The following is a 495996-nucleotide window of genomic DNA, read 5'->3' on the forward strand; positions in this document are numbered from 1 at the left end:
TTTCTTCCAAAGGCCAGGCTCTTCCCTCTCCCCATTCCTGCTTTCTGGTCCCTCAGCCAGCTCTGAACAGGATTAGAGGATTTCTCTCCCCATCCAGGTAAGAAGTTTTAGCATCACAAAGCCAGTTTGCTTTCCTAAGAGCTCTGCTTCCCAGATTACCCCTATTACAGCAGGACTCTCACCTTTTTTTGAGTTTTGGAAGCTGCTTTGAGAGCATGAGTAGCTTCACCTCATTGCATTTTTCTGCATGGAAACACAACTTTTGATGTGCTCTCAGTGCCTCAGCAGCCACAGCTTGTCTTGGCAACCTGTGCCCTCACAGGGAAGACTTTCTTCCCAAAATCTGTTCCAAAATCCATTTCCCCTTGTCTTGCATCTGTTCCTCACCATTGCTAAAGCACTGCTAATAGTGATTAATTGTTCCTATTTGGAGGGAATTGAAGGTTCCCACATGTCTGACAGTGCAAGGAGTGAGGGAATTTCTGCAGAGGAAAAGGAAAGAAGGATGTGAGCAGATCTCAGCTAAAACTGAGCTCATCACACCACTGATCCATCCACCTGCTGTGATGACTCCAGAAATTATAAGGACCAGAGCCTTAAAACAAATTCTCGCAAACAAGACTGAAAGCTTGAAGAACAGCATGTTTGAAGTGGTTTTTTTGGAGCCTCAGACACTGTGGCAAAACTTGCTCAGGGCTCTGTGAAGTCCCCAGACCTGTGGCAGGCCAGATGTTCAGTAATTATAAAAATATCCCACAGACATATGAAGCAGAATAGCTCCAGTGAGGACACCCCTCATCTGCCAAATGAACAAATAAAATCCAGTCAGTTTTAATGGCATTGGTTTGCAGTGACATGGGAGTTTCTGTTCACTGCTCTAGAAAATAGAAAACTTACAGCAGCCCTATGGAGAAGGGTAACTGAGGAATGGAGCACTCTGAGCAGGTCTCTTCCTTTTAAGTCTCTTTTCCTCAGGAAATCACACTCTACAGTCATGTTCTATGTGTTATCTGCCTTCCTGCATCAGCCCTAAAGAAATTTTAGCCCTTTTTAAAGCATTTACCAAATTTGACAAGCAGGGTCAAGCCTGACAGATATTATGGCACATTAAAGATAAAATTTATATTAAAATACTGGTTGGGAATGATCCCCAGTGCATCTGCAGCTTGTTTCACTTCAGATATTCTCCACTCAAAAGACATGGACAATATCTGAGCTCCCTCTCTGTGTCCCTCATCCCTCTGAGCAAGATGCTCTCCAACCCCATGACCAGTATGGCTCCTAAAGGAAAAAAATAAAGCTTTTATTTCCTGCTGATCATTTTCAGCCCAGAATGCTGCAGACAGTGAGCTAAAGGCTAAGAAAAATTAAAGCACAAGTGGGCAAAGAGTGTGGCTTTTATCTTTGCCTTGTTATTCATGCTGCTGTCTTTCTCAGCACTCCTCTCCCACTTGTCTGGCAAATTTAAAACACAAGGAGATAAAAGAAAAGGTTTCATTTCCAAAACTGGCTTTTTTTTTTTTTTTTTTTTTTTTTTTGTGACTGGTTTTCAAGCTCTTTATGTTCTGCTCTGGATGGGACTCCTGCAGCCACACTTTCCTCCAAGCTCAAGAGCTGAGCAAAACATTTGCCACACGATGCAGAAAATCAATAATACCATTTTGGAGAACTCCCAAGCAGAACAATTCTGGTCTACATGCACAGTCCTTGCACCCTGGGATCAGCTCTCTTTTGCTTCTGGGTGAGCTGAGGTGCAGAAGCAGCCTGGGAATCTATTGCAGAATAAGCCAATACTCTTAAAATAGTAAGTGCAGCTGTAACTGCCCCAGTGGATGCTCTGCCCTTTTCCAGAACTGAGTTGTGAGGCTTTTTACCTTTCCTGTGCTCTGTCCTGCACATCCCAGCTTGGAGATGCCAAGGGATGAGCTGAGAGCCATGAAATCCCAAAAATTTCCAGCCAAAATGTGACCAGCCACTGCTGAGCACCCCCTTGCCCACAGGTACCAGTAGCTGCCTCAGTGGTAAACAAGGAGCAAACAGAGATTTCACACATTAATACAAGCCCCAAATGACAAAGGCAGGATTTGCCATTTAGGATTGGTGAGGTGCTGGCAGAGAGCAGAACTTGTCCTGAGGATTTTACACATCTCATTTCTACCTCTGGAGACCACTGAAGCAAGAGAGGCAAAAAAGCAAAGCAAAACCACATATAGTCTTTATTTTCTCATCGTGTCCAAGAGAGGAGGAATAATGCAAACACCAATAAACCCAATGGCTCTGCTGGGAGAAAATCCTGTCGTGTTTGGAAGAGGCTGTTGACAGAAAACTGGAAGTGTTGAAAGCATCGTTTTGTTTTAGCTATTTATAACCATTGACAGTGCTGGAGTTGGAGGCAGATTAAATGGGAGGCAACTGGAGTTTCAAAGCAAACCCAGGTGTGTCTAGGATGGGGATGGGCTGTGCCCCATGCTCTGCTTTAGCCTCCCCCTTCTCTGAAGTGAAGCAAAGCCACCTTTTACACCGAAATTTCGGATTTTCTTCACTGCTTCCTGCACAGCCAGTTGAGTTGGGCAGGCATTACACAGAATCACACAGAATTAAGTGTGAAATGAGCAGGAAAGCCCCCCTCAGATATCTGCCAGCAGCAGGCTAAAAATACAATGAGCTGTGCCACTGGAGTGCTGTGCCACAGCCCAGGAGCAGCGAGATCCCTGTGCCAGAGCTGCTCTGCCTGTGCAATCATCCCTCTCAGCTTTTATGCTCTGTGAAACATTCCCTGTGACCACTTTGGGCCAGCAGCCATCTCCCACAGGCTCTGTGCAGATGTACAAAAATAAGCTCATTTTCAAGCTGCCCTGCCCAAATTCTGCTGCCACTTCCAGGGCTGCAGCTCTGCTGGATGAGTCCCTGCCATGGCAGGATGTGGAGATTATTGATGGGGCAAAGGTTTTCCACATGGGATTGTGGCATTGTTAATCACCAAGTGCCAGAAGGGCTTTTCCAGTACAGAAAATAATCGGTTTTATGCAAATACATTATGGAGCATTTATTTATAAAGCATTCTGGGAGATTAAAGTATGTTTTTTCCTTTCCCAGACAGTGGGCAGAGCAGTGCACAAGAGACTCAGTTCTATTTCCATCTCTGACAATGGTATAAAATACATGAGTGGGGCAATTCTCTTCACCAGCTGTTAAATGAGGTAAGGAATCTTGCCTTACTTACTTACAAAAACGTTTTGAGAAACACTGATTTTAAAAAACCCACAACAGACCAACATAAAAAATTAAAAACCAGCATTACTAAAGCAAGTTGCTGTAAGGCTTTCTATAGATGATACTCAGGGGGAACAAGAAAGAGCAAAAGAGTCAGTGGTGGTTTAAAAAACACATAAATGCCATTTCTATCTTTTGTTCTGCTTTCCCTACTCAGTCCTTCCCTAAACTTCTGCTTTTCACAGAGAAAACTCCCAAGGTGTGACTTCACCCACGATCACACATATTTATTTGAAACTAGGGTTGGGAATGATTCTGACTTTTGGAAAAGCAAACACAAGACTTTTGCACAGAATCAATCAAAAAAAAAAAAAAAAAAAAAAAAAAAAAAAAAAAGTGGAAAACAATCTCTCTCCACTTTTGTACTGAAGAGAGAGGTGCTGGAGGCAGAAGGTGGAGCACAGCCCCTAAACAACCTTGGGGGATCCCACTTCTGCAGGTTCAGGTGACAGCAGGCCTGGGATGGGCTGAATTTTGGGCAACTCTGACCCTGCAGACAGTGATGGAGGTGGGAGGTGATGGGGGAGAAAAGGGAGCAGGAGGTCAGGATGGTCCCTTAGGAGCTCCAGGAGGGACCTCTGGGGTGGTGGATCTGAAATGCCACCACATCTTCCAGACCTGCCAGCACAGCCAGCTCAGAGCCCTCCTCACCCCCAGCCCAGGTGAGACAATGCCCAAAGTGCCACCTTTGAGTAGATGTTGAAGACCCAAAGCAATTAAGCTCTTTCACCTGCTTGGGGCTTTTTTCCTCCTTATTTTTCTCCTTTAGGAGCTCTTGCCCAGCAGGAAAGGCTGAACCTGAGCTGGGTGCAAGCACTGCCCCTGGAAGTGTCAATCCCCTCATATGTAAGAATCCCAGCATGGGCTTGCATTAACCACTACCTGCTTTCTCTGGCATGATGAAACACAGATTTCAAACTGATTTTCTGCAGGTTCTACCCTTTATTTACCCATTTCAGAATTTACCCAAATAATAAAATATTGTTATGATTTTCCTTAAATTAAATTTAACTTAATGACTTTGTAAGTTTATATGTAGCTCTCTTTTGGGGAGCATTTTCTCCATTTTGTTGTGAAAGTTTAAACTGCTGGAGGGACAGTTGTGATGCAACTGGGATGGCTGATGGAGGGTCAAAACTTTGGATCAGTGTCAAAGCTTTCAGGGGACTGGTTGATTGAAACTATTTCAGGGGTATCCAAGGGTATTGATTATCAGTGAATCTCAATAATCAGCTTCATTTTGCAGAGGAAAAGAGCTGCTAAGTACAGCTCAGTGCCACATTCTCCCAGCTTTTTATTGTAACCCACAGGGGTCTGCTCAGGGCTGATGCAGCTCCATCAAATCTCACTGCTTTGGGCTCTTCTGGAAGTGCTACATGGTCAACTTCTCCAAAATTGGTTCCAGTGTGAATAACATGTCCTGGTGCTCAGCTGCTCCATGATATTGGTTCCAATATTTACCCTGGAGCTCCTCAGGGAAGTGAACCTGATTTATTCAAAGCTCATCTCCACAGCTCCTGATGAAAATTGTTGCCAGGCTCATCAACATCAAGAGGATAACTTGAAAACAGAGCACAGCAAGCCTGAGTGATGATGGTATTTCTTCCATGAGTCCTACTTTTTGGGGAATATGAGACTTCTGTGTGTCCCAGAGAGAGCCCTGACTCCACCTTCCACTCCACAAGGGGTAGGAGAATTCTCATTTTTAAATTAAGTCTGGATTTACTAAAAGAGCTCAAGAGAGGTTCTGCATCTCCAACCTGTGTTTTAAGTGGCTTCACACTGAGACAGAGTGGGTTTAGATAACAGGAAGAATTTGTTCCTTGAGAGGGTGGTGAGCCCTGGCACAGGGTGCCCAGAGAAGCTGTGGCTGCTCCTGGATCCCTGGGAATGCCCAAGGCCAGGCTGGACAGGGCTTAGAACAACCTGGGATAGTGAAAAATCTCCCTGCCCATGGCAGGGGGTGGAATGAGATTAGATTTATGTTCCCATCCAACCTAAACCATTCTGTCATTGTGTGATTCTATGAACAGGTCACTGCACACTCAATTCCTTCTGCTGTGCCCTTTAAAGAGCTGCTTGAAGAATTGGCTGACACAGAGGGAGTTAAAAGTCAGGCACCCACCCTCCAGGCATGTGGCTTTTGCCAGCAGCCCTTTAGATCTTTTGAACTTCCACAGTCTTTCAAGTTTTTCAGCAAAAGTCTTATTAAAATGCTGTAACTATTATGCTGGCTGGCATCTTGCTGCTCTGCATTGCCCATGTGCCCTTTTTATTCCAGGTTTTCTCTGTCATTCTGATAAATAAATTATGATTTTTGAAGGCATCTCAGTGTTGACATTGGGCTCTCTGAGTGACCTGTGACCTAACACCCTCAGCCCCATCTCCAGGCTATCATTATACACAAGCAGGGTTTTGCTGCAAATTGCTCCCATGGATTTTTATTTAATAGTGGTTGGGTGGCACTGAAGTGCTCAGATAAGACCTCAAGTGTTCTCTGCTGGACTGTGACACTCTCCACCCTCTGACTCCATGGCCTCTGTGACATGGCACTCTTTCATCCTCTGTTCACAGCCATAAATCCGTGGTTGAATATTAATGGCACTCCAAATTTCAGAGCTGGCTCAGCCTGTGAGATTATCAGCAAAAGGAACAGATTTTGCAGTGGATTAGGCACAGCTCTCCTTGGAGAGCAGAGCCACAAGGGTTATCTCAAATCTGCCCAGGAAAGGATGCTCAGATAAAAAACGTGGTTATGTCCCTTTGGACCAAGCCAAGCACGATGCCACAGCATTCCTAAAATATTTAGGATTACACTCTTATCTTGTTTGTCTTCGGGGGAACTTTGCATAGCTTGAAGTCAGCAAATATATGGTTTATTTTACTTAATTTCTCATTAACATAAACCTGTTTTCAGTACTAGGAGAGCCATTGGCTTGATGCCACACTGAAATCTGAGAAATGCTGCAATTTTGGACACATTTAAACAATTGAAAAACTTCGGGATTCTTTGATTCTGTCAAACTGCTAAAGCAGACACTGATTATTCCCTCTTCCCCTCCCAGCACTGTTACCTCAGTTGCTCTATCACCTTGACATCCTTGATAAATGGATGTAAATGACAAATGCTAATAAATTCCTGTGCCATTCACACAGGTCAAGAAAACAAGCAAACAGGAGATTAATATCACTGAATCAGATACTGCCTGCAGAATAATTAAACTATTGAAACACAACCTCTTTCTGGTTTTAATAATGAATGTTTGTAAATCACTGTTGCCACATGAGATCATTCAGCATCTCTTCTGCCTTAGAACTTCCAGCCTAATTTTAGTAATGAGTGTTTTTCCAGTCAAACAATGTTCCTTACATTTAAAGTTAGCAGATTAATATGCACATCAAAAATAAGTACATCACCTCTAATATCTCCCTTGTGGCCAGGTCTCCCTTTGCCTGGCTGAATCGTTATGTGTAATTAATATTGGTGTGATTACAGTTTGCCAGATTAAACAATGAGCCCGTGGAGTAATAACAGAGCCACAGAAATTCTGTGCAAGCAGGAGGGATGCACGAAATCTTGGTGACTTCCTTCTACCTGCTGCAGCCTCCAGAGTATTTAATTTTTGTAAGGTTTAATAATAGTTAAGTGGTGTTGACATCTCTCCTGTTGGTCTGTGCCAAAGCCACCAGTCACACAGGAATTAATCCATCTCTGGAAGCTGTAGGGTGCCACAAGTGCTCTCAGGGTGCCAGATGTTGGGTAAAACTTCACCAGCTCTGGTAAATCCAGAAGTCTTCTGCAGTGTCATTCTTAAAAAAAAAAATAAAAAAATTAACATTTAATTTTTAGCATTTAGTTTTGATTAATGATATTCATGTTCTGTTCTATTTGCCAGAGGAATTGGCAACAAAGTGTGGTGGCAATATAAGAAACAGTCAGAGATTTGATGGAGTCACCATCCCTGGAACTGCTGAGAAAGGTGTGGATATGCCACTGGAGGATAAGGCTCAAAGTTGGTGGTGCTGGGTTGAAGGCTGGATTTGATGATCTTCATGTTTTTACAGCCTTAATGGTTTTATGAGTATATGATCAAGTAGCCTGTGCCTCAGTTTCCACTGTGATGGACCCCAGTTTAGGAACTGGGAGGAATTTGAGGAGATAATCCATCGTTCACAGGTATTTCTGCCATGGAGCCTCGGAGTTCCTGCGGGTCAGGTTCCTAAATCACAGCCCCAGAGCTCCTGACCACCACAGCTCCCATTCCTCTTGCTCTAATTCCAATTATGTGTATTTTCACCATCCCTCCTGGTTTTCAGTTACACATAATGATCTCCACAAAGATGTGCAGTTTATTTATAGCTTATAAGGGACCCAACAATGCGAGGCAGGCTGCACTAAAAGCAGCAGCTTGTTCTCACTTTTTGTTCTCCATCCTTTTGTTTGCTGCACGATCAAACATGTTTTTGCAGCTCTTTTGAATTTTCCAGACTGTTAACTGCCCACAATTGTATTTTCTGAGTGAGCCTTGTAACTTTTTTGTAAAAAACTCCACTATAACTCCTTTTATATGTACAAAGACATTTTTTTTCCTTCCTCTCACAGAAAACATCCTAAATTGTGCAAGAATGGAAGGTCGAGTGTAAGAGAGACACTCTGATTGTTCTCACCTTGTTCTTCTCCTGCCAGACAAGAAGTTGGTCTCATCTTCTCTCTCCTATGTTTTCAGCTATACCAATGCAAGTTTTGTGTTTGTTTTCCATCCCCTCTGCCTTTTCCTGCCTTCCTCTATCCAGCTCTAGGAGCTACAAGCTGCTGAGTTTTCTGGATGTTTATGGAGTGTTTTTTTAACACCTCATGTTCTTAAAAACCCTCATTGCCACTACAGAGACCCAGACCATCATCTTTTATTTTTATTTGACTTCACTTTCTCCACCACCACTACTCTGCTGTCAGCAGGCTACAAACTCAACATCTCCACCAGCACTGAAAATGTCCCCCAGGACCAACTCTGGGAAAAAGCAGAAAGCCCTCAAAGAAATGTGCTTCACTTTTTTGTGAGTCCTGACTCAGTCTGTGAAGTTTTCAGCTTGTCTGGAAGGTGTTTTACCCAACACAAATGTTTTCCTGCAGTAACTCCATCATCTTTCTCCTGGTGCTGCTGCAAGTTCTATCAGTGTCAGTGCAGCAGGGCTGGCACTGGGTGATTATGCAAATAAAATCCCAAATTACCATATTGCAATCACGGTGCAAGTGCTATTAGCACCTGGTTCATCCCTCACTACATTACCCACTCTGATTAGTGTGAGCTGTGAGAAAACCCTCTGATCTGTACCTAAATACAGCCATCCTTGTGGTGGTTCCATACTGGAGCCACACAGATCAAGCAATTATTTCATAAGTCAAAGCAATCACTTCCTGCAGCATCAGCCAGGTTAGAGATACATCAGCAAATAAACAGCCTGGGAGAGCTATTATTGCCACTGCCATGTCTGGGAACTTTCTCTGCTCTTAGATATCAAAGAATTATGGAATGTTTTGGGTTGGGAAGGACCTGAAAGATCATTTAAGTTCCATTCCCTGCCATGGGCAGGGACACCTTCCACCATCCTAAATTGCTCCAAGCCCTGTCCAACCTGGCCTTGGACATTTCCAGGGATCCAGGGGTAGCCACAACTTCTCTGGGCACCCTGTGCCAGACCCTCAGCATCCTTATTTCTTCCTAATATCCCATCTAAACCCACTCCCTTCCAGTATGAATCCATCCCTCCTTGTCCTATCACTCCATGCTCTTGTAAAAAGTCTCTCCCCATGGAAGTGTAGATATATCTGCTGCAACTGCAAACTGGGTGGCACATCCCAGAAGCAAGCTGCTCTTCATCTTGGGAATATTTAAATGTGATGTGGCTGCCAGAGTTCTTGATCTCAGCGAATTCCAGTTCCTCTTCTGCCTTTTTGGTTCAAAGTTTCTCAAAAAAAATTTTGCTTGAAGCAAAATCAGTCAACCCAAACCAATTCTTTATTTCTTTTCAATGCAAACATAAATATATACAGGGATGTACATAAATCCTGCTTATATGCTTTGCTGGGATTTTCAGCACAGTGGTGGGGAGCAGGAATGATTCTTACTGAGTTCAGGTTCTGCCAAGTTTTTGTGTTATCTTCTGGATTCCTGGATTAGAACTGGATGTGTGCATGTGATTCTTGACCAACTACCCCTGAATCTCACACACAAAATTTTCAGTAACCATGGAGTAACCTGTAAGAAAACCAAGAAAAAAAATTGTTTAAAAATGTTTTTAAATTGTTTGTGGATCAAAAACTACTTCAGACAACTCAGGTTGTAATCTCCTTTAAAATCCAGAGTATTTATTCCTTTAGGAATAGCATTCCTTCTTCCCTGCTAGACAGCTGATGTGTGTGATTTGTGGATCTGGGTTAAGTTGGTTTATCTGAGAATTTTAGAGGGAATCAAAGGGCAAAATGTGTTCTGACGCTTAATTTTACAAGTACATTTGTTCTGCCAAATAATTAATTCTTTAAATTCTTCCAAATGGGAAATCATTCTTTCTTGGCCCATGAGCAGACTCGTTATTTCTGACCATAGAGAAGGAAAAATAACAGCCCTTTTTGCAGCTATCAGCCCGTGTGACACCTCCAATTTACAGCGTTTGTAAATACAAAGGGAATTAATGCCAGGTGAGGTTTCCAAAGGGAATCACTTTGGAAAGGCTGCCTAGCAAAGATCAGAGAAATCTCTTTAAGGGCCATGCCTGGCACATTTTAAAACTTCTCCTCCCGAGGTAGCAGTGCTGGACTCAGCAGTTCCACACGTCTGGGTGAGCTGGCAGGATTCTCCCCTCCTTAAATTCCTGCGTTTGTACGGAGCTGTCTGGACATGTAGGAACAAGATCTAACTATAGCTGACTTGGTTCTGCTGCCGGTGCCAACCAAAACAGTCAAGGGCTTGGGACATTAGCACCCTGTTATCTCTTTGTCTGTACATATTGAAATCTGTAAAAAAAGCGAGATTAACTCTTTCCCTCTTGCTTCCCATCCTTTTTAATTTTTTTTTTTTTAATTTATTCTCTTTAATTATTCTGCATTTGCAATTCGTTCTATTAAGCATCTTTAGATTGTATCGTTTGAATTTTTGGCTTTGAGGATTATCATAGGATTGATAATCGAGATATTCAGCCTTTCACTGCCTCTAAAAAACACTGGAAATACAGAGTTGATAAAAGCAATAATCTTTCCATGGAGGTGTTCCAGAGCCACCAGGTCTCCTGTTGGATTGGGTGGTCTCTGGAGGCTCCTTCCAACCTAAAATTTGATGTTATTGTTCTCTGAAATTCCAGTTGAACCTTCACAGCCAATACCAGTGTGTTGGCCAGACATCCTCATCCCCAGTAGGGTGACCTAAGAAATGTGGTCAAGTGAAGGTGCCACAGAGCCTAAATTCTAAATCCTTGTTCAAACTGAGCTGTTTGTGATCCCTTCTGTAGAAAGGTGGCACCCCCCAGAATTTGGGAGAGCAGATCACCTGCCAAAAATTGCCATTACCATCAACAGCCCTCTGTCATCTCCTGTCTGAATTAACAGAAGAGCTCATCACAAACCAGAAATTTTCTGTAGAGAAAAGCCACCAATAATTCTGTGCCAAAATCAAGCATATCTTTAGAAAACCTTCCCATTGTATCTCTTGGCTCCATTTTTTGTTACTATCCAAATTAAAAGTGCCATAAGAGGTAATAAGAATACACCAAAAAATCACAGCACGTGGAAATATTGAATAAATTTCCAGTAGATTCACAGCAATATGATTACACACATTTTAAGAGTGTTATGTCATATTAAAATGGTTTAAGAGAGAAAAATAGTTGTTATGAACTTGATTGATTTTTATTTACAGCCTGGTGCATTCCCATCTCTGCAGGGCACTTTCCTCCTTCACAGCAGTGAGAATTCCTGACAAATGTTCCTCCTGAGCTGCTGTCATTCATCCCTCTCCTGCATCACCCACCTCATTATTCCTTCTGAGCTACAATTCTCCATTTGGCTTATTGAACTTGACTTTATTTTTTTCCAGATGATTTTCCCAATCCAGACAATTTTGGATTTCAGTCTTGTCCTTCTGCCTGTGCACATGGATTGCAAATGAGATCAGTCTGTAGAATTTCTAACTCATTAATGAAAATTGCTGACTGGTACCTGCCCTATGGAGATTTATATTTTTGTTTCTTAATACATCATTGTGGTCTGATACTTCTCAGAGAATAGTTATGAATGCTTTGCTATTTTTCAGTCAAATTCCAGTACAATAAATAGCAGCATTATCTAATCTTTAATTCTCAAAATTGCTTAGGACACTATTTAGTAAATAATGTCCAGACCTTAAGTCATATATAATATCTATAGGTTTTTTTCCAATCCTCCAAGTCTACTGCTTTGTAAAAAAAAAAAAAAAAAGAAATTAAAATACTTCAGCAGAAGTTGTCCTTTAAAAAATTTAAAAGTTTTGTCTGTTATTCATCCCTCTGTTGTCTTCTTCACACTTACAGACTGAAGAATTATTTCAAGATTATTCTGAAATTATTCTGAATTCTGACTCACTGTATTCTTCTTTCCTGAGACTGGCAGCCTGTAACTCTTTTCCCACCTCAGCCCCACCTCATGTTCCCAAAGGTCACTTCCACAACTCTGTGAGTTATTCCAGTTCCCTCCAACACACACAGGTGAATACTGTCAAGTCCAGATATTTTGAAACACCTTCTTGAAACAAATATTTTTTCTCCCATTTTAATCTGATTTATTGTCTCTTTTCAGCAATGTTAATCCTGACAAATAAGTTTCTACAACTTCCTTGAGCCATTTTCCATGTTGCAATAGTCTAATGTCTTCCTTTAACAGAAATTTCCCAAGGCATTGCCAGTTCTCCACAATTTTTCAGCCTAAAAAGTTTCCTTCTGGGTCTTAACTTCTTCCATTTGAGCAAATACATTTTTCTGAAGACCATTATCAATATCCTGCCCATTTTTTCTAAGGCTCATCCATGCTGATTTCATCTCATCCAGACTCTCCTCTTTCTTCATGTTCTCAGTCTGTTTCTACCTATTCTATTAAAAGTTGTAACATCTTTTTTTCTTTGCTTAGATTTGTTTGGTTGGTTGGTTTGGTTTATTTTTTTTTTAGCTGCCCATCAAAAATGAGGGTTTATTAACCTCCAGAGTTTTCCAGGGTTTTTCCACACCCTGCTGTACCCTCCTTTGCAGACATGTCAAAGAACTCCTTTCACTACCAACAGGCATCACTGTGATTAATTCAGCTAATTTAACAGAAATGGAGTCAAAGCTGCATTTCACACTGAGAGCTGGAAGGTGGTTTTGGCACTTGATGAAGATGTTATAAAAACACAGAATGGTTTGGGTTGGAGGAGACTTTAAAAATCATCCAGTTCCACCCTCTGCCATGGGCAGGGACACCTTCCACCATCCCAGGTGGCTCCAAGCCCCATCCAGCCTGGCCTTGGACAATTCCAGGGATCCAGGGGCAGCCACAGCTTCTCTGGGCACCCTGTGCCAGGGCTCACCACCAGTTTTTGTTAGACAAAAAGTCTCTCCCCATGAATTTTGATAAATTCCTGCAGTTTTCTGAGTGGTTTAGGTGAACCATCCCTCTTTCTTCTCCTTGATCTGAATGCATGTAGCTAAAATAATATCCTTTGAGTGGGGTGTCCAGAATGATTCACTGTCATTGCCAAGAATACAATATAAATGTACAAAATTAACAAGCCAGCTCTGGTCAGCTTGTGAAAGAGAATTTGGATGAACATCCCAGTAATCTGAGCCTGTATCACACCCTGGCATGTCCTGCTTTGGCCACACATCTCAATTCCTTGACCATCACTGTGATCTGCCACTGAGTAGCCAACCCAGATTCTGGAGAGAAGCTCCAATTAATGAAATCCTTCAGCTGTGTAGTTTTTGCTAATAGGAGCATGCTGCTCTGAGCACATTGTTTGGGAGGATATAACCTTGCTTTGGGAAACTCAGCAGGGCAAGAATCCACCCGAGCTGTCCAGCAGATACTTAGGAATTAAGCATGTCATATGAGAAGGAAACAACACATTTTCAAACCTTTGCCAACCCCAGGGAGATTCATCTCTCTTACATTTCTTGTCCTGAGATGATGACCACGATAAGAAATGACTTAAATCCCACAGACCTTGTTTTTGCTTGCAAATTGGCTTAAGCTCATCCCCTAATCAGGTAATTGAGCCATTTATGTGTCTTGGCTGAATCCCAGTCCGGGTTCATCTCTCATGAAATTATTCCAGGCCATTAACCAGTCTGGTGATCCTGAACCAGTCATTATGGGAAAATACAGCCAGAAAAAGGAAAGAGGAGCAGGGCAGACTTCAGATAAGAGCTTTACACCCTTCATCTTAGCCTTGGGACAGATGACACAGCCTCCAGCCCATTCCCTCAGTCTACCATTGCTCTCAGCTCAGAATTTCCTGATTTATGGAGTGCCACAACGGTCTGTGTTTTCTTTTCCACTGCTCACTTTCATGGTGCTGGCTGTTTTACCCTATTGAGCTCTGGGCTGGTTCATAGAAATCCAAGGTATTTATGGAATTACCTATTGCAGAGCCAAGAGCTCATGGCATTTTTAGGTGTCTTGTGCAACAGGAGATAATTCCTTCAGTCCCTGAGCTGACACACCTGAAGGCATTGCTCTAGCTGGATGGGCCACACTGTTCTCACTATATTCACCTTCAGCTCCTCAAGCTGCTGTAAAAAATGCAAATCAGTTTTTCCTTCATGAATCCAACTCATTACTTTTAAAGAATTAGCCAATGCCCATGGAACTACCCAAAAACTGTTACCTAGACTATGAACATGAAGGGTTTTTTTACACTAAATTTTGCCATCAGGTCCCTTCTTTGTCAGCTCCTTATGTTTTTAGCATTCATTGCATCCATACAATAAAAAGATAAATTCAGGAAAGATTTCTCCCCAGAAAGGATAGAAGAGGCTGCCCAGGGAGGTGGAGGCTGCTTTCAGCATCCCTGGAAGTGTTTGAGGACTGAGCAGTGCTTCAGTCCAGTTGGCAAGGTGGTGTTTGCTCAAAGGTTGGACTCAATCATGGAGATCTTTTCCAACCCTTAGCACTCTCTGAAGCCTGGTGGAAACTCAGGAGACCAGAAATCTGCTCTACATGTTATCTGAGTCCTGCTGCTTGGCCTGTAGCAAGTTGTTGTATCTCTGGTTTTGCACCAACAATTTCATTATTCCATTTTCATGGGAAATTCTGGAGGGATGAGATTAGTGAACCATCTCAAGCAATGGCATCACTCCTCCTCCTTCCCCAGTATGAACATGAAGAGTGGCCTTGATGGGATGACAAAATTTTCCTCTGGCAGTGGCAACAGCCTAGGAAAGAAGCTAAGAGCAGAGCAGGTCACACAGCTGCATCCTCTGAGTATTCACCACCTGAGCTCTCACCAGAATGTCCAGGTGCATTCTCCTCCCACAGCTGGAGGCAGAGTTGATGTCACAGAATCAGGAATCACAGAAAAGTTTGGTTTGGAAGGATCCTTAAAGAGCATCTCATTCCACCCCCCTGCCATGGACAGGGAAAAATTCCACTAGATCAGATTTCTCCAAGCCCAGCCTGGCCTAGAACACTCCCAAGGATGGATCATCCATAACTTCTGTTATTTATCTCTGTCTTTATCCTCACCAGCCCTTTTGCTCTCCTTTAATGCATTCCTTGGCAATTTTGGCTGATTTTTGCTTTAACAGCTAATCTGCAGCCAAAAGAATATCCAACCTTAGATAATCATAATTTGGAAGCTGTGGCCACAGCCATCACTGTCAAGATGTGTCCACTGTGCAGGAAAATCCAGAATTTCTCACTGGTACAGTGCAGCACCCAACTGTTTCATAAAATAAGAAGTGATCAGAGGTGGGCCACTGTTCTACAAAGAGATTTTTATACATTGTGCTGAAAATACACAACTGGGTGTTAGAACTCTCCTAAACTAGGATTCAACCAGCTAATAATTAATTAATGCTAATTTTGCTCACATTCACCCTCTCTCCTGACCCCTCACATTCTGCTAACCTAACCCAAATGCATGGAATTTTCTGGAATAAGGAATCATTCCTGGATGGTGAGGACCTGAATTCTGGTCTGTGCTGGTTTTAGGTATTGTCTGTTATCCATAAAAAAATAGAACTTAAGGCAAACATTTGCTCCTCACACTTTTTCCAGCAAACACAGCTTCAAATATCAGGAGAGAAAAACAAACTCCATGAGCAGCTTTCCATCCTCTGTGATCACTTCTCATGTTTTAATTTCCCTCATCCTGGAAGCAAAGCAAAGCAGGAGAAAGCATTAGCATCTAACCACAGTAATTTCCTGAATTCCAGAGAACTGCTGTCAAAATCAGGGATTCACTCACTGCTGGGACATCTGAATCACATTACTGCACTTCCCTCTTCACTCTGCATCATGGAGCTGCTGCTCCAGCCCAGAAGCTGCAAAAAAAAGTGTTTGGTTCCTACTGTTTTTCAGCATATTCTTACTAATTTCTCTCTGCCTCACTTCCCAGATTTCTGTCTCTAATCTGTACCATTTTCTCCTGCTGGTAGCCAAGCTGCTGATAGCACACACTTTTCCAGAAATGTATTTCAGTCCTTTTCCTCCCTGTGTATTTTTAATCTAGTCCGTACTAAAAATAATAGTGGTATTTTTAATGATGACTGATTCTTTCACCTGATCCAACTCTTTTTGTAGCTGATGCAAGCAGATTATTCATGGTCTTCTCCAAAGCATTTTCCATGAGTCCTTGGGAGTCACATCTTTTGTCTGATTGACTCATTAGATCTAGAGATCCCTGATCACCAAAATCAGAAGGATTCGTTTGGATAGATCCTTCTGGGAGTTTGCTCCTGATCCACATGCCAGACCTGGATTTCTCTTGAGAAACCCTATGGATTAATCACCAGAAGAAATCATGACCCTACCCTGAGATGATTTTTAAGGTCCCTTCCAACCCAAATCTTCACGATTTCCAAGGAAATGCTTGAAAAGCAAAAAGAGGGAGGTACATGGGATACCCCCAGGCAAAGATGGTCTTTATTAAATGTGGCTCTTTGCACATTTCAAAATATCCTCAGACCAAAGTTAAACTCTCTCAGACTTCACCTGCAGCCTTGAGGGGCAGCTGAGCCTGGCTCAACAGGGACCATGGTGCCCCAGGAAATCTAAATGTAGAGACTGAAAATTTGGCTCCTTTACCTGAAGGATCTTGGTTAATACCTTTGTTTCTTTAATTGTGGGAAAATACACAAAATATTTCTGAAATTTCTTTCCAACCCTCTCCTTCCACGTGGAATGTATAATTTGAAAGTCACACTTGGTAAATGGGGTTACCTCCTCACCAGTGGGAGAGCTGATCCCATTTTTGGGGTTTGGATCTACCTGGTAAATCAGAAAATGAGGAGTATGCTACAACCACAGGGTGGTTGCTTGAAAAGTTTCAGCTTTGTGTTTAAAAGTTCACCCAACAGTGCTGCCCAAGGCCCCTTGGAGCAGCACAAAAGAGGAGGAGGTGACCATCTCCCCTTCTCAGCAGCCACTGGTAAAGCTGCTGGACTTCCATGGGATTTGGGAACCACATGGACAATTCCCAAACCCCATCAAAGTTCATTTGCAGAAACAGGACTTGTGCCAAAATGCAAAACCAGCAGTGAAGAAATTTGGAAGCTGCAGCTCTGTACCTTTCCCACCTTACACTGGGAAGTCTGACTCAAGGAATAATCTCATTCCAGCTTTGCAAGGGCATCCTTGCTGCATCCCTGGGTGGGCATTCACCTGGAAAACACATCTGCATACAGCCCCTGGCTCCAAAGCAGCTGCTCTTCCAGCTCTGGAGCCCCAGGCAGGTTTTTCTCTCCCCACTGCCCATTCTCCTCTTGCCAGCAGGAAGCCCTGCCCTGGAAAGCCAAGTTCACTGGCTGCAGCACAGAGCAGCCAACAGCACCTGGGAACAGCTCCTGAGAGACTGTGCTGCCATCCACACACCAGAGCCACTGCAATAAGGTCATTCCTTTAGAAAATGTCTCTCAATGGACCTTCTCTGACCCATTCACCTCTCAGTAATGTGGTTTTGCTTTTACTGGCCAGGAGAAATCTGTCATGCCCTGCAGTTACTCAAAAGCCAGGGGAAAGAGAGCAAGGCAATCCCACATGTGCCCTGCTGAAAGCAAATATCTGGCTAGTGCCTTCACATGGCCATTGCTATGCCTGGTGCTAAATTCATCATTGGAAAGAAAACAGAGAAACCACCACCAGGAAGTAAAAAAAGCTGGAGACTGAAAGCATCAGTGCAGGAGAAATTGTCCTCCAGGTGGTTTTCACAGGGAGCCACCCTCATGTCAGGGCTGTACCTCCACCATGTGCCCTTGCCTTGCTCCAAGCACACATTTTATTGACTCCTAACCCAGGGTGGACACGAGGAGAGGAGCCCAGCCAGGGGATGAACTTCCTTAATGCCACAGAAATAAATGAATCTGAAATTTATTCTTCATCCTTTAGTGTTTTAGGTGGCTTGTTAAAAACAGCCCAAAGCCTCACACATATTGAGCCCAGATCTTTCTAGTCTGTCACAAAGTAGGTCCTAAAGTAACTCTGGTTAATTCCAGCTGAAGGCAAAGCTGAGGAGCACCACCCAGTTTGGAGTCTAATTTTAGTCTGAGCCTGTGCCACTGATTTTTGTGCCATGTTTTAACATTTGCTTGTACTTACTTGTGTTAAATTGAAGTGTGGAAGCCTGCAAGCTCCCTGTGTTCCCTTAAGAAAGCAAACAAGCTCCTGGGAAAATTTACAATGTGACTTGAACTTATAGACCGAGTACTTCTTTATTTATCCTTATATTTATATGTCATAAAAAGAGAATTAGAAAAAGGCTTAAGTCTGTTGGGCTTTATCAGAATCAGGAACATTTCTAAAGCACCCTCCTGGCCTAGACTAAAACTCACCTTTTTGCCCCTTCTCTGCCAACACAGCAACCCCAGCATTATCCTGATGCCCTGAAAGTTTCCCCTGCTCCTGATTGAGACAAGCCTTCAATCCAAACACTCAGGATCCTCTTAGCAAATCCTCCTCTCCTCCCAAAATCTCAATTTCCCTACCCAGCTCCCCGTCCATCAAAAGATCAGCTGTTGGGACAACGACTTGTTCGAGTTTTCTGGTTATTTTATGACTGACAGGATGGAACAATGTCCTGACAACTTCTTTGTGGGTCACACCAGAAGGATATAAAGCTATTAGAGAGTCCAAAAGAGGGCTGTGAGGATGGTGAGGGGTCTGCAGGGTCCATACCGGCAGTGGCTGAGGTCCCTTGGTTGGTTCAGCCTGGGGGAAAATGAGGGGAGACCCCTCAGGGTCTGCAGCTCCTGCCCAGGGGCAGCTCTGATCTCTGATCTCTGTGCCAGAACCCAGGGTGTCCTGGTTTGAAGGACAGGTGTCTGCCAATAAAGGCAGGAGCTTCTCTCTGAAATGGAGAATGTAAACCCCCTCCCTCCAAATTATTATTATAATTTTGAAATTAAGGGGCTCTCAGGCAAAGATATGGGAATTAGGAATAACAGTTCTTTACTAGGAAAATTAAAATAGAAATGCAGTATTACACAGAACAATCCCAACCCTGCCAGAGTCAGAATCCAAGCTGACACCCGTCAGTCAGTCAGGGTGTTGGCACAGTCCCATTCAATGGTGGCTGCATCCTCCTGCAGGGGCAGATGTGGTTCAGCTGGAGCAGTGCTCCTGGAGAAGGTGCAGTTTCCTCTGAAGGTGCAGGGATGATGTGCAAAGGTCTGGCTTTCCTCTGGAATCCAGTGGCAAAGGCTGCTCTGGTGTTCCAAATGTCAGTTTTGATCTGGGTAGGAAAGGCTTGGCTCCTCCCCTGGCTGGAGCATCTCCCAGTGGGATGATGGAATTTTATCAGTCATGCCCTGGGACTCAGTGGCCATGAACAGGAGATATCTCCTGGAGGGAGGATGGGCTGTGGGAAGATAAAGATGATTGCCCAGCTGGTTTAAAGATGGCCCATGAGCAGATAATGTGTGCCAGGAGATCAGGGGCACTGCCCCACCCAGCTGGGGACAGAATTCACATTGCTGGGCACATCCTGTAGTGCAACCCAAGACAGAAGGGAACAGCTGGAGCTGAGCCAGGGAAGGTTTAGGATGGATTTTAGGGAAAGTTTCTTCCCCCAGAGGTGCTGGCACTGCCCAGGCTCCCCAGGGAATGGGCACAGCCCCACAAAGCTCCAGGAGAGTTTGGTCAGCACTGCCAGGGATACTCAGTGTGGGATTTTTGGGGTGTCTGTGCAGGGACAGGGGTTTAACTGAATGATCCTTGTGTGCCCCTTCCAGCTCAGGATATTCTCTGATTCTATGAAGTCCTAGTTGGGCGTCCTTTTCCAAAAAACATTTATTTACGAGCCAAAGAATCAACCATGAGAGGCAGAGCATGACAAACCAGAGGGGCTTTGGTTCAGGGCTCATTCCATACCTGCCACTTGGAGCAGTTGATGGTCTGGATTTCTAACTGGTAGGAAAATACACAGTAATGGCAAATAAACGCTGACATTTCGGTGAAGTGAAATTTCGCAAAGAAATAAAACTGCCAACAGAAATATTTTTGTGTGATAACAGAGCAATTCTTTGTTGCAATTTTGACCTTTTGTAGCATTTTTATTTATATATTTGGTTCTGCTGTGATTTATCATGTATGCTGTTATTTATTTCATTCTATACATCAGCAACTGCTCTTTTTACAGCGTCATTAGTAATTTTTCTGCTACTTGCTAATTGTTCTGGTTATTCTGAAGTAATTTGCTTTATGTTTTGCTCATTCCTCCCTGAAAAAAAAAGTGTTTTGCAATGTGGATCTAAAATGCTTTGCCTGCTATGGGAGTGTTTTATTATATGGCTTTTAACAGAGCAAAAGGCAAAAATGAAAGAGCATCCCTGAGGAATGCTTCATTTTGAACACATCAACATTCCCACTGAAATAACAAATATGTCCCATGAACACTTACCTGCTTGTTCTATCTACCCATCCCACTGTCCTGGTTTGCAGGACAGGTGTCTGCCAATAAGGGCAGGAGCTTCTCTTTCAAATGGAGAATGTAAACCCCCTCCCTCCAAATTATAATTTTAATTTAGAAATTAAGGGGCTCGCAGGCAAAGATATGGGAATTAGGAAGAACAGTTCTTTACTAGGAAAATTAAAATAGAAATGCAGTATCACAAAGAACAATCCCAAACCCTGCCAGAGTCAGAATCCAAGCTGACACCCGTCAGTCAGTCAGGGTGTTGGCACAGTCCCATTCAATGGTGGCTGCATCCTCCTGCAGGGGCAGATGTGGTTCAGCTGGAGCAGTGCTCCTGGAGAAGGTGCAGTTTCCTCTGAAGGTGCAGGGATGATGTGCAAAGGTCTGGCTTTCCTCTGGAATCCAGTGGCAAAGGCTGCTCTGGTGTTCCAAATGTCAGTTTTGATCTGGGTAGGAAAGGCTTGGCTCCTCCCCTGGCTGGAGCATCTCCCAGTGGGATGATGGAATTTTATCAGTCATGCCCTGGGACTCAGTGGCCATGAACAGGAGATATCTCCTGGAGGGAGGATGGGCTGTGGGAAGATAAAGATGATTGCCCAGCTGGTTTAAAGATGGCCCATGAGCAGATAATGTGTGCCAGGAGATCAGGGGCACTGCCCCACCCAGCTGGGGACAGAATTCACATTGCTGGCCACATCAACCCAACACACCAATCTGCCTCCGCCCCCCTGACAGCAGCAGGGCACTCAGAGCTCTTCCCCTTCACACAGCAGCTCCAGCCTCTCTCCTTGGCTCCTGCCCCTGGTTCAGGCTGGCACTGGGACCTTAAATGCCCACATTCCTTGTGTGTCCATGGGCACTCATGGCTGATGGTCTGGAGGATGCTTTACCTCCTCACTTTTGCCCTTTTGAAAAGTGCTTTTCCTCTTCATTTTATCTCCCTTTTATTTTGAGTTTGGGGAGGCTCCAATCTGCCTCAGCCTCACTCCTCTTGCTGTGTCAGCTCTTGCATCCAGGAAGCCAAAATTCTCAGAGAGTTCACTGTGAACCCCAGCAGGGATCTGCCAAAGCACCTTCCCTGCACTAAGAGCATCAGAAAGGAGTTCATGTGTTTGATAATTCTTTTCCCAAGGGAGGCCATTGAGATCCTCCCCTGCACTGCTGAGTCCAGCCCTGGGTTCCTCTGCACAGGAAAGATGTGGATGTGTTACAGGGGTGCAAAGGGAGCCACAGAGACCCTCCAAGGGCTGCACCACCCCTGCCATGGAAACAGCCTGAGAGATTTGGGATTGTTCAGCCTGGAGAGGCTCAGAGCCCCTTCCAGTACCTCAAAGGGCTCCAGGAGAGCTGGAGAGGGACTGGAGACAAGGGATGGAGGGACAGGACACAGGGAATGGCTCCCACTGCCAGAGGGCAGGGCTGGATGGGATATTGGGAAAGAATTGTTCATGTGAGGGTGCTGAGCCCTGACACAGGTGCCCAGAGAAGCTGTGGCTGCTCCTGGATCCCTGGGAGTGTCCAAGACCAGGCTGGACAGGGCTTGGAACACCCTGGGCTGGTGGAAGGTGTCCCTGCCCATGGCAGGGGGTTGGAAAGAGATGGTCTTTGATGTCCCTTCCAACCCAAACCATTATGTTATTATTTTTCCTTTTTTTTTTTTTTTTTTTTTTTTTTTTTTGTCTATTCAGTTGCTCCAAAATTAAATTAAAAACCTGCAAGAGGATGGTAATAAATTGCTCTTTGCATCAGCTGGCAAGGAGCAAAGAAAGCTTAGACTAGACCAGAAACCTTCCAACCAAGAGGATGGGGAGCCCACAGAAGGAGGAGAAAGCCACCATGAAAGGAGGCTTTGGAAAAGACAAATCCATTCCAGGAAAGGGGCTTGGACCAAATCTCCGTTGTCCTTCCCACGTGTGCTCTGGGATCACAGCACTGAGTAGGGGAGCAAAGAGTTAAAAACCAAACCATACCCAGAGCAGCCACATTCACATGAAAAGGAGAAAACTGGGGAAAAAATAGTAAATGCAGTAATGTGATAGAGGCTGGGATGGTTTGTGGGAGCAGGAAGGCAAAAGGAGAGGGAATGTGATCCATGTCTGAGCAGGTTTAGGTAGATATCATTAGAGGATGCTCAAGATTTCTTTTCCCCCACCTTTATCATTCAGTTAACTAAAGCTGTTTCCTTCTCCTTCCTGCCTCATTTATTAAGCCATAAACATTCACAGCATAGCCTGACTTTTCCTAGACTTAAATAGAATTGTGAGAATACAAAAATAACAACAAAACATGCAGTCATCACAAAAACTTCACTTGCATCAACAAAAATAATTCACTCCAACAAAGTCAAAATAACTACTTAGAATCATTTAGGTTGAAAAATAATAACATCACAACACCAGCAAAGGTAGATAATTTATGCACACCCCACTGCTCATTCACAACTAAAATCAAAATTCCCCACATTTCTGATGGTCTGCAGCAATTGCTCAGTCCAGGTTTTGCCCATTACATCTCCCAGTTATTGTCCTGATCTACAGTTTCTCCAGAGCCCCCACGTTTGGAAACAAAAGATGGAGCAGAACAGGTTTGAACCATCCCTTGAAATCACTTTCAGCTCATTTTTAATATGCTTGAAGACCTGGGAGCAGCACAGGAACCAGCAGAGCTGGACATGGACTCAGAGGGACAAGCAGTGAAGACTGTCCTGGCTTTCCAGAGGATTTTTGGATGCCCTGCCCAAGGCAAGGCAAACCCACCTTCACAAACACTTAAATATTATGAATTTGCCCACTGGCTGTGAGCAGAATCCATTTGTCTCAGCTCTGGGTCAGGGAGATGCTGCAGGCAGATGCACCATGGATAACCTTCCTTTGCAGAGCAATGGCAGAGTCACAGAATCATGGTTTGGGTTGGAAAGGGACCTTAAAGATCATTTATTTCCAAACCCCTGCCATGGGCAGGGACACCTTCCACCCAGAGTACCACTCTCCTTGGTATAAACACCAGAGTGTTTGCAAATGTTGATCAAAATCCTTTCAGCTCTGGTGCTTTGAACCAAACAATTGCATTTCCTTTGCAAGATTTGGCAGTAACATGTAATTACAGCATGACAAACACCACTCACCAGGTGTGTGTGTATCTTTTTATCTACTTAAAGAACCCTGTTCACATCACCTAAATCCCAGGATACCCTCTGCCCCAAAAGGGTAAGAAAAGAGGGAGGAAAGGGATGAAAGGCATCAAGAGAGAAGAGCTGTGCCTCCTGCCTGGCAAGATCCCAGGTGCTCACACATTCTGTGTGTGTTTACTGCAAATTCCTCCACACAGACCCACCCCAGCACTTCCATTTAAGTGCATCAGTACAAACCTGTTCCTCGTTAGCTTGAATTAGCCATAATGGCCCTGATTTGGAGGGAAACAGGGAGACAGATGACAAGCAAGGAGGTGGCAGGATGGCAGTGAGCTCTGGTGGCTTTGGCTGAGCAGTGACAGCACAGGGTGTGACCTCTCCCTGCCCTGGGGGGAGGACATCAGTGCAGCCCCAAGGGTTTTCTGTGTGGTTGGGGTAAATGTGGCTCTTACCCCCACCAAAAATTGCCCCTTCAGCTCTCCCATCCCCATCCTTGCACCCCATTCAAACCCTGCAGCTCAAACCTCCCAGCAAGAGGGAAAAACTGTGTTTGGAGACATGAGGAGAGGAGGAGAGCTCACCCAGGGAGGGCAGTGCAAAATCTTCACCCCATGAACCTCTCCCTTCTTCCTACGTGGTGAAAATCCCTCTGTACATGAGAAGCTCCCTTTGGAGAGAGGCACATGTTTTCTTTATCTCTGAGTGTCACTGGATAGATTAGAGGAGATAAATTTATCTCCACAGCAATCTGTGTTGCTGCAAAGACAGGGCTACAGAATTCCATGGGTGAAATCTTCCCATGCTGAGTTTAGCATCCCAGCAAGAAGCAATCCTTCATTTTGGTGGCTGACATGTTTTCATCAAAACATAAGGAAAATGAATTTGACCTCAAGTGTTGGGTGTTTGGGCTTTTTTTTTATTCACATTATAAAAGCTGTTAAGTGTTTGTTGGGTGGGTTATTTTAAGCAAAACCATCCTTATGGACATTTTCCTTGTGCTGTATTTATTCCTATTTTCCTGTATTTTCCAGTTTTCTTGTTCTCAGCAGGGCAAAAAACCCAGCTCAAGGAAGTTGGGTGAAATCTTAAGGAAGGAAAAAAGTGCATGAAAGAAATGAGGAAAATCAAAAATGTGTCATTTCCTGCAATGATTATCCAGGGAAATAAAGGAATAAATAAACTTTAATAATTTTTGCCCACTCTCAAATCCACAGAACTCCCATGCTCTGACAGCAGCAGTTAAATCATCCCACTGTCCACTTGGCCTGCCCTTTGAAACAACTATTTTATTAAGAAAGAAAAGTGGAAAAATCATGGATAAACACACTCCAAGGAAATATTTCCTGTGTACAGTAGAAGGAAGCTGAGGGAGAGCCCTGTTCAGCAGCAGGGTCAGTCCCCATTGCAATGTATGGAGCCAGGTCACTGGGAGGAAACCAGTGTAAACAGGATCTGCTTTTATCAGTGGGAAAAAACCCCAGCCCTGTTCAAATTAGCCAGAAATATCAGTCTATATGTTACAGCCACTCCAGGGTTCAGTCATGGGCAGGGAGCTGTCCCCAAAGCAGGACCCTGCCTGTCCCTTCTGCTGGGAAGGAGCCCAGGAGGGGATGGGGGGATCCTGAGGATGATGAGGGGATGCCTGCACCCTGAGCAGGATGGGGGAATGGGGGGTCAGCACTGGGAGAACAGGGTTTGGTGTGGGAGGGATGCTTGATGGAAGCCCTGGAGGCAGAGCCACAAAGGAAATTTGGCAGGGCATCCTCCTGGTGGGATTTTGGGGCTGGGGGAAGACAAGATAGCTGTGCACAGCATCCTCCTGGTGGGATTTTGGGGCTGGGGAAACAGGATAGCTGTGCACAGCATCCTCCTGCTGGGATTTTGGGGCTGGGGAAACAGGATAGCTGTGCACAGCATCCTCCTGGTGGGATTTTGGGGTTAGGGGGACAGGATAGCTGTGCACAGCATCCTCCTGGTGGGATTTTGGGGCTGGGGAAACAGGATAGCTGTGCACAGCATCCTCCTGGTGGGATTTTGGGGCTGGGGAAACAGGATAGCTGTGCACAGCATCCTCCTGGTGGGATTTTGGGGTTAGGGGGACAGGATAGCTGTGCACAGCATCCTCCTGGTGGGATTTTGGGGCTGGGGAAACAGGATAGCTGTGCACAGCATCCTCCTGCTGGGATTTTGGGGATGGGGGGACAGGATAGCTGTGCACAGCATCCTCCTGCTGGGATTTTGGGGCTAAGGGAGGACATGGCAGCCTGGCAGGGCATGCTCCCGCTGGGATGCTGTCCCAGGGGTCTCCAGAGGGATGGGATCTCTCTCTCTCCCGATGGATGGGGTCTCTCCCGAGGGATAGGATCTCTCTCCCGATGGATGGGGTCTCTCCCGAGGGATGGGGTCTCTCTCTCCAGAGGGATGGGGTCTCTCTCCCGAGGGATAGGATCTCTCTCCCCAGGGATGGGGTCTCTCTCCCGATGGATGGGATCTCTCTTCCGATGGATGGGATCTCTCTCCCGATGGATGGGATCTCTCTCCCGATGGATGGGGTCTCTCCCCAGGGATGGGGTCTCTCTCTCCCCAGGGATGGGGTCTCTCCCGATGGATGGGATCTCTCTCCCGATGGATGGGGTCTCTCCCGATGGATGGGGTCTCTCCCCAGGGATGGGGTCTCTCCCCAGGGATAGGATCTCTCTCCCGATGGATGGGGTCTCTCCCGAGGGATGGGGTCTCTCTCTCCAGAGGGATGGGGTCTCTCCCGAGGAATGGGGTCTCTCCCGAGGAATGGGGTCTCTCTCTCCCGAGGGATGGGGTCTCTCCAGAGGGATAGGATCTCTCTCTCCCGAGGGATGGGGTCTCTCTACCGAGGGATGGGGGTCTCTCTCCCGATGGATGTGGTCTGTCTCTCTCCCGATGGATGGGATCTCTCTCCCGATGGATGGAGTCTCTCCCGAGGAATGTGGTCTCTCCAGAGGGATAGGATCTCTCTCTCCCGATGGATGGGGTCTCTCCAGAGGGATAGGATCTCTCTCTCCCGATGGATGAGGTCTCTCCCGATGGATGGGGTCTCTCTCCCGAGGGATAGGATCTCTCTCCCCAGGGATGGGGTCTCTCTCCCGATGGATGGGATCTCTCTTCCGATGGATGGGATCTCTCTCCCGATGGATGGGATCTCTCTCCCGATGGATGGGGTCTCTCCCCAGGGATGGGGTCTCTCTCTCCCCAGGGATGGGGTCTCTCCCGATGGATGGGCTCTCTCCCGATGGATGGGGTCTCTCCCGATGGATGGGGTCTCTCCCCAGGGATGGGGTCTCTCCCCATGGATGGGGTCTCTCCCCAGGGATGGGGTCTCTCTCTCCCGATGGATGGGGTCTCTGGGGTCTCTCCCGATGGATGGGGTCTCTCCCCAGGGATGGGGTCTCTCCCCAGGGATGGGGTCTCTCTCCATGGATGGGGTCTCTCCCCAGGGATGGGGTCTCTCTCTCTCTCTCCGGGGGCGCGCCCCGCGCTGTTCCCGCGCCCCGGGGCCGGACCGGGCACAGCCTGCGCTCTGCTGCCCCCCGGCGGTGACGGGCGGGAGCGCCGCGCCCCGGGCTGCCCCCGGAGCGGAGTGACCAGCGGGATGGACAGCAGCTGTGAGTGACCCCCGGGGATGGACAGCAGCAATGAGTGACCCCGGGGATGGACAGCAGCAGTGAGTGACCCCGGAGATGGACAGCAGCTATGAGTGACCCCGGGGATGGACAGCAGTGCTGAGTGACCCCGGGGATGGACAGCAATACTGAGTGACCCGGGGATGGACAGCAGTGCTGAGTGACCCCGAGGATGGACAGCAATACTGAGGGACCACCGGGGATGGACAGCAGCGCTGAGTGACCACCGGGGATGGACAGCAGCTGTGAGTGACCCCCGGGGATGGACAGCAGCTGTGAGTGACCCCTGGGGATGGACAGCAGTGCTGAGTGACCCCGGGGATGGACCCCAGTGCTGAGTGATCCTGGGAGTGGACAGCAGTGCTGAGTGATCCTGGGAGTGGACAGCAGTGCTGAGTGACCCCCGAGGATGGACAGCAGTGCTGAGTGACTCTCCTGGGGATGGACAACATTGCTGAGTGAGCCCCGGGGATGGACCCCAGTACTGCGAGACCCTCCTGGAGGAAATACCCAGTGCTGGGTGACCGTCCTGGAGCTGCACGCCACTGCTGCGAGACCCTCCCGGGGGCTGCCTCCTCCCAGAGCGCGCCTGGACCCCTACCACCATCATCTCCCCTGAACCGCCACCACCATCATCTCCCCTGAACCCCTTCCATAATCATCTGCCCTGAACCCTCTCCATCCTCTCTCCTCTCCCCGCCTGCTCTGCTGCCGGCTTCACTCTGCCCCGGTCCCGCCTCGTCCTGCACAGCAGCGCTGCCGCCGCCTCCTCCTCCTCCTCCTCCTCCTCCCGCACCTGACGCGCGGGGCTCCCCCCGCCCCCGGCCCGTCCGCCCCTCCCGCCGCTCCGGGTGCGAGCGGAGCCGCGGAGCCGCCGGGGCTCCGGCCGTGCCCAGCGCAGCCCCCGGAGCATGCGAGGGGCCGGGGGGGCTCTGAGCGCGCTGCCCCCCCGGGCGGGCCGAGCGGGGCTGGACGGCGGGGACAGCGGGGACAGCAGTGACGGGGGGCAGCGCGGACGGACGGCGTGAAGCGGGCGGGGGGCTCCGGGCAGCGCGTCCTGCCCTCCCTCCCTCTCTCTATCCCTCCCTCTCTCTCCCCATCCTCCCTCCCTCTCTCTCCCCATCCCTCTCTCCCCATCCCTGTCTCCCTGCATCCCTCACCCCGGCCCGCGGAGCGCGGTGCGGAGCGCGTCTTGGCGGGGGCTGCCGGCCGGGGATGATGCCGGGGGAGCTGCGCCTCGGCACCGCTTTCTGCTCGCCCTCAATGGAGCCCGGACTTTTTCTACAATGACTTTCCCCGAGCTGAGCAATGGCAGCTTGAGTGGGAACCGGACGGGACAAGGCAGCCAGAGCGCTGCCAACCGGTCCTGGGGGCTGCAAGGGGAGGAGACCGCCGAGGGCAACGGCACCACGCTGACTTTCGCCTTGGATGTGCAGGCGGTGGGCGTGGGGGTCTTCCTGGCCGTGTTCATCCTCTCGGCCATCGTGGGGAACATCCTGGTCATCCTGTCGGTGGCTTGCAACAGGCACCTGCAGACGGTCACCAACTACTTCATCGTCAACCTGGCCATCGCCGACCTGCTGCTCAGCACCACCGTGCTGCCCTTCTCGGCCACGCTGGAGGTGCTGGGCTTCTGGGTGTTCGGGCGCATCTTCTGCAACATCTGGGCAGCGGTGGACGTGCTGTGCTGCTCTGCCTCCATCATGAGCCTGTGCATCATCTCCGTGGACAGGTACATCGGCGTCAAGTACTCCCTCAAGTACCCCACCATCATGACCGAGAGGAAGGCGGGGGTCATCCTGGTGGTGGTCTGGCTCTCCTCCATGGTCATCTCCATCGGGCCGCTGCTGGGCTGGAAGGAGCCGCCGCCGCCGGACGAGAGCATCTGCAGCATCACGGAGGAGCCGGGCTATGCCCTCTTCTCCTCCCTCTTCTCCTTCTACCTGCCCCTCATGGTCATCCTGGTGATGTACTTCAGGATTTACGTGGTGGCCAGGCGCACCACGCGCAGCCTGGAGGCCGGGGTCAAGAAGGAGAGGAACAAGTCGATGGAGGTGGTGCTGCGCATCCACTGCCGCAGCGTGCTGGAGGAGCCGCTCGCCAGCGCCCGCAGCAAGGGCCACAACTTCAGGAGCTCCCTCTCCGTGCGGCTCCTCAAGTTCTCCCGGGAGAAAAAAGCAGCCAAGACTCTCGCCATCGTCGTGGGTGTTTTCATCCTCTGCTGGTTCCCCTTCTTCTTCATCCTGCCTTTTGGTAAGTGTTATAAATGAGAAACAAAGTCTTGGTATTCAGCAAAATTTAGATTGCTTTATTTTATATAGACAGAGCAAGCAGCGCGCTGGGGAAAACGTGAGGGGTCACCTCCCACTCCACGCTTCCACCCAACTTGGTTTGCAGTTCCCTTTTTGTAGTACGGTTTTCCTTGTTGTAATCAATAATTGTTGTTGTTTTGTTGTAGTAATTCTGCAAGGTAAGCAGTGGTGGTCAAAGAAACTTCCAAACTTCCGTGGGACAGCTCTTGGGACAATCGGTCATGTAACCATCTGGTCTTGGTAGATAAAAAACAGAAGAAGTGGGAATTCTGATCTTTAGCAGATAGTTTGTGATTGATCACACAAAAGCAGGAAATCTGATTCTGCAGAATGTGTCGGGTTGTGTGAAAGCCTTGTTTTTCAAGCTGTCAGTAGATACAACTTATTTAGGAAACATAATATTCATAACAAGGGGATTTAAACAGAATGGGTTTCGTCATATATTTCCCTTTATCTAGGTCCATGTTATTTTCTTATTTTAAGTATTCTGGTTTATACAAACTCTAAAACTTCTATGATTAACACGAATCATTTATCAGTTATCCCATAAGTGACCCCATCCCAGCTCTGCTGCCTGGGGCTGCACCCCTGGGGACCTGCTCCTTGGGAGAAACTTTTCAGGACACAACTCATGCATGGAAATGAGGGATAGGTGACTGAGAGATGAATAAACCAGCGATGAATTAATTCAATTAATTAACACTTATTCAATATTTATTAAGCAAAGTCATTTAATCAATCAAAGTAGATAGCAAATGAATAAAATAGCAGCATAGTAACTGCTTTAATTAATTCATTCTGCATTCAGCATTTTAACTAAGGAAGTTCAGGCTAAGGAGGAAGCAGCTCTGTTTCAAACAGGCTGTTCTTATGGCACAGTGCTCCCCAAACAGTTCTGCTATCTTCCTGTTCTCCCAGTTTGGGAGCTGCACCTGGATATGACCCTGTGGGTCCAGGGCTCCCACCTCTGTTGGAGCTGAGTGAAGTTTTACCCCTCCAAGGAATGTGTCAGAGCCTGAAGCACAAATCTTTACTTCCCAAGTCGCCGCTGTTGTGCAGCAGGAGCGGGTATTATCCCCAGGGGTGATGGGTGAAGATCCCGAGCGGTTTTCCAGGACTGATCCACCAGCCCCAGGAGCTGTGCCCTGCTGCAGTGCTGTGTGCTCACTCAGGGCTGGCTCACGAGTTGTGCTCTAAAGTTTTGGCAAGTTGTTGGTGAAAAGGCTGCGTGGGACGGGCGATGCCCAAAGCCACGTCCCCTTCCAGCAGCAGTGACCCAGGGTGTGCAGGGATGCCAGAGCTCCTCATCCTGACAGCAGCACCAGCTCAGGGGGTTGATTATCCCCCTGCAATGCTGTAGCTAAGCCTGGAGCTGGGAAGAAAGACATTAAAATAATTCCTGAGTGTCAGCAGCAGCCTTTGCACGGAGCTGAGCGAAGCCGAGGTCTGTCATTCCATCTGCCAGCTGGGACCCACGTGTCCCACAGCCCGTGGGGGATTTGTGTCCCACCAGCCCTGGGAGCCTTCATTACAGCTGGGGCTGCATTTTTTCTCAGGGTTTTTCAAATGCTCTTGCTCGGGGCTGCCTCTCAACTCAGCGGGAAGAGCATGGTGGCTGCAGGGCAGATTTTGACGTGCTGAGGTTTTGGCTCCCTGCAGCCCTGGGGCTGTTTCCCTGGGCTGTGTCCCCAGGGGCTGTGGGATGCCCTGCAGTGGGATAATCCACTGGGACTGATGGTGCCCCAGAGCTGAGGTGTCCCTGGAGGGTGGAGCAGGCTGTGTGTCTGCTCTCACCACGCTGCTGGCTGCTGCCTCTGCTCCAGAGCCTCCCTGGGGCTGGGGATGTGTTTGGGGGGTTGGCTCAGCCCTCTCTCTGTTTGAGGAGTGAAATCACTGCTGTGAGGAATTTTCACCCTGTGGGAGCGTTGCAGTTGGTGGTTTAACTCAGGGAGCAGTAAGGCTGCTCTGAACTCCTCTCCCTGCAAGACCCAGGATGAATTATTATCCCATTGAATTATCCCATCTGACCGTGCCTCAGTTTCCCTTCCAGTGATCAGGTGTATTGGGGGCAATGGAGGGGAGGTGGTGCAACCTGCACATAAACACTTTGGGGATTGTGGGGCTCAGGGAGATGCCAGAACTTGAGGCTGAGCTCTCTGAGAAGCCCCATTCTGATACTCCCTTCCTTGGCCAACCAGGGCAGGAACCAGCTCCAAACCTCATTTGCACCTTTACACCTTAAAATCACAGAATGATTTGGGATGGAAGGGACTTTGAAGATTGTCTAGTTCCAGCCACCTGACACCCTTCCAGCTAATGAACCTGGAAATCAGGATCCTCTGAGTTACTCCCAGTACTTTGAAATAGGGAAGGAACCTCAGCAAATACTTTTCAGTAGGAAAAAAATAATATTATTTTGTTTCACCATATCTGTCCTGCCTTGAAACCCTTGAGCCAGCTTCTCTGCTGATGTAAATCAGAGAAATCAAAGGGGGCACACAGATTTCCACCAGCTAAAAATCCAAACTTCATTCTTAGGTACCTCCCACAAACCTATTTGTTTCCTCCAAGCACACAACTGGCCAAGTCTTTTATAAACAGGGCTTTGATCTTTACTTCCTGCTATATTATATGTTTAATATAAACACAGCAAAAGTTCATTTATTTTATGACTACAAAATATGCTGCCTCTAATTTCCCACCACCCCTTTTATTAATTGCAATTTCCTATTCAAATCTGAGAATTGTTCAATGCTGTCAAGAAGAGAACAGAAACTTCTAATCTTGGATTTTAGAGCTCAGGAGACAGGTCTGAAACTTGCAGAAATCAGAAAATTTTACTGTAAATCCACAAGCTGAAACATGCTGGGGCCAAGTCTGCTAAAAAAGAAGGTGCAAGTGGTAAAGTAAAATAGGTTTTATTTATTTTATTAGGCAAAATTAGGTGAAAAAATTCATGACCAACTGAAATTATATTGATACACATTTTAAATGAAAGTGAAAAACAAAATAACTTTCAATTGAAGAACAATGTATTGTTTCAACTTAAGAGTAAATGGGAATTTATTAAAATTCAGACATTTCATACTGAGCCTTCAAATTGCATCAGAGTGAAATGAGTAAGGGATCTGTTTTCTTCTGAAAATACCCAAATGTTTTGACTTCTTTTTTCCCTCTCTTTGACATGAATTTGCAAGAAGTCATTGTTGAGTCACACTGTTCACTGATATCTGATTAAAATTTTCAGTAAATTTAAATTTTTCAAGTGACAAAAGACCCTCAGCTCCACTTAAAATCCTCCAGCACTCGGAAACTTTCTGCACTCACACCATCCTCAGTGTCTCTGAGTCTGCACACATCCTTGTCCCTCTCTGCAGAGCAGCTCCCACATTATTTACCCAGCAGAAATATTCACCACACCACTGCTGAAAAGCTGAAATAACCCCAAATTTCAAATAACAAGAGCTATGTATGCTCTAAATGCTGTCAGCTGTTTCTCCGTGCTCCAATAATCTACGATGATTTTTTTCTTTAAATCAGCTCAAACTCCCTGATACCACCACAGTCTGTTTATCAGCTGAGTAATTTAACTCCCTCCTGGGTGTGAGATCACAGTCCCTGAGCAGGGGATGCTGCCACCAGGAGTTTAAATGCCATTAACAGCTTCTGTGGCTAATGAGCGTGTTTAGCAGTTGTTCAGCCCAGGATGAAATCCTGGTTTGTAGCTCAGGTTTAGGTTGAGACTTTGCTGAGTGTGGAGAGCAGTGGAAGTGTCTGTCCCAGGCTCTCTGGGGAGGCTGGGAGGTGGTTCTGGGGTTTGTGGCTGTTCCCTGAGCAAACACCTGCCAGGAGAATTTAACTGGAGACTTTCCAGAGATGTAGGGCTGGGTGTTTAAGGCTGGTTTGTAGCTTAGGGTTCATCTCCCTTTGGTTGTCTCAGGGCACAGAGATGCTCCAAGGGCTGGAGCCAGGCTGGGAGAGCTGGGGGTGCTCACCTGGAGAGGAGAAGGCTCCAGAGCCTAAAGGAGGCTCATAAAGGAGGCAGAACAACTTCTTATGTGGGCAGAAAGTGACAGGACAAGGGGCAGTGTTCTTAAACTGCCAGAGGGCAGGGATGGATGGGATATTGGGAAGAAATTCCTCCCTGTGAGGGTGCTGAGCCCTGGCACAGGGAGCCCAGAGAAGCTGTGGCTGCCCCTGGATCCCTGGGAGTGTCCAAGGCCAGGCTGGAGCATTTGGGCTGGTGGGAGGTGTCCCTGCCCATGGCATGGTGGTGTTGCTGGTCCCTTCCAACCCAAACCATGGCATGATTCTATGACTATAGAAACATCCAGGCACAACTGATGAGCTGATGGTGTCTGCACTTGCAGGTATTTGCAGAAAAGTGGATATATCCTAGTCTGGATTTTTTTACTCAATGATCTCTGAGGGATTTTTTCAACTGTAACAATTCTGTGACTCTATAGAGGCTTTTTCACTGGCTCTTCTGCTGATGGAAACTCCTGTTAAAAGTTGGGTGCTGGGTTTGTCCTTGCAGTAGCACACCTGTGCCAGGTGGTCAGGGAACCAGAACCCTCTATAGGCAGACAGTCACCTGCTTTCTCAAACCTGGTGCAGGAGGATGTGAGAGTAGGAGGAGGGATGGATTCCCATCACTCTGCAGCTGGGGAGCACCCAAAGGCAATGTGGGTCCTCAGGCAGGACCATCCCAGGAGTACATCAACACTTCAGAAGGATCCAGGAGGAGCAGCCCCCCCTTGGGACCAAGATGGACTAGCTGGTACCCAGGATGGTGATTTATGTGCCCCAGTGGCCTCTGCTTTATAAGCATGTTCTAGGCTGGGCTCCCATAGTGGGCTCCCATGTTTGTTATTCTTTGGGTTTGGTCAGAAATCAAGGCTGCTGTGAGAAGGAAAGGCACATAGTGAGAAATGAGGAAACACTGTAGTTAGTGCCACACAAGGGTAAAGACCACCAGCAGCAGGTTACCCAGACAAGGAAAGCCTGAAGAGATCCCTGAGCCTGGATAAAACCCCCCAGCCTGGCAGTCTAATGTCTGCCTGGGGCTGGTGCCTTGCTCTGCTTGCAGGGGAAGCTGCTGCTCATTTCCAGGTATAATTCAGAAAAACACTGAAATGGCTTTCCCACCTTCACCCTGAAGGAAAGGCAGCTGCTACACCAGCCAGGCTCTGAAACGTCTCCTTCAAGCCAAAATACAAAGATATTTTTAGTTGCTGTTTGACATAGGGCAGGAGCCCTTTCACAAAGTGTTTTGCAGAGCCATAGCTGTGCTTAACTTCAGGAAGTGCCACTTGTAAAATAAATGATGGGGAAAACACTGTGAAAGCACATTTCATCTGAGACCAAATATGTTCTGCTAGAAATGTAGAATCTAAATCTACTCTGATAAAGGAGCATTTAGCATGGTTTCCTAATAGAAAAAAGGGTTTATGTTATCACTCTGTGCCTGTGATGAGCTCAGCACCTGATGAACTCTTTCATGATAGAATCACAGAATAGCTTGGGTTGGGAGGGACCTGAAAGTTCATCCCATTCCACCCCCTGCCATGGGCAGGGACACCTTCCACCAAAGCAGGTGGCTCTGAGCCCCCTCCCCTCTCCTGCTCTGGTCACACTGCTTTGGATGCAGCCCATCATCAACCCCAGTCACATCTGAAAAAGTGCTCTAATATCCCAAGTTCCTAAGTTTCCTGAAAACTTCTATACTCTCCTTCACAGAGCAAGCTCACATCAGAAAATACTAAAAATCTACCACAAGACACAATCCCAGGAAAAACCCAAACTTCTTTAGTGTTGTTGTGCACAGGATTAAAAACAGTGATTTGAAAACAGAAGGATAAAAGTACATTTAATTACTTTGATTGTCAGGGCAGTTCCTTTTGTCTGTTGGAATTTTCTGAGTTGTGGTGGAAGTGGCAGAACTGACGTAGAGAAGGGAATGTAGATTGCTTTGGAATAATTATCCATGGCCCACAGCATCAGATCAAAGTGGAACAAAAGCAGTTGGGATGAACCATTCCATCTGCCACATGTTCCCTGCTGGTCCTGGCTCACAGGGCATTGATTAAAAACACCAGCAAAGGCACAGAGCCTCAAAAGCTGCTGGTACCAAGCTGTGGTTGGATTTATTGAACATCATCCAGGAAGGAGGCACCACAGGATGTTCCCATCAAAGGAGCTCATGCCAAATAACCATCAATTAATCAAATTATAGGGGATGGATGATTCATGGATGGAGGGATGGATGATGGATGGATGGATGGATGGATGGATGGATGGATAGATGGATGGATGGATGGATGGATGGATGGATGGATGGATGGATGATGGATGGATAATGGATGGATGGATGATGGATGGATGGAGGGAAGGATGGATGATGGATGGATGATGGATGGATGGATGGATGGATGGATGGATGGATGGATGGATGGATGATGGATGGATGGATTTTCCAGCCCATCTCCCTTTCTCAAGAAGAGAACACTTGGCCCAAAACCATTCCTGAACCACTTCAAGACTATTAAAGCCTTTAAGTGAAGGGAAATCCATTGTTTTCCCTGAAAATTTTTGCTTTTGATACAGCAACCCTCAGATGTGATTTCTGCTTCTCTTTCTCCCACACAGTAGCACCAGGGCTGTGTCACTGCCAGAGTGTCAATCCTGGGGCATGACAGCAGGGATGTGTGCAGTGGGAACAGCACAGGGACACGTGGGGGTGTGCAGCACTGGGGGAACTGTGGATTCACCTGCAGGGGTTGTGTCTGTCTGGAGAAACTCAGCAGAAAAACAACCTGAGAGCTGGGTTTCCCTCCTTGGAAAACACATTTCCATCCTGCAGGAGAGAATGACAAGGATGACACATGGACAACAAGCCTATGAGTAAATGATGCAGCCAAAGCATTAGACAGTGTTGATTCCCTCCAGTGCAGAAGACACCAGGGTACAGAAAAACAGGGGAACACTCCATGTTGGTTTGGAAATAATCAGCCAAAAACAATTATTTGGAGCTCAAGTGTTTCCTACCCATTACCTGTGTGGGAAGCCAGAGGTGGACAGAGGGGCTCAGGGCACTTTTTGATGTTTTAACATTTTGGATCTCAATTTAGGATTTGGACACCCAAATGTGAACATCTGCTCTGCTTGTGCCTGGCCAAAGCAATGCAGTGATTGGGAGCAGGACCTAGATATTCCATGACTTCTGCTTCCATTCCACCCTCTACACCACCAAATAAAACTATTTAAAGCCAAATGTCCATTTTTATATGGCAGAGTCCTGACGCAGCTCGAGGCAGCTGCTATAAGGAGTGTTCCACAAACAGGGAAAAAATAGACCCTGAAAAACATGAAACTACTGGGATTCAGTGAGAAAAATGTTACAAAATCTCTCAGCAGGAGTTTTGGAACCAATACCAGAATACACCACATAACAGTAAATTCATCTATATTAAGCTAGGTTTGATGGCTTTATTATATATATATATTATATATTAGTGTTATTATATTATATTTGGCAAAACAAGTGTATTTCCTTGGGAAAGCAACCTGAATTATCTTCTGATGGATCAATAGAGTTTCACCTGCTGTGATTACTCTGCTGTATTCCAGGTAGGGCTGATAGCACCTTTTAATATTATGGGACCCTTCTGGGATGAAGTCCCAGTTCCTGGTGTCAAACATGATCTTTCTGATGAAAATTTCCATTCTGTGTCTCTGCAACAAGCTGAGTTTGTTCTGCCAAGTGTCAGACAACATGAGATGGACAAACCTGTGAAAGATGATGGGGAAAACACAGAGTTTGGTTCTTGGGGTCTCTATCCTTGCAGGCACAAAGCAGGAGATTTATTTCCATCACTCTTTATGGATAACTTGCTGTATTGGTTCCATGATTATAGTGAATCAGCTCTGTTCACTGATTAGGATGATGTTTAGGAAGAATTCCTTCATGGAAAGGGTTGTCAAGCAAAGACTGCCCAGGCAGAGGTGGAATCCCCACCCTTGGAGGGATTTAAAAGCCATGTGGATGTGGCACTTGGAATTGTTGGACTTGGTGATCCTAGAGGGATTTTCCAACCCTAATGGCTCTGTGATCCCCTGGTTCTGCTTCTGCCTGCCCTGCATCCTCTGATTTGGTGTTCTATGGAACTGTCAGACAGAAACAGAAGACTGCACTTCTCCCTGCACCACGATTTATGGGTGAGACCAGCCCAGGGATGGATTAAGTGGAGTGGCTGGAACAGGAGGTAGTTTTTAGCTGCTCCTAATGAATAGCTTTTCTCCAAGAGAGCTCATAGCTGATGCCTCTGGAGCCAAGCCCAAGCACCACCAGATCTGGTGGCAGAAAACCAACTGCCAGCTTGATCAAGAGAGGGCATTTCCTCCTCCTGGGCAGTTTCCAACCTGAGACAATTCTCAGCTCAGTCGTTAAGGCCCCTGAAATGCAACTTTTATTTTTACCCCCTCCAGTAGCAGGGAAAAAGAAAAATTTAAAAAGAAACATCTACAAGGGATTCCTGCTGGGAGAAATCCCTGCACTGGACAAGTCCAAGCTGCTTTTGTTGTTCACAGTGAGCACATTGATGGCATTCAGTTAAGGAAGATCAGCAGGGGATAGGGAATACAGGACTGGCCTCAGACAGCTCTTTCCAACACAAATCTGCCCAAGAAGTGTGCCTGGAGCTGTAGGAACATGGGATTGTTGGTGCCACTTGGTTTCAGAACCTGGAATCAAATTTGTTCTTCTTGTGTCCAGGAGTTTGTTTGTTTGTCATGGTTAGTGGGATCTGTATTTCCCCCAGGGGCTGGAGCAGATCACAGGGGTTTCCCTGTCTGATTTTAAAACTCCTGGCTGTATTCCCCTGCAAGGCTCTTGCAATGCAGGACTGCAAGTGCTGAGAAACCCAAAGCTGCAAACCTCCCAAAAAATGCCCATTACAGGAAAAAAAAAAATAGCCATAAGGCAGCCCTGCAAGAGATCTCCAATTAAAGGATAAATTCTGCAAACACTGAGCAGGGAATAGCCCCCACTGCACAAGAATCTGTGACAGACTCTGCTGGAAGGGCCATGCCAGAGCTCAGTCCAGGGGTAAGACCTTGGTGAAGGCATTTAGGTGGGGAAAAGGCAAAATATAAGCTTGTTTGGAAGTAGGGAAAATCATATTGTAAGCTTAAAATTGCTGGTTTGCAGCATAGAGACAGTGATGAATCTTTGTGGCAGTGAGGCAGGAGGGCAGCAGGAGCAGGAGAGGGACAGGAATCTCAGCAGAGGATGATGCCAGCCAGGCAGTGCCGAGGGGAGGGTGTCACCAGCACAGTGGGCTTGTGTCACATCTCGTCCCTGGCTGTTTTCCAGCTCAAGTTTCCTCAGAGCAGCTCCACAGATCACTGAGAAACAGCTCATGAGGAATGACAGGGATCATGGAGGGCACTGACACCAAATCCCAGGTACTCAGTTTTGAGCCCCTATGGTGTTATCTCTTGCCCTCTCCCCTGGGTGCCCAGCAGAGGAGCTGACACCTGGATTCCCTCCCCAGCTGAACTCTCAGAAATGCAATTTGGGAGGGCATGGGGCACACAGAAAACACAGTGATGGCACAAGCTGTCCCTTGTCCTGGCTGGAGAGCAGAGGACTTGGGTTCAGAGCAGCTCCCAGCTTTTGAGCCCCAGCCTTTGCAGCCAGGTTCTCTCAGGGACACTCCCCAAACTGCACCAGGAAGGTTTTTCAGCCATGGGCTCTTTCTGTTCCCAGGGCTCCTTCCATAGGAATTATCTGGAAAGCTGTGAGGATGCAGTGTGAGGCCCAGCTGGCAGCCTGCCACAGGCTTGTGGGGATTTGGGGAAACAAAGCAGAGTGACTTTACAGCACAGGGTTTGTTTTCTGTGTATTCCTCACCCAGAGATTATCATGGAATCACAGAATGGTTTGGGATGGATCCCAAATGCCATCCAATTCCACCCCCTGCCATGCAGGGACACCTTCCACTGTCCCAGGTGTCTCCAAGCCCATCCAGCCTGGCCTTGGACACTTCCAGGGATCCAGGGGCAGCCACAGCTGCTCTGGGCACCCTGTGCCAGGACATCACCACCTTCTCAGTAATGAGAAGGAAAGAGCAAAGCACAGGATTTTCCAAATATTGCATCTCTCCCTTTCTTATGCCTTGAGAAAACCAGATTATTTGGGATTAAATCCCAAAATAACCCCAAATAATCCCAAATCTTCACGTCCAGTGGCACCACACAGTCGCAGCAGTCCTGGGCTCTTTGCAGACTGATCTATCCTTCATGATGCTTCAGCCTCTTCTGTGTCAGGGGCTGTTCAAACAGATATTTCTGGACTGGAGCAGCTCAAAGTAGTGGATCCAGATGGATGTGGGAGGCAGGAGAGCACCCCATAGAGTCTGCAAGCAGGCAGACTGCAGGTTTGTCAGCTTTTAGGCAAAGGAGTGGTGCAGAGAGCTGCTGCTCTCCTGGGAAAGCCCCCCAGGAGAAGGGAACAATTCCCATTGCAGCTCATCCCCTCCCTCCCTGACCCCCTTCCCTTAATCAGTGCTCCCCTTCTCACCCATGGCTCTGACAGAAAAGCAATGGAAGAAATTCTGGTGTGCAGGTAGACAAAGAAATGGGACCAGGCTCACAGGTGAAGATTTCTGTGCTGTTTAGGAGCAGGTGGATGTCTCATCTCCCATTATTATCCATGCCTACAGAGCCTTGATTGCTCACCAGGCTTGGATTGCAATTTATTACCCTCAAATACACCTGGTGATGAGGAAACCACCTGAGGTTTTGGTTGTTAAACAGGATGGAGAGAAGCTCCATGATCTTCTGGTAGGACATCCAGGGTCCAGGAGGGACATCCCAGGACATTTATCTCCTGTGGTACAAGACACATAGACAACCTCAGTGTCTGCTTTAGACCTGGATTATTCCCAGGATTGCTTTCCCAAGAAATTAAAAAGAAAACCTCGTGTGAAACACATCCAGTAACCTCCCCACACTAACCTTTCATTCTCTACCCATAAACTGGAGTTTAGGATGAGCCCTGCATGTCAGCACCTTTCCCCCAGATGCACCTTTCCACAGGCAGATTGAAGCTGTGTCCTGAAAATTAAAATAAAGGGGTCACTGCTGCCTGCTCAGATGGCCTGGGAGGAGCCAGCCTGGCTTCCTTCACATTGCTGCCAAGCACTGAAGGGCACACCTTTGCTTCAGTGCAGCAATAGCAGGAAATAGGTATAAAAGTCTCTGAAGGAAGGGCTTAACTTCTGCTGATGGGCAGAGAAGAAGAAAAGACGAAGAAAAGCCATTTTTGTGATTTACTGGTCTGACCTGACCATTTCTCCTGGAGTCTCCATCACTTGGCCTGTGCTCCAGGAAAGCTGGACCCCACTGACTTTCTCAGTAGATGGAAAACATGGATTAGTCTGCCAGCTTGGCCTCTCCATTTTGGACAGGTAGGGACAGTAAGGTGTTGGACAGGGCAGTGGTGCACACAAAGCTTGTCCCATCACAGCTTTAAGTCTTTTCCCACCTGAGAGGTGAGAACCAGAAACACACAAGGGCAGGTTGGATGGGGCTCAGAGAAACCTGGGAGGTGTCTCTGTCCATGGCAGGTCCCTCCAACCCAAACCACTCTGCAATTCCATGACTTTATGTGATGCTCAGACTCTTCCTGGGATTCATCAGCATCCCTTAAGGACCCCAGTGGGCAGCATGGCTGCTGCTCTCCTACAGGAAGGATCCATGAACTTCCCCTAAACGTCAGGGGAATGAGGACGTGGGTGGTTTCATTTCCCTGCTGCAAGGACAGGGCAAGGGAAAGTATTTCCATTCCAAACAGAACTTTCCCAGTGTCTGTGGCTGCTGGAGTCAAAGGCAGGGAGGGAAGGGGGCTGAGAGGAGAGTGTTTACATTAAATGGGGCCATCAGCCTGTCAGGCTGAATTCCACACGTTCAGCTGGAAAAGGTCTGTTCCTTCCCTGGGTACTCTCACTGCACACCCCTCAGCATGCACTCAGAGAAACCACAGGTGATTAAATTAACAGCCCAATGTATGGAACAAACACAATTTGCTCCAAAACCAAGGGTTCACTGCTGCAAGCAGAGCTGGGTGACTCACAGCAGAATTCACATCAGCCATTGGAGAGCAGCACTGCAGAAACATGAGCACGTCTGCCATCCCACCAAGGGCACTGGCAATCCCTCTGGTGCCTTCTTCCTTTATAGCTCTTCATCCTCTTCTTCCTTTTCCTGATTCTACTGCCTGTGCCCCTCTGGTGGCAAATACCACAGGCATGTTTGGAGAAAGGAGTGACAGCCCCTGCAGATCCCCACAGTCAGCTGTGATCCCATTTAGAATCTCCTGGGCTCCATGTGTGTCCCAGTCCTGAATTGCTGCTGCTGTGCCTTGGGAGAGGCCATTCTGGATCTTACTGCTTCCAGTTCCTGGAAATTTTATTGTTTGCAGTGGGAACATCTCCGTGTCTCCTTGCAAATTCATTAGTTTCATGTCATCTTCCTTAAGTAATTAGATTCTTTCCTTGATTTCACCCTTCTGGCAAACAACTTCTTAGAGGTCTTCTCCCCCTGTAGCCTCTCTTTGTTGAATCCATCCCACCTAAGGCATTGCTCCTGCCTTTACCATCCATATTCCCCCACTGATCCATCTGGATTTACTCCCCTTTAGGTCACTGATGGTTTGGGTGCTTTGGGAGACCAGCCTTGTGCTTTACACCCAAACTCTTGAAGATACAGCAGAAAAAATGGGTGTGTGGGCAAGAAATTCTGTGTGGCAATAACCCTGATGTCCCTGTTAGCAATGGTCCTGCAGATCACACTTCCCAGCTGGAGAAAAGAACACCTGGACTGTGTTGGTGGATGTCCCCTGTGGTTGTCTCTGTCCAGGCTGTGAAGCTGGCACAGGGTTTGGACAATTCTGGGTCATGCCACAGAGATCTCCAAGGAAAAGTGTCTCAAAAATAAATGGTTGCTCCCTGCCATGCCCAAGCTCCTGCTCAGGGTTGTACCACAGGGTTAATTTCCTGAGCCCACCTTTTTCATTGTTTTGTTCCATAAGGGATTTTCCACGGGGTCCTTCTTCCAAGCTCAGCTGGAAACATCTCCCCAGGTCACTGGAGGAGTCACACCTCCAAGCCACGAGGTCCCCATCTGGCAGAGCTGAAATGTGGATGAAGAAATGCTGCTCCCCTGCCAGATGTGAGTCATCCTCCCTCCCCAGCACTGATGGTCACCATGGGGACAGGGTCAGCCACCTCAGCAAAATGGGCTGGGAAAGGCCGTTTTTCTGTCTTCCTATTTATTTCTTGACACTTATAAACACCTTCCTCTCACTCTCCTCCAGCCCAGGAGTGACTGTAGTTCAGGTTCATAGGAGCCTTTATTTTATTCCAAGCTGCATCAAGGAGGCAGCTCTACCACACACATTTGAAAAAGGTGCCAGAGTCCAGGAGAAATCACTTTGCTTGTGAAGAGACAGGGGGACTGAGCCAGCCCCATTTGAGGAAACCCTTTTCAGGGTCTGGCAGGAACCCAGACAATGCTGTGGGCACTTTTAAAGCAAAACACTGAATTTAGGTGTCTGCATTGGGGTCACCACTGTTGTCACCCTGGTACCTGTAGAGATCTTTGTACCCAGAGATTTTCTTCCTTCTCAAGGTGAAATCCTTCCTCCTTGGGTGGCTGCTGGTCTCCACCCCACTCTGAATGTCTTTTTTTTGTCCCAGTTGTGCTGCTGCTAGGCTGGTCACTCAGAAAAGTTTCAGCACTAGCAAGTTTTCCCTTGTTTTCATCCTCTCCTTGGTTATCCTTGCTTGTTGCTCCATTTCATTCCCTGCAGGAGCAGAAACACTGTGGCAGGTTTTGACAGGTAAAGTGGAGTTTGGGCCCTGCAGATTTCAGCAGAAACCACCAAGTCTGACATCAGTGCTAAGCCATCCATTCCCCCAAATACTGGCACAGACTAAAACCCATCCCACTTGACAGATGTTTCCATTAAATTTGGGAATGCCCACAAAACCACTCAGAAAAGGCCCACAAATGAAAAGCAAATTGAGCTGTTTATTGCCATTAACAAACAGGGGGGAAAAAAACCCCAAACAACCCAAACAAACAGCAAAACAACAAAGAATGCAAGAATGTGATCATTTGGGAACAATTTGTTATTTGTTATTCCTACTAATAAAATATATTTGGACTGCAATTGCATCCAGGGACATGTGTGTAGGAGCTGGAATTCCTATTGTAAAAAGGTGATTCCTCACTCCAAAGGCTTCACTCCTTGTTTTTGTGAGTTTAACTGTGCAGATCATTGACCTCTGGGCACCATTAGGTTGTGGGGCTGCCACAGCAGATGCTCAGAAGAATATCAAGCATTAAAATGTGTATGTTTACAATGAAAAGTTGGATAATGAGGGTGTGGAAGCACCCAGGGGAAATCCAGAAGGCTCATAATGGTCCTTTATCAACAGATTCAGGATCTAGTGAGGGAGGAGTTGGGCCAAAAGAAAATTAAACTCTCTTTTTCAAAATTACCCCTAATGTCCTATTTCCTCTTGAGTTTTGATTAGGTTTGGTTTGGTTTGTAAACTTAAATGTAAGCAAATTTTAATATAAAGTCTTTATATATTGACACGTGTGTTCCTCCCTTTCCCAAAAGAAAAGCTTTGCTTAGAAAAGTTGCAATATTCAAACTTCGCCTTTGTTTTCCAAATTCTTTCTTCCTCTCTCATCTGCTTTGGCAAAAATAATTTGATGAAGTTTCTCCACATGGAAATTTGTTTTATTTTTTTAATGTGAATGAAAGAGGCAACCAATAAATTTCAGGCACCAGGTCAGGACCAGGCTCAGGGACAAATCCCTGCCAGTGTTCTCTCTGGTGCTCTGGGCATGGGTGGCATCACCCAAACCTCCTCAGGCTGCCCCAGGAGAGCAGCAACAGGGCAGGTTCATGGCCTGGGAGATTCCCAGGCTGAGGACAGTGTGCAGCCTGGAACTTGAGCTGTTTCCTCCCTCTCAGAGGGAGCATCCAGGGATTTCTCAGTGCCAGGACATCAAAGGGGAGATTGTAAGCAGCTGTCTCACTGGCCTAATTGATAGCAGGCCTCTCTATTCCACAGGGAGGTCAAAAAGAATGAACAAAGCATCCTGGATGTTCCAGGGTGTGAGGAGGGCAGAGACCACCTTCACCCCAGGGTCTCCTCCAGGGACAAAGCTCCCAGCTGCTCCAGGGTCCAGCAGTGGGCTCTGGATTGATCTGTCACCCAGGGGGATATTTTATGTCACCCAACCTCTTCCTCTTGTTCACAGAGTGCAGGGGCAGGGCAGATGTCAGTGCAGAATGGGGGATGAGGGGAGAGCAGCCCCTGGGGTGCTGCTGGAGGAGCAGCAAGGTGTGTCCCCAGCCTGGAAAGCCACCAGCAGCCTGGGCTGGTCCAGGGTGGGCAGCAGGGAGGGGGATTCTGCCCCTGAGCCCTGCCCAGGTCAGACCTCACCTGCAGAGCTGGGGCCAACAGCAGGAGCATGTGGAGGGGCTGGAGAGAGTCCAGAGAGTCCAGGAGATGCTCCAGGGCTGGAGCCAGGCTGGGAGAGCTGGGGGTGCTCACCTGGAGAGGAGAAGCTCCAGGGAGAGCTCAGAGACCTTCCAGTGCTTTTAACAATTATGGAGAGAGGCTTTTTACCAGGACTTGTACAGGACAAGGGGCAACAGTTTTAAACTAAAAGAGAGTAGGCTGAGATTGGATTTAAAGGCAAAATTTTTTTACAGTGAGGGTGGTGAGGCCCTGGCACAGGAGGCCCAGAGAAGCTGTGGCTGCCCCATCCCTGGAAGTGCCCATTTTGTCAAGGCATGATTTGACCATCTCCAATAACTGGAAGGACTTTCTTCCAACAGAAGGTGAAATTGTCTGGGTGGAAGCATTTTGTCCTCCATTCTCATCAGAGAGCAGAAGAACAAGAGACTCAATTTGCCATTGCTTGCAGCATTTCTGTTCTTCCAAATCAGTGGCCAGCTTGGTGCCCCATCCAGCCTGGCTGGGGAGGGAAGTGTTGGCTTTTCCAGCAGCCAGGAGTGCAGGGCTGAAATATCTGGAGGTTTCCATGCTGCTGCAAAGCACAAACCTGCCTCTGTTTGCATTTTCAAACCCTGAAAATGGCTATTCCAGCTCCTGGAATTGCAGTTTAGCTGCCTGCAGGTGATTGATTGCATCTCTTGCATTAAATTGCTGGGAAATCATGTGTTACATATGTGAGGAAGGAGCTAGAAAAAATAAAAAAACATTAAGCACAGGTTAAAGTGGGAATGGAGAACAGATCCATCTGTGCAACCTCTCCCTTTCTCCTTTGTTGATGAGTAATTCCAGAATGTCCAGTGCTCCCCAGTGTCAATCCAGAGTCAGCAATAAAGCAAACTGGTCACATTTGATCTTCTTGTAATATTTGGGGCATGGACTCAGCCTCCTGCAAAGCACTTGCCACTCTCCTGGGTACAGTGGCCCAAAGTGAGTGAGACATTTATGCAGAATTTACAAAATTCCTGCATGTGCTGGCCGGTGAAAGGAGGATTTCTTTGGGAAAATACCAGTTGGAAAACCAAGAGGAAACGTCCCAGGTTGAGCAGCCTCCACTTCCATCCCTGCCTGCAGCCCAGGGCAGCCCTCCCACGCCAAGTTTCCATGGCTTTCTTTCCATGCAGCCATCAGAGTGAAACCTTGGCAGCTCCAGGCTAACCCAGCACTGACTCCTGGATCCAGCACCAGTGACCTGGGAGCCCTGAGCATCCTGGCTCAGAAAGGATTTTCTCTGTGCCTCGAGGCTTCCTGCTACAAGTGTGTTAGTTTGGAGGGCTTCAGGACACTGCAGATTGCCAGAGTCATAAATTCCAAGGATTGCAGGATTTCCATTGCCTGAACTCCTGTGTGTCTCAGCCCAGAGAATGTTCTTAGCCAAGGACTTTGCATTTTCTGCACTCTGTGGCAATGGATGTTTGGGAAAGAGGAGAGAGCTGTCCCACAGTGCAGATCCATCCAGTGGTGGTTGATTTTTCCATGATTTTCTCCATGGATTAATAAGTGTTCCATGTCAGCTGGTGGCTATCTGGTTCCCAGGAATCCCTTTTAAACAGTGTGTGCTGGAAGTTCTATTAATTCCTTTTTTCTTTTTTTCTTTTTTTTTTTTTTTTTTTTTAATTCATAGTTCCTCAGAAATTTTCATTAATTTTTTATAGTTGCTGGAGTTCTGGTATTTTTTAAAGAAACAAATATGAAACACTGAAATTCCCCCCAAAACCACACATCTGGATTCCCAGGTAGCTCTGTTCCTGAGCATGGATTGGCACATTCTGCAAAAGAACCAAGTCTTAACAATTCCATCTGTCACATTGAAATCACAGGGATTTGGGCCACTGGCTTTGTGAAATTATAGATGACTGGAGATGGCAACTGTCTTAAAAGATGATCTTGTCCCTCCCTTGACCTCAGGTCAGAGGAAATAGAATTATAAAATGAGCAAGTGGTGGAGTATTTCTGTTACATGGGAATTTCTGGCTGTCCTGATGTTATGAAACTGATTGCAGTGTGCAAATCTGCTTTTGCTGCTTTGTGTAATCCAGGCAGAATCTGCATCACTACAAATCAGTTCTGAATGGGCTGTAACTGAGGGAAAATCTTTTCCATCCTGCAGCAGTGCAAGCATAGAGTATGTGACATAAATTCACCCAAAATCCAATTTCTGATTAACACTCCAGCCTTTGCTGCCTCCCCTTTCCCAACAGCCCCAGTCCCAAAAGTGACTTTGTTTATCCCATTCACACAACACACACCTTTCATCCTTCCAGCATCCTCACCCTTCCAGCTGTCTGAGAATGTAGCTGGGATCCCTGGAGCCTGTCCCTGTTCTAAATGGATTGCTGGTACCAAGGAAGGACTCTGAGCTGACATTTCCATTTCTTTACCAGGTCAGGACTGACATGCCAAACTTCCACTTGTCCATGTTTTTCCCTGTGCATGGATCAGGCCACATCTGTTCAGCAGCTTGCAGCTTTGCTTTCCAGAAGAGATTTTATTTGGATCCAGGATCACTCCAGGCTCAATTTCATGCCTGACAAGGAGCTCTTCCTTTTCTTCTCAGACATGGGCTTCATGGTGCTAGGCAGAGTATTGATATTTTACAGCTGCTTTTAAGAGGTATTGAAGATGTTATCAGATGTTATCAGATGTTATCAGACAGCTCAGCTCATCTGAGCCTTTGGGATGAGAGGCAAGTAGGAAAAAAAAATCCACCTGGAAAAACTCATCCCTAGAAATTCATCATTCAGCAGCCACGTGGCTGTGTGCAGTTTGGAAGTAAATAAGCCCCACACTCATGGAAAAATGATCTGTGGAGTGATTTGGGCCTTCCAGGTGTAACAGGAGGATCCAAAAACATCAGGGGTGCAAGGGAAAGCATCACCTCCAGATATCCAAGGTTAAAGGCAGAGGTGCCAAGCCTCAAATACTCTCTGAATTGGGGCCCATATACAGGAACAGGAGCTCAGACACTTTTTTCTTCACCCCAACACACACAGAGGCACATCCAGGTTTAGAGAGCTTGGTTCAGCTGGAAAAGAAGTGGTTTTTATACAGCAGAAGAGCTGTGGGGCTGCAAGCAGTGATTACTGCCCTGTTCCTGGCTGCCTTGGGTCTGGAACTCAGAGCACAGCATCCCACTGATGGCCTGATAAATATTTGGGATTGGCATCCATTGGCATGGGCATGGGAAGAGCTGGGATGAGGGAAGAGCTGTGTTCTAGAGACAGAAGGCTGAAGGTCACTCTGTGTGCCCAACACCCAGTGCACTGGGAATAATCTGCATTTATTAAAGGCATCCCCAGCAGGGGTGGCTTGGGGGCAGCAGGGACACATGGCCAGGCTTTGGAAAGCCCCTGGGAGCTGCAGCTGGCTCCTCAGCTCTGCATCTGTGTGCTTCCTCAGTGCCTCCTGTGCCCCTGCCCAGCCACCAGGATGATCTGGCACTGAGGAATGTGTGAGTGTGTTGGCCTGCAGTGCTTGTACAGGTATTTCCTGAAAAAGAGCCTTCTCTTTCTCTCCTGGCCTTGTGCTGGCTGCTTTTCCACCTTCACATCCAGGCTTTTAGCCCATCTCTTCTGTATCTCATAATTGGCACCCTGGCTAATTCATCAGAGATATATTTGTGTTTTATTATTTTCTGAATATTAATTTTATTTGGGAAAGTGGAGCAGCTCCAGCTCTCCAGTCTGACTGAGGAGAGCAGCCAGGTTTTGAAAGGATCCTCAAGGATTTATTTCCCTTAGCACCTTGCAGAGAGAGATCCAGGGGGATTCACCAGGTCACAGGGGGGACACCTCAGGGACAGGAATCCTGTGGAGGGAATGGAGAAACAAGGTGATCCCCTCACACCAGCAGGAGCAGCAGAGCAGTGATGGCAGCACTGGGATGGAAAACCTCCCAGCTCCAGTGCTGGAACCTGCAGGGCTCCAGTGCCACTGGCTGGGTTTGCTGAGTGCTTGCAGGCAGGGCTGCCCTGGGGTTTTTCCTCTCTGGAAAAGGAAACCTTGGGGTTTTTATTGGTTTTCCTCTTTGGGGCCAGGGATGAGCTCATGCTCCTGTCCCTGGGAGTGAGATGTCACCACAGGGAGGAAAGCACAGGAGAGAGTCACTGGCAGGTGCTGCTTCCTTGCCCTGAACAGAGAGTATTTTGATGGGGATCTTCCAAGTGTCCCCAGAGAAAGCATCAGGTGTGAGAAGGAAAAGGGAGATGTTTGTTTATAATAAGCCTTTTGGTTGTTTGAGGGTTTTTACTGCTGATGATCTTGGTTATCCATATTCTGCTGGATTGAGAGGGGAAAGACATGTTAATAGAAAAACAGTTTTTCATGATGTTTTCCATTAATACATCTGCTTTTCCAGCTCCTTGGGGAGTCCTTAGAACCACTCCCAGGTGGGCTGTGTCTCCCACAGATGCGAGGCTGCCTCAGCACATCCAAGAGCACAAGGACTCCCCAGAGCTGCAGGACAGTTTCAGCATCTCACAGAATCAGCACAGAATGGTTTGGGTTGGAAAGAACCTCAAACATCATCCTGTTCCACCCCCTACCATGGGCAGGGACACCTTCCACCATCCCAGGCTGCTCCAAGCCCCATCCAGCCTGGCCTTGGACATTTCCAGGGATCCAGGGGCAGCCACAGCTTCTTTGGGAAATCTGTGCCCCATCACCAACAAAGAAAGGAATTTCTTCCAGTACCCAGAAAGTCATACATTGATTTCCCCAGCAGCACAAAAAAAAAAAAAAAAGCTTTAATGTTGCTGGGACCTGAGTGACTGCTCACAGCTGGCTCAGGCCTCTGCCCATGGCACTCACAAGGTCCTTGCAGAGCCTGACATCTGTGGCAGCAGCTTTCTGTGAGAGGAAGGGCCCAGCAAGGCCTCTGCAGTGATGTTTCTTCCCAGCTTTGTTTGCTCTGGGTAATTATTGTGGCACCAAAGGATATTAACTCTGGACGTGAGAGAGCAGAGAGACTAACTGCTCTCAAATACCAACAGTGTAGTTCACTGTAATTAATTAAATGCTGACATGATCCCCAACAAGCAAAACCTTCATTATGCTCAAATTAAACCCCCTGACATGGTTGCTTGACTCACTGTCAGTGCCTCCAATGCAATCAAATGCACAGAAATCACAGCACACGTGTGGGACACAGGGAAAGATCTTACAGCAGGGAATAAAGGTCACTGCTATTCCTAATTAAAGCAGTTTCTGCAGCAGACAAGCAGTTTCTTAAATAGTTCTTGCCCTTATCATGTCTGAAGTTTTCTGTGTCAGGATAATTTTTACAACTCTTTTATATTCAAGACCCACCACGGTTTGGGATGGAGTTTCAAGGTTTGAAGGGGATGCTCTGAGTCTCTGCAGTGATTCACAGACACCTGCAGCCCTAAACACCTCATTAAATCATTTTTTTCAACTCCTCCATAACTCAAAGAAAAGTTTTCTCCCTGAACAGACACTCAGCATTAACTCAGGGCTGCAAATAATGGAGAATCCCTGCCTCCAGTTATGCTTTTCCCAATTGTTTTATATCCTTGCTATTACAAATGACTGCTTTCTTCCCAGAGTAAATTTATCTAGCTAGAACTTCAAGCTATTAAATTTTTCTGCCATTCTTGGCTAGATTAAAGATATGATTCCTGTCAGAAACAGCTTCTCCTGTATTCCACCATGAAGTGTGAGCAAATCACTTCAGTTTCTCCTGGACAATGCAAATACATCAAGACCCTTTAATCTCATTGTCCAAGTCGAGCTGTCCAGACCTTTGTGTTGCCTTGTAGAGCTCCTCAGAGCATTTTCTGTCTCCTTGGCTTCTTTTCTGCTCTGTGGATACAGAAAAGGGATGTGATTTTCCACATGAGTAACCTCAGTTTTTCAGTCTGTCTTAGTCTGGTTCACCTGCTCCCATTCTTGGCATTTTATGTTCTGAGTGTGAGTTATTATTATAAATTCTCTGTGACACATTGCTCCTAGGTGAATCACACCTGTCTTTTTGCCAACAGCCCTGACAGCCATTCTGTGAAGGAGGTGACTGTAAGAGCAAGTCATCCACTTGTTCCTGGAAGGAAAAACATTCCTCCAATGAATCATTTAACCAAAACATTCCCTCGTGCTCAGGGTGAGCACAAACACTGACCCAGAAGTGACATTATTGCTAATACATGCTCTACTGGGGACTCTCAAGTTCAGAAGATATTTTCATGCTTAATGCCCATGAGTTTAAGGAGAGTTCAGTGTGTAACAACCTTTAAAATCTGTGCCACCACCTCTGTGTTAGGGATCATCACGTGGCTCAGCTTCACACAGTAGTGCAGGATATTTAATTATGAACTGGTTGATAATAACTAAGAAGCAGGCCAGTGGTGTTGTCTGAGACAGATGGCTTCTGTTGTCAGGGATTTGCTCTTTTCAGTGTTTTGGATAACTGGAGGAAATTTTTAGGGGATCTGCATTGAAGGCAAGCTCAGTCCTGCCTCACAGCAAGAGCAGAGTCTCCTTACCCAGCCTCAAATTCAGTGCACAAAGAGGGGAATGAACAACTCTGCTTGAAGATCTTCTGACCAAGACACCCTGGGGACCCCTTGGGACCCCCACAGACTCCCCCAGTGTCCCCCAGGATCCCCCCAGGTTTCAGACAGCTGCTGGTGGAAATGCACAAGCAGAGCCAGTCATAGATGGCTTTTTGTTCCCTTGAAACAAGAACACATCAAAGGGACCAAAGAGGGAGGTGGCAAGTCAGGAATTGGTGGTGATGGAAAAAAGAGAGGATAATAATTTCCTGGGGTGATTCCTTTCTTGGTAAGGGCTGTCCACAAAAGCAGCACTTTCTCAAGGAGGGATTGAAAGCCTACCTAGAGTCACTTCTGTGGAATGAGAAGTGAACATACAAAATTTGAATATCTAAGAGCTAATTAAGAATCAAGGCCATATCAGGGCAGGGAGAGTACCCCATGTGCCATGTCTGATATTTCTGAGCTGTGAGTGAAGGGCATGGGAGCAAAGAGACTTGTTTATCCAAGGAAGAGGTGGAAGAGAGGCAGACAGAATCTCATGGGCCGTACTCAAAGCGCCACGAAAATGGAATGCAAATCTTCATCCTTTCCCTTCAGGTTCAGAACTTAAAAAATAAATAGGGAGAGGGCTGAGATGGATCAGGAAGCATGTCAGTGGAGAAAGAGCCTCATTACCATAATGAGACACTTTGAGACACTCTTCTCTCCTCAGCAGAGATCCCATTGCCCTGTGCAGGAATTTAAACCAGGGAAATGCAGCATGGATTTTGCTTTCCCTCTCCTGAAACACCTCCTGAAAACTCCCTGTGGCTGTAGAGCTTATACAAAACCACTGTGATGTGATGTGATGTGATGTGATGTGATGTGATGTGATGATGTGATGTGATGGTTGGTCTGCTCCCACTTTACTTGGTCCTTCCCAGCATTGTCTCTGTGCTTGTCCCAGGCTCAGCTCTATGGATAAGACAACCAGGCAGCCAATTTTTGCCTCTTGTGTCAAAATATGTGGCTTAAGTTCATCACTGCTGAATAACCAGATAGGAGCAATCTGCCCTAGTGATGGCATCCCTGCCCACAGCAGGGGTTTGGAATGAGATGATCTTTAAGGTCCCTTCAAACCCAAAGCATTCCACGATTCTGTGGTCACATCAGACAGATGTGACCTTCCCTGTGGAGATGAGGGAAAGGGCTGGGCAACAGGGGTCCTTCCCAGGCAATCAGAGCAGCATTTAACAGCAGAATTTATCCCTTCGAGTTAAGGGCTTCAGGAGCTGTTGGGAGTGATGAGGATGTTGTTATCTCACCACTCCTGATATATTTTTGGAGCTCAGTTCCACTGACCCATTGTTTTCTGAGAGAGGGGGGAAAATGTCCCTTTTGAAGTGTGATGTGTTTAGAGCTTCATATCAGCTGAAAAATGTCGTTCAGGGCTGAGGAGAGACAGACCAGCTCTTTACTATCTCCCCTGAATATTTCCAGGTTGGGGGAAAAGACGGAAATATGGTTGGGGTTTTAAGTTTCCCTCTTATCACAGGAAAAAAACATAAAGAAAGAGAAAGTGAGCGATGAGAAACTGTGGATTTTTCCATGCTAGCTAAAGCCAAAAGGGCCGTGCCCTGGAGCCGAGTGCGGAAACAGGGCAGGCGTTGGAGGATTTTCCCCTCCAAGCCTGAAAAGAAATAAGAAGCTGGCTGGCTGGTCTTGAATAACCCCTCCTGAGCTGCGAAACCAGCCACAATTTTTCATCAGAGCTGGAAATATCCACCTCCCCCATCCTTTTTTTTTCCACCAACACCCTTTCCTCCGTGACGCCGCGGCACCGGGCGCGGCAGCGCGGCGCTTTGGAGGATGCTGTCCAGCATCCGTCAGAGCTGGCAGTGCCAGGAGGGGACAGGGCTGCAGTGCCAGGAGGGGACAGGCTCCACAGCCAGTGACATCCTGTCTGCCCAGCTCTGATACAAACAGCAAAGTCTGGGTGCCAGCACGGTGGAAATGCGCTGGAGGCTCCCACGCTTCCTCTCCATATCGTGTTTTCCCAACTCTCACATCCCAGTGCTGGCAATTCCCAGCCATCACCCACCACAGAGGCTCCCTGTAGGATCCTTCCAGACCAGTGGTGTCACCTGTGTTGGGGTCCTGGCAACACCCACCTGTCCCAGGTGAGTTCTGATCACGCCGAGCTTCACACTGAAATCAGGATTTGTGCGTTTTGCTCTGGTTACTAATTTTTTTTTCCCCCGAGTTGGGTTGGTCCCAATGAAAAATTGCCTTTTTCCTCTGTGCTGCACAGATCTGGCCTGGCTGTACATGAAATGCCATGTGTTCCCAGCAGGATTCAGCCCTTCCAAGGCCTACCCTGCAGCCAAATCTGATCTACATATTTACGAGCTTGTAAACAGGACGGGGCGGGTGAGTTCACATTCTTAGAAAACCAAGAGCAGAGAAAAGAACTTCTGAGCTGGAAAAACAAAGAGTAGTCTTGGGCCTGACCCAGCAAACACTCTGGTTCTTCCAAGACTTGGATGGCTTGTTTGAGGATCATTCCCCTCCATTCCTTTTCTACAGGATTTCCCAAGCTTACCTTTTCATTTGGGAAAAAATACACATTCCCAATGTTTTGGAGGAGGCAGCTTGATAGAAAAAGGACATTTTATCTTAGAGATGAGTGGAACCTGACTTGTGTTTGCAGAAGCCACCAAAGACCAGCAGTTCCTTGCAAAGGAAAGTTTGAGGAAGGTGTTAAAAGGAGTTGAACGGCAGAAGGCAACTGGAGGGCTCAGCACCAAGTACCACTGTCAATAAATGAAGGAATTGTCTGGAACAGTAATTCCCAAATGGTGCTCTCCAGATCTTGACAGTCCATGAAGGCCTGGTAAATGGTTCATGGAAAAGTAGAGTTTAAGTGAGCCAGCCAGCAGAAAAAATTGAGGATTAACAGTTTGTCATAGAATCATGGAATGGGTTGGGTTGGGTTGGAAGGGACCTTGAAGATCTCGTTCTAGTCATGGCCATGGACAGGGACACCTTCCACTGTCCCAGGGTGCTTCAAGCCCTGTCCAGCCTGGCCTTGGACACTCCCAGGGATCCAGGGGCAGCCACAGCTTCTCTGAACAAGTGGTTCCAGAGCCTCTCCACCTTCTGAGCAAAGAGTTTCTTCCTGGTAACTCCTTTAAATCCCTCTTCTTTCAGTTGAAGAACATTTCCCCTCGTTTTATCACTGCCCCTGTCAAATCAATGCCTATGGTTGGATTTTTGCCCATGACACATTCTACCTATGGCTTATTCCTGCTGAGCTGGCAGCAAGGCAGCTTGTCTGTGAATGTTTCCCTTCCCCAGGCTGGTCATCCAGGCTGTGCTTCCCCAAGGTGTGCTCAGGGAAGAGATTCCCAGTTCGGGCACAGCACGAGCTCAGGATGCTCCAGTCTGGAGAACAGAGAGCCCCAGGAATGCTCCTCTCTGAGCAAGCTCTGCACTGCCCTGGAGGGAGCTTAGCAACCCCACAAGGCCATTGTGTTCGTTCAGATCCCCAGCCAGATGGAAATTTTCTTTTTAAAGGCTGCCCCGAGCGTGTTTGCTCTGGTGAACCATCCCAGCACGGATCTCAGCCTGCTCACTCCAACATCAGCACTGGATTCCAGCCCCCTTCCTGCTCAGGCAGCAGGACAAGAGCTCTTGACATGCAGCTCAGTTGCCCTGACTTTTTCCTTCTCTCAGGAGACTCTTTTTTTATTATTATTTTATTTGTATCTGGTAAATAAGAACCTTCCTGATAGCTCCCTTTGGATTTGCCAGACTGGTCAATCTTGTCTTTTTCCTAATTTTATTTATGTCCTTTTGCTGAGTCTCATGATTCTAAGATTTGTTTTAAGGTCCCCTCTGGGGCTGGAGTCAGGCTATTATTTGTGAATCAAGGAACAGGCAGTTGGACACACATATATCTTTCCCAAGCATAAAAACCACTCCAAAAATATTACCTTTAAGGGAGTCTGTACTAAAAGTCAGATGTCAAACGCCTACATCTCTGTCTTCCTTTTAATTTTGTGATTAATTTCAAAGCCCATCTTCCTGTTGACCATGCTTTATTCAGCACTGTGTCCTGAATCTGCTGCCCAGACCTTCTTCTTGGAGGATAAACCAAGCAGCTGCAAAGTCTGTTCCAGGGCAGTGTTGAAATGGGTTAATGGGCAGCATGATTTGAGGGTATGAGTTGGAATCAGATGGTCTTCAAGGTCCCTTCCAACCCAAACCATTCTGTGATTCTGTCATGAAAGCAATGCCTTAACCATTTAAAAAATTTATTACAGTTTGGTTTGCAGTATCCAAGCCCAGGTCTGGTTTCAGAATTCTTCTCCTTTTCCTCTGCCTGGTCCTGCCTGAGAAGAGTCCACAGAACTCCTGTTAAAAATCAAGAAGCAGGAAAAACTCATGGAATCACAGAATACCAGGTTAGAAGGAACCTGAAGGCCCATCTGGCCCAGCTTTTCTTGGCCAAAGCACAATTTGCACGAGATGGTCCAGCATTTCATCCAGCTGAACCTTAAAAGTGGAATCCACCACTTCCCTGGGTAAATTATTCTGATGGCTGATTGTTGTCATGGTGAAAAATTGTGTGCAATAGGAATATCCCCAGGAATAACTTGTACCCATGACCCCTCATCTTTTCCAAGTGACTCCTTGTAAAAAGGGATTCACAATTTCTTTGTAGCTACACAGTGATAAAACCTCCCCCTCCTCCTTCTTTTCTCCAGAACTTAGCAAGCTCAGTTCTCTCAGCTTTTCATCACATGGCAGCTTCCCAGCTTGGATCATCTTCCTGGCCACTCTCTGGACCCTCTCCAGCCTGCCCACATCTTTTTTGTCTGGTGGGGATCAAAACTGAACACAATTAATAGAGTGGCACAATTCCTTCTTCATCTCTGCTGGTGATGCTCATGTTGGTGCAGATCTCCCTGCAGGGTGGTCCCTGCTCCTGAAGTGTCCACTTCCCCATTCTGCTTGGTGTCATCAGGAAAATTCACCAGGACACACCTGATCCCATCACCCAGATCACTAATGGAGATATTAAACAGTGTTGGGAGTGATATTGATCCCACTGGTGACAAGTTGCCTATTTGGGAAGAAGCTTTTTTTTTTTTTTTTTTCTCCACACCAAAGTGCATCAGTTTCTCCAGGAGGCTGTAGAAAACCATGTGGAAAACCTTGGAGAAATCCAGCCAGGAAAATGCACACTCAGGGCTCCTTTGGGTGGTATCCACTGTGTGCTGCAGGTGCAATTTCTCCTTACAGACCTTGATATCAACCCTTCTGCAGTTGCAGGGCACAATTCCTGAGTTATTTCTTTGTTTAAAATGTGACTTTCTTCTTTAGAGATCCCTCATGACAGACAGAATGTGGTGTATTCCTTGCAGGGCAAGAAGGTTTTGTGCATGGGACATCCAGGTCTTTGGAATGAGGGTGCAATGGATGGAATGACCTTCTGGGGATTTGATGATGATGATTTCAGCTGTGAGTTCCCAGAAAAATGGTCAGTGCCCTTCCAAGAAAAATGGGATATAAAAGTATTTGGATTATTCAGCCTGGAAAAGAGAAGGCTCAGGAGTGAGTTAATAGTGGCTTTCCAGCCCATGAAGGGAGCATATGAGAAAGATGGAGAGAGACTATTCACAAAATCAAGGAGTGGCAGGAAAAGGGAGATGAATTCACATTGAAAGATAGTAGGTTTAAATTAGGTATTAAAAAAAAATTGTTCCCTGTAAGGGTGGTGAGATCCTGGCACAGGTGCCCAGAGAAGCTGTGGCTGCCCCTGGATCCCTGGAAGTGCCCAAGGCCAGGTTGGACAGGGCTTGGAGCAACCTGGGATGGTGGAAGGTGTCCCTGCCCATGGCAGGGAATGGAACTTAAATGATCTTTCAGGTCCCTTCCAACCCAAACCATTCCCTGACTGTATGATCAAACCTTCTTTGTGCCCTCTCACCTGTCTGATGTGATATTTATCATATCACAAAAACACATTCCCAACAATATCCAGCAATTTACAAGTTTAGCTACAACTTGCTCAGGAATCAAACTAATTAAGAGCAGCTATACTGTCAAAAGAAAAAAAATAAATAAATAAAAGAGGGGGAAAAAAAGTTTATGATCTCAAGCCCCTGGAGCAAGAGCTGTAGAGCAGAGGAGAGCAGAGTAAATACTTGCCAAGATCTTGCCCAAAGCCTGTCCTGTGCCCCATGCAGTGTCCCTACACACAGTTCCTGCCCTGTGAAGCTGGGGATGTCTGGCAGAGCAGGGTGCTGTGTGGCAGCCCTCCAGCCTGGATCTGCAGTGTGGAGCAGAAGTTTTGCATTCCATGCCCTGTGATGTGGCACCAGGGCATCTGGAGGTGGTTAAGGGAGCAGAACCTGCTGGGGGGCTGCAGAGGCAATTCCTTATGTTTTTGGATAAATCCTTCCCTGGACAAATTCATCTGGAGGGGTCTGGCTGGACCACAGTAAATTAGCAGTATTCACAATTCTTGAAATTACTTGTAAGGTTTCTGCCAGAGAACAGTGTAGATGAACCTGTGTGGCTTTTCACTTCACCTTCCACTGGTGAAATTCTTCCCATGATCAAGGTCCTGTCCTGCGCAGATAAACTGGTGAGCATGAGAAGCTTTGGCAGCTTCTCAGAGAGCATCAGACCACCAGATGATGGTGACATTCAGGGGGGAATCCATCAGGAATAACCTTGGATGCCTGTGATGTGGCTGCCCATGGGCCAGGACTCAGTCCAGCCATGAGCCCTGGTGTGGCTTACACTCAGGATGAGGTGGATTCCTCCCCTCTCACCACAAAACCTGCCCTCTGAGCCACTGTAGGAGGAGCCCCAGGACCTGCCCAGGGGCCTGAACTCAGGTGATTCCACAAGAGCCACACTTTGCAGGAAATTTGATGCCTCATAAACATCCTCACATCAATTACTCACACCAGTGGTCCAAATTCCCAGGGTTACTCTGAGAAGATCTCCAATACTTGAGAGGAATAAAGGGCAATTTTGGTTAAAGTTCTATTGATGTGCAGCACTTTAGAGAAAAGTTTTGGGGGCATCACTAGGACCATACTTCTAAATATTGGGAGACAGGTTTGGGGGCCGTGAATTTGACAGTGAATGGCCAGAACAAGGCTCTGATTCATTACCCTCCTCTTGCTGGCTCACAAACCACACTCAGACCTCAAATTCGAGATCCTGCTTGGGAGTGTTGATGTTTTTCAGAGCCTTAACTGGTTTCTCCTCCCTTTGGAATTTCCCCATCACAGCCAGACAAAAGTTTCAGATTTCCATCCCACCTAAAGCTTCCCTCCCTCCCCACCAGGACCCACCCAGCCCACCACAGGCTTTGGCATGGCCAGGGGCTCTCCAGGAGCATCTCTCCAACCCTGACCTGGGACAAAACACTGGCCAGAAGGTCAGCAGTGGTCAGGGGCAGTGGTGGCTCCTCCCTGCCTCTCTTGGGGCCAGAATTTGGACACACAGGCAGCAGAGAGACACGCAGGCAGCTCACTGGGGCTTTCATGGGGAAGCTGCTGCTTATCTGTGACATTGTTTATGGGGTTGGCTGGAGGGCTGACAGGCCTGAGGAATTGCACCAAGACATCCCAATGCCATCGTCCTCCAGGGAAAGGCTGCAGTGGCTGTGAACACGCTGTGCTCCTCCCCAGGCCAAGCAGCTCTTGGGTCCACCCTGGGAGGGCAGTGAACTCCCTGAGCACTCCAAGGAGGTGTTAACCCTCTAGGGACCCTGCCTTGCCCACAGACACCCGGTGGAGGTGCTTCATGGAGAAGGGAGGAGGAGGTCAGGAAGGACCAGGATCTGAGCCCCACACACTGGGAGAAGCCCTTGCTGAAATCCAGCCTGTTCTCCCACAGCTTGGCAGCTGTAACAGGGAGCTTGTCCATCCTGGGGCCTGGGAAGGAGCTGGCAAGGAGAGATGTAGGCTGGGTCTTGAGCAGAAAGGGGCAGCTCATGATTATTTTGGAGCAGATTTAATTAATTTACTTTGTGAGAGTCGGAAAAAAAAGAAGGAAGAGAGTGAGGTCCAAATCAGGTTGGATACAAGGAAAAGGTTTTTGAATTTGAGGGTGGTGAGGAGCCTGGCACAGGGTGCCAGAGAAGCTGTGGCTGCCCTGGATCCCTGGAAGTGCCCAAGGCCAGGCTGGATGGAGTTTGGAACAGCCTGGGATAGTGTCAGGTGTGGAATGAAATGGGCTTTATGATCCCTCCCAACCCAAACCAAAATCATTCCATGATTCTTTGGCTTCCTTTGGCCAGGAGGACCCACAGTGAGCAGCTGTGGTAGCTCCTGTGCCAGGGCTTTTTCTCTACCAGCTGCAGTTCGTTTGACTTGCTGCTCTGACACCTCCCAGGGCCATGCTCAGTCCCCTCCTGGACCTCTGAGGCCACATCCAGGAGAAGCTCAGGTGGTGGCACAGCTGTCCCCACCACATCTTAATCCTACAAATGGATTTCTGGAGCTTCCTAACTCAGAAACAGAGTGCTTCACACATTGGTAATTTTCTCTTTTAATAGATTTTCCATGAGTTTGGCCAATCAGTTTTTACCTGCTGCTTGCAGGGACATCCACAGCTGAGCAGCCTGCTGTGGGATGAACCATGGCCTCTTCTTAGCTGTTCACTGCCACCTCCTGTGGCAGGTTTCCCCTTCCTCTCCTGTGGTGACACCTCTGATCCAGCTCTCCAAAAGCTGCTTTTTTGCAAAGCCCACACCAAGTGACAGCAGCACCTTCATCAGTGCTGAGCAGTGCTGCTGTATCTTGCATTTCCAAGCTGGGGCAGCACTGGGACATGACTTTGTCCCTTTGTTTTCCCACCTGCTCCCATTCCTGTCCCATGGACTGCTCAGGACATGCTGCAAAGCAGGGACCTTTTAGAACAAAGATGCCCTTGCCAGCTAAGCCTGCTCATGAATTCTGGCTGTACACTGGGAGCCAGGGCCCGAATTTAGTTTGGACTGGCTCCATTTGCATTGGTGCATTTGTCCCTTTTTTTTCTTTTTTTTTCTTGTTTTGCTTTATTTTTTTGAGCGCTGAACACTGGGACCAGCAACTCTCCAAACAATCCAAGTGATATCACCTTCCAGTGAGTCACAGGGAGGGCAGGGTGGAGAAGGGCAGGCAAGGAAAGATCATGAGATTGTGTTAGCTCAAACAACCTAAAAATAATGGGATATGTGTTTGGATACATGGAGGGCAGATTGCATCCACTGCCATCCACCAGGGAGAGTCACAGTTTTGGGAAGCATGCCCATGGCTCCAGAGATTTTTACCTGCCTGGTTTTCCCCAAATATGAGCAGGATGACATTAACAAGTAATAAATTTTTTTTTTTTTAAATGTATGCTCACATGCTTTATTGGCACGACTTTTGCATCACCAAAAATCTGAAGTTCAGTCTTCAGATCATGTTTAGTCTGTAACTTCAGTCACTTTACAAGGTGCAAACAGGCTTTTCCTCAGCTCACCTGCAGCTTTCTGAATTTCTGAATGGTCCTGAAGATTATTATTTAGGGTTACAACAGGACTGACAGCCCTTGCCCTAACCCAGCTCTCAGATTCAGATTTTGCAAGATGTGGGATGATCTTTTATAAAATGATGGAAGGAATAAAGACCCCAAACAGACCGTTGAGACACCATCATTTATTTATTTATAATTTATAATTTATTTATCATAATATATCTATTTACAATAAATTTATTAATTTTATTATTATAAATTCTGATGGATGTCCCTAAGGTGGATGTCACCATCTCCTCCCTCACCCCATGAGGTGCTGAGCTGGATGCCCAGGAGAGGTGCCCAGAGGGCTGATTTTTAGTTTCCTGTTGGATTGTGACACAGATCCTACAAAAATCATATTTCCTGTTCTTTGATGTTGCCCTGTACTGGCCTTGATGCTTCTGGGGCCAGATCACCAAAAATTGCTCTTACACAGAGATAACAGAAGTGCTGGTGCATCACTCTGTGTTGCTATTCCTGATCTTTTACTCACATTCTCTATTTCTAGACCTTGGACACATCCTGCTGTGTTTCCTGAGCTCTTCAAGTGTCCATCACTCAGTACTGACTTTCACTTATTTATATAGGAAATGTTGCAAAGCCCAGCCCAAGAATCCTCAAAGTGTTGTTGCATATTTCAGTATATGAAAGCAAGAGCTGATTTCTTCGATTTTTTTTACACATTCCCTAAAAAAGACCCCTCAAAGCCTTTTATGTGCAGCTTCCCAGTGCCCAGCAGAAGATTCTGATGCTCCAGCTTGTGCAGAGGAGCTGCTCTGGGGACTCCCTGCCCAGTTCTGTTCACCCCAGGGCGAGGAAATGAGGAAACTGTGGATGCACTCAGGACACGTCCCTTCCAAGGGGCACCCTTATTTGCATGGAAATGAGGATGGCAATGGGCCCCTTGTCTTCATATGTACACAAGGTTCTCACTGGGAGAAAACCAGCCAGAGTTGAAATTCAGAGAATTCATAGCTTCTTTTCCTTTTCAGTTTGTGTTTTCTATCTGGATGCAAAAGACAAAGCACGTAGTACAGAAACTGCATTGTGCCCTGAACTGCTAAACACCAGAGAGAAGTTATTATTTTAGCAACCATCAGGCTGTTTAGGCAAGCACCAATCTCTTAAGTAGCCTGGCTCAAGCAGTAATTACCAGTTGAATTTAAAAAGAGACCCTTCTTTTATTTGCTTTGTTACCATAGCTTTTTGTTTTCTTTTCCTCTCCCTTGAAGCTAAAAAATGCTCCACAGAGCTGCAGCTCCTCTGAAAGCCCAGAGCATGCTGCAAACAGGGTTCAGAGCAGCACTGTGGGGAGCTCATGGTGATTAACCCTTCCTCTGTGGGGAAACTGAGGCAGGAAAGCTCTCCCTGACAAGGGAATAAGCAGCATTGCATGTTTGATGAAGTCTTTCACCTTCCTAAGTCCCATTTCTTGACTCATCCACGGTTCCTGTAGGTCCAGGGGGTGGGCTGGGGGCACTGGGAAAAGGGGGGATGGTGAAAGCCATGGTGGGATGAAGATTGGAGATGGGTGAAGGGGGATGGCCCCAGCACCACTGGGGGGTTCAAAGCTCCTGGCTGTCACTTGGGGAGGTGTTTCTGATGGGGTTAAAGTCAAAACTGGTGATTCCAGCAGCCCAGAGCCAGCCTGTAAATCTGTCTCCAAGAGAATAAACTCATTTAACCTAAAGCAACCAAGGTGGGGTCATTGCCTCTACAAAACTGACCCCTGTGTTAAGGGAGATGACAGGGAAGGTGGAGAGGGACAATGTATGGGGGCATGGAGTGACAGGACAAGGGGAATGGCTTCAGACTGCCAGAGGGCAGGGTTAGATGGGATTTTGGGAAGGAATAAACCTGTGAGGGTGGGGAGGCTCTGGCACAGCTGTGGCTGCCTCTGGAAGTGTCCAAGGCCAGTTTGGACGGGGCTTGGAGCACCCTGGGACAGTGGAAGGTGTCCCTGCCATGGCAGGGGGTTTGGGATGAGATCATCTTTCAGATCCCCTCCACTCCAAACCATTCCATGATTCCATGATCATTGCTCCACTCAAAGCCACCGGCTGCACCAGCAGCAGCTGCTCATTCCTTCAGCATTCAGCAGATATTTAACTGCTTTAAATACATCCCACCCAACCACCACAAAACACTGGGACCTGTCTGTCTTCTCCCACATCCCCCTGATGGAGCTGCCCACGTACCTAATGTTGAGTCTGGCTGGAATTTCTCCACTTTTTCGGGATGGGTGTACAAAAGCTTTGATGGAACCAGTTCTCTCAGTTTCCTGGAGGGTGGTTTTCCTCCAGCAGACAGCCCAGGGAGCTTTTATGGAGTGTCAGTCACGAATTTTTGGCTCCTGGCACCTGTTTTACTGTTTTGACACCAGGCTCAGGAGCGCAGGGGAAAATAATAATGATATCTGGATTTAATGTTATTTACTAAAATACAAATTAACGCTCAGTCACATGGCGGCAGGATTTGTCATTTGGAGCTAAAATTAAGAGAAATTAAGGCTGAGTCAGAAAGTTATTTCAGATCCAAGTGGGGAATGCTGTTCTGAGGCCATGTGGGAGCAACACTGACATCTTCTGGCTCAAAAAAAAATATATATCTCCAGCTTTTTAATGGAGAAAATCACTGGGAAACTGCTAAAGGTACTGGGTGGACAAAAGTGTTTTAAAGTATCAAGGACAAGCTTTGGGGCAGTGGATATTATCTGAGCCCACTTTAACAGCCCCACTTAGCATCACCACAGAACCTGAACAGAGATGTGTGACCCTGATGAGCCAAAATACACGAGAGGAGGAGGTGAAGGGGTGTTGCTGCTCTCTCAGTGCAGGTGACAGGGCTGTGGCCATGGTTTTTGTGCTGAAGTCTGTAAGTTTGGAGGCAGTAAATTACCTGAAAGTCTCATTCCAGTAGGATGGATTGCTCCAAGCCAAAACCAATCCTACCTTGGAGAGTTCCAGGGGTGAGGAGACACAATTTATCTGGGAAAAATATTCCAGGGTCTCACCACCACCACACCATCAGCCTGTCCTACACATCTCACCTCTTCCAGCCCGGACTGACCACCACCCTTATCCCCTCACTCTGCCACTTCCTTGTCACTATTGGGCCAGACACAACATAGGAACATTTCAGAAGGCTCATTTCTGTTTATTACTACAGCACCTTGTCTTTTATACCCTCTACAAAGTTTACACTTGATTCATTGGTTAAAATAAATCAACATAACCTTCATTGGCGTAAAACCATCTCCACCTGTTTTTCACAAAACTTTTCTACAAAGACTTTTCCCAGCTGCAGGTTTTTTCTTGCTTATCTTCTTCTCCTTCTCAGTCTCTTCTCAATGGCCTTAAGATTAATTTCAGAACTAACCCCTATTCATTAACCCTCTCTGGATCACAGACCAGCTGTGAGCTCCTCCCATACTTCCTATTGACAGTGGTGCTAATGAAGAGATGGGGTCTTGCCTTGAGCCATGAGGCCATTTATTGATACACAAAGCAAAGTTTATATACTTTATTAGCTGTTGCTAAAAATAGCACACCAATTCATGTAACCAGGCTGACTCATAACTAAATAACATTGCTCAATCTGTGCCTCACTTTAAATGAACCAGGTACATGCAGTACTTTGTGTGATTCCCCATAAAACTGCACACTAAGCACCTTGTACTTTCTTGTCTCTTACATTCCTTCTTCAAGTGTCACAACCCGCTCAACCCGAGCCGGAGTCGTGATGGTTCGTTTGACCCCAGGGGGCAAAAGACAAACAGAAGGCACTCAAGTTTTATTCAGCAGCAAACAGCAATGCACTTTATTGAGTGCCAACAACTCAGTTTTGTGATAGAGGAAAGAGAGATAAAGGAAACGAAGTAAAAGGAGAGGGAGAAAGAGAGAAGGAGGGGGATAATAGCAACCAACAGATGGGATGAATCCTCCTGGTCTTCAGCCGATAGACGTGTCTTCTGTCCATGGGGAGAAAGAGATCTCAAAGTCTCCTCAGAAAGTCACTTTGTATAGTCCTTTTCCAAGGTGAGTGGCCTCTGGCCAAAAGGTGGGGAGATGTATGGCCTGCTGTGTGCAGAGGCCGTGGCTCTGAGAGGCAGGTGCAGCTCTCCCAGCCCGTACCTGCTCGAAGGCAGCGCACCATGACAGCACAGCACACCCTGCAGAACAGCCCCTTGGCAAGCACCCACCTCAGCCAGGCCAGGACTCGGGTCAGAGGGAGCAGTGGGGTCCTGGGGTGTTGGGAAGGATGAACCAGGAAGAACTTACAAATATGAATGTTTAGATTCTGAGAATAGGGAAAGCATGAACGAGATTGAAATGAAAGCCGCTTTTGAGATACCAAACCTCAGTTACTGAATAACTAGAAGACAATAGAATGGCCAGCTAAAAGTAATCCCCTCTTGGTAGAACAATGTCTTCTGCTGGAGAGCAAGTCCAAAGGTCAGAGAAGACTTTGCTGGGGTCCAAAGAGTAGTTTTTAGAGTATAAAATATAACACACTATGGTAATGTAAGGATTTTTATAGGCTGTATGCTATAGAATTTGTATCTTGTGTTAGATTGGTTAGTGGAAATTAGAATATTCATCATAGAAGAAGATTTATTGTATTGTAAATGGGAAATCGCTCTCTTACTCTCTCTTACCCCTTTGCTCCCTCTCTCTCACTCTTACTGCTACCACCCCTCTCTTACCTCCTCCCTCACTCCCTCACCCTCTTATTTTCTTACTTCTTTCTCTTCCCCTCATTTTCTCTTTGTCCTACTCTGGGCTGGGGCTGGCAGCCCTTAGCAGGGCTCTGTACACCCACACCCTTGCAATAAACTGCAGCTGTAACACCAGCTCATACAGAGCACGTGAGTTTTGTCCTGAGGACCGTCCATCCCGACACAAAGACTCCCACACTGGGGTCTCAGTCTCTGATCTTGGACACGAGGCAGATCAGGGAAACTTCAGACTGACCCTTACATCAAGATCCTGCTTACTCTTGCCAAGGCTTGTGGCCTGCCATGGCTGACACATCGCTGTCGGTTGTGACAAGCTGAGCCGCGCTCACAGTTCTGCTCCCAGTTGTGTTCCCGCCCCTCTAACCACATTTCTTTCCAATCTCTCCCAAGGCTCTTTCTTCCCGTCCCTCAAGCCCTCGGAAATCGTCTTCAAGATCATCTTCTGGCTGGGCTACTTCAACAGCTGCGTGAACCCCATCATCTACCCGTGCTCCAGCAAGGAGTTCAAGCGCGCCTTCATCCGCCTGCTCAGGTGCCAGTGCCGCCGGCGGCGCCGGCCCCTCTGGAGGGTCTACGAGCACCACTGGAGAGGGGCCTCCATCAACAGCTCCGTGCAGGACTCTGACTCCGACCTACGGCCCAGGATTAACACCCTCAACAGCTCCTTCATCTTCAACTCCTCCTTCCAGGAGAGAGCCGGCAAGAGGCGAACGCTCAGCTTCAAGGGCTGGAAAATGCTCTCGCCCTTCCAGAAACCAGCGTCCACCCAGCTGAAGGAGAAGATGAACAGCCTTTCTAACAAAATCAGGGGTGGCTCCAGCAAAGGGGGGGTGACAGCCACCTACAAGACAGAGGTGGAGTCTGTCTCCATCGGGATCCCTCATGATTTCACAGAAACCATCGACTACCAGACCCATGACTTAACAGACTGCTGTGGGCTGAGAGAAACAGATATTTGAAGCCTCTGGGGCAGCTGTTGGTGGTTTCTTTAGAGGCATCCAGCAGAAACATGGAGGGATACCAGCTGTGGGTCTGTCAGGCGGGCTGGAAGCAGCAATCAGGTATTAAATGCAGCTGCCCAAAGGTTATCCAAGCATCCCCCACGTGGAGCTCAGCCCCTTCTGCGGGATTTTGGGTTCCTCGAATTAGAGCTGATGGCATGTCCCATTCTAACAACCCACAGCAGGAGGAGAAGGTGTGGATGTGACCTTAGGGCAAGAGCTGTCTCCTCTGGTGGATGGCTGTCTTTGGCTTTGGAAGAAGCTGTGCAATTAAGGGAAACCAGGATGTCTCCTTTGCCTTAAAAACACCACAGTGAAATCTAGTGGAAAGATTGAATCCCAAAAGTTGCCAACCCTGCCTTAGTACATGTGGTCATGTTTCCATCCAGAGGCAGCATCCAGGAAGGACACTGCCAAGCAGTGATCCATCATGGGGGTGGGTTGGGAGCTTGTAGGTCCTGGCAATATCCAGGATATCCAGACGAGGCCTTGGCTTTGGAGGGAGAGCAGAGTGGGGCATTCCCAAGCAAGGTGGGGGGATCCCAGCTCTCAGCCATCATCTCTGCAGTGGCCACAACCTTGGCCCTTCCACATCACCTGGTTTTAGGCCAGAGGAGTATTCCAGATGTGTGCACTGCTGCCAAGGGGTGTGCAGGTCTCTCTCCTCTAATTCCACCCTGTGAAGCATTTTGCATTTCACTTTCCAGTGAAACACTTGCAACCCACCTTGCTTTAGTGAACATCCATCTGTGACACACAGAGAAACCAGCTCCTTTTGGTGTCAGTCATCCCCAAACTTTCCTGTCCCCTTCTTTGCTCTCGTTGTTTTTCTCAATAAAAAAGCAGGATAAAAATGCATCCCAGGGGCTTCACTCAGGACTACAGAAAATGGCCTCAAGTTGTGCCAGGGAAGATTTAAGCTGGATATTAGGAAGAATTTCTTCAGTCAAAGGGTGCACCAGGCTTCCCAGGGCAGTAGTGGAGTCACCATCCCTGGAAGTGCCCAAAAGAGACGTGAATGTGGCACTTGAGGAGATGGTTTAATGGTGGGTGGGGTGGTGCTGGGTTAATGGTTGGATTCCATGATCCAAGAGGTCTTTTCCAGCCTTTATGATTCTGTGATGTGGCTGTGGCTCAGGAAAGATGGGTGGCTGATTTGGAAGTTTGCATTTCCACTGCCCACAGAGTCCAGGCTGAAGTGGAGCTGAGGTGCAGTTGGAGCTCCCTCAAGCAGAGGGATCTTCTCCCAGTCAGGGTCACACTCATGATCCTTCTCCCAAGGGACTTCCCACATGCTTGATGCATCAAACTTTTGGTGGCAGCCAACAATTGCCTTGGTTGTGTCAAAAGTAATGACAATTCAAGTGGGATTTTTCCCTGCTCTCAGTTCCAGAGTGTGAGCATCCCTCTGGAGGGGACCACAGCTTCCTCCTGGAAACTCAAGGAGCTGAAGCCATGGCAGACCCACCTTGAGCAGGCAGCTCAGGAAATGGTCACTGGGTTGAAAATTCAGAGTGGTTTAGTCAGATTTCAGATAATGAGCCCCAAGGAGCGACCACCAGGTTAAGCCATGAGCAGGAGACACGTAGGTGATGAGGCAGAGGATGGATCTGAGGTGAAGTTCCTCAGGCCAGGAATTAATGAACAGGAATGTGAAGTCCTGAGGGGTGGAAACGTGGCACTGAAGGTGTGCTGGGTGGAAACTGCTCCTCCAACCCATGAGGAGCCTTTCATGGAAGTGCCTGCAGCACATCCAGCTCATCCCTCTAAGGGTGATGCCAAAGGAGGACGAAAGGCTCTCCAGCAAGGAGAATTTCACCTTTCTTTCTGATGTTCTGATTTCCTTTAAAGGAAAACAAAACAGGAGGGAAGTTGGACTTTTTAAATTTTTTTACTCTTTTGTGCAGTGATTGAGACAAGATACCTGGAGTTGGCCCTGTCTCAACACCCTTTACTTGATGCAGGACAAACTGGACCAATTATTGAACAAATACCAGCAGATTTTGTCCAGATATTTTCCTCCCAGCAGCAAATCCCAGCACTTACACTGAACTCAGACTCACACCCACCTCATGTTCTCCAGCATCTGCAAAACCAGCCTGAGGTTGGCAGCTCTGCCCTTCCAAAGCAGGAATTTCCCAACACCCCAGGGGAATACATTTTTTTTCCCCTGTTTATTTGGCTTTGAAGGGAAGTGAGACCTTACAGTGATGGTGGGGTGACACAAAAAAATGACAGCTAAAGTCATTTTGTAGTGTGAGGACTGCAGCTGCCACTGGTTTCCTGGGTGTTTTTTGGGATGGGAGGCACTGGGGAGGTGGCAGAGAAGTCCATGAGGGCATCCCTGAGCAGACAGACAGACAGACACACCCACTTCACTGAGTTTATATAAATCTGTCATTCCCAAAATACCAGGCATTCTCCTACAAATGGGCAAACATCCCTCTATAAATGAAGATTTAACAAATGCTGGCAAGCAGTGCATTCCCATAAATGAGCTGGTATTACTGCTTATACTTCTCCCTGATCTTTTTAATATAGTTTGGGTTTTTTTCCCAAGTATTGAAATATTTATATTTACAGCCTCCAGCCCCCTTGAAAGCTTTTTGAGAAGGAAAAAAGGATTAGTCTGGAGGTTTGCTGTCTCTCCATCTCAAGTCTTTACAGACCTCCAAGGGAGAAAATAAAGTCTGTTTAACCACACACACACACATGAATGCCCAAATTCTGGCTGTGTTTGATCTGGCCCCAAGAGATGCCCTGGAAGGTGCTGTAGGAAAGCCTTGAGCTCTGCTGTGCTGCATTCAGGCAAAATGCTTGGTTTTCACCCTGCTTTCATTTGGCATCTTGACCAGAACAGAGCCAGGACTGAACTCAGCTTCTCGTGCAGAGCTTCACTTAGGGGAGACAGGGCTGGCTTTGCTGGCAGGGAGGGAGGAAAATCCTGTATGAAATATGACCTGAGTGTCTGAAATTGAGCATTTCTCCTTGAATCCCTTCATTTCCAAACTCTCCCAAGTTTGGAAAAAGGGGCTCAGACTTTCAGGAGGTAAAATTCAGTCCAATCCCATGGATTTCCCTGGATCCACAGGGGTGTGAGCAGCTGAGGGAACAACCCTGTTCCAGCAGATTTTCCAGCCATTTCCCAAAGCCCCTGCACCTCAGTTATCCATCAGGTCCCACCTCATGCCACAATTGCATTGTCAGACCTTGCTGCTTCAAGGAACCAAGAGTTGAGGGTGGAAAATGAGTTTTTGTGTCACTGGGCTCTCCCAAGTCCAGGAGGGAAGGAAGGTCCCTGCCAGCCTGAGCTGGGCTGCAGCTGGGTTGCATTACTATTGTTTACAGTGTGTATATAAGTGTACATTTTCTTTAGCAGAACATTGGAATTTTTTTATGCATAGATTTTTATTTTTCATCCCCAGATGTATTTATTAGCCGGAGTATTCCTGTTTTGTGTTTCAGGTTCTGCCAGATTGATGTAAGCTCTATGAAACAGAATGCACATATTTTTGTTTGTTTGTACCAAATACATGCACAAACCTGTCTAAAATTTGTTGTTGCTGTGAATTGCTGCTGTGTCTGATTTTTAAAACAAGGGTTGTAGGGGATCAAGGAGGGAAGAAGAAAAACCTGAAAATTATCTGCTCTTGCTTATTTCTCTAAGACTTATTTTGCAATTTCACAAGGATGATCTTTCCCACTTGGAAGAATTAATGATAGAAGCAAGTCAGGAGAGGACACTCTCAGTTACTTGACACACAGGCATGCAGAGATTGCACCAGCCACATCTGGAGTGCAAGTTTAGAGTAGATATTAGGAAAAAATTCTTCCCAGGCCTTCTGGTGAGGTTCTGGGTGCCCAGAGCAGCTGTGGCTGCCCCTGGATCCCTGGAAATGTCCAAGGACAGGTTGGAACACCCTGGGACAGTGGGAGGTGTCCCTGCCCATGGCAGGGATGGAACTGGATGAGCTTTAAGGCTCCTTCCAGCCCAAACCATTCTGGGATTCTTATCTATATGATGCATATCTGACTGCAAAGGAAAACACAAAAGGGAAAATCAAAAGGAGATCTAATATGAAAACACTGGATCAATATTTGATAGCAGGCAGAGGTGAAAATTACTTTGGGGAATTTGGGGGAAGAAATGGAGACTGGAAGAGATTGAGAATGGCCTTGGAAATATCCTTGCAGCTCTGAACATGTGTGATTTGACTCCTGTTTGCTTTTGTGATTATTCAGTTCAAAAAGGGCAGAATTGACTTAGGATGGACCAAAGTTGCAGGATAGTTTCCATCCAAGGAGCATTTAAATCAAATGTCACTCTGATGGCTGAGAATTCAGGTCTGTAAAAGCAGGAGTGCTGGGGAGAAGACAAGCAGTGAATCAGTGAGTGTTCACTGCCTCTCATGGTACAAGATCTAAGTGACATCAAACCAAATCAGCAAAATGAACCCAAGTGAGGCAATTCTTCACATGGCTCATTTTGAGCTCATCACCAGGAGATATTGCATCTGGCTGTAGGGGTTACACAGCAATTAGGTGACAGAGAAACCCATCCAGGGCAGGTAGAAACGTTTATATAATTTACCTCTGAGCTGACAAACCCCTGAGGTAGCAATTGCTGGGAGGATATTTCAAGGGATATTTCACTCTTGGTTTTTTTCTTTCCCTCTATTCCTTCTGAATTTCCCACGGTCAGAGAGGGGATCAGTTAGAATAACCCAGGCTCTGGGAAGGTCCAGCCCTCTCTTGTCCCTTCCCTCTGCACACTGGCAGCCCATCCATGCCAAAACTGCACCCTGCACTTCCCTGCCCATAGGCAAAAATGAGAAAAAAATATGGAAAACTCAAGTTTAGTCCCAAATGTAGATCAAGTCATCAAGGGTCAAAAGATTTTGCCATCCCTGAGTGCCAGCTCCTGCTGGGAAATTTCTTTTGCCACTCAGAAATTGAAAACCATCCCCTCAATAAACTGACTTTTACGATCTTTCTGCAGGATAGGGATTGTCCCAGAGGTTTCCCAACAAACTTCAGCCATCCTGTGCAAGGGTTTTAATTTTTTTTTTCCACTTTCAGCCCTCTAAGGGTTCCTCCCTGGAGACTTACCCCACACAGAGTGACACTAAGGTCACTGACAAGAAGCTTTGTGTTTTTTTGGTACCTTCTGTATTCAGCTCATGGATTAAAACCTCTCCATTCCAATGAGGTGTCCATGTATGAGTCATGTTTAAATTCCATTAGAGAAAAAAAAAAAATTAATTCTGGATTGAATATGGGCTTTTCATGCCATTTGAGCCATTCCAGGTATCCAAGATATCCTGCAGATATAGGGCAGAAAACCTGATGTGAAATCTGGCTCAGGATCATGGCAGAAGGAGCTGGGCTGGGTCAGTAAATGTTGGGTAAGTAAAGGTGAGTAAAGAACAGAGAGAAACTGAAAGTCTGATCCCTCCTTTTCTCTTGGGAAAAGAGGACACAGGATATTTACTGTGGTTGAACTCATCACCAAAAGTCAGGTCAGGATGGACATCACCACTGGGAAGGACAAACCAGGGAGTGGAAATTACACTGAGGTCCCAGCAGGCCATTAAAAAAAAAAAAAATTTGTTTTTAGCAAAAGTGTTCAGTTCTATTCAGTTCAATAAACCAAATTTGCCCAACTGTAAAGATCTCCTGTGTGCAGTGCTGGTGGATAACACATCTGAGGGGTTTGAGGGAAGGGTGTAGGCATCAAAAATGGGTTTTATGCACTTTCTGAGAGTATTATCTGACATTTACTGTGCCCAGATCTCCAATTTAACTTTTTATAACACAGCCTCAAGCAGGATATTTCACACAATTTGGAGCTTGCTGGACTTTCCTCACTTCTCTCCTTTGCCTTCAAAAAGACTGAGGCAAGGAGGGACCCAGCCTGTTTTAGTCCAGCTCACCATGGCTAAAAATCTCAGTAAAAGCATTTGGGATCTTAACAAAAAAATCAAGACCTGATCTAGCTCATGTGCTGAAAATTCACTCGTCTTTCCTCCACTGCTGCTGCTTTCTGGATGGGAAAAAAAAAAAAAAAAAAAAAAAAAAAAAAGAGAATTCTGTAAGGGCTATAGATGATTCATAAATCTTCATAAATCCCACTGAAATGTGACCATGATGAAGTGGCAGCTGCCCTGCTGAGAGGCACAGCACTGCCTGTGCAAACCCCTCTGCTCTCCCCTGGCAGATCCATGGATGCTCTAAAACCTGACAGAACAGTGGATGGATCAGGAATTTGAGTTCAGCTGAGGCAGGAGGGATTTTTTGGAAAGAGGAGGTCCCAAATCTTAACCCCATCATGGCCAGGAGGCTTCAGCTGGAATCATTAGGAGAGGAACACCTTGCTCTTTGTCCTTATCAGAGGAGACTCCCCATTCCCAAAGTTTGCAGGAGGTGTTTGAGATTCACAAAACTGACAAGAAAAAAACCCCAAAAGCCCTGAACCAAACACACACCAACAGGAACAAATCCAAACTTTACTTAGGCTGAGGTATCCCAAAAAAAAAAAAAAGCAAAAATCCCAAAAGCTCTTCCTCATTTGCAAGCTGGAAACTGGAATTTCTCACACATCCTTGGGAAAAGGGAATGCCCTTGGGTAGCCCTGTTTTTCTCACAGCAAGGTGGTTTTAGGGCTTTAAAAGTTTTGCTGCCTTGACAGCACAGTTGTTAATATGAGAGTCAATTGCCATTGTTTTATGCTGTGTTTATTACTGATGATTCATGGTGCAAATCCAGTTTCACTTTGATTGCTGTGGGGCTCTAATTTCTCAGCTCTTTCAGAGTTTCAAGCTTAAATGCTGCTTCTTAAAGCTTTAGAGGGCAGGAGAGGGGGTTAACAGGGTGTAAATGTGTTTTCATATGGGTGTATATTCATATATTTGTATTAATAGATATGTCCACTCAGATCTGCACATAAACACAGATAAACATGTGTAGAATTTATCCTTCTTACATTCCCTCTGTGCTCTCTTTGCCAAAGCATTCGTGGGCCTGTGTCCCATGTCCTCCTCAGACTGCCCAAAATTCTGTATGGTCAGTGCAGCTGAATCACCATGTGAGTGATGCAGAAAGCAGCAATGAGAGTTCTGATATTCCATCACTGAAATCCCCTGCCCAGCCAGGGTGTGGCTCCTCCAGCACTGGAGTCCAGGCAGGTATTTCTCATGGGAGGCATTTCAGACAGGAGGAGCTGGAGGCTCCTGTGGCCCCTGTGAGCTGCAGAATTCCACATTCTGTGCTGCTCCATGTGTTTGCTCTCACCTCTGGTTTTAAGGAGCTTGTTAAAAAGAGAAAGATGAGTAGATACAGTGAAAGGAGCAGGTTAAATTGAATATTGGGAAGGAATTGTTCCCTGTGAGGGTGGCAGGTCCTGGCTCAGGGTGCCAGAGCAGCTGTGGCTGCCCCTGGATCCCTGAAATGTCCAGGACCAGGTTGGACAGGGCTTTATTCTTCCCTACAAATACTCCTAAAGAATTAGCAACTGGTTTTTTTCTCAATTTTTATGACTTGGCCATCTATTTCTGGTTGCAATCTCCAGCTTTTATCCCACCTCCAGCTTTTCAAACAGAGCAAAGATGAATAATTGTGCCAACAAACTGCCTGTGAAAAGGAATAAACACACCCCTGCTGATTAATGCACCAGGAGATGAGATTTAACTTTCATTTCCAGCCTCCACTTTCTCCAATCAGTCTCTAAATGATCATCTTTGCTCTGGGACAGTGCTATTCCTGAAAGTCTCACAACTGATCCCAGCCTCTCAGGATCTGGGGTGCAGGAATCAGTCATTCAGCAGGCAAGGGAATAGAAAATCCACTGGCAGGGAGATGAAAATTTAAAAAAACAAAACTGAATTAAAATTAAAATAAAATAAAAATAAAAACCTAAAATGAAAATAAAATAAAAAACAAAAATTAAAGTTAAAATTAAAACAAAAATTAAAATTAAAATTAAAACAAAAATTAAAATTAAAATTAAAATTAAAAGCAAAATGAGCACAAGGAGTTATTAACAAACAGCATGAATTTTCTCAAAAAAGTGAGGGTGCAGGGGTTCAAATGCAAAACTTGTGAGAAAAGAGAGAATTATTTTGCAATGCATGGCCTGGCTGAGGGAAAAGTAATAGGTTTGATGTAAAAATTTGCTCTGCTGCCCTGCTTATAGAGGAGGTCAGGCTCAATTACCAAAATATGCTGTCTGCCCTTAAAATAAAAGTTTTTCTGCCTGACTTGGCACGTCCTGCTGAGCTTATTGTCCAGAGATTGCACCTGTTTTGCAAAGAGAAAATGAAGTGCTGAGGCATCTGCCACTGACCCAAAGGAGCCTGAATAGAAAATCAGGGCTCCTCTCCTCTCCTCTCCTCTCCTCTCCTCTCCTCTCCTCTCCTCTCCTCTCCTCTCCTCTCCTCTCCTCTCCTCTCCTCTCCTCTCCTCTCCTCTCCTCTCCTCTCCTCTCCTCTCCTCTCCTCTCCTCTCCTCTCCTCTCCTCTCCTCTCCTCTCCTCTCCTCTCCTCTCCTCTCCTCTCCTCTCCTCTCCTCTCCTCTTTCCCACCAATTTATTTAATTTTTACTTTATTTTAGCACCCATTCTCTTTGTATTTTTTCTACCAAGGGCTCCCTCAGCTATTTTTGCTGCTGGATATTGGCCAGGTCAGTTTGGTTTTTTCACCCTTTTCATTTGGGTATTTATTTTGGAGGGATTTATTAGCAGAGAGAAGAACCTGACTGATATTCTGAGAGGTCTCTCTCTCACTCCAACTTTTCTTTAAACCAAGGAATTTTATTTTGGCACTCAGGGATGCAAAGAAGGGGTCACCAATGGACCTCAAATCCCTGGATATTTCTAATTTCTTTTTCATCCCACATCTACTTTCAGGATCCAAGCTATCCTGTGGCAATAACTGCTTCCCATCTGCTGTCCATGGATGAGTGCAATTAATTAGAAATTATAAACCACCATGTCCAGCCTCACCATCCCTTTTCCAATGAAGGAATACTGTCCCAGAATCCCAGAATTGTTTGTGTTGGGAGAAACCTTAAAAATCATCTCATTGCACCCCCTGCCATGGGCTGGGACACCTTTCCCTGCCCCAGGCTGCCCCAAGCCCTACCTGAACACTTCCAGGATATATCCCAGCCTGTCTGAACAGGAGGTTTTCCAGACCTCTCCATTCCCTTGACCTTTTCTAGGTCTGTTCCCTCCTTTTCAGGAACATGTGGCCAAAGTCAAGCTGCCTATTCCAGCAGCAGGGATGTAATTCCATCATTAACACCATCATGCACATGGAATAATGATGTTTTCCTTTACTCACAATTCCTTCCCAAGCAACCCCTACCAATTTTTTGGGCTTTCTGAGGTTCCCACTCCAGCCATTCACAGAGGTTCAGCAGCTCCCTCCTCCTGAGTGCACCTGCACCTCAGCATTCAATTCAGCACCTGCTGCTCCAACGTGAGACATCTCTCACACAAATATTCACAATTACCATTAGCTGTGGCTGCCCTGAGTAATGAAGGGCTGTCACCAACCTATTCACATTTTTTCCCAGGTTTTTTTGGAATACAGTGATGACTGTGGGAGCAAATAAACTTTGTGTCAGAAATTACTTTATGCATACTTTTTTTTTTTTTTTTTTTTTTTTTGCTTCTTCTCTGTTTATTCCACCTGTTATCAAACCTTTATTCCACCTTTTAACTGTTTAGAGGGAGGGGAACTTTTTAAGGATAAACTGATAGAAACAAGGCTGTAAACACAAATAAACCTTTATAAAGGAACTCAACATTGACTATATGGGAAAGAAAAGTGGAAGAGGAATGGGTAATAGAGAGGAAATAATATCACAGGAGAGGAATTTCAAAGGCCATCAGCATGTATGGATACTGTGTACATTATATTTCACTAAATCAAATACTTTTTTTCCATGAGTGCAATGGACAGTTTAATATCAAAATCGAATGTGGCAGGCAAGTGCAAAGTAAAAGAGTTTGTTTATTTATTTTAAACAAGAAAATGCTGTTTGTTTCAATGTATTCCTGAAAATACCACTAGCAACACAAGGGAAATAAAAGTGATGGTGAACAGTGAACAGACACAACACAGAATTAGTTTATATCTTTTAATAATTTAAGTAAATAGGGCAGAAAAAATTGTAATTGCATTAGGATAGAAATATCTAACAGAGCTTAAAAATATTCCAAACCCTAGGTTTTTTCAAGAGTAATATCTAATGGAGGGATAAAGTACCAAAATAACCAAAAAAGGATTCAAATGAAATTGGAACCTCTCAGCTGAGTGCAGAACAAAAGGAGGAAAAGGCTCCCAGCTCATCCTGGGCCAGGCTGAAAGAGAACCTGAGTCACCTCTTGCTGTGAGTCTCAGATCAAACAGAGCAGCCAGAATATCAGCACGAGTTGAGAAGAAAAGGGACAGAAAAGGAAAGAGAAAGCACAAGGACCTCAGCATTTGCATAGGCCATAAATAATTAATCAGTGGAAAGAAAAGTTAAACCAGAATTGCACTTCCCCATCCAGGGGAGACATCTGGGCTTCCATCCTGGAGCTGTCTGGGACATTTCCCTGGGACAAGGACAGCTTGGATAAGGAGATCCCTTGGCTGGAAGGGCAGGCTGCCCTGCAGAGTGACCTGGACAGGGTCAGGAGTTTGGAGGACGGATGTGTTTGATCTTCTTTTTCTGCAGAGTCAGGATAAAATGTGTGAGAGAAGATATTTCATGTCTGGGCTCAGATGTTTATTAATTCTTATCTATATTACAGTCAGTTCTACAGCACTTCCAGCTAATAATCTAAAAATGGATCCCCATCTCTCTCTATATATAGGGCCTTTTAAGGGCCAACTGTCCAATTAAGAAAAGTCACCTAAATTATTTTTACTTTTAACCCAAGAACCAAATACCTGTGGCCCATAATGAAGGTTTTTCTATCCAATTAAACAAAATCACCCAAACCCATGAAGAAGAAGGTGAAGAAGAAGGACTAAGCCTCCCCCCTAAAACCTCCATCTTGCTTTATACCTACTACTATGTCATAAAACTGCAAATTTTCCAACATGTGACATTCCACACTTCTATTCAAACTACACACCCGTGATCCCAGTTCTATCATTCAGTTTTGGAATCCTTCTGCACAGCCTCAGGACAAAAGCAATGTTTTCTTGGGGGTCAGAAAGCCCAAAACTCTCAGTTTCCAGCAGATGCACTCAAGGAGATGGCTCCTCCTCTCCAGGGAAAAGAAGTTTTTAGGTGGATACCTGGCTGCACTGCTGCAGTGAGGGTGCAGAGGAGACACAGCCAGGCTCCCCTCAGAAGTGATGGCACCAACATCCAACAAAGGGAATTCCCACTAAAAACAAATCAAATTTATTTCCTCAGAGTGCACTGCAGCCCTGGACAGGGATCCAGAAGGGTTTTGCAGCTACACTTGGAGATACCTGAAACAGCCCAGAACAAACCCTGGGCAACTTGATATTGAGCAAAGGACTGAATTAACATCATTAATTCCTCAGTCCTGTGATCCTTTGGAAAATAGATCCCATCTGTGGGAGGCTTCCAGCTTTAGGAGATGGGTTTTTCTGTCTGCCACCATTGGTCTTGGGTGAATGCTAAAAAATACAAGGGTTTGAGAGGAAGGTCTCACAGATGTGTATGTGTAACAGAAAGACCTTTGAATGCAGAATCTGATTAAGGATATAATGATGTATATGAAATTATAGAAGGTATTGATATAAAAGAATGTAGGTGAGTTGGAAGGGGCTTTTATGACTCTGAGCAAAGGATAAATCCACCTCAAACAAAAGATGTTTTTGCCAAGCAAAAAGATTTTCACAGGCAAACAAAAATGCCGTGTTGCAAGTAGAAAGTCAAAATTTTCCACTGTGAGAAAACTGAAAAACAACTTCTAGCTTAAACTGTAACACACTAACTTAGTGTGATTGGTAAACAGGAACAGGAATATGGTAATGTTGGTAGTTATGGTAGGCTGTAGGTGATAGCAAAGGTATTGATTGATTGTTATGTATTAAAATAAAAGTATATAATGCATTGTAACCAGAATTAGAATTGGCTTCAGACAAACCCCCACCTGAGGCTGACACCTGTGGGCTGGGCTCTGTCACACACAACCTATGAATTGCTGTAAGATTTGGATACAATAAGCAGCATTTTAAATAATAAATAAATTGCTGTACAATTTAAAGACAATAAACAGCATTTTAAATAATAAGTAAATTGCTGCATCATTTAAATACAATAAACAGCATTTTAAAGAGCCACCTGGAGCCCCCCATCCCTCATTTCAGCTCTTACAGATGAAATTACTCTGAGGTGAGAAATGCCATCCCTTTTTGCATGGCATGCAGAGCTTTATATTTTCTCCTGGAGAGAAACAACCAGATTGGAGGCTCTGAAGAGCCTCAGAAGCAGCAGCTCTTCTCAGACCTCAGAGCAGCTCCTCAAACAGCCAGACTTGGCTGGGCACAATTTTAAAGACACTTCATTGAGAAACACTGGCTGCCATCCAGGATATTAAAAAGATAATAATAAAAAAAAAAGAGTAGAACTGCTCTTCTCCCCTGCTGGTTCAGATGTGTTTACAGCCAGGGGGAGAGCAGCAGTCCCTGTTGTTTCATTCTGGATGTGCCCTGGAGATCGGCACACCCTGCTCGTCAATCGGGGTGACCTCAGTTTTCATCACCCAAATTCGCCCTGGCTGCTCAGAGCTTTTTGTGACATCATCAGAAGGGTCAGAAAATGAAAGGGCACCAAGGTCAAGGGATGTGTTTTCAAGGGAAAGACCCTCCCAGCCTGATATCCCAGTGCTGGAGTCTCACAAGGGGAGAGCAGAGCAGAGGAGTCTGGAGCAGAGCAGGAGCTGGTTGTGACTCCCCTCTCCAGGACACCCCACAAGGCTGACATCAAACTCTCATTTCCAGCCTTCAGCAGAGTCTGGGAGCCACTTGAGGGCACAAACAGCTTTTACCCAGGAAATGGGGAAAATTAACCAAAAACACCATTGTCCTGGTTTGCAGGACAGGTGTCTGCCAATAAAGGCAGGAGCTTCTCTTTGAAATGGAGAATGTAAACCCCCTCCCTCCAAATTATTACAAATTTGAAATGAAGGGGCTCTCAGGCAAAGATATGGGAATTAGGAAGAACAGTTCTTTACTAGGAAAATTAAAATAGAAATGCAGTATTACACAGAACAATCCTAACCCTGCCAGAGTCAGAATCCAAGCTGACACCCGTCAGTCAGTCAGGGTGTTGGCACAGTCCCATTCAATGGTGGCTGCATCCTCCTGCAGGGGCAGATGTGGTTCAGCTGGAGCAGTGCTCCTGGAGAAGGTGCAGTTTCCTCTGAAGGTGCAGGGATGATGTGCAAAGGTCTGGCTTTCCTCTGGAATCCAGTGGCAAAGGCTGCTCTGGTGTTCCAAATGTCAGTTTTGATCTGGGTAGGAAAGGCTTGGCTCCTCCCCTGGCTGGAGCATCTCCCAGTGGGATGATGGAATTTTATCAGTCATGGCCTGGGACTCAGTGGCCATGAACAGGAGATATCTCCTGGAGGGAGGATGGGCTGTGGGAAAGATAAAGATGATTGCCCAGCTGGTTTAAAGATGGCCCATGAGCAGATAATGTGTGCCAGGAGATCAGGGGCACTGCCCCACCCAGGTGGGGACAGAATTCACATTGCTGGTCACATCAACCGAACACAGCCACACTGGGCTGGCTTTTCCTCATTCTCCCCAAAAAAACAACAACAAAAGAAGTGTGTAAATATCATCAGCTAGGAAAAAAATCTGATGATTGGAAGTGAAACTTGCCATTGAAAGTGGAAAATAAATGTGGTGCATTCAGAAGTATCTAGACTTAGAGACTGAATCACTTTATGTTAATATATTCTCACCACCTCCCCAGTGGATATAAAAAATGGTCTTATTTATTGTAATTGATGTTTATCATAAAAGCATTTCCATATTCTCTGTGTACATACACAGTTACTCAGAAAGAAAACTTATTTTTTCTCTCCATATTTGTTTTCCATAAATTGTTCCTTGTTTTCTCCTTGTGAAGTGTGGTTTTCATGCAAAGCAAGCAGCAGCATCTGCTCAGGTGTGTAAAGGCAGAGGTTGGCTCACACAGGGACCACACTTCCATCACCCTGGTCACCTGTGGCTGGTGATGTGGCACCCATTGACTCTCACTGATGAGCTGCACAATTTCATTTTTCCTGTCCTTCTTCTCCTCTTTATCCTCCTTAACAACTCTGAGCTAAGAAGAAAATGGTTCCAATTGCTGGAGGGCTGTTGCTCTGATCAGAGTTGCAGTTCAATAGAGGCCCAAAATGCAGCACTCAGCTGCAGAGAAATCAGCTCCAAAGGAAATAAATAAAAATCTGACAGCTGTTCTGGTCTCTGGGAGGGCTGGCTGTGAGCAATCCCATATCAGAGCCCACTGATCCTGATCCCTCCTGATGTTTTGTGTCTCTCAGTTGTGGCTGGCTCAGGTCTCTCTCTAGTCAGGAGTTCTGGGCCACACCAGCACCTTTCCTTCTCTCTCTGCCTCCTTTCAAAACCTTGGTGATGCTCAGAGTACTCTCCATCCATGCAGGGATTGGGAAAATCTTCCATTCCCAAATTTCTTCCCCAGTATCCAGTTTATCTCTCACCTCCACAACAGCAATAGATCCAGGCCACCATCCCTCCTCCACTCCTACAATAACAACCTAGAAATCATTAAAATTTGCATGATTTGTGGTCTCCCTGCATCAAGAAATCCACCAGCACCTCTGCTCTTGCACCTTGTGTTTCAGGGCACTGAAGGACCTGCTGGAGACTAATTTTGACATGGACATCACAAAATCCCACCAGATTAAACCAGAGACACCCAGAGGGTCGAGCTCCCTGCCAGGTACATGAGAGGGATTTCAACATTTTGATTGCATCCCACACAGAATGACAGAAAATCTCTATTTGGAAGGGATCCAGAAAGATCATCAAGTCCAGCTCCCTGCCCAAAGCCATCAGTGAAGAAAGCTGAATAATCACATGTGAAGGGACAAAATTGAGAGCAGATTCACCAGAAAAAAAAAAAAAAAATCCAGCAAAGAGTATCTTTGCCCTTCCATGAATGATTCAAACTATGCAGAGAAGCTGCCAAATTTTTCATATGGCTGATGCTACCAGGGGTTTTAACTGCCTGGAAAAAGGCCAGTGCTATGATCAAGCATCTAAAACTTGTGTTTGGTCAGAGCAGCAGCACTTGTGGCTCTCAAAAGCAAACAGCCTCTGCCAGGCAGGCACAGGGCTCCAGAGGGGCTGCCACCACCCATGTCCCCCTGGCAAGAAGAGATGTGAAATTAAAAAAGAAAAACACTCTTTTTAACAGTTGGAGCAGGGACTGTCATTCCATGGCTCAGGAGCTGCTGCATTAGTGAAAGTAGTGAGTTTGTGAAAAAAGAGAAGCTTTTTAAACAGGCAGAGAGTGATAGGACAATGGGGATGGTTTAAAACTAAAAGAGGAGAGATTTAAATTAGATACTAGGAAGGAATTGTTCCCTGGGAGGGTGGGGAGGCCCTGGGGTGCCCAGAGAAGCTGTGGCTGCCCCTGGATCCCTGGAAGTGTCCAAGGCCAGCCTGGACAGGGCTTGGAACACCCTGGGATAGTGGAAGGTGTCCCTGCCCATGGCAGGGGATGGGATTAGATGATCTTTAAGGTCCATTCCAACTGTGAAATCTGTGATTCTGTGAGAACTTCTCACTGAAATGTGGAGTAAGAACACCTGCCCAGTGAAAAACTACATTTCTTCCTGGTGGTATTTCCATCCAGCAGCTCATGTGCCTGGCATTGACTTCAGAGCCCCCTCCTCTTGGAGAGCTCTATTCCAGAATCCCATCCTCTCCCTCTAAATTACCTTGGCATTTGCTCTCTCTTTCTCCTTACCCACAGTGGGTTAGCACATCCATTGTGACCCAAATCCTCCAGGAAAAGGAAATCCTCATCAAGCCAGGATGAGTTGGGGTGAGTCCCTTTAGTCAAGGAGAACATCCCAGCTGTGCCCAGAGCAGGGGTGAGCAGTGCTGAGTCTCCTTCTCTCCTGCATTTCCAGTGGAATTCTCTGTCCTGGAGCACAGGCGTGGCTGCAGTGACGCTGCTGCATAGCAAGGACATGACACAGGCTGAGGATCGGGAGCAGGGAGGGACTGGGGAGGGACACTGGGGCAGGAGGGCACCACTGAGCTGGAGGAGCTGAGGAGCAGGATGGGTGCCACCAGCACAGGGACCAACAGGCAGGACATGGGGTGGCCACCTCAGACATCCTCAGAACAGAGTCTGGATCTATCCTTACCCTCAAATGTCCAGCTCCAGCTCTGGTTTGCTGGCACAGAGATCCAATGAACCATCTCAGGGCATCAATAAATCCACTGCCACACCAAGGACCCTGTGGGTCCCTCAGCAGGACAGCACTGAGAGCAGAAATCCGTGCAGGAGCAGAGATCCCAAGGTGAGATGGACTCTCCTGCTCACCCTACAAAGGGGTACAAACTGATGATGAAGGAGGAGGACACCCAAAAACAAGATCCTTGCTGGATCTTGTGACAGCTGGAACACCAACCACCCTCCTCCCCACGAGCACTGGGGTGTCTGATGATGCCTTGGGTTTTGGCTTTTATATTCTTCAGGTTCTCTGCTGCCTGGTGTGCAACTCTGACACTTCATGTTAGGTGTCAGTAAGTTCTCTTCACAGGCTGGTTGGACAAAACAATCCCAGCTGGAGACAACCAGTACCCAAAAAGTATAAACAATGGCAAAGGGAAGGGGGAAAGCCAGGGGGTTGAGATTTCATTATTTGGAGCTGTAACTGGACAATTGAGGAGGAGATGAGGAGACACTCATCAGGGTCTGCAGCTCCTTGGGACAGTGACAGCACCAAGGGAATGGCTGGAGCTGGTCAGGGGAGGTTTATTTTGGGTATCAGGAAAGGTTCCTCATCCAGAGGGTGCTGGCCCTGCCCAGGCTCCCCAGGGAATGGGCACAGCCCTGAGGCTGCCAGAGCTCCAGGAGGGTTTGGACTCCAGGGATGCTCAGGGTGGGATTGTTGGGGTGTCTGTGCAGGGACAGGAGCTGCACTGGATGATGCTGGTGGGTACCTTCCAGCTCAGGATATTCCATGATTCCTGGCTTTTGCAGGAATCTTGTTCCTCCCACACAGGAGCACAATAGTTGTCCTCACTAAAATTCAACCCATTAGCCCAGGGAACAGGAGTGTGACCAGGAACAAGCAAAGATTTCTGCCTGTATTCATGGGCACAAGCACATCCAGCTGTTACCAATGGGTCTGAACATCCCCAGGTCAGGAAGGAAGCATCCATTTTTGAAGCAGGAAGGAAGAAGCATCCATTGGGACTTTGAACTGAGTTACCTGCAAGCAGGGACACTCAGGGTTTGCAGCTGTGCTGCAAACGAAGCCAGGCATTCAGGGGAGGAGAGGTTTGCTTTGCTGTCCCTGTGCTGGAGTTTGCTGGAGTTTCACAGCCCCCAGCTGGTGACTCGGAGCACAGCCCTGCTGTAAATCCGTGTTCCCATCTCAGCAGGGCTGAGTGCTCTCTCTCCTGGCCACACCATCATCTGCACCCATCCAGGTCACCAACAGCAGCGAAAAATCCTTCCCTGAGCATCCCAAATCCCCTCCCAATTCCTGGCACCTACCAGCTCAGCCCTCACCCCCTGCCCAGCCAAACATGACATATTTAGCTCCAGTATTTTCATGTTTTTTAAATCTCCCTCCTTATAAATCAACTTTTCCAGCCCCTGAATGCCTGCCTCTGCTGTTGTCTTTACTCTTGGCAGTGCTCAGTTGTCAAATTCGTGACAAATGGTCCCAAGGCAGCCACCTTGGCCACACTGCCCAGAAAAGAGACACTGTTCCTCCTTCTCCAAGCTTAATTCCTTTTTTTTTTTTTTTTTCCTGTTCTCCCACTTGTGTGTGTCACTCATTGGCACTCCAAGAAAGAAAACAGAGCCCACTGATAAAGGATCATATCTGTGCTCATCCTCTGGGATCCCACTGCTCTTTCTTCACATACTGTGTGTCACTTCACAGCTATTTCCTCCAAGTGTCCAATTCTTACTACTTCTAGAGAATATTTTCGTGCCACGAGATGGCAGCACAAAATCACCTTTCCCGGGGTGTGTTCAGCTTGCAGAAGGTGCTCCAGACCCTGAATCACAGAACAGCCAGTGGTCCCACCTCAGGGGCAGCTCCAGGAGGAGAAAATATCCAACCTTCCAAATGCAGAGCCAGAACTCATGTTTTCCATCATTTAACCACCTGCAATTCCAGCACCCATCTATTGCCAGCACTGCTGTTCCACTGAGCTTGTCTCACAATCTCCCAGTGGCTCTCAGCCCCCTTCTCTGCTCTGGGTCTGTGTTTGCAAATAAATCAGCACCAGGGGAATTCCCTGGGCACTAAGCCCCATCCTTTACTCTATTTTACAATCAGAATCCCCTGGCACAGCCTGGCTGGTGCCCACTTGCACAGTTCAGAGCCCAGTATGGATCCTGAGATACCCCTGAACTCTGCAAATATCCACAGCTCTGTGCCAGAAAATCCTGCTGGAGGCATTAAAGGTGCTGGTGCAGAGTCTGGATGGTCCCTTCTGTGCATGGACAACCACAGGTCAGGGCTGGATGAGAGTTCAGAGCTCTTTTCCAGCCTTAATTCAGTGATTCTGGGATTGGCCACACGGTGACACTGACAGGGTTCTGCTCACCACAGATTTAGGCAGAAGCCAGGACCTGCCCTGTAATTCCACCAATCTCCTGGTGCAAGAGGGGCTCTGAGTCTCCACTTCAGCTTTTAAAAAAAAAAAACAAAACCTTCTTTAAAAGCATTTCTTGCACTGAGTTCAAGGAGTAGAACCCCAAAATTATTTAAGTTGGGAAATTCTGAGCCCATTGAGTCCAACCATTCCCCCAGCACTGCCAAGGCCACCACTGCCCCATGTCCCCAAGTTGTCCCCAAGTGCCACATCCACATGGCTTCTAAGTCCCTCCAGGGACAGGGACACCACCACTGCCCTGGGCAGCCTGTGCTGGGATTGGACAATCCTTTCCATGATTAGATTTTTCCTAATAATATTCTAAATAAATTTTTGTGAATGATTTTTGCTGGATCACCCAAGAAAGGTGCAGCCAGGAACAGCCATGCCTGTTCCTCCATCACCCAGGGGTTTCAGAGCCCCACCTCTGCCTGCACCCTGCTGCTCCTTCCCTGCTGTCCTCCCCACACAGCCAGCCAGGAGGAGCAATCCACAATTAATTCTGAGTAATTAGATGCCTCTTACCTTCCCAGCACCCTCATCTGCTTTCTACTAACCTTCAGGTGGGCACAGCTGAATGAAGATGCCACAGGTCTTGGAGAAGGGAGAGCAGTGTGGAGGTGACACCACCTCAGCCATGGTGACACCACCTCTCCCTGTCACATGCTCAGGGTGGCCTTTGCTGCTAATTTTAAACACCTCTTAGTAAACAGCTGCTAAATTTAGTGTCTCTGGAACACGAGCATCATTTTAAAGGCTGGATGGCTGGTGAGTGATGGCAGCAGAGGAGTGAGGGGGACTGGCCTGACACAGGCTCAGCAAAGCCAGACACCATCACCATTCTGTCTGCACAGAGCAGAAAAAGGGGCTCTGAAACTCTGAACACCAGCACAGCAGCTTCCCTTGGATTTCCTGTGATGAAGAAGCCACAGAATCATTTAGGCTGGAAAAGACATTTGAGGTCATCAAGTGCAGCCTTGACAAGTCACCCAGAGCAGGGCACTGAGTGCCACATCCATTCATTCCCTGGACTCCTCCAGGGATGGGGACTCATCACCTCTCTGTGCAGCCACTTCCAGTGTCTGACCACACTTTCCTCCTAAATTTCTTCACTGAAGAGAAAAAGCAACTCCTTGTGTTTTCCTGTGTAACAGCCTCATGTGCCCAAAGGATTTGGTTTTCTCCTCAGATTCCACTTTGCAATAGATCTGGCTGCTGGGAAATCAGCTCTGGCTCCTTGAGGCTGAGCTCTGAGTGACTGAAGCTGGACAGAGTTTTTATCTCTCTTCAATCAAGTGTGTTGTGCTCTCCTCCCTCAGCCCAACTCCCTCTCAACTCAATAACAGCATGAAAAGAGATAAAATGGAAGAAAAACACCAATAAATCCAACATACCAGCATCCTTCCCAGCTCTCCAGCAGCCAGGAAGGCATCCCACCTCCACACCACAGCAGGAACCAGCACAGCTCAGCTGAGCTTGGAGAGAACCAGACCAAGTCAGTGCCTCCTCTGCAGACATTTCTCTTGGGACACACTGACTCACCCTCTGGAGGGGGATTTCTCCCTCTCTCTGTCCCTTCAGCTCCCCTCTGTATCTCATTTATCAACACAACTCCCACCCCACACACACAGAGGGAGGGAGGCTTCACGTGGGGCAGCAGATTCCAGAGTAGCACATCCCTCACTGCTCACATGAAGCTCTGGCCAGCAGCCAGCCAGATGCAGAAATGGAATGCAGGGAGATAAGGCACTGGCTAAACACCCCTGGTCTTCACCCTGAAAACTTTTATTTTTGGAAACTGTTTAGATATCTTTCAACTATGCTGATGGCTACATTGTGTTCACTTGACTTGAAAGAAGAACATGATTTATCTCTCTGAGGAAATAAAAAAAAAAGAAGAAAGAAAGTTTTTTCATGTTCCTGATGGCAATTTCTACATGATCCAGACAAAACCTTGGGAGTCACTAACATCTGGATGTAATGACACACATCTGCACAGTCCAGGGACTGCCTGATGGGGGGAGTGCTTCTGTTACACTGGAGGACACACAATTAAAGCATAAGGCAACAAAAGAATATCCTGAGTTGGGAGGGACCCACCAAAATGCTCAATTTTGAGAATCCTCAAATCCCACTCCTTCTCCTGCACATCCCAAGAATCCCACCCTGTGCTGAGAGTGTTGTCCAAACACTCCAAGAGCTCTGGGGCAGTGACCACACTGACCACAGCACTGTCAGCTCTGCCCTGACCAGACCTCTCTGGTCAGGACTGTACTGCTGGCAGAGGAAATCTCCACTTCAGAGAGATTCTTCCATACAAACACCATTTGTGTAATGTGTTTCTGACTTATTTTCAACCTGTTTTCCTTCTACTCCCAATTTTATAGGAAGAGGAAAAAAACGTTGAATAAAAGAGTTGGAACTTAGCAAGTGAAGTGTCCAGGAAGTACCACAACACTCAGTCTTTTTATTACAACATTTATTTTAGTATAGAAGGCACTTACAATACAGAAAGAAAAAAGAAACAAAACAAACATGATAGGCACCAAAAGTGAAATTAGAATTAAAATGACAGAGAAACAGTTTACCAGACCAAAAGGAGCACCCTTCCCTGTTAACAATACAGCACGTGGAAATGAAGCTATTCATGACTAACATTTTTAACAATTAGGGCTTTTTATTTTTATTTCTTTTTAATAGAAAAGATAAAAGGCTGTTCTACTGCGAACTGAAATAAAAGAGAACCCCTCTCCTGAGAGCTGCAGGAGGATGTGGAGGGGTGGGGGCAGGCAGGGCTCCCTCAGGCCGGGCACTGCAGCAGCTCCTGGTACATCTCGATGAGGCGAGCAGCCTCCCTCTGCCCAGACAGCACAGCACCGTGGGTCGTGGAGTAATACTTCCTGTGAGTGGCCTCCCCTGAGAACATCACCTGCATGGGCTGCAGGGCACAGCAGAGGGGCACACATCAGCACAACTCACTGGGAAGCAGCTGGGAGGCTAAAAGGAGACAAGCTTTCTGTGCCCCCCCACACAGGATGGTTTGGGACCTGAAAGTTCATCCAGCTCCACCCCATTCCATGAGCAGGGACACCTTCCACTAGCTCAGGTTGCTCCAAGCCCTGCCCCACCTGGCCTTGGACACTCCCAGGGATCCAGAACATTCATCTGTTATGGAGTGCTGGTTCTCAAAACCCCCACAAGATGCACCACAAGACACCAGCTCCAAAAACCTTAAACAAACCTGCACAGAGAACCTGCATGAGGCACAGAGCACCTGCTCTGTTCCATCTCCTCCCTTTGCTCCCCTAAATCACACTTCAGCCTTTTAGGCACTAAGGGAATTTTTCTTCTGGACAGCAACTTCAGAAGAGTAACAGTCACATCTCAAAACTCAAAATACAGCATTGTATCTCTTATACCAATAGTGAGGTGCTTGCTAGAACTGTAACTTGGATTTGAGGCAGGAATTTCTGGGAGGATTTCCCTGGGAACTACACAGAAATATTCCTAAAACTCCTGCTGGGTTTTCTTAAGTAGATTTCTGCACTGAATAAAATTATTTCTGCTGGGGCCAGGCTCTGGTGGAGGAAATGGACTGGGCAGCTGCTTGAAGGCTGCATTTTCATCAGCTTTTGGATTTGGACACATAACCCTGAGTGATGGGGTGAGTTTGGCTTAATGTGTTCCTGAGCTGTGTAACCACCTCCATGTGTGCTCCAGCTCTCCTTGCTAAATTCAGAAAGTAAATGCAGAGTCTGGGGAGAAAATTCATCGTCCCCTGCCAAGGACTGGGCCTCCCTCAGCCTGCACTGCCAGCACAGAAAGATTTCCTGATATGCACCCCTGACACATTCAGACCTAGACATTAGCAGGGTGGTAATAATAATAATAATAATAATAATAATAATAATAATAATAATAATAATAATAATCTTTAAAACAGATTAGTATGTGCTTTCCTGAGAAATTCTGAACTGGACAATAGGGCTGATGGTCATTAAACGCAGATATCAAGATTCCAAAAGTGACACAAGTGCAGCTCTTGATAAATTCAGGGAGAGATGAAGGAATCCCTGAGATGCTGGCATTCCAAATGTTAAAGGAAAAAAAAAAAAAAAAAGGGAAAAGACACTACTGGAGGCCAAAGCAGGGGTTTTCTCTTTGACTCTCCCCCCCAGAACCTGCTGCCCAGTGTGCTGCCAGTTTGATTGCCCTGTCTGGGCCATACTCACAGGAGTTTTGGAGCTCTCAGCATAAGGCAGTGGCTTGGCCAGTTTCTCCACATCAGCCCCACTGGACCCCACCTGGGTGTAGGAGTAGGAGCCACGGAAGTGGGGGTTGCTGCCCCAGGAGGAGCGCAGGATCCGGCGAGGTTTCGGAATGTTTGGGTTCCCTGGGGGGAAAGCAGAACGTCAGACTGTGTCCAGGAGGGAGGAGGGCAGTGCCTGAGCAAGGTGTGGGTGATCCCAGCACAGCCCCCCAAGCAGATCTCTCTTCCATTACTGAGTTTGAACTCTTTATGGAACAGATATTGCCTCCCTTTTCATGGCAGCTCTTCCATTTTCCAGGGAGGTGAGGGAGTCCCCATCCCTGGAGCTGTCCAAGGAACCACTGGATGAGGCACTAAGTGCCCAGCTCTGCTTGACAAGGTGGGGATTGGCCACAGGCTGTTGGACTTCATGACCTTGGAGGCCTTTTCCTACTTAAATGATTCTATGATTTATTGTGGAAAGGATCATTAAAATGTTTAAGTTCCTAAAACACTGGGAACCTTGGACACAGCTTGGTTTGAAAACACAAAGCATCTTGTGGTCACAGTGGGGTGGTAATCAAGCATATGATTGATCTCAGCAAAATTCAGGTATTTAATTGAGTGCCCAGTCTAAATTGGATGTTTAGGTAGCCTTGGAGAGAGATGTGCCTCCAAAGAGGAAAGAAGGCAAATCTTTGTTATGTGGGGTATGGAAAAAGCTGGCAGAAAGTTCTCAAAACCTGTATTACCTGATTCCAACAGCTTCCCATACAGCTGTCCCCCAAATCCAACCACTCCCCAGGAGACTCTATTTATTTAATGCACAAGGCATGGAAAGCAGGCTTTTGAGGCTGGAAATAGATTTCTAAATATTTCCACTGCTAAGAGGATGTGGGACCTAGAGGTGAAGAATGCACCCATGGCAGGGTCATCATCCTGTCCCCATCCCAAAGACCTTGGAGAGCACTGGACCCAGGACTGCAGCCACCAGCTGGTGGCACAAGAGCCTCAGGTACAAACAGGGAGAGTCACACTTTGGAGATCCTCTTGCTAGGCTGGTTTTGGCCCATCTCAGTGTCACTGCTTTTGCTGGAGTCTGTGATGGTATCTGGCATGGCAGCAAAGGAACAGGGGGATGTGGGGAATTCCAGTGAAGAGAATTTCCCTCTGCAGGAGCCAAGATCCCCCTTGAGGCAACATCACATACCCAGACAAGGTTCAGGTACCTGGGTTGAGTCTAAAACTTCCACAGCAAGGGGACTGGAACTGGATGATCTCAAAGGTCCCTTCCAACCCAAACCATTCTATGATTCTTCATGAAAAGGGTTTTCCAGCCCTGGCACAGCTGCCCAGGACAGTGCTGGAGCCCCCAGCCCTGGAGGGATTTAAAAGCCATGTGGATGTGGCACCTGGGGACATGGGTCAGTGGTGGCCTTGGCAATGCTGGGGGAATGACTGGGATCAATGATCTTAAAGAACTTTTCCAACTTAAGTAGTTCTGTGATTCCAAAAGACTGTCAGAACTAAAAGTGGGAGTTTTGAGATGTTCACATCCTACACCTGCCTCAGACCCTGACTCTGTGACAACTCAGGATGTTCAGCCTGCCATGAGACAACCCAAATTCCCCCATGTTCTTCATCCCAGCTTAGAGAGGGAGGCACCTAAATGTAAACAATGGTTAGGTACTGCATTATTTAGCCCTCATAAACTATTGCTTAGCTGTGCTTTCAATTCCTTAAAATCAAGTGCAGGTCCTGGTTCAGCTTCTGCTTTTAGGATATGCTGTCAGCCAGAGCTAAGGAATAAGGGCTGGAACAAAGCAGAGGAAGGCCTGCCCAGAGTGTTCTGTGAACACTTTAAAACCAGGCACCAGATCAAAATATGGCACAGACTAGCAAATAAATATATCCCACAAACAAAACACATCCTACTAAGCCATGTTGTTTCAGGAGTAACAGCTTTGCATAACAAAGGCCTCTAAAGTATGTTCCTGCAATTCTTCAAAGCAGGAATGCCTGGAAGTGGAAAGCCTAAGGGAGTGTGAGAACTGGGAGCTCAGATGTGGCAAGGAAATTAGTTATCATGTTTTATTTTTGAGGGCTGTGGGAAAGCCCAGGAGAACACACCATGGAAGCTGTCAGAGAACACTCCCCAAGCAGGACCAAGGCAGCCACCCATCCCAGTGCACTGCACAAAAACAGCACATGCAGGGAGTCTCTGCAGTGGTGCCTCTTCCACAGCTAGAGCATGTTTCCATATCCACACACACTCCCATGAGCTCCTTCCAGGTCTCCAGCACATCAGGCCACCTTGGCAAGACCTGAGTGTGCACTGTGCGGCTCCTGTGCCCCTGCACTCTGCACCTTTTAATGCAAGCAGCTCTTTCTTAGAGCAAAATCAGGAGACTCAGAGGGGGATTTGGTTTTAGGTCAGACAGGAGCATGCAGCATGCTCTGATTCTGAGCTGTTGTTTGAAGACAGAAACTACAAAGACTGAGAGCCAGAGTCTCTCAAGGAACATCCTTCACTGGACTTTCTCATTCTGCTTCTAAACAGGGCAAACGTGCCTTTGTCTACTGATAAAAGTAACAACACAGATGTGGAAACTTCTCACTTTCCACCATCCAAAGAGATTAAATGGCTAAAAAAAGGATGTTGGCCTTCACTAAAACAGGAGGGCACATATCTTCATGCCACAGATTTCCACTTGTGAAGATAATCCCTGTGCCTCACACAATCCCATTTTTCTTCAGCTCCTGGGAGATGTGGATACAGAGGTTTACTGGTTATAATATATATATTGAGGCTGATCTAATTACCATAAAATCAACTCACCAATCTAAATTAAGGCACCCAAATTTATTTCCCTACCTGAGAGCTGGGATCTAAGACTCCACCAAGGGAGATCTGTGGTACTGCCCCCACACCAGTGATTACAACATCAGAGTGGATACCCCAGACACCCACATGGGACTGGGAGATGAGATGCAGAATTTAAAACAGATCTGTTTCCCTCCAGAAAAATAGCTGGAGGTCAGGGAGGAAAACTCAGGGCATCTCCAGCTGCAGCCTGACAGGCTCCAGTGATCCCTCCAGCAGGGAGCCTCTGGCTTCTAACTCTGGGAGCTTATCCAACAAAGAAGGCAGGGCAAGGCTCCTAATTGCTCTGAGGTATTCCATTTAATCAGATTTAGAGGACACTGCTTTTCACCATCCAGTTGTGAAAAGCAGTAATTGCTAATGGTTCTTAGGTTAGAACAGTCCTCAGAGCTTTTCACAGCAAAGCCAGATAATCCCCAACACCGACCTGAGAGGAAAATTCAAGGTCAATTCTCAGAGAGATTCTCAGTGTGAGTCTAAAAGAATGGATTTAACTTAAAACTGGTATAACACACTCTGAAGCCAGAGGAAAGGGCACCACGAGCAACAGACTGGGAAAACACAGTGAAAGATTGGAACCTACCTGGTAATGCATTAATTCTTTCTCAGAAGAGTAAGAGGGGCATTTCATATCCAGAAAGCCACAAAAGGCAAAGTGAACATTAAAAGGTTCAAAGTATCTGCTTCATTACTGAATATAAGGCTCCCTCTATACTCAGTAGAGAACAGCTGCTTCAGAAGATGCCACAGAGCACTCAGTGAGGTGTGGGAGTTCTGAGCTGCCTTATGGAAGATCCAGGTTTTCCATGGAGGTCAGATCCTGGCAGTACCAATCACCAGGTTTCCTAACTTAGCTGATTTGTGTGAACTTGAGTGGTGGGAGAGGCTTTCAAAGCTGAAACTGGACCAGAGGAGTGCAGCTGTGCTCAGAAGTGGCTGCAGGTGTACCATGGGTCTAATCCCCTCTCCACTCCCCCTGGAACAGATCAGTAGAGAAGAAGGGGGTGCACAGAGAGCTGAGCACACCTCTGTTATTCCAGCCAGCCTGGCACCTGGCCCAGATCAGCCCTGAGGTATTGCTCCTTCTGGGAACCTCTAGGGAGAACAGGAGCAAGGCAAACAGAGAATCCTTGCAAGAGCTCTGAAAAGGTTTTCTACAAAAAAGGTTTTGGGGGCAGAAAGTGGAACAGGTCATGTTGGGTAATAGGTGCTCCAAGAACACGTTTTCCTCTCACAGTTTTGAGCAGCTGCAAGGCAACTTCTCAGCTGATGCACAAAAATGCTCATTGCAGGGCAAGGCTCTGGTAAATCCAGTCTGGAATTCTCTAGGGAGAGACAACCTGGAGTTTAGCTCTGTGGAGGAGCCTGATGGACAGTGACCAGGTGCAGCATCAGCTGGAACGGCAACTGCAGCACAGACCCAGGGCCCAGAGCCAGCACATTTCCATCCTGGCAGCAGAGGAACATCCAACACATGCAAACAGTAACTGTGAAGAAGCCCAAGAAGGAAGAGGGAGAGCAAACTCCCACGTGCCAAACTACAACAGACCCAAAGAGCCAAATTCCCACTGATGAACTGAAGTGGGTTTGGGATTTTTTTTTCTTTTTTAAGAAAGAAAAGCTGCAACAAACAAGGCTGTTTGTACATTCAGCACTGCAATAACTTGGCCTGTGAGAGAAGAGCCTCCTGCTAATCCTGTATAGAGCAGCAGTTCCCTGCTGGGGTCAGGGGAAAGATGGCACACAGGGACTGATGTGACACAGGACATGGGGACACCCTGAACACCAACAGCTCAGGAGGCACAGCTGAAACAAGGATGCAGGCTTGGGATTGAATCGGAGCTTCTGAATCCAGAGTCTCTACCCTAGAGCTCCTGCAGAGATGGTAAAACCTCTCTTGGCTGTAGTCAGTTATGCAGGAAGTCCTCAGATTCCAGGGCCCTTTCAGGAAAGAAGGTTTTCACCCAGAGGCATTGGGACAGGCTCCCCAAGGAATGGTCACAGCACCAAGCCTGCCCAAGCTCAAGAAGCATTTGGACAATGCTCTGAGGCACAAAGGGACTGTTGGAGTGTCCTGTGCAGGACCAGCAGCTGGGCACGATGATCCTGATGGGTCCCCTCCAACTGAGGATATTCTGTGATTCTGTGACTCTATGGATCTCCATTGCTGGTAGCAATGGTCAGCAAGGACAGGGGAAAGCTGCTGCACTTGTGAAGGCAAATTTCTCCAGTTAGCTGGAGCTCCATGAACAAGAGGTAAGGCTGGAAACCTGCTGAGTGCTGAGACTGGGCTAACACCAGCTAGCAGGAACATAGAAATAATTTAATCACAGGAGCCATTTCTAAAATAGCACAAACCACACCTAATCTTGAAGGATGCTGCTCTTATAACTGCTTGTAATTCTGTATAAATTCAAAACCCTTACTTCAAAACTGCTATTAAGTCCACCACTATTTCTTCCAGTGTTGCTACCTTTCACCTGCACTTGCACAATGTCTCCCATTAGAAGATGTCAGAGACTCTCAGATACAAAAATCCCTTTTCTTGGGAAGGTGTGTGACCTCTAGAGAAGTGACTGTGGACAAATTAAACCCCAGAATCCAAGTATTACTGCTTTAAATTATTTCATTTGGATTTTCTCAGTGTAATACACCTAAGATTTGCCTCAGTCCAACTGCTGCCTTTAAAGATGTGTGATCACAGAGCATGAAATCTGTGCAGTCCAGCAAGGTTTCAGTAATGCACCCAGAAAATGGGAACTCTCAAGATAAATGAATTTTTTGAAATTTAGGCCACTGAGATTTCCATAGAGTTGATACTGAATGGAAGTCAGGGGTGTGATTCAACCACACCTCAACTTATCTAAACAGGTTCAACTTCTGAAGGGGCTGTGCTGCTTTCCACAGCTGAGATCAGCCCCCAGAGCCCAACAGCTTCAGCTGCTGAAGAGTTATTTGGGATTCAAAAAAGCAGAGGATGTGGAATCCTCCAGCACTTCTGCCCACCACTTCCTGAGCTGGTTTATCACCCCTCTGTATAAATAGCTCTCAGGCACACCCAAGCAGGAGCTATGCACATTCAAAGGGACACAAAATGCCAAAGAACTAAAAATGACCTGAAAGCATTTCCTTCCTGGTGGTTATTGGATCCCCCAGCCCCACGCTCCCTCTCCCACCAGAGCAGGGCTGACCTGTAAATTTACGAAGCATTTCGGTGCAGGTTTCTGCCACAGTTTCATCATCACACTTCTCCATAATCAAAGCCTCTTCTCCACAGATCCAGCCACTGAGGACGTGGCCGTACCTCTCGGGTGGGTACAGCACATCAAAGCTGCAGATCTTCTTGTACCACAGCTCCTCAGGATAAGTCAAGCTCTCGCTCTCTGCCTCGTCTTCCCAGACAAACTGGATGCTGTTGCATTCAGAGCTCCAGAAAGGCTCCTCGAACTCCAGGAAGATCTTGTCAGTGGTATTGATCCCCAGTTTCTCAATGGCCATCACCTTCTCCTCAGGCAGGCGGGGGTGGAACAGGCTCTCGTGGCGCTTCTTCAGCACTCCCAGGGACACAGTCACAATGACGTGGTCAGCTGGGATGAACTCACAGTCCTCGCACTCTACGAAGACGCTGGAGCCCTTGTTCTCCTCGGGGAGGTCACTGTTGTGGTCAGCCACCCTCTCAATCTCCTTGCTGACCGACTGGTTCCAGTGGATGCACTTGACCGGCTTGCGCAGCTGAATGACAGACTTGGGGATGGAGCGGGCCAGGATCTCCACGATCTTAATGAAACCACAGGGAATGACGTGATGGGCCCCGGGGATTTCGGTCCATTCCCCAAATTCACTCAGCGAGACTTCATCCATGCTGTGGGAGCTGCTCTCACAGCTCTCTACCTAAGGAAAAGCAACACAAAAGCAACATTGCCACAGAGCAACTCCTTTAGCCACAGCTCTGCAAGGGCACAGAGGAGCTGCATGAGATGAGAGTGCTGAATTCCACTCTGAAACCAGATTAGTTTTGCTAGTAAAGAAGTGCTTGGCCATAGGATCTGACAAAAATCAATCCTTAGTCTTTCTTGCAACCAGAGAAACCATTTTGTCACAGTAAAGACTGAGTTGCAGAGTTCAGAAACCAGAGGGCTGGAGCCCCTCTAATCTGGAGACAAACTGAGAGCTGGGGCTGCTCAGCCTGGAGAAGAGAAAGCTCTGGCAAGACCTCCTCAGTACCTAAAGGTGCTACAAAAGAGCTGGAGAGGGGTTTTGGAGAAGGCCATGGAGTGACAGGAGAAAGAATTATGGCTTTAAAGTGATGGTCAAATTAAATTAGCTATGAAGAATAAATTGTTCCTTGAGAGGGTGGTGAGGCCCTGGCACAGGATGCCCAGAGAAGCTGTGGCTGCCCCTGGATCCCTGGAAGTGTTTTCAAAGCCAGGTTGGACATTGGGGCTTGGAGCAACCTGGGATAGTGGAAGGTGTCCCTGCCCATGGCAGGGGATGGAACTGGATAGTCTCTAAGGCCCCTTCCAACCCAATCAATCTGTGAATCTGCAGTATCATGATGTCTTTGCTTCTGCACAATTCTGGGTCCAAGTTCTGTTTTCTATCCTTTAAAACCCTCTGCAGAGGCCAGGGACCTGCTGCCTGCTCTCCTACAGCAGAACCTGGAGCTGCGTTCCTCAGATGCTCATTCCAACACTAATAAATGTTCCCACAAGGAGCCACAAAAAACTCCTGGCAGCTATTTCTGCTGTCTGCAGCTTTCAGCATACTGTCAAACAGTCAGCAATCAGCCAGCTAACAATCTGCCAGAGGTGAGAGGACCCAGCAGAGGAGGAACTGAAGGAGACGGGAAAGGGAAATGCCAAGATGCGAGCCACGTGTGTTTGATGTGATTACCAAAGCTTTAGATCCATTAACCTGTCGGTTAATGTTTGTAGGAGCATTAAGCACAGCTGTAGCTCCCAACAATCCCTGGAACAAAGGCAGGATGTTTGGCCTGTCTTGTGATAAGCTTCTAATGATAATCCTGATGCACGGGACACAGTGATCTTAAAACCTTCACATCGCCGCAGTCACAAGTGCTCCACACTGCCATTCTCTAAGTGTTTTAAGGAATATTACAATTCCTGGCCTCACCCTTTGACCTGTTTTCCAGGCCCTTCCACACTTTAATGAGTGTGCTTGGAAGCCTGACAAGCCTAGACCGTCTCCCTGTGGAGCACCTCAGTGCAGGGCAGGAATCTCTGTGCTGGGACAAAGAGAACAAGTCAGGGTTGTACCAGCAGTTCCCAGGGACAAGCAGGTGCCTTCCCTGTCCTGGTCACTGCCTGATGACTCCAGTGGGGACTGAGTGAAGATCCATCTTTGGACTTTGAACTTGGTGGGTTCCATCCCACCCAAGCACTTCCCAGCCCTCCCCCAGGGTCACACAGGATCCTCATCCTGCCTGGATGCTCCAACAGGACACCCCTCACTATGAAGTTAAACACTGGTGGCTGTTTGATTCTTTCAACCATGAAGGCAAAATGCCAAGGGGAAAAACAAGCAACTACCAAGACTCTAACCCAAGACAGGTTAATCCCCACTCTGTCATCTGATAGTCTTAAGTATGAGAAGCTTTGTTGTTCTCAGGTATTTGCATGAGAAGGGATTTGCAAGTCTTGCAGAAACAGCTCTGACTGGGGCAGCCTGGAGGAAGCACAGGAGAAACCACCAGGAAACCCAGAGCAGTATCCAATGACTTAACCCTGTCTGCATGGGTAACTCAATAAATAACTGAGCTTTACAGCTTTGGAGACACTCTGTGATAAAAGGTTTTGGGTGAGAGGTATCAGGCTCAGGACACCAGGGTTCAAACCTCAGCTTTATCTCAAATCTCCTGTGAGACTCTTTAGGTCTTTATTCCTCTTTGGTTTAGCTTCCCACCTGAAAACAGTGCACACATGACAAAGTGCTGCTTGCCTCCCCTGCCTCATTTCAGAAGCTTTTAAGTCATTCTAATTGAAATAAAAATGACTGATACACTTTACTCGTGGAGTGCTTGATACAGCATTACGTCCTCGTCCCACAGAGAACTAATTCAGCCAAGGCACCAAGGAGATAAAAAGAACTATGGAAGCCGTTTGGAAAGCTGGTTTTATACAATCTATCTTAGATTTTATTACTTTGCCTTCAAAATGCTTTCTGGGGATTTCTTCAGCAAATTACTAGTATCAGAGTTACATTTCTTCTGGTCTCTGAGAGGCAAAAGCACTCAGGCAGAATCGGGGGTACAGGTGTAACTCACAAGGTAATATATTACTAAAAGAACCTGACAACAGAGTAGCTTCAGGTGGTAAAAAAAAACCAAAAAAATCACACCAGGAAATTTAACAAGGCCTAGGTAAGCCCCTTGTATTAAGAAAAGAGGGTTTAAGGTAGGAAAAAAAAAAAAAAAGAGTAAAGGGATTATTCCTTGCAGCCCACTGTCTTTGGATCTGCGTCAGGAGGGAAAGTCGTGAATAGAAACACAAACTGCAAGAGAGCACAGAAAGCAATTTCCAGGGCTGGGCAGGGCTCAGCCAGGTGCCTGGGGTTCAGGTTTTGTTTGCCCCTAGTTTAAACAGAAACAAAGCACCCCAGAGACGTGCAGACATACCTTCAGGTACTGCTGGATCATGGCCAGTTTCAGCCTCTTGACGGCCTCCGTGTCGTCCGGGTCGGCCTTGACGCGTTTGCGCACGACGTCCCGCGTGAAAACGCCCACGCTGTTCTGGCTCTCAGCATTGACTGGTTTACCTCTCTGGAAGAACTCCTGAGTCAGGTTATAGACCTGCCAGAGACAGGACACAAGGATGGGCCACAGGATGCCCAGCAGGATGCTCCTTCCTTCACCTGTGCCACCTCCTCCTCCTCCCAGCAGAACCCACGTCCCTCTCATATCTGACAAAAAGCACCAGCTCTTCTCCCACCTCTGTGTCCCACTGCAACCCCAGGCTGCTCTGATCTGAAACCAGCCCTTCCACCTCTCCATTATTTAGAAGGAATCCACCAGAGTGGGTGAATTCAGTTTCACAGTTGTTTTTTGTCCCATTAAATTAGGAAGTGACAAACACCAAAGGAATTCTGTATGCACACACGTTCTAGTTGAGCATAGGACAGGTAGAAATCCATGGAAAACAGTGACATCTCTAAGCAAAATCCCTTGTAACAAATCATTATTCTTTGAAGAAGGTATTACTGGTGTTTTTTAACTCCAGTATTCCACACAAGCTACTTAAAGGCAAGGAAACACCATCCACCTCAGCCCTGGAATAACTTGTATTTCTATCTATAATATTGACAGAAGAGCCTGCAATTGCATCATGGCTCTTCCTTTTTGAAAAAACAAACAAACAAACAAACAAAAAAAAACTCCAGAGGAATCTTTTAACACAGGAAAGCTTTCAAAAGATGCCTTTCAGAAATGCAGCACATCCCATTAATGACTTGTTTGTCCACAATATGTTCCCCTTCCCATTCACATCATGCCACAGGGTGCATAATACTCCTACAAGCACAGGGGATGTCTCTGCTTGGGGAGTTTTTCCTGTCAAAGATGGTTTAAATACAGTTTATGGTCAGTAAATACAGTTTTATTTTGGAAGCAGATGATTTGGGTATGTCAAGAACTTGAAGTCAAGAGTAAATATCTGGTACAAAGCTGATAAAACTGTAGCAGCCTTGCCTTCAAAAGTTTCTGGAGCTCCCCATTCCCTGCAGATAGGACTAATCTGCTATGGTTTATGTTCTTCCCACTCCAATTTTCCCCAAGAGCTTGATTTTATCTTGGGTTTTAGGAATAAAGTGAATTTGAGGAGGCAAATAGAGGGAAGAAGAGGAAAGGGAGGAGGATAAACACATTGCAGTGATAGAAGAGAGAGGAAGACAGTGAGCAAATGGAAGAAGGCAAGATGACAAGTAAGGGATGAGGAAGAAATTAAAGAAAATAAGTGAAAGAATAAAAAAAAAGGGAGGGGGCAGAATAAACTATAAAAACAGAGGAGAAACAACCACAAGGAAAATGAGTGGGACTGGTGAAGACAGAAGAGAATTGCAGACCCTGCCTGGGACACAGCCATTCCAAGGAGATTCCCAGACAAGAAAGATGGGGCTCAACACCCTGTATGAAACAAAAGCTTCCAGCAAAGGAAACTTTGGCAGTTCCAGCTTTCCCTGGTTCTCAGGTCTGTGGATTTCTGAGGCCACAAGCACTTGCAGCAGGTCCAGGCTGCACAGACCTTGCGTCAGCACAATCAGCTCGGCTTTCATAAGCTGATTGAGCTCTGTAAGCAGATAACACACTCACAGGACAAGCAAAGCCCTGCTAAAACCCAGCCACCACTTGGCCCACAGGAGAAGTGAGCCTGGCTATGTTTTTGTTAATTATTATACTTTTCCATGCCCCACAGGGAGGAGACTTCTCTGGGCTGTAACCATCAAGGAAAGTCTTTCCTGGAGGGGCCATCCCATTGATCAGACAGCAGGTTAAGTTTAATCACATCAGGATTTCTTATTTTTCCTGTTATTTCCTTGTTTTTCAAGTTCAAGAAGCATTTTGATAACACCCTCAGACAGAGAGTGTGATTTTGGGGTATTTCCTGAGCAGGCCCAGGAGCTAAACTGGATGATTCTCCCAAGTCACTTCCAACTCAGGATATTCTATGATTCTTGGGGTTGCTGAACATCTGAGGAAGAACAGGAAGCAAAGCTGTTGCAGACAAGAAACAAAAGGAAAAACAACAGCAGGTTCTACATTGAGAAATATATTGTCACAATCTATGAGTGAAAGATGCTCAAAATGTATGTTTAAATGAACAAGAGCAGCAAATGCATCCTGTGGAAAAGCTTCTCTAGGACACCTCATTTAAGGTAGATTTCCAATGAAGCAGGAGCAGAAGTGTGCTGTCTGGAGTTGGAATTATCCAGGCTTTTCTTCCCAGGTAGGGAAAGCATTGTCATTCCTATGGGACCATCACTGGGGTGACTGGGAACAGGCACTTGTAATACCTGAAAACCCATATTCCTACAATCATTTCAGCACCAGGGTTCCTGAGAGAGTAGGAATGGACTTTCCCTCAAAGATCCTGGGGAAAGGTAACAACAAGAATGACCTGAAAGATTCTGCTGATCTTCTAGTTAACCCTTCAAAATCTGCCTGCATCCAAACCAGAGCTCCATGTCCAGCAACAAGAAGAGCTACACCATGACAGTCCAGATAAACTTTGTTTTTCTGTTATCACACATCTGATACAAGCAGGGAGCAAAACCAAAGGACAGACTGCATCCACCCCCATCTCTTACCACTGGCAATCTCACATCCCAGCAGGAGGACCTAAACATTTCTCACCCTACAGCTCCCCTCAGATGGGACAGAACAAGTGGCCTTGGAAGCCTGTCTGAAAAACAAAGAACATCTCAAGTAACCATTCATTCCAAGCAGTTTTCCTTCCCTTATCCTGAAGGCTTATACACAATCCTCCAGGGGATTCACAGAATCATAGAATTGGGTTGGAAGGGACCTTAAAGCCCATCCAGTCCCTCCCCCTGCCATGGCCAGAGACACCTTCCACTAGCCCAGGTGGCTCCAAGTCCTGTCCAGCCTGGCCTTGGACATTGCCAGGGATCCAGGGGCAGCCACAGCTTCTCTGGGCACCCTGTGCCAGGGCCTCACCATCCTCACAGGGAACAATTCCTTCCCAATATCCAATCCATCCCTGCCCTCTGGCAGTGGAAGCCATTCCCTGTGTCCTGTCCCTCCATCCCTTGTCCCCAGTCCCTCTCCAGCTCTCCTGGAGCCCCTTCAGGCACTGGAAGCTCTCCCTGAAGCCTTCTCTTCTCCATGATGAACAACCCAAGCTCCCTGGCTCTGCAAGACAGAAGGTGTTGAAGGTAAGAAATTATAGTGAGTTAACTGAATGTCCATAGTCCTAAAACAGCTTCACTTCAGCTTCCATCTTCTGTCTTCTTTCTGAGCAGCTTTGGGGCATCCCACAACCAGGGTGTGTGCAGGGAACGTGGATTCCAGCAGGGATGTCCCCTCTGTTACCTACAGGCTTCCTCTTCCACATGTTTATTTACTACCTACGTGCTCCTCCACCACAGGAAAAGGCAGTTTCTTAGGAAGAACAAAGCTAAATAAAGAAGTTTCTCCTCACTGAAGGAGGTCAGGAAAGCACATCCCCATCCACACTCCTTCCTGTCAGCGCCGGTGACGATGCCCAGCATTGTCTTTTTCTCATTTGGCTTAAAAACTGCTGTGACTTAATCCCTGTCCAGTGAGCAGCCCTGATGGAGACAGGGCTGTGCTGTTGCCAGGCCAGACATCTGTCAGTGCAATAGAGGCAGGGAGGGAAGGGTGACTCTTTCCATGCTAACTGCAAGGCAAGGCACTGGAGCTTAACTGGGGATGGCAGGGAGCCCAGCACGGGCTGGGGGTGAGGAGCATGGATAACTTGTCACTCTTTGGCTGCATCTCTCCCCCAGAAGCTGTTGCAGCACACAGGAGAAAGCTGACAGATAACAAGGCCATTAATTAGCTGATTGTTAAAGGCAGGGTTCCTGGGAAGCAGTTCTTCAGGGACTACACCCTGCCTGAAAAGCTGGAGTAAAAGCAGGCACTTTTCCTAAACCAGGCTGGTGATGGACTGTGTGATTTCTCAGCTGCATTTAACCTGTCCAGATCACCACCTCCTTCCCACTTCTCACTAATACCTGGGAATCAGCTTTAAACACCTCTCTGGAAAGGGAAATGAGGGCTTAGCGGTGGCACAGGAACAACTCAGAGATAAATTTCCCTGTTCACATTCTCTGAGGAGTTATACACAGACCCCAAAGGTGCAGACATTACCCTCAGAGGTCCCACTCTGGTCATCTTCCTGAGAGTCAAGCAGATGTGGGATAAGCAAGAAGAGCCAAAATCCTCTCCCAGCCCCAGAATTCCTCCAGTTATCCCAGAAGGAATGGAAGGAAGGTAGGAAAATTACAAATACATGATATGGGCATCACACCTTGGGGAACCTCCCCATGTTGGTGCCTCTTTCCTTTTGGGGACTGACCAAATGGAGTGACAATGACCCTGAGCAGTGCCAGCCCCACACAGCACACAGTCTAAGCAGGACAATCCTAGAATCCTGCCCTGCCTCATGGTGCTTCCCTTGGCAATGGGTGGTTGGGAATCCAGGTGGATGCTCTGCAGGACTGGAGACCTTCCTTAAAGGCACTGCTCTCCTTCCACCAGGAGAATTCAGGTCACCTCAGTCACAAGCTCATGACAGATCCTGACTGACCCCAGTGCAGGGCAACAGCCTCTCCCAAGGAACTTTCTGCTGGAGAAATGAAGAGCTGAGCAGTCTTCAAGCAGTCTGACTGCTCTGCTTCCTCATAACCAAATAAAGTCTTCTGTCAGACATCCCTACAGCTAGTAAAAATTCAGGCTACTGCAAACAAAAAAGCAGCAAAACTTGTACTGAGGTAGAAGCCAGCCAAAAAAGATTGGATAAGTGCCTGGAAAAAGCCTAAGGACTTTCCAGATGAATTAGTGAGGCAAAGCTCTGGAGGTACAGGGGTGCTTTGCCTTTCACTCCAGGAAAACTCAGCACAGAGAGACCCTGCCTTGCTCTCCAGTTTCAGAGACTCCACATGCACAGTGAAACTCAAAGAGACCCCCTGCACTTTGAATTCCCTAGAATTTGGTGTCCAGATGACAAGATAAGTGGGGCTAGAGCATCCCAGATGGAGCAGCAGAGCAGAGGGCACAGGCTGGAGGCCAGCAGCAGCTGCAGGGACAGGCAGGCAGGGTGTGAGTGCCTGGGGAGCTGGCTGTGCACACAGGGCTTTGGAATGGTGACAAATTTAGCCCTGCTCATTCAGGAAAACATTTTCCACTGATCATGCCAGCTGATTAGGCTTTGCATCCATCGTGGGTTGCTGGCTGTTTTGTGGGGGTTCTTTCTTTTCAGTTTAGGACAGGGTGTGTCACAGCCTTGGCTACCTCAGCCTTCTCTGAAGGATGAGATGACATGATGGTGGGATTACTAATAAAAACCTGAGGAAGGCCTGGGAGCTCCTAGGAGGCAAGGGAAGACCCTGACCTCAGGATTTAGTGATCTGTAAGATGACTTTTTATCCTGGACAATTTCAAGATGCTTTAACAAAACCAATTATAAAACCCACTTCCCAAAAAAAACCCCAGAACTACAAAACTGAAAATTCCTGCTGTTCCTCCCCAACACTCATTTCACCACCAGTTAAAGCAACAGAGCTTGGGAGATAAAAAAAGGATTAAATAAACCCTAATGAACATGCAAAAAAAAAAAAAAAAAAAAAACCCACAGAATTATGGAATGGTTTGGGTTGGAAGAGACATTGAGGATTGCATTGTTCCAACCCCCCTGCCATGGGCAGGGACATCTCCCATCAGACCAAATTATCCAAGCCCCATCCAGCCTGGCCTTGGACACTTCCAGGGATCCAGGGGCAGCCACAGCTGCTCTGGGCACCCTGTGCCAGGGCATCACCACTCTCACAGCAATGCTGGGGAAGTGGGGGACACCACAGAACACAAACCCTGCCAGGCTCAGCATGTGTGGAACACCCTCTGCCCTTTATGCCAGAGGAAAATGTCCCCAAAGCCACACACCTGCTGCTCCTGGCTGCCCTCCCTCCAGGGCACTTGTATTTCTTACAGCCATTTTAACTGGCTATTTTTATGAGATCACATAGCTTGCCTGAATTCCCACTTTCCTAGGCAGAGCACTGAATAAACCACAACCAAACACTTAAATCAGCACAGACCCTCCAGCCTGGCACCCCAAGGAGGCTGGGACAAGCAGCTCAACAAAACCATGAGCTGCTCCTGCAAGAAATTCCAGCAGGCTTTGGAGGAGGGCAGAGAAAGCCCCTCTAGCAAGAGCAATTAAGGGGCTGGCTGATGTCCCCTGCTTGGCTCCAGCTGTCCTTTACACATTTTTTATCACCACGAGTGGCTGCAGACATTTTTACAGGCCATAAATGCGAAAGCCTTTTCTGTCTCCTAGTGATAAAGATATCCTGTGGCAGTGATAAGCTAATTAGGTGTTGTGTAAAGAAGATTAACTTTTAATGTGCTGTTCTCTCATGTCACTGGCTGCCCCTTTCTCTCCCCTTTAAAAGAAAGGGTAGATTTACCAAATTAATCATTTCTAAAACACAGGTGCCTTGTTATGGCCTTTATCATATCAAGTTTATCTCAAAGCTAAGTGGCTCTCATCTGTGCATTCCCTTCTCATTTTGGACTCTGCCCTCCCTTTGCTGGAGATTTTCCTGTCACCTTCCAGACAGGATGATCACCAAGCCCTGCATGCACTTTGGCAGTGTTCCATTTACATAAATAATGCTGCTCACTGCAGTATTTTCATTTACTCTTTCTAGCCCCAGTTGCTGTTAATCTTCCTCCACACACATCTCACCTGTCTTTTTTTCCTGCCTGGAAAAATTCTTATTTGTTTTTTAATTCAGTAATATGAAAAATTGTTCAGATGAATTATACCCACCTGCATTTGTCCAAGATGTTGTCCACAGGTTGACAAATCCTCCCCACAACGAGATTTCTTTGAAATTCCTACTACCCCTCTCCAAAACTGGAAGGATTTTGTGCCATCCCATCACCCATTTCAGTTCAGAAACACAGGACAGTGCCAAAAATACTTTCAAATGAAAAAAAAAAAATCCCTTTTCTGCTCCCCACCCAATTCTTGATAATTCTTTACAGGCTACAGTGACTTTTCTAATGCTCCCAGACATATTTTTAAACAAAGTATGCAAGAGTAACCTGAATCTAGTGAGTGTTCAGCCAAGAGTCAAATACTCAAGTTTGCTGTCAGATGAAAATCTGAAGGTTTTAGGCACGGCTACAGCCTGATGAAAACACTCATGTTTTGTTCCATTTTCTACAACCCACTGAGAGATCACATTACCCGGAGGCCCAGACAGTCTGCACTGACCCCTCTAAATGTACATTAAAAAAATGTGGGGAATAATTATAATTAACTTTGGCAAGCAAAAAAGTTAAAATAACCTTCAAGTGAAGTTCATGCTGCTCTGAATCTCCCAGAAAAGATGTTCCTTTCCTTCTGATGCAAAAAAAACCTTACAATTCCTGCCACACTGCAGTGACTTTGGCACACCACACAGCATTTCATAGTATTTATAACCAATAAAAAGTCACAGGGATACAATATTTATCTGGTTGTTTCTGGTTTTGCCTTCTACTTTGTTTAGCAATTTGATCTCTCCACTGTACTTTTAATAAGTAGCAACTTTCTCCAGCAAATTACTGGATCTCCCCAGAAACAGTTGCTGGAAGTGATTAAATGGATGACAAACATGGAAATACTGTTATTGCTCACCCCAGAGTGAATCCCACATCAGGGACAAATGGGGTGCAGTGAAGCAGATGAGAGGAAAACTTAGTGTTGATTTTTTTCCCCCAAAGAAATTACAGACATCACCGTTTTTCTACCCTTGTCCTGGACTGTTCTGACTGCCAAAAGGTCTCAGTGTTCCAGGCAAATCTACCACCTGACCAAGCAGCTGGACACCAACCTCGTTGTATAAATCACTGAATTCTTCAACCACATCTTTCGGGATCCTCTGCCCGCTGTTGGTGAGGTGATAAGCCACCCCATTCTTGGAGTAAAGACTGATCCGCCCAACGCTCCTCTCGCTCTCTGTGGTCTCCTCAAGCAAACCATTGTCTTCTGCTAGATGATAGACTGGGTTTCCATGTGAACCATGAATCCACGTAGCTCCCAGTTCAAAAGTGGCATGCCCTGCAGGAGAGGAAGCCAAGCAAACTGGTTAGGGAAGCTTGTTTTCCTGAAAGCTTCTCAGCTCAAGTGAATAAAACGTGCAGAAGCAGAACTGCCCAAGGACAACACCTTTGAAAATCCCTTAGGGGAGTTTCTCTTTTAAATTCAGTGCCAGCATTCTTCAAACTGGTCCTTTGGGATACAGGTTTGGGTATTGCCAGAAGGATGGGATGTTGCAATAAAGATCCACCGCAGTGACACACCTCTGATACTTAAAAAGAAATTCCCAGTTCTCACCATGGTTGTTGCCAGCAGGGAGATGTAGGGAAATGTGGATTGCAACACTGGCCTGAATACTGAACCTTGTCCTGTGACTAGAAATGGTTGTTATTTACAACTACACCTCAGATTAACTGCAATAAAAAATTTCCCAAATGAGTAAACAGGTTGCATTTTATTATTTATGCCTTTGGAGATTTATATTTCAGGTTCTTTAAGAACAGGCACTGTCAGGCTAAACTCCAAAAGCATTTTGTTTTCATCACCTGTACTCTCTGCTTGAAAAACACAAAGAGGTTGGTCAGCCCCACTCTCCCCATCCCTTACAACTATAAGAATTTGCACCATGGCTTTGTCCCCCTCAAATCCAGCACTGCCAGACTGGGCTGAGAGCACAGGGGGATGCTCAGCAGCTGAAAGCAGGCACTAAAAATAAGCTTGGGTTGTGTCTTCCCCCCATATTTTGACAGATTCTCAGAAGGCCAAAGCTGGTTTAAAGTCTGGCCAAGCTGTGCATCTCCCAGCATCCCCACAGCTGTGTGGGAATGCCTGATTAAGCAGGGTAGTTAATAGGATCCTGCTTGATGAAGAAAGGATGGTGCAGTTCCCAGCTATCATTTGCTGTTTAACATGTAAATGTATGCTCAGAGTGAGAGGCACTGCAGCACTGAGCTGTGCTGCAGTCAGGTTTAAAGGCTGAAAGCTCCAAGGAATGCTGTTCCCTGGCTGAGCCCCTGCCTGTGAGGGAAGCTCCATGGATCTCATTTTCCAAGCAGCCCCTTTGTCAGTGAGAACTGTGCTGACTGCCCTTCCAACCCTGCAATACAGCACAGCACCTGCTTCAGAGAGCAGCACCAACACACAGACCTGAACACTTCAGGTGCCACCAACTCCAACACACCCCAGAGCACCCAGCCAGGTGGAAATGACTGAACACTGGCAGCCAAAGGTAGGGAGCTCATCAATATTGCAAGTGGCAGTCCCCTGGTTAATGCAATCCTCCTGCAACACAGCCCAAGTCATGCTGCCTCCTGCTCCAGGGCAGGAGCTTGGTCTCCAGTTGAAGACACCCATCTTTGAAAGAAAACAATCTGCCAGCAGCTTCTGCTGCTGCCTTAGTGCTTGGTGATGTGTTCCAAGTTTTCCTGTTCAGCTGTGTGGAACATAATCAAATACCAACAAATTAAAAGCTAATTCTTGCCTGTAATATTCATGCTCACTATCATCACTACCAAGCAGATAAGCCAGGCCTTACCAGGTGTAAGTTAAATGATTAATTATTTAGAAGTGTTAAATTAAATAAAATACTTTTAAATAGAGACAGGCAATTTACTTTCAGGGCCTTAAAGGATTTTAGGTTCAATATTAATCTACTTGGAATGAATCATCCCACACAACAAAAAAAAAAAAAACAGAGAAACACACAGATTGTGCATCAAGCCTCCTAGATATGAATGGCAACTTGTACAGTTCCCTTTGCAGCCCTGGCAATTTCTTGGGCATCCTGTTGTGAAGTAGCTGCAGTGGACACAGATGTTATAGGTCATGTGCAGGAAACACACAGTGCACAAACACACAAACCCTGTGCCTCACCTGTGCTAGAATCAAACCTCTGAATATCCAAATTACTCCTCAGGGCTGAGAAACAACAGTCTGTGCACTTGAGGGAAAATACTGTCCCCTACAAGACATGGCTCAGTGAGGGGGAAGGATTCAGATGTAACCCTGAGAAGGTGCCACAGAATGGTTTGGGGGTTGGAAGGGACCTTAAAGATTATCTTATCCCCACCTCCTGCCATGGGCAGGGACACCTTCCACTGTCCCAGGGTGCCCCAAGCCCCATCCAGCCTGGCCTTGGACACTGCCAGGGATCCAGGGGCAGCCACAGCTTCTCTGGGCAACCTGTGCCAGAACCTTCCCACCATTACAGGGAAGAATTTCTTCCTAATTAGTAGCTCTGCTGAAATTTAAATCAGATCTTTAGTCAAGTGTGCAGACAGGTGAGAGGCCAGAGCCAGAACACAGATCCACCTTGGCAGAGAACTGCAGCCCACATCCACATAGGGCAACCTTGAGAGCTTGCAGAAGAAAACACAGTTTAAAAAGAAATACTAAAAAACTGAGACTTTGGATGCCAGCCTCTGCTCTGCAACTAACAGTTCCATCTACAAACAGAGATTGCCTCCAGACTGAAACACCTCCTCTTGTCTCCTGTTAATTAAGAGGTGTTAATGAGGAGGAAGTGGATTCCCAGCAAAGGCAAAGATGTGAGTTACTGGTAAAGGTGGGCAAAGGTAAGAGAATCAGTCTGGGTACTAAAACACCAAAACTATTTCACAAGTGCACTGGGAGAATGTTTTGTTGCTCCCCAAAGATTTCAGCTCTTTCACACTTCCCTCCTCTCAGGGGCATGATCCAGGATATTTTTAATACAGCAGATTGTGAGTAAAGGACACACTTCCCATCCTAACCTCTATGCCAAGTCTCAGCAGAATGTAAAGTGCCCCACTCAAACCCCTGGAGATTAGATTTTTCCGACTGCCTTTCCACTGGTTTCCCTTCTGCAAGTTCACAGGAGGCTGCTGTTTATTTACTGTGGTGAGTTTATCAAGTAAAACACAGTAAGTGATGTAAGCACCTAAGAAATAAAAAGAAAGCAGAGCAGCAAGAGGGCAACGGTAATATCCAGAGTGGGACAAGAAACAGAACTAGTTAATTGAAATCAGGAAAGCAATTCAGGAAAAGCTGAGAGCTTTATGCCTCCTGCAGAGAAGAGACAGGCAATGTCTTTCTGGATACCAGGAAAAGCTTCAGTGACTCCTGTGCTGCAAAGGACAATGTTTGTTCCAGGAGTTTTGCCTGTAGAGATTTTTAAATTCATCATGCAAATATCCAGACTCTGCATCTTTATAACATACAAAGAAGGGAGGCTGCAGAGATAGGAAAGCTGAAAATCAGGATTAAAGGATACACTGAAGATGTTTTTCCAGCAGCCTGATTCCAAGTGGGTAGTGCCCTACACGGTAAATTAGTTCTAGGGAAATGAATGGGGTTGTTTGTAAAGCAGAACAGCTTGGGGTTTCCCCTTTCCAAAGGCTCTAAGCCCTGAGAAACAGCTCTTCAACAGCCTGGAGATTTACTGGCTGCTTCTGGGAAAGAGTCAAGCTGGAAAACCTGGGTGGAAACCATCTGTGTACAGTTAGTTAATCCCACAGACCTGTTCCACAGAGCTCTTCCTGTGTAAGAGAAAACAACCACCCAAATATTTTATTTCATGCAAACACAGAAAGCACTGGGTCAGAACTGAGGCACGAGACAACACAGAACCACCCACTCACCCCAAGAGGCACCCAGAGATTTCAGTATTTCCACTCCCAACACTGCCACACCTCCAACCATTCAGCACACACACATAACCTGTTGGAGTCAGTGAGTCAGGGGTCCTCTCTGAATTCTTCAGAGAGAAATCAGAGTGCAGGGACTGAATAAGTTTTAGAGTGAGTTCTGATTTTTTAGTAAGTAAAAGGTCTCAAATGCCACAGTAGCAGTGAGTGTTCTAGTGAAGGCTGCAAACATACTGATATCTTCAGTAGAGGCTCCAGGACCACAGTTGTAGACAGTGTTTAGACATAATAGAGTTATAGTAAGAATATTGCTCACATTTCTTAGCTAGAACAAGACAGGTTGTATGTGTAGTGTTATATGTAACCTGGTGTGGTAAGAAACTAGAATTCTAATAGGTTAAGGAGTGGTGGTCCAAGCTTGTGTCTTAGCTTGTTGGAAAAATCCTATATAAGAGTTTGCATTCAGAGAGTTGTTGCTTTTAGCCATTTGCTTTTAGCCATTGTTGCTTTTAGCCATTCGCTTATGGCTGCTGCATTTTCCATGGCTTGCCATTGCTTTTGCTATTGCCTTATGAGACTGATGTGCTTTGTACTAAATAACCTTTTTAACTATTAGCTGCTTATTTTCAGATAACCTGACGAACTAAGAGCCTATGGAGCTGCAGAGTCAGGTGCCTAGGAGCACCCAAATCAGAAGTGCTGCACTGGCAGCAGCAGGACTCACCGAGCTGGACGCTCTGCACGCGGCCCCCGATGCGCTCGGTCGCCTCGAGCACAGTCACGCGCGTGAAGCCGCTTTCCAGGAGCGCCTTGGCTGCCGACAGGCCCGCGAGCCCAGCACCGATCACGACTATTCGAGGCTGTCGCTTTCTCCGTAGGCCACTACTAAGAGGATCATCCGTGCTGTCTGCAGATATTTCACAACTTTGCATGCCGTCCAAGCTCTCTTTCTAAGGAACCTGTGGGAGGAAGCAGGCAGGTGTGTTCAGGGAGCTCAGATCCAGCTTATCCTCTGCGGTCGTTAAAAGGATCAAAAATGAAGAAGTCCGGTGAACCAGAACCAGCCTTCAACATGGGATGCACAGAAAGGATAACTGAGGTCAAGCTGCAATGCAAAATAACATTTTAGCCTGGAGCATCAAGAACTCCAGAAATCTCCACCCTTTCATGCTTCCAAACTCCCATCTTTTTATATAGCCTCCAAAAGTGGTAATTTTGTGGTGAAGACTTTTAAAAGAAAGAGAACCACGTCCCCAGTGCTGACAAGCTCCACAACCCAGCAGTGAAGCTCCACTCTGCCACTGTGGCAACCACAAAGCCTGAATTTCAGATCCTCTAAGTAGGGGAGGAGGTAAGGAGGATTTAGCTCAAAGCAAGGAGCTCAAATCTCAAACCGGCCATTAAAGAAATGGGACAGACAGGAAAATGTTTCAAGTGATGAAAGTCAACAAGGGCAGTCCAAAGTTTCACAAAATGCAGCCCCTGGAGCCAACACTGTCCCGCCACATCAAGGTCAACCTCAGGCTTAGATGAGGACAGATTCAAACCCACACCAGTCCTTAGTAGTCCAAATCTACCCAAATCTCCACTTACCAAAAGATTCAACTGCTCCTCCAAGCAGGACCTGTTTTCCTTAGTAAACCCCTAGAAGACACCTTTTTACTGCTATCTCCCCTCATTTTTCAGGTCCCATCCCATCATTTCAGTAGGTGGGACCATGGCCTGAGCCCATGGTTAAGATTCATCCCTGACCAGGGATGACCAGGGCAGGATGTCTTTATTCACAAAAGCCAGCGTGTATTAACTGGTTCTGAGTGGCTCACACCTGCCCTCAGGAGCACAAAGAACAGGGTGCACAGATTCCTGCCCCTCCACACTGAGCTGACATGAGCCCCAACTTGCAAAGGATAAACACCCAGCCCAGGATTTATCAGCCCTGGAATCAGCTGATGCCCAGTGATTTGGGTAAAGCACACACACAATTCCTTGCCTCCCCCTCCTCCCTCCCCAAACACAGAGATATCCAAGGAGCTCAAAGTGTGCTGCCTCTACCTGTTGCCAAGCTGCTGGATATCCATTCTGAGTTCTTCCTCAATTCTCCCAACATTTGGCCACTGAAAGAGATTCCTATTCCTCTCTTCCATCACCAGAAGGGTTGACTTAAAACACTGCTGCCTACTGCAGTATATGATCACAGGAACTAATGAAGCACAAAGCAAACAGCAGTTTCATTTGGAGAGTCCCTTTTTCTCCAGGATTGTACAGAATTTATGTATGCTGACCAAGCAATATCCACTCTCTGTAAGGGAGCTGACACCAGACTGCAGATGGCAGGGATTTAGGCAGTGGTATGAAGAGGAGAATGGTCCCACTGGAGCTCTGACAACTCTTTTGGAAAAGTATGGTTTCAACTGAAACAGCTTCAGCTCAATCCACCCTCCTGTGGACTCACCTGCAAGAGGGATTTGCACAGTGTGTGCAAACTCTGATTCTGCCACTGCAGCTCGTCCCAACCGACCCTGCATCAGCTCCAACGGCCTCTGCAGCAGCTGCCAACGGCCACAGCCCAACAGAAGGCAGATCACAGAATTCTGATGGATGGGACCTTCCAGTTCACCCCATTCCCATCTCCTGCCATGGACAAGGACACCTTCTACTAGCCCAGATTGCTCCAAGCCCTGTCCAACCTGGCCTTGGACACTTCCAGGGATCCAGGGGCAGCCACAGCTTCTCTGGCACCTGTGAAGGCCTCCCCACCCTCACCCAGGTAAGACCTTCATCCTAATGTCCAATCTAAAGTTCTCTTTAGCTTAAAACTATTCCCTCCTTGTTCTATCACTGTCTGCCTGTGTAAAAGTTGCTCTCCTTTTTTGTAAACCCACTTTTGTAAACCCTGGAGCCTTCTCTTGTCCAGGTGAGCACCCCCAGCTCTCCCAGCCTGGCTCAGAGCAGAGGGGCTCCAGCCCTCAGAGCATCTCCATGGCCTCCTCCAGACTCACTCCAGCAGCTCCACATCCCTCTGATGTTGGGGGTCCCAGCACTGCAGGTGGGGTCTCACTAGAGCAGAACACAAGGGGAGAATTCATTCACACAAACATTCTACAACCCTCTCTCATTCTCCTGGTAAGACCTTGATCCATGTATTTTCACTGCCACAGTAAAGGAACATTTCTGCCATGTATATTCAGAAAAAATTGAAGAGGTTTAGCTCAGTTATTTAAGCACAGCTTTCCTAATCCTGGCTTTGGCATGCTCCTGTGAATTCCTCACATGAAAGCTCCAAGAAAATGTTTTTCCTCCTGTTTCAGCATTTTAATACTGGATTAGGGGACCTGTCTAGACAGATGAGAAAATAACTGGGTATTTATTTCCTGATTTGGAAACCACCCTTAATTAGCCAACAACCTGTACCATATCATCAGCAGGGAAAGGCAATTAAAATATAGCAAAAGCTTGAGCTTTCCAATCAGGATCCACATTCCACAGTGGAATGAACAGTGATACAGATATAGGAAGGCCTCACTACTCTTTATTTCAGTATCAATTATTCCCCCTGGCAGGCTCATGAGTGAGACAAGCACACAAAACACAATCACAGAATCACAAAGTTGGAAGAGATCTCCAAGATCATCGAGTTCAACCAAGCCCCAACACCTCAACTAAACCATGGCACTGAGTGCCACATCCAGTCTTTTCTTAAACACATCCAGGGATGGTGACTCCACTCCACCCAGGCAGAGGATTCCAGTACTTGATCACTCTTTCTATAAAAAACTTTTTCCTAATATCCAACCTGTATTTCCCTTGGCACAGCTTAAGACTCTGTCCTCTGGTTCTGCTGCCCATTGTGTGCAGTGCTCTCCCTTCAGCACTTGCCAAGTCACCAGTCAGGGCTCCAGCCAGTGGCTATTATCAGGTCCTCTGACACAAAGACAGTTTGGCTTTTTACTTCTTCTTGATTGCCAAAAGGAGTTGTTTCTTTCTAATTTTGTTGGGATTTTTTTTTTATTATTTTCTCTTTTAATCACAGGGCAAGAAGTGTGTTGGCTGTTGCACTGTGATTCTCTCTCAAACTGTAATTTTATTTGGTGTCCATTTAAGAGCAAGTAGTGCCAAATCACAGCTTCATTCAAAAATAAAATTCCCCTGCTTTGTCTTGATTACAGAGTTTCTGTGAGACAGCCAACAGGCACTGGTTACCCACAGCAAGAAAATATCCAAATACATCTTCCTTTTGTCTTGAACATACAGCTTCCATCCTCTTAGCTCTTATGCTTGTAAGTGCCTCATTCAGGATATTTTAATCACTTCTGCTTCCAGACTTGCCCTCTTTTCTCAGTGTCTACCACCATTCTGTCCCTGACTCCTTAGGAGAAATTACCCTCCATTCTTCTCCTCCCAATCCTATCCATTTCTTTCATTCAAAATAAAACAAATAAACAAACACCTTTAAAATATCCCTAAAACCAACCTCTTCCATAAAATATAAAAATCCTGAAGATAATTGATGTTTTCCAGCAGACAAATCTTTGCAAAATATATTTTCTAAGATAAGCACCATTCTACCAATCCAGAATCATGGGTTTCCATTCCTGGCATTTGTACCCACTACAAGTTCAGGGAGATAACAACTTCATGATTTTTTTTTCCCATTATTTTGCTATAAAACCTTGCAGGTCACAAGGAAGAAGTCACAGAATTAAGACAGTTTACAACTGCCCTCCTTACTACAACAATACTCTCTGACCAGGCAGTTCTTCTAAGACCCTTCAGAAAATGGTTGCCAAGGCTCCAACTATATAAAAATAGAAGACCAAAATAAACAAAAGCATTTCTCAAGGAAATGTGCTATTCTTAGCTTACTCCTGTGGTAGTATTGTTGTAGCCCTGGTGACACAAAGACTTGGGCAAGGCAATGCTCTGAAAACAAGGCTTGTGTGCTTGAAGGCTTGGCTGGAGGTCGGTTGGAATTTGGGGGCTTGTTTGGGGTTTTCCACCAGGATTGGTTCATCTTTAAAAAGTGACCTTCCTTCAGAGTCTGTATCACATAGCAGGCTGTCATTTACCCATGAGCTGGGACTGCTGGCATTCCCACACCAAACCCACGGTCATCCCACCTCACCCCTGTCACTATTTCAGGTATTCAGCTTGCATTTGCTGCCCACAGCCTTTCAGGGCATGGAGGGGAGGAGAGGAGGAGCAATCCATCCTGCTGACCTCTGGCATCCATGTCTCTGGATGGCCAAGCTGAAAGGGAGCTTACAGACAGTTTAAAACTCTCACCTGACCCTCCTGAGTGCTCCTAAATTGTGTTGAATTGACAGCCTTCCCATTAACAAGTGTAACAGCAGTCTGGAGGTGAGAAATGCCTCATCAACACAAACAAATTCCCTGCTGACTGCACACACCAGCAGAAAAAATTACCACAACCACTTTATTCCCTGTAGATTTTTATTTGATGAGAATTAAGCATCATCCCTAAACAGAAAGCTAAGCAATGATATTGCATGTGTTTGAAAGGAACTTGGATAAAAGCAACAAGAGTCAGCTGAAAGACTAAATGGAAGCACAAGAAATAAACACACTACTATTTCCTCATTATTTTAAGTGCAGCTATTCAAAATACTATCAACACATGAAGGGGCACTGCACACACATGTGTTTATAAGCAGGTTTGTCATCACAGCCTGAAAGTGTTTACAGAGAAAATTTGACACCAAATTAATTCAGTCTAAGCAAAGTGAGATTGAGAAATCAAGAGCAGAAGCTAGAAAAAAAAATCACAACAAAAATAAAATATCTAATTTTAACAATGACAGTAATCAGCTGTTGAAATACTTTTCTCTGAAGACAGAGAGGATATTGGTTGAAGCTTTCAACTCAGGATCCAATCTGTCATAATCATTTACACTCCAGTCCCAGCAGAAGACTGGGCTGTAGTGCTGGGAATTATCCTGCCAATTCAATGGAGATGGGCAGGTTTGAATTTCAAAATAAAATTTTGTGGCCTTTGCACCTCAGGAATCTACCATGATGAAAACAGTAAAAAATAAAAAAAAAATAATACCAGTAAACTTTTTATCCAGACTTTCAAAAGCCTTTTTTTAATAGATGCAATAACCTCTATTATTTCATCAGCTGCATAAGGAAAAGTGCTTATCTGAAAGCACTGGTAGCTGAGCCCAAAGGCAAAAGCTCCATGATAGAAAGGTGACTTATTCAGCAGATGTAAAGACACTGCAGTTGTTAGGCCATGAACTCATTACACAGCTAGCACCACTTGTACTGAGCATGGCTGTAGTGAGTAACCCTCACCTAAGTTACTGCAATGACAAAATTTCCAATCATCATCTCTAATGCACCTTTTTCCCTAAGCTGAGGGAGAAGTGCTTGGAAGGATTATTCTGGTTGGAGCAATTTTATCTCCTTTGCAGACTCAGGCTGTTCCCTGAGCACAGGTCAGGACAGATCATATCTCTGAGCAGATACAGAAGTGAAGTGGAAAGGAATTCTGGGCTGGCTCCAGCACTGCCTGTCAGTGCCTCCCTTTGCTGTGAGCTGTGGTTCTCCACAGCTCCTGGCACAACCAACAAGCATTTTGTAACTTCTCCCTCCTTCCCCCTTTCATCAGCCTTCTCAGACACAAGCACATTAATCCTTACTGCCTGTTATTTCAAGATGGTCTTTCCAAGCTCTCCAAGCTGCAAACATGTCAAACTGGAAGATGTCTCTTTTTCCCTTCTCCCTCCTTTTTAACCCAGCAGGCTGTATGCCAAACTCACAACCCTCTACAAAATCACCATTTACACCCTTTCAGGAGTGTTACTAATTGATCCCAAGTTCCCCACAGTCAGTCAGACACAGGGGGTGACACCAGCCTGCTGTTCCAAGCTGCCTTTGGACAGGAGTTGTGCAAACACCAGCCTGGGCCAGCTGCACCTGCAGCTCCACGGGAGCTTTCCTGCACTGGAAGCGGACACACCTCATTTACTCAGCTACCTGCAGAGCTGCAGGAGCAGGGTGATGGTCCACAGCCTTCTCTGTCATGCCAGAGCTCTTCCCAAGCTCATAAACCTGTGTGACTGACAGTACAGCACCTCTGGGACCAAGGTTAACTCGTGTGACACCTGCACATGCTGGCAGCTCACCTCCAGAGTGGCACTTCAGCTTCGTGCTCAGGCTTTATCCAAGCCAGGATTTTAGTGTGAACAGGTTTGCCAGGTGGATGCAGCAGCTGAAACAAGTCACTCGGCCCCAGCTCAGTCCTGCTCCCCTCTTTTGCAGGATCTGCCAGGTGTGGGCAGAAACCTGTTCTTACAGCTCACAGCAACTGAAGTGTGGGTCAGAAAGGCTCTGCTCCAAGTAGGACCATCACCAGCATGGTCTCCTTGAACACAGTGTTTTCCAATACTTGAAACAAAGGAGAAAGATGCAAAATCCCTGCTTTTCCTATCAGTGAGACTTCATCCCCCTCCATCACCTCTTTCTCCCTGACCAGAGCAAAGAGCTTTGCAGATGCTGCACAGGGACAGTGAGCCTGAGTGAGCAATCCTGCCTGGTGTCAAGGGGGTTTTGAGTGGAACATCTCCATCATCTCTGCAGCATCCTCTCCACTGCATCCCACACCATTTATCCTGCATGCCTCATCTCTGCCCACCAGCCCTTAAGGTGGAAAGATGATCACACTCATCCTTCTCACCACGGTGGCACAAGGAACTCAGACTCATAAAAACAAGCCAGCATCCTCTGCCACAAATAACTCATGTCCTGCCTTGTATTTCCACTGGCAGAACCTGAAATGAAGTGATTTCCAGAGAATTTATAGGGGTGGCTGTAAGAGAAAAACAAGTTGGAATTAAAGATAAATACTACCATCCCCTACAATTTATCCCTGTAAAAGCCCAAGCCATCAAGCATGGCTCAAGGCAGTGAAAACGCTGCTCTTACATCAGCTCCATGTACAAATTACTGACCCACCCAGAGGCTGGCACACAGGGAGTGCAGGCTGGATCAGACATCAAGGAAGGGAAGGCATTAATGACACACCACGTGTTCTCTTGGACAGCAGTGTGCCAAAACGCTTCCCGTTCTTCCCACACACCAAAGCCGCAGCTCGCTCCCAAACCTCCTCACATTGGTTTTCTGAAGGTAACAGGGACTTTCAGGCTGGCTCTGTGCTCTTCTTCCTCTGGACACATCCCAAAAGAGACAGGGAAATACAGCATTAACCTTTGCCTGTCCAAACTCAGGTCTCCTTTACTCTGAGAAGATGACCTTACCGAGCCTTAACTTCATTTCCCCCCTCACTTCCCTCACTGTCCCTCCCCTCATCTCAGGAGAGACAGGGAAGGGGCCACACTACATTGTCTCCTCTTCCCAAACTGGGAAGAAGCTGTCTTCTTCAATGCACACAAACCAAATAACAAACTCTCTAAACTACTCCAAAAGTTATGAAAGAGAAGAAGCCCAAAGCTGGTGGATATTAAAGCTGAGACCACCAGACCTTATGCAGAGTACAGGCTCCCACCACAGCACAGGTCCTGTGGTCCTGCACTGCTCCTCTGTGGTCCTGCACTGCTGGCCCAGAAAGTGAAGCAGAAATGTTTGAGTTCTTCAACAACAGCAAAAAAAAAAGTTCTGAGAAATGGTATTTTTTACAAGTATGATCCAGGACAGCCATCCCCTTTGCTTCCTTCCACACCACCATCATCCAGGAAAAACACAGGGAGGAGGCAGAGAATAAACCACAGCACTCAGAGAAGCACTTAGGCTGGAAAAGACCCTTAACCATCACATTTCACATTTTATTATTAACTCTCAATCAACAAAGATGGTGGAACAAGTTCCAGAATAAGATTTCCTGCTACTTTTGGAGGCTCCAGGCACCTCCTCTGCCACTTGATTTTCCAGCAACACATTGAGTGGTCCCCAGAAACACCCCAATAAACTACCTCACCCTCCAAAATCACCAACTGAGAAATTCTCTGCACTTTTGAAGGTTTGAAAAAGATAAAAACAAAACAAAACTAACAAACAAAAAAAAAGGGTCACTGGATGGTGCTTTTGATCAGGAAACCACTGCACATTTTTACCAATGTGATCCAACTTGTTTTAATGCCTGCAAATATCCCTTGAGTCAAATGAACTTGTTCAAAGCTGATTCACACCAAGGCTACTTTTTAAATTGGGTAGTTGTTGACAAGTAGAATATATTTAACAAGCCCCAAGCGTCTTGGCATGCAGTATAAAGACTTCCTATTATGAGCTGGGTTGGTTTTTTTTTTTTTTTAAAGGGAACATATGGGCAGAGCAGGTTGTCTGCCACGGGGCACTTCCATACAGTGCTTGGCACTGTCAGAACTGCACGGATATCCAAAAAATAAACCAAGGAACGTCACGCCAAGAACACAGGGGATGAATCACACCATTTAAAACCCGCTGATAAAATGCACTATTATGTGTTTTTCAAGTCCTCCTCATCTGAGGGAAAAGAAATGAAAATAATTGTGTTCCTCTGGCTGAAGGGTACCGTGAGAAAGTGGCAGGCTCTGCCAGCTCGGAGGGGCTGGGATGGGAGCTGCTACCAGCAACACACCTTGGTGAGTGGGGCAGCATCTTAAATTACAGTGTGAGGATAAAAGGAAGCACCAGAGGATTCTCTCCACCATCACAAACTCCCACTGGAGGCAGTCATCATCCCCAAGCGATTCCCAGAGAAATGGGCTGAGAATGTGGTCTGGGCTATGGAGCTTCTCCTGCCTCTGCACCCAGCAAGATCAGAACTGTAACTCTGTGGTTCATGTGCCTGAGGCTACACTATTGCACAGCTAAAAGGAGCTCCCCAGCAGGGACAAAAAGAACAGCTTTGGCATGTTCCTTGGGCCACAGAGGAGCAAATCCAGTAAATCCACTGCTCTGCAAATCCCCTGCAGACAGAACAAGCACGTGCTGTGGCTGGCACATCACGATCCCCTTGTTCTGGTAGAGTGCACACAGGTAGAAGGTCCCATCTACCCAGAAGGCATCCCACAATATCCACCCATCACAGAGACAGCTGTTACTGCCACAACACTCTCCTGCTGTGTCAGGACAAGCTGCAGAGCACAGGGACACCAGTTGTGCTCAACCTGCTCAGTGAACAGGATATTCCCATCTTAACCCTGGGACAGAAACCATGATCTGGCCAAGAATTCCAGTGCCTCTGGTTTCCAAATCCCACTGACCACCAGGGATCTATCAACAGCTGGCCAGAACCTAAACCAGTGCATCAAGCTGCAGTTTGGCTCTGTCAGCCTCTGACAGGACAAAGGGTTGACAGCTCAGGAACAACTCAGAGTTGTTGAACTGAACAAGTCAAGCAACAACCAGTCCCAAACTGGCCTGCCTTTTCCTCAGTCTCTGCAAGCTTGCCAGGCTCTGGTGGATCCTTGGCAGGAATTTTTCCTTATTTCCAACTCCTCAATCACACTGAGCATTGGGAGGTATCTGCCACTCCTACACTCCTGGCAGAAGCAAAGCTTGGTGTTTCAGGACTGTAAAAGGAAAGACAGACAGTAAACTGCAAGAAAAAAAAATTGTTATAAGCTAAAAACACTGGCATAATTGATAGAACAATGCTGGAAATAAGATTCCTGCAGAAGTCATATTCCAGCTGCCAAAAAGAGCTGTACCCTATCCTGTCTGCACAACCTTCAGATCTTATCTCTCCCACCCTCCTTCTTTCTCCAATTGTTTGGGAATCTTAATTCATAAAACCAGCCCTAATTAAATAGGAAATATGCTTGTGTTTGCACAACTCAGAAGACAATCGTGTCTCAGTCAAATAAACACTGGTGTCCATATTACACTTGGGAATTTGCTGTGGTTTGGGGTTTTAAATTTGTTGCAGCAAGCTTGGGAGCAAAGTTTCAACAGGAATCTTCTCTTCTCCTCCCATCCTCTGTACCAGGAGCGTGAGACAGGGAACAAATCCCCATGCAGAGAGGCTCAGTACTGGCTCCAGCTCTATGTGTACATGAGGATCATTTCAGGACACACCATATGAGAAATGATAGCCAAAAGCAATTATTTCTCCTCACCACTTCTCAGAACCCAGACCTACCAAACTGCCCTGAAATAGCAGCACAGCTCTCGAAATAGCATTATTTCTTCTCTTTTTGAAAGCAACACCCACAATGAATCTTTGATTTTAATCCATCCTCGGGCAATTACCACATCTTTACCATTCAAGCCACAGGGAAAATCACTAAATCCAACAGCAACACTATGGGAAGAGAACCAGAATTAGAAAAGCCAAACACCACATGGATTTACTCCCACAGTAACTGGATCAACTTCAGCCTGGAACAGACTAGACGTGACTCCAGGAAAAATATGTCTCTCCAGGTGCAGCTGTATCAAAGAGAGTTTCCCTGGGCTGGTGCTTTGCTGGAGCATTAAACAAACCACATGTTCCAGCTCTGAGGCAGCAGACACGTACCCAGGGCTGGCCCCGGCACGCTGCGACTCACGCAGCCTTCTCCATCCTGCTGTCTGCTCAAACACACCCCTGCAGCAGCACAGAGCCCAGGGCAGGGGAATGCTGCTTGGGAAGCCAATCCTCAGATCCTGAAGGCTGGGTTGTGGCTGGCAGACTGGCTGGAGAAGATGGGGAATTTTCCCCGTGGGTTTGTGTACGACAATAAGAAATATTTCAGCACAAAAGCAAAGAGATTCTCCTCACTACAGACTGGCTGCATACAGGTTACACAGAGATATCCAAAGGAAATCAGTACTGCTAGGGAAAATCTTATACAGGACCACATCCTTGCTGCAAAGCAACAGGAACAATTCCCCCTGCTGAGTGATTTTCCTCCTGAGTGCAGAATGGAGCAGAGAGCAGAAACAGCTCATGAATCATGGAATCACAGAATAGTCTGGGCTGCAAGGGATCTTTAAAGGTCAAATGATATCAAAAACAAGAAACAGAAAGGTGGATGAGAAAAGAGATGAAAACACAATAGTGACACCTTCACCTTTGTTCCCATCGTGTTGCAAACTTCAAAACAAAGCCCAAGGACGAAATTCTGTCTGGAGATTCCAACAGAAAACCTCCTCCAGTCAACTTCTTGTGCTTTGAGGTTTGAAGTGCCTTGCAGGCAAGTGGAGCCTGGAGTGCTGTGGGATGCACTCCAGTGATGGATTACCACTGCTGCAAGGTGCCTTTCATTCCTCTTGACACACCTGAACTCAAAACAATTCTTCTCTGCCACAATCAAGGCATTTTACCAAAACAAAGGAAAGTTTACTTTAGTATTGATCCTCTCCATGAAACTGTGCCTCAGCTTCACAGCATTGAGATAAAATGCTGCTCAGAAAGAGAATAATTAAACACCACAGGCTGAGGAAAGAAAAAAAAACAACTTATTTTAGATCTAAGACATTTTTCACAGAGCAGGAAGATTTGTCATATGGAAAACAGTAGAAACTGTGAACTGGGACACTTGTGATTTATCTCTGCTTCCACAGCCTTCCCATGTGACTGGGGTAAAAGAACAATAGTCCTATCCATAACTTGCTCAAAATAAAGCACAATTTCAATGTGCTTAGGTGGGAGCTCATTTTATTCAGCACACTACACTTGATCCTTTCAGTACCTCAGCTTCTCCGAATGTAAAACAGCACAAGCACCTGGCTGTGCCAGAAAAGCATTTCCATTAATGCCCTCGAAGGAAAAGGCATCAGTGTAAGGTATTAAATCCCTACCAGGACAGAGCTATGTGCAAGTCAGATGAGATAACAAGCCACTAAATTTCAAATCACTGCTTGCATCCATCCCATAACTACATGCTGAAATCCCTCCAGCTAGGCTGGCATGTTGGCAGGAAAAAAATTGTCTTTTCTAAATTTAGCAGACACCTCAATCATTGTGTGATGCTTCAAAAGCAATGGAGATGTAAAGTGGAATTTGTAGGACACCATTTAAACTGAAATGAGAGCTCTGCTCACTGAGGCTTTTCTTAATTCTCTTCCTGTTTGGACAATTTGATCCACTTCTCTTTTTTTCCACTACAACCACAAAGGTCTGTCCTGCAGTGAATGGATAGGCTTTTTTCTGGGATAACTTCCAGGTTAAAGAGAAAGGATTTACACTCGAATGAAACATAGGCACTGTATTTGGAAAATTTGTTTTGAAAACTTGGGAAGGAAGCAAAGCCTCCTTCATTTAAAAAGGGACTCAATTAACATTCTCCAACAAGTCTTCCTATCGAAAGGACAGTATTTGCTGGGGAACATGTGATCTGAAACTTGTTCTCCTCGCTCACAATGTTCCTTTCTGAAATACAGGGCACTGCTTTGGGGAGACACGAGGATCTTTGCACAGATTTTAAAGGACTGCCTGTTACAGGCCAGGCCTTGACTCCAGACATCAGATCTCCTGTGACTTAAGCTCAGGAAACTTAAAATAGTGCTTAAAGACCCTAAAGAAAACCTAGAGTGACACAATCCCACTGTAGCTCCCTCTCCAAGGACAGCTCATCCACACTCAGCCACAGGGGCAAGATGAACCCACAGCATTGCTAAACCTCACCTCCTCATTGTCCCCAAAAAACACATTTTTAAAACTTTCTGGAAAGAACACACTAGAGGAAAACCAAACAGGTGTTCTGCTTTTGATTCCTGCCTGTCTGGGTGTGGGTTTGCTCTGTAGCAGGCAGGGGCCAGACAGGACCACCCTAAGGGTTATCTTGGGTTTGTAAAACAATCCTGCGAGTGCTGGGCATGTCTAGAAATTGCCCACGTAGGAGGAAGAAAATAACCCATGCCATTATTTTCTTCCAGATGAAGAGGGGGAAAATGCAACTGAGAGTTTTAATGTGCACTTTTATTTCTAAATTCCCTTATCAACTGCATATGGCAGAGTCTTCTTCACTCTTTAATAAGTACAGGTTGAAGTCGAGCCAGACTCGAAGTTGATGACAGATTGAGCCCATGTCAATACCCAGCAGATTTGGATGGGAGATAAAGGCAATATTGGTGTGTACAGCTACAGAAAACATGTTATTAACACATCCAACACTTTGGGGAGACCATCTATAGCAGCCCACTCTCCTTCATTTCTTCTGGATGCCTTCAATTGCAGGATGACCCAGGCACAAGCAACAGAAGGGAAGAGTTACCTGCAGCACACCCCAGTGCCTCAGAGGGACTATGGAAACAAAAACAAGGACACAGGGGCTCTCCAGAGCCTGTCCCAGGAATTTGGCTGCTGAGATGTGAGCTACCCTTTGGGAAAAAATACCAATTTTCCCTGCTGATCACGCTTTTAGTGTGGATAACCATAAAAATCCTTCTGTATTCAATCATTATTCTTTAGTTCCTCCATCTGGGAGTTTGTCTACAAAATGGACCAAAAACCCCATGATGTCTTCCTTTCATCCAAAATAAAAGCAATTTAGGGGTTCTTTTTTCAAATAACATTTTCCATGGGTAAGTCAGCACACTTTAAATTCACAGTACAGTGGAATAGAGTCCTCACACAGACAAGTGCCTTGTTCTTAACCCTTGCTGGTCCCAAACACAGATGTCAGGACAAAGCAGCAGAGGATCCTCTGTACATCCCATACAAACCAACCACAAGGTGCTTTGCACAGCTGGGAATCAGCTGCTTGGTGATAAACACACTTAATGGAGTTTACATTTGCTTAAGACACAAACTAAGAGGTTGGCTCCTGCCTCTCCTGCCAGCTACAGGCAGATGCTTGGACAGCACAAGGTGAAGATACTTTTCCTATGAGGTTAAGCAAGAAATAAATGAAAAGCTGTAGGCACCTCACACAAGACACAGAGCCAAAAGTTGGGCTCAAGTTGAGGTTTCTGTGAAAATCCTCCATCAGTTCCAAGGGAATCCAAAAAATACATGGAGAAGACAGTTCACACAGTCACTCTCCCATTACCTTGAGCTAAGATCTTCTTGGCAGATGCATCTTTTGCACCCAGAAATGTCCCTTGCAGATCCCTTCTCCTGAGAACAGAACAGGTGGTGACAACTCATGAAATGTGTTCATACCCACATCTTTTACAAGAATCTGACTTAGGTCTCATGGCAGCTTTGGAAAGAGGCAACCCACTTCAGAAGTTTAAAACTGGGTAACTGCAGTAACTGCATTTTTTTTTCAGGAAAGAAAGGAAGGAGTATTTAATAATCAAATAGCTTCTCCTCTCCATGTACAGAACTGTGGAAGCTTTCTGATCCTGCCCACTGTGCACCTGCATGTTCTGGAAACAAGCCTTAGGACATGCTGCAAAGTCCAGCATCACACAAACACACAGGATGCTTCTCTCTGTTCTATCATGTTGGATTTAAAAACAGGTGTTAAGTTGTACCACACACTTTATTAAAAAGAAGTTAGAAACAAACTTAACTTCTAGAAAAACTGTGCTTTTGAAGGTGAAGTTGCATGGGCAACATGGGTAAAGTCTGAAAGTGCTGTAACTCCCTGCTCTGGGAGTCCAGCACTGATGGAAATGCTGCAGAGCCTCTGCCTCACTAAGTTACTGGGACTGAAGTGATGGGACACAGCTCCATATTTACACTCCTGCCCCACTGAGCATCTTCTTGTGTGCATTTGTCACTGAGTGCATCTTCCCCTCCCTGCTCCAGAGCAGATTAAGCTTAACAGACTTAAGCAGTTGTGAAGTGTCCTGCCTATTATCCCATTAGGCAGCTAACAAGATCTGAGTAACAGCACGTAGGCACTGATAACTGCTGCCTGATATCAGGACAGATTAGACACGTTCTTTATGCTCCCAGCCCTTGAGAAAAAAGGTTTGGATTCGTTCAAAGGCTGCTCTGAAGACTGGATTCAGGTAATTGTTTAATTTTGTTTGGTATCCATAAACACATCATGTTTGTTTCCTCTTGATCTCCTGGAGCTGCCATGTCACAACTGTCCCGTTACAAAACTCCTGATCAATCTGCTGTGACTCACTCAGTTGAACTTTCAGTGTGGACAGGGCAGGTCTCATCACTCCTGTGGTCCCTTCTAGCAGCAGAATCTATGGATAAATAAAAGAATTGTGCATCACCAGAAAAAGTGTACAGGATTGATAAGGAAATGCAATCTTTATTAGCTCTGACACTGTTCCACATGACATTCCTGTAAGACCCACCTAAGAAAACATTAATTAGATGTAATCACCATCAGATGGCTGCATGACAACATCCTCCTCACAGAATAATTATCAAGGGTTTGTTATCTCATTGGGAAAGCGGGCCCAGCCAGGCATAAGAGCTGTGCAATATTTTCATTGCCAGTTGGGATGACAGACTGGAATGTATGGCCATAAACCCAAGGGATGATTCAGCTGGGAGGATTTGCAAGCACTGTGGTGTACAGATTCCAATTTCTAAATGATCTTTGTGCACTGGTCCAATATTGGCATCAGGAAATAATTAAGAAAGAGAAGCCCCAGGTACAAATGCAAAAACAGGGATCTACTTTCTATTCAGCAAGACTCCAGAAAATGCTCTTGGAGGGTCAAGGCAAAATGGTGACATTCAGCAATGTCCCACAGGTGCATGAAGGCAAAGCCCAAGGGGTGAGGCATGGAAAGCACTCAGCTATGCCTTGCAAAGTCCTGCCCTGAGCTGCCCACTGCCATGCTTTTTGGAACAGCAGACCTGAGAGTACCTTGTGGAGAAGAACAAAATTAAAAAACACCAGGTGTGAGATTTAGCTGGATCCATTTAAGCCAGAAATGTTCCTAAGAACAGACCAGTGCAGGCAAGCAAGCAGGACACAGCCTGAGGGGAGACATCTCCTTCCAAATCCAGCAGGAAAATCCAAGAGTTTGGTTCCCTTGAATTGAACCCTCTGGCTTTAATTTCTGCTGAAAAAGAGATAATGGCCATCAATGTGGGTGGAAAGAACAAGAGTCCAGGGCTTAGCAGCATAGAAAAATGGGGAAATACCAACTGGATGGCTGAAGCACACAGCTTTAAATTGACAGAAGGCAGGCAGAGATGGGATATGGGGAAGAAATTCCTCCCTGTGAGGGTGGGGGGGCCCTGACACAGGGTGCCCTGAGAAGCTGTGGCTGCTCCTGGATCCCTGGCAGTGTCCAAGGCCAGGCTGGACAGGGCTTGGAACAACTTGGGATAGTGGAAGGTGTTCCTGGCCATGGCAGGGGGTGGGATTGGATGATCTTTATGGTCCCTTCCAACCCAAACCATTCTGTGATTCCATGACTGCATGGTTCAAATTTGCTTGGATCACTGAGCTGGAAAGGCAGCAGCCAACAGACTGGAACAGCTGATGTGAGAAGGGAATGAGGGAACAGGGGCTGCTGAACTTGGAGAAGAAATGGTGTTCAGTGGGGGATCCAGTTACTGTCTTCAACTACTTAACTGAGCAGATGGAGCCACACTGGATGGCAGAAACAAAAGGACAAGAAACAATGGGAATTACTGACAGCAAGGAAAATACTGATCAGGCAGGAAGAAAATATTCCTTACTGCAAGGGCACTAAGCATGGCATCAACTTGTCACTCTTGACTAAAAAAGATCCAAAAAAAGTTCACAAGAAACCTGCCTTTGATCCTGGCTCTGTCTGGAGCAGAAGGTCAGATGAGAGAGCTTCAAATCCCCTGTGCCACTTCACTAACTCTTCAGTTCTAAGAAATCTTTATCAAGAACACTGGAAAAGGGATTTTGCCCAAGAGTCTACATCACTTTATACCTCTTCAGTGCTAGCAACTACTTCAGACTCTAAAAAGCTGTCAATAAAATACCTTCCACATGACTAAAGACCCCAGTGTCTGCAATTGACAGAGGAATGAAACACCAGAGCTTTCACTGCAATTGAAAAGAGAACAAGAGAAACTGGGGACTCACAAAAGTTATCACAGAAAAACTCTACAAGAAAACTGAGGAATTCAAAGATACATACTGACAGCTCAAACCAAAAAAAGCCAGACTGCTCCTCCCTACCTGCTCTTCCCACAGCAATAAACACAAGTCAATGCCAAAAGATGTTTCAGACCTGTCCAGACCAGTCTTCATTTTGGTGAGAGTTTCTTCAGTTGTCTCAGGACAAAGGCTCTCTGTGTGCAGACAAACCTTTACACACACTTCCTACTCTCTCCCACTGAAAGGTATAATAGAGGTGTTAATAGATCCAGAGAAAATGCCTGGAACAATAGAAACAGGCAAGCTTGAGGTTTTTTCCCAAAAAAAAAAAAAATCAAGTGAAGGAGTTTACCTTAGCAAATAATGCTTCTAGTGCTGGCTGATCTGTTTTCTGTCACGTTTGATATTTGAGTGCTACCTCAGAATAATCTTCACATGCACTTGTTACCAGCTTTAGAAATGCATGAACAGCTGAATCCTTCAGGGGAGCAAAGGGACAGCAGGTACAAAATCAGATGCACAGAGTGTAATCCCGGCAGGGAGGGAGGAGGGAAGGTCAGTCCTGAGCTACAGCTGGCAGGTCAGGGCAGGAAAGCACAATGGCTGAGCTGTAATCGAGCTAATCATGGGGAAAGCCTTGGTCAGGGCAGCTGCAAGGAGCTCCTTCACCTTCCAACAGGGAGGAATTACTCTGGAACAGTCAGAGATCCAAAACACAGCCCTGTGGAAAAGACTGCTTGAGCAAGAAGAGCACGTGCTCTGTTTTTATAGCTGGTAAAGAGACAAAGCCATAATAAAACCTTCCATGGCAATCACTTCACCAGTGCTTTGTCCAAAACTAAATTGCTTTCATCACACCCCAATTCTGCTTGAGAGTCACAAAATGGTTTTTGCTGGCTCAGTACATGCAGGTATCAGACACAGCACTCCAAGCAAGCGCTGGCCCTGCAGCTCAAGGAAGACACAGCCCAGAGACTCCCAAAGGCAGCTCCAGAGAACTGAACAGCTCACTCTGTACAGTAACAAAAGGGCAAGAGGGCAGCAATTCTCAACTGCTGCACAGAAATCAAAGTCAGAAACTAGGAAAATCTTGGTAATGGCAAGACAATGACAGACTTTCAAGGATCACCCAGGGAGGATGAGGAAAGTCCATCACTGGAGGCTTTTAACAACTGCTTTGGACAAACATCTGCTGGGAAAGTTTAGATAGATGTGACCCAGCCTTGGGGCAGGAGGTCAGATTAGACAACTTAAGGTCCCTTCCAGCCATGCAGCTCTTTGCTTGTAACAGAAACATGACAAGAGAACATGTCAGCAGCAGCCCCAAAGCACACAAGCCTCCCTAATATCTCCATCATACACTGGAGGAACACTAAGATCCCATGTGCAGCAGCTGCCTGCTCCCACATGGAACCTTCTCCCTCCAGTCCTGCAGGAGCAATACAGGGAGAACAAGAGCTGGACTCACAGAACAGGCACGGGAAGAGGAGCTCCCAGCACAGCCTTCCCAACAACACAGTCCCTCTCAGATCCCACAGCATGGGGACAGCTATTAACAGGATCCCATCCCCACTGTCCCTCCCATTTGCCCCCTTCCCATCTCACTCTGCAGTCTGAGCAATTCTTTGTTCTCTTTAGGCCTTTCTTCTGCTCCCCCCTGGCATATTTTCATGTGTAAGATCTTCAGGGCTGGATCCCATCCCAAGGGAATCAGGGGACAAAAAGGGCAATGACCTGGTGCTTCACTCCAAAGCCCTCGGTCACACTCAGCCCTTTGTGGAGTTCTCTCAAAGCCCAGACAGAGACACCAGATGCCACTGTGACACTGGTGTGAGCTCCCCACCACTAGAAAAGGACATTTAATTTAGTCTGCTGGGAGGACTTTATGCTCCTGCAAGCATTAATGAATGGCACAAAGTGTCTGTGGGGTCAGAGCATCCAAGCAGCAGAGTGTAAACTGCAAACTCTGAAGTACCAACCTTTATCTCAGGGTTAAAGCTCGACCTGTCAAAGTGGTTTTAAGAATTTTTACTTCCTTGTGTGTCCTCCCACAATCCTCTCAGCTCATTCTTGAAAATCCAAAGCCAAGCTCTGTGTATGGAACAACAAGGGAGGAAGGTGACAGAAGCAGTCCCAGGGAGAAATACTCACACGTGTGAGTATTTTTATGAGCACATCCCAGCTATAACCACACATGTGTGTGTTTGTCAGTACACTCTGGCACATCTGAGGGCACAGTTATGCAATCCCAGAAAACTTAGATCCCAGTTTGTACTGTCCTTAAAGGACAGCCCTGACTGTACATGTAGTGCTGACAGCAGCAGTCATGGGACAGGCCAGGGATTAGACCCAACTAAAAAATAACCCCATAAAAATAATAATCTTCTGCCAGGTGTGTGGGCTCCCTGACTGAGAACTTCCCCCCACAGTTACAATAGGACATGTACAGGATAGGATGACCCCTTTTCCTAGAAGTAGCATCTTAAATCTGTATAAGACACCCATTAGCCTGTGCTCTGATGGCTGGAAAAGAGTTATGCAAGAGAGGAAACAAGTGAGAAACAGGACAGCTCAGAGAAAACATCTCAGGGCAGCTTCACTCCTACAGCCAGGCTCTTGCAAAACAGCCCTGGTGCCAGCTTGCCAGGCTTTCCCAAAGGGTCTGTGAGCTTCAGGAGCTCAACCAATGGATTACCAGGCACACCTTCCTGGAGGAGTCCTCTGGGATCATGATGGTGACTGATTTCAAAAAATAAAATCCTGTTAGAAGAAGCCTGGAGATCAAAGCAGGAGGTTACATCTATATCCTGGAACACACATCCCACGGGACAGGAGAATTCTTAATTTAGTTTCAGACTAAATACTCGTCCAACAGAAACATCAGGTGAGCATGCTTGAATGTTGCACCTGTGCAACCTCTCTGGGAGAAAATCCATTCCCCATCTGCCCTGACAAATTAATTTAACTGAAACAACCCTTATAAAGAAAAAGAAACTCCTCTTTTCCTATGCAATTCCCAGTTTAGGGATAGGCTAGGACTATCTGCTTCACTTAGCACAAGGCACTTTCTGCCTACATCAGCTACAAGGGAGCTTGAGTAAGTACTTCACAACACAAATGATCTAAAACTAACAGGCTTTTTTTCCCCCTTTTTAAAGTGTGCAAACATCACCATATCCTGTCCAATGTTTCAGTCATTCCAAGCCTGCCAGCAACCTACACTATTCCATGCCACTCAGCTCAATTTAGAGGACACACTTAAGGAAAGTCTGGCACCATGCAGAATAATGAATGGTGAAGAAATGAATAACTAAGTATCCTTTCTTTAAAAGTTACCTACATCCATTTAGGTTTCTACTTCATCAGCCAGGAAAACAAATATTTTCTTATTTCTTAAAATGTAGTTCCTGCCTTTGAACTCAGTAAGTACACATACACTCTGAAAGTGGAATTAAATGAACTTTTCAAGCCATTATAAAGGCTCTGCAGCACTTGAAAGACCTATTGGATAAAAGAAACGAAAGTTACCAAACCAGAAAGTCCCCACAAGCTGAAATTGTCTGGGTTTACGTCAGTTCAGCTCTTTAGGGCCCTGCACAGCTGAGATCTCCTTACTCCCTTTCTGGCACTGATCTGTTCTGTGGCCCCCAGTGCTCCCTCCATCCTTCTACTCCAGGAAGTGAGAGAAATGTGGTCTCAGAGCACAATGTGGAAAACTGCCCCAAAGAGGGAATATCCACCAACAGCCCTGTGTAAATCACTACTCTGGGGCTGCAAAATCTGTTTCCCTCAGTCCCAGCAAGCTGCCAGCCACCATCATTTGGAATTGGAGAGCACCAACAATAAGTGCCTTGTTTGACTGAGACTTTAAAGCAGGGCCTGGTAGCAGAGAACTACCCGAGAATAGCTCAGGGATCAAACTCCAGCAGGAAAAGCAGGGAGGGGCTTTTTGACCCCTCTTGCATTACATTCCTGCTGCTGAGCTCATCCCCTTCAGAGCAACCCAGGCCTTGCTGCATCCTTACAACTTCCATCCCACCCTTGCAACCTCACAGCCCCGGCCCCAACATGTCACAAAACAAAAACCTGAAGTCACCATGAAAAACAAAACCAAAAATGTACTTAAAACCAAGGGCACAATTAAAATTCACCAAACACCACCACATTCACTGCATTTAAAGATTTCCAGAGGAAAAGGTCACTGGAATACAGAGCACATCTCCCAGAGCATGCTGCTGTCAGGTTCAGACAGCAAATACATTGTGATAAAAACCCTGTGTGCTGTGTTATCAGGGCTCAGGGCTGCTGCCTCAATCACAGACTGGTTTGGGATGCAAGAGACAGAAAGCTCATCTTGTTTCACTTCCCTGCCATGGCAGGGACACCTTCCACTATCCCAGGCTGCTCCAAGTCCAGCCTGGCCTTGGACACTTCCAGGGATGCAGAGGCAGCACAGCTTCTGTGCCAAGGCTTCATCACTGATTAAAGAACTTCTTCCTAATATCTGATTTAAAAGTCCCATCTGTCAGTGGGAAGCCATCCCTCTCATCCTGTCACTGCAGGCTCTTATCCCAAATCCCTCTCCAGCTGTGCTGCAGCCCCTTCAGGCACTGGAAGGTGGTCCAAGGTATCCCCAGAGCTTTCTCTTCTCCAGGGGGACATCCCCAGCTCTCTCAGCCACCCACCTGCACTGTTCCTCCAGCTTCCAGCCCAGCCCTATCCCAGGGCCCCTCAAGGGCACTGGTTCTCATGGAAACACAGAACAGGACCTCAAACTAAGGTTCCCCCAAAGCTACTCTCCAGAGCAGAGTCTCACACCACCTGCAGACACCAAGGTGCTCCTCAGGTGCCCCCACACTCATGGTGGTAACTGGAGCCAAAGATTTCTTTTCCAAGTGGTTCATATTCCCACCCACGGCATTTCTGGAATCTTTTCTTAAAACAAGAAGAAACCACTGAAATATTAGATTATAAAAGGAAGGAAAAAATGGAAAGAAAGATTTTTGACCAATTTTCACGGTGATTCCTGTAAACTCAAGATTTGTTACAGTGCACACACCCACGTGCCCTCAACACAGAGCACGGAATGCCCAGGCACAGCAAAGCCAACACAGCAACAGAGCCAATGAAAATGGCACACAACATCAAGGCAGCTGAACATTTTCATGTTCCCTCAACAGGAAGACAACAAAGATGATAAAGTCTAGAAACAGCACAAAGGTGGTTTTGAAGTGTCACTTGTAAAAGTATTTGTGTCCATAATTTGATGAATTGGTTGCCTTTGGGATTTTTTTATGGTTATGCTTCTAGTCTCTATTCTCATGGTGAGTTACATTCTCTCTCCCACATCACTGCTGTGCTCAGATCAGTTTTTGCATGCAAGCAGAGCAGGACACATCCCTCAGCCACATCTTAGAGGTTTAGACTCTTCAGAGAAAGAGTTCAAATCCATTCTTCAGCCACATCAATTCCAAGAGGAGATCTTTACAGCTCTTTTATTTATTATTTACCACTCTGACACAATGTTTTAGCTCACCAACAGAACTAAAAAAAAACAAAAACAGTTATTTAATTTCCATAGACTTGCCTTCATTAACTTCTGGAGAGGACTAATGTTTGTGGCCAATGGGAAAGAGTATTTCTACATTTTTCCATTTTCTGGTCTGTTAATTACAATTACTGAGAGAAGGAGACAGAAGTGAGATTTGTGAAACACAGCAGGCTCTGTTACAATACTTGTGAAAAAAAAAAAAAACAGAGAAAATAATTTCTCTCTCTTTTTTTTTTATAACTCAATCATACAAAATAATTCCACATACTTCAGAAGTCAATATCACAATTTTCCTTAGACACTCACTTGGGCCAGCAGGAATTTAGCTGGAGAACCTCAGATTTTATTAGAAGGATTACTTTTCAGTGAGATGACAGGAATAGAAAACTTGAAATTATGGAAGTGGGGTTGAGAAACAGGCAGATACACTCCTGAGGCTGGCAGTGAGATCTCCAAGCTTCTGAGGCAGAGATGGGCAGGGGTCCAACAGCTTTTGAGGATGGATGAGTGAGAAAAACCCAAATTACACTACTTGGTGAAGGTGGAGGTCACTAAAAGCACCATCACACCTATCAGATGCTGTAGGGAGCCCAGAAACCACCAGGTCTGCTGCTTGTAAGGAACGTCAGCAATTTGACAACAGCTCTCCAAACTCTACCTCAACCCCTCCAGTGCCACCAAATCAACTGAGATTCCCCCATCCCAGTAAAACACTGAGTTTCAGAGACACCACAGCTAAATAACAGCACTTTGGTGGGAGAGACACAATGGGGAAAAAGAGCTCCAAGCAGAGAGGGACAACCACGAGTGGCTGCAGCAGCAGCAGGGCTGAGGCCAGGGATCCCAGGACACGTGCAGGGTGTTCATGGTGCTCCAGCGTTTCAGGGCAGCATGGCACCAAGTGGAACAGCTCCAGAGCCACTGCTCCACAGAGCCAAAGGATGGGCAGGGAAAAGTGACCACAGCACCCAACATCAGCCAGCACTTCTAGCATTAAAGCCTCAGACCTCTACAGCCCTTTCCACACACAGCTTAGCTAAAATACCAGCGGGATGCTGCTCCAAACCCAAAGAACTCCAGGTAAACATCTGATCAGCCACACAATGATTTGGATGCAGGCACTGAGTCAGACCCAAGCCTGTTGGGTTCTTGCCAGCTCAGTAGTCATCCAAACAGGCTTCCTAGTCCGGGTACCCACTCCACAACAGCGGCACGAGGGAAAGGCAGAGCTGGATTTTTTAAGAGGCAAAGCCAGCTGAAACCACAGAGCTTGCTGCTCCCTAAAAAACACAGTACATCTGTTCCACAGCAGTGCCATAAAAGATTAGTAAGTGCTGGCCTAACAATCTGGAAAGGGAAAAGGACCTAGCAGAGTAAAATGTTATCACTAAGTCAATAAAACAACATCTGTAAAGGACTGAGAACATAACAGCATTCTTGCACAACACACAGAAATGCTCCTGGGCTGATTTCTTGTTCTCCACTAAACCTGTCTGGTAACTCTGGGAACAGGACTGCGTCTCACAGGCTATGGGAAAAGTGGATCAACAGGGTGAGCTAAGGACAGGGCTCTGGGCTCAACTTTGTTCGTGCAGGATCACAGAGTGGCCATGTGTTAGGCGATACATATGGTTTCACTTTTACGTAAAGCTCGTGTTTACATCTAATGTGTCAGGCAATTACAGCTGGTCCCGGCACCAGGTTTGAGGCAGCGTGTCTATAATCCATGGAAAGCATTTTCTGGGATGAGCAGAGCAAGGATGCAGAGCAATTCTGTATATGGGACGGAGAATGTAAATAAAAGCTTTGAGGTCAGTTTCAGTAACTGACAATTGGCTCTGTACATTTCACTGCCCGGCATTCAGCACTGATCCCTCATCTACCACACCGATGTCAAAGACAGAGAGATTCCGCAGAAGTCGATGGATTCGACTGATCGGTGCGAGCCGCCAAGCCCCCGGTACTATAACAGCTTTGTATAAACACGAAAAACCAGAAACACAAACAAGCAGGGAGCGAGAGGAGCCTTCACCTCCCGTCATTCACATCCCACCACGGTGCCTTCCCCATTCACCTCTCCCCTCCGTATCATCACCGGGATCGCCGAGGCGGGGAACGCGGAGGAACGCGCGCGTTTCACATGCGGGACACGCACTGACATCAACACACGGCAGGCAAAAATCACCCAAACCAGCCCAAAATCCCAACACAACCACGCGTGTTCCGCCCTCGGCCGGCAGAGCGATCCTCGCTCCCATACAGAAAGCGGCGGGGGTGACACCTGCCCTGCACCTGGGCTGGGGTGGCAAGGGGCGCAGGAACGAGGGGCAGAAAACTCCTGGGGTGGTTTGGGGCGCCTGGGACGGGCACAGCGAACCTGCCCTGGAGTAATTCGGGGAGATGCGATTGTGGGATGGGGCACGGGGAACGGCGCCTCAGGGTGGTGTGTGGGATGGGGCACAGGGCTGAATCCTCAGGGATCATGTGTGGGATGGGGCACGGGGAAGGACCCTCAGAGTGGTGTTTGGGATGGAGCACAGGGAATGACCCCCCGGGCAGGTGTGTGGGACGGGGCATAGCGCTGGTTCCTCTGGGATCATTTTTGGGACAGGACACAGGGAAGGACCCTCGGGCAGGTGTGTGGGACAGGGCACAGGGTTGAACCCTCAGGGTGGTATTTGGGACGGGGCACAGCGCTGGTTCCTCCGGGATCGTTTTTGGGATGGGGCACAGGGAAGGATCCCTTCGGGCAGGTGTGTGGGACGGGACACAGGGAAGGATCCCCTCGGGCAGGTGTGTGGGACGGGGCACAGGGAAGGATCCCCTCGGGCAGGTGTGTGGGACGGGGCACAGGGAAGGATCCCCTCGGGCAGGTGTGTGGGACGGGGCACAGGGCTGGTTCCTCCGGGATCGTTTTTGGGATGGGGCACAGGGAAGGATCCCTTCGGGCAGGTGTGTGGGACGGGACACAGGGAAGGATCCCCTCGGGCAGGTGTGTGGGACGGGGCACAGGGAAGGATCCCCTCGGGCAGGTGTGTGGGACGGGGCACAGGGCTGGTTCCTCCGGGATCGTTTTTGGGATGGGGCACAGGGAAGGATCCCTTCGGGCAGGTGTGTGGGACGGGGCACAGGGCTGGTTCCTCCGGGATCATTTTTGGGACAGGACACAGGGAAGGACCCTCGGGCAGGTGTGTGGGACGGGCACGGGGACGGCCCCAGAGCGGCTCGCCGATGTGGCCGTGTGGGACAGATCGCGGCTCCGTGCCCCAGACAAAGCCCCCCGCCCTCTCCCCGGGCGCTGTGTGCGGGACGGAGCCGGGCGGCCCCGGCCCTGCGGCCGCAGGTGCCGCTGAGGGGCCGAGGGCAGCGCCCGGGGCGGCCCGGGCCCGCCGCGTACCTGTGTGTGCGGAGCGGTGCCGGAGGGGACTGTCGGGGTCGGGGCGCCCGCCCGGCTCTCGCCTCGCTGCCTCCCGCGGCTGAGCGGCTCCCGGCGCGGCTGAGCGGCGGCTGCGGGCACTGCGGGCCGAGAACCAGCGCCGGCCTGTTTTCCAGCCGCCTCCCCTGCGGCCCGCCCCGGCTCCGCCTCGAGCATCCCCCGCCTCCGCCGCCTCCTCCTTCCCCTTCTCCGCCTCCTGCGCCGCTCCCTCCGCCCTCTCCTGCAACTTGGACGTGGAGCTCTGAGCGCTCAGCGCCTGTTTGGTGAAACGAGCATTTAAATGTAATTTTCTTCCTAAGCGGGACGGGTCTTTTTCACCTTTTGCGGTTGCCGCTGTATTTCAAGGCTGCTTTGAGACCCCTGCGCCGGGGCGTTCACCAAACTACAGAGCAGACCCAGTGTGGAAAATAACTTAATTCCTGCACAGTTTTTTTCCTATTCCTGTCCAGACAATGAAATTAATCTCATCGGAGTCCGCCTCACAATTAAAGCCCAGCCTGTGGACCAGAAAAACACAGCCCACCGCATTCCTACCCAAACACCGTCACACGTTCTTATCTCTCACCATCTGGTTTCTGCCACTCACTGATAGCAGTGTTCATGCACTTACACGAGGCAATGTGAAATACAGAAAAAAAAATACAGAAAATCAAAAATAGGCGTAGCTTTAAACTTTTTTTTTTTTGCTTGAAGACCGCTAAAAGCTAGCAAAGGACCTTCTCCAACATATATAAACACTATAATATATAATGTATGTGAAATGTAAATATATGTATACATTACATATATATATATATACTATATATATAAACATTTTGCATATATGCAAAACTGGAATATATATTCCCTGGAAATGTTCAAGACCAGTTTGGACAAAGCTCTGAACAGCCTGGTTTAGTGGAAGGTGACCTTCCCCATGGCAGGGAGTTGGAACTGAGTGATCTCTAATGTTCTTTCCAGTCCAAACCATCCTGCAATTCTGTATATAACAAGAATACTCTTAAGTGGCTCTGGGCACAGAGCCTGTGCCATGGAGACTTCTACCAAATGGAGGGGAAAGCCAAAAAAATCCAGTTCAGTGTCACAATTTGGGAGATGGCACTCAGAGCCCTAAAGCAAAGGGGAGATGTCCCTGTTCCTTCTGAATTTGATACCTTTCATGCAGCTGCAGGGTAAAAGTCTCCAAGCAGCAACCCCATAAACACAGGTTTTATTAAATTACAGTTTCTTTCCAAAAAAAGTTTGTGACCAGGATTGAGCAATGTGTAACTCATGGGATGCAGGTCCACCACAGAGCTGGAGCACTCAGACATCCCACAGCCTTCCCATTAAATGCTGGCTGAAATTGCTTTTGGATGCCTGGAGGGAAAGTCTGGAGGAAAGTCTGTGCCTTGGATGGAAATCAGTCATGTCTGCACGCTGCCTTCAAGCATTTTAAGGTTTTATAAAACACACTCAGCCACCTGCCAGAGGTTTGCACCTGCACGGCTGGGCTCAGGTTGCTGAGCCAGCCAAAACATCTGGAAAACAGCAAGAATAACATGGATTTGGGGTTCCCAGCTTCCATCAGATACCAGACAACTGTGCAAACTTTTCAATTTCATATATGCAGTGCTTTCAGGCTGCTTTCCTCCAGACCTTGAGCTTCCCTGACTGCCCTTCTGTGCTGCCATCACCACTGGATCTAAAACCCTTCAAAGCTCCTCAAAGCACCCAGATGCTGAAGCCACTGTAATGTCTGACAAGCAGTATAGGACAAGGACAATATAAGAAGGGTATAAAGCTATTAGACAGCATCCAAAGGAGCAGCATGAAACTGGGGAAGGGTCTAGAGGGAAAGCCTTACAAGGGGTGGCTGAGGTCCTTTAGTCTGTTCAGCTGGAGACTGAAGAGAGACCTCACCAGGAAGTGAGAGGCAGCTCTAATCTCTGCTGTCTGGTGGCCACTGACAGGACCCAAGTAAATGTTTCAGGTGGAGTTTAGTTGGATTTTAGGAAAAGGTTCTTCCCACAGATGGTGCTGGCACTGCCCAGGCTGCCTAGGGAATGGGCACAGCCCCGAGGCTGCCAGAGCTCCTGGAGGGTTTGGACAGCACTCTCAGGTGGGATTGTTGGGGTTGTCATGTGCCAGAGGGGCCAGAAATTGGACTGGTTAGTCCTTGTGGATCCCTTCCAACTCAGAATATTCTATGATTCTATGGCCACATGCATTTTGGGATGAGGTCTGCCAGCCATTGGGATGGTTGTCCCCATCCAGCACACCCTGGAGCCAGCCTGTGCCTGGTGGTGGGCTCACAGGCTCAGCACTGGGTCTGCACCTAGCCTACAGATGGAAGCAGAGCTTTGCAAATAAAAGGACTTGAGGGAAATGAGCCATATCCCTGTTCCAACCAGCCATATCTGGAAAGAGAGGAATTGGCAGCGGGGCTGGAAAGAACAGCCTTTCCCACCAGAGTGAGCAAAGTCAGAGGTGATAAGGAAATAGGCACAGGTTGATGGCCCAGCTTGGAGATACTTATCTGCAGAGGATGGAGGGGAAGCCAGGTTTTCCTGCCTGGAGTCCTGAGCATCTCACAGAGCAGCACCTGCCCCTCAGGGCTCAAATCCAGGCCAAATGTTTGTTGGTAGCCCAAGAGGAGCCACGAAGGACAGACTGGTGCCCCCTGTACCCACAGAGAAGCTGAACCACGAGGGATGCTTGTCATCCAGCAGCTGGGAAAGCTGCTGAGGCAATTGCTACTGAATGGCACTTCTATTTCCTCCACAGCAAATAAACAACTGTGCTGCAGGGCTGCAGCAGCTCTGAGCTCGCCTGGCTGCAATGAGAAGGATTTGAGCTAAATCTAGAAAGCTCTGGGTGTTAAGAGTCCCCTGGGCTCTACCCTCTTTCTCCAGTTTAAATTTGGCAACAGAACCAGCCCTAAACCCTAGGAATGCTTGTGAGGCATTTTGAGGGTGCACAGAAATGCAATTACCTGTGGGAAAATAAAGCTAAAATACCTTGCAAGCCCATGTTTAATACAGTGTTCAATGCATTAAGGAAGAGTAATTGACAGATATGACTGAGGCTGGTGCCTTGTGCAGATAGTAGTCCCAAGGAAATTTGATGAAATCCTAGAACCAGCACTTTCTGTGCCTTGGACATTTGTTTTCCATGAGCAGATCACACAGTGAATAAAGCAACTTTCCTGGGAAGCCCTAGTGAAGGACAGGTTTATGACTGAAATGTAAAGCAAATAGTAAAAGTCTGGAGAGCCTAACCCAAAAACCAGGGAGGAGAAAGATCTTTGTGCAACACACCTGAAAAGACTGCCCAGAGCTGCAATCCAAAGACATAATCAATGTGAAGAAAGAAAAGGATATGATTGCCTGGAAAGTCTCTTTCTGGAAGGGTTTTTTTGCACCACAGAATGGACAGAAATAGCTCAGGTCTCATATCCTTCCACACACACCTTCAGATGGGGAAGGAATTCCAGCAAACAAATCCAGGGAGCTCATGGAGGGTGGGAGGGCACCTGGGCACTCTGTGAATCTGTATTTCTGGCTTTGGGCATGTTTGAAGTCTGGCCAAGATCTATTGGATGGACTGATGTTGCTTTTTTTATTTTTTTACCAAGCAAAATAATGACTTAAAGCCATTAAGTGATTGTTCTCTAGATTCCTATTGACCAACATAATGCCCCATTCCTAGAACTGTCAGGTGAGATGAGCACTGAGCCTGGCATGAAGCTTTTTTTAGGAAGATAAGGATCCAGCTGCCTGAAAAAGAGAGCAGGAATGGCAAATAAAAACAGGCAGCACAGAGTACCCCTCCGTGCTCCAAAACACCAGATTCCTGATGTTTGGCATAAAAAAGTTTTTGCCTTTTACTGTTGCTGCACAGCATTTTTCATCCTCAGATTTAAAAATGTTGGGAAAAGTGCTTTTTTCTACTTGAAGTCAGGAATCTCAATACAAAGACTCCAGATATGAGCCACAGGGTGTGCTGTGTTTCAGAGGCTGCCCACTCTTGCCAAAATTTGGCTTTGGCATTAGGAGCATGTCTGCAGTGAAAAGGCCCCACGAGTTTGGCTCCAGTTTTTGGGGGGTCCATTCGCACACTGACATCTGGCAGGACCCTCATGAAGTTAAAATATAACTTGAACAGTAAATATGTAAGTCACAAGAGGGGTTTCCAGTTTTCTAACCCAGGAATTATTATCCTAAGGGTAGCTGGGTACTGATTTTGGCTCCTGCTCTGGGCAGGATGATGCACAGTGACAAAGCTGCTTGTGTTTCCCCAAGCAGGACACCACGTACAGTCTGAAAAAAATCCCTGTGTTAAATAACTACAGCAACTCCAAACAAGCCCAGCTGGCTTTTCCATCCTCTACACTGTTTGTTTACTAGAGAAAGACTAATCCCTTTTACCTGCAAAGTAGGCAAGGCAAACTTACCACATATAATGCTTTATTATCTTTGCATCCATCCGTAATACAGGATTTCCATGATTCATTCACCCACTTGAGGAACACTTGAGCACTCAAACAAAAACATACATTCCCAGGAGAGAAACCAAACCCACGTCCAGTGCAGGAGACAGAAGCATTCTAATATAAATAAATGTAAAATCCCACCAGAAATTTTATCTGAGGCAAGGCTGTGGATCACAAGCACGAGGAGGAAGGACAGAGATCAAACAGTGCCGCCTCTTGTGGGTGTTTTTCCCCTTTTCCTCACAATCCCCTGACAATAAATCAATAAAAGGTTTTACCAAGACTACAAAGGGAACCTGAAAGCCCAGCAGCCTCCCTTTGAAAGTAAAATTCAGGCTACAGGCAGTTTCAAAAGTCACTTTAGAGAGTCTGCCCTTTGCTAAAAAAATCCTTGTGACCTTCCAGTCATCCCAGTGTAGCTGCAGCAGTTCATGGGAATGAGTAACAATGACCTTTGCTATTGTGCTGTCGTTTGACAGCTGTCAAGGTGACAGGGAGCTCCCTTATAAATATTTCCCTGTGATGATGAGCAATCTGGACACAGAACAACCACCCAGCTTACCTTTGTGGTTAGAAATAAAACTAGTCCAGGTGAGAAGGTGAAATTCCCCTCCTGTGTTTGCTCATCCTTGTTCCCTTCTAGGAAGGCAATTTCCAGAATGAAACTGCTCAAGCAGTAATTTCTTTTAATATCTTGAGAGCTGCAGCCTTTGGCACATTCCTACATGGATTTCTGGAAGGATATATCTGCTGAGAAAAGTAACCAATCTCAGCAATAGAAAAAAAAAAATAAAAAATCCACGTGTGGAAGATTCTTTGCAATCCTCAATAAATTGGGGTGGCAAGCACACACCCAAAAAGCTGCAAATATGCTGCTCTTTCTGGTTTATATCTATCAAGCTTCAAGTCCCAATTACTTATTCTTACCACAAATTTCTCTGTGCTAAGTTTAAAAATCCTTCATGATTCCATTTTTGTGAGTTCTCACCAAAAGTGCCCTTTTGGTTTCATTTGGATGAGGAAAATTGGAAATGCTTTCCCTGGAGCACAGGCAGGAAGCAAGTTAAAAGGTGGCACTATCTTCTGCACACATCTGTGTGCTGGCCAGGAACAACCTGAGTCTCCACGAGTGGGAGAACAGGACTCACCACTCTCAGCTCCCAGATATTTTCTGTCAGGAACTTTGTGGGGTACACATGGTTCCTCTGTCTTTAATAACCTCCTCTGGATTTTGTTTCCACAAGCTGGTCTGCTGTCTTCAGGTAAATATTGACAGTGAATCAAGGAATAGTAGCAATGGCACATCCTTTAATTTGCATGGAGCTGGCTATTTCCATTCATCCTAGAATCAGAGATTCATGGAGTGCTTTGGATTGGTAGGGAGCTGAAAGATCATCCCATTTCAGTCCCCTGCCGTGGGCAGGGACACCTCCCACTATCCCAGATTGCTCCAGCCCCATCCAGTCTGGCCTTGGACATTTCCAGGTATCCAGGGGCAGCCACAGCTTCTCTGGGCACACTGTGCCAAAGCCTCAGCACCCTCACAGGAAAGGATTTATTCCCAATATCCCATCCATCCCTTTCCTCCGGCAGTGGAAAGCCATTCCCTGTGTCCTGTCTCTCCATCCCTTGTCCAAAGTCCTTCTCCAGCTCTCCTGGAGCCCCTCAGGCCCTGGAAGGGGCTCTAAGTTCTCACTGGATATTTCTCCAGGCTGAACACCCCCAGCTCTCCCAGCTTTTTCTCATAGGAGAGGAGCTCCAGCCCTGAATGCTCTCATGTCCTCATACTGTGTGACACAGTGAACAGCTGGATTCTCAGCAACTTATCACTATTTTGTGCACCTCTAGCACATCCTTCACAAGTTATTCCAGGAGAGCCAGTCTTATCTCACCCAACATACCTTCTTCTGAAAGCAGCTATGAACATTTACATCCCTTTGTCGTCAATTCAGCACAGGCTACATGAAACCACAATCACTTAAACTACTCCAAACACAAAAAATGAAACCAGGAAATGAAAATTTGGCAGGTGCAAAGGAACAGGGTCAAATGTGGAAATCTGGGAGGAGGCTTTGCTGTTGACAGCAATGCAGCTCCTGCCTTTATCGCACAGCAGGTAGGGGAAAGCACGGTGGAAAAATGCAAACTAATCCCATTTTTGATCTCCAGCACCGGCCAGGTGTTGCAGATAATATATCTCTCTTCCAGGCATTATGGTTTGGATATTTCCCTTCAAAAGCCAAGGGCTGATATCTGTGAAAGCCAGAAAATGATCCTGAGAACCTCCCATTCCACAGAATTCATGGAATGACTGGGTAGGAAGAGACCTTCAAGATCATTAACCCATGCCCTGACACCTCAGACCATGGAACCCAGTGTCAGATCCAGTCTCTCTTGGGTTGCAATACAGGATGTGACCAGCAATGTGAATTCTGTCCCCATCTGCTGCAGCCAGGTGGGGCAGTGACCCTGATCTCCTGGCACACATTATCTGCTCATGGGCCATCTTTAAACCAGCTGGGCAATCATCTTTATCTTCCCACAGCCCATCCTCCCTCCAGGAGATATCTCCTGTTCATGGCCACTGAGTCCCAGGGCATGACTGATAAAATTCCATCATCCCACTGGGAGATGCTCCAGCCAGGGGAGGAGCCAAGCCTTTCCTACCCAGATCAAAACTGACATTTGGAACACCAGAGCAGCCTTTGCCACTGGATTCCAGAGGAAAGCCAGACCTTTGCACATCATCCCTGCACCTTCAGAGGAAACTGCACCTTCTCCAGGAGCACTGCTCCAGCTGAACCACATCTGCCCCTGCAGGAGGATGCAGCCACCATTGAATGGGACTGTGCCAACACCCTGACTGACTGACGGGTGTCAGCTTGGATTCTGACTCTGGCAGGGGTTGGGATTGTTCTGTGTAATACTGCATTTCTATTTTAATTTTCCTAGTAAAGAACTGTTCTTCCTAATTCCCATATCTTTGCCTGAGAGCCCCTTCATTTCAAAATTATAATAATTTGGAGGGAGGGGGTTTACATTCTGCATTTCAAAGAGAAGCTCCTGCCTTTATTGGCAGACACCTGTCCTGCAAACCAGGACAAGTCTTACCCAGTTTCCATCCCACTCTCTGCACCCCTGCCTGCCCTCCCCTGCCTTGGCACTGTGGTACCCTCTGCAGCCTCCCTGCAGCTCCCAGCCCTTCTCCCTGCCCAGGCTGATCCTGCTGAGCCCTTTCCCTGCCCGTGCCTGGCTCCCAGCTCCTGGGCTCTGCAGCCCTGAGCACAGAGCTGCCTTTGTGCTCTGCACGTGTTGGCTGCCAAGAGCCGTGAGCCATCCTGGCACTGTGCTCCCTAAAAATAGCCTTGCCCCACGGATAACCTGCTGCCTCTGCGAGCTGCAGGTCTTAAAGATAAACCCTCCTATAAACCCCCACAAAATGAGGTGCAGAAACACCCCTGGGGTGGGGAGGGAAGCTTTGAAGGAACAGGTGAAATAAAGAATACAGGCTGGGTACAGCCACAGGCAGGCAGGAAAGCAGTGCCAGGGGGAGCAAGTGCTGGGTATAACCTGCACACAGGCGTAATATGACAACTGCTGAGCTGCAGGGTGTTCTTTTACAGTCAGCTCCAAGTGCTGTGTGTGAAGACACAGCACTGCCAGCAAAAGTAATCCAAAAGAACAGCACTCCATCTGAAAAAACACTCCTTCTTTACATAGGGATGCGTATTTTGGATACAAAATATACTCAGATAGCATTTTTGCCCTTCCATTTACTCTTTCACATTTTATTTTAATAACAGGGGAGTCAAGTGATCTTGATTGACAGGCTGGTTCCCAAGGAAACATGAGCAACTTATTTCTCTTAAATAGCAGGCACAAATGTTTCCTGTGTTAAACTGCACAGCCTGCTGTGACATTCAGATCTCCAGGATATAATCCCAAAAGAACAGAATGTGTTTGCCTGGCTCTGAGGTGGGGAAGGAGAAAGGTAGCAGCACATTACAGCTGGGGATGGGTGCTAGCAGGGATCTGGCACCCAAATAATTTTTACAGAGCTATGCCCCTTGTCCCAATCCCCAAAGGAAGGGGAAAAGAGTTTAACAAAACCACAAAGGTAAAATTACCCAGTGTTGCTGGGAGAGAAATAGAAAAAGAGAAATCTGTAATAGCAAGCCTTTAAAATCTCAGTCAAAACACCAGGCTGGCTGCCCAGTGTTGCTGGGACACATTAGGGGAATAAAAAGAGCCACAGTGCTCTGGCCCAGGCTCCATCCAGCTTGGGAAGCTGCTTTGGCTGGTGCAGATGAAGGTAGGAAGGGACTTGGAAAACAAAATGTAAGAAAGCTGAGCATCCCCATAAGGTGCTCTCTGGTACCATTTGGGGCACCTCAAACCTGGGATTTCCTACATAAAGGACACTTTCCTGCCCCTTGTGCCCAGGGATGCTGTTCCCAACTCTGATCACATGGTGCAAAGTACCATGGCTTTAGTGGGCAAAAAAATTTTTCTTCATTTTTTTTCCTGCTGTTTCAGGTTAAAGTGATAGGAAAAAAAATAAAACCAGTGGCAACGAGCAGTTGCTTGAAGTTGGGTCAAACACACAAAACATCTCCCCAAAGCTCTCCTTGCCTTCTTTATAATTCACTTCAAGGGATGGCTGAGCCTGATGGGATTTGTCTGCATAGTAAATCCCAGAAATATCTCTCCATAAATTCCATCATCTCTGAGTTGCCCATTTACCTCCTGAAACTTTTTGTGTCCACAATATCCTTCAGAAAGACCTTTCCAGCTCAGCTACCCATTGCATGAGGACCCACCTTCATGGATGTATCCCACTAATGTCCTTTGCTGGCCACTAGCTCCTGTAGAGCCAAGGCACTGGCTGTTCCCTCACTGCCCTGGTCCCTTGAACACAGGATTTTTCCAGACTTCATTTGTTGCTCTTTCAGTTCTTCTTTTACTTATCTGAGCCAATATTAAGTGAGCAGGTGATAAATTGGCCTTGGAACAATTTTTTCCCCACTCCTTGAACAATTTCCTTTTTGGTTGAAAAAGAAGAAAAAAACCTAAACTTTTTTTCCTCTGTTTCCTTAGGATTCAGAAGGAAAAAAAATAATGAAATACAGGTTTTGCTTACCAAAGTTTCCAGGTGCCCAAAGTCTTGCTACTGGGCAAGGCTGAACAAACAGCCTTCAAACATGATCCCTGCCTTTGTTCTGCCAGCTGGAAACACAGGTCACTCTGCACCCAGGCACCACCTTGGAGCAGAGATATTCCCCTGAGAAAAACTCTCCTTTCATCAGGCAAAGGATGCCAAAAAGGAACCTGGATTTATTTTTATGTTTTTTTCACTGAGTTCCTGGAGTGGTTTGTTCCCCAAGGAATATTTTCTGTGAGGTCTGTGTCCACACGAGTGACTCAGCTCAGCAAACAGCAGGGGTGATTCACTGCTCTGAGTGTGCCAGCAGTGGCTGGAGACCTGTGTGGTGCTGAGTCTGTTCCTCAGCAGGAAACAGCCAATAAATGACATCAGCAGCGTGATTCAGTCACTAGGACCACGGACTGCAAGGCTCCCACTCAGATTCCCCTTCCCCAGGCAGCTTTTCCTCTCCTGTGCCCCTCAGCTGGGCTCCCATGCAAGGACTGGCTCTTAATGCACAGCTCAGTGATCTCTGAGCTGGGCTGTAATGCAAATCCCAACGTGACTGAAAGAGGCAAGACTTGGATGGGATATTGGGAAGGAATTGTTCCCTGTGAGGGTGGGGAGGTCCTGGCACAGGGTGCCCAGAGAAGCTGTGGCTGCTCCATCCCTGGAAGTGTCCAAGGCCAGGCTGGACAGGGCTTGGAACAACCTGGGATAGTGGAAGGTGTCCCTGCCCATGGCAGGAGATTGGAACAAGATGATCTTCAAGGTCATTTCCACCCCAAACCATTCCATGATCCTACAGTTCCATGACTGCATGATGAATTCACTCAACCAACAGAATTCAAACCATTTCCCTGAACTTTTCAGAAATAAACAGTAGAAAAATAAAGTTGCCAAAAGGAAATGAAGTGGACTGACCACCAAAGGTAGCAGACAATCTTCCATGGAATTACTTGCTCACAGATTCACATCCCCCAGTCCACCTCCAGCTGGAAGCATGTTATGAAGTCATTGAAACAAATCAAAATGGGAGAAGATGCAGATTTTTAGTGCAGTCTGAGAAATTGTGAGAGTGCATTAAAAAAGTCATTCCTTTTCAGGACAAACACCCAAATACCCAGCAGCTCTCCAGGTCCTCATGTTTCAGCTTTGTCTGAATCTTGCAGATATTTTCCAGAGAAACAGGAAAAAAAATCTTGAATAAAATAGCCACAATCTTACACAACTTAATTCTTCAGAACTAAGAATGCCTGATGGATGAAACAAGCAGCTTATGCTCAAAATTCTTCCTAAATATAAAAGGCATTTCACATCTTTTTGCAACTGTCCCTATACACCTGCTACCAACACATTGTACAAACCATAGAGCAGACCCAAAACATTTAACTCTTGTATTATTTTTCCCTTTTCCTGCCCAGATAATGAAATTAATCTCATCATAGTCTACCTCACAACTAAATCCCAGCCTGGGAACCAGAAGACCAGAGCCCACCACAATCCTACCCAAACCCATCAGGTTTTCTTTACCTCCCAGTTTTTGTTTTCTGCCACTCAGACACATCAGTGTTTATGCAGTTCCACAAGGCACTGGGATATACAGAAGAAAAAAAGCTATTAAAAAATCAAAAACAGGCATAGCTTTAAACTTTTTTCAGCTCAAACACCCCTAAAAGCCAGCAGAGAACCAGCTTCTATTTCTTGTGCATAGCTCAACCTACAGCTCATGGTCCTGCTCATCTGTGTTACCTTTTGCTGAATCTTCCTGCTGGTGGAGATGGCTCAGAGCAGGTCCCTTTAAATCCTTTGTTGTGTTTGCACAAGTGGAATACAGCTCCTATTAAAAAAAAAAAAAATCCTCTGTGTGTGCCAAGCCGTGTGTAGAGATTATGAATCACTAAATGGCAGCCACGTGTCAGCAAAAGTAGCAGGAAGTGTCTTGCCTTTGACCTTTATTTATTGCAGCAAGAGCACTCTGTAGCATATAGTTATAGAGATCTAATCATCCCTGCAAGCCAAGGAACATTGGATCTTCTGCCTGAATAGTATGCTTTGGCTATTAAAATTAAATTAAAAGAAGAATATTCAGCTTTTCTAGCTAGTTTTCCATCAGGAGAGACTCTGAGAGAAGCCTTTCAGCCTGTTGCCTTTGTGTGTTTGGAAGGCTGAGAATTCCTCTGGAGATTCCCTGGGCTTGTAAGGGAATGGAGGGATTTGAAATCAAGGTGGGCCTGGTGGCCAGTCCTTTGATCCACCTCTAATTCCAACACACATCCTTGTTCCACAGAACTGAGCTGGGAGGCTGGGAAGCAGCAATGTCCTGACCTCTCTCCTTTTTCACTCAGGGAATTTGATGCATGTCTTTATTTTTTACTAAATCCCACACATCAGAAAGCATCAAAGCACCTCTGGACTGCAGTTCAGGGGAGATCTGCTTGAATTATGCAGCTTTGTAAGTGCTGTGCCTGGTTCTTCCTCAGGTGCAAAAGAGAATTTTGACATATTTCTACATTAAGGGCAACCAGGGTGGTTTTCCCACAGGAGAGGGGGGTGCAGTGGGGTCCTGAAGCATAAAAATTCATCCCTTAGGATCCCCAGATATTTCTGCAGACCTGTCACTGAGGTAACCCATCAGGAAATCATAGAATCTTATATTCTTAGAATGGTTTAAGTTGGAAGGAACCTTAAATCCCACCTAGTTCCAGCCCCCTGCCATGGGCAGGGACACCTTCCACTATCCCAGGTGGCTCCAAGCTCTGTCCAACCTGGACACTTCCAGGGATGGGGCAGCCACAATAATCCATAATAAAGCCATTCATCCATAATCATGCTGTCCATCACCATGTGCCCACCACACTCTGCACCTGGCAGTTCAAACCTGTCAGGAGAAGGGATCACCAGTCTCTGCTGCTCCATGGTTTTTCTCTTCCTTCCAATGGGATCCATGAGCCCCCAGAGAGAGACCAGAGTGCCTCACCTGAGTTTTTTGAAGTTAAAGCTCTTCTAATGGCATAGAGGTCTCTATTCTGCTTTCAACAGAAGTCAGGGGTGCAAGAGCAGCCTGTGGCCTTCCCTCCATCACTGGGGTCTCCCTGCTTGGTCAAACCAAGAAACTGAGTGTCTGGTGGTCAAAATGCCACTGACATTGAGATGGCCAGTCCCCAAGGTGGCACACAGCAGCAGGATCAGGCCTTTAATCCTGTTCTCCATGGATTCTCATTGTCCCTCAGATTCATTTTGTGGCTGTTTCCTACCCTTCTCCCCCACCTTGCTTTTTCTGGTGTAGCATTGAGCTGATCCCATGTTCTGTCCACCCTGTCACAGCCACATTCTTGGAAAGGGTGCACACACCCTGGTGCTGGGGTTGCTGCAGCAACCAGCCTTGACATCAGCACCTTCCCCACGTCTGCCCCTGTCACACAGGAGGTTGTGAAAGCCTCTTTGGCACTGCAGCTGCATTTTTGGGTGGCTGGGGAGGAGACTCCTATTCCAAGCCAGGAGTGCAAGGAGATGTGTCTGCAGGAGAGCAGGGTCACAGGGAGGGTTGGCAGCCCCTGGGTTTCTCCAAGGATCCCCCTGGCTGGCAGCATGGGGCTTGCTGCTCCATCACAAAGTGCCTCTTCCCTGCAAAATCCAGCTGGGACAGGAATCACTCAGCCCAAACAGAGCAGACTCCATCCTCAAATGACTCTGCCATCCCTGCAGGACGTGACTCCTGGAGGTTATCCCTGACATCCTGTGTAGGTGTGGACAGTGCATGACTCTTCTGGTGGTGGCTGTGGCTGTTTTACAATCAGGGCAGAGTTTGGATGCCAGAGCTCACAGGTTTTATCAGATGCCAGAAAACATCTCATTTCTGTGTTGATGAATCTTGTCCACCTGAGATGTTTCTAGGACAAGGGACGTGGCCAGCTCACACCTTGTCATCAGGAGTGTCCAAATCTTCATCACCCCTCCTAAACCCCACCCTGGCAGTTGCTCAATTAGTGGAGAAATCCAGATTTTATCAAGTCACATACACACCAAAATCCATTGAGTTTTCCAGCCTTCTGCTGAAGGGCTGACTTATGACTTCCAAACATGTGAGCAGGTTGCTCCTGGAGCAATCCCTTGAGGAGCACATGAATTTTACAGCAGGAATGTTTGTTGTTTCCACATTGTAGCCTTCTGGACAGCCAAGTTAAAATTAATGACTTGAAAAATTAACTTTTCCTCCTTTTGTAAAGCAGCTGAAAAATCTCAGAGGCTTTTGGAGGCCAATGCAGGATTTAGAAAGCAGCTTCATGGGCTCTGCTTTGCAGAGCAACATCCAGAGGGGAAAGCAAAGGGACCCAGCCTGACTTTGGGTGGGAGAGAGCTACTACAGGCCCCAAACAGAAGGCAAAAGGGAGATAACCCTGCAAATTCCTTTTTCCAGCCATGTGCACCTTCAATCCTGAAGGGACAAAAAAAGGAGTGGAGAGAGAGCAATAGCTCAACATGCAACAAAGCTGGCAATGCCTAATGATTCCATGTGGATTTGTGCCTTGTGATCCCACTCTGGTGCAAGCCAACCACCAGCTTGTAAAGCCTTTTGATTTGTGACTCTTGCCATGAAATCTGATGGAAGTTGGTCGAATGCTTCAAGGGAAGGTAAAGAACAAAGGCCACAGATGAAGCCAGGCATCTTCCATTCTTGTGAAAGTGTGCTCACAAAGTTACGTTTCCTTAGGAGACCAAGATAAAGCCATGTTCATGGCAGAAATCCGTGGAAACAAGCTCAGAGGGGAGCCAGGGCAGAGAGCCAGAGCCTTTATCCAAGAGTGACAGGTTATTCAGGTCTGGGATGAGGTTACACCCAAGGGATGGGATGGACAGCATAATGCTGTCACATTTCTTAACATCACACAGAGCCAGTCAGGATGTTTGGGAATTTTCCAGGCAAACTTTTTTTTTTTTCCCCATGCAGATTTGTTGAATGCTGGACATGTCACATTTGTTGAACTTCTGATACAGCACAGCCAGGGACATATTTCCACTGGGCAGGACAAATTTCCATCAGGAGCCTGACTGCCAGTTCATGGGATGGTGTGAGGAGCTCCTCACAAACCAATTCCTCCACACTCCCAGGGAGCCAGGCTTGTTGATTTGCAGTCAGGATCTCAGGTTGATGACTTGATGAGCTCAAGACTTCTCCAAAAGTCTCTCCTGCAGCTCCTGGTCAAATATTGGGATCATCTTGGCAGTTCATGGGAGTGGGAGATTCATCCCAACTCACGTTATCCCTAAGCTGTTGGACTGCCCTGTGGGGAGTTTAACCATTGCTCCTTCTTTTACCCCTATAAATCCTGCCCCTGTTCCCACTGCTCCCATGTCAAGGCAGCCACAGAAACCCCCAGACCAAGTCAGGCCAGTCCATTACCCTGGTCCAGCAAGGTCCTTGCAGCCACCTCTCCACATGTGCACTCACATTTCCTGCCTGTAGCTACTTTCTCCAGGGCTTAGACCTTCCCATTTCACTATGTAAAACAAGGCCATGGACTTTTGCCACTACAAAAGGTCAAGCAGGTCCTTCCCACCTTTTGAACCAGCTACAAATGATCTCATTAAGCAGGACTATGGTCACTGCCAGAGTCACTCTCCCCAGGAAGCAGCTCCTGATTAAAACATGTGGGATCTTGTCTCTACTGCTTACCTGGAATAGATTAACCCTGTCCACTCTGAACTGCATGTCTCCTCTGGGTTACCTGCTCCTTTTGGGCACGAAACAAAATTATTGTTATTCCTTCAGCTCAAAGACCTTGTGAGGGCTGTCCTCACCCCCCAGAGTGGTATCCAGGGTATGTGCAGAGTGCCCTTGGACCAAACCTTGGGCATATGGACATGGCAGATGGTGCAGGACACGCTGGGGTGGTGCTGGAGAGCCCTGGGGGTTGGCAAGAGCCAGGTTTCAGCTCCAATGCTTTAAACTGAGATGCCCTAACGAGGAGGGGCTGGAATGAAGCCACAGGCTGTGTGCAGCCCCCAGGCACAGGTTCCTCAGCCCCAGAGCTGACAAACACAGGCCAGGACACGTCCCCATGATCAGGGATGGTGTCAGTGCCCATCACAAGCTGCAGCTCACCCTCAGTGCCTTGCTGGTGTCAATCCAGGGATCAGTTCCCTACCCCCAGAACAGATCCAGCAGCTGCATCCCCTGCTGGGAGCTCAGCCCCCACCCAGGCTGTCAGGACACTGTCAGGACACAGGTCCTGGCAATGCCCACACCTTTCCTTGTGCTGTCACCATGAGGAGCATCACCATGGAATCACAGGATCATTTAGGCTGGAAAATCCCTTTAAGATCATCAAGTCCAACTCTTAACCCAGCACTAACCCCTGTCCCAGGTGTCTCACCTACATGTTTTTGAACACTCCCAGGAACTCCACCCCTTTCCTGGGAAGCCTGTTTCAATAATTGATCACTGTTTCAATAATTTACACTAAGATCCAGAGAGAATTGATCTTCTGGAAGCCAAATCTTTCCCTCCCACCCCAAATCACACATTTACCTTTCTCTTCAGGCTGGCAAGTCCGTGTTACTCAAGGTCAGGCTGTTTAAGCCCCAGCTGCAGCTTTGGTCCTGCTGTTTTGTTGAGGAGACAGTTTCAGCATGTACAGCACTTCCTCTTCTGGGACATTTGAGGACTGAGGCTGTGACCTTTGGCTGCTGTTTGGGGTCAGCAGCAGAGGCAGCAGTCCCAGGGGTGAGTGGGTTGAAAGAGAAAAGTTCTCTTCCTCCTCCTCCTCCATCTCCTTAGGGACAAACTCAGACCAAAGCAAGCAGCCAGCCAGAGGTGGGAACTGCAGGGACCTTCTCCACACAGACCTGCTGGAGCAGGAATTGATTCATCAGTGTCTCAAGCACAGGAGTAAACCTCAGCCCATCCTCTGAGCAACATTTAAATTCCATTCCTGGCTTTCTTATGGCCAGAAGTATGGCCCCATCCCTGGAAGTGTTCAAAGCCAGGTTGGATGGGGCTTGGAGCAACCTGGTGCAGCAGAAGGTGTCCCTGCCCACGGCAAGGAATGAAACTGGATTGTCTTTAAGGTCCTTATAAACCATTTCAGGATTGAACTAAGAGAAGTTAATCCTAATGGGAAGTCTTTGCATGTAAACAATAAATAGTATTTACCACAAAGTACCTTTTTTACTCAACTTTTATGTATATTTATCTGTAGCTGAAGCCTTTCTGCTGCCTTATAAATTATGAGTTATTCAGTTTACATCACAGTAGGATAAGACCAAAGGAAAAGGTTTGAGAGGTCAGGAGCCCCATGTTTGGGGTGACTTTGGTTAAATCACTAGCTGAGGAGGCTGAATGCTCCCCAGGAGGAGCCAGGATGCACAGCCTGACAGACTCATCCCTTCCCTAGGGCAGGGCCCAGCACAGACAAATGAGCAGGCACAATGTGGGGCTGTCTCCAGGGGGATTTTCCTGGCAGGTATCATAGAAGAAGATTACATCCCTTTGCCCAGAAACATTTACAAAGCTGCTGAATGGAAACAGAAGTGACTGCAGAAGGTCAAATAGTACCATCTGCCTTGGCAGGGCTCAGGGTGCTGCAGCCTGGCTTCTGGCTGAGGTGTGAAAACAAATCCTTCTCTGGGCTTTTGAAAGAAAACAAGAGGAAATCCCCATCTTGAGAGGCACGAGCATCCTTCAGCTCCACTCAGTTCAGCCAAATTTGTGGGGAATCACCATTTTGGCAACCCTGTGCACACACACCCTCATCTGCATCATCCAGAGGGTCTGGGTCCCACTTGGGCACCAAAGCAGAGCAGATTTTGAGCACAGTGTGTAGCAAAGGTCAGAACTGCAAACCATGACAGCCTTTGGACCACAATTTCAGAGCAATTCCGAGCCCCTCCTGCTCTACCAAACCTCTCTTGTCAATCTGGTTTGATCCAAAACTGAAACGTGGCCTCAGAGAGGAAGTGGAATTTTTTTAGACATTCAGCCTAAGATCCTGCCTGGGCATGGACTGAGCAGCACACCTAAACTGGGCTGGACTCAAGGATGGTTTAACTTGCTATAAAAAAATTGATGGACCTAATCTCAGGTGCTTCCTTAGTGACACTTGGCAGAGCATGTTGTACAAGTTGAAGAGAAGAAAAGCCAAAGTCTGAGCAGAGTGCAGAATCCTGGACTCCTGAGTCCTCAGTTCATGGTGTTGACATCCTGATAAAGCAGAAAAACTTCCAGAGTGTTTTATGCTGCCTGGTGAAACAGGTCTGAAATACACAGAAAATAGATTATAAGTAAATAAATCATTTGCTGCAGCAAAATTTCCATCTGTTATGAAAATGGCCCATGAACCTCACACCTCTGAATCCCAGTAAGGTCCTTTAGCTCATAACAGGCTGATTCCTGGATTTGCAGCTCCCACACCAGCTCCAAGGTTAATGGGTTGGGAACTCACAGGCATTTATGGTCTGAGCAGCACAGAGATTTTGGGCAGAAATGCTTCCTTTTAGCTCTTGGGAAGGTAAACATGAAGGAAACTGCTGAATCAAAGTGGTTTTTTGGTCAGCCTAAGGGACAGAAGGACCTGAAATTAGAGTGTCCAAATAGAATAGTTGGGATGTAAGAAATTCCACCTTCAACTCTGCTCAGTTGTGGCTTCACTGATGATGCCCAGAGGCATCAGAGAGATGCAGGCTCCCAATGTGATGATGTAAAAAATTCTTCCTGCCCTTCAAACTTCAGCCTGTGTTTTGTGCCTTCACCTCCAGCCTTCAGACCCTGCAAATCTAAACACAGGATAACTAAATGTTCCAACTTGGGGACAAAGTCACCTCTCACCTTTGGCTCTGAGCAGGGCAGGGGCTTGCAGCAAGATGCACATTTTGTCTTGTTCCAGGCCTGCTGGAAATGCCCTCCTTGGCCCTGTGGAGGGAAGCCAGATGGGGAAGCTGATGTGAATTTGCAGCTGCAGCAAGGCTGAGAGTCAGAGCTGCCAAAGCAAGTGCCAGCATCGTGACTTCCCCCTGCCTTGTGACCCGTGGGAAATGGGAGCAGCAGCTCTGCATGGGGAACCTCAGCAGCCTGGAGCTCCCCAGGCACAGGACACTCTTTCTTTGCTCAAAAGGTCACCCCCAGGAACGTGCTGTGTCTCTAAATGTCACTGAGTCAGACTGGGCTAGCGAGGAGCCCAGACAGCACCCAGCACAGGGCAGGGCTCAGCGTGCTTTGGTCACCTCCTGAAGCTGGGGTGGTGGTTCCATCCCTGCTGATTCCTCTGCATTCACCCTGAGAGGCCAGTTTCACAAGGAAATTAAAACCTACCCCAAGCCCCTGTTCTTCTGGGCCAACACACTGGTCCTGTTTCAAGACCCGTGGAGCCAGAGGTCACAAAACCAGCACCCCCAATGATGATGGCATTGTGCAAATGTGCCCGGAATCTGAGGCTTCCCAGCATGGAATCTTTGCAGAAAAAACCTGCCAAAAGTATTGCTGCTTCCTCTCTCCCCACCCATCAAATCACCACAGGGATGGTGTTGATGTTCAGACATTTTTCAGGTGGATCAACTCCCATAATTGCATCTCTGTATGATCAATAAACAGAGAGGAGATGGCAGGGATAAAAATGGGGATGGGCACTGGGAAGGGGGAGCATATTTGTGTTTTACTGGCACTGAGGAATGTTTTTCAAATCCAAAACACAGCACTACACCAGTTAATAGGGAGGAAATTAACTCTATCCCAGCTGAAACCAAGAGATGAGGCACTCAGGCTAAGCAGACACAAGGGCAGGGAAGTGCCTTCAGCTCCCAAAGGTGCTGTGTGATCTGAGCAATGCTGCTGGCCCACACAAGGCTGGGGAAAAGGCAGCAAAAGCTTCTCTGATGTGCCTTGGCCAGAAAACAAATATTTGCTCAAAAAGGCAAATGGAGAAATTCGCAGAATAAGCAAAATTTAGTCTAAGCCTTGCTTAGAAATAATTGGAGGTTACTCCAATGAATTAGGATCAGGAAAATGATGAAAGCCATCACAGCCATCCTTGGTGCAGGTGCAGAACTCCAGTAGAGGTGCAGTTACACTGGGATGGCTCATATTGAAGGCAGAGTCCCACTGTAAAGGATCCACACTGATCTGCAGATGCAGCTTAAATGAGCACTCTGGTGCCAGGATGTTTGGAGATGTTAAAGACACAGGGATGGCACAAGCAGTTTCCAAACCATTTGATGTATGGTGACTGAAACCCCTACCTGTGCAAAGCCTCTGGGCTGTAATTTATCTTAGCATCATATCCACAAGAAAACAGGAGAAACTGCCACAGCAAGCCACCAAAACTCCTGCAGCATCCTCACAAGTCCTGGCACCTAAAAAATAAATGGGGGGCTAATCTACCACCAGGTGACAGGCACAAAAATGTGGGACTGCAGAACAGTCATCAAGTTCCACTCACCCCAGTGACTTCTTTTTGGCCACAAATACATATCTAGAGAAGAGTTGTCACAGCACAGCAAATAATTTCAGATAATTCCCAAAAATATCCAGGCAGCTTCTAATTTGTGGGTTCCTGTGCCATATAGATCGATTTCATATTTAATTACCCACAATGATTTTCTTCTTCCATCAATTTATCTTGTTGCTTTTTGAACCCCCATTGATTTTCAACATCCACAACATCCTGTTGCAAGGAGCTCCACAGCTTAATTACACACTGGGGGAAGAGCCACCTCCTCTTGTTTGTTTTGGATTTACAATTCCTGGTTTCATCTGATGTTCTTGCAGAGATAGAGATGGGGAACATACTCTTCCTGTCCACCCTTCCCACAGCACCCAGTGATTTACAGTCCTCTGTCTCAACCCTTCTGAAACATCTCCCTCCCAGCCTGATGAGCTTTGTGCATCTTGGTGTCCTGGTCTTTTCCAGGTTCCTTTTGTGTCCTGCTGCCTTTTGAGGACTGGGAACCATCTTCCAGATTCTCCCTCAATGGGAGCGTGAGACCTTGAAGTCTCTTTCCATGAGGGTCTGCTTATCCTATGCAGGCTCAAAATAAGGGGGTGCCCAACATGGGAGCATGGAATTACAGAATCATGGGATGGTTTGTGTTGGAAAGGACCTTAAAAAATATCCAGTTCTATCCCCTGAAATGAACAGGGACACCTTCCACTATCCCAGGTTGCTCCAAAGCCTTGGACCCTTGCAGGGATGGGGCAGCCACACCTTCTCTGGGCAGCCTGTGCAAGGTCTCACCACCCTCACAGGGAACAATTTTATCCTAATACCTGATCTAAATCAGTTTAGAACCTCTCCCCCTTTCCTATCAGGATCTACTGTATTAAAAGTCCCTCTCCCTCTGTTACATCACCATTCTTTAGGCACTGGAATTCTCCCTGGAGCTTTCTCTTCTCCAGCTGAGCAACCCCAGCTCTCCCAGTCTGGAACATGGCAGCTCATCAGGCCAAAGCAGCTCTACCAGCTCTGGTGACACAATTCCTGCTCCCCTCAGCACTTTGGAGTCAGCAATGGTCCTGGAAAGCTGCATTTTCCAAAGGCTCTCCAGCCCCCACACTGCTGAGGAAACATCTCCACAGAGGCAGAGCAGAACAGGGCAGATCCCACACGTGTTACTCGTGTCTGCCTGATGTTTGCAAAGTCAACAGGAACCATCCCTGGAGGGACAGGGTGGTTTTACAAACATGGACACACCAGGAGCCTTTAACAGCCAAGGCAGGAGGCACCTTGATCTCAATCCACAGCCTGGGAAGGGGGAAGTGTAAGAGAGCCTGTCGAGCATTTTCTGCCCAAATCACAGAAATCACCAACTTGCAGAGCTGGTGTGAGATAATTTCACCCCTCTCCCTGCTTCTGTGTTAAAATCAGAGTATCTAGAGAGTGTTTCAGCACTGCAGGGTGTTCAGGGGTGCACAAACACAACCAGCCCCTTCCATGAAGGCAGAAAAGCCTCTAAGAGGCTCAGACTGAAGTAGAAAACCAGGAGCAGATCCTGTCTGGGACCAACAACAGCCTGCCTGCCATGCAAACATCCACCTGTCTCCCAGCACCTTCATGTTCTTTTGGGCAGCATCCCACACCTTTGTCAGGAGTTGGACTTCATTGATCCTTGTGGGTCCCTTCCAACATGGAATATTCTGGGATTCTCTATTCCATGATTTGCCTGTCTGGGGCACCCCAGGAAATGAAACTTATTGCTGTTGATATCACAGCTCCACCAAAAGAGAGGTCTGGATTAAATTCATTTTGTGATTCCAATTCATTTGACAATTCACTTTGTCATTCACTCAAATTCCTATTCACTCAAAACCTCACAAGTCCACAACTCAAGTACATATGGACAGAGACCATCAGAAGACACCAATATTAATAAAACAAATTATAAAGAAGTAAAAGAGACAATGCTGGGTCTCCCCAAACCTTCCATTTTGTTGCCAACCCGGTGTTGGAGTGCTTTAAGAAGATACTTAAGGAGAATAAGGATGATTAAAATAAATTCTCCCCACCTGGGCTGAACAGAAACTGGATCAGCCATTCCATAGGGGAAGGCAGTGGGCAGCCAGAGAATCCATGCAGTGAGGAAGGTTCCAGGGGTGGGATGGACACAGCACAGCAAACACCAGCAGGGTTTGGACACAGCAGGATTTCAGAGGCTGGGATAAGCAGGAGGGGACAAATCCACAGTGTCAGCAGACCCAGTGGTGTCCTCAGGCTTCAGGAAAGCACAGGAGGAACAAATTAACTGTGCTGGGCACAGCCCAAAATCAGTGAGGTCCAAGGCTTTAGTGAAGACATAAGTGGGTCTTGGCATGGTGTGTGCACAGAAGTGGCAACCAGGGAGGAAATCAGAGCTGAGGGAGAGTTGTTCCAGATGGGAAAGATTAAAATGTGTTTGGGCTGCCAGGAGCAGAACCAGAAGCCAGTGGAAGGGTCAGCAAAAAGAAAGCCAAAGCAAAAGGGAGCATCAGGTGACAGAGTGGGGAGGATGGTGGGGACAGTTCTGGGGCAGGAAAGGGCTGCTGGAGGGAAAGGAAGAAATGTGCTCCTTTGCCAAAGTCTCCTTGGAACAGAGAGCTCCTGTTGAGAGCCAACAGGGGGAGGGTGAATGAGGAAATGAGCTCCATCACGAGATATCCCACAGCAGGGGAAGTGGAGCTGGGAAGTGGCCAGGGCTGGTGGGATGGCCTGGGGGACCTGCAGAGAGCCAGGCACTGAGGACAGAAGTTATTTTGTCCCTTTTCAGCCTATGGCCACCTCCAGCCAAGGGACAACGTCCCTGAGGGTGTGCAATGTGCTCACAGGCAGCAGTGCAAGTCCTGCTGTACCTGAGGGGTGGAGGCTCCTCACATTCCCTGACAGCATCTTGGCTTCCAAGCAATAACCCAGGACACAGAGTTTGCATTGACCTGGGTTGAAGGCAGGTGGTGATGCAAGCAGATGAAAACTGGAGCTTAGAAAACTGGGTTTTCAGCTCTGAAAATGGAAAATTTTGGAAATGGAAATGTCATCTTGGTGCCCCTGACTTGAGAAGTCCAGGAGACTCATGGTCCTGCCTTGACAACCACCCAATCCTCACACCTTTCCTCTTCTTCCTTCCCAGGTATCCAGACACCTCTTCAGCTCTCTGGCCATGTGAGAAAAGCCCTTGCCTGTCCATCAGGGTGCACAAAGCCCTGCTCAGATCAAAATGTGGTACCTGGGCAGGTCACACTCCCAAAGGCAGGAGCCAGCTCATCCTGATGAGGTCCCCAATGCATGGAGCTGCCCCAGGAGGTCACTGTCCCCAAGGGCATGGCCACCCTCTAGTGGCCACCACTCCTCCAAGAGACATCTCCTATGTGAGCATCCATGGCTTATCCCTCTGTGGTAAGAGGTTGGCTCAGGAGCACAAAGAAACCTTTGTGGAAAATCTTGCTCCCTCCTGCCAGCCCATTTGCAGTAGCTCAGTGCAAGAGTTCACTGACTGTGTGTGCAAAACGCAGGAAAAAAACACAAAAATGAAAGTTCCCATAACGATCACATGATTTTATCCTGATTTGTGGTCCAGCAGAACATTTGCCTTTGTCTGCATATGGCACCAGCATCACAAAGAGACCAGGTAGAGATCAAATGCTTTTAGTAGGGGGAAAAAAAAAAACTACAAGGTTTGTTTGGGTGCAGTCTCTTTCATGTTTTGGGGGTTTTTTAAATGAAATATTCTGATCCTCAAACACTTTTGTGGACCCATCTGTGGGTTTGTGGAATCCAGTGACATCTCTCTGTTGAGTGCCCCATCTCTGGGAATGTTCAGGGCCAGGTTGGACAGGGCTTGGAGCAACCTGGACTAGGGGCAGTGTCCCTGCCCATTGGACTTGGTGGTCTTTAAGGTCCTTTCCAGCCCAAACCACTCAAATTTTTTTTTTTTTTTTAATGCCTGTTCTCCTTATAGAACTCCATATAGATCAACTCATCCACACCTCTCCAGTCACCTGTCCAATCATGTGGGCACAAACATCCAGGGGGGAGTTTTCTGGGCTGGAAGGCACAATGCAGCTCCTCAGGGGTGAGCTCTCATGTCCTGCACCCCCTGCACAGTGACAGTGAAGTCCTCTGCAGCCAAAGGATTTCCCACTGGGAAGAGCACTTCCAAGCCAGGTGGATGCTGTGTGGGATGACTGTCAACCATCAGACTCATTCTAATAGCTGGCAAGTAATCCAAACACCAGCAAGGTGGGGGAATCATCTCTGGGATTTCCTGGAATTTAAAGTGTTTGTCCTGTCAGCTTCATGTGATCACCCCTAATTCTTGGGCTGTATGAGGCAGAGTCCTCATCCACACTCTTCAGACTGTCCATGAGTTTCTAAACTGCTCTTGTGTCCTCCCATAGCCATCTTTCACAGACAAGTACTAACCTGGCTATTCCTCATGGGAATATAACTCCCAGCTTCCACTTTTCTCACTGTCCTTCTCCAGACCTTTCCCAGCTCCAACTCCTCTGGCACACAGCACAAAGGCTGTTCTGATGCTTCCCATGGGTTCTTAATTCCAGCGTGAGATTTCCTGGCACCTCACCCATGCTGGAGACAGCTTCATCTGAGAGTGAACCTGTCCAAGCAGGAAAGGCATGGAGAGAGGGACTGAGCAGCAGGGAATGTGCCTTGGATGGGGATGGGGACACCTGAACCATCCTGGCTCCTGTCCCTGCACAGGAAGAACCAGTGAGCACAGATTCATCCCTGTCACAGCTAAACAAGCCTCCAGCAAGATCTCTGGGACAGAAGTGGGAAGCTTGGAGGGCTCTGAAGTGCAGGAGAGGGCAGGAAAGCTTTTTTGCTATCCTAGGGCTCTCAACAACATGTGTGTGACCCCAGTGCTGTCCCTGCCCCACGAGGCTGGAGCTTGTGGTGTGAGCTGATGGCAGTGGGAAGAGCTGGCCAAGAGGAGTGGAAAAGCAGGAGAGGTCAGTTCCTGTGTTCTTCCTCAGGAAAGCCCCTCTGGATATCCTCTAACTCTGTGCTGGGGTATCTCATTGTGCCTTTTGCAGATTCTGTGTCCCCTCCTCCAGGAAGGGTCACAGATGGTAACACCAGTATAGTAATTATGTAAGACAGACACAACTGGAACCAACACCAGTCTTATATTAAAAACTTTTTATGTCTTCTTTCAGGCTACTCTGACTCCTTTTCTCCTCTCTGTAAGTTCCCTTCTCCATGACTGGCTAACCCCAAGCTGTCCCTTACCCAGCCACCTCACCCTATCCATCACACAGCATCTTCTTACCTTATCTGACCCTTGCAGGATTGCAGCAGCCTCCATCCCAAACTACAGCAGACCCTGAGTCTCAAGCTCCAAGTGCAGCTTGTGGCCAGCTAGCCCACTCTTTTATAACACCCATCCTCACTGGGCAGGCAAGGCTGTTTGCACTCCTCAGCAGTCAGTACAGCTGTAATTTATTGGCAAAGATTGCCTTCTGCACTATCCTCTCAACCTGTCTTCCCACCCACCAGAGCTCTGTCCTGTGAGGAGGACAGGGGCTGGCACTGCCCATGGCAGGGGTCACTCAGAACTGGTGTTGGCCAATTAAGGCATTCTTTGAAATGAAGAATGTAAACCCCCTCCTTCTAAATTATTATTACAATTCTGAAATTAAGAGGCTCTCAGGCAAAGATATGGGAATTAGGAATAACAGTTCTTTACTAGGAAAATTAAAATAGAAATGCAGTATTACACAGAACAATCCCAAACCCTGCCAGAGTCAGAATCCAAGCTGACACCCGTCAGTCAGTCAGGGTGTTGGCACAGTCCCATTCAATGGTGGCTGCATCCTCCTGCAGGGGCAGATGTGGTTCAGCTGGAGCAGTGCTCCTGGAGAAGGTGCAGTTTCCTCTGAAGGTGCAGGGATGATGTGCAAAGGTCTGGCTTTCCTCTGGAATCCAGTGGCAAAGGCTGCTCTGGTGTTCCAAATGTCAGTTTTGATCTGGGTAGGAAAGGCTTGGCTCCTCCCCTGGCTGGAGCATCTCCCAGTGGGATGATGGAATTTTATCAGTCATGCCCTGGGACTCACTGGCCATGAACAGGAGATATCTCCTGGAGGGAGGATGGGCTGTGGGAAGATAAAGATGATTGCCCAGCTGGTTTAAAGATGGCCCATGAGCAGATAATGTGTGCCAGGAGATCAGGGGCACTGCCCCACCCAGATGGGGACAGAATCCACATTGCTGGGCACATCCTGTAGTGCAGCCCAAGACAACTGGTCATCATGGACTGGTCTCCCTGCACTTCTCCATGGTGCTGTAACTGGGACCAGCACAAGCACAGGGCTCTGCCCTCTCTCTCCCAGCAGGACCATGGGGACAGGCTTGTCCCAAGCTGACATGGGCTGTGTCTTCCATCTCCTTACCAGGTGTTTTCTACTGCTCTTCCCTGCTCAGATCCCTTTTCCTCCCTGCAGGGCTGAGCTGATAAAGCTGATTTGGAATCACTTATTGCTTAGCAACTTTTATTATCCTTGTTATCCCTGACAAGCTTGCTCCGGCTGCCAGAGGGAACCAGAATGAAGCAAAGCCTCACCCAGCATTTTAAGTGAATTTTCACCTCTTGCTGCCCTCTGTGCATGCAGACATCACAAGGGCACACAATGCTGCTTATCTTTGCCCTCCATCACTGTCCAAAGACCTCTACCAGGACAGGAATTGGCATCTCCTGGAATGACAGAGGTTTCCAAATGGATGCACCTCGTGAATGAGCTGAAGATCATCCACAAGGCAATGGCAGGAGGGATGGGTCACCTGCACTATGGCAGGGAGCAAAACCCTCCTGAGATGTGCCAGCAGCCCCATGAAACACTTCCTTTCTTTCCTGGAGTGGGCAAAGTCCTTTGGAGTCAGCAGGAATGGGGTTCAGTTCACAGATGAAAACCTCCCTACCTGGAATCTAGAGGCAGGACTCAGCTACCTAAATACCAGCATCCTTTCCCACCCACTGGGCTTTGGCCAGGAGAGCTCTGGGATCCAGGCTGCTGATCCAGCAGGTTTCTAAAAATGCCTCCAGCTCTCCTTCCAAAGCAATGAGCTTCGCCCACGAGGGAGAGGAACCACGATTGCTTTGTTCTCCAGCAGCTGCAGCAAACAAAAGCTGTGTCAGAGCCCAGCAAGGAGGCACAGGGGGGCAAACTGCCCAAGAAAATGCAAGGAATTTCCTGGCATGACCAGCCCTCCTGGCATGATCCATGCTCACAAGCTGGAAATTCAAATCCCTGTGTTGTTAGCTAAGAAGGGATTTTAAATCACATGGAAGCAGCTCTGGCAGCAGTGCTGTAAGGTGGTGATGCCTGGCAGAGGCAGGGATCAAAAGAAAATGCATTTACAGTGCAGGAGTGGTTTTCTGAGGGAATTTCCTTGGGATGAGCCAGGACAGTGGAAAAGTGAAGATACCTGGAGTTTGTTTTGTAGTAGAAAACAGAGCAAAATTCTCAGTGCTGGGAGAAACATCAGTGTGGATGATTCCATCCCTATGTGGCAATTTAGCTCTGAGAAGATCACAGCTTTTAGGAAGGCAGAAGGTGTTGTAATCCCTGTTTCATAACAAAAGGGAAAGCACAGAGACAAACAAAAGGAGGAGCACAGGTGAAACCTGATATTTTCTCCTTGACCTTGCCCTGAGGACAAGCTGTGTCCTCCTTGGGCTGAAAATCAAAGCATGCAGGAAGGGCTTCTAGAGCTGCATCCAGGAGCTCCTGAACGTGGCCACAAAACATGGAGATGGGCCAAAATCTCCTTCTGAGCAGAACAGAAAACACAGGCAATGTGTAAAATCCCAAAATCCATAGCTTCATCTCTGGGGGAACCCAGGCAGCACAACCTCCCCAGGGCATGCAGGGGAGCTGAAAACCTCACCTGGCTTTGGACACATCAGCACTAGCACTCAGCATTAGGCTGAGCCTAACCTCAGCGTTTCTTTCTCTGGATCAGTTCATGAAATGTGCAGCAGCCCCGTGGGGCAGCAATTGAGGCTGAAAGGAAACTGAGGCACAGCCAAGCTCTGCATCCCAAGGAGAGGATCCTGTGAGGTTCCCAGACCTCTGGTGCTCTAAGGCACCAACTCTGGAGCTCTACAGGCTCCTGCTCCCAGCTCTTGGCTCCTAATTCGTCAGGTTATCTTAAACAGGCAAAGCAGCTAATAGTTTAAAAGGTTATTTATTACAAAGCACATCAGTCTCAAAAGGCAATGGCAAAAAGCAATGGCAAAGCAGCTAGTAAATGCAATAAGCAAATGGCTAGAAGCCCTGGCCAAAGCCACAATGGCTAAAAGCACCAACTCTCTGAATACATACTGTTATCTAGGATTTTTCCAACAAGCTAGGACACAAGCTTGGACCACCACTCCTTAACCTGTTAGAATTCTAGTTTCTTACCACACCAGGTTACATATAGAACTACACATACAATCTATCTTGTTTTACCTAAAGAAATGTGAGCAATATTCTTACTATAACTCTATTATGTCTAAGCACTGTCTACCACTGTGGGCCTGGAGCCTCTACTGAAGATATCAGTGTGTTTCAACCTTCACTAGAACTTGCTCTGCTACTGTGGAATTCAGACCTTTTACTTACTAAAAGCATTAGAACTCACCCTAAAATTACTGACTTACTTCTACTTAAATGTCTACTTTATGTGTGAGTGACTTAAAATACTTCAATCCATCCAAAGGCTTTAATTCAATCCCTGCACTCTGATTTCTCTCTGAAGAATCCAGAGAGACCCCAGACTCACTGACTGCAGCAGATCCCAGTGCCATGCCTTCCTCCTGAGCAGCTCTGGCAGATGAAGGCAGCACATACAGCACTGGGCAGTTCCCAAAGAGCTGAGCTGAGCTCTGGAGCTGCTTTGGCCAAGCCCCCAGCCCGTGGCTGATGGCCCAGGTGAAAGGTTTCAGTGCTGGCCCTGCTCCTGCTGGAACAGATCAAGGATGAGCAGCTTGGCTTTGCTTTGCAAAGCCCTAACAGCCACCACAGGAGGAAACCAAGCAGCCTCCAGGATGCTCTCCCAACCACTTCTCCCCACTTCCCACAGCAAGGAAGGGGATGGGAGTGCTGGGATGTGCCCTGATTACCCTGCTCTGGAAAATGCTTTGCTGTGCTGCTGTTTCCTGCCCACCTACAGCCACGGGCTCAGTTTGTGCTCTTGGCACAGCCCGAGGAGCTGGGGAACAGTCAGAGGGCTCGAATGAGTAGCAGCCCTGTGTTTGGGCTGAATAGCAAAGGGAGCTTGTGTGGGTGCCCTTTTCAAAGCCAGCTGAGGAAAGGTTTTGTTGCAAATCCCAGGCCAGAAACCTCGAAGAGCCTTGAATGCTGGTCTCTGTGCTTGCTTGTGCCTATTCCACTTCATTGCTTACTCTCTAGCTGCTCACAGGGCTGAAGCAGCTACAGCTCTTGCAGAGAGGGCTCCTGCTGGTCCTGGCCAGGTGTGTCTTTCAGCTTGGAGACCCAAGGAGCTCCCTCCAGGACCTAAACACCTTCCCCTGCAGGACATCACTGCTGTGGGAATGGCCCCATGATGCAGCTGCTGTCTGGCCCAGACCCTCCCCAGTCTTAGCAGGGTGCTAAGAGGGTCCTCTGGCACTCAAGGGGTTTTTCCAGCCCAAACAGTGAGAGGAAGAGAGGCAGAGTGTGGGTGGAGATGTTCCCCTTGTCCAGGACCTCTGCTCTCAGGGCATCACATCATCCCACAGCTTCTGTGTCCTCCTCAATTCCCCCAGGCATCTCAGCAGCCACAGTGGGAGACAAACACTGGCCTCAGTCTGACACCTGTCAGGAAAATTAATCCACAAACACCAGAGGTTTATGTCCAAAAAGGAGACAGAGGAGTCCTTTTTGCTTCATCCAAATAAAGGGAGAGGCCATGGGGATTCCCCTGGGATCTCTCCAATTTTTGGAGGATGCATCCTCCCTTTTTATCCCAATTTCCCGGCCGCATTTCCCTCTCTCTTTCCCCACTGGCTGAGGTACTTGAGAGGCACAGACTTCCCAAACACCTGACACCTGAGATTCTCCTCTAATGTACAACCCTCTCTTTTAATGTTTAATTCTTATAGAATTCATGGTTTTCCCCCCGTCGCTTCTTTCATCTTCCAATATCCAATTTCATTTATCAGCAAACCTACAGTTTGTTTGTAAAGGCAAATGTCTTTTTCCATTCATCAATCAGTGGAATCCATCCCATTGTTTCTTTTATCTCTCAGTGCTAACCTTATCTACCAGCAGATCTACAGCTTGTTTGTAAAGACAAATGTGACATTTCTCTTACCCCTCATCAACTCATCCTTGGACCCACTGCCATTTCCCACAGGTCACAGCTCTGCAGGCTGGATGGCTGAGCCTTGGAAGGAAAACACAACACATGGCCTGGAAACACTGCCAAGCCATCAAACCTCATCTCCTTGGTGGACCAGCACCAGGGGAATCCAAGGATGACATTCCCCAGTGTGTTCTGGGTGCATCCATGGCACCACTCAATGGCAAAAGGCACACACAAAATGGGGACAACCCTCAGTGTCCTGGTTTGCAGGACAGGTGTCTGCCAATAAAGGCAGGAGCTTCTCTTTGAAATGGAGAATGTAAACACCCTCCCTACAAATTATTATAATTTTGAAATTAAAGGGCTCTCAGGCAAAGATATGGGAATTAGGAAGAACAGTTCTTTACTAGGAAAATTAAAATAGAAATGCAGTATTACACAGAACAATCCCAACCCTGCCAGAGTCAGAATCCAAGCTGACACCCGTCAGTCAGTCAGGGTGTTGGCACAGTCCCATTCAATGGTGGCTGCATCCTCCTGCAGGGGCAGATGTGGTTCAGCTGGAGCAGTGCTCCTGGAGAAGGTGCAGTTTCCTCTGAAGGTGCAGGGATGATGTGCAAAGGTCTGGCTTTCCTCTGGAATCCAGTGGCAAAGGCTGCTCTGGTGTTCCAAATGTCAGTTTTGATCTGGCTAGGAAAGGCTTGGCTCCTGCCCTGGCTGGAGCATCTCCCATGGGATGATGGAATTTTATCAGTCATGCCCTGGGACTCAGTGGCCATGAACAGGAGATATCTCCTGGAGGGAGGATGGGCTGTGGGAAGATAAAGATGATTGCCCAGCTGGTTTAAAGATGGCCCATGAGCAGATGATATGTGATAGAATTCACATTTCTGGCCACATCAATCTAACACACTCAGCCATGCTCAGCCTTCTGCTGAGGTTCAGGGGTGACCCCCTGGCTTGGAGCTCTCTGGTGACCAGTGGCAGGACCCAAGGAACAGCTGGAGATGTGTCAGGGAAGGGTTGGGGGATGTCAGGGAAAGGTTCCCCATCCAGAGGGGGGTTGGACACTGAATAAGCTCCCCAGGAATGGACACAGCCTCAAGCCTGACAGAGATAAAAAGCATTTGGACAATGCTCTCAGGCACAGGGTGGGATTGCTGGGATCCATCTGTGCAGGGCCAGGAGCTGCACTCAATGATCCTCGTGGGTCCCTTCCAGCTCAGGAAATTCCATGATCCCACAATTCCAGTCATGGTCCTCATGGACAATGTGTGATTTTGGCTGAGCCTCTCTGCTCCCATTCTTGGCTCATGTGCTCCAGACCATCCTTTCCTCCTGTCAGCCAGAAACCATCTGGGAGAGCACCTTCATTTCTGCACTAAAGCTCATCAGGTGCTTAGAAACACAGATAACAATTTATCCCAGCTAAGCTCCAAGGAAGGGCACCCCAGGAAGGTTTTGGTGATGCTGATTGATGGTCTCGTCTTGATTTACTGAAGGAGAAGCATAGAGGAAGGAAGGGGGTGGAGTGGAAGAGGATAAGGATAAATATTACTTGATGAGTATTAATATTTAGTAGCCAGAGCCTCAGTCCTTGAATAGTCTTTGAATTTAGATATGAAGTTCTTGAAAGAGCTTGGAGGGGTTTTTGTGCCTCATATTCTCATAGGTGTCAATTAATTAGATGAGCCAGCCTGAGGTGAAGCAGGATAACCAAAACCAGTCAGTTTGAAGGAAAATAATTATTCATGAATAATTCAGAAGGAACACAGAAACCCTAATTAGGGCCAAACCTCACAGAGGGAAATGTGGATCTAAGGTTGGAGGGGGGGGTTTTCCCACTGAATTTGAAGTTTGAGTTCAACTTTGGAGGTGCAAAGACATGAGCTGTGGCTGCTGGGCACCCTCCCTGTGTGCCACGAGCTGTGTGTGTCACCCTGTGAGGCTGTCACTGCAGCACAGTGCAGCAGATGTCTGCAGGGACATTGTCCTTCCTGGAAACCCGAGCTCAGCCAGGCCAGGCTCCAGCCAGGGAGCATCCTGGCCCTGGCTGACATCAGGGTAACCCTGTCCCTGTGCAGGGAATGACCCCATGGTGCTCCTGGCTCTGGAATTCTCCTGGAGGGGGCTCAGTGCCTGCAGAGAGAGCTCCCTGCACTGCCTCACATCACAGACCCCACTGAGCCATAACCCCCTGAGAAGGGACGTTCCTGCCCTTAGACCCTTGGCATTTGTCCCCTGCTGAGCCCGGTGTGACACCTGCACGCCCAGGTGTGCCCCCAAGGCATTTCTCTGCAGCACAAGCAGCTCCTGCCTCCTGCAGACCACTCCTGCAGCTGGAGGCACTGCAGTGTTTCCCACCCACCAGAAAACCTCTTCCCCCCTCTCCAGCCAAAGTCTGGTGTTATCCTGAGGGATTTCCCTGGCTGGGATGAGCTCAAGCTCTCCCAGGTCTCTCTGGAGCATCCTGGGGAAGCACAGATGTTTCAGGCACCAGGATGAGCCCCACCAGGCTCCCAGATCATCCCTTCCCTGGTGGGGCAGGTTTCCTCTCCTCAGGATTCTGAGCATTCGCCTTTTTCCAGGGAAAAACGAGCTTGGCACCACCATGGAAGGCTCAGCAACCTCCTGGATGAAGCCCAGACTGGGGAAGCTTTCACAGTCACTTGGAGAGGTCCCCTTCCCATTCATCCTAAAATTTGCAATGATAACCAGAGGCAAATGTCAAAAGAGCCATCCTGACAGTGAGGGGGAGGATGGATGCTCCTGCCTCCCTTTCCCCTCTCCCTCTTCCTACTCAGTGCCTTAAGCAAGCAGGAGAAGGGAGGAGGGAAGCAGATCTCCACCCCAGGATCTCACCCATCAGAAAGCAATTTTCCATGATTACAGAGTTTGCTATTCTGGGCTGCAGCTGAAGGTTTATTAGTTAAGAGCACACCAGTAACTCTGGATTGTGCCTGCATTAGGAGAAGCACTCAAAGCTCATCATGCTCTGAATGAGACACTTCAGGAAACATCCACAGCAGTTCCAGCCTTTGATGGATCTGTGCCTGTGGCACGACTTAATGAGCTCCTGGTGGGAATGAGGAGAGGGGGAAGAGGGTGATGCAGCTCCCAGCAAATCACACTCCTCTTCCCTGGGCAGGTGAATTTGTGAAAGGTGTGGGAAATACAGAGCAGGCAGAGATTTCCATCAGCCTCCACAGCCAAGAAAATTCCACTCTGGGAACGTCTTTGCCAAACCTCAGGGAGGTGGGGCAGCTGGGGGACATCACAGGACAGGGTGTGACACCCCATCCAGGGACCCCTGAGCACCTCAGCAGACAAATCCTCCCAAGAATTCCAATCCTCTGCACCGGGAGATGGAGCAGCTCTCATTCCACAGCCACGAGGAATCATGGCAAGCAAAGGCAGGGCAAGGACAGATTTGAACCCAAGCCCTAAGGTGCCCAAAGCCCCTTGGCCAAATTCATTTAAGGACTTAAGCTTTAATGGACTATCAATTATTGATGTGTTATAAAGTTACCAAGATCACTCTGATTTACAGCAGGGGACTGATTTTTTTTCCTTGAATGAACAAACATTTTTCTAAATTGTGGAGCCAGCCTTACACTCCCTAATTTTAAATAAGTGATTATTAAAAAATAAATAAATAAAAAATTAAAAACCACAATAGAAATAAAATTAATGCAAGCTTCAGTGACACGAAAAATTCTGCCAAAATCTGCTTCCTGAGGGGATAATCTGAAAAGATTTTATGTGAAAACATAAAATAAATGCTTTTTTAAATGAAGTAGGGAAAAAAAAAATCACTGTAGAGGAGTTTAGGTGGCCCTGCCTTGCAGCAGAGACAAAATCCCATTTTCTGGGAAAGCCAGGCAGCCTGGAGCAGTGGGTTGAGGCAAGGCTGCCCTTCAGGAGGAGCCTTGGGACGGGGCTGTTCCCCCAGCAGGGCTGTGCTGACGCATTTGGTGTTCCCGTGAGCTCAGCCCAGCATCCGCTGCCTCCCAGCAGCTCCAGCCCCATCCTGCACCCCCCTCCTCCTCCTCCAGGCTGCTTTGAGAGGACACAAGGTCGTTTTCCCGGTCACCACGGGTGTGCAGGGTTTGCAGACCAGCCCCTGAAGTGCTCTCAGTGGAACCAGAGCATCTTCTGAGCATCAGTTTTGCGGCATCCACCGGCCGAGCAGCTCCCTCTGCTGCTGCTGCTGCTGCTGCTGCTGCTTCCAGCCTGAGCCAAACTGCCTTTGCAGTGATGGGATGGGTTCTGGACAGAGCACAGCCTCTGGGATGGGGTGAGCAAAATGCTCAGTGGCTCCTGAAACATCTGGAGATGTCCCAGGTCCTGGAGGAGACCCGCCACAGCTGGAGGCCAGCAGATCCCAGGACACTTCCACATACTGGAGTCCACAGACCAACTCCAAGTTTTTTGGTTTATTTTCTATCCTTTGGGAGTATTTTTAGAGAAAAAAAATGCCAGGCTTAACCAAGACCAAACAAAAGTCTTCAGTGTATCACTGAGTGCAGGAAGACCCTCTGGCATCTCCTCAGTGTCTCTGTGTTCACATCCCTGACTGGGACCATTCCCAGACCAGATGAGGAGAAATCCTGGGGATATCAAAAGAGCCTTTTCCTGGTTTATTTTGCACAGTGTGTGAAGGCACACTCTGCCTTCAGACTCAGTAAATCTCCACAGCATCTCCTGACCCATTTTATCAACCTGGCATTTGCATTCCTGGCCCTTGGAGGCTGGGGGATGCCAGGCCCCTTCTGAGCTGGCAAACACAGGGATTGGCACTGCAAAGATGAGAAAAATGAGCTGCTGGCTTACTGTCCACCCCAGGAGGAGCTACCATTGTCCTAGTGGTGACAATCCTGCAGCCACTTGTCCCCAGGGAAACCCCAGTGGTGTGCTTGGCAGGGTGTGTGACACAGCAGGAGGCTGGGGAGCAGAGGGGTGACACCTGCACATCACACCTGGAGAGACTGAGCCACAAGGAGCAATGGATCAGTGGTAAATGAAAAATGTGTCCCCCGGGCTCTGCCATGAGGATGGAGCTGCACAGAGGCACAGCTGGTTCAAAATGTGTCACAGGGAGTGAGGTGATGCCACCAGGGTCCAGCTGGAGGCAGGGGACGTGCAGGCTGTCACCCCCCAGTTCCTCCTCAGACACTGGCAATGATTCCAGCAGCTTCCTGGCAGCCCTGAGGATGGAGTGGAGGTGCCAGAGAGCTGGACATTCTGCTTTGGGCCAAATTGAACTCAGGGGGTCAGTAAAAGTAACCCTGATAAAAATACCACAGACCTTACTGATTCATTTGTATAAAGGTTTGGTGTTTGTTTTTTTTTAATACAGCCTGAGATTAGCCAGATCCTCATTACATCTTTTATTACAAGTTTGTAGCTGAGCACTGGGGCTGCAGATGCAGCAGGGGGAGGTGGGATCTGAGTTCCTCCAGCTCCAAACCTGACTCCACAGATTTGCTTTGGTCACACCTGCACCCCTCAATTCTTCCTTAGCAATGATTCCAGCAGCTTCTGAGGATGCAGGGGAGGTGCAAGGGATGTGTCCACCCACCAGGCACATGGAGGAACCATCACCCAACAGCTGCTGGATGTGCCTCTGTGTCACAGTTCAATCTTCTTTTTCCAGGGTCAGGATTAAATGCACAGGAGGGAATTTCTTGTTCAGACTCAGATGTTTATTAGTTCTTATCTATATTACAGTCTCACAAACCGTCAGTTCTACAGCACTTCAAGCTAACAAACTAAAAGTGGAGCTCCATCTCTCTCTCTACAGGGTCTTTTAAGGGTAAACTGCCCAATTAAGAAATGCCACCTAAATTATTTTTACTTTTAACCCAATAACCAACCACCTGTGGCTCACAATGCAAACATTTCTACTCAATCACACAACATCACCTAGACCCATGAAGAAGAAGGTGAAGAAGAAGGACAAATCTCTGCCCTAAAACCTCCATCTTGCTTTATATATGTTACTAAAACCTTAAACTTTAAGTTTTCCACCATGTGATATCACACACTTCTATTCAAACTACACATCCCTAATCCCAGTTCCATCATTCAATTTTGGAAGCTTCTCCACAGCCTCAGGTGGAATGCAGTGCTCTCCTAGGGGTCAGTGCCTGTCAGCACAGAAATTCTGAAATTCTCAGTGACCAGAATTCCAACACCTGTGTTGGGGTCATCTCCCACCCACGGCCAGGTTGGACCTTGGGCTGTGTGAAGCAGTGACCCAGGGGTGAATGGCAGCAGGGTTTATCTCTGAAGGTTTGTTTTTATTAAAGTGTCCACCCTAAAATAAAATAACTGGCATCCTGTTTTAGGGCTGAGCAGCTCTGGGTGGGAGGGGGACAGCAAAGCTGTGGGTTTGTAGAGCAGAGTTGGACTCAACATGACCTTGAATCCTTCTTCCCAAGGCTCTGCATAGCCCTCAACATCATTTTCCAGCATCTTCTCCTACCTGCAGACTGTGGTCACTAAGGAACAGGGAGGAAGTAGGATTTGCCCCCCAGAAAAGGAGGAATGGTTGATCTGGAGCTGCTCAGCTCAGAGGAAGAGCTGCAGAGATGGAGAGGGATGTGTCCCACAGCTGCAGGCTGGAGATGTGCCTACAGCAGAGATCCATGATCCTGGACAGGGCAGGAGCCTCAGAGGAACAGAGAGATTTGGAATGATAAATGGAAACACAGAGCCCCTTATCAGGAGTGTGAGAAGGAGCCAGTTTTAGGAAGCTTCACTTTTCTCTCACAGCCTGAGGGCTGTCAGCTCCTGGAAGAACCTGAAATTGTTGGAGCACGAGTTCATGCTCCACCACCAGAGCTTGGACCATGGGTGAGAAAACTCAGCCTCTGCATTTCACAGCATTAGCATCCCAGCAAACCCTGGCTGGAGCAGCAGCAGCTCCTCAGCATTGCTTCTCTGCTGGCTCTGCCTGCTCCTAAGTGCAGCAATTTGATGATGTCAGTCCAATAACCCTGGGAATATCTCAAGAGGAGTCATAAATCACTGACAATAAGTTAATCACTTGAGCTAAGAGCTAAGGCAAAGAATATTTTGTTCCAAAATGGAGAAAAAAATTGTCCAGATTACAAAGGAAAAACAACCATATTCCTCCTCAGTGCTTTCTGTTTACAAGAAAGTGATGCTAAAAGAGATTTCCTATGGAATTGCTGTTTCCCTCCCCATGGAGAAAAGGAAGGTAAAAGCAGTCCTTGAGGTAATTCCATATTTAAGATCTTTTAACATCAGGTCATTCAGGAGAAAGAGTTGGCAAAAGAAGAAGCAGGATAAAAATCCTCCTCCTCCATCACACGACAGGGCAGCCTTGTGCCAGCTTTGCCCTGAGGATGTGAGGATGCTGGAAATGCAGCAGGGTGCTGCCCTGTGCTCCTGGAGCTGCACAGTTACCCCTCTTCCAAAGGAACACAATAGGATGCTTCTTGTCCAAGTGCAGAGTTGGTCAAAAAAAAAATTCATTGCATCAGCTGTGTCTTCCTCCTGCTTTGAAGTGTGACTGGGCTGACAAAGAGGTTCCTGCCTGGAAATGTTTATGAGGGCACTTTTGGGAAATCTCCATTTTTCATGATGGGAAGCTGAGCCAGGGGATGCCTTTGCTGTTCCACCAGCACGTGGAATCCTCCCCAGCAATGCAAAATGCACAGACAGTGCTGGTGTGGGAACAGTCCTCCCTAAAATTCAGCCAGAAATTGCTTTGGGAAATCACTTCTGGATTTCAAGTTGATCCCTCCCACCCCTCTGTGTCACACTGGATTGATGGACCTGCTGTGTTCCCCCTTTCCTCTCCCAGCCAAGAAATCCTGCCAGACCTTTTCCATCTCCATGGGTTCATGGTGTGATTTTCCTCCATTGGAGCACATAGAATTATTTCCTGATGGATTTGTTCCAAAATCTAAAGTCCTGATCATAGTTCTCACCCTGTCCACCAAATAATGTTTTTTTAAAGGGAAAATACCCCCAAAAATCAAGGACCTCTCCCTGGACATATCAGGGCAACTCTATTCTGCAAGCAGCAAGCTTGGACAGAGGACACCAGAAGGGAGGCAGGCTGAGGGGACCTGCTCATTCCCACCCAACTCCACATTTTTGGGCAGTGCCCAAACACCAGGCTCCATAAACCCAAGGGAACTCCATCAGTGAGGGGGGTGTGAGGTTGTTTCTTCTCACCCTGACCTGTCTGTGAGGCTTTTCCATATTTTTTCACTAATTAATGACAGATGCCCAGACCTGCCAGACAAAGTCAGCACAGGAGAGGGACCAGCCCAGCCCTGCCTGTTCCCAGCTCTCTGGTGGAACCATGGTCAAGGGGCCATTCTAAAATAAAAAATTTCATGGTGCAAACCTTCCTGAGGAAGCAAGTCTTCTCCTGGAAAGAGCAGAGTGTGTGTGGCAGGAGCAAACAGCTCCTTGGGAGCTGCCTGAGCAGGAAGGAAGATATTTTGATTTATTCTAGGTGTGAAGCTTGGCCAGGGAAGCTTGCCAGGTGTTGGTGTTGGCTGCCCTTGGTCACCAGGCTGTGCTTCCAGCAGGAAGCTTTGCTTTTCTAAGCTGGGCTCTTAATACCCATACTCAGGAGAAAGAGAGGGGCAGCAACAAGGTCTGTCTTGAATCAGAATGGTTTGGGATCTTAAAACTCATCCCATTCCACCCCTGCCATGGGCAGGGACACCTTCCACCAGCCCAGGATGCTCCAAGCCCTGTCCAACCTGGCCTTGGAAAATTCCAGGGATCCTCTGGGCACCTCTGGCTCCCCCTCCCTCACAGGGAAGGATTTCCTCACAAGGGGTGACTCAGGCAGAGCAAACAGGTCTTGATTCTGCTCCAGGTCTCTCACAGCCCTTTCCTCTGGGTGAATCCGAGTGTGCTGAGCCTGCACAAAAACATCCTGAACTGCCCTGACACCTGCAGCCAGAGAGGTCCTTGAGAGGCAACTCAAGGGCAGTTTGCAGCTACAAATGTTCTTGGTTTGAGTGCTCAAGGTCAGACCTTTATTGTCATGAAAAGGATGCTGTGGTGAGCACTGTCACCTCCAGCCACTGTTGAGACCTTGCCTGCAACCAGCTCTCACATTCCCTGGAGCATTAACCCACCTTTGCTTGCAGGGCATTTATCAGCATCCCTGTCCTGGTTTGCAGGACAGGTGTCTGCCAATAAAGGCAGAAGCTTCCCATCCCAAACAAGCCTGTGCAGGCAGATAGGGGCTGTTTATCCCACCAGGTGCTTTTTGTTGAACTGGTTTGTGCTACTTGAAACAAGCAGCCCAGTTCATTCCTCTGCTATCACAGGTGCCTGAAAAAACAGCCACGTCCCTTGGAAAAGGGAACAAAGCATTGAAATAGGAAAAACAGAGATGGAACACGCACAGATTGAGATTTTCTTCCTGGGATCCCTCGTTCAGGACACGAAGGGACAGATCAAGACCCAAAATCTACTGTGGCCTGTAATAATTTTAGACTCACTCTCCATCATGGCTAAGAAGAATCCCACAGGCAGTAAAAACATCCCCTAAAACTTCCTCAACTTACCTCTAAAAGGAAAGAAAATATGCTGGTCTAGTATTCCCTGTCTTTCTGCCCCCTTCCAGTCCAGGAAAGGTGCCCATCCAGGAGGAGAGCAGTTAAATCCCAATCTGAATCCCAGAGAAAAGTGATTTAGCAGTCTCTGCTCAGGGCAGAAGGATATTCTGGAATTGAAGCCCCACAATGCAGGTGTGGGCACAATCTTGCTCCACACCCAACACCAAACATGTGTGAAAGTGCTGCCAGCACCCCTATGCAGAGGAAATGATGTGGGGATGGAACAGGCAGGACAGGATTGATCCAGAGTGGGATAAGACACTGCCAGCCCTGTGTCTCCTGCAGCCTGGTGAGGAAATACAACCACACAAAGGGATCAATGAGGAAAAAGAAGAATCCATAGTGTTTTAGGAGTCCTGAAGTAAAAACCCCAGAAGGCACATTGCAAAGCCCTGCACTGCTTTTCCTGGGCTGCCCTGAGCAATTCCACAGCCCCTGGCTTCCACCTGGTGATGTTTAAAGTACAGGGAATTTCCAGGGATTAGAATATCTCTGTGCTTTGTTTGCTAATTATCCTCTGCAAGCCGCTTCCCTTCACCTCTGGTTTTGTTTTGACACATCGATTGTGTTCCTTTGATCTCCACCTTCACAGTGACACCACAGATGATCGTTTCCAACAAAGGATTAAATATTTTGGTGTCTCCATGAGCAGCATCTGCTGTCACTCCAGCTCTGAGGCAGCTGCAGCATCTCTCAGCCCTCATGCTCCAGGGCACAGAAAGATGATCACAGCTGAGAACATGAAAATCACATCGAGGGGCTGGAGTGTGGCCAGGGAAGGGAGCAGAGCTGGGGAAGGGGCTCAGCCTGGAGATCAGGGGGACCCTTGGCTCTGCACAGCTCCCTGACAGGAGGGGACAGCCTCAGGCTGGGCAGGGGAGGTTCAGGTTGGATATTTGGGAAAATTGGCTCCCAGCAAACCAAGAGGTTCCAAAGTGTGGTTTCACACACAGAATCACTGGGCTGGAAGAGACCTCCAAGATCATCAAATCCAACCCATGCCCTAACACCTCAACTAACCCATGGCACCCAGTGCCACATCCAGTCTTGTTTAAACACATCCAGGCATGGTGACTCCACCACCTCCCCAGGCAGACAATTCCAGTACTTTATCACTCTTGCCATAAAAAACTTTTTCCTAATATCCAACCTAATTTTCCCTTGGCAGAGCATAGGACTGTGTCCTCTGGTTCTGTAGAAAGAGACCAACACCCCTGACTACAATCACTTTTCAGGGAGCTGAAGAGAGTGATAAAGTCACCCCTGAGTCTCCTTTTCTCCAGGCTGAACAATGAAATACATTCCCTCCTGTAGGTTTGTTTCAGCTTTGTCAGAGTACTCACACTGAGGAAAAAGAAAAAAAATCTACACTGAGGTAAAACAAAGATGCTGACTTTAAAATAGTGGGAGATGTGGTGGAATTCCCCTCCTCACCCTGGGTGCTCAGGCACACAAGTTCACACACTTGTCCCTGCAAGACCTTGCTGGGATAAACCAGCTCGAGGAGTAAATCTGAACTATTCCACAGGAGATCAGGGTCTGTGGGTTTGCAGGTTTCCAAGGAGTTTGAGGGACAGTGCCACATGTGAGGGATGGGACACTAAAGATCAGGACAGTTGCTTTCCCTCTAATGCAGGATGGATGCAGGTTCTGCAGCCACCTTTCCCACTGTGACACTGAGTCACCTGAAATGGGAGGGGAGTGTTAGGTGTGAAGGACAACACCCTCAGTGGTGTTAGAAGGGTGAGACTGGGGATCTGGGAAGGCTTATACAGGCTTGAAAGGCAGGACACCAATACAGAAATAAATAAAATTATGCAGCTGAAGGAGGGCCATGTGAGGAGTGGCTGGGGGCACTTGGCTTATCCAGCCTGGAGAAAAGGAGATTGAGGTGAGATCTCGTGGAGGTTTTCAGCTTCCTCACAAGGAGGAGCAGCAGGGCAGGCACTGATCTCTGCTCTCTGTGACCAGGGACAGGACCTGAGGGAACAGTGTGGAGCTGTGCCAGGGAAACTCAGTTGGATATTCAGTTGGATATCAGGAAAAGGTTTGTCACCCAGAGGATGGTTGGGCACTGGAACAGGCTACATAGGGAATACATAGGCTCCAAGCCTGACAAAGCTCCAGGAGCATTTGGACAAGGCTGTCAGACATCCTAAGGGCAGCAATCCCACCTCCCTCAATCCCTGGATCTGCAGAGCTCTGACTCCTCACTGCTCATACCAGCAGCTCCAAGCTGAGCCATGTGCCCCTCTCAGCAGCTCGACCCCAGAAGGCAAAACCGAGCTGTGCTGGCTCCCATTACAGACCTGAACCCAAACCAGCCTGGGAAAGCCCAGGGGCAGCTGCCAGCTGTGCCAGGGCCAGCTGGGTGACAGGGGCATGGCCCTGGTTCAGCTCTGGGCAGCACTCTGCCAAGTTACACCACTTGTGATCCCACCCTGCACAGCACAGAGAGGTTTCTGGCCAGCCTCCCTTGGCTCCTCACTCATTTTGGGACACGAGCCCACGCTGTGAGCTGCCACTCACAGGGCAGAGCAGCTGCATGTTACAGCACTGACAAGAAAACACCTTGCCAGGATCTTGATGCAAGGTTTTGGCACAACCCAGAGGGGTTGGAGCCCGAGGCTCAGCCCCAGGAACAACTGAACCAGTGAATGGATCAGGTTGGAAGGGGCCTCAAAGGTCATCTAGTTCCAAACCTGGAGCAATGGATCCATCTCCCACTGTGTCCTCCCCTACCTTGGGGCACACAAAGCCAGCATGCTGCTACCCCTGGATTAATTTTGGGTTTTTTTCCTCTTTTTTAGTTAGATTTGAGATTAAAGCACAAGAGACAGAATTTCATATTTAGACTTAGCTGTTTATTAATTCTTATTTATAGCACAGTGAGTGCTATAGTGCTTCTGGTTAACAAGCTAAAAATGAAAACATGGCAATATGTCTTGCTTGTTACAAGGTTTTTTAAGGCTAAACAGTCCAATTAAAAGCTAACACTTAGATTATTTTTATGTTTGACCTAATGACCAAACACCTGTGACTGGCAGTGCAGCATTTTTTATTTAATTACAAAATAGTATTTAAACCTAAGAAAAAGAAGGATAGGAAGAAAAAAAAGAAAGCGTTTGCCTTAAAACTTTTATCTTGCCTTATATTTATTACTAGATTCTAAAACTCCAAATTCAAAACCCTTCACCATGTGATATTACACATTTCTATTCAAACTACACACCAGTGATTTTAGTTCTGTCATTGAATTTTGGAAGCCTTCTCCAAGGCCTCAGGTCAAAAGCAGTGTTCTCCTGGGGTCAGTGCCACAAAGCACAGAAAGCTCAAAAATCCCAGGTTTCTGGGATCCAACAGGGAATGTGACTGGAAGTTAAGAAATGCTGGCATTTACCTTCTGAAGTGGCTGTTTTTACTGCAGGCCAGCAGGGAAATCCTGCAGCTGTGACGCCAGCCAGTGGCTTTGGGGACATTATCTCCAGTGCACATGAGCACCCACGGGCACACAAAGGCATGTGGCTGGAAGGGAAAGAGTCCCACCCAAGGAAGGAAGGAAGGCTGTCTTCTCTTTATGCATTTGCACTAAAAAGGGATTCTAAATTCAGCTTTAGGAAAGGTCAGTTCCCATGCAGGCATCCATGTGAAGCTTCTGTGTGCACAGGAAGGATCATGGGCTGTGACACTGCTGCCAGGGGCTGCTCAGCCCTTCAGAGACCTTGGCTTGTGTGAGGGAGAAATGGGGGCTTACAGCCAGCAAAACCCTCTTGCTGGTTCACAAATGTGGCAGTGTGAGCTGTCCCAGGGTGTTCATGGCAGGGAAATGAGCTGTGACTTCACATTCCAGGGACATCAGCACTGGGAAGGGGAAGAGCCACGTCCCAGCTCCCCATCCCCTAGCCCAAGTCCTCTTTTGAGCTGTAAGGTGGAAATGCTGTGCTGGTTTGAAGGACAGGTGTCTGCCAATAAAGGCAGAAGATTCTCTTTGAAATGGAGAATGTAAACCCCCTCCCTCCAAATTATTATAATTTTGAAATTAAAGGGCTCTCAGGCAAAGATATGGGAATTAGGAAGAACAGTTCTTTACTAGGAAAATTAAAATAGAAATGCAGTATTACACAGAACAATCCCAACCCTGCCAGAGTCAGAATCCAAGCTGACACCCGTCAGTCAGTCAGGGTGTTGGCACAGTCCCATTCAATGGTGGCTGCATCCTCCTGCAGGGGCAGATGTGGTTCAGCTGGAGCAGTGCTCCTGGAGAAGGTGCAGTTTCCTCTGAAGGTGCAGGGATGATGTGCAAAGGTCTGGCTTTCCTCTGGAATCCAGTGGCAAAGGCTGCTCTGGTGTTCCAAATGTCAGTTTTGATCTGGGTAGGAAAGGCTTGGCTCCTCCCCTGCTGGAGCATCTCCCAGTGGGATGATGGAATTTTATCAGTCATGCCCTGGGACTCACTGGCCCATTAACAGGAGATATCTCCTGGAGGGAGGATGGGCTGTGGGAAGATAAAGATGATTGCCCAGCTGGTTTAAAGATGGCCCATGAGCAGATAATGTGTGCCAGGAGATCAGGGGCACTGCCCCACCCAGGTGGGGACAGAATTCACATTGCTGGTCACATCCTGTATTGCAGCCCAAGACAACTCCCCATCCCTGGAGGCACCCCAGGCCAGGTTGGATGGAGTTTGGAGCAATCTAGTCCAGTGAAAAGTGTCCCTGCCCATGGCAGGGGGTTGGAATTGGATGGTGTTTAAAGCTCCTTCCAACCCAAACCATTCTGAGATTGTATGAAACAAATATCTCAGGGACTTCGTGTGGCTTTGAAAAGCAGAGAGAGACCTGGTAAGGGAAAAGCAGCATGTGAGCTCAGGGCCCAGGATGACTCCTGCCCTCCTCTGATCAGAGGAGGTAATTCAAGAGCCAGCAGGACACCAGCAACAGGCTGCTCCCCTTTTTTTATACATCCACACTTTATTTCTTCACCTTCCTCCATGTGGAATCATCCCCAGCTGAATCCCACAGGAGAACACGGTGCCTCTGGTTTCCATAACCAATGGATGTGATGCAGGAGGAAGGAAGAAATGGGTTCCTTCTGAGGAAATTTGAGTTTTCCTCAATGGCCCTGGCACCACGTGGCATTGACCTCTGGGTTGGGATGTTCTGGAGGTGATGCACTCAGAGCTCCTCAAGGCAGCTCCTGGTGGGATGGACCAGCACATCACCACTTCATTTGGAAGAAAAACAAATTAAATGAGGTAATAATGAGTGCCTCGTGCTGTGAAGTGCTGCAGGTCCTGCTGACAGTTGACAACTCCACAGACTCCCCTGCTTGTCTGGCTTGAGTTGCAAACCCAGGGTGAAAAGCAGATGAGGGTCACCACCCCCTGGGACCTGCTGAACTAGCCCAGACTTTGCACTTTACAGTCACAAGGTTCCTTCCTCCTGCCTCCCCTTTTTCACAGCATCATTTCGAGCTGAGGTGGTTCTCCCTCCTCTCTGCTTGCAGCCAGTGCTGGTGTGGGTTTTAGCAAACCTTTCCCAAATCTTCCCTCCCTTAGGGAGCACTGCAAGATGCTTGGCCAGCAAATGGAAAAGGAATCTGGCCCTCAGCTGCCCAGGAGCAGCTCTGCTGTTTTCAGAATGATGGCAAGGTCAGATTTTACCTGAAGCAGCTCAGGAAGTGCTTCTGGCTGGTGTTTTCCCAGGAGGGGTGGGACACCCACCAGGACACTGCTGGCAGTGTAGGATGGGTTTGCTGGATCACTCTCTGCTGTGCTTCAAAGCCTCTGCAGACACCCTGGTCACTCCAGAGACCTCCTGGTCACCCCAGCCTGAGCCTCCAAAAATTTGGCTGCTGCTTCTGCCCCGCAGCTGCTGAGCCCAGCTCAAGTGTCTTGTCTGGCTGGGAGCCCAGGGGTGGCTGCTGGTCCTGGAGGGATTTTCAGTGCCAGTGGCTCCAGCTGGTCTGGCAGCGCTGGGCTGAGCTGGTAGGGCAGGGAGTAGGAAAATAGCCCAGGAAAAGATGTGGCTGTGATGCTGTTTTGCAATCCAAGGGCTCTCTGGTTTTATTCTAGCTTGGGAAAACCCTGAGGGATGTCTCTGTGAGGAAAATACAGAGGGAGAGCACGGAGCTGTCAGGGTCAAGGAGGCTCCTCGTGTTAGGGCTGAGCCCTGGGCAGGATCCTGCAGAGCACAGCACAGCCCAGGCTGTTCCCATGGTCCTGGGGTGAGGTGAGGCCAGGACAGCCCCTGCAGCCTTTACAGCCCCTACAGCCCATAGAGCCCCTGCAGCCCCTATAGCCCATAGAGCCTCTACAGCCCCTATAGCCCCTGCAGCCTTTACAGCCCCTATAGCCCCTACAGCCCCTATAGCCCATACAGCCCCTGCAGCCCCTACAGCCCCTGCAGCCCCTGCCCACAGCAGGGATGGCCCCAGGGAGACTGGGAGTGCTCCAGGAGGAGCTGGAGGTGGATGGTGGTCAGGACAAACTCAGGCAGTCTCTATATTCTGGTCTTTATACTTGTGGTTTATTGCACAGGGCCTGGGTGAAAAGGGCTGAGCTGGGAGCTGCCAGCCACGCTCAGAGCAGGGCACAAAGAGGGGAGGGGTAGTAAGAGCTCTAAGATGTAAGAGTGGTAAGAGAGGTAAGAGAGATTTTCCCATTTATAATACAATAAATCATCTTCTGTGTTGAATATTCTAATTTCCACTAACCAATCTAATACAAGATACAAATTCTCTAACATTTACATACAAGAATCATTACATTGCCATATTGTGTTATACTTTAAACCCTAAAAACTACTCTTTGGAGCCCTTCTGCCAAGCTAGCAGGGTCTTCTCTGACCTTTGGAGCTGCTCTCCAGCAGCAGGCATTGTTCTATCAAGAGGGGATTACTTTTGGCTGGCCATCCTATTGTCTTCTAGTTATTTAGTAACTAAGGTTTGGTATCTCAAAGATGGCTTTCATTTCAATCTCGCTTATGGTTTCCATATTCCCACCCCAAACACAGCCCCAAACCCACCCCAAACCCACCCTCTCAGAAATCATCTCCCAAGCCAACTTTTTTCCCTTGTGGCAAGCTCCAAGTGTCTTTTCCCCACCTCTCAGGCTCAGGCAGGGATGGGGAGGAAGGCAAAGTGTTCAAGAGGTGAAGCAGGATGGCTCTGGGATGGCTCTGGGATGGCTCTGGGATGGCTCTGGGATGGCTCTGGGATGGCTCTGGGATGTCCCACCTGCAGTTTGGAAGGAGCAGATGAAATCAGACACTGGATCTTTCCACAGCAAAAAGGCCCAACTCTGCCAGGAGGGTTTTTTCCACTGTACAGCTACTATAGGCTTGATGACAGGAAAGCTAATTATATCAACATCCTGTTTACCCAGAAGTGAGGAGCAGGAGCCCAGAAACACTTGGGCTGTGAGGGCACACTCTGATCAGGTTTCATGACAGAAAAATCTCATCCATGCATCTCAGTCATTTTTCTTCTGCTACCTGCTCCCACTGCCCCAAAATTTGTTGTTTTTTCCAGACAAAGATCCTGGGAAGCAATGTAATGTCTCCCTTGTGCAGTTCCTGGGCTGGGAAACTGCTCCCCTTATTCTTGCTGGAGCACATGGGGCTTGCTGGAATCCCTGCAGGTTCCTCTAACCCTGCAGGAACCCTCAGCCCTCTCTGGAAGGGAAACTTCCCCCAGGAACACCCTGACCAAGCAGGACTTGCAATACCCAGCAAAAGCCACCCAGCAAGTCAGGGCACCTTGCTTCAGCTTCTCTCTCTTTCAAAGTTATATATATTAAAAAATAAAAAAAAAGTCCTGGTGCCTTTTTCCCACCCTCTCCTTGCCCCACACTTCACATTCCTGGCTGAGGCAGCTGGGTGTGCTACAGGGTCCTCTCCAGGTGTGGTTTCATTTTGATTTCTGCTCTTCCACCTCACATCAGCCACGGCCCCAGTGCTCATCTGTGCTGTCCCTGCTCCAGGGCTGTGTGGTCTGGAGAAGGGAAAGCTCCAGGGAGATCTTCAGCACCTTCTATGACCTAAAAAGGGGTTTTGAGAAAGAGGGAGAGTGACTTTTTATATGGACAGGTAAGGATGGGACAAGGGGGAGAGTTTTAAACTGAAAAAGGAGATATTTAAATTGGATATTAGGATGCAATTATTCCTGTGAGGGTGCTGAGCCCTGGCACAGGGTGCCCAGAGAAGCTGTGGCTGCTCCTGGATCCCTGGAATGTCCAAGGCCAGGCTGGACAGGGCTGGGAACAACCTGGGACAGTGGAAAGTGTCCCTGCCCATGGCAGGGGGGTGGAACAAGAGATCTTTGAGGTCACTTCCAACCCAAACCATCCTGTGATTCTCTGATTCTCTGGTTGTTTGATTCTACTCTTTTCCAAATTTCCCATTATTTCACTTCTCCTCCACCATGGGACAGCCCAGGGATAGCAGGGCTGGAGGAAGGAGGATGATTTGTTCCTTTTGCTAAAGGAAGGCCCAGTCCTAATTATTGTCAGGCCAAATGCCATGGCCAAGGCTTTGGGAGCTCACTCTTGTTGCCAAATCCCCTCCCTCCCTCCCTTCCTCCCTTCCTTCCTTCCTTCCTTCCTTCCTTCCTTCCTTCCTTCCTTCCTTCCTTCCTTCCTTCCTTCCTTCCTTCCTTCCTCCCTTCCTCCCTTCCTCCCTTCCTTCCTATCAGCAGCAAAACTGAAATGACTATGGTTTGTCCCAGATTTTATTCTGCATTAGCAAGGCCCAGCTGAGTTTATTATCCTGCAGCACAGAAATGCACCTGAAGAACACCCTGACCCACCTTCCCCCTCCTTCATCAGAGGAGGCAGAGTCACTCCTCAGCTGTGTGACCTGTGCCACCTCATGGAGCACCAAAACAGGGTGGATCCAGAGCAGGAATGGCAAAGCCTGGCAGTGCCAGCAGGATCTGGGATACCTGCAGGGCTCACAGGGGATCTCAGGTCACCATCAACACCTGGGGGCCAAAGCTGAGACAGAACTGCAGCCTGTGCCTGCACCAGGGTCCTGCCTGAGCTCCTGCACCTTCACCTAATGGGGTCTGGCTCATTCTGCCTTTTCCACTGGAAAAAAAAAGTGGATTGGAGTGGCCAGAAGAACTCGTGAATTTGGCAAATCTCTCTAGCCAGATGAAAAAAGAAGAAAAAACACACAACAGATAAAAAAAAGACAGCATCTGCCACAGTTTATTCACACCAGCAGCACTAAATCAAAACAGGGTTAGGGCTAGAAACAAAAGCAAAATAACTCTTTTGGTTTGGGTCAGATTTCCTTTTTTTTTTTTTTTTTTCAGCCTGTTTTCAGTGGAGGGGGTTCTTCTGTTTATTTACTTTGTTTGAGTCAGCCTCAAAACTCCCTTTGATTTTTCAGAGTAAGCTCAGGGCCAGATGGGGCTGTTTGCACAGCTGCTTGCAGAGCACGAGCCCCTCGTGATGGAGGGTGTAGGGACAGACTCCTGGGGACAGACAGACATGTCCAAGCACAGGAGGGGTGCACACAGTGTGTCCCAGCCTTTCCCTTGTCCTCCAGAGCCCCCCTGCACCCCCAGCACCCTGCAGGGACAGGAGTGTGGTGGAGTCATGGATGGTTTGGGTTGGAAGGACCTTTAAATTCCATCTTGTTCCAATCCCCTGCCATGGGCAGGGACACCTTCCACTAGCCCAGGTTGCTCCAAGCCCCATCCAGCCTGGCCTTGGACACTTCCAGAGATCCAGGGGCAGCCACAGCTGCTCTGGGCACCCTGGGCCAGGGTCTCAGCACACACAGAGGGAAAAATTTCTTCTCCATATCCCATTTTACCCTGCCCTCTGGCAGTTCAAAGCCATTCCCTGTGTCCTGTCCCTCCATCCCTTGTCCCCAGTCCCTCTCCAGCTCTCCTGGAGCCCCTTTAGGCTCTGGAAGGTCTCTGAGCTCTCCCTGGAGCTTCTCCTCTCCAGGTGAGCACCCCCAGCTCTCCCAGCCTGGCTCCAGCCCTTGGAGCATCTCCTGGACTCTCTGGACTCTCTCCAGCCCCTCCACATGCTCCTGCTGTTGGCCCCAGCTCTGCAGGTGAGGTCTGACCTGAGCAGGGCACAGGGGCAGAATCCCTCTCCCTGCTGCCCACCCTGGACCAGCCCAGCACGGGGGGTCTGGCTGGGCCACGTGGAGCTTCTCATCCATCAGCCTCCCCTTTGCACGAGGAACAAGATGTTAAGAAGGAGACAAGATGAAGACCCCGAGGCTGCAGAGAGGGTCTCAGGCCCTGCCCTCACCCTGGCACAGTGTCCAGCCCCTTCCTGCCCCTGCAGCACAGGACTGGGAACCAGGGCTTGGCTGAATCTGCACTGGGGCAGAGGTGTTGGGCTGGGATGTCCCACCTGCTGTTCCAGAGGAGCTTCAGCACCTTGAAGGTTCTCTGCTAAATCTGCCATGGCAGCTCCCCAGGGCAATTTTGGCTTTGCTGAATTGATCTGTAGGGAGGGAGGAAGTGCTGGGTGCACAGAATGCACATAATACAAACTTCTCAGGGACTGAGAAGGGATGTCAGATAGAAATGAAGAGATCCAGGGCAGCCTCCAACAGCCCTCTCTCCCTGTTCCCTGTTGGAGCAGTTGTGTTGGGTTGATGTGGCCAGCAAAGTGAATTCTGTCCCCATCTGGGTGGGGCAGTGCCCCTGATCTCCTGGCACACATTATCTGCTCATGGGCCATCTTTAAACCAGCTGGGCAATCATCTTTATCTTCCCACAGCCCATCCTCCCTCCAGGAGATATCTCCTGTTCATGGCCACTGAGTCCCAGGGCATGACTGATAAAATTCCATCATCCCATGGGAGATGCTCCAGCCAGGGGAGGAGCCAAGCCTTTCCTACCCAGATCAAAACTGACATTTGGAACACCAGAGCAGCCTTTGCCACTGGATTCCAGAGGAAAGCCAGACCTTTCCACATCATCCCTGCACCTTCAGAGGAAACTGCACCTTCTCCAGGAGCACTGCTCCAGCTGAACCACATCTGCCCCTGCAGGAGGATGCAGCCACCATTGAATGGGACTGTGCCAACACCCTGACTGACTGACGGGTGTCAGCTTGGATTCTGACTCTGGCAGGGCTGGGATTGTTCTGTGTGATACTGCATTTCTATTTGAATTTTCCTGGTAAAGAACTGTTCTTCCTAATTCCCATATCTTTGCCTGAGAGCCCTTTAATTTCAAAATTTTAATAATTTGGAGGGAGGGGGTTTACATTCTCCATTTCAAAGAGAAGTTTCTGCCTTTCTCAGCAGACACCTGTCCTTCATACCAGGACAGCAGTGCAGGAGGGAGCAGCCTTGCTCTCCCAGGAGCAGTCTCAGCAGGCCCAGGGCCAGCAGAGGTGAGTGGCTGCCAGACAGGGACAGGATCTGCTCAAGGACAATCCCATCCTTGGCAGTGAATTCAAGGATCTTCCCTGCCCACAGCTTTCAGGGCCCCCTTGGATACACAGCAGGAATGAAATGGCTGCAGAAAACAGCTGGAAGCTTCCCACCCAACTGGAGCAAAACAGTTGGGGTTTTTTGTTTCTTTTTATTTTCCTCCTAATCTAATTCTTGCAAAATGCTGAACTATTTTTGCTGAAATTTTCCAAAAACATTTCAGCCTGGAGGCAGCCAGCCAGCCTGGGGAAAAAGGAGTAGAGTCTGGCAGAGTTATCAGTAATTAAAGGCAAAGTCTTAGAAAAACAAGGAGTGTGTTAATGGTGGATCCCAGCTCTCTCTTTAGAGCAGCCACTGAAATAGAGCTGCCCTAGGGTACCAGAAAGGAGGAATGGATGGATGGATGGATGGATGGATGGATGGATGGATGGATGGATGGATGGATGGATGGAGTTATCAAAATGGGAAAAGAATAAAAGCAGAGGAGCCCGTTTTCCCCTCAGACAAAGGGCATGATACCCTTCATATGCTCCAGAAAAAGTCCTACAAACACCACCTCAGGCAGAGAAAGTCCCCTCAGCCCCTTCTCTGTGGGCATCACAGTGCCAGCAATTGTCATCTCACTGGGAGGAGGGATAGAGATGCAAACTATTCCAGTTCAGAGTTTTCTGGTATCTACAGGAGCCTTTGGTGTTCTCCAGACCATCAGCAGCTCCTGGGGCTCCAGGATTCCCAGAGATGATGCTCCCTCTGAGCTGTGAATAGAACCACAGGGAAAACACACATAGCCTTGGACCATGGAAAATGTCATCCTCAGCAGAAAACAATCCCTGAAAAAAGAGATGTTTTGGGACATAGCACAAGCAAATTAACTCCACAAACAAAGCTCTGCTGGGGTAGCTTGCCCCAAATTAAATAGCAGCTCTCTTTACTCTGTGAAAAGCAGGATCATGACACTTAAGAGCATGAAAACCTCACCAGGATACTCATCCCAAATGTCACAGACTGACCTGGGGTTCCCAGCCACTGCAGACATGAGAGCATCATGCAGAGCTCAGGGCAGTGGGAAATGCAGCTGGAGATGTAATCCAGCCACAGGCAGCTGGAGGGAAGCAGATTTCCACCAAAACCACGGAGCCTTGGAATTGCAGAGGCAGCAAAAGCTGAGAGCAACCTGAAACCCTGCTTTGGCCAAGAATATTTACATCTCATTTGGGACCAGCAGCACGGACAGGCCAGCACGTTCAGGCCTCTGGAACACAGGCTCAGGAATTTTTGGCATGTTAAACTATCTCTTCTGGGGATTTTTTTGGTCTGTTTTCTTGCTTTTGAACCATCTTTTCAGGCTCCTCTGTGCAGCTGAAGGGACCAGGCATTTTTGTTGCATGAAGATCCATTCCTGCAGTATTTCTGTGGACACTCACACAAGTCAAGGTGGTAAGAAAAAGCACCAGGGATCTCAGCTAACAGCCCACATCATCAGAATCCCTGGCACACAGCTCTGAATTAGTTGCTATGATAACTTCTTTATTAATTTATATTATTACTTTGGCCCCTAAGCTCTCCTTGCATGGATCAGGAGCATGTTGTGCAAGATGCAATGCAACAAAAATGCAGTTTATTGGGCAAAGAAATGGATTTCCACCACATTTTTAAGCTGCATTTCAAGTTTGCACCAAGCTTCAAGAATTGAGTGAGATTTCAAAGCTTTGTACTCTTGGACAGGAGAGTGATACAGAAGTAGGATCAGGATCCAAAAGGATATTTGGCAACATTTTTATGCAAGGGCAGGTTGGATGGGGCTTGGAGCAGCCTGGGGTAGTGGAAGGTGTCCCTGCCCATGGCAGGGGAGTGGAAACCAGATTATCCATGAGATCCCTTCCAGCCCAAACCATTCTGGAATTCTGTGGTCAATCCCCACCCCTTCTTCTCCCAACTCCTGTATCCCTCTCCATCAGTGGGGGGTCAGTTGTAGCTGGGACAGCTGTCCAGAAATCCTGCTGGAGGAGGGACTGGGGCTGGGAGAGGGAGGCAGGGAAAATGAGGATTCAAAGCAAATATCCTGTGCCAGCCCCATCACAGACTCTGTGACACTCATGTCCTCCCCAGGGTTCTGAGATTTGGCCCAGGGCCCCATTTCAGCTTTAAATATATATAAATATATTTATAAATTTGCTTTAGAGCTCCCTTCTGTGGTTATCTCTTTTCTGTCCCCTTCCTCCTGCCACTCTCCCTCCCATCCCTGTGCTGAGGTGCTGGTTCCTCTGCTGAACCATCAGCCCCCCAAGCCATGACCCTGCAGAGGCTTCCCCAGGGAATGGTCACAGCCCCAAGGCTGCCAGGGATCAATTTGGACAGTGCTCTAAGGCACAGGGTGGGATTTTTGGGGTTGTCCCTTGTGGGGCCAGGAGCTGGACTCAATGAACCTTGTGGGTCCAGCTCAGGGTATTCTGTGACTTGGAAATCACCACTGTTTTTTTGTTGGGTTTTTTTGTTTTTTTTTTTTAACCTCCTCATCTCCCACACAGACCCTCCTGGGACCTCTTCCTGGTCCTACATCCCTCACTGAAGAGGAAAGAAAAGTTTTTTCTGTGCTCCCCAGCACTACAAACCCTCCACACAGCTGTAGTAATTTCAACTCAAGAGCATTTTGAAGATGGGACTGAAGGAAAAGGCAAAGATACCAAGACCACAACCTACAAAAATTTCTCACAGATGGGATCTTGCATTCACACCTAACAGAATTATCCCTTCCAGACGTTCCCAAGGGGTTTATCTGGATGAGTGGAGTTACCAGGCTCCCAAATCCACCCATCCTTGGAGAGCCAGACCCAAGACATGAAGCTTTGTGTCACTAACAAAAAAAAATACAATTTTACAAAGCTCTCTGAGAGTGGACACCAAGCCCTTTTCCAGAAAAAAAAGCTGCCCCCGACTCTTGCTGGGGGTGGAGGAAAAGGGAACATCCATGAATGTCCTTCCCACCCACACTCCAGCCCCCATGCCCTGCCTGGTGCTCCTGGCTCCAGAAATTCTTCCACACCAGCACTCCTGTGCTTCTGGATACAGCCACTAGAGGATGGCAGTGTCCCAGGCCACGCTGGGAATCACCAAATCCTGCTTTGGAAACCGACAGCAAGAGATCCCATCAGTGCCAGGGCTCCAAAAATACCCACCCCCAATCACTCCAGTCCAAATCACAAGCTGGCAGTTCCCAACCCTCAGCTCTGCTTTGCATCCCTAGCAGAGGCAGGCCCTTTGGAGACTGGAAACTGGGAATTTTGGAAATTTTACAGGGTTTCCTGGTCCCCCTGGACACAGGTGGATGTGTTTAGATGTGTTTCCAGATCTCAGTCCAGTTTCTATGAGCACAAGATGTTATCAGGGAGTTCCTGCCACGTCCATGGTTTTCCTGCATCCCCCATCAGATGTTGTGACCTCTGGGCTCTCCATGGGATCATGATTTGCAGCAAAAAGCAAAACCTGATGAGCCAAGGAGATGGAGGCAGCTCAACCCCAGCATCCCCCAAGACACCTTCGAGGGGATTTTCAAGGCAAATATCTGGAAATGATGAGTGCCAAGCAGAACCCAATTATGCCAAAAATATCCTGTCTGAGCCACAGCTTGAAGGAATATTCCCCCTCCTGAGAAAACATAACAGCCAAGCTGAGCTGCAGAATGAGATGAGCTCTGAATAAGAGCTCATTGGGGAATAAAACATCATTAGTTGTATAAAAATAAGATCGTGGATATGAGTGTGATGAGACTTGAGGCTGCCTCGTTCATGGGTGTCCATCACCCTGCTGCAGCCAGAGATCCTCAGCAATCCGCTGGGAATCCACCTCCCTGCTTCCCTGGGGATGAATCCTGCCCAGTGGGGCGAGTGTTGTGCTCCAAGCAGAGAAGGAAATCTCCATTTCTTCATGGGTTTGAGCAAAGCAACCAGGACACCAGGAAGAATTCATTATCTCAAAATGCAAATCAGTCTCAGCATGAAAATAGACTGGATTTGCTCCTGTCTCCTTGGAGTGAACACTGGCAGTGATGGTGACATCTTCTCACAGGTCACCTGTGGCTTTCCCATTCACTCCCACAAAAATTCCAAGTGCATCCCACCCTGTGGTGGATCTGCTGGGCTGGTCCCAGCACACCAAGGGCCCTCTTGAGGAGCCCAAAATGGAACATGGGCTCCAGGCTTGGTCTTGCTGTGATCCCAGATCCTCTGTGCAGGTGTCCAGCCTGTCCCAGGCTGTGGCATCAGCCTCTGCTGAACTTCGTCCTCCATCCTGCTGAATGGCCACCCTGCTCCTCAGCTTGGTGTTATCCACAAAATGCAAAGCCACTCTTGGCTCTGGGAGACCCCAAGACAAAGCTCAGAGGCTGGGACAAAAAGGAATAAAGCTCCTTGAATGCCCCACACATGTTGGGGACCATCTTCACAAACCACTGGCTGCTTTGGGGGACTGGAGGGGGATGTATCCCAGTCCTGGGGAGGGGAACCTGGTGGCACAGAATCCTTCCACAGCATCCCTGAAACACTTTTCCTCTGCTAATTAAAGTCTCTGACGTCAGTGTTTGGATTCCAAGCAGTTTCATAACACCTGGGGGTGTCCAGGGCTCTGCGCCGCATCGAGGGCAGGGATGGAAATAGATCCACCAAATTCCAGCTCCCTGCTTCCCAGCTCCCTCCTGTGCAGCCATGCCCCATCCTGGCATGGGCACAGTGGGATGTGCCCTTGGGAAGAGGTTGCTGGTCCCACAGGAAGGTGGCAGCAGAAGCATTGGTGTCCCACCCTGTGGTGAGTTCAGAGGGGTCCCCAGCTCGATGTCCCCTGCCACCCTCCCATCCAGACCAGCATCCAAACCCCTCCTTCTCTCTCCAGTGGGAATTTCCACATGGTGGCTCAGCTTTCCCCACCCAAACAGAGTTATAAAAAGGCACTGCAGACCTGAGGGCCATCCAGCAAATTCCTGCAGTGCCAAGGGGAGGTTTTCACGAGGGGCTGGGCTGAAGCCTCAGAGCTGGAGCCAAGTCCAGCTGAGTCAAAGCTCCCTAGCAGCTTGCCAGCTGGATGCAGTGTGCCCCAGTTTTATGGGAAAGGCATCCAGCCAGAGGCAGATGAAGCACAGCCCAGGCTGAGTGCTCCTCACCCCTGCACAAAGCAAGGATACAGGATGGGGTCAGGAGCTCCTTCCTGGATCATCCTTCTCTGCTCATCAGGGCTGCTCAGCTCAAAAATTCCTGCTGCCACAAGGAAAAGCTGGTGGCTGGAAGGGCACACTGAGCTCTCCTGGCTCTGCCTGGGGCAGATGATAAAGAGCACCTTCTGCACCCAGCTTCAGGGGTTCAGCAGAGTGAGGTCACCCAGCACCACTGACCAACACCAGCCTCAAAACTGTAAGGACATCCCAAGTTTTCTGGCTCAAGGCCACTCCCAAGGCCGTGGGACAACCTTGTGTTGTTGCAGGTCTCCCAGCCCTGCTCTGCAGAGGCAATAATCCTCTTCAGCTCCAGCCAAGGCTCTGACCTTGAGATATGCACATTTTGGGGAGCTGCAATGTTTTCCAGAGCTTCCCTCTCTCCCCTCCCTGTGATGGTGTCCCACACATTTCCCACGGGAGCTGCTGATCTCTCCCCCTCTGTTCCCAAGGGCAATGTGAAAAAGCATCACTCAGTGCCCTGAGAAGGACAACATGGCAAGGGCAGATGGCCCCAGGGAGAACAGGTCATCCCAGTGGGCTGTGCCTCAGTTTCCCCTAACAAAAGAAAATTAGTTCACTTCCAGGATGTCATGAGGCTCAGGAATAAACACTCCTGGGGCAGGATCAACCTCACAAAGGCAGCAGCTTGTCTGGACTGCTCCAAGCACTGCCCAGGAAGGGGAGATGTGGTGGAGCATCACCTCCCCAGTGAGCTGGTGACAGGCAGGGACACCACGGGTGTGGACACGTGGGGAGCTGCCCTTCCCTGCACCAAGAAATGACTCCAATTACTGAGCCCTGGTTGTTCCAGTCTCCCCATTTATCCAGAGAGTAAACACAGAGAGGATTTATGCAGAGAGCTGATGCCAGACCTGCCCTATGAGACCTGCCCCTTCCTAGCACAGCTTCCACTTTGGGGAGGTGCTTCTGGGCTGGGGTTTCTCCTGATGGAGAGATGCTTGAGGAGGATTTCATAGGGAAAATGGAGAAAACACTGTAAGCATCATCCTGTTTATGGAGCCCCAAGCCCACTGAAGAGCAAGGAAACCGCCCTCAAGGTGGTTAATCCATGTTGCACCTGGGGAAACTGAGGCACAGGGCTGCAGCTGGGCCAGAGGGCTGCCAGACACTGTTCCTCTGCAAGCACTGGAGATTTTGGGGTGCGGGTGGGATGTTACACCTTCCTTCACTTCATTGCCCAGCTCATCTCAGACTCCAATCTCCCCATCCACTCTTTCCTTGTACAACTGCCTAAATTACAGCTCCAACAGAGGATCCCACCCCTCCCTCCTCACCCACTGCCTCCTCTACCTGCTTTAGGTCCAGTATTGAGCCAACCTTCTCCCATTACAGGCTTGGGATGGCTGCCCACAGCACGGGGTGACAACTGGGTTACTCTGCCTGGGCTCATATTGCAAACCCAGCGCCACTTCCCACCTGCTCAGCCTCAAAAATATCTGAGTGACACCGATGCCAACTTCCCAAAAAGCCACCTGCTCCTCTCCATGGCTCCCAGGGCTGGGGCAGCTTTGCAGGAGCACCACAGCTGCTGTCTGCACAAGGGAGCTCCCTCCTGACCTCACCTGGGTGCCAGAGGTGTGGGGAGCTGCAAACCCTCGTTTGGGGGTAAAGACACACACAGATGGTCAGGCTGGACACCTCATCATCCTGCTGCCAGCACAGCACCGTGTTTTCCAGCTGTTTGGTGGCTCAATGTGGACACTGAGGAAGAGAAATAAACTCCTAGAAATGACCCGTGGGCAGGATTCGCTGACTCAGCGAGTTTGGGAGGCAAAGGGCTCCAAAAGAGGCCAAAACCAAAACCCTTTGGAGAAAGCTTAGAGAAGAGTGGTTTGGGGTGAGTGATGATGCATTCAGCGTTTGTGTTGGGTTGGTGTGAACAGCAATGTGAATTCTGTCCCCATCTGCTGCAGCCAGGTGGGGCAGTGACCCTGATCTCCTGGCACACATTATCTGCTCATGGGCCATCTTTAAACCAGCTGGGCAATCATCTTTATCTTCCCACAGCCCATCCTCCCTCCAGGAGATATCTCCTGTTCATGGCCAGTGAGTCCCAGGGCATGACTGATAAAATTCCATCATCCCACTGGGAGATGCTCCAGCCAGGGGAGGAGCCAAGCCTTTCCTACCCAGATCAAAACTGACATTTGGAACACCAGAGCAGCCTTTGCCACTGGATTCCAGAGGAAAGCCAGACCTTTGCACATCATCCCTGCACCTTCAGAGGAAACTGCACCTTCTCCAGGAGCACTGCTCCAGCTGAACCACATCTGCCCCTGCAGGAGGATGCAGCCACCATTGAATGGGACTGTGCCAACACCCTGACTGACTGACGGGTGTCAGCTTGGATTCTGACTCTGGCAGGGGTTGGGACTGTTCTGTGTAATACTGCATTTCTATTTTAATTTTCCTAGTAAAGAACTGTTCTTCCTAATTCCCATATCTTTGCCTGAGAGCCCCTTAATTTCAAAATTATAATAATTTGGAGGGAGGGGGTTTACATTCTCCATTTGAAAGAGAAGCTTCTGCCTTTATTGGCAGATACCTGTCCTGCAAACCAGGACAGAATTTCCTTCTCTCTGCTCTCCCAGCCAGGTTTGTCCTGCTCCACAGGAAGGCTTGGCCAGCTCCCTGTGTTTACATCCCCTGAGATACTATCAGGGCTCAGGCTCTGCCTGTACTTGCAGGAGGTAAATCCACACTCAGTGTGAAAGGTGGGGCTTTCCTCTCTCCCAAGTTCAAGACAGCTTCAGAAGAGCTGCCTCAGTGTCTGCTCTCCTCAGTGGTCAGTGTCTGATCACCACTTCCATGGATTTTCAGATGTGGAAGAGAGAGGTTCATCAGCCCCTCTGGATGGTGCCAAGTGGCAGCCAAGAGAACAGAGCTGGAGAAGAGGCTTTTGACGGAAGCTCCAGAGGATTTACTTTCCATTAGGTTGTTTTTGTATTATTATCTATTTATCTTAGACAGAAGTTATTCACTCAGCACAACATTTGCAGGACCCACACTTCCCATGAGGCAGGAGAGTGGTGGGCCCAGATTCAATGTCCTCAGCTCCAAAAGCATTCAGCCACCAGATCTCTGGTCATCTCATTTGCTGGATGGTGCCCTATATACCCAGAGACCTTTGATGTTGTCCATCCCATGAGCTCCCCTCTCAATCCTCCCAAATTACAGATTTAGGGAATCATGGAATAGTTTGGGATGGAAGAGACCTTAAATTTCCTCCAATTTTCACCTCCTGGGAAATTTTCCCTATTTAAAAGTTGTTCCTGGCTTTATCCAGGAGCCCTGTGGATGTTTCTGCAAGTTTTTCCCAGCCTAATCTTAAATCAATCCTGGTTTATCAAGTGTGGTCCCAAACAAAAGCAAGGAACAAGTGGAACAAGTCTGAGGAAGGGACACTGTTCAATAAAGTTGGTCTGGAGTCTCTTGCTCCCCTCCTCCTGCTTTGTTGCCTAGACCCTATTTCCTCAAAAAAAAAAAAAATTACCCTCAATCCCAAATTTTTTGTCCATCACTCCACCCTACAACTAAACCCATGTGTTAGAGGGAAGTGGCTGCTCCTGGTGAGGTGGGAATTGCCTTGTATTCCCAACATAGCTGCCCAGAGGGGAGCAAAATCCCTGAAACTGCTGAGTCCTGGGAGGATGCCAGTGGCAGATCACCGGAGCTGTCAGCTCCAGCTCCTGCACAGCCTCGAGCCCAAGCACGCCCCAGAAATGTGCCTGGGATGGATCCCACCTGCAGACTCCAAGTGCTCCTGGAGAGGCTGTTCCTAGCACAAGCCCAGCCCAGGGGCTGGCAGAGCTCTGGGACGAGACAGTGAGTGTGTGTGTGTGGCTGTCTGAGCCTGCAAGGGACAGCTTGGACCCATTCCCAGTTTGGAGCATTCCAGTCTCTTCATGGCTGATGTTCTCCAGATGTTTTGCATTGCAGCCTCATGTGGAAACCCTCTGGCCCCAGGGCTGAATCCTGCTCAGCCCTCCACATTACAGGAGGAGGAGGAGGGGGGTTTTACATCGCTCTATCCACACCATTTATTCATTTAAAGCATGAATCCACCCTGGGATGCACCACAGCTGCCCCAAAAGTGCCTATTCCCATACCTGCCCATCCTTTTGAACTCTTTTTTTCCCAAGGAAACACCACACGTGTGATCACCCCCCTCCCCACAATCCCATCCAGTGCTGTAAAGCAGAAAGACACGGATCCAACCTCTGGCTTAGGAAGTCCTGGAGCAGCAAATTGCCGGAAACAGAGAGAACACAATGTGGAAAGCATTCCCTGGCTTGGCCCTCAGCTCACATTCCTGCAGAGCAGCTCCCCCATCCCAGCCAGGGGATGGATAGCAGCAGAGCTGGACGTGGTTCTGAGCCAGGAGAAGCTCCCCTGCCACTGTGCATGCATGTTCCTGTCTGTACTGCCCATTTCTGGGGGGTTTTGTTGAACCCAGCTGGTTTCACTCCCTGCCTGTGTCTCTGATGGGTGGGATGAGGTGTTGGGGCACTCCTAAGGGATAAGGGGGATCTGGCTGCCCTCCCTCATGTCTTGGTCTAGTTTGGTCCCTGAAGTGACAATCTGAAGTACCATCCCCACCAGGGATGTGGGCTTGGCAGCATGGATGCAGTGGGACATCCCATTCCCGAGCACCCATCACCACACAGCCAAAGGATTTGATTTTCCTTTAGGAAACCTCCTCATCTACTATTAACAGATATTTCAAGACACCCCTCCTTTATCCACCTCCCTCCTCCTTCCTCCACACTCCATACATCACTGAGGGTGAGAGCAATCCTCTATCCTCTGCAATCTTCCCATTGCTTCCACCTGAGCCCATTTTCCATTTGCTCTTCCCTTGTGCCAGTGCTGGCTCCTGCCAGGACAAGGGCACTCAGCCTCAATGAGAGCAGGAGGGTGCAGGCAGAGCCCAGTGGTGTTAAAGGGGTGAGGGAGGGTCTGGCTGCCTGATTGGAATTCCCAACTGCTTCTTCCTCTCCTCTCAGGAACCACCTGCATCCTCCAGCAAATGCTCCCTGCTCCAGAAGAAAGCACTTGAAAAGTTTTCCTGACCTCAGTGGCAGGAAAACCCTCATGGCAATCAGCTCTCCATCCTGACAGTACTGAGCCCAGCTCCAGGCTGTGCCAGACACCCCAAACTGCCAGGGACATTCCCAGCCTGTGGCTCTGGGCCCCACAGCCCCATCTCCCCTAAATGAAGCTTTCAGCATTGCCTGGTGATGTCCAGGTTGGTCGTTTTTCCCTGGCCCATTTTTGTTTTGGAGCAGGAGGAAGAGGATGGGCCCACATGGATACAGGTTGTGCTGTCTCATCTCCAGGCACCTGCACACAGGCTCCCACCCAATTTACTTCCCAGCCTGGATGCAAGCAGTGACTTCCTGAATTCCCCTTTCTGTTGGGGCTGGCAGGATCCTGTGCTGCAGCCAAGCCCCTTGGAGCATGATGAAGAGGAAGAGCTGCAGGGGTTTGGTTGCCACCCAGGAGCAACACCTGCTCCACCTGATCCAGGGATCACCCTGGGTGGATGCAAAGGCCAAGGAGGGAGGTGGGAGCTGGGTCAGCTCCGGGCAAGCCCTGCCAAAGCAGTGTCATTACTTGACTCACAAAGTCATTAATGAATCAAAAGCTCCCGGCTAATTGCTGTTATGAGGAAGAGGAAGAGTCTGTGCTGCTCCACCCTGCTCTGCATTGGGCTGGCCAGGGGTAGAACCAGCGTGGAAGGGGTGGAGAAGAGGAAGCAGGGCTGGTGGGACCGGCTGAGCAACGCCAGCACAGCAGGGAGGGAGCAAAGGAGGCTCCCCACATCCCCCTCAGAGCAAGAGATGGGATGGGCACACGCTGATATTTATAGAATCATAAAATCATTAATGTTGGGAAAGCGCTCTGAGGTCACCCAGCCCCACTGTGAACCAACAAGTGTCCTTGGCTGAGAGGGGACAGGGTCACTCTCGGGTCAGCAGGGCCACCCAGAGACCTCAAGTGAAAGGAGGAGAGAAGGGGAGGCAATAAATGGGGAGAGCAAGCAGTCAGGATGGATGAAAGAGGGAAAATACAGAAGAGTGAAAATACAGAAGAGTGAAAATACAGAAGAGTGAAGTGGGTATTTTTCCAGTGAGGGCTGCCCAGGACCTGGTAGTGCTGTGCCATGGGCTCTGGGACCAAGGAAAGGGATAATCTGCAGGGACCCAACCCTTCTGTGCCCACCAGGTCTCCCCTCCTTGGCCAGGTTGGTGATGCTGAACGTCCCCTTGACCACAAAAGAAAAAATGTGGGGGTAGATCAGAGAATCATGGGATCATTAAGGTTTGAAAAGCCCTCTAAGATCATTAAGTAAACTGCTCCCCCAGCACTGCCAATCCACCACTGACCCATGTCCCCAGGTGCCACATCCACATGGCTTTTAAATCCCTCCAGGGATGGGCATTCCACCACTGCTCTGGGAACCTCTCAGGGTTTGACCATCCTTTCAGAGAAATTTTCAGAGGAGCAGGAGGTCCTGACAGGCTGTGGGAGGCAGTGACAGGGCTGCTGCCACCACTTCAGCCTCCACCTTCTTTCCAGGGACACTGCAGTCCCATCCCTGCACTTGTCACCCCATTTGAATTGTGGTGTCAACCGATCTGCCGTGGCATTCCAGCACTGCCAGAGAGGAATGAGAGGAGAAAGGAGACATCTTCCACCTTCCTACGGGACAGACCCACCCTCCCTTATCACCCCATCTCCATAAGGTCCAGGCATGCAGCCGGGCTGGGTTGAATGCCTTCACTCATCCAGTAGGAAAACCAGGATTTTCTCATACATACAGCTAGATGTTGTTAGCAGGAGCACATGGACGGGGAGAAAGTGAGCAGTGTGGTTCCCTCCGTGGCCAGGGAGGGAATCAGATGCATCCCCACAGCCCCAATTAGCTGAATTTGGGTGCCCTCACCCTGCATCCCCCCTCTGCCAGCACACGGGCAGGAAGGACTCTGCCCATCCAGCCTTCCCCTTCCACTCAGGGGGACTTCCTTGGCCATGTCCCCATGCAGGCAGCAGCGCTTCCCAAAGGGAAACTGAGGCAGGGAGGGTGGTGCACCACAGGAGCTGCTCTCTGTAGCTGGCAGTAGATCCTGGCATAAGGCAACTCCAGCTCTGGAGTCACACAGACACCCTGCCTTGCCCATGTCCAGAGGGCCATTTTTGGGTGTTTTTTATTTTCTGTCATCCAGGGAAAGAGGCTGGACACGCCCTGGCTGTGTGTGCTGGCAGCCCAGAAAGCCCCCATGTGCCCTGGGCTGATCCCCCAGCGTGGGCAGCAGAGGAGGGGGTGGGACTTTGCTCCTCTGCCCTGCTCAGGTGAGACCCCACCTGCAGAACTGCCTCCAGCCCTGGATCCCAAACATCAGAGGGATGTGGAGCTCTGGAGAGAGTCCAGGGGCCACAGAGCTGCTCTGAGGGCTGGAGCCCCTCTGCTCTGAGCCAGGCTGGGAGAGCTGGGGGTGCTCACCTGGAGAGGAGAAGCTCCAGGGAGAGCTCAGAGACCTTCCAGAGCCTAAAGGGGCTCCAGGAGAGCTGGAGAGGGAAAGAAGTGCACGAAGTGCAAGAGCCTGCACTTTTCTCACCAGGAAAAAAGGGAATAGTTCAATAGTTTCACAATGACAGAGGGCAGGGTTAGATCGATATTAGGAAGAGATTGTTCCCTGTGAGTGTGGGGAGGCTCTGGCACAGGTTCCCCAGAGAGGCTGTGGCTGCCCCACCCCTGCAAGAATCCAAGGCCAGGTTGGGAACAACCAGATCTAGAGGAAGCTGTCCTTGAGCATGGCAGGGGGGCTGGAACAAGACGAGCCTTTAGGTCCCTTCCCACCCAAACAATTCCATGACGCGGTGCCAAGGACAAGGCTCGCACACTCCCTCCCCTCCAGCTGCAGCTCCAGGCTGTGCCCCGAGTGCCCAGGGCCAGCCCTGGTGGGAGGATCGGCAGAACCCGATTTCCCAGTGCATTTACTTCCCAAATCCATCCCGTCCCGCGGGGCTCCGCAGTCTCTTCCCATCCCCGTGATCCCGCTCCAGCGTGCCCAGCGAATGCCTCCCGTGCCGAGCGGGGATTCCCAAGCGGGAACAAGGCTTCACCCAGCCAGAGCATCCAGCGGATCCGCGTCCTGCCTCACGGCTCAGGAACCCCGGGATGGGCCGGCGGGTCCTGCCACGGCAGCGCGACCGGCCGGGAGCGCGGGACGGGCACCGCGGCGTCCCTGTCACAGCACCGGGATGGGCATCGAGGTGTGCCTGTCACAGCACCGGGATGGGCATCGAGGTGTGCCTGTCACAGCACTGCCCATCCCAGTGTCCCTGTCACAGCACCGGGATGGGCACCGCGGTGTCCCTGTCACAGCACCGGGATGGGCATAGAGGTGTGCCTGTCACAGCACTGCCCATCCCAGTGTCCCTGTCACAGCACCGGGACGGGCACCGCGGTGTCCCTGTCACAGCACCGGGATGGGCATAGAGGTGTGCCTGTCACAGCACTGCCCATCCCAGTGTCCCTGTCACAGCACCGGGATGGGCATCAGTGTCCCTGTCACAGCACCGGGATGGGCATAGAGGTGTGCCTGTCACAGCACTGCCCATCCCAGTGTCCCTGTCACAGCACCGGGATGGGCACCGCGGTGTCCCTGTCACAGCACCGGGATGGGCATAGAGGTGTGCCTGTCACAGCACTGCCCATCCCAGTGTCCCTGTCACAGCACCGGGATGGGCATCAGTGTGCCTGTCACAGCACTGCCCATCCCAGTGTCCCTGTCACAGCACCGGGATGGGCATCAGTGTCCCTGTCACAGCACTGCCCATCCCAGTGTCCCTGTCACAGCACCGGGACGGGCACCGCGGTGTCCCTGTCACAGCACTGCCCATCCCAGTGTCCCTGTCACAGCACCGGATGGGCATCGGGGTGTCCCTGTCACAGCACTGCCCATCCCACTGTCCCTGTCACAGCACCGGGATGGGCATCGGGGTGTCCCTGTCACAGCACTGCCCATCCCAGTGTCCCTGTCACAGCACCGGATGGGCATCGGGGTGTCCCTGTCACAGCACTGCCCATCCCAGTGTCCCTGTCACAGTACCCGGATGGGCATCGCGATGTCCCTGTCACAGCACTGCTGATCCCACTGTCCCTGTCACAGCACCGGGACGGGCATCGCGGTGTCCCTGTCACAGCACTGCCCATCCCAGTGTCCCTGTCACAGCACCGGGATGGGCATAGAGGTGTCCCTGTCACAGCACTGCCCATCCCAGTGTCCCTGTCACAGCACCGGGACGGGCACCGCGGTGTCCCTGTCACAGCACTGGATGGGCATCGGGGTGTCCCTGTCACAGCACTGCTGATCCCACTGTCCCTGTCACAGCACTGGATGGGCATCGGGGTGTCCCTGTCACAGCACCGTCCATCCCAGTGTCCCTGTGACAGCACTGCCCATCCCAGTGTCCCTCCTGTCACAGCACTGCCCATCCCAGTGTCCCTGCTGTCGCAGTACCAGGGATGCTCATCCCGGTGTTCCTACTGTTACAGCCGTGTCCAGCTCTCCACGCAGCCTGGAGAGGGAAGGAAGAGAGAAAAGAGGATCAGCTTCCCTTGCACGTCCGGAACATGCTTGGACCAGCGCGTGACACTGGCTCTGGGTGACATCCCAGCTCCAGGGTGATGTCATTTCCCCCACAAGTGATGTCACGTCCATGGGAAAGGGACAGGGATGGGGACAGCTGGAGTGGTGCGGGCAGTGATGAGCAGAGCGTCCCCTTTGTGTCACCCCTCCTGCCACCCCGTCCCCACTGCCACCAAGCCCTGTCACCTGCCTTCACCCCGTCCCTCCTGCCATGCCCTGTCCCCGTCTGCACCCCGTCGTGCCCCACTGCCACTTCATGTCCCCAAAGTCATCTCCTGTCTCCACAGCCCTTGTTCCTACAGTCACCCCATATCCCCACTACGTCATCCCCTCTCCCCAGTGCCACCCTGTCCCCAGAATCACTGTCACTTTAAGTCCTCACCACACCATCCCCATCTCCAGTGTCACCTTCTACCCAGTGGCACTGCACGTCCCCAATATCTCCTTACGCCCCTACAGTCACCCCCTGCCGACCCTCTGTCACCTCTGTCTGTCCCATCCCACCCCCGTGCCATCTCCTTTCCCTGTCACCTGTCATCCTGTCACCCGTGTCACGCCCCATCACCTGTCAGACCCCTCCCCGTCCCTTTTCCTGCCCCATCCCGCTCCCCTGTCATTCCTTGTCACCGCCTTCCCGTCACTTCCCGGTGTCCCACCGCGTCCCCGTGCCACCCCCTGTCCCCCCTCCGCTGTCCCCTCCCGTGCCCTCGCCCCGCCCCTCGTGTCTAGCCCCGCCCACTAATGACGTCACCCGTTTCCGCGCAGGCGCGGTGCGCGCGGGGAAGCCGTGCCCGGCTCCGGGCGGGGCGGGGCGGCTCCATCCGGGTCCTGCCCGGGCCGGGCGGTGCGGGCGGCGCGAGCCCCGGCGGGACAGCGCGGCGGCGGGTGAGTGCGGGGGGCGGGAGCCCCCTGGGGGGCCGGAGGACCGGAACCCCCCCGAGCGCCCATATGGGAGACGGGGACCCCCGCCGGGCACCCCCGTGTGGGATGGGACCCCTCCCTGTGCCTCGTTCTGTGGGGAAGGGACCCTCTCCATCCCCGCTGTGCACCCCTCTGTGGGGCAGGGTCCTTCCTGCAGCTCCGCTTTGGGCAGGACCCTCCCTCTGCGCCTTGTTCTGTAGGGAAGGAACCCTCTTCCAGCCCTTCTGTGCGGTGGGAACCCTCCCTGTGTCTTGTTCTGTGGGGAAAGGGTCTCTCCTCCATCCCCTCTGCGGGCTGTACCCTCTCCCTGTGCCTTGTTCTGTGGGACAGGGTCTGTTTTCCAGCCATATGTGGGCTGTACCCTCTCCCTGTGCCTTGTTCAGTGGGACAGGGTCTGTTTTCCAGCCCTTTCGCTGTGCCTTGTTCTCCCCCTCCATCCCACCCCTTCCTCAGCAGCTCCCATGGGTGACAGGGTTCCTCCCTCTCTGCTCCACAGTCCCCTGTGGGCCAGGGACCTCCACAGCCCCCATGTCCCTTCAGACCCCTAAGGGGACACCCTCAGGGGGTCTGGGCTGTGCTTTTGGGGTGTCTGGCAGCACTGTAGGGCTGCCGTAAGGTTTCGCTTGTGGGGCAGAGGGGACAGCCCAGAGCAGGGCACGGCAGAGGCTGCATTGTCCCGGAGGGATGGGGCGGCACAAAGGGACAGGGGACATGTCCCCACCCAGGCCCATCCTGCCCGGTGAGGGGGAGCTCCTGGGGTCCCACCCCACGCTCGGCTCAGGGTCCCCAGGTCACCTCTGTCGCCGCTGGCTCGGAATCAGACACGTCCCTTTGCTTTCCTGGGGCCGAGACAGGACGCTGCGGGTTTCTTCTGCTTTAAAAGAAAACAAACAAACAAAAAACCAAAAAAACTCAACTCAAAAGCCACCCAGAAATGGGAAAAGCTGCTTTTTCGGAGTTACACTGGGCTGCTGTTCTGCCGTACACGTCCGTACCCTCCCTGCATCCGCCGCTTTGGCAGGGGACGTGCGTGGGACCCTGGGGACTGGAAACCGACGGGTAAAAATTCACCTCCTGCGGTTTGGGGTTTTGGGCTTTTTTTTGTTTGTTTGTTTGTTCAGTTCAGCTTGTCTTTGTCTTGGAGGAGAACCCGCGTGGGTCTGGGTCACCCCACGAACGGCGCCGGCTCTGTCGGATATGGCAGCGTGTGTGTCTGGGGGTTGCTTCTCCCCTCCCGTGCACACCTTTGGCAGGAGGCTTGGATGACATCTTGCTCTGGCACGCTCCTCGCCTTTGATCTCGAGTTTCCTGCCATGGATAACGTGTTCGGCAACACGCGAGCCCGGCTCCGCAGCTGCCGGGGAGGGCGATGCGGGTGTCTCCTCCTCCTCCTCTTCCTCGTCCCGGTTTTCCCCAGCTGGCTCCTGCCTACAGCTCCCGGCTTTCCTTTGTTTCGGGTGCCGCCAGGACGGGCTCTCACAGCCCGAGGATGCTCTGAACGGAGCAAAGCCAAGCACAAAAAGACACCCCCCCCATCCCTTTGTTTCTGGGTGTTTGCGGGCTCAGCTGGTTTTACACAGCGGCGTTTCGAGTACCCAGGCAGATAAACCGACTACTCAATGTCAATTTTTTTTTTTTTTTTTTTTTTTTTAATCGTATTCGGAGTTATTTTTGGGTGCTTTAGTTTGCAGGGAGCACATCCCGGCTGCAGGCTGTGCCGGAGGGATGCAGCAGCTTCCTGGGAACGGGGTGAATTTGCCAGAAGCGTAACTGGAACATCTCGTGGTTGTCCTCTGGTGTCCTCCTCACATCTCCTCGGGTGAGCAGAGCCATAAGCTCTCCACCACACTGAAATCTGGGATCACCAGCCCTTCTCCTGGGAGAACTCTGACCCTGGTTTATAAGACCCGCTGCCAGCAGCAGCTTTGGGGACAGAAGAAGGTGAACAAAACCCACTGATGGCTTAAATCAGCCTTTTTAAAATATATATATTTGATTTTATAGAAAGCAAAATATAAATTCTAATATTATTATCATAATTATTTTTTGAGATTCTTACTGCCGTTTCATTTCCCTCAGGTGTTGGGTTTAATAGCGGAACCATCACCTGAATTAATTTGAATGCTATTTTTTTTGCACAACAGATGTACACAAAGCACGTTAAGCGTGTCAAATAGCCCCTGAGTAAATCATGTTGTTTGCTCTATTACTTTATTCATGCAGGTTCGATGCTCCAGCTGATGCATCTGGAGTGCTGTGCCATCTGGAGCAAAAATTAAATACAAATTTGGCCTCTGGCCTGGAAAAATAACAACCCCGTGCCCCACTAATAATTGGCAGTGGAAGGATAGAGCCCCTGACAGAAGAACTGCCAGAGATTGCTTGGGGGCAATGTGGAAGAGACCCAAAATGCACTAACTGACGTATTTAAAACATATTTAAGAAGGGAAAATACAATGCTTCCAGCCCCATGTGCCAGGAGCAGGCAGAAGCAATGATGTGATCCTGTTATCAAGTCACGAGGCTGATACTGGCAGGTGACAGTCCTGATCCTGAGCAGGTGCTGGAGCTGCTGGAGGTATGTGTGGTGGTGATTTCCCACATCTCCCAGCCTTGCTGCTGAAGGAAATCTCCTCCACAACCTCTCAAGGGTTTGCTCCACCACTGCTAGGCTCAGGTTTGCTGATTTTGTCCCTGTTCACCAAGGCTGGATTGGATACTCCAGGTCTGCTCTTTGGGTTGCTGGCATTGCTGTTTGGTCACAGGCTGTCTCAGATTTGGGGGGAACAAGATGTGGAGGTGGGTCAGCTCTGCTGGAACTTACTGCTTGTGCATCCCAGGCTCAGATCCAGGTGTGATTGGAGATAACTGTGATGGTCCAGCTGTGAAGGACACCTTGGGGTCAGTGTGCTCTGAGTGTTGTGGGATCTGTTGGACCTTCAGATGAGGAATATTGTGTGCCACATGGGAAATGAGGTGATGGCTGCTGGTTGCTGCAGCCATCTTGGCTGGAGAGTGGTCCTGGCCCTATCCTGGGGGAGAGGCAGGTGATGGGGTGGAGGAGGAGGATGATTGCATGGTGAGGAATCAGCAGAGCTGCTCAGGACTGTGGAGCTGAACCAAGCCTGGAGGTTTGACCGAAGAAGAGCTGACTTCCAGCTGCTTTCCTTGACTAAATGATGTGTGGGATTACAGGAGAACACCCAGCTTTGCTAGGAGGGCTTTTGTGCTTCTGGACCATCTCTCCAGGCGTTCCCCCTCGGGTCACCCCTCTCATGACCTGCTGTCACCTCCACTTGGGCTGTGTGGCAGAAGACATGTGATTTGCTCATAGCCATAAAACAACACTTGGATGTGGAAAAGGTGGAGAGAAGCACAGCTGGTGCTCATTTTGTGTTCCCACCACCTGCACCTGGAACCTTCTGCCTTGGGGTGACAGGGCTGAGACCCTCTCCCGCCTTGCCAGGCTCCTGCTGCACAGTAAACCCAAACAAGTCCATTCTTTGGGCCATGGCAGGAGATGCAGATCCTTCTGGTGGTCCTCAGCCAATTTGGACTGTTGGTGTGGAAGCCTGGAGGGTGTTTCTTGGGGTTGAAGCTCCCCTGGTCTCAGCAGTGGTTGGTGTGGCTGAGCTGGGTTTGTTTGTTTTTGTTCCTGCAATCATTCCCCTTAAGCTGAGTGTTGTTGACACAAGATAAGATCGGCTGTCACAGCCATCCCCTCCCCTGTCACTGTTGCCCTGGAACTGCTCAGACTCAGGTCAGGAGTGGCTGTGTCCCCACCCCGAGTTGCTGACAGGGCCCTAAAGCAGCATCAGCGATGATGTGAGACGGGGATAACTGCAAGTGAGCACAGTCATCGCCTGAGCCCGGCAGGTGCTGCTCAGTGGCTTGAGAAATGCCAGGGATCCCATGGAAAACGTGCTTCAGGAGAGGATCCAAACCCATGAGGCTTTGCTACAGCCATGGGCAGTGGTGGTTTGCTTCCTGATGTGAGGGATGGGAAAGCCTTGACATTGCCAGTGGGCTGGAGCAGGGCCTGTTCCTCCATCCCAGGATGCAGCAGTCCCCCTGGAGATGGAGCTGCCTCATTTTTGGATGCTGTTCCCTCTGGAACAGTAACACAGGCAATGTGTCATTTTTCTACTTGTCTGGCATGTTTGAACTCCATCAAAGAATGAAAAACAATCCTAAAGGGTTCCAACCACTGTTCCTGCTTACGAATGGTTGTGGTGCTGAAGGGATGGCAAGAGATGAACCTGGCCCTAATTCCAATGTATGGATGGGCAGTGGGAGCCCACAGACCAAATTAGCTGGAAGAAGCTGGCTCAGCATAGCCAAAGGCTGTGAGGTCTCATGTTGCTCCAGTGCCAGAGCTGCAGCTGAATCAGGCTGTGGAAAAAGCAGAGACACCGAGAAGCAGGAGGAGCAGCAAGGGCAGGGTGGCAGAAGCCTAGGCAGGGATGTCCTGCTTTTTCTGCTCCAGCTTCAGGACTGTGAGTGTGAGAAGCAAGCAGGAATGACTCCTCCAGGCTTATTTTGGCTTTAGTTTTGTTTTTGGGTTGGTTTGCAGGACACCAGGACTGCTGATAATTGGGGTTCTCCTGGCTCCGAGGAGAAAAAGGATCTTTGCACGGGATAATCCTGGAGGCCCACCCCAATGTTCGAGGGACAGTGTGCTAGCCAGGTTCTTCATTTTCTCCATTTCCATGGAGGCAGGGGATGGAGATCATGTGGCAGCAAAGCCATAAGGGTTATTGATGTGTTGGATACCATGAAAGCCCCTGAGAATGGTCATGTAGGAATAGGACTTCTCCAAAGAGGTGGTGGGATTGATAACCCAACTGAAATGCAGCTGCACCAAGGCCAACTGCATGGTCACCAACAGGAGAAGGAGCTGGAAGCCACTGTGCATCAGGAAAACTGTGACATTGTGGCCAGCACAGAGCCACGTGGGATGACTCAAACAAATGGATTGCTGCAGTGGATGGGGATAACTTTCCATCATTTGCCAGCAGCCCTGGCTGACTGGGAGGTCCCAGCTTACTGGTAGTGAGCAGATGTGACACAGCTAGGGGGAAGGGCAGGAAGAAGGAGTTTGGGAACTGCAGGGCTGTCAGTCAGGTGACAGGAGCAGATCACGCAGCACCAACAGGGCAATCAGAGCATCTGGGGCAGCCAGTGTGAGTTTGTGACATGCAGGTCCTGCCTGACCAACCTGATCTCCTTCTATGCCAAGGTGACGCTTTGGTGGATGAGGGAGAGGCTGCGGGTGTGTCTGTCTGGACTTTGGCAGGGCCTTTGACACCAGTTTTTCGTGGAAGGGGCTGGAGTCACCATCCCTGGAGGGATTTAAGAGCTGTGTAGAAGTGGCACTTGGGGACACAGGTTAGTGAAGGCTTTGGCACTGCTGGGTTAGCAGTTGGACTCGATGGCCTTAGAGGGCTTTTCCAACCTAAACGATTCCCTGATTCTGTGATTTTATTATCCCCTCAGAGGATTAATCCCACCGCTAATGCAGCTTTTCACTCGCAAAGCGCTTTAGAGGAAGTCGCGCCAGGAGAGCGCTTGGAGAGAGAAACTGAAAGTGCTGAGCAGGAGGGAGCTGCCCTCCCGGTTCCAGCCCTCCCGGTTCCAGCCCTCCCACTGCTGCTCTACCAGCCTGTGCAGTAGGACTGGGTTTCCCAGCTTCTTGGCTCACGGGAGTATTTCAGGGAAAATACAAGAGCTCCGTAGCTGTGCGGCTTCTCCGGCGTGGAACCAGGGCATTTCAGCTCTCCGCTGAAATCCAGGAGGAGCAGCCTGGCAGGTAAGGAAGAGGGTGAAGCCAAATTACCCATCCAAACTGGGTGGGAAGGATCAGAGTCTCCCACCATACAACTTCAACTACAACAAATCCACCCGAGTGGATCGAGTGGACTGTGCCTGCCGCTGACTCTCGGAATTAAATCGCTGGGTTATTGTAAGAATCGAGTTAAAGTTCTCTGCACGCAGAGCTTTGTCCCGAGCAGGCAGATATTTCCTCGCTTTAACGACTCCCATTTTCCTGTTGTTCCCTGGAAAAACCCGTCGCCAAGCTGGGCTTCCCCCGAGGCGATTTCCTGGCTCAGTTCAAACGCAGCTGCGGGGTTGGGGTTTTTCTTTCGCTTTTGAGTTGAGAGGCATTGGATGAGGACCGGTGTTTTGCTCTCTTGGCTTGTGAGATAAAAGATAAGGCTTTTGGAGGCTGGTCGTGGCCATCTGAAGTGGGATGGGGTTGTGTGGTGTTGAGGGTTGAATAAGTTGGGATGAGCTGGCTGGAGCCTGTCTGGTGGTGCTCCTGTGAGTTGGGTGTCTGTCAGCTGAGCCTTACACCCCAGTCTTGCTTGGCATCCACACCTGAACACCCTCACCCTTGTGCTGAGCATTGTTTGGGGGTAAAAGCAGGAAAAATGGATCATTTTCTGAGCTGTGCCTTTGCCTGAGGGATGCTGAGTTGTCGTGTGCTTCTGACGGTTCTTGGTGCTTCCTCCTTGTAACCTCCTCCTCCTCCTGAACCATCTTCCCCATGCAGCTGCCAGAGATGCAGCAGGAGGAACAGGTCAAGGAGGTGTGAGAAAGGACTGAGTTGTGTTGCAGCCAAGTGAGAGGGATGGAGCTGGAGACAAGTCTGACATCAGGTGGTTTATTCCAGCCTTGGATGCTAAAGCTGGGAGTTGGAGTGTTGCAGGGGGTTAGGAGATGGGACTACATGGGGACAGTGGGTGTTTTCCCAAAGCCAAGCAAATATTTGTGCCTAAAGACTAAAAATGTTATGGTCCTGGAGAAGAGGGATTCTGCTGCTGTCCAATTAGGCACCTCCAAAAGGAGGGTTTTTAAGGATGAAATTGAGACCTTGTTTACACTGAGGTTGGAACTTGAGCCTCTTTGGGTTTGTTTTTTTTTTTTGGATGGAATTTAAAAGAGGAAAGAAGTAAGCACTGACAAAAGTTTAGTTTCTTTCTTAGAAAACTTCTGTTTTCTAACAAAAGTTGCTTTTCCACTCCAAAGGATCCCCTGAATCCTTTCTACTTCCTTTAGGTTTCATTTATCTCAGCTATTGATGTTCTGAGCTGGAACATCCAACTTAGTAGCAAACTGCTTGATATCAAACCCCAGATTGCACATTGCCTGCTTCATCTTCTATATCAGATAATTTATTCTTCAATATTATGAGTCACTCATTGTAAGGGTAGCAGCAGATCCCAGTCTATTTTCATGAGGGTGTTATATTTTCCTTATTAACCCAGGTCCTTGCCACAGAGCTGTGTGGATGAAAGCTGCTACATAGCTGGGCATAACTTGGGTTTTGTAGCTCAGAGATTTCCTCTTTTTTCTTCTTACTGAAATGATATTTTCCTAGGCCAATGCAGAACAAGTTGGGTGATTGGGATGGATTTTTTTTTTAGCTGCAGCATCCATTTCCATGAGAGTTGGAGCCCAAAGATGAGTTGTGGAGCCCTGGCAGGTTGCTTGCCCAGGATGGGATCCTGTCTTGAGCCTGCTGTGGCTCAAGATGGACTGATCAGGCATGCCTTGGACACCCACATCATTCCAGACAACCCTCTGCAGCACTGGGCTGGAAATCCCCCTTTTCCACCCCAAAACCAGCCCCAGTGCAGATTTCTCTGTGAGGACTCACTGTGTGGCAGCCATCTCTGCAGGCTGCTCTGTGCTTTTGTTTACATCTGGTAGAAAACTTCTTAAATTTCCTGGCAAGGGAGTCATTCTAATCCCTTTCAATGAGATCAACGGATTAGTGTCTCAGATGCTTATAAAATTGTGAGGATTAGCCAAGCCTCCCCCCCTATTCTTTCTATGCCACGTACCATCATCACCACATCTTAAACGTGGATCTCTGCGCTGTTACCAAGAGCTGAAACAATTTCTGGGAGCCTCTGCAAATCCAAGCATTTAAAAACTGTGTCTTCATCCTCTTTCCTTGCTCCCTCTGGATTTTTGTGCAATTTTTAGGGTGTTTTTCTCTTTTCTTCCAGCATCCCCGGCACCAAACCGCGGTAGCTGTTCAAGCAGATACATTGGGTTTGCGTGGCTTGGCTGCACTGCGGCGCCCGTGCAGGTAAGTAGGGAGCTGAGCCCGAAGTTTTCCTTCACAGAGACTTGCAAATTCTCATCTTGAGAGGACCAGATCCCCCAAAAACATGTAATTTCACGAGTTTGCCCCTCATTTCAAAGGATTTGGGCTTTTGTGGTCCATCCCCAGAGGGGAACGGCGCTTCTGGGCCGACAGGATGCTCTCACCCCAACTGTTGGGAGCACGATGAAACTCCACACACCCACATTCCTGCATCCTCTTAATTACAACCTGCACTTTCATTAGGACTTGCTCTCTAACCAGCACTTAGGGAGGAGGGTTTAATTCAAACCCTGTTGCCTCTCCCCTCAGGGCAGTTTTTAAATGCCTTTTCTCCCCGGTCAGTGGCTGCGTGGTCGCTTGACCTGTGTGAGCAAAGTGATCCTGAACTGCCGAGTGGTAGGAGCTGGGAGCCAGGAATTCCTGGCCCTGACCCAGCAGAGTTTCAGAGGCAAGCTTTTAAATATATACAAAGACAAGCTCATAATTTCCACTCTACTAATGAGGCCACGGCGTTTTCATTGAAATGTGCCAATAGGCGCCACGGTGGTATTTTAGCAGCCTTGTACTGTGAATCCAAATGTGATTTAACATGGCAGCCCCCACAGAGCTGAGGAAAACTGGCTTCTCCCACTGCATTTCAATGATGCTGCTCAGCAGCACTTCCCAAAAATCCTCTCAGCATTGGGACCTCTCCTTGTGTTTCATCCCAACAAAGCTTTTTCCCCCACTTTGGTGAAGGTGGGAATATTTAAAAGGGTGATATTTAGGAGGGAAGAATCTAAATTTAAAGCCTGGGTTTAACAGATGTGTGGCTGGCTGCTGTGAGGCAGCAATTTAATAACCAGGCTGGCCAGAAATGTCATTAAATTGTAGTAAAAAAAGGGAACGTGAGGGCTCCAGACATCATGTTCTCTCTTGACCTTTAAAAAGCCACTCAAAGCCTGCTCGTTGCTAAGCCACCTCCTTAGTGCCACTCATATATTTTCCCTTCTAGTAGGCGATTCAGCACCCAGGAATTGGTAGATATCCGACAGTAAACTGTTACAAGGCTGAAATTCTCACTGGTGGTTTTTAACTTTGTAGTGTTGAAGCATACAAAAAGTACTTAGCAGGTTTTGTTCGGTCAGTTGCAAGAAAAATGTAAATTTTAAGTAACTCTCACAAAAGGTGCTTGGTTTGTTTTGCTTTTTTTTTTTTTTTTTTTAGCAAGTAGTGTATCAGCAGCACAGCTGTAAATTGGGGTTTTGCTTATTTAGGGCTCAGTTTATGAGGAACCCCCGTAAGAAGCAGCATCCCTGGGCAAAGGAAGGGTGTGGGCAGGTGATGCTGAAAATTTATACCTGGTTGTACCTCCTGGTTACAGACCCCTGGGGTATGAGTACACCTGGATTTCAGAATCACAGAATCATGGAATGGTTTAGGTTGGAGGGGCCCTTTAAGACCATCTAGTCCAGCACCCTTCCATGAGCAGGAACACCTTCCACTAGACCTGGTTGCTCCAACCTTGCCTTGAACATTTCCAGGGGCAGGGAGTCCACAACCTCTCTAAATAACCTGTGCTTTTCTAAGGTCCCTTTTCTGCATTCCACTAAGGTCAGGCCATGATTCCAGGAGAATAGGGAGGAAGGGATGATACCCCATGGCATCACCCTCAGTGCTGAGACTCTGTGACAGAGGAGGTGATGCATTTGTTGGTTGGTGAATCTTTCTCTCCAAGCACATCACTTGGTTGTGCAAGTCTGGTTGTGGAAAAGTTCCATTTTCCATTTCCAGCTCAATTTTGAGGGGTTTTCCATCCTTGCAGCCACCTTTCTTGTGCCAGTCCTGTAGAAGTGAAGCAGGTTTTGTCCTGTTTCCATATGACTCCCAGGAGGTTTTTTTGCTGGACTCTATAAAGTGTTGCAAAACCATCCCAGTCTCTGTTAGCAAGGGAGAAGGAATGATAACAGAAATGTTCCCCTAAATCCCAGTACTTGGGTGAAAACCAGGAAAGGGTGAACAGACTGTTCAGCTCATGTTTGGGAAGTATTAGGAATAGTTGGAAATGGCAGTGATGTGGCATTGGTGTGAATTCCCAGCAGGCTGGGGTTTGGGATTGTCTGGATTTTCCTGAAGCCTTTTTCAGGCTGTTAGGATGGTAAATACAAACCTGGCTGGATCAAAGAGGGTTTGGGGGAATGGCTGCTCTGTGGAATCTGTTTAGGGACTTCTTTTCCCCAGTATCCAGTCACCAGCTTTTACACTCTTCTCCATCCAGATACCTCTTCTTAATTTTTACCTCAGATAAAAATGGTTCAATTAAAAGGGTCCACAGAGTGCATTCCTGAGGACTGAAACCCAGGATCTGGGAGCAGACAGCAGCAGCATAAAGAGGAATTCTTCTCTCTCTGGCCTCATGCTGCTTTTCCACCACAAGGCTTTACAGCCATCTGGATCCCCTTTCAGATTATGCCCCCCCTCCCAAAAATCCATAACCTAGCAACCTTATTTAGTGCAAACGAGATCATCCTGCCTTCCTGTTCCCAAACTGTGCTTGGCTCCTCTGACTGTCTTTATAGGATGGCTGCTGGCAGCTGTGATCCCATCACTGCTCCAGAGTGCTTGTCTCCAGCAGGATTTTGTAGGATTATTGATCACTGTGTGTTGCATTGATTATTATTTTTTTTCCCTCGTTAAAGAAGCTTAGGAAATGGGGGAAAAAACGGTTTCAGGAAGTTGTATAATCCATCTGCTTCTCAATATTGGAGTGGAGAGGGCAAGTTGCTCTTTGGCTCTGTGGAAAGTGATTGGTCTGGTTCAGCCTGAAGATGACTTGATCAAAGTGTTTTTTTTTCTTCCAGATGTGATATTTTGGGAGTCCCCATTGCTTCCCACAGCTCTGTGTCATCACCCGGGAATTTTCAAATTCCCTGGAGTGTTGAACACCAATTTCTTTGCTCTGACCCTTCAGCTGTGTAGGCTGAGTGTTTCTCATGGAGTTTCCAATTTGCATTCCCCAAGGAACCTGTTTGTTGGGGAACACTGCAAATGAGTAACTGCAACCACAAATGAAGGTGGGAGATTATTCCCACTTGCCTGTGCTCTCATTGCTCTTTTGGGGCTAAAATACACCCAAATTTAATAATGTGTGTCCTACCACCATCAGCCCATAAAGGGAAGTGGTGGCTCCTGCTTTCTCTTTTCACCTCAGGAGTACAAAGAGGGCTGGGGGCAGGAGGAGGCAGCAGCACATCCTTTCCCACCACACTTTTGGGAGGAAGAGTGAACTCACCAGGTCGTGACATTGGAGCTGCATGCCAGGAAAAAGGGGGGGAAATAATTACAAATCCCCAAGGCCAAAGGGGAAAAATTTCTCAAGTGTTATTTCATCTCTGAGCAGTGAGTTGAGCTGTCTTTGGGCAGCTTGTGCGAGCCTTTCTGAGAGAGGCACTGCCAGCTCTGCTTCAGACCTTCCTGGGAAGTGATTCCCAGCTCTCATTCCTGATGGCAGCTCAAGCAGGGCTCTCCTCCAAGCTCTGCTTCCCCCTCCTCCAGACTGTATTAAATAGCACTATTGATTTTATTTTTTTTCTGTTTATTTTTGCCTGTTTCCTGGAACTTGCAAAATCAGCCCTGAGCAAACCTCTGGTTTACTTTTCCAACAGTGCTGGGAGAAAGAACTTGACTTTACAGTGGGTGATGGGAGCTGCAGCTGACCCATTTCTGCACGTTTCTCTGCCAGTGGTAGCAAAAACATTTTCCTACTTAAAGGTTCTCTTCAGTTTTAAAGTTCTGGGATTAATTGTTTCTTAAACTGTCTGGAATCAGAAGGACTTGCTGGAAATTGCAGCACTAGTCATGCTGCCAGATGTTGCTTTCCTTAGACTTTTCTATTTTTTTCCAATTGCTTTATTGTGTTGTCACATCACTTTCTGTGTCCCCTGCCCAGAGGCAGTGGAGAGGGTTAAGGTTTTGTGTTTGGTGTCAGCCAGTTGGGGAACACAGCCAGGAAATTTCCTGATTCCAGTTCAAAAAAAGCATCGGATCCGCTCTCATGAGGAGGGATCAAAGGTCTGAAGTGCTTTGTGCTTGGAGGTCAGTTTGGTTCCTTGGGTGTCCAGGCACAGAACAAAAACCCACCACCACCTCCAAACCTGCAGGCAGCCAAAATGGGTGAAACAAGTGGGTTTTTGTACTGTTTGACACTTTCTGTGTGCTGTGGTGGTGCCACATCACCCCAGCCAAGCTTTGCTGGATCCTGGTACAACTCTGCCTGTGCTGTGAGGGACCTGTTGGGATATTCACACTTCCCAGCACATTAATCCCACTAATCAGTAATTCTGCCAAGCCTTGCACCATCCCTCATACTCCTCCATTCCCTGCCAGGTTTGTGGAGGGAAGGATCTGGGTCAGGTTGGATGTTCGGAGCTGGCACTGCATGTGGCATCCCCATCGTAGCTCTTTGAAATTGCATCATGCCAAGAGTTTTTGTTTTCCCCCCATGCTCAATCCTGTTGCTCCTTGGTTTTGGACAGCAAAGGCCATCCCTCCTGGCTGCAGCAGCACTGTTTTCCCCTCACTCCATGCCAGGCAAAGGTGATGCAGCTGTGTGGCATCTCTGGGGTGACGGCGATGCTGGTTTGGGGTTGGCTCTGCAGCTGCCTGTGATTTTCCCATCACCACGCTGTGGATCCTGGCACTGCACCAGAGACAGAGCTGAAGGAAATTCCTTCCAGCTGCTTGAGGTCAGGGCTTTGCTTTCCTTTTGGGGTCCACGAGGGGGATTTTTTTGCCTGCAAGTTAAACCAGGGCGTCTCTGGCTGCTGCTTCTTAACACCTGGAAGAATCTTTTTCTTTTAAATATTATCCCGTTTGTCATGGCCATTAAATAACCCTCCTGTTGTAGAATCACTCCATGGAAGAATACCCTGCTTTGCAGCACAGCTTGGGCTGTTTCAGAAAGGTCTTGTCAGCTGCTCCCAGTTTAACTTTCAACTGAGTTAATAATGCTTTTGGTTAAACCTGTCTGAAACACATTGCGAAACGCCTTTGAAACTGGAGACGCCGTTCACGCCCACTTGAAACCTTTCCCATCGATAAAACTTTTCAGCCTGGAGTTTGGCTGTGGCTTAGCATTCACTTTTCCTTGAGATTGGTGATTTCAGGCTCTGCTGGGTGTTTGGGGCTCAGTGTTTCCTGGAGATGGGTTGACTTTGCCAGCCTGGGCAGTGGGATGCCTGGACCACCAGCCCCATCCAGTTTCCCCAGGTAATGGCTGAGGAGATTCAGTCTGAGTTTGCTTTGAACCCCTGTGGAGAAAGCTGTTTGTCTTGAAAACATAAAGTAAATCCCTCTAAAAACAAGAGTTTATTTACAACAGCAGAGGCAGAAGCCACCGCTCTGCCCAGCATGTGGGCTGTATTTAGGTGTGAGGATGCACAGCACATGCATGGCCCTTTTATGCACTGATGTTATAAATAAATAATAATAAAATTTTTTGAAAAAGGACAAGGAGCTCCTTTTAATAAGTAAAACTCCAAGAAGGAGAACACAGTTCAAATGCATGTGGCTAAGCAGCAGGAAAGCAAAAATCTGCAGCTTTCAGCCCATGGCATTACTTAAAGTGTCATCCCTGGTGTCACCCCCTGATTCAGGGAGCACAGCTCTGCCTCGCTGCCCCTCCTCCTCCCTGCCTCAGTTTCTCCACCTATGAGAAGTCAATTGCACCCTTTATTAATCCCTGTGAGATCTCCTGAGGAACGCTCTGGGTGCAAGGTTGGCCCCTCGTATTAAAGGCTTGCTGTGGCTCTAATGGGGATCTGTTTGGGACGTGGCTTGGTGAGGTTTACCTTTGACAGCCCAGCTGTAATCAAAGCCTTGCCACGCAGGAGCGCTGACCTGTGACACTCCCTTCCCTGGCTGCTCGATGGGCCATTAACCAGCACTTGGCTTTTAATTAAAACTGGGTTTTGTCCTCCTTGGAGAAACGTGGATGTGCTTGGCCCCACGCTGCTGAGTCATGGGAGGGTGTAAGGAGGGAGATGTGGAGCTTAGGTTGTTCTGCCATTTGTGGCTGTGTGCAGCCCAGGACACCATTGTTCCTTGTTATTTTTCATAGAATCATGGAATGGTTTGGGTTGGAAGGGACCTTAAATCCCATCCCATTCCACCCCCTGCCATGGGCAGGAGCACCTTCCAGCATCCCAGGTTGCTCCAAACCCCATCCAAGCTGGTCTTGAACACTTCCAGAGATGGGACAGCCACAGTTTCTCTGGACAACCTGTGCCAGTGCCCCCTTTCTATGTGCAGCCTAAAACCCCATCCCAGGGGCTTTAGGGACCTACTGGGGGCCATGGATGCCCCACAAGCATCATCTCCCTTCTCTGAGATGCCTTGACCACGGTGAGAGCAACAGGGAGGCTTTTGTTCTGCACCACAAACTTTTCATCCTTCTTTATGGCTCTTTTTTTATTTCTTTTGGCTGTGCCCTTGCAAATTTGAAGCAGCTTAAAATACAGTTCCTCACCCCCACTCCCCTTAAAAAAAAACAACCCCAAAGCTTAGCTGCTTGAAATCATCAGATTTCACTGGAGTCCTTTAAAGTTAACAGTTTCCTGGATCCTGGGCAGACTAACTGATTTCTCCCCTTTAGCCTCTGTGTTTTTTGCTGTAACATTTCTCAGCTGTTGCAGCAGGAGGGAGGGAGGACCAGGGTAGCTCCGATGTGGAGAAGGTTATTTCACACGGGGGTTGGATGAATCTGGTGTGGGATTTGCACCACAGGAGACAGGAGGGTTGTCCCCAGCAGGCTGAGCCCCCACGACATGGCTGGCAGGTAGGTCATGGCTGTGTTTGTGACACCCTTTTGGGGAAAAATATTAGAGAAATGGTTCCATTGGAGGAGGATAGTGGGATGCTGGGGGTTGGTCTGAGCTTTGTCTCTGCTGACTGTTTATTTGCTGAGGGCAGTGATGGTTTCTAGCTGTGCTCGTGGATGTGGGGACTGGCTGCATACGAGCATGAGGAATTTTTCTGGCTTGAATTTGCTGCCCCAAATGCAGCCTTGGATGTTCCTTACCCACGGGATCTCTTAGTGGGACTGCTGAGAAGAGCATTACAAGTTAAAAGAGCTGTAAAGGAAAGAAAAGCAGCAGTCCAGTGCTGGTTGGCTTTGTTGCCTGTCCTTCAAGAGTTGTCTCTCTTTCCTTGTAAAAAGTCACCTGGAGCTCTCCCAGAGGGAGGAGGTTTCTCTGGAGGTTTCTCTCGGGCAGTTGAGCAGCCAGCCTTGGCCGGAGGCAGCGATTATCAGCCCGAGGGCGAGGTGGGGCTGCTGAAACATCCTCATGCCAGGAGCGAGGAGTGTGACCGAGGGGAGCCCTGAACCGTCCCAAACCCCTGTGACCCAGCAGGGCTGAAACCCAACCCCAGCCCCGAGCTGCGCATTAACCTCGCCGGAGCTGGGAACAAAGGTTTGGGGGCTGGATCGGCCTTTTGAAAATCTATTTGCAAAGCAAACCGGCTCAGCTGAGCGGAACAGGCTTCGGTGGAGGAGTGTGAGCTGGGTGGTTGCTGGGCTATAAAATCCCATCCCCACCAGCGCTGGCAGGGGGCTGTGCCGGCTCCCCGGGCTCTGCAGCGTTTCCACGTTGGCCGGGAGAGGTTCTGAATTCTGAACATGCGTGTTGCTCTCTGGAGGCTTTAATCAAATCCAGGCTTTACCAGAAATCGCCTCGAAACTTCCAGCGAGCTGAGGAAACTGAAAGCAGCCGGAGCAAGGAGGCTCCCGGCTGTTTGGGGCTGGCAGGGATGTTGCCTTCAGCGAGGGGATAGTCCTGGTGAGGCAGGCGGGATGAGAGGTGAGTCTGCTCCCCGTGGGAAGTCGGGGGAAAGCCCACAGGGTTCAGCTAAAAAGGGGCCTCGAGGGGGAAGGGAGATTCGGGAGTGAGGATGCTGCTTGGAGGGGCACTCATTGGATTTTGGAGCATCACTCCCTGGCGTGTGTGGGTTCAGATCCCGTGGATTCCCCACTGTCTCCCACCCTGTGCAATTACTGCGCCGTGGAAAACTCCCCACTCCAGGGGAAGGTTTTGTTATCCCTCGCTGATTTTGTTTGGGAAACAGGGCTCAGACTTTGCAGGTACTTTCCTTGCTTGTAAAACTTCATCACACATTGCTCTCCCGTGGGCAGAAGGGAAAGCAAGGTGTATTTTTAACTTCCTTTTCTAAGCTGGGGGCAGGGGAACTTTATGCGTGGCCAGCAACGGTTGTGATCATCCGAGGGCGAACGGTTCAGAGAATTACAGGAAGATAAGAGATAATAAATAAGTGCAATTAAAATCCTGGGGGAGAGGATTTGCTGAAGTTGTTAACCCAGGCAGCTGCTTGGGGTTTAATTGGGGCTCTCCAAGAGGAGGGAGGTTTTGGTCATGGGTCCCAGACGTGGGATGTGACAGCCAGAATTGCTGCCTCTTCCTCTTGGCCGCTGCTCACTGGTGCCTCAGGGCTGTCCTAGGGGGAAGGAGCCTGGGGCTGTGCTGAGGAGTAAAGCTGAAACCTGCAGAAGTGCTATTAAACCACCAAACCTGCGTCTCAGATGGGAAAAACAAACAAAGCCTCCTTTACAGAGTCCATAGTCTCCCCATAATTTCTCTCAGCTGCGCTGCTGTGTGTCCTGAGAATGTCCTTGTCCTCTTCCTTTTTATCTTTGATGATTTTGGTGGGTGATTTCTTTGGAATGAGGAGTCAGTCTTAGAATCCACTAGAGGGGAAGGCAAACTTGACTTGCTCTGAGGCTTCCTGGCTGCTTTCAGTATTTTTACCAAGTTTCTGGGGGGTTTGAGGGATGTTGGCTGCAGCTGGGGCTGCTTGGATGCAATTCTCGCTGTACATCTCATCCAGTGTTTAACTTGAATGATGATGTGTGAAAGGAACAGAGCTGGAGGAGAAGCTTACAGTGGGAGAAGGAAAATCCCATCCCCAGCTGATCCAGCCCTACTTTGTTCTCAGGGTTACCAAGATGGGAATTGGTTTTGGGCAAGGAGTGGGGGATGAGTGAGAAATCATCTCCAGCCTCCTTCCCATCCATTCAAGGGATTTCTGGTCTGCAGAGTGCATCCCTAAGGAATGTCACATCCATGTGTTTTCTCCCTGTCTCCACAGCCTACCCATGAGCTCAGACTTCCAGCATTACAGTTTCAGGATGCCTAACATCGGGTTCCAGAACCTTCCTCTCAACATATACATCGTGGTTTTCGGCACAGCCATCTTCGTCTTCATCCTCAGTTTGCTCTTCTGTTGTTACTTAATCAGGTAAGGGAATTGTAAGGGAATGTTCCCCCCCAAGAGCTTCCCTGCTTCCAGGCCCATCACTGACCCCTCCATCCCAAAAAGAGGATGGCAGCACATTTGCTTGGCTGCAGCAGTTTCCTTGACACATCTTGTGTCAACCTGATGCCCCACAAAGCAGTCACATTATCCACTTAAAGCCAGGAGATACACATTTGCTGAAAGAAGTGTGGAATTGTGGTCAGCTTCTCAGAAAGCCTGGAAAGGGATGTTTTATGGTCCCTGCTTTCTGCTTAATGTTTCAACACATTTCCCTCTGTAATGAGTAACTTGTGTCCTGCGTGCCTAAGGAATGTTTAATACCTGCTCCATTGGTTATTGAACACAAATTGCTCCTTCAACAGCACAGTTTGGAGATTAATGATGCAGAGTTGATGTGTTAATCTGAGCAAAGGGGGAGCAGGATGGCAGGGTTAAAGGTTGTTTCAGTTTGGGGCTTGTTTTAATTATTTTATGGGCCATTGGGGAGATTGTTTGGCTGCTAATTGAGAGGAGAAACTCTTCCTGATGGAGGGAAATAGAGGCAAGTGGGGAAAAACCACAGTGCCTGAGAATGGAGGTGGTGATGGAGAGGAGTTCTGCTGATAACCCAAAATGGGGGCTGGCTGTGCTTCAACCTGTGCCTGGGAGCAGAGGTCACCACTCTGCCAGCAGTGGCAGCCAAAATTCTGCATTCCCAGACCTTTCCAGCTTTTCCATCCCCTTTCCTTCTCTTCTATTTCCAGCTGCCCCAGCTCCCTGCAGGCTGTGCATCCATCACATCCCTTCCCTGTGTTGCTGTAAAACAGGTACCCTGTCTCTCCTTGCACCACATCAGCCAGTCCCACCAGGTTAAAAATATTTTATCCTGCTCTTGTAGACCAGGGAAGTGAGATTTCAGTGTCAACCTTCTAAGTACTTGATAATTTACACCCATTTGCAGTTCTGTATGAAGCAAAATCTCATAAAACATGCAGATGAGCCCAAACCCACATTTACCAAGGGGTGATTTGGGCTGCTTGGGCATCATATTTTAATTTTTTCCCCCACAATTATGAAAATTGTGTTTTGAAGGTGTATGAAAATAGACCAGAGGTGTTCAAAGGGCTCAGGGACTTGTTTTGCTCAGGTGCAGCTTGAATCTATATGGCTCACTTAGAAAATAGAATAAGTGTTTCAACTTTAAGAGTATTTTCCTGGGCACTTGCTGGGTGTGTTGTGCCCCAAAGAAGGAATAACAAGGAGTAATGTCTGGAAGGTCAAGCCAGAAAATCTTTAAATTTAGAAGCTGGAGGCGTGTTGTAAGAGAGAGAGGGTGAGTAACCGGTGAGAGAAGCCAGCAAGGAAGTGGCAAGTGCTCTGTCTCTTCACATCCTTAAATCAAGACCAAGGACCTTTCTGGACGAGACATTTTGGCTCCTGTTCCCCAGATGCTATTTAGCAACCCGTGATAAATGGGGAGTTGGATTAGGTCATCCAGTGATCCCTTTATAGCCCAAAACCCTAGAGAGACTCTACTCTACTCTTCAGCCCTCCTCCCTCAGCTCTTTTATTGGCAGAACAGAACCAAAACAGGATCCTGCAGCCCCCATTGGGGAGGGTTTTGGCTGTGCCAGTGTCCCAGGAGCATCCACCTCCACAGAAGCTGCTCTGTAATCTCAGCTTGTCTGGGATATAAAAGTCTGAGTTTTGGTGGGGTTTGGGAAGCACTGTAGGTGGACAACAGGATGAGGACCACCCACCTGCAAGGGCAGAGAGACCAGCAGGACAGGGTGGTCCCTTCAGAGCTCCAGGGCTCTGCATCTGTCTGTGGGATGGAACAGCAGCTCCTGGTTTTCCCATAGGTGCAGCATCAACACAGCCCTTCCTCTCCCTCCTTTCCCATAACTCCACATCTCCAAATATTTGGCAAACACCAGGCAAGGCTCATGACACCAACCTCAGGCCCTGGTTCTCATCTCCTGCTCTGGGTCAGAGCAGCCCCTGCAGCTCTCCCCCATCCCCACCTGGGGAGGCATCCAGAGTGTGGAAAAACCAATATCAGGTGTATTCACCCCAAATCACAGAGCTGACAGCATTCAATAAAGGATGTGCTGGGGGAGGAGAGGACGTGGGCTGTGCTTTGCAGCTGTGTCAATACAGACTGTGCTGCCTGCTCCAAGTGGAGAAAAAGTGACATTTTTAATTCAACTGGCTCAAAGCAAGAGTCCAGTAGGAATTTCACAACAAAAATCATCATTGCCTGTGCATTGTTCAGGTGAACCTCGAGCTGTTCTGCTGCTGAAACCACTCAGGTCAGAGCTCAGATCCCTCATGGCTGCTGCCTCTGCTTGGCAAAATTACCGATAAAAAAGGAAGAACAAGGAAATGAGATTTTGCAGGCAGCTGGTTGTGTCTGATCTCTGGTGAATTAATGAAAGTGATAACACGTGTTGCCTTCAGTCCCATAAAACCCAGTCCAGAAGGATGCTGAGCTGAGCAATGCCACCCTCTCTGTGGGTCAAGTCTGCAGCATCCTCTCTCTGTGCTTTGCTGTGGATCATCCAGGGCTCATCCCTGTCCAGCCTGGAGCTGCTCAAAATCTCTGGGAGGTTCAGGGTACACAGCACCTAAAAAGCCTTTTTTTTTAAGGGCTGTTTCCTTCTGCATTCAGACCTGCCAGGATCCAACACAGTGGTTGGGTTTTGTGTTCAGAGAAAGGAATGGAGCTGGGGAAGGGTCTGGAGCACCAGGAAAGGCTGAGGGAGCTGGAAAGGGGCTCAGCCTGGAGAAAAGGGGGATCAGGGGGGACCTTGTGGCTCTGCACAACTCCGTGACAGGAGGGAACACAGTGGGGGTTTGGGATCTGGGAACAGGGACAGGAGGAGAGGGAACGGCCTCAGGCTGGGCCAGGGGAGGTTTGGATTGGATATTTGGGAACAATTTTCACCTGAGGGATGGCCAGGCATTGGCACAGCTGCCCCATGGCAGTGTTGGAGTCCTTGGGGGGATTTAAAAGCTGTGTGGATGTGGCACTTGGGGACATGCATTAGTGGTGGCCTTTGCAGTGCTGGGGATGATCTTAGAGGCCTTTTCCAACCTAAATGATTCTGTGATTCCATGAAGAGCCCAGGACCTTTCTGCTCCTTCTACTATAAAGCAACTTATACAGAAATCTCAGAGGTAAACCTGGAAAATTTTTTTCCTCTGCATTTTACAATCGTAGTTGTTCACTTGCTGTAGGTGATTCAGTCACCCAGAGGAGCAGGGAGCTCCCAGTCCTGTGGGAAGAGATCCCAAAGGCCAGGGGAGGGTGACAGCACACAGGATCAGCAGCCAGGCACTGTGTGGTCCCTTATCTCGGTCAGACATCTGCCAGGAATTCCTGGGGAGTCACAGCACTTGACAGGATGGGCAGGGAGCAGCTTGCCAGGATCAGGGTCTCCTCAGACAGCTGCACCAGGATCCATCTGGCCCAGAGAGCCAGGAGGAGCAGGCTGAGCTCGCACGCTTCAGCACCAGATGTGCTCCTGCTGCTCCCCAGAACCTCCAGGGAGGAATTGTTTTGGGAAAATCTCCCTGTCTGGCTCAGCACAGCCCAGGGCATTGTAGATCTGTGCAAACCCAGATGGTCACTTCTCCACCACTGGTCCAAGGTGCTCCAGTGGCTTTGGCTCAGGGGGCCAAGCCCTTGGTGGCCTCAGTGCTCCCAGAGAGGGATGCTGCTGCCAGTGCAGGCCAGTTTCCCTGCCTGTTCTCCAGCCTCATTCTCCCAGCTGTGTTTCATAAGCGCCTTCCCAGGCACCGGATCCCTGCGGCCTGCGCCGGTTTCATCCTGTTTGCTCCATTGTTCCTGCATCTTCTGCTCATGTTTCTGCTCAGGGTCACTGCCAGAGGGATGAGACCCCAGTCTCCTCCTCCTCTTCCTCCTCTCCTCCTCCCTGCCTGCTGCAGTGTTTTCCATGGCTCCTCAGGCGGGTTCCTGCCAGGCAGCATTGTTGGAGCAGGAGGGATGGCTCCCTGTGGAATTTGGGACTCAGGAGCTGATTTTCTGCATCTCTCCCTGCAGCATTAAGGTGCATTTTTAGCCACCCCTCAGCTTCTAAGGCCCACAGCATTTTGGGGGAGGGTGTCAGACATAAGGAAGTATTTTTCCATCCCACTGCAGCGTGGCAGGCGTGGAAAACCCCCAGAAGCTCAGGTTGAAACAGCCAGAGACTTCAGACAGCCCTCAGAATATTTCTGGAGAAGAGAAATTCCAGGCAAGGGGGTTTCCCATGTGAAATCACACTCAGGGCTGGCTGGGGAAAATATTCCTGCAGCTCTCCAAGCCCTGCAGCCACACATTGAGTCCATATTGAAAGTCCTTGGCCAGCTCTTCAGCCCTGGGGATCTCCCTCCTGAGTTTTCCAGGCACTTTATTAAATGCCCTGTCTGGTAACGAGAGGCAGTATTGGTTATTTTAATTTTAAATGTATTTATTTTAGGAGCATAATGGGTTTCTCCAGCCAGCAGATGCTTGTGGAGCTCTCTGTTGGCTCTGACTCTGGAGAGGGGAAACTGGGGAGGGAGGGGATGGAACCAGCACTTTGATTGTGGCCAAAATTTCCTGCTGGACTTCCCACTGCAGCAGGTGTTCCTGGAACAGACCCATCCCATTCCTCTCCATCCCTCAGTTTGCTCCAGGAGTGGATGAGGTTTGATTATCTTAGAATTGAGGATAAAGCTGAGTTTGAGGAACCCAGTGTCACCCAAGCAGCGAGATGGGGGCTTTGGTGGGAAAGCTCTGGGCAGGGAGTCTCCTTCCCTGTCCCTGCTGGAGCAGGACTTTCCTCAGGTCTGAGCCCCCATGCCTTGAGAAACAGTGCTGTGTTCAGTCTTGGAGTTGTTGCCAGCAGAAGTGGTTGGAAACTGAGGGGATTTATGGCAGACTGTGATTTCCTCACCCACTTTTTCTGCTGTTAACCATGTGGGTGATGTCTGCATGGAAAATCAGGGAGGTCAAAAGAGGGATAAGGGAGGAGTTGTGTGCTTTGGGATGGAGATATTGCCCTCCCAACGACAGGGAAAGCTGGATTTTGCCTAAACATGTCGTTTCCTGTGGCCATTTTCATTTCTGAAATAAAAAAATGTAAAATATAACATGTTAAAGCTGGAAAGGAGGGAAGTGGAATGTTTGAGGTATTACAGTAATCCTGATTTTTTTTGCCTGACCTCACATTTCTCTCTGGTTTCTTTGCAGGCTCAGGCATCAAGCACACAAAGAGCTTTATGCCTACAAACAGGTGAGATGATCCTCTAAATTTTTTTTCCCTTTCCTTCTCCCTAGTATCACACCCATCAGATTTCCACTTGCTGCTCCTCTCCTTGGGAGGTTTCTGGCTTTCAAAGGGCAGTTATAACACCTAGGCCACTCTGTCCCTGCTGATTTTATTGTCCCCTCCCAGGACCATCCTGCTCATCCACAAGTGTCCCAGTTCCCAGTTTTCCACTGAGGTCCTGAGCAGGGGAAACATCTCCTCCTCTGGAGCACCCCAGCCTCTCCAGCCTCACCTACTGCAGAGTCCAGTGACCAAACTGATATTTTGTGGGGTCTGGGTCTGCTCCCAGGGTTGGCTGCTCCAAATCCCTGAAGCCACAGGGCTTTTCCAGGGAAGAGCTCCATGGCAATCCCAGCTCTTCCCTGCACCCACCTGCACTCACCAATTCAAATAAACACAGCCCAGAGGTGGGTGTCAGGCTGCTGCTTCCACATCCTGTTTTCTCCAGGATTTGTGGGATTTTCTCTCTCTGATCCCTTGATCCATGCAGGAAGCTGGGTGGAGTTGGGCTGAAGACACACAGTTGTCCTGGATTTATAACCCTCTCCAAGTGTTCAGCTTGGATGGAGGGAAAATAAAGTGGTAGCCCAGGAGGGTTAAATTTGTGATTTGGATTTGGTCCTTGTGGTTTTATCTTTCCCAGAGCTCCCCTCCTCCTGTCCCTGCACAGGGCCCCTCGTGCTCCCTGGCTGTGCTGGGTTTACTGGGGGGTTTCCAGTTCTGCTGGGGCACTCAATGGAATCCCTTTATGGAGATTTTTCCTGGGAATGCTCATGGCAGCAGCTCTGTCCTGACTCCAGCTCTTTGCCTTGCAGGTCATACTCAAGGAGAAGGTGAAGGAGCTGAACCTCCATGAGGTGAGCACATCCTGGGGCAGAAAAAGCTCCCTCACCCTCCTCTTCCTCACCCTGGGGAGGGGACAAACCCTCAAATTCACCTCCACTGGGAGCAGAGCATGCAGCCAGCTGTGCTTTGGAAATGGGGAAAAATCTCTGAAAAAAACTGGATTAAACCCTCTCTGTCCTCCTGCCTCCCCTTGGGTTTTCCTGCATCATTATTATTATTTCATTCATTCTTCTTATCCCACTGATAAGAAGCTGTGGGTAAGGGGAGGCCAGGGCAGGCTGGGCCTTGTATAAACAGTGTCCCTGCATGGGGACATCCCCTCTGGCCCTGCCACCTTCTGTGTGACAATATCCAGCTCTGGGCAGGGAGAACTGAAACCAGGATAAACACCTCCCTCCTCACCCCCTGAGAGCTGAAACACCTTAGTTTTATCTCCATGGCTTTCCAGGCTTCTTGGGGCTGAGCATTTCTATTCACAGCCCGTTTTTCCTGATGAATTTGAGCAGGAATCTGCTCAAATCCTGCATCAAAGCACTGCCTGGATTTATTTATTCCACTAGAGAGAACAAAAATGCCCACCCACATCCAGGCATGGAGCTGCTCATCTGCTCAGCACCAGCTCCAGTTGTTCATAAGCCACTATTTATTTTATTTTAATCCCCTGAGCAGAGCCCATCCCACGTTTTATCCTGGCCCTCACTCCCCACAGCCCCCAGGGTAAATCCCCAGGGTTGTGAGCAGCCCCTGCTGCAGGCCCCTGTTTCTGATCCAGTCCCATTAAATCGACCTGCAGTGGGGATTTTGTCTGCACACAGGCTTCAAAGCACTTCCTGGGGTGAGAAATGACTTGGGGGAGGGATTTGGGAATGTGCCAGAGCCAGGAATGGCCTTGATAATGCTCAGCCCTCCTCCTCCTCCACCTCTGTTCCCAGCTGTCTGCAGCTCTCCCAGCTTTTGGGCTCTTCTCTGAGATTTTGAAAAGCCTGCAAGGGTTTAGCTCCAAAATATCATTTTGGGCATTTGTATTTTGGCATTAGCAGTCAGTGTTTCTGGAAAGCAGAGGTTGGGGAGGGAATTTTCCAACATGATGGGGCAGCTGCCCAGAGCCCAGGGGAGGGAAAGCACCCACCCAGCTCTTCCCTCCCCATCTCTGAGCCTGGTTTTCCCCTTTTTCCATCATTCTGCCTCTCCCAGGCCCTGGGGGAGCTCGGGGTGTGTGTGTGTTCCTCAGGGGTGACCCAACAGCTGCACCTGGCCCTGCTGCACTGAGAGATCCCAGGCCAGGGAGGCTGGGAAAACCACCCAGGAACATCCAAAATCCCCTGGGATATCCAGAAGGAGTCAGGAGGAGCTGGCTGCAAGGTGAAGGAGGTTTTGGCTGAGAAACCAGCCCTGGGATAGGATAGGCAGGGCAGCAGCCCATTGTCTTTTCCTGGTCCCAGGGACCAGGCAGCACCCTAGAACCTCAGACACTTCCCAGCTTTGGGCTTGTTCTGTGGAGCCTCCATGGTCCCTTCCTGCTGGAAAGAGACCTGAAGCTTGGGAGCAAAATTTGGGAAGGCTTTAGGGGAAATTCCATCCCTGTGAGGGTGGCACAGGGTGCCCAGAGCAGCTGTGGCTGCCCCTGGATCCCTGGCAGTGTCCAAGCCAGGATGGAGCACCCTGGGATGGTGGGAGGTGTCCCTGCCCATGGCAGGGGTGGGATTAGATGATCTTAGAGGTCCTTTCCAGCCCAAACCATTCCATGATCTTACCCACATGAGTTTTTATTTGCAAATGCTGCTCCCTGAGCACTGACACCATCCCTGTGCCTCCCCCTGCAGATCTGTGCTGTGTGCCTGGAGGAGTTCAAGCCCAAGGATGAGCTGGGGATCTGTCCCTGCAAACATGCCTTCCACAGGAAGTGAGTGTTACTGTATATAATAATAATAATGTTTTATATAAAAATATTATATAGTATTCTATATGCTAAAACTACATAATAGCCTACTATATATTTAGAGATATTTTTATATTCTCTGTATATTTATATATGCATTATATTTATACCTTATATTTATATTTTATATATTTACATATTTTTACATTTATATATACACTATACCATATATACTCTATATACTATATATAACATGTATTACATTATATATATTATACATATTATATATATTATATGTAACACATTAGATATAATTAGATATAATACATAACATACACAATAGTATGATTATATCAGAATTATTTGCATAATTTTTATTTATTTGTACACATTATATACATGATTGTGTATTATTGGTGTGTTATTTACAGATTCTGTGTTTGTAGTTTCACAGACACCTTTTATGTTTATTTTTGGTAGATGTGTAGATTTTATATCCCTATTATATAAATATAAATATAAATATAAATATAAATATAAATATAAATATAAATATATATATATATATAAATAAATATAAATATAAATGCAGATTTAAGTATAAATATAAATACAAATTATATATAAAACATATCTATACAAGATCCCTGTATATACACAAAGAGAACCCCCCAAAAAAATCCCAATAAAACATAAAGGCACGCAAATGGTGAATTAAAAACTGGGCAGCAGCAAAGCTCCAGGGCAGGGGAAAGGGCTCTGGGGGGGAATTTTGCAGCTCCCCGGTGATGTCAGGTGTGTCCCCATGATGTCAGGTGTGTCCCTGTGATGTCAGGTTCATCCCCAGTGCTGTCAGGCGTGTCCCCATGATGCCAGGCGTGTCCCCATGATGTCAGGTGTGTCCCCATGATGTCAGGTGTGTCCCCATGATGTCAGGTTCCTCCCCAGTGCTGTCAGGTGTGTCCCCATGATGTCAGGTGTGTCCCCAGTGCTGTCAGGTGTGTCCCCATGATGTCAGGTGTGTCCCCATGATGTCAGGTGTGTCCCCATGATGTCAGGTTCATCCCCAGTGCTGTCAGGTGTGTCCCCAGTGCTGTCAGGTGTGTCCCCATGATGTCAGGTGTGTCCCCATGATGTCAGGTTCATCCCCAGTGCTGTCAGGTGTGTCCCCATGATGCCAGGCGTGTCCCCAGTGCTGTCAGTTGTCCCCACCGATGTCACTCGTGCCCCCCTGACCCGTGTCCCCTTTCCCGCAGGTGCCTCATCAAGTGGCTGGAGGTGCGGAAGGTGTGTCCCCTGTGTAACATGCCGGTGCTGCAGCTGGCGCAGCTGCACGGGAAGCCGGACCCGGGCCCGCCGCAGGTGCCGCTGCCCGGCTCGCAGAACATGGTATAGTCCGTCCCTCCCGGGCCGGGCCCGGGCCGCGCCCGCCCGCGGCGCTCGGACACAGCCAAAGCACTTGGGCCAGCGCTGAGCGGCCCCGCACCCCGCCGGGCCGGGGCTGGGCTCGCGTCCTCCGCCAGCGCCAGCGGGGGACCCGGCGGTCTCGGCACGGCTCCTTCTTCCAGCACCTCCCTGCTCCAGCCCCGCGGCGCCGGGAAGCGGCGTGGTGGCACCCGCGACCTCCGGGAACAGCGCTGTGACCTTCGGGAACAACCGGCCCCTCCGGGAACAGCGCTGTGACCTCCGGGGAACACCCGACCTTCGGGAACACCCGACCTCCAGGAACAGCGCTGTGACCTCCGGGAACACCCGACCCCCGGGAACAGCGCTGTGACCCCCGGGAACACCCGACCCCCGGGAACAGCGCTGTGACCCCCGGGAACACCCGACCCCTCCGGGAACAGCCCCCGGGACACGGCCACGGCCCGAGCTCGGGCACGTCCCGGCCCCGGATCGCGGGCGGACCCCGCAGAGTCGCAGCCGGTTCCCGCTCCCTCCTCTCGGCCTCCGGTCCCTTCTCCTTCGCGGTTCCCAGCAGGAAATGGAGTCTGGCGGGTTCGGCACCTGCTGTCACCCCGGCGGTGGCTCCGTGGGGTCTCCCGGGTTCGGATCCCCCTCCCCACCCTCCTCGGCTACCTCAGGGGCCTGGAGTCCCTGTGAGGGACCATTGTGGCCATGGCGTGGGGGCAGCAGGAATCCCGGCTTTGGGATCATCCCCTCGCTTCTCTGGGCAGCCAGAACACCCCAAACCCTCAGCAGCTGGGGGAGCTGGGCCACCCCCCGCCTCTCCCACACAGATTTTGGGTGTCCCCCGCCATCCTCAGCCGCATTCCCGGCTTGGGGAGGGGCTGTCAGTATTACAGGGCAGCAGCTTTCCCGGGGGCGGGGCTGGGGGGCTCCTGGTGCTGCCTCCCCTCCCAAAAAACCCGGGACTGTTTATGGAGCGTGGAGCCTCATAGACGTGTTTGTACACTACAAATTCTGCAGCAGAATATTTTTTAAAACATTCGCTGGTTTTGGTTTTTGTTTTGTTTTTTTTTTCCTCTGTTTGTTTGGTTTTTTTGTAAGCTCTATTTTTGTATATTTAATTGCTATTTGAAAATTCTAATAATGCGTCTTTTTTGCTAATCACACTCTTCTTAAGGAAAAACCAGGAAAGAAAAAAAAAAACAAACAAGAAAACAACCAAGAGTTTGCATGTGATTTGACTTGAAATGTAAATAAAAGCAGGTTTTGGAAGTGGGGTGTGCTTGCAGGGGGTCTGCCCCCCCATCCCTTGTTCCCTGTCACCCTGGGAATGTCCCCAGCAGGGGAGGGACCACGGGCTGGAAGAGGGGTGGGTTTGGGGTTGGGGTCACATTGTCCATGTCCCTGATGGGGACAGCATCCCGTGGCTGCAGAGGGATTTTACAGGATCCAGGCACGGGTGAGAGGATATTCCTCCACCCCACCTTCCCAGCCCAATCCCGGCCCAAGCCCCTGATGCCGGGTCGGGAGGGTTCAGCTCCAGCTCAGCAGCTCCAACCGCGGCTCCTGCTCGCTTTGTCCACCCCGGCTTGGGATCGCTGCAGGGCCCGGCTGTGCAGGAGGAGGGGGCTCCCGGGTGTTCCTGTCCCGTTGTCCCGCTGTCTCTGTCCCTGTCCCGCCGTCCCCGCGGGGCTGCTGCCCTCTAGTGCCGGATCCCACCCGGCCATCACCCAAACCCTGCCATCCTTGGGATCAGGAGGAACTTCAAACCCATCCCGTTCCACCCCTGCCATGGCAGGGACACCTCCCGCTGCTCCGTGTCCCACCCAGCCTGGCCTTGGGCACTGCCAGGGATCCAGGGGCAGCCACAGCTGCTCTGGGCACCCTGTGCCGGGGAACAATTCCTGCCCCGTGTCCCACCAGCCCTGCCCTCTGGCACTGGAAGCCGTTCCCTCCATGTTCTGTTTGCTTTCTCCAGCAGGATCCGCAGGGACTGCGTGCCTGGCTGCCCTTACAGCCATTTTTGGGATGATGAGCTCGCTGGGGGACTTCCCCCTGCTGGGACAAAGTCTGGATCTCCCACTGAGCTGCACAGAACAGTTATTTTTGGTGTTTCCAGCCCACAGCTCCTGCTCTGGACTGCTGCTGTATCCTCCTCACCAATCCCATTCATATCAATGATCAGCAATGAAGTTTTCCATCAAAGCCAAAACCACTGTGACCTCCCCAGAATAATTAATGCTCTTTTTCCCCTCCTTTAAAGTATTTTGAAATACAACTGATTCCCAGAGCTTGAAACATGCAGGGAGGGAGAAACAATCAAGGATTGCCAACAATTATTTTCAATAAGCTAAAAACCAAGTGGGGTCAACCCCAATTTCCCCAGCACATTTCTGCTCATTCCCACCAATGTCTGCCCTGGAGCTCCAAGAACGAGACAAAAAGCAAACAAAGGGTTTGAAGCATATAAAAATAACTGTAATATTTTATAACAAGAAGAAAAAAAAACAAGCAATTTACAAAAAAAGGATAGACAATAAGCCAGGAACTTTGGTGCTGGGATCAGACTGTGCTGGATCTGCTCTAAAATCCAGAGAAGGAGTTACACACGCTCATGGATGGAGTGAGGAGGTGGAAACCCTGCAGGATGCTGTGCCCAGGGACACCAGTGCCTCAGGGCAGGGACTGGGGTGCATCAGGCTGTGGGATTGCTGCTGGGAATTCCCAGCTCTGCATAGCAGAACCATGGCAAGGTGGCTTCTGCTCCCAAGGCTGCTGTGCTCAGTAAAAGCCAGGCTTGTCCCAAGGATTCCCAGACCCTCCCCAGCCCAGCTCTCACTGACCTGTTACATCAAGGAGCCACACAGGTCCCACACACACAGACATTCCAAAAAGCCAAAGTCTCTGTGGGCTTTTTTTGGCTGTGGGGGTGGGTGAAAGGCCAGCCAGGTACATGTGTGTTAAATTGTAGGTGGTACAGCAGGAGCAGAGTCTAGAAACCCTTCAGTCAGCACTCTGGAAATGGAGATGATTTTAATGGAGAGTTTGTGATTTCACAAGGAATGAAGAATAAATGAGAACTTGAATTCAGCTGATCCCAAACAGGCTGCCCAGAGAAGCTGTGGCTGCCCCTGGATCCCTGGAAGTGTCCAAGGCCAGGCTGGATGGGGCTTGGAGCAGCCTGGGACAGTGGAAGGTGTCCCTGGAATGAGAGGGGCTTTGTGTCCCTTCCAACCCAAATCATTCCCTGAGCTGGATCATCAATTGGAATTTGTGTTAGGCTGCAGGAAAAACAAACATTTTCCTCCCCAGCCAGCACAGATCACCTTCCACATGAGCCCTGTGTTCTTTTCCCCAATTTTACTGTGATCAAATCCCTGGCTGTGTCCAGAATCCCAGCTCAGAGTCAGTAGAGGTTTAAACACAAACACTCTCTGAACCTGAAATTTCCTCCCTTTTCAGAGGGAGGTGCCCCACAAGGAACCCACCTTGGATACAGCAAGGGGCAGAGCTGGGTGGGATTCACAGGGCAGGGAAGGGCTCAGGGCTGCCCAGCACCTCCAGCCAGGCTCCCAGGGGGATCAGAGCTGGGAATTGTTTTTTTCTGGGATGAAACCAGGACTGGAAGGGTGTGTTGGGGTCAGGGTGATACCCTGGGATAAACCCTGACACCATGAAGGATCTGAGGAGCTTTCCCTGTGCTCCACAGAGCTGCTCACTGGGAAGGCAGAGCACTTGCAGAGCTGTGTCTCCACGAGCTGACATCCCAAGGGAAGGGGCAGATACCTCATTGCTTTTAGAGAGTGTTTATTGAGCATGCAGGATCCATCCAACCCCCCTCCCGAGGGTGCAGCTTCCACAGGGGCTCCACACTGCAGTACCCTGCTGGCAGGCTGTGTGGCAGCATGCACAGGGAAAAGAGCAAGTACAGCATGCAGGGAAAGGGGAGAATTCCCCCAAAGTGACAGGAGTGTAGCCATTAATAAATGTAACATGGAATATTACAGAGATCCGAGTGTGACTGAAGGAAGTGTCTCTTTGGTGGAGTTTGGTAACAGAGAAATAACAAATATCCCTATTCCATCCTCAAATCTCAAGGCTGGAGGCTGACAGACACCCCTGACACCATCCCACAGGTGCTGAGGCCTGTGCAGGAGTGCTGGAGGCTGGAATGGGACCAGCCTGAGGCACAGATCTGTGCTGTGCTGCAGCTCCTGTCCCCAGGACGGAGAGAAGGGTGTGAACAGGGGCAAAGGAAGCCTGGCTGCCAGCACAGCTGTGTCCCAGTGTGGATCCAGGGGGCCAGATGGAGTCAGTTACACTCAGCAGGGCTCTGCTGGTCTCTTCCCCATTCCCAGACCATTTTCCAGCACATGGAGAACCTCTGGTTGTGAGCACAGAACTGACCTGGGCACTGGGACTCCAAGGGAAGGAGCAAAGTGCTCCTGCTCTGCTTTGTCACCATCATTAAACATGGAGTAGAACTACCCAAAAAGGGCAATTCCATGTGACTGAAATGCCCCACAGACCTTCCCATGCACCCCCACACCCAGCCCATCTACTCCAATCACATCCTTTGGAACAAACCTGTGCTGTAATCCCAGGTGATCTCAGCTCCTACAGACACCTGTCCCCACAGGCCACCACAGTGGGACAGTCTCAGTGGGGCTGTGACAAGAAACATGGGCTCAGTGACTCCCAAAGCAAGGGCTCAGTGGCCCAGGAGTGTCCTGAATCCAGTGGTCCAACACAGATCCTGCACAGGGTCAGGCTGAGTCCAGCAGTCCCAGCAGGGCACCAACTGCACCGAAGTAACCCTGGGGACATGGAACAGCCAGTGAAGCACACACTGCCACAGCAACAGCAGTGCCACAGAACAGGGAACAGCTGGGCTGGAAAGGATCTCAGAAATACCCAGTGCCACCCTGCCATGGGCAGGGACACCTTCCATAGCCCAGGAGGCTCCAAGCCCCATCCAGCCTGGCCTTGGCCACTTCCAGGGACCCAGGGGCAGCCACAGCTTCCCCTCCAGAGCCCCCATTCCAGGGCCTCATCACCCTTACAGGGAAAAATTCCTCCCCAATATCCCATCCAACCCTGCCCCCTCTGGCAGTGGGAGCCATTCCCTGTGTCCTGTCCCTCCACCCCTTGTCCCCAGTCCCTCTCCAGCTCTATTGGAGCTCCTGTAGGCACTGGAGTCTCTCTGGAGCCTTCCCTTCTCCAGGCTATTACACACAGTGTAATTTTAACAACATACAAAGGAGAGGGCAAAGATACAACTACAGGGAGGTAGATTATAAAATAGAAAATAAAATAAAATTCAGCTGTGGCTGTAGCAGCAAAGCCCTGAGCACCTCCTGCACTGTATGCATGAAACAGCTCCACATGGCTGTTTCCAGAGCACTCCAAAGATTTGAATTTTGCCACGAGACAAATTTTAAAAAGGAATTTTTACCTCATGTTCCAAGAAAAGTGCTTTTAACTGTCCCTTTGACCAGTAGTCCAGGGCATAGGCCAGGAGCCTCATGGAGATGGTGTTGATCCGAAGGAAGTTGCCCACGAACACCACACGGTTGATGTTCTGCAAGTGAGAGGGGAAACAGAAAGGATGTTAAAGCTCAGTTCCACTTTCTGTTGCAGTGATTCAAACCCCATGTTGGGAAGGGTCTGGAGCACCAGGAGCAGCTGAGGGAGCTGGAAAGGGGCTCAGCCTGGAGAAAAGGGGGATCAGGGGGACCCTGTGGCTCTGCACAACTCCCTGACAGGAGGGGACACCGGGGGGGATTTGGGATCTGAGAAAAGGGAACAGGGACAAGAGGAAAGGGAACAGCCTCAGGCTGGGCAGGAGGTTTAGATTGGATATTTGGGAACATTTCTTCATGGAAAAGAGTGGTCAAGCATTGGCACAGCTGCCCCATGACAGTGTGGGAGTCCCCATCCCTGCAGGGATTTAGAAACCATGTGGATGTAGCACTTGGGGACATGGGGCAGTGGTGGCCCTGGCAGTGCTGGGGGAATGGTTGGACTGGATGATCTTAAAGGATTTCTCCAACCTAAATGGCTCTGAAATTCTATGAATTAAGTTCCTGCTGAAAGTGTCTGGCAGAATGTGCAGAACACCACACACAGTTCCATCAGAAAGCAGGACCAGGCCATTTTAAGCCATCCTTTCCCTCAGACTCTCCCAGAAATTCCCAGGCCAAACCACAGCATTTCTAACTCAGGAATCTGGACAGAATAGCTGATTTTCCTACAAAATCCTTATGCAGCTTGGGAACACTGATCATCCCATCCCTCCTCCCAGCTCTGGCCTTTGATTCATTATGAAATAGCTGGGTAACTCTACTGTTAAACTGGGGGGAAAAAACTAATTAGGAGTCCATAAACCAACACAATTTTTAAGGAAAGAAAAAGACCAACCAAGTGATTATTTTGGATTTAAATCAGACTTCCAGCCTTACTTTTCCATCCCAAAATAGTTCTGATCCAAGCTCTGAAACTTACTTGTTCATCAACATGAAAATAATTCGTTCCTCCTCTTTCTGAGGAATCAGGATTGAGTGTTACCTGCTCCTACACTTGCATCCTTCTATTGGTTTTCCTTCCCTCCCCATCCTGAATTATTCAGGATCCTCTTTTCATTCAGCTGAGCTCCAGAGCAAGGAATTAGCAGATATTTTACAAGCAAGGCTGTTTAGGACACGTCTTGCCTCATTTTGGCTGCAACAAGAGCCAGAGGAGTCAGGAGGATGCTGGATGCCATCAGCCCATCCCGTGGAAGCAGGCTCAGGATGGAGTGCAGAGCATGTCTCTGCTCTTTCATAGCCCTGTACAATGCTGCTTGACATGAATGCAACAAGGCAGCACTGTAAAGAAGCTGAAAGCACAAAGATGCAGCAACGTGGCAGAGGCAGGGCTTGGCCAGGAAATCCAGAACAACTCATAGAAACAACACAGGAGAAGACACCCAGCTCTACCCCCTCTGTCCCTGCTTTCCTCCTCTCCACTGGCTCCCAGAGCTGTTCCCAAAGAGAGGCACACTCCTCAAGCAGGCAGCAGCAGCAGGTGAGGTCTGAGGCAGGGAGCAGGGGAAGGATTCCCAGAATACCTCGTTCAGGGCACACATCCGTGCTATGGAGCCAATGTTGTTGGTGATGGTGATTAAAGTGGCCCTGGCCAGGTCCTCCTTGCTGACAGATTCCCTCTTCTCCTTGCTCATCATGTTTCCAAAGCTGTAAAGACAGTTTTGGGGTTAAAGACACCATCAGAGTTCCAGGAGAAAATGGGAAATGCTAATTTAACCAAAGTGATTCATTGAAGGACTGATCTCTGACTTTAAAAAACATTGCTATCCATAACTTAGATCTTTTATGAATGCTTGCTCTCCTAAGGCCATAAATGCAGTTTTTCATCCTTGCAGGATCTCCAGGGGAAGAGCTGCAGGCAGGTGTTACCTGGATGCCACAGCCCAGCCTGGCAGCCCGAAGCGCTCGTAGTCCCCTCCGTAGATGTCCCTGACCAGCTTGTCCACCTTGGTGCTGTCCCCGTGGGATGCCATCTCCAGGGCCTCCTCAAACGTGGAGCAGCCTGTCAGAAGGCAGCAGAGGCCAAAGAAGGTTCCCCCTCCAAGGCTGCAAGTAAAGCAAAATGAAAGTGAAAGCTCAGATTGCTCAGCTCTGCATCCCAGTCAGCTCAAGTCACCCCATTCCCAACCTCTTTATTTTAGAGAACCATGCATTTTCCATAAAGTCTGTTCCTCTCAGGTATCATCCCTCACAGCCTTCTGAACAGATCATATTGTGAAATGAGACCTCCATTTTTTTAATCTTACACTGTCCATTTTCTTTCCAGCATCCAGAGATGTTCATCTTAAAATAAATGTTAGTCCTGAGGGATAACTGGAGTGTCAGGGCAGAGATATCCAAAAGTTGGGGGGGAAACCCTGTCTTGTTCACTTTACAGCACATGTAAATGTCTGCAATAATGTCTAGTAAGAACTGTACTGAAGGAATTTTAAATTATAATCATTATCATTATTATTACTACTATTATCTTCCAGGGAACCCAGGAAAGCTTAAAGGCACAGAACTCTATGGCTTTGCCAGGACACAAAAGCCACATCTTCAACATGGGCAGCAACTGGGGAATTACTGCTATGCCATTATCCCTTCAACCAAAATCTGTCAAATTTTGGAAATCAGGATGGAGATCCTGACTTCTTGGATCACAGCTGAGTTGTTAACAATCCCAAACCATGTGATCTCAAAAAATACATAAATAAAGCCCTTAAAGTCCTGAAAAACCAGCTTTGAAGGAGACTGGCTGCAGTAAAGACACCAAACCATGAAATCCAGATCCTCTTTTCCAGGAGGGATCTGCAGTAAGAGCAGGAGCTTGGTCATTCCCCTCACCACCTTTACTGAAAATGCCATTTACAAAGCAGGAATGTGCTCCAAAGCCTAAAATCAAAATCCTTTTATCCCCCAGCACTCACCTGGTGCCTGTTACCCGTTTGTAGTTGTCTTTGGAATAGACAGCCAAAATGCTGACCCCTGAGCCAATGTTGACCAGAAGGAGAGGATAAGGATTCTCCAGGTTGAATGGGAGCTTCTGGCACCTCTCAGCATCCGTGGGGTTCTCAAAATAGTAACACTCTGAGTGTCCATTGAATCCCACAGAATCAATGTACAGCATTCCTTTGACAAGGCAATCCAGCTCATCCAGCTTACAGAGCTCAAGGTCACCCATCTGGTGGGAAGGAAAAAAGAGGAATATTTAAGGAGTAGCCAGGGATTTGAAGTGTTTATGCTCAGGGCTGGAAAAATGCATTCACTGCCAGCTCAATCCAGCTCATGCCATGCTCCCTGCAGAGGCTGAAAGGATCACAGGAGAGCACAAGGACTCCTGAGTGCCACAGCCCTCAGGTGTGGAACAGGGGAAAACAATCTGCATCCACAATGGACACAGAGAATTCCAGCAACTCCCACAGGCCTGATGCTGAGGCACTGGTGTGAAAAGCCAGGAGGGACTTAGAGTGTTTGACCAAAATACCCCACAAAACCCATCCAAAGGAACATCAAAAACCAGCAAGGAAGTTATAAAATCATCTTCCCCTCATGTCACTCCCTTGACCACACAAAATTGGATATTAGGAAAAACTTAACAGAAACAGTTGTGTTGCCCAGGACAGTGGTAGAATCCCCATCCCTGGAGGGATTTAACGGCCATGGGGACATGGGGCAGAGATGGCCTTGGCAGTGCTGGGGGAATGGCTGAATTTGATGATCTTAGAGGGCTTTTCACCCTTAGTGATTCTATAAAAGCCCCTTTATTTGCATTTTTCCAAGCTCTGACTAAACAAATATTTATCACAAGTTTTTCATCATGAACAAGGATCCCACTCAGAATGAAGCCACATGATGATGTCCAACCCCAGCTATGAACTTCCTGACAGTTACATCTACCACCAAATCTGCCTGAACCTCAACCAGCTCATTCACACAGGTGTTAGAAATGAAATCAGGTGAGCAAAGGAAGAAAATAAAGCAGGAGAAAGACAACAATGAGCAAAAAAATAAACCAAAAAGACTGAGATTAGCATAAGAAGAGATTTAGAAATAGAGAGGAAGATCATTAGTGAATAATTTTACAGTTACATTCAGGCCAGGAAGTGTTTTAATTTGGAGATGCCAACTTGACTCCACATGCCAAGTTTAACTTGTTAAGGACAGCACCAGAACAAAGATTTAGAGACGTTTCAGAGCGTGCAGAGCAAGTTTTCAGCTTTCAAAGAAAGGTCACTAGCAGATCCTAATGGTATAGAAGCCAAAAATGCCTACTGTGCGAAAATCCTGCTCAAATTTGTAGGCTCCACCTCCCGTGGCACATAAGGTGGTGTGGAGGCTCGAGAAGTGCTTTTGGCTCCCCATGTGGATAAAAGCAGGCATGTCATGGGTAGGAAAGCGTATAAAGTGCAGATTGCCTTTGCGCCCACACAGCGTCAGCTCCCTCAGCTCCAGGTGCACGTCCCGGATGCCCGTGGAGCCGTAGGCTACGTTGGAGGTCAGGTATTTGCGGATGCTTTTCAGGTTTTCCACTTCTTCCTCTTCTTCTTCAGCTGTGATGTCTTTGGGTTCAAAATAAACCAGTTTGACCAAGGTCCCTCCGATGTCCAAGCCGAACCAGGGGAAGACTGGAGAGAGAAGAGAAGAGAAAGAAAAAATGAGACAGGGTATGGCACAGCCACAGCACCAGCACCTCTCTAGGGGAAGCTGTCCTACTCCTGGGAGGAGGTTGAAACTTGATGGTCTGTGGGGTCCCTTCCCACCCAAACCATCCTGGGATTCTGCTGAAAGCAGCTGGAGCCAGTGAGTCAGAAATCAGAGTGCAGGGATTGAATTAAAGCCTTTGGATGGATTGAAGTATATTAAGCCACTCACACATAAAGTAGACATTTAAGTAGAAGTAAGTCAGTAATTTTAGGGTGAGTTCTAATGCTTTTAGTAAGTGAAAGGTCTGAATTCCACAGTAGCAGCTCGAGTTCTAGGGAAGGTTGAAACATACTGATATCTTCAGTAGAGGCTCCAGGCCCACAGTGGTAGACAGTGCTTAGACATAATAGAGCTACAGTAAGAATATTGCTCATATTTTTCACATAGAACAAGCCAGGTTGTATTTGTAGTTTTATATGTAACCTGGTGTGGTAAGAAACTAGAATTCTAACAGGTTAAGGAGTGGTGGTCCGAGTTTGCCATCTTAGCTTGTTGGAAAAATCCTAGATAAGACTTTGTACTGGGGAGAGTTGGTGCTTTTAGCCTTTGGCTTTTAGCCATTGGCATTGGCCAGGGCTTCTAGGCGTTTGCTTATTGCTTTGCTAGCTGCTTTGCCATTGCTTGTCTGCTGTTGCCTTTTGAGACTGATGTGCTTTGTAATAAATAACCTTAGCAACCATTAGCTGCTTGCTTATTTAAGATAACCCAACAAAGTAGGAGCCAAGAGCTCTGGAGTAGGTGCTCAGAGCACTGGAGGTCTGAGAACCTCACAACTGGAGAGAGAAGACAAAGGCAAAATGAGACAGGGTATGGCACAGCCACAGCACCAGCACCTCTCTAGTGGAAGGTGCCCCTACCCCTGGGAGGGGGCTGGAACTTGATGGTCTGTGGGTCCTTTCCCACCCAAACCATCCTGGGATTCTGCTGAAAACAATTTTCATGGAATGAATGGAAGCAGTTCTCTAAGGGACCCATGTGGTCTCTCCATTTTCAGGAATGCTGTCTCTGACAAGACACTCCTTCTGTTCAGAGATCCCCCATGTTCAGGAGCTCCCAATATCTGCTGTACAACACTCAAACACTGACATCCCTCCCCACAGGTCTGACAGCTTCCACAGCCCTGCCAGATCCTGTTACAGGTTTAATCCCCAGCTATTCCTTTTCCCAAGCTCTGAACCAGAGCCAGAGCCATGGATAACACCAGTGCTTTTACATCAAAGGGATGTACAAACCTTCCCTAATTACAACACAGAGCTGAGGTAGACAAGTAATCTAAGATGCCGCAGGGAGGCAAAAACAAATGTCTAACTGGATTATTTTATTAGCCAAATTCCCCCATGGTACAAAATATGCATCAGTGTCAGGCCCAGCAACATTTACAGCTGTGTTAGATAATGAGCTTCTTGGAAAAGATCAAGAGAAACCCCTGATCTGATGGAATCTGCGATTAGAGCTGGGAACTGGAACAGATTAATATCACCATTAATGAGCTAAAGGACAGGCTGGAGCTAACGAGATGCACGGGCTCCAGAGCAAATGGAAAAATGCAGCCACATGTCAGGGCTCATGGGAGCAGGATTCAACCCTTATGGAGCTTCCAAAAGGAAAAAAGGAACTCTTAGAAAATACACCTGAATAATGGAATCATAAACGTTGGAGAAGACCTCCACAACCCAGCCATTAACCCAGCACTGCCAAGGCCACCAGTGACCCATGTCCCCAAGTGCCACATCCACATGGTTTCTAACTCCCTGTAGGGGTGGGGACTCCAACACTGCCATGGGGCAGCTGTGCCAATGCTTGACCACTCTTCTGAGCTGGAAATGTTCCCAAATATCCAATCCAAACCTCCCCTGCTCAGCCTGAGGCCATTCCCTCTCCCCTGTTCCCAGAGCCCGACCCCCTCGGTGTCCCCTCCTGTCAGGGAGTTGTGCAGAGCCACAAGGTCCCCCCTGATCCCCCTTTTCTCCAGGCTGAGCCCCTTTCCAGCTCCCTCAGCTGCTCCTGGAGCTGCAAACCCTTCCCCAGCTCCATTCCCTGCCCTGGACTCACTCCAGTGTAGATGTTACCAACGTTCCTGTGGAAAAGAACATCTTGGGCTTTAGCAAAATTCCTTATCTGCAAACAGATAAGGCTGGAACATGGAGAAGCTCTCTTTCCTCTCCCTTTGGAGCAAGAATCCCTCGTGTCAGGCTCTTCAGGGAACAATCTTTGCACAGGCAGCAGCCTGACAAGTTGGAGGACACATTCTCTCCCAGGCAGATTTATCTGGTGGCTGTACAGGTCCTTCCAGAGCTTTCCAGCTCCCAGGAGCTGCTGGCACCAGCAGCTCCCCACAGTATTTTTAATCCACCAAGTTATTTTTATGTATTTCCATAGAGGCCACCCCCAACCATCACCAAAGGAAATCTTGAAAGAAGATGCAAGCTCTATTTTCAGAGACACATCCAAATCCCAATCACTCTCCATTTCGCAGGCATTTACTTCAAACAAGAACAGACACAAAAATAACTTTTCATGAATGAAAGGGAAAGGAATCTGAATGGCAGCCCAACAGAGGGAGAGAGCAGGAGCAATCCAAGGACTTTTACACAGACAGATAGTGCCAAGACAAAGGGGAAAGGTTTTAAACTAAAAGGAGACATTTATATATTAGAAATTCTTCCTTGTGAGGGTGGGGAGGCCCTGGCACAGGGTGCCCAGAGAAGCTGTGGCTGCCCCTGGATCCCTGGAAGTGTCCAAGGTCAGGCTGGATGGGGCTTGGAGCAGCCTGGGGTAGTGGGAGGTATCTCTGTGTCCAAGGCAGGGGACTGGAGGCAGATGCTCTTTAAGGTCCCTTCCCACCCAAACCATTCCCTGATTCTATGATTTGTTCCTGTCAGAACATGCCATTTGATTTCTGCATTCTAAAGTCCACTGGGCTTTTTTAAAAAACATCTTCCCCCCAGACTCCCTCTGCCATGCTACACAGGGGTAAAAATGAGGAGAGGGCAGAGGCTGGGGACTCAGAGATGGCCTCACTGATGTGCAGCAGGAAAGACAAACATCCAAAACCACAGTGCTCTGAAGCCATATGCCTGAAAATGCCACAGGAGCTGCTCCATCACAGGCTAACAGGCTCCCACTTCCCAGCACTCAGCTGGCAGCACATGCACAGCTTCAGAAAACAACATATTTGTTTTAAAGTTGGTAGAGAAGCTCACAAACTCCTACACTCAGCCACACAAACCTTCTAGATTTCAATGCAAACACCAACTGGGTCCATCAGCTTAGGCAGCTTTCCTGGTCACAAAAAAAAAAAAAAAAAAAAAAGAGCAATTTCCTTGGAAATTTCATCCTAAACACAGCACCATCAAGACCTTTCATTTATTATCATATATAAATTTAGTTTTTATTTGGGCAGAATATTAAGCAGGGAGTTAAACCACACCAGTTATCCACTATCTGTCTCACCAGGAACAGGGAAACAGGAATGATGCCAGCAGAGCTGGGAGTAACTGCAGCCAGGCTGGGCTCAGGGGTCACTATCTCCACTCAGCACTGGCCCTAAAAAGCAAATCCAAGCCCCTGAAGTGGGACCCAACTTCTGAGCAGAGCTGGCTCACACCTCCCTGGCTGGAAAGGCTCTGCACAGAGCAGCTGGTGCTCTCCATCTGCCAGCAGCTCAGCTGTACCTTCCCTAAGTCACCAGGGATAAATTCAAAAAGACTGACTATTAAGGTAATTAACTTACCCCAAATGGCTATTAATTATGAATCTCTCATTATACACATCCCAGCCACAGGTTAAGAATCCAAGGAAGAAGCAAAATTAAGCTCAAAATTAAGTACTCCTTTCCCAGGCTGAGGATTCCCTACACAGTAACACCTGTTGGAGAACTCAATCCATTGAAAAAATAAAACTTCCTTATAAACCCTTTTTTGTAGGAAAGGGGGAATGGCACACAAACAAGAGGAGGAAATTTTTCCAAGGACATGAAGAACTGGGGATTTTTTCCTGACACTTACAGGAAATCATCCAACAGGAACATGCAGAGCAGCAACAGCTCTTCCATATCTGAGAACCAGAAAAATCCAAGGGAGGGAGGAGGAAGCTCTCCTGGATCAACGCCACCACCATCTGCCACCAAGATTTCTCCTCAAACACCCATTTTTTTTCTTTTTCCCTGCAGATGAAAGCCATCCAGAGATTTCCTCCCTTTTAAGCCTCTAAAGAATTTTTTCCAAGAGAGCTGCTGCAGATCTGGAGGAGCAGCAGGAGAACTGCTGGTATCCAGGAGCCCTCTGGGCATCCCCGAGGCTGACTGTGCTCAGTCAGAAGGTTCTGCTGGAATAACCAGACACCAGGGCAGGAAATGCAAAGGCTGCCTCTCATCACCTCCTCCCTGCTGCTCCTTGGAGCTCTCTGTGAAGGAAGAGCCTCACATGTCTCCTTTCCAAGCACCCACCAGCCACAGAAGGAAGGGAGGATGGCAAATCCCAAGGCTGGCATGGGAAGCACACCACTCACTGTATGGACCTCTGGGCTCTCCTCCTGCCCAGCACCTTCTGGGAAGTGTTTAGGTGTTCCTTGGGTGTTTGGGCATTTCTAGAAAGGCAGGAAATCATCTGCTCTCAGCTCCATACCTTCTGCAATCTGTCCCCTTAAAGAAACTCTGCTGCTTTTGTAGAGGATGAGAGCCATGAATCCCATTCTCAGTGAGCTGGGCAGAGAAGCTGTGGTTGCCCCATTCCTGGAAGTGCCCAAGGCCAGTTGGGAGCAAACTGTACTAATGGAAGGTGTGGAATGAGCTGGTCTTGAAGGTCCCTCCCAACCCAAACCATTGGCCTGACAAACTTTTTGCTTTCTTTGAGCAATTTTAAAAGCAGCTCTCTCAATATGTTTTCATATAAACAGCTCTTTGTCTTCAAAACAAACCTTCTTCTCAGGGGCAGATCTATGGATATGCAGCAACAAACAAAGACTGGTCTGCCAACAAAGTTAAGGGCTCACAGCTCTGACTAAACAATCCCAGAAAACCTCCAGGACACTTTGGGTGCCCACAGCAAGAGCTGCCACCCTCCCTTCAAACCCCTTTTGCAGTCAGACTGTAAGATCTTCAGGGCAATAAAAAGCAATTGCCTTTATCTGATATGTAAATTACTTCATAAAATTGGACACTATGTAAATAAAAAAGCCCTCAACAGACTTATTCTGGAAGCTGCAGAACTGTCAAGATGAAAGAGGTGATATAATTAAAGATCTCCATGGTGGATTTTCATCACAAAACAAGCAGCTCGAGTTGTATTTCAGAGTGATCCTTAACTTCTGAGCCAATTATATCAGGAGCTAAAAAGATTAGTCTGATGATTTAGTTCAGTGTGTGACAGCACCTCTAGGCTTACTCTGAAATATTCAATATTATATTTTAATAGTGTTACACCATGCTGGAAATTTTACAGCTGAGAGAAAAATACAATTCATTAGCATTTAATATAAAGTGACACTAAGTCTACATGTCCTCCCATCCCTAAAAGCAGGCTCTGATAGGAATTCATATTTCATACACCATTCCAAAACAGAAAAATATATTTAAACATCAAAGCTTAAATTCTGTACTACCAAAAAGGTGGCAAATCAGCATTTTATTTTTACTTTTTCTTGGATATTTTGTAAATTGGAAATTTAAAGTCATATGTCCATTATGTCTTTGCACGATCCTGACAGAATATACTAAAATATTTTAAAAAGGGATCAGTTGAGAAAAAGAGTATTTTCTCAGGAAACAAACAAACAGACAAGCTACAGAAGGGAGAAGCACATTTTGCTCACCAGGAAAATAACCTAAATTCATCTCTGTTGCATATCCCAAGATTTCAGGATGAGCAGGAAGAGAGTGGAAGAAGGGGAAAAGCTGATGAACTGAAACACTGATCTCTTTCTCTAATAAAAAAGATTCATTAAAAAAACATTCCCTTGCTCATTATGACCATCATCAGGTTTCTGCCTGGCACTTCACCCTGCCCACAGCCACAGTTCCCTTATGAACCATGATGGGAGTATCCTCATTACTCATCTGGAGTCTTCCCAGTCCAACTTTTAAATATGGATTTCAGTAATAAAACAGATAATTCAGAACAAGAAGAGAATTTTCCTGTATTGTTCCTGAAACTGATAAAATTTTTGTGTATGATGTGTCTGCCTGCACTAATAATCCTGTCACACTCCCCAACACTCCAAAGCTTCAGCAAATCTCCACTTCATGTTTTCAGGGACACTTCTGAGATCAACAGCGTCCTTGACTTCTCCCTCTTCTGCCAGGAGCACACAAAAAATCCCAGTGTCTGCAATAAAGCCCTTCAAGTGCACCAGGAAACATTTCACAGAATCATTCAGGCTGGAAAAGACCTCCAAGATCAATTCCAGTTGTTAACACAGCACTGCCATCTTCACCCCTAATCCACGTCCCCAAGCACTTTCAAAGAGGGAATTTCAATTTCCAAGGAATTTAAAAGCCCAAGGTGCATGAAGACACACAGCTGACATACTGGGTGCACAGTTAATTTCTGATTTATCCCAAATGCAGCAGTGACACAGCCCTGAGTGTACATGACAGGCTCAGAGGAAGCAGGATCAGGAGTCTGCTGAAATCCTTTCATTCCTGGGGAAGCAGGGCTCATCTGCCAGCACAGCCAGGCAAGACAAGCCTCAAGGTCACCCAGCTCGTTTGCCACATGCCAGCAGCAGACAAGTGGGAGCTAAAGTAGGACATTTTTGATCCCACACCCATTAAGTGCTTTCCTTTCATTTTGGCTTGAGTCTTCCTTAAGGTGGGATGGAGTGTTTTAACTCCAGAACATGATTGATTGTGACATCAGGCATTGTCCTGCTAAGGGATGCACTTGCTCCAGCACATTTCCAATTATCACAAGAATAATTTAGGAAAGTCAGGCTCTACTGTCATCCCGAATCACACCACACTGACCTTCCAAACTCGATCCAAACCCTTTTCTGAAAGCTGCCAGAACACCTCTTTTCCTTAAAGTATCCCATGCCACTCTCAGCACCCAACTTTAATCCACATTTTCCAGAGAAGACACAGAAACCTCCCCGAGCAAGGCAGAGGAGAATCATCACTGACACAGAGCTCCAAGTCCTTCCTCATTTTCATACCAGAGATCTCCTTCATGTCCCTTTTAACAGGTCTCTAATTAACAGCCTCATGGACCTCTATTCCTATTTTTCACACTAAGGGCAGAAGAGAAGCTGCCCTTTTCATCAGCAACCAAAAAATAGAGCAGGAACACTCTTAAAACTTCCCATAAATATGGTAACAACAGTGTCTCAGCACTGCCAGTCACAGCTGAGATGCAGCAGAATCCTGATCCCTGTTTCCAGCACAGATTCTTTGCTCACATCTTTTTAACAGCTGTGCAGGTACTAAGGAATTACACCAAGGCTGTTTCATTTTCAGGGTATGGCCATTTCCTTCCAGGAGGAAGGACTCCAGCAGAAGTCAAGGAATAATCTCTCGGTTATTCCTCAAATATGGCTGAAGTCAGGGACAGCCACGGCACCTGCACAGCAGCTCCTGCTGCTCCCAAAATGAAGGCTGCCATCCATTTTGCTGTTTCCAGTAGGACATTACATACGTGGTTCTAGGGATTTTTTTTTTCCTCTTAGAAAGCTTGGTTTGCTCTGTGCCCAGCTCCTGCCAAACCTGTCAGATTCTTCCCTCCCAAAATTTAAACTATCCCCTTTGCTCTCCACTGCTTTGCTCTCGCAGTTACCAGTCCAGCCCCACAGCCTCAAACCCTGGTCCCTCTGTCTGTCCTGCTGTGCTCTTTTCTTCACCCTCTTCCACCAGGTGCCTTCCCTTCCCTCCCATCCAAGGTCCCCAATTTGGGAACCTGAGCCCCACCAGGCAAGTGTCACCTCACCCTAAACCTCCTCGAGCTCTTGGAGTTCAGCTTGTCCCATCCTTCAGCCCAGCCTGCAGAGCCCACGGCACTGTCCCACCGTGCTGTCCCCAGACCAGCCGTGCTGTTCCCAAGCTGGCCATGCTGGACAAGACATCACCCACCGTGTCCCTCCGTGCTGTCCCCACACCGGCCATGCTGGACAAGCCACCACTGCCCTGTGTCCCCATCGTGCTCCAGACTGGCCATGCTGTGCCCATGTCATCACCCCACTGTGCCATCCCCATACTGCCCGCGCTGTACAAATCCTCACTCACCGTGTCCCCGCCGTGCTGTCCCCACGCTGCCCATCCCACGGCCCCCGTGCGCTGTCCCCGTGTCCCCCTCCCGCCCCGCTGCCCCCCCATGTCACCCCGGCCACACCCCTCAGACCACGCCCTTCGGCCCCGCCCACCGCCCTCATTAGCATAAACCCCGCCCCTCCCTGCCCATCCCCTGAGCCGCCCCCCCTTCTCTCCCCCCCCCACTACCCTTCCCTCTCCTCGCACTCACGCGGGCGGTTCTTGCGGACCGAGTCCCGCCGCTGCCGACTCACGGACCCGCCGCGTTCGCGGGGCTGCGGCCCCGCCGCGCTGTCCGCGCCCGCCGCGCCGCCGCTGCTCCGCCGCCGCAGCTGGGAGGGCCCGGCGTCCGCCCCGCCACCGCGCCGCCGCGGCTTCTTCTCGTCCTCCGCGCCATCGCCACAGCTGCGCGGCGGCTCCATGGGCAGCGCGGCCCGGCCCCATGGGCCGCCCGGCCCCGCTCCGGCCGCGCTCAGCCGCCACCGCCGCAGCCACCGCCCCCGGCGCGCCTGCGCCGCACGGCCCCGCGGGGCGGTTCGCTCTGGGAGGCGGCCGCCAATCCGCGCCCCCCGCGGCGCAGAGCGACAGCAGGACGTGCCAATGAGAGGCCGCTATTGCACGGCGGGGGGAGCCGGGCCCGCCTCCTGCTGTCGCCGTTTAGAGTGACAAGCGCGGCTGCCCAATCGGAAGCGTGCGCCTGGGAGAGGCGGGCCCATATGCGGCAGCGCTGGCCTATGGGCTTCTTCTGGGGTCAGATTGACAAGGCGACCGCCCAATGTCGAGAGAGATCTGCGGGTGGGGCGGGAGAGTGCGCGGTGATTGACAGCTGGGTAACCATGGCAACGCGGGGGGCCAAGGGAAGAGCCGCAGTAGGCTCGGCTGGGCCGGGCCGCGCGGAGGGGCTCATTTCAATATGATTTGCATATAGACGTGGGGCGGGTCTGCCACCAGCCCCCATGGCGGGCCTGAACAGACCTTAAAACCATCCTATTCCCCCCCCTGCCATGGGCAGGGACACCTGCCACTGGCCCAGGTTGTTCCAAGCCCCATCCAGCCTGGCCTTGGACACTTCCAAGGATCCAGGGGCAGCCACAGCTTCTCTGGGCACCCTGTGCCAGGGCCTCAGCATCCTCAGAAGGAAGAATTTATTTCTAGGATCTTAAAAGCCTCAGCTCTCCTTTACATCCCAACATAATTCTAGGTGGATACATCCCTGTTCTTTAAACCCTGATACCGCGTTTGTCATCATAGGAGGAAACCCCCAGGTGGTGGAAAAATTGAGACAACAACCAACAGGATGAAAACCCAGGAAGAAAATACAGATTCCCAGACTACAGGATTACCTAACAGCTCCCACTGTAACGCGATAGAGATTCCCATGTGGAATGTTGATTGTTGTCTGTCACACCCAGAGCACACCGAGCGTGGGTGACCCTGGGTGCTCCTCACCTGCCCCGGGGTAATCCCAGCTCACCACAATCCTCAGGCATTAATTCGATACCTTAAGGATCAGCGACCAACATTCCACAAAGGTGTGATAATTTCCATGAAAATTTGCTGAATTCTGGTTGCTGGAGTGAAAACGGGACAAAGGGATCGGTCAAATTTAGTTGGTGTATTTTAGTATTCTGTTGGGTGAGCGGAGGAAGTGGATAAATGGGGTTGGCAGTGACAGGAGAAAAAGGATGAGCTCTCTGAACACAAATAATCTCCTTCAGAGCAGCACTGCTTTCATTTGGGTAGAAAAGGATCTTGCTGAGCTGTACGAACCTCATAAGTATTTTCAACCCTCTGTGTTTGACACACCTGGATGTAACAGCTGGAGTGGAAAGCAGAAAGGCAAGCTCATGGGGTGTCCCAGCTGTTGGGACAGAGCAGAGCCCTTGGGAGCATGGAGAGGGCACAGGAAAGGGCTGTTCCCTCCCAAAAGCTTCCTGTTTGTCCCCAAAAGGCACACAGGGGTGAGCAGTGGTTTAGGGATGTTGGTGCCTCTGTTCTGCAGAGCACAAGAGAAACTTGGGCAGCAGCCACCTCCAGAGCCAAACTCAGAGTAGCTAAGGTGGCCCAGCATGGAAAAGGTGCCCCATTTCTGGGCAGGATCCCAGGATAGAATTCAACCAGAACATCTGGATAATGAATAAAGCAGCATCCTGGCCTTGGCACACATCTGTACAGTGTCCACCTGGTTACATCCAGTCACAGCTCCATCCTGACCTGTGCAGCTCAGCTTTGCTGCCTCAGGAACCACCTTCCCTGTTTTCATCCTGGGCATCCTACCACCACCAGGAAAACCTGCCATGGTGGGCACCCTCTGGACCAGGTCCTGTGCTTGTTCCAAAATGAGGTCTGGGAGCTGTCCCTGAACCTTGTCACCTCTTCCTGGCACTGATGGCCTCAGTCTCTCAGCGTCACTGCCAACAGAGCTCTTCAGAGCATTCCCTCCAGCCACAGCATCATCAGCCTCCTGCTCTTCATCCCACAAATCACAAATCAAGTGTGAAGCTTCAAACCAATTTATTATAGTTAGTAAAAGGCTTTTTAGCCTGTTAGTAAAAGCTGTGCAGGGACACAGCTCCCTCCTGCACCATCTCCTGCCAAGGAGGCTTTAAAATGCTACGTAACAACTGTGAAAAGCCCAGCACTTCACAGCAGCAATCTGAACATGTGCTTTCCCCAGTCTGAGGTGGTGACAAACCAGCTGTTTCACAAGAGAAATGTGACATGAAAAGGCAAAGCATACAAGCTGTTGCTTAAATGTATGGAAAAACATGGGAAGAATTTCACTTGCAAGTAAAGCATCAGAGAAGAGGGCCTTGGTATGGATGCAGCTGGTTAGGGATCTCATGGATCTCCCCTGAATTACATGAAGTGTGGAGAAGGCAAATCCCTTCCTGTCCCTCCCCTCAGGGAGTGATAACCATTTTATCTTCAAAGGGAAGAGCAGCCCCCACATTCCCTCTCTTGGCAGAGGGGGCCCAGTGTGTTTAAAGGACTGTCCCTCCCTCCTTCAGCACCGGCCACTGAGCAAGGAATGAACACCTCGAGCTCTTCTGGAAAGCAGCCCTGACACACCAAAACCAACACCTCCCTCTTGCATCTATTGGTTGTCCTTAGTTTTATGGAGGCACTTCTTGGATTTTTGGGCAGAAGGAAAGTACTGAAGGAAAGGAGCAACCATTCAGGTCTCATGGACCTTTCCCACCACACACCAAGCTCTGGATGTGATGGCTGCACTTTGCAGCCAGGCCCAGGGGGCTGAGCTCCCTCCTGCTCCCTGCCAGCAGGAAGAGCAGATTTTGGGAAGCTGTGCTGATGGCAGGAATTCAGGATCAGTGTTAAGACAGGGGGGTGAGGGAAGTGATTCTGCTCCTCTGCTCTCCTCAGGTGACACCACAGCTGCAGTGCTGTGTCCACCTCTGCAGCCCCAACATAAGGATGTGGAACTGCTGGACTGAGTCCAGAGGAGGCCACAGAGAAACTCTGAGGGCTGGAGCCCCTCTGGGAGAGCTGGGGGTGCTCACCTGGAGAAGACTCTGAAGAGACCTTCCAGCAACCTCCAGTACCTGAATGGGCTCCAAGAGAGCTGGAGAGGGACTTTGGACAAGGACCTGGAGTGACAGCACAAAGGGGAATGGCTTCCCACTGTCAGAGGCAGGGGTAGATGGGACACTGGGAAGAAATTCTTCCCTGCAAGGGTGGTAAAACACTGACACAGGCTGTCCAGAGAAGCTGTGGCTGCTCCATCCCTGGAAGAGTTCAAGGCATAGTTGAATGGAGTTTGGAGCAACTTGGAGCAACCTAACTACTCCAGGCCATTGCTTCTTCACTGCTTTACTGTATTTTACAATCCCAGAATGGTTTGGGTTGGAAGGGCCATTAACAACCATCTCACCCCAGCCCTCTGCCATGGACAGGGACACCTTCCACAAGACCAGTTTGTTCCAAGCCCTTCAGACACTGGAAGGTGCTACAAGGTCTTCCCAGAGCATCTCACTCAGCTATGGTCTCCCTGCAGTGGAGTTGATCCTGTTTCTGTCCCAGCCTGGGCAGAAAGTTCCTATCCCATAGCAACAGGTATCAGGAAGGGCAAGAACTCCATCTACCCTTTCAACCAAGCTCCAAAAATTCAGCCTAAAAAATCAAAGACACCCAACAACCTTTTGTGGGACCAAGTCTGCTTAAAGTTGGCATTGCCTGAAACATTCTTCTTAAATCAGAAACCCCTTTCCTTGCCTGAAGGGGATGAAATGAGGTTGATCCTTGATAACTCTGGTTAGATGCAGCTCTTTCCTGACCCTCATGTTTATCCCCAGGGTCAGTAGTGCATGAAGCAATCCCAGAAGGAGCAGCAGAGCCAGATACATCAAGTAAAGCAAACTAAACATGAGATGTCCAGTGGAGGCTGCTGCACCCACTCTTTTGCACATTTTCAAGCCAAGATGAGCAGAGCCAAGAAAATCAGCTCCACCGTTACAGGATATCTGCACAACCTCTCCTGGCTGCACTGCCCAAAAGGACCTGGAGGTCACCCTTTGGATCATCAGTATATGTTTCCCTGAGGCCTCCTGAGACCAAACAAGAAAAACAAGGAGAATCACCATGAATGCTTTCCTTCTTGACTCAATTGATCATTTTGGAGCGAGGTCCTCTTCTCCAGGGGTGTAAGAAGTGAAGGCTACAGCCAAGAAGATGGTTGGGAAATGGAAAGGAACAGACTCAAACCCAACAGCATCATGTACCAAGGCCTCTTCCAGCAGAACCTTCCAGAAAAAGATTTAACAACCCCCCTACTGCCCCCCACTACTCTTCAGGCTTCAAATGCATTGGCCAAAATCCTGCTGCCAGAGGAATCCCTGGCTGCATCACTGCCGTGCAATCCCATCCCTACTTCCGCAGCCGAGCGTACACCGCGAACGCCACGGCAGAAATGAGGCCGACAGCTGGCAGGATGTAGAGCAGGGACAGGCCCTTGCTGTCCCCCTTGGGGACTCTGGCCCCAGGTGAGCTGCTGGCAGCATCAGGGCCGCTGTCAGAGCTGAAATTCACAGAGCTCCCGAGGGCACCGACCCTGTCGCTGCCGGCTCCGGGCTGGATGCTGGGGTGATGATCCACACGCACCTCGTGGGTGCCCAGGGAAGGGCTGTCCCAGCCTGGAGCAGGACAGGAGTCTCTGCTTGCTCCAGATGCCTCCTTTGCTCTGGAGAACGCTCCTCCTGAGCTCAGGCTATCCCTGCTCATCAGGATGGGGTCGCTGCTGAGGCCAAGGCTAGTGGAGGGGCTGGGACAGGGGTTGCTGGTCTCCTGAGAGCCTGGGGATCTGCTGGCCACCTCTGGGCTGCCCCAAGGTGGGGACATGAGGACACCTGGCTTGCTGAGCTCCTCTTCCCTCTCCTCATCACTGTGAGATGCCCAGATGCTGGTGGCAGAGCTCACCCTGGAAGCCGATCTCCCAGCCGTGCCTTCGGAGCCTCCTACCACAGCTGTGACCAGGACAGGGCTTGCTGAGGCTGGCAGCACCTTTAGGAGACAAGGACAGGGGCTGGGTGTCAAGGGAAGCACCCAATGGCCTGTCTTGGGCACACAGGACCCACACAAACCCATTTCAACACAGTCCCCACATCTGCCACTAACAAGGCTGGGTCACAGCTAACAGTGAGGGAGGCAGGCAGTGAGTAGGGCAGTGGAAAACAGCATCTGGGAGCCAGGAGACTGACTGGAAAGGTAAGGAGGGGAAATAAGGGGTCAAAGCCCAAAAGGAGTTTGGCTCCCTTCTCCCATGCTCCATCAAACAGCTGTGGATAGTAAGGTGAACACCACAGTGTGGGAAAAAAAAAATCCCTGAATAAACTCATCACCAGCTTGCAGTATGGCACTGCAACAGAAAAAACCAGGGGGAGTGCAGAAGGACATGAAGGAAATGCAAGTGGCAAGAGGAAAGGTCACCTACTTTCTCCTTCGCTGGCACAGAGGGGGTGTTGCTGGCTGTATTCCCAAAGGGCAGCTTCTTCTCTTGCATAAGAGACTTCACAGGGGTGTCATGGGATGGGAAAGTGTCTCTGGGCACAGGGGTAGCACCCAGGGCAGTTGTTTCCTTTGAAAAATCTGTCAGGAAAAAAACAAAGCATGTTGTGTTAACCAGGAGACCTAAAAGGTGAGATTTGCTCTTCCTCAAGGAAGCTGTGACAGGACAGTCCCCAAGCTGGGGGAGTGACACAGGGAGCAGGAGCTGTAGTATCCAAGCTTTCTCCACAGCTGCAGGTAACTCATGCAGGGTGGGCTGCAGGGCTGGGGAGCACCAAGGGAAACCTTTTAAGGAGCCTTTTAAGGCTCCTGAAACTTCATGTGGGGCTGACCCCACATGGCAGAGGGGAAAGGGCTGGGAGGAAGTGTCTCTTTTCCCACCCCAAGACCCTTGAGTGGAAGACAGGCTTTTATCCTGATTCTGTGATGCCCACAGGAGAAGGATGTAGGAGATGCTAAATTCCCCCACATGCAAGATACAAACATCTCCACAAACTAAGGGAAGGGAGAAGTTTAAAATGCAGATGGATTAAATGATCATTGTGCGTTCCTTCCAAACTAAATACTCCTATTCTATTCTATTCTATTCTATTCTATTCTATTCTATTCTATTCTATTCTATTCTATTCTATTCTATTCTAATTCTTATTCTTATTCTTATTCTATTCTTATTCTTATTCTATTCCAACCATTCCCCCAGCACTGCCAAGACCACCACTAATCCATGTCCCCAAGTGCCACATTCTAATGACTTCTAAATCCCTCCAGGGATGGTGACCACCACTGGCCTGGACAGCTTTTTCCAGAGCTTGACAATCTCTTCCAAAAGGAAATTTTCCCAACTATCCAATCTAAACCTCCCACAATTTTCTGACACAATTTTCTGCTCATCCTGTTGCTTGTTACGTGGGAGCAGAGCCCAATCCTCACCTTGCTCCACCCTCCTGTCAGGGAGTTGTAGAGCAAGAAGGTCTCCCCTGAACTTCATTTTCTCCCAGCTTCCTGAGTTGCTCCTCATCACACTTATGCTCTAGAGCTCTCCCTTCTCTGGACACAGTCCAGCATCCCAGTTTTTATTGCAGTGAGGGGCTCTCAGCAGTATCTCCTGCTCCCTAGTGCCTACCTGGTTCTGCCAGGAGGGAAACTCACCTCCACTCCCTGGGTGTTCTCGCAGCATCCCGACCCTCTTCTTCTCTGCATCGAACTGCTCCTGTATGAGGAGGGGGCTGCGCACATCCACGAAACTGCCTGTGGGCTCACCATGCTCAGAGCTTGGCACAGGCTGCTTTTTTGGCACCGAGTTTGGGGGCTGCTGCCCCACACCCTGAGCATCCCCCTCCAGCCTTGGCAGTGACTCTGTGGAGATATCCGAGTTCTCTTCGGGCTCGTTCCTGGGCTGCTGGGGGCTGTGAGCGGCACCTGCATCCCTGGGTGGAACAGACCTGCCCAGGCCCAGGCCCGGCGTGCCGCGGTGCAGGTGGTTGGCATTCCCAAAAAAACCATTGTCCACACACACCGGCCGGCGGCTCAGCCAGTCCCTGTGCTCTGGGGACACAGCTGATGGCACGGCCACCCCTGCTGTCCCTGCTGTCCCCGCTGCCCCAGCGGGGTGGGAGAGCTTCCCCTCTCCGCTGTGCCCACCGCTCACTCCGCCATGGACCTTGCTCTCAGGTGGAATTGGCCGGGGACTCTCTTGCTCCGGGAGTTTTTTGGGGAGCTGGAAGGAAATGAGTTGTGTTAAATCACTGGGATGAGGAGGTGTCCCAAACCCCGCGCAGTGACCCCCGCAAGGCTGGTTGTGAAAGGGGTCTGGGGTCTCTCCTTGGGACCCACCCAAGGGTTGGGGACTTGGGCTCAGGAGAGAAGCCTGGACTGGCAAAGCAGAGCCTGCACTGCCCTCGTGGAGGGAGACAGGAGAGGGAGCAGTTCCAGGGCCATGTATAAACTGCAAGTTACCAGACGCAGCAGAGATCAGCAGCAAGCAGCTGCTTGGGGTGGTCCTGAAGGAGCCTGGCCCTACTGCAGGCTCCCCAGTCCAAAGGGACCTTTGTGTCCCCATCCAACACGTGTCCTGCTCACCGATTCCTGCACTGGCACTCTGGCCTCCAGATCCATGCTTGTGGTGGTGGCAGCACTGGGCTGGTCACCAATGGGCAGCTCTCGGTGTGGCTGCCCAGCCAAGGGGGCAGGATTTGGCCCCTGGGATGGTGTCTGGGCATTGGTGGAGGAGGCAGCAGGACGGGCATCACTGGGAAGGGAGGAGGCAGCAGCAGGAGCTGAGGAACCTGGAAGAGACAAGCAGATCATTGTGGGAAAAACTGAGGAAGCAGAGGATAAGTGTGGTGATGAGGCAGCCCTGTGTGTGTCCCTGCTCTGTCCCCACACCCTTTGTTCATCCTTCCATCTTCCCTCAGATGAGAACCCCAGCCGACCACCAACCCAAGCACCTTCAAACACGGACCTGTCATCCTCAAACATGTCACCCCACTGAAAGACATCCCTGGGAAGCCGAGGCAGGAACAGAGATGACTTCATGTCCCCACCTCCAGCACCCCACAGGACACATCCGGGGAGGATGAGGCTACATACGAGGTCGAGGCTGCCAAGTGTCATAGATTTCCTGCAGCTCATCAGCCAAGTGCCCCGCATTGTTCTGGTGCAGTGCCTGGATGAGATCCTGCACCCAGCCCCTCCGGCACCTCAGGTGCTGATAAAACCTAAAGACAGCTGCCTGGTTGCCCCGTGTCTCCTCCCGGGCGAGGAGTTCATCCTAGGAAAAACACACAGGGCGTCTAAGAGAGGGCCTGGCTTAGAGGAAAGACAGCTCTGTGTTGCCATCGGGGAAGGAGCCTGGCACAGCTCAGCAAAATAGAGAATTACTCTGTCAGAATCGACCAGGCACGTCAGGGAATCGGCCAGCGATGCTACTCGAATAGTTCCGAACTTCTTGAGGTTCCTCGTAATATGGGTGTACACTTTGTCTTCAGCCAAACCCATCCTGGCTCAGCACCTGCACAGAGACAGACTGACGGTGAGCATAGCTGCTGGTGAAGCTCAGGCTGTCTCTAGAATCTCGGATGTTCAAAGGCACCCGTGCCTCGGCAGACACTGCCTTGAGACAGGGGAAATCCCAGGCGGAAAACGTGCACAGAGAAGACGTTCGGGTTAAAGTTCAAGGCTCAGTTTCCCTTCCACAAACCTCGCTTCTTTCTACCATCGCCCACCCCGTGTTTATTCCCACTCGGACTGTTTGGATTCAGCCGGCGGGTGGGGGCCGGCCTGGCGGCAGGGTCATGACAACCGACAGGGAAGAACAGGCGACAGGGCCAAGACAAGCGCCAGGGGCCACGGCTGGAATGGCGCATAAGCAATGGAAAAACACAAAGGGGAAGACACAGGGCTCACTCCCACAGGGAATGGCGGCCCGCAGGCCGCGACGTGGATCTGCGCGCCCTCACGGCGGGGCCCCCCCCCGCCCTCAGCTCGACCTTCAGCCCCCGGGGGAGATGCGGGAGGTTCTCCGCTCGCAGATCTCCCCGGCAGAGCGGCCGGGGGTGCGGCCAGCGCTGAGGCGGCCGCGGGGGGCGGTGCGGCCGCGGTGCCCCCTCCCCGCCGCCCTCACGGCCCCTCGGGGCCCCTCACCTGCGCCCGCCGCCGCCGCGCGCCCGGCACCGCTACGGCCCCGCCCCCTCGTGTCGCAACCACCGCTGATTGGCTGCGACACACGCCCGTCACGATGATTGACAGGGGGTGTGTCCGGTTCCGGGTCCCTCAGGACAGCGGGGACACGGTGATCCCGGGACACGGGGATCCCGGGACACGGGGATCCTGGAGCCGGGACACGGAGATCCCGGGACACGGAGATCCCGGGACACGGGGATCCCGGAGCGGGGACACGGAGATCCCGGGACACGGGGATCCCCGAGCGCGTTCGGCCGGTGTGAGGGGACAGGAGTATCTCTCCTGAGTGGTGCCCAGCGGCAGGACAAGGACTAGCGGCTGTAAACTTAAACACAAGAAGTTTCACCTCAACATTCTTTATATTGAGGGTGGCAGAGCACTGAACAGCCGCCCAGGGAGGCCGTGGAGTCTCGCTCTCTGGAGACATTCCAAACCCACCTGGACACATTCCTGTGTCACCGGCTGCAGGTGACACTGCCTTGACAGGGTGTTGGACTGGATGATGTCCAGACGTCCCTTTGAACCTCAGTGTTCTGTGATTCTGGGAGCTGGACCTCTTCATCCTTGAGATCTGCGAGGGGACCTCATTAATGTGTGTGAATATCTAGAGATATTTTATCCCAGAGGATGGACCAGGCTCTGCTCCATGGTGCCCAGCAATGGGAAAAGAGACTAAAGGTAGAAAATGATAGAAGTTCCACCTGGATATGAGGAACATACTCTATGTGAGCTCTGGCACAGTTGTCCAGAAAAGCTGTGGCTGTGTCATCCCTGGAAGTGTCCAAGGCCACAGGTGATGGGGCTTGGAGCAACCTGGGGTAGTGGAAGGTGTCCCTGCCCATGGCAGGGAGTGGAATGAGACAGTCTTTGAGGTCCCTTCCAACCCCAACCATTCAGTGATTATAATTAACTGAAGCCAGCTTTTCTCATCCTAAATTATAAAACAGGATCCTATTTCTGGGTTGTTTCTAATTAAGACGAGATCTTTGTGTTGATCAAAACTTACCTCATGAAAAAAAAATAAAAAAGCCACTCTCTCAGTTGCGCCCAGTAATTTCTGTTCACAGAATCACAGAATCACAGAATCATAGAATCACAGAATCACAGAATCACAGAATCATAGAATCACAGAATCATGGAATCATAGAATCGTAGAATGTTAAAGGTTTGGAAAAGACTTTAAAAAAGATCATCCCAAGCTGCTCTGCCACGGGCAGGGGCAACCCCCATTAGAGCAGGTTGCTCAAGGACTTATCCAACCTGGCTTTGAAAATTTCCAGCGCTGGGGCATCCACAACTTCCCTGGACAACCTATTCCTGCTCTCACTATCGTCACAGCAAAAAAATTTCCTCCTAGTATCCTACATAAATTCCCTCTCTTTGAACTTGTACACCTTTCCCTGTCTCCGCAGCTCCTCCCTAAGAGTCCCTCTCCCGCTTTCCTGTAGTATCCCACCAAAACTTTTTATTTTTAATTAATTTCCTACTCCGGAATTTGGGGAAGCGGGCTCGGGGGGGCGCAGTGCCGCCTCCGCGCCACCAGGGGGCAGCACCGCCCCGCGCCGGGGGCCCTCTGGCCCCGCCCCTGGGCACGCCCCGGCCACGCCCCCGGGCCGGAGCCGCACGATGGCGGCGGCAGCGGGCGGGCGGCGGCGGCGGCGCCGCTGAGCGCCGGGAGAGCCCCGAGGGGCGGCGGGGGCTTCCCGCACCCCTTCCCCTTCCCTCATATCCCCCTCCCCTTTTCCCCCCGACCCCCCTCCCCGCGCCCTCCCCCCGCCGCGCCGTCCATGGTTACGGGCGGCCGCCGCGGCCTCGCAGCGGAGCCGTTTGGGCGGGAGCCGGTGAGGAGCAGCGGCCGCAGGTGAGCGGGGCGGGGGTCGCAGGTGACCCCCGGGGGGAGGCACGGGGGTGTTACGGGGCTGTGGAGGTGATGGAAGCGGCGGGGGGCGCGACCCACGCGCGTCCGTGGAGTAGAGTCACCCCCACGCTGTGCGCGCTGAACTTGGGGTTTGGTATTTGCATATTTGTAGGTGTATTTGTCAGCGATAATGGTGATTTCTAAAAGTGATCGCGGGCTGCGGCTCTTGGATTTGTTCCCTTGGAGCCGGTCCAGAGGAGGCCACCAAGTTGATGGGAGGGATGCAGCACCTCTGCTGCGAGGAAAGGCTGCGAGAATTGGGATTGTCCAGTCTGGAGAAAAGAGAATTGGGATTGTCCAGCCTGGAGAAGAGAGAATTGGGATTGTCCAGCCTGGAGAAGAGCAGGATCCGGGGAGACCCAATGGAGCCTCTCAGTACTTTTGGGGAGCCCGCAAGACAAACGGAGAGAGGGTTTTTACAAAGACCTGGGGTGGCAGGATAAGGGGGGGATAGCCCCACACTGAAAGAGAGTGTGGTTAGATCAGATATTAAGAAGAAATTCTTCCCTGTGGGGTGGGGAGGCTGTGGCACAGGGTGCCCAGAGAAGCTGTGGCTGCCCCTGGATCCTTGCAGGTGTTTAATGCCAGGTTGGATGGGACTCTGAGCAACCTGGGCCAGTGGAAGATGTCCCTGCCCTTGGCAGGGGATGGAGCAAGGTAGACTTTAAGGTCCCTTCCAACCCAAACCATTCCATGATTCTATGGACCCACGCAGTTGGACACGGAGGTCCAAGCTGGGGACCCCCCTTCAAAGCCCTGGAAACAGCTGCAGGGCAGGGCCACCATGGCCACGATGTCCTGCCGCCCCCAGCACCGCCCTGCTGCAGCATGGCCGGGCTCCCTGGACACCTCCACTCTGCACCCTGGGCTTCTGGTCAGCGAGAACCCTCCTGACCCACGGGCTCACCACGTCCCCCTTGGCAGATCTAGGCTGTGCTGGTGGCCAAAGGCTTCTTTTGGCACCGATATTCCAGCCTGGGGGCTTGTGGCCTGTCTGCTCCCTGTGCCATCCCTCCGGGAGATGCTCCAGCCTGGAGCACTGGAAGGGACACCCTCTTTGCTGTGGAGTCTGAGGGGTCTGTCCCTTCCTTCAGGGCTCTGTCCCTTTCTCAGTGGCTCTTTCCTCTCCTCGAAGGGTGTGTCCTCTCCTCACATCCCAAACGGGAATCCCAAATGGGAATGTCCGTGCTGCCCCTCTCCAAGCTCTCCCACGCTCGGGTAGCTGCATCCTCCCTCCTCGCTCGGCGCTTGCTTGTTTCTGATCTTGGATGTCATCGAGGGTGGAAAATGTGACAGGAAGGAAGGGAGGCTTTTTTTCCCTCCTGCTAAATATGGACTGACATTAAAAATCCAAATACTGTCGCGAAAGGAATCCCAACCTCTGTTTGTCGAGGGAGAGAAAACGATGTTTTCTGGCTTTTCGGTTCCAGCTGGGAAGTTTCGCAAGGAGTGGTGGAGTCCTTGCCGGGAGCCTCAGGAATTTACTGAGCTCGTTCACAGGACGCTCTCTGCAGCGTCTTACGCTAAAAAAAAAAATTAGTCATCCCTTCTGTGCCTGCCCGTGGCTGGGGGGAGCTTGCTGCGAGCATGCAGGATGCTTGGAAATGTTTAAGGATTTTTTCCTCCTGTACAAGGAGTTCTAGAAACGACAGGAAATAAAACTGTGGCCCCAACAGGAGTTTTTCATCTTTATTTTAATTCCTGTTGCTGCAGTGGCCAGTGGCAGGGAGGGGAAGGATGTGCTGGGGGGGGCTGCAGCCAGGTTTGCAGGGAGGGTTTGTCTGTGTCAAGCATCAGATGCAAACTCATGCTGTTCTTCCCAGAGAGATTGGGAAACAGGCTTGGTGTGGAGCTCTGGGAGGAGGAGTGGGATCACAGGGATGGTCATGGCACTGCCAGCTCCCTGATGGCTTCTGCTGTGGCCAGGGGGAAGAGCCTGGATGCTTTTTGGGGTACAGCTCCCCTAGGACCTGGAGTGCTGGGGAGACAGAGACAGAAAAAGTGGGCACTGCCACCTTCCTATCCCATGTGTTTCTTTCATCCCTGCTGGAGAGCTTTCTGGGGCAGTGTCTGCAGGAAGCTCCAGGGTTTTTGCCTGATCTTTGTTCAAACAATTGGTTAAAGCAACTGGTTGGTTACAGTTGGATGAAGGTGGTGGAGTCCCCAATCCCTGGAGGTGTCCAAGGAACAACTGAATGTGGCATTCAGTTCTCTGCTCTGGGGATTGGTGACAGGTTGGACTTTGTGGGGTGATGGTCTTGGAGGTCTTTTCCAATCTGAATGACTCTGGGATTCTGTGAAAGCTCCTGGGAAGTGCTGGAATAGATATTTCCCGTTTCCAGGGCACTGGTGCTGCTGTGTTGTTCCCAGACTAAGGAGACACAGCCCTGCCTTCCTGAAACATCCCTCACAAATAACTGTATCTCTGTGCTGCTCCGTGTTACTGGTCCACATCCAACATCAACATCCTCCTGGACGAGTGGTTTGAATTCCCTCTCTCCCTGCCTCCTCCTGCTGCCAGCCTACCTCTGTTCTGCTCCAGCCCTCTGTGTTTCCAGCAGTGTGCTGGATCCCAGTGGGGAGGGCACAGGTTGTGTGACCTCTGCTGTGCTTGGCTGAGCCAGTGTCACTGTCATGGTCTGTGTGATGCCTCAAAACACTGGGGAGTGTGGGGTGGGATATTTTGTGTGGAACAGGGCACCTGTAGTGCTTCCATAGGGTCAGGAGTGGTACCAGCTGCTGCCTGGTCCTCCCCTCCTGCTATGACACGGGCAGGAGCTCGGTCATCCCTGGCAACTGCTCTCAGGGCTCATTCATAAATCGCATTTTCCTCTGGAAATAAAACAAATCTCCGGGCTTTCCTCTCACAGTGGAAGTCATTTGAAGGCAACCAGGTCTGTAAGTGTCCCCAAAGCCTTGGGACAGGAAGAGACACTTGAGCAGAGAGGTAGGAAATGTCCGCAGTTAGAGCAGTGGCTGATTCATCTCCTGCTCTTAACTCTTTCCCCCCTGATTTTAGTGGGCTGCAGCTGGTTTGCTTCAAGGCTCTGAGCCCAAGCAGGCTCTGGCTGGATCACAGAATACTGCTGGGTTTTATACCTCGTGTTTGTGTGGTTTGGGGTGGAAGAGGAACGGGGTGTGCGGTTATCCGAACTGGATAACCGGAACGTCGGCACTCACATTAGGGAGGATTAATATTTAATATATAGGGTATGAACCATTGTGCTTAATCACTATCTGAAGGGCTTAGGAAGAGATTTAGCGATAAGCAAGTGATTCCTCAGCTGTCCAGAATGATTTCTTGCATCTTCCTGTGGAGCAGCTGGTCCTGGATATTGCTAGAGGCTGGAGTGAGCCTGTTCTTCCTGATGTCTCCAGGTTTTGTAGGTGGGTAGAGTGGCTTGCATCACGAGTGTTCACTTCTCATTAAACTCACAAATACTCTGGAAACCCTTTTTTCTCTGATGCAGCTCACATGGCTGGACTGTCAGCTGGGCTACCTGTCAGTACTTGAAACTTCTGTGTGTGGCCAAAGCTCGTGGGAAATATCTCATGGGATCTGTGGACATTGTCACAGTCACACAGATCTGCCCAGGCACTAGTGCAGAGGCAGCTCATTCATTCTGTTGTCTGTCTGACCTCTTTAGGAGGCTTTTCATGTCATCTCTAGGCTCCCACCATGGTACTGGAACTGCCCATGACAGTGGTGCTGCTTTCCGCAGCTGCTCCATGTTGCCTCACATGGGTTTTTTCTGCAGCATGAGGTGTTTTGCAGTACAGCAAGGTAGGAGGTGCCCCTCTGAGAAGGGGATTGCTGTGTTTGTGTGATGCTGGGGAGTTCTGTGTCCAAGGCTGGGATCCTCAGCACAACAAGGACTTAGAGTGACTCCAGAAGAAGCAATAAAAATGCTCTCAGGGCTGGAGCCAGGCTGGGAGAGCTGGAGATGCTCACCTGGAGAACAGAAGGCTCCAGGGAGAGCTCAGAGCATAAAGGGGCTTCCAGGAGAGCTGGAGAGGGACTGGGAACAAGGGATGGAGGGACAGGACACAGGGAATGGCTTCCCACTGCCAGAGGGCAGGGATGGATGGGATATTAGAAAGAAATTTTTGCCTGTTGAGGATGGTGAGGCCCTGGAATGGATTTCCCAGAGAAGCTGTGGCTGCCCCTTGATCCCTGTAAGTGTCCAAGGCCAGGCTGGACACGGCTTGGAGCCACCTGGGCTAGTGGAAGGTGTCCCTGCCCATGGCAGGGGGTTGGAACTGGATGCTCTTCCAGCTCCCTTCCAACCCAAACCATGCTGTGATTCCATGATTCCATGCCAGGGCTTTCAAATAATGCATCTCCACAGCCACATGTGCTGCAGGTTCCAGGGCTGTGTCTCCATGGAGGGAAACCCTCCTTCAGGCTGCAGGAGGGGGTGTCCCTGCACCTCCCTGCCCCAAATCAGGACTCTCCTGGCTGAATGCATCAGCCACAGCTGTCAAACCCACCGTGCTGTGGTTGTTCCTGTGGTACCTCTGTGTTTATGGCAGCTGCAGTTTGGATGGTGGCACTCAAAACACCTGAGTGTAGATTGGGTTTTGGCATATTGGTCATGCAGAAAATCCTGGTGTCTACTGTAACAGGTATGGAGGCTGAATATCTTTTTAAAATTGTGACTACCTTTTTCCCCCAAAGGACCTGTGGAAGAATTAAAGAATCAGGGAATGGTTTGGGTTGGAAGGGACCTTAAAGCTCCTCTCCTTCCAGCCCCTTGCCATGGGCAGGGACATCTCTCACTAGCCCAGGTTGCTCCAAGCCCTGTCCAACCTGGCCTTGAGAATGCTCCTTTTGTTCTCTGTGCAAACAGATCATTGCTTAGGCAGCAGCGACTCTTTATTCCAGGATAATTTGTTGTCCTAATTCCTTCCTGTTGAAGCAACTCCATTTTGCATGGAATAATTAGCACTAATTTGGGCCTGGGATGGAAAACAAGAGTTCTCTGACTTCAGAGGAGCTCTGCCTTTCCCGCCTGAGTCAGGTCATGCTGTGCCATCCCTGCTCTGAAGCAAAATTAAAACCTGTCCAGGAGACCAAACATTCCAGGGTGGTAGGAGGGAGCAGGAAGTGGAGGTCTCACTGATTTTAAACCTCCTGCTGTTGCAGGGAGCTGAGGACAAGTGTGGTGAGGGAGGAATGGAGCAGCACCTCCTTCCTTCTTGGCTGACGCTGAGGAACAAATAAACAGAAATGTTCTCACTGTGCTGATGTGAAAAGCTGCTCCTGAGCCAGCCTGGCCTGTTGGTGGATTCCTGGCGCCCCAGCCAAGTACTTGAGACCTTTTTATTGCCATAAGGAGGATTTCCTCATCCTGCCCCGCAGTCTGACTCCATCCACGGCTATTTTCTGGTCCTTCCAGGAAGACATCCCTGCTCTGCCTTCCTTTGTGTCAGGAAGGGAAAGCAGCCAAATCCTTTCCCTGCCCCAAATCCCTGCATGTCTGAGGAAGGGAAGGTGCAGGGTATCCCTCCTGGTTCACCCAGGAAGCCTGAGATGAATTCCAGTTCAAAGCTGTTGCAAGCAGGATTTCTCCTGCCTGTCTCCCAGCTGCCTTTCTTGATTCTGGTGGATTCAGTGTTTGCAGTGGGGAGCACTGAGGTCATGAACATCTCTTCAGGATGAGTCCTGGAGGAAGTAGAAATTGGAGATATCCAGCCTGGAAATCCCAGCTGGCAGAAGATTGACTTTCACTGGCTTGATACCTGACCAGACACCTTGGCTGATTGATGCTGCTTAGACAGAGAGTTTTAACATCTGGATTCATAACTTGAGGGTCCAAGACACTGCTTGGCACTCCACACTCCATCAGTAAAGGTGTGTTACAGGCTCAGTGTGGAGGTGCTGCAGCAGCATACCTGTCTGAAAAACAGGGTTTGGCCTGTTGGAGCTTGTAGGTTTTGTATATCCAAGTTAAGTAATAGGTGACAGGGAGGCTGGATCCAGGTATGAGCAGTGAATCAATCAGCACTGGGTTGCTCTGGGGTTGAACCAGCCCCCCCTGGGATGACTGTCCTCCCCTATCACGTCTGATGTTTTGAAATAATCTCTGTTGTTCTGATGATCCAAACCCCAGGGGTTTAGCTGGCTTTGGGCTCCACCCCATCAGTGGTGACCTTGCTCCAAGGCTGAGGAGAGCAGCAATTCCTGGTGTGACTGCTGAGGGCAGGGTGTCTCCCTGTCTGTGTTCACATGCTGTTCCCCAGGGAGCTGGGGATCATCTGCCCTAAAGAGAACTTGTAGATGTTCTCCCCAAAACTGACACCCAGCCATCCTCACTTGCCCTCTGGGAATGCTGATAATGGAATCACAGAACTACAGGATGGTTTGGTTGGAAGGGGCCTTGAAGATCATCTCATTCCACCCTTCCATGGGGAGGGACACCTTCCACTGTCCCAGGTTGTTCCAAACCCCAATGTCCAACCTGGCCTTGGACACTTCCAGGGGTCCAGGGGCAGCCACAGCTTCTCTGGGCCTCCCATCCTCACAGGGAAGAATTTCTTCCTAATGTCTAATCTAAACCTACTCTCTTTCAGTGTGAAGCCAGTCTCTCTTCATCTTTCCTACAGGCTCCCTTCAGGTCCTGGAAGGCCCCAGTTAGGTCATCCCAAAGCCTTCTCTTCTCTAGGCTGAGCAGTCCAAATTCTCTCCTCATACCAGAGCTGCTCCATCCATCTGATCATCCTGGTGGCCCCTCTGGACTCCTTCCAAGAGGCCTCAGTGGTAAACTTACCAATTAAGCAGCATATCCTCCTGGAATCCTTAGGATTCCATCCCTGCTCCATCCCTGCTTTCCACCTGTATTTTTAGAGGTAGCATGTCAGTTCCTCCTCTAGGGATTTCAAACACTTCAGTCAGAACCTCAGAGCTGATAGTGCTGATTTGTGTGATTGCAGCCAGCTCAAAGTACTGCTTGCTTCCAGTCAGGGATCTCTTACTCCATCCCAAAAAATTCTGCTACACCCAGTGCAGACCCAGCCCTGGACCAAGGACAGCAGCAACAGAACTGGAGGAAGAGATGACCAACCAAGGAACCAAGGCAGGGAAATAAGTGGCAAAAAAGCCAGCAAGAAACTTAGGTCTGGCTTCTCAGCCAGACCAGAAGCAAAAAGGACAGATCTCCCAATCCCAGTGCTGCTAGAGCTTTCTGGAAGGCTGGAACCCTCAAATAAGTAAATCTCACTGAGTAAGAGAAGAAATATGAAGAACAGGATTTGCTTTTTTGTATGTGTGTGGGTTTCTTTTTAAAAAAAGCATTTTAGTGGTTTTAAAGATTCCAGCAGCGCTCTGGGAAAGCACAGCCTCCCATTCCAGGCACCATGTTCAGCACAGGAATATCCTGGCTCTCAACCTGCAGCTCTTGAGGTACCATAAATTTTTCCTGGTGATAGTGTGTGGCAGGCCAGCATGCAAAACTTTTCCTGCTGTTTTACAATTTGAATCATGTTTTTATCACGCCAGCAGATAATCATCTCACTCGTGTTCCAGAAGCAAAGCTCTTGTGGATGTGTTTAAGAAGCCTGAAAATAAATATATTCACATGTGTTTGCCAGTGTTGTTGAACACATGGTGTGTCTCAGAGCCTCTGGATTTCACTCTCTTGCAAACTGGCCACTCTTGAAGGCTCAGAAGTACAACTTTAGTCCAAATGCTGCAGTTTCATACTCCCTCCATAGCAGACACTAATGCCATCCCCTAAATGATGAATTAGAGATGAACAGAGATGAGTTAGAAATGAATAATAAATTGGAAAGCATGGATAATCCTCAAGATTTTCTCTTGAGGAGACTTTAAACCTATTTGGCTACAGGCAAATAGATGTTTTTAATCCCAGTTGCTGTGTAGAATTTGCATTCTCATTCTGGTGGCAGGGTGGGAATGCTGGATGGGATCTTTGGGTGATTTGGTGGCAGCAGCTTGTATTTAGATACTGAGACTGGGATTAGAGAGGTTCAGTTATTTTCTAATCTTATCTAGGGGTGTGCTTGACAACCCTTTCCATGAAGAAATTTTCCTTTACATCCAATCTAAACCTCCCCTGGTGTAACTTAAGGCCTTTTCCTTCTGTCCTGTGTCTTTTTCCTTGGGAGCAGAGTCTAACCCCCACCTAGCTCCAACCTTCTGTCAGGGAGTATTCAGCCAACTCATTTATCATCTTTCTATACCTGTCTTGGCCTTCAGTGGTTGTGTGGGAGTTATTTTTTGACTCTAGCAGGTGCTTGGAGGTGAAATCTGTGGCTCAGCTGTTTGTTGCAGCAGTGCTTGAACTGGAGCTGTGCTTCAGCTCTGTCTGGGCAGGTCTGGCCTCCCAGAACCCAACAGCCAAATGAATAAAAAGAGGAATAATAAAACAGGGAAAGGCTAGCTGAGAGAGAAAAGCAGTTTTGGAAAGGTTAAGGTGAATCTCTGCTCTCCTGAAAGATAAATAAAAGGTACAATTATGGTTTCTCGTCTCTCTCATCCCCTCCTCAGCCCAGGCTCCAGAAGGGATGACAAGCCTGGTGGCTGCCTGAGCATTTTCCACCTTGGATCCATCAGCATTTGGGATGGTTTGAAGGGTCTCCCAGGTGTCTTCATCCCTCTGTGTGCTGTTGTGAGTGTCCCTGTGGGAGTTCATGTCCCTCAGCCAGGGCTGCAGGGCAACTTTTGGTGATACATGTACAAAACCAGTGCTGTTCCACAAAGGTGACACATCTCCTGATCCACCAGGAGAGGCTGTGGAGGCACCTGAGTATCTGATACTGCTTCTTGTGTCCAGGTTTTATCCATGGCATAATGAAGGATTTACTCCTCACCTTCCTTAAAACGTTTTAGAGCAACTTCTGTGCCTGTGCAGAGGTATTTTCCTTTTTTTACAGGATATTCTGTGGGGGTTGTTCGAGTTTATGTAACTTCCCATATGTTGCCCTCTTCTTGTAGAAACTTGAGGATAAATTGTGAAATGCAGGGAGCTGCTTTAAAGGGATGCATCCTCAGCTGGAGCTCATCCTGTTTGTGGCCAGAAAAGGGGAACCTGGGAGCCCTCTGTCCCTGTTTTCTGCCTGGCACAGCTGAGCCAGCAGCGTGGGATGGAGCAGCTGATGCTGCCCCGTGTCCCAAGGCTGGGATGCTGCTGCAGGAGGAGGCTCCAGAGCAGGCACGTGCTCTGAGGGTGGTGGTTCCTGCATGGAGGGGCTGCAGCCCCAGCATCATTCCTCTTTTCTCTTTCCAAAGCTGCTGCATTCCCTGCAGGCTCAGCAGAGAGGGTGTTTTAGGTGGGGCTTTAAGTCAATGAATTTTGAACCACTTTGCTGGGCCTGATCTTGCCAGGTGCTGTTTGGTCTCCATTGCCATGTGGATCATAGAGTCATGGAATTGTTTGGGTTGGAAAAACCTAAGATCATTGAGTCCAGCCATTTCCCCAGCACTTCCACTGCCCCATGTCCCCAAATACCACATCCATGTGGCTTTTAAATCCCTCCAGGGATAGGGACTCCAGCACTGCCCTGGGCAGCTGTGCCAATGCCTGAGTGCCCTTTCCATGAAGAAATGTTCCCAAACAGCCTGAGGCTGTTCCCTCTCCTCCTGTCCCTGTTCCCTGTTCCCAGATCCCAAATCCCCCCCGGTGTCCCCTCCTGTCAGGGAGTTGTGCAGAGCCACAAGGGCCCCCCTGATCCCCCTTTTCTCCAGGCTGAGCCCCTTTCCAGCTCCCTCAGCTGCTCCATTCCCTTCCCCAGCTCCACTGACCATATCAAGGGGGTCTGAGGGCACTCAGGTTCTTGCAGATCCACATTTGTTGGCTCCTGTACAAGCTCTGCAGCTGGTAGGAGATTCATGACTCTTGTTCTCTGCAAACTTGAGCAAAGCCCTTCACTCATCACCCAGGTCATTTCTGGTTTGCATTTTTGAAAATGGTTCAATCCCAAGTGCAAGAGGAATTGTAGGCAGGATGCTGGCAGAGCTTGGAGCCTGCCTTCCACTGGGGAATTACTCTGTGTGTAATTAGGGTCTCCAAAATCATCCCTTTCCATTCCCTCTCCAACCTCTCTGGAGCAAAGCCAGGAACAAACCCTCTTTTGAACTTCAAGGCTGAGAAACTGAATTTTTCCTTTGACACTTGCGCTTGTTTGACTGGTGGACACAGAATGAGGAGCTCTGTGCACAAGTGGATGGGAGAGGTGGAAAGTCCTGAGGGGAAAAAGTGCTTCAGGGATGAGGCACAGCAGGTCTGATGCTAACTGGCTGGAAAGTTCAGCCAGGGCTCCTGGACAGCCAGGCAGTGCCGGGAAAACTGAGCTCCTCCACATCCAAACCCAGGAACTGACCTAGTCAGGGGGTTTTTGAAGTTACTGCAAGATCATGAGAGTCTTTATAGGAAGCCAGGAACTTTGTAGTTGCTCAATACTCACTCAGCTGCTTTGGCATGGGTAATTTGGAATGGTTTTATTTTTGTAGGATGGATTCAGAGTTTCCCAGTGTGGGATCTTTGGAGATGAGTGTGTTTAGCTGCTGTGCAAAGAGATCCTTGCAAGGTGGGGCCTGGTTTGGTGACTGTGGCTTCACTGGAGGTGACCTGACAGCAGCCCCTGGGCAGCACAGCAGAATGGAACAGCAGTCTTGTAGTTTAATCAGTTTAAATGTCTCTGCTGCACAAAACAAGTTCCTGCCTTTTGCTGCCCAGAGTTTCACAGAATCATTGAATCACAGGATGGTTTGGGTTGGAAGGGACCCTAAACACCATCTGGTTCCATCCCTGCCATGGGCAGGGACACCTTCCACTATCCCAGCTTGCTCCAGCTTGGCTTTGGACACTTCCAGGGATCCAGGGGCAGCCTCAGCTTCTCTTGTGTTTGAAGGGTGCAAATCTCACCAGCTACAATTTGGCTCAGTTTTGGAGAGAATCTTTAAAATTGTGTTTTGAAGCTTTTAAGCATTCATTCTCTTAGGGAACTCATGATGCTGTGTGTGTGCAAGGGGATTTATTTTTGGGTTGTTCAGTGCCCCACAAGCCAAGAGAAGTGTCATGGATTTAAGAGAATTTGAGGTCCTGAATCCCTGAAATTCCACCCAGCTGAGCCTCAGAATGTATCCCTGCCCAGCTGAGATTGCTGCTTTGTATTTGATACTGAATTCTCCCTCCCCTGCTGCTTCATTAAGGCAGTGGAGTTGCAGAAATGTCAGTAATTAACTAATGAAGGACACAGGTGGTAGTGCAGGAACAGCTTCCATAGGTGCACAGCTGTTATTCCAGGGATTTCAATCCAGCATGGAAAGGTCATCTCTGCCACACTCCCTACATCCAACACTTTCTGTGCCACTTCAGCTGTTCCCAGCCCCTTGGATGATCCTGGCAGTGCATTCCATGTCCCCCCTCCGAAATGGGACTTCAGGCAGGCTCCCAGATCCAGAGCTCAGGTGTAGGAACGGGATTGTCACTTCCACTTTTTTTTTTTCCCATTTTGCCTGTTACATGAATTGTTGCTGATTTCTTCAAGCATTCCTTGAGCTTTGGCAGGACTGGGCTGTGAGCACAGGACATTTCCAGGAGGATTGTTTTGCTGTGGAGGTGACAGATGGCAGCTCAGCTCCTTTGGGATGCTGTGACCATTTCCCAAGGGAGCACCTGGAATGCAGAGCTCAGGCCTCTGTGTCTCTCCCTGTCCATTCTGAAATCTTTCTTTAAGGTCCTGCAGGCTCTGTTCTGGGGAGATTCTGAGTTCAGCCACTGGATTAATGAATTTTGGTGGGTTTTTTGGAGAACCAGTCCTTTGAGAAGCCTTGGGAGGCTGTGTTGCCTCTGACAGGTGCTGTGGCACAAACCCACCTTTGAACTTGGGCTACCAAGTTCAATCCATGGGCCAGCTCTCAGATAACAGTGGTTTTTGCCAGAGACAGGATGGTATTTTGTGTCCTTCCTGTGGGAAGCTCTTGCAGTGACCCTCTTGTGGCTCTTCAGCCAGTTCTGAAGCATCTCTGGCTACCCCAATTTCCCTGTGGTCACTTAATGTGCGGTTCCAAATGATCCTGTCAAGCTGTGGTGGTGGATGTTATGTTAGAATAAATGTTTCTCATTGCTGATGGTTTTACTTCATATATATTTTAGAAGCTGGGCCCTGATTTTACATTGAAACAGTCAAAATGTTGAATAAAACACTCCAAAGCTTTCAAAGCATTTGAACTGCATTCTCCCTTCAGACATCCTAAGTTATTTCCATCCTGGATCTGACCCCAGATATTTGCTGTGAGCTATGCCCAGGTTGCAGAGCTCCTTGGATTTACCTCCAGACAGAAACAAGAGGCATGGGGAACATTGGGAATGATGGTTTGGGGGAGAGGAACTGAAAATGAATGTGGTGGTTAAATCTGTTCTCACTAATAAGAGCCACTTGAATTTATTTTTGAGTGCAATTTTGGTCCATCCTATTCTGGAGCTAAATTCATTACTTGATTTTTGGATTGTCTCTCCTTCTCTCTTGGCCTCCAGCTGCCAAGCCCTCCCTTCTCCCCCCATGCCCCAGCACACAGAACTGCAGATGTGCCAGGTGGAGACACTGAGCTCGTGCAGGTCTCAATTTTGGAAGCAACAAAAAAGTGATGACTTGAGAAAAACCTTCTTGTTTGTCCTGAATTTTGTCAGGGCCCAGCAATGTTGGACAGGCACCTCAGAAGCTTTGTGCCAGAGAGCTGCCAAGTGTTGCTGCTGTTCAGGGAATGGTGTGGCTTGGAAAGACCTTAAAGACCATTTATTCCAACCAGCAGGGACACCTTCCACTAGTTCAGGTTGCTCCAGGCCCCATCCAACCTGGCCTTAAAGCCACAAGCATCCTCTGCTTTTGAAAACCTGTCCCCTGCATGGTCCTTGTAGACAAAATCACACTTACACCTAACACTTGCCCACTTAATTCTCACATCTGTTATTTTTCTTTCCTCTGGGTAGGATTGTTTCTCAGCAGCTTTGAGCACAAAGATGACTATTTGTGAAGTGTTTCCTGGCTGCAGTTGAAACTCTTTAATATTCCTGTCTTTTGTGAGCTCTCCACCCTCCTCCCATTTTTCAAAGCCTGCCTTGCTCACAGATTTGGTGCCTGGTGGGGACTGGGGTTATTCCCATGTGTCACACCAGGCTGCCTGCTGTCCCCAGGGAAAAGGGGATAGATGTGAAATAAAAGGAGGAGTCAGTGCTTCGTGCTTGTTGAGAAATGCTGGCTTTTGAAATATCCTAAGCCTGAAGTCTCTTGCTTGGAGAACAGGTCTGATGTGCCTAATGATGCTGGCCACTTGGTCCAGAAGGGATTTATTCCCTCAGAAATGGGGCTCGTTCAGCCCACTTAGGTAATGGCCAGCTGAGGAAGCAACACTTTAATATTTTCCTAGCATAAAACATCCTGCAGGGCTTCCATGTTTAATAATAATCTGTGAAACTTTGTGATCTTTGATTTCAGGTGCTGTGAGCTGAGCTCAGTGGTTTAGTCACAGAATCATGGAATGGTTTGGGTGGAAGGGACCTTTAAAGACCATCCCATTCCAACCCCTGCCATGAGCAGGGACACCTTCCATTCAGCCTGGCCTTGGACACTTCCAGGGATGGGACAGCCTGCACAAACCTGTACCAGTGCCTCACCACCCTCAGAGGAAATAATTTCTCCCTGATATCCAATCCAAACCTATTATCTTCCTGTCTTGTCCTCCAACCTCCCTTTCACCTTAAGTGTCAGCTGTGCCTCTTTCACCATTAACATCTGCACTTAATATTCCCACTTCCTGCTTAATAATTGGGGGGTTCAAGCCCTGTCTTGCCCAGGTTGGGTTCTTTGGGGCCCTGGTGCAGCAGCACTGGCCCCTCCATCATTCCCTGGCTGAGCAGGGAGTGCTGGTGCCCAAAGGAAATGAAGGTGTGAGGAGCTGGTGAGTTGTTTGATGGCAGGGCTGAGCTGATGTAAGATGGAGCTGGTGTTGCTTTGGAGAGTTTATTTCTCTGTTCCCTCCTTTCTGCACGTGTTGGACCATGTCTGGTGGTGAGTAAGGCAGCTCAGCTTGCTTACCTTGGCACAGCAGCCTGTCCTGGCCAGCGTTTTGGCAGGCTGGCAAACGAGCTGAGCCACTGTGGCTGACACAGAGCCTGGCACAGGGTGACTCTGGAAGTGCTTGGGGTGGGAGGTGAGGAAAAGGAGGCTCTCACCTGGTGGCAGTGACATGTGTGATCATCCACACAATTCCCAGCTCTGTTTGGTGCCCTTGTGCCTGACTCCTGCCTCTGGTTAGGCTGAAATGGAAATGTGAGAACCAGATGTGACCTGCCAACACTGTCTTGTTCAACACCCTATCTCCAGATGTTTCCAGCTTGTAGTGCTAATTTCCACTTGCAGTTATGCAAGAGCCAAATCCAAGATGCTTGCTGCCTTTAGAAAGAGGAATCCAACTGACCTTTGATGTTATCTCTTGCTTGCTCAATCCCACATCTCTTGCATCCAGGTAGGACAAGCCTGTCAATCTTCAGACTGTCTTTTCCATCTCAAAATCATCTTGCAGTGAAATTTTTTCTTCATTATCTGGGTAAGAAGACTGAAAAGCAAGAAGAATCAGATTTTTGCCCAGAAAATTTTGTACTTTTCAAGGGCATTTCATCACATGCTTTTTTGAAGGCTGTAAGAACAGCTTTCTCCAAAGGATGCTCTTCCCTTGGGACTGCACATGCTTTTCTGAAATTTCACCAGCACGTGACCACAGGGCACGGAAGGACTCACAGGAATGTTCCTAACTCCCTTTGAAAGGCAAGCTGTTCTTTCAGCCTCTTGCAGAATTGCTCTGACAGGAGACACTGCAATCAGGCTGCAGAGGTAATTGCATTCATAATGTGAAAGACAGAACAGGGTCTACAATTCTCATCCTCAGCAGGCTCTGTGGGGACTCAAAGTAGTCCAAAAATCAAAAAAAAAAATCCAAACCAACAGACCCAACCATCGCTGCTGACATTTGTATTTGGTCTGGGCAAAACATTAGGAAACAACATGCTCAGGGGGACAGGATGATCTCACACAGCTGACTTTAAAGCAACATGCTCCCGTGGAAACTTTTTTCTGTGCCTATTCCAGAGCACTGGATCTCCCCTGCCCCCCTGGCCCAGCTCAGCTTAGTCAGCAAGTCCCAGTTCAACTTCTGCCTTTTATTTTGTGCCTGTACCTGAGTTAGCTCCATTCCTCAGTAACCAGCTCTTTGTCAGAGGAAAGGCTTCCAGGATGCTGCCAGCAACTCATTGTCCATTTCCTGAGGAGAACTGTTTGCTTTTAAATAGTTTGCCTGGAATCTTGACTGTTCCAGTGCAGCTAAGGCTTCCTGTGTTGGTTGGCTTTCCTGGGATGGAGTTCCAGCCACCCACATGCACTGTCTGCATTTAGTTGTGAGTCTGGAGAACAAATCTCTGCCAGAGGGTTTCACCATCACTGCATTGTTGTTCCTCTGACATTGCCATATGTGACCATCCTCCATGTGGCAACTCATTTACAAGCAGCAGCTCCCCACTGTTTATTGCTGCTGGATTTTGAGGGGTGTGGAGGCAGGAGAGAGGATGGAGCAAGCTGCAGGGGTTGGATGAAGCAGTGTTGAAGGAAGTCACATCCTCCCTGGTCCTTCCTCAAGCACATGTCAGACCTTTATGATGTTCACAGCTCCTGAGCACGAAGGATCTTGGCATCCCAGGTGGAGATGAGCTTGTCTGCATCCAAGTTCCTCAAGGTTTTCCTCTGGTAAAGCCTTGCTGTACCCTATTTGGCTCACTGGTTTCTTTCTTCTCTGTCATAGAGGTGTGGTGTGGACTTCCCCAACAGAATGTTGCTCATTCAGTCCCATTTTTTCCAAAAGAATAGAACAGATTATCTTTTCAGGGCCTGACTCCTGCTGGTTTTTCAGGAGCAGGTGCCAGCAGCTGGTGTGGCCATGAATAAAGTGATACAGAAGAGAAGCTTATCCAGAACTGACTGTAACTTCCTCTCTGCCTCTGAAGGATTTATCCTCCCTGAAAGGTTTCCATTTTCACTAAATCCACCCATAGCAATGAAGCTGAAAAAACCATGAACTCCCACCTCCAGCAGACTGGCTGGTGTTGGTGTTGTTTGGGTTTTTAACTGGGGAGAATGAGTCAGCCTGTCCTCAGAAAGCACCAGGACTATCAGCACTGCTTGACCACCAGTTTCCTCTTACTCCCTTTTGTTTTTCTTTTTTTCCTTTTCTTGAAGCTTTTAGGGCCTAGGTGCACATTTATGAAATTGTCTGGATGTTTCTCAGTACTGAGACTCTACTGTGTGTGTCTTCTCTGCTTATTTTTTTTAAAGGAGGACCAGAAAGATGCAGAGATCAAGACCTTGTCCAAACCTCAACTTCTAGAATCATAACTCTATCTCCTGGCCTTAGGGAGCTGTCAGGTCCTCAAATAAATCTTTATAAATCAGCATTTACACTGTAAAAATTCACACAACTTGATTGCAGAGTTGCTTAAAGCAGAACAGAATAAAAAGCATATTAACTGTTTTGGGGTAAAGCTTTAATGTGGGTTAGGTCACAGAGGACTGATGACTATGAAATTATGGCAAACTCATACCAAACTCTTGTGTTTGTCTCTGAGATGTGGCCTTGGTGACCCAGACCATGCTTTGCATGCTGGGCACTCATATTTTTGATTGTTAATTCTTTTTTCCTAAAGAAACAACACAGGGGTGTGCAGGAATGCCAGAGCAGAGCATGTGTGCTGGGGTGCTGAATCTTTGTCTTGTCAGAATGTGGGAATATCTGCATGGAAACCTTTGGTGCTTTTGGGGATGGGAACCATCCTGACTGAAGCTGGAGCAGATGGGACACGCAGCCTGAACCAGCCCGTCTCGTTTATGCTTTATTAATCAGACATGTTATCAGAGTCATCTGTGTTTTCTTTCCTTTTCTCCTTTCCAAACCAGTTCTGCTGCTTCACTGCCCACAGAAGCTCTGATGAGGAGCTCAGTTTGAATCCCTGAGAGCTGCATGGCAGCACTTGTTCATTGTGGTCTGTGTTAGCACCCTAAAAACTTTGGGGAGAGGAGTTTTGTGAGCTCTGGGGATCAGAATTTTGGGAGTTGATGGTGCTGTCCTGGTAGCACATCTTCCCCCTATGTACTGTCAGTGTTTGTAAGAATTTCCACCATGTGTGTTAATCACAGAATGGTTTGAATTGGAAGGGACCTTAAAAATCAATTTGTTCAAAACCCTGCCCTATGCATGGGCACCTTCCACTATCCCAGGGTGCTCCAAACCAGCCTGGTCTTGGACACTTCCAGGGATCCAGGGGCAGCCACAGCTTCTCTGGGCAAGCTATGGTGCTGCTTTCTGAAGGATGCTAAAAAACTGACACAGATGAGGAAGGTAACTGGATAAACTTGTGAAAGGAAAGTATAAAAATCCCTGGGTAGATACAGTCCATGCTGAAGACTGGGAAGTGTTCTGGGGAGAAAATGGTAGAGACTGGTGTGGGTCTGACCTTGCTTCCTAGAGCTGCTGCTGATTGCTGTTGGAGGTATTGGATTAAGCAGATCTCAGGTCTGTAGTGCCCATTGGGACAGTGTCAGGCTGCCCTTGTGCACACTCAGTTTTAAGATTTTACTGGAAGAGAGAAAAGCCTTTTCAAGTGCTGGGGTGGGAGCCAGGAGCAGGGATTTTCTCAGATTTCCCTTTGAACCTTTATCTCCCAGCAGGTTAACATCTGAGTCCTCAATGTCAGTGCCCTTTATCTGTATATAAGGGTGAAGCTGTTCGTGGAGGTTCAGGTCAGTCATTAGGAGGAAATTCTTCATAGAAAAGGTGATAATACACTGGACTGGGCTGCTTAGGGAGCAGATGGAGTCCCCATCCTTGGAGGTGCTTGAGGAAAGACTGGACATGGCACTCAGTGCTCTGGTCTGGTTGAGAGGGTGGTGATGGTTCACAGGTTGCACTCAGTTATCCTGGAGATCCTTTAGAAGCTGGGTGATTGAGTGTGTGGTGTCTCTGAGGGGGGAGATGGTGAAACAGGAGCTGGTCTCAGTGATCCATGGGTGGGTCCCTTTGAGCTCAGGACATTCTGTGGTTGTCTGAAACCCCATAAATCCAACCTGAGTATCCTATCTGACACCTGGGTCTGTTTTATAGCCACCATTTGGCAAGATGAAGGGAAGATCTCTGCATTTGCTTGGTCCTTTGCTGATGCCCTTGCAGGGAAAATTCCCACTTGCTGAAGGAGCAGCAGGATCATCCCTGTGCACACAGCGGGGAAATGACTTTTAATGATGAGTGGCTTGGATACTGCCCAGATCCCTTCTCTTAGAGCAGGACAAGATGATGACCATGTCCAGGCTCTTCCCTGGCACACACACTCAGAATATGTTATCCTTGAAGCCCTTTTCCTTTGTGCAGGCACAGTGTCTGCCCTGCTAATGGGATGCTGGTGTGTTCCATCAGCCAGTTAATTGGGTCCCTGGCTGCTGGGATATTTCCTGCTGCTGCATCCTCTTCCCGGAGCTGCACCTCCACCTGGGGAACTTCCCTGCTGCTGAAGATGTGATGCTGAGCTCTGTGCTGTGTGAGGTTAAACCCAGATAAAGCTTTGGGATTGCTCACAGCCTGGGGGCAGCTTGCTGGAGGGATTTTAATTGCGTTGTGTTTATCGAGCTGGCTGTAAACACAGCAGGAGGTTGCTGCTCTTCCAGAGCCTGGGAGCCAAAGGTGTATCGATCCAGGGAGCTGTGGGACACAGGTATGCACTGGTGGAGATCTCAGCTGGGCTGTTTCCAGCTGAGGATGAAATTTCTCAGTGTCCTGCACTTCCTCCTCATCTCGTGTCAAGCTGTAACAATTTTATAACCCAACTTTGTCAGCGGATTCCTCCCCAAAGCAAGAAGTGCTGTTGCTAGGAGTGGGGTGAGGGGATAAAAAAAACCTCAGGAATACTCCTCTTCAGAGGTCCAGCACTGCAGATAACACTGAGTCACTGCTGAAAGCCTCAAAGCAAAACAGATGTTCAGTTTCTAGTGAGTAAGTATTAAAGGTACCAGATGAGCAAAGTTTTAACTGAGGTATTTAATTTGTGGTTGGCAGCTGAGACAAAGCATGAGCAAACAAGGTGCAATGCAGAAATGGTCTCTCTCCTGTCTTACACATGCCAGTGTGTTTTCATAAAACCTTTTTTGTTCCGTTTTTTCCCATTTTTAAAATGTGTCTTTCCGGCTTGACTCATTCTCTCTGTAGTTGTAACCTTTAGCTCTGGGTGGGAAGGCAATTATTTTGTGAGACATGAGACCAGTGGCAGGGTGAGTGGGCTCTTGCTGCTGTCTCTGTCATCTGGTTGTTTGACAGGTCACTTCTCCAGGAGTAGTTTGTGTCTCTGAAGTTGGGGATAATTACATGTGTTCTCAAAAATAAGGGAACTGGACTTAATGGTGCATCTGCTCAGCGTGACTTTTGAATTCATGAATGAGTAAAAAACTTGGAATGTGGCTGTCATGCAGCTGTTAGCCTTCGAGCAAGAGACAATTTTTGATGACTATATTCTTTAAAAAAAAAATAAAATAGGATGAGGACTGTGATCCCAGGATTCTGGGCTTGTTGGGCAGCCAGCACTGGGAGCTTCTTGAGCTGCTGCTGGAGGAGGAGTTGGGTTCCCATTGCTTTGATCCCTGGTGAGAAACCTGCAGCACTATCTGCCTGTGTGGAACAGAGGTGCTGAATCCCTCCTTGCCACTCAAACCTGAGCAGGTGATAACATAAAAAGGAAGGAATTGTGTCCTGGTCCCTCTTCTCAGCATCATGTGCAGCAGGAGTGCTTGTGGATTCCTCAGCTCCAATGAACACTTAATGTAAAACATGAAAACCTTGAGAAAGAGGGCCCTGATCAGAACTTCCCTCCTTGGTAAGTCCAGAAATCAGCTCTTTCTGTACTTTCTGGAGGAATGACTCTCACTTTGGCTGCTCAGCACCACAGGAAGGACAGAATAGACTTTGGGTTGCTCTCCCTGGGGTGTGGGAAGAGGATTTGTGCTGCTAAGCCCACGTGGGAGCTGAAGCCAAGGCTCCATCCCGCCAGTCCTGCAGGATTTAGGGATTTTTTGGCAAGTTCTAGATGGTTTCTATTAAGAAAAAGGCTTTTTGGATCTCTTCTGAGGGTGCCTCCCTTTGGAGGCTTTCTCAGGAGCCCATGTGCTGAGCACTTAATCTTCCACCCCACTTAAGGGAAGAGGGGCAGACACCAAACCCTGCTGACACCTTATTTCACTTAATGCTAGCATTTAATTGTTCTTCCTTCTGCTTTTAAGAGAGTCTCTGCCAAAATCAAGAAGCTAAAAATTAAAGTAATTATTGTGGTGATGGAAGCAATCAAAGAGGCCACCAGGCTCCTGGTCTGTGGGCTGTGGAGGAAGGAGCAGACTGGGATTGAGCTCATCTCCTGGGACACACTGAGCTCCAAGAGTTAATTTTGTTCCTGACTTCTCTGTCCATGAGTAATCCATTTGTGCTGGGAGGAAATGGCAAGTTCTTGCAGCGAGGACAGGCTTCACTGCTGGAGAAAATGATGCCTATTTATCATATGATGCTCTCTGTGCCTTTTTTTTATTTGTCCTTCATCTGAACTAAGCTCTTTGGTGATGAGCTTCCCTGTCTGACAGCAGATTTTCTCGAGGCCTACAAGTGTTTTTCTTTCCTGCATTTGCTGTTTCCCTGCAATTCCTTACACAGCCCCAGGAAAGGGGAAGGAGCTGGACAGGAAAGGACCTGCTGGACATCAAATTCACCCAGAGGCAGCAGTGTGCCCAAAAAGGACAGTGGTGGGTTGGATGAGACAAAACACAGCAGCTCCAGGGAGGGGATGCTGCACTGGTGAGGCCACACCTGAGCACTGGGTCCAGTTCTGCTCCCCAGGACAGGAGGGACATGGACAGACTGGGGAGAGCCCAGTGAGGGCACTGGGGCAGCTCTGCTCTGAGGAAAGGCTGGCAGAGCTGGCACTGCTCAGCCTGGAGAAGAGAAGGCTCTGGGGGTCTCATCCCTGCCCATCAGCACCTGCAGGGAGGCTGCAGAGAGGACAGAGCCAGGCTCTTGCCAGGGACAGGACAAGGGCACACACTGAGCACAGCAGGGTCCCTCTGAACACCAGGGAACAGGTTTGGGGTCTGGGGGTGGCTGAGCACAGGGAACTTGTGGGGTCTCCATCCTTGGGGATATTCAGCATTTATCTGTCTGCAGTCATGGGCAGCTGGCTCTGTGTGACCCTGCTCAGCAGGGAGCTGGACCAGACAATCTCCAGAAGTTTCTTCTCCCCTCCAGCCCTCTGTGATTGGGAGCTGAAGGTCCTCAGGAGATGCAGGGCTGGGCTGAGCCCTCTGCAGGGCTGTGACTTGAGCACAAATGCATTTGGCATCGAGCAGCACTGTGTGATCACATCTCCTTTGCTGTAGGAATGTAAAATGGCTTAATAACTCTTCCCCTGCTGTTTTGGATTAATTTCTATCTTTATGCTATGTGTTTTCTTTGCTTGCTTCCTCCTTTCACCTTCCCAGCTGTCTCCTCAGAGAAACTTCCGTGACTCTTATTGTTCTGCTTGTTTTCATTCTCCTTCTTGGGTAAATGTTGGGTTTTTTTGTTTTGTTTTTTTTTAAAGTGTGGTTTCCTAAAGCTCTGCAAAATGCTCTTTCCCTTCTGCATTTTAAAGTATTAATTGCAAACAAAAGGGCAAGGAACCTTAATTCAGGTGCATGTCTTCCTTTATCTGCTTTTCTTTTAAAAAGTGACTAAAGCCACTGATAAATAATGCTAATTTTTGCTGCCATCTGTGAATGCAGGACCAAGCTGTTTCAGAGCAGCATTTTTAGTGCTTTATCTGTTTGGAGGGGGGAAGGAAAAAGGCTCTTTGCTTTAGCAGCAATAATCTATCTCCCACAAGTTGTAGTCTGTGCTCCCATCTACCACTAAAACCCAAAGCAAACAAAGATTCGTGCAGAGACAGGAAACTTTTTGGGTGTAATTGCTGGGAGGTCTTTGCTTTCAGGATTTTTGGGTTCACCCAGCACGGCAGCCCAGCAGGACTGTGGTTCACTGGGGTGCATTTATGATGAGCTCTCCCTGGGCTTTAATTGGACGTTTTTGGCAGCTCTGGGAGTTTCAAACACCCTCTGCAAGAGTCTGCTGGCCAGGCTGAGTGAAAACGTCCCAGGGAGGGAGGGAGGGAAGGGGCTGGTGCTGGAGGCACAGCTGAGCAACGCCCAATGACAGCCCTGCCTCCAGGCTCCTTTATTTTGGCCTCGAGCCTTAGTTTACATAATCCTGCCCTGATCCCTCTTCTTCTGCATGGATCAGCCCTGGAAGACCCTCCAGTCTGACCAGATCAAACTGGGAGGCAGGTCTCTCCCATCATCTGAGCCAGGGAGTGCTGCTGGTGGTGGAATCAGGTGGCTTTGGCTGTGTCAGACCTCACCAGTCCCAGGGCTTGATTTTGGGGCTCCTTTGGAGGCTGAAGAAAAGAAATCAAACCTTGAACATGGTCTGGAGAACTGTGGAACAGGTCTGGCTGCTGGAGCCTGTGTACTGAGTAGGTGCAGCCCTGCATGGGGGAGGTCTCACCTGCAGAGTCCTTGTGGCTTTTTCTCGTGTGTTTACTGGGTTGTGTGAGTCTCCCAAACCAGAACTGGGCTGTGATTTTGGACCAGTTTCCCAAACTAGAATTGGGCTGTGATTTAGGATCAGTTTCCCATATCAGAATTGGACTTTGGTTTATATCAGTTTCCCAGTACAGAATAGGACTGTGATTTAGATCCAGTTTCCCAAACCAGAATTGGGCTGTGATTTAGGTCCAGTTTCCCAAACCAGAGCTGTGATTTAGGATCAGTTTCCCTAACCAGAATTGGGCTGTGATTTAGGTCCAGTTTCCCAAACCAGAGCTGTGATTTAGGACCAGTTTCCCTAACCAGAATTGGGCTGTGATTTAGGATCAGTTTCCCCAGTGAGAACTGGCCTGTGGTTTAGGACCAATTTCCCAAACCAGAACTGGCTTGTGGTTTAGGATCAGTTTCCCAAACTAGAATTGGACTTTGGTTTGGTATCAGTTTCCCTAACCAGAATTGGGCTGAGATTTGGGATCATTTTCTCAAACCAGAATTGGGCTGTGATTTAGGTCCAGTTTCCCAAACCAGAGCTGTGATTTAGGATGTTTCCCTAACCAGACTTGGGCTGTGATTTAGGACCAGTTTCCCAAACTAGAATTGGGCTGAGATTTAGGATGAGGTCTTTAGGGAAAGCTTGTCACAGTGATGTGTAATAGCATAATAAAACCCTAACTGCTTCACTTTAGTGTGTCAAATGACTCATTTACAGTGTCATCTGGGAGAGATGAGGCTCTATGAGATAAGTAAGACTTGCATGGAGAGGGGGAATATTGAGTAATGGACCCACAGCTATAATTGGAGGAGGAATAGATCTTCCATTTCAGATCTGAGGAAGTGGTTTATCTGCCCAGCCTGTAAGTGAATGATTCTTCTCTCAACTTCCTCCACATATTCCCCACTTCCTCTGTGTAATATTCCTGTTATTTATAACTGCTGCATTGAATCCTAGAGGCAGATGCTGCCTGCATTTATGTACTATGTAGAAGTTGAGGTCCAACAGGTTGGTTGATAGTCCTGACCTTCTGGGAGCAAAAAAAAACCAAACATTTCTTCTCTATAACTAACTTCCTTTTCTCTATATTTACCATGTTTGAATATAGAGCAGCCCTTTCCATCTCTTCCCATCCCACAGGAAACCAGGGAAGTGGCAGACAGACATACAAAGGATTATTATATTTGATCAGGCTTGGAAATGGGCTGGAGATAAAGCCCTTGGTGTTTACTGGACCATTAAACATTTATTATCATCTCTCCAGCGTGCTGGTGGTGCTGTAAGTAACAGCTGTGACAGAAGAGTGGGGTCAGCAGTTGCCTTTTGCACCAATGTTTGTAAATGCAGAAGCAGGTCCTGTGACTTTTGAGAGCTTGGTTGGGGGGAGCATCTGCCCAGACAACCTGGAGAAAAGGAGCAGATGAGCCAGCAGACCAGAGCTCCTCTTCATCACAAGGAAATGCTGAAATCTTAGGAAGTGGGAGAATTTAAACAACAATGAAAAAAAGATTAGGGCCAGAGTTAGGAGTTAATTTATCCCTGCCCTTCCTAACAAAAATACTTAATGCACTGGGATCGGAACAGCTTTTGGATCTGGATTTAATTAGGTGGAAGGAAGGTTCAGGCCTCTCTCCCCCAGCTCAGCCATGCTCCACGAGGCATTTCCATCATCAGATTTTTGTTTCCCTTTCTGCCCCTGCCCAGATTTTTGCAGGGAGAGGAGAAGTGTGGCTGCAGGGCTGGGACTGGGCTCGTGGGGCCTGAGCTGCAGCACCTGCTGGGATGATGGGGCTTTTGAAAAGGGAATATGAAGGGATTACACTATTGCTGGGAGGCCACAGCCAGTGATTCCTACTGCAGGCAATCCCTCTGAAGTCAATGAGATTGGAAAGCGTGGAAATCAGTATGGAATTTGGCATTTTCATGGAAAAGTGTGGGGGGATATTTGTTTTACTTGCATATAAATGACTTCTAATAAGGCTCCATAGACACAACTGATCCTTCTCATCACAGTTGTTGCTCCTTGCAGTCCCAGAGTTGCTCTTGCTGCCCTCTCATTTTTAAATAATTCTGCACAAAAAGCCTCCTGCGTGGGAATTCTCTGTGGCTGTGAAGCTTTGCTGGGGTGACTCAGGCAGGAGCGAGTCCTCGTGCACTGGGGACCTGTGGTGTGAGCAGAGAAAGGAGACAGGCTTGTTTTCACACTCCCTCATCTTGTGTCTCTGCCATCTTTCTGTTCCACCATTCAGGTGTCATCAGGGATAATTAGAGGGAGCCTGTTTTGCTGCAGAGCCGGATTGGGGATGCACATTGCCGTGAGCAGGCTGGGTTATTTGATATTTGTTATTTGGGGAATGCAAAGCAGTGGAGTGGGAGTCCAGGGAGCACCACCAGGGAGGAGATGCTCTGCTGCTCCTTCCCTGTGCCTGCAGAAAGCATCTCCTTCCTCCAACCTAAAATAAATCCATGGAAACACAGAATGGTTTGGGTTGGAAGGGACCTTCAAGACCATTTAGATCCAAGATGAGTGGCAGGGACACCTTCCACTAAACCAGGCTGATCCAATCCCCATCCAGCCTGGCCTTGGACACCTCAGGGATGTTGGATGGGAGGATATTGGTTTTTCTCAGTGGTGCTCTCTGGCCTGCAAGTCTCCATCACCTACACCCAGGTGTTTAAGGGATTCCTGGAAGCTGCTGCTGGAGCTCTCAGGCATTGGTTCTGCTGCTGCCTTTGCTGTGGTGGGTGGTTTGGGTGCTCATTCTGTGTGAGGCTTTAACACCCTAATAAAGCATTAAAACAAAGAGCAACAGCTTTTCTCTTGCTCCACTGAGGAGGGCATTGAATTTTGCCAGATGTTCCCACGGTACAGGTGGTTTCAGCTGTTTTAGACTCACCTCACCTTAAAAAATGCACCTTGCCTGTTTGTGCTTTGGACAGCATGTGGGAGATGTGGCCAGCTTGAAAATGAGATCCAAAACTGGAGGAGTCCTACAGAAAGTACTTGAGGAGCCAGACATACACAACTGAATAACTGAGGAGAGAGCCAGGTCCTGTGAAGCTGATTGCCAAGGGAATAATTCACTTGTCTCTCCCCCAGCCTGATGGAATATTGTTTTCCTCTCCTCCTTTCCAACGTACCCACAGCTCCAGAGGAGCCACTCTCACTCCTGCAGATGCTTTAACTGATGCATTCCTAATTCCACCTTGGGGCTGTTTCCATGAGCAGAGGAGCCTTTGAAGGCACCTTTCCCTGTTCCAGGCCTTCAGAAGGGTTTGTGCTGTCCAGAGGTTTATTCTCTCTTCCCACTGGTGCTGGCTGGCCTGATGAGTACCTGGCTCCTGCCCACAAACTTTCACTTTCTCCAAAAAATAAGGGCATTTTAAAGGCAGCAGTCTAGATTTGGATGTAAAATCATGCAGAAAAGGAGATCTTTCCAGCTTCAGGCCAAGTGATGTGTGTTCTTTGGTGTCCTCTCTGCAAAACAGAGCAATTTAAGACTCATTTTTTTGTTGTTCATTAGCTGCTGGTGTATTAACAGACTGTGTGAACTTGGGTTATTCCCTGAAATATGAGCTGTGCTCTTCATTCTTCTCCTTGACCACCTCCACATCTTCCACAAGCTGGTTTTCCTCCATCTGAGCTTGGAATAGTTAGATAAATTTATTTTATATGGAGACTCCATTAGTGGCTGGGACAATCCCAGTCATTCCCAACAGAGCCCAAGCATTTGGGGCAGTAAAAGGCTGTTTGTTTAATGTGGGGCTGATCAGTGTGAAAGGACTCTCTCATCTGGGTGTTCCTCTCTTCCAGGGTGCATCGAGAATAATCTTCAGCCTTAACAAGGATTGACTGAGTGCTCCTCATCCTGCTGGTTTGGCATTGGTTGGAAAAAGCTTTGGCTGTCACATTGGGGAGGTGCAGAGGTGAATGAACGTCCCTTTCAAGGTACAGTGGAGCATGGATGAGGTGTTTGGGGCTGGGGCAGCCTTTGGAGGTTCCAGGCTGTACAGTTTCCTCATGGATTCACATCCCTCAATCCTACATGGAGAGATCTGCACTCCATCATTCCCTTGCTCAATCCCAATGAGCACAGTTGTCTTAGATTGGAGGTGTTGGCTTTGTTTTAGTGCAAACTTGGATAAAGCCAGTGTTTCCTCTTCATTTACTTTAAAGTAAATGAAACTTTTGGGTTGTATCATCAGTAGAGTTTGGCCATCAATATCTGCAATATTTTGAAGAGAATTTTTCTTTAGTTTCTTGTCTAGACAAACCAGTGTTAGACTAAAATATATTGAATTAGTATTAGACCAAAATATATTCTTACCTTGGTGTGATGGGCACGGAATTCTTGCATGGGTGATTCATAAAGGAGGGGGAAAGAAAAAGCCCAGAGTCTTTTTGAGGAAAGGAAGGCTGTGGAGTAAGAAGGAAGGTTCCAGAGTAAGAAGTGTTCCTCAGGACATTGATGAATTAAAACCCAGCATCCATCAGGGAGTTTGTGGGAAGTTTTTCTGGTGTAAATCCTTCCCGTGGTCTGACCTGTGGAAAGGATTGAGGAATGCTTTTAAAAATTAAAAATAAAAACCCTACTGTAAGATTTCTTGTTGGGTGTTTTGAAGGACTTGCTCCAGCCCAGGTGGATTCAGTGCTGTTGGAGTGGCAAAGGGAGATGTGCCTGTGAAACCTGGGGATTTGTATAAACAAGGTCTTTTCCTAAAGCATTTCTTGTTGCTGTGGCTTTCATGGGTTCACCCTGTCTGGAGAAGTAGTTTGTATTTGTGGTTTGATATTTCCTTAAAGCCTCCACACAGGGTCCTGCTGACACTGCCTGCTTCACAAACATTTATGGTTTCCTATGAAAATTCTTTGAACTCATTGCAAATCTGATTTTCATACCTCAGTGCCAAACTGAAGCCAATCCTAACTTTTAGGTTGACTAAATCCTTCCCTTGGAATTATGTGATATTTAGCAGTGAGTTTCAGGTCTGTTTGTGTGTATTCTTCTCTGTACTTCACTGAATTTAACGTTGTGTTTTGCTACCTGTATTTTTAAGTTGGGTTGTTTTGGTTTTTTTTCCTCACTTTTTGATTTGGGGAAAACTCCTGTTAAGGTCAACAGCTGAATGAATCCCAGTAATTAGGGTTGTTCTGTGCAGGGCCAGGAGTTGGATTTGGATGATCCTTGGGGGTCCCTTCCAGCTCAGGGTATTCTATGATTATAATTCACTGAGAAGTGGCCATCTGTCCTAGGAGAAAAGCTTTGTCTTTGGTGCCTGCTTTCTCCATAGCTGATACCAGAAAAGGATTAAATTCAATGAGACTGAAGTCTCAGAAGTAATTAATGTATGATGCACAGCATAAACATTAATAGACTAAATTCCATTTATTTTTAAGGTTTTGCTAGTATAAGAAAAGGGAAGCAAGAGCTTGGATGTGCCAGTCAGGGCTGAGCTGTTGGAATTCAGTGGCCAGCTGGATCCTGAAGCTGCTGGGACTGGCAGGATGTGCCTGAATAGTGGCCATGGGCTGATCTCTGTGGCCACTGCTGTGACTGGCCAGGTGAGATGGTCCCAACAGAATTGCTTGTGTGTGAGTGCTTTGTCTTGCATGATGAACCCCATGTGGATGTGACTCTGTAATAGTCCCTCTGCACATTCCTTTTAAAATTTGGATTAAAACAGCAGCTTCTTCATCAGAGTCCTTTTGGAATAAGACAGCAAAGTGCACACTGAGGTCATGGGACTTGTTCAGCTGCCTCAGGTAGTGTGGGATTCACAGATGGAGTGTCAGAGGTATCCATGATACCAGAGCTCTTGACTCCTGTGGGCTCTGGAAAGACATTTTGGGCTGAGGGTATTTTCTCTCTCTAAAACAGGGGTTATGAAACAGCTGATGGGAGCTGGAAGGGTTTGTGCACCCATTTCTGCTTGTGTTTCATTATCCATCACTTCCTGATTGGTGTCACAGGCCCAGAGCATTGAGATTCAGATTATGTGGGGGAAAAGTGATGCATGGAGCCTGCACAAAGCTGCCCACTCAGATTTCTGGGCTTTGTTTGCACGGGTCACATTCACTTGTCACAAGTTACTGTCTTCTTTTTGTCAGCTGTTTCAGCAATGTCACACATTTATTCCAGCTCAGGCAGAGCAGTAGCAGTGCTGGCAGAGCAGGGAGCCTGTGTTTGCAGAGCACAGGTGAAAGAAGAAGATGACTTCAGACTTACATCTGAAATGTTGATTATATCCTAAAAGGTGCTTCTTGTGTGATTGGAAACCTTGGGATCCTGGACATCCCAGCTCTGGTGGCACCTCTGAGTACAGGTCACAGGGGTTTTCAAATCAAAATTGGCTTAAAATGCTTTTCTGGAGGAGGGTGGGAGGTAGGAACAGACCCACTGCCAAACAGGTGCTGTCTGTCCCAGAGGGTGTGAGTGGGAATTGTAGAATATTTGGTTGGAAAGGTTATTTAAATACCATCTCATCTCACCCCTGCCATGGGCAGGGACACCTTCCACCATCCCAAGTTGCTCCAAGCCCTGTCCAGCCTGGCCTTGGACATTTCCAGGGATCCAGGGGCAGCCTCAGCTGCTCTGGGCACCCTGTGCCAGGACCTCCCCACCCTCATAGACAAGAAATTCCTTCTAAAATCTGGGTTTAGCCAGTTTTTTCCATCATATTTTCATGATCCCAGCAGGTTTACAGGAAGGATAGGGGAGAAGCATTCCTGATACCTTCCAAAAACCCCAATATTCCAAAACCCAGAATGGGAATGTGGGCAGGATCATCTCCTCCAGGTCTTTAGACCACCAGCCCTGCCTTAGGCTGACAGAAATAGTTTTGTTTAGGACAATCAAAGGCCTTGTTATAAATGCTGGAGTTTCTTTGGAAGTTGGGCTTTCAGAATGCAGAAGGAGCTCCCAGCAGCAGGTCGGAAGCTGGGTTTTTTGGGATTGCTGCCAAGAAACATTTCTTGGAAACCCTTCTGTGTGTGAACAGCAGGACAGGAGGTCTGGGTTTGAACTCTGGATGGTAAAACCAGGGAGGTTTTGGCAGGGCTGTGTTCAGATGCCTCATTCTTGGCCTTTCTCCTTGGGGTGTCTGGGCAAACCCCTGCCTGGGCTGGCTCAGAAACTTCCAGCTGACTTTGTAGCAAAGCTGAATTTTCCACTAACTACAAAAGTTTTTGGGATTGAAACAGCTCTCTCATTTTTTTGGATGGATTTCTCCAACCCATTGACTACACCCCATGTGTATTTTTGAATGAAACAAGTGCTGGACCTTCCCTGCAGGAGCAAGACTTTTCACAGAATCATGAGATGTCTTGGATTGCAAGGGACCCTGGAGACCATCTGCTTCCAGCACAGGGACATCCTCCACTAGACCAGGTTGCTCCAAGCCCCATCCATCCTGGGGATTCCCTGAAACCATCCCCTGATTTTATGATTCATTGAAAATGATGAAGCTGTAGCCTGGAGTATCAATTATTCCTTAACACAGGTCAAACTTTCCCCTTTTGTTTTTCTCTAGAGGTTCCTCATTGCTCTCTCTGAATCCCTTCTTTCTATTTTTTTTTTTTTTTTTTTTTGAGAAACTATACAATTTATGTGGAGAAGGAAGGAAAATCTCTTTCTTACTGCAAGAGCCAGGTCAGCATCTTTTTTTTAAAATCCCTGTGAGAGCAATTTATCAGAAAACCTTGTGGGAAGCACAGAGCTGGAGCCTAGTGGAGCCAAGCTGAGTTGAACACTCCCTTGATTTGAGCTCCTATCATCAGCAGGAACAGAAATCTTTTTATCAGTGACTTTAACAGGTTAAGAAGGAGAATTTCCCAAAGGATGGGCTTCTTCCCTAAGTTTCATTCTCCAAGGAGGCCCTGAGAAAAGCAGATCCACTGGGAAGTTGGGAGCTCCAGACAAGTAGGTGCATGCACTGGTGTGCATTCTCACCTGTAGGTACACACAAATTGCCCAGAACCTGAGAAAATGGAGATAAAATCAAACAGGCAATTGCAGTTAATTACACTTCCAAGGCAACTGGAGATTGGTTGGAATCCTGTGGGATTTCTGAGGCCTCCCAGTGCAATTTCAGGTGCAGTGTGGGCAGGAGGGTTTGGTGCCTGTGGTTGGAGGTGTCAGAGTTGTGACTGTCACCTCTGGCAACATGGCACAGCTGTCACCACCAAAACACAGGTATTGTCTCTTGTAAAACTCCTCATAGAAATTTTGAGTTTCAATTAAAAAAAAAAAAATTAAAAAAGCATTTTCTGCATGACTGAACTTTGTTGTTCATTTTTCCACTTACATGCTTTCCCATTTCTTCCCAGCCTCACCAAAACCTGACCTGAATTTTGTGTTTTGGGTGATAGGAAAAAGCCACATTCCAAGAAATCTTGGATTTGGTTTATAGAGAAATTGGGATGTGACCAAAGAAGTCCAGATGTGGGATGTTCAGGGAGTTGCAGGTGAGCTGGTGTGGAGTAACAGGTGTAGAAATCCATTGTGAAAGTTAAATGTCTTATTTTCTGTGATGTGAGCTTGGAAAATTAAAGGAAGAGCCTAACTATGAACTCTAGAAGAGCCAAACTCTTGAGAGATTCAGCAGTGGGAGTCACAAAATATATAAACCTTGCTGTGCCCTTCTGTTCCTGTGGGAATTTAGGTCAAAAAATGCTCTGCTAACTTCAAAATTTTGCTTGACCCAACCTTTGAGTTTGCAAGCACATTGTAACCATGTCCCATCAGACTCATTATTTCCTGAAATTGCAGTTTTTTGGGAGGTCCATGTGAGTATTTGTTCAGACCCAGACTTCACCAGTAGCAGTAACACATGATATTTTTAAAAAGATAACACAGACTTGTTTTTATTCCCTTAAGATGGCAAATCTTTCTTCAAAGAATCATGAATTAAACAAGACAGTGCCTCACAGCAGGTATTAAGGAAAAAATAATAATTAATAAAAAAAAGCCTTTGGAATGGTCTTTCCCTCTGGCACCTTCACTCAGGTTCTGCAGTCAGTAATTCAGAGGAGGTTTTGTGGGGAGGCAAGATGCAGGAGTTGATATGACTTCCCCAAGGGTGAGAACTCTGAGAGCTGGGATCTGAGCATTAATCTCTCTAATTCCAGCTCAGCACTTCACTGTGAGATCATTTCTTTGTGTGATTAATCTGTGCAATGCCTCCAAAGCCTCTGAAAACCATAATGCTACACATCTATTGAGGAATGTTGCTGCCAGTTGGAATATTTGGGAGTTTCTTGCCATCCCTGACACCTTTTTGCTTCAACTTTGAATGCAGGCAAGCATTCCCTGGCTGGTCTTACTGTGTTCTAATCATCAGGGCTGATTCAGTCTTCTTTGAGGAATAATTTCTAAAGGGACAAAGAGTTCTCAGTGCAAAAATCAGCTGAAGTACATTTGATAAGTACAACTGCAGCCATGACAGCATCATTCATAGTTTTCTTGCAATGATGAGTAATCTGGTGTGTTCTTAAAAATCATTTCCTAGAGACAGGACCCAGCTGTGTCTGTCCCCTCCATCCCAAATAACCTTCAGAACCTCTGAGTATTTCCAGAAACTTCAAATTCTTCAAATCTTCCAAATTCTGTGAAAATTGAGTAGCAGTGGTGGGGGAGTTGAGTGGAGAGACCTTGAGACTTTTGATGCAAATTCTGCAGTATAAATTTACTTCTTAGGTAATCCCTGTCTGATTTTTAGGATGTTGCCAGCTCCTCAGTTGAGGTCATGGTATTACCAAAGCCTTCTCCCTTCTGCTGATTTAACCCCAAATTTATGTAGGATGACTTCATCCCCCTTCTCTCAGAGGCACGTGCTGCCTCTTTCACATGAACAGATTTACCAGCAGCACCTCACACATCTCAGACTCTTTGTGAATCCCTTCAGAGCCCCGGGAGTATCTGATGCATCACGTTGCAAAGTGTGAAATTGAAGATTCAGCCCCACTTTGATGCTTTGGCTCTGTGAGCAGCAGAACTAATGTGGCTCAGCATACTAATGAGAGAGGTGTTTATTGCTCAGGGTCTGGCTGGTGTTGAGCTTCACCCTTGAAAAATTCCTGGGAGGATGGTCTTCCTTTTGGGATGAACTTTGTGGAGTCCTTGGCAAAAAACTGGCAGGGGGAAAAGCCCAACTTTGAAGGAAATATCCCAAAATTAAATCCTTTAAGCAGTTTATAAAAAATACTTAGGAAGGAAGGAGGAGGGATTGAAGTGGGAATCATTGCTTTCCATGGAGAAAAAGTGAGGATCAAACTCAGGAGAGACCTAAGCCCACAGGTCACCACAAATAAAATTAAGATGCCAGCAGCTTTCAGCATCACTGGGAACATCAAAAATGTTGTTTTCATTTTAGAGAAACCCTTCTCCAGCACTGTCTATTTGAGTTGCTAACATCTGTTCATTTTAATTGGAAGGGAACCAAAAAGAATGCAAATGTTGCTCTTAACCTTGCTGGGCTTGGTAGAAAAGGAGTTAGAGCTAAAAGCTGCTGGTGGTACCTGGAAATACTGACTGGAGAAGGAGTCATTGTGATAAAACCTCTTTATGAAGATAAGACTTCAAAATCCTGTGTGTTTGTCAGGTGCCACATCCTTTGGGGTTTGAGAGGAATCCTTTACACTCCTCAGATTTGTCACCTGGGCAGTTTAAATTCTCTAGAAAGGGGTGGGGGTTACATGGGGGAGTTTTTCTTGCAAGGATGTTTTCCACCAGGAGGGGAGGATGCCATGGACTGAGGGCTTGTGCACAAGCATTTGGGAATTTGAGAGATTTCCCTGAAAGCTGGCCAGGCTGGAGACCCAAACCTCTGATTTTTGTGTAACATAATAGCTGAGTTAATGAAAAATCACAGAATCATTTATGTTGGAAAAGATCTCCCAGATGATTGAGTGCAACCTGTGACCCATTCCCACCTTGTCACCCTGAGCACTGAGTGCCATGTCCAGTCATTCCTTGGACACCTCCAGGGATGGGGACTCCAAACCTCTCTGGGCAGCCACCTACAATGCTTAACAACCATTCCCATGAAGAAATTCTTTAAAATGAGATGGTCTCCTGTGAATATCTGTCCTCTTGGCTGTGCTGGAGGGCCTCCAAAAGCCAGGATGATTTTGGGTTAGCAATGAAATGTGCATCAAAAATTGCAAACTTAAAAGAATGCAATTATTTGCTTGCCTTCTCCACATCCAGCTTTTATATCTTGATTTATTTCCACCAAGAAAATTAAATTTCTTCTGAACCACTCAGTTCAGAGCAGCACCTTAACATTGTTGCTTGGTGAACCCAAAGAGTTTTAAAGAGCCTGACTGGAAATTCCAGCAAACCAGGAGTGTTGGCAACCAACTTCCAGCTCCAAATCCTCCAGGAGCACAATGCACTACAATTATAGCAGCTTTCCCGGGTCAGGAAGCAAGGCCAGGCACGGCTGTATTCCTGTGTGTGATATTTCTGACACACAATGTTATCTTGGGGATTGTTACATCAGCTTTTATGTGGTGCAGGGAGGGTGGGGCCGAGGTTAATTGGTCATGTTAATGGTTTTCATGTTCCTAATTTAGGCTCTCAGTGCTGTCCTTGGGATTTCAGAGTGAGTTACCAGAATTATTTATTCTATTGTGGTGCTGTCACATCTGTGGTGTGGGGAGATGGCTCCAGCTACATCTCAGATCACTGGAAAAGCTCATTCAGTCAGGTTTTGGGGTTTTCTCCTGCTCATACCACTTTGGAATCTGAGAATCCTAATGGATGGACTTGCTCTGAAACCAGAGCTGTCTGTACAGACCTACACCCAGCAACCACTCACTGTGTATTTGTTCAAATCCATCTCTGGCAAAGTGTCTTTAATTCACCCAAAACGTGTCCCTTTGGCCATGTGCTCTGGAAATGCAGTGGAAACTAGTGCAGAGTTCATGGCTTTGTGGTTTCAGGGCTTTTTTCCTTCATAGAATTACAGAATTATATAACTGTTGGGGTTGGAAAATGTCTTTAAGATCATTGAATCCAACCATTCCCCCAGCAGTGCCAAGGCCACCACTGCCCCATGTCCCCAAGTGCCACATCCATGTGGCTTTTAAATCCCCCAAGAGTGATGAGTCCATCACTGCCCTGGCAGCTGTACCATGGCTGGACAGCCCTTTCCATGGAGAAATTTTCCCTCATATCCAATTTAAGCCTCCCGTGGTGCAACTTGAAGTCACTTCTTCTTGTCCTCAAAATACAAAAAAGCCCCAGAAATTAAAACCCCAAACCACTGCAACACCCAAACCCTCAACTTGTTTTGTTTAGTGACAATTTCTAAAATACTTCTGCTCATCAAAGCTATGGAAATAGGCACCTAATGCATTGGTTGAGGGGTACAGCTCAATGAAAAATGAAAAAAAGAATAATGGCTTTTGGTTTTTATTCTTCAGTGTCTGGTGAGAGCAGAAGAATCAGTGAGGAAGTTAAAATTTTGGGGTCTTCAGCTTCCTAATGGCTCAAAATGCAGCTTTTTGCATGAATTTAAAGTTAACAAATGTTCCAGGCCAGATTGGACAGGGTTTTGAGCAACCTGGGATGTGGAAGGTGTCCCTGCTCATGGCAGGGTCTGGGACCAGATAATCTTTAAGGTCCCTTCCTACCCAAACCACTCTGTGATTCACAAAAGATGTTAAATGCCTCTTTTCTAGAAGCTGAAATGTCACAGCTATCACAGGGTGGTTACAGAAGAAACCCACACAACCATTCTGCTGGGGATCAAACTTCCTTTTTATTTATGATGTGCTCCTCTCACAAATAAAAAGCTTATTTGCTAAAGACCATTTGCTTTCCTTCAGCCAGACTGACAAGGCTGCACTCAGGAAGCACCAGAGGGATGGCTTCATTTTATAAAAATATTTTAAAAAAACACTTCTGAGAGAGCTCTTCATGTCAAACTTCCTCTGTTCAGGGCTCCAAGTCTTTCACAAAACTGAGCAGAATCCCATGGGGCTGCAGCCATCCCGGGGTGGTGGATTGAATGACATAAGTATCTTTTTCTGGTCTGATTTTTGACTGTAGCTTTAATTTATTGCCTCCTCTGTAAACCACAGATATGTTTGTTATTTGCAATTACATGGCAAAAAAAAAAAAAAAAAGAGCTTTATTTGGATTTTTTGGTCATTCTTCTTCTTTGCAGTGGCATTTGTTGCAGTGAAATCCTTTTATGAGGCTTGTGGGGAGAGTTGGGTTTAAATAGCTTTTCAAAGCACATGTGACAGGCTCAAGGAAGGGATAGATTGGATATCAGGAAAATTCCTTCATGGAAAGGGTGGTCCAGCCCTGGGGATGTAAAAACCTTTTGGATGTGACACTGCTGGGGGAGCAGTGGACTTAGTGACCTCAGAGAGCTTTTCCAGCCTTAATGGTTCTCTGATTCTCAGCATAAAAATGAAGTTTTATCCCTTTGTGGAGCCAGGGTAGTGCAGTGTTCACCCAAGTCAATTTTGTACATGGAATATTTGGAATATTCTTTTTTTACTGTAGAAACCCTCCTACCTGAAATTTAAACACTAACAGAAGCTGAACTTTAGTTTCTCTTTCAAAAATTGTCCCCATGATGGGCACCTCATGGTCTGATGTTTATGGTCACCATGTTCACTTACCTTGAGTCAGCAACCTCCTCCTTGTCCCTTAACACAACTTTAAAATATTCATGCTGAACCTTCCCATGTGTGTAATAGTTTCTCTGTTTTGCTTGACTGAATCTGAAAATTTTGCATTTTTACAGCAGGGAGAAACTTGTGGGTCAGATCCAGGGATTAGTGATAAAATATTTTGGGGAAAAAAAAAAAATTAGCTTTGATGTTGGTTTCAAATCCATCAATCCCTTAAAAAAGCAGAAAGAGAGGATGCCCAGAGAAGCTGTGGCTGCTCCTGGATCCCTGGCAGTGCCCAAGGCCAGGATGGACGGGGCTTGGAGCAACCTGGGATAGTGGAAGGGCAGGGGGTGGAGCTGAGTGAGCTTTAAGGTCCTTGCCACCCAAAACATTCTGGGATTCTCATAGGATTCTGTTCTTAAGGACACAATTACACCCACACTGCTCAGCAGTGCTGATTTTGGGAGGCTCTGCTGTCTGGGTTCCAGTCTGTTGTGCAAACCCATCTCATCCACGATGTGGTGGAGTTGCAGGCCCAGTGCATGGAGCAGCCAGGCGTGAAAAAAATCAGATTGCTCATAAATATTTTACTGTATTTTTAAAAACGTTGCCCAGTAATTGCTTTCCTATCATTACCTTCTGCCTGCATGAAAATAACATATGCCAGCAGGAACCCCAGTGGCAATGGAGAAGGATTGAGTGGGAGAAAATGAAGTTATCTTTTGATCAGTATTTTATCAGCTCAATAATAATATTTTGATTAGGAGAAGTAGTGCACTGTCCCTCAAAGAGGCACAGGCTTCTTGTGATTTCTGTGTCACCAGAGTTGTTTGAGGAGGGTTGAATCCCACACAGCTTAAAAACACCAAACCACTAAGACCAAAGGATCATCTTTTAACAACTCTGTCATCTGCTTTAAATCCTTTTGATTTCTCCAGCCTGAGTGCCTGGAAGGAAACTGCAGCTCTTCCCTGAGTGGTGCTGCTGCCTCTGGCTTGCTCTGGACACTTTTGATGTAGGAGAGGAGAATTTGTGAGCAGGGGCAAATGAAAGGGATTTGAGTTCAGGGATTATCAGCACCCAAGGTCAGGGTGATCTCAGAACCTCAGGCACAGCTGCTCCTGTTTCCATTTGTCCTGGGCATGAGGTGGCTCCAGAATCACAGAATGGCTTGGATGGGAATGAACCTTTAACACCCACCCAGTTCCAACCCCCTGTGCAGGTCAGGAGCAACTTCCACTCACCCAGATTACTCCAACATCAGCCAGCCTGGCCTTGGACACTTCAGGGATCCAGAGGCAGCCACAGCTTCTCTGGGCACCCTGTGCCAGGGCTCAGCATCCTCACATGAGCAATTCCTTCCCAATATCCCATCCAGCCCTGCCCTCTGGCACTGGGAGCCATTCCCTGTGTCCTGTCCCTCCATCCTTGTCCCCAGTCCCTCTCCAGCTCTCCTGGAGCCCCTTTAGGCTCTGGAGCGGGCTCTGAGCTCTCCCTGGATCCTTCTCTTCCCAGGTGAGCGTCCCCAGCTCTCCCAGCCTGGCTCCAGAGCAGAGGGGCTCCTTGGAGCAGCTCTGTGGGGTCCTCTGGAGCTGCTTTAACACATCTATGCCTTTCTTCTGCTGGGGAGCCCAGAAGATGCCATTGATCAGTGTCTTGGCACAACCCTGCAATTCTTGGCACTGGGATCTATCTGGCTGGAATTACTGAGCTCAGCCCAGGCTCCTTTCCTTACTGGGCAGTGAGGAAGAACCCAGCTGCATCCCAGGAGTTCTGCAGGTGCAGAAGGTGGGCAGTGGGAGCTGTGGGGTGCAGGTACCTCCCTGCCCTTCCCTGAGCACATTCCCCACTCCCTGCCTGCTTAGATCACTCCCCTCTGGTGTTGAGACTCTTTCCATCTCTCCCACCCTTGGCTCAGGGGCCAGCAGTACCTGATGGATATGGCACTGTGCCACCAGCCTCACCAGTGACCTCAGCAAAGCCCCCTCCCTCTCCTGCTGCTGAAAATCCAGGATGAAAGGCAGTATCTCATACAAAGGAAGGTCTGAAGGTGATGCTGGCACACAGCTCTCCTTGTTGTAGCTGTCTGTACTCCCCATGTCCTTCTCATCCTCAGGAATCTAAGGGCTCTGTTCAGCAAAGGACTGCAGTAATGGGCTCATGGCAGTGTGCAGTTAATCACCAGGCTACATCCAAAGGAAAAGAGAAACCCTTTGCTCATAAAAAGGGTGGAAAAGGGATCAAGTTTTGCATAAATCAAGAGATCTTTGCAGCAGCACGGTGCCATTGCTGGGAAAATTCATGGGGACCTCAAAGATAAGGAGAACAGGAGTGCTGAGCACCATAAGGTTGTATTTTAAAAACCCCACAGTTCATCTCTTTTTTTTTGGATGTTAGAGAAAATTGTGTGGGCAGAAGTAGTGGTAGAGTCTCTGCACTTGTATCAGGGAAGCTGCTGATGGGTTTCACCAAATATTTTCATGGTGAATTGAGATTGTGGAGGAAATAAATGATAGAGCTCTCCAAAACGCCTGGAGGTTCCTTGTGAAGGGTGGCAAACTGGATTTCTGGGCTTTGAGGGTTCAGCCATGGGGGAGTTATCAGAAAGACAAAGAGATAAATCCAGGATTACTGCCAGGGTGTTTGCTGATTGTAAATTTACCCATGAGATGTGCGACAACCGCTGGAAAAACCAAGAGTGCCCATGAAAATATCCACAAATCAGTTTAAAAAAAAAACCCAAATCCTCAGTGCTTAAAACAAGTTCTGCAGGGAGAAGAGGTGGAGATGCCAAAACTGGGAGGAGCTTTGATAGCCAGCGTTGAAAAGTCGTTTCCTGAGTGGGAGGATGGAAGGATGGAGAACCACGGGAACGCTGCCTTTCCTATTGCCCCCCACATTCCCTTTTTTGCTGGGCCATATTTATTATTTCACATGGGTTATAACTTCCTCCTTGGCACACGGGGGTGTGGGAGGGGGAAGGAAGTGACACTTGCTTTCTTTGCAGGACTTTGGGAAGAGCTGCAGAGTAAAGGTTGGCTCTGAGAGCTCGCTGCAGATTCCTGCAGGTACCTCGGGTGAAGTAACCTGAAACTTGGCATTTGGGGTGTGGCAGAGGAAGATTGCAACCTGTCCAGTTTTGCCTTGGAACGTTGCACACTGTGGAAAAAAAACTGGGTTTTTTTTTAATGCTTTTTTTGTCTTTTAGGCTTTCAGTGGCTCGATGGGTTTGGGGCAGCCGAAGGTGGCTGGGCTTTGTTTGCCTCCAGAGCCCTGTTTCCCTTCACACAGCCACAATAAGGCAGGAAATGGGTTTCTTGTCCAGCCAGCCTGGTTTTCTCGACAGCAGAAGCTCCCTGGGTCCTGCTGGGAAGCTCTCCAGCTCTGCTCACCCCCACCTCTCTGTGCAGCATCCAGCATCCAGCCCAAGCTCAGCCTCACCTGGCTCTGCACAGTGCTCCTTGGAGTTTTTCTACCTTTTACCTCAAAAAAAACCCAAAAACAACACCCAAGCAGCTTTGCCTGTTCCTTTTTATGTCATTGTACAAAATGTGGCTGTCACACCCACCAGCTTCCTTTTAGATTTTACCCAGCTCTGGGCTCTGGGTGCCTTGAATAAAGGGATTTATGCCTGGACATGGCAGTGGCAGGCTTTTCTCCTGGCATGACCAGACTCTCAATGTGACATTCAGAGCTGTAAAACACTCCCTGACAATAGCTTGTGTTGTTCAAAGAGCAGCATAAATAGTCGAGGGGTTTTTTTTTGGTTTGGTTTTTTTTTGTGAGAAGAACAACATCTCTCCAGGCTGGCTGGGGAGGCAAAGGGCAGGCACTGTTGGAATGTGGAGGGGAAACTCAGGAAAAGGGGCTTGAGGTTGTTTTCTAGAAGATTTCTAACATCATGGCATTGGGCTGTCTCTCAAACAAGGTGTTAGGGCCTCTGGTTTTTTTTACACATGTTTTTATACAGAATAAAATCATTCCACCATCCAGGTTTCTGTGTTTGCAGGGACCTTGTGGCTCTGCACAACTCCCTGACAGGAGGAGCAGCCAGGCTCTGCTGCCAGGGAACAGGAACAGGATGAAAGAGCCTCAAATTGTGCCAGGGGAGGTTTAGATTGGATATTTTTTCATGAAAAGGGGTGTCCAGCCCTGGCACAGCTGCCCAGGGCAGTGCTGAGTCCCCATCCCTGGGGGCATTTAAAAGCTGTGTGGATTTGCTATTTGGGGACATGGGGCAGTGCTGGCCTTGGCAGTGCTGGGGGAATTCAGAGGTCTTGGAGGGTTTTTCAGCCTTTTTGATTCTGTGATTGTACCCAGGCTTGAAAACCTCCAGGGATGGAAATGGCCCAGCTGACTGACCTCATGGTGGAAAAGCTTCTCCCTGCACCTTGAACATCTCAATTCATCTTCTGCCCATCACCTCCAGAGCCTGGCTCTCCCTTCTCCCCCATGTCCTTGGAGATGCTGCAGAGCTGCTCAAAGTCCCTTCTTCACCTGGTGCTGGTAGCTAAATATGCTCAAAGAGAAAAAGAGAGAAATATTTGTGTTTGTGCACCTACCACATACCTCAAATTAAACTCAGAAAAGGAAATTTTTTGAAGAAGCTACCAAAAAGATGCGTTAGAAATTCAGTGGCATTTCTTCCTGGTTCATTATCCCATGTATCTGGTGATGTGCTTCTTCTGAAACTTTCATAGAAAAATATTTATTTTTTAAATTTTGCTGCAGTCTTTACATTCCTTGCTGCCAGTACCTAAGAGGTGAGGTGATCCCAGCATTATTTTGTCAGGCATCTTTTTGGTGCTGTGACTTGAATACAGGGCAGAGCAACTGCTGATTTAATTCAATATGATTTTTATCTTCTTTCTTACAATTTTTATTTTTTAAAAATCAAGAATTTCACCACCAAACCAGCTTCTTTTTTTGTTGATTTCTCCAATACTGTGAAAATGAAGCCCTGAATAAATGTATTTTGTACCATGAATGTGCAGAGAGAAAAGCTTTTGTGCACCCTTTAGACACAACCTGATCTCAACCTCATCTATTAAAATTTCATATTTGTAAAAAAAACTTAAATAAGCTTATTTTCTTTAAAAAAATGTTTATAAAATGAGCTTAAACTAGGAGGGAAAAAAACAAACAACCTCATGCAGTAGCTGTGGCCATGCCCAGAGTCTGCCCAGCACGTGCCATGGGTATGAATGAGCACTGGCAGTTTTGTCTCGGGGCTGGATTAAGCACAGTTGCTACTGGAAACTGCAGAGCCCAGCTCAGGGAGGCTGATCCTCTCCAAAACAGAGTCCCTGCTCCTGGCAGGGGGTTGGAACTGGAGGATCTTTGAGGTCCTTTCCACCAAAAAGCATTCTGTGATGCTGTGAAAGCACCACCGTGCCCCTGCAGCATCACTAAATGTCACTTCATGCATTCTGACCTCCAGCAGCAGCCAGGGGAGGCTTTTCCTTCTGGGATTTGCTTTGAGCTGCAATGTCCTTACCTTCATTTCTTTAAAAAAAGTCTTTTTTTTCAGGACTCACACCCCACAAAGTTTGGGTTTCTGCAGTTGTCAGTCCCAGAGCAGCAACAGTGGCTTGGTTTTGAGATGTAAAACAAAAGCTTTTGTGCAGCATGGCTGGTGTGTGCTGCTTTCTGCTGTCAGAAGGGAAGCTGAGCCTTGTGCTCAGCCTGTTCCTCCTTTGAGCTGGCCCCTGTCAATCAGCAGAGCTCTCAGAATGTGTGGGATAAAGCTCCAAAATCCAGCTGGGGAGTGGTGCCTGCACTGCTGGGGTTGGGGGTGTGCAGGGCTGCCCACGTGCAGTCAGCTTTGCACAGTCATTTTTGGACTCAATAATCCTTCTGGGTCCCTTCCAACTCAGGACATTCTGTGGTTCTAATCTGGGATCTCTGATCTGTAGCAGAACTTGGTAGTTTTCTTACCCACAGCTCCTGGATCCCATTCATTCTTTCTAGACTCAGTCTAATAAAGCCAGCTTTAAACTGCAGCCTTGCTCTGTGAAGGGACAGGGTGGTGTGTCATCCCCTCCAGGATCACTGGGAGGTCCATGAATGGTCTCTGCACAGGACATGTGGCATTTTAGTAAATTTTTAGTCCCTTTTAGTACTTAAAGGGACTTAAAGAGGGAGGGTGGCTTTTTATACAGGCAGATAGGACAAAGTGGGGGATGGTTTTAAGATAGGAGAGATTAAATTAGATTTTCAATTTAAATTCTCTACTTTGAGGCCCTGGCACAGCTGCCCAGAGATGCTGTGGCTGCTCCATCCCTGGGAATGCCCAAGGCCAGGCTGGATGAGGCTTGGAGCAGCCTGGGATAGTGGAAGGTGTATTGGAATGAAAGATCTTTTGGGTGCCTTCATCCCAAGCAATTCCATGATTCTGTAAGGCCTTTTGCTGCAGGGAGATCTCCCCTCCCCATGCTGACCTGCCCTTTGCAGGCTGAGAAAAGCACAGTCAGGTTTTATTTCACCCTGGCAGCATATTTTAAAACCAAGCTGACAGAGCAGAGAAAAGGTGTCGAGGCAGTGGTGATTATTGGGAGTGTTAGAGCAGCATGGGGAATGCAAGAATGCAGAAATTATAAGAATCCTATTGGGCTGGGTTGTTTGGATCACAAAAACTACTTGCTTTTAGGGTTTTTTTCAGATATTTCCTCTTTTTTTTTTTTTTTTTTTTTTTTGTCATTGACTGCTGTGCTTTAGTGAAGCCCCCCTGCCCTTTGGGAGGTGCTGCTGCTCTCTGTAGCTCTCAAGGCAGTTTTGCCACCAGGACCAGCCTGTCCTCTCTGTTAGCAGAGAAATCCTCAGCCCTGGCAGAGCAATGACCTCCAGTTTATGCTTATATACCTGGAATTCTCCCTGGAGCTGTGTTGGGCAACAGGGAGCGTGATTCCACATGTGTTTTATGTAAGCCAGAGAGGATTTTGGGTGTTGTGTTGGAGAATCAAAGCCCTATTTGGGGGAACCTGCAGTCTGACTATCCAGTTGGACAAGCTCAACTTTCCCTGCAGTTTAAGTAGACTCTGCCAGAATGTTAATTGTGCCAGGCTCCAGAGCTACCTTTAACTCCTTAGGAGCCTGTAGGGTTTCCAAGCCACCCTCACTCTCCTTTTAAAATGGAAAACAACAGCTTTGGGTGTCTGTGTCCGTCACCCACTCATCCTCCTGGAAAGCTGTTGTGGCTGCAGTGTGTTTTTTGGGATAATCCAGGATGTTTCTGCACTGCTCAGGAAGGTCCTTTCCTCCCATCTGCTTCCCCATTGTGTGGAAGTGGGGATTTCCCTCAGAGCACAGTTTTTACCTTTACTCATCCCAGAAATTCCTCCTCTTTGAGGCTGACTGTTTGATACCCATAATGTCTTGGCACTTCAATTCTGTTTACTTGTTCTCAGTTTATGGCACTTTCCTAACTAAATCCAACCAGAATAAACAGCATCCAGAGGGAGAAATTCCAGTTTATTGTGAATATCAACAACACTGGAGGAACAGATGTTCAGATCAGGGGCAAACTCACTCAAAAATCATTATCTCATTTATTAGAAGGCAAAAAAAAGAGCTTCAGGTGTCAGAGATAGAGAAGGGATCATCTCCAGTTTGGTTTGTTGTGGTGTTGTGGGAGCACAGGTGCTCCTAGTCCCAGCTGGAGCTGTCCCCTGGAAATGCTGGAAGCTTTGTTGATTTACATGGATGCAGAGTGCAACCCTGCCTGCAGATTGTTATTATTTTACCATCTGTAAAAGTTTCTGCAGCAAAACCTTCCTTGGAATAGAGAAGGTGTAGGATAGTAAGGAAAACAGGCATAAATTAAGGCAAAACCATTTGGGTTTGTTCTTGCTGCAGGGCAATAGTGGGAGAAGAAAAAAGAAAATTAACCTCCTTTTTCCCAGGATACTGCCTTACCTGGAGCATGTACCTTCCCTGAGAGGTGGCAGATGGATTTCTTTGTTTTTCTTCAGGCTTGTGAAGCATCCAGGATTTTTGGAGCTGTGTCCCTCAATAGTTAGATTTAGATGTCTCCTTGTAGCCTGGCATATTCCAGCTGCTGCTCCACACTCAGGATCTTCTGATGCCATCCTGGGCTCTGTGGCAGCTGGGAGGGTCTTTAAGGTCCCTCCCAACCCAAACCATTCTGGGATTCTGTGATCCTGTGTTGTTGAGGGTCTGAGTACTTGTCACCTTCACTGTTATTTTTTTTTTTTAATTTTTTTTTTTTTTTTTTTAAGTTTAGGTAATTAATTATCTCAAACAAGTCCTGGTAGCTAGGGATTATCTGTGTGGGAAGGCAGAGTCCTGGCTGGACACTGGACTTTCACTCGAGGGAAGGACTTGAGTGAATTTGAACCAAAAATGTGTAGGTTAAAATTTAATTTAAAAAAAAAAAAAAAAAAAAGAAACAAACCCAACTTTTTAGAAGCAGCATTTTGTATTTTAAGCAAAGAATACAGAGCTATGGGCAGACTTCCAGAGAAGCAAAAAACTCATTTTATTGTTGGAGTAGGGTTTTTATTGGTGAAACAAAAGTGAAACCCCCAAAGGGAACAGAGACCTGAGCCTGCAGGAGATCCCCATGATGGATGAAAGGGAAGCTCCACAGCTGCACACAGCACCTGCCACCACAGCCCAGCCAGAGCTTTCCCACCCATCAGCAGCTCTCATCCATGATTTCTGGCTCCATTCTCCATCTCCAGTATGTCCAAAGGTCACAGAATTCCCTTGGTGGGACTCTGTGCAGAGTTGGAAGGATCCCACTGCTGGTGTGATGAGTCCTGCTGTCCACTGTATCCCCCCAAAACAAACATCAAAACCTCTGCAAGGAAAAAAATCAGATCCTGGATCTTTTGCTGCTTTTGGGAACCTGGAGGGGGCTCCTCCAGGGCTGCACCTCCAGGAATTTGTCCTTTTCATTGTCACAAGACTCTTAATGCTTCCAGACCTGATGCCCATGAGGGTTTGTGCCACAATTCTCCTGATCCTTATGTCTGCCAAGACCCCAGTGGTGTTTGTGGGGCAGGGGGTTGGCAAAACTCTGAATTTTATCCAGCCAAAAAACTACAGCAGAGCCAAAGTTAATGTTTTGGTGCAAAGTGCTGGTCAATCCAGAGCAGAGAACAGCCTGGTTCTGCAGTGTGTCCATCCCTTCCCTCTTGGGAGTTACCTGTGGGGGGAGTTGTGTCCAGGTTTGGGTTGGATGATGGGGAAAATTCCTTCACAGAAAAGGTTTTCCAGCCCTGGCAAACCTTTTCCACTTCCCCAGGTGGAGTCCCCATCCCTGGAGCAATTTAAAAGCCCTGTGGATGTGGCACCTGTGGGTTGGTGGTGATCTTGCAGTGATGGGGGAATGGTTGAATTTGAAGTTCTTAGAGGCCTTTTCCAACCTAAATAATTTTATGATTCTAGAAAATTGTGTGGATTTATTCACAAACTTTATTTAGAGCCTGATGGTCAGGCCTGGAGATGAAGCTCTTCCATGAACACACTGAAGTGGTGCAGTGACAGTGGCAGAAGTGAAACCCATTTTCCTTTGGTCTCTGCTGCTCTGTTTTTTGGGGGTTGTTTTTTTGTGTGTGTTTTTTTTGCTTGTTTAGCTTTGTTAAAAGCCTTACTCTGCACAGTTGTCATCTGCTGAGGATTTGTTTGAGGTTCAGCTAGAGCAGGATGGGGTTGAGGTGTCACAGGGTGTGTAGGTGTGTAATGGGGTGTCCTGATCAGCACTGATAACAGATCTGGGTTATCTGGTTTTTTAACCAAAAAGGGTTCTGAGGAACCCAAGTGTCAGTGACAGGCAGCAAGGAACTGTTGCTTTTTGAGCTGCTATAACTCTGATCTTGTGTCCCAAAGGAGAGAGGCACAATATCCTGGCTATAACAATGTTGTATTTATATCCTCAGCTCAGAATTCCATCTTTGGGAGGAATGAAGAATATCCTGTTGCTGTCCAGTGCTGTAACTTGCTGGAGCTTGATCCTTGGGTTGCTTCCTGAAGGGTCACTCCCTCTCCCTGTCCCAACTCTTTCATGCACAAAAGTCCCAGCCAAAACCACCACTTGACTCCTGCATCATGTGGATCTGCCTTAAAACCAGATCCTGCTTGCTTTCAAGTGGATAAATCTCTGCCTGGGGGTCTGGTGGAATGATGGGCAGGAAAACCCAACTGAAACCTCTCCTGGCAGGAACAGTTTCCATCCCAGTGATTGGCACTGGTGAGCAGAGCAGGGAGTGGCAGTACAGGTGGGATGTGGGTGAGGGACAGCCCATGTGTCCCTTGGTCAGACATGGAGATCCTGGAGTTTGACATTTGGCAAGCAAAAAGCATGATGGGATATGGGAATTATTTCCCAGAACTTTTAGGGAAGCCAAAATCATAGAATCCTGGAATGCTTTGGTTGGAAGGACTTTGAAGACCATCTCATTCCAACACCTTCCACTATCCCAGGCTGCTCCAAACCCTGTCCAGCCTCCTTGGACACTGCCAGGGATCCAGGGGCAGCCACAGCTTCTCTGGGCACCCTGTTCCACTGCATTCATTCACTCCCAAAATGTCCAGGATACAGCACAACCTCCTCTTGGTGTGCTCTGTTCATGGACAGACACCTTCCCAAAAATGAAACCAGCCCTGAGCCAGCATCAAAAGCTGCTCTTGAAGCATTTTGTGAGGTTCTGCCCCATGGCCACTCATGTCCCCAGTGTCCAAAACCTCGTGTCCATCCTCCCTTTGCTGCTCCCAGCAAACCTGAGCTGTGCAGAGCACAGCTGGTGGTGCCAGTGGGTTTTTTTCCCCCCTTCATACTTTTGTTTATGCATTAAGGAAGTCAAAAGAGGAAGAGGAATAGAAAGGTTGCAAATGTTTTGCTTAGAAATGAGACCTCAGTGACTGGGCTGCACGTTGCCCTGTGTGGGACACGTTGGGCAGCTCTGGTGTCCCTGGTGAGAAGAGCAAGGTGCCCTCCCAAGGTGTGCCCAGGTAAGGTCACAGCTTGTTTGTGTATCTGCTACATCCCTGTGGCCCAGAGTTCCTGTGGAAACAGGCTGGGAGAGCTGGGGGTGTTCAGCCCAAAGGAGTGAAGGCTCAGGGGAGATCTTCCAGCACCTTCCAGTGCCTAAAGAGGCTCCAGAAGAGCTGGAGAGGGACTGGGGACAAGGGATGGAGGGAGACAGGACACTGACAAGAGAGTTTAGACTGGATATTGGGGAAAAATATTTTACTCTGAGGGTGGGGAGGCCCTGGCACAGGGTGCCCAGAGAAGCTGTGGCTGCTCCTGGATCCCTGGGAGTGTCCAAGGCCAGGCTGGACAGGGCTTGGAGCAACCTGGGACAGTGGAAGGTGTCCCTGCCCATGGCAAGGGGTGGAACTGGATGATCTTGAAGGTTCCTTCCAACCCAAACCATTCCATGATTCTGTATGCCAGTGTTTGACTGTCAGATCTTCACTAATGAAAGCCTCTCACATGCAGTTGTGCATCCACTGGCTTCCCAGAATGTGGCCACCTCTGCATCCCAGGATTTCTGTTCTTCCCAGCTGTATCACTTTAATTTGTAAAGGATGCCTCTTTTCAAACAGCTTTGCCCTGTCTCTTTGTACATTCCAGTCTAAAAACCAAGATGTAAAAGAGGCACCAGGAGATCGTAGGGTGCTCCTGCTCCAGGATCAGGAGCAGACCTGGGCTGCAGCTTGGGAGCACCAGGGAATGGTTCCTCTGTGCACACAGAGGGCGAGGGAAGGGAAGCAGAGAGGTTTGCCAAGGGAAACGGTCCTGTTCCACACAGAGTGTTTTCTTTGGGTGCTTGTTCCCACCCCTGGGCCGGGATGGAGCTGGCTTTGGGAGGCTGAGCCCGCCGGGTTTATCTCGGGGTGTGGCTGCTGCAGGCTCTTATCAGGTGTGTCCTGGTGAGCAAAACCTTGCAAACAAAAGCCTTTCACCTCCATTTGTGCACTTGGCCAGGGATTGGTGTCTGCACGGGATGGGATTGGCTCACAATTAGTGTCTGCAAGAAAACTGATGGGTTTTTTGGTCTTTAATGTATAGATATTTTGGGGGATGGAAATCCTTGGTACAGATGAATGAGGTTAGAAACACATTGAGGCCATATAGAATTAGATTAGAATTATAGAATATTAGAATTATGCAGTCATTAAGGTTGGAAAAGACTTTTCAGATCAGCTCTGGAAGGAGTTGCCATGGTTTAGAAGCGTAGGAAAGCTTTTCCTCCTGCAAACTGCCGGCGTGTTCAGCTGTCAGCAGAGAGCAGGATGCTTTCCTTGCTCCCAGCTGCTCCTTTAGCTCTGACAGCCTGTTTGCTGGGATGAGAGGAGAGCCATCAACAGGCAAAACTGCAAGAGCTGCCACGTTTGTTGCTGTCACACCTGCGTGGTGGCACTGCCAGCACAGCAAACAGGCAGGTAGAGTAAATAACGCTGGGTTTATTTATTTATTTATTTATTTTAGTTCTTTTCTACAAGAAAGGAGATAACGACTGGATGCTGTCCCATTTTTCAGGCTAGGAATTGTTTGCCAGACTTGAATTACAGGAATTGCTGTGGTGAGGCAGAGCAGCTCCATGAAGTGGGAGCTGGCAGGGGCTGGGGAGGCTCCGCACGCTGTCAGGAGCGATTAAAGGAGCTGTTTGTGATGGAAACAAAACCAAATTGGGCTGATGCTTTAAGGGGAAATAAAACAGGGAAGAATAACTTTATTGAGCTTGTTTATTAAATCTTGCTGTGTTCCCTTCTGAGCAGCACAGACTGCTGGAGCTGCCGGTGCAGCCAGCTCGTGTTTTGTCTTTCCCTTTTCTGAACTGATTTGGTGTGGAGAGGCTTTGGAAAAAACCTTTTAATATCCTTTTGGCTTAGCTGCAATCCCAAACTGATCTGCTGGTGTCAGACTATAACTAATTCTCACCAAAGAGTGCAGAGAAGAGGCTTTAAAGCTGTTGTTTTGATAAGATGGTGGCTGTTCAGAGGGGCTTGGGAATTTTTGGGTGTTAAGATGTTGATGTTGGCCCATGCCAGTATCCATATTCCATCACAGGGAGGGAGAGATGAGTTTGCTTTCACTGCTAAACTACTTAGAGAAGGTTCTGCTGAAAGATGGGGGGAAAAGGCACCATCCAGCCACACATACTCAAGGGGAGCAGCAGAAGAGCAGAAGGGAGCTGGCTGCAGATTTTTTCCCTTTCTGTCTCACTAATTCCTTTGGCCCTGCAGCTGAAACAGTTCAGTTCTGCTCCCTGCTCCTGCTGGTTGTGGAGCATCTCCCAGTTCCCACGTGCCCCTGACCTTTTAGTGTTTCATCCTTCCACCTTTATTGAAGACCATCCAGTCCCACCCCTGCCATGGGCAGGGACATCTTCCACTAGCCCAGGCTGCTCCAAACTCCATCCAGCCTGGCCTTGGACACTTCCAGGGATCCAGGGGCAGCCACAGCTTCTCTGGGCTACTTTTTCCAGGCTGCCCCTGGGCTGCTTTGGTGTTTCACACCCTTATTCTGTGAGCATTGATGATTTTTTGGTGCTGTACAGAGTGTATTGTGTTTGCTCTCACCTGTGGCACAGTGAGTGTTACCAGATGGTTTGCTCAAAGTTGATTTTTTTCTTTTAACACTTCTAGTAGTAGTAGCTTAGTGCTTGCTGCTCTTCTACTCTATGTTTTTTAGCCAGGCAAAGTGCCAGCACGTCTGTTGGAGAAAAAACTCCTGGCTGGATCCTGGAGAATAAACCAAGCTCAAAGTTCCTCTGAAGGGAGAAAATTCAAGTCCCACAGGGAGGATTTTTCAAATGGTCCCATTTGGTAAATTAGTGACTGATTGTGGAAGAAAAACTGGATGACTTTGGGAGCATCTGTGGTATCCATAAGGAGGAGGGAGATGTGGTGCAACACCAGCCCCTGGAGCTGGGGCTGAGCATCACCAGCAGCAGCAGAGTCTGGACAGGGGCACCAACCACAGCCCTGCAGGGTACCTGTGGGACAGCTAAAGAAATGCATGGTTTGGTAAAAGCCCCTGAAAATCTTAATAAAATCCCTTGATAGTTACCTACTCCAGATAGACCTATCTGTGTATGGTGATTTAGTTATTTAACCAAGTCTCTGCTGTGATTCTTGGGTGTCCTGTGCAGGGCCAGGAGCTGGACTCACTCAGTGATCTTTTTGGGTCCCCCCAGCTCTGGATATTCTACAGTTCCAGAAGGAGAAGCAGTCACTTTGCAGTTTATTTGTTCTTCCCTTATCTTTGCTCATTCAATTGGAAGCACTGAGGGTTGTTTTGTTATTTTAGGACAGGGATCACCAGGTTGCTCTTAGGATGCCTCCCTGATCCCAGCAACCATTCCTATTCAGGTGGAATTGGAAGAGGTACAGTGGAGTTCTCTGGTTTTTGTGAGGATGACTTGTTTCTTCACTTAAATTGGATAGAGCAAAGTGCAAGGGATTTGGGTCTCCTGCTCTTTATTTGCTTTACACACACCTCAGGGGATTGTTTTTCTAGCAGCCACCTATAACTCAACCTGTTTTGTGCATTAGGATGTGATTTTTAGGAGCAGAAACCAGCATTCCAGAGGAAGCAGATCTCCTCACCCCTTCTCCTCAGTTATTTGGGTCACTGGGGGCTGTGCCTGCCCCAGGGATCCCAGAGGAGCTCCAGCCTTTTCAGAGGCAGCAGCTCCCTCACAGCACTGTCCCAGAGGACTGTGGCAGATTGCAAACACTCTCAGCACAATCATACCAGCCCAATTAGCATAATGATGCTGCCTAATTTATGCACAAATTGCCCTAATTTATGTGTGTCGATACATATGATTAAAGCACAGGTGGAACAGGGTTTGGTCTCACCCAGCCAATGAAGCAGAAAGCTGCATCCATCCCAAAATGTGTGAAAGGTCCAAAATTCCTTCTTTCTATTACTGAAATATGGAGGTTTGTGTTGTTTTGCTCTGGCAGCATGAATGGGGTGCAGGGCAGAGCTAAACTCGTGGCAGGAGGTAAGAGAATAAAGGATTCCTGGGCTGAGATTTGCATGGATTAAAGGCAGCTTTCATTTGCCTTGATACACTTGGGTTTCAGGTGGATTAACAGGCAGCAGGATTTGGGGCTGTCTAGCCAACTAATACCTGCCTTCCTTTATTTTAATTATTTTAATAATGGATGGAGGACTCTGGAACTGTGGGCCACCTTTGCCAGCCCCTGATCTTGAGCATTTGTGTGTGTAATGTTTTATGCCATTAATATTCCAGATTAACAGAACTGCTGTTGTCATCTGAATTCCCAGAGCATTTTCTCAGCAGGGTTCTTCCAAAAAAACCCTCTCAGACTGTAACCTTGTACTCCTCATTTTAATAAAAGAAATAGGTGATTTTTTCCCATAGAATCACAAACTGGTTTGGGTTGGAAGTGACCTTAAAGATCATCTTGCTCCAACTTAATCTGACGTGGTCTCCATCACCTGTGAAATTCTGTGATTTTCCTGCATTTAGCACCATCCAAAGCTGTGTTTGGAATCTGTCAGCCTTGTGAATGAAGGAATAAATTGACCATGAAAATATTGACAGCACATTTGCTTATGCCAACTTCCTGACTGGGTCCCATAAAATGTATTTTTTTGTTGAAATGCAGGGAGCTGACCATCACTCCCATCCTAAATCCAAAACACTGTACCAGCTACTGGGAAGAAAATTAACTCTCTGCCAAAAATTAACTCTCTCCCAGCCAAAGCCAGGATAAGCTGGTCACAGCACCATGCCTGTCTGAGTTTGAGGAGTTTTTGGACAGCACTCTCAGGTACAGGGTGGGTGTTGGGATGTTCTGCACAGGGCTAGGAGTTGACTCAGTGATTCTGATGGGTCCCTTCCAGCTCAGGAATGATTCTAACCATCCTGGAAGAGACCTGACACTGAGTCCAGAGGTCTCTTTCATAACTGGAATCTCTGTCTGAAGCAGCTTTGTGGAGCAGCATTGTCAGAAATGCCTGGATCAGGTCAGTGTTAGATTCCCCAATGCTGCCAGGCTTAGAAAACTGAATTTTTGTGGTAGAGAAGGGAAATCTGGTGTGCCTTCCTTACACTGGTGTGGTGTTTCACCCAAATAAATACAAATGGTATCCAAATGATAATTGTGAGTGATTATGGTATTCCTGAGGTCAGTGGCTTGCAGGGATGGCTTTCCACACTCAGCTGATGGCACCAGATCCTCCGGATGCAGCTTTTTGGGAGGATTATCTGGCAAGAGGATTACACTGCTGACACTGGGGCACAGTGGGGTGGGGAAGAGGCAGAGGAGAGGAAAGGATTGTGTAGGAGCTGAATTTGGGACACTCAGCTGCGTGCCACACTTGCACACTTGCTTCCTCTCTGCTCAGAAACTGATTTCTGGGGCCAGTGAGTAATTTCTAAGAAGAGCTGTGGATGTAAGACACTCCTGTGTGTACAGCAGGAGCTGTTTCTGCTCTGACATACTCTGTACCTGTCACAAGGAGTGAGGGCTGTGAGTCACTGCAAGTCACACATCCCCAGTTCCCCTCTGCTCCCCTTTGCAGCCATCTGAAGGCACAGCTGGCTCCACACCCCACTCACACACGTGCCATTGGCATTTAGAAGCTCTCCTGTGTCCATTCTGCCTTTGCAGTTCCTGGTTTTTGTTATCTCCCAGTGTTCACTGTGTGAGCCTCACTCCAGGCTTTGGAAAAACTCAGCTTCATTGCTGATTCCCTTTGAACTCTCAGATGGTGGTAGCAGCAGGGGAGATGGAGAAGAGGAGGCTTTGGGGAGACCTTCCAGCACCTAGAGAGGCTAAAACAGAGCTGGAGAGGGACTTGAGACAAGAGCATGGAGTGATGGGACAAAGGGGAGTGAGCTTAAATTGTAGGAGAGAGATTTAGATGGGATATTAGGGAGAAATTCTTGGCTGTGAGGGTGATGAGGCCCTGGCACAGGTTACCCAGAGAGATTGTGGACTCCCATCCCTGGAAATGTCCAAGGTCAGGTTGGACAGGTTTGGAGCAATCTGGGGTACCCAGCCCACAGCAGAGACTCTGGACTTGATCATCTCCAGAGGTCCCTTCCAACCCAAACCATTCCAGAACTCTGTGATTCTCCTGCACTTAGCACCATCCAAAGCTGTGTTTGGAATCTCCCTTGTGAATGAAGGAATAAATTGACCATGAAAATATTGACAGCACATTTGCTTATGCCAACTTCCTGACTGGGTCCCATAAAATGAATTGCTTGTTGAAATGCATGGAGCTGACCAAAGGATGGCAGGGGCTGACCCCTGCTGCACAGGAGAAGAGGACAGGCTGGAGGCTGGGCTGAATTCTTGTAGCCCTCAGACCCCTCTGCCCCAGCACTGCAGCATTCCTGGGAGGAGTTGGATCATAAAGAAGAAAATGCAAAGATGTGGCACATCTGGGGTCACTCATTTAGAGCCAGAGACAAGAGGAAGCAGACACCTCTGCTGTTCTCCAGTTCCCTTAAAAAAGGAGTATCAGGAAAATAACCCAGCTCTCCTTCTTGGCAGATCCAATGTCTTTTAATCTGCTCTGTCTCACAGCTTCTCTTACAATGGAGCTTGCTGGTGGTCTGCTCAGGGTAAGCAGCAATCCTGGCAGGCTGCAGAGCAGATGTGATCTCCAGGTCTCGTTGCTCTGAAGCTCCTGGTTCTATCACACTCCACTAAATCAGATTTTTTTCTTCTGTGTGGAGGTAGAAAATCAGCCCATCTGATTGCAGTGCTGAGACTTGTCTAATTGAACAAGTGCTCGAGTCAACACTTGAGCAGGATGAAAAACAATGAGGAGATCACCCAGGGATTATGTCTGAGCTCCACAGCTCCTGGCAGATGGCTGGGTCACATCCTGCCCAAGGCTGGGCAGGAGACATGTTGATGGAGAAAAAAAATTATTAATTTGGTTTAAATGTATTCAACTCGAAATGTAGAAGTGCCTCAGGTCTCTAATCCTGCACTTCACAGCAGCAGCCCCAGAAGATGGGATTAGTTGGGGGCTGGCTCTGCAGATTCCTGCAAGCAGCCCTGCTGCTGCCTCAGAGCTGATGTGGGTAAAAAAATATTTTGGGAAGGGGAACTGAGATGCAGGGAGTGGAGATAACTTGGCTGGTCATGTAAAACTGGGGAACAGCCAGGAGCAGTGGGGACATGGCAAGTGAACCTTGAGCCTCTGTGGTGTGGCTGTGCTGATGGAGCCAGGAATCCAAACCTGAGCAGGGAGTGGTTTGTGCAAGAGTGTGAGAACATCACAAACATCCCTGCAGGTCTCCAGCCTGTGCCTTGTAGGATCACACTTGATCCTACAGCCAGAGTCTGTACCCAGAGAGGTTTGGGGAAGTTGCTGGTGGCTGTCCCACGGGTATGTGGCCACCAGAAATCCTGGTGACCTCCATGTGGCTTTCTGTCCCCTTCCCTTGGGCTGGGACTAAATGAACACACAGAAATGCTTTTCCTAATGCTCAAACTGCTTCTGTCTGGGGAAATACACCCTCAGAAGAGCCCAAAGTGTTAGTGGTGCCCTCACTGCAATAGAAATTATCTATTTCCTCTAGCTCTGGACCCTTCTAAACTTTATTTACAGCAGTGCATGTATCAGGCCAAGCTGGGAATATCAGAGTCCCTTCATCTGTAACTCCTGCTGCTGCCCTGTAATTCCCTCCTGCCACCTCTTCCCAAAAGCACTTTTAACCCTGGAAACTGCCAATTTGGCTTTCTGTATTTAAAAGTTATTTTTATTTTTTCAAATGTGTTTGTAGCTTGAGCAATAATGAAAAATGCACTTTGCATCTGGTCAAATGAAGTAGAATTGCCTTGCTGGCAGCAGTAAAAATGCTGTTTCCCTAAAATGTTGCTGTATTTTAACTCTTTGGTTCTAAAAGCTTCTTTTTGTGTTTTTTTTGTTTGTTTGTTTCCAGGGGGCAGCACTGGAAGAACCTTTATGGGCTCCTGATGACGTGCAGGTGGATGATTGACCGATGATAATTAAGGTAGGAAGAGGTGCTGTTAATTTTGGCATCTTCTCATTTGTCCTGTCCTTGAAATAAAATCATCCTGGCCAGTGGCCCAACAGTCATGGCTCTATTTTGGGGTTCAATACACAACAGTGGCACTGTGGCCAAGCAGTAACTTGTGCTAAAGTGTCCCTTTAAACACAGAGGGAAGGGAAATCTTATTTAAGAACTACCTGGGAATGTAACTAAGTGGAAAAAATCTGACTTCCTCCCCCAAAGGATAATAAGGTCTCTGTTGGTAGGGAGTTGGAAGGGACATGACTCTTATTTGAGAGCACTCAGCACAGGGATTTTTTTGTTCTGCTGAAACCCAGTGGTTGGGTTGGAATTCAGGTTCTAACTTGCCATCTCAAAAAAAAAAAAAAAAAGGAAGAAAACTCAAACTAAAAATATATTTTATTCTTTTATTTTCATCATCTGGAGCTTCTATGGAAAGCTGATCTATCTCCAAATGTGGCAAGAGAGTGCTCAGTTCTTGATTGATGAAACAGAGGAAAATCCCTAATTTAAAAGCAGTAAAGTGTTGTACAAACTTGGAGGAGAAAATACAAATGTGAGCAGAGTTAAATGGATTTATAAGTAGTTTTTGTGCTGCTTTAATACCTGGATTCTTGCCTTGCTGGGTTGTTTTTGCCATGGTGGTTGTGCTTGGAGGCTTCATCAGGAGGGTGAAATGGTCACTGCTGGTCTCTGCCTCCTCTTCCTTCCAAAGAGGGTCTTCACCCCTTTAGGAGTCACCACAGAGACTCCCAAATATCTACTATGAGGCTTTGCTTCCTCTCACAGTTTGGGTTTTCACTTCTGGTTAACAGGTTCAGTTAATGGCTGCTTGGTTTTTGGTGTCAGCAGCAGAAAGTTGTTGGAAGGAGAGGGGGAAATTCAAGCTGCAACAAGAGCAAATTCTTTGAACAGGGGTTTACCATTCTCCAGTGTATTCCTACTTTTTGTTTGGCTTGTGATAAGATGCACTGCTGTGGAATTTGCTTGGAGCAGGGATTTGCATGAATTATTGTTTTTTGCAACGTGCACATCTGTGCAAACCCTCTCCCCGCGCTCCGTACCCGAGCACCCCTTCAGAGAGGGATTTGTGTGCAGTGGTCAGCAAAAGCCAAGTGCTTGGGGGAAGGAAGGCTGCAGTGATAAAAACAAAGTGCTGAAATAAGGGGAAAACTCCTTCAGGGCTGTGCAGCAGCGTGGGGATTTGTGTGTTTATTCTGCACGCTGACTTCTCATCCCCGAGCGGTTTTGTAAAAGCAACATCCTCCTGTAAGGGAAAACTCAGAGCAGTGCTTGGCCTCTTGCAGGGCTCACTTTTGTGTTTAGGAAGTGTAATGGCATCAGTCACAGCTGCTGATTGATACAGTGTGGCCCAAAATTCTGTACAGGGTGGGAGTAAGCAGTTGCTGGGGATGGTTTCTTGATTCTGCACTTGGAGCTTTTCATTTGAAGGGTTTCCCCCTTCTCCTTGAGAGATCTTTCTGTAAATCACTAATTAAGCAAATGAGCTGCAGTGACATCAGTCTGTCTCCAAAAAGAGCTGGTGTTTTGGAGAAACCTTCAAGCTGCAGACTGAAATTATCCAATATTGAAAATTATGGTGTCTCATAGCAATGAAAGAGTGAGGAAGGAATTACTGGAATTTTGGGTGACTTCAGGTTTCACATACAAAATCAAGTTTTTTGTTTATTTCTAAATTCTACACTGATGCTAAATCTGTTGTCCTGACTAAATTTGACTAAATCTGATGGCATTAAAAAAATTTGCTTATAATTCTCTTACTTCCTTTTTGTAGACAGTAGAAAAGGTTAAGGCAAATATATTGGGATGTTAATCTACTATACTTTGTATAATGTATTTATTATCTGAAAAATTGGCTTTGATGGAGAAAACTGGGAGAATTTCTGCCCCCAGAGCATCAGAGGCAGGTGTGAGTGAGAGGACAGGTGGAGCATCAGTGGTCCCACCACTTGTGAGGTCCTGGGTTGGGAAGAGCAGCAGTGTGTGTTGAAAGCAATCAGAGCAAGGTGCTCAGTGTGCTGGAGATGTGGCATTGTGTGGGGCTTTATTTGAGTGTGCAAAACACTGCCAGAGCTGCTCAGAAGCCGTTGGGGTGTGGAGGGGACAGTCCCATGCCACCACTGCCACCGAGCGCCGCCTTTTTGAGAGGGGGAACGCTAAAACCACAGATCCTGTTTCAACAAAGCCCATGCCAAGCCATCCACAAGCTCTGCACCATCCATACCCTCCTCCAGCTGTGTTGCCAGCAGATTTTGGGAGGTGGGAGCCGTGCTGACGGGCCCTGTGGATTTGCAGAAGAGCTCGACACGTGTGGTTTCCTCCCCCGGTTCCAGCAGCGCCCGTCACCGAGCTCTTGTTGTCGGTGCTACCCACAATAACTGAAATGTCTTTCCTGCAAGATAAGTCAGTAATTGTGGTTGGCTCCTTCCTCTGGTGTTCGTTCAAGCAGTAACTTGAAACTTCATTTATTCCTGGGGTGCTGCTGGTGCTCCCCTCCAGGGGTTCCCTCCAGCACTGGCTGTCCACAGTCCCACAGCCTCTCCTCAAAAAGTGCCACAGCTGCATCTTCTCCCCAAGCACGTGCAGGTGTGACCAGACTTCATGAGATGAGACAGGAGAGGGTGGCTCAGGAGTCATCCCAGCCCTGCACTGCTTCATCCTGGTGGATTCTGCTTTGGTTGGCCAAGGTATAAAGTGGTTTTTCCCCCACTCAGATTTGCAGTTTCAGTCAAAGCCACCACCAGCTACAGTGCTTCAGAACCTTTTAAAGATTGCTCTCACATTTTGGGACTTGCTGATGTGCAGGCTGGTCCTTGGAGTATGTTTTGGAAACACAGAGTTTGCCCAGAGACCAGAAATCACAAGTGAGTGGTGCTCCTAAATCTCCCCACCTCTTTCCTGTGCAGCTTCAAATTCCTAATATTTCTAAATTTGATGCTGCCAAGGTGAGCTGACCTGGCCTGCTGCATCCTAAAAAATACCCTGAGATTTGCAGGGACTGCTGCACAGAGTGCAAACCATCATTCCCAGCAGCACTGGGAATGGTTGGAGCTGAGCATGGAATGGGGACAGGAAAGAGAAAACTCCTTGCAGAAACCACACCAGGCAGCATGTCAGGACCTGCAGCCCCTACCTGGAGCTGCTGGGTATAAATAAACACATCCACCCTCCACCTTATTTCTGACAATTGTCTCCCTGAGGAGTAATTTATTTTTTTTTCCCAGTAGCTTGTTCTGCAAGCAGGTTTCCTCTTGCAGGTGATTAGGAAAACCTCATTTTTATGTTAATTAGGCATAACCATCAGTGCACAGACATCAACTGCTCTCACATCTTTCTGAGACGTGCGATTTTTATTGAAATTCAGTCCTGAAAAACCGATACCAGCAGCTGATGTACCTGTTGCCTAAACAGATGGCAAACTGCACCAAAAGGGTGGTTGCCTCAAAAACACGTTGCCAGGGTGCAGTAACCACAGGTTCAGCTTTCAGGAGGGTTGCAGCTGCAGCCAGTTTAGGTTTGCAGTGGTGTTTGTTTGCTAAGTTTAAGGGCTTCCTCAGCAGCTTGTCTGCACTGAGATCAAGCCATGCTAAATGAGTTAATTGCAGCTAAGCACAGCTACTGCTGACACTGGTGAGCCTGCACCTATAGGAGCAGATCTGCTTCATGTTGATGTCTCCAGACACATCCCTGCCTTGATGATATTTGGTCCAGTGGGAGGGTTGAGTTGATCCACATTTTTAATGAAACAGATCTTTTTTTTTGGGCAGATTGGCTGCCCCATCCCTGGAAGTGCTGAAGGTTGGATGGGCTTTGGAACAACCTGGTTTAGTGGAAAGTGTCTCTGCCCATGACAGCAGCATGTCTTTAAGGTCCCTTCCCTTTATGGTCCTTTCCAGAAGATGGAATTCAATCAGTTGTGCTTTGGGTTTGTTGGTAAAACACAAGTGCACTGCTCTGGTGACATTTTTTCACAATACCAAGGAGAGGGCACTGGAGATGGATGGACCAGAGGAAAACATCTGGTCCCATCTGATACAAACCAAAATCCACAAAATACTGGAATTGCACCCAGCAGTGGTACAATTGGAATTGCATTGGCTTGCCCCAAAGACCATGTGCTATCAAGCACATCCAGGTTGCAGGAACACATTTGCCCAGCCAGACACAGGTCAGCAGTGGGATTAGCCAGGTCAGTGCTTGCTAACACCATTAACTTCTCCTATCTCCTTGTCCAGAACTCAGTTCTCGTGATGTTATTTAAGGATTTTGTAATCCAAATCCTTGAGGTTTCTTGCTGAAAGCTAAAACAAATATATCCATCTTATCAGGCCTTTCCAAGAGCAAAGCCTGGAAATCCCCTGCCAGGCTGGCACCGTCACCGGTGTTTTCCTCCCTCTGCACCAGCGACTTTTCCTTTAATATTGCTCTACAAATCTTCTCTGGATTATGCAATGATTAAGAAGAAAGAGTGGAAAATTACACAGGAGTTTGGCAAGGGACACATGGACCCCTTGGAGCCCCAGCTGGTTGTTGGATGGATTTGTGATGCATTAAACACGTGGATGATCTCTCGTGGTGCTTGGTCAGGGACCTGTTCCCTTTTCACACAGAGTCCTTCTGAGGGCAGGCAGATACTTGGCTTGGGGATTTTTGTGTGTGGATGTCCACAGGGAGATAAGGCAGGCTGGAAAAATGAATTGTTCTGTGTATTTCCAAGGGCTGTGCTGGGTACATTTTATGGGAAGTGATACCTGGCAGCAGGTAAACGGCTGCAGGTGGGGAGAAGCCAGACAAGCTTTTGATGCGTAAATCCTCCAGTTCTGACACAAAATGTGATATTTGTCTTAACAAACTCTACCAATTGCTCTGAGCTTTGTTGAAATATACCAACACTTGGAGTGAGAGAGGGCACAGTTGGTACCTGTGGAGCCAAGGGATGAGCTCGCTGGGGAAGGAGGTAAATTATTGCTTGGGGAATCTGGAAGGGTGATCTGGAGGAGGAGAACAGCTTTAGAGAGAAACTAGATTTTGGCTGACCATTGATGAGGGAATTTAATTGCCAAACTTGATTTTTAATGCATTTTGTAGGTACCCATCCATATGCAAGACATTTTCCCTTCCTCTCCTGATCTGTCTTTCCCAGGTGCTTCTGCCCAGTGTGTAAATTGTAGTGCAGAAAGTGGGTGATGTGCCAGGTAAAATGTACAATATTCAGGGAAGGAAATGCTGTAATCCAGTTTTGCTGCTGCAGAGAGCATTTGTGGGATGGGGGCTGTGTCTGAGCTGCTTGGCTGGTCCTGCTTCCATTTGATGTGGTTTGTGTGCCTTGGTGAGCAATTCTCTCTTTGCAGAGCTGGAGGGAGGGGAGAAGCTCTTTAAAGTGAAACACTTCAAATATAGATGGGGTTTATACTGCAATAAAGTTGTGTTTTACCTCTTCATGCTCTTTTTCTTCCATGGAAGGTGCCCAGCTTGGCTGCACCTCACTCAGCAGATTGTTGGCGACCTTGGGCTGAGCTTTGAGGAAGCACAAGGTCAAGCTGCTCTTGCTGTAGAGGAAGTTTGTAACTTCAAAATTCAACTAGACCTGGTCCTTAATTAAAAAAAAACAAAACAAAAAAACCAACAAAAAAACCTAAAAAGCAAGCAAACAAAAATATTAGTATTCAAGTCTTGTACAAGGTGGGGAGAAGTCACAGAATCACAGAACCATAAAATGTTCTGGGTTGCAAGAGACCTTAAACACCATCAAATCCAACCCCTGCCATGTGCAGGGACACCTAGATCAACAAGGTCATGGGAACAAGACCATGATTTTGCAAAAATCTTTGTATTTGAGACAAAAACAGTTTTGAGGATGAAATGTTGCTGTTTCTCCCCCAACATGAAGCTGGGCTTCTGAGGAACAGGTGGGGCTGAGCAGGGAGGTCTCTGCAGCTGCATCCCACTTGGGTTTAGTTATTTAAGGTTCCTCCTTGCAGAGAAAACTTGTGGGGAGGTGAGAGCTCTGCAGGAGGGGGAAATGGTGCAAGGGCTTAAGCAGCAGAAAGGTGGTGGAGTAATGTGGAAGCTGAGTTGGGTTTTTCAGGAGAGAAGCTGGTCAGGATTCACGTTGTGTTGGTGTTTTAATCCATGTAGGAAGACTCAGGTGTGGGGATGTGATGGGAGTTCAGCAGGCACGTGCTGGGATGTTGGGGATGTTCAGTGTTTCCCTGCCTTCATCCCAAAGATGAGCTCAAAATTACAGGTGGTGACCAAGCACAGTGTGAAAGGTCTGGAGGAAAATCTGAGCAAAAATGATATTATTTGGAAGGGCTGAGCTCTGCCCTTCAACACCCACCTTGTGCTGCTGCTCCAGCTCCTCCCAGAGGCTCAGCTTGGCTGTCCTGGAGCTCAGACACACCCTGGGCAGGATGGAGATTTGTTTGCTCAAATGATAGATCACAGGAAATGAATTTTCTGCTCCTCAGCTGCCACTTTGGTCCACCAGGTGCCATGAGAAGCATTGAAACACCCCTAAATATTTCACCAGGGATGCTCACAGGTGTCCACAAGCATGAAAACAAACTAGGAAGCCCAGTATGGCACTGGTTTTGAGCTGGTTGATAATGGAAAGTCCAGCTACTTCCCAGCTGCTGTTCTGCTTTGGAGATGAATCTATTAAAAGTCCTTTTTCCAAGCAGCCAGAGGCTTGATCAGAATCTATTTAATATCTATTTCTCTATTTTATGTGCTTGGAATCCTGAAATGAACCATTTGGGAAGATGTTTTAGTGAGATGTTGGCTGGCAACCCAGCTCTGCATTAACTGCTTTAAAACATCCACTCCCCACTTCAATTTTATTTGCCCTTAAATTAAAAAAAAAAAAAAAAAAGATAATATCTGCTAGACACCAGCTTGTTCATCCCTCAGGCAGGTGTTCAGGAGTTTTCATTGTTTTTAAAGTGGCTGTTTCTGGGCTTTTGGAAGGGCTGTCAGTTTGCTGAAGTCCATGATTAATTTGTAAGAGGTGCTTAATTGGAAATGCTGGTTAAATGATGGGATGCAGACGACCAGCAGGATGCTGAGCCTCACATTTGGTCCCCACTCTGTGCTCTGGGCATCCCTGCTTTGTAATCTCATGGGGGCAGCCCTGGGGCTTGAGCCTGAGCAGGGGAGGAAATCCTTCCTCACTGCTTCATGTCTTGCTTGTAATGAAATGACTTTATTTCCTTATGCAGCAATTATCATTTTAATAAATTTCCCCTGTCACAAAAGGAAAGAAATGTCATGAACTGATTTGCTTCTTCTCTTTACAGTGAGGCAGATTTTTCCTTTTCAAAGGAAAATACCTCTTAAAACATTTGCTCTTCCTTTCAGCTTGAATGATTTCATCCACACTCTGATTTTTATTAACAAAGGCTCACAGCAAGATGACTTTCAGCCCTTTCAGCTGTTGATTTATCCCAGTCTTTATTCTTAGGAGCAAAAATATGGAAAAATTCTCTGTTACACAATTTTTAACATACATTTTCAGAGTTTCGTACCACAGGGCATTGTGGGTTGTTTTTTTTTCCCAGTGATGCTTTAACATCTGAATTTGGTACAGTTTGCTGCTTTTGAAGCATTTGGTGACTTTTGCTTTGTGCTTGATCCAGTTTTGATGTGAATTGTCCCAACTTCTGTTTCGGGGGAGGAGCAAAATTATTTTTTTTCTCACCAGCCTACATGGCATTTAATCCATCTGGAGCACATAGCTGCTGTAATACAGAAACCACACTTTCTTTTTTTTCTTTTTCCCCTTTATTTTTTTTTTTTTTTTTTTTTTTTCACAAATTCTTCTCTGTGTGACTTCATTAGTTAAAGCTGGTTCAGTCTCCTGCCCCAGGACTGCCGTGCTGGAAGCTGAAATCTGTTTATGTTTAAAAATGCTGCTTCTATTTTGGTAGGAAAATGCATCATTGAGAAGTCTTTCTTCCCACTAGCTGCACACTCAGCCTGGAGTAAGGTTTCCAGGGGCACGTCCTAATTAAATAATCCATGAAAAAACCACCTCTGAGAGTGGGATCAAGCTGTGTGCTTCCCAAAAGGAATAAGTCAAAATCTTGTGTAGCAGAGGTTGGGCACAGTCGAGGTTGGTGACTGATGAGATGGTGTCAGGAGAAAGTTGTTGGCTGAGCAAAGCCTGATGTGTTACAAGATAGGAATTTTTATATGGGATGCTGTACCTCATCAGCATAAAATAGCTATAGGGATATGGGATGTAGCAGCCCTGGAAGTTTTGGGGATGGTGGTGGATGAAAGGCTGGACATGCCCAGGATGTTCCCTGGGCTGATCCCATATTGTGGGCAGAAGGGAAGGGGGGATTCAGTGCCTGAAGAGGCTTCAAGAGAGCTGGAGAGGGACTTTGGGCAAAGGGTGGAGTGACAGGACACAGGGAAAGGCTTCCCACTGCCAGAGAGCAGGGTTAGATGGAATACTGGGAAGAAATCCTTCCCTGTGAGGGTGCTGAGCCCTGGCACAGCATGCCCAGAGAAGCTGTGGCTGCCCCTGGATCCCTGGAAATATCCAAGGCCAGGCTGGATGGGGCTTGGAACAGCCTGGGATAGTGGAAGGTGTCCCTGCCCATGGCAGGGGTTGGTCTTTAACATCCCTTCCAGCCCAAACCACTCCATGATTCTGGTTCCAGGATGATATTTTCATTCAGTTCAGCTAGGCTGGGCTGCAGTGAGGGACATGAACAGGGGCAGGGTGGTTAATTAACCCACAGGACACACTCAGGGGGTGTCTGGACACAGCCATCCACCTGGGATGCACACAGGAGCAGGAAGGGTTGTGCTCTTGAACCAGACTTCAGAAGTTGGCAGTGTGATGAAGAATGAAGGAATTCCTCCCCTAAGAATGGATGCAGTTGCCCAGAGGAAGTGTGCAGGGACTGGAGAAACTCCCCTCCATCACTTTTCCATCACTGCCACTGCCTTCCTCACATGGACCAAGCTGAATCAAGTGGGAAGGACACAGCCCTGGGGAAGGGCTTGGGTGTCCCTTTCTGAAAGCCACCAGCTGCTGATCCTGCTGCTCCCATCTCACATCACCCCCCCCATCCTGACCAGTATCCTAGAGAGATTTACAGAGCCTCTGAAGTGATTGAAGTGCTCACAAGTATTTGAATATCCCAGTATTTATCTGCAATTAAGGTCTTGGAAAAACACTGTGAAACAGGAGCTGTCATGCAAGTCCTGCTTCCCTTTGTGTCAAACTGGCAAATGTGCCTTTGATCCTCTCTCATCCCCATGGACTGGAGCCATCTCCTTTCTTCTTTGCATGAAGGACCCACAGCAGCATCTGGGACTGTGCAGGGGCCCCAAACAAGCAGCAGCCAGGCTCATGTCTCCAATTTTCAGGCTCACCAGCTCCTTTTGTGAGATGGTACCAGCTTTGGTACTTCAAAGAAAGGTGTCAGAAATGCAAAAATGAGCAATTAAGGATTAATCTGCTTGTGGGGATGGGTATCTGCCTCCCCCTCCTGATTGCAGTGTAAATTAGTGGTTGACTTGAGCCCTGTAGTGGAGCTATTTATACCTGGAAGGTTTGAATTATAGCTGGATAGATTATATCATCCCTTTGTTTAATCCTTTTTCCTTTCTTCTGTCGGGCTTTTGACCTCAGTGATTTTCAAAGCAGTCAGATTCACTTCCTATGGTTTTCTTGTGATGGTATTTGTATCCAGGAAAGGGGAGGAGAATTTAGATGGCTTTTTCTGTACTTTTTTATTTTCTCTTGCTCTCCCTTACTCATTTCCTCATTCAACAGCCCAGTCCTTTTTTTTTTTTTCCTTTTTAACCTTTTCAGGCATTTTCATTCCACAACTGTCATTACCCTTCTAAGGCTTTTTATTTTCTAGGATTTCACAACAGCAGAGGTAAGGGTGAATATTCCACTTTATAGGCTTGAACTCTTCCCAGAAAAGCTTTGGAGTGAAGATCTGCCATGCACCTGCCTGCTGGTCAGACCTACAGCTCTCCTTCATTTCCCTCCCACCCAAGGACCCAGCAGTGGGAGGGAGGGTGTTGTTGCTCTTGGATTTACTGGCTGTGATTTTGCAAATAAATGCTTTATAATCACTTCCTTGCTGCTCCTTGCAGCCAAGAAAGGGAGAGCTGCAGCCAGGGAAGGGCAGGCTGCCTCCCTGAGCTCCAGCTCTCCCTGTGGATATGCACTTCCTATTAACAACACTGCTTTCTTCTAGACCTCTAAAAAGTGACAGAGAGTTTAGAATCTATATTTATATTTACAGCTCTGTAGAAGTTGTGTTTTAAACAAAAACACCCCAAAGTTGGCCCCAGGTCAGAGGCTGCAGTGGTTCCTGGCTCTTTGCTCTGTTGCTGCACTTTGGATTTTCCCATGTTTCCCATCCAGGAGAAGCTGTCAGAAAAATAAAGGGCACAGGAGATGTGAATATTTTTAAATATCAGAACATGCTGTACAAGGGTGGGAATTACTCTTTGCTGCTGAAGCAAGCACAGAGCTCCTCTGCAGTGAGCTTCCCTCACATCTTCCTCCTTGGGTTTTCCTGCCTGGGGCAGCCTTCCCACCTAAAAAATTCCCATTGGCCTTCAAATCCTTGTGTGGCAAGGATTTACACACATGGTTGAATGTTTTGGAACAAGAGAGAATGAAGATCTCCAGCAAAACTCCTGACAGGAGTGGAAACCTTTAAATAGTGATGCTGGGCTGGGCACCAGTGGGATGGGAACAGCCTTGTAATTCCCCATCCCTGGGAATGTTCAAGGCCAGGTTGGATGGGGCTTGGAGTAGCCTAACAGTGAAAGGTGACCCTGCCCCAGAGAGAAAACTTTGAAGTAGCAGCAGGCTCTTGGATCCACTGGGGCATTATTTGCTGTAGTGATGATCAAGCCCAAAATATCCATGTTTTATAATAAATTAGAATAGCTTTCACTACCAGACATGAGTATAAAATCCTTTGGGGGGAAATAGGATGGTTGTTGGGGTAGAGTTTTCCCATCTGTGCTTTTTTAAGGACATTTCCAGTCAAAGCCATTGCATTTTTGACACCCTCAGTCTGTGCTTAACCTCCAGCCTGGTGGATATTTGGGGCTTTGTTTGTCTCTTGCAGCCCTTCCAGTTTTTGTGAACAAGTTTTATTTCTCTGGAGCAGCATTTGAGCCCTTAGTCCTTTTTTCTCCAAGCTGCTGCCCCCAGTTTGGGCACATCTCAGCCTTTCTCTGTGGTATTTCTGGGAAGTGGAAGCTGTTTCCTGGTGCAGAAAACCCAATTGTTGGATAAATTCAGATCCCACATCTGGAATGATGTTGGGAATATTCATGAGGCAACACCAGTATCATAACCTTCATTTTCAGACACTCAGGGAGTGTTGGAACAATTAAGGTCAATCAGATGGGATGAATCCCTCTCCTTTCTCCCCTTATCCCACCCTTTCTGACTCTTTTCTCTGCCTTCTTTCCCTCCTCCCTGAAAAAGGAAAAGGGGAAAGAAAAGCAAAATAACTTGAATGGATGGAGGGGAGGTGTAATTATGAGCAGTGGGACCAATTTAGAAAGGAAGATTTCAGGGAGACTCAGACTTCCTTTGACATGTTGAGGGGTTTTGGTAGAGGATAAAAGGAAAATAAACTAATTTATTTCAAAATTGTAATTCATTTTTGGTATTAATCTGTTTCATTAGTGTAGTTCACAAATGTACACAGGCAGGGGAGAGAGGGGGGGCAGCAAATTGAAATGAAGATGTTTTCAAAAGGAAAGTCTTGCTAGGAAAGGCTTCCTGCAGGGAGAAATCACATCCCTGGAGAGCAGCTTTGGATTTTTGTAAGTGAGAGTGGATAGAGCAATTTGGGGAATTTCTTGCAGGGAGCAGTTTTTCTCGTGGTGGGTAGGACCAGATGAGCTAATTGATCCCTTCCCTGGCCAGTGCATGTGGTTTTCATTTCCTCCTGCTGAGGGCTGGGGAGGTGGTGGATCCATCCCTGCTTTCAGGGTTCCTGTTGTCCTGGGCTGTGATTCTGCTACTCTAAAATATATTCCATTTTTAAAGATTTTTTTTTTTTTTTTAAATCCCCTGCTGTGGCTCTTTCTAGGCTTAGGAGGGTGTAACCATCTTTGCAGGGATTGCTCTTCACTTTCCCTGGAGCTGCAGCTGAGGCAACTCCCAAAACTGCCTGATGTCCATGGGTGTCAGCTCTGTGAGCTGAAAATGGTTCCACTGGAGATCTGAACAGCTTTTTCTTGGCTTTCACCCACAAAAATCCTGTTTTCTATTTGCTCCATGGGACAGAGCTCTGAGAATGGGGAAGAAATTGAGGCAGAATGTATCATCCCAGTATCACAGAATGGGCCTTAAAGCTCAGCTCCTTCATCCCCTGCCATGGCAGGGACACCCCCACTGGCCCAGGTTGTTCCAAGCCCCATCCAGCCTGGCCTTGGACACTTCCAGGGATCCAGGGACAGCCACAGCTTCAGCTGGCTGGGAACTTTTTATTTCCCCTCTATTTCCCCCTTGGTGGTCGTGCAGGTTGGTAATGAGAAAACCTTGTGAAGCAGGTTGGGATTTGAGCCAGTTAAATGATAATTTAAACATTAAATTAAGTGGCTGCTGGCTCTTGGTGTGACATGGCTGAACTGTGGCTTGATGGTCATGAGTGCTTTGCCACCAGCCTTGTTTATCTGCCAAGGTGAGTGCTGTGCCTGGTGATGGGAAGAAAAGCAAGGATCTGTGACTTGGTACAGATTTCCAAGGAGGAATGGGCAGATCTGAGAATCATTTCTTACCTTGGAAGGATGGTTGTGATGGAGGAAACAGCTGTAGGAGGTGAGAGGAGGGAAAAGGTGAGCAAATGGAGTGTGTGTAGCATTTAGGAAGGAGATGGATTGGTTTGGTTTAGTGCTGAATGTGAATTTGTGTGACAGAGACACCTGGAGCAGGGGAGATGAGGATTATGGAGCATTGGATAAAGGAGCACCTTGTGTGGTGCAGTTGGCTGAGTAAATAAAACCCCATGGTTATGTTTGTTCTGGAGCCATGGGGTGCCTGGTTTTGAGGCCATGGGGGCTGCAGTGCCCATTTTGTTTGGTTCTGAACTTCAGGGCTCATCTCTTATTTCATGTGCAGGAACTGAACCTCAGCTCACTTTTCTCTCCCAAGGAAAAGCCTATGGAGATGTCTGGATCTGTGCTCAGAGCACATTCAGACCTTACACAAGTGCAAGGTCAGCTGTCTGAAGGTCTGGTTTACCCTCAGAAGAAGAGATGGCTTTTCAAAGGAAAAGTCCATCCTCCTTGGCAGTGACTTTATCCCCCTGACAACTCTTAATTCCTTCTGAATTCTCCCCATGGTCAGGGACAGCAGAAGTTGGATGCTGCATAATCTCCAATCCCCTGCTGCTTCTGCATCCCTCCTCTCAGCAGTGATTTGTAAATATTATTTCCCTCCAGTATTTTAAAGGACATTTTCATCTCCCCTGGCAGAAGAAGGAGAATATTTCTGGCACTGCTGTTGTATCAATTTTGCTCCTTGTTTAAGATTAATATTAAAAATAATAACAGCACCAAAGCAAACACAATTTTGGTGTTTTCCTCTTAATTTACCCATTCACTTAAAGTCCTGGAACTGCAGCTTTGCTACCACTTGAGCCCCAAAATGCAAATTTCACTGAAGATCACATGGAAATCAACTCATCCATTTTCTGTGTGATGAGCAAAAGTGCATAAAGAGAAAACCATACTGGAATTTAAACCTTGGCAGAAAATAGGGAAGAACTGTGGGCTGCTGTCATGTTGATGGTTTGGGCAAGGCAGTTTTGATTTTGGTGTGTTGTTTCTGTTTAGTTAATTCTTAGCAGCACAGTGGCAATTTTAGAAAAGTTATTTCAGTCAGCAGCAAAACTGCAACACAATAAATATAGATTAGTTCCCCTGATAACAGTTTTGATCAAGATTTCCTTTTATCCTGCAGTTTTTAAATAATTGGCCTGCTTGCTCTTGGCTTTTATTGTACTGGGGATATTATAAACTCAGATTGTTTTGTAAACCTCTAATTTTAGACACATCTTGGTGCTTATTGTTCCCTTCATCCCTTTTTTTTTAATACCATGGCCCAACCTCTGCAGAGAGGCGGAAATCATCTGCATCCTGAGACTTTCATGTCTAGACTGGATGAAGGGCACGAAAACACAACCAGAGCAATCCCCCCAACAAGACTTTTATATAAAAACACTTCTCCAAACCCCACAGCTAATTCCCTTCACCCTAACACCGGGCAAAAATAAATGGATAAAAAATCCTAAAAGCAGCTTTATGGAGTGAGTGTGTGAAATGAGGAGCAGCTTTCCAAACCAGCAGCTGTGTATAAAAGGCAGCACAGGCATCAGGGATACAATTGAGTTGCTAAGGCAGAGTTTTCCAATGGTGCATGGTCTCATTATTCCGCTCCAGCATCAGCCAACAATGGGGGGAAGATAAAAGCCTGGCAGCCTTTTGCTTAGAGGGGTCAATCCATCCCAGCTCTTTGTAGGGCTGTGTCATTTTAGGCTTTTCACAGGGTGAAATCTGCGCTTCCGTAAATAGGTCAGGAGGGGACTGGCTGTCGGGAGAGCAAGGCCAGCTCACACCTTGCTTAGAGGCAATTATGTTTTCTCAATGGAAATAAGATGGTTTTGTCCTTTTTCACCCAGTTTGTAAAGGGAAAAAAAAAAAAAAAATTAAAAAATGGGTCAGTTGGGCAATGGCTCGCGCCGGCGGCGTTTTGGTGTTCTGCATTTGGGATGGAGAGCTCAAGGATTAATGTTTCTGCAGCAGCAGCAAGGAGTGGTGGAGTTTTTTTTCCCCTCAACAGGAGCTTTGGAAATGATATATAACAGGTGTTTCACCTTTCTGAACCTTATTCTGATACACTGGACTTGTCTGGCAGAGATTATAAAGCAGTCCTGGGGCTGTTTATCAGCTCCAGCGCTTCTGGGTGACCTTGCATCTCATCTTGGGATGCAGCTTAATCCCTGTAACATCCCAAAAGAAGCATCTCAGGGGGTTTATTGCTTCTGTGTGTTGCAATTCTGTGACAAACTGCTGGTGTTGGGCATGGTCAAGGGTTTTGCCACAATGGCAGAAGACTTGGGAGAAATGGGGTGAAGTTCTTTTTTCCTCCTCTCCTCACTGACAAGCTATTAATTAATTAATTACTCATGGAGGAAATAGGAGGACTCTGGAAGGCAGTCAGGTGCCAAGATAAATACAGCCCAGCCCTGCCTTTAACCAACTTTCACAAGGAGTCCTCCTGGGAAAGAGCTGGGATAACACAGCCCAAGGTGAATAGGAGTCTTTGAATGTCCATGGGCAGGTGATGCAGATCCCTGAGAGGCTCCCAGAACTGCTAAGAGCACTTAGGATCAGAGCACTGCAAAGGATCCATAAAGAAAAATAATAAAAATCCACTTCTCACTGCCTTAACATGGATTTTGCTCTCAAACCACACCAGAGATAGATGGACGTGTGGGGAGGCTGAGGAGTTGTATGGAAACCATTAGTTGTTCTTCCACCCAAACCACAGATGTCCTGCTAGTCATGGAATAGCCAAATGTTGGAAATGCTTCTCATTTTGCTGGGCAAAAGGAAGGATAAAGGCCAGTTCTGTTAGCCCATTCTGTGGGAATGCCAGGGCTTGGTTCAGCAGGGAACTAAGACCTCGTTGTGTTTGCTTCACTTCCCAGTAGAGCTTCTTCCATCTAGTGCAACCAAAGACTTCCAGGGTAAGACTTGAAATCAAATTTTCCTCTCCCAGTAAAACCTGGGGTTATTTGAGGGTGACACTCATGAGAAGCAGAAGCAGGAGCTCCCCTTCCATGCAGTCACCCAATATTTTCATCAACCCAAACAGATTTTCTCTCTCCTTCCTCTGCTGCTCAGCATCAGGGGTGCTGCCACTCAGGTTCCTGGCCAGAGGCTGCAGCACAAAGGAACAGCCCCTCACTTTGCTCATCCCCCCTCTCCTCACTGTCACCTCTCCAGTTCCTGCCCTTTGCCATCAGCCTCTCACCCAGGAGCTGCTGTGATCCTTTCCTCTATAAAAAGGGTGGGAAGAGCCCCAGGGCTGGGCTGGCAGAGGGGTGGTGGGTGCTCAGTGAGACACAAAAAGCTGATGCCATCATTCTGTGGTGCTGATACAACATCTGCCTCCCTGACACACCAAAGCTTCTGTGCAGTGAGGAAGGATGGAGCTGATGGCAAAGATCTGGGACACCTCACTGTCCTTGGCTGCCCAGCTTCAGGCTGGCTCCCTGCTCATGGCACCTTCTGGGTGTGATTTGGGAATACTTTGCTCCAGGGACCTGCTTGGTGTGAACAAGAGGCACCAGATTTCCCTCCTCCCACCTCAGGTTACTGCATGGCTTGTGCAATTCCATGTTCCTGAGTGCTCCTGTGCTTTGTGACTCATGGTTTTTACCTGCCAGGCTGTTAAACCCCCAATTTTGGTGTTCCACATCACAGCTTGTGGGACACCAGGAAAAGCCTGGAGTGGTGCTGGGCAGCAGGGACAGGCTTAGATAGATATTGGGAAGATGAGGAAGGTGCAGGGAGAGAACAAAAATGCTGAGGTGATGCTGGTGGTGGGACACTGGTGCCCCTCTGCTGGGGGGTCAGACCAGAAGCACAGACCATGTTCTCCACAGTTGACCACGAATCAAAGCCAGCTGTCAGCACAGAAATATTTAACTCTGGTGTTCAGGTGAGGGTGGGGATGGCTGTCAGCAGGGACCAAAGGCTGCTCCAGCACTGGGGGCTGCTGGAGAGCTGGGACGGTGGGAAAGTGGAGCTCATGGAGATTTGTGGAGCCCCTGAAGCCAAACTGGAGGGATCCTGTCATCACTTCCAGTGAGTGCCCTGCAAGAGCAGAGTGGTGCACACACCCATGGGGTAAACCAGCATCCTTTCCCAGTTCATACTGGGCTGCCCAGCTGGTCCCAAACCCCAAATCCAAGTAAGGTGCAGCCCTGAAGCAGTGAGGCAGGAGGGGAAGGTGCCAGCTGCAGGCTGTGTTTCTGGTAGCTCCTCTCTGACTTAACAGGAAAAGACTGACCACAGAAAATGTGCAATATTGTTTTCCTCCACATTTTCCTGAAATCTCTTGAGCTGCTTTGCGTGTGGAGGGAGGAGGGGTCGTGTGGAGCATGGGGAGGAAGAAATAATGGTGGCTCTGTGCAGTGGAACTCCCCTAACAGACAGTTGGGGTTGTTGTTTTCCCCCTCCAAACACATAGATCTGATCTGAAAATCCCAGGCTTAAAAGCACAGATGTTTAGTCTGACACACAAACGTGGCATGGTGCCAGCAAGTGGAACAGCTGGAAAGTTCCTGGTGAGTTCTGAGGAGCTGATCTGGGGTGAGAGGAGTTAAAGCTGCTCAGCAACAGCTGCATCCTTCAACCAAATCACCTGAAACTTCCCTCCAGGTCTTTTGCTGGGTGCCAAAGCAGCTTTCAGAGATGTGTTACAGCTCCTCCTGTCACTCAAAGTGTCCCCTCTGAGAACCAGTGGTGGGGACAAAAGCCAGCCCATGGCAGTGCCACCAGGCTGGATACTGTGAGGTGGTTTTGGGGATCTTATCTCTGTCCCCAGGTAGGTCAGGGGAAGATGGTGTTGGTTTGATTCTCTCTGCATTAATGTCACAGGCAGAGATGTGTTGGGGTGTGAGTTGGGATGGGTGGCCATTCATTTCAAACTCAGGAATTTTAATTCCAGTCCACACCAGCAAGGATCAAAAGTCATCCCACTGCTGATGTTCCTTCCTTGACTCTTAATAACTGTCTCTTAATAACTGGTTCCTCCAGGTGGTTTAAGAGTATCCCACACCTGAAATGCCCTCCTGGTGCCAGGAAAGGCCTCCTGGAGACAGCAAGGGTTGCTCTGCTTTTCCCTGTGCTCTCCCTTTCCAGTCTTTTCCAGAATCTGCTTTAGAGGCTGAGCTGTGCCTGTCATCTTCTCTGCTTTGGGGCTGCTGGGGGGTCAGAATTCCACTCAGGAATCCTTTGTCTTCATTGCCAAGTGGTGCTGGAGATACAGGGCTTTCCTTCAGCAGAGTTAATCCCTTTCTTGCACTGCTCATGGGATAATTCATTAACTGAGGATGAAGGTGGCAGCACGTTTTCCAAAGACTCAGGTCTGCCTTTCCTTCAGCTTCCAGAGTGGGAGGTGGGGAGCAGTCAGCATCCAAATGTATAATTGTACAAGCATTTGTACATTGGAGCATCAGGGATGTACAGAGGATATAAAGAGATCCCAGAGCATCTGGCAAACTTGGGTTTTAAAAGCAGGCAAATCACATCCAGAGCCCATAGGATGCCTGTAAAGCTGTGGGGGAGAGGAGCAGAGGAAAGTACTCCACAGAGGAGTAGAGGCTGGTTGGTTCATATTTGAGTTAAATCACTTCTGGAAATCACATCTAGATCTCTGAAATTACATGGAGATGGTTCCTTTGAGAGCAGTGCCCTAACATGAGGGTGTTACTAAGGTAGAAATAGAATCATAGACTCATTTAGGTTGGAAAAGACCTCTCAGATTAGAGTCCAACCATTAACCCAGCACTGCTGTGTCCAAAAATTACCCTGTAATGAACTGACTGCTCATAACATCCCTATTGCACTGTCTCTGTGATAAACCTTGTCCCTTTTCCACCTGTAGGATTTTGGTTTTAAGTCTTTTCACCTCCCAAAATGACATCTCATTTTCTCCCTCCTCATTGGAACATCCCTGCATTTGGTTATGGAAGGGTTGCAGGAGGTCTTCCCCCAGTGCTGTACAAGCACAGGATGGCTTGGGGAACATCATCACCTGTTTAGGATGAACCAGTCCCACAGAGAATCATCCAGGAATGTGTCTGCTTTGGGACAGGGCATGGCTTGGAGATCAATGCCTGTCACTGAAGGGTGGGGCTGGGTTTGCTTTGGACTAAGGGCAGCAAGGAGGATTTGAGCCAGGATGGCCTCAGGGTGCATGGTGTGGAGTCAGAAGTGATGGCACCAGGCTGAGAGGTGCAGGTGAGTTACCTGGGGACAGGATGCCATGCTGAGGGACCTTGGCAGGCTGGGCAGTGAGGTTAAACACAGCCAGGTGTAAGGTCTGTGTGCCCGGGTTGGGGCATTCCCAGGAGCAAAACACACTGGGGGATGAGTGGATTGGGAGCAGCCCTGCCCAGAAGGATTTGGGGGTGCTGGTGGGGGAAAATGAGCCAGCTCACGGCCCAGAAATAGAATTGTACCCTGGGCTGTGTTCAAAGAAGGGTGGCCAGCAGGTCAGGGGAGGGGATTCTGATCTCTACTCTGCTCTCAGGGTGCTTCACCTCCAGTGCTGCAGCTCTGGGATCCTCAGTACAGGAAAATGTGGAGCTGCAGAAGAGTCCAGGAGATGCTCCAAGGGCTGGAGCCAGGCTGGGAGAGCTGGGGGTGCTCACCTGGAGAGGAGAAGCTCCAGGGAGAGCTCAGAGACCTTCCAGAGCCTAAAGGGGCTCCAGGAGAGCTGGAGAGGGACTGGGGACAAGGGATGGAGGGACAGGGCACAGGGAATGGCTCCCACTGCCAGAGGGCAGGGATCGGTGTGATATTTGGAATAAATCATCCCCTTTGGGAGTGGGGAGGTGCTGACACAGGGTGCCCAGAGAAGCTGTGGCTGCCCCATCCCTGGAAGTGTTAAAAACCAGATTGGAGCAACTTGGTCTAGTGGAAGGTGTCCCTGTCCATTCAGGGAGGTGAAATGAATGGTCTTTAAGGTCCCTCCCAGCCCAAACCCTGCCATGAGTCTGTAAAAACGAGATGGGTTTGTCAGGCTGAGCCCTCGTGCCTCCAGACACCATCCTGGCCTGGAGCAACAGACTTGGTGTTGTGTCCCTGCAGCACAGAAAGCCTCTCTGTCTGTGGGAGCTCCTGTACCATTTCATGCCTGGTTTGGGGGGTCTCTTATTTAACAGCAGCACTGAGGAGCCTTCTGTGTATTATGTTCCTATCCAGGGCATGATGGGAATGGGTGTTTTGTAGGGAAGCTGCTTTTCAAAGCCTTTTGAAAGGAACAGCAAGGACTTTCAAGGATGGGGATGTCTCGGGTGCTGTCGTCTTCATTGCTGTTGGAATGATTTAACCTGAGTGGAGGGCTCTGTCCTTCTGGATGGGATTGAAATGAATTTAATTCAGCATAATTCTGTTTGGTTTAGGTGCCCAATGCAGGGGGATTGGAGCTCTGTCATAGCCTTTTAATGTTTATTTCCATATCACTAAAATCTAAGTGACAAATGATGATGTTTCATGGCTGCTCAGGGAGACCTTGTTTATTGGGAAAAAAGCAAAATGGGTCATGAAAAATTATTTCCAGCATTAGCTTGACTGTTGTCTCTTTCATATGCATCCAGACTCTTCTTCATCAAGGAAACTTGAAATTCCCTCTTTGTGTTTTGTTTTGCACGTGAAATGGCCAGAACTCATCTCTTCACCACTGTCTACATGTGTCCAAAAATATTTGTGGTTCCTGTGCAAATACAATCTCCAGACACCTCAGAGGAGCTGCTCCTTCATCAGCTGTGGTGCCCCTGAGCCCAGCAGCTCTGCCAGGCTTTTGAGCAGGTTTTCAGCACAGAATTGTCTCACCAACGCATGGGAGCATTATTTGTGCGGGCTCTGTATTTTCTGATTTGCTGTGATGGGTGTTTTACTGGTACATGGCAGGATGGAATAATTAAACTGGTAATTTGCTGGTTTTCATGAAATGGCCTCAGGAACTTCTCTTTTCTGGCACTGGGCTGCAGGTGACAGGACAAAGGGGAATGGCTGACAGCCTACAAAGGGCAGGGCTGGATTTTGAGAAGGAATTGTTCCCTGTGAGGGTGGGGAGGCCCAGAGCAGCTGTGGCTGCCCCTGGATCCCTGGCAGTGCCCAAGACCAGGCTGGATGGGGCTTGGAAAAACCTGGGTTGGTGGAAGGTGTCCCTGCCATGGCAGGGGTGGGACTGGATGGTCTCTAAGGTCTCTTCCAACCCAAACCATTCCATGATTCTGTGATTCTGTTCTTGGAGATGATGGGGTGCATCCACCTTCACTTAGGGAGGGACCTCAGCTTTCTCCTGCAGCTCCATCTAGAGGGGAGGAAGATGGGCTGGCCATGGGCTGTGCTGTCCCCTCACCCAAAATCCCAGCCTGCAGCACCTTCCCAGGGCTGTTAGCTGTGCTTTCCTGGCCCCAGAGCCAGGCTGCTGCTGGAAACCCTTGTGTTTACTGGGGAGGACACCACAGCCAGACCCAGCTCCTGGCCCAGCCTCTGCTGGGGGGAACATTTCTCTAGCAAACCCCAAAAGCAGAAGCAGGTGCTGCTCCCTTGTGAGGATGTGGGAAGCACACACAGCTGCTCTGTGGTTGCTTTTGGGGTGGATTTCACGAGAGAAAATCGTTGTGGTTTGTGCTGGGGCTTTCCTGGAGAGGAGGTCTGATCTGCACTGTGGCTGTGTGGGCCAGCATCTCCATGGACCTCTGGGCTTGCACCTCCAACTTCAGCTTTCCTCCCAGCCATGAGCTGTGGTTTTATGTGATACTCTTATTTTAAATGCCATCCTGGAGGGAAGAACACAGCAGTGCTGAATGTCAGGTTACTTTCCCTATCCGAGTCCTAATTCTCCCTTTTATTTTTTTAATTTTTTTTTTATATAAGGATGCTCTGGAATTCCCAGCTACCCAGCTGTGCCCAAAAGAAGGCTGGTTTAGACCTTAGCAACAGGGTATTTTTGTTCAGATTGTATTTGTTCTCCTGTGAGAGCCATTGTTCTGTCCCATGCCTTGACCCCTCCAAAGGCTGGAGATAAAAGCCCTGGCTGACAATAATACAGTTGAGTTCAGCCTTTTGTTGGGGAGATGAAAATAGAGGATGAATTGTGAATAACATGGGAGGGCTAAAAGTCAGTCGTCCCAGGATGTTGGTTAATCACTTCAAAGATAAGAAGCTGCATTTTAATTTTATATTTTTCAGAACTACTGAGCATTAGGTTTTGTGTTGGTATCAGCAGGGGCTTGTACCCACCATGGTGTTTAGGACTAGTTCTTCCAATCTTGAGTCAGCAAGAAATATGTTTATTGCACTGATACTGGGTTTATGGTAGGTTTATAGCAAAATCTATATACAATTTGGAGTAGCTACATTATATCAGGCTTATAATAGGTTTATAGATATATAAATCTCAGAAACATAGACTCATAGGATGGTGTGGGTTGGAGGGAAGCTTAAAGATCATCCAGTTCTACCCCCCTGCCATGGGCAGGGACACCTTCCACTATCCCAGGTTGTCCCAAACCCCATCCAGCCTGGCCTTGGACACTCCCAGGGATCCAGGAGCAGCCACAGCTTCTCTGGGCACCCTGTGCCAGGGCTCAGCATCCTCACATGAGCAATTCCTTCCCAATATCCCATCCATCCCTACCCTGGCAGTGGGAGCCATTCCCTGTGTCCTGTCCCTCCATCCCTTGTCCCCAGTCCCTCTCCAGCTCTCCTGGAGCCCCTTTAGGCTCTGGAAGGTCTCTGAGCTCTCCCTGGAGCTTCTCCTCTCCAGGTGAGCACCCCCAGCTCTCCCAGCCTGGCTCCAGCCCTTGGAGCATCTCCTGGACTCCTCTGGATTTGTTCCAACAGCTCCACATCCTCCTGGTGTTGAGGATCCCAGAGCTGGACACAGCACTGGAGGCAGAATCCCCTCCCTTGACCTTCTGGTCACACCATAAATACATTTTTACATGATGTGTTTATAACAGCAGCAATGATAGAAGGTGCCCAGCTTGGTTTGGCTCTGTGACCTGTGCCTACAGCATCACTTTGCTTTAAATAAGGGCATGGAAGATGGAAAGTTGAGGAAAAGACAGATTAGAAAAAATAATAGAAAACAGATTTTTAAAAGAAAGATAAAGTGGAAATAGAGCCACTGGAGACAAGCAGGGTGTGGTAATTTTTCAGGAGCATGTTCTGATGAGAAGTATTTGGGAGAGTGACCTGCTCAAAATGCTGATAGTGGGAATGATAACAGGGATCACCCCTAAACTCTGCAGGCTTGGAAATCCTTTTCTTGCTGAGGGTATTTTGTGGCACTCTGGGCAGCAGCTCCTGGTTGCTGAGATATTTATGTTCCAAGGGCACTTCCTGCTCACATCAGCTTCCAGCAAACTCCTCATCCCTCCTGGCAGATCCTCCCTCCCCAGCTGCCCTCACCTGCCATCCATGTAATTGGCAATAATTTCCCTAAATGCTCACAAAAGCAGATGTTCTCTCTGTGGTCACATCCAGCCAGCTTATTCTGCACTGGATACACGAGCACACAGCATTAAAGGACTAATTCCTGTAAATAAGCCTATTAAAAGGTTGGAAATAATACCTCCAACTAAACCATCAAATGCAGCTGAATCCCACTGGTTGTATTAATTTGTTATCTGCAGCCTGCCAATCCCAGTCTGCCCAGGACTGGGTGCCCTGGTGCTTGGCCAGTTGCTTGTATGTGGTGGTTGGTGGGTGTCTTGTATTGTTTCCAGCTAATAAATCCCATTTATAGGTAATTAACACTCCATCTAACACTTCCTCAGTATTGCTGATGAGTGGGAGAAGAAATTGCTTAGTGCAGTTGTGAGTGGGGGACTTTGCTGGAGAAAAAAATTAATCTCACTTATGTTCCTGCCTCAAAACAGGGGATAAAAAGGTGGGTCCTCAGTTGCTCTCCAAGTTCTGGGTGTAAGGAACATGTTTATTACAATGTGAGTGGTAAAACAGTGGCACAGGTTGGCCAGAGAAGCTGTGGCTGCCCCATCCCTGGAAGGGCTCAGGGCCAGGTTGGACCTTCAAGACCATCTTATTCCTCCCCCTGCCGTGGGCAGGGACACTTTCCACTAGCCCAGATTGCTCCAAGCCCTGTCCAACCTGGCCTTGGATAGAAAAGCTCTTAAAAACTCTCTAAAATCCATGAACTCACTTTTCCCTGGCCTCACATGTTCAGCACCATTTCACCTACTCACTAGATTGTCCATCTGAGAAAATGGACAAATCACAGCGTTTTGATGAGCTGGCTTCTTCAGGCAGCATCTCTCTGGGCTTGCAGCTCCAGAAATACCTGTCAGGCAATTTTCCCTTCACCTGGAAACACGCTCCCATGTCTTATTTGTGGATTGTGCTGAAAAACAGTTGAGTCTGGCAGCACAACTGCTCCAGTCAGACTTTTCAGCTTGAAGCCTTCAGCAGACGTGCCTCACAATGCTTTTGGCACTCGCAGGAGTCAGGGAGGAAAAAGCTTCAAAATCCAGTTCCCCTTATTTGCAAACCTTATCTATAAACCCTCCCAGCCACTGGTAAAATCATGTTTTTTAGTTTATCTGGAAAACAGAGAAACACAATTAATGAGAGATGCAGGAGGTGCTGTCACCATTTGTACCTCAACCCTTTTTTTCCCCCCCAGTCTAATACATGCAAATATATGTAAAGAGTAAAGACTGTTCCACCGAGTCTTGCACGTTTGTTCAAAGAGGAGGAAAACAAGTCGATCTTACAGGGAATTTACAGGCTGAATTTTTAAGACCTGTCTATAAAAAAAAAAGACCAAAAAAAAAAAAAAAAAAAAAAGCAGCTGTTGGCCGTGGGTGCTGACCGAGGTGATTCTTCCTGGCGTCTGTTTTCCCTGCACTCGCAGCCCTAATGTCATTAATATGGAGCTTTTGGAGAACTGGAGTATATCCTAATTAGCAGCCTCTGATTTTTTTTTTTTTTTTTTTTTTTTCTTAGTTTCATAATCAGTGATCTCGGCTACACCACAAGTGTTACTGTGGCAACAGGGCTGAAGGGAGCAGCGGTGCAGAATTAGCGCAGGTGAGAGCGGGGATCGCACGGCTCCGTTAGCCCGGGGCTGCTCCGGGGGACGGGCGGGCTGTCCCCGCGCCTGCAGGTGGCCCGGGAGGATTCAGGGTAAGCACGACCACGGAGATTAGAGCTGCATGACCCAACGCATGCGTTTGCATCGGGGCCGAGCCTCTGCAATGAGATTTTAAGGCTGTCATGTGAGCGATCCCCCTCCGACACCTTTGTTTTAAGCAGGATGCTCCGAGCCCTCCCTGCCTGAGCGCTCCCGGCTCAGTCTTGGCACCCCAGTCCTGAGCCCAAATGTTGTGCTTTTATTTTTTTCATTATTGTTTTTTAATTTTTTTGGTGTTTTCTTTTTTTATTTCTCCTCCCCACGCACCGTTCTCTCTGAAAGGCATTTTGCTAGGTGGGGATGTTGTCATGCTGAATAATGGCCATCCTTCATCCTGACTCCTCCATCAACAGCAACCAGTCCTTTTCACAGCTGAATGTTTCTTTGTACACGCCTGGGACTTAGGAGGGGACACCCTAGAACAGGATATTTAAGGAATTACATTCCTGTGTGCCTTGATTTTTTTTTTTGTTTTGTTTTGTTTTGATAATTAATTAATGGTTTTGAATAATGAGTTGAGCCAGCTCCTCCCGTGCCTCTCCCGGTGCCGTGTTGCGGCTGCAGCGCTGATCCCGTGGGGAAATCACACAGGAGCTGGTCTTGTTCCAGCCAGGGGTTTTTACAAGTTCTGGGGGTGTTTCTTTGGCAGATCTGTGTTCATCATCCTAGAGGAGTTCTCACCTCCCTCTCCCCTTGGCAGCACAGCTGCTGCTTTCCCCCCATCCCTCACCTTCATCCCAGCATCTTCTTCCTGGTCAAAGCTTGGATTTGGTTCTTCACCTTCCTCCTCCCTGCCCTGACAGCTCCCTCAGGCTCAGCTCTCTGCTGTCCTCCTCAAAACTTCTTCTCTTGGCTCTCACCTCGATGCTCTGTCCTTTAGGAAACCCTCTCCCTCTGGTCATTCTCCATTGCTACAGGCCCAGGAAGATTTTCGTCCCCTCTATCTCTCCCATAATTTGTTCCCAGTTTAATTCTGCTGTAGCAACAGGCACATATTCCCATGATCACACATCTGTGGCACCAGGAGAAAAGAGTGGCTGAGGGCAAATTAAACCTGTCCTAATTATGAGAGTTATTAGGAAAATTATTATTAGGAAAATAATTTGTATTTGTAGCTCTTCCTCTCTGAGGCACCTGGGGCAGTTTCCAGGCAGTGGCTGTGACAGAAATGCCCTTCCATGGACAAGGATCTCTGAGGGCTTTGGTCTTAGATGTGCCACAGTTCTGTACCTGGCTTCATCCAGGGATGTAGCCTCATCCCCTGGCTTTCATTTCCATATTTTTAACATGAGACCATTAAGTCTGTAGGCTCTTTGCTAGTATCTGCTTGATTTTAAGCATGCAGGGACAGAATTCTTTTCTAAAAGTAAGATATTACAGAAGAGTAAGGTCTGATGTGCCTATTACAGGGACTAATTGTGGGGGGTGGAACTGGATGATCCTTAGGCTCTCTTCCAACCCAGACCATTCTCTGGTTCAGTGACTGGTACCCACTGTCACCATTTCTGCATCAGGATCAGGAGTTGGGCTTGGTGATCCTTTTGAATCCCTTCCAACATCCTGCAGAGTGTAGAGATCTCCTACTCAGTGCTGGGTGCTTTCTTACTCCACTGAGAGCTTCAATCCCAGCAGCTTTGCTTTGTGAACAGTTTGTGAACAGGACAGGCAGTTACAGAATCACAGTGATTGATTTTGGAAGAAACCTCTGGAAGTCATCTGATCCTCCAGCACCAGCAGAGCTGCCAGATCCGGTTGCACGGGACAGTGTCCAGACAGACTTTGAGTAGTTCCAAGGAAGGACAACATCCCTGGGCAACCTGTGTCAGCACCTGGTGACCCCCAGACCCCAAACCTGTTCCCTGGTGTTCAGAGGGACCCTCCTGTGCTCAGTGTGTGCCCTTGTCCTGTCCTGGCCACCACTGGCAAGAGCCTGACTCTGTCCTCTCTGCACCTGGCTCTGTCCTCTCTGCACCTTCCCTGCAGGTTTTAACAGATTTTAACATTATCCTAAGTGACAGATTTCTAGATGCCCAGAAATCCAGATGGGAATAGGGTTGGGTTCCCTCCTTGCACATATCATGGTGATTCTCTTTGAAAGATGAGTGTGTGTTCACCTGTTGAACTGAAGGATATGAAAGTGCTCCAAGAACTGGAGCCCCTCTGCTCTGGAGACAAGTGGGAGAGCTGGGGGTGCTCACCTGGAGAGGAGAAGGTTCCAGGGAGGCTTTCAAAAACCTTCCAGTGCCAAGAGGAGCTCCAGGAGAGCTGGAGAGGGACTTTGAACTAGGGGCTGGAGTGATGGGACAGGGTGAAATGGCTTCACACTGCCAGAATGCAGAATTAGGTGGAGAAATTCATTAATGTGAGGTTGTTAAAGATCTGGCACAGGGTGCCCAGAGAAGCTGTGTATGTCCCTGGATCCCTGGAAATATCCAAGGCCAGGTTGGATGGGGCTTGGAGCAGCCTGGGCTGGTGGAAGGTGTCCCATGGCAAGAGGTTGGAACTGGAACTTTTTAAGGTGCCTTCCAAACCATTCCGTGAGCAAATCCTGATTTGTGGGAGGTTGAGCAGGTGAGGAAAGCCAAGCTCCAGGTCCTTCCCAGAGGCTCATCCTGCTCCTCCATACAGGGGCTGTCACTCGTGTGGAAGCTGCCTGTTTATTTAAAAGAAGAAAAAAAAAAAAAAAAAAAACGGAAAACTAAATGGATTTTCAGAAAGGGTGAATGGCTGCTGTGATTCATCTTTTCTGGTGAAGAGTGGAACAGCAGAGGGTGGGGGATAATGTTCAGTGTGACACATCAAAGGCCTCGCTTCAGCTTCGGAGACACATGCAAGGAATTAGTCACTGCATTTCAGTGCAACAAAACCCTTTTTCCTCCCTAAAGTCAATTCTTCTCCCCCTGTGATGGCCAGCTCACTGCAGCCCTCGGCTGTTCCATGTGTGCTTTTACATCCTTTGCATCCCATCGAGAGGTTTGGGGTTGTGATGAAGTTGCCCTGCTGTCAGACAAACTCCTCTGCTGTGGATCACAGCTCCAGGGAGAGGCTGCAAATCCACAAACAGGATTTTAAAGGAGCAGGGAGGGGGAGAGGTTTGTTTTCCAGGGTGGCTGAGACATGCTGATGGCTTGCTGCCACCAAAAAGAATTTAAAAAATGACCTTTTTCCCGTTTCTTTATGCTCGTGCTTGTTCTCGCCCTACTGTGAGTTGCTTCAAAGAGCCAACCTTGCTCCCAGTTCTGCACCCTCTCCCCCTGCCAACAAATAAAAAGGAAAACTGAACATTATTTTTATTTTTCACTGCAGCTGGAGCCAGCACCAGGCAGCCTCAGTTGAGGCACTGTCTCTCAGCATCCTCCTGCTGACAGGGGTCCCAGCAGAGCTGGTTAGAATTCAGGTTGTGTCTCCTCAGTGCACACAGAAAAAGATTGCCTCATTTTCCAGGAATTAGGAATATGTCAGAGGTGGGGGTAAATCCTGCCTTTGTGGATCTGGGCAGTTTCTGCAGCAATGAACTCTAATTCTTTGCATTCTGGAGGCACGGCAGGGTGATCCTGCAGCCTGACCCCCCTGCAGCACCAGCACTGGTATTTTCAAGCCACTTATTACTTTATAAAGAGATTATTTTTTTTTTTTTTTTTTTTTCTCCTTTCTGGCATCAATCATCTTGACAAGATCTGCTTCTTTTAAAACATACATCCTGCAGCTTAAAATCCAGCCTTTCCTACAAGGAAGATCCCAAGAAGTTTATGGAAGAATGCAGTGTACATACACTACATATATATATATATCTGTATCTATATCTATATAACTATATCTATCTATATATTATCTATGTATCTATATACCTATATTTATAGATAAACCTAGATAATTGCCACTGGTGTACTCATAAATATATATATATGTATTTTTTGTATCTATATCTATCTATCTAGATATAGATCTATATTTCTATATCTATATATATCTATATTTCTATATATCTATGTATAGATGGATAAACCTTAATAATTGCCACTTGTTTGCCCATAAATATTATATATAAATATATGTATTTTTTGTATCTATATCTATTTATATATAATCTATATTTCTATATATCTCTATATATATAGATAAACCTAGATAATTGCCACAGGCGTGCCCATAAATATTACACATATATATATATAATATGTATGTATTTTTTGTATCTATATCTATCTATATATAATCTATATTTCTATATATCTATATATATAGATAAACGTAGATAATTGCCACTGGTGTGCCCATAAATATTATATAGATATATGTATTTTTGTATCTATATCTATATATATCTATATATAATCTATATATCTATATATAGATAAACCTGGATAATTGCCACTGATGTGCTCATAAATATCATATATATATATGTAATTTATATATATATCTATATCTAGACATATATATATATATGTAGAGATATAGATATAGATATAGATATAGATATAGATATAGATATAGATATAGATATAGATATAGATATAGATATAGATATAGATATAGATATAGATATATAAAGTAGATATATCTATAATATTAATGGGCACACCAGTGGCAATTCCCGAGGTTTCCAAGGCTGACCTTTGAAAACAGAAGGTCTCACACCCAGAGCATCCCGCCCCTGCTGAGCACAGGGGCAGAGGCAGCTCCTGTGAGCTGGGCAGAGCCGGCCCTGACGTCAGGGTGTTTTTCTGCAGCGCTCACAGGATGTTGCAGCCGGCCAGGAGCTGTGTTTATGTTGATAACATTACAAGTATTTCCTCTCCGTTTCCGAGAGCAGCACGGAGGGGGAGGGGAGACTCGGGTTTCTCCAGCGTTTTTGGGGTAGGACTCCCGAGGCTTTTCATGTTAAGGAGCGGGGAAGGACGAGCTGCTGGCGTTTATTGATGGATATTTTGGGAATAGGGAGTGTTTGAATCAGGGGTTGGGAATTGGGAGCTGGGCTGGCACAGCCCTCGCTCAGCTCAGGGCTCTTCGCCTGCTCCCTGCTCCAGATCCGGTTTTAAGGTGATAAAGCAGCTGATAGCCGGTCACAGGGGCACTCCAGGGATTTGGATTTTTGGGTAATGATGTCCTCAGCAAGCTGGGATGCTCCCAGCATCCCATTCCTCTGGCAGTCACAGTAATAAAGCCATAAAAACTCAGGTTCTGCACGGATTGTTCCTTCTCGAAAGCGAGGCAAGGCTTGGGGAAATCCAGCATTATCTCCCCTTGCCAAGCCCTTCCTCCTCCTGCAATCCACTCATGGATCAATGAACTGATTAAATGTAGAATCAAGAGGGGTTTAGAGCTCCCTGCCTGCTGATGTAATCCCAGAGCATCGTGCTGCGAAGGAGAGACCCTCATCAGTGGCTGGGCTTGAGGAGCTTAAGGGTCTTTTCCATCCTAAACAATTCTGTGATCATCCCACCATCCCAAAAGGGCTTTGCAGGCAGTCCAGGAATCTCCTGTAGCTCTCATCCATGTAGCAATCACAGTTTATGGAAATAAGCTCAAACTCTTTTATCCTTTGTGGGTTATTTCCCAATAATGGAGAGGAGAGAAGGGATTCAGAGTTTTTCCTGCTTTCCTCCCACCCTCCATGTCCTCCTTTAATACCAAGGGAAAAATGGGATGAGAATGTGGGGAGGTTCTGGCAGAGCTTGCCCAGGACAGGAGCAGAAATGGGATAAGTGGCATCCCAGATGAATGGGAATCTTAAATGAATGGGATCCCAAATGAACGAGGAACCAATGTGAATAGAGACCCTAAATTAATGGGATACTAAATGAATGGGAATGCCAAATGCCAAATGAGTGGGATCACAAATGAACAGAACTCTGAATGAATGGGAATCCCAAATGATTGTGGATCCCAAGTGAATAGGATCCCAAATAAACAGAACTCAAAATGAATGGGGATCTCAAATGAGCAGGATCCCAAATGAAGGAGAGCTTTTGTTTTGAAAAACAAGTTGGAGAAAGAGAAAGGAGCTATATCCACCTCTGTGAATGGTGTTTCTGTGCAAATATTCATCAAAAAACAGCAAGTGGTCACTTTTTTCCTAGCAGTGCTTCCAGAAGAGCCAAGTCTTTCCCTTTCCTTTGCATTGTGTGCTTGCTGTGGCAGTGATGGGCTCCAGTGAGAGAAGTGGCTGTGATGATGAGACCTTGGTGCTTTCATCAGCCCTTGTGATGTTTTCAGAGCATCTCTGTGCCATCTTCTCCATTCTCTGGAGATTCAGTGTGTGTTTAACTTCCTCCTGCTCTTGCACGTGGGTCCCATCAGGATGAGCACCTTATTTCTGTGGGATTCCTCAGTGGGATGCTTAGATAATCCCAGTTGTGCAGTGAGTTACAAAGATCATGGAATTATGGAATGGTTTGGGTAGGAAGGGTCCTTAAAAACCATCCAGGTCCAATCCCTGCTATGGGCAGGGACACCTTCAAGTTGTCCAGTCTGGCCTTGGACACTTCCAGGGATCTCTGGGCACCCTGTGCCAGGGCCACCATCACAGAGAACAATTTATTCCTTGTAAATACTGAATTTTCTCCCCAAAGCCAAGCCTGTGTAGACCAGGCTCATCTCAGACTCTGGCAGGCTGCTGACCAGGCTGAGTGGGGTGTGTTAATCACCATGAGTGGAACATGTCATCAAACCATCAAACCACTGGTTGTGGGTTTTTCCTGACATCCCACCCTGGAGCACAGCCTGGGGGAGGCATTGCAGGACCAGTGCTGCTCTCACCAGTGACAGGAGGACTGAATCAGTTCAAATTCATGCAGACAGATATTTTAACTGGTGATGAAACCCTCTGGAATCCTGACTGCTCACACCAGTGGGACCCTTGGAGAAAGCCCTGCCCTGCTTGCAGCAGCAGGGCTGGCCATGGACAGAGCCTGTGGAAAGCTCTTATCTCTGGAGCTTGGTTTCCTTCTGGTTCAGGGTTTGTCTGACCTTTTGGTCACTCAGTAAGGTCGATTTTTGCCAGGTTTTCTTTTGGAGGAGGAGGAAATGCATGTAAGTAGGTGGTGCTGGTGGGAGGATAGTCCCAGGTGGGGCGGGAGGATCTTGTGTTGCTGATACCATTTCCAGCGTGTGGATGACTTCAGCGTTGTCCTTCTGCCCAGAGTTTGGGATGGGTCTAGATGAAGCAGATTTAAATAAATAGAAGAAGCACAAACAACACAAGATCTATTAGAGGGGGAGGGAATAAAGCCTGTTCTTGGCAGTGCCTTAGGCTGACTTGGCAGCGAGATCTCACAGCTCTCTCCTGGGAGATCCTGGAGATGCAACTGGACACAGGACAAAAGCCTGAAGGATGGGAGTCGTGTGGCAGCTGCTGGCCCATGGCACAGAGCAGGGCTGTGTCCAGGCCCTCTCTGGGCTCAGAGCACAGGAGAGGTGTTGGCCCATCCTTGGAAGGCCCCGTGCCACGTGCTGCTCTGGGCTTGGCAGCTCTGGGCTCTGTCTTGGCCAGCACGCTGACGTCTCACATCTCTGGGCCTCTGGATCTGTAGGTGTTTGGGAGGAGATAATGATACCCATTTCTCAAGAGCTTTCTGAGGTCTCCAGAGGAAAGAAATCACCTTCAAAATCTTGTATTAGAAAGGGCTGGTGGAAGTGATGTTACTGATGTCATCGTCCTGTAATTCTGCTGGACATTTCCCGGGAAGCACGTACAGTATGGGCGTGCAGCCTGAGCTTGCTGCTCTTGGATTGTTTGTCAGTGTTTGTTCTGACCACATACACAGGGAATCCAGCAGGGTTTGAGTGGAGCTGAGTGTTCTGCCCCTGCCCTGTAACATTTCAGGTGTCATTGAGCCAGGGGGAGCTGATCTCTCCTTCATTCCTGCCTCCACTTCTGGGACATTGGGGATCAAGGCTCTTTGCTGTGGTGTTCACCTAAATTGCTTTTTGAGTTTGCTCAGAGTACAGTCATTTGCAGATCACTATATGAACATTTTTTTAATCTTCTTTAAGAGCAGGTACTTGGTTTTAGTGCTCAGCTTGTTCTTCTCCTGCTCTCCCACAGTTCCCCCATTCCCTGCTTCATCCATGGACACTTGTGCTGCTCCACCAGACTGGGATGTCTCCATGTTTTGTTCTCCAGCCACACTTCCACTCCTCCCTCTGAGCTTTACAAGATGCACAGCAGCATCCCCACCTTGGACTATTTTGGGATGATATGGCATGAGGCTTTAAATTAGTGTTCTGTGCTTTCCTCCCCAGGTCAACATGGATTTGTGGCTCTTTCTCCTTTTGCTTGGAAGTGGCCTGATAAGTGTAGGTGCTAACAACGTTACAGCAGGTAAGCTGTGCTCCTCATCTCTGTTCTATCCCATCTTTAGGATCAAAGGAGTGAGGGTGGATGTGCTCAGTGTCTCATTCCTTCTGCCCTCCACGTTACTGTAACATAAAATGTTGGAAAGAGGGTGGTGAGCTTCAGGTGCTCATAAATGGGACCCTCAGGTTTTACCCCTGACTGATATTGATCCTCACCTCCAGGGGCTCTGGTGTTTGTACCTTCCCATGAATAGCACCTAGCACCTGTTCAGGTTTATTTTTATGGCATTTGTACCTCCTGCTGTGCAGAACATGCCTTGTCCTGCACTAGGAATTTGTTGGGTGCTTTATCCTTATAATTACAAGTCATATGAATCTTCAGCATGTAAACCCCTCAGTATCACAGAAAAGAATCTCACAGAGGTTCCCCTGTGCTTTTCCCTTCTCAGAGCCATCCACAACAGTGCCCACCTCCCCCAGGAGCTCCCCCAAAGCTTCTACAGCAGCTCCTAATGATGGGACCACACCCAACACAGACAGACTCAACATGAGCACTCCAGGGACTGTTGCTACCACAGCATCCAAACCTCCTCCGACCACAGCCACCAGGATCTCCCCCAATGCCACCACTGGCAGCCTCAACATCTCCTCCACCCTGGGGAGCACTGTGCCTGTGCCTGCAGCCCCATCCCTGCTCCCCAGCGTGGCACCCTCAGCTCCACACTCCACTGTGCCCAGCACGGAGGCTGGGACAACAGAGAGGAATTTCAGCATGGTGCTGACAACACAGGAGACCTCTTCTGCTTCCCACAATGGTAGGAACCTCCTCCACCTCTTCTTCACCCTGCCTCTGGGTTTGTGTCTTTGCTCTTCTTTTGTTCTGCTGAGTAAAAAAACTTTGGGGCCAATTCTCCGTGGTGATACAGAATAAGAGAACTCCCTGAACAGCCCAGATCAGAGGAGATTTATCTGAGCAAAGGTGTGGGCCAAGATCATTTGGTGAAAGATACCCACAGGTGCATTAGATGATCTTTCCTTCCAGCCCAAACTATTCTGTGATTCCCTCCTTACATTATTAATTTTCCCCATTCCTTGGTCAACTTCAGTCTTTGAAAGGTCCAGATGAGAGAGAGTTGTCTCTGTTGCCATCCTGATCTCATTCCCCTCTTGGCACATCAGGAAAGTGACCCCATAAAACATAGTTTGGCTTCTCAGTCCAAGTTAAGAGTGAAAAATCAGGCAAAAAGAGGCTGAGGTGACCAGAAATATTTGCAGAGCTGTGGCAGGTTTGCTTATTGTATTGTTTGAGTTTGGGTACTTGCAACAGGAAGATGGCAGTGCCTGCTAGACCTTGGGATTTAGTGGAAAAACAGGACTGGTAACTAGGTTGTGGAATAGAGAACCCTGAAACAAGATAATGGTGGAGTTAATGCAGGGAGGAGTCAAGTGTATATTCCTGAAGAGCCACTTCCCCAAGGGGTGCTGGCTGTTGGGTGTCTCACATCAGTGAGATGTGTGCCCTCTTCCTCTGGGAGCCCTTGGGAGCCACAGCCCACGAGGCTGCAGTGAAGTTGTCTTTGCCACCAGCATAGGAAGGGATGTGGCTGGAGGAAGTTCACAACCCAGCTTTTGTGGTGTTCTGCCACTCCTGAGCTTCCTTCCCAACACAAATCCTTTTTTGCAGAGTGAGGAGTCTGGCATAGCCTTAGACACACACATGGGACAGGTTTGGTTTAAAGTCTGCATACAGGAGAGATGGAGGCAGAAGCCTGAAGTGCTGCTAATATCTGGATTTTGTAATATGATGTCTGCTCGTGGGGGGGGCTGAATTTATAATTTTTGTCTCCACTGCCTTTTTGTGATTTGGGTTCCCAGTTTTGGTGAACTCCCCTGGTGTAGGCCATGACACGTTGGCCATTGCACCCTCAAGGGCAGAAGTGGCTTCTCACTTGAGGTCAGCCCAGAGAACAAACAATCAAACCTAATTCTTTCCTTATCTCAAGGAATTTGTCAAGGAGCAAAATCAGTTTTAGGGCTGCCCTTGTCATTAGATTTAACAGGAGATGTTGGTGTAAGTCATGGCAGAATTTAGTGGTGCTGGAGAAGGGACTGGGACAGAAAATCAGTTCCTCCTTGTCCAGTGCCACCAGGATTGTCCTGCAGCTTTTCACACACATCTCATGGCCCCAGGGTGCCTGTGCCAGCAGCACTGCCCCAGGAGAGCCAGGCTCTGCTTTCCCTGGCACAGCTTTGTTCCAGTGTCCTCTGCAGGAGACACCCAGCCCAGCAGGTCCAGACTTCCCTGGATGCTCCTCGCCCCCATCCCTGAGCCCTGAGCTCTTAATTGAGCTCTTGGCTCAGCCACTCTCCTAAAATTATGCACCAGTGTTATCTCTTGATATTTAAGTGCTAATGAATTGCACCAGTGACTTGCTGGTTATGGGTTTAAACAGTAAGTTGTGTTTATTGATGTTAAAGCTTGGCTTCAGCTCCTTGTTCTGCTGGTAAAAAACTCAGGATTTGTTCCTTTCTCCTTACTCAGAAATTCATTTTAACATCCTGGTTTTATAGCTAGTGTTTTAAAGGAAAGATTTACAGGCAGATGATGAGAGTTACTAAATTTGTTCCTGTCTTGGTCTTTGATCCTTCCTGATTTACTAAAATGCCTTCTTCCTTTGTTGCTAAGAGACTTTTGTTTTCTTTTTCTGCAGGTAACTCTGACAGAAGAGGTAAGAATGTTATATTTCATTACTTTTTACTCAGTAAAAACATTTCCAGTTCTGCTATTAAAGAGTTCTCCTTAGGACTTCAAAATGTGCTTTTATGAAACCTCTCAAGCTCTTTAGAAGAGCTGGTGACATGCTGATATCTTAATTTCTGTTGAGTTTTCCTTTTTAGAACAAAACAATCCTGTTTCAATTTGTACATGTCCTATTAGATACAAATTGTTCCTGCTCTGAGAATGTCAGCATGTCCCTGGAGCTGGATGACCAAAGTCTAAGAAGCCATTCAGAAAATTTCCTTTTTTTTTTTTTTGCTGCTGAATTGTCTTTATTGACTGTGACTTATGTGATTTGATCCAAACCCATCCTGCAGATGATGGGAATCTTTATTGTTCTCCTTCATTCTGCTGGCAAGCAGTAACACCACTCCATTTCTTGTAAGAGAACAGCACTTTAGGGACATTTTGCCATCTCTCAGCTCTGAGAAGTGGCATCTCTACCAGAATATTTGCAATTACTGATGGCTTTAGCACTCCAGGAGCAGGCAGAGCTGGGCTGGCTCCCACCTGCAGGAATCAGCTGTGTCTTTGTGTTTTCATCCTGGTTCTGATGGGTTTCAGCTTTGCAGACTCTGCTCCTCACTGTGCCTGGCTCACCCAGCCCCTGATGGTCCAGGGAGCAGAAGGATGCTCTGCAGCACTGACTGGCAGCACACACTTAGCAGAGGGAATAAAAGGGGTGAAGCTTTGAGGGAATTCATTTGAATTGTGGCTAAGCCTCTGCAGCAATGCTCAGTGTAATTCCCTCAGACCTGGCCTGGCTTAGGCCTGGTTTTGTACTCTCTCTGCTGTTCATCCCTGCTCCTGAGAGCAAAGAAAAAAAAAACAGGAATCCATCTGACATCCTAACAAGATTTATATTAATATTGCTAATGTTAATATAAATATAGATAGGAAATCAGTTTAAATAAGGGACTTTTTACAAGAGCATAGAGTGATGGGACAAGGGGAAATGGCTTCAAACTGGGAGTAGGTTGAGATTAGATATTGGGAATAAAGTGTTGACTGTGAGGGTGGTGAGACCCTGGCACAGAAAATTTGTGGCAGCCCCATCCTGGAAGTGCCCAAAGCCAGCTTGGATGGGGCTTGGAGCACCCTGGGGTGGTGGAAGGTGATCTTCAAGGTCCCTTCCAACCCAAATCATTCTGTGACTGGTTTTGTGGGCAGATGTTGCCAGCTGTGAGCTCCCTGTGCCCTGAGTGCCCCCAGCTCTGGGTGATGTGCAGGGAACAGCCTGTAGAGCACCTCTGCCTGCAGCTGGGATGTGATCCCAAGCACCTGAGGAGGGTTTGGTGGCTCCTCAGAGGGGCCAGGACAAGATTTAAACCCCTGGACTGTGGTGGGTGCTCCAGCACTGTGGCAGCAGAAGGTGGAGTCCTTGTCTCTTTTCCAAGTGGATTGCTGTATGCTCTTGTAATATTTTATTAGTGGCTTTTTAAAATTTTCTTCTGCTTTTACTTAGAGTCAGGATTAAAATACACAGGAGATGGATTTTTCATTTGGACTTGGTTGTTTATTAAATTTTATTTAAAGTACAGAGAGTTCTTCAGCACTTCTAGCTGTTAAGCCAAAAGTGAGAAAATGGAGATGAATTTAGTTATTTACAAGGTCTTTTAAAGCTAAACAGTCCCATTAAAAGTTAATACTTACATTAATACATACTTACACTTTTGACTTAGTAACCAAACTCCTGTGACTTGCAGTGCAGCACTAACTAACTATCCAACCAAAAACTACTTGAAATCATGAAGAAGTAAGAAGAACACAGAAAGAGACAATGCCTAAGAACCTCCATCTTGTCCATACTTATTATAATCTAAAAACTCCAGATTCTGAACTCTTCACCAGGTGACACCACACACTTTTATTTAACTGCACATTGATTCTAACTCCATCACTCAAATTTGGAATCCTTCTCCAAGGCCTCAGGTCAAAAGCAATGTTCTCCTGGGGTCAGTGCCACAAAGCACAGAAAGTTCAAAACTTCCAGGAGGCAGAATTCCCAATAAACTCCCTTTGGGCTGTGGCAGGTGCTACCACATTAGGGCAGGAGATGAGAAGGACAAAGACATGCAAAACCAGGACAAGTTAATTTTTTTGTTTGCCACTGGATCTTTGCTTTGAAATCATGTCACAAAAATCATATGTTTTACTAGAAATAAAATTCCCAGATTTCACACCACAAGGGAAAAACAGAAATATAATCAGAGTGCCCTTGGGTAACTCAGAGATGGACAAAATAAACCCCACCTAAGGAAATCTGTTGGCTGAAATTGCTGAGACACATGGAGCAGGAATCTGCAGGGAAATGGATGCACAGAAGGAAAAGGGAAAGGGGTCAAGGGTTGTGTCCTACAGCCCTTGGGGCTGTGTAGACACAGTGTGGTGACCCCCTTGGATGGAGGCAGCTGATAAAAAATGGAAATAAGCCCAGCTGGCATGGCTGGCATCCACATTTATCTGAAAAAATGCCCTTCAGGGCTGTTCTCCTCCTGCCTGGAGCTGCTTCCAAACCCATCTAGGTGATTTGCCAGCACCAAGCACTGATTCACTGACCTCCAGCACAAGATGGAAATTGCTTATTTGAAAGGAAAAAAAAAATCAGTTGTGGGTCATGGAGTGTTTCAGACTCATCTGTGGTTTTGCAAGGGAATTGTGAGGTGCCTGCCCCTGAGGAGCTTCTGCAGGGGAAATTGGGTCACACCTGGTGGTCTGGTGGTGTCTGACCTCTCTAAACTCTCTATTTCCAGGGAGGAAAGAGGAGGGGGTGGGACTGGATGGTCTTTGGAGATCACTTCCAACCCAAAATATTCCATAATTACAGAATGGTTGGGTTGGAAAGGAAGTTAAAGCTCATCCAGTGCCACCCCTGCCATGGGCAGGGACACTTTCCACCATCCCAGGTGGCTCCAAGCCCATCCATCCCATTCCAGGGATCATGGGGTGTTTGAACCACATATTAGTGGCATTAAATATTGGTGGCTATTTTTTTTGTTTGTTTGTTTTTATTTAGAGATAGGATTGAAGTACAAGAGATGGATTTTTGTGTTTGGAGGACTTAGTTGTTTATTAATTCTTTTTTTATACTATAGTGAGTTTTATAGCAGTTTTAGCTAACAAGCTAAAAACAAGAAAATGGAGCTGTATTTTGCTCATTACAAGGTCTTTTAAGGCTTAACTACTTAATTAAAAGCTAATATTTATATTATTTATACTTTTGACTTAATGACTAAACACTTGTGACTTGCAGTGTGGTACTTTTTATTTAATTAAAAATTCCTACTAAAAATTAAGAAGAACAAGGAAGAAAAAGACAATGCTCAAGAATGTTAATTTTTTCCTATACTTATTACTATATTTTAAAATTTCAAATTTTAAACTTTTCACTGTGTGATAATATATACTTTTATTCAAACTACACACTAGTGATTTTAATTTTATTACATAAATTTGGAAACTTTCTCTAAGGCTTCAAGTTAAAAGCAGTGTTCTTTTGAGGGTAGTGTTAGAAAGCATTAATACACAAACCACCACATATTATACCAAATCAAATATTATCATATTATACCAAATTCATGGGCCTGTTAGGAACTTTCCTTAAGTTTCAGGCAGAAAAATGTTGTGGATTGCCAGCTGACAGAGGAAATTCCTGCTGGTGGCTGCTGGGCCACTAGGTGCACATTCAATTGTGCAGAAGGAACCCCAAAAATATCCCAGTCCCAACTTTCTCCATCACTGTTTTCATCTGCAAGGTCACAATTTCACAGTGACCAACTCTTGGAGGAGATTGAGGTGCTCTGAGTGGTGGTTTCAGGTTTTAATCTGACCTGGGAGTGTCTGAGGCACGTGGTGCTCTCTCAGCCTTTTCTGTTTTCACTCTCAGACTGAAAAAAATGCAACATCACTTAATACTATTTATTATTTATTGTGTTTTTATTACTAATATCATCATCAGAATTGATCTTCAAGCAGAAATTGTAGAACTGTGCCCTGTTAAATGATGGCTCTGGATGTTTTCCAATGTCCATAACCACACCTCTCTCTTCCTCTTGCAGATGAGACTCCCATTATAGCTGTGATGGTGGCCCTGTCCTCCCTCCTAGTCATAGTATTTATTATTATTGTTCTGTACATGTTGAGGTAAGAGCTGCTTTAATTCCCTTGTTTGACAGAAACAATTCCTGAATGAACAGGAATGAGCCTTTTGTGCTTGTCTCCCAAGCTAAAGGCTGACACAGCTGGTGCTTTGAAAAGAAACCTGTAAGGACAATGAATGAAAATGATGTTTGGGTTGTCTGGTGAATGATGCTTATTCCTTTCTCTGCAAAGCTGCTCCTCGTTTGGGGAATTCCTGTTCTGCCTCTCAAATGTCACATTTAGCAGGGTAGATTGAGCTGGAGCCCTGTCAGTGTGGGGAAAAGCAGCTGAAGTTGCCTTGTGAGGCTGCAAATGATGAACTGAGTAATCCAGGGAGGCTGAGCACAGCCACAAAGCCCTTTCAATGTGTTATTTATTCCTTGATTTCTATCTTGATAGCAAGCAGGATCCAACATCCAAACTCTGGTTTGGATACTAAACCTTACATGGTCCCTGTGCACCTCTCATTGTGAATGGCAGGAGCTTGATAGGTAATGGGTAATTGGAATTACAGTGGAGGAGTGTTAGGTGATGCTGTAATTGGAATTAAAGCCTTCTTAGGTCCATTTTTTAGAATCCAAGCATCTGCCCTTCTCAAAATGAAGTATTCCCAGCTCCTGGAAGCAGAACTAAGAATGTCTTTATTCACCTGCAGGAAACATTTTAATTTACTCACCAGTTTGGTGATGAAGTAAGTCTTGGGGAAAAAAAAAAAAGAAAAAAACATTTCCTTAGCAGTGGAAAACTTCCCTCTGTCTCCTGGCTCCAGGCCTGCCCTCACAGCAGTGAACCTGAGGAGAGTTTTGCCTCAGGAGTTCAGCAGCAGCAGAGTTTGAGTCCTTCCCACCTGGCTTCCAGCCCTGAAAAAAAGGGTTTGTGTTCACTGCCCAGTGATTCAGCAAAACTCTGAATTTCAGGCAAAGGGATCATGAGCAGCTGCTCCAATTGAAAAGCACATATGCTGCAGGAGAGATCAACCTGAGCTTTATGTGCTCTGCTGGATCAGGGACTCTGTGAGGAGCCCCCTTAAAGCCTCTCCTGGTTTGCACCTCTGGGCTCCTGCAGCTGTTCCAGATGTTCCAGCCAAAGCTCTGCTCGCAGGCAGGACTTCAGAGGTGCTGTACCCACCAGCTAACTCCTGAAGCCATGAGAAAGTGTGTTATCTCTCATCTGAGAGGAGACCTGGCCTTGCTGGTGGAATTCCCTGACTTTTCCCATCTCCCCTTGGCAGGTTCAAGAAGTACAAGCAGGCAGGGAGCCACTCCAACTCCTTCCGTCTGTCCAACGGCCGCACGGACGACACAGGTCAGTCCCAGGCTCCCCCCACCTCTTCTTTTTCTGGGCAGGTATTGTTTCATTTCTATTTTGCTGTTGTTTCCTGATCTCCTTTGCTCCACGTTTTTCTGTTGGTTTTGGCAGGCTTTGCTAGAATGAAGGTTTGTTTCCCAGCTTTCCTTCCACTGACTGAATGTTTGCCCTCAAGTGGTTGATATAAAAATGGGTGATCACTTCCAAAATCACTGCTCACATTCCTCTTGAGTTTTCACAGTGTTTCTTGACTCAAATAAGAGCCTTTTTTGGGAAAACACATCTTTAGGGAATAATTAAACATTCTTCTGCTCTTTCAGATTAGGATGGTCTCTGATTAAAACTCAGATCTTCACACTAACTGTGGACACCAAACTAACATTTCCAGGAGAATACACTTATTTTAATTATAAAAGCATTTTTGTACCTCCTAAACATGCACAGATGCAATTTTAAAGCCCTGTATAATGTCTAAATTCTGCCCCTGAGCTGTGAGCCAGAGCTGACACTGAGAGTCTGAAGTTGGGCATCATCCATGTGTAGGCAGTAATTAAGATGTGAAGAGACCTGTTAAACTCAGTTCAGATGCTTTTTCAGCACTCCTTCCACATAAACCAAACACCTTCTGAGAAGCACTAACTGGAATTCAGCACCTTTATAATTTTATGTTGGCTGCTAAGACCTTCCCTGCCTGTGTTACATCACTGTAAATGGAGGTGTGAACCTCAGAAACCCTCAGCTGTGTTGGTGTGACCCTCCCAGGGCCTTTCTGGGCTTTGCTGAGCAGCACAAGCAGCAGCTGCCTTTGCTGTGCCCTCCTGGAACTGTGTCACAGTGGTGGTGCCAGACTTCCCATGAGAGAGGGAGAAGCTGGAATTCAAAGCAAGGTCTCCAACCCAGTATTGGCTTGGTCCTCAGTGCCCTGTCCTGCCTCTGTGACAGTGTAGATCCCAGAGAGTTGATCATCTTTTTTGATTTTTTTGGGTTGGAAAAGCCCTCTAAGGTTATCCAATCCAACCATTCCCCCAGCACTGCCAAGGCCAGCACTGCCCCATGTCCCCAGGTGCCACATGCACACAGCTTTTAAATCCTTCAAGGGGTGGGGACTCCAGCACTGCCCTGGGCAGGGCTGGAAAACCCTTTGGATGAAGAAATGTTCCCAAATATCCAATCTAAACCTCCCCTGCCCAGCCTGAGGCTGTTCCCTCTCCTCCTGTCCCTGTTCCCAGATCCCAAATCCCCCCCAGTGTCCCCTCCTGTCAGGGAGTTGTGCAGAGCCACAAGGTCCCCCCTGATCCCCCTTTTCTCCAGGCTGAGCCCCTTTCCAGCTCCCTCAGCTGCTCCTGGTGCTCCAGACCCTTCCCCAGCTCTGTTCCCTTCCCTGGACTCTCTCCAGCCCCTCCAGGTTTTTCTTATTGGGAGGGGCTCAAAAAGTGCCCCCAGCACTGGAGGTGTCCCAGCAGTGGCAGCACAGGAGACAGGCACTGCCCTGGCCCTGCTGCCACCCCAGTGCTGCCACCAGCCAGGTGCCACAGTGCTCAGAGCAGCCAGCTGTGGTGGCAGCTGCTGGAACAAGATGATCCCAGAATTCTGTGAGTTCTGTGTGATCTCCAACCCAAAACCCGCAGCGCACGGGGTCCCTGCTGTCAGCTGGGTGTGGCTGGGCAGTGCTGGGCCCAGGGGACAGCTGGTGGCCCCTGTGACCCCTGGTGTCATTGCAGAGCCCCAGAGCATGCCCCTGCTGGCTCGCTCCCCCAGCACCAACCGCAAGTACCCCCCGCTGCCCGTGGACAAGCTGGAGGAGGAGATCAATCGCCGCATGGCCGACGACAACAAGCTCTTCAGAGAGGAGTTCAACGTGAGTGCTCTGCTCTGCCCTCAGCCCCACACTCTGCTCTTGGCCTTAGGGGCTGGTTCTCCAGGGCTGGCAGGGCTGATTCTGTCCCTGGATCTGTGGGAATGTGGATAAGGTGTTGGCACTCATGCTCATGGCAGAAAACAGAGGGCTTCTAGCAAATAACTCTTCAGTTATTTGGGTTCAGGTTTAGGATCTGGTTCTCAGAGGTTTGAGCAGTGGCAGGGCTGATTCTTTCCATGGATCTGTGGGGAGGTAGATACGCTGTTCAGCCTCATGCTCATGGCAGAAAACAGAGGGTTTCTAGCAAATAACTCTTTTTAGTTATTTGGGTTCAGGTTTAGGATCTGGTTTTTGAAGGTTTGAGCAGTGGCAGGGCTGATTCTGTCCCTGGATCTGTGGGGAGGGTGGATAAGTCATTCACCCTCATGCTCATGGCAGAAAATAGAGGGTTTCTAGCAAATAACTCTTTACAGTTATATTTTTCTGAGTTCAGGAAGGATCCTGCATGTCTTGGGGTCTCCCAGAGCTCCCCTGGTTGCCTCCCACCTCTCAACTCCTCATGGCTTTAAATCCACAAACAACCAAAAAAAAAAAAAATCTTTGACAGAGAAACAGGAATGACCCCATCTTATTTCAGTGAGCTGTTAACCCTGAAACACAAGGTATGGGACAAAGGCTGGCCTTCAGCTGTGAGGAGTTCAGCTATTGTGCTTGTCCCACAAGCCCAGAGCATTTCTTCAGGGATGGCCACAACCTTTTGTTGACATTGCTGAGCTTTGCAGCTTGGGACAATAAATCTGTTTTGCCTCATCAATGCAAAAATGGAATGGAATGGAATGGAATGGAATGGAATGGAATGGAATGGAATGGAATGGAATGGAATGGAATGGAATGGAATGGAATAGAATAGAATAGAATAGAATAGAATAGAATAGAATAGAATAGAATAGAATAGAATAGAATAGAATAGAATAGAATAGAATAGAATAGAATAGAATAGAATAGAATAGAAGTAGAATAGGTTCATTAAGGCTGGAAAAGCCCTCCAAGATTATCAAGTCCAGCCATTCTTCCAGCACTGCCAAGGCCACCACTGCCCCATGTCCCCAAGTGCCACACCCACACTTTTGTTTTTTTAACACTTTCAAGGATGGTGACTCCACCACTGCCCTGGGCAGCCAGTGCTGGAGCTTGGCAACTCTTTCTGTGAAAATATTTTCCCAAATATCCAATCTAAACCTCCCCTGCCCAGCCTGAGGCCATTCCCTCTCCTCCTGTCCCTGTTCCCTGTTCCCAGATCCCAAATCCCCCCAGTGTCCCCTCCTGTCAGGGAGTTGTGCAGAGCCACAAGGTCCCCCCTGATCCCCCTTTTCTCCAGGCTGGACCCCCTCAGCTGCTCCTCATCAGACCTGTGCTCCCAGCCCAGGTCCAAGCCATGATATGGCACCATGAGAATGGGGAGAAGATAAAAAAAAAGCCACTTGACTTTGTCCAGCTGCTACAGAACTTGATCCCTTTCCTGGCCATGCTGAAACCAAATAGGTGCAATGAGTGCCCAGGGAGGGGAATTTTTAGGGTTATAAATACCTGATTGCCCTGGACACTTCCTGCCATCCTGTCAGCTGGAGGAAGGGATGCTGGATACCTCCAGAACATTCCTTGCTGTTTGAAGAGGATGTGAAATGTTTCCCTGTCACCCCAGTACCCCCCACCAAAGGTCCCCTGGTGCTGCTCCTGCCATCACTGGGTGGGCTGGGGCACTGGGGGCTTAATCAGGTCACAATTAGCAGCACTGTTAATGAGGGAATGTCACAGGAGCCTCCGTGGGCAGGAATCAGGAATGAGCTGCTTGCTGCTGCTGGATGGGTTTGGAGCTGGAGGCTTTGCTGCCACCTCGTGTCCATGGATCAGGAGATTCCCAACATCTTCCCAAAGGGATTGGCTCCCTCTGGTCCAGCCCAGCTATTTAAATGGTCCCTGGGCTCGGTGGGGTGGAGGTGAGGAGTGTGGGTGCTGGGGCAGGATGCTCAGATGTGGCATTTGCCAGCACATTGTCCGTGCTGTGCCATGAAAACATCATGGAAAAACCTTTTTTTTTTGGTCATTTCAGGCTCTCCCAGCGTGTCCCATCCAGGCCACGTGTGAAGCTGCTTCCAAGGAGGAGAACAAGGAGAAGAACAGATATGTGAACATTTTACCCTGTACGTGTCAGAGCTGGTTAGGTGGGGGAGGAAAAACTCAGGGGCTCCTGCCAGGACTCCCCATTCCTGGTTTTGGGATGGGCAAGGGCACAGTTTGAGGGCATTTCAGCTCCCAGGTGGGTGGCTGTGTCTGCTTCAGCTTTAGATACCTGGAGAAGAAGCTCCTCAGCAGCCAGGAGAGTGAAATGAATGGGAAACGACAGAAGGGACAGCTCTTGCCTGGTGGCACTGGGCAGTGGGCTGGCTTGGAGTGTCCTCAGATGTTCACTCTGCAGAAGGAAAAGTACCTTGGACAAGATCTAGGACCCCTCTGGTTTTAAGGAGGAGGGATTTGGGGCCATAAAGGTGTTTTTGCAGTGGAGCCAGGATCATGGGCTCCACTCCAACACCTGGATTCTCACTGTGCCAGGTACCAGCAGAGTGGAGGGGGTTGTCTTTAATGCAGAGTTTTAATTTCCCTCCAGATGATCATTCCAGGGTTCACCTGACTCCTGTGGAAGGGGTCCCTGACTCCGACTACATCAACGCCTCCTTCATTAATGTGAGTTTGGGGATGTGGAGGGGAAATCCCCACCTGGAACAAAGCTGGTTTGGAAAGGGCTGGGGAACCACTCCTGCTGGAGCTGAGCATTTCTGATCAACAAACAGCTGATGAATCATAGCATCTTTGAGGGTGGAAAAGCCCTCTGAGACCCACAAGTCCAAACACTGCCCCAGCACTGCCAGTCCACCACTGAACCGTGTCCCCAAGTGCCACATCCACACAGTTTTAAATCCTGGAAGAGTGTGGCCAGTTGATCATCAGTGCTTCCCAGCTTGCAGGGCTGGATGTGGGAAGGGGATGAAGAAGAACTCAAGGAATCCAGCTGAAATGGAAGCAGCATTGCCCTGCTCTGCCCCTGGGAGGAGATGGGTCCTTTGTGGTTGTCACCATGTGGCTCCAATCAGCTGCAAGGGTCATGTGAGAGTTGCAGGCACATGAGGCAAAGCAAGACTCAAAAGAGCTTTTTCCTTTTCTTCCCCAGTAAATAAAATACACAAAATCAATCCTTATGAGTTCTATAGCCCCTCTTCCAAGCATCAGTGCTGATTTTCACATGATGCTATGGCTGCAGGCTCCAGTGGAAGGGCTGTCACCACTTCATTAGTGCCTTGTGCCAGCAAGTGGGGTCATTCCTGCTTTATGTGAGCATGGGGGGTGTTCCTGTGGGAGAACAGCCCTTTGCACAAGGATTTTCAGATATTTCAGCCCATCTTTGGAGCTGAATCTCCCTTCAGAGGCTGCATTCCCTTCTCTGCACAAGGGAGAATGAGCAGCAGAGCAGGTGCCAGCTCTGTTCCTGAAGCAGGTGCATCTCATGACTCTTGTGTTAGAGAAATACTAATTTCTCTTCCTTTTTCTTCTTTTCTTACAGGGGTACCAAGAGAAAAACAAGTTCATTGCTGCACAAGGTAAATTCTTGACTGTTCCCATTTCTGTGCTGGGGGGCAGCTGGGCTGGGCCCCTCTGCTCAGTGGAGCTGTGCCCCTCTACCCAGAGCACAGCATCTTGCAGATGGTCAAAAGGAGGCCTGGCTGCTCCACAGATTGTTTCCAAAATTATTTTCCCAGTCAAAGGCAGTGCTGGATGTCTTGGTGGACAGAGAGAAGTCCTACCTGTGCAATCCCATTGCTGGAGGGTGTTGTGACCTCTGGAAATGCTTCCTAGGGGATGCTTAAATAAATTCCCCAAATCACAGAATCATGGAATGGTCTGGGCTGGAAAGAACCTCCAAGCTCATTCCACTCCACTGCCATGGACAGGGACACCTCCCACTATCCCAGGTTGCTCCAAGCTCTCTTGAACACTCCCAGGGATGGGGTAGAAACGTCCTTGTGATCTTCAGAAGTCCAAACACATCCCTAAAAGCAGAATTCCCACTCACAAGGTGGGGATCATGTCAGCAGCAGGATGCTACCTGCCCATGGGAGTGTTCTGTGTTTCCTCTCTTGACTGCCAGTGGGTCAGGGCATTCCTGGCCAGGTTCCCTGGCTCTGGCTGCAGAAGGAGGCTGGAGCAGGTCCCTCAGCACTTCCAGCCTCAGGTTAAGCTTTGGCTCTGCTGCTCTTTTGGCTCACCCTGAGCCTCAGGCTTGGCAAGGGAGTGTAGGCTCAGTTAACTTTGTGTCTGGCAGGCAGCAGGGAACTGTTCCTGTGCCACACTGAAAGGGGATCCCATGGCCAAAACCCAAAATCCCAGGGCAGGACTTCTGCAGACTCTGGGACAGCCACAATTTCCCTGGGTGACCTTGGGCAAATCCATGTTCTGTTTGTCTGGTTTCCCCTTCTTGAGCTAAATATGGAATACCTGACCATAAAACAAACCCAGAAATTCCATCTATTGTGTGATAGGATTATTCCTTGGATCAGGCATGCCCAGACACCACAGCAGCTCCTGTGACCTATTGGAAAAAACATGTTGGGTGATCCATGATGTGTGACCTCACACACTGGATATTGCCCCCAGATTGTGAGAGGTTGACCCCAAAGAGGATTTTTTGTTTTACCTTCCCCTCAGGACCAAAGGAAGAAACAGTGAACGATTTTTGGAGGATGATTTGGGAGCAAAACACAGCGACAATTGTCATGGTGACCAACCTGAAGGAGAGGAAAGAGGTCGGTGCCAGAAGGGTTCCCAAACTGGGCCAAATCCAGCACACCCTGTGCCTGGGGGCATATCCTGGAGCCATCCCCAGCCTTGTGAGGATGCCCAGAGCTCACTGCAGCTGTTTTCTCCCCCCACAGTGTAAATGTGCTCAGTACTGGCCGGATCAGGGCTGCTGGACCTACGGGAACATCCGGGTGTCCGTGGAGGACGTGACCGTGCTGGTGGATTACACCGTGCGCAAGTTCTGCATCCAGCAGGTGCCAGGGCTCACCTCACCATCCCATTTTCTCATCTTCCCTTCCCTTCCCTTCCCTTCCCTTCCCTTCCCTTCCCTTCCCTTCCCTTCCCTTCCCTTCCCTTCCCTTCCCTTCCCTTCCCTTCCCTTCCCTTCCCTTCCCTTCCCTTCCCTTCCCTTCCCTTCCCTTCCCTTCCCTTCCCTTCCCTTCCCTTCCCTTCCCTTCCCTTCCCTTCCCTTCCCTTCCCTTCCCTCCCCTCCACACTGGGCATCCCAAAGGTGCTGCCTCAACTCCTCCAAGGCTCTGTGAGAACAGAGTTGGGATGTAATGACCCCCAGCACCCATTTTTAACCAGAGTTGTTGTCCTGGTGTGAAGGACAGGTGTCTGCCAATAAAGGCAGAAGCTTCTCTTTGAAATGGAGAATGTAAACCCCCTCCCTACAAATTATTATAATTTTGAAATGAAGGGGCTCTCAGGCAAAGATATGGGAATTAGGAAGAACAGTTCTTTACTAGGAAAATTAAAATAGAAATGCAGTATTACACAGAACAATCCCAAACCCTGCCAGAGTCAGAATCCAAGCTGACACCCGTCAGTCAGTCAGGGTGTTGGCACAGTCCCATTCAATGGTGGCTGCATCCTCCTGCAGGGGCAGATGTGGTTCAGCTGGAGCAGTGCTCCTGGAGAAGGTGCAGTTTCCTCTGAAGGTGCAGGGATGATGTGCAAAGGTCTGGCTTTCCTCTGCAATCCAGTGGCAAAGGCTGCTCTGGTGTTCCAAATGTCAGTTTTGATCTGGGTAGGAAAGGCTTGGCTCCTCCCCTGGCTGGAGCATCTCCCATGGGATGATGGAATTTTATCAGTCATGCCCTGGGACTCAGTGGCCATGAACAGGAGATATCTCCTGGAGGGAGGATGGGCTGTGGGAAGATAAAGATGATTGCCCAGCTGGTTTAAAGATGGCCCATGAGCAGATAATGTGTGCCAGGAGATCAGGGGCACTGCCCCACCCAGATGGGGACAGAATTCACAGTGCTGGCCACATCAACCCAGCACAGTTGTTAAGAATTTATTCCCCCCAAGTGCCTATTCCCTGATAGTGGCATTATTAGTGGCATTACATATTAGTGGTTTGGGCTTTTTTTTTTCTGTTTTTACTTAGAGTTAGGATTGAAGCACAAGAGACAAATTTTTGCATTTGGATTTGGTTGTTCATTAAATTTTATTTAAAGTACAGATAGTTTTGCAATACTTCCAGCTAACAAGCTCAAAGCAGGAAAATGGAGGTATATCTAGTTAGTTACCAGGTCTTTTAAAGGCTAACTATTTAATTGAAAACTAACATTTATATTATTTATATTTTGGTCTTAATAACTAAACACCTGTGATTTGCACTGCAGTACTATTTGATTTAAAAAGTACTCTGTAAAACTAAGAAGAAGGAGGAAAAAGAAGTAGAGACAATGCCCAAGAACTTCTATCTTACCATGTGAAATTACACACTTTTATTCAAACCACACACCAGTGATTCTAACTCTGTCACTCACATTTGGAAGCCTTCTCCAAGGCCTCAAGTCAAAGGCAGTTTTTTTTTGAGGTCAGTGTCAGAAAGCACAGAAAGTTGAAAACTTTCAGACTTCAGGGTACAGCCTGGTCCCAGCATGGCTGTGCTGAGGGCAGGGAGGCTGAGGGATGCCATCCTGAAATTCCATCCTGCAATACTCCAACACTTGCTGTTAGCAGTGTTGGTTCCTGCTCTCACCCACAGACACTTAATGCCTGAAAATAATCAGATTTATCCCCTCAGCTGAGACAAAATCCAGCACTGTATGTGTTGGGTTTGATTGTTTTCCCATCTGTCACTACATTTCCTTGTCCTCCAAGGAGACTGGGTGTTTCAGTCACTCTGTTTTCCTGCTGCTCTCAGAGGCAGGCAGGGAAGAGTTGGTGCCTGCAAACCTGCCTGCACCCTGAGGCTGATCCTCCTGAGCCTCATCCTTCACTCCAGTGGCCTGGATGTGTGTTTTCCTCCCCTGCCTTTAATCCAAGGATGATCTGGGCAGAGGAGTGGGAAAGGATGGAGCAGCAGCTTCTGTGTGAGCTTGCTGAAGATGAAATGTGGCAGCTGCTGCCAGGCTGGATCCACAGGCAGGGATAGGCTGGCATCTCTCACCCCTTGGATGTGGGATGTGCTGGGCGGTTAAAATGTCATGTTTTTAGAGACTGATCTGTCCCAGAGCCTGAGCCTGTGCTGCCCTTTCAGCTGTGGATGCTGCTGCTTAAACCATCCAGCTCCATGCTGGGTCTGCAGCTCCCTCTCTCTTAATTTTTGGGGAAGAAGGGAAACCTGAGTATTTCTCATTAACCTGAGTCCTCCTTTCATTTCCCTGCAGGTGGGAGATGTCACCAACAAGAAGCCCCAGCGCCTGGTGACCCAGTTCCACTTCACCAGCTGGCCTGACTTTGGGGTGCCCTTCACCCCCATTGGGATGCTGAAATTCCTGAAGAAGGTGAAGACCTGCAATCCCCAGTATGCAGGAGCCATAGTGGTGCACTGCAGGTGAGTCCTGCTCACAGCCAACCTCTGCCCATCCTGCTCACCTGGAAAGCATCTCCTGTTTAAAAGGAATTTATTCTTTTTTCATTATCTTTATTTAACTTTCCTGTGTTAAATATCCTCATGGGGACATGCAAAAAATGCATTAATTGAAGGAAGTTCTTGGAATCAGTGATGTCAGGGTGTTAAAACTGATCTGGAGGGCTCATGTGGGTTGGCTGGATGCTGAGTGAGCCCCACTGAGCACTGGTGGCATCTCCCTTGGCTCTCCACTGCCCTGGAATGAGAAGATAACATCATCTCTCTTTGGCAGAAGGCAGTGCTGAGCTGACATTGCCTGGAGCAAGGGCCATGGAGATTGGCCTCACCTGGAGGGGTTTCAGGCACAGCAATAACCCTGGGGGGGCCACAGGGGCTTCCACATTGCAGCAAGGAGATGTGGAATGGTTATGGCATTGATGGATCCATAACCATTGGATCATGGTTAATGGCACCATCCCAAGTTCATTTTAATTGTCTTCTTGGGAAGCTGCTGATTCCAAGAGTTTTGTCTTTCCTTAATGTCTGCTGGTCTCATGAAAGACAATCTAGTCAAACACCATGCCATGGGCAGGGACACCTTCAACTAGCCCAGGGTGCTCCAAACCTGGCCTTGGACACTCCCAGGGATCCAGGGGCAGCCACAGCTTCTCTGGGCACCCTGTGCCAGGGCCTCACCACCCTCACAGGGAACAATTCCTTCCCAGTGTCCCACCTAACCCTGCCCTCTGGCAGGTTGAAGCCATTCCCTCTTGCTCCAGAGATTATAAGATTTAAGGAGAAGAAATATCCTGGCAAAGATTTTAGTCACACATTCCCCCAAACGTGGAAGGAGAAAAAAAGTCTCTCCTGCTCTGTGCTGGAGTGTGGCAGTGTTATTCCTGTGCTCAAAAATTGATTTCACTGCTGGGCTGAGGAACAACCAGTGTAAAACCTGACTGGGAACTGGAGCTGGCCAGAAACAAACCCAGGGGTTTTCTTGGGAAAAAATGGTTTGGAAGTGACCTTCAAGATCATCCAGTCCCACCCCTGCCGTGGGCAGGGACACCTCCCACTGTCCCAGGTTGCTCCAAGCCCCGTCCAGCCTGGCCTTGGTCACTGCCAGGGATCCAGGGGCAGCCACAGCAGAGGGCACACACAGAGAACAGTTCCCTCCCATGTCCCCTTTCCTGCAGTGCCGGGGTGGGGCGCACGGGCACGTTCATCGTCATCGACGCCATGCTGGACATGATGCACTCGGAGAGGAAGGTGGATGTGTACGGCTTCGTCAGCCGCATCCGCGCCCAGCGCTGCCAGATGGTCCAGACCGACGTGAGTCAGCTGCTGCTGCCCTCTGCCTGGCCTTCCCTGCACCCATCACTGCCTGGGCAAGGCTTGTCATTGCTCCTTTGGGTGCTGCTGCATCAAGCCAGCCCTTCACGGGGTCCTGCTCTTTTGAATCGCCTTCCTGGAATCATTAAATCATTTCAGTCCTTAAGATCGAGTCCAACCATTCCTCCAGCACTGCCAAGGACACCCCTGATCCATGTCCCCAAGTGCCACATCCATGTGGCTTTTAAATCCCTCCAGGAATGGGGACTCACCCTGGGCAGCTGTGCCAGGGCTGAACAACCCTTTCCCTGAAGAAATTTATCCAAAATCCCACCTGACCCTCTGCAATTCCCTCTCATCCTGCCCCTTGTTCCCCCATGATTGTCCCCTCCTGTCAGGGAATCTTGTGGAGCTCCTCCTTGAGTCTCCTTTTCTCCAGGCTTGGAGAACATTTTGTGTCACATCTGCTTTGCATGAAGTGGTAAATAAAGTCCCAGTCCCCATTTAGTAGCAGGATGGTTGTCACTCACTTTTCTGGGCTCTCAGAGGGTGGGCATGGAACATGGCAGACTAAAAGGAGCAGGGGAAAAAAAGCAAAGTAATTTGTATGGCTAGAGGGGAGGTGTAGTTATGAGCAGTGGGAACAGTTTAAAAAGGAAGATTTCAGAGAGACTCAGAGTTCCTTTTACCCCTCCAGATGCAGTATGTGTTCATATACCAAGCACTTCTGGAGCACTATCTCTATGGTGACACAGAGCTGGAGGTGACCTCCTTAGAGATCCACCTGCAGAAAATCTACAACAAAGTGCCAGGGACCAGCAGCAACGGGCTGGAGGAGGAGTTCAAGGTGAGTGTGGTGGATCTGCTGGGATGGGGCAGGGATCACCATGTGTGTGTGGCACTGAGTGGCTCTGAACCCCCCTCCTCTGCTTTGTTCCTTGCCCTGCAGAAGCTCACTTCAATCAAAATCCAGAATGACAAGATGAGAACAGGCAATTTACCAGCCAACATGAAGAAGAACAGGGTGCTTCAGATAATTCCATGTAAGGCTTGTTTGGCTGTGTGTCTGCTGGGTGTGGGGACAGGAATCAGGCTGGAGAGATGGGACAAAAAGGGACCTTGTGATGTTCAGCAAGGAAAAGGGCAAAGTCCTGCCCCTGGGGAGGGACAAACCCAGGCACCACTCTGTACTGGGATCACCCAGCTGGGTGGAAAAGCAGCTTGGCAGGAAAGGACCTGGGGGTCCTGACAGACTCTAGCCTGAGCCTGAGCCAGCAAAGTGCCCTTGTGACAAAAGGGACAGTAGTGAGCTGGGCTGTGTGAGACAAAACACTTGCAGCAGCTCCAGGGAGGGGATGCTGCACTGGTGAGGCCACACCTGAGCACTGGGTCCAGTTCTGCTCCCCAGGACAGGAGGGACATGGACAGACTGGGGAGAGCCCAGTGAGGGCACTGGGGCAGCTCTGCTCTGAGGAAAGGCTGGCAGAGCTGGCACTGCTCAGCCTGGAGAAGAGAAGGCTCTGGGGGTCTCATCCCTGCCCATCAGCACCTGCAGGGAGGCTGCAGAGAGGACAGAGCCAGGCTCTTGCCAGGGACAGGACAAGGGCACACACTGAGCACAGCAGGGTCCCTCTGAACACCAGGGAACAGGTTTGGGCTCTGGGGGTCACCAGGTGCTGATACAGGTTGCCCAGGGATGTTGTGGAGTCTCCATGCCTGAAGATACTCAAACTTTGGCACAAATGGGCAACCAGCCCTGTATGAGCCTCTCTGCTGGTTTCTGCTGCCAAGACTTCCTGCCTCGAGGGGAGGGAAGGGCCAGTGCTGAGCAGATCCTTTTCCTGGAGAGCTCAGCACCCCCTTCTTCTGCCCCAGGGCACGGCAGAGGGTGGAGCTGCCTGTCCTTGTCCCAGCCAGCTGCACTGTGCTCCCTTTCCCTTACCTCTGTCACTTAGAGCTTGATGACTCCCCAGCTAAGGCCATGCAGGTCATCCCAAATCTCAGATGATTTTGTTCTGTTCCAGATGAGTTCAACCGAGTAATCATTCCAGTGAAGAGAGGGGAAGAGAACACAGACTATGTAAATGCTTCCTTCATTGATGTGAGTCTTCTCCAATCTTCTTTCCATCTTCTCCCAGTGGAAACCACCTCATGCTGCTTCCTTTGGGAAGAATTTATTCCAAACACTCCTTTTGTGGGTTTTGTACAGCCCCCTCCACGTGACTGCTCTGTGTCACTGCTGGTTTCTTTCTCCAAGAACCCCCCAGGTACATCCAGCTCCTTGTGGGAGAGGGGAGCTGGAGCCTGAGCAGAGCCTCCAAATCCTGGCCTCACTTCTGCCCCTCTGGGCTCTGCTGATGGCTGTGGAGAAGGGATCCAGGTATCCATGGAAATAACACAGCACTGGCCATTTGGTCAGAAAACAACCACCAGATTAGATTAGGGAGCAGTACACAATCCCAAAGCCTTGGAGGGGAGCCAGGTCAATCCCATTACACCTGTCTGGGTGGTGGCAGGAGGAGAGGCAGGGAGGTTAAGTGCTGTCCTCACTCTGAGGAGGAGATAAGTGATATAAGTGATTGCACATCCTTCTCTCCTGAGCAATCCTGTTGACTCCAGGGAGACATTTTGGATGAGTATTGATCTCCAGGCAGTGATGCCAGTGCTGGCCAAGTGACAGACCCTGCTCTTTTCCAGCCCTGCTTTCATCTCCTAATGACACACAACTTTTTTTTATTTTTTTTCCCCAAAAAGGCAATCACTTGGTTTGCCCACTAAAACCAGTTTATTCCCAGTTCTAACATCCCTAATTAATGGCTCTCTGAAATCTCCTTTGCTGGGTCCCTGCTGTGGCTGCAGGAGCAGCCAGGAGCAGCTGCCTGGTTGTGCATCCAGATCAGAAAGCTTCCGTGGCACATAAACAATTTGGGCTGAGGATTCAATTTCCTGCCTCTGCTGAACTTTGCTTAAATGACAAACTGCAAATGACGAAGCATCTGCAGTCACAGTCTGCAGGGAGGGCTCAGGGGAGTCAGAGGGGTTTGGAAACACAAACTCCTTGTGACTGTGGAAGAGCCAGAATCATCCTGCTGATTTCATAGATCATAGAATGGTCTGGGTTGGAAGGGACCTTAAAAATCATCGAGTTCCATTTAGTTTACTTGCTTCTTCCAAAAATCCCCAATAAAAATCCTACCTGGAGTACTTGGAGCTAAAGCAAAGCTCTTCTCCAGCACTCAGAGCTTGCAGTATTGCTTAGGTGTGCTGGAAAGCCAAATGGATAAAGCCAGGTGTGTGTAGGGGATATGATGTTCCCAAAGCTGAGCTGAGCTTGGTGGGGCAGCCGTGTCCCAGAGGCTCCTGCTGCACTGACCCCGTTCCCCGTGCAGGGTTATCGCCAGAAGGATTCCTACATCGCCAGCCAAGGGCCCCTGCAGCACACCATAGAGGACTTCTGGAGGATGATCTGGGAGTGGAAATCCTGCTCCATAGTGATGCTGACAGAGCTGGAGGAGAGAGGCCAGGTGAGCTCTGGGATCAGCTGCTCTAAGCACCAGGGAAATGAATAAATGGATGGCAGGAGTTTGGAATGGGATGGCCCTTGAGGTCACTTCCAACCCAAACCAGTCGGTGATTCTGGGAGTTTGTGAAGCCTGTGGGATTGGGCAGCTGCCAGAGGATTCTTCTGTCCAAACCCATGGGAAAAGAGGGGTTCCTCACCCTGTGCCCTGCTGTGTGTCCCCAGGAGAAGTGTGCCCAGTACTGGCCCTCCGACGGCTCCGTGTCCTACGGGGACATCACGGTGGAGCTGAAGAAGGAGGAGGAGTGTGAGAGCTACACAGTGAGGGACCTGCTGGTGACCAACACCAGGGTAAGAGCCTGCCTGCTCCCTCTGGGGACCTCTGCCTGCTCCTGGCTTTCACTGCCATCAGCCTGTGCTGCTGTTCCCTCAGCTCCATGAGGGAACATCCAAAGGGATTTTATCCCTGTATCCCTGCCCCCCACCCCTGGGAGTCCCAGTCCTGCTGCTCAATCCTTGACCATCCCCTCTGTTCTGCTGCCCTCAAGCCTCCCCACTGCTCCCCATTTCCCATCTGTGCCCTGGCAATGCCACCCCTCCACAAGCAGCTTTCCTAAGGGATTGTTCTCCCTGGGTTCCATCAGCTGCCTGACCTCGAGCTGTGCCCTCCCAACAGGAAAACAAGAGCAGGCAGATCAGACAGTTCCACTTCCACGGCTGGCCAGAAGTTGGGATCCCAGGGGATGGCAAGGGGATGATCAACATCATTGCAGCAGTGCAGAAACAGCAGCAGCAGTCTGGCAACCACCCCATCACTGTGCACTGCAGGTAAAGCCCCTGAGGGGATCTGCTCCACCAGGAGATGCTCAGAACCCCAAAGGATGACCTGGATGAATGGGGAGAGGCTGGGGCAGGACTGGCTCCTTCTGTTCTCCAGCACTCCCCATGTGGATCATGCCCCAGCAGGGGCAGGACAGGGGTTTTCCCTCACCCCCTGTTTCTCTTTGCCAGTGCTGGAGCTGGAAGAACAGGCACCTTCTGTGCACTGAGCACTGTCCTGGAGAGGGTGAAGGCAGAGGCCATCCTGGATGTCTTTCAGACAGTCAAGAGTTTAAGACTACAGAGGCCACACATGGTGCAGACACTGGTAGGTGCCTCCTGCCCTCCCAGAGCCTCAGCAAGGATGGGCTGGGCTCAGTGTTGAGCAAAACACCTCTTTGATTCAAGGTTTTTGCTCTCCATGAAAGGGGGAGTGAGGGAAGGTGTGGGTTCATCATCCCTGGAAGTGTCCAGGGCCAGGCTGGACAGGGCTTGGAGCCACCTGGGCTAGTGGAAGGTGTCCCTGTCTGTGGCAGGGGGTTGGAGCAAGGTCATCCTTAATGTTCCTTCCAACCCAAACCATCCTAGGATCCATGATTCCAAGGAGGTGGGGCAGGAGGTGTCTCCCCTTCCTCTTGTTAAGGCATCAAGTGCCTTTTAGCCACAGACAGAAGTTGTAGGAACCTCCTTGGAGACATCCTCAGCCACAGTGCATACATGAATGGGCTGAAACACCTGGAAAGGTGTCCTGGAGTGGCTGTGGAACCCTGCACATGGGTAGGGTTGGAGCAGGTGGGGCTGGGTGAGGTCTTGCAAGAGGGTTTTCAAAGAAAAGTCTTTGGGGATCCAAACAGAACCTCAGAGAGGAAGGGGGAAGCAGATTTTCTGTGGCCATGAGTACCCCAGCAAGGGTTGGGGGTGACAGGGAGGTGTCAGGTGCTGTGCCAGGTGTGGCTTTCCCTGCTGTGACCCTGCTGTGTCCCACCCCACAGGAACAGTACGAATTCTGCTACAAGGTGGTGCAGGAATACATCGACGCCTTCTCAGACTACGCCAACTTCAAGTGAAGAAAAACAGGAACAAAAATCCACACCCACCCCCTCCAGAAACAAATGACAGAAGAGTTGCCTTCTTTAATATTTTGTAATATTCTGTTTGTTAATATACCCCCCCAAACAAAAAAAACAAAAACTATGTGTATATATCTTAACTGTTTTAGAGGTTGGTACCATAAGCTTCATATTAGCTGGAGATTTTATATGTAGCAAAGTGTTAGTGCGGATACTGTTGGCTCCTTTTTTTCCAATGTTTTATTGGGGAATTAAATAGTGTGATGTTTGGATTAATATTGTCATACCATCTCTCTTCTGGAGAGTTGATACAGGCTGTTATTTTGTTTGTAAATCTTTTTTTTTTTTTTTTTTTCTTGAGGGAGTAAAGCCTTTTTTTAAAAAAAAAAAAAAAGGAAAGAAAGATATCCTGGATCTCTCCCCCTCCAACCTCCCCACCAGCACAAGCTTTTCCAAACCTGCAGGGAAATGGTTTCACATTTTTCTGCTGGTCAGCTCTTTAAAAAAATAAGGAGAAGAAAAAAAAAAAAAAATGCTCATTCTGTGTGTGTGTTTATATATAAATTCCCTCATTTTTGTTCCAAAAGCTAAAAACTTCCCCCCTCAGGGTCAGGCCACCGTGTGCTGCTGGTTTGGAAACTGTAATTGCCACACAGCAGCACCCAAATGTTGGGATTTTGAACCCAAAAAAGCAAACCCCAGAAAAACAAAAGGGGTTTTGCTCCCTGAAGGAAAGGTCTGAGTGTTTGGAGCTGGATTTTAGAGCAGGGATTGGGGTTGGCCCTGAGCTGGTCACTCATGGCTCTGCCATCCCTGCTGGTGCTCTCTGCACCAGGTGAGCTCCATCCCCAGCTGCTGGAGGGGATGTCAGATTATTTTTCCTGGCATCCTGAGAGATCACAGAATGAGGGAATGGTTTGGGGTGGAAGGGATCTCATAGAATATCCAATCCCACCCCCTGCCATGGCCAAGAACACCTTCCACTATCCCAGGCTGCTCCACACCCCATCCAACCTGCCCTTGGACACTGCCAGGGATCCAGGGCAGCCACAGCTGCTGTGCCAGGGCTCAGCACCCTCACAGGGAAGGATTTCTCCCAAATCCCTACTCCAGGCCTGCTCTCTTTCAGGAAGAATTCAAAGGGTCAAGAAACATCCTGAGGACCAGGGGTGCAGCACTTGTATATTAGAAAAAACAGGTTAATATGGTGGATTTTAATATTTTCTTTCTTCTAAAGGAATGAGTAAACACCTTCCTTGTTCCTGCTGCAGTCAGGGGCACCATGCCCAGATTAATGGGGGAGCTCCATCCCCACTGCAGGCACTGGGAGAACTGGTTTGGAGCAGAGGCTTCACCCCAAGGATTTCTGTGATGGTGAACTCAGGGTGGGTGGCAGAGCCCAGGAATATTGACAGCTCTGCCCAGGGATGTCATAGACTCAGGATATGGGGTTGAAATCTAGGAAATTCTGGGTAAAAACAGCCCATGAGTCAGAGCATCTAAATTCTTCACCTTTTTCCATCCAGGCAGGATTCACAGGGGGGTTCAGTGGAGGCACACAGGCAAGGGGACACCTCAGCCACACAAAATAACCCCCAAAAGTTGCTTTGCTGCTGCCACCATCCCCACTCCATCACCTCTGGTACCCCTCATGAGCCCCAACATCACCCCATTGCTAATCAATTCCAACTCCTAAATTCTGGGGGCTTTGGGCCAAGGCTGTCAGTCACACTCAGAAGTAAATGTGGTGACCCCAAAGAAATGGGGACCCTCCTTGAACAGGAGGGCTTCATTTGTCCCCACAGATGCTCCACCAGGAACATGGACCACCCCACCAGGTCCCTCCATCCCACTGCCCAATGGGTGCTGGCTGCTCCCTGGTGCTCTACATGAGTTTTTCTCCCTTTTTTTTCCTTCATTCCTGGGATCCCCTGGGGATTGGGGAAATTTTGGGGTCTAGGGAGCTGCCTTGAGCTTTTGCCACAGCATCTGCCCTGGCCCTGTCCTGCATCCAAGTGCAAATATCAGAGAGATGAGCAGCTGCTGGAGATAATCCAGGACCAGATCCTGCCTAAATCCCCTTCCTGAGCTGGGAGCTTCAGGCTCCATGGCCATTGCCAGCATCCAGCCCCAGTTTGGGGGTGACACATTCAAAACTGGGAAAGAACCCGGGAAATGGGGGGTGGGGAAACTGAGGCACGGGGAATTTGCTCCCCTCCTTTCAACAGGAGCATCCCTGGAGCTGCAGAGGGACCATCTGTATCCACCCCTTTGCCAGGAAATGGGAAAGGAGCCCGTGCTTGGGGATGGAGCTGCACTGGGGTCAGCTCCAAAAAAGGGATCCCCCAAAAAGGTGCTGCCCTGCAGTGCCAAGGGGATCTGGGGGGAAGGAGGCACTGGGCACTGGCACGGGGAGGCTGATGCCATCAGCGAGGTCACGGTCCCCCCTGGGAACGGTGGCCAGCCCGACGTCACTGTCACCGAGCCCTTCAAATAGCGGCGCCTGCCCGGGGCCAGCGCTGCAGCGCCACCACCGCCACCACCGCACCTGCACAGGTGAGGCTGTCCCGGCCACCACCGCACCTGCACAGGTGAGGCTGTCCCGGCACGGCTCGGGGGTGGGGGGTCCTGCTTGTCCCAGATCAGACCCCACTGGGGGCGTGGGGTGGATCCAAACCCCAGCAGCACCCCGGGGTGCTGAGCCCCTCTGGCTTCTCCAGCCCCAAAGGGCACCCAGGGATGCTCATTCCCTCTGGATCCACATCCCAAACTCGTCTCAGCACCACCCAGGGGTGCTCATCCCCTCTGAATCTGCATCCCAAACTCGCCCCAAAGAGGTGCTGGGTCCAGCATCTGCATCCCAAACCCATCGCAGCATCACCCAGGGGTGCTCATCCCCTTTGGATTTCCATCCCAAATTCACCCCAGCCCCACCCAGGGGTGCTCATCCCTCTGGATCCGCATCCCAAACTCGTCTCAGCACCACCCAGGGGTGCTCATCCCCTCTGAATCTGCATCCCAAACTCGCCCCAAAGAGGTGCTGGGTCCAGTATCTGCATCCCAAACCCACCCCAGCATCACTAGGGGTGCTCATTCCTTCTGGATTTGCATCCCAAACTCATCCCAGCCCTACCCAGGGGTGCTCATCCCCTCTGGATCCACATCCCAAACCCATCCCAGCCCCACCCAGGGGTGCTCATCCCTCTGGATCCGCATCCCAAACCCATCCCAGCATCACCCAGGGGTGCTCATCCCTCTGGATCCGCATCCCAAACCCATCCCAGCCCCACCCAGGGGTGCTCATCTCTGTCTCTCCATCCCCCCACTCAACCCCCGGGGTTCTGCTGGACCCAAACCACCCCAGGCAGCGCTCCCGGGTGCTGAGCCCTCCCGCAGCGCCCCGGGGGTGTCCCCGGAGCGGGTGCCGGTGGGACAGGGCGGGCTGTGTCCCCGCAGCCCCCCGGCCATGGCTCCCCGCGGGTCGCTGCTGCTGCTGGCGCTGCTACTGCTGAGCTGCGCGCTGCCCCGCGGCCACGGCCAGCACTGGTCCCACGGCTGGTACCCGGGGGGCAAACGCGACCTCCGCACCCCCGCAAACCTCCAGGTAGGGTCACCCCCCTGCAGCTCATTCCCTTCCCTCCCGGGGTGATCCCACCGCCCCAAAGGGTGATGCCCAGCCCGGCTGTGTCCCCCTGCCCCAGGGGTTTGTGCCCCCCAGGGGTTAAAGCCCCCTGCTCCTGGGGTTTTAATCCCTATGGATTAAAACCTTGTCCCAAATTACCCTCTCTGGATTATAACCCCGTCCCACAATTATCTCCCCGCCGAGTTCTAGCATTTATCCCCGCCCCAAATTAAACCCCACTCCGGTTTTATGACCCCCACGGGCTATAATCCCCCCCCAGGTTATCCCCTCCCTGAATTATCCGGATTTATCCCCCATGGGCTATAGACCCCATCCCAGGTTATCCCCTCCCTGAATTATCGGGATTTATCACCCCATGGGCTATAGACCCCATCCCAGGTTATCCCCTCCCTGAATTATCGGGATTTATCACCCCATGGGCTATAGACCCCATCCCAGGTTATCCCCTCCCTGAATTATCCGGATTTATCCCCCATGGGCTATAGACCCCATCCCAGGTTATCCCCTCCCTGAATTATCCGGATTTATCACCCTATGAGCTATAATCTCTGATGTTATCTCCCTCTCTGAATTATCCCACCACTCCAGATTTCCCGTGATTACCTTCCCCACCTATTCACCTTCCTCCCCGGCATCCCCGCAGTTTATCCGCCCTGAATCCCCCCACCCGCGGGGCGATCCCCCCATCCCGGGTGTTTTTCCCCCCGCCGCAGATCCCGTCCCCTCTCGGGCGCTGCCGTCCCCTCCCGTGTCCCGTCCGGCGGGAGGAGCCGCTGCCGGTGAGCGGGATTGGGGCTGGGGGGTCCCGGGGGGTTCCGGGGGGTTCCGGGGGTCCCCGGACCGGCACTGACCGATCCCCCCGCCCCTCTCCGCAGCGACCCGCGCTGCGCCCCTGAGCAGACCCAGCGCCCCCGGCGGGACCGAACCGGGACCGAACCGCGGGCAATAAAAGGGGCTGGGGGCGATTTGTGAGCTGTGATGGTGATGGGGTGATGGGGGGTGGCACGTGGGGACAGTGTGTCCCGTGGGGACAGTGTGTCCCGTGGGGACAGTGGTGTCCGGGTGGGGATAATGGTGTCCCGTGGGTGGGATTCCTGTCCCGGGGGGGAACAGGAATCTTGGGGGTGTCTGATAAAGGGGGATTGTATTGCCTGGGGATGCCGTGTCCCGTGGGAGGTGTCCCGTTCCTTGGGACAGTGGTGGGAAATTCGTGTCCCGTGGGTGGGGGTGTGCGATTTGAAGGGGTTGGGTTGTGTCTTTTGGGGTGCCGTGTCTCGTGGGCGGCTGTTCCCTGCGGGGATTCCTTTCCCTTAGGTTTCCGCGTCCCTGTCCCTGTGTCCCTGTCCGTGTCCCCGTGTCCCCGTGTCCCCGTGTCCCTGTCCGTGGCGGTGTCCCTGTCCCTGTGTCCCTGTCCGTGTCCCCGTGTCCCCGTGTCCCCGTGTCCCTGTCCGTGGCGGTGTCCCTGTCCCTGTGTCCCTGTCCGTGTCCCCGTGTCCCCGTGTCCCCGTGTCCCTGTCCGTGGCGGTGTTCCTGTCCCTGTCCCTGTGTCCCTGGTCGTGGCGGTGTCACTTTCACAAGGGGGTGTCTCTGCCCCGTGAGTGTCCCTGTCCGTGTGTCCGATAGGTGTCCCTGTCTCGTGTGGGGTGTCCGTGTCCCGTGGGGGTGTCCCTGTCCCTTAGGTGCCCGTGTCACACGGTAGTCCGTCCCTTTTCAGGGGGCTGTCCCTGTCCCGTGTAGGGTGTCCCTATCCAGAAGGGTGCCCGTGTCCCCTGAGGGTGTCCCTGTCCCGTGTCGGATGTCCCTGCCCCACGGATATCCGTGTCCCACGGCAGTCGCTGTCCCGTGTAGAGTGTCTGTGTCCCGTGGGGGTGTCCATCTCCCGTGTAGGATGTCCCTGTCCCACGGCAGTCCCTGTCGCTGTCCCCCTCCCCTCCCCGCCTCCATTTCCCATCAGGCCCCGCTCCCTCCTCCCTTCCCGTGGCGCCGCGCGCGGGCCCGCGCCGTGACGTCACTCCCGCGCCGTGACGTCAGTGCCGCGCCGCCATGCTGCCGGCGCTGAGGCGCTGCCGCCCGGGCTCCGTCCCGCTGCCGGCGCTGGGGCCCGGCCCCGTCCCGGGGCTCTGTCCCGCCTGGTGCCCGCGGGCGCTGCCGGCGCGGGGCCGCAAGACCCGCCACGATCCCCCCGCCAAGTCCAAGGCGGCCCGGGTGAAGCTGCCGCCGCCCGTGGACCCCGAGGAGCTGCTGGTGGTGCAGGAGCGGTACCGGCAGTACCGGCTGGTGCTGAGCGCCCTGCGGTACCGGCACGGGCCGGGGGTGGGGATGGGTGTGGGGCAGCTGGGGTGGGGCTGTGGCGATGGAGATGGAGTGTTCGGGGCTGGAGCTGTGGGGTATGGGTTGGTCTGGGATGGTTCTGGGGTGCTGAGGAGGGCTGGGGGTGGTTGTGGGTTTGGGTAAGCGCAGGGAGCTGGGTGTGGGGTTTTGGGGCTGACTGGACTGGGTGCAGGGTTGGGGTCTGGCTGCGGGGCTGCTGTGGGGCAGGGGAAGCTTGGGGCTGGCTGTGGCTCTGGTATGGAGTTGGAGGCTGGGTAAGGTGCTGGGGGCTGATGTGGAACAAGAGAGGGTTGGTGGCTGGGTGTGGGACCGGCTATGGGGTGGGAGGCTGGATATGGGGCTGAAGCAGGGGAGTGGCCACTTGGGACTGCTGTGGGGCAGTGGAGGGTTGGGTCTGGGGCACTTTGTAACAGGAGCAGGTAGATCCTGGGATACTGGGGGTAGGGAGGGGTGGTGGGTCTGATACTGATGTGTGGCAGAGGAGGGTCAGGGAGGTGGGACTGGGACCTCTGTGGGACAGGCTGGTGGGACTGGGACCTCTGTGGGACAGGGTGGTGGGACCGGCTCTGCTATGGGGCAGTGTGAGGAGAACCCGCTGTGCTGGCAGCCCCGGCAGGAGCTGAGTCCCTCCCCTGCTCCTGGCAGGGCGGAGTTCAGGGCCGAGGTGCTGCAGAAGAAGCAGGAGGAGCGGCTGGCTGCCGAGGAGGAGGAGGAGCTGGAGGAGCACCGGCGGCTGATGGCCTGGAACGAGGAGGAGAACCGCCGGCAGCAGGCACGCAGGTGAGCCCAGGGAACCCTGCCCTGGCCTCGGGGAACCCTGCCCTGCCTGCCTCTGGCTGCTGCTCAGGCAGCACTGAGCTCCCCTAGAGTCTGGTATGTACAGAGAAGCTTGGGCTGGGTTAGGAACTGGTTCATGGTGGGAAATGGTCACATCCAGTCACCAGTGGTGTCCCCAGGGGTCAGTGCTGTTTAACATTTTTGTGGATGATCTGGATGAGGGGTTGAGTTCACCATCAGCAAATTTGCAGGTGACCCCAAGCTGGGAGTGAGTGGATCTGCTGCAGGGCAGGAGGGCTCTGCAGAGGGACCTGCACAGGCTGGATGCAGGAGCTGAATCCAAGGATATGAGGTTTAACAGGACCAAGTGCCAGGTCCTGCACTTTGGCCACAACAGCCCCTGCAGTACCACAGGCTGGGGACAGAGTGGCTGGACAGTGGCCAGGCAGAAAGGGAGCTGGGGGACAGCAGCTGGACATGAGCCAGCAGTGTGCCCTGGTGGCCAAGAAGGGCAATGGCTCCTGGCCTGGATCAGGAATGGTGTGGCCAGCAGGAACAGGGAAGGGATTCTTTCCCTGTGCTCAGCACTGGTGAGGCCACACCTTGACTGCTGTGTCCAGTTCTGGGCCCCTCAGTTTAGGAAGGACATTGAGATCCTGGAGTGTGTCCAGGAAAAGGCTGGAACACAAGTCCTGGTAGGAGCAGCTGGGGGTCTCAGCCTGGGCAAAAGGAGGCTCAAGGGAGACCTTGTCACTCTCCACAACTCCCTGAGAGGAAGGTGCTGCCAGGATGGGTCAGGATCTGCTCCCTGGGAGCAGAGGACAAGAGGACACAGCCTTTTCCACCATAACTGATTTTGTGATTCTGGGAAATCCTGACCTTTTCAAGTGAATCTGCCTGTGCAGCTATCATGGTTCCTGTGCCTTTTGCTGCTGAGGGCCAAGTCAAGGTTCTCTGGGCAGCCTCCTGCTCTCCTGGGGATGGAAGTGTCACCTCACCCATCAGATTTTCCTTTCTGTCTGGCAGAGAGGAGCGACTCAGGAAACAAGAGGAGGAGGAGAAGAGGAAGAAGTTAGAGATTGCAGAGAAACAGGCCAGGAAAATGGAGGCTTTCCTGGAGGAGAAGGAGAAGGAGGTTCTCCAGCTGCAGGTAAGAGCAGCTGGTGCCTGCTGGGGAGCCAGGCTGCCAGAATTCCCTGCCAGGGAGCCATGTGGAAGCCGTGGGCTTGTTTTGCACAGATTTTTCAGCTGGGAACACGAGCGTCGGCACCTCCAGGGGTGTTGACAGCGCGTGGATGGGAGAGAGCTGGAGCCAGAGCTCTGGGAACAGGCTGGGATAATCCTGAGGGTGATAATCCTTGTCCTTTGCTTCAGGAGGAAGCCAAAAACTTCATCACCCTTGAGAACCTGGAGGCACGGATCGAGGAGTGCCTGGACAACCCCCGGAACTACAACTTCGCCATCGACAAGGACGGGCGCGTCGTCAAGCGCACGGTGCTGTCATAGCAGCCCTGCTGAGAGCCCTGTGCCAGAGCCCCACAGGCAGCACACAGCTTCCTCTGAATGGATAACTCAGCCACAGGTGTGCTGGAGAAAGGTCTGGCTCTGCTGCTTCCAAAGGGTTAATGCCTGTGGAAAGGGGGTGAGGGGAAACTGGGAGGCTCCAGCAGCCTGGCTCAGCCCTGTTGCTGTGCCTGTGATCCCACCTCCCACGTGTTTGGATCCCTCCTGCCTTCTCACACAGCAGGAGCAGTCCTGAGGCAGAGCCTGGCTCTGAGCTCCTCACTGTCAGCTCCAAAGGCAAACGAGGCTGAATGAATTTGTAGGAAACACTGACCTTCCCTTTTTTGTTTTGTTGGGGAAGGAATTAATTGTAATCCTGATTTCACACTTTAAACCCTCCTTTGCACATCTCTTGGTGTGGCTGAATAATAAAATGTGTCTGAATGATTCAGGATTTCTGGTGTCTCCTTATTTCTCCCTTCAGGCTTAATTTATTCATCACCTGAAACTGAAGGTGTAGATAAAATTGTAATGACTTTGGGTGTTCTGGGTTGTTGGGGTCTTAAGACTTCTGGTTTTGGGCTGCCCAATATTGAGCCTGGAGTTTGCTGTGGTTCAGCCATGGTCTGCAGGTCCCTCTCCCTCCCTCCCAAGCCTGCAGTTCAACCAGGAAAGTGCACAAAACCCACAGACTTCTTTTCTGTCCAAGTTTTATTTCTGATTAAGCTCGTCTCTTCAGTGTGAGTCACAGCCCGAGGCAGGGCTGGGACAGCGATGGATGCAGATCCTGTGGATTCTCTCCTGGGTGGGCTACACAAACAGCATCTCCTGCTCACAGGATGAGTCAGTGCTGCAGCCCTCTGAGGGGAGAGAGGGGGAGTGTGGTGTGAAACCAGACAGCACTGACCAGGCCCCAGGGACCCAAAAAACAGCCCCCAGAGATCCCTGAAACAGCCCACAGGGACCCTCTGAGCCAGCCCCTAGAGAGCCCTGAAACAGCCCTCAAGGACTCCCCAAAATAGCCCCCATAGATCCCTGAAACAGCCCCTAGAAATCCCTAAAACATTCAGAAACCCTCTGAAACAGCCTCCAGGGACCCCTGAAACAGCCCCCAGAAATCCTCCAAAACAGCCCCCAGAGATCCCCAGAACATTCAGAAACCCTGTGAATCAGCCCCCATAGATCCCTGAAACAGCCCCCAGAAATCCCCCAAAACAGCCCTCAGAGATCCCCAAAACACCCAAAGACCCCCCAAAACAGCCGCCAGGGTCCCCCAGCACTGGGGTTTAATGAACTCCTCACTCCACTCGCCGATGCTTCCCGGGATTTACAGCAGGACCTCTGGTAGTTAATGTAGGGAGGAGGGTGGGATTTTTGAGAAAAACTAATGAGAGCAGGAGGGGATGTGAGTCCTGCACTTGCTCAGCCCCCAAAATTTGCTGTCAGCTTCCCTCCTGCCCCAAACCCTCCCGGTCTCATCCCTTCCCCGGGGTCTGGGTAGGTCATGGGGCGCGGTCTGTCTGTCGGGGCGAGGGACGGACACACGGACGGGACAAGGACAATCCCTCGGGCACAATCCCCTCTCCCCGTGTCCTACAGAGCCTGGCACCCGGTGACCCGTGCCGCCCTCACCGGTGCCGCAGCAGATGCCGGGAGCGGCGCAGCTCCCCCCGGAGCCGCAGGGTTTGTGTCCCGACTCGCAGGGCGTGGGCAGGAAATTCTCCTCCTGGCACCGCAGCGTCTCCGAGGTGCCCAGGTAACAGCCCAGCTCCTCCCCGCAGCAGATGCTGGGCCCGAAGCAGTGCCCCTTGTTCCGGGGGCCGCAGGGCAGGCACTGCTCGGGGAGCGGGGGAGGAGGTTGGGAGGAGGGAAGGATGGAGCTGGGAGCGCTCCGAGCCCTCCCGGACCCACCTTCCTGATTTCCATGTCCAGCGCCGCCCGTTTGCCCCCGATGGGGCAGTTCTGGATGTAGCAAGCGGAGGAGAGAGCCAGGAGCCCCAGGAGGCAGAGAGCCAGGGCCTTGCAGGACATAGTGGCAGGATTTTCGGCTGCCCATCCCAGCCCCTGGCCCTGTATTTATAGTCCTGGCTCCTACTTAGGGATTCGGGCACCGGCGTCACCCGTGTTCCTTAAAAACCACAAGGAATTGCTTCCCACAGCAGAGGGCAGAGCTAATAGCCAGAGGTCGAGGACGTGAGGTCAAGGACAAGGTGCTGGTTTTCTCCTCTGTGATGAGTCCAGCGACAGAGGGAACGTGTGGAGGTTGTGGATGGGGCTGGATGGATCTGTGGGGTTATGGATGGAGCTGTGGGGTTTGTGGATGGGGCTGGATGGATCTGTGGGGGTTGTGGATGGGGCTGGATGGAGGTGTGGGGTTATGGATGGGGATGGATGGATGTGTGTGGTTTGTGGATGGGGCTGGATGGATCTGTGGGGGTTGTGGATGGAATCTGAGGTTTGGGGTCCCTCTCCACTCACCACTTAGAGCTGTGGTGTGTCCCATTGGGAGCCCCTCTGGCATGGAGAGGGTAGGGATGCAGGTGGGATGTGTTCCCCCAGGATTGGGGTGAGAGGGACATGTACTTCTATTGGCTTCAAGTCCCTTTGGGTGGGAGAAGCAATCCCATATCCTCTGGGATCATCCATGGGATGTGGGGTGGGGAATGTTGCTGTTGGCCCTTCCTTTGGGGGATGCTCAGCACGGGGCTCACCCCGCTCAGGGACAGCAGAGACACCCAGCCCATCCCCACTCACTCATCCAACAGCTCCACAGCCACATGAGAACACCAAACCTCCTGGCAAATCCCAGATTTCCCCACTGCCTCTCCTTGGAGCTGCAGACTGGGATTGGAAGTGGTGTCCTGAGCCACTCCACCAGCCCACAAAGCCGCCCCCCCTCCCCAGATCAGCGCTGAGGATGAGGCTGAAGGCTGATGCAACCACCCAGGGTCTGCTCACCCCTGCCCCTTGCCTTCCTCATCCCAATTAGGAGCTTCCCAGCTTGAATAAATTTCCCCGCTGAGGACAAAACTTGACGTCCACTGAGATCATTCCCCTGTGCTGGCTTAATTGAGAATTAGGCAGCCAGAGCTGGACAGCCGTGACCTTTTCCTGTCCCTCCAGCTTGCCTCAAAATCCACCACTTAGCAGGGGCAGCACGAGGGCAGGCAGGTCCCTGTCACCAGCCGGGGTCAGCGCCAGCCCCTGGGGACAGGGAGGCACTGGGATCCGTAGGGATGGTTGGAAATGGGACTCAGCACCTGCTGTGTGCTGTCCCGGCTGCAGCACAGCGTGGAGGGAGGGAATTGTCATCCCAGACCCCTGCAGGATGTGTCTCAGTGGGGGAAAAACCCAGATATCAGCCCCTGGTGGTTTTGGGGGGACTCGATTTTTGCCTGATTTTGGGGGTTTTCATCAGATGGAGCATTCCCAGCTCAGCCACACATTCCCGGTGCTGCAGGAGTGTTGGGGGTTCACATCCTGCATCTTGGAAAAGTCAGAGTGCCAGAGCTGGGCTCAAAGCCCAATTCCCTCCTCCCAGCTCGAGTCCCCCACCCACGCTGGTGTCACCCTCTCCCAACGATTTTGGGGTGATTTGGGGTCCCCCCTCCCCAGGGCTGGGATGGGATGCTGGCTGTGGGAAGCAGGTCCTGGATCCATCCTGCATCCCCTGCAGGATGGGCAGGATGGATCCGCGGGTGCCAGGGAGCTCCACCTCCCTGGAGGTGCCACCTCCCCCAGGGACAGTATAAAGGACGAGCTGTCCCCGTGCCGTGGCCACTGCCAGCCCGGAGAGACCTCGGAGCAGGGACCAGCAGGGTGAGAGGGGACAGGGCTGGGATAACGGCACCCCCAGTTTTGGGACCAAATTTTGGGGGGTGACAGTGGGATAATGGGGACTGATCCTCCCTGTGAGTGTCCAGAGGGGATGGGAAGGAGAGACCAGCCCTGGAGGGGATCTGTGGAGCTGGGAGCCCAAACCTCTCTGCTCCTGAGAGATTTGGGGTGCTTTTCCTCACTTTTTATCATTTTTAGTAGGTGCTGTGCTGATTCCTGAAGGCAGCGAGGTCCCGAATCTGCCCCAAGAGGGGCTCGGCCAGGAGGTGACAGGAGGGTGGCACATCCCAGCTGTCCCCAGGCTGCTGGGTGGCACTCCATGGCCCGATCCCAAATTCCAGCTCTGCCTGAGCTCCTCCCCCTGGCAGCTACAAGGACGGGACCAAATCCTGCACCCAGCCCAGCCAACCCACGGAGATCTGGGGACCCAAGACCCTCCAACACCCCACCCCAGAGCCCCCAGGAGCCACCCCCAGCGCCCAGGACGAGCACAGTGCACAAGGACTTTTATTGGGTGTCGTATGTACAGAGCCGAGCTGGGGGGGTGGGTCGGGCTCGGGGGGGCTCAGAGCAGGGGGTGCTTGCCCTGCTGCTGCCGGTTTGCCAGGTGCATGAGCTTGAGGAGCAGGTCCCCGGCAGAGCCGTCCAGCACCGCCAGGCTCTTCTCGTCCGCCGCCTCCCGAGCGCCCTCGCTGCCCTCGTCCAGGCAGCCGCTGTCCGTGGAGCACGACTCTGCCCAAAATCGGGGATGGAACGGGTTATTTGGGGTTGTTTTGGGGCTGGGGAAGGGGTTGGTGGCAGCCAGGGGGGCCAGCGCAGCTCCAGCTCCGGTTTTGTCTCTCTGTTCAGCAGGGAGCAGGGCTGGGTTTTCTGGCACATCGGGGAGGCTGTGCTGGCTGGAAAAAGCTCATGGTGGGTCAGGAAGGAGATCCGAGCCCAATTCTTTAGAATCATGGAATGGTTTGGGTCGGAAGGGACATCAAAGAACATCTTTAAAGCTCCTTCTCAGCCATGGGCAGGCAGAGCCTCACCCAGGACATGTGAAGGGACATCTGAAGGCTCAGTGCTTCCCTGGCACCACAAAGGGATGATTTTGGGAATGCATGCACAGCTGGATGAGTGGCTGGGCAGCAGGTGGGCTGCAAACAGCCAGGGCTTGGCAGCCTGGGTTAGGCACACCCAGTTCTGGTGGGATTCTGGGCACACACACACACACACACACACACACACACACACACACACACACACACACACACACACACACAGCCTGGCCTGGGTGCTGCTGCTGTGACCTGTTCCTGCCAAGGGCTGCATGTCACACGGGATTGCAAAGAATCCTGGAATGGTTTGGTTTGGAAGGGATCATAAAGCCCATCCCATTCCACCCCATGCCATGGGCAGGGACACCTTCCTCTATCCCAGGTTGCTCCAAGCCCATCCAGCCTGGCCTTGGACACTGCCAGGGATCCAGGAAAAGCCACAGCTTCTCTGGGCACCCTGTGCCAGGGCGTGCCACCCTCACAGGAAAAAAATTCATTCCTTACAATCAGCTTGAATCCAACCATCCAACCCAAATTATCTCAGAACTGCCGCTTCCACTCCACGCCTCAGTTTCCCCTCCCTAAATCTAAACCCCAGCACCAGCTAAGCGCAGCTGGAGATCTCCATTCCCCAGCTCCATCCCCCAGCTCCATCCCCCCAGCTCCATCCCCCCAGCTCCATCCCCCAGCTCCATCCCCCAGCTCCATCCCCCAGCTCCATCCCCCAGCTCCATCCCCCCAGCTCCATCCCCCCAGCTCCATCCCCCCAGCTCCATCCCCCAGCTCCATCCCCCAGCTCCATCCCCCCAGCTCCATCCCCCAGCTCCATCCCCCAGCTCCATGCCCCAGCTCCATCCCCCAGCTCCATCCCCCCAGCTCCATCCCCCCAGCTCCATCCCCCCAGCTCCATCCCCCAGCTCCATCCCCCCAGCTCCATCCCCCAGCTCCATCCCCCAGCTCCATCCCCCAGCTCCATCCCCCAGCTCCATCCCCCCAGCTCCATCCCCCAGCTCCATCCCCCAGCTCCATCCCCAGCTCCATCCCCCGCCCCGGCCCCGTTACCGGCGGTGCAGCAGATGCCGCTGGCGGCGCAGCGGCCCCCGGAGCCGCAGGGCTGTCCCCCGGCCTGGCAGGGCGAGGGCAGCGCATCCTCCTCGGCGCAGCGCCGCGTCTCCGCCGTGCCCAGGTAGCAGCCCAGCTCCGGCCCGCAGCAGATGCCGGGCCCGAAGCAGCTCCCTCTGTTGCCGGGGCCGCAGGGCAGGCACTGCGGGAAGGAGCTGCCTCAGTGCCCGAGCCCCAGAAAACTCCTCGTGCACCCCTTTGTGTTAGAAACCCCTCATGGCAAAGAACAGCAGCAGTGCCTTGCCCTGCACCCCAGTGCCACAGCCCAGCCCCTGGGTTTTGGGGGTTTTTGTGCACCCCGGGTTCTCTCCCAGCCCCAAGCCCATCACTCCCCTTCAGCATGTCCTCCCAGAGCTGCATCAGCCAAACCAGCATCCCACCAAGAGCATCCCTTCCTAAATCAGCATCCCACAAAGAGCATCCCTCCCTAAACCAGCATCCCACCAAGAGCATCCCTTCCTAAATCAGCATCCCAGAAAGAGCATCCCTTCCTAAATCAGCATCCCACCAAGAGCATCTCTTCCTAAATCAGCATCCCAGAAAGAGGATCCCTCCCTAAATCAGCATCCCACAAAGAGCATCCCTTCCTAAATCAGCATCCCACCAAGAGCATCCCTCCCTAAACCAGCATCCCACCAAGAGCATCCCTTCCTAAATCAGCATCCCACCAAGAGCATCCCTCCCTAAACCAGCATCCCAGAAAGAGGATCCCTCCCTAAATCAGCATCCCACAAAGAGCATCCCTCCCTAAACCAGCATTCCAGAAAGCAGCATCCCTCCCCAAACCAGCATCCCACAAAGCAGCATCCCTTCCTAAATCAGCATCCCACCAAGAGTATCCCTCCCTAAACCAGCATCCCACCAAGAGCATCCCTTCCTAAATCAGCATCCCACCAAGAGCATCCCTCCCTAAACCAGCATCCCAGAAAGAGGATCCCTCCCTAAATCAGCATCCCACAAAGAGCATCCCTCCCTAAACCAGCATTCCAGAAAGCAGCATCCCTCCCTAAATCAGCATCCCAGAAAGCAGCATCCCTCCCCAAACCAGCATCCCACAAAGCAGCATCCCTTCCTAAATCAGCATCCCACGAAGAGCATCCCTCCCCAAACCAGCATCCCTTCCTAAACCAGCATCCCCCTAAACCAGCACCCCACAAAGCATCATTCCCCCCTAAATCAGCATCCCCCTAAGCAGCATCCCCCCCTAAGCCAGCATCCCTTCCTAAACTGGCATCCTCCAAACCAGCATCCCCCTAAGCAGCATCCCTCCCCAAACCAGACCTTTCTGTATTTAGCATCTCCCCACCAGCCCCTCCTGGAGGTGCCACCAAGGCTGGTGGCCGTGACCTTGTGTCCCCGCTCGGGTTGTCCCCGTGACCTCCCTGTCCCCTCTCCCTGCCCTGTCCTGTCCTGCTCTGCTGTGGCCGAGCCTGAGCCTCTTCTCGAGGTGCCAGCAGCACTTCGTGGTGGTCACTGTGTCCCTCAGCCATCCCAAACCCCCTCTGCTCCGTGTACCCGGGTGTCGGGGAGCCCTGCACCCCTCTGTCCCCCCGGATCCCACCCCGTGTCCCACCCCGTACCTGTCGCAGCGCTGTGTCGCCCAGAGCCCGCTTGCCGCCCCGGGGGCAGTTCTGGATGTAGCAGGCGGAGGAGAGGGCGAGGAGGCAGAGGAAGGAGAGGGGCAGCGAAGGCTCTGCCATGGTGCAGGGTGCTGGGGAAGCTGCTCCAGCTGCGGCTGGCCCCGTGCTGGGAGAGCTGCTATTTATGCTGCCATCACCCCTTCCCAGGGGAGGAGGAGGAGGAAGAGGGATGGGTTGAGTTTTTTTGTTGTTGTTGTTTTTCCCTTTTTTTTTTTTTTTTTTATCCCTGTCTTTTTTTTTTTTTTTTTTTTCTTCTTCCCCAAATCGCATCCAAGCAAATCTGTAACTGAGATGATTCAGTGCAGCAGCACTCAGGGCTTGGCTGCTCCGAGGGGCACGGGCTGGCTCTGGGATGTGATGGGAAGGGGCACTGGACGGGCTGGGGTGGATTCAGGGAGAGGTGCTCCTTCAGAAGGTGCTGAATGGGGAGGGATGTGGGTTTGGGGACAGATGTTCACTCAGGAGATGTGGTTTTGGGAAGATGCAGATTTTGGGAAGGGTGCTGAATTTAGAGAGTGATTCTGGTTTGGGATAGATGTAGATTTTGGGAGAGGTGCTGAATTTAGGGGTGATGCTGGTTTGGGATAGATGTGAATTTTGAGAGAGGTGCTGAATGTGGGGGGTGATTCTTGGTTCTGGTTTGGGATGGATGTAGATTTTGGGAGAGATGCTGGTTTTGGAGGGATGCTGGTTTGGGAGCAATGCTTATTTTTGGGAGGGATAAGGGTTTACAAGGTGCTGCTTTAGAGAGGCTGTTTATTTGGAGGATTCTTGGAAGGATGCAGATCTTGGGAGAGATGCTGATTTGGGAAGCGATGCTGGTTTGGGAAGTGGTGCTTGTTTGGAGCATGCTGGCCCAGGAAGGATGCTGCTTTGGGGAGGAATGCAGGTTTGGGGAGGGATGCTGGTTTGTGGGATGCTGGTTTGGGGAGAGATGCTGGTTTAGGGGGAATGCTGATTTGTGGGATGCAGGTTTGGGGAGGGATGTTGATTTAGGAAGGGATGCTGGTTTAGGGGATACTGTTTTAGGAAGAGATGCTGGTTTGAGGAGGGATGCTGATTTGTGGGATGCTGGTTTAGGGAAGGATGCTGGTTTAGGGGGGATGCTGCTTTGTGGGATGCTGATTTGGGGAGGGATGCTTTTTGTGGGATGCTGGGTTGACTGCTGCAGCTCTGGGAGGGGATGCTGGAGGGGAGTGATGGGGTTGGGGCAGGGAGAGAATCCCAGGTGCACAGAAACCCCCCAAAACCCAGGGGCTGGGCTGTGACACTGGGGTGCAGGGCCCTGTCCCCAGAGTGATCCATGGGTGCCACCCACAGCTCTCCTGCATCTTGCCCCTCTTCTCCAAGACACCAGAAAAACCAGCAGGAAAAGGGGAGACAAAAAGAAAAGGCACCTTTGGGGCTGGCACCAGCACACTCGTGTCACCCATGGGCTGTCAAAAACATCTGTACAGGAAAAACATCAGCAACCCCCTGCTCCATCCAGCCAGGAATATTCCTGTTCCCAGATCCCTTTTCCAGCTACACCAAGGCAGCCTCAGCAATGTGAAACTTTTATGCAGAGAGGAATCCGGTGCCTGTGAGTATCCTCCCTCTCCTTCTCCCCCCAGAAATGCTGGGACTGGCTCACAGTGACCAGGAAGGGTTTGTTTGGGGGGCTGGGAGGGGGCAGGACAATGTGGGGGTGCTTCCAGCTGTGGTCCTGCTTCTGGAGTGGTTTTATCCTTTGCTCATAAGGTGGGGAATTGAGGGAGAGAACCACAAAAATCAGCCTGGGCATCACTTGGGGTGGCTGAAGATGTTTTCCCCTGCCCCTCATTAGTCTCCCTCATTTTTCCTCTCCGTTAACATCCCTTTTCTGCCGGACAAACAGCCCAGCCCCAGCTGGAGGGAGGGGAATGGTGGTGCCCTGGTGGGGAGGGGTCTGCCCTGCTCAGCATCCCAAAGTGGTGGCACCGAGGTGATCCCACTGCGATCCTCCCTGGAAAACCTCCGAGTGCTTTGAAAAGCTCCACGGGAAGGGGGAGCAATGCCGGATGGGGTGAACCCCAGAGCATCGCTCTGCCCCCCAAAAGGGAAACTGAGGCACGGCGCTGGGGGGTCCCAGCCTCTCCCAGCGCCTGCCCTGTGATTTTGGGGCGTGGATCCACCCGGGGGTGGCACTCCTGGGCTTTGGGGCTCCTGCTGGGTGACACGAGAGCGATTTCCTCCCCTCGGGGGGGTGAAGGTGGCCACGGCCCCTGACTCACTCTCGCTGGGACCAGGGAGCGGCGAGTTCCCGAATTTGCCCCGTGACGCTGAATCGCCCCCGTGGGGCAGCCGTGGGGGATTTAATGACCGATGTCATCAGCAGCAGCCTCGTTTCCCCATCCAAACCCATCCCTTCACAGCGGGAGCCCAAACCCACTTACGTTGCAGGGCTGAGGAGGACGCAAAAGCCCTCGGCTGGGAAAACTTTTCTTTAAAAGAGCCCCAAATGTCAGCTCTAAATTGGGTGTTAGGCGCTCGTGCTCCGTCTCTTCATTACTGTATCGTAAAATTACATTAGCTGGGAACGAGCTGCATTCAAATGACTCTGTGTCTGGAATGATAACGCAGGAATATGAGATTAAAATGTAATTATGCTCTTTAAAGTCAAGGAAGGTTAATAAAATGTTTTTCCGAGTTGCAGAGGCTCCGCAGCCGCAAGGCAGAATCACTTAGGGGAATCAAGGGGAGGATGAGGCGGGAACGGGGAGGGGAAATGGGCAGAAAACACAAAAAGGGGTTTGGGGAGGGAAATGTCGGGGTCACCTGGGGTGAGGCGTGGGGCAGGTGATCCCGGGGGGGGTTTGGCGGGGGTGGGCAGAGCTCTGCTCGGCTGGGATGGTCACTGGTGCCTGGGGTGCTGCTGGGCCCCCATCCCACATCCTGCCCCTTTGGGGTACTCAGAGTCCCACCCCAAATCCTCCATCAGCAGCCCCAGGTCCCTCCTTGGTGTCTCCAGCACTGGGTTTGCTCTGCCATGTCCCTGCTCTCCCCAGGCTCTTCCCCAGAGCCCCTTCCTCACATTTCCTAACAACACTCACAGGTGTGGTGGTGCCAGGGCATTCATTCCTATCCCAGCTCCCTCGGGAATGAGGGAAATCCCAAAAGCCTGACCTGGGCTGGGAATGGAGCAGCACCCCCAAATCTGCCCCCCTTGCTCAGCCAAAATATGGCCCCAGCTCCTGGAATCTCTGAGGCTGGAAAACTCTCCAAGATCATGGAGTCCAACCATTCCCCCAGCACTGCCAAGGCCACCAACAGTCCATGTCCCCAAGTGCCACGTGGCTTTTAAACCCCCCTAGGGATGGGGACTCCACACTTCCAGCTGTGCCAGTGCCTGACCATCCTTTCCATGAAGAAATCTTCCCAAATATCCAACCTGAGCCTCCCCCTTCCTTCACTAGCAGCAGGAGCTCTGTGAGCTCTGGAGCCCCCAGTGAGAGCCCTTTGGGAGGCAGGAGGAGGGATGGAGGTGCTGGAGCTTGGCTGCAGCACACACAGCTCCCAGGGCCAGAGTTCAGCCAGGATAAATGGGAGTGACAGCATTCAACCAGCATAAATCAGAGATTTTGGAAAATGGGATGGATTTCACCCATTTGTGCATTTCCTGCCTTTGCTGTGGGGGATGCAGCAGGGAAGGAGAAATTCTTGAAGATGTCACATGGAGAGGGTCAGGCTGGCAAGGGAGAGCTCCCTGCTCCTGCCTGGGAGCTCTTAATGTTCCTCAAATGCATCTGTCACTGTCACCATGGCCCTGTGGCTGAGGGGTGGTGGGGAGGGGGATCCTCACCTCCTCCCCTCACATCTCACATCGAGATGCTCCTCTGCTTCCCTGACAGCTGGAAAACAGCTTTGATGCCTCTGGAAAGGCAGCACAGCCAGCACCAAGATTGGCTGGGGCACTGCTCTGATCGTTCCCGTGGCCAAACCCATCCTGCTGGGATGTGGATGTCACACTGGGAGGTCACTGACCAGCAAGGGATGGGTTTGTCCAAAAAGTGCTTGAAGGACAGCATTAGAGGCAATTGCTCAGGCTGCAATAATTGCATTCCCCAGCTCCCAGGGAGAAGACAGGCTTGGAGCTGAGAATAAATGTGCTGGTGGCATCCATATGGGAGCTGAGGAGGGATTGCTGTGGGTCCAGGAAGCCATGGAATTCCTGGCTGTGTCACCCTTGGGGTGCAGAGGGGGTCCCTGCTGCCCTGGGATCAGGGGTCTCACCCAGCTGGGGCGGGTGGTCCTTCCCTGAGCTCCAAGATGTGGGTGCAGAGGGAAACTCATCCCTGGACCCCTGCAAGAGGGGACACAGCAGGTGAAACGTTCTGCCAAACATCCCAGAGGGTTAAGGAGGAGAAATTGGGGGATGAAGGCTCTGAGAACCTGCTGTGAGGTGGAGATGAGCCCTGCTCTGGGCAGGGAGGGGACCTGATGTCCCAACACCACCCCCTCCTTCCAACCCCTGCCCCTCCCTGCAGAACAAAGGGAACCTGGAGATAATGTGGGAGATGGTTCCCACCTGGATCACAGCCCCCTGGCAGAACACCACAGGGAATTCTGGGCACTGGAGAAGCTTGTCAGAACCTGTGGCTTTGGAAGCATCCAAGCTTTGCTAGCTCTGAGGATCCAGAGGCACCATCCATCCTCCCCCTTCCCTCAGGGAGGTGTGAGAGCTGAATCACTGCAAACACACCACACTGCAATGGAGTGATTTACTGCCTCTGAATCGTGGGGTTTTTAGGAATTTTGTGCCTATTTTCTAAGTGTTTATTATTTTAGGACGTGTGATTTTCTATTTTTGCTGGGAATGGAGACAGGCTGTAACTCCTGCTGACGCAGGCAGGGAGCAGGATCAGTGTGGGGCCAGCACAAAGCTGTGCTCCAGTGGTTGAGCAGCTCCTGCCCGTGCCAGAACACGACAGCACTGCTCAGGTGCCTTCTGAGAGCAAATAAAGATGTGACCAAGGTGAGCTGAGTCAGCTGGAGGCTCCTTATGGCCCAGAACATCAGTTAAGTGGCACCAGCAGGGGGTTGTAGAGGTGACAAACCCTTTGATGTCACAGCTGCTCTCTGCAGCCCCTGTGGGTGCAGGTGTCTGAGTCTCATCCCTGTGGTGCACGAGGCTGCTGCCACAACCCCTCTGAACCCCTGGGCTGCAGCTCCTTTGTGTTGGTTTGGCTTTTCCCAGCCCTTTTATTTCACTCCAGGACATCATTAAACCCCAGGATGAGACCAATTAAGAGGCAGGGAGAGAGAACCTGACTTTAAACATTTTATTAAGGCTTAAATGTCTATCAGCCAGCCAGGAGCTGGGCTGGTCACACGACATAAACCGAGAGGGTGGGATGGGATGGCTTTTCTACAAGTCTGGATGAGCAGGGTGAGATCACTGCCAGCCCCTCACCTCACCACAGCCTCTCACTCCCAGCAGGGAGGGGAGGGCGAGGTGGGCAAGGGGAGGAGGTCAGAGGGGGCAGTGTGTGTGTGTGGTCACTCACAAGGGCTTTACCTGCTCCACAACCGGCTGGCTGCTGGTCAAACTGGCGGGGGAAGCTGAGCTGGTCCCAAAGGCACCTGTGCTAAAGCTCTGAGCCCCAGGGCAGTGCTGGACACCAGTCCTGCATAAATACATATTCCTTGATAAAGAAGCTATGGCTTTTGTCATCCTCAGGCTCTGGCACTGTGCTCTAACCCCCCACCCCTGCTCTGTGAGCACAACTCCGAGTCCTCTCCACTCTCCGGCTCCTGGGGCACAGCAGCAGCTCCTGCTCCTCCTGCTGGCAGCCCTGGGGTCAGAAGTGAACCCTCCTGACATCCTGGCTGGCTGCCAGCCTCTTGCAGCTGCCACAGTGGATGGGGGACGCTGGAGCCTTCTGGCGCTCGGCCAGGCAGGGCCGGCACACCAGGTGCCCGCAGGGGAGCTGGTACACGGGCTCTGCCTTGAAGTAGCAGGAGAAGGATTTGCCACAGGAAGCACATGCCTGGCTCTGGCTGCTCCTGTTGTGCTCTGTAAATCCAGAATCACACAATCAGCAGGTTGGAAGAAACTGCAGAGATTGATGAGCCCACCACCGTGCCCAGTTGTTCCTGGGGATCCCATCACCTCCCTGGGCAGCCCCTTCCAATGTCTGATCCCTCCTCATGTCCAGCCTAAACCTCCCCTGGTGTTGAGAGTATAAAACAAAAGGACAGAAGTGGATTAGAAGAAGTTCAGGCTGTGCACAGTGTGACTCAGGACTGTGCCAATGTCCTGCCATGACCACAAGGAAAGGGAATGGTGCAGCTCCCAGGGCAGGGCGTGCTCAGAAAGGGATGGATCACATCAGCACTTGCACTGTCAGGCTTTAATTGGGGACAGATGACTGTAAAAAAGGGCTTTTCACTTTTATTGAGACTAAATCATCCTCCCTCTTGCTGTTCCCAGCGGATGGAAATGGTGATTCCCAGGAGGAAGAGCTGAGGTGTCACTTTGCATTCCTGTCACACACCACCCATCCAGGGCTGCTCAGCTCTCAAACTGCAGCAATTTTAGAGGGGACAGTAAAAAGCTGAAGAGCTGAATGTCACTGTGAAACAGCAAAAGCTGTTTGGAGAGGGGGAGAGAGGGAAAAACAGTCATGGACAGAGCCCTGGGTCACCCTGAAGCTCCTTCTCAGCCATGGGCAGGCAGAGCCTCACCCAGGACATGTGGAGGGACATCTGAAGGCTCAGTGCTTCCCTGGCAGCCCAGAGGGATGATTTTGGGAATGCATGCACAGCTGGATGAGTGGCTGGGCAGCAGGTGGGCTGCAAACAGCCAGGGCTTGGCAGCCTGGCTTAGGCACACCCAGTTCTGGTGGGATTCTGGGCACACACACACACACACACACACACACACACACACACACACACACACACACACACACACAGCCTGGCCTGGGTGCTGCTGCTGTGACCTGTTCCTGCCAAGGGCTGCATGTCACACGGGATTGCAAAGAATCCTGGAATGGTTTGGTTTGGAAGGGATCATAAAACCCATCCCATTCCACCCCATGCCATGGGCAGGGACATCTTCCTCTATCCCAGGTTGCTCCAAGCCCATCCAGCCTGGCCTTGGACACTGCCAGGGATCCAGGGGCAGCCACAGCTTCTCTGGGCACCCTGTGCCAGGACCTCCTCACCCTCACAGGGAAGAATTTCTTCCCAAAATCCAACCTCACCCTACTCTTTTAGTTCACAAACATTCCCCCTTGTCCAGCCATTATCTGTTTGTTTAAAAAGTGACTCTCCCTCTTTTTTCCAAGGCCCTTTCAAGCACTGGCAGGCTGCAGCATTTGCTGGATTTGCACCTCTCCTGCAGCATCTGCACACCAGACTCATTCTCCACCCACAGCTCACAGGCAACATGGAACCACTCAGCCCAAACTGCAGGGCTCTGAGAACAGTCTGAACCAAGCTGGAGCAGGCTGAGCACTGTGTCCAGGCACAACACATCCCAAAGCACCCCTGGGCAGCACAGACAGCCAAGAACATGGGAAAATCACAGGAGTGGTGCCACAGCCTGCTCTGACCCTGGCCATGGACAACATCCCACATGTTTTGGGGGTCAGCAAGGTCTGACCTGCCTCAGTGGGAACCAAACCAGCAAAACTGCTGAGATAGAGGCAAGAATTGTGAAGTAAAGCTGGCTGGGAGACAGTGTGGTGTTTTTATATGGAATATATAACTTCTGGGTTCTGTTAAGCCAGCCCCAGCCCCCAAAGTGATCCAGAGGAACCTGTTGCTCACCAAGGACTGTGCCCACACTCCAGGAAGTGCTGCAGCCCCCCTCTCCTGGAGCCTGCTGCTGGCTCTTCATCAGCTTGGCTGTGAAGGAGGGCATGGAGCTGAGAGCTGAGGTCAGGGCAGAGTCCAGGCTCTCTGACAGCTTCTGCTCGTGGGACACCAGATCTGCAAAGGGAACACAGAGAGCAGGTCTGGGAAGGAAAACAGAGAACAGGTCTGGAAAGGGAAAATCAGAGCAGGTCTGGAAAGGGAAACAGAGAGCAGGTCTGGAAAGGGAAAATCAGAGAGCAGGTCTGGAAAGGGAAACAGAGAGCAGGTCTGGAAAGGGAAACACAGAGAGCAGGTCTGGGAAGGAAAACAGAGAGCAGGTCTGGAAAGGGAAATACAGAGAGTAGGTCTGGAAAGGGAACACAGAGAGCAGGTCTGGGAAGGAAAACAGAGAGCAGGTCTGGAAAGGGAAACACAGAGAGCAGGTCTGGAAAGGGAAAATCAGAGCAGGTCTGGAAAGGGAAACACAGAGAGCAGGTCTGGAAAGGGAAACAGAGAGCAGGTCTCTAAAGGGAAATACAGAGAGCAGGTCTGGAAAGGGAAACACAGAGAGCAGGTCTGGAAAGGGAAATACAGAGAGCAGGTCTGGAAAGGGAAAGAAACAGAGGCCAGGTCTCCAAATACAAGAAAAAGATGGAGAAGCAGATGCTGGGAAAAAGAATCTGTGATGCAAACACTGCCTTAGCTCTGAACTTTGGAGGATTTTAGGAGCCCTGCCACTTGTCTTGTTGAGAGGTGTCTTTTCCCTGCTAAGGGGCTGGGATTTGGGGTGGAGTGCCTCGTCTCCTTTGGGCCCTAGAGATGGGAACCCTATGGATTATCATATTCATGTGGTGTCCCAGTGCCAACTTACACAGGATCAGAATCATTCAGGTTGGAAAAGTCTTCCAAGATCATCGAGTCCAACCCTCAACCCAGCACTGCCAAGGCCACCACTGAATCATGTCCCCAAGTGCCACACCCACATAGTTTGTCAATACCTTCAGGGATGGGCAGTCTGTGCCCAGGGCTGGAGAACCCTTCCCATGAAGGAATTTTCCCTAATATCCACCCTAAACTTCTCCTGGCAGACCCTGAGGCCATTTCCTCCTGTTCCCTGGGAACAGAGCCTGACCCTCACCTGGCTGCACCCTCCTTTCATGGAGTTGTACAAGTCTGCAGGACTGAAAAAGGGCAAAAACTCCAAATATCCCAGGAAGCTGCTTTTCCCTGAAATCCCAGCTTTTCCTCAGCCAGCTCCCGAGGATCCCAACCCAGTGCTCCCAGCAGCTCAGAGAGAACATTTAAACCATTAATAAAATCTTGTTTTTCCCCCTCTGTCCCAGTTCTGAGGCACAGGGTGAGGGCTGGACCCTCCCTGCAGGGCTGCCCTGTGCAGCACCGACACTGCTAATTAAGACAGAGCATTAAGAGAATGTTGTCTGCATCACTAATTCTGTTAAATCCAGCTCCCAGAGGAAGAGCTCACAATTGGTGCTGCACATTTGCTTCAGCAATCAAGGCTGATGATCCAGTGAAGCACGACTCTGAGCACTCTGCTGTTATTTATGTATGGACACGGCTGCCCCAGCAGCATCACACAGGGCAGCTCCTGCTCCTGTGGGGCTGGGGCACATCCTGCTGGGAGCTGTCACACACCTCCACAGCCAAAATAACCAAAGATTCCTCCTAAAACTGGGAGTGAGCTCTAGGATGAGGGATCAGGGCAGAAATGTGCAGTCTGACTTCTCCCTACTTTTCCTGGTACCTGATATCAGTTATTTTCAACCAAAGAATTTAAGATCAAACAGACACCTGAGCTTCATCTTCAAAACATTTCTGGGCAGACTGGGAGAAGGGTGAAGGCACTGACAGGTCCCAGCAGCTCTGGGTTACAGACCAGGACACTGGGCTCACCTGCCTAGAGAGCCAACCATAAAATACCCACACACCTGGATTTACACCCTCTGTCCCAGGTGCCACTTCCACACAGCTTCCAAACCCCTCCAGGGATGGGAACTCCACCACTGCTCTGGGCAGCTGTGCCAGAGCTGGAGAGCCCTTTCTGTGAAAGAATTGTTCCCAGTATCCAACCTAACCCTCCCCTGGTGCAACCCTTTTTCCCTCTGTTCTCTGGGAGCAGAGCCTGACCTCTCCTGGCTCCCCCTCCTCTCAGGGAGCTGTTCACAACAACAAGGTCCCACCTGAGCCTCCTTTTCTCCAGATTTACAGAACATTTTGCATTCCCAGCAGTGCCACATCACTGAGAAAAGGATGGATGAAGGGAAACCAGCACCCATTTCCTTGTCTAATTTAGCTTCTAGCAGGTTTCCTGCTTTAACCACCTGCAATTTCTGTGCAAGTCTCTCCCAGGCTGAGCTGCCCCTCCTCCCTGCAATTCCCTTGCTGTGGTTTGTTGTGTGTCCCACTCCTGCTCTCCTTCCCACCTCCCTCCTCACAATGAGCCAGGACTCCCTGCACCACCAGGCATTTCTTTTCCTGTTTTTGCAGGACACAATAAATCCACCTGGATAAAGAAACCCCAAACTAGGACGGTGAGAAGGAATCCAAACTAAAAGGGGAAGAGGGTGAGCTGAGCAAACAAGGGCTGTGAAACCCTGAACAGGGAACATGGGAGGTGGGTCACCAACAGCTAAACAGCCTGGAGACCTTCTAGAGGTGTGGTGGGAACTTGCACTGGATTTGTCCTGGTTTGAAACCCCAGCTTGGGGCTGTCCCAAGACTCAGGGAACAGAGGTGCCCTGGGGAGCCACAATACCTGTGGAACAGTCCATCTGGATCAAGTGGGAGTCACTGTCAGTTCTCATTTTTTTAGCACTGTTCTCTGAGGTAGCCGTGACAAGTAAGTTTGTAGCATTAAAATAGGGTGGCTGCAGGGAGCCCTGATCCATGCAGTCCATTTTCCTTTTCAGAGAGGACAGGGTGATGGAGGAGGGCACCGGGCTCCCCGAGAGGTGAGCCCTGCCCAGCAGGTTGGTGCCAGGGATGCTGTGCTGCAGCAGGAAGTGGTCTATCCTGGCCTTGAGGGTGGGGTGAGGTAGGGGCTGTGAGTGCTGGCTGAAGGCCACGCCCGTGAAGGGGTCGCTGGGGACCCGGCCCCAGCACGCCTCGCTGCGGTTGCACTTCTCCAGCGTGCTCTGGTCAATCACCTTCCCAGAGGGCAGCAGCATGGGTAAGGTCATGATCTCCAGAGTGATGGGGTCCAGGAATTCTTCAGGGATGTCCTGGACGACATCCACCAGCCTGTGCAGGGCCTGCTGCTCGCTGGCTCCGAAGGGGACGCAGTCGCTCTCCATCGGCGCCCACAGCTCCGGCTTCAGGCTGCCGACGTCCTGGGCCAGGAACTGTGAGGCCACCTGGAAGACACCCTCGATCACCTCCTGAGGGCAGGACTTGGCAGGCTGTCCCCACACCTCCAGCCTCTTGATGCCGGGCAGGCCCCCCCCGGCCACGTGGGTGATGCAGATTTTCAGGTGGGACACGTTGCTGAGCGAGGCCGGCCCTTTGTTCCACAGGTCCTGGGACACCGAGCCGGGGTAGGAGAAGACATTTTCCATCTGATGGAAGGGAGGCCTTGGCTTGAAGCCTCTGTGGCCAAAAGTCACTTTGCTCTGATTTTTTAAGACAGCTTTGCCCACCAGGGTGAAGGTGTCCTTGTCGGCCAGACCTGAGCACTGCCCCTCGGGGCTCTGCCAAGAGGTTTTGTTGCATGAGGTAGAGGTGTAAACTTCCAGGCCAGAGAAGGTCTGGTAGCCCCCAGAGGAGATGTCCACGTTGATCCTGCAGATCTCCACGCTGAAGGGGAAGGAGATGGTGACGTGCACCGGCGGTTTGATGAAGTACTCGCTGCGGAAGCCGCGGCTCCTCCTGGCCAGGTCCTCGGAGATCAGGTTCTCCACCTCGTAGCCATCGGCAGAGATCTGGGTGCCAGCACAGAAACGGGCTCAGGGGGCAGCAAGGAAACACAAGGCAGCCAACTGCACAAGCACTTGCAGAGATTCTCAGCAGGACATCAGGCAGGAGGTTTCTGTGCAGCTCAGATCCCTGCTGCAGGGCAGAGCAGACCCACCCCCACCCTCCTCCAGCCACCTGCTCCCAGACCCTCCTCCTGCACCCTCCACTGCTGGAAGAGTGGAAAATTAGGGATAATTGTGGTTTTGGGTCAGTGGAGTAAGTCAAGGAGCAGAGGGTGGCTGGGAGCAGAGGATGAGCGTGGGGCAGGTGGAGTCTCCTCCTTCAGTCTCCCTTTTCAGGTGGGAGTCTCCTGATTTCCTTTGTGCCTACTTATCCATGTGGAAATGCACTTGGAATCACAGTTACAGGATGCCAGAGGAACTCTGGATGTCAATCAGCCTCTGGGAGCCACCCCACACATCCCTGAGGGAGATCCATCAATCCAGGCTGGGTCTGGTTTGGAACATCCAATCCCACCCTCTGCTCTGCTCCTGGGCTGGTTCAACTCAAGCCCTTCCTGGAAGCCCCAGGCCCTGAGAAATCTGCAGCACTTGCTGAATGGACAAATAAAAATGAAGAAAATCTGTTTATTACATCTGTTTAATATGGTGTTGATCACAACAATCACACCAAACCTCTGCAGCATGGCTGGGTCTCTCCACAAAAAATTCCAGGACTGCTGCTTTTGCAGCACAGTGTCCTGGATTTTGGGGTGAGTTGGTGTGGAAACTTACAATTAAAAAATAGATTTGAATGAAAACTGAGTTTCTTAAAGAGATTCTGATGTGCTTAGTGAAACCAGAAATACTTGGAAAGTAACTTCAGCAAACACTATCAAGAGCTGTGTGTTTCAACAGGCAGAGGGAAAGCTGGAATATTGCAGGGAAAAACGGATCTCAAATCAAAAACCTTATACCTGGAAGCACAAAATGCTGTCTGGTTATGAGATCCTGCAAAATTAGGGCTTTTCCCTCCAATATTTAGTGTGTGCCACATCAGAGCAGTGATGCAGATTATCCCAGAGGAGCAGTGAACAAACTCCCCCACCTCAGGACAATTCCACCTAATCCCTCCATCCCTCCCGGTCCCCAAAACCCCCCACATCACTATTTTACCTTGTTGCAGTGAATTCTTGGCTTGAACTGTGGGAGACACACGTTTATTACCATCTTGGCAGCTGGAGACAGGTCACTTGCTGAGCATCAGAGTCAGCTTGGAAAAAAAAAATTAAAAATAAAGGAAGTGAATATCCATGAACAGTGAAAGAATCTCATGTTTTGGGTGAGTTACAGGCTTGGGAATTCCTAAAATGCAGTTCAGATCTGAGTCCAGGTGAAGCTAATATAAACCCAAATGAATGTGGTGGAGAGATGAGAGTGAGAGAAACAAAATCACATTAATATAAATCAGCAAAAAGAAAATGGCTATTTTAACTATAAACAGAGCAGCAATTAGATCTGAATATTTAGCAAAGATGCAGTTTTGTAGGTGTAGAAAATCACCAGCACAGCACACAAGGCTGTCACAGTGAGTGAAGATTAACCACAAATATTAATAATTGGTGTTAAATAACTCCAAGGGAGCAGAGGGCACGGAATAGCTCTGAGGGAGATGTCTGGGATCTGAACAGTAAATTCTTCTGCCAGCATTCATCAAAGAAACTCAACTGAACACACTTTCTTTCCCATTGAAAAAAAAAAAAGACTGGAATTGGCTCTCTCAGATCCCTTTTAAGAATGAAATTATCTGTGAGGTGAGAGCTTTAACCTCATGTTAACCTCAGCTTTAAAATGTCACTGCCCTGGGCAGCCTTGCAAATCAGGGGCTCGCTGCCTCCTTCAAGAACAAGCAGCTCTTTAATGATTTTCCACTGATCTGTTGGTTCAGCCCAAATGAAATTTGCCTTCTGAGGGCACATTGAAAAGGCAGAGTTAATGAGCTCCCTGTGCTGCATCTGCAAGGAGAAAGGTGGAATTGAAGGCACAAATCCCAGGGATAAAACCCAACCCAACACAGAATCCACACCTGCAGAGAGCTGAGCTTGGTTACAAAGCCTTGAATGGAGCAGGTGCCAGGTGAGCAGCACTTCTATCCCAAAATTTGATCTGGCAGCCATCAGGAGCAATTCCTGCTCCTCAAGGAGCAGGACAAGCACACACCAGCTCTCCTCCAACACTACTTTCCTGAGTCTGAGAGGTTTCCAGAACTGGGCTGACAGTGGGGAACTGTTCAAATTGGTCTGAATTTTGGCACCCACATCTTGTAGGAGACTGACAGTTCAACTACAGGCTGAGCCTCAAAACTGCTCTTTTTGGCCCATTTTTAATCAAAATGAATTTACCAAGTGGTAAATTCACTTTGCCTTCAGCATTGGTGTTATGAATAGTGGCAAACCAACTCTCCTTGCTCCCTTCCTTGGGAAAACTTGAGATTTTCCTCCCGTTCTATCCCTTTTCTCTTTCCTGGGCTGAAAATTTCTCCAGCAACATGAGAAGCTCTGTATGGGTATTTTATAGGATTTTTCTCCTATATGTTTGTGACCCTGTGAGACTTAGGTTAAATTTTCCAGTCTCAATATCTCAGTAAGAAAATGGATTATTCTGCATTTCCAAGTCACTGCACTCCCTTCTCTGAAAGACTCTGCTACAAATCTCATGGCAGAAGTCATTCAGCTGCTTTTACCCATGGCTGGGCTTTTTTTTCCTCTCTCTTCAGTGTGTGCTTTCCCTAAGGTGAACAAAGATCTTTGGACTGAGGCAGTGAAACACACCTGAAAAAAATCCTCAGTGGTTTTGGACAAGGAATTTTAAACCAGACTGTCTGGAGTTTGTCACCACAACTCTTCCTGGTGTCCTATGTGGGATTACAGAGCTGCTGCCATAAAAAATGTGCGTGGTAGACACCAAATAAAGTCTTTGGAGCAGGAAATGAATATCCTGAGGTCAGAGCACCCCAAACCTCAGCCTCACTCAGTATCCACGTTCCATCCTAAAGGAGAAACCCAGGCTGTGCCTTCACACCCAGCCCCATGGGGTTGGAAACATGAGCTGTGTGTGCTCCTGGCACCCAGCTCAGCCTCATGACTAAATATCCTCTGCTCCTGCTCTCACAGAGGCACCAAATCCAACCACTCTCACTCAGGGTGGAGAAAGAAGCAATCACAGAGAAAAACGAATCCTTAATAAGTTTTATTTGTGGTGGAAGCATTTGAGGATCCAGGTACAAATGAAGAGCACAGTACAGATGCAGAAATGGCCGCACAGAGCACCTGCCAAAAACTGAGCCACCACCCAGAGACATTTCACTGTGCACCCAGGCAGGGAGATGCACTTGCCCCACTAGCAGGCCTGGGGAGCAGCTCTGGGCAGAACACTTTGTAGTGGAGGTAGCTGAGCTTCTCGGAGCGCGTGCGCTTGAGCAGAGGGAACCACTCCCAGAAGGGGATCTCCACCACCACGTAGCCCAGCAGCCGCAGCTGCCGCCGCTTCAGGCAGTGCAGCCCCAGCAGCCGCCGGGAGCCGTAGCAGAAGTGGTTCCTGTTGGACACCTGCAGGGCCAGCCTCACCTCCCGAGGCTGCCAGAGCCCTGCCTGGGGCTCAGCTTGTTCCCGAGGCTGCCAGAGCCCTGCCTGGGGCTCAGCCTGTGATGTGGCTGCACCCAGTAACAGCGCTCCTGCTGCATTCCCTCTGTCCTGTCTATCAATCCTGGCTTCATTCCTCACTTCTGTGGGACTCTGGTTATGAGCCCTCCCCTGGATGAGCTGAGACATTAATTCATCTGTCAGACTAACTCCCATGTCTTTCAGCTTCTTGGCTGCCACGGGATCCTTGAAGTTGAAAGGGATGGGATGTCCATCGGTGGCCAAACGCACCTCCAGGTCGCTGGACCTGGTGTGGGGCAGGATCATGTGGTTCTTCACATACTCAGGGCCTCCCAACATGCTCTCCAGGAGGGATGTGGCTTCCACGATTTCAGGCCTGACGTAGATTTCCCGCTCTGCAAAGCTTGAAACCATCTCAGTGAACTCCTGACAAAGCTGAGGTGGGAGCTGGCTGCCTTGGTAGGTCGGGCACTCAATTTCAACGCTCTTCCCAAGGGTGAACAGGTCCTTGTCGAGCTCGTATTTGCTACCTCTGGTTTTCTCTACAAACTCCTCCCTCAAAGCAAAGTCTATCAGCTCCTCTGGGAAGCGTTTGACAAACGCCAGGCCAAGCAGAGCAGTAAGGAGATGCTCTGGAAACTTGCTAAACTCATGGAGTTTTGCATGCAACTGCTTTATCAGGCTGGAGTAAAACTCCTCCTCGTTGGGAGGTTCATAGTCCAGGCACCCAAAGGACCACAGGAATTTGGCAGCATCCTTGCTCCGGCAGTAGGACACCTTGGAAGGCAACGAGATGGCGACAGCAGCCAAAACATCCTCGTCAAAGAAGTGCAGGGATGAATAGGTGAGAGTGATGTGCATGATGCCCTGGATGTTTGTTGCAGGGATCCGAGCAGGAATCACCTTCCCCAGCTCCCTCATCAGCGGCACGTGATCCATGCGGGTGTAGCGCAGCATCTTGAGCACGTTCACCAAGGCGTAGGTGCTCATGTCCTCCATCTGCAGGGACACCCTGTCTGCAATCCTCCTCATGACGTGCTCAGAAATGCCACTGAGGGACTTGAAGAGCCCCAAGCAGATGGCCCCCAGCTCCTCCAAGGTGAAGGTGTCCAGGTGCTTCAGGATCGTGCTCTCCACCTTCTGCGCCAAGTCCGCGGGCGACCTCCGGCCTTCCCCGATGATGTAAAGGAGCTGCACAAACTGGGGCAGGGTGAGCTCCTTCCAGTGCAGGTTGGCATAGCTGAAGAGAATGCCCAGGTAGGAGGGCACGCTGCGCTCCAGGCAGCGCCAGCAATCCGCCACCAGCAGCAGCTGCTCCAGGCCCATGTCCCACGCCCGCCGGCAGAACTCGGCCTCGCACGCGTTCAGCAGGGGGTGGGAGGCTGGCACTGCCAAAGGGACACAAGCCTTTAAAATCTGGATGAGATCTGGGGTGCTGAGCAGCCTGATGGCCGTGACAGCACGGTGACACAGGGCACTGAAGCTGGGGTCGGACAGCAGCGCCGCGCGTCGCTCCGCCGGCAAACGGCTCAGCCTGAGGAAATAATCTGAGAGAATTCCTGGGCTGGGCTCACACCCGGCCACACTCTGTAAAATCCAGTCCCCCTCCTCTGCAGGGAGGGTCTGTGCTGGCTCAGCACTGCCACAGCTCAGAGATCTGTACTCAGGCCTCCCCTTCTGGAACACACGGGGGTCCTCCTTGGAGTCGTGCATTTCCCGTTTTTCCTTCTCTGCCTCCTCCTTGTACAGCATGGCCAGGCTGCTCTGCTCCAGGGGAGTGCTGGACTTGGGCTTGGGCAGGGCACTCCTGACAGGTGACACAGCTTGGGGACAGGCAGTGGGGAATGTCTGCGTGGTGCCAGGGCTGGTGAAGGTGTCACCTATGCTGCTGTCCCTATCCACGTGCTGCTGGGAGGCAGCCCTGCCTTTGGCATAGGCAGCTGGGTTGTACAACACTCTGTAGTCCTGTGGCTTCAGCAGCTGGATTGTAGCCCCGGATTCAGTCCCAGCCTTGGCTGCTCCTGGCTTATCTCGCTTTTCCTTCTTGCTTTTGCTGCTTCCATGCTCGGCTCTGGTTGAAAACGTTGTCACCCTGCTCAGCCTGGGCAATCTTCGGCACATTAGCACTGTAGCCATGGATCTCAACTTATTGGGGCTCAGAGCTGCTTCCAGGTACTGAAAAAAGGGCAGACGGAGAGTGAGTGGCCTCCACCCCACAGGCAGCACGTTTCAACCAATCCTTTACGCCTCCCCTGGCCAGGGCAGCTGGGTCCCACTATGGAATGTCACCTCATGCAAGGGTGGCTCAGGATGAGCACTCAGATGACCTGGGGTTGGAGTAGAAGGCAGCCAGGCATGACTTGCTACTCAGCAGACACAAGAAACCTGGCACAGACTAGGAGAGTTAAGAAAAGTAATCATAGTTTTTTCATTTTTAAGAGACCCAAGATGCTTTTCCTTCATTCTGAACAATGAAAATGTGTTTTTGCAGAAGAGCTGCAGCTTCAAGAGGCTTTATGTATTCAGACAGAGCATTTGGCTGCTTTGGTCATTGTGGTCTGAATCACTGACCACCACCTGAGAAGTTGTCCAAATATCCAGGGTGCCACACTGCCCTTTGCAGCTGGAGACAGGATGTGGAGCAAAGTCTCCACAGAACCAGTGCAGAGAGTGAAAACTGGCCCAGAACCTGCAGATGGAGGTTGGAAGAATGAAGAAATGTGGCCAGAGCAAAGTGGGGGAACTGCAGGGGAGAAGTAACACAAATCATTACATGATATTACATCCAAGGCTGAGAACCAGGGAGGAAACAAAGCCTTAAGCTTCAGATTTGAGAGCACCTCCCAGAGTTTTAGGGTACAGGAGGCTTAAAAATGGCTGGTGCCTTCCTAACTCCTGCCTGAAGCAGCTACAGCTCGGAGGGTGAGGATGAGAAATCCGTAGGAGTCCAGCTGGGTGCTGCCAAACCAGCCCTGTTTACCACGATTCAGTGATTAAAAAAATAAAGCACCAGGTCACATTTTCCTCTCAAATCCTTATCCACCCAAATATCCATCCCACAGGTGTTATCCACTTCCTTAAAATGCCTCAGTGCCACAGGGAGCTGGGCAATCAGGAAAGCCAAAGCCTGGCAGAGATGCTGCCACTGCAATGCACTTTAAATAAATAAATCCTCACAGCCACCCCTTGGAGCTCTGCTTGTATCCATGGTTCCTGATCAGGGATGGAGCAAGATGTGGGATCACAGCAGGCAAATTCAGTTTTGCAGCAGCAAAAATGGCACTTTGGGGCAGAAGAGGTGGGTTTGTGGTGTGTGAGCAGGACAGTGGGATGGGGGCTCACATGCAGCTCTGGCTGAGCATAAATTGAATTTTTTGGTGTATCAGGATTCCCACATCTCCCATCATCCAGGGACACCTTCCACCATCCCAGGTTGCTCCAAACCCTGTTCAACCTGGCCTTGGATACTTCCAGGGATGGGACATCCACTGCTTCTCTGGGAAACCTGTTCCACTGAAGTAGATGTGGACATCTCACATCCTCTGCTCCATGGACAGAGCCTGGAGGCAGCAAACACCAGCCAAAGAGGGAGGAGAAGCTGCTGGAGTAAAAATTCACCCCAGCAGAGAGGTGAAAAAACCAACTGGGCTGGAGACCAAGAGGCTCTGGGAGGGTTGGAGGAAGGAAAGGCAAACTGAAATGTGGATTTGTGGGGAAAGCCATGCAAGGAGAAGGGTACAAGAGAGTCCACTGTGTTTTTAGGATGAGCAGTGAATATTGTGAGCTGCTCAAGAGCCCACTTAAGGCACCTTATCTGTATCTCCAAACACCCTGAGACAATCCCAGGAGCATATCAGGCTCTGTCCCACAGACCCCAGGCTGTTCCAGGGCTGTGACTGTCCCATCCCAGCACGAGAAGTCAAATCATGCCAGGCAGGAGAGACTCTGCCCCTTCCTGCCTGTCTGGGGAGCAGGGACAAAAAAAGCTTACCCAGAACCTGGACAGGAAAACCCAAGCCAAGAGCTGGATTTCAAAGCTCTCCTGTTCAGCTCAAAGGAATGTCTGATAAAATGATCATTCCTGGCTCTACTGGCTGTGGTGTCCAGCCTGAAGTGGCCACAGGTGACAGATGCTGGAGACAGGTGACAGGGGACTGCACCTGCCTGGGGGAAGGAGAAATCCACTCCAACATCTCCTCCTCCAGCACCCTGCAGAGCTTGGATCATTAGAGGGGCCGGATCAGGCTCCAAAATTCATCTTGAACAAAAGGAGGTTTATCCATGTGAGGCTTTACCAGAGATTTCCTTGCCTGATTCGACTTTTGGGTGTCTTTATCCATTTTTCTGCTAACAAAACCCAGGTTATTTATATAAACCTGCTGTGAAAAGTGATACTCCCCAGGAAATTCAGCAGTGCTTCTCCCAGAACCCCTCCCAGCAACAAGAGCCCCACTTCAAAGTCAGGGAATCAAAGCCCTGGTGGAGGCTCTGAAGGCGAGCGCCGCGTGCTGCTAAGAATATCCTGCACGGATTGACTGTGGAGCTGTGACACATTTGGGAATCCAGGCAGTGGAGAGATTGCTCCTCTCTTTCTTTGCTCCAAATCCAGTAAAAAAAAGGAAGACCACGCACAGCAGAGTGAGGCTGGGATGGGACAAGACAGTTCCAGCATCCTCAAGGGCAACGAGCTGCTCCAAGTGATTTTTCCATGATTTCGCCCACCCCCGGCCCAATTCTTTGTGATCTTTCCAGTTTCCAATCCCATTTCTCTTCCAACTCCACCCACACCTTCCCTGGATTTGCCTCTCTTCACCTTGAGCAACTGGCCTTCCTTCCTTCCTCCTCCCACTTCACATCCCAACACAGCCAAACTCCTTCCCACCTCTGGGCAGGTCTCTCCAGAATTTTCACTTCCAGCAGCTCCAAGGAGCCAGGGAGTTTCAGAGCTGGGAATGCCCTTAGAGGAGCTGCTCAGGCATGGAAACACCTCTGTTTAAGTGTCACAGCTGAGCATCACTAAACACCTGAAAAAGAACATTCCCAGAAGGATGCCACCTGTCCCAGGGGCTCCTGTGGAAGGGAATGTTGGTGCCTCCCAAAATGCTGTCAGGGCTTTTGCTCCCTCTGGAACACTCAGAGGGGTTTTTGAAAGCCTCTCACCCTGTGCTTCCACCACCAGCCAAAGGGCAGAGGGAGCCTCCTCAGGGTGTGTGAGGAATGATCAGGGTATGAAATGTTGGGGATAAAACAGCTTCTTTTGGCCAATGGCCTAAAGTGAACTCCTGTGCCTGGGGGGAGAGGAGAGCAGCAGAAAAGGGATTTTATTCTCCAATATGTTATGATGTCAGAGCACAAAGCTGTCTCATTTTGGTTTCTTTGTGCTTTTTCCTCTTTTTTAAGATCACAGAATGGTTTAGGTGGGAAGGGATTTAAAGATCATCTCATTCCATCCCATGCCATGGGCAGGGACACCTTCCACTGTCCCAGGCTGTCCCAAACCCCATCCAGCCTGGCCTTGGACACACCCAGGGATGCAGGAGCAGCCACAGCTTCTCTGAGCACCCTCCCAGGGAACAATTCCTTCCCAATATCCCATCCATCCCTACCCTGGCAGTGGGAGCCATTCCCTGTGTCCTGTCCCTCCATCCCTTGTCCCCAGTCCCTCTCCAGCTCTCCTGGAGCCCCTTTAGGCTCTGGAAGGTCTCTGAGCTCTCCCTGGAGCTTCTCCTCTCCAGGTGAGCACCCCCAGCTCTCCCAGCCTGGCTCCAGGGCAGAGGGGCTCCAGCCCTCAGAGCATCATTCCCGTGCAATTCCCTTCTCTCCGGGGGCAGGGCTGGAAGCCTCAATCCCGCTACTCACCCCTATGGCTGCACCTACAGACACATAACACATAAATATACACACACAGACATATATACATATATATACATATATATACATACATGTATATGGGGCAGGGCAGCCCCGCCGGCTGAGGGGGTGGCTCGGGCAGCGGGCAGAGGACGGGGATAAGGAAGAGGAAGCGGAAGGCGGATGAGAAGGGGAAAGGAGCCGGGACTCACCGGAGCCGCTCCGGCACCGCCGCCGCCTCCTCCTCCTGCCCCCTTCGCCTCCTCCCGCCGCTTCCGGTCGCGCGCCGGTGACGCCACTTCCGGCTCGCAGGGCGCGCGCCCCCGTGTCCACGTGACAGGAAATCACGTGACCTCCCCACAGTCACGTGGGCGCCGCCATGGCGGTCCCGAGGCTCCCCCTGAGGCGTCCTGGGCGCCGCCATGGCGGTCCCGGATGTGGTAATTGATAAAAGATTCGTGCTAATTATGGGAGTTTTGGAGTTTGTATAAACAAGAATACTTAAAAAAAAAATAAAAAAAAAGAACATGAACCTTGATAAAGGGAAATATATGATTGAACCCACTCTGTTTAAATCCCTCTGTGATAATTGATAAAAGATTCGTGTTAATCATAGAAGTTTTGGAGTTTGTATAAACCAGAATACTTAAAAAAAAATAAAAAATGAACATGGACCTAGATAAAGGGAAATATATTATTAAACCCACTCTGTTTAAATCCCCGTTATGAATATTGTGTATACCAATTTGTAAAAAAAAAAAAAAAAAAAAAAAAAAAAAAAAAAAAAAAAGAAGGTTTTCCATAGTCTGAAAGGTTTTTTTGCAGAATCAGATTTCCTGCCTTTGTGTAATCAATCACAAACTATCTGCTAAAGATCAGAATTCCCACTTCTCCTGTTTTTTATCTACCAAGACCAGATGGTTACATGACAAACTGTCCCATGAGCTGTCCCACAGAAGTCTGGAAGTTTCTTTGACCACCACTGCTTACCTTGCAGAATTACTACAACAAAACAATAACAATTATTGATTACAACAAGGAAAACCGTACTATAAAAAGGGAGCTGCAAACCAGGTTCGGTGAAAGCGTGGAGTGGGGGGTGACCCCTCATGTTTTCCCCAGCGTGCTGCTTGCTCTGTCTATATAAAATAAAGCAATCTAAATTTTGCTGAATATCGAGACTATTATAAATGAGAAACAAAGTCTCGGTATTTAGCAAAATTTAGATTGCTTTATTTTATATAGACAGAGCAAGCAGCGCTGGGGAGGCAGAGGGGTCAATGCCCACTCCATGCTCCACCAAACTTTGGTTTGCAGCTCCCTTTTATAGCATGGTTTCCTTGTAGTCATCAATAATTGTTATTTTTTTGCTGTTATAATTCTGCCAGGTGAGCAGTGGTGGTCCGTGGGATCGCTGGACGATGTGAGTCTCTAGGCAATTTGTCAAGTCCCAAAGATAACCATCTGGTCTTGGTAGATAAGGAAATGGCAGAAGTCAGGAAGTTTGGTCTCAGGGATAGGTTGCAATTGATTACACAAAGGCAGGAAACCTGATTTTGCAGAATCTGTTGGGCTGTGTGAAAGCCTTGTTTTACAAGCTGTCAGTAGATACAACTTATTTAGAAAACATAATATTCATAACAGGGGGATTTAAAACAAAATTATTTAATCATATGTTTTTCTTTCTTTAGTGTCATGCCTCATTTCAGACCTAAGTATTCTGGTTTATACAAGCCCCAATACTTTTATTATTAACATGAATCTTTTATCCATTATCACACCAGGGAGGCAGTGGCCCCATGGCTGGTGTGGGTTGGGGTCAGGATTGGGGCGTGTGGGAGGCTGGTGGCTGAGCTCACACCCCTCACTGCAGCTGTCCCAAGAAAACGGGGGGGGGGGGGGGGGATTCAGCTTACTCTGCACCTGTGGAGCTCTGGCCTGAGCCCCATTGGCCAGGGCTGTCCACACAGATTTTGGGTATTTCCAATAATCATGGCTCCGCTGTCCCCCAAAATCTTCCTCCTGTCCACTGGAGACTTTCAGCACTGGCTAACTATTTAAATATTGCCTTGAGCCTTGCTTAGCACTTGTGTTCCTTCCTGATACTTCTACCAGGTTTACTTGCTCTCCACCTCTTCCTTCAGATTGGGTTTTTATGCCCTGGCAAGTGAGGAAATCCCATTTTCGGGGGCCACAGGGGTTTGGAGGAGAGCCATGCTGGCTGGTGACACCTCAGGATTTAAACCTGAGGGAACTCATGGAATCCCTGAGTGACTTTGCCCTGAGTCACTTTGCACCACCTTTGTCACCAGAGGGCAGGAGACTTCTCTAATAAAGCTGCCATTGGGAAAAGCACTGGAATTGCTGGGTTTTTAAAGAACAACGTTCATCTGTTGCTTTTAGTGACACTGACAGAGTTGGGTGGGATTCATTTGAGTAAAAACCTGCAGGAGGTTTTGGACATGGTGTTCCCTGTCTGGTTATGAGAGAAAGTGGATGGACCTCAGCCTGAGGGCTGCATCCAAATCCTCACCCTGAACATCTGGGATCCAGCAGAAATTTGATGCATTTTGTGTGTTTTCCACTCCTTCAGCCACATGAAGGGCTTGTGCTGGGGAAATGAGGGAACCCCCAGAGGTGCTCCAGGGGGGGATGTGGCTTTTCCAAGCAAGGGCTTGGCATGGGAGGGAAAAATTGCACCACTGCAGCTGGATTGGAGCTTCACCCAGGGTGAAGCTTTCTCCCCAGTTCCCCAGCCCAGCTGTGGATCCATCCCCAAAACCCCCCTGGTTCTCCCCCCTTCTCCCACCCGTGACACAACCAAACAAGCCACACAGTCCTGTTTTTAAAACGGGGCCTTTCTCCATTTTATTTTGCCCAATAAAAATCCTTCACAGTCAGGTCGAGAGAGAAGAGTTGGAGATACGTATACATATAGATCTGCATGTCTATTTATATATATACATACCTCTGTACAGATATATTTATATATTCACCGTAGAAAATGGCAAAGGCAGTAGCTCTTCACATCTGGATAATCCAATGGGAACAGACAACAGACCAGCAGGGAATTGGGAAGTGTGGTGGAGTTTTAACGAGAACCTCTGAAACAGATACACCTTTGCTGTACAAAAATCCCAGAATGCTGTGTGTTACCTCTTTTTTCCTTTTTTTATTTTTTTTTTTTTTTTTATTTATTTTTTTTTTATTTCATCCTCTTGTCTTTAAACACACTTAACCAAAGTCAAGACAACGGTGTTTGGAAGTGACCAAGTGGACAGGAGAGACACCCGACTTTATGGAGTTATTTTTTAAATATTTTTGTTATTTTTTAAAGTATATATATATATTTATATATATATAATTTTTAATTTTTATTTTTAACTTTTTTTTAGATTTTTTTTTAAATTTTTTTTGCAAAGTCTCGTTTAAACGCAGCAACAGTCAACGCAGAAACAGAACAGTAACGGAGTCGAGTTCAGAACACTTCTGGTTTGAATTCACAGTCAGAGGAGAGAGAGAAAGAGACAGAAAAAGAGAAAGAGAGAGACACTGAGGCGTCAGGAGACGAGAGGGAAGAAAGCACAAGGCTGGGATTGAATTTACAATTGATGGGACGAGGGGCACGGCCGGGTGCCAGCAGAGCTCCTGTTATTGCTGGTGAAGTCACAGCAGCCTCCCCCCGTGGGGAGCTGGAATTTGGGGGGACAGCTCTGGATCTACTGGAGAACGGACGACTCAGCGACCTGCACGGGTTTGGGGCGAGGAAAAGCCTCGCCAGCGTGGTGCCTGGAGCGAGGCAAAGGCCAGTGCGGCTCCTCTGGGCTCACAGCGATTTCCAGGTCCTGGAGAGTGCAAACAAGACACCTTGGAGGAGCCCCGGGGGACACGGCTGCCTGGGAAGGGACTGCATAGACACATCAGCCGGCTGTGCAGCATTGGGCGGTGCTGGCGCTCTGCCCGCGCGTGTTCTGCTCCTCTCACTCACGGCAAAGGGGTGAAGGGGCTTCTCCTCCCAGCCTGGCTCTCAGGAGTGGCAGAGCCACAGTGTCCCGCTGGTTGTCACCGAATGTGACTCCGTGACCCGCTGCAGGGAGCCAGTGACAGCCACGGGATGGGCACAGGAGGGGATGGGTCACACCTCTGGTGGCCTGCTGCATGTGGGAAGTTTTGGGCTCTCTGGATAAATGGGGCCACCAAGCTCAGACCACTGTGGTTATTTAGAGGCAGACTGGACCTTGCATCCCTTTCCAAAGGAGCTGAGGCCAGGACTGGAGCTGTGAAGGTGTTCATGGGAATGTTGGCTTGCCTGCAAGTGTCAGAGCTGGGAAGAGTCCCTTTAAAATCTCCCTGGAAAAACCTATTGCTTTGGGACAGAAAGCAGAGACTTCCTGCTGGAGAAAACAGATTTGTGAAAGAGCTGTGGAGACACAGCCTGGTCCCAGGCTCCAGACCTGACACAATCCCCATCATTGGGAGAACCAGGAGGAGGATTATCCTGAAAATACAGGGGCTTGGTGCTGATGGCAGCTGCACTGCCAGCATGGAACAGCCTATTGGGAAGCCAACATCTGCAAACAGCTGGATGTGATCCCAACCCCTTGATACACTGCAGGATCCTGTGTGCCCCAAGGACCTCACAAACCCCTCAGCCCCCTGTTTTTTCCAGAGGAGTGGAAGGACCAGGGAGCCCCAGAGCTGGGTGGTGACAGTGTGCATCCCTGTGCAATGATCCCACAGGATTGCAGGCCACAGGAATGTCCTTTGGCAGGAAGCCAGGTTGTTCTTGGAGGTGAAGCAGGGCTGATGGAGCTGCCATGGGAATGTCAGAGAGGACTGTTCTGGACAGCTCTGAGAGCAGGGCTGGGATAACCCATTCTCAGTGGGGGCTGTAGCTCCAGCTTGTGCAGATGTACCTGGGAGAGGCACTGGCTGCTCCAGTGGGATGGGGATGACCTAAGAGGAGGCAGGAGAGCCTGGACAGCTGGAGCAGAGTGGCAGCAGGGCACAGGCAACACATGATCTTTAGCCAGGGGTCTTGGTGAACAGAAACTTATAAAAGAGTTTCAAGGCTTAAACTGAAGGTTTGGGTTAAATTAATGGCGAGTTGGGCTCTCTCCTATCCCAGGGATGGAGTGGAGAAGGCTGAGAATGGCTGGGGAGCAGAGACATGGTGAGAGGCATCTGCCCAAGACCCAGACCCACCTTAACACCCACCTGCAGGAGCACAGATCTCCCACCAGCTCCTGCCAGGTCCAGGAGCCTCCATGGAGCAAAGGTGGGTGGAGATGCCTTCAGCAGCCCAAGCAGGAGAAGAACACTCTGCCTTCACCTTGGAATTTGTCTCCTTGGTAAGGAGGGTGCTGAGGATGCCCTGGGGTGAGCTGTGGGGGGGACACCAAGGGGACAGCCAGCAGGACCACCAGCTCTCAGGATGCTGGTTTTCCTGGGCAATTCCCACTGAGCCAGAACAACTGAGTGGTGTCTGCTGCTAACCTAGAGAAGACCTATTGCTCTGAAGATGAGAGGTGTGAAGTTGCCTGAAGACAAGAGGATGCGTGGTTTGGCATGAAGAAAGGGAATGGCATCCATCCCAACTCCTAGGGCAGCCCCTGGTCCATATTCTCCACTGTGTGGAGTTAATTGGTATGGCTGTAGAGGATACTGCTGTCACCAACTGGGGACAATCATCTCACCCAGGAACTCTTTTCTATCCTGTCCTGTCTCACACAGGAAAGGCCCTTATGGACCTGCAAACATTCCCAGGTGGGACACAGGGAAGTCATGTTCCCTGGCAGCTGTCATTCCCCTTTTCCAGCCCACACCAGCCTCATCTCTCTGCAGGAAAGCCGGGATGCAGCTCCAAGCATGCAGCCCAACGCTCTCCAGAGATCTTTGGTTGTGTTGCTTGTCAGCTCACTGCCATGAGCGAGCTATAAAGTGCCACTGCAAGGGGCAGGAGGGGAGCAGAATGGTTCTTTCCATGGGCTGAGCTCAGGGGGACACCTCTAGGAGCCACTGTCTGCATGGAGTCTGGGTGTGACACCCAACAGGCAGAGGAGACTTCACCTTGAACCAGAGGGCAACTGGAAACCTGGTTCAGGGTGAGAGCAAGCATCAAAGCAGGACAGAGTGACACCAGGCTGAGCTCATCCCAAGGGGATTGCTTTCCTGGGAGGTGCTGAAGCCCAGGTTCCCACTGCAGCCAGGCACAGGTTGGGGTGCTGAGCACCCCCTGTGCAGCGCTCAGTGCTTGGCCCTGCTCGCCAACAGAGAATCACTGAGCCTTCTTGTCTCCATTTAATCATCAACATACAGAGCTGGGCTCTTCTTTACATCCAAGTACACTTCTCTCTGTACAACAGCATAAGAGCAACAATTCCATTCCTCTCTGGAGTGTGGAAACCTGGAGGTGAGTGAGCACCACCAGTGGCAGCAGGACTGGGGCCACCAGCTGCCAGCAGACAGTGGCAGGAGCTGAGTGGGGCTGTGTGAGGCACAACAACGTGCCCTGGGTGTGGTGTTTACCCTGGGGGTGAGAGGGGAGTGCTGGAATCAGCCCAGCTGGGTTGCTGGGACAGTGGGAGCAGCCAGCCTTGGAATGGTGGTGGAGCAAAGCAGCCCTGCTCACAGCAGAGTAAAACCTTCCCTGGAACATGCATAGCCTGCTTAGCCCCTATCCTCATGGATGGGAGCCCCTGGAGCTGATCAGTGCCCTCTGTTTGCTGTGTGGATGTGCCTGGAGCATGACCGGACTCTGTACATGGGGGACCTGTGATACCAGAGCTGCTCCAGGACTGTCACCATGGGCCTGGCTGTCCCAAAAATCTTGGATCATATTGTCCAGCTGCATGTACTACGTGTCCCAGAGTATCTCTAATGCTTGTGGACCCCGTGTGTAGGCAAATGAGCTGAGATCTCATGGCCACAGCTTGTGGTGGTGGCCAGTGGCAAGTTAGAGAAGATTTTGGGGGCAGGACTTGGGCAATGACATGACAGCCAGGACAGGATGCTGAATTCCAGTAGCTCCAAGGTGGAGACAGCTGGGGAATGGTCAAGCCCAAACTCTGGGTGGAGTTCCATGGGACAGAAACAATTCATCAGCCCTGCCTGAGCCTCCAAGAGACACTCTGCCAGCCTCCTTGGCCATTCCCAGGAAATGTCACCCAAACGCCAGCATGGCACCCCTTGGCTGTCCTAATCCAGGGCTAAGACCCCAGAGCCTCTGTGAAGCTTTTATTGAGAGATTTCATCAACTTGTGAAAGTGTAATGATGTGGAAGGAGCCAGGTGAGCTCCCACCTGGGCACAAACAGCAGGAATCCAGGTGTCTCATCATCATTTTGCTCCATCTCTGCTGAGCAAAGGGCTGGCACAGGGGAGAGCACATCCAGCACATCTAGTGGTGGGAAGGAATCCTGAATCACAGGAATCCCTTGTGGCAGTTTGGCTCCCCAAACCATCTGTATTTTGTCACTGTAGCATGGGTGGGGTGGTTTCTGCAGGACAGCCGGGTGTTTGGGGGGATCCTGGGAGAATCCCAAGAGAGAGAAAACCAGCAGCAGTGTCTTAACGGGTGTCTGCAAGGCTCTGTCCCCCAGGGAGTGTCCACAGTCGAGGTCTCTCAGAGCTGGATTGCAGCTCTGGATTGATGTGGTGCAGTGAAGAAGGTGGAAGGAGTGGGCCTTTCCTCCTCCAAGGTGAACAATCTTCACACCTGCTCTGGGAGGGAGGACGAGGTGGGCTTGTCTGATGTGAAAAGAAAGCTGAGATGGCGCAAGACACCAGATCTCCAACCCTGACACTGTGGGATGTTTGGGTCTGTCTGGAAGGCCTGGAGTATGATGTGGAGGAAGCTCTAGGATTTGCCTGGCCAGGTGCATGTGGGTGTCTCCCTGGGCATGGCAAAGTCTGCAGCTGTGTGGCACTGGCAGGCAGCTGCACTCCTTCTTTGCATGGGCTGACGTCCAGGAGTGCTGGAGTATCTTCAGGGTTTGCAGTAGGACTCTTCCCCACACCCATCAGGAGTCAGACCTGACCTAATCCCCCCTTTTATGGCTGGTCCAGGGAAAGGGATTAGCCTGAGCTGTCCCAGTGTTTTCCATGAGTTGTCTTCCTCCAGCTCCAAAGACGTGCAGAACTGGTGGGAAAAGACAGGAACTGTCAGCTGGGGTCTTGAAATGCCCTGGTCTTGTTGCACTTTTCCATTTTCAATGGTTCCAGGGATCTCTGGCAGCCACCACCAGCTCCTGGCCAGTAGCACTGTCCAATGACTTGGGACTAACTGCAGTCCCCACCCTGCTCAGTCTGGAGCTCACCACAACAACATTTGTTCTCAAACTGAAGGTCATGAACAGACCAGATTTAGGGAGACAGAACATGGAAACTGTGCAGCTTCATGGCTTTTGTTTGGAAGGTCTTCAGCCCCTCAATGCCTCGTTCTTCCTTGGTATGCACATGAAATATAATCTGGTCAAATTCATCCTGGAGTCACTCAAACGTTTCAAGACATCCCAGTTCTAATTCTAACTTTTCTCTTCTAGCTGCTCCCCAGGGCAAAGAGCCAAAATTCCCACTCCTATTGATCCTTTGGCCAGTGCAAACTCCACTTTTCAACATTTCTCTTCTCTTTATTGTGACTCGTGGTAAAAAATTGTCCATGACAGGAAGAACCGAGCTCCCTTTGCCCATGTTTTCAAGCGGAATGCCAGGTTTTGCTGCCTCAGTGACTGCGCACGCAGGATTTGGTTTATTATTCTGCCAGGGCATAAGCACTTGCGTGATCTTAAGCATTTTCCCCTCTTATGAGTTCGTTCATGCTCAGAGCTAGTAGCTGAGTATTTTCTTGAGTATTTTCCTGGAGTTGTTATCTCCACCCCTGGAGTGTGGGATGCCTGTGTTTGGAATGGCAGTACTGAAGGCTGATGGTTGCAATCCAGCTGTGATGCTGCTGTGCCCCCCCTGCAACTCCTGAGTGAGGCTCGAGTGCTGTTTTTAAGCAGACCCTGGACCAAGAGAGTGCACCAAGGTGTCACTCGTTTGGGGACAGGGTGGCACAGCTGCCCACTTTTGGGGCAGATTGCTAAAGCTTCAGTTTGCATAAACATCCCGTGGGCTTGGAGGCTTCTCCAAACCTTGATTCCATTGACTTTGGGAAGTAAGAGGGCTGCTGGGAAGGGAAACCAGCTCAAATTTCCAGGCTTTTTTCTTGCTGCAGCCAGCTGGGGTATAGAGTAAGAGTAAGGGGACCAAGGCAGAGGTGGAAGGGTATTTCTGCTCCCGGGGTTGGTCACAACCTGGGAGAGGAGTGGATCTGCAGGAGGAAACCACAAGGAAGTGAAAACGCAGCATTTGTTAAGCTGTGCTGAGCCTCCAGAGAGGCTCCTGCTGGGACATCATTCCCTGTTGGCTTCTGTTACCAGGACAGAAGGTCTCCTGCTGCTCCTCAGGGATGTCCTAACCTCTTGCAAGGCAAGAGGGAGTCGTCTGGTAGAGATATGTCTGGTTTCACTGAAATCAGTGGCCAAGCTCGCACTGACTTCACTAAGACCATCGTCTAGACAGGATACTTGATGCAGAACACTTGAGTTTGCTCATGATCCCGAGAGCTTTGCTCCATTAGCCAATGTGGCTAAAAACATCCTGGAAAAAAAAACCCCAAAAAACCAACAAACCTGCCACTTTGAACTGTTTTGCTGCACATAAATGCTTGGAAAGCCAAAGAAACCGAACACAACCCTCCAAAACAACCAACCGAAGCGGGGTGAATTGTAGGAGAGGGGGTGGCAGCCTCTAGCGAAGTAACAGTCAGGGCAGATTACAAAATTGACCCTCACCAGCTGTACTAGGGAAAAACCCAGACGAGATGTTGCATTATCGATAGAAAACCAACGCACATCCACAGTTGTTTTACCTACAGAGCACAGAAGTGGAGAGTGAGGGTGATGGAGCCTGGTGGGAGCACGCTCACACCGCGCTATCCTTCGGAAGATCACTGGCTGGAGTAGGTAGTACATGCACAGCAATAAAAGATTCCGTGGTGTCACCTGGGTCCCTGCTCAGATCTCGGTGGACTCTATTCGCTCCAGTCTGGAGGGAGTCCATGTCTTCTTCTCCTCGGTGTGCGGGGGGCTGGTGGCTTTCGTGTTCATCTCGTTGACCTTGTGCTCCAGGAGCTGGTTCTTCTGGTACATCTCCACGTAGTTCAGCTGCAGCTGCTTCTGGTACTTGATGACTTTCTCCTTCTCCTCCTGCCACGTGCGCCGCTCCTCCTCGAAGTCCATCACCTGCTGCTCCCGCTGCTGCCGCTCCAGCTTCAGCTCCGTCTGCAGCCGCTCCAGCTCCCGGCGCAGGCTGTTCACGCTGTCCTCGCTCTGCCGCTGCATCTTGGCCTCGTCGCTCTCGCAGGCCAGCGGGTCCCGCAGCTTCTCCCCGAGCTCCCCCCCGAAAGACCCCGCCGGGGGTGCCATGCTGGCAAGTGTCCGCTTCAGGCCGGAGACCTCCAGCTCACAGTGGTTCAGCTTTTCCCTCAGCACCTGGACCTCGCTCATCTTCCTCTGCAGCTCGCCCTCGCAGATCTCCAGGTTGACGCTCTTGGAGCTGTAGGAGTCCTTCAGGGTGAGGATCTGCTCCTCTTTCTCCCGTAGGAAGTTCTTACCTTCCTTGAGCTGCGACCGCAGTCCCACGATCTCGTTGAGCTTCTGGGAGACGTCGGCTTGGGAGTCCTTCAGCTGCTGCTTGAGCAGGGAGATCTCCCCTGCCTTCTGGCACACCTGTGGGGAGAGCACTGGTGAGGCTGGTGGATGGCAGCAAGGAGCTGCTTGTCCCCTGCACTGCCCATGAAATGACCCTGCTCGAGGACTCAGCCCTCACCAGGACCCAGAACATGGCACAGACCTAGACGTTGTCCTCACCTCTGTGTTTTCTTCCTGGCTCTCAGGGACCTGATGCAGTTCCCAGCTGGAGTTGCCCGAACAGTCAAGCCCAGTGCTGCAGTCCCTACCAGTGATGCTTTGCTCCTGCCTTCCTCTTATTCTCCCACCACAAACCCGTGGGGCTCAATCCCAAACTTTCTGCTGAACATCTGCAAATGGCACATTTCAGAGCCCAATTAATCCCAGCTTCATTGACTTTCCATCAGGATTAGCAGAATAAGTTCTTCTTGATTCTAGAGCTATGTTTTGCCTCTGCACTCTTAATAAATTTAAAGTTTCTAGCCTGTGCATGGAAGGATTAAAATTCTTCACATAATCAAGCTGAAAAAAAAAGGTATGTTAGCACTGGCTATACAAACAGACCTTGATAAAACGTTCTAAAAATAGGAACAGTAGGAAGAAGTTATGTAGGACTCAACAGGAGAACTAGAAAGAGGAATTTGTCTTCTAGCCTTTTAAGAGAGATAAACTTAACAACTGAAAACTGTGTGTTACGATGGAAAGCATGAGGTAGACGTGGCTATCAGTGTCATTCTTAGCTCAGTTGCTTTTATATCTTCAATTTTAAAAAAATCAAATATTTGAAAAGCAGTTTCAGGGTTTGCCAAATGCAAATGGTAAAAGAATTTAATTAAAATAGACTTAAGCCCATTTTTGGCAGGCACAAGCACCTGTGTGGAAAGACCTGTGTTCCCTGAAACTGGATTTGAATGTCACGACTTGGAGTGACCAGACTGTAAAGTCAAATTATTAACCAGCAGAGGAGGGTGTGCATAGAAAGTTGTGCTTATTTTAGCTTAATTAAAGTCAACAGGCCGGGTACTCAGACAAGTGAGGTGACAAGCCTGGAGGTCACCAAGCCATGGCTGTTATCTGTGGGCTCCACTTAGGAGATGTGGGAGGTACTTTGGGTCACCAGACCCCACGATGGAAGCCTCACTCAAGGTCTGTTACGACAACGCTCTTACCTCCCACTTGGTCTCTTCAATCTTTGGGAGAAACTCAGCCTGCTCCTTCTTGAAAGCCACAAATTTCTTCTCCAGCTCCTCTCGTTGCTGGAGGAGCTGTCCCATGTCGTCCTGGAGTTTTTTTTTCTCCTGCTGGAGCTTGAAGATTTGGAGCTGCAGAGCCTGCTGAGCCCGCTGCGCCTTTTTGGAGACCTGCTGCAACTTGTTGGCATAGTTCTGCCTCAGGTCCTCCATTTCCCTCTCCCAAATCTTCTGCTTCTCCTCGAACACCTGGAAGATGGCCGCCTCGCTCTTGTCCAAGTTCCTCCTCATCTGCAGCACCTCCTGCTCCTTCTCCCACAGCCTGTCCTCCAGGTCCTGGATGATGTCGTCGGTGGAGGGTGAGTGGAAAGGCATCGTTTCGTTGAGATGGTTCAGCCTGCTGAAGGACGAGGTGCTCTTGCTCGAGGACCGCCCGCTGTCTGAGGTAGATATCCCGTTGTATCCCACGATGTTCTTCTCCACGTAGGTGGTCCCGATGCGGTTGATGTGGCTGGTGGAGGCGCTCATGGGGCCCACGTGCTGGCTGTAGCCCGTGCCGTAGGTGGGCAGGCTCGTCAGCGAGTTACGGCCCGAATCCGAGAGCCCCCCGCCCTGGTTTGTAGTCCTGTTAAGGCTGCTCTTGTCGAGCCCGCCCTTGGGCGCGGACGGGCTATTGCTGTTGGCGTGGTTCAAGCTCTTCCTGTTCTCTGCCATCCCGTTGCTCTGCGGCGGGCAGAGGTTCTGCATGGAATGGAAGTTTTTAGGAACTACTGGTTTAAAGGCTGAGGGTCTAACTAAGGGCTCATTGCTCTGCAAAAAGGAAAAAAGGAGCACGTATCAAACACAGCAGGAGGCTCGGTAACAACACACAAAAAGAGACACATTGGCACAGGGCAGCTTGAGCTGCCTCCTTATCCCACCTCCTTACACCCTGCACCATTTGGGGTTGCACATGAGGGACCTGTGGTCACTGCAAGGGCAACACATTGCCTTCCCATCCCCCAGCTGAAAGGAAACCATGTTGAATCACCCCAAACCTGCGTGATTTTTCCCTAGAATACTTGGGTTCTCTTAGTGCTTTTCACAAGCAGGGCTGCCCCTTTCTTACCAGACCTGACCAAAATAATTCTAATTTTTGCTGATTATATTTCTAGCCTTGAGGTTGCATTGCCTTTTTTGCTGAAAGCTGAATCGAACCCATGGATTAGCAGCTGTTTTGCCTCAGGATGATCACATCTCCCTCCTTTCCTCCTGTGCCTGTGGGGACCTTGTGTCCTGCTTGTCCTCAGACAGGAGCAGGTGGAAGCTGTGACAGCAGTGACACCAGGCAAGGAACATAGTGGAGCTGCTCTTCATTTGATATTTGTGTTTTCTGTGGGACAACAGACCACAGCTATAAGGGATTTAGAAAGTATCTTAAAGCCTTGCACATTCTTCACCCTATCAATGTACCTTTAGAAACAAAATTTTCCTCAGAATGGGATTGAGTCTCCCCTACTGCAGGTTGGATTTTAGGTGAAAATTAAATTGGAGGAAGCAAAGGTATTTTGGAAATGCCTTTTAGGAGAAACAGAAGAAACCCCAACTGAATAGGTTGGAAGTTGGAGACCAAGCGTGAGACTGAGATGGACTGCAGGGGTTGTAGGATTAACAACCCAGGAGAGAAGGCCACCAAATGCTGCAGAAATAATACTGGACACAAATTATGGAAGTCACTGGAGCAGAGCAGCAGGCTACATAAAACACTGCTGGCTCTGGAGCTCTGTTCTCCAGGCCTGGATTTTGCTCCCTGAAGCCAATGTGAGCCATGAGGACTGGGCTGGGCTGGGAGATAATGTTTACAGGGGTAGTTCCCAAGCCTTTTCTCTCACAAGGGGCACAGGACTGCAAACAGATGCTCGTGGCTGCTTTCAAGCAACAGCTTTAGGTGGCAGTGGGTGGTTGGAAACTGCCTATAAAAGGCACAAAACACATGAAACAAGTGTGGGACTCAGGTGCTGGACCTGCTGAAACAGGAGCCAGCTCCAGCTCCCTCCCCATCCTTCAGGGAGATAGGCACAGCATCTCAGGGAAGTTGGAACAGCCAGTGACTTAAATACAGGCTTAAATAAGCTGTGTGTGGAAGACTTGTGGTCATGCTCTTGGGTTCCTCAAGAACTAACAAGCCCTCTGAAAACATAAGAATTATACCATCTCGACATCAAAATGTACAAAATAAAAGTGAGACCATCAAGACTGCACCGTTGCCCTCAAAATGTACAAAATAAAAGCGAGACCATCAAAACTGCACCGTTACCCTCAAAATGTACAAAATAAAAGCGAGACCATCAAGACTGCACCGTTGCCCTCAAAATGTACAAAATAAAAGCGAGACCATCAAGACTGCACTGTTGCCCTCAAAATGTATAAAATAAAAGCGAGACCATCAAGACTGCACCGTTGCCCTCAAAATGTATAAAATAAAAGCGAGACCATCAAGACTGCACCGTTGCCCTCAAAATGTACAAAATAAAAGCGAGACCATCAAAACTGCACCGTTGCCCTCAAAATGTACAAAATAAAAGCGAGACCATCAAAACTGCACCGTTACCCTCAAAATGTACAAAATAAAAGCGAGACCATCAAGACTGCACCGTTGCCCTCAAAATGTACAAAATAAAAGCGAGACCATCAAGACTGCACCGTTGCCCTCAAAATGTATAAAATAAAAGCGAGACCATCAAGACTGCACCGTTGCCCTCAAAATGTACAAAATAAAAGCGAGACCATCAAAACTGCACTGTTGCCCTCAAAATGTACAAAATAAAAGGGAGACCATCAAGACTGCACTGTTGCCCTCAAAATGTACAAAATAAAAGGGAGACCATCAAAACTGCACCGTTGCCCTCAAAATGTACAAAATAAAAGCGAGACCATCAAGACTGCACCGTTGCCCTCAAAATGTATAAAATAAAAGCGAGACCATCAAGACTGCACCGTTGCCCTCAAAATGTACAAACTAAAAACGAGACCATTGCACTGTTGCCCAAGACCTCCAGGTCTGTGCATCCAGAGAAGCGCCACGGCCACCCAGCTGCTCCAGGAGGTTCTCACCTGGTCTAGCTTGCCAGAAATCGGCAAAATCTTTGGTGGGTTACTGGGCTCGCGGTACTGGGGAGGCGGCGGCAGGTTCTTCTCGTTGTTGGCGGTCACGTTCCCGCAGATATCCACCTTCACCTTCTCGCCCTTGCGCAGGTCGCCGTTGATGTAGAGGGAGTTGGAGACTTTCTCCGACTTGTAGGTCTTCTCCTCGCCGGAGTAGCGGGTGGGGGCGTCCCGCGCCGAGTAGCCGTTGCGGGGCCCCTCCGGCTGCCGGCCGCCGCTCTGCGTGCGCGTGCCCACGCTCTTCATGGCGAACTCCTGCTCGTTGGCCACGCCGCTGCCCACGCTGCCCATGGCGCCCTTGGGGATGGTCTGGGAGTAGCGGGGGGCGAAGCCGGGGAGGGTCTGCGGGCTGGGGTAGCTCGGGTCACTGAGGACGGGCAGCGTCTCTAGCGTGGCCATGGCAGCGTCGGGGTGAGGTGGAGGCACAGCTCAGGGGCACTGCGACAAGGAGGGGAAAGGGTTGTTAAAGAGATGCTGTCAGGTTCTTTGGACCTCCAGTGCTCTGCAGGCACCAGACTCCCGAGCTCTTAGGCTCCTGCTTCGTAATCTTCTAAATAAGCAAAGCAGCTTGTAGTTAAAAAGGTTGTTTGTTACAAAGCACATCAGTCTCAACAGGCAAGCAGACAAGCAATGGCAAATGCAGTGGCAATGGCAAAGCAAAAAAACTGGCAAAGAGCAAATGGCTAAAAGCCTGTGGCTAAAAGTCGAATGGCTAAAAGCAACAACTGTCCCCAATACATAGTCTTATCTAGGACTTTTCCAACAAGCTAAGATGCAAACTCAGACCACCACTCCTTAACCTACAGAATTCTAGTTTCTTAGCACACCAGGTTACGTATAGACTACACATACAATCTATCTTGTTTTACCTAAAGAAATGTGAGCAATATTCTTACTATAACTCTGTTATGTCTAAACACTGTCTACAACTGTGGGCCTGGAGCCTCTACTGAAGATATCAGTGTGTTTCAACCTTCACTAGAACACTCACTGCTACTGTGGCATTTGAAACCTTTCATTTACTAAAAGCATTAGAACTTACCCTAAAACTACTGACTTACTTCTACTTAAATGTCTACTTTATGTGTGAGTGACTTAATATACTTCAATCCATCCAAAGGCTTTAATTCAGTCCCTGCACTCTGATTTCTCTCTGAAGAATTCAGAGAGACCCCTGACTCACTGACTCCAACAAGATGCCTTTTTGTTTGCAGATTGAAATCATGTCCCAGTGATGGGGTTCTCCTCTTCTGTGGGATCCCCAAATCCCTTGGAGGAGCAGCATTCCCCAAATCCCACCCACTGTCATCAAAAAGAACTCCTAACCATCTCAATCCAAGGGTTGTGGTTCCCAGGGCAGTGAGTTGCATGGATTTTAGTAGGCACAGCTCTATGGCATCCCTGAGACACAACCATATGCTGTTCCCAGCTTGAATTATTTCTGTCACTTTTCTCAATTTGAACAAATCTGTGTTCCCATGGGGATGGAAGGTCTCCATCCCTGGTCCTGGTTCATACAAGTGCTGCCTCCTCACATCCCTTGGGGAAAACACCACAGGGTTTAAACAACACAATTTCCATCACTGTCCTGGGATTGTTGCTCGCCTGAACTCGAGTTTTTAGAAAGATGCTTTTATAGAGGTGTCATCCTAAATTTTCTTTTAAATCTTTATTCTCCTTCTCCATTTAATTCTTACTTAGGCTGTGCCTTGGGTTGACCAAAACTAGGCCATGGGACATGGATAACATGCAAATAATGGTTTCAAAAGTTGTCTTTCTCAAGGGTTGTCCTGGGATCAATTATCCTTGGGACCAATTCTCACACGTCTAGATGCTCTTCATCAGCTTTTACACAACGGTGTAAAATTCTGTTCAAGGAACTAAAAGACCCCCAACAACTTTTTTTTTTTTTTGTTGCCTCATTGAATATCAGAGAATTTGAACCTGGACAAGCCCAAACTCTCATTACCTGAAGGAAGGGAGAAGGTGCATTGCAAATTTTGGGTGACTGAACCAAACCTGGAGGAGCAGGGTCAGTAGCCAGCTGACCATTGTCCACCCAGCCCTACTGAGTTCACTGACTCAGCCCCATGGACCAGAATAGATGCTTTTCTTTTGTTTAGGCACCCTCAGTTCCAGGTTTCCCCATCCTGCCAGTGTGGGGACTAAAGCAGGACTTAAGGGCAGCAGCAGGTGCAGGTTTCCCTGTGGATGGGATAAAAATAGTGATGCTCTTTGAAAAAAGGTTCAGGGATGGCAGAGGTCAGGCAGGACCAGCAGGAAGAGGAGATGGAGAAAATCCCCATTTCAGTGGGGTTTTCCCTCTGCTTGGGGTAGGGATGTTCATTCAGTCCTCCCTGAGTGAAGCAGAACTGGGTTTATTTCCCTGGAGAGCAAGCTGAGGTCTGGAGCTCAGCTCCCATGTGCTGTCTCACAGGGCCTTGCTATTTGCACTAATAATGGAATGGAAAAAGAATTAAAAAGGTTAAAGCAGGGTCTGTGCTGCTCAGCTTTGCTTTTATTAAACTGCATTTCTGCAGTTTAATTTCTGGAGGCTTCTCCTCCCCCATTTCCCAGCATCCTGCCCTGTCCAAAGTACAGCCTGAGTGGCAGATGTGACAACTGCTGTGCCAGAGGGAGAGGACACAGAGCTGCTGAGGTGGGATTTAAGGTCCCTTCCAACCCAACCCATTCTGGGATTTTATGATCAAAGAGCATTAAGAGAACACTCTGTGGTCCCTGCTGAGGACACCCTGCAGTCTGCACCTCTGTCCCCAGCTGATGATCTCATGTCATTCCCTGATGAAAGTCTAAAGACCAGGCAGTAAAGGAGGATCACATGAGCACATGTGGGGATCCAAACCACGAGTGTTTATTGGTCACAGGTGATTGATGAAACCTCTGCCAGCAGCAAGAAGTGGCAGGGTTTGGTCACATATGCAGCATGTGATGTTTGGACACGTGCTCTGAGCAGCACTCAGAGGCTCATGACCCTGTCACACCCTAAAGACACCTCCCAAGGAACATCAGCACTGAGAGTTCATGAGTGCACAAGGGCCAGGGGTTCATCCAGGTGCTTGCTGAGCCCCTGGAGACTTGGAAGTGATGAGGAAGGATGGAGAACACCCACCTGAAGCCACACTCAACTACAGTGCCTTTGGATTTTATGAGTCAAGGAAAAACTTTTTGTCCTCCTAATTTAGCAATAACCTGCTTTTCAGTGACTTTGGGAATCTTTATAGGTTGTGACTTCTTTTTATGGGACACCAGGCACCACAGGAGGGCTGTGCTGGAAGGTCTCAGCTCCAGACAAGGAAGTGGCATTGTCTCCTTGCAGCCAGCAAAGGAGAAATCCAGGTTACTTTTCCCTCACTGGGTAAGTTTCACAGTGACATTTGCACATTTACATTGACTCTCTGAGGGCAGGATGAAGTCACTGGAAAGTTTGATCCTTCCAAAAGGGAAAAAAAAAAAAAAAAAAGGGCCAACACAACAACAAGCATTTTCTTTTAACTGGGAATCATCCAAGAAAATATTCTGAAAGAAACCTCCTTGTTCCTAGCTTATGTTTACTGCAAACCCAGGATCTGATCAACAGAGCATACAGACAAGTGTTACAAATACGTTATTAAGGAGATTCCAGAAGTGCCAACAGAGCCCTGACAGTACAGCTCTGTTTGCCAAAAAGGGCCTTTTTAACCTGAGAACAACAACCCCTGGGTTTGTTTCTGGCCAGCTCCAGTTCCCAGTCAGGTTTTACACTGGCTGTTCCTCAGCCCAGCTGTGAAATCAATTTTTGAGCACAGGAATAACACTGCCACACTCCAGCACAGAGCAGGAGAGTCTTTTTTTCTCCTGCCAGGTTTGGGGGAATATGTGACTAAAAACTTTGCCAGGACATTTCTTCTTCTTAAATCTCATCATCTCTGGGGCAGGAGGGAATGGCTTCAACCTGCCAGAGGGCAGGGATGGATGGGATATTGGGAAGGAATTGTTCCCTGTGAGGATGGTGAGCCCTGGCACAGGGTGCCCAGAGAAGCTGTGGCTGCCCCTGGATCCCTGGAAATGTCCCAGGCCAGGCTGGACAGGGTTTGGAGCAACCTGGGACAGTGGGAGGTGTCCCTGCCCATGGCAGGGGTGGCACTGGATGATCTTTAAGGTCCTTTCCAAACCAAACTATTCCATGATTCCATGGGAACATGAACTAAAAGGGTGCTGAGCCTGTCCATGAGCACAGGGAGGCTGAGGGAAGCCAAGTGGTTTGTCTTTACCAGCATTTCATTCCCAAATCCATCCTTTAGAAGGAAAGAAGAGTCACCCTTGAGCATGGTTGGGTGACCCTCTCTGACCAGGGACACTGGGAATCCACACACTCACATTGCAGCACCATCCCATCCCATCCCATCCCATCCCATCCCATCCCATCCCATCCCATCCCCTCTTGGCCCTTCCTGCAGCAGCCTTGCCTCACAGACAGCAATATTTTGGTGCCTGATGCAGCAAATCTGGGGTGAAATGTCCTCTTCCCCAGCTGTGACAGGCAAACTCTGCATGCCCACCTCTCACCAAAGGTTTCCCACCGTGCCTGCAGCTCCAGGACACTCCTGGATGTTATTGTAAATACAGTAATTTGTAAAACAACTGTGTCTTCACTCTACCCAAACCATTCAGTGGGTGTCTTCCAGTTAAAAAGAAGAAAAATTGCTCTGAGATAAGCAGCTGAATGGTTAACTAAGACTAAATTATGGAGGCCTGGCTCTGTTTCTGCCTGAGGAGGTTAATTGTTAACACTCTCCTAACAAAGGGAGACAGACATACCTCGGGCACTGTGCCAAGGGAGAAGGGAATCAATCACCAAATCGTGGTTCTTGGGCAGGGAGAGCTCCAGCAAGGAGCCCCAGAGCAGGGCAGAGCCCTGGCACACACACCATCCCAGGCAGCAAAGGTAGCTGAAGGTCAAAAACTCCCCCCTTGCCAACTGTGGTGACAGGTGTGCCCCTGACCTTCATTAGTCAGGTTTGTTTGGGCTTTAATGAGTGAGCAATTACTGACACCATAAAGCTGTGCTCTGCTCTGTTGTTTTTATGGGGGTAGGGCCCACACCTGCCCTGTGTTTACAGCTCTGCCAGTTTGTTGGCAGCACTGCCAAGGGGTTGGTTTGGCTGGAGGAGAAAAAAGTCAGAGTGTCCTGGGGTGGTGGAACAGGTTAGAAAAGGTGGGAAAAGAATGGCTGTGATAATTTCAGCTTTGTCCAGGAAGATATGTGGAGTGGGAAGGGAAGGACAGGAATGGGTTAGCAGGAAGACACAGACCCTGTAGGGAGCAAAACCACCTGTGTCCAGTGAGGCACTGACAAAAAACCATCACTGAAACCCAAGACTTGCAGTTGCACGTGTAGAATCATCGAATTACAGAATAATTCAGGTTGGAAAAATCCTCCAAAACCATGGGGTCCAACTATCAAATCTACCACATGTCCCCAAGTGTCACATCCATGGCTGTTAAATCCCTCCAGGGATGGGATTCCAGCACTGCCCTGGGCAGCTGTGCCAGGGCTGGAGACCCTTTCCATGAAGAAATTTTCCCTAATATCCAGTCTAAACCTCTCCTGTTAAGAGGCTGTTCCCTCTTGTCCTCTTAGTTTCAGGTGCAGGTTCCAGTTACATCCCTCTTCCCTTCCAAAACCTTTTCTTGTCCATCACATCCTCCAAAAAGGCCACTCAGCTGCTCTGCCTCCTGTGTGTCACAAGCCATCCTTTGCCACCTCCTTATGGCCCTGCAGGACCCAAACTGACCCAATCCTCCTCCACTGGGGTTGATTCAAGAGGCAGGGACACCACAGCTCCCCTCCCAGTGGCTCCAGTGCCCCAGCACCTCCTGCTCTCCTGCACCCTTCTCAAGTTGCTCAGTCTGAAGAGGGGAACAGAATGAACAGAATGAGCTTTTCTTGTCCCTCACAGGCATTTTTTCCAGCCCTCAAGTAACTCTTGTGGCTCTTTTCTGCACCTCCTCCTACTCCTTCCCCCCATCCTGCCTTGGTGGCTGCCAGGTTTTCCTCCACCACTGGAACACGGCACGAACACACTTGAACCTGTCTGCAAAAACAAGCAGATCTCAACCGCAGGCTTTTTCCACAACCAGGAGCCAAATGAAGTCAGAATAACAACTCCTGCTCCTTCCCCAGGACACAGACCTCTCTAATCCCATTCTTCCCTGCACTGCAGATCTTTTTCTCCCCATTCAGAGCTAAAAAGCAAACTCAGGAAGGCAGGTTGGAGGGTCAAGTCGTGGCAAATTCTGGCAGCCACCCTCAGACACCTCTTGGGCTGTGGGGCTGTTGTGTATCTGCACATTTTCCATCCTTCTGTGCAAAGGATTTATTACTGGATTTATTTTTGAACACAATCCTGAGCAACATGCCCCTAGGGCACCCTGCTGGAGCAGGGAGGTGGGACTTGCACTGCCCAGCATGGGAGTCCTGCCTAGGAACATCCAGTCTGGGAATGTGGGGACCATCCTGTCCCTGTGTGACCTCCCCACTTTCCTGTCCCAGCAGCTGAGAGCACTGAGGGGTCTGCACAGGGACCTGCAGCATCCTCTGCACAACTGGGCCCAGTTCAGAGCCCTCAGCCCTCCCAGTACAAACCATTTCTGAGACAGGAGGACCACTCTTTGCTTTTCTCTCCTGAAAACGTGGCAGCAGCAGGAGGGGGTGGCAGGATTAGGGGCAGGCAGGCTTTGGGGGCTGCCCTTCCTCGTGCTGCTGTGGGAAATAAAAGTGAGCCAGCTTAGAAACATTTCCTTTTCCTTTCTGCCTGCTAATGAGATAATTACAGCCTTTTGTATTCTGGGAAACTACTTTCTCATTATGGGGGCTGCATCAGCTATTTACATAATAAGCCTGAAACAAAGGGGATGAGATGAAAAGACCCAGGCGGGCTCCTGGAGCTCTTGTTGGGCTGCCAGGGGACAGCCTGCAGGATGGGAGATTCCTGCCTCCCCAGACTCCTCTGGGCTGGATTCAGGATGTGCCCAGCATGGGATGCTCCTCACTCTCAGCTCTGAGGGTGCCCAGGGTCCTCAGAACCAGCTCTTCCTTAATTTGGCAATTCCTGGTGCCAGAGGATTTGGAATCCAGACCCACATCAGGGAGATGTCAGGGTTTGTGGGGCTCACAGTGGCACCTGGGGACGAGTCCCAGCACCAGGGGATGTTTGGTACCAAACTGGCCTGTCCCCTGTCCCATCTGCCATGTCCCAGTTTCCTCCAGATGTGGCCAAGGAACATTCTGGGTACCAAGCTGTCCCATCCCATATCCCATATCCCATATCCCATATCCCATATCCCATATCCCATATCCCATATCCCATATCCCTGTTCTTTGTTTCACTTTCTGACCAAAATGGGTACCAACCTGTCCCAGCCCACTTCCCTGTCCCCAAGTTGTCCAAGGGATGCATTGGTTACAAACCTGTCCCATCCCATTTCCATTTCCCATTTCCCATTCCCATTTCCATTCCCATTTCCCATTCCTATTTTCATTTCCCATTTCCATTCCCCATTTCCATTCCTATTTCCCATTTCCATTCCCATTTCCCATTCCCATTCCCCATTTCCATTCCCATTTCCCATTCCCATTCCCATTTCCATTCCCCATTTCCATTTCCATTCCTATTTCCCATCCCCATCCCCATTTCCCATTCCCATTCCACATTTCCTATTTCCCATTCCCATTTCCATTTCCCCATCCCCCCAGCTGTCCCATCCCACAGTGCCCTGTCCCCCAGCTGGCCCAGGAACTTTCTGTGTCCCAAACTGTCCCTGCCAGCCTGGCCACCTCCCTTCCCCAATAAAGGCCCCATTGTTCTGCCCACAGAGCCTGAACAGTGCAGCCTGCTCCACCTTCCCTGGCCAATCCCCAGCTCTGCTATCAGTTTTCCTCCCCCAGCTGGTCGCTGTGTTTAAGGGACACAGTCCACTGCCACCCTGTCCCCATCCCTCAGGACGTGGCAGGAGGGGAATGGTGGCAAACCACAGCCACAGTCTGCACTCTGGAGCACATGGCCTTGGCTCTGTGCCCTCCTGCTTGTCCCTCCTTCCCTCTCAGCTCCCTGAGGGTGTTCCTGGAATGGACACCCTGCCACAGCTTCCTGGAAAACTTGTACTGACAGTAAAATAATCAGTAAATCAATCTGGGCATGGCTATTGCTCATCCTCAACAAGCTGCTCCACCTGTCCCAAGCCCACCTCCTCCATCCCAGCTCCTCATCTCTGGGTGTTCCCAGTTTTAATCCACAGGATTTTTTGGATCCAAAAAAGCAGGCAGAGTGGAGTTAAAAGCCAAGCACCTTGCAGGCCACACCAGTCTTGAGCTGTTCCAGTAAGAGAAAAAATCAAAATTATTCTGGAGGTTGCAGCAAGGTGGGTAAAGCCCCAGAAAAACCTCAGCAGGAGACGTGGAGATGTGACAAGGGACATTTGTACAGTCCCAGGGAGGCTTTTTTATCTCATCCTTGGAGGTTTTCCAGCCCTGAATGGATCAGGCAGGGTCCACCAGCAGCAAGATGGCCTGGAGAGCTCCAGGGCTCCTTTCCAGCAGGAATTATCCTACTGTGGAGTTTTTTGTAAGCCACACTGGATATCCACCAACATTCCCCTGGCCAAAATCCTCATCCTCAGGGGGATTTTTCTCCCTTTTCCCATCTGCTCTCAGAGCCCTGGGTTTGGATCCAGGCTGGCATCCTCCAGATGCACCTGAGGGCAGATAGGAAGGATTTTCCTTCTCTGTCCCCTCATCCCAAGGGGCAGCAGGACAGGATGGTTCCAAGCTCAGCCCAAGCTGCCATCCCAAATCCCATCAGGAAGGGCTCACCTGTCACCCTTGTGACTGCCCCCAGCAGATCCTCAGGGCCAGCTGTGTCATTGTCCCCAGTGAGTCTGCCCAGAAAAGCACCAGCTGTGGTGGCACAGGGAAAACTCCCTGGATTCCCCCAGTGCAGGGAAAGGGCAGCTTGATGGAGCAGCCTCAGTGCTGGCTGTGGCAGTCTGGGGTCATCCCTGCCTCAGTTTCCCTTTGTTAAGGAGCTGCCAGTGGGATCCAGGGTGGATTTCCCCACCCTGAACAATCCATTTCCATGCACCCCATCTCTGCTCTGTCCCCCTGGTGCAAACACAGCCCAGCAGGTACCTCCCATCCCTAAAAAGAACCTGGAAAGGGTCCCACCAGCTCAGCCCTGCACTAACCCACTGAAAATCCTTTGGAAATGTGGCTGGAGATAGCTGAGCCTGTGGGACTCCCAGCACAGGGGATGTGGGGAAGCTCCTGGTCACCACTGGAAGTGTCCCAGCACGGAGCTACATCCCTTGCCTGGCTCCCCTGAGCATCCTCACACATCCCACATCCCAAATCTCAGGGATCCCAACGTGATCTCCATCTCCATGGCCCCAAATGCCAGGAGGACACCCCCCCTCTTTGTCACCAGATCTCCCCCCTGCATTATTTATACCCCTGCTCTGGGGGGATGTTTTGGAGGAAAGCTGATCCTGCCCTTTGGGGTGAGTTATCACCCCCAGAGCAGTTCCACGGAGCTGATCCTGCCCTTTGGGGTGAGTTATCACCCCCAGAGCAGTTCCACGGAGCTGATCCTGCCCTTTGGGGTGACCCAGCACCCCCAGAGTGATTCCAAGGATCTGATCCTGCCCTTTGGGGTGAGCCAGCACCCCCAGAGTGATTCCAAGGATCTGATCCTGCCCTTTGGGGTGACCCATCACCCCCAGAGTGATTCCAAGGATCTGATCCTGCCCTTTGGGATGATCCATCACCCCCAGAGCAGTTCCACGGAGCTGATCCTGCCCTTTGGGGTGACCCATCACCCCCAGAGTGATTCCAAGGATCTGATCCTGCCCTTTGGGGTGACCCATCACCCCCAGAGTGATTCCAAGGATCTGATCCTGCCATGCCCAAATTTTTGCCCAAAGCTCTGTCCCCGCAGGAAGGACAATAAGGACCAGCTGCCACCGGCCGTGATTTATCATTAACTCGCCCCCAGGAATTTTTTGGGCGCGGATCCAGCCCGGGAAGTGCTCGCTCCTCCCCGGACACCCCGTTTGGAGCGAGTCCTTGTCCCCACCGCGCTGCCAAACCCGAGCGATGCCCTAAAACCCGCTGGGGTGCAAGGGGAGGATCCAGGGGGGGTTTTTTAGAAGGGAAAATCGCAGCTTTCCCCACCCTGATCCACCCAGCTCCGCGCACCCCATCTCTGCTCCGAGCCCCGCTGCTAGCGCAGCCCGATGTCCTTCCCCCACCCAAAAAAAAAAAAAAATCACCTGCAAAAGATCCCAGCAGCTCAGCCCTGCACTAATCCACCGAAAACTCTTCTCTCCCCTGCCCGGCCCCAAACAAAGACACCCAGCGAGAGGGGGAAGGAGAGGAGAGCAAAGATCCCCCCCAAAAAAACCGGGATTTACCTGGGCAGCCCAGGGGTGCATCCCGCAGCTCCCCATCCTCCGCCGAGCGCCAAATTCATTGTTTCCCTGCTCGGTGTCCCGGGAAAAAGTCCAAAAAAATACCTGAGCAGAGCAACCTGCTGCTGGGCTGGGGCCAAGGGCTGCCCTTCGCTCGGTGGGATTGGCCACAGAGCCCGCAGGAGCTTTAACTCTTTGTGCTTCGTTTTCCTCAAAGGGGAATTTGGGGCTGATGGTTTGTTTTAGATTAAATGGGAACTTTGGGGTCAGACGCTGTTTTTCCCTGAAATAAGGATTTGGAGTTTGCCTTTTTCTGTTTTCAGATGGGGATTTTGGGGTTTGGTGGCTTGTTTCTGCACAAATGGGGTTTGGGGGTTTGCTCAAATGGGGATTTATGGGTTTGGAAGGTTTTGGGGTTTGCTCAAATAGGGGTTTGTGGATTTGGAAGGTTTTGGGGGTTTGCTCAAATAGGGGCTTGTGGATTTAGGGGTTTGCTCAAATAGGGATTTGTGGATTTGGAAGGTTTTTGGGGTTTGCTCAGATTGGGATTTATGAGTTTGAAAGGTTCTGGGGTTTGCTCAAATGGGGATTTATGGGTTTGAAAGGTTTTGGGGTTTGCTCAAATAGGGATTTGTGGATTTGGAAGGTTTTGGGGTTTGCTCAAATAGGGGTTTGTGGGTTTGGAAGGTTTTGGGGTTTGCTCAAATAGAGATTTGTGGATTTTGAAGATTTTTGGGGTTTGCTCAAATAGGGATTTATGGGTTTGAAAGGTTTTGGGGTTTGCTCAAATAGGGGTTTGTGGATTTAGGGGTTTGCTCAAATAGGGATTTGTGGATTTGGAAGGTTTTTGGGGTTTGCTCAGATTGGGATTTATGAGTTTGAAAGGTTCTGGGGTTTGCTCAAATGGGGATTTATGGGTTTGAAAGGTTTTGGGGTTTGCTCAAATAGGGATTTGTGGATTTGGAAGGTTTTGGGGTTTGCTCAAATAGGGGTTTGTGGATTTAGAAGGTTTTTGGGGTTTGCTCAAATAGGGGTTTGTGGGTTTGGAAGGTTTTGGGGTTTGCTCAAATAGAGATTTGTGGATTTTGAAGATTTTTGGGGTTTGCTCAAATAGGGATTTATGGGTTTGAAAGGTTTTGGGGTTTGCTCAAATAGGGGTTTGTGGATTTAGGGGTTTGCTCAAATAGGGATTTGTGGATTTGGAAGGTTTTTGGGGTTTGCTCAGATTGGGATTTATGAGTTTGAAAGGTTCTGGGGTTTGCTCAAATGGGGATTTATGGGTTTGAAAGGTTTTGGGGTTTGCTCAAATAGGGATTTGTGGATTTGGAAGGTTTTGGGGTTTGCTCAAATAGGGGTTTGTGGATTTAGAAGGTTTTTGGGGTTTGCTCAAATAGGGGTTTGTGGGTTTGGAAGGTTTTGGGGTTTGCTCAAATAGAGATTTGTGGATTTTGAAGGTTTTTGGGATTTGCTCAAATAGGGATTTATGGGTGTGAAAGGTTTTGGGGTTTGCTCAAATAGGGATTTATGGGTGTGAAAGGTTTTGGGGTTTGCTCAAATAGGGATTTATGGGTTTGAAAGATTTTGGGGTTTGCTTAAATAGGGATTTGTGGATTTGGGGGTTTGCTCAAATAGGGATTTGTGGGTTTGGAAGATTTTGGGGTTTGCTCAAATAGAGATTTGGGGTTCAGAGGCTTGTTTTATCTCAAACAGGGAATTTGGGGTCAGATCGTTTGTTTTTCTTCAAATGGGAATTTTGGGGTCTGACAGCTTGGTTTTGCACGGAGAAAGTTTTGAGGGTTTGACAGCTTGTTTTATTTACTCAACTGGAATTTTGGGATCTGACTGTTGGGGTCTTCTGTTTTAATACTTTGTTTTGTTTTGTTTTGTTTTGTTTTGTTTTGTTTTCTCAAATAAGGAATTTCAGACTCTCAGAACTTGTTTTTCCTCAAATAAGGAATCTGAGATTCAATTTGCCCAAACAGGGATTTTAGGATCAGACAGCTAGGGTTTGGGCTCTTTGTCAGATAGGGAATTTTGGATTATGATAGCTTGATTTTGCTCAAATAGTGATTTTGGCATCAGGTAACTTACTTTGACTAACGATGGATTTTGGGGTCTGGCATCTGGGTTTTCCTCAAATTGGAATTTGGAGTCTGACTGCATGTTTTGTTGTTTGTTTGTTTGTGTTCCAAAAGGGGATTTTAGGGTCTGGGGGCTTGTTTTGGTACAAATGGGTCTCTAACAGCTGGGCTGTTTTCAAATGGAATTTTGGGGTCTGACAAATTTGGCTTGTTTTTTTTTTTTTTTTTTTTTTTTTTTTCTTCAAGTTGGGATTGCTCAAAACAGCTCATTTTCACTCAAATAGTTTTTTTTTTGATCTTTCTATCAGGGGATCCTTCTCAACTTTCCCATCCTCCTGGGGATGCTTCCCAGCTGAAATGAAAGGCTGTGAAGAACTCTCAAAGAAGGGAAGAAGAGGGATGGATGGGATCCACAGAATCCCAGAATGGTGTGGAAGGGACCTTAAACCTCATCTCATGTGAGCAGGGACACCTTCCACTATCCCAGGCTGCTCCAAACTCCATCCACCTGGCCAAAAGCTGGACCTGGATGCTGCCCTCCTTCCTCCCCATGGCTCAGAGCAGAGCCCTGCTGACTCAGGATGGCCCAGAGCTCCTTTTCCCACTTTCCCAGCTGCCAGCACCGTGGCAGGAGAACAATCAGGCTTCCCATTGGGAATCCAGCCTCAGCACTTACTCTGGATTATTTGCAGTCGTGGAGGGAGGGAAATAAAGCCACACAAAGCCACCCCTAATTTAGACACATTTGCTCAAGTGAATTTTCTGTTGGCAGGATGTCTGGGGATCAAAGGAGTCGCTGGTGTTGGTGGGCAAATAACAGCAAGAGCAGTAAAACAGCAATAAAGCCAAAATAATCAGATATGGGTTAATGTGCACTTAAACCAGGGCAAAATGCACTGCTGGGGTGCATGGGGAAGGTGTAAATTGTACCAAAATGCATTCCTGTGGAGATTCAAGCTCTTAATTTTGCCCTTAAGCTCCAGAAGCAGAGAATTCAGACAAACAGGCTGGTTTTGGGATTTGTGCAGCTTGGAAGTAGCCAGGCAGACAGAGAGCCCTTTCCACCCCTGGCACTGCTCTGGCAATAAGCAGGGCAGGCTCAGGAGCTCTGCTGGGATCTGGATCCTTCCCAGCAGTGGGATTTGGGGAGGTGTCCCAGCCCAGGAGCAGCAGCAGCCCCAGATCTCACAGGAGACAGCGATTTCCTGGCACTGCAGCTGGTGGAGGCTGTGCTCGAGCTCCCTTTGGGAGCTGAGTTATGTCTTAGTGCTTCCCACAGATGAATAAATCATGGGAGAGAGGCTTTGGAGAAGGCTGGGAAACCAGGATAACCCATGCTGCAGGTGGGGAGTAAACTTTTGAACCCCCAACTCCTCTTTCCAACCCAGGGCTCGAGTGGCTGAGCCAGGAACCTGTCTGCCCACCCAGCTCACCTCCAGCAGAGCCCCTCCATCACCTCTGAGAGCAGCAGAGACAGCAATCCTGCTGGAGACACCCATCTTTGAAAGAAAACAATCTGCCAGCAGCTTCTGCTGCTGCCTTAGTGCTTGGTGATGTGTTCCAAGTTTTCCTGTTCAGCTGTGTGGAACATAATCAAATACCAACAAATTAAAAGCTAATTCTTGCCTGTAATATTCATGCTCACTATCATCACTACCAAGCAGATAAGCCAGGCCTTACCAGGTGTAAGTTAAATAATTCAATATTTAGAAGTGTAAAATTAAATAAAATATTTTTAAATAGGGACAGGCAATTTGCTTTCCCCAATTCTCACCCAGCACCCCTTTGTGCCGGGGTCCTGCACAGCCAGCTGCACCCAGGCCACCGTGTTTCCATGGGACACAAGCACCAGGACTTGGTCTCAGCCCTTTGTGGGGTTTATCCTTCTCTGCTCTGCCCTTTTTGGGTGGCCATGGTCAAACTGTGTCACCCAGCCCCAACCACCTGAGGTCACCTCCAGCCTGGCACTACAGGGTTGGGTTTACCCAGCTAAATAAACCTTCCCTCCCCAGCCACGATGGCCTCGCTCTGTCTTGGGGCTGAGGCTTTAAACATCCCCCCAAAGCCTTCTTCCTGTTGAAGAAAGGAAAAATTCACTCTTCCAAAACCCAAACTCTTTGTTGCCATGTCCTTCTGTTCTCTTTTCCCTTTTCCTTGCAGGAGTGACAGCCCCTGGCAGGGTGATTTCCATTCCCTTGGAGCCATTTCATTTCAAGATCTCCCAGCTCTCTGAGGTGCTGTGTTGGGCTGATGTGGCCAGCAATGTGAATTCTGTCCCCAGCTGGGTGGGGCAGTGACCCTGATCTCCTGGCACACATTATCTGCTCATGGGCCATCTTTAAACCAGCTGGGCAATCATCTTTATCTTCCCACAGCCCATCCTCCCTCCAGGAGATATCTCCTGTTCATGGCCACTGAGTCCCAGGGCATGACTGATAAAATTCCATCATCCCATGGGAGATGCTCCAGCCAGGGGAGGAGCCAAGCCTTTCCTACCCAGATCAAAACTGACATTTGGAACACCAGAGCAGCCTTTGCCACTGGATTCCAGAGGAAAGCCAGACCTTTCCACATCATCCCTGCACCTTCAGAGGAAACTGCACCTTCTCCAGGAGCACTGCTCCAGCTGAACCACATCTGCCCCTGCAGGAGGATGCAGCCACCATTGAATGGGACTGTGCCAACACCCTGACTGACTGACGGGTGTCAGCTTGGATTCTGACTCTGGTAGGGTTTGGGATTGTTCTTTGTAATACTGCATTTCTATTTTAATTTTCCTAGTAAAGAACTGTTCTTCCTAATTCCCATATCTTTTCCTGAAAGCCCTTTAATTTCAAATTTATAATAATAATTTGTAGGGAGGGGGTTTACATTCTTCATTTCCAAGAGAAGCTCCTGCCTTTATTGGCAGACACCTGTCCTCCAAACCAGGACAAGTGCTCAGGCTGCACCTGCAGGATTGCTTCAGTGCTCTTTGCACTGATCAGAGGAGGAGGAAAACATCAGCTGCTGGGAGGTCTGAAGGAGCATCAGTGGCCCAGGACATTCCCCAGGGAGCAGGGGTGGAAAGCATTGATGTGCTCAGGCATGCAGCAAGGCAGAGGTGGAGATGGGAATGGGAGCACAGACAGCAGCTCCCTGCACTGGGATTTATTCCTTGAAAGCTCTGGGGAGCTGTTTTTTGGTTCAAGGCATCCCAATGTGAGCAAGAGCCTCCCTCCTCTCCTCACACTCCTTCATTTAGAGGGAAAACCATTTTCAAAGCCTTGAGGAGCAGAAAAAAAAAAACCAAAAAAAACCACCTAAATAAGGGTGCCCTGGCTGTTGAACTTTGAGGCCCTGGATGAAGTGGCACCTCCATCCCAGGATGTCTGAGTGCCTTGGCTGGGCTGTGTCAAGGCCAGCCTGGTCTGATGATAAAGACAGTTCTGAATTTGTGCTGGAGACCTCCAGAGCTTTAAAATCAGCACCACAACAACCTCAACCCAGCTCAGAGCTCAGCTGTGAACTGACTGTGCCTGTAAGTGCTTTCCATCCATCAGGCTGTTCACTGAAACCAGAATTCCTGCAGCACCTCCTTGCCAGGCTCTGTTTGAAGCTCTCCCCACTATCTGTCATTAAAGCAGAGATTTCCAGCCCAGTTTTCAGAGGGAAAAAGCTGTTTTCTGTGACAGCCAAAGGGTGTGGAACATCCAGGGGTTTCCCTGTGTTTGTGGAGAGATGCTGCCCTGATATTTTTGTGAGTGCCCTGCAGGGATGACAGGGACCACAGCCAAACATGCAGGATGGGGCTGGGAGGGGAGCATGACAGCACCATGCCAGGAAATCCAGCCTTTCTGCTGGGAAAGCTGATGAAATCCCCAGCAGCCTGCACAGCCTGAACAGCCTCTGTGGCTGAGCTCCCAGAAGAAATGGCAGGATGACACCCAGAGTTTGTTTGTGCAAGGAGAAACTGGTTCTGTGATAAAACAAACCTTCTCTGCACCTGGGGGTTCACCAGCACGGGGACATCCCAGTGGTCTGGAAGTTAAAATGCTGGGAGAGGCTCTTCCTGCTCATTAATGAAATAATTTGAGCCTGTGTGGGATCCCTTCATGCCCACACAGAGCTGGGGATGGGAGAGGACCTTTTCCAAGCTGCCACAGGGGTGCTGAGGCTGGGATGACCCCAAAAGCTGGGTTGATGCCAGCTGCTGCAATGGGGACACTTTCCATCTCCAATCCTCGACATCTGCCTGCTCAGCTTGAGCCAGCACGAACAAGCCAGAAGATTCTGGTTTATGTCATCCAGAGGGATGGTTTCCTATTCTGGAAAAACCATCCCTGCTGGTATAAGCTGTCTCCTCCTGTAGCAGCACAGAGCAGACAAAGCCTCTCAGTGCTGGCAAACCACAGCCTGGTGCACGGGCCAGGTCTTCCCAAAAATCAGGAGAGGCTCCTGCATCTCCCCTGGGGTTGCTGAAAGCCCAGAGTGTGTGCTGGGTGTCCTGGCTGTGGGATTTGGGTCAGGTCTGAGCTGCCTGGGGGGAGGATGTGAATTCTCAGGTTTTCCAAATAATGTCTAGACCAGAGAATTGTGGAGTCATGGAGTCATGGGATGGTTTGGGTTGGAAGGGACCTTAAAGCTCATTCAGTTCCAACCCTCTGCCATGCAGGGACACCTTGCACTATCCCAGGTTGTTCCAAGCCCCATCCAGCCTGGCCTTGGATATTTCCAGGGATCCAGGAACAGCCACAGCTTCTCTGGGCACCCTGTGCCAGGGCCTCCCCACCCTCACAGGGAAGATTTTCTTCCTAATATTTAGTTTAAATCTCTCATCCTTTTAGTTTAAAACCATTCCTTGGGTGATTATCCAGAATGAAGGAAGCAGATCTCCCATTCCCAGTCCCAAAGCATCAGGCCAGGCCTAGTAAAGATAAATTGGAGCAAACCTGCTTGCAGCCAGCAGGGCCAGATTTCCACTGAAATCACCAGGTGTTCAAGGATCCTGTTTGGAAGTGCCCTTTCTGTCCATATCAGGAACTGGGGATTTGTCACAGCCCCCTTGGCTCAGGGTGGGAGGTTTTTTTCAGGAAGGAACATCAGGCTCAGGATTAAGTGCTGGTGTTGTCCCATCCATCTCCATCTCCATCTCCATCTCCATCTCCATCTCCATCTCCATCTCCATCTCCATCTCTCCATCTCCATCTCCATCTCCATCTCCATCTCCATCTCCATCTCCATCTCCATCTCTCCATCTCCATCTCTCCATCTCCATCTCCATCTCCATCTCCATCTCTCCATCTCCATCTCCATCTCCATCTCCATCTCCATCTCCATCTCCATCTCCATCTCCATCTCCATCTCCATCTCCATCTCCATCTCCATCTCTCCATCTCCATCTCCATCTCCATCTCCATCTCCATCTCCATCTCCATCTCAGCATGCCCAGCTTCTACTCTGGGGAAGAATTGGCTGAATGGCTTCAGCAGAAGCAGAAATACAAGAATCCTCAAATCCTGGGAAAGATCTTCTGGAACACTGAGCAGGAAGCCTGGAGCAGCCCTGAGGTGGCTCCCAGCCCTCTCTGGGTAGGACACAAGGTTGACAGTCCCTGTCCAGGCCACCATGACCTAGCTGGCACAGCCCATGGAGCACAGGGAGGGATTTGGCTGACTGGAAATGGGCATGGGCTGAAATGCCACCTGAATCCATCACCATCTCATGGCCCTGGGCTCCTGGCAATTTGGAATTTGCAGTCAATAAATGACCTGGGTGCTGCAAGCACATTCCCCAGGTACTGCCTCCCCCATGGCTCTTTGTCCTTGGAGGAATGTGGGTATTCCCTGCCCTGAGGGCAAATTCCTTGGCAGCCACTGGCACTGACCCGTGACTGGAAACCAGTTTCCCCAGTGGCTGGAGCAATGGTTTTGCCTCCAGTTCTGCTCCAGCCACCATCTCCCTGGAAACTCTCTTTCCAGCTATTTCCCAACTCTCTGAACTCTGCTTCCCAGCCACTGAAGGATTCAGCCTTGTTCATCTCCAGGCTCATCCTCCTCAATCCATGCCCTGACTTGGATGCCGTACAGAGAAAAAAGAAGAAAAAGTCTTCACAACCCAGATTTTCAACTTTGGTGGCATCAGGATGGCCCAGAACTAAGAATCACCCTTCTGCATCACATATTAATCCTTAAAAACAGCAAGGAAGGATCCAGGCTTGGCCAGGAAGAGGGTGGGAGCACAGAGGTGCACAGCTAAAATATGTGCTGCTACAGGGTGATGCCTCCAGGCTGCTTCCCAACCCTTTTTCCTGAATATTTGTGGCCAAGGCAAGGTTTTGCTGGTCATGCCAGGGGATTGTGTCCCCCCTGAGCAGCACTGGTGGTGAGGGAAGCCCTGGAGATACTCAGGGCTTGGACCTCAGTGGCCTGTGGGCAGTGGGACAGAGACTTTGGAGTGACAAAATGGAAAACCTCAGAAAAGATCCACAGGCAAAATGGAAAATCACAGAGAGGATCCACAGACAAAATGAAAAACCTCAAAAAGGATTCACAGGCAAGAAGGAAAATCCCAGAAAGGATCCACAGGCAAAATTGAAAACCTCAGAGAGAATCCACAGTCAAAATTGAAAATCTTGGAAAGGATCCACAGGCAAAAAGGAAAACCTCAGAAAGGATCCACAGGCAAAAATCCCTCTTGTACTTGGAGCATTTTTGGCTGTGCTCATGCTGTGATTTTGCCCTGTCAGGAATGACTTTGTGGATCTCTGGGAGATCCTCCTGCATTCTGGAACAACTTTGGAGCAACTCCAGTGTTTGTGACCCACCAAGCCTTCACCCTGCAGGGACAAACCAGATTTCCTCTGCAGCTTTCTTGCATCCTCAGCATCCCCCAGCCCGTTTTGGGGAGGGGGCTCCATGCAGCAGGAGAATGGAGCAGTTGGCTCCTGGTCCAAGCCACAGGAGATTCCAGGGATGGGGAAACCTGGCTCCAAGCTGAGCCCCTTCCAATCCTCCAGGTGAAGAGAGGCATTTTCCCAGCCCAGTGCACAGCCAGCTCCTCTGCTCCTTCACAGAGGGATGGTGGGGAAACCCAGGAATGGGATTTCTCTGGAGCTGCCCTTGTGCTCCCAGCTGCCTGTGGACCTCACCCCATCACCTTGTGAAGGAGCCACGGAGAGTTTAAGGCAAGGAAGGAGTCGAGGGGATGGGCCAGGGAGGGAAAATTTCCATAGCTGCATAATAGAGGTGGTTACATAAGGGCATCCTGCGTCATCCGCGGCTGGCATCTCCGGAGAAGTAATTACATCTGCACCACACATCTAAAGAAAATATTATCACATTGCCTTCCAAATTCTATAATTAGCTCTCCCAAGATGTGTGCCAGGGGCTTTATCATTCCATGTACTCTGGCTGCAGAGCCAGGCACAGACACACGGAGGTTTTTTCATTTGCCAGCTAGGAAAATATTTGGAGTTCAGTGTGGCAGCTGACCTGAGTCCCTCTGGAGAGGGAGGCTCTGAGGGTTTGGAGTGGTGTGTAAAAAGTGAAATGTTTTCCCAGGCTCCCTCAGTGCCTGCTGGGCTGTGGGGATCCAGCAGGAGGGCAGGAATGGCAAAGCCAGGGCTTGGCTTTCCCTGCTCCTTCAAATACTCTTTAATTTCTGCCCTGATGCTCTGAACCTCGGGAAAGATTTTTTCCCCTTGCTAAATAAATGACCTGATTTGCAGAGAGGTGCTGCCCCCACTGGTTCTCTGCTCTGTCTCAGAAAACAAACCCCAAGGCTGGCCCAGCCTTGGACTTCAGAACCAACTTTGGGCTTGGACACTTCTCCCATCCCTCAGATCCTTGGTAAAAGGAAAAAAATGGATGGATGGATGGATGATGGATGGATGGATGGATGGATGGATGGATGGATGGATGGATGATGGATGGATGGATGATGGATGGATGGATGGATAGATGATGGATGGATGGATGGATGGATGGATGACGGATGGATGGATGGATGGATGGATGGATGGATGATGGATGGATGGACGGATGGATGATGGATGGATGGATGGATGGATGGATGGATGGATGGATGATGGATGGATGGATGGATGGATGATGGATGGATGATGGATGGATGGATGGATGACGGATGGATGATGGATGGATGATGGATGGATGATGGATGGATGATGGATGGATGAATGGATGAATGGATGGATGGATGGATGGATGGGGGATGGATGATGCATGGATGGATGATGGATGATGGATAGATGGATGATGGATGGATGGATGGATGGATGATGGATGATGGATGGATGGATGGATGATGGATGGATGATGGATGGATGGATGGATGATGGATGGATGGATGGATGGATGGATGATGGATGGATGGATGGATGGATGGATGATGGATGATGGATGGATGATGGATGATGGATGGATGGATGGATGGATGGATGGATGGATGGATGATGGATGGATGATGGATGGATGGATGGATGGATGGATGGATGGATAGATGGATGATGGATGGATGGATGGATGATGGATGGATGATGGATGGATGGATGGATGGATGGATGGATGGATGGATGATGGATGGATGATGGATGGATGGATGGATGGATGATGGATGGATGGATGGATGGATGATGCATGATGGATAGATGGATGGATGGATGATGGATGATGGAGGATGGATGGATGGATGGATGGATGATGGATGGATGGATGGATGATGGATGGATGGATGGATAGATGATGGATGATGGATGGATGGATGGATGGATGGATGGATGATGGATGGATGATGGATGGATGGATGGATGGATGGATGGATGGATGGATGGATAGATGGATGGATGGAGGATGGATGGATGGATGATGGATGGATGGATGATGATGGATGATGGATGGATGGATGAATGAGGCTGGGATCTGGTTTCCTTCTGTTTTCCATTTGCTCATAACCAGCCTGGGAGCCCTGGAAAGCACCAGCAGCTCTGCTGCAAACAAAACAGCGAGGAGATTTATCCACATCTCCAAAGAAGCTCCTCCAGCAACGACTTCAGCTGGAGAGTGAGGCTGTGCAGGACCAGGAGAGTGGGAGGGAAGTGCCAAAATCCCAAGGGCTTGGTGAGAACACGGTTGTGTTGTGTGTGAGAGTTTGTGAGTGTGGGAGCGTGTGTGCAGCTTGGATAAACCATCCTCAAGTGGGAAAACATCCTCTCTCTCCTGGCCTCGTGGAGTGGGGTGGTGACAGCTCCTCCCTCTTTCTGTTCTGTGTTATTTCCACTCAGAGCTGCAGAGAGCTGGAGGATGGGGAGAGAGGAGGACTCCAGAGCTGAGCAGAGCTGTCATTAGGGCCAGATCTAACGAGACCTGTGAGCTGCTCTGTGAGGACTGAATAACCCACCCAGGGAACACCAGGTGAGACCTGCCCAAAAGCACCACTTTAACCCTGTTCACAACCAGTCTCAGGAGCTGCTGGATGTGTCAGTGATCAGAAATTGTCTTTCCAGGAGAGGAAAACCCAGAGTCACAAAATAAGCATGAAAAAATATCCATGATGTCACTACTGTGATATCTCCAGCCATGGTGTCATATTGTGCTTTTCTACAACACCCTGTGATTGATATAAAAGCTTTGATTGATATAAAACCCTGTGATGGATATAAAACCTTTCTCCATTGCCCCAATCATCCTGAAAATCATCACAATTGAGTCACAGAATGGTTTGGGTGGAAAGGGACCTTAAAACCCATCCAGTGCCACCCTGCCATGGGCAGGGACACCTTCCATGGGCCCAGGTTGCTCCAAGTCCCATCCAGCCTGGCCTTGGACACTCCCAGGGATCCAGGGGCAGCCACAGCTTCTCTGGGCATCCTGTGCCAGGGCTCCCCACCCTCACAGGGAAGGATTCCTTCCCAATATCCCACCTAACCCTGCCCTCTGGCAGTTTGAAGCCATTCCCTCACACCCAGAGTCCCTCTGCAGCTCTCTTTAACTCCTTTCGTGCAGACTTTGTGACTTTCTTTGCTCACCTGAGCTTTGCAGAGCAAAGACTGATGGGGTTTCCCAGAATGTGGGGTTGTATTGCATGGCTGCACCTTTAGGGACATAAAACTGCTCTAAAACTTGTCCTTCTGCCCTAACCCTGCTCATGTTTGGTTTTCACTGCTTCCAACCCTTAAAAAAAACCCTTCTTTGGAAATTTTCCCTCTTCAGCACCAATGTCCCAGGGAAAAGGTGGGGAATGACACCCCAGGGACACAGCACACGGTTCTGTGTGGGAAGGAGAGATGGAGAGAAGGGTGGTGTGGGAGCAGGGAGAAAGGGAAAGCAGCTTTGTCAATGATTTGCAGGAGAGAAAACAAACTCCTGCATGGTTTGGGTGGTTTAGTGGTGAGCATGGATGTGCTGGGTTAATGGTTGGATTTGATGACCTTTAGAAATTCTTTCCAAGCTCCACCATCCTGTGATTTCACATCCCCAGAGGAATGCAGCAATTCCTTGTTGGGGCTGTGTGTTGGGTTCACAGAAATGTGAATTCTGTCCCCAGCTGGGTGGGGCAGTGCCCCTGATCTCCTGGCACACATTATCTGCTCATGGGCCATCTTTAAACCAGCTGGGCAATCATCTTTATCTTCCCACAGCCCATCCTCCCTCCAGGAGATATCTCCTGTTCATGGCCAGTGAGTCCCAGGGCATGACTGATAAAATTCCATCATCCCACTGGGAGATGCTCCAGCCAGGGGAGGAGCCAAGCCTTTCCTACCCAGATCAAAACTGACATTTGGAACACCAGAGCAGCCTTTGCCACTGGATTCCAGAGGAAAGCCAGACCTTTGCACATCATCCCTGCACCTTCAGAGGAAACTGCACCTTCTCCAGGAGCACTGCTCCAGCTGAACCACATCTGCCCCTGCAGGAGGATGCAGCCACCATTGAATGGGACTGTGCCAACACCCTGACTGACTGACGGGTGTCAGCTTGGATTCTGACTCTGGCAGGGTTGGGATTGTTCTGTGTAATACTGCATTTCTATTTTAATTTTCCTAGTAAAGAACTGTTCTTCCTAATTCCCATATCTTTGCCTGAGAGCCCCTTAATTTCAAAATTATAATAATTTGTAGGGAGGGGGTTTACATTCTCCATTTCAAAGAGAAGTTTCTGCCTTTATTGGCAGACACCTGTCCTGCAAACCAGGACAGACTGTCCATCCTTCCTGAGCCAGCCCAGAATCTGTGGCCTCAATCCAGGCAGAGATTCCTGGTGCTTTGTGCAGGGATTTGCCAGAGGAGGAGGTTCTTCAGCACCACCTGCTCCCTGCACTCCTCTGCTCTCCTCTCATCCTACCTTGATCTGGGGAAGCACAATTCCTCAGGCGTGCATGTGAAATGGGAAGCACTTGTGAAACAAGCTCCAGAGGAGCTTGGCACATGTTCCAAGCTTGCACTTCATATATTTGGGACCGAACTCACCCCGGCACAGCATCCTGATTAATTTGTCTGAGCTGGGAGCAATCCCACACTGCTCATCTCACCTGTGCTGCTGACAGGCACTGCCGTGGGATCTGCCTGTGCAGACACCAGGAGTGTTCCCAGCATTTCTCCTCGGCAGTTTGGGGTTTTTTTTAATGAATCAGTGCTGACAAATTGCTCAGATGTTCCCAGGAAGCTCTAAAGGAGCATCAGTGGCTTTGGGGCAGTGCTTCAGACAGGAGCAGAGAGCAGCCAAATGACACACAGATGTGGAGCTCTCTCCTTTCTCCAGCTTTTTAGTAAAAAAAAATAAAAATGGAGGGATTTAAAAGCTGTGTGGATGTGGCACTTGGGGACATGGGTCAGTGCTGGCCTTGGCAGTGCTGGGGGAATGGTTTGACTCCTGGATGATCCTGGAGGGGTTTTCCAGCCTAAACAATTCTGGGATTCTCTCTGTGCATGGCTTCTTGCTGTGTCTCTGTGGCCCTTGGCAGCCTCTTCCTGTTCAGCCTGACCCTGCTTCCCTCATCTCCTCATCCCTGGAAGCATCACCCCTGAGGCTGGCACTGTCTGCCTTGGGAAGGGTCTTTAATTCCTTCTCCAAGCCAAGCACTGCTGAGATGCCTCAGTGGGAGGAGGGAGAGGGGTTAAACCCCCCCAAATGTCAGGGGTCCTAAAAATAGCCAGGCTTTCTTTTCCTGCTGCCATTGACTCACCCATCCCAGACCACAAACCCTGAGTCAGGCAGGGGCTGTGGGGAGATCATCTCTGCCTGCCCTGCTGCAAACAGAGCCTGCTTGTGTGCAGAGTGACCCTGGCCACCCTGGAGGGACAGCCCTGCCCTCTGCAGGGTGCTGGCACTGGGATGCTGAGGATGCTGGGCTGAGCATCCTCGCCCTCTGCTGCTTCTCCTGGGTCCTTTTTGGGGCTCAGCCCTGCCAGGGGGGGTTCTACACCTTTCTGTTCCCCCTCTGGAATGAGGTGGCCAGCAGGATGAGTGTGTGTCTGTTCCCAGCCCTCCTGCAGCTCCCAGTCCTCTCCCATCCCCTCCCGAGTGCCACAGCTCTAACCCCACACGGAGCAATTCCAAACACCTCTCTGAAAAAGCATCACTTAGTGCTCCCAGCTAAAGAACAGAAATGAAGAGAGAAAAACCCAAATTATTCTGGAGGTGTGGGGATCAGGAGTCTGCCCAGCTGCCTCTGGGCTCACAGCCAGGACCAACAGAACCTCTGAAAGCCACAGGGTGACCCCTCACAGCCACCAGGGGAGTGGTGACCACAGGAAATGGGGCAGAGGAGAGGTCCATGGTCCTTTGGTGCCAGCCAACCCCTTTTCCCTGCAGGACACTTCCCACCAAGAGCTGTCCCCTCTCCAGCACCCAGATCCTAACCCAGCATCCCCCAAACTCTGCACTGTGGTCACTGGGGCCCTCTCCCAGCAAGAGGAAGGTGCAGAAGGATGTGTTCAGTCCCACCAGAGTGGAGACCCCCATCCCACAGCTGGGGTTAAAGGAAAAGTTCTCACTCATATTTTGGGAGCCGCTTCCTTCCCCTCCTCTCCTCCAGAATAGCTTTTTGTCTTTGGGTTTATTTTCTTTGTTGCCTCATAAAGGTTTGACCCTGGTGTGTTTTGAATGGGTTTGGAGGCAGCATTGAATTCCTCCTGGGAGGGAGGAGGGGATTTCATTGTGTCCAACCCTGCAGAGATTCAGGGAGGAAAAGCAGCAGCTCCTCCTGCTGTGGTTTCTGTCTGCTGAATCCCCTGGCAGCCCCTCCAGCCACCCCACTCCTGTCCCTTGTCCCTGGTGGGTGACAGCTCCACCAGCACAGCTCCTCTGCAGTGGGAAAATGTGGAAAAAAAATGGGATATCCATCCCCAGGCAGCTCTGACCCAGACCCTTCAGGGGTCTTCACCCCTCTGCTGCAGCTGATAGAAGTCACCACAAAATCCCTGTGGACCCCACAGCTGGATCCAGCTGCCTCTTGTGTGTTTACAATGTCTTAAAATAAAGAATAAAAGCTCTGGTTAATGATGACAGAATCACAAAGTTGGAAGAGAGCTCCAAGATCATCAAGTCCAACCCTTGCCCAACATCTCACTAACCCATGGCACCCAGTGCCACATCCCATCTTTTTTAAACACATCCAGGGATGGTGACTCCACTTCACCCAGGCAGAGGATTCCAGTACTTGAGCACTCTTTCTATAAAAAACTTTTTCCTAATATCCAACCTGATGTGGCCTCCTGACCCACCAAAGGGTTTTGGAGAGCTCAGTTTCCTTTGGGCTCTCTCTTTTCCACCCAGAATACTTAAGAACCAACACTGGCAACCAAGACAAAACCAACTGGAATTCTGGTTCAATAAAGTTATGGAATTTACTCCACAATTTGCAATTGGCCACATCAAGTCTCTCCTGGACATTCACTTCCTCACAGGGAGGAAGCAACTTTTAATTTGATTTTACAAAATTAAGGGCAGCAAAAGAACTGCAGCAGCATTGCCTGTCCTCAAGCTGGAGATCAGAAAATTGCTGATAACAACGGAGGGGAAAAAAAAAAGCAACAGCTCGATAATTTCTGTTCTGGCTTTGGAAAAAGCAGGCTGATGTTCTCATATTGCACAGGGACAACAAAGTGCTTTCTAGTCCATTAGTAACCCGGGAAGACACTAAATGGCATGGCCTGAGGATAAACATTTTTAAACAGTGGGTTCAGATTAATTTGTTCCCTAGAGTCCTGTGGAAGCAGGACAATGAGAGGCATGGGCTGCTGCTCATCCTCTCTAAGAAGTTCTGGGATTTCTCTCAGATCCCAGAAGAGTGGAGAGATGATAATTACAGGGCAATATTAAAAAAAAAAAATATGGTGGGGAAAAAGAGTTGAAATGATGCAGCTTAGCCTGGTAGAAAAGGATGCAGGATTAGAGGGATGGAGCGTGGGAAGCTGTCAATATAAATAGATGGCTCATGATAAAACAGCATTTCACAGGCTCCTTCAGCCTCACCAGGGGCAGGTTTGGATCAGGTGATCCCAGCAGCACCACAGATGGAAATGTGCCCGTGTGAGGAGCTTTGGTTTGGGGTGATGTGGTTATTCTGGCTAAAAAAGGAGTTATCACAGAACCATGGGGTGGTTGGGTGGGAAGAGACCTTAAGGCTCATCCCATTCCCAACCCCCTGCCATGGGCAGGGACAGTTTCCACTGTCCCAGGTGCTCCAAGCCCCATCCAGCCTGGCCTTGGGCACTGCAGGGATCCAGGGGCAGCCACAGCTTCTCTAGGCACCTGTGCCAGGGCATCACCCTCACAGGGAAGGATTTATCCCAATATTTAAGGTGAATCTGCCCTCTGGCAGTTTAAATCCATTCCCTTTTCCTGTCTCTCACTACCTGCCCTTGCTGTCCCTCTTCCTTTGTCACTGAAGCTCTCAGTGGGGATTTTTGGCTCTGAGCTGGATCCCAAGGGACAGGGACAGGGATGGTCCCAGCCTCCCTCCTCCCTGTGCAGCTGCTGCTCAGAGGAAAAGGGACTGGGAAGATGAGAATCTCACTGATCCCATCCCATTTCCCCTGAGCCTCGGAGCTTTTCGGGGATGCCTCCCACCCAAAGTTGTCCTTGGATCCCCCCAAAGGTTTGCTGCCATCAGAGGACACTCTCCCTGGTGCTGCCTGCTCCCTCCTTGCTCAGCCTAGTGCCGTTTCATCCTCCATGAATTTTTGGCAGGGCATTTTCAGAAGGGAATTATGCCCTCTGAGAAAAGCTGCTTCACTTGGTTTATCTTTAACCCAGTGTTTGAATCATCTCCAGCTGCATTTTGAGGTGGAGTGGAGTCACATCCCCTCATCCCTTCCCCCCATAAACAGGGACCTTAACCCATTTTAGGCTCTGTAATAGCTGCTCTGGACATTTTGGTGGCTCTGAGGCACTCCAGGAGTTAAAAATCCCTGCACCGGGCTGTGGTTCCCCTCTGGAAGCTCCTCTGCACCTCCACGAATCACCGGGATCCCTGCAAAAGGGTCTCTGGAGCAGGAACCACCTCACTGCCATCCCCACCTCTAGTGGGACACTGGCCCCAGGGAGGCAGAATCCCCCGAGGTAATTCATGCCAATTACTGCAATCAGCTAATTAGCAAACAAGATCGATTCCAATGAAGTTACGGTGTCAACAGCTATTATGCAAGCTTGTGTGTGCTGGAGGAGAGCCATGCGGAGAGTCCCGGCGGGCAAAAAGCCCTCGGGGGGTGGGAATTGAGGAGAGGAAAAGGGATGTGGGGGATTGCAGGGGAAAAAAAAAAAAAAAAACCATCGCTGAGACAAATTAGGGAGGAAAAGTGTTGGGAATGGAAAGTGATGCAGATAACTGCTTGTAAACACAGAAGGGATGGTGGAGAGGGAAGATTCCCACCTGCCAGGTTGGGATGAGAGGGAGGAGTTGGATTTCACGGGGAAATTATCCGGGCTCCTCTGTAGGGATCCCCCAAAGGTGGCAAGCAGAGGGGGCTCTCCCTCCTGGAAAATTCCAGGGTGGAAAATCCTGGGAAGCGCTCTCAGCTCCTGGCCACAGGACACCCATCAGCCCTGGTTTTGTCTCTCCAGTGAAAAGCGATTTTGGGAAGGATTCGCCAGCCTGGGCTTGGCGGGGACGCAGCGATCTCCCGGCGGGAATCCCAGCCGGACTGGCTCCATCCATCCATCCATCCATCCATCCATCCATCCATCCATCCATCCATCCATCCATCCATCCATCCATCCATCCCTTCTCCTTGGGGAGCTGGATGGGGCTGCCAGGGTGGGACACAGCCCGCAGGGACATCCGCTAATCCTGCCCTAAAGCCGCCCGACGGATTTAAAGGTGTTTCTGTCGCTCGCCCCCGGCACCGAGATCCTTAGAGGATAAGCATGAGAAGGAATGAAGGGATTCTCCTCCCCGCTGTGGGGCATGAAAGGGAGATGTGGCTCCTGCTGGGATGTCACCTGCCCCGTGCTGTCCCTCGGAGCGCAGGGATGCTGCGATTCGGGAATTTGGCTGCCCGGCTCCGGAGCTGACAGATGCCCTGGTTTTATCCCAGCAGCTGGCCCAGAGAAACATTATCCGGCAGCCCAAATCTCTGCTGCCTGTTAAAACCCCGGAGGGGTTCAAAATTGCTTTGCAGTCCAAAGCCAGGGGTGGGGAGCTGGAGGAAAGGGTTTTCCCTGGTTTCTGTCCCGGTCAAACCGGGGTGGGGGCTGTAGCACCATGTCCTCAACTTCTCTTCTAAGGATGAGAGGGAAAGACGTCAACAGATTGACAGGGAGCTTCATCAAAGAAGGAAAAATCAAGTTTTCCAGCATTGAGGAATAACCTCTGAGTGGCGGCTGCATCCACACAGAGGCTGTGCCAGGAACGTGGGCACTCATGGCACGGGCACCGCTCGGGTGACTTGCAGGACTTGTTTTTAAAACAAACAGATCCCTTTGATCTGCAATCCCTCACCTCCGCCAGGAGGAAACGCGTGGAACAAAGGAACGCCAGCACTAATCCCCGCCGGAGCGCGGGGCTTGGCTGGGGGACCCCTCCCCAAAACCACGGACCCCTCCCCGCCTGGAGCCGGGCTGGCTGCTCCTGCTCGCCCCAAACGTTGCAGGGAGAGGGAAATAATCCCTCCTTTCTTCCCAGCTATCAGGAATGCGCCACACCTGGTGCCCCTCCGGGAGTGTTTGCTGTCCCGGCGGGCGCCAAGGCCGGGTTGTTTGCCCGGGGATTTATTTTTTTTTTAAAGGAAATATTGTTATTAAAAGCTAATTTGAGAGCGTGGAGGGGAAGGCAGAGCTCTTGGCTGGCACTGAGGAATGTCAACAGGCTGGGGGTGGGTTTGGCTGGTCCCAAAGCCCTCCTGAGCTGCAGGAGATGAGTTTGTTGGGATTACTCACCCCAAACACGTGCAGGTGGCACATTCAGCACTTCAGGACAGGAGCAGGTTTTGAAATACCTCATCCTAGCCCCCAGATCAGCTCCCATTCCTGCAATCCCTTGGGAGGCTGCAGTGCAGCCTGGCAGAGGGAAACTGAGGTTAAGGAACATGCCAAGGACAGCACTGAGTGCCAGTAGCAGGGAACAAAACAGATTGGAAACTTTCCACTTGGGACTCAACAGCACTGAAACCACTCCTGGGTGCTGGGGACACCCTGACCCCCAAAGAGATCAAGCCTTGGGGTTTGGAAAAGCACGGGGAGGGAGGAAGAGTGGGGCAGGAGGGAGGAAGAGGGATTTATTACTTCCATTGCTGGAGGAGCTGGGAGAGCAGCAGGGTCTCCCTGGGCCTGGCACCAGCTCTATGGGCTGTGCTCAGCCTGCTCCTGGAGACTGTTTGTGTCCTTGCTGAGCTGCACTGGGTGGAAATGGGGATTTTCCTAGCAGAGAAATGTGTTTGTTGGAGGAGGGAGAGGTTTGAGCCAAGAACAAGTCCTGGTCTCTGCAGGGACCACCAGGAGAGCCATGGGGTGCAGGGGCCTGTGGGGATGCAGCTCTGTCTCATCCCAGCACCCCTGATGATTTTGGGGGATGTTTCCATCCTCTCCTTTTCGCCCTGGTGTCTCTGAGCCACCCTGAGGAGCCATCCTCATAACAGGGACAGCCTTTCCTGTCTTCCCATCCCACACTCTGAAAGGTGATGTGCACAGCCAGCGTGTCCCTGTGCCCTGTCCCCACTCCTGGCAGTGCTGGAGGCTGGGACTGCACTGCAGGGGAATGTCTGAGCTGCTCCTGCCATCCCAACATCTCCTCTGGGATGGCCTGGCTGCTCCTCCAAGTGCTTGCCAAGGGCAGAGCCGAGGCTGTAATGAAGGCAGGGGCCCATGGGGAGTGAAGGAGCCTGTGCTAGATCAGCTGATATAATTAGAAAGCTGGGACAAGGAGATGAGCTGCTGTGCCCAAAAGCTGGGCTGTTTTTTCCCAGCTCCAGCAGCTGGGCTAATAAAAGCTCTGACCTCCCCCTGTGCATCATCTCCAGCAGTGCCTGGGGGCTCCCACATTCCAGCTTTTCCAGGGCTGGGGCATCTACAGCTGCTCTGGGCAGCACCCACCACCATCACCTTGGCCAGTCAGTGCCTCTCACCCCCTCACCTGAGCCCACTGGGACTGGGCAGTGCCTGTGCCCCCAAAAACACTCTCCAAGCTGACCTTGCCAACCAGCCCCATGTCCAGGTTGTGTCTCCTCTGTTTTGGTTCAGGCAAGGACCCCCAAATGAGCCCAAAATGACCCCAAATGGGCCCAAAATTACAACCTGATTGTAAAACCCTCAGGTCAAGCCCTTTGGTGATGGTGGGTTAGTTTGGGAACATCTCCACCAAATGGGATGACAGACTGGGAGAGCTGGGGGTGTTCAGCTCGGAGAAGAGAAAACTCTGGGGAGAACTTCCAGCACCTCCCAGTGCCTAAAGGGCCTCCAACAGAGCTGGAGAGGGATTTAGATGGGATATTAGGAAAACATTCCTCTCTGTGAGAATGGTGAGCCCTGGCATAGGGTGCCCAGAGCAGCTGAGGCTGCCCCTGGATCCTGGAAGTGCCCAAGGCCAGGCTGGACAGGGCTTGGAACACCCTGGGATAGTGGAAGGTGTCCCTGCCCATGGCAGGGGTGGAATGAGATGGTTTTAAGGTCCACCCCAATCCAGACCTTTCCACTATTTTGTGAAATCCCAACCCCACAAACCAGAGTTTCCCCATGGAAGAAGGAACTGGGTGAGAGATCTCCATTCATCTGCAAACCCACCTGGTCTCCTCTGGCAGCACTGACCCCAAAACCTCCAAACTGAGCTCACAGCAAGGATTTAATAGGATTTAGCCACAGGGAAACCCTGGCTATTTGGGCAGTGCAGAACACACCTGGGCAGGCTGGGGCAATCAATATCCTGCTGGATTTCTGGGACACATCCAGGTGGTTAGGAGAGGAAGGATGGACCCAACTCAGAGCTGGAGGGAAGGGTACATGCAGAACCAGAGAGAGATGCAGGCTCCACAACAACAATGTGCCTGAAATCCTGAGCTCCAGAGAAAATCAGTCCTGTGGGTGTTTAGGAGAGGCACGTGGTGCAGGATGAGACCCAGCCTGGTGCACTGGGCTCGTTCTCACCTCCCCTGCAGAACAAACCCCCCATCCCATCCTGCTCCCACCTGTCCCTGGCAGGCAGGATCTGTTGGGCATCACCCCACAAACCAATTCCTCCAGTGCTGGACAGTCCCAGCTTTTCATCCTGCTTTGGATCATTATTTTTATTACTGGTGCTGGGCTTCCAGAGGCAAATATATCTTTGGGCCACATCCCAAGGGGTTTGGTGAATTCATCACCCACAGATATTTATTTAAAAGCGCCTCTTGTTATGTTACTTGGCAACTTGGGAGCCCGTGTGTTTCTCCAGCTGATAAATATTTGTGAGGTTGGTTGTGTGAAGAGCAGCATGTGCTAATGATCTGATTGCCTTTTTCCCGGGCTCCCTGCAAAGCCCTTGGTGGAAAAGGACCTGGAGGTGCTGGTCAGCAGTGACTGGACAGGTGTGCTTGGGTGGGCAAGAGGCCAGTGGCACCTGGATTTTGTCAGGAAGGGGGTGGCAGCAGGGCCAGGGCAGTGCCTGTCCCTGTGCTGGCACTGCTGGGGCACCTCCAGTGCTGGGGGCACTTCTCACAAGAAGGATTTTGAGGGGCTGGAGAGAGTCCAGGGAATGGAGCTGGGGAAGGGTCTGGAGCAGCAGGAGCAGCTGGGGGAGCTGGAAAGGGGCTCAGCCTGGAGAAAAGGGGGATCAGGGGGGACCTTGTGGCTCTGCACAACTCCCTGACAGGAGGGGACACCGGGGGGGATTTGGGATCTGGGAACAGGGAACAGGGACAGGAGGAGAGGGAACGGCCTCAGGCTGTGCCAGGTTGGACACCAGGAAGAGTTTCTTCATGGAAAAGGTTGCTAAGCACTGGAAAAGGCTTTCAGGGAGTCACAGCCCCTGGAATTACCCAAGGAATGGCTGGACCTGGCACTCAGTGCTCTGGTTTGGTTGCAGTGGGTGGTGTTTGGTCAAAGGTTGGTCCTCAGTGATCCCTGAGGTGTTTTCCAGCCTGAATGAGTCAGGGATTCTGGGATTACACCTCTCTGAACCTGGAGCATCCTGCTGGCTCTGGAGCATCCTGCTGGCCTGTGATGAGGATTTGGCCCTGAAGGAAAGAGAGGCTCATGATGGGCTCAGACAAAACTCATCCTTCCGAGCCAGGAACCAGACAAAGCCCACAGGACCCACAACTTCATTGTTTTGTGAGATGCAAACTCAGCCAAAATCCCTGTGAGCCTGACTCCCAGCCTTGCAGGACTCCTGCACAGCTCAGGGGATTTGAGCTCCCTCTGCCAGGACAGCTCTGGATCACAAGGGATGAGCCATCCCCATTTCCTGATCCCTGCCTTAACAGCTCTCTTTGCTTTCCTTGCTGTTTAGGGAGCTCCATGGACCTTCTTCCCACCCATGGTGGGGCTCAGCCTGGTCCTCTCCCCCATGGAGGTGCCCAGGGCTGAGTTTTGGGTGTTTTTGGAGAACCACCTGGATTACTGCAGGATCTCAAGGTGCTTGATCCACCACCACCTCCAGGACGAGCATCACAGCCTGCCACAGCTCCTGGTGTCCCTGGAATGCTGGAATGGTTTGGGATGGAAGGATGGGATGCCCCTCCCTAGCCCAGATTCCTTGGAGAGAGCTCCCACAACCAGAGGATGGATCCAGGGCCCAGCACAGCTCTCCCCATGGAGCAGAGGTGTGGGGCAGCCAGAGGGGTTGGGGGGTCCCTGCCTGCTCCCCAAACCCGAGGGAAGGCAGGTCTGGTGCCTCCATTTCACTTTCAGATCCCTCAAATAATAACCATGTTTGCCAGCTCCTGTGACAGGAATGACTAATGGGAAAGATCCTCTGTGAAGGCAAACAAGAAATCTCCTTGTTTCACCCTTTGCTTGCTGGATTCCTCTGACAGCCCCGGGCATGGCTCAGTTCCTCTCCGGGAGAAAGCAGATTTTAAACCCTTCAACAGCTCCAGCAACACCCTCTTAACTCTTAACCTTCCCTGTCGGGATATAACTCCCTTCAGAAACTTTTTTGCAGCCAGTTTATCCACATTCCTGCTCCATCCACATGGAGTTATCACAGCGAGTGCTGATGCAACGTGGTTTTCACAGTGCATGTGGAAAACACCCTCCCCATCTGCCTGGTTTGTTTTTTTTTGTTTTTTTTTTTTTGCAAGTCAGGGGGACCTGTCTCCCTCCTGCCTCTTTTCCCGTTTCTCCTCGGGATGGGAGATCCAAGGTGCCCTTCTCCCGGTGTGGAGGCAGCAGGGGATGCCCAGGGCTGATGCTGCAGCCCCAGGGAAGGGGGGCTCTCCCAGTCCCACCTCTTGTAGGAAAGCTGCTGCTCTCTCCCAGATGCTGGACTTCTCTCCCTGCTCCCTTTACATCTGGGGGGGCTGGGAGTTGATCCCAGCAAGGAAGAGCTAGAGGAGGAGAGGATCTCTCCCTTCAATGGAGACATGAAGCCGCTTTTTAAATGCCCCCGGGGAGCCATTGGGGACAATTCCAGCCCCTCCACACACTCCTGCTCTTGGCTGTTGCCATCACCAGGCGACACTGGGGCGAGGTGCCCGCAGACAGGGAATCACACACACCGCTCCGGCATCTCCACGCCTGTTTCCAGCCCGTTCGCCTCCCAGCCTTTGCAGAAAATAAATTCCCCAGCCAGGCTGAACTCGGATGACAGCATCGCTGCTATATTTAGCCACGGCAGATCGCCTCTCCAACCAGGGCCACACATAAACAAACCCCCGGCGCACGGAGCCCGCCTGGAGAGGGCACGGCCGGGGGATGGAGCAGCCTGCCAGGGCTGCCTGCCCCAAACTGGGGGAGCCTCGCCTTCCCCCTTAATGCCAGCACCTCCCTGCAGGGCTTAATCCGCCGCCGGGCAGGTCTGGGGATGAAGGATGCGCTGGAGGAGAGCGTGGAGAGCTGAGGGTTGTCCCACGGGGCAGGAGCATCCCCCGGCTGGGAGCGCACCCGCGGGCTCCCCGCTGGAATTCAGGGAGCTGTCGGCATCCCCCCGCCTTCCCGTGGGGTAGAAAACGCCAGAAAATGCCCCGCTGGAGCTGTGGCCGCCCTTCCTACCTCCAGCACCTCTCCCTGCAGCCGCTCCTCTCCGTGCCCGAGCCGCTGCCGTGGCGCACGGGGACGGATGGAGCTGCGCGGGGGTTCGGGGGTGTGGAGCACAGCGAGGAGGTTGTTGATGTGCAGCGGGGTCCGTGCCTGGCTCACTGGCAGGCCTTGTGCTCCTTCCCCAGCTCCGCACGTGGGGAAGAGGAGGGGGGATGCTCGGGGGATGTTCATGGGGATGCTCGGGGGTGCTCGGGGGATGCTCGGGGGTGCTCGGGGAATGTTCAAGGGGATGTTTAGGGGGGGATGCTCGGGGGATGTTCAAGGGGATGCTCTGGGGATGTTTGAGGGGGGGATGCTCGGGGGTGCTCGGGGGTGCTCAGGGAATGCTCGGGGGTGCTCAGGAGATGTTCTAGGGGATGCTCTGGGGATGTTTAGGGGGAGATGCTCAGGAATGCCCAGGGGGATGCCCAGGAGGGTGTGGAGCATCCAGCAGCCCAACACCCTCCTCTGGAGCACAGGGATCATTGGCCTGGGGGGCCGCTGGCAGCCACAGGTCCCCAGGCTGTCGCCTCGGCTCCGAGGAGGGGCTGGGGCGGCAAAGAGGGTCCCTGCTCCCCCCGGGCACACCCAGAGGCGCGGATGGGGCTCTGCGCTGCAGTGCAGCAGCTCCAGCCCCGCTCTCTCCCGGGGAGGGGGCACAGGGGATGCTCACCTTCACCCTCCCAGCCCGGCTGCGGGGCCAGCGAGCGGGACGAGGCAGCGGGAGGAGCAGGAACCCGGCCCTGCGCCGTTGGGACCCCCGGGGGCAGCGGGCAGGGGGGTGGGCGTGCAGCCCTTGCCTCGATCCCTGCAGAGCCCGGGGGGATGTCCCGAGCGGGATCCCCCATCGGGGTGCGGAGCCAGGCTGGGTACCCAAGTCCTCGCAAAGCCGGGGAGGCTCCGGGGTGAAGCTCAGGCGGGGAGCCCCGTGTCAGCCCCGTGTCGTGACATCCCTCTTCGTCCTCCCTCCCTCCCCCCCGCCGCTGCTGGGCGAGGGCCACCAGCACCGAGGCAATGACATAATTCCCAGCAACTGCACGTTAATCACTCCTCGCCGTGGATCCAACCCCCAGCCCCAGCCACCGCTCCCCTCCCCGGCATCGCTGCCAAAGGGATCGAGAAATAAATAAAGGAGGATGGGGAAAAGGTGACGAGGGGTAATAACCGGGCCCTGGCTCTGGCACACAGCTCTGCCCCCCCGCCGCTCCTCCCCGCCTCGCACTCTATTTTTGGGTGCTGTCACATCCCGATGGCCCCGCGGGGCCAAATCCAGGCAGCTGCGACTTGAGGCACAAACACGGCTCCCTCCCCTCCATCACACCCGAAACCGGCGCTGGCAGCCCATCCTCCACCCCACCCCCTCCCCAAAATCCTCCCCTCCCCCCCCCCCAAATTACATCTGGGTGGGTGGCTCAGGCGAGCGGAGCTCCAGCATCAGGTCCCCCCCAGCTCGCTGTCAGCGCACCCCACCTCTCTCCACCCCCAGGAGACCCCCCACCCCATCCCAGCAGCGCTTCCCAGTTGCTCCCAGTCGCTCCCCAGCCCGATCCTTACTCTTGGCGGGGATGCTGGGGCTGCCGGGCGCGGGCAGCGATGCGCAGGGAGCGGGCAGGGCTCAGGGACCGCAGCCGGGCGGCCGCTGCCGTGCCGGGGGTCTCATCTCATTTTGTCCTGTGTCACCAACACACACACACACACACATTCGCAGCCACGTTTCCCCCCCCTTCTTGCGGCAAACGGCGGCCAGCCCCGACCCCACCCCCTGTCACAGCGGCAGCCTAACAGCGAGGACGGGCAGGATGGAGGAGGATCTGCTCGCCGTGCCTTTAACTCTTCCCTCGCCGCCCCCCCAGGACAGGGCTCTGTCCCTGCTGCCGTGCTGCTCCTGCACCTCCCGGGACAGGCGGTGTTTGGGGTCTGGCGGTGCCCTGGCTCTGTCCCCCGCAGCCTCGTCGCCCTCGTGCCCCCCAAAAAAGAGCCCCCGAGTACAGGTGAGCCCTGGCATTGCTGCAGGGGGTGTGTGGGGGGCAGGGGCAGCCCCTGGGTGACAGGCAAGGCTGGGGGGGGGGGGAGTCAAGTCTGTCTGCCTGTATCCACCGTGAAAATCCCATTTTGGTCCCTATTTCCAGGAGCAGAGCCCTTTGGGGTGAAGGGGGCACAGCCTGAATCCCTTGGGATCTCCAGTGGGGGTGGGATGGGGATGTAAAGTCAGTGTGGGAGAGGAAACAACTTTTCCCATCCCAAAGAGAATCCAAGGACCTGAACTCATGGGGGAGGGGGGACAAACTCCCCAAATTCCCTCTTACGTGGAAGAGTTGAAAAAGGGACACCCAAATGGCCAAGGCAGCACCTGACTGTGACATTGCACTGAGTTGTCTTCTCCAAGGAGAAATGAGAGGGGCCAGAAGGAAAAGGAAAAGGAAAAAAGGAAAAGGGAAAGCTCATGCTGCTGTCCATGGAGAGGTTGGTGGCACATGTCTCTGTTCCAGGCTTCACCCCAGCACTGGGTTTCCTGCAGCAAGTTTAGCTCCTGCAACACGTTCTGCTTCTCCCCGTGGCCTTTCCATGGATTTATGGAGGTTACACCCCTCCTGCTCGTCTCTCAGGAGTCCCAGGAGGGAGGAAAGAGGCAGGAATTGCTGCCACTGAATCCTGCAGCTCTCCAGTGAAATGGCAGGGTGGGTAATGAATTATTCCTGCTGATAGTGCTGGACAGGCCCTCAGCTGCTCCCCCAGAGCTGTGTCTCCCTGCACAGGTTGTTGCTGACAGCGCTCCAGGGGCTGTGTGTGATCCTGCTTGGATGGAAAGGGCACCTGAGGCTCCCTGACTTACTCACAGCCTTTGAGGACTGGGATTGGACTGGCTGGGCAAAGGCACCTCTGCTGTGGGTGGGGTTCTGCTGCTTCCCACCAGCACTGCCAGGCAATGGAGCAATTCAGGTCCTGCATGGACAGCTGGGGGTCCTGTCCTGTCCTTCCTGGGCAGCCTGCTCTGCTCTGAGCCTGGCAGTGCAGCCTCTTTTGGGGGTCATGCAAGGGTAGGAGGTGTCCTACAGGAATTTCATGGAGCTTCTGGTGCTGCTCCAGTTGTCACCCCACCACACACCCCCAGGACTGAGCACAAATGTGGAGCTGCTCCTGCTGGGAGAGGAGCTCCAGGGGCACTGGAATGCTCCTGGACACCCTGAGAGAACAAACAGGGAGCCTGCACCTACCCAAAATGGGTCATGCCTAGGCTGGGGCAGGTCCAGTAGCTGAGAATCAGAATCACAGAATCATTTAGGACCCCTAAAATCACTGAGTCCAAAAGTTAACCCAGCCCTGCTAAGAGATGCTCTGATGGTGTTACAGTTCCACCAGCCCAGCACCTGTCCAGGGACACCCAAGGAAGAGCAGAACAGGACAATATTTCCCCTTGGCATTCTCCAGGACCCTCAAGGGAGAGGATTTTGCCAGGTCCAGACATCCCTGGGAGCTGAGAACCCTCAGTGAGTCCATCCCCACTGCAAGGTGCTGCCTCCTTGGGGCTGCAGGACACCCCCCATTCACTCTTCCATTGCAGTCACTGAGCTTTTGATGAGGATTGATGAGGATTGATAAGGATTGATGAGGATTGATGAGCATTGATAAGGATTATTCTGGGACCAGCACTGGGGCTGCAGGATTTTCACTCTCCTCTGCAGCAATCCCTCTCCAAGTGCTCACAGACGCAGATTCCCCATGGCAGGCTGGGATGAGCTCTCTCTCCAGGGGTCAGCACTCTGCCCCCAGCCCTCACCCTCACCCCAGCCCCTCTAACACCCCGAGTGGACTTTGTTTTCCCTTATTTGCTGAGTGTTTTCTGTGCCTTGCTGTGGTTATCACGCTCCAGCCGTCAGCTTGCAGCGAGTCCCCGGGAGAAGGTGCCAACTTTAACATATGCCTGAACAGTTCTTTTCAGACATATACAAACTGGAACAATGCCTCACTGGGAATATGCTTGTTGGTGCAATTTGCCAACTGTGGCTTCAGATCTGCTCTTTTCAGCACGCACCAACTATCTGTAGACGGTGCAAAAGCCGGGATCGCCGTGCACGGAGGGGGCTCTGGAAGGATCTCTCCAGGCAGCCAGGGAACACAACCAAAGACCCTGAGCATCACAAATAATGATCAGGTCAAACGTTTTGGTTCTGAGAACCTCACTCCTTTTTCCCTTTTTGCTTTAGGAAAGCCAGCACTGGTTTCTCCGCTGCCTGAGCCGTGAGTTGTTCTCACCTTGTGCTCAGCCCATTTCCTGGGCTCAGACATCTCCCAGTGCTTCCTGCAGAACTGGGGCTCACCTGTCAGTGGGACACCTTTGGGGTGGGATTCTGGTGTCACTGCTCTGTCACACCCTTGGAAAAAAGGACCAACCTCGGCTGGGCATTCCCTCAGCTTCTTCCCATGGGTTTGTAGCCACCATGGCAATGTCTGAAGGAAATCTGGGAAGATGGTGACAAAGTGGGGCTGGGGTTGTGCCCAGGGAGCTGGCCAGGCTTTCCAAGGGGGCAGTGGAGGCCCAATGGGGATGAGGAGAGGGATTTTCTCAGTTTCTCTGCCCTTGCCCACATGCCAACCCTTCTCTTGCAAACCCCCAGGGCAGGGATCACGTCCTGTTCCCCCCCTCAGAGGGCAGAGCTGCATGTGGAGGTGCCCACGAGGAGCAGGAGGGTCAGGGCTTGAACTGCCTGTTCCCCAGGGAGGGCTGCCAAAGGCAGAAGTGTTTGAGATAGCAGATCATCAAGGGACCATTGTTCAGAGCAGCCTCGGTGGAAATGTTTGTGTGTGTGTGTGTGTGTGTGTGTGCTGGCATCCAATTTGGCAATGGTTACTCAGCACGAGTGGGCGGCCTGTCCCTTTCTCTCAGCTGGAGCCTCCTCCTCCTCACAGGGACCCAGGAGAGGGCTGAAAGGAGAGCAGATGGTTTGGGGGTGCTCAGGAACACCAGAGCCAAGGGCTGTCTCATCGTGGCAGGCTGAGCACGCTGGAGATCAAGGAGGTCTGGGAGCAGTTCTTGGGAGTATCAGTGGTTTTGCTGGATTTTGAGGAGAAGGAGCAGAAGCTGATATCTTTGGGGTACCATGCAAAGAACAAGAGGTCTTTGGGGTATGGGATTCTGAATCAAAAATTCTCATCACAAGAACTAAGGAATTTGAAGAACTAATGCTGAAGATGGACTGGGGACAAGGGATGGAGGGACAGGACACAGGGAATGGCTCCCACAGCCAGAGGGCAGGGATGGATGGGAAATTGGGAAGGAATTGTTCTCTGGGAGGGTGGGGAGGTGCTGGCACAGAGTGCCCAGAGAAGCTGTGGCTGCCCCTGGATACCTGGCAGTGCCCAAGGCCAGGCTGGAGACCTTGGAGCAGCCTGGGCTGGTGGAAGGTGTCCCTGCCATGGCAGGGGTGGGACCAAATGACCTTTGCAGGACCCTTCCAACCCAAAGCAATGTGTGACTTTATGGTGAAGGGACACTGCTGGCTTTGCCTCAGGGCTTCCTCCCAGTGAGAATCCAGGGTCCCAAGCCTGGTGAGCTGGCCAAGGCAGGCTCACTGCAGGTTCTCTCCTCTTCCAGCACCACCCCAGATCTGTCTGGGTCCTTCCACGGAGAAATTCCCATTGAAAGCTCCTCTGCTGCTCTCATCCCTGCCAAAGTGAATGGAGACATTTGTCCTGACCTCCATCCCCCTCCACAGCTCCCAGCATTTAGTTTTTCTCCAAAGCAACACTCTGCTGCTAGAATCAGCTGAGATGAAACCGAGCTGGCTCCTACACACCTTGGAGCTCAGGCAGGGCTGCTTCCCACACAGTGTCTTTCACCCAAATTAAACAGCTCCCAGCTGAGCCCTGCCATCCATCACACCAAGCTGCAGGCTCAGCTTGGCTTTGGCAGCTTTCACACCCCTGTGGGTTCATGTTTAGAGGGGAAAGAGCAGGGACCTTTTATTTGGGATCGTGTTGGGAGGGTGTGCAGCCTTGGAGGCTGCAGGGCTCTCCTGGGGATCACCCTGGAGTCAGGGGGAGGTTGGTTGTTGTTCATGGCAAAGACTTGGGCACTGAGGGCTCTTCTGTTGGGAAGAAATCCTTCCCTGGGAGGGTGATGAGCCCTGGCACAGGGTGCCAGAGAAGCTGTGGCTGCCCCTGCATCCCTGGGAGTGCCCAAGGCCAGGCTGGGCAGGGCTTGGAGCAGCCTGGGATAGTGGAAGATGGAAAACCCCAGGTTGGAACGAGTTCTTTAAGGTCCCTTCCAACTGATGTACAATTCCCAGATTTTCAGGCTGCAGTGCTGGACATTGCAGGGTGCAGACTGCCCACTCCTGGAGCCCCACTCCTCAAGGACATAACCACACCTTGTGCCCACACCAATGCCAGCAATCCCAGCTCCTTGTCTGTGTTGTTCTGAGCTCAGCTCAGTTTTCCAGGTGGTGTCCAAGAGCTCTGCAGGTGTCCCAGAATATCTGAGGCACTACAAGGAGCAGGCAGACCTGGAATGGGGTCTCCATTGGCATCACCTCCCTGCTGGAGGCATCACTGCTTGTTTCCTCTGCATGAGTTGAGGTTTTTTGTTGGATATTAGGGAAAATCTCCTCACTGGCAGAGTGGTTAATCATTGGAACAGCCTCCTCAGGATGGAGTTGCCATCCCTGGAAATGTTCAGAAAGTGAGAATGTGAGGATTCATCTCAGTGGAGTGTGGTAGTCAGTCAAAGGCTGGGCTGGATCTGGGAGGTCTCTCCCACCTGGATGATTCTGTCAGCCTAGGACAAGTCTAGGACATCTATTTGAGGTGGGAAATGGAGTTTTGGCCTCTCAGCTCCCTATGCCTGGAACATCCCTGTACCCAACACTGGCCAGACAGCCACAACCAATTTTCCTGTGGACCTCCCTGTCTTTAGGATGAGGACCAAGAAAGCAGCTCTGTTCTCAGGCTGCCCAAGGCCAAGAACTCAAAACAATGATTAAACTCCTGCTGAAGATGTGAGCTGCATGATGTTTTTCACAGAGGCGTGTTTTCAAAGAGGTGTTCCCTCCTTTGACCAATGAATCTTTGCTGCTTTGTTTTGCATTATCTCTTTTATATAAAGGCCATGGCTTTCTTCAATAAATTGCTCTTTTTTGCTGCTTGCAGGAGGGGTCATGTTACTGTGTCCTTTTGGGGCTCCACAGCCCCATACAGCAACACCTCCCTGCAGGGAGCTGATTTCTGGGGACATTTCAGCATCTCTCCCCACACCTCTGAGTGGCAAGTGATCATCTCCCAGCTCTTCTTAGCACAGGCTCTTGGCTCTCCACATCAGCCACTTCAGCAAGGTGGAAATCTCTGCCTCTGCCACAGAAAGGTTTCAGCAGGAAAACATCATTATCCTGATTTCTACCTTTTTTTTTGGGATCTGCTTCCAGGGAGAGTAGCTTTGGCTGGCAGATCCTCCATCCCCTCCCAGCCTGCTTGCTGGAGAGCAGCCTGGGGGAATGACCTTGGCCTCAAATCCCATTAGGAAAGGTCCTGCTTGAGCAAGGCTGTTCTCAGAGTCACAGTTTACAGCATCCCAGGCAACCTCCTTGGGCTCTTTCCAGTCCTCCAGGGAGAAGCACAGCCCCAGAAATCAATAACTGGGTTCTTTTGAAAGTCAGCAGGTCTCTAGAGTGATGCCAGCCACTCTCTGCAGTGCAAAGGGGGTCCCTGAGTGGGGGGGGGCAGCCCTGGCCCTCTGTCCCATTCCCAGGGACATTCCTCTGTGTCCCATCCTTCATTTCCCCCAGAACTGAGCCAGCCAAGGGGGGCCAAGCAGGCTTGGAGGGAAAATACTTTCATTTTTTAGTGGAAACACCACCCTGAGCCAATCCCTCCTTGTCAAAGTTATTTCATCTTCAGATATTCTCCCTCACTCTCTTTAAAACTGGGATTTCTTTCCTGACTCCAAATACTCCTTATTGAACATGCAATAAACACCCAGACCCTCCCACATCTATGTTCTCCCCTCCCCAAAACACACATAATTTGCTTTATATTAATTTTATATTAATTCCTCTCCCAGCAATGCTTTTTCCATGGATCTGGACTACAAGAGCTTCAGTCACTTGTAGAAAGTCTTGTTGTCCTTCCTCATTGCCATCCTCCATCTCCCAAAAAAAACCCCATAAAACAGCAACTGAGGACACCCTGTAATCCCCTCTTTGGTGTAAAGGCTCCTCCTGATGTTGGGACTCCAAAAAACAAAAGCTAAGGCTGACACATTCTGCTGCCCAAGGGCAGGAGCTGAGCTTGGAGCCCAGAGAAGAAACTTCCCTCCCATTAATTAATGAATTAATGCATAATTGTGTGGAATACTCCTAATGAATGAAGGCAACCAAGAGGTTGCACCAGCACAGGAGCTCCACATCCCACCAAAGGTCAGTCCTGCATCCCCCTCCTGTGCCTGTGCTCCAAGGGAACAGAGAAAAACTGGAGGAAATGGATGAAAACACCACATTTTTAATGGTCTGGGAAGGCTGACTCGTGCCAGAGATGCAGAGAGGTCAGATGGGTTTGTGCAATGGGGGGAAGGGGTGAGTGGCTCATGGGCTGACCCCATTTGTGCTGTGAAGAACTTTTGGGGGGTTCATGGCTTTGCCAGAGGAGAAAAGGCACAGGGAGAGGCAGTGATGGGAAGAGGGAGATGAATTCCCAAGTTCACCCGTTTTTGTAGCAGTGAGGGTGTTTTACCAGCTGGACAACTTACAATTGGATCCTCTCCCAGTCTTTAAACTGAGCCCATCTGTGTTTTTAAATACTAAGTTTAACCCCAGAAATGATGATGCAGACAGAAAAAATCAGGCTATTAGCCACTTTCTGGAAAGGTCTGGATTCACTGCACTTTGTGACCCCTTGGAACACACAGGGAACCTCTGCACCTCTCAGAAACAAACTCCAGGATGTTTGAAAAATCTGTTTGTGCTGCGTCCAGGGCGGTGTAGCAACAGCTGAAGGTCACAAGCTCTGTATAAATAGAAAGGAGGTTTTATTGTGACATGTCCATCCGGAGCCAGTGCTGCTGGCTATGCCATCTGGGATGGGAGCAGGAGCCTGTGCATCCCCACTGCAGAGAGAGGGAGGGACTCTGTCCTTGCAGGGATGAGATCGTGGGAAGGGGGGGAGAACTATGAATTTGTGACTTTGCTCCTGATTTTACTGATTTTGAAGAAAAATCAGAGGGGTGATGGAGCTTTGGAAGGGAAATCCCTCCTGTGGGGTTTCAATCATGTACCCAAGCAGGGAGAAGGAAGTTTTCAGCCCTGGAGAGCACTGGGCAGTGGTTTGCAGTGTTTCCTCCTCATTTGGGGCTCAGTGTCCCCATCAGAAGGGGTAAGAGGCTCCTGGCTGGTGGGGCTTTGAACCATTTGCTGAAGATCTTTTCTGGCCAAAATCCTGCTTAATTCCATTTCCCTGATCCATCCATCACCTCCCAGTGCCTGACATTTGTCTTCCTTGTGACTTTGCTCCTGATTTTACTGATTTTGAAGAAAAATCAGAAGTGTGATGGAGCTTTGGAAGGGAAATCCCTCCTGTGGGGTTTCAATCATGTACTCAAGCAGGGAGAAGGAAGTTTTCAGCCCTGGAGAGCACTGGGCAGTGGTTTGCAGTGTTTCCTCCTCATTTGGGGCTCAGTGTCCCCATCAGAAGGGGTAAGAGGCTCCTGGCTGGTGGGGCTTTGAACCATGTGCTGAAGATCTTTTCTGGCCAAAATCCTGCTTAATTCCATTTCCCTGATCCATCCATCACCTCCCAGTGCCTGACATTTGTCGTCCTCATGTGTTTGGGTGATAAATTCTTCACAGTCTGCAGCAGGGGATGGTCCAGAAGAAAAACAGCACTGGGAGGTTTCATGAAAGAACAGCTCCTGATCCCTGCAGCAGCAGCCTGTGGATGCCAGGAAAGAAGGGCAGCAGCCAAGGGGGAGAAACCTCTGGAACCTTGGTAAAAACAGTGGGAATGAGACCCTGGGATGGAAGAGCTTGAGCCAGGGAATGTGGCTGGGCAGGTGAAGGTTTGCTGGTGCAATTCCTGCTGCTCCTGAGGCAGTGAGAGAGGAGAGATCTTGGCTTTCACCACCCAGAGATAACTCCTGGTGTTTCAGGAAAGAGCTTGGAGAAGGACACAGCCTGGAAATTTCAGGTGGTGGCCAAAAAGTGTCTCAGCTCTGGCTGCCTGGGGTCCATCTCAGCAGGAATCTGCTTTCCCAGTGGAAGGAGCAGTGTCCTGTGCTGCCCCAGGTGAGACCCAGGCTGTGAGTGCTTGGGGAGGGCACTTTTTTGGGAAACCTGACCCTCCCTTGGGAGCAGATCCTCTGACAGCTGCTCAGTGCTGCTCCTCCTGCTCTGATCCCACTTTTGGGATGTTTCTTTTAGCCACAAGTACAGACCAGGAGCAGCACCCTGCCCTCAGGACACCCCTTTAACAAGATCCAGCACAAAAAACATGGATAACTCCCCAAATTACCATCTCCTGCTACTCTGCCTGGGAGGAATTTGCTGCTCCAAGGAGGAGCTGGAGGTCAGGGATGGCAGGGCCATGGCAGGATAACCCAGGGATTCAGCAGCACAGATGAGTTCCAGCTCTCCCACTCCAACACAGCCTTGCTGGATCCACTGTTATCTCCCCACAGGATAATTTTTACCAGGTGATAAGGATGTTGAAGCACCTAAAGGTGGCTTGTTGGAAACCCTTGGGAATAAAAGGAGGAGAATCCCTTGGAGGGAGTGGCTGTTTCTCCCCCTCCTTGAAGGACAGCTGGCTGTGTGCCATTGTGACCACAGGGAGGAAAATCTTTCCTCTCCTGCTCTCCCTGCTGATCTGCTATTGGATTGTGTGATGGGTCACTCCTATTGATCACAGCAGGCTAAAAAAGACACAACCCAAAAATAACTCCTGATGTGCCCAGCTGGGCCAGAGATCCTGAGCAGAGAGCTCTTGGGAGAGCTGCTTTGGTATTTCTCTGTCCTTCTGCTCTGGGCAAGGCTGGGCACAGGTTTGGGTTGAGCCAGAGGATTTGGGCTCACTGCAATGTTTTTGCAGGTGTTTTCTGAGCAGGGGCTGGGTTATCTCAGATTGATCCAGCCCATCCTGGAACAGCCAGGCTGGAGTGGGGCCCTGCTGCTGCCCCATGGGAGCACTGGGGTGTCACTGGGAGCTCTGGGAGCACCAGCACTGCCTTAACACACGAAGGCAAAGCTGACTCTTGTCTGCTCTCCCTTCCCCAAATGAAGCAAGTCATTCCTTGTGCTCAATCTGCCCTCTGAACCCGTGGAACTGCGTGATTTTGGCAGAAGGAGCTGTGAGAAAAGCACAGCAGGGAGACCAGAGTGGGGGGATCAGATTGTGCTTCCTTGAGGAAACAGCCCCAAGCAGTCCCAGGCTGGAGGAGCAAACCCTGGTCCCATTTCAGGACCCACCCAAAATCCAGGCCAGCAGCAAACTCCTCCTTAGGGCTCCTGCTGATGCTGCAGCAGGTCCCACGTGCTCTGAGTGGCCTGAGCATGGTGAGGGACACGTGAGGAGAGGAGAGGACACAGCCAGGCACCGTCCCTCTCCCTCCTCCCCCGTCCCCTTGTTTCCACACAGCTGAAAAAAACCAGCCCAGCATTCCCCACGTACTGATGATTCGGCCAACAGGTCAAGTCAAGCATGACAGATCTCATTCTGGAGCTGGGGTCAGGCAGCAAATTGCCTCAGTGCTGCTGGCACCAAGGGCTGAGGGGCCAGTGGGGTCCCCCAACATCCTCTGGCTGCTCAACCCTCCATGCCCTGGTTTTTTGGGGGGGACTGGAGGGGTCCAAGCTCTGCAGAAGAGACTTTGGGAGCAGCACCGTGCTGGTGACTCACAGCCTGGGGGCATTTCCCATTTTATCAGAGCCCCTGGCAACATTTTAGCCTGACCCAAGAGTTTTGCCAGCTTCCAGCACTGTGCAGGGCACGCTGTGTCCTGCAGTGCCCAGCAGTGGGGAGGAGGCAGGAGATGGCTCTGCTGGGCAGGAGAGCTCCAGGGGGAGCATCCAGGGAGCCAGGCTGGTGCTGAGAAAGCTCCAGAGGCTGCCCAGGCTCTGAACCCCAGGAATAAAATCCATCCCTCTGCAGGGAGATGGAGAGTCAGCCAGGGAGGGGAAGGTTTATTTAGAGAAACAACCGTGGGCTGGCAGCCCACAGCAGGCTTTTAGCTGATGATCTGCACGTGCCATGGTTGGGGGCGGCTGGGGGAAGGAGTCCACTATTAAAAGCCTGGCAGAATCTCTGCTGAATCCTGCTGGAGCTCGGGGAGGGCCTGATCCAGCAGGATCCCACCTCCAGTGTCACCTCATCTGACCCCAGGACCAAGTCAGACACAAATAAGGCAGCTCGACCTCTTTTCTTCCAGGGGTGCAGCCCAGGAGCACCTGGCAGTGGTGGGGAACACCAGCAATTCCTGAGAAACTGGGTCCTTGAAAGGATAATAAAATAAAAATCATTATAATAAAGTAAAAATTAAATTAACCAAGATTTATTATGTGCTGTCCTGGTTGGAAGGACAGGTTATCTGCCAATAAAGGCAGAAGCTTCTCTTTGAAATGGAGAATGTAAACCCCCTCCCTCCAAATTATTATAATTTTGAAATTAAGGGGCTCTCAGGCAAAGATATGGGAATTAGGAATAACAGTTCTTTACTAGGAAAATTAAAATAGAAATGCAGTATTACACAGAACAATCCCAGCCCTGCCAGAGTCAGAATCCAAGCTGACACCCGTCAGTCAGTCAGGGTGTTGGCACAGTCCCATTCAATGGTGGCTGCATCCTCCTGCAGGGGCAGATGTGGTTCAGCTGGAGCAGTGCTCCTGGAGAAGGTGCAGTTTCCTCTGAAGGTGCAGGGATGATGTGCAAAGGTCTGGCTTTCCTCTGGAATCCAGTGGCAAAGGCTGCTCTGGTGTTCCAAATGTCAGTTTTGATCTGGGTAGGAAAGGCTTGGCTCCTCCCCTGGCTGGAGCATCTCCCAGTGGGATGATGGAATTTTATCAGTCATGCCCTGGGACTCAGTGGCCATGAACAGGAGATATCTCCTGGAGGGAGGATGGGCTGTGGGAAGATAAAGATGATTGCCCAGCTGGTTTAAAGATGGCCCATGAGCAGATAATGTGTGCCAGGAGATCAGGGGCACTGCCCCACCCAGATGGGGACAGAATTCACAGTGCTGGCCACATCCTGCATTGCAGCCCAAGACACCTGGTCACCAGCATCACAGATTTTTTGCTGTGAGTTTGGAGGGTGGCCTGGCTGGTGCTGTTCTCATACCCCACAAACAGCCTGCTGGGTCACAGAACCAGCCCTGGTTTCAGACAGACCCTCACTGGTGGTTGGATGTTTTTGGGGTGGAACCATGCAGTTGCACAAGGCTGGGTGAAAGCTGGTGGAAGGCCTGGCTGCTGGGCAGACTGGTTGCCACACCAGCAATGCTCATCTGACCATTGGGCAACGTGCTGATTCAGCTAAAATCAGCTGGAAAGGGCTAAAAACAGCTCCAGGACAAGCTGCCAAGGCCTCCCAGGACCTTAGCCCTTGTCTTGCTAAGCTAAATAAGGAGCATGACCTAAGGGCAGTGGCCACACCTTATTTTTGTGCTCCCAGGGCATGAAGGCAGAGCTGCAACCCTGAGTCTGCCCTGGAAAGGGGAGATTGAGATGGGATATTTGGAATAAATTGTTCCCTGAGAGGGTGGGGAGGCCACAGGGTGCCCAGAGAAGCTGAGGCTGCCCCTGGATCCCTGGGAGTGCCCAAGGCCAGGCTGGACATTGGGGTTTGGAGCTGCCTGGGCTGGTGGAAGCTGTTCCTGCCCATGGCAGGGGTGGAATGGGATGGGATTTAAGTTCCCTTCCAACAGAAACCATCCCATGAGTCTGCATCCTCCTGCAGCAGCCTTGGGTCCATCCCAGCCTCCTCACTCTCCATCCAGAACCTGACCTCCACTTTCTTCTTGGATACAAACAACAAAACATCAATACTCACTGTGTTCCTACAGGATTTGCCTAAAATCCCAAACATTAAGGGACTTTTAGCATCCTTCAGATGCTGAGCAGCAAAACTCAGGTTTCCTTCCTTTTTCATCCTCTTTTGGATCTTATTCCTTTCACTCCCATCACCAGATCTGTTGCACAGTGGGGTAAGTTCCCATTTCCAGACATCCCTGCCTCAAAGAGCCTCAGGCTGCTGGTCCAGAGGATGGCCAGAGCAGGGAGGTTTGTCCCTGAGCTGGGAGGAGGACAAAACTCTGCTGCAGTGTGAGGGAATGGCAAGGAGAGGTTTTTTTGAGCATCTCAGTAGGAAGCATATGGCAGCCACTGAGCTCCCAGGCTTATTTAGGATTTAGTGCCTATTTGATCTATTTTAATCCAGATGTTCAGCTCATCACATAATGAGATCCCACCAGAGGAGCTGTGATGCCTCCCAGATAACCCAGTCCCCAAACTGGGGAGAAGGAGCAGCCCCAGCAGGGCTGAGCATCCCAGGGCAGCTCGTGGGGTGACACCAACTCACCAGGGCTGGCACCCCAGGCAGCTCCTGGCATCCAGCACAAGCACTTTCTAAACTCTGGAGTTTTTCTCTTCAAGCATTTGGAGATTTTGAAGGGTTTCACTGAAGATGGGATGTGTTTCTCTCCAGCCTCCCTTTCCCTGGGCCTTCCACCCAGGCAGGGGAATAACTTCTTCTCTTTATTTTGGTGCAGGGACTGCCCACTGCACCATCCACCATCCCTCCACCTGAATTTTGGTGAATTTTGGTTTGTTTGGTTTTGTATGTTGTGGTTTTGTTTTTCTTTATTTTTGTTTGTTTGTTTGTTTTGTTTTGTTTTTATTTAGAGTTAGGATAGAATGGATATAGATTAATTTTTTGGGGGGTTTGGGTTTAGTTGTTTTTTCAATTTTACTTATGGTACACAGAATTTTGTAATATTTTTAGTTATTGAGTTAAAAGTGAGAAAATGGAGGTGAATTTAGTCAGTTACAAGGTTTTTTTAAAGCTAAACAGTTTAATTAAAAGCTAACATCTATATTATTTATATTTTTGACCTAATAACTAAACCTTTGTGACCTGTAGTGCAGCATTAACAATTCAATAAAAACTATTACTTGAAATCATGAAGAAGAAGTTATAAAAAGGAGAAAGAGACAACTCCCAAGAACCTCCATCCTGTCCCACACTTATTACTATATTTTAAAAACTCCAAATTTTAGACCCTTTACCATGTGACACCACACACTTTTATTTGACTACACACCCATGATTTCAATTTTTTTATTATTCAAATTTGGAATCCTTCTCCAAAAAGTCAAAAAAGTCAAAAGCAGTGTTCTCCAGGGGGTCTGTCAGAAAGTTTAAAACTCCCAAGTTTTTGGGTTTCAGCAAGGGTAACTCCCAAATCCTGCTGTCACCACTGCAGGATTTACAAAAGAGATTTTTTTTAAAAAATCTTTAAAAAAGATTTAAACTTTAAAAGTTTAAATGAAGATTAAAAAGGCTTTTCCCAGGTGCCACACTGGCCCTGGGGCAGGGACCTGGGTCAGGATGCAGGACAGGAGCTGAGCGTGTTCCTGGGAGGATGGAGTGAGGAATGAGTCCTGCCTGCTGCCTCCTGTCCTGCTGCATCTCCAGGTCTCCTTGGGAGGACAGACTGTACAGAAACATCCTCTGGCAGTGCCAGCACTGCACCCAGCCCTGCTGAGCTGCAGAGGGAGCGTCTGGCCCCTCTCCAGGTCGGACACGGAGCCTTTCCCAGCAGATCCAGCAGGGACAGAGCTGACTCCAGAGTGCAGAGTCAAAACGGGCTGGGAGCACCTCAGCTGTGCAATTCCCACCTCTGGAAGTGTCCAAGGGAGCAGCCTGGGGTGCTGAAGGTGTCCCTGCCCATGGTAAGGGTGGAATGAGATGAGCTTTAAGGTCCCTTCCAACCCAAACCATTCTGTGACTCTGTGGTTCATGTCCCCAGACCCCTGGAGGGTGGTGCCAGGCTGCCCTTTGCTGCAGGGAAGCACCTTTGGTCCTTCAGGATGTCCCACACTGATGCAGGACAGGGCTGCCTTCCCCCAGGGTGATGCCCTGGCTCTGGAGATGGAGGAGCTGCAGCTGTGTTGGGGAGGTCCCAAGGACCCACCAGGATCTCTGATCCAGCCCCTGTCCCTGCACAGACACCCCAACAATCCCACCCTGAGCATCCCTGGAGTCCAAACCCTCCTGGAGCTCTGGAGTCAGTGAGTCAGGGGTCATCTCAGAGTCTGCAAACAGCTGACAAGCCTTGATTCAGTAAGGAATTAGATGGTCATCTCTGGAAAATGAGCATCAAATTCACCCCAAAATTAGCTCCAGCTGCTATACTGATAGGGCCAAATTGCCCAAAACGACTGGAATATTATTTTGATGCAGAAAACACCTGGGTTTACACAATTTCCCTTCCAGGTAGAATTAAGGCCTGGCCACTGCCTAAATTCTAATTTGAAGAGAACTCCTTGACCTCTTTTTATTAAAAAAAAAACCAAGACTCTTAAGAACAAAAGCTACAATTAAACATTTCAGGGTGAGAAAGAAATCAAATTCCTTCAGCAGCTTGTTCTCTCTGAAGTTTTTCTTCAGGATGAGATGGTTTGAACATGGCAGGCTCCTGGAGAACTTCTGTAATAACATCTCAGGAAAACAACAAGACTAGAAATTCAGAAGAGACTTTCAATGAAGCTCAGATAATATTCTTGGAATTCTGAAAAATACTTAAAATCATGAGACAGCACAGGGTCAGGTCATAGGAGACCTGCTAAAATAAGAGAAAATTAACAAAAATTAAACAAAGGAATATTAAATTCACAACATAACTGATTATCTTCATGCATTTGATTCAAGGGCATGTCTGGGGAGCCTGGGCAGTGCCAGCACCCTCTGGATGAGGAACCTTTCCTGATATTCAGCCTTTCAAACAACAACCCAAAGGATTTCAGGGGATCCTGCCTGGCTGTTTTCACAGTTTCCCCACAGTTTTCCTACCCACAGCTCCCCCCTCCTCACCACATGGTAACTGAGCTCTCCACGAATCTTTCCCAGCAAAGGGCACTTAAAAGGTAAAAAAAACCAACAAACCTCTGCATATCTTGACATTTAATTAAAGAGATGTGAGTGGTTCCTGGGGGATGCAGAGTGCACAGCACCAGGACAGGAGATGTCCTTGACAGAGCCTGGATGTGCTGGGCTGGGACCAGGGGGAGGAGGGGGGAAAAACCATTTCAATTAAGATGCTGAGGCATGAAAGCTCTCTTGGCCTCTCTCCTCTTTGCACCAATGACCCTGGATCCCTTCCTCCATCCCAGGAGCTGCTGGGAGCTCAGCACATCCTTGTGAGAGAGGCAGGAGCAGGGGGGTGGTCCCTGCCTGTGGGACCTGCAGGGTCTTTAAGGTCCCTTCCAACCCAGACAAGTCTGTGACTGATTCCCTGCTGGAGGACCAGCTTTGCTCTTTGGTGGTCCTGGTGTCAGGGAGTGAATGTAGCAATGACCATCCAGAATCCAGGGCTTGTGTTTTTAGAGGGTTTTTTTTTTCCTTTTTGTCACCTCCTGCAGGTAAACTCAGAGCAGGAAAAGCACCTCCACTCTTATGGAGAAGGAAAAGTTGTGGCAAACTGTCCCTTTAATTATTTCCAAGGATTTCTTGCAGGATTCAAGAGAGCCTGCTGGGGTGAGGCTGGCAAACCCTTCAGCATCCAGAAGTCCTTCAAGGTGACCAACCCACGATTCTGTGCTGATTCCCCACTGTTCCAATGCAAACAGACTAAATCCCAAGACCCCAAAAGCTCTGAGCACTTTGTCCCCTGTCCCCATCCCTGAGCAGCAGCACCCCAAGTACACCCAGCCCTGTTTTTTCCGTGTCCTCCCTCCTCCTGCCGTGTCCTGCCGGGTTAATGAGCCGGGAATTGCCCTTGGCTGCAGGAGGAATCTCCCTTAATTGCTGCGGACAGAGCGGGGCACGTTGGAGGGAGGAGGGATGGAGAGGGAAGGAGACGTGCTGATTCACATCGCTGGAGGGATGAGAAGTGAAGGGGATGGATTCAGTGCCCGGATCACCACGAACGCCGAGGATCACTGGTGTCATTGGATCATTGGTGTCATTGGATCATTGGTGTCATTGGATCATTGTGTCCCAGCCCAGGGTGTGGGGATCTGCACAGCTCCATCCTCCCAGAGCATCCCTCCCTGCAGCACAGCCTGCCCAGATATTCCCAGAAGATGCTCGGGGGTTATGTGGATCTCTGGGCACATCTTGGGTTGCACTACAGGATGTGGCCAGAAATGTGGATTCTGTCCCCACCTGGGTGGGGCAGTGCCCCTGATCTCCTGGCACACATTATCTGCTCATGGGCCATCTTTAAACCAGCTGGGCAATCATCTTTATCTTCCCACAGCCCATCCTCCCTCCAGGAGATATCTCCTGTTCATGGCCACTGAGTCCCAGGGCATGACTGATAAAATTCCATCATCCCACTGGGAGATGCTCCAGCCAGGGGAGGAGCCAAGCCTTTCCTACCCAGATCAAAACTGACATTTGGAACACCAGAGCAGCCTTTGCCACTGGATTCCAGAGGAAAGCCAGACCTTTCCACATCATCCCTGCACCTTCAGAGGAAACTGCACCTTCTCCAGGAGCACTGCTCCAGCTGAACCACATCTGCCCCTGCAGGAGGATGCAGCCACCATTGAATGGGACTGTGCCAACACCCTGACTGACTGACGGGTGTCAGCTTGGATTCTGACTCTGGCAGGGTTGGGATTGTTCTGTGTAATACTGCATTTCTATTTTAATTTTCCTAGTAAAGAACTGTTCTTCCTGATTCCCATATCTTTGCCTGAGAGCCCCTTAATTTCAAAATTATAATAATTTGTAGGGAGGGGGTTTACATTCTCCATTTCAAAGAGAAGCTCCTGCCTTTATTGGCAGATAACCTGTCATTTAAACCAGGACTTGCCATGGTGACCCTGAGGAGGGCAAGCACAGGAGATGCTCAGAAGCCTGTGTGGAACCCCCATAATTGAATTATTGATGGGAATTAGCAGTAATTGGATAATTTGGGAGCTGCATGTTGGATTTGTTCCAACAAATGCTGACAAAAATGTCGTGGCTCGTTGTGCTTTGCTGGTTAATGAGCCCAAACTCCCTGCCCTGTGCTCAAGGTTTTTTGCTGCCTTTTCTAAATTTTGAAGTGTAAAGGTAATCATCTGGAAATGGCAGGGGAAAATCAAGGCAGGCAGAGAAATTCTCCTTCCTTCTCTGGTTTGAGGGAGAGGAGGATGGTGGTTGAGCTGTGCTGGATCAACCATTTAATATTGATTAATAATGAGATCAAATGGCATCAGGGAGGTGTCCCAGTGCTGTCCCCTTCCCTCCATCACCCTTGGGTCTGACTGGAGGAACGAGGCAACAATTCACAGAGACCAAATCCTGCTGGGAAAGGTCCAAGGAGCCAGTTTGGGCTGCTTGGTGCCTCTCAGCAGAGAAGGACTGTGAGAAATGGATTTGTAAAGAATTCTTCAGCTTCCTTTAGCTGATTTAGAAATAAGTGAGCTTCTGATAGAATGGCATAGAGTTTTACATCTCTTATTTTTCACCCTTCAGTGAGACTGATAATGGAATGAAATATTTTAAAAAACTCCTCTCACTTGCCCCATCTCTGCAGAGCTGGGATTTTCCAACAAAGGACCAGGAGTTCACCTGTGGGATGTACAGCTCTGCATTTGCAGACAAACCTCCCCAGCTTCCCATTTTTCCTTGGAGAAGTGGGAAAGTGGGGGTTTTATTTTCTTTTTTTTCTTTTTCTTTTTCTTTTTCTTTTTCTTTTTCTTTTTTTCTTTTTCTTTTTCTTTTTCTTTTTCTTTTTCTTTTTCTTTTTCTTTTTCTTTTTCTTTTTCTTTTTCTTTTTCTTTTTCTTTTTCTTTTTCTTTTTCTTTTTCTTTTTCTTTTTCTTTCTTTTTTTTAAATTTTTATTTGGTTTTTTTTTTTAATTGTTTTGGTTTGGGTCTTTTGGGGCCTATTTGATTTTTGTTTGTTTGGGTTTTGGTTTGGTTTTGGGTTTGTTTGTTTTTGTTTGTTTGTTTTTTGCTTTTTTTGGGTGGGTTTTGGGTGGTTTTTTATTTTTGTTTGTTGGTGGTTTTTGTTGCTTTTGGGGTCCTCTCCATCCCCATCCTCCTTTCTCCATCCCCAGCCTCTTTCCACTTCCCCATCCTGCCTTTTTCCATCCCCATCCTCCCTCTCTCCATCCCCACCCTGTTTTTCCACTTCCCCATTCTCCCTTTTTCCATCCCCATCCTCTCTTTCTCCATCCCCAACCTCTTTCCACTTCCCCATCCTGCCTTTTTCCATCTCCAGCTCTCCCTCTCCACCCCCAGCCTCTTTTTCCACTTGCCCATCCTCCCTTTTCCCATCCCCATCCTCCCTTTCTCCACCCCCAGCCTCTTTTTCCACTTGCCCATCCTCCCTTTTCCCATCCCCATCCTCTTCTCCATCCCAAACTTCTCTTTCCACTTCCCCTGTCTCTCTTTTGCCATCCCCATCCTCCCTTTCTCCATCCCCAACCTCTTTCCACTTCCCCATCTTCCTCTTATCCATCTCCAGCTCTCCCTCTCCACCCCCAGCCTTTTTCCACTTCCCCATCCTCTCCCTCTCCATTCTCATCCTCTCCTTATCCATCCCCATCCTCTCCCCATCCATCCCCATCCTCTCCCCATCCATCCCCATCCTCTCCCCATCCCTCCCCATCCTCTCCTTCTCCATCCCCAGCCTCTCCCTCTCCATCCCCATCCTCTCCTTATCCATCCCCATCCTCTCCCTCTCCATCCCCATCCTCTCCCTCTCCATCCCCATCCATCCCCATCCTCTCCCTCTCCATCCCCATCCTCTCCCTCTCCATCCCCATCCATCCCCATCCTCTCCCCATCCATCCCCAGCCTCTCCCTCTCCATCCCCATCCTCTCCCCATCCATCCCCATCCTCTCCCCATCCCTCCCCATCTCCTTTAGCTCACCCTGAGCTCTCCCCCCAGTCTGACCCCACAAATCCCAGCCCTGCAGGACCGGCCCTGTGCCATGGGGCCGGGCTCAGGGGCAGGGAGAGGGGAATGTCCCGTCCCAGGGACACAGCCTGGGCACACAGCGCTGGCTCTCACCCCGGCTCGGGCACAGGGACGGGACCCAGTTATTTCCCCTGCAGGGCAAAGCCAGCCCGGCTCCTGTGCCTGCCGCTCCCGGCTGGATCGCTGCCTTCCCGGGGCTCCAGAGCTCACCGCGGGCTGGGATGGAGGGGAAAATGTGACTGTGCGGCCCCAGCAGGCGCCCAGATGTGCTGCTGATTCATCCCGGAATTGTGCAAGCCCCGCAGCGCCGCTCCGGCCGGGAAGCAGCTGCTTCCTACGGGAACGGGGTCCTGGAATGGGGTCCTGGAATGGGGTCCGGGAATGGGGTCCTGGAATGGGGTCCTGGAATAGGGGTCCTGGAATGGGGTCCGGGAATTGGGGTCCTGGAATAGGGGTCCTGGAATGGGGTCCTGGAATGGGGTCCTGGAATGGGGGTCCTGGAATGGGGTCCGGGAAGGGGGTCCGGGAATGGGGTCCGGGAACGGGGTCCGGGAACGGGGTCCTGGAATGGGGTCCGGGAATGGGGTCCGGGAATGGGGTCCTGGAATGGGGGTCCTGGAATGGGGTCCTGGAATGGGGTCCGGGAATGGGGTCCTGGAATGGGGTCCTGGAATGGGGTCCTGGAATGGGATCCGGGAAGGGGGTCTGGGAATGGGGTCCGGGAATGGGGTCCTGGAATGGGGTCCTGGAATGGGGGTCCTGGAATGGGGTCCGGAAAGGGGGTCCTGGAATGGGGTCCTGGAATGGGGTCCGGGAATGGGGTCCTGGAATGGGGGTCTTGGAATGGGATCCGGGAAGGGGGTCCGGGAATGGGGTCCGGGAATGGGGTCCGGGAATGGGGTCCTGGAATGGGGGTCCTGGAATGGGGTCCTGGAATGGGGTCCGGGAAGGGGGGTCCTGGAATGGGGTCCTGGAATGGGGTCCGGGAACGGGGTCCTGGAATGGGGGTCTTGGAATGGGATCCGGGAAGGGGGTCCGGGAATGGGGTCCTGGAATGGGGTCCTGGAATGGGGTCCTGGAATGGGGGTCCTGGAATGGGGTCCTGGAATGGGGGTCCGGGAAGGGGGTCCGGGAATGGGGTCCTGGAATGGGGTCCGGGAATGGGGTCCTGGAATGGGGTCCTGGAATGGGGTCCTGGAATGGGGTCCGGGAATGGGGTCCGGGAATGGGGTCCTGGAATGGGGTCCTGGAATGGGGTCCTGGAATGGGGTCCGGGAATGGGGTCCGGGAATGGGGTCCTGGAATGGGGTCCTGGAATGGGGTCCTGGAATGGGGTCCGGGAATGGGGTCCTGGAATGGGGGTCCTGGAATGGGGGTCCTGGAATGGGGTCCGGGAATGGGGGTCCTGGAATGGGGTCCGGGAATGGGGTCCTGGAATGGGGTCCTGGAATGGGGTCCGGGAATGGGGTCCTGGAATGGGGTCCTGGAATGGGGGTCCTGGAATGGGGTCCTGGATTGGGGTCCTGGAATGGGGTCCGGGAATGGGGTCCGGGAATGGGGTCCGGGAATGGGGTCCTGGAATGGGGTCCGGGAATGGGGATCCTGGAATGGGGTCCTGGAATGGGGTCCTGGAATGGGGTCCTGGAATGGGGTCCGGGAATGGGGTCCGGGAATGGGGGTCCTGGAATGGGGTCCGGGAATGGGGTCCTGGAATGGGGGTCCTGGAATGGGGTCCTGGATTGGGGTCCTGGAATGGGGTCCTGGAATGGGGGTCCTGGAATGGGGTCCTGGAATGGGGTCCTGGAATGGGGGTCCTGGAATGGGGGTCCTGGAATGGGGTCCGGGAATGGGGTCCGGGAATGGGGGTCCTGGAATGGGGGTCCTGGAATGGGGTCCGGGAATGGGGTCCGGGAATGGGGGTCCTGGATTGGGGTCCTGGAATGGGGTCCGGGAATGGGGTCCTGGAATGGGGTCCTGGAACGGGGTCCTGGAATGGGGTCCGGGAATGGGGTCCGGGAAGGGGGTCCTGGAATGGGGTCCGGGAAGGGGGTCCGGGAATGGGGTCCTGGAATGGGGTCCTGGAATGGGGTCCTGGAATGGGGTCCGGGAATGGGGTCCTGGAATGGGGTCCTGGAATGGGGGTCCTGGAATGGGGTCCTGGAATGGGGTCCTGGAATGGGGTCCTGGAATGGGGTCCTGGAATGGGGGTCCTGGAATGGGGTTCTGGAATGGGGGTCCGGGAATGGGGGTCCTGGAATGGGGGTCCTGGAATGGGGTTCTGGAATGGGGGTCCGGGAATGGGGGTCCGGGAATGGGGGTCCTGGAATGGGGTCCTGGAATGGGGGACCCCTCCGGAGAGCAGCTGGATGCCATGTGGGTCAAGGCAGAGGACTCAGGGTGGGTGCAGCGCCCCAAAACGCGGGTGAGGTGAAGAAGCTGCTCAGAAAAGGCAACCCAAAATCAATCCAAATCCAGATCGATGCTCCCTTCTCCCTGTTCAGGATCCAGTCTGGCCTCTCTGAGAGACCCAGGGCCCCCTGCAGGGACAAAGGACAAATCTCTCTGGGGTGCTCCCTGCACTCGTCCATGTAATCGTGTGGATATAATTTAATTATCTCTTCCTTGATGTTTAGCATCACAAAGGGAAAAGCTGCCTCTGAGCTGGGAGCCACCACTCTGGGACTGGGCTGGGGGAAGAGGGGTCTGGAGCTGGGCTGGAGGAGCTGCAGCACTTGGGGATGATTTAAAAATGCCCTGCCTCAGTCTAGTGCTGTGTCCCAGCTCCTGTGCTGTGCTCAGTTTGGACAATTCTCTCAGGTTTGATTTTTGGGGTTGTGCTGTGCAGGGCCAGGAGTTGGACTGATGATCCTTGTGGGTCCTTTCCAGCTCAGGAGATTCCATGATTCTCCCAGCAGAAAACTGCTGGGGCTCTTCTGGAGAAGATACAAAGCCCAGGTACTGCTTTTATTTCAGGGCCCACAAAAATTCATTTGCTTTCCAAAAAAGACACAGGCATAGAAAAGAAAGGCCTGGATAGACCAAGGCTTCTACACAGTCACCCTGCAGAGCAAAGAGGTTTCAGTGAGGCCCCAAAACTCCTGATGTGCCTCAGCAAGGGGAGTTTAGCAGGTGGGATTTCACAGAAAATGTTGGTGTGGGCATCATTTGCACACAAATAATACAACAAAGGTTTTAGAGGACAATGCTGCACAAAGCAAGAGCAGGGCACGTTGTGTTTTATGAAAAATTCCCTGGCAAGATGAGACTATGTCAGAAAAACAGACTTTGTAAAGGACTTCAGTGTCTCCTGCACATCCATTCCCACACTCAGCCTGAGCTGCTGTGTATCTCTGCAAGTTTGGGATTTATTTTTTAAGGGGAGGGGGAATTTGGCAAGCTGTTGTTTCTGAGGGTGACCAAGACCTTGGCCAACCCTTTGAGGAGGCCACCTGAGCATCTCATGGGCAGCAGGTCCCAAATCAGACTCACCAGACAGGGGAGAAACCACGAAAACGCTGAATTTGGTACAGCAAAAAAAAAATCCTTTAGTGCCAGAGGTGGTGGGTGAGCACATGGAGAAGGGAGTGGCAGAGCCAGCCTCATCCTTTTGGGATGCTGGGAGGAGGGGGGAGGCTTTTTCTTGCAAGGAAAGTGCTCAGTGAGTCACCCAGGAGCAGAGCTAAGCCGGGTTTATCGCTGCTCTAAGCGGCTTTGGGAGCGGCAGCGCGGGAGAAGAGCTCAAATAAAAGTCGGGAAAGAAAAACAAACAAAACCAAAATGTGCCAGTGGTTATGTAAAGGATCAGAGGGATGCCCACGTGCTGCCTGGGGTCTCCCAGCTTTCCCCCCTGGAATGTTCTGATGGGTTTTGGGTCATCCTGGTCACCCCTCGTTAGGAGATTTTGGGGAGGGTTTGTAGAGGAGTGAGGGAGGGTCAGAGAGGTGATGGCTCCTGCTGGACGGTGACAGAGGAGCACTGCAATGGGATTGAAAAGAATTGTAAAGTTAAGGGTGGCTGGAAAAAGGACATGGAGAGCTGGTCCCTCTGTCAGGACACAGAACTGGGGACAAAGGAGCAATCAAGTCAGGTCAGACAGAGCACAGACCTGCTCCCCATCACCTGTGCAGCTGAACAGGGAATCACTGCTGTGGGATGCTAAAAAAAAAAAACAAAACAAAACTTACACGGATCCCAAAAGTTTAGCACCTGAAATCCCAAATGGCTCTCACAAAAATTCGACTGCTGGCTTGTGAAGAAGAGGGAGAGCAACTTTTTACATGGGCAAGGACAAAGGGGGATGGATAAACTGCCAGAGGGCAGGGTTAGATTTCCACATCTCCAGCTGAGCAGCAAGATTGGTGTCCTGCAGCTTCCTAAGAAATGCCACCACTGCTGATGTCCCTGCACCTCTGGCCACTCCTGTGCCTCCACCCCACCATAACCAGGTATCCTGGTTTGCAGGACAGGTGTCTGCCAATAAACCAGGAGCTTCTCTCTGAAATGGAGAATGTAAACCCCCTCCCTCCAAATTATTATAATTTTGAAATTAAGGGGCTCTCAGGCAAAGATATGGGAATTAGGAATAACAGTTCTTTACTAGGAAAATTAAAATAGCAATGCAGTATTACACAGAACAATCCCAGCCCTGCCAGAGTCAGAATCCAAGCTGACACCCCTCAGTCAGTCAGGGTGTTGGCACAGTCCCATTCAATGGTGGCTGCATCCTCCTGCAGGGGCAGATGTGGTTCAGCTGGAGCAGTGCTCCTGGAGAAGGTGCAGTTTCCTCTGAAGGTGCAGGGATGATGTGCAAAGGTCTGGCTTTCCTCTGGAATCCAGTGGCAAAGGCTGCTCTGGTGTTCCAAATGTCAGTTTTGATCTGGGTAGGAAAGGCTTGGCTCCTCCCCTGGCTGGAGCATCTCCCAGTGGGATGATGGAATTTTATCAGCCATGCCCTGGGACTCAGTGGCCATGAACAGGAGATATCTCCTGGAGGGAGGATGGGCTGCGGGAAGATAAAGATGATTGCCCAGCTGGTTTAAAGATGGCCCATGAGCAGATAATGTGTGCCAGGAGATCAGGGGCACTGCCCCACCCAGATGGGGACAGAATTCACATTGCTGGTCACATCAACCCAACACACCAGGAGATCAGGGAGAGCCTTGTGCCACCAGGAACCCCTGGAATTGTCCCTTCACATGGAACTAACACAGCCATGGGACAATAATCCCCTGACCATGCCTGGATTTTGGCCCTTTTCCTCCAGTGGCTGCTCCTGTTTGGTCCTTTCCTGCTCCCCAGATTCCATCCTTTGCTCACCCTCGCTCTTGTTTTCTCCCCATGGAGAGGATGAGTTGTACCCACGCTGCTGTCACACCCACCCTCAGTTTTTCCCTTGAAAAGCTGGAAATACCATCCTCATCCAAAGCCATCAAACTCCTGACTGAGCCACTCCCTCCCATCCACTCCCAGAGGATGAAAAAATCGGGTGATACTGTCAAAACCCCACTTTTGGTGAAGTACCAGCTCCATCCCATTGGAAAAGGGTGGATTTCTGTCCCAGGTCTCCTTGGACATCCAGATTTGTCTCATTTCCAAGCCAGCAGCTGCTTTGGAGTGTCCTGTGAGATCTGGTCTCATCCCTCCTCCCCTTTTGGGGGATTTTACCAGATCCCATTTTCACCTTTTCCCAAATTCTGGGTGTTCCTGGCCTCAGTGGCAGGTGGGAACGAGGCAAATTCCTCCTGCCTTGTGTTTCCTGGAGGGAGGAAGGAGCAGGAGTGGGAATTGAGTCTTGTCTGGGACAATCCCACCCTGTTTGGGTGGGGCACAGATGCAGCTCCCCAAAAAGGGGCTTCAGAGGAGTCAGGTGGTGGCAACCAGCTCCTGGATAGTGAGAGGAGATGGGAGAGAGTCCAGGCTGGATCCCATGGCTGGGATCAACCTTCCCAGAGCCTGTTGATGGATTTTAGGGATGCCAAGAGCAGTTTGGCAGTGTGAGAGTAGAGCTGGCACCCGTCCCCCAACACCTGGCCTGGGATGAAATCATCCCAGGGTGGGGGATTTTGTCACCAGCCCTAATTAGACACTGCAGGCTCCCTGAGGAGGGCCTGTCTTTGGGACAAAACATCAGAGGGGCCCCACACAGGGTGGAGGCAGAGGAAAGGCCCCATGCCTCTCTGCCAGGGGGGCCAAACCACCCCAAATGGGGTGGCTGGTTCTGGGTGGGGATTGTCACATCTGCTGGGACATCTGGCACTTGCTTCCATGCCTGTCATGTGCAGCCTCAGCCATCCCATCCCATCCCATCCCATCCCATCCCATCCCATCCCATCCCATCCCATCCCATCCCATCCCATCCCATCCCATCCCATCCCATCCCATCCCATCCCATCCCACTGCAGTCACAAAGGGGTTCAAGGAGCTTTTTTTTTTTTTTTTTTTTTTTTTCCATGCCCTGGGTGCTGCTGGACCCTGATTCCTCACCACAAGCCAGTGATGTTTTTGGGGTGGCTGAAGGCAGACATTGTTTATTTTTAGCCCATTTCCAAAGGAAAGCAGGTGTTGGAGTCCATGCTGGGTGCCCTGAGCTCAGCTTTTCCCTGGGTCTTGCCCAGGGATGATGGATAAAAGCTGAGGTGCTGAGTGATGGGAAATCCCTGTTTCCCCACAGGCTTGGGGCTCCTCAACAATTCAGAATGAAACCCCAAACTGTTGCCATGAAAGAAGTGTGGGATGATGGAATGGCTTCAGTCTGGCAGGGCTGGATGGGATATTGGGGAGGAATTATTCCCTGTGAGGTGGGGAGGCCCTGGCACAGCTGGGGCCACCCCTGGATCCCTGGAAGTGTCCAAGGCCAGGCTGGATGGGGCTTGGAGCAGCCTGGGGTAGTGGGAGGTGTCCCTGCCCATGGCAAGGATTGGAACAAGATGATCTTTAAGGTCCCTCCCAGCCCAAACCACTCCATGGTTCTGTGATTCCATGGTTCTGTGGGATTTTGTCCAACAGCATCAACCCCACCCTGAAATTAATCAGAGTCAACACCCTCTGCAGCTTTATTAAAAACATCCCTAAATATTCTGATACTGGGGGTGGATGGAGGGGGTGGATCCTGGTGTTTATTAGGGTTTTTTTTTCAAATGAGATGCTTCCTGATAATATTTGGCTGGCTCTGCTCACTCACATCCCCACCAGCATCCAGGCTGTGCAGATGTGAACAAGCCTGGATTCAGGAGAGGCAGGAACCACTGTCCCAGCTGGGCCAGCAGCACCTGGGGCTGGAAATCTCCTCTGGCAAAGGTCAGAGCTGGGAACAGCACAGAGAGCTGTGCTTGGCTCAGTGACTCTGCAGAGCCCAGGACAGCAGTGACAGCTCTGGGAGGGGCTGCAGGTGTCCTTCACACTGTCCCTTACTGGGAGCTGCTGGTGTCTTCACACTGGGGAGCCCTGTCCCTTACTGGGACCTGCTGGTGTCCTTCACACTGGGGAGTTAATGTCCCTTACTGGGAGTTACTGGTGTCCTTCACACTGTCCCTTACTGGGACCTGCTGGTGTCCTTCACACTGGGGAGTTAATGTCCCTTACTGGGAGTTACTGGTGTCCTTCACACTGTCCCTTACTGGGACCTGCTGGTGTCCTTCACACTGTCCCTTACTGGGAGCTGTTGGTGTCCTTCACACTGGGGAGTTAATGTCCCTTACTGGGAGCTGCTGGTGTCCTTCACACTGTCCCTTACTGGGAGTTACTGGTGTCCTTCACACTGTCCCTTACTGGGAGCTGCTGGTGTCCTTTATTCTCCATCCCCAGTGCTGCCTCCAGCTCGTGTTTCCCAACAGGATTTAATAAGGTGCCTGAACATTGGCCAAAATATTTTCCCAGCTGCTGGCACACCCAGACACTCTCCCAGAAGGTGGAGAGAGAGGAAAAGTGAAGCAGAGACATCTCAGCCTCCAGCAGAGCCTTTGTTCTGAATGCACCTGAAGCCCTCTGTCCCCCTTGGAACTGCCCTCCTGTCATGATCAGCTTCCAGAAATGCTGAAAAATCCCCCCTCGACCCAAGGAACCTCTTGGATTCTGTGGCTGCACAGGTCATTCCCATCCTGATGGATCCCTGCCCTTTTTATGTTAAAACCCACGTTTTTATTAAAGCTCTTGGCAGGGGAAAAGCCATGGGAGCCCAGCTGCAATCACTTCACTCAGTGTGGGATTTTTCCTCACAGGAGGTGTCTGGACATCTTAAGAAGGTGCCAACTTCAATATCCAGAGGTGGAGAGGAGGGATGTGGTTCCTGACAGCCTCATTTAAGTCTTGCAGAGGAAAAAAAACTCCTTTTCCTTTTTTTAATTTTTTTGGGGTTTTTTTGTTGTTTTTTTTTTTGCTGGCCTTGGCTCAGAACAGGCTCCATCAAACTCAAGGTTTGCTGTTCCCTGTTGAGCTCTGGTGGTTGGGAGAACAACAGGAACTCCTGGCACGAGTCAAACCCTCTGGAGAGGGTCCTGCTGCCACATTTCTACCCAAGATTTTTGTCTGGAGCAGACACGGGGCTGGGCTTGGGAGGGAGGGGAAGCAGAGCTTGGTCTGAGAGGGAGGGAGCCCCTGATCCTTGCTACAGATGATCCCTGGGCATGTGAAAGGTGGGGTGACCCCATCCCCTCACTGCACAGCTCTGTGAGATTTCTGGGGGGTGTTTTTGTGCTGGAATTTTTCCTTTTCTGCTCCTCCACATGGAGAGGAGCCCCAGAGGCTGAGGGGATGTGTCAGCTCACTCCAGAGCCTGGGGCTGTTCCCTGGGTGGGTTTTAAGGACAGGACAAAGAGCTGGGCTGACCTGGCTGTTTGTGAAGCCCCTCTGAGATTAGAAGTGAAGCCCAGGCTGCTCTGGACAGCAGGCTGGATGATTTTCCTGGCATAATCAACCTTCTAGCAGAGAATAGCAAGGTCCTTTGCAAACATCACTGGTGCTTTGTGCTGTCTGCACAAGCAGTTTGCTTTGCATTCTGGCTTTATTCTATTCCATTTCAATTTACCCAGAATATCTTGGCATGCTGGTGAGTGGCAGCTCTCTGGGATGAGTGTGCATGTGAATACACTTCTGCTAACTCAGTGTGAATCCTTTCTGCCAGTCAGGCAAATAATGACAGCAGGGAAAATTAGCAAGGGGAAAAAGAAGACAAAGACATGCAGCATCTCTGGAGAAGGATCCAGCAGCCCAGGAGAGATGCCCTGTGCCTTTCCCACTCTCCTTGAGCGGGTCCCTGAGCTGGGACCACAGCTGAGCTCCCTGTCCTGCCCCTGTGCCACCCTCCTGCTCTCCAGACCTTGGGGACACGGCCAGGGACAGTGCCCCTCACCCACTGCTGGCTGCTGAAAGCTGCAGCCCCTCAGAGCTGCTCAAATTACAAAATGAAGAGAGTCAGGATCTGTCCAGTGCTTGAAAAGGAAACTTCCAAAGAAAACCACGTGTCATCCTTCTAGAGAAGAAAGCTGAAGCTGCACAGGAGCAGGAGGCATCTGGCAGATTCCTAAGGATCCCAAAGCCTGATGATGATGATGATGATGATGATGGTGATGATGATGTGTGTTTTTCTGTGTATCTGCTGTGTCAGTCCATCTCTGGGATTTGAAAGCAGCAGCTGGTCAGCAGGGCTGGAACAACAGCAGGGTTGTGCTGTGTCAGGTGCCAGCAGGGTGACAGCAGCACCGTCAGCACCTCTGGCTGCAGCTGAATCCTAAAGGGAAAGATGGAGCAGCTGGAGAGCAGCCCCAGGACAGGATCTGAGCTGTTCCTGCTCTCAGGGGTGAGCCAGCTCCAGGGCTCAGCTGCTGAGGCAACATGGAGAACAAATCAGGGGTGCTGGGCTGTCCCCCCAGTGCTGAGGGGAGGGACACTGGCATTACAGAAGGGCTTGGGCTGGAGGGGATTTAAATCCCATCTTGTCCCACCCCTGCCAGCAGGGACAGCTCCCACCACCCCAGATTGCTCCACCCTGGCCTTGGACACCTCCAGGGATGGATTGAGCAGACAAATGTGATTTATTGACAACACAGCAGCCTTGAGGACTCGATACAACCCTTCAAACCTTTGCCCTCCTTGAGCTGTGCCCTGACTCCAAGGAATGTTTGTGCTGAAAGAGGGAATGGCTCCCACTGCCAGAGGGCAGGGCTGGATGGGATATTGGGGAGGAATTGTTCCCTGGGAGGGTGGCAGGCCTGGCACAGGGTGCTCAGAGAAGCTGTGGCTGCCCCTGGATCCCTGGAAGTGTTTAATTCCAGGTTGGACACAGCTTGGAGCCACCTGGGATAGTGGAAGATGTCCCTGCCCATGGCAGGGGTTTGGAACAAAATGATCTTTAAAGTCCCTTCCAACCCAAACCACTCCATGGTTCTAGGATTCCATGATTCTATGGGATTTTGTCCAACAGCATCAACCCCACCCTGAAATTAATCAGGCACCTGGAATTAAAAGATTTCTTTAAACCTTCTTCATCTCTCATTTCCAAATATCCAAATTTTGTGGCTGCCCCTGGATCCCTGGAAGCACCCAAGGCCAGGCTGGACAGGGCTTGGAGCAGCCTGGATAGTGAAGGTGTCCCTGCCCATGGCAGGGGGGGAATGAAATGAGCTTTAAGGTCCCTTCCCACCCAAATTCCATGATTTTATGGAAAAGTCTTTCCTTGGAGCTTCAGCCACAGCTGGAGGGACACAACTGGTGACAACTCAGGTTGTGTCACCCCTAATTGCCCAAAATTCTCGGTGCAAATCCCCGGGACGAGGCGCGAAGCTCCGGGCTCTGCTATCAAGGAACACTAACAGATGCAAATTAGCAAATGCAAATTAGCAAATGCAAATTAGCAAATGCAAATTAGCAAATTCAAATTAGCTAATGATCTCCCAGCGCCGCTCCTGCCACGCTCCGGCCCTGGATTACACCCCATGTGCTGAGCAGCTTACCGGGTGTCAGGCTGGGAGCATCCAGCTCCCATCGCTGAGGAATCTGAGGAATCACCGCAGTCATTCCCTGCTCCGGCTGCTCCCAGCCCACGGCTCTGCTGCTGCTGAGATCATTCACAAGTGGCTTTTCCGTCCTGCTAAACCAAGTCAAACTCGGCAGCCTTGGTTAATTGTCAGAAAAATTCATCCACAAACATCAGAGGTTTATGTCCAAAAAGGAGACTTTTTGCTTTAGTGGAATAAAGGGAGAAGCCATGGGGCATTCTCCTGGGATCTCTCAAATTTTTGGAGGATGCATCCTCCCTTTTTATCCCAATTTCCTGGCAGCATTTCCCTCCCTCTTTCCCCACTGGCTGAGGTACTTGAGAGGCACAGACTTCCCAAACACCTGACACCTGAGATTCCCCTCTAATGTACAACCCTCTCTTTTACTGTTTAATTCTTATACAATTCATAGTTTTCCCCCGTCGCTTCTTTCATCTTCCCATATCCAATTTCACTTACCAGCGAACCTACAGTTCGTTTCTAAAGGCAAATCTCTTTTCCCATTCATCAATCAGTGGAATCCATCCCATTGTTTCTTTTATCTCTCAGTGCTAGTTTTATCTACCAGCAGACCTACAGCTTGTTTGTAAAGACAAATCCCTCATTCCTCTCAAGCCGCAGCAGCCCCGGTTGTCACCCCAGTGTCGCAAGGCTGGGCGGGCAGGGAGAGGGGCTGCTCGCCCCTGTGGCTCTCCCCAGCCTTGTGGTCGCCCCCCAGGCTCTGGGGATGCTTGGCTGGGTTGCCATGGAAATGCTGGAGGGAGGGGGATGCGAGAGATGCTGCTGCCATCTCCTGGAGGAGCCGGGATGGGAGCGGGGTTTGGGAGAGCGAGAACAGCTCGGAGATGGCCCGGGCAGAGCTCAGGGACATCGGTACCGAGCGGGCTGGGCACTGCAGAGCGGGGTGACACCGGGGGTCACCGGTGTTGGCACAATGTCACCCTGAATCTCCCCAAAAAAACATTAACGATGCCAATGGTCAGGACCTCAAATCATAAAGTCATTAAAAGTTGGAAAAGCC

At 49.5% G+C, this 495996-nt stretch overlaps 12 protein-coding genes across 27 annotated transcripts; 4 read left to right on the forward strand and 8 right to left on the reverse strand.

Moving 5' to 3' along the window:
- The first annotated feature begins 28188 nt into the window (after positions 1 to 28188).
- Positions 28189 to 70452, forward strand: ADRA1D (adrenoceptor alpha 1D). The gene is made up of 2 exons (XM_056490773.1): positions 28189 to 29441; positions 66288 to 70452. The coding sequence occupies exons 1-2, from the start codon at positions 28475 to 28477 to the stop codon at positions 66854 to 66856; spliced, it is 1536 nt and encodes a 511-aa protein (XP_056346748.1). The 5' UTR covers positions 28189 to 28474; the 3' UTR covers positions 66857 to 70452.
- Positions 70453 to 88202: 17750 nt separating this feature from the next.
- SMOX (spermine oxidase) lies at positions 88203 to 149650 on the reverse strand. 2 transcript variants are annotated; one of them, XM_056489795.1, is made up of 7 exons: positions 149563 to 149650; positions 112040 to 112274; positions 107487 to 107713; positions 99523 to 99696; positions 96080 to 96779; positions 89988 to 90148; positions 88203 to 88693 (listed from the first exon to the last, which is right to left on the reverse strand). In XM_056489795.1, exons 2-7 carry the CDS (start codon positions 112245 to 112247, stop codon positions 88556 to 88558), a joined length of 1608 nt encoding a protein of 535 aa, XP_056345770.1. In that variant the 5' UTR covers positions 112248 to 112274; positions 149563 to 149650; the 3' UTR covers positions 88203 to 88555. The 2 variants fall into 2 exon arrangements, with proteins under 2 accessions (XP_056345770.1, XP_056345771.1); XM_056489796.1 differs by lacking the exon at positions 149563 to 149650 and adding an exon at positions 138155 to 138354.
- Positions 149651 to 205289: 55639 nt separating this feature from the next.
- Positions 205290 to 233539, forward strand: RNF24 (ring finger protein 24). 5 transcript variants are annotated; one of them, XM_056490191.1, is made up of 8 exons: positions 210530 to 210801; positions 210910 to 211222; positions 213429 to 213511; positions 222668 to 222817; positions 228054 to 228096; positions 228948 to 228989; positions 230802 to 230881; positions 232114 to 233539. In XM_056490191.1, exons 4-8 carry the CDS (start codon positions 222675 to 222677, stop codon positions 232250 to 232252), a joined length of 447 nt encoding a protein of 148 aa, XP_056346166.1. In that variant the 5' UTR covers positions 210530 to 210801; positions 210910 to 211222; positions 213429 to 213511; positions 222668 to 222674; the 3' UTR covers positions 232253 to 233539. The 5 variants fall into 5 exon arrangements, with proteins under 5 accessions (XP_056346169.1, XP_056346167.1, XP_056346166.1 ...); XM_056490194.1 differs by lacking the exons at positions 210530 to 210801; positions 210910 to 211222 and adding an exon at positions 205290 to 205377; XM_056490193.1 differs by lacking the exon at positions 213429 to 213511.
- Positions 233540 to 236067: 2528 nt separating this feature from the next.
- On the reverse strand, positions 236068 to 251288 carry PANK2 (pantothenate kinase 2). Its single transcript, XM_056489253.1, has 7 exons — positions 250989 to 251288; positions 242107 to 242459; positions 240762 to 241015; positions 239722 to 239898; positions 239376 to 239499; positions 237723 to 237848; positions 236068 to 237084 (listed from the first exon to the last, which is right to left on the reverse strand). The coding sequence occupies exons 1-7, from the start codon at positions 251197 to 251199 to the stop codon at positions 237034 to 237036; spliced, it is 1296 nt and encodes a 431-aa protein (XP_056345228.1). The 5' UTR covers positions 251200 to 251288; the 3' UTR covers positions 236068 to 237033.
- A 1986-nt stretch (positions 251289 to 253274) lies between these two features.
- MAVS (mitochondrial antiviral signaling protein) lies at positions 253275 to 260497 on the reverse strand. 2 transcript variants are annotated; one of them, XM_056489246.1, is made up of 7 exons: positions 260441 to 260497; positions 259679 to 259808; positions 259388 to 259568; positions 258878 to 259083; positions 257948 to 258515; positions 256725 to 256879; positions 253275 to 256294 (listed from the first exon to the last, which is right to left on the reverse strand). In XM_056489246.1, the coding sequence occupies exons 2-7, from the start codon at positions 259793 to 259795 to the stop codon at positions 255662 to 255664; spliced, it is 1860 nt and encodes a 619-aa protein (XP_056345221.1). In that variant the 5' UTR covers positions 259796 to 259808; positions 260441 to 260497; the 3' UTR covers positions 253275 to 255661. The 2 variants fall into 2 exon arrangements, with proteins under 2 accessions (XP_056345221.1, XP_056345222.1); XM_056489247.1 differs by lacking the exon at positions 260441 to 260497 and adding an exon at positions 260287 to 260419.
- Positions 260498 to 262096: 1599 nt separating this feature from the next.
- PTPRA (protein tyrosine phosphatase receptor type A) lies at positions 262097 to 375869 on the forward strand. Of its 4 annotated transcripts, XM_056489235.1 has the most exons (24): positions 262097 to 262340; positions 288872 to 289006; positions 317608 to 317679; positions 350939 to 351017; positions 351442 to 351807; positions 353704 to 353721; positions 357830 to 357914; positions 359143 to 359216; positions 360941 to 361077; positions 363188 to 363278; positions 363743 to 363819; positions 364694 to 364730; positions 365836 to 365933; positions 366063 to 366182; positions 368553 to 368719; positions 369931 to 370066; positions 370764 to 370913; positions 371016 to 371109; positions 372091 to 372167; positions 373456 to 373590; positions 373812 to 373937; positions 374263 to 374414; positions 374598 to 374733; positions 375398 to 375869. In XM_056489235.1, exons 3-24 carry the CDS (start codon positions 317668 to 317670, stop codon positions 375470 to 375472), a joined length of 2442 nt encoding a protein of 813 aa, XP_056345210.1. In that variant the 5' UTR covers positions 262097 to 262340; positions 288872 to 289006; positions 317608 to 317667; the 3' UTR covers positions 375473 to 375869. The 4 variants fall into 4 exon arrangements, with proteins under 4 accessions (XP_056345210.1, XP_056345212.1, XP_056345211.1 ...); XM_056489237.1 differs by lacking the exon at positions 288872 to 289006 and having other exon boundaries at positions 262100 to 262340; XM_056489236.1 differs by lacking the exons at positions 262097 to 262340; positions 288872 to 289006 and adding an exon at positions 309570 to 309664.
- Positions 375870 to 381118: 5249 nt separating this feature from the next.
- MRPS26 (mitochondrial ribosomal protein S26) lies at positions 381119 to 384176 on the forward strand. Its single transcript, XM_056489255.1, has 4 exons — positions 381119 to 381412; positions 382095 to 382229; positions 383253 to 383376; positions 383601 to 384176. Exons 1-4 carry the CDS (start codon positions 381162 to 381164, stop codon positions 383730 to 383732), a joined length of 642 nt encoding a protein of 213 aa, XP_056345230.1. The 5' UTR covers positions 381119 to 381161; the 3' UTR covers positions 383733 to 384176.
- A 363-nt stretch (positions 384177 to 384539) lies between these two features.
- LOC130252072 (neurophysin 1-like) lies at positions 384540 to 385760 on the reverse strand. Its single transcript, XM_056489257.1, has 3 exons — positions 385641 to 385760; positions 385362 to 385563; positions 384540 to 384589 (listed from the first exon to the last, which is right to left on the reverse strand). The coding sequence occupies exons 1-3, from the start codon at positions 385758 to 385760 to the stop codon at positions 384540 to 384542; spliced, it is 372 nt and encodes a 123-aa protein (XP_056345232.1).
- A 2295-nt stretch (positions 385761 to 388055) lies between these two features.
- Positions 388056 to 391495, reverse strand: LOC130252070 (vasotocin-neurophysin VT). Its single transcript, XM_056489256.1, has 3 exons — positions 391309 to 391495; positions 389669 to 389870; positions 388056 to 388298 (listed from the first exon to the last, which is right to left on the reverse strand). The coding sequence occupies exons 1-3, from the start codon at positions 391426 to 391428 to the stop codon at positions 388132 to 388134; spliced, it is 489 nt and encodes a 162-aa protein (XP_056345231.1). The 5' UTR covers positions 391429 to 391495; the 3' UTR covers positions 388056 to 388131.
- Positions 391496 to 396654: 5159 nt separating this feature from the next.
- On the reverse strand, positions 396655 to 412919 carry UBOX5 (U-box domain containing 5). 2 transcript variants are annotated; one of them, XM_056489249.1, is made up of 5 exons: positions 412825 to 412919; positions 404277 to 404373; positions 401966 to 403127; positions 399163 to 399324; positions 396655 to 397402 (listed from the first exon to the last, which is right to left on the reverse strand). In XM_056489249.1, exons 2-5 carry the CDS (start codon positions 404328 to 404330, stop codon positions 397188 to 397190), a joined length of 1593 nt encoding a protein of 530 aa, XP_056345224.1. In that variant the 5' UTR covers positions 404331 to 404373; positions 412825 to 412919; the 3' UTR covers positions 396655 to 397187. The 2 variants fall into 2 exon arrangements, with proteins under 2 accessions (XP_056345224.1, XP_056345225.1); XM_056489250.1 differs by having other exon boundaries at positions 412705 to 412897.
- FASTKD5 (FAST kinase domains 5) lies at positions 406334 to 412894 on the reverse strand. Of its 2 annotated transcripts, none has more exons than XM_056489240.1 (2): positions 412825 to 412894; positions 406334 to 408937 (listed from the first exon to the last, which is right to left on the reverse strand). In XM_056489240.1, exon 2 carries the CDS (start codon positions 408896 to 408898, stop codon positions 406463 to 406465), a length of 2436 nt encoding a protein of 811 aa, XP_056345215.1. In that variant the 5' UTR covers positions 408899 to 408937; positions 412825 to 412894; the 3' UTR covers positions 406334 to 406462. The 2 variants fall into 2 exon arrangements, with proteins under 2 accessions (XP_056345215.1, XP_056345214.1); XM_056489239.1 differs by having other exon boundaries at positions 412705 to 412889.
- Positions 412920 to 415452: 2533 nt separating the features above from the next.
- Positions 415453 to 464635, reverse strand: LZTS3 (leucine zipper tumor suppressor family member 3). Of its 5 annotated transcripts, none has more exons than XM_056489242.1 (4): positions 464424 to 464635; positions 427628 to 428116; positions 424514 to 425344; positions 415453 to 423383 (listed from the first exon to the last, which is right to left on the reverse strand). In XM_056489242.1, exons 2-4 carry the CDS (start codon positions 428075 to 428077, stop codon positions 422670 to 422672), a joined length of 1995 nt encoding a protein of 664 aa, XP_056345217.1. In that variant the 5' UTR covers positions 428078 to 428116; positions 464424 to 464635; the 3' UTR covers positions 415453 to 422669. The 5 variants fall into 5 exon arrangements, with proteins under 5 accessions (XP_056345217.1, XP_056345218.1, XP_056345220.1 ...); XM_056489243.1 differs by lacking the exon at positions 464424 to 464635 and adding an exon at positions 456094 to 456381; XM_056489245.1 differs by lacking the exon at positions 464424 to 464635 and adding an exon at positions 438146 to 438602 and having other exon boundaries at positions 424514 to 425275.
- Between the last annotated feature and the right edge of the window lie 31361 nt (positions 464636 to 495996).

The sequence above is a fragment of the Oenanthe melanoleuca genome, chromosome 4 (assembly GCF_029582105.1).
Source record: "Oenanthe melanoleuca isolate GR-GAL-2019-014 chromosome 4, OMel1.0, whole genome shotgun sequence".
Classification (NCBI taxonomy): domain Eukaryota; kingdom Metazoa; phylum Chordata; class Aves; order Passeriformes; family Muscicapidae; genus Oenanthe; species Oenanthe melanoleuca.

Bases quoted from the DNA above. Each gene is read 5' to 3' on its own strand.
- FASTKD5 (XM_056489240.1), bottom strand. From the start codon at position 408,898: ATGGCTACAGTGCTAATGTGCCGAAGATTGCCCAGGCTGAGCAGGGTG.
- ADRA1D (XM_056490773.1), top strand. From the start codon at position 28,475: ATGACTTTCCCCGAGCTGAGCAATGGCAGCTTGAGTGGGAACCGGACG. The intron at 29,442-66,287 runs GTAAGTGTTATA...ATCTCTCCCAAG, and splicing joins CTTCTTCATCCTGCCTTTTG to GCTCTTTCTTCCCGTCCCTC.
- UBOX5 (XM_056489249.1), bottom strand. From the start codon at position 404,330: ATGGTAATAAACGTGTGTCTCCCACAGTTCAAGCCAAGAATTCACTGC. The intron at 403,128-404,276 runs GTAAAATAGTGA...GCTGGCACCCAG, and splicing joins CAAGAATTCACTGCAACAAG to ATCTCTGCCGATGGCTACGA. The intron at 397,403-399,162 runs GTGAGCAACAGG...CTGGATTTACAG, and splicing joins GAGTGTGGGCACAGTCCTTG to AGCACAACAGGAGCAGCCAG.
- PTPRA (XM_056489235.1), top strand. The intron at 359,217-360,940 runs GTCAGTCCCAGG...GTGTCATTGCAG, and splicing joins CGGCCGCACGGACGACACAG to AGCCCCAGAGCATGCCCCTG. The intron at 370,914-371,015 runs GTGAGTGTGGTG...CTTGCCCTGCAG, and splicing joins GGCTGGAGGAGGAGTTCAAG to AAGCTCACTTCAATCAAAAT.
- MRPS26 (XM_056489255.1), top strand. From the start codon at position 381,162: ATGCTGCCGGCGCTGAGGCGCTGCCGCCCGGGCTCCGTCCCGCTGCCG. The intron at 381,413-382,094 runs GTACCGGCACGG...TGCTCCTGGCAG, and splicing joins CTGGTGCTGAGCGCCCTGCG to GGCGGAGTTCAGGGCCGAGG. The intron at 383,377-383,600 runs GTAAGAGCAGCT...CCTTTGCTTCAG, and splicing joins AGGAGGTTCTCCAGCTGCAG to GAGGAAGCCAAAAACTTCAT.
- SMOX (XM_056489795.1), bottom strand. From the start codon at position 112,247: ATGCAAAGTTGTGAAATATCTGCAGACAGCACGGATGATCCTCTTAGT. The intron at 90,149-96,079 runs GTCAGCCCTGCT...CTTTCCCCCCAG, and splicing joins AATGCTTCGTAAATTTACAG to GGAACCCAAACATTCCGAAA. The intron at 88,694-89,987 runs GTGAGTATGGCC...TGTGCCCTGCAG, and splicing joins CTGAGAGCTCCAAAACTCCT to CCCATGCAGGTGATGTTCTC.
- RNF24 (XM_056490190.1), top strand. The intron at 228,990-230,801 runs GTGAGCACATCC...CTCCCCCTGCAG, and splicing joins AGGAGCTGAACCTCCATGAG to ATCTGTGCTGTGTGCCTGGA. The intron at 230,882-232,113 runs GTGAGTGTTACT...CCTTTCCCGCAG, and splicing joins AAACATGCCTTCCACAGGAA to GTGCCTCATCAAGTGGCTGG.
- LZTS3 (XM_056489242.1), bottom strand. From the start codon at position 428,077: ATGGCCACGCTAGAGACGCTGCCCGTCCTCAGTGACCCGAGCTACCCC. The intron at 425,345-427,627 runs GTGAGAACCTCC...TCCTTTTTGCAG, and splicing joins TTTCTGGCAAGCTAGACCAG to AGCAATGAGCCCTTAGTTAG. The intron at 423,384-424,513 runs GTAAGAGCGTTG...CTCTCCCCACAG, and splicing joins TTGAAGAGACCAAGTGGGAG to GTGTGCCAGAAGGCAGGGGA.
- LOC130252072 (XM_056489257.1), bottom strand. From the start codon at position 385,760: ATGTCCTGCAAGGCCCTGGCTCTCTGCCTCCTGGGGCTCCTGGCTCTC. The intron at 385,564-385,640 runs GTGGGTCCGGGA...CTCCCCGAGCAG, and splicing joins TGGACATGGAAATCAGGAAG to TGCCTGCCCTGCGGCCCCCG. The intron at 384,590-385,361 runs GTGAGGGCGGCA...CTCTCCCCTCAG, and splicing joins CGGCATCTGCTGCGGCACCG to AGGGCTGCAGCACTGACTCA.
- LOC130252070 (XM_056489256.1), bottom strand. From the start codon at position 391,428: ATGGCAGAGCCTTCGCTGCCCCTCTCCTTCCTCTGCCTCCTCGCCCTC. The intron at 389,871-391,308 runs GTACGGGGTGGG...TCCTTCCCGCAG, and splicing joins GCGACACAGCGCTGCGACAG to TGCCTGCCCTGCGGCCCCGG. The intron at 388,299-389,668 runs GTAACGGGGCCG...GATTTTGGGCAG, and splicing joins CGGCATCTGCTGCACCGCCG to AGTCGTGCTCCACGGACAGC.
- MAVS (XM_056489246.1), bottom strand. From the start codon at position 259,795: ATGGGTTTGGCTGAAGACAAAGTGTACACCCATATTACGAGGAACCTC. The intron at 259,569-259,678 runs GTAATTCTCTAT...TGTTTTTCCTAG, and splicing joins GCCTGGTCGATTCTGACAGA to GATGAACTCCTCGCCCGGGA. The intron at 256,880-257,947 runs GTGAGTTTCCCT...TTTTCCTGACAG, and splicing joins AGAACACCCAGGGAGTGGAG to ATTTTTCAAAGGAAACAACT.
- PANK2 (XM_056489253.1), bottom strand. From the start codon at position 251,199: ATGGAGCCGCCGCGCAGCTGTGGCGATGGCGCGGAGGACGAGAAGAAG. The intron at 241,016-242,106 runs GTAGGCATTTTT...CCTTCCCACCAG, and splicing joins TTGAGCAGGATTTTCGCACA to ATGGGTGACCTTGAGCTCTG. The intron at 237,085-237,722 runs GTAAAAATTCCT...CCATGTCCCCAG, and splicing joins CACTTTTCTTGGAACATGAG to GGTTACTTCGGTGCAGTTGG.